At 45.5% G+C, this 570,758-nt stretch overlaps 11 protein-coding genes, 4 long non-coding RNA genes and 9 pseudogenes across 78 annotated transcripts, besides 29 other annotated features; 11 read left to right on the top strand and 13 right to left on the bottom strand.

Moving 5' to 3' along the window:
* Nucleotides 1-989: 989 nt before the first annotated feature.
* LOC100132741 (uncharacterized) lies at nucleotides 990-7,199 on the top strand. Its single transcript, NR_034004.1, has 3 exons — nucleotides 990-1,095; nucleotides 4,615-4,837; nucleotides 6,465-7,199. It is a non-coding gene; the product is annotated as an uncharacterized LOC100132741 (long non-coding RNA).
* A 10,964-nt stretch (nucleotides 7,200-18,163) lies between these two features.
* Nucleotides 18,164-22,019, bottom strand: CXorf49B (chromosome X open reading frame 49B). 2 transcript variants are annotated; one of them, NM_001145139.2, is made up of 6 exons: nucleotides 20,721-22,019; nucleotides 19,988-20,144; nucleotides 19,368-19,444; nucleotides 19,040-19,085; nucleotides 18,444-18,485; nucleotides 18,164-18,337 (listed from the first exon to the last, which is right to left on the bottom strand). In NM_001145139.2, the coding sequence occupies exons 1-5, from the start codon at nucleotides 21,942-21,944 to the stop codon at nucleotides 18,445-18,447; spliced, it is 1,545 nt and encodes a 514-aa protein (NP_001138611.1). In that variant the 5' UTR covers nucleotides 21,945-22,019; the 3' UTR covers nucleotides 18,164-18,337; nucleotide 18,444. The 2 variants fall into 2 exon arrangements, 1 of the variants encoding a protein (NP_001138611.1); NR_165034.1 differs by lacking the exon at nucleotides 20,721-22,019 and having other exon boundaries at nucleotides 18,168-18,337; nucleotides 19,988-20,151.
* An 18,267-nt stretch (nucleotides 22,020-40,286) lies between these two features.
* On the bottom strand, nucleotides 40,287-40,540 carry LOC107987329 (cytochrome c oxidase subunit NDUFA4-like; annotated as a pseudogene).
* An 8,124-nt stretch (nucleotides 40,541-48,664) lies between these two features.
* On the top strand, nucleotides 48,665-48,918 carry LOC107987328 (cytochrome c oxidase subunit NDUFA4-like; annotated as a pseudogene).
* Nucleotides 48,919-67,082: 18,164 nt separating this feature from the next.
* Nucleotides 67,083-70,997, top strand: CXorf49 (chromosome X open reading frame 49). Its single transcript, NM_001145140.2, has 6 exons — nucleotides 67,083-68,440; nucleotides 69,017-69,173; nucleotides 69,717-69,793; nucleotides 70,076-70,121; nucleotides 70,676-70,717; nucleotides 70,824-70,997. The coding sequence occupies exons 1-5, from the start codon at nucleotides 67,217-67,219 to the stop codon at nucleotides 70,714-70,716; spliced, it is 1,545 nt and encodes a 514-aa protein (NP_001138612.1). The 5' UTR covers nucleotides 67,083-67,216; the 3' UTR covers nucleotide 70,717; nucleotides 70,824-70,997.
* Nucleotides 70,998-81,961: 10,964 nt separating this feature from the next.
* LINC00891 (long intergenic non-protein coding RNA 891) lies at nucleotides 81,962-88,172 on the bottom strand. The gene is made up of 3 exons (NR_034005.1): nucleotides 88,067-88,172; nucleotides 84,325-84,547; nucleotides 81,962-82,696 (listed from the first exon to the last, which is right to left on the bottom strand). It is a non-coding gene; the product is annotated as a long intergenic non-protein coding RNA 891 (long non-coding RNA).
* A 25,668-nt stretch (nucleotides 88,173-113,840) lies between these two features.
* Nucleotides 113,841-117,822, bottom strand: LOC101059915 (chromosome X open reading frame 49-like). 5 transcript variants are annotated; one of them, XR_938437.3, is made up of 6 exons: nucleotides 116,329-117,822; nucleotides 115,653-115,809; nucleotides 115,034-115,110; nucleotides 114,465-114,756; nucleotides 114,120-114,161; nucleotides 113,841-114,014 (listed from the first exon to the last, which is right to left on the bottom strand). XR_938437.3 is itself a non-coding variant. In NM_001323075.3 (6 exons), exons 1-5 carry the CDS (start codon nucleotides 117,562-117,564, stop codon nucleotides 114,121-114,123), a joined length of 1,557 nt encoding a protein of 518 aa, NP_001310004.1. In that variant the 5' UTR covers nucleotides 117,565-117,822; the 3' UTR covers nucleotides 113,841-114,014; nucleotide 114,120. The 5 variants fall into 5 exon arrangements, 1 of the variants encoding a protein (NP_001310004.1); XR_938438.3 differs by having other exon boundaries at nucleotides 114,120-114,548; nucleotides 114,711-114,756; NM_001323075.3 differs by having other exon boundaries at nucleotides 114,711-114,756.
* Nucleotides 115,132-115,211: a silencer, noted in NCBI's record as "silent region_20899". NCBI's record gives its function as "represses an Ori minimal core promoter by ATAC-STARR-seq in GM12878 lymphoblastoid cells {active_cell/tissue: GM12878}" and the evidence as "EXISTENCE:reporter gene assay evidence [ECO:0000049][PMID:35858748]".
* Nucleotides 115,358-116,557: an enhancer, noted in NCBI's record as "CDK7 strongly-dependent group 2 enhancer chrX:70888661-70889860 (GRCh37/hg19 assembly coordinates)". NCBI's record gives its function as "activates an origin of replication core promoter dependent on BRD2, BRD4, P300/CBP, MED14 and CDK7 cofactors, with strong dependence on CDK7, by STARR-seq in HCT116 cells {active_cell/tissue: HCT116}" and the evidence as "EXISTENCE:reporter gene assay evidence [ECO:0000049][PMID:35650434]".
* A 642-nt stretch (nucleotides 117,823-118,464) lies between the features above and the next one.
* LOC100129291 (chromosome X open reading frame 49 pseudogene) lies at nucleotides 118,465-122,373 on the top strand (annotated as a pseudogene). Its single transcript, NR_136576.2, has 6 exons — nucleotides 118,465-119,815; nucleotides 120,402-120,558; nucleotides 121,099-121,175; nucleotides 121,461-121,506; nucleotides 122,052-122,093; nucleotides 122,200-122,373. The product of NR_136576.2 is annotated as a chromosome X open reading frame 49 pseudogene (transcript).
* Nucleotides 121,714-121,923: an enhancer, noted in NCBI's record as "active region_29752". NCBI's record gives its function as "activates an Ori minimal core promoter by ATAC-STARR-seq in GM12878 lymphoblastoid cells {active_cell/tissue: GM12878}" and the evidence as "EXISTENCE:reporter gene assay evidence [ECO:0000049][PMID:35858748]".
* Nucleotides 121,954-122,073: an enhancer, noted in NCBI's record as "active region_29751". NCBI's record gives its function as "activates an Ori minimal core promoter by ATAC-STARR-seq in GM12878 lymphoblastoid cells {active_cell/tissue: GM12878}" and the evidence as "EXISTENCE:reporter gene assay evidence [ECO:0000049][PMID:35858748]".
* Nucleotides 134,808-134,877: an enhancer, noted in NCBI's record as "active region_29750". NCBI's record gives its function as "activates an Ori minimal core promoter by ATAC-STARR-seq in GM12878 lymphoblastoid cells {active_cell/tissue: GM12878}" and the evidence as "EXISTENCE:reporter gene assay evidence [ECO:0000049][PMID:35858748]".
* Nucleotides 157,235-157,529: a silencer, noted in NCBI's record as "tiled region #2992; K562 Repressive non-DNase unmatched - State 23:Low". NCBI's record gives its function as "represses a minimal TATA promoter and a strong SV40 promoter by Sharpr-MPRA in K562 cells {active_cell/tissue: K562}" and the evidence as "EXISTENCE:reporter gene assay evidence [ECO:0000049][PMID:27701403]".
* Nucleotides 160,412-160,461: an enhancer, noted in NCBI's record as "active region_29749". NCBI's record gives its function as "activates an Ori minimal core promoter by ATAC-STARR-seq in GM12878 lymphoblastoid cells {active_cell/tissue: GM12878}" and the evidence as "EXISTENCE:reporter gene assay evidence [ECO:0000049][PMID:35858748]".
* Nucleotides 160,502-160,561: an enhancer, noted in NCBI's record as "active region_29748". NCBI's record gives its function as "activates an Ori minimal core promoter by ATAC-STARR-seq in GM12878 lymphoblastoid cells {active_cell/tissue: GM12878}" and the evidence as "EXISTENCE:reporter gene assay evidence [ECO:0000049][PMID:35858748]".
* Nucleotides 162,500-162,649: an enhancer, noted in NCBI's record as "active region_29747". NCBI's record gives its function as "activates an Ori minimal core promoter by ATAC-STARR-seq in GM12878 lymphoblastoid cells {active_cell/tissue: GM12878}" and the evidence as "EXISTENCE:reporter gene assay evidence [ECO:0000049][PMID:35858748]".
* On the top strand, nucleotides 166,857-169,449 carry CXCR3 (C-X-C motif chemokine receptor 3). 7 transcript variants are annotated; one of them, XM_017029436.2, is made up of 3 exons: nucleotides 166,857-166,930; nucleotides 167,909-168,523; nucleotides 168,861-169,449. In XM_017029436.2, the coding sequence occupies exons 1-3, from the start codon at nucleotides 166,919-166,921 to the stop codon at nucleotides 169,038-169,040; spliced, it is 807 nt and encodes a 268-aa protein (XP_016884925.1). In that variant the 5' UTR covers nucleotides 166,857-166,918; the 3' UTR covers nucleotides 169,041-169,449. The 7 variants fall into 7 exon arrangements, with proteins under 7 accessions (XP_016884925.1, XP_047297966.1, XP_005262314.1 ...); XM_047442010.1 differs by having other exon boundaries at nucleotides 167,665-168,523; XM_005262257.4 differs by having other exon boundaries at nucleotides 166,857-167,037.
* Nucleotides 168,858-169,127: an enhancer, noted in NCBI's record as "active region_29746". NCBI's record gives its function as "activates an Ori minimal core promoter by ATAC-STARR-seq in GM12878 lymphoblastoid cells {active_cell/tissue: GM12878}" and the evidence as "EXISTENCE:reporter gene assay evidence [ECO:0000049][PMID:35858748]".
* Nucleotides 169,388-169,437: an enhancer, noted in NCBI's record as "active region_29745". NCBI's record gives its function as "activates an Ori minimal core promoter by ATAC-STARR-seq in GM12878 lymphoblastoid cells {active_cell/tissue: GM12878}" and the evidence as "EXISTENCE:reporter gene assay evidence [ECO:0000049][PMID:35858748]".
* Nucleotides 171,785-206,931, bottom strand: GCNA (germ cell nuclear acidic peptidase). The gene is made up of 13 exons (NM_052957.5): nucleotides 206,846-206,931; nucleotides 204,488-204,548; nucleotides 193,200-193,246; nucleotides 192,798-192,831; nucleotides 190,991-191,037; nucleotides 190,589-190,622; nucleotides 187,330-187,418; nucleotides 180,692-181,780; nucleotides 179,639-179,705; nucleotides 176,251-176,395; nucleotides 174,549-174,687; nucleotides 172,809-173,013; nucleotides 171,785-172,506 (listed from the first exon to the last, which is right to left on the bottom strand). Exons 2-13 carry the CDS (start codon nucleotides 204,544-204,546, stop codon nucleotides 172,386-172,388), a joined length of 2,076 nt encoding a protein of 691 aa, NP_443189.1. The 5' UTR covers nucleotides 204,547-204,548; nucleotides 206,846-206,931; the 3' UTR covers nucleotides 171,785-172,385.
* Nucleotides 172,755-173,049: a silencer, noted in NCBI's record as "tiled region #14051; K562 Repressive non-DNase unmatched - State 10:DNaseD". NCBI's record gives its function as "represses a minimal TATA promoter and a strong SV40 promoter by Sharpr-MPRA in K562 cells {active_cell/tissue: K562}" and the evidence as "EXISTENCE:reporter gene assay evidence [ECO:0000049][PMID:27701403]".
* Nucleotides 206,083-206,724: an enhancer, noted in NCBI's record as "H3K27ac-H3K4me1 hESC enhancer chrX:70798494-70799135 (GRCh37/hg19 assembly coordinates)". NCBI's record gives its function as "activates a minimal SCP1, AML or CMV promoter by ChIP-STARR-seq in naive H9 embryonic stem cells {active_cell/tissue: H9 hESC(naive)}" and the evidence as "EXISTENCE:reporter gene assay evidence [ECO:0000049][PMID:30033119]".
* OGT (O-linked N-acetylglucosamine (GlcNAc) transferase) lies at nucleotides 209,476-252,264 on the bottom strand. 2 transcript variants are annotated; one of them, NM_181672.3, is made up of 22 exons: nucleotides 252,032-252,264; nucleotides 249,010-249,190; nucleotides 247,296-247,539; nucleotides 240,733-240,801; nucleotides 237,345-237,461; nucleotides 230,776-230,855; nucleotides 229,983-230,178; nucleotides 229,274-229,414; nucleotides 228,588-228,688; nucleotides 228,263-228,416; nucleotides 228,072-228,173; nucleotides 227,696-227,875; nucleotides 225,943-226,101; nucleotides 225,691-225,780; nucleotides 223,468-223,593; nucleotides 222,351-222,521; nucleotides 222,122-222,238; nucleotides 221,869-222,039; nucleotides 220,615-220,767; nucleotides 217,616-217,868; nucleotides 217,252-217,375; nucleotides 209,476-211,748 (listed from the first exon to the last, which is right to left on the bottom strand). In NM_181672.3, the coding sequence occupies exons 1-22, from the start codon at nucleotides 252,066-252,068 to the stop codon at nucleotides 211,574-211,576; spliced, it is 3,141 nt and encodes a 1,046-aa protein (NP_858058.1). In that variant the 5' UTR covers nucleotides 252,069-252,264; the 3' UTR covers nucleotides 209,476-211,573. The 2 variants fall into 2 exon arrangements, with proteins under 2 accessions (NP_858058.1, NP_858059.1); NM_181673.3 differs by having other exon boundaries at nucleotides 249,010-249,160.
* Nucleotides 251,690-252,348: an enhancer, noted in NCBI's record as "H3K27ac hESC enhancer chrX:70752870-70753528 (GRCh37/hg19 assembly coordinates)". NCBI's record gives its function as "activates a minimal SCP1, AML or CMV promoter by ChIP-STARR-seq in naive H9 embryonic stem cells {active_cell/tissue: H9 hESC(naive)}" and the evidence as "EXISTENCE:reporter gene assay evidence [ECO:0000049][PMID:30033119]".
* Nucleotides 251,690-253,213: a biological region, named in NCBI's record as "MED14-independent group 3 enhancer GRCh37_chrX:70752005-70753204".
* Nucleotides 252,014-253,213: an enhancer, noted in NCBI's record as "MED14-independent group 3 enhancer chrX:70752005-70753204 (GRCh37/hg19 assembly coordinates)". NCBI's record gives its function as "activates an origin of replication core promoter dependent on BRD2, BRD4, P300/CBP and CDK7 cofactors, and independent of MED14, by STARR-seq in HCT116 cells {active_cell/tissue: HCT116}" and the evidence as "EXISTENCE:reporter gene assay evidence [ECO:0000049][PMID:35650434]".
* Nucleotides 252,174-252,513: an enhancer, noted in NCBI's record as "active region_29744". NCBI's record gives its function as "activates an Ori minimal core promoter by ATAC-STARR-seq in GM12878 lymphoblastoid cells {active_cell/tissue: GM12878}" and the evidence as "EXISTENCE:reporter gene assay evidence [ECO:0000049][PMID:35858748]".
* TAF1 (TATA-box binding protein associated factor 1) lies at nucleotides 254,843-419,011 on the bottom strand. Of its 31 annotated transcripts, none has more exons than NR_104391.2 (41): nucleotides 418,874-419,011; nucleotides 417,755-417,869; nucleotides 417,198-417,314; nucleotides 410,082-410,201; nucleotides 408,177-408,418; nucleotides 407,547-407,765; nucleotides 406,915-407,133; nucleotides 406,337-406,544; nucleotides 403,449-403,625; nucleotides 402,705-402,832; nucleotides 402,500-402,607; nucleotides 402,204-402,377; nucleotides 401,233-401,406; nucleotides 400,319-400,423; nucleotides 397,907-398,107; nucleotides 396,990-397,131; nucleotides 396,500-396,630; nucleotides 395,703-395,783; nucleotides 392,650-392,799; nucleotides 392,374-392,493; nucleotides 391,892-392,067; nucleotides 391,123-391,301; nucleotides 387,902-388,115; nucleotides 386,631-386,796; nucleotides 383,629-383,840; nucleotides 378,622-378,730; nucleotides 377,696-377,794; nucleotides 377,217-377,394; nucleotides 363,992-364,059; nucleotides 362,129-362,251; nucleotides 361,302-361,394; nucleotides 361,130-361,214; nucleotides 343,647-343,668; nucleotides 331,131-331,198; nucleotides 330,511-330,627; nucleotides 330,356-330,361; nucleotides 327,002-327,127; nucleotides 325,660-325,816; nucleotides 324,565-324,742; nucleotides 256,643-256,826; nucleotides 254,843-255,655 (listed from the first exon to the last, which is right to left on the bottom strand). NR_104391.2 is itself a non-coding variant. In XM_047442391.1 (40 exons), the coding sequence occupies exons 1-39, from the start codon at nucleotides 418,991-418,993 to the stop codon at nucleotides 321,322-321,324; spliced, it is 5,724 nt and encodes a 1,907-aa protein (XP_047298347.1). In that variant the 5' UTR covers nucleotides 418,994-419,011; the 3' UTR covers nucleotides 319,363-320,610; nucleotides 320,805-321,321. The 31 variants fall into 31 exon arrangements, 21 of the variants coding, with proteins under 21 accessions (NP_001427781.1, XP_047298354.1, NP_001427782.1 ...); NR_104393.2 differs by lacking the exon at nucleotides 343,647-343,668 and adding an exon at nucleotides 326,117-326,218; NR_104395.2 differs by lacking the exon at nucleotides 343,647-343,668 and having other exon boundaries at nucleotides 362,104-362,251.
* Nucleotides 256,733-257,747, top strand: SOCS6P1 (SOCS6 pseudogene 1; annotated as a pseudogene).
* Nucleotides 292,450-292,519: a silencer, noted in NCBI's record as "silent region_20898". NCBI's record gives its function as "represses an Ori minimal core promoter by ATAC-STARR-seq in GM12878 lymphoblastoid cells {active_cell/tissue: GM12878}" and the evidence as "EXISTENCE:reporter gene assay evidence [ECO:0000049][PMID:35858748]".
* Nucleotides 292,919-293,687, top strand: INGX (inhibitor of growth family, X-linked (pseudogene); annotated as a pseudogene). Its single transcript, NR_002226.3, has one exon. The product of NR_002226.3 is annotated as an inhibitor of growth family, X-linked (pseudogene) (transcript).
* Nucleotides 331,939-332,934: an enhancer, noted in NCBI's record as "H3K27ac hESC enhancer chrX:70672284-70673279 (GRCh37/hg19 assembly coordinates)". NCBI's record gives its function as "activates a minimal SCP1, AML or CMV promoter by ChIP-STARR-seq in naive H9 embryonic stem cells {active_cell/tissue: H9 hESC(naive)}" and the evidence as "EXISTENCE:reporter gene assay evidence [ECO:0000049][PMID:30033119]".
* Nucleotides 332,935-333,931: an enhancer, noted in NCBI's record as "NANOG-H3K27ac hESC enhancer chrX:70671287-70672283 (GRCh37/hg19 assembly coordinates)". NCBI's record gives its function as "activates a minimal SCP1, AML or CMV promoter by ChIP-STARR-seq in naive H9 embryonic stem cells {active_cell/tissue: H9 hESC(naive)}" and the evidence as "EXISTENCE:reporter gene assay evidence [ECO:0000049][PMID:30033119]".
* Nucleotides 344,724-344,851, top strand: LOC124905281 (uncharacterized; annotated as a pseudogene).
* On the top strand, nucleotides 364,719-366,139 carry PABPN1P1 (PABPN1 pseudogene 1; annotated as a pseudogene).
* Nucleotides 417,706-418,401: an enhancer, noted in NCBI's record as "H3K27ac-H3K4me1 hESC enhancer chrX:70586817-70587512 (GRCh37/hg19 assembly coordinates)". NCBI's record gives its function as "activates a minimal SCP1, AML or CMV promoter by ChIP-STARR-seq in primed H9 embryonic stem cells {active_cell/tissue: H9 hESC(primed)}" and the evidence as "EXISTENCE:reporter gene assay evidence [ECO:0000049][PMID:30033119]".
* Nucleotides 418,920-418,969: an enhancer, noted in NCBI's record as "active region_29743". NCBI's record gives its function as "activates an Ori minimal core promoter by ATAC-STARR-seq in GM12878 lymphoblastoid cells {active_cell/tissue: GM12878}" and the evidence as "EXISTENCE:reporter gene assay evidence [ECO:0000049][PMID:35858748]".
* Nucleotides 419,130-419,319: a silencer, noted in NCBI's record as "silent region_20897". NCBI's record gives its function as "represses an Ori minimal core promoter by ATAC-STARR-seq in GM12878 lymphoblastoid cells {active_cell/tissue: GM12878}" and the evidence as "EXISTENCE:reporter gene assay evidence [ECO:0000049][PMID:35858748]".
* Nucleotides 419,460-419,509: an enhancer, noted in NCBI's record as "active region_29742". NCBI's record gives its function as "activates an Ori minimal core promoter by ATAC-STARR-seq in GM12878 lymphoblastoid cells {active_cell/tissue: GM12878}" and the evidence as "EXISTENCE:reporter gene assay evidence [ECO:0000049][PMID:35858748]".
* Nucleotides 419,678-420,247: an enhancer, noted in NCBI's record as "H3K27ac hESC enhancer chrX:70584971-70585540 (GRCh37/hg19 assembly coordinates)". NCBI's record gives its function as "activates a minimal SCP1, AML or CMV promoter by ChIP-STARR-seq in primed H9 embryonic stem cells {active_cell/tissue: H9 hESC(primed)}" and the evidence as "EXISTENCE:reporter gene assay evidence [ECO:0000049][PMID:30033119]".
* On the bottom strand, nucleotides 423,535-437,404 carry LOC124905198 (uncharacterized). The gene is made up of 3 exons (XR_007068263.1): nucleotides 436,699-437,404; nucleotides 435,125-435,242; nucleotides 423,535-423,963 (listed from the first exon to the last, which is right to left on the bottom strand). It is a non-coding gene; the product is annotated as an uncharacterized LOC124905198 (long non-coding RNA).
* Nucleotides 432,404-432,950, bottom strand: RHOG2P (RHOG family member 2, pseudogene; annotated as a pseudogene).
* Nucleotides 443,814-444,734: an enhancer, noted in NCBI's record as "NANOG-H3K27ac hESC enhancer chrX:70560484-70561404 (GRCh37/hg19 assembly coordinates)". NCBI's record gives its function as "activates a minimal SCP1, AML or CMV promoter by ChIP-STARR-seq in primed H9 embryonic stem cells {active_cell/tissue: H9 hESC(primed)}" and the evidence as "EXISTENCE:reporter gene assay evidence [ECO:0000049][PMID:30033119]".
* ZCRB1P1 (ZCRB1 pseudogene 1) lies at nucleotides 469,372-470,584 on the top strand (annotated as a pseudogene).
* On the bottom strand, nucleotides 479,997-483,618 carry ITGB1BP2 (integrin subunit beta 1 binding protein 2). Of its 3 annotated transcripts, NM_012278.4 has the most exons (11): nucleotides 483,498-483,618; nucleotides 483,182-483,231; nucleotides 483,035-483,091; nucleotides 482,812-482,957; nucleotides 482,012-482,106; nucleotides 481,852-481,907; nucleotides 481,671-481,741; nucleotides 481,457-481,556; nucleotides 481,068-481,181; nucleotides 480,764-480,826; nucleotides 479,997-480,403 (listed from the first exon to the last, which is right to left on the bottom strand). In NM_012278.4, exons 1-11 carry the CDS (start codon nucleotides 483,559-483,561, stop codon nucleotides 480,176-480,178), a joined length of 1,044 nt encoding a protein of 347 aa, NP_036410.1. In that variant the 5' UTR covers nucleotides 483,562-483,618; the 3' UTR covers nucleotides 479,997-480,175. The 3 variants fall into 3 exon arrangements, with proteins under 3 accessions (NP_036410.1, XP_047297944.1, NP_001290206.1); XM_047441988.1 differs by lacking the exons at nucleotides 482,812-482,957; nucleotides 483,035-483,091; NM_001303277.3 differs by lacking the exons at nucleotides 482,812-482,957; nucleotides 483,035-483,091; nucleotides 483,182-483,231.
* Nucleotides 480,621-481,820: an enhancer, noted in NCBI's record as "BRD4-independent group 4 enhancer chrX:70523398-70524597 (GRCh37/hg19 assembly coordinates)". NCBI's record gives its function as "activates an origin of replication core promoter dependent on BRD2, P300/CBP, MED14 and CDK7 cofactors, and independent of BRD4, by STARR-seq in HCT116 cells {active_cell/tissue: HCT116}" and the evidence as "EXISTENCE:reporter gene assay evidence [ECO:0000049][PMID:35650434]".
* NONO (non-POU domain containing octamer binding) lies at nucleotides 484,200-501,733 on the bottom strand. Of its 4 annotated transcripts, NM_001145408.2 has the most exons (13): nucleotides 501,647-501,733; nucleotides 500,915-500,971; nucleotides 500,271-500,384; nucleotides 494,577-494,739; nucleotides 493,396-493,589; nucleotides 490,840-491,141; nucleotides 488,708-488,803; nucleotides 488,321-488,517; nucleotides 487,907-487,991; nucleotides 487,430-487,532; nucleotides 486,860-486,899; nucleotides 486,552-486,661; nucleotides 484,200-485,426 (listed from the first exon to the last, which is right to left on the bottom strand). In NM_001145408.2, the coding sequence occupies exons 4-13, from the start codon at nucleotides 494,728-494,730 to the stop codon at nucleotides 485,292-485,294; spliced, it is 1,416 nt and encodes a 471-aa protein (NP_001138880.1). In that variant the 5' UTR covers nucleotides 494,731-494,739; nucleotides 500,271-500,384; nucleotides 500,915-500,971; nucleotides 501,647-501,733; the 3' UTR covers nucleotides 484,200-485,291. The 4 variants fall into 4 exon arrangements, with proteins under 4 accessions (NP_001138880.1, NP_031389.3, NP_001138881.1 ...); NM_007363.5 differs by lacking the exon at nucleotides 500,271-500,384; NM_001145409.2 differs by lacking the exons at nucleotides 500,271-500,384; nucleotides 500,915-500,971.
* LOC105373247 (uncharacterized) lies at nucleotides 512,576-530,560 on the bottom strand. 3 transcript variants are annotated; one of them, XR_938433.2, is made up of 4 exons: nucleotides 530,368-530,560; nucleotides 520,304-520,526; nucleotides 518,641-518,833; nucleotides 512,576-513,086 (listed from the first exon to the last, which is right to left on the bottom strand). It is a non-coding gene; the product is annotated as an uncharacterized LOC105373247 (long non-coding RNA). The 3 variants fall into 3 exon arrangements; XR_938432.2 differs by having other exon boundaries at nucleotides 512,576-513,083; XR_938434.2 differs by having other exon boundaries at nucleotides 512,576-513,083; nucleotides 518,641-518,737.
* Nucleotides 530,078-545,744, top strand: ZMYM3 (zinc finger MYM-type containing 3). Of its 11 annotated transcripts, none has more exons than XM_047442633.1 (25): nucleotides 530,078-530,709; nucleotides 532,094-532,779; nucleotides 533,767-533,810; nucleotides 534,124-534,190; nucleotides 534,642-534,936; nucleotides 535,165-535,342; nucleotides 535,689-535,907; nucleotides 536,199-536,349; nucleotides 536,567-536,682; nucleotides 536,844-536,930; nucleotides 537,056-537,206; nucleotides 537,462-537,634; nucleotides 537,858-538,023; nucleotides 538,676-538,737; nucleotides 538,856-539,015; nucleotides 539,270-539,382; nucleotides 539,526-539,700; nucleotides 539,883-540,029; nucleotides 540,475-540,578; nucleotides 540,898-541,066; nucleotides 541,388-541,539; nucleotides 542,284-542,398; nucleotides 542,944-543,198; nucleotides 544,024-544,141; nucleotides 544,260-545,744. In XM_047442633.1, exons 2-25 carry the CDS (start codon nucleotides 532,113-532,115, stop codon nucleotides 544,450-544,452), a joined length of 4,077 nt encoding a protein of 1,358 aa, XP_047298589.1. In that variant the 5' UTR covers nucleotides 530,078-530,709; nucleotides 532,094-532,112; the 3' UTR covers nucleotides 544,453-545,744.
* Nucleotides 530,613-530,662: a silencer, noted in NCBI's record as "silent region_20896". NCBI's record gives its function as "represses an Ori minimal core promoter by ATAC-STARR-seq in GM12878 lymphoblastoid cells {active_cell/tissue: GM12878}" and the evidence as "EXISTENCE:reporter gene assay evidence [ECO:0000049][PMID:35858748]".
* Nucleotides 530,683-530,732: a silencer, noted in NCBI's record as "silent region_20895". NCBI's record gives its function as "represses an Ori minimal core promoter by ATAC-STARR-seq in GM12878 lymphoblastoid cells {active_cell/tissue: GM12878}" and the evidence as "EXISTENCE:reporter gene assay evidence [ECO:0000049][PMID:35858748]".
* Nucleotides 559,852-570,129, bottom strand: GJB1 (gap junction protein beta 1). Of its 3 annotated transcripts, NM_001440770.1 has the most exons (3): nucleotides 570,078-570,129; nucleotides 562,602-562,784; nucleotides 559,852-561,676 (listed from the first exon to the last, which is right to left on the bottom strand). In NM_001440770.1, the coding sequence occupies exon 3, from the start codon at nucleotides 561,658-561,660 to the stop codon at nucleotides 560,809-560,811; it is 852 nt and encodes a 283-aa protein (NP_001427699.1). In that variant the 5' UTR covers nucleotides 561,661-561,676; nucleotides 562,602-562,784; nucleotides 570,078-570,129; the 3' UTR covers nucleotides 559,852-560,808. The 3 variants fall into 3 exon arrangements, with proteins under 3 accessions (NP_001427699.1, NP_001091111.1, NP_000157.1); NM_001097642.3 differs by lacking the exon at nucleotides 562,602-562,784; NM_000166.6 differs by lacking the exons at nucleotides 562,602-562,784; nucleotides 570,078-570,129 and adding an exon at nucleotides 562,033-562,144.

Raw genomic sequence — 570,758 nt, 5'->3', positions numbered from 1 at the left:
TATGGCGGTTACTCAGAAAACTAAAAAGAGAATTACCATATGATCCAGTAATTCCATTCTGTGTCTATATCGAAAAAATAGAAATCAGAGTCTCAGAGATATTTGTACATCCGTGCTCATAGCAGCATTATTCATGAGAGCCAAGAGATGGAAGCAACCCAAGTGTCCACTGATGGGTGAATACAGAAACTAAATGTGGTCCACTATTTGGCCCTTACAATGAATTACGATTTGACCTGTAAAAGGATGGAGTTCTGATACAGGCTACAACGTGGATAAAATTTTAGGACCTTATGCTATGAAATGAGCCAGTCACAAAAGGACAAATACTACATGATTCCGCCTATATACGGGATCTAAAATATTCAAACTCAGAAACGGCAGGTAGAATGGTGGTTTCCAGAGGCTGCGGGGCAGGGAAAAATGAGGAGTTGTTTAATGGGTATACATTTCAGTTTTGCAGTTGAAGACATGCTGGAGATTGGCTGCACAGCAATGCAAATATACTTAACACTACTGAACCCAAAACTGAAAAACACTTAAGATGGTAAATTTTATGTTACGTGTATTTTAACATAACTCAATAGAAAAGTGGTGTAATTTCTGTCTCTGGAGTGGGTGTCGGGGGTGCACGGCAACATATTCAAGCTTATGTACAAGGCGTTTGAGGTCGGGGCATGGAAACATACTGAGGCACTGTGTGTATGTTATTTGTGCATGAGAATGAAACTCCTTGACCCTGAAAACAGGACGGGGAGTGGAGTGTGTGGTGTGATAAGGAACGCTGAAAACAGCCTCCCGAGAATGCGGTTTGAGTGCTTTTACCAGGCCACAGGTGTCTCATGACCCGACCTCAAAAAGGCCATCTAGTGGATGTTTGTGGTCTAACAAGCCCTTTCAATGAATACTTGGCGGACAGATGCTGGGGCGGAGTCTCTTAGAAGAGCTGCCCCCGGCCCCCCTCAGCTGGATTTGTCTGAGAACTCATTCTTGGCGTTCACTGCAAGCTATAAGCTCTGCAAGTGGTGACCCCGACGTGATCGCCTTGAAGTTACGCGTGAAGGAGGAGAGCTCATTACTTTTCGGGGAATCCTGGTAAGGGACAGTCCTGACTCCCATCAGGAGGACGGGACCCATGCGTAAACTATCGCGGGTTGGGTTATCATGGGTCAGGAAATGACCAAAGAACAGAAAGTATTTTTTAAAACAGTGCAACAGCTACTTAAGGCTATCCAGTGCACTGTAGAGCCTGGAGCTCTACACAAGCTTATGCTTTTAATTTGGCAGAAATGCCCTTGGTTTCCTGATCAAGGAACCTTAGATTTAGGGTTATGAGAGCAGGTAGGTCGCTGCCTGAAAAGAGGATATGAGCAGGGTCATTTTACTAATGTTACTATTTTGACCACCTGGGCGCTGGTACGCTCTGCGTTGTATCCTCTTTATCTGCCAGATCGTGGTTAGATCGCCCATTATCTCCACCTGAAAAGAATTCAGAAGATTTGAAGGGAGAGATTCCTCTCCCCACTTCATTCCGTTCTATGGGGAATAAGGAAGAGGTTTTTTTCTAGTGAGGACAAACAGGAACCAGAACAGTGGTTGGGGGGTGGGGGTGCTCCTCTCTCTACCTCATTCCCTTCTGTAGGGCATAAGGAGGATTTTTTTTTTTTTTTTTTTTTTTAGTGAGGATAAGGACGGACGGGAGCCTTTTCCTCCCCCTGTAGAAAAGCCATTGCCCTTCTTTCCTCCACCCTTAAAAGGACCTGCATTTGTTGGCCCTGTTCAGCCAACAGCGCCTTCCATCCCCCTTAAGGAGATTGGAGGCCGCCCAAGGGACGGCTCTTAGATAAGACCCCCGGTCAGCGAACATCTGTATGATCTGTATGATTGGGTGGCTGCGTCTCCTCGACTAACTTCCCTGCTGGAGGGGTGCGTCCAGGAGGGAAGGAAAGTGGCTGATTATGATTGTCTTCCTAATATGCAAGTTCCCATTTGCTACTTCCAGCATCAGCCTTTCTGGCCTTGTCTTTTTTCTGTTTCACTGGAGTAAAAGGGGAAGTTGCATGCTGCCTCCTGGGTTTTATCCCAGATAGCTCTAGCTTTCTTGCTGCCCACAGAGGCCTGGGGCAGGAGAGTTGCTGAGATGCCATGGAGTGCACACTTGGTCACTGGCAGCCTGGGCAGGTTGCCCCTTTCTGGGTTTGTGGTGACGGAGGGAAGGCCAAAAGGCACAGACCGAGTCCCCGGGTGGCTGCAGGCAGCTCCAGCCCAGTCCTGAGGATCCGCCTCACCATGGTCACGTGCCTTAGTAACTGTGCCCAGGAAGTGGCCTGCTGCTTGCCGTGCTGCTGCTTTTCCTACTTCTGCCCTTCCCTGCCACTCCTCACATGTCTCAGTTGACGAGCAATTCCTTGTCTTCCCTGGCCCCCTAGGGAAAGGGCTGAGAAATAGTCCATGTGCACCCGGACCTTACTAGCCTAAGGTGGGCAAAGGAGTGTGGAGCAGCCCGGAGTACAGAGCCCTGGAGGAGGAGCCCACTAATAAGGGGCGCTCTCCCATAGCCATATATTAAATGCTAACTAGACTGAGGGGGACGAGCTCTGCCAGCTGCTGTCATCTTCAGAAGATAGACGCAGCAGTAAGGAGTGTTTGTTTTGCTTTTTTACAAAATGTTTAAAAACACTGTGGTTAAGAAACTTCAAAGCAGACCCTGTGCTGCATGTCTGCTCCTCCCCTGAGCCTCTCTGCTTGGGGGTGGTAAAAATAATAAAAAGCCCAGTATATTTTCAGTACCTCACCTAACAGGGTTGGCTGCAGGCGTAGGTGGCCTAGAAGATAAGGGGAGTGTTTTTCTCCCAGCCTGTTACCTTCTTGCCTCCAGCCTCCGCACTTCCACACACAGTTTACCACCCGGTCATTCTCTGGCCTCTTACTGCCGCTTGTACTCTTCCTTCCTTCCTCTCAGGGTAAGGACAGCAACAAGTGGCAGGCTATTAAAAAGAGAAGCTGCCTAAGGGGCCCAGAACGAATAGAAAGAAACTGGCCACAGCCCTACTTTCCCAAGCTCACTTCTAAGACATTCCAGCTAAAGGCTGATGCAGGAAAATGGCTAACACCAAAGGACATTTTAAAAAGCTTTTTTTTGTTTTCTTTTCTTTTTAACACACTTAAGCTAACTCAATGCAGGTTTATTATCCTGGCGACTTGCAGTCACTTTCTAATGGCTTTCAAGGGCCAAAATATAGTAAAAATCACTTAAAATATCCATCCTTTCCATGCCTTAGTTTAACAGGTAGGCTTTATCTTTTGCCATTTCGGTATTTTATATGTTATGTACCTGTCTCATAATCCCTCTAAACTTATACAAAAGACTACAGATATAATAGCTTCTCTTCTCATAAAAGGACGCCAACGTTGCGTCCAGCTGTCAGGATAAGACCCTGCTACTCTTTTCCTACCTTTAAGCAAGGAACAATTTCACACTCTCTTAGCTTGTGATCTTGATTGGCAAGTAGCAATGGCTGTCTTTATTGGTAATATCAGCTTTCATTTACCAGCCTCTAAGCTCCTGAACTTTTTACAAACTGTACCTGTTTAATTTGTATGTATTGTTGTCTCTGAGCCTTTACTTCATGCCACCACTGTCTTTACAGATGGTTAAAAAAAAACCCAAAAACTGAAAAAGCAGCTATAGTGTGGCAAGATGCCATGCAGAACTGGCAGTACAAAATCCAGGAGCATTTTAAAAACTATGCAACAGGCGGAATTAGGTGCCCTGATATTGGCCTTACAAACTTTTCCTCACCAAGACATAAATATCGTTGGTGATTCCGCTTATGTGGTGTATAGTATTACTCATTTAGATCTTGCACATGTGAAGGGCATTACTAATAAACCCCTATTAGCTTTGTTTCTTGCAGCGCAAGAGCTCCTCTGTGCCTGTCATCACCCTCTTTACATCACACATATTCGCCGTCATTCTGGGCTACCTGGTCCTTATCAGAAGGGAATGCTTGAGCTGATGCTCTGGTACGACCACAGATGTGCTTTGCAAATTCTCCTGCTTTTTTGCAAGCTCAAGCTGATCATGTTGTTTTTTCATCGGAACGCCCGCCGTCTTAAACAACAGCTTCATTTGACACTTACTCAAGCTTGCATGATTATTAAAACTTGTCCTAATTGCCAACAGCATTCTCTTTCCCCCTTTTCCTTAGGGCTTAGTGCCAACCTACGAGGTCTGGTGCCTAATGCTATCTGGCAAACTAATGTCACTCGGTGTCCACCCTTTGGACGTTTTAAATTTCTCCATGTTACCGTGGACACATATACAGGCCTAATACATGCTACCTCCCAGACAGGAGAAAAAACTAAAGATGCAATCGCTCATTTGTTTAAATCTATGATAACTCTAAGCCTTCCACACACTATAAAAACTAATAATGGACCTTCCTATCTTAGTGCTCGATTTACATATGCATTGCAACTTTGGCACATGCAACATAAAACTGATATTCCTTATAACTCAACCAGTCAGGCCATTGTTAAACGAGCTCATCAAACTCTTAAAGTATATCTTAATTTAAAAAGGGCGGGGGGGAATATGGGGCTCTCTTCTAGAGAACAGGACCAGTCGTTGGAGAACCAACCAACAATGATGGTGATGACTCGGAAGGCACCTGACATCACCTGGGGACAGCTAAAGAAATTGAATCAACAAGCATCTATCCAGCTTGCCGCCGTGGAAGCCCCTGCAACTGCAGACAATCGGTTTCTTACATATCTGGTGGCAATTGGGGAAACTTCTGAGAAAGTAAGACAGACATGGATGTTGGGGTGGCAGGTAATTCTTGTCCTTTGCTAAGTGGGATCAGCTTAAGGACATGTTTATTGGAGTCATGTTCTAAATCCCCCTGTTTTTAATGTTATTACATGGTGGGATGCTGACCCGCCTTTGTCATCTAATGATACTTCTTGGGCAGGAGGCCGATGGATGCCTCTGTCTTACCCCGTAACTGAAAATTTGGGATGGATTCAACTTAATTACTCCTCGATTTTATTGTCTAGTAATCCCCCTCTTTGTTTTTCCACAATAGCACATGATAAGTGTGTTACTCTCATCCCTCAGGAGTATCTTTACTATCAGCCTAAAAGGGATGCTAAGCTTGCAAACTTGACCTTTATTTCTACTATTACCACTAATCTTACTGAGGTCTCTAATGAAGCTACACAAGTGCCTGATCTTCCTATATGCCGTCCGAGTAGGGACTGGCGATAAAAGTTTGAGGCCGTCCAGTGGTCGCCGTGCAGACAGCCTGCTCCACGTCAAGGGCCTCTGTTTGATAATGGCACCTTACTTGATTGGGGTCCCCGTGGTAATCTTATGTCTGCAAATCAGACTATTGGACTTGGGAGTCCCTCCAGTAGTCCTATTACCTAGTCAGAGTATGGGCTTTCAGGACCAGTATTACAAGTGAGAGGGAAACAAGCTTTAAGCCCTGCTCATACCCAAATTTGGAGATTAGGATTTCCTTTTTTTGAACGGGTTCTTTCACATGGTGAGTATATTACTGGCGGTGGCAACCATACCCTCTCTTTGCATAATAATGTTACTGACACAGTCCTGATTTGTACCACGCACCCTTATATACTTTTGTTTGGGCAAGGTGTTCCTAACATAGAGCAGAATCAATCTTTTTATAGTATTAAAGTCTCTTCCAGTAGTTGGTATGCTGCATGCTTGTCCATCGAAACATTACACAGTTGGATATAACCTATGTCATGATCTTAAAATGGCGTGCAGAATTGTGGCTGCCTGTAAATTTAACCTGGAGCTGAAAAGGAGATTCCACCCTGCAGCTATTTAGAAAATCACTATCTCATACTCGGAAAAAAAAAAAAAAAAAAGATTCCTGGCCACTTTAATTGCCTTTTTAGTCTCAGCTATTATTATATTAGCAACTGCTGCTACTGCAGCTGTTTCTCTGACAGAATCTATTCACACAGCCTCAGTGGTGAACCACATGGTGTATAATGTAACCCGTGAATTTCAAGAACAGGTAAATATAGATAAAACCATTCTGTCTCGCCCGGTCTCTTGAAGCCGCTGTTGAATAACTGGGGAATCAGCAGCAGGCATTCATTACCCATCAAAATTTACATTGTTGATTGGCAATATAATTCTATCTGTGTCACGCCTCTGCCATATAATAGCTCCCAATATGCTTGGGAGAGAGTGAAAGCACATCTGCAAGGGGCTTATCACGACCATTTGTCTTCTCAAATTTCCATTCTTGAGTGTGAATTAAAGAAACACCTTGAAGAATGGTCGCAGCAATTACAAACAAGTATCCTTCAGCAATTACAAGAAGGCTTTCAATGGTTAAACCCGAACACTTGGTTGTCTGGGTTAAACATACGCATTTGGGTGATGGCCGCTGTACTTATTCTTTTTTGTATCTGTTTGCTAGGCACTTGCAGATGGCTCTGTGCTGCCACCCGACGCATCTATGACCAGGGAAGAATCATGGAAGCTTACCTTGCATTGGATGACCAGCACGCTATAAGAATTAAAGAAGGGGGGAATATGGCGGGGTGCACGACAGCATATTCAAGCTTATGTACAAGGCGTTTGAGGTCGGGGCATGGAAACATACTGAGGCACTGTGTGTATGTTATTTGTGCATGAGAATGAAACTCCTTGACCCTGAAAACAGGACGGGGAGTGGAGTGTGTGGTGTGATAAGGAACGCTGAAAACAGCCTCCCGAGAATGCGGTTTGAGTGCTTTTACCAGGCCACAGGTGTCTCATGACCCGACCTCAAAAAGGCCATCTAGTGGATGTTTGTGGTCTAACAAGCCCTTTCAATGAATACTTGGCGGACAGATGCTGGGGCGGAGTCTCTTAGAAGAGCTGCCCCCGGCCCCCCTCAGCTGGATTTGTCTGAGAACTCATTCTTGGCGTTCACTGCAAGCTATAAGCTCTGCGATGGGCCCTGAAAAAAAAAAATCGATACTACGATGACTCTCATATGTATTTCTTCAGCCCAGATCCAGACCTTTGTCTACTCAGCTTCTCCACGTGGATACCTAATAGGCATCTCAAATTTAAATATCCAAAACCAAACTCCTGACATTAAACACAAGAAGCAAGAAATATGAACATATTTTCTGATTCCACTAATATAAAAGTACATAACAGTCAACACCAAACCATATTATTCTTATTTCTTGAATTGAACTTTTATTTTAAGTTCAGAGGTACATGTACAGGTTTGTTACATAGGTAAACTTGTGTCGTGGGGGTTTCTTGTAGAAATTGTTTCGTCACCCAGTGATTAAGCCTAGTACCCATTCGTTATTTTTCCTGCTCCTCTCCATCCTCCCACCCTCCACCGTCCAATAGGCCCCAGTGTGTGTTGTTCCCCTCTTTGTGTCCCCGTGTTCTCATGGTTTAGCTCCCACTTGTAAGTGGGAATATGCGATATTTGGTTTTCTGTTCCTGCATTAGTTTGCTAAGGATAATGGTCTCCAGATCCAACCATGTTCCTGCAAAGGACCTGATCTCATTCTTTTTTATGGCCGCATAGTATCCCGTGGTGTATATGTACCACATTTTCTTTATCCAGTCTACCATTGATGGGCATTTAGGTTGATTCCATGTCTTTGCTATTGTGAATAGTGCTGCAATGAATATACACGTGCACGTGTCTTGATAACAGAATGATTTATTATATTCCTTTGGGTATATGCTCAGCGATGAGATTGCTGGGCCGAATGGTATTTCTGTCTTTAGGTCTTCGAGGAATCACCACACTGTCTTCCACAATGGTTAAACTAATTTACACTCTCACCAACAGTGTATAAGTGTTCCTTTTTCTCTGCAACCTCGCCAGTATCCATTATTCTTTTACTTTGTAGTAATAGCCATTCTGACTGGCGTGAGATGGTATCTCATTGTGGTTTTGATTTGCATTTCTCTAATGGTCAGTGATGTTGAGCTTTCTTTCACAGGATTGTTGGCCGCATGTACGTCTTGTTTTGAAAAGTGACTGTTCGTGTCCTTTGCCCACTTTTTAATGGGGTTGTTTGGTTTTTTCCTTGTAAACTTGTTTAAGTTCCTTATAGATGCTAGATATTAGACCTTTGTCAGATCCATAGTCTGCAAAAGTTTTCTCTTATTCTGTAGGTTGTCTGTTCACTCTGCTGGTAGTTTCCTTTAGTGTGCAGAGCTCTTTAGTTTAATTAGATCCCATTTGTCAATTTTTGCTTTTGTTGTAATTGCTCTTGGTGTCTTCGTCATGAAATCTTTGCCCATTCCTTATCCAGAAAATGATTGCCTGGGTTGCCTTTCAGGGATTTTATAGCTTGGGGTTTTACATTTAAGTCTTTAATCCATGTTGAGTTAACTTTTGTGTATGGTGTGATATAGTTTGGCTGTGTTCCCACCCAAATCTCCTCTTGAACTGTAGCTCCCATAATCCCCACGTGTTGTGGGAGGGATCCGGTGGGCGGTAATTGAGTCACGGGGGTGGATTTTTCCTGTGCTGTTCTCATGATAGCGAATAAGTCTCATGAGATCTCATGGTTTTATAAAGGGCAGTTCCCCTGCACATGCTGTCTTCCCTGTCGCCATGTAACGCACATCCTTTGCTCCTCCTTCGCCTTCTGCCATGATTGTGAGGCCTCCCAAGGCATGTGGAACTGTGAGTCCGTTAAACTTCTTTTCTTTATAAATTACCCAGTCTCGGGTATGTCTTTATTAGCAGCAAGAGAACGGACTAGTACCTGGTGTAAGAAAGGGGTTCAGTTTCAGTCTTCCATATATGGCTAGCCAGTTATCCCAGCACCGTTTGCTGAATAGGGAATCCTTTCCCCATTGCTTGCTTTCGTCAGGTTTGTCAAAGACCAGATAGTTGTAGGTGTGGGGCCTCATTTCTGGGTTCTCTATTGTGTTCCATTGGTCTCCATGTCTGTTTTTGTACCAGTACCATGCTGTTTTGGTTAGTGTAGGCTTGCGGTATAGTTTGAAGTCGGGTAGCGTGATGCCTCCAGCTTTGTTCTTTTTCACTTAGAATTGCCTTGGCCATTCAGACTCTTTTTCAGTTCCATATGAATTTTAAAATAGGTTTCCTCGTACTGTGAAGAATGCCAAAGGTAACTTAATAGGAATCGCATTGAATCTGCAAATTGCTTTGGGCAGTATGGCCACTTTAATGATATTGATTCTTCCTATTCATGAGCAGAAATGTTTTTCCATTTGTTTGTCACGTCTCTGATTTCCTTGAGCAGTATTTTGTAGTTCTTCTTGTAGAGATCTTTCACCTCCCTGGTGTGGTGTATTCCTGGGTATCTTGGTGTGTGTAGCAATTATGAATGGGACTGTGTTCCCGATTTGGCTCTCTGCTTGACTGTTGTTGGTGTATACGAATGTTAGCGATTTTTCACATTGATTTGGTATCCTGAGACTTTGCTGAAGTTGATTATCAGCTTAAGGAGCTTTGGGGCTGAGACTGTGTGGTTTTCTAGATTTAGGAACATGTCGTCTGCAGGCATACTGTAGTATTAAAAGAATGTAATATAGGACATAGGACAGAAAAACGTAGAGAAAAAAGAGGAAAGAAGGATCACAAATGTAAATGTGTTGGTTTCCTCTTGAAGGAGGAATGAGGCTGAGATCAGGCAGAGACACCCCAGGAGCTTTGGGGAATGCTGGCGGTGTTCTCCTCTGTGACATGGGGGTGTTTCTGTAGAGGTGCCCTTGATAATCACTTATTAAACAACACACACATATTGTGAGGTTCTCTCTATGTATGTTACATTTCAAAATAAAGAGGGGCAAAATTGCTAATAACAAATAACACACATTTGTAGTTAAACACTTCTCACAATCCACAGACCTGGAAATGACTGATTAGTTTTCTGTATGTGTAGTTTTCCAGTTTTAAGAATGTTCTACAAATGGAATCATACATTATGTAGAGTTTCATATTTGGTGTCTTTAGCACAATGAAATACATATAAGACCTCTAGAACTGCAATGTACTCTTTCTTGACCTCAGTACTCAATACGTGTTTTCCTCACTTCACAATAGTTCATTCACAGTCGATTGGTTTTCTAAACTTGTATATATGTGTAGTATGCTTTATAAATATCATATGATAGTTAACTTTATGTAATTTGTTATATCTTGGTAATGGACTTTTCTTAAAAATGGACAGTATCCCTAAGAATACCCCGTACATTTCCATTGCAAAAAAAAAAAAAAAAAAAAGTTATTCCATCATGTGAGTATACCACAATTAACTGATATAAACTATGAAGGTAAAAATTTGCGTTGCTGCCCCTTAACGTTGTTGCCTTAATTTCTTTTTCTCAGGTCCTAAGTCGTCTGCCCCTGAGAATAAGTGGATGGGGAGGTGACAAATCTCCCGTGAGAAAAATGTACCAAGTGCATGGTGTTCCAACACATAATCACAAATTCTGAATGAAAACTTGCCACCCAAATATAAAATATTTACCAAAACATCGAAATTAATATCACAATTATGTAAGCATCGTTCCTACGATGTTTGGTGAAATCTATGAGAATTTGAAATCAAGCTATCACTATCAATAAACTGATATTAGTACTCGCAAGGAGATCTGCTATAAATAGAGAAAATAAAATTTTGGTTATCCTTCTGGTTATAAAATACTTACCTGTTTAATGCAGTGTTACTTCCCTTAGCACTATTGTTTTGTCTGCTTATGGTGGCAGGCAACGTACAGAAAGAAAACATCACAGTTTATGTGCATAGTTTAATAAATGATTGTCCAGTGCACCTGCACAGGAACGCTCCCCTAGGTCCCAGAGAAGAACACCGCCAGCATTCCCCAGAGCCTCCTGGGGTGTCCCTGCCTGAGCTCAGCCCCACTCCTACTGCAAGGGGAAACCAACATCCTGACTTTTCTGATTGTCCTTTCCTTGCTCTTCTCTGTGGTTTTATATCCTAAGTATGCATTCTTCAACAAGGTAGGTTAGTGTTGCCTGTCATTTGAAGTTATAGGAATGGAATCATTAAGCATGTCCGTGTTGTCCCTTGCTTCTTTCCCTCGATGTTATCTTTGTAAGATTCGCGCCTATTATTCCATGGAGGAGTACTTTGTACTTTTCCGTTGCTGAAATAGTATTCCATTGTATTAACATACCACAATGTATTCATTCCGTCCCATGGAAGTTGTGATTTTCATTGTTTCCCATATTTGGGACTGGATGATTACAAAAATACTACTCATAAACCCTTGTCGGCACCAGTAAAGGAGTCCTGAGAGGGACGTGTAGGCTGCTAAAAGCATATATTTAAAAGAGGATCGCAGACAATTAAAGAGAAAACGTTCGAAAAAGAAGCCCAACGTAAGACCAAGGAAAGTAGAAGGAAGTCATCAAGGTAAAAGCAGAAATCAGTGAAAGTGGAAACAAGCATAAGGATCACAAAACCAGAAGTTGGGTGTTTGGAAGAAGAATGAAATTGGTAAACCTCTTGTGAGACTGGTCAAGAAAACAAGGGAGAAGGGCACCGCTATCAGGAAAGAAAAGGGAGAAATAAGCACAAACGATGTTACGTCCGTTCTCGTGTTGCTATATAGAAATATCCAAGACCGAGTCATTTATAAAGAGAAGAGCTCATGGTTCTGCAGGCTGTACTGGTAGCATAGCGGCTTCTGCTTCTAGGAGGACTCAGGAAACTTGCAATCATGGCAGAAGGCAAAACAGGAGCAGGTACTTGTTACATGGTAGGAGCAGGAGCAAGAGAGAGAGAACAGGGGGAGGTGTCACACACTTTTAAACAACCAGACTCATGACAACTCACTCGCGACCACAGGGACAGTACCAAGTGGATGCTGCTAAACCATTCCTGAGAAATCCAGCCCCATGATCCAGTCACCTCCCACCAGGCCCCACCTCCAGCATTAGAAGTCACAGTTTGACAGAAGACTTGGTGGGGACACGGTTCCAAGCCATATCATATGCAGACATCCAAAAGATAGAAAGAAGATATTGTGGGGGAACTGGATATTCACACAGAGTGCCCATGCAGTAACAGCGCATAGCTAATTAAATACAAAGAGAAGATGGCACTTTCACAATGGGGTAATCTGGAACAGCGCCCTGAGCACATGGTCAAGATGAACATCGCCAGTCATGAGACAAACCGACATGGAGAATCTGCTGATGTCGTGCACTGAGAAGAACAGCATGTCTGCTATGCAGTAGTCCTGCCAAAAATGTTATACCTACCTGAATCTAATCACAAGGAAGCCATTCGACAAACCTACGTTCAAGGGCTTCCTGACAATGACTGCACTGGTTTAAAGCACACTTTAAGGCGGGCTGATCACGAGATCAGGAGATGGAGACCATCCTGGTTAAGACGGTGAAACCCTGTCTCTACTAAAAAATACAAAAAATTAGCCGGGCGTGGTGGCGGGCGCCTGTAGTCCCAGCTACTCGGGAGGCTGAGGCAGGAGAATGGCGTGAACCCGGGAGGTGGAGCTTGCAGTGAGCCGAGATCGTGCCACTGTGCTCCAGCCTGGGCAACAGAGGGAGACTCCATCTCAAAAAAAAAAAAAAAAAAAAAGCACACTTTAAAGGACACTGAAGAGACTTGATGGGCCGGGAACCATGGCTCATGGCTCACCCCCGTAATCCCGTCAATTTGGGAGACCTAGGCGAGCGGTTGGCGCTTGCCTGTGGTCCAAGCTACTCAGGAGGCTGAGGTGGGAGGATGGCTTGAGCCTGGAGGTCGAGGCTACAGTGAGCCGGGTTCGTGACACTACATGCCAGCGTGGGCGACAGAGGGAGACCCTGTCTCAAAAGAGACTTGACAACTAAATGCAAAGCATGATGTTTGGTTGGAAAGAGAATTTTGTTAGAAAGCAGCTATGAGGGATACTATGGGACCATGGGGACAATCGGAGAATGTTTCATGTGATCATACAGTAGAAAATTGTGTGGTCTCCATGTTACATTTCCTGAGTGTCATGGTGGCATTAAGGTTTTGTGGGAGCCCATGCTTCCTTGCAGGCGATACATGCTGCAGTATTTACCGATGATGGATCTAAATGATTCCAAGGGATCTCAAATGATTCCACAAAACAATAAAACAAAAATACAAGCACGCACACACGCTTAGAGAAAGACAGGGGTGCAGGATGGAGGGAGGGCTGAAGCAGATGTGAGAAAGTGGTAACAACTGGAGGATGCAGTTGAAGAATATACGTATGGGTGCTCCTTGTGCTTTCCCTGCAACTAACTCTCCTGTGACTCCAAAATTTAAACAAATGCAATCTGGGATGAAGCGGGTATTATGGACCATTTTATTCCAGTCAGTTTGAAAACAGTGAAAAAGGTCACCAATTGCTAGGAAACCAAACCCGCCAAAACTGACACAAGAAGGCACAGCCAACCTGAACCGTTCCAGAATCATTACAGAAAGATATCAGTAGTCAAAGGCTTTCCACGAATGAACTCCAGGATTCACCACCACATTCTGACAAACATCCTAGGAATACATATCTTCCATTTTACACAAACTCGTGCAGAAAATTGAAAGTGAGGGGCCAGGCATGGTGGCTCACGCCTGTAATCCCAGCACTTTGGGAGGCCGAGGCGGGTCGATCACGAGGTCAGGAGATCCAGACCATCCTGGCTAACACGGTGAAACCCCATCTCTACCAAAAATTAAAAAAAAAAAAAAATTAGCCAGGCGTGGTGGCAGGCGCCTGTAGTCCCAGCTGCTTGGGAGGCTGAGGCAGGAGAATGGCGTGAACCTGGGACGCGGAGCTTGCAGTGAGCCGAGATCGTGCCACTGCACTCCAGCCTGGGCGACAGAGCGAGACTCCGTCTCAAAAAAAAAAAAAAAAAAAGAAAAGAAAAGAAAAGAAAAGAAAATTGAAAGGGAGGAACAATCCTCCACTCACTGTATGAGCTTGGCATAACCTCAATACCAAATCCTGCAAGGACACCTAGAGAAACATTGCAGGTCAATCACATGCTCGTGACATAGAAGTAAAAATTGGAAGCAGAATCTTAGCACACGGAAGCCTACAGGATATAAAAAGGAAAATACCTAATATGGCATGACTAATATTGGCTTCATCCCAGAAATACGAACTTAATTTCTCTTCAGAAAATACAGTGGTATAATTCCCCACATTAACAGATTCGGGGAGACAAACATGCTCTTCGTAGTCACAAAAGGTATTGACTAAATGTCAATTTCCATTTGAGATGTATTGCTGACAATTTTTTTTTTCTAAAAAGTCAGGACTATTGGGCTATAACTTACACAGAGGTCTGTGAGATCTCGTAAATGCGTATGGCTGTAAAAACACCAGCACAATATATATAGATATAGAGCATCGCCATCCCCCGCCCCCCTCCCCCGCCAGGTTCCCTTACGTCCTCTTGTACTGAACTCCTCGTCTTAACCCTCAGACCCTGGCAACCATCAATCTGTTTTGTGTTCCTAGAGTTTTGCCTTTTCCAGAATGTCATATAAATGGAATCACACGGTACGTAGCATGTGCATTTGGCTTCCTTCAGAGAAAGACACTCGGACTGCGATTCTCTAAAGGTGCAATGTACAGTTTCATGACCTGGGTAGTAGTTACCTGGCTTGATCACCTTACAACTGTTTGTCAGATGGCGGGCTTCTGAGTTCTCTCCGTGTGTGTGTGTGTGCGTGTGTGTGTGTGTGTATCATGTTTCAAACATATAATTTTACATTTAACTGCCTCTAACTTTTATATGTTGGTGAGGGTTATTAAATGACAATTATTAATACTTAAAGGGAAGTGAGTGATTATTGTAAAAGCCAGCAGAGTCATTTCCTCTGGGGTGTGCAAAGCGGGAGGTAGTGATCAGGATGGGGCAAACAGGAGGGTTCCAAAACCCTGCCAACCTTCTGTTCCTCGCTCTGCATGGTAGTGACCTGGACTTCAACATTGCACAACCACATGGGCGCCGTTCACGCTGGATCACGAGAACAGAGCACCCTGGAATCCCACAGATAGATGTGGCCACCCTGGCGGCCACAGCCTACGCGGCCGTACCTGGCAAACACTGGTGTTGGCCTCATCCTTCGAGGAAACGCATGATGAGAAAATGTGTGGGGAAAAGGAGGAGTTCTTGGGGTGGAGGTTGAGGACAGATGTGCGTGAGGTTGTCCGAGTTCACCCAGGAGTGTGTTCCAGGCGGGCTAAAGTTCATGGCTGGTACTCACCATGACCACTATGATCCTATGACTGCCATCTCACATCCCCGTGTGCGATGCCCTGGGCCTCCGCCACAGCCTGGAAGGCCACCCTAGGGGACTCTGGCTGGTGGGCGTGTGCAGAGACTCACACACCTTCGGCTCTAGCTGGAGTCTGAAGAGGAGATGCTCTTTTCTGCCCACAGAGTAAGAGGTCTCATCTGGAAATGTACCTGTGGCAGCCCTGGCGCCGGGTGTAGGTGGGATTCTGCTCAGGGCTCTGCCACTGTGGCTGCATCAAGGGCAGGCACTCAGCTCGCCAGACCTCCGGAGCCTGTCTGAGCTGAGTGGCAGGACAAGGCAGGAGGGGGTCTAAGGCTCTCCAGGCGGGACCCCACATTCCTCTTGGTGGGAGAGCAGGATTGAAGGAAAAGACAAAGCGGGACACTGAATGAGGGGAAGGGCTCGACCTCCTCCTCTCCACTGGGGCCCAGGTGGATTCCTCTAATCCGAGGAGTCTCGGATTCTGCACCTATTTCCCCTAGAACTGGAAGGCTCCACCCGCCCATGGCCTGGGGTGTACATGTTACAGCCTCATTATTGTGCGGGAGGTGGTCTGAATATGGAACCGAGGTGGTGTGCTGAGAGGCGGGGCTGGCAAATGCAGCCACCGGGAGATGGGTTCACGCCTTCCACGACTCCGTCCACGGGCTTCTCCCCTTCCACACCCTGTTGACCATGGCCCATGCCCCCCGGGGCAGTGCCTGGGGCTAGAGTTCTCACGCCACCAGAACCTGCCTAGATGTCTCCGGTGGCAAAAACCCAAGCTGGAGAGTCCCTGACGCACGTCTTCCCCCAGACACCAGCCCACTGTGTTATCCCCCCAAGAAACAACCACCTGTGTCAGGGTCAAAGCCTTGGCCCGAGGAATCAAGCCAACCCTCTCAGGGAAGGTGTTGGATTCCGATGGGGTAGGTCCCCACCAGCGTTCGTTTCCAGGTCTGAGGCCTGTGATTGGCCCACCACGTGCGTGATGGTCCCCCTCACTGAGCTCACACCATGGGCCCACAGGGAGACGCACAGGGAGTATGGGGGAAGGCAGACACCGGGCCCGACCAGCTGTCCCAGGGCAGTCCCTCTTTCCCACTTTCCACCCTCTCTGTGGGCATCCTGCCCGTCCATGTCTTGGTTAGCGGGTGTCGTGGCACCCTCCCACGGGAGCTCCCCACTTCTAGATGAGGCACCAACCAGCGACTCTGAGGTATTACCACTGCACCCACACATGGGAGTGCTGAGACATCCCATCCATCCCGCGGAGGATCGGGAGCCTACTGTGGCACCTCCAGCATTCTGAGAGCCCCGACACCTGTCCCTGTGTTTGGGGATGTCCCCTTCGTCCCACTCCACAGCCTTCTAGGTGTTAGAATTGAACAACACCTCCTGTGAAAGGGTAGATCCCAGCCCCGCTTTAGCGAATTCGATCCTTCATGGATCCTTCACCACTGCTTCCACTCCGTGAATCAGCCCATTCTCCCTCAACGGAGAGCACCCCCGATTAATTTGATTCCCAAGCGGGTGCTTGCAGGGGCGTGCACACACACATACACACGCTAACCTTGAATGGTATCTGTATTTCTCCTGTCCTTGTTCGACACCCTGTCTCTCGGCGATGGGAGCTGGCAGAACCTACACACACCTCCTCACTGGAATCGGAATCTGTGCCCAAATCTGGGACCTGCCCAGCCCAGGATTCTGGCTGAAGGAAGCGGGCGATCCCAACTGTCAGGGAGGGTGAAGGCAGAACAGGGAGCTCTAGGAAATCTCGTGTGACCTCGAGAGGCGGTCGGGAAGACTGACCAGGGACACAGAAATAATCACGTCCACAAAAACCTGTTGGCCTTGGGGGTGGTGAAACGGTATTTCACGGGAACCATCCAAGAACAGCCAGGCCTAGCATCCACACTTGCCCTGGAAACCAGCTGGCCATTTTCAAATCAATGGTATGGAGCCCACCGGCTGCAGAAGGGGCTGTTGGCTGCGTATAGGACACCAAGGATGTGGAAGCCGCCTTCCGCGTAGCTACCGGCGGGCGGTTTCCACCAGGTTGGCCCGCAGGCACCAGAACAGACTCAGTGCCCCCACCTCCAACCGAGAGACTGTCTTGCCCTTTTCTTCCGCACTCCAGGTATCTTCCCTTTGGCTCAGCTTCCCACCAGGATGTGGTTTCTGTCTCCACCTGGCTACTGAAGCTAAGGAGGAGATCTGACAGAATTTGGTAACTAAGGTTCAAAGGTGAGGGCTAAGAGGAACTGAGGATGCCAAGCGGGTTTTTGCCCCAGATGACCTGACCCTGTGCATGGTGGCACCGGAGGGACATAACGGCTCAAGGAAGAGGACTGGGCCCCTGAGGGGCGGGGAGGATGAGCTCCGTCTTGTTCCTCAACAGCATGGAAATAACCATGCAGGAAAGGCCACTGGCATCAAGCCACTGGGGAGAGCAAGGATGCTCACGATGGAAAGGATGGTGAGAGGGCAGAACAGAAACAGTGAACCGCAGGAGGAAAGGTGAGAGAGACGGGTTCTGGAAGGAGGCCATCAGTTCCTGCTGAAGGGGAGGGAGAATAGCGCTGAAGAAGGGGAACTGTGAGACCCCAAAGTGGGAAGAGAAGAGGAGGGACCGTGAGCAAGGCGTGTAGGAGAAAGGCAGGAAATGCTGCTGTGGCCGGGCAGGGCCCCCACACACCTAGACCCAGAGCACTGTGGTGAGCCCGAGTGCAGGGCTGCTGCTCAGAGGCCGGCCCAGGTGCCCCGCAGGGAGAGGGCCCACCACAGAGCACCAGGGGAACTGTTCTTCAACCGCCAGTGAACCGGGCAACACGCTGCAACCCCCAACACTCCCAACAATCGCAGAGAGGGCAGACCACAGACCACAGAATATGAGAACGACTTTATTTCAAATTGCTTTGAACTGCGTTGGGAAGGGGGCAAATGCAGCGGAAGAGAGGAAGCCCTGGCTGAACAGGATATGGAGGGAACCCGCTTGGCTGCAGCTCCGGAGCTCCAAAGGTGGCAGCTGTTCATCTTGTAGGAAGATGCTGGCTCCAACCTGTGAAACAGAGTAGGCTCAGGGACGGGCCCTCAGCCAGGGCCAGCCCACAGCCCTCCTAAGGTACCATGATTGTGGAAAGGGGCATGGTGTGTGCAACACTCACTTCAAAGGTCCTGGAACTTGTCAGTGAGGAACTGCATGGCCGCTGAAAGAGAGAGGCAGAAATGGACACTCCAGACCCAGGGAAACAGAAACCCACGCCCTGCCCCGGTGGGGAACCACCTAGCCCTGCAACCAGAAACCCCACCAGCCCTGGGACTGACTCACCCACCCGTCACCTGAATTAAATGTGGAAATGCCTTCTAAGCGGGAAAGTGGTTCTCAGGTGCTGGGCCATCCCAGTACCGTACAGAACGTATTTCAAAGACAGATAAGCCAGCCAGCAAGCAAACACCATACAAGTCATACCAGGCAGTAGTTAAAGGGGAAACACAGGTGGTATCTCTAACCGCCCTAAGAGAAGGAGAGTTCTGGGACTCGTGGACTAAGTGTACACGGAGTTCAGACGACACATTGCTGTCTGTGCACACCCCTAGCTGGAAAGGCACAGAAGGCTCCAGGGCCAGGTCTGCTTGATTCTCCTCCCCAGAGGAAAGTCAGTCCCAGTGATGCTGCCCATACCTGCAGCCCACCACCGCCCCCAACACCAGCAGAAAGACACCGCTGTCCATCCCTGCCCCAGCCAGGGCTCCCTCATACCTAGCTGCTGTGTAAGGTCCTCAATTTCCCTCTGCAGCCAGATGCACTAGACCAGCGGACACCGGAGGAAGATAAATGGTTGGTCAATTCTGTGCTCCTCTCTCCCCAGCCTCCCTGCAGCCCCCATAGCCTGCAGCCCAGTGGCGAGGTGGGTTGGCAGGGAACCCTCAATGGAAACGAGGCACCCTCTCTCCGTGGGGTGCAGAAGGTGGAGATGTGCGGAGTGCGGTGGGGAGGGAGGGGGCGGACGCAGAAATCAGTTTAACCTGGACACGGATCCCACCATCTACTGTGGACCTCTATTTCTAGGAGCCACACAAAGCATTACCCGAGGACAGCCCTGGGCTCCCGGGGGCTGCTGCTGCCTTTCCGGTCTTGGGGGATGGACAGGCGGCTGCTGGTTACCTGAAAGAGAACACAAAATCCAGCTTCCAAGCCTCCCAGTGAGGTGGAAAGGGCCTAGTGGTGTCTAATGTGAGGCAGCATCACCCTCTGCTGGTACACGTTGCCCCTGCTCTGCCCAGCAACTCCAACCCCGCTCTGGGACTGCCTTCACTGTTCCCCAGTGTAAGCTCATGTGCACCTGTGGCCCCCTAGCATTGTGACTCCAGGTTGGACTCCAGCAGTGCGGCAGCCACAGCCAGGCCCTGGGAGGGCCCATGTGGCTGAGCAGGACTTAACAGAAAAGGGCTCAGTACTGCCGAAAGTCTCCTTCCAGAGTTGGGAGTTTGGGGCGCTGCTCCAAATCGCCCCCCACCACACAAACCCCACTCAGAGAGGACGATGTGGCTTAAAGCCAGCCCAGTCAACACCCCGTTTCCCCGTGGGACAGCTGCCTGGGTGGGCAGGGAAGTCTGGGAATAAGGCTGAGCCCCCAGAAGCGACAGGGCCAGAGGTTTCCCTCCCGACCCCTCTCCCCTCCACCCCTATCAAACCCACAAGACTCACCGGAGGGTGCATGGCGTCTGGGCACGAGGCCTCCCGGGCTGTAGGCCGAGGGCTCTGAAGTTCCCGGAAGTTGGGGAGCTCTGATGTTGGGGTCGCTACTGCTGAATTCTCCACGACGCACAGACAGGCGAGGCAGTCCTGGCCTGTGGGTGGGAAGCTAAAACAGAAACTTCTGAGTCGGGCTGGCGATGGGGGCCGGCGGTGAGTACACGTGGGGAGGGGTTGTGGTAAGGTGGAGACTCCTGAGCCTAATCTCATTAGCACTTTCTCCCTCAGTCAGCCTCAGGCCAGGAGGCAGAGGCCAGCCAGGGAAAACACTGGGGATACTGAGATAGCCCGGGGCCGCCTGCCAGGTGGGTTGGGCAACAGCTAGGGAAGGAGGAATCAGGAAGTTGATGAGCCTAGATGCCCCAGCTTTGCAGCCCACACTTTAAGGCATCACCCGATCCAAACCAGCTGCCAGCCCTGCCTTCCACCCCAGCTCCTCTCTGCGGGCGGAGGCAGGACCCCTGCAGAGCGTCCAGAGGCATGGCCATCACACAAGAAGTGCTCCCTTTAACGTGTGCCCTTATGAGGAAGACACCCATCGGGCATTCTAGTGTCCCTGGGCTCCCGATGACAACCCTCGAGCAAGGGACAGAGGAGGCATGGGTAAACAGGTGTGTGCTGGAAGAGAGGAGGTGTGGGGGGAGGAGGGTAAAGAGGGAGAGGAGGGCGAGAAGGGCCTACTCACTTGGGCTCTTGGGACCTCATCTCTATTTGGGTCATTATCTTCTCTGGCCGCAGCCTGGGACTCCCTGGTCTTCCTCCCTGCTGGTTTCTTCCCAGGGCTGCTGTGCTTAGGCTTTTGGGGTTTCTTGGACATCCCCTGTGGCCGCACACCAGAGAATGGCGGGAAGGTGGCCGGCTCCGGGGGAGCGGCTGAGAGTCTCTCTCCGCAGGCAGGAAAGCCTCTCCCCAGGGCCAGTTGAGAGGCACCCCCTAGGGACTTCTTCCCCCCGGCCATCTTCCTCCTCGAAAGGCCCTGGGGCAGGGCCCCTGCAGCAGCAGCTCCTGAGCAGCTGGGCCTGACCTCCACCTTTCCCCAGGCCCTGCTCTGCATTTTCTTCTGGGGAGAGTCCTCCAGCTCTCCCACAGCCGGCCTCTCTGCGACTGGAGTGAGTCCGCGGGGAGCAGAGGTCAGGAAACGGCCCGGCACAGGCAGGTAACTCTCCTTGCAGTGGAAGCTTGCCTGTCTGGATGTGTCTGCTCGCTTCTTGGGGCTGCCGGGCTTGGCCTGGCTTCCTTCGTTGCGGCAAATGCCTACCTTCATCAGTGGTAAGTCGCTGCTCTCATCTGCGGAATCAGAGTCGTGGGTAGGCAGCCTGGTGGGGCCTTTCGCAGAGGGCTGCTGGGGATCCACGCGGAGGCTCCATCTGCTCTTCGAGCCCCTTTCCGGGTTCTTCCAGGCCCGCACTGGCCCAGGACCGCAGAGGTGGAGACGGCCGGCAGAGGCCTGCTGCCATTTTCCAGGGCTGTGGCCCAGCACGTCTCTCCCACTGGGACCGACCTCCGCATCTGCCCAATTCTCAGCCGACCCTTCGGCAGCGGCACCTTCTGGGAACGGGTGTCCCTGGACGCTGGGCGGCGGCACGATGGCGGCTGGTTCGTCAGCCAGGTAGAATGAGTAGTCCACAACGTCCCCTTGGTCATCCACCGGGGTGCCTGGCCGGCCTTCCCGGCCCCAGAGCACCACCCTTCCTTGCTCTATCAATTCGCTCTCAGACTCGAAGCTGAAGCCCTCTGGATCTGTGAACCCGCTCTCGCTCTTGCCATCGCCGCTGCCCGGCACCCCCAAATCGAGGCCGTGGCTGTGGGCCCCTGGGGCTCCGGGGCTGGCCGTGCGGGAGCCAGCCTTTTTGCCACCCTCCAGGTCGAAACCGGCCCCACAAACGGACACCTTGTCGGGGGAGCTCATGGCGCCAGTCCGGGCAGCCTGGGCTGCGGGGAGACGGTCGTCCTGGTAACGGCGGGAGCGGAGAGCTGAGCCCAGCCAAGCCCAGCTGAGCGGGCCACGCGACAGAAACAGTGAGGCCTTCGGGACACCACCGCCCTCGCCCCAGGCGGAAGTACCAGATGTCCGGGACAGCGAGTGGCTTCCTCGCGCCCTTGACGCCGGCGCCGAGCCTTCTCATTGGTCCCCGTCTGCCAACCAGCACGCCCTTTGTGGGGCGAGGTGCCTGAGCTTTAACCAATCGGGACACAGGCTCTTGGTTTGCCTCCATGCCCGTCATTTGACTGGGTGGCTGCGCTCTGGTCGGGTCTTGGGGCCAGGGGGCACCGTAGCTCTCGATCACCTCTTTCTTCCTGTCCTTCTGCCTCTGGCCGGGCACCTACTTTCCAAGGAGAGCCACGTCTCTGAGCCCCAGTGTCCCATCTGTAAGGTGGGGATTAAGGGGAGACCTTCCCCCAGCTCATCAGCTTGGGAGAGTAAATGTCGTGATGCACGCAAAGCACCCGGTGCACAGAGGAGGTCTCATTGGAAAGTAGGTTCCCAGCCAGAGGCAGCAGGAGAGCAAGAAGGAGGTGGATCGAGAGCTCCAGTGCCCCCTGGCCGCAAGACCAGACCAGAGCACAGCCACCCAGTCAAATGACGGGTGTCGGGGCAAACCAAGAGCCTGTGTTCCGATTGGTTAAAGCCCAGAGGCCTCTGCCAACAAAGGGCGCGCTGGTTGGTAGAGGGGGACCAATGAGAAGTCGCGGCACTGGCGTCAAGTGCACGCGCAGAAGCCACGCGCTGTCGGGGACATCTGGTACTTCCACCCGGGGTGAGGGCAGCGGTGTCCCGAAGGCCTCACTGTTCCTGTCGCGTGGCCCGCTCCGCCGGGCTTGGCAGGACTCGGCTCTCCCCTTCTGCCGTTACCAGGACGACCGTCTCCCCGCAGCCCAGGCTGCCCAGACTGGCGCCATGAGCTCCCCCGACAAGGTAGCCGTTTGTGGGGCCAGTTTCGGCCTGGAGGGTGGCAAGCAGGCTGGCTCCCGCATGGCCAGCCCCGGAGCCCCACGGGGCCAGGGCCACGGCCTCGATTTGGGGGCGCCAGGCAGCCGCGAGGGCGAGAGCAGGTTCACAGATCCCGAGGTCTTCAGCTTCGAGTCTGAGAGCGAATTGATAGAGCAGGGAAAGGTGGTGCTCTGGGGCCGGGAAGGCCGGCCTGGCACCCCAGTTGACGACCAAGGGGACGATGTGGACTACTCGTCCTCCCTGGCTGACGAACCAGCCACCATCGTGCCACCGGCCCAGCGTCCAAGGGCGCCCCTCCCCAGAAGGTGCCGCTGCCGAAGGGTCGGCTGACAACTGGGCGGACCTGGAGGTCGGTCCCAGTGGGAGAGGCGTGCTGGGCCCCAGCCCTGGAGAATGGCGGCAGGCCTCCGCCGGCCCCTGGGAGCCCAGGGTTGCCCTCGGGTAATGCTTTGTGTGGCTCCTAGAAATAGAAGTCCACGTTAGATGGTGGGATCCGTGTCCAGGTTAAACTGATTTCTGTGTCCCCCCGCCCCGCCCCGTCACCACCTTCTGCATCCCACGGAGAGAGGGTGCCTCTTTTACATTGAGGGTTTCATGCCAACCCACCTCACCACTGGGCTGCAGGCTATGGGGGCTACTAAGGGCTGGGGGAGACAGGGAAGACGAGGAGAGAGGAGGCCAGAATTGACTAACCATTTATCTTCCTCCGGTGTCTGCTGGTCTAGTGCATCCGGCTGCAGAGGGAAATTGAGGACCTTACACAGCAGCTAGGTATGATGGAGCCCTGGCTGGGGCAGGGATGGACAGCGGTGTCTTTCTGCTGGTGCGGGGGGCGGGGGTGGGCTGTAGGTACAGGCGGCGTCACTGGAACTGACTTTCCTTTGGGGAAGAGAACCAAGGAAAGCCTGGCCCTGGAGCCTTCTGTGCCTTTCCAGCTAGGGGTGTGCACAGACAGCAATGTGTCGTCTGAACTCCGTGTACACTTAGTCCACGAGTCCCAGAACTCTCCTTCTCTTAGGAGGGTTAGAGATACCGCATGTGTTTTCCCTTTAACTGCTGCCTGGTATGGCTTGTACGGTGTTTGCTTGCTGGCTGGCTTATCTGTCTTTGAAACACGTTCTGAATGAACGGTTCTGGCATGGCCCAGCACCTGAGAACCACTTTCCCGCTTAGAAGGCATTTCCACATTTAATTCAGGTGACGGGTGGATGAGTCAGTCCCAGGGCTGGTGGGGTTTCTGGTTGCAGGGCTAGGTGGTTCCCCACGGGGGCAGGGGGTGAGTTTCTGTTTCCCTGGGTCTGGAGTGCCCGGTTCTGCCTCTCTGTTTCAGCGGCCATGCAGTTCTTCAACGACAAGTTCCAGGGCCTTTGAAGTGAGTGTTGCACACACCGTGCCCCTTCCCACAATCCCGGTAGCTTAGGAGGGCTGTGGGCTGGCCCTGGCTGGGAGCCAGTCCCTGAGCCTGCTCTGTTTCACAGGTTGGAGCCAGCGTCCGGAGCTGCAGCCAAGCGAGTTTCCTCCTTATCCTCCTTAGCCAGGGCTTTTTCTCTTCCGCTGCATTTGCCCCCTTCCCAACGCAGTTCAAAGCAGTGTGAAATAAAGTCGTTCTCATATTCTGTGGTCTGTGGTCTGCCCTCTCTGCGATTGTTGGGAGTGTTGGGGTGTGCCGGGTGTTGCTCCGTTCCCTGGCGCTGGAAGAACAGTTCCCCTGGCGCTCTGTGGTGGGCCATCTCCCTGCGGGGCGCCTGGGCGGGCCTCTGAGCAGCAGCCCTGCACTCGGGCTCACCATAGTGCCCTGGGTCTAGGTGCTGTGGGAGGCCCTGCCCGGCCACAGCAGCATTTCCTGCTTTTCCTGTACACGCCCTGCTCATGCTCCCTCCTCTTCTCCTCCCACTTTGGGGTCTCACAGGTCCCCTTCTTCAGTGCTATTCTCTCTCCCCTTCAGCAGGAACTGATGGCCTCCTTTGAGCACCCTGGTCCTTTGAGCAACCTTTCCTCCTGCAGTTCACTGTCCCTGTTTGTCCTGTCACTGTCCTTTCCATCATGAGCATCCTTGCTCTCCCCCGTGGCTTGACCCCGGTGGCCGTTCCTGCATGGTTATTTCCGTGCTGTTGAGGAACACGACGGAGCTCAGTCCTCTTTCTGGAGCCATTATTTCCCTCCGGTGCCACCATGCACACGGTCAGGTCATCTGGGCCAGTAACCTGCGTGACATCCTCAGTTCGTCTTAGCCCTCACCTTTGAACCTCAGTTATCAAATCCCGTTAGGTCTCCCTCTTTAGTTTCAGTAGCCTTGTGGAGGCAGAAGCCACACCCCGGTGGCTGGCTAAGTCAAAGGGAAGGTAGATGGAGTGCAGAAGAAAAGGGCAAGATAGTCTGTTGGTTGGAGGTGGGGGCACCGAGTCTGTTCTGGCGCCTGTTGGCCAACCTGGTGGAAACTGTTCGCAGGCACCTACACAGAAAGTGGCTTCCATATCCTTGGTGTTCTATAGGTGGCCAGCAGCCCCTTCTGCAGCCAGTGGACTCCATACCCTTGATTTGAAAATGGCCAGCTGCTTTCCAGGGCAAGTGTGGATGCTAGGCCTGGCTGGTCTTCGATAGTCCCTGTGAAATACCATTTCACCACCCCCAAGGCCGCAGGTTTTTGTGGACATAATATTTTCGCGTCCCTGGTCAGTCTTCCAGACCGCCTCTCCAGGTCACACGAGATTTCCTCGAGCTCTCTCTTCTGCCTTCACCATCCCTGACAGTTGAGATCGCCTCGTTCCTTCAGCCGGCATCCTGGGCTGGGCAGGCCCCAGATTCGGGCATAGATTCTGGTTCCAGTGAGGAGGTGTGTGTAGGTTCTGCCAGCTCCCATTGCCAAGAGACTGGGTGTTGCGAACAGACAAAAACAATAGAAATGCAGATACCATTCAAGGTTAGCGTGTGTGTGTGTGTGTGTGTGTGTGTGTGCGCGCGCGCGCGCGCACATGTGCACGCGCGCGCGCGCACATGTGCACGCGTGAGCATGCCCCTGCTAGCACCTGCTTGGGAATCAAATTAATCGTGGGTGCTGTCCCTTGAGCGAGAATGGACTGATTCATGGAGTGGAAGCAGTGGTGAAGGATCCATGAAGGATCGAATTCGCTAAAGCAGGGCTGGGATCTACCCTTTCACAAGAGGTGTTGTTCAAGTCTAACACCTAGAAGGCTGTGGAGTGGGACGAAGGGGACATCCCCAAACACAGGGACGGGTGTCGGGGCTCTCAGAATGCTGGAGGTGCCACAGTAGGCTCCTGATCCTCCACAGGATGGATGGGATGTCTCAGCACTCCCGTGTGTGGGTGCAGTGATAATACCTCAGAGTCGCTGGTTGGTGCCTCATCTAGGAAATGGGGAGCTCCCGTGGGAGGGCACCACGATGCCCGCTAACCAACACATGGGCAAGATACGCACAGAGAGGGTGGAAAGTGGGAAAGAGAGACTGCCCTGGGACAGCTGGTTGGGCTCGGTATCTGCCTTCCCCCATACTCCCTCTGTGTCTCCCTGCTGGGCTCATGGTGTGAGCTCAGCGAGGGGGACCACCACGCACGTGGTGGGTCAATCACAGACCTCAGACCTGGAAACCAACGCTGGTGGGGACCTACCCCATCCGAATCTAACCCCTCACCGGAGAGGATGGGCTTGACTCCTTGGGCCAAGGCTTTGACCCTGACACAGGTGGTTGTTTCTTGGGGGGATAACACAGTGGGCTGGTGTCTGGGGGAAGACATGTGTCAGGGACTCTCCAGCTTGGGTTTTTGCCACCGGAGACATCTAGGCAGGTTCTGGTGGGGGCAGAACTCCAGCCCCAGTCACTGCCCCGGGGGGCATGGGCCATGGTCGACAGGGTGTGGAAGGGGAGAAGCCCGTGGACGGAGTCTTGGAAGGCGTGAACCCATCCCTCAGTTGCTGGCTTTTGCCAGCCCCGCCTCCCAGCACGCCACCTCGGTTCCATATTCAGACCACCTTCTGCACAATAATGGGGCCATAACATGTACACCCTAGGCCCATGGTACACCGCATGGTCGGGCGGAGCCTTCTGGTTCTAGGGGATGTAAGTGCAGAATCCGAGGCTCCTCGGATTAGAGGAATCCATCTGGGTCCCATTGGACAGGAGGAGGTTGAGCCCTTCCCCTCATTCAGTGGCCCCCTTTTGCTTTTCCCTCAAGCCTCCTCTCCCACCAAGAGGAATGTGGGGTCTGGCCTGGAGAGCCTTAGACCCCCTCCTGCCTTGTCCTGCCACTCAGCTCAGATGAGCTCCAGAGGTCTGGTGAGCTGCGTGCCTGCCACAGTGGCGGAGCCCTGTGCAGAATCCCACCTACACCTGGTGCCAGGACTGCCACAGGTACATTTCCATATGAGACCTCTTACTTTGTTGGCAGAAAAGAGCATCTCCTCTTCAGACTCCAGCTAGGGCCGAAGGTGTGTGAGTCTCCTAGCACGCCCGCCAGCCAGAGTCCCCAAGGGTGGCCTTCCAGGCTGTGGCGGAGGCCCAGGGCACCGCACACGGGGATGTGAGATGGCAATCATAGGATCATAGTGGTCATGGTGAGTACCAGCCATGAACTTTAGCCCGCCTGGAACACACTCCTGGGTGAACTCGGACAACCTCATGCACATCTGTCCTCAACCTCCACCCCAAGAACTCCTCCTTTTCCCCACACATTTTCTCATCATGCGTTTCCTCGAAGGATGAGGCCAACACTTGTGTTTGCCAGGTATGGCCGCGGAGGCTGTGGCCGCCAGGGTGGCCGTGCAAACTCTATCTGTGGGATTCCAGGGTGCTCCGTTCTCGTGATCCAGTGTGAACGGCGCCCATGTGGTTGTGCAGTTGTTGAAGTCCGGGTCACTACCATGCAGAGCGAGGAACAGAAGGTTGGCAGGGTTTTGGAACCCTCCTGTTTGCCCCATCCTGATCACTACTTCCCACTTTGCACACCACAGAGGAAATGACTCTACTGACTTTTCCAACAATCAGTCACTTTCTCTTAAAGGATTAATAATTGCCATTTAATAACCATCATCAAGATATAAAAGTTAGAGGCGGTTAAATGTAAAATTACATTTTTGAAACATAATACACCCCCCCACGCACGCACACACCCATACACTCTCTGTCTCACATACACGCACACACACGCACACGGAGAGAACTCAGAAGCCGGCCATTTGACAAACAGTTGTAAGGTGATCAAGCCAGGTAGCTATTACCCAGGTCATGAAACTGTACATTGCACCTTTAGGGAATCGCAGTCCGAGTGTCTTTCTCTGAAGGAAGCCAAATGCACATGCTACGTACCGTGTGATTCCATTTATGTGACATTCTGGAAAAGGCAAAACTCTAGGAACACAAAACAGATTGATGGTTGCCAGGGTCTGAGGGTTAAGACGAGGAGTTCAGTACAAGAGGACGTAAGGGAACCTGGCGGGGGAGGGGGGCGGGGGATGGCGATGCTCTATATCTATATATATTGTGCTGGTGTTTTTACAGCCATACGCATTTACGAGATCTCACAGACCTCTGTGTAAGTTATAGCCCAATAGTCCTGACTTTTTAGAAAAAAAAATTGTCAGCAATACATCTCAAATGGAAATTGACATTTAGTCAATACCTTTTGTGACTATGAAGAGCATGCTTCTCTCTCCAAATCTGTTAATGTGGAGAATTATACCATTGTATTTTCTGAAGAGAAATTAAGTTTGTATTTCTGGGATGAAGCCAATATTAGTCATGCCATATTAGGTATTTTCCTTTTTATATCCTGTAGGCTTCCGTGTGCTAAGATTCTGGTTCCAGTTTTTACTTCTATGTCATGAGCCTGTGATTGATCTGCAATATTTCTCTAAGTGTCCCTGCAGGATTTGGTATCGAGGTTATGCCAAGCTCATACAGTGAGTGGAGGATTGTTCCTCCTTTTCAATTTTCTGCACGAGTTTGTGTCAAACGGAAGACAGGTATTCCTAGGATGTTTTTCAGAATGTGGTGGGGAATCCTAGAGTTTATTAGTGGAAAGCCTTTGACTACTCATATCTTTCTGTAATGATTCTGGAACGGTTCAGGTTGGCTGTTCCTTCTTGTGTTAGTTTTGGTGGATTTTGTTTCCTAGCGACTGGTTACCTTTTTCTTTGTTTTCAAACTGACTGTAATAAAGTGGTCCATAATATCCCCCTTCATCTCAGATTGCATTTGTTAAAATTAGGAAGTCACAGAAGAGTTGCACAGAAAGCCAAAGGAGCACCCATACGTATATTCTTCTACTGGATCCTGCAGTTGTTACCATTTTCTCACATTTGCTTCATCCCTCCCTCCATGCCGCGCCCCCATCTTTTTCTGAGCGTGTGCGTGTATTTTTTTTTTTTTATTGTTTTGTGGAATCATTTGAGATCCATTGGAATCATTTAGATCCATCATCCGTAAATACTGCAGCATGTATCGCCTACAGGGAAGCATGGGCTCCCACAAAACCTTAATGCCACCATGACACTCAGGAAATGTAACATTGAGACCACACAATTTTCTACTGTATGATCACATGAAACATTTTCCGATTGTCCCCATGGTCACATAGTATCCCTCATGGCTGCTTTCTAACAAAATTTTCTTTCCAACCAAACATCATGCTTTGCATTTAGTAGTCAAGTCTCTTTTGAGACAGGGTCTCCCTCTGTCGCCCAGGCTGGCTTGCAGGGTCGTGAACCTGGCTAAGTGCAGCCTTGACCTCCCAGGCTCAAGCCATCCTCCTGCCTCAGCCTCCTGAGTAACTTGGACTACAGGCGAGTGCCACCATGCCTGGCTAATTTTTAACATATTTTTTGTAGAGACAGGGTTTCACCGTCTTGCCCAGGCTCGTCTGGAACTCCTGAGCTCAAGCCATCCGCCCGCCTAGGTCTCCCAAACTGTTGGGATTACAGGCGTGAGCCATGGTTCCCGGCCCATCAAGTCTCTTCAGTGTCCTTTAAAGTGTGCTTTAAAGCAATGTTTAAAGTGTGCTTTAAATCACTGCAGCTGTTGTCGGGAAGCCCTTGAACTTGGCTTTGTCGAGTGGCTTCCTTGTGATTAGATTCAGGTAGGTTTAACATTTTTGGCAAGACTACTGCATAGCAGACGTGCCGTCCTTCTCGGTGCATGACATCAGCAGATTCTCCATGTAGGCTTCTCTCATGACTGGCGATGTTCATCTTGACCGACCATGTGGCCAGGGCGTTGTTCCAGATTACTCCATTGTGAAGGTGCCATCTTCTCTTTGTATTTAATTAGCTATGTGCTGTTACTGCATGGGCACTCTGTGTGAATATCCAGTTCCCCCACAACATCCTCTTTCTATCTTTTGGATGTCTGCATATGATATGGCTTGGAACCGTGTCCCCACCAAGTCTCGTGTCCAACTGTGACTTCTAATGTTGGAGGTGGGGCCTGGTCGGAGGTGACTGGATCATGGGGCTGGATTTCTCAGGAATGGTTTAGCAGCATCCACTTGGTACTGTCCTCATGGTTGCGAATGAGTTGTCATGAGTCTGGTCGATTAAAAGTGTGTGACACCTCTCCTTTCTCTTTCTTGCTCCTGCTCCTGCTCCTATCATGTAACAGGTACCTGCTTCTGTTTCACCTTCCGCCGTGATTGCAAGCTTCCTGAGTCCTCCCAGAAGCAGAAGCCGCTATGCTTCCCTTCCCGTACAGCCTGCAGAACCATGAGCTCTTCTCTTTATAAATGACTCGGTCTTGGATATTTCTATATAGCAACACGAGAACGGACGTAACATCGTTTGTGCTTATTTCTCCCTTTTCTTTCCTGATAGCGGTGCCCTTCTCCCTTGTTTTCTTGACCAGTCTCACAAGAGTTTTACCAATTTCATTCCTCTTCCAAACACCCAGCTTCTGGTTTTGTGATCCTTATGCTTGTTTTCGCTTTCACTGATTTCTCCTTTTACCTTGATGACCTCCTTCTACTTTCCTTGGTCTTACGTTGGGCTTCTTTTTTGAACGTTTTCTCGTTAATTGTCTGCGATCCTCTTTTAAATATGTGCTTTTAGCAGCCTACACGTCCCTCTCAGGACTCCTTTACTGGTGCCGACAAGGGTTTATGAGTAGTATTTTTGTGATCATCCAGTTCCAAATATGGGAAACCATGAAAATCGCAACTTTCATGGGACGGAATGAATACATTGTGGTATGTTAATACAATGGAATACTATTTCAGCAACGGAAAAGTACGAAGTACAAAGTACTCCTCCATGGAATAATAGGCGCGAATCTTACAAAGATAACATCGAGGGAAAGAAGCAAGGGACAACACGGACATGCTTAATGATTCCATTCCTATAACTTCAAATGACAGGCAACACTAACCTACCTTGTTGAAGAATGCATACTTAGGATATAAAACCACAGAGAAGAGCAAGGAAAGGACAATCAGAAAAGTCAGGATGTTGGTTTCCCCTTGCAGTAGGAGTGGGGCTGAGCTCAGGCAGGGACACCCCAGGAGGCTCTGGGGAATGCTGGCGGTGTTCTTCTCTGGGACCTAGGGGAGCGTTCCTGTGCAGGTGCACTGGACAATCATTTATTAAACTATGCACATAAACTGTGATGTTTTCTTTCTGTACGTTGCCTGCCACCATAAGCAGACAAAACAATAGTGCTAAGGGAAGTAACACTGCATTAAACAGGTAAGTATTTTATAACCAGAAGGATAACCAAAATTTTATTTTCTCTATTTATAGCAGATCTCCTTGCGAGTACTAATATCAGTTTATTGATAGTGATAGCTTGATTTCAAATTCTCATAGATTTCACCAAACATCGTAGGAACGATGCTTACATAATTGTGATATTAATTTCGATGTTTTGGTAAATATTTTATATTTGGGTGGCAAGTTTTCATTCAGAATTTGTGATTATGTGTTGGAACACCATGCACTTGGTACATTTTTCTCACGGGAGATTTGTCACCTCCCCATCCACTTATTCTCAGGGGCAGACGACTTAGGACCTGAGAAAAAGAAATTAAGGCAACAACATTAAGGGGCAGCAACGCAAATTTTTACCTTCATAGTTTATATCAGTTAATTGTGGTATACTCACATGATGGAATACCTTTTTTTTTTTTTTTTTTTGCAATGGAAATGTACGGGGTATTCTTAGGGATACTGTCCATTTTTAAGAAAAGTCCATTACCAAGATATAACAAATTACATAAAGTTAACTATCATATGATATTTATAAAGCATACTACACATATATACAAGTTTAGAAAACCAATCGACTGTGAATGAACTGTTGAGAAGTGAGGAAAACACGTATTGAGTACTGAGGTCAAGAAAGAGTACATTGCAGTTCTAGAGGTCTTATATGTATTTCATTGTGCTAAAGACACCAAATATGAAACTCTACATAATGTATGATTCCATTTGTAGAACATTCTTAAAACTGGAAAACTACACATACAGAAAACTAATCAGTCATTTCCAGGTCTGTGGATTGTGAGAAGTGTTTAACTACAAATGCGTGTTATTTGTTATTAGCAATTTCGACCCTCTTTATGTTGAAATGTAACATACATAGAGAGAAGTTCACAATATGTGTGTGTTGTTTAATAGTGATTATCAAGGGCATCTCTACAGAAACACCCCCATGTCACAGAGGAGAACACCGCCAGCATTCCCCAAAGCTCCTGGGGTGTCTCTGCCTGATCTCAGCCTCATTCCTCCTTCAAGAGGAAACCAACACATTTACTTTTGTGATCATTCTTTCCTCAGTTTTCTCTATGATTTTTGGTCCCACGTCCTATACTACATTCTTTTATCTTTTTTTTTTTTTCCTTTTTCTGGAGAACGGGGTCTCGCTATATTGCCCAGGCAGGTCTCGAACTCCTGGGCTCAAGCTATCCTCCCGCCTCTTGCCTCCCTGAGAGCTGGGATTACAGGCGTGAGCCACCGCGCCCGGCCTACATTCTTTTAATACTACAGTATGCCTGCAGACGACATGTTCCTAAATCTAGAAAACCCCACAGTCTCAGCCCCAAAGCTCCTTAAGCTGATAAACAACTTCAGCAAAGTCTCAGGATACCAAATCAATGGGAACAATCACTAACATTCCTATATGCCAACAACAGTCAAGCAGAGAGCCAAATCAGGAACACAGTCCCATTCATAATTGCCACACACACACACACACACACACACACACACACACACAAGATACCTGGGAATACACCACACCAGGGAGGTGAAAGATCTCTGCAAGAAGAACTACAAAACACTGCTCAAGGAAATCAGACATGTCACAAGCAAATGGAAAAACATTCATGCTCATGGATAGGAAGATCAATATAATTAAACTGGCCATACTGCCCAAAGCAATTTGCAGATTCAATGTGATTCCTAGTAAGTTATCATTGGCATTCTTCACAGAACTAGAAAAACTATTTTAAAATTCATATGGAACTGAAAAAGAGCCTGAGTGGCCAAGGCAATCCTAAGCGAAAAAGAACAAAGCTGGAGGCATCACGCTACCCGACTTCAAAATATACCACGGGCCCACAATAACCAAAACAGCATGGTACTGGTACAAAAGCAGACACGGAGTCCAATGGAACAGAATAGAGAGCCCAGAAATAAAGCCGCACACCTACAACTCTCTGATATTTGACAGACCTGACAAAAGCAAGCAATGGGGAAGGTATTCTCTGTTCGGCAAAGGGTGCTGAGATAACTGGCTAGCCATACATGGAAGACTGCAACTGGATCCCTTTCTTACACCAGGTACTGGTCTGTTCTCTTGCTGCTAATAAAGACATACCCGAGACTGGGTAATTTATAAAGTAAAGAAGTTTAATGGACTCACAGTTCCACATGCCTTGGGAGGCCTCACAATCGTGGCAGAAGGCGAAGGAAGAGCAGAGGTGTGTGTTCCATGGCGGCAGAAAAGACAGCATGTGCAGGGGAACTGCCCTTTATAAAACCATGAGAACTCATGAGACTTATTCGCTATCACGAGGACAGCACGGGAAAAATCCGTCCCCATGATTCAATTACCTCCCACCGGATCCCTCCCACAACACGTGGGGATCATGGGAGCTACAGCTCAAGAGGAGATTTGGGTGGGGACACAGCCAAAGTATATCATACCGTATACAACAATTAACTCAACATGGATTAAAGACTTAAATTAAAACCCCAAAATATAAAAACCATGGAAGACAACTTAGGCAATCATATTCTGGACACAGGAACGAGCAACGATTTCATGACGAAGACACCAAGAGCAATTACAACAAAAGCAAAAATTGACAAATGGGGTCTAATTAAGCTAAAGAGCAAGCTTCTACACACTAAAGGAAACTGTCAACAGAGTGAACAGAAAACCTACAGAATGGGAGAAAATTTTTGCAAACTGTGGATCTGACAAAGATCTAATATCCAGCATCTATAAGGAACTTAAACAAGTTCCACAAGAAAAATACCAAACAACCCCATTAAAAAGTGGGCAAAGGACATGAACAGACACTTTTCAAAAGAAGACATACATGCGGCCAACAATCCCATGAAAGAAAGCTCAACGTCACTGACCATTAGAGAAATGCAAATCAAAACCACAATGAGATACCATCTCACGCCAGTCAGAATGGCTATTACTACAAAGTAAAAGAATAATGGATACTGGCGAGGTTGCAGAGAAAAAGGAACACTTATACACTGTTGGTGAGAGTGTAAATTAGTTCAACCATTGTGGAAGACAATGTGGTGATTCCTCGAAGACCTAAAGACAGAAGTACCATTCAGCCCAGCAATCTCATTACTGGGCATATACCCAAAGGAATATAAATCATTCTATTATCAAGACACGTGCACGTGTATGTTCATTGCAGCACTATTCACAATAGCAAAGACATGGAATCCTAAATGCCCATCAATGGTAGACTGGATAAAGAAAATGTGGTACATATACACTATGGAATATTATGCAGCCATAAAAAGAATGAGATTAGGTCCTTTGCAGGAACGTGGTTGGATGGGGAGGCCATTATCCTTAGCAAACTAATGCAGGAACAGAAAACCAAATACCGCATCTTCCCACTTATAAGTGGGAGCTAAATGACGAGAACACAGGGACACAAAGAGGGGAACAACACACACCGGAGCCTATCGGACAGTGGAGGGTGGGAGGAGGGAGAGGACCGGGAAAGTAACAAATGGTACTAGGCTTAATCACTGGGTGACGAAATAATTTCTACAAGAAACCCCCACGACACAAGTTTACCTATGTAACAAACCTGTACGTGTACCCTCGAACTTAAAAAAAAAGTTAAATTCAAGAAATAATAATGATATGGCTTGGTGTTGACTGTTCTGTACTTTTATATTAGTGGAATCAGAAAATATGTTCATATTTCTTGCTTCTTGTGTTTAATGTCAGGAGTTTGGTTTCGGATGTTTAAATCTGAGATGTGTGTTAGGTATCCAAGTGGAGATGTTGAGTAGACGAAGGTCTGGCTCTGGGTTGAAAAAGTATCTATGAGAGTCATCATAGTATCGATATTTTTTTCCAGGGCCCACTCCAGAGATAGAAATTACACCACTTTTCTATTGAGTTATGTTAAAATACACGGAACATAAAATTTACCATCTTAAGCATTTTTCAGTGTTCAGTTCAGTAGTGTTAAATATATTCGCAGTTCTGTGCTGCCAATCTCCAGGATGTCTTCAACTGCAAAACTGAAATGTATACCCGCTAAACAACTCCTCGTTTTCCCCTGCCCCCCAGCCTCTGGAAACCACCACTCTACCTTCTGTTTCTGAGTTTGAATATTTTAGATCCCTTATACAGGTGGAACCATGTAGTATTTGTCCTTTTGTGACTGACTCATTTTATAGCATAATGTCCTAAAGTTTTATCCACATTGTAGCATTTATCAGAATTCCATCTTTTTATGGGCGAAATCATAATTCATTTTAATGGCCAAATAATAACTCACCATACTTTGTTTCTGTATTCATCCATCAGTGGACACTTGGGTTGCTTCCATCTCTTGGCTCTCATGAATAATGCTGCTATGAGCAGGGGTGTACAAACAGCACTTTGAGACTCTGATTTCTCTTCTTTTGGATATAGACACAGAATGGAATTACTGGATCATATGGTAATTCTCTTTTTAGTTTTCTGAGTAACTGCCATACTGTTTTCCACAGCAGCTGTGCCATTTTACATTCCCACCAACAGTGCACAAAGGTTCCAGTTTCTGCACATCTTCACCAGTATCACATCAGTTTTATTGAACAAATGGAATTTATTTCATTCCTTTGTATTTTATTTTTGTTTATTCGTAATGACACAATTGTATATATTTATAGTGCACAACATGATGCTTTGAAATACGTATACATTGTACAATGGCTAAATTAGGCTAACTACAATATGTATGAACTCACATACCTTTCATCTTTTGTGGTGAGAACACTTAAAACCTACCCTCTTAACAATTTTCAAGTATACATTATTATTAACTATAGTCACCTTGTTTACAATAGATCTCTTGAACTTAGACTTCTTGTCCAAATGAAGTTTTGTATCCTTTGACCAATATCTCCCCAATCCTTCCCAGCCCCAGACCCTGGTAACCACCATTCTATTCTCTGTTTCTAAAAAGTTTGATTTTTTAAGATTCCACATCGCAGTGAGATCATACAGTATTTGTCTTCCTGTGCCTGGCTTATTTCACTCGACATAATATATTCCAGATTCACTCATGTTGCCACAAATGACAGGATTTCCTTTTATTTTTTTAAAAAAGGCTCAATACTATTCTATTGTGTGTGCACATACACATGTGCTTTATCCATTCATCCATTTGATGGGCTCTTAGGTTCATTTCACGTCTTGGCTGTTGTGAACAGTGCTGCAATGTATATGTGAGTGCAGATATTTTTGACATACTGATTTCATTTCCTTTGGCCATATATCCAGTAGTGAGATTACCAAATTAAATGATAGTACTATTTATATTTCTTTAATTTTAATTTTTAATGGATACATAATATTTGCACATATATATGGTGTACATGTGGTATATTGTCACGTGCATAGAATGTATAATGATCAATTCAGGATATTTGGGGTAACCATCACCTGGAATACTTTTCATTCCTATGTATTGGGAACATTTCAAGTCCTCTCTTCTGGCTATTTTGAAATATACAATACATTGCCGTTAACTGTAGTCATCCTACTCTGCTGCTGAACATTAGAAGTTACTCTGTCTTTGTTTTTTTGGGGACTGGGTCTCACTCTATTGTCCCAGGCTGGAGTGCAGCGGTGCAGTCACAACTCACTGCAGCCTCAACCTCCTGGGCTTAAGCGATCCTTCCACCTCAGCCTCCCGAGTAGCTGGGACGACAGGTGCGCCCCACCACGCCTGGCTAATTTTTTTTTTTTTTTTTTTTGTAGAGACTGGGTTTCACTATACTGTCCAGGCTGGTCTGGAACTCCTGAGCTCATGCGATCTGCCCGCCTCGACTTCTCAAAGTGCTGGGATTACAGGCATCAGCCACCATACCTGGCCTAGAACTTATTCCTTCTTTTCAACTATATGTTTGTACCTATTAACCAACTTCTCTTCTTCCCAACCCCTCGTCCTCCAATCCACACATCCTTCCCAGCCTCTCATATCTATCACTCTATTCTCTACCTCTATGAGATCAACTATTTTAGCTCCCTCATATGAGTGAGAACACACGGTATTTGTCTTTCTGTGCCTGGCTTATTTCACCTAACTTAATGACCACCGGGTCCATCCATGTTGCTGCAAATGAAAGGATTTCATTCTTTCTGTGGCTGAATCGTATTTCCTGTGTATATATGCCACATTTTCTTTATCCATTCATCCACTGATGGTTGATTCCATACCTTGGCTATTGTGATGAGTGCTGCAATAAGTATGGGAGTGTAGGTATCCCTTTGGTATACCAATTTCCTCTCTTTTGGATAAATACCCGGTAGTGGGATTGCTGGATAGTTGTACTTTTAGTGTTTTGAGAAGTCTCCATACTGTTTTTTTACAGTGGTTGTACTAATTTACATTCCCACCAACAGTGCATAAGGGTTCCCTTTTCTTCACATCCTCGCCAACACTTGTTCTCTTTTATCTTTCTGATAATAGCCATTTTAACAGGTGTGAAGTGATAGCTCATTGTGACATTTCCCTGATGATAAGTGATGTCGAGCATTTTCATACAACTGTTGACCATTTGTATGTCTTCTTTGGAGAAATGTCTATTCAGATCCTTTGCACGTTTTAAAATCAGGTGATTTGTTTTCTTGTTATTGAGTTGAGTTCCTTATGTATTTTGGATATTAACTCCTTATCAGATGTATAGTTTGTGAATATTTTCTCCCATTCTGTAGGTTGCCTCTTCACTCTGTTGATCGTTTCCTTTGTTGTGCAGAAGCCTTTCAGTTTGACGTAATCCCATTTCTCTATTCTTTCTTTGGTTGCTCATGCTTTTGGGGTCATAGCGGAAAGATTATCGCCCAGGTCAATGCCATGGATGTTTCTCGCTATGTTTTCTTCTGGCAGTTTACAGTTTCAGATCTTACGATTAAATCCGGAGTCCATTTTGACTTGATTTTTGTATATGATGTGAGACAAGGGTCCCATTTTATTCCTCTGCATGTGGATACTCCGTTTTCCCAAGACCATTTATTGAAGAGACAGTCCTTTCTACATTGTGTGTTCTTAGCATCTTTGTTGAAAGTCACTTGACCATAAGTGCATGGATTTTTTCTAGTCTATTATATTTGTCCATGTGTCTGTTTGTATGCCAGTACCATGCTGTTTTGATTACTCTAGCTTTTATTATATTTTGAGATCAGGTTGTGATTCCTCCAGCTTTGTTCTTCTTGCTCAAGATTGCCTTGGGTAACTGGAGTCTTTTGTGGTTCTCTGCGAATTTTAGGATTGCTTTTTCTGTTATGTAAAAATAGCATCGGAATTTTGATAGGGATTGCAGTGAGTCTGTTGATTGCTTTGAGTAGTATGGACATTTTAACAATATTGATTCTTCCAATCCATAATCATTGGATAGCTTTCCATTTATTTGTGGCTTCCTCAACTTCTTTCATCAGTGTTTTATAGTTTCCAGCGTACAGATCTTTCAACTCCTTGGTTGAATTTATTCCTAAGTAGTTTACATTATTTTTGAGAGCTACTGTGAATGGGATTGTTTTCTTGATTTCCTTTTCAGATAGTTTGCAATTAGTGTATGGAAATGCTACTGATTTGTGTATGTTGGCTTTGTATTTTGCAACTTTCCTTAAAATTCATTTGAATTTTAAGGTTTTTCATAAAATATTTTAAGATTTTAGATATATAAAATCATGTCATTGTCGTCTGCAGACAGAGATAATTTAAATTCTTATTTTTTTTCTTTTGCTTTTTGGGACAGGTTCTCTCTTTGTCACCCAGGCTGGAGTGCAGTGATGGGATCTCGGCTCACCGAAGCCTCGCCTTCCTGGGTTCAAGCGATTCTCATGCCTCAGCCCCCCAGGTAGCTGGGACTACAGTCGCATGCCACCACGCCCAGCTAACTTTTGTATTTTTGGTAGAGACAGGGTTTCGCCATGTTGCCCAGGCTGGTCTCGAACTCCTGGCCTCATGTGATTCACCATCCTCAGCCTCCCAAATGTTAGGATAACAGGTGTGAGCCACCGTGCCCAGAAACTTTTTATTTTCTGATTTGTGTGCTTTAAATTTTTCTCTCTTGCCTAAATTTTTTGGCTAAAATTTCCAGTACTATGTTGCATTGAAGTGGTGAAAGGGGGCATGTTTGTCTTGTTTCTGATACAGGTAGTATTAAAACCAGGGTCTTCCATCAGCTATGACAAGAGTGTAGTTAAAGGAAAGAATCAGACCAAGGACTGAGCCCGGGGGCTCTCTATTTGTTAGGATAAGAATTTGGGGAGAAGAGAACTTCCGCATAGCTGAACACATGGAAGTTCCTGGAGGGAGGTGCACCTGGAGAGGGCATGGAAGCTCCATGCCCCTTCCCACATACTGTGTCCTATGCATCTCTTTCATCTGGCTGTTCGTCCGTATCCTTTTTCCTTTGTCATGTTCTTCATAATAAATGGGTAAACATATTTACTAATCAGTGTTAAAACCCAACACGATACACTAACATGATTTTAGTGCACTTAGAGGAGAAATATTTCCTAGTTAAGGGGGAAATTGTGCAAAGGGCCTCTGGAAGACCTTCATTCTAAATTGCTTTGTAGGGAAACATTTCATTTAGAAGTCTGGACATTCTTTTTCAGTTTGCTGTAATCTACATTCACTGAGTAGAACTTGTATTGATCATTGGGACCCAGTTTATTCCAGGGTTCTGGGGGATTCTTTCTGTCCCAGCTAACACCTGGGTTAAACAGTGCCAGATGCAAGACATGCAGCCCTGCTCTGGTGCCTCCTGCTCACATATATACAAAGAGAGAGAGATCACACTCGAATGCTTCCTGGCCTGACCAAAGAGCTGGGGGAGCATCTGCGTAGCCTGGAAGGAGGGAAGAACAAATATTTCAGGCCCGGGTCTAAGTAATCCAATGCAGCATTTGATGTTTGGAGGAGACTTAGGCTATATAGAATTGAGTTAACAATACTCCTGGTTTCATAACATGCTACTCATGATTGATGTCAGGCCCTATTTGTTTATTTATTTTATAATATAGTGTTCTCCCATTTACCTATTACCCAATCCAAAAACTAGACTATTACCAGTAACTTACGTCCACCTCTGAGCTCCCCCTCACTGCATCCTCCTGACCCTCTTCACTCCCACTAGAAGCAACCCTAACCTAAATTGTGTACTTGGTATTTCTTTGATTTTTATTGCAAATAAGTACACACACACACACACACACACACACACACACACACACACACACACATATATATATATATATATATATATATATATATATATATATATATATATGTACTTATGGTTTTGGCTCACTGCAGCCTCAACCTCCCCAGCTCGTATATATATATAAATATATACTTATGATTTTGGCTCACTGCAGCCTCAACCTCCCCAGCTCAGGTGATTCTCCCACCTCAGCCTCCCGAGTACCTGGGAGCACAAACGCGCGCCGTGATGCCTGGCTAATTATTTGTAGAGATGGGGTGTAGCCATGTTGCGCAGGCTGGTCTCCTATTCCTGGACTCAACCACTCCACCCACGTCTGCCTCCCAAAGTGCTGAGATTACAGGCGTGAGCCGCTGCGCCTGGCAATTATACTGTTCAGTTTTGCTTGATTTTGAATTTTATGAAAAGGTTGTCATACTGCATGTAGTCTTGTGGTAACTGCTTTTTTCATACTTATACTAACATTGATCCATTGTTGAGCATAAAACTGCAGTTCACCCATTTGCCTTGCTACATAGTATATCATGGTATGCATACACCACAGTTTATCTACACATTCTCTTATTTGTGATCATTTGCATAGTTCCCAGGTTTTTTGCTACTGTGGTCAGTGCTGCTGTGAAATTCTTGTCCAGTGGACATTGACAGGAATTGCTGAGTTGTCAATGATCTACTTTATATATTGATGCCACATTGTTTTCCAAACTGGTTGTGTTCGTTTATATTCCCAACGTGTTGCAAGCTGTATGAGATCCCACTGCTCTGCATCCTCTCTAACCTTTGATGTTGCTAGGTTTCTAAATCTTTGCCAATCAAATGGGTACAAGATTTATCTTGAGGTCATGTTTAGCATTTCCCTGACTACTGATGAGCTGAGCATATCTTCATGTGTTTATTGGCCACATAGGTTCCTTCTTCTATGGAATTCCTGTTGATGATTTTTGCCTATTTTCTTACTGGGTTGTTTGTCTTTCTTACTGATTTCTAGGAGTTCTCAAAATATATTCTTGATAACCAATCTTTTGTCAATTGTATGCAGGATAAAGATCTTCTTCCAGCTTGTACCATGTATTTCCACTTTTATATGACATCTTTTAAAAGTTGAGGTGTAACAGGCCGGGCACAGTGGCTCACGCCTGTAATCCCAGCACTTTGGGAGGCCGAGGCAGGTGGATCACTTGAGGCCAGGAGTTCGAGACCAGCCTGACCAACATGGTGAAACCCCATCTCTACAAAAATAAAAAATTAGCCAGGCTTGGGGTTGGGCACCTGTAATCTCAGCTACTTGGGAGGCTGAGGCAGGAGAATCGCTTGAACCCAGGAGACGGAGGGTGCAATGAGCTAAGATGGAGCCATTGCACTCCAGCCTGGGTTACAAGAGCAAAACGCCGTCTCAAAAAAAAAATAAAATAAATAATAAAATAAAATAAATTGAGGGTTAACATGCATACGACAAATCACAGAAACTTAAGTGTACAATCTTAACACAGATCTACACCCATGTAACCGCCATCCAGATCAAAATAGAGAACATTTTCAACATCCTCGCATCCCTAAAAAGAGAATTTTGAGAGAAGATGAGGAACCAGTAAAGAAGATTGAGGAGTGACCACTGAGATTGGAATAAACCCAATGTCTTCTCCTCCTGGCAATGGCAGACTAGACAATTCAGATAAACCCTCTGTGTTGGCCATCTGTTAGTTGGCCATCTGGTTTAACTCAATCTACAGCCTCCCCCCGTCTCTCTGATGATTGGGCAGATATCACATAGTTCAATGGCCCAACCCTCTAGTCATATGGTTGGTCTTCCTAGTATGGCCAGCCTCCATTCAGAGTCATCTCATTACATAAACTATCTAGGGGCCTCCCATGATTCACCTCATTAGCATAAACCATGTAGTGTGGTCCGTGGGGCTCACCAGGAATGACAAAGGCATGCCCATCACTCAGGAAATTGCAAGGGATTAGAGGTTATCTCCCAGGACTCAGGGACAAGGTCCAGGCAAATTCTTTATTATACATTAAGTGCACAGAAAAATGCACATTATAGAAAAAATTCATCTTATTGGGATCTTTCCAGATCCTGGGAATATAGAAATATACTGCTATGGTTCGGATATGATTGGTCTGTCCCCGCCAAAACTCATGTGGAAATTGGATCCCCAATGTGGTGGTGTTGGGAGATGGGGCCTTGTGGGAGGTGTTTGGGTCATGGAGACAGATCCCTCATGAACAGCTTGCTGCCGTTCTGGAGGTAGTGAGTGAGTACTGGCTCTGGTGAGACTGGATTAGTGCCCATAACGGTAGGTTTCTTATAAAGCCAGCATGCCCCTCGGGTTTTCCCTCTTTGCATGTGTCTGCTTCTCCTTTGGCCTTCTCCACTATGTTTTGGCCTAGGAGGTGGCTGTCACCAGAAGCTGAGGAGTTACGGGTGCCATGCCTCTCCTACTTCCCAGCTTGCTGAACCATGAGCTAAGTCAATCTCTTTTATATCTATATTACATATCTAAATAATATATAGATATAGAATATATCTGTATATTATATAGATATAGAATACATCTCCATACTATATAGATATAGAATACGTCTCTATACTATATAGACATAGAATACGTCTCCATACAACACAGACATAGAATACGTCTCTATACTACATAGACATAGAATACGTCTCTATACTACATGGACATAGAATACGTCTCTATACTACATGGACATAGAATACGTCTCTATACTACATGGACATAGAATACGTCTCTATACTACATGGACATAGAATACGTCTCTATACTACATGGACATAGAATACGTCTCTATACTACATGGACATAGAATACGTCTCTATACTACATGGACATAGAATACGTCTCTATACTACATGGACATAGAATACGTCTCTATACTACATGGACATAGAATACGTCTCTATACTACATGGACATAGAATACGTCTCTATACTACATGGACATAGAATACGTCTCTATACTACATGGACATAGAATACGTCTCTATACTACATGGACATAGAATACGTCTCTATACTACATGGACATAGAATACGTCTCTATACTACATGGACATAGAATACGTCTCTATACTACATGGACATAGAATACGTCTCTATACTACATGGACATAGAATACGTCTCTATACTACATGGACATAGAATACGTCTCTATACTACATGGACATAGAATACGTCTCTATACTACATGGATATAGAATATGTCTCTATATTATATGGATATAGAATATGTCTATATTATATAGATATAGAATATGTCTATATTATATAGATATAGAATATGTCTCTATACTATATAGATATAGAATATGTCTCTATACCATACAGATATAGAATATGTCTCTATATTATATATATAGAATAAACAGATATAGAATATATCTATATATTATATCTATATAATATATAGATATAGAATATATCTATATAATATATAGATATGTAATATATCTATATTATATATCTATAAAATATATAGAATATATATAACTATATAATATATAGAATATATCTATATATCTACATAATATAAAGATATATATCTATATAATATATCTATATTAGATATAGAGACCCTATTTCTACAAAAACTTATAATATAGATATATATATCTATACATCTATATAGCATATATCTAGATATATATATGCTATATAGATATATAGATATATATCTTTATATTATGTAGATATATAGATATATTCTATGTATTATATAGTTATATATATTCTATATATTTTATAGATATATAATATAGATATATTCTATATCTATATATTATATAGATATATTCTATATCTATATATTATATAGATATAATATATAGATATATTCTATATCTGTTTATTCTATATATATAATATAGAGACATATTCTATATCTATATAATATAGAGACATATTCTATATCTGTATGGTATAGAGACATATTCTATATCTATATAGTATAGAGACATATTCTATATCTATATAATATAGACATATTCTATATCTATATAATATAGACATATTCTATATCCATATAATATAGAGACATATTCTATATCCATGTAGTATAGAGACGTATTCTATGTCCATGTAGTATAGAGACGTATTCTATGTCCATGTAGTATAGAGACGTATTCTATGTCCATGTAGTATAGAGACGTATTCTATGTCCATGTAGTATAGAGACGTATTCTATGTCCATGTAGTATAGAGACGTATTCTATGTCCATGTAGTATAGAGACGTATTCTATGTCCATGTAGTATAGAGACGTATTCTATGTCCATGTAGTATAGAGACGTATTCTATGTCCATGTAGTATAGAGACGTATTCTATGTCCATGTAGTATAGAGACGTATTCTATGTCCATGTAGTATAGAGACGTATTCTATGTCCATGTAGTATAGAGACGTATTCTATGTCCATGTAGTATAGAGACGTATTCTATGTCCATGTAGTATAGAGACGTATTCTATGTCCATGTAGTATAGAGACGTATTCTATGTCCATGTAGTATAGAGACGTATTCTATGTCCATGTAGTATAGAGACGTATTCTATGTCCATGTAGTATAGAGACGTATTCTATGTCCATGTAGTATAGAGACGTATTCTATGTCCATGTAGTATAGAGACGTATTCTATGTCCATGTAGTATAGAGACGTATTCTATGTCTATGTAGTATAGAGACGTATTCTATGTCTGTGTTGTATGGAGACGTATTCTATGTCTATATAGTATAGAGACGTATTCTATATCTATATAGTATGGAGATGTATTCTATATCTATATAATATACAGATATATTCTATATCTATATATTATTTAGATATGTAATATAGATATAAAAGAGATTGACTTAGCTCATGGTTCAGCAAGCTGGGAAGTAGGAGAGGCATGGCACCCGTAACTCCTCAGCTTCTGGTGACAGCCACCTCCTAGGCCAAAACATAGTGGAGAAGGCCAAAGGAGAAGCAGACACATGCAAAGAGGGAAAACCCGAGGGGCATGCTGGCTTTATAAGAAACCTACCGTTATGGGCACTAATCCAGTCTCACCAGAGCCAGTACTCACTCACTACCTCCAGAACGGCAGCAAGCTGTTCATGAGGGATCTGTCTCCATGACCCAAACACCTCCCACAAGGCCCCATCTCCCAACACCACCACATTGGGGATCCAATTTCCACATGAGTTTTGGCGGGGACAGACCAATCATATCCGAACCATAGCAGTATATTTCTATATTCCCAGGATCTGGAAAGATCCCAATAAGATGAATTTTTTCTATAATGTGCATTTTTCTGTGCACTTAATGTATAATAAAGAATTTGCCTGGACCTTGTCCCTGAGTCCTGGGAGATAACCTCTAATCCCTTGCAATTTCCTGAGTGATGGGCATGCCTTTGTCATTCCTGGTGAGCCCCACGGACCACACTACATGGTTTATGCTAATGAGGTGAATCATGGGAGGCCCCTAGATAGTTTATGTAATGAGATGACTCTGAATGGAGGCTGGCCATACTAGGAAGACCAACCATATGACTAGAGGGTTGGGCCATTGAACTATGTGATATCTGCCCAATCATCAGAGAGACGGGGGGAGGCTGTAGATTGAGTTAAACCAGATGGCCAACTAACAGATGGCCAACACAGAGGGTTTATCTGAATTGTCTAGTCTGCCATTGCCAGGAGGAGAAGACATTGGGTTTATTCCAATCTCAGTGGTCACTCCTCAATCTTCTTTACTGGTTCCTCATCTTCTCTCAAAATTCTCTTTTTAGGGATGCGAGGATGTTGAAAATGTTCTCTATTTTGATCTGGATGGCGGTTACATGGGTGTAGATCTGTGTTAAGATTGTACACTTAAGTTTCTGTGATTTGTCGTATGCATGTTAACCCTCAATTTATTTTATTTTATTATTTATTTTATTTTTTTTTTGAGACGGCGTTTTGCTCTTGTAACCCAGGCTGGAGTGCAATGGCTCCATCTTAGCTCATTGCACCCTCCGTCTCCTGGGTTCAAGCGATTCTCCTGCCTCAGCCTCCCAAGTAGCTGAGATTACAGGTGCCCAACCCCAAGCCTGGCTAATTTTTTATTTTTGTAGAGATGGGGTTTCACCATGTTGGTCAGGCTGGTCTCGAACTCCTGGCCTCAAGTGATCCACCTGCCTCGGCCTCCCAAAGTGCTGGGATTACAGGCGTGAGCCACTGTGCCCGGCCTGTTACACCTCAACTTTTAAAAGATGTCATATAAAAGTGGAAATACATGGTACAAGCTGGAAGAAGATCTTTATCCTGCATACAATTGACAAAAGATTGGTTATCAAGAATATATTTTGAGAACTCCTAGAAATCAGTAAGAAAGACAAACAACCCAGTAAGAAAATAGGCAAAAATCATCAACAGGAATTCCATAGAAGAAGGAACCTATGTGGCCAATAAACACATGAAGATATGCTCAGCTCATCAGTAGTCAGGGAAATGCTAAACATGACCTCAAGATAAATCTTGTACCCATTTGATTGGCAAAGATTTAGAAACCTAGCAACATCAAAGGTTAGAGAGGATGCAGAGCAGTGGGATCTCATACAGCTTGCAACACGTTGGGAATATAAACGAACACAACCAGTTTGGAAAACAATGTGGCATCAATATATAAAGTAGATCATTGACAACTCAGCAATTCCTGTCAATGTCCACTGGACAAGAATTTCACAGCAGCACTGACCACAGTAGCAAAAAACCTGGGAACTATGCAAATGATCACAAATAAGAGAATGTGTAGATAAACTGTGGTGTATGCATACCATGATATACTATGTAGCAAGGCAAATGGGTGAACTGCAGTTTTATGCTCAACAATGGATCAATGTTAGTATAAGTATGAAAAAAGCAGTTACCACAAGACTACATGCAGTATGACAACCTTTTCATAAAATTCAAAATCAAGCAAAACTGAACAGTATAATTGCCAGGCGCAGCGGCTCACGCCTGTAATCTCAGCACTTTGGGAGGCAGACGTGGGTGGAGTGGTTGAGTCCAGGAATAGGAGACCAGCCTGCGCAACATGGCTACACCCCATCTCTACAAATAATTAGCCAGGCATCACGGCGCGCGTTTGTGCTCCCAGGTACTCGGGAGGCTGAGGTGGGAGAATCACCTGAGCTGGGGAGGTTGAGGCTGCAGTGAGCCAAAATCATAAGTATATATTTATATATATATACGAGCTGGGGAGGTTGAGGCTGCAGTGAGCCAAAACCATAAGTACATATATATATATATATATATATATATATATATATATATATATATATATATGTGTGTGTGTGTGTGTGTGTGTGTGTGTGTGTGTGTGTGTGTGTGTGTACTTATTTGCAATAAAAATCAAAGAAATACCAAGTACACAATTTAGGTTAGGGTTGCTTCTAGTGGGAGTGAAGAGGGTCAGGAGGATGCAGTGAGGGGGAGCTCAGAGGTGGACGTAAGTTACTGGTAATAGTCTAGTTTTTGGATTGGGTAATAGGTAAATGGGAGAACACTATATTATAAAATAAATAAACAAATAGGGCCTGACATCAATCATGAGTAGCATGTTATGAAACCAGGAGTATTGTTAACTCAATTCTATATAGCCTAAGTCTCCTCCAAACATCAAATGCTGCATTGGATTACTTAGACCCGGGCCTGAAATATTTGTTCTTCCCTCCTTCCAGGCTACGCAGATGCTCCCCCAGCTCTTTGGTCAGGCCAGGAAGCATTCGAGTGTGATCTCTCTCTCTTTGTATATATGTGAGCAGGAGGCACCAGAGCAGGGCTGCATGTCTTGCATCTGGCACTGTTTAACCCAGGTGTTAGCTGGGACAGAAAGAATCCCCCAGAACCCTGGAATAAACTGGGTCCCAATGATCAATACAAGTTCTACTCAGTGAATGTAGATTACAGCAAACTGAAAAAGAATGTCCAGACTTCTAAATGAAATGTTTCCCTACAAAGCAATTTAGAATGAAGGTCTTCCAGAGGCCCTTTGCACAATTTCCCCCTTAACTAGGAAATATTTCTCCTCTAAGTGCACTAAAATCATGTTAGTGTATCGTGTTGGGTTTTAACACTGATTAGTAAATATGTTTACCCATTTATTATGAAGAACATGACAAAGGAAAAAGGATACGGACGAACAGCCAGATGAAAGAGATGCATAGGACACAGTATGTGGGAAGGGGCATGGAGCTTCCATGCCCTCTCCAGGTGCACCTCCCTCCAGGAACTTCCATGTGTTCAGCTATGCGGAAGTTCTCTTCTCCCCAAATTCTTATCCTAACAAATAGAGAGCCCCCGGGCTCAGTCCTTGGTCTGATTCTTTCCTTTAACTACACTCTTGTCATAGCTGATGGAAGACCCTGGTTTTAATACTACCTGTATCAGAAACAAGACAAACATGCCCCCTTTCACCACTTCAATGCAACATAGTACTGGAAATTTTAGCCAAAAAATTTAGGCAAGAGAGAAAAATTTAAAGCACACAAATCAGAAAATAAAAAGTTTCTGGGCACGGTGGCTCACACCTGTTATCCTAACATTTGGGAGGCTGAGGATGGTGAATCACATGAGGCCAGGAGTTCGAGACCAGCCTGGGCAACATGGCGAAACCCTGTCTCTACCAAAAATACAAAAGTTAGCTGGGCGTGGTGGCATGCGACTGTAGTCCCAGCTACCTGGGGGGCTGAGGCATGAGAATCGCTTGAACCCAGGAAGGCGAGGCTTCGGTGAGCCGAGATCCCATCACTGCACTCCAGCCTGGGTGACAAAGAGAGAACCTGTCCCAAAAAGCAAAAGAAAAAAAATAAGAATTTAAATTATCTCTGTCTGCAGACGACAATGACATGATTTTATATATCTAAAATCTTAAAATATTTTATGAAAAACCTTAAAATTCAAATGAATTTTAAGGAAAGTTGCAAAATACAAAGCCAACATACACAAATCAGTAGCATTTCCATACACTAATTGCAAACTATCTGAAAAGGAAATCAAGAAAACAATCCCATTCACAGTAGCTCTCAAAAATAATGTAAACTACTTAGGAATAAATTCAACCAAGGAGTTGAAAGATCTGTACGCTGGAAACTATAAAACACTGATGAAAGAAGTTGAGGAAGCCACAAATAAATGGAAAGCTATCCAATGATTATGGATTGGAAGAATCAATATTGTTAAAATGTCCATACTACTCAAAGCAATCAACAGACTCACTGCAATCCCTATCAAAATTCCGATGCTATTTTTACATAACAGAAAAAGCAATCCTAAAATTCGCAGAGAACCACAAAAGACTCCAGTTACCCAAGGCAATCTTGAGCAAGAAGAACAAAGCTGGAGGAATCACAACCTGATCTCAAAATATAATAAAAGCTAGAGTAATCAAAACAGCATGGTACTGGCATACAAACAGACACATGGACAAATATAATAGACTAGAAAAAATCCATGCACTTATGGTCAAGTGACTTTCAACAAAGATGCTAAGAACACACAATGTAGAAAGGACTGTCTCTTCAATAAATGGTCTTGGGAAAACGGAGTATCCACATGCAGAGGAATAAAATGGGACCCTTGTCTCACATCATATACAAAAATCAAGTCAAAATGGACTCCGGATTTAATCGTAAGATCTGAAACTGTAAACTGCCAGAAGAAAACATAGCGAGAAACATCCATGGCATTGACCTGGGCGATAATCTTTCCGCTATGACCCCAAAAGCATGAGCAACCAAAGAAAGAATAGAGAAATGGGATTACGTCAAACTGAAAGGCTTCTGCACAACAAAGGAAACGATCAACAGAGTGAAGAGGCAACCTACAGAATGGGAGAAAATATTCACAAACTATACATCTGATAAGGAGTTAATATCCAAAATACATAAGGAACTCAACTCAATAACAAGAAAACAAATCACCTGATTTTAAAACGTGCAAAGGATCTGAATAGACATTTCTCCAAAGAAGACATACAAATGGTCAACAGTTGTATGAAAATGCTCGACATCACTTATCATCAGGGAAATGTCACAATGAGCTATCACTTCACACCTGTTAAAATGGCTATTATCAGAAAGATAAAAGAGAACAAGTGTTGGCGAGGATGTGAAGAAAAGGGAACCCTTATGCACTGTTGGTGGGAATGTAAATTAGTACAACCACTGTAAAAAAACAGTATGGAGACTTCTCAAAACACTAAAAGTACAACTATCCAGCAATCCCACTACCGGGTATTTATCCAAAAGAGAGGAAATTGGTATACCAAAGGGATACCTACACTCCCATACTTATTGCAGCACTCATCACAATAGCCAAGGTATGGAATCAACCATCAGTGGATGAATGGATAAAGAAAATGTGGCATATATACACAGGAAATACGATTCAGCCACAGAAAGAATGAAATCCTTTCATTTGCAGCAACATGGATGGACCCGGTGGTCATTAAGTTAGGTGAAATAAGCCAGGCACAGAAAGACAAATACCGTGTGTTCTCACTCATATGAGGGAGCTAAAATAGTTGATCTCATAGAGGTAGAGAATAGAGTGATAGATATGAGAGGCTGGGAAGGATGTGTGGATTGGAGGACGAGGGGTTGGGAAGAAGAGAAGTTGGTTAATAGGTACAAACATATAGTTGAAAAGAAGGAATAAGTTCTAGGCCAGGTATGGTGGCTGATGCCTGTAATCCCAGCACTTTGAGAAGTCGAGGCGGGCAGATCGCATGAGCTCAGGAGTTCCAGACCAGCCTGGACAGTATAGTGAAACCCAGTCTCTACAAAAAAAAAAAAAAAAAAAATTAGCCAGGCGTGGTGGGGCGCACCTGTCGTCCCAGCTACTCGGGAGGCTGAGGTGGAAGGATCGCTTAAGCCCAGGAGGTTGAGGCTGCAGTGAGTTGTGACTGCACCGCTGCACTCCAGCCTGGGACAATAGAGTGAGACCCAGTCCCCAAAAAAACAAAGACAGAGTAACTTCTAATGTTCAGCAGCAGAGTAGGATGACTACAGTTAACGGCAATGTATTGTATATTTCAAAATAGCCAGAAGAGAGGACTTGAAATGTTCCCAATACATAGGAATGAAAAGTATTCCAGGTGATGGTTACCCCAAATATCCTGAATTGATCATTATACATTCTATGCACGTGACAATATACCACATGTACACCATATATATGTGCAAATATTATGTATCCATTAAAAATTAAAATTAAAGAAATATAAATAGTACTATCATTTAATTTGGTAATCTCACTACTGGATATATGGCCAAAGGAAATGAAATCAGTATGTCAAAAATATCTGCACTCACATATACATTGCAGCACTGTTCACAACAGCCAAGACGTGAAATGAACCTAAGAGCCCATCAAATGGATGAATGGATAAAGCACATGTGTATGTGCACACACAATAGAATAGTATTGAGCCTTTTTTAAAAAAATAAAAGGAAATCCTGTCATTTGTGGCAACATGAGTGAATCTGGAATATATTATGTCGAGTGAAATAAGCCAGGCACAGGAAGACAAATACTGTATGATCTCACTGCGATGTGGAATCTTAAAAAATCAAACTTTTTAGAAACAGAGAATAGAATGGTGGTTACCAGGGTCTGGGGCTGGGAAGGATTGGGGAGATATTGGTCAAAGGATACAAAACTTCATTTGGACAAGAAGTCTAAGTTCAAGAGATCTATTGTAAACAAGGTGACTATAGTTAATAATAATGTATACTTGAAAATTGTTAAGAGGGTAGGTTTTAAGTGTTCTCACCACAAAAGATGAAAGGTATGTGAGTTCATACATATTGTAGTTAGCCTAATTTAGCCATTGTACAATGTATACGTATTTCAAAGCATCATGTTGTGCACTATAAATATATACAATTGTGTCATTACGAATAAACAAAAATAAAATACAAAGGAATGAAATAAATTCCATTTGTTCAATAAAACTGATGTGATACTGGTGAAGATGTGCAGAAACTGGAACCTTTGTGCACTGTTGGTGGGAATGTAAAATGGCACAGCTGCTGTGGAAAACAGTATGGCAGTTACTCAGAAAACTAAAAAGAGAATTACCATATGATCCAGTAATTCCATTCTGTGTCTATATCCAAAAGAAGAGAAATCAGAGTCTCAAAGTGCTGTTTGTACACCCCTGCTCATAGCAGCATTATTCATGAGAGCCAAGAGATGGAAGCAACCCAAGTGTCCACTGATGGATGAATACAGAAACAAAGTATGGTGAGTTATTATTTGGCCATTAAAATGAATTATGATTTCGCCCATAAAAAGATGGAATTCTGATAAATGCTACAATGTGGATAAAACTTTAGGACATTATGCTATAAAATGAGTCAGTCACAAAAGGACAAATACTACATGGTTCCACCTGTATAAGGGATCTAAAATATTCAAACTCAGAAACAGAAGGTAGAGTGGTGGTTTCCAGAGGCTGGGGGGCAGGGGAAAACGAGGAGTTGTTTAGCGGGTATACATTTCAGTTTTGCAGTTGAAGACATCCTGGAGATTGGCAGCACAGAACTGCGAATATATTTAACACTACTGAACTGAACACTGAAAAATGCTTAAGATGGTAAATTTTATGTTCCGTGTATTTTAACATAACTCAATAGAAAAGTGGTGTAATTTCTATCTCTGGAGTGGGCCCTGGAAAAAAATATCGATACTATGATGACTCTCATAGATACTTTTTCAACCCAGAGCCAGACCTTCGTCTACTCAACATCTCCACTTGGATACCTAACACACATCTCAGATTTAAACATCCGAAACCAAACTCCTGACATTAAACACAAGAAGCAAGAAATATGAACATATTTTCTGATTCCACTAATATAAAAGTACAGAACAGTCAACACCAAGCCATATCATTATTATTTCTTGAATTTAACTTTTTTTTTAAGTTCGAGGGTACACGTACAGGTTTGTTACATAGGTAAACTTGTGTCGTGGGGGTTTCTTGTAGAAATTATTTCGTCACCCAGTGATTAAGCCTAGTACCATTTGTTACTTTCCCGGTCCTCTCCCTCCTCCCACCCTCCACTGTCCGATAGGCTCCGGTGTGTGTTGTTCCCCTCTTTGTGTCCCTGTGTTCTCGTCATTTAGCTCCCACTTATAAGTGGGAAGATGCGGTATTTGGTTTTCTGTTCCTGCATTAGTTTGCTAAGGATAATGGCCTCCCCATCCAACCACGTTCCTGCAAAGGACCTAATCTCATTCTTTTTATGGCTGCATAATATTCCATAGTGTATATGTACCACATTTTCTTTATCCAGTCTACCATTGATGGGCATTTAGGATTCCATGTCTTTGCTATTGTGAATAGTGCTGCAATGAACATACACGTGCACGTGTCTTGATAATAGAATGATTTATATTCCTTTGGGTATATGCCCAGTAATGAGATTGCTGGGCTGAATGGTACTTCTGTCTTTAGGTCTTCGAGGAATCACCACATTGTCTTCCACAATGGTTGAACTAATTTACACTCTCACCAACAGTGTATAAGTGTTCCTTTTTCTCTGCAACCTCGCCAGTATCCATTATTCTTTTACTTTGTAGTAATAGCCATTCTGACTGGCGTGAGATGGTATCTCATTGTGGTTTTGATTTGCATTTCTCTAATGGTCAGTGACGTTGAGCTTTCTTTCATGGGATTGTTGGCCGCATGTATGTCTTCTTTTGAAAAGTGTCTGTTCATGTCCTTTGCCCACTTTTTAATGGGGTTGTTTGGTATTTTTCTTGTGGAACTTGTTTAAGTTCCTTATAGATGCTGGATATTAGATCTTTGTCAGATCCACAGTTTGCAAAAATTTTCTCCCATTCTGTAGGTTTTCTGTTCACTCTGTTGACAGTTTCCTTTAGTGTGTAGAAGCTTGCTCTTTAGCTTAATTAGACCCCATTTGTCAATTTTTGCTTTTGTTGTAATTGCTCTTGGTGTCTTCGTCATGAAATCGTTGCTCGTTCCTGTGTCCAGAATATGATTGCCTAAGTTGTCTTCCATGGTTTTTATATTTTGGGGTTTTAATTTAAGTCTTTAATCCATGTTGAGTTAATTGTTGTATACGGTATGATATACTTTGGCTGTGTCCCCACCCAAATCTCCTCTTGAGCTGTAGCTCCCATGATCCCCACGTGTTGTGGGAGGGATCCGGTGGGAGGTAATTGAATCATGGGGACGGATTTTTCCCGTGCTGTCCTCGTGATAGCGAATAAGTCTCATGAGTTCTCATGGTTTTATAAAGGGCAGTTCCCCTGCACATGCTGTCTTTTCTGCCGCCATGGAACACACACCTCTGCTCTTCCTTCGCCTTCTGCCACGATTGTGAGGCCTCCCAAGGCATGTGGAACTGTGAGTCCATTAAACTTCTTTACTTTATAAATTACCCAGTCTCGGGTATGTCTTTATTAGCAGCAAGAGAACAGACCAGTACCTGGTGTAAGAAAGGGATCCAGTTGCAGTCTTCCATGTATGGCTAGCCAGTTATCTCAGCACCCTTTGCCGAACAGAGAATACCTTCCCCATTGCTTGCTTTTGTCAGGTCTGTCAAATATCAGAGAGTTGTAGGTGTGCGGCTTTATTTCTGGGCTCTCTATTCTGTTCCATTGGACTCCGTGTCTGCTTTTGTACCAGTACCATGCTGTTTTGGTTATTGTGGGCCCGTGGTATATTTTGAAGTCGGGTAGCGTGATGCCTCCAGCTTTGTTCTTTTTCGCTTAGGATTGCCTTGGCCACTCAGGCTCTTTTTCAGTTCCATATGAATTTTAAAATAGTTTTTCTAGTTCTGTGAAGAATGCCAATGATAACTTACTAGGAATCACATTGAATCTGCAAATTGCTTTGGGCAGTATGGCCAGTTTAATTATATTGATCTTCCTATCCATGAGCATGAATGTTTTTCCATTTGCTTGTGACATGTCTGATTTCCTTGAGCAGTGTTTTGTAGTTCTTCTTGCAGAGATCTTTCACCTCCCTGGTGTGGTGTATTCCCAGGTATCTTGTGTGTGTGTGTGTGTGTGTGTGTGTGTGTGTGTGTGTGTGGCAATTATGAATGGGACTGTGTTCCTGATTTGGCTCTCTGCTTGACTGTTGTTGGCATATAGGAATGTTAGTGATTGTTCCCATTGATTTGGTATCCTGAGACTTTGCTGAAGTTGTTTATCAGCTTAAGGAGCTTTGGGGCTGAGACTGTGGGGTTTTCTAGATTTAGGAACATGTCGTCTGCAGGCATACTGTAGTATTAAAAGAATGTAGGCCGGGCGCGGTGGCTCACGCCTGTAATCCCAGCTCTCAGGGAGGCAAGAGGCGGGAGGATAGCTTGAGCCCAGGAGTTCGAGACCTGCCTGGGCAATATAGCGAGACCCCGTTCTCCAGAAAAAGGAAAAAAAAAAAAAGATAAAAGAATGTAGTATAGGACGTGGGACCAAAAATCATAGAGAAAACTGAGGAAAGAATGATCACAAAAGTAAATGTGTTGGTTTCCTCTTGAAGGAGGAATGAGGCTGAGATCAGGCAGAGACACCCCAGGAGCTTTGGGGAATGCTGGCGGTGTTCTCCTCTGTGACATGGGGGTGTTTCTGTAGAGATGCCCTTGATAATCACTATTAAACAACACACACATATTGTGAACTTCTCTCTATGTATGTTACATTTCAACATAAAGAGGGTCGAAATTGCTAATAACAAATAACACGCATTTGTAGTTAAACACTTCTCACAATCCACAGACCTGGAAATGACTGATTAGTTTTCTGTATGTGTAGTTTTCCAGTTTTAAGAATGTTCTACAAATGGAATCATACATTATGTAGAGTTTCATATTTGGTGTCTTTAGCACAATGAAATACATATAAGACCTCTAGAACTGCAATGTACTCTTTCTTGACCTCAGTACTCAATACGTGTTTTCCTCACTTCTCAACAGTTCATTCACAGTCGATTGGTTTTCTAAACTTGTATATATGTGTAGTATGCTTTATAAATATCATATGATAGTTAACTTTATGTAATTTGTTATATCTTGGTAATGGACTTTTCTTAAAAATGGACAGTATCCCTAAGAATACCCCGTACATTTCCATTGCAAAAAAAAAAAAAAAAAAAGGTATTCCATCATGTGAGTATACCACAATTAACTGATATAAACTATGAAGGTAAAAATTTGCGTTGCTGCCCCTTAATGTTGTTGCCTTAATTTCTTTTTCTCAGGTCCTAAGTCGTCTGCCCCTGAGAATAAGTGGATGGGGAGGTGACAAATCTCCCGTGAGAAAAATGTACCAAGTGCATGGTGTTCCAACACATAATCACAAATTCTGAATGAAAACTTGCCACCCAAATATAAAATATTTACCAAAACATCGAAATTAATATCACAATTATGTAAGCATCGTTCCTACGATGTTTGGTGAAATCTATGAGAATTTGAAATCAAGCTATCACTATCAATAAACTGATATTAGTACTCGCAAGGAGATCTGCTATAAATAGAGAAAATAAAATTTTGGTTATCCTTCTGGTTATAAAATACTTACCTGTTTAATGCAGTGTTACTTCCCTTAGCACTATTGTTTTGTCTGCTTATGGTGGCAGGCAACGTACAGAAAGAAAACATCACAGTTTATGTGCATAGTTTAATAAATGATTGTCCAGTGCACCTGCACAGGAACGCTCCCCTAGGTCCCAGAGAAGAACACCGCCAGCATTCCCCAGAGCCTCCTGGGGTGTCCCTGCCTGAGCTCAGCCCCACTCCTACTGCAAGGGGAAACCAACATCCTGACTTTTCTGATTGTCCTTTCCTTGCTCTTCTCTGTGGTTTTATATCCTAAGTATGCATTCTTCAACAAGGTAGGTTAGTGTTGCCTGTCATTTGAAGTTATAGGAATGGAATCATTAAGCATGTCCGTGTTGTCCCTTGCTTCTTTCCCTCGATGTTATCTTTGTAAGATTCGCGCCTATTATTCCATGGAGGAGTACTTTGTACTTCGTACTTTTCCGTTGCTGAAATAGTATTCCATTGTATTAACATACCACAATGTATTCATTCCGTCCCATGAAAGTTGCGATTTTCATGGTTTCCCATATTTGGAACTGGATGATCACAAAAATACTACTCATAAACCCTTGTCGGCACCAGTAAAGGAGTCCTGAGAGGGACGTGTAGGCTGCTAAAAGCACATATTTAAAAGAGGATCGCAGACAATTAACGAGAAAACGTTCAAAAAAGAAGCCCAACGTAAGACCAAGGAAAGTAGAAGGAGGTCATCAAGGTAAAAGGAGAAATCAGTGAAAGCGAAAACAAGCATAAGGATCACAAAACCAGAAGCTGGGTGTTTGGAAGAGGAATGAAATTGGTAAAACTCTTGTGAGACTGGTCAAGAAAACAAGGGAGAAGGGCACCGCTATCAGGAAAGAAAAGGGAGAAATAAGCACAAACGATGTTACGTCCGTTCTCGTGTTGCTATATAGAAATATCCAAGACCGAGTCATTTATAAAGAGAAGAGCTCATGGTTCTGCAGGCTGTACGGGAAGGGAAGCATAGCGGCTTCTGCTTCTGGGAGGACTCAGGAAGCTTGCAATCACGGCGGAAGGTGAAACAGAAGCAGGTACCTGTTACATGATAGGAGCAGGAGCAGGAGCAAGAAAGAGAAAGGAGAGGTGTCACACACTTTTAATCGACCAGACTCATGACAACTCATTCGCAACCATGAGGACAGTACCAAGTGGATGCTGCTAAACCATTCCTGAGAAATCCAGCCCCATGATCCAGTCACCTCCGACCAGGCCCCACCTCCAACATTAGAAGTCACAGTTGGACACGAGACTTGGTGGGGACACGGTTCCAAGCCATATCATATGCAGACATCCAAAAGATAGAAAGAGGATGTTGTGGGGGAACTGGATATTCACACAGAGTGCCCATGCAGTAACAGCACATAGCTAATTAAATACAAAGAGAAGATGGCACCTTCACAATGGAGTAATCTGGAACAACGCCCTGGCCACATGGTCGGTCAAGATGAACATCGCCAGTCATGAGAGAAGCCTACATGGAGAATCTGCTGATGTCATGCACCGAGAAGGACGGCACGTCTGCTATGCAGTAGTCTTGCCAAAAATGTTAAACCTACCTGAATCTAATCACAAGGAAGCCACTCGACAAAGCCAAGTTCAAGGGCTTCCCGACAACAGCTGCAGTGATTTAAAGCACACTTTAAACATTGCTTTAAAGCACACTTTAAAGGACACTGAAGAGACTTGATGGGCCGGGAACCATGGCTCACGCCTGTAATCCCAACAGTTTGGGAGACCTAGGCGGGCGGATGGCTTGAGCTCAGGAGTTCCAGACGAGCCTGGGCAAGACGGTGAAACCCTGTCTCTACAAAAAATATGTTAAAAATTAGCCAGGCATGGTGGCACTCGCCTGTAGTCCAAGTTACTCAGGAGGCTGAGGCAGGAGGATGGCTTGAGCCTGGGAGGTCAAGGCTGCACTTAGCCAGGTTCACGACCCTGCAAGCCAGCCTGGGCGACAGAGGGAGACCCTGTCTCAAAAGAGACTTGACTACTAAATGCAAAGCATGATGTTTGGTTGGAAAGAAAATTTTGTTAGAAAGCAGCCATGAGGGATACTATGTGACCATGGGGACAATCGGAAAATGTTTCATGTGATCATACAGTAGAAAATTGTGTGGTCTCAATGTTACATTTCCTGAGTGTCATGGTGGCATTAAGGTTTTGTGGGAGCCCATGCTTCCCTGTAGGCGATACATGCTGCAGTATTTACGGATGATGGATCTAAATGATTCCAATGGATCTCAAATGATTCCACAAAACAATAAAAAAAAAAAAATACACGCACACGCTCAGAAAAAGATGGGGGCGCGGCATGGAGGGAGGGATGAAGCAAATGTGAGAAAATGGTAACAACTGCAGGATCCAGTAGAAGAATATACGTATGGGTGCTCCTTTGGCTTTCTGTGCAACTCTTCTGTGACTTCCTAATTTTAACAAATGCAATCTGAGATGAAGGGGGATATTATGGACCACTTTATTACAGTCAGTTTGAAAACAAAGAAAAAGGTAACCAGTCGCTAGGAAACAAAATCCACCAAAACTAACACAAGAAGGAACAGCCAACCTGAACCGTTCCAGAATCATTACAGAAAGATATGAGTAGTCAAAGGCTTTCCACTAATAAACTCTAGGATTCCCCACCACATTCTGAAAAACATCCTAGGAATACCTGTCTTCCGTTTGACACAAACTCGTGCAGAAAATTGAAAAGGAGGAACAATCCTCCACTCACTGTATGAGCTTGGCATAACCTCGATACCAAATCCTGCAGGGACACTTAGAGAAATATTGCAGATCAATCACAGGCTCATGACATAGAAGTAAAAACTGGAACCAGAATCTTAGCACACGGAAGCCTACAGGATATAAAAAGGAAAATACCTAATATGGCATGACTAATATTGGCTTCATCCCAGAAATACAAACTTAATTTCTCTTCAGAAAATACAATGGTATAATTCTCCACATTAACAGATTTGGAGAGAGAAGCATGCTCTTCATAGTCACAAAAGGTATTGACTAAATGTCAATTTCCATTTGAGATGTATTGCTGACAATTTTTTTTTCTAAAAAGTCAGGACTATTGGGCTATAACTTACACAGAGGTCTGTGAGATCTCGTAAATGCGTATGGCTGTAAAAACACCAGCACAATATATATAGATATAGAGCATCGCCATCCCCCGCCCCCCTCCCCCGCCAGGTTCCCTTACGTCCTCTTGTACTGAACTCCTCGTCTTAACCCTCAGACCCTGGCAACCATCAATCTGTTTTGTGTTCCTAGAGTTTTGCCTTTTCCAGAATGTCACATAAATGGAATCACACGGTACGTAGCATGTGCATTTGGCTTCCTTCAGAGAAAGACACTCGGACTGCGATTCCCTAAAGGTGCAATGTACAGTTTCATGACCTGGGTAATAGCTACCTGGCTTGATCACCTTACAACTGTTTGTCAAATGGCCGGCTTCTGAGTTCTCTCCGTGTGCGTGTGTGTGCGTGTATGTGAGACAGAGAGTGTATGGGTGTGTGCGTGCGTGGGGGGGTGTATTATGTTTCAAAAATGTAATTTTACATTTAACCGCCTCTAACTTTTATATCTTGATGATGGTTATTAAATGGCAATTATTAATCCTTTAAGAGAAAGTGACTGATTGTTGGAAAAGTCAGTAGAGTCATTTCCTCTGTGGTGTGCAAAGTGGGAAGTAGTGATCAGGATGGGGCAAACAGGAGGGTTCCAAAACCCTGCCAACCTTCTGTTCCTCGCTCTGCATGGTAGTGACCCGGACTTCAACAACTGCACAACCACATGGGCGCCGTTCACACTGGATCACGAGAACGGAGCACCCTGGAATCCCACAGATAGAGTTTGCACGGCCACCCTGGCGGCCACAGCCTCCGCGGCCATACCTGGCAAACACAAGTGTTGGCCTCATCCTTCGAGGAAACGCATGATGAGAAAATGTGTGGGGAAAAGGAGGAGTTCTTGGGGTGGAGGTTGAGGACAGATGTGCATGAGGTTGTCCGAGTTCACCCAGGAGTGTGTTCCAGGCGGGCTAAAGTTCATGGCTGGTACTCACCATGACCACTATGATCCTATGATTGCCATCTCACATCCCCGTGTGCGGTGCCCTGGGCCTCCGCCACAGCCTGGAAGGCCACCCTTGGGGACTCTGGCTGGCGGGCGTGCTAGGAGACTCACACACCTTCGGCCCTAGCTGGAGTCTGAAGAGGAGATGCTCTTTTCTGCCAACAAAGTAAGAGGTCTCATATGGAAATGTACCTGTGGCAGTCCTGGCACCAGGTGTAGGTGGGATTCTGCACAGGGCTCCGCCACTGTGGCAGGCACGCAGCTCACCAGACCTCTGGAGCTCATCTGAGCTGAGTGGCAGGACAAGGCAGGAGGGGGTCTAAGGCTCTCCAGGCCAGACCCCACATTCCTCTTGGTGGGAGAGGAGGCTTGAGGGAAAAGCAAAAGGGGGCCACTGAATGAGGGGAAGGGCTCAACCTCCTCCTGTCCAATGGGACCCAGATGGATTCCTCTAATCCGAGGAGCCTCGGATTCTGCACTTACATCCCCTAGAACCAGAAGGCTCCGCCCGACCATGCGGTGTACCATGGGCCTAGGGTGTACATGTTATGGCCCCATTATTGTGCAGAAGGTGGTCTGAATATGGAACCGAGGTGGCGTGCTGGGAGGCGGGGCTGGCAAAAGCCAGCAACTGAGGGATGGGTTCACGCCTTCCAAGACTCCGTCCACGGGCTTCTCCCCTTCCACACCCTGTCGACCATGGCCCATGCCCCCCGGGGCAGTGACTGGGGCTGGAGTTCTGCCCCCACCAGAACCTGCCTAGATGTCTCCGGTGGCAAAAACCCAAGCTGGAGAGTCCCTGACACATGTCTTCCCCCAGACACCAGCCCACTGTGTTATCCCCCCAAGAAACAACCACCTGTGTCAGGGTCAAAGCCTTGGCCCAAGGAGTCAAGCCCATCCTCTCCGGTGAGGGGTTAGATTCGGATGGGGTAGGTCCCCACCAGCGTTGGTTTCCAGGTCTGAGGTCTGTGATTGACCCACCACGTGCGTGGTGGTCCCCCTCGCTGAGCTCACACCATGAGCCCAGCAGGGAGACACAGAGGGAGTATGGGGGAAGGCAGATACCGAGCCCAACCAGCTGTCCCAGGGCAGTCTCTCTTTCCCACTTTCCACCCTCTCTGTGCGTATCTTGCCCATGTGTTGGTTAGCGGGCATCGTGGTGCCCTCCCACGGGAGCTCCCCATTTCCTAGATGAGGCACCAACCAGCGACTCTGAGGTATTATCACTGCACCCACACACGGGAGTGCTGAGACATCCCATCCATCCTGTGGAGGATCAGGAGCCTACTGTGGCACCTCCAGCATTCTGAGAGCCCCGACACCCGTCCCTGTGTTTGGGGATGTCCCCTTCGTCCCACTCCACAGCCTTCTAGGTGTTAGACTTGAACAACACCTCTTGTGAAAGGGTAGATCCCAGCCCTGCTTTAGCGAATTCGATCCTTCATGGATCCTTCACCACTGCTTCCACTCCATGAATCAGTCCATTCTCGCTCAAGGGACAGCACCCACGATTAATTTGATTCCCAAGCAGGTGCTAGCAGGGGCATGCTCACGCGCGCACACACACACACACACACACACACGCTAACCTTGAATGGTATCTGCATTTCTATTGTTTTTGTCTGTTCGCAACACCCAGTCTCTTGGCAATGGGAGCTGGCAGAACCTACACACACCTCCTCACTGGAACCAGAATCTATGCCCGAATCTGGGGCCTGCCCAGCCCAGGATGCCGGCTGAAGGAACGAGGCGATCTCAACTGTCAGGGATGGTGAAGGCAGAAGAGAGAGCTCGAGGAAATCTCGTGTGACCTGGAGAGGCGGTCTGGAAGACTGACCAGGGACGCGAAAATATTATGTCCACAAAAACCTGCGGCCTTGGGGGTGGTGAAATGGTATTTCACAGGGACTATCGAAGACCAGCCAGGCCTAGCATCCACACTTGCCCTGGAAAGCAGCTGGCCATTTTCAAATCAAGGGTATGGAGTCCACTGGCTGCAGAAGGGGCTGCTGGCCACCTATAGAACACCAAGGATATGGAAGCCACTTTCTGTGTAGGTGCCTGCGAACAGTTTCCACCAGGTTGGCCAACAGGCGCCAGAACAGACTCGGTGCCCCCACCTCCAACCAACAGACTATCTTGCCCTTTTCTTCTGCACTCCATCTACCTTCCCTTTGACTTAGCCAGCCACCGGGGTGTGGCTTCTGCCTCCACAAGGCTACTGAAACTAAAGAGGGAGACCTAACGGGATTTGATAACTGAGGTTCAAAGGTGAGGGCTAAGACGAACTGAGGATGTCACGCAGGTTACTGGCCCAGATGACCTGACCGTGTGCATGGTGGCACCGGAGGGAAATAATGGCTCCAGAAAGAGGACTGAGCTCCGTCGTGTTCCTCAACAGCACGGAAATAACCATGCAGGAACGGCCACCGGGGTCAAGCCACGGGGGAGAGCAAGGATGCTCATGATGGAAAGGACAGTGACAGGACAAACAGGGACAGTGAACTGCAGGAGGAAAGGTTGCTCAAAGGACCAGGGTGCTCAAAGGAGGCCATCAGTTCCTGCTGAAGGGGAGAGAGAATAGCACTGAAGAAGGGGACCTGTGAGACCCCAAAGTGGGAGGAGAAGAGGAGGGAGCATGAGCAGGGCGTGTACAGGAAAAGCAGGAAATGCTGCTGTGGCCGGGCAGGGCCTCCCACAGCACCTAGACCCAGGGCACTATGGTGAGCCCGAGTGCAGGGCTGCTGCTCAGAGGCCCGCCCAGGCGCCCCGCAGGGAGATGGCCCACCACAGAGCGCCAGGGGAACTGTTCTTCCAGCGCCAGGGAACGGAGCAACACCCGGCACACCCCAACACTCCCAACAATCGCAGAGAGGGCAGACCACAGACCACAGAATATGAGAACGACTTTATTTCACACTGCTTTGAACTGCGTTGGGAAGGGGGCAAATGCAGCGGAAGAGAAAAAGCCCTGGCTAAGGAGGATAAGGAGGAAACTCGCTTGGCTGCAGCTCCGGACGCTGGCTCCAACCTGTGAAACAGAGCAGGCTCAGGGACTGGCTCCCAGCCAGGGCCAGCCCACAGCCCTCCTAAGCTACCGGGATTGTGGGAAGGGGCACGGTGTGTGCAACACTCACTTCAAAGGCCCTGGAACTTGTCGTTGAAGAACTGCATGGCCGCTGAAACAGAGAGGCAGAACCGGGCACTCCAGACCCAGGGAAACAGAAACTCACCCCCTGCCCCCGTGGGGAACCACCTAGCCCTGCAACCAGAAACCCCACCAGCCCTGGGACTGACTCATCCACCCGTCACCTGAATTAAATGTGGAAATGCCTTCTAAGCGGGAAAGTGGTTCTCAGGTGCTGGGCCATGCCAGAACCGTTCATTCAGAACGTGTTTCAAAGACAGATAAGCCAGCCAGCAAGCAAACACCGTACAAGCCATACCAGGCAGCAGTTAAAGGGAAAACACATGCGGTATCTCTAACCCTCCTAAGAGAAGGAGAGTTCTGGGACTCGTGGACTAAGTGTACACGGAGTTCAGACGACACATTGCTGTCTGTGCACACCCCTAGCTGGAAAGGCACAGAAGGCTCCAGGGCCAGGCTTTCCTTGGTTCTCTTCCCCAAAGGAAAGTCAGTTCCAGTGACGCCGCCTGTACCTACAGCCCACCCCCGCCCCCCGCACCAGCAGAAAGACACCGCTGTCCATCCCTGCCCCAGCCAGGGCTCCATCATACCTAGCTGCTGTGTAAGGTCCTCAATTTCCCTCTGCAGCCGGATGCACTAGACCAGCAGACACCGGAGGAAGATAAATGGTTAGTCAATTCTGGCCTCCTCTCTCCTCGTCTTCCCTGTCTCCCCCAGCCCTTAGTAGCCCCCATAGCCTGCAGCCCAGTGGTGAGGTGGGTTGGCATGAAACCCTCAATGTAAAAGAGGCACCCTCTCTCCGTGGGATGCAGAAGGTGGTGACGGGGCGGGGCGGGGGGACACAGAAATCAGTTTAACCTGGACACGGATCCCACCATCTAACGTGGACTTCTATTTCTAGGAGCCACACAAAGCATTACCCGAGGGCAACCCTGGGCTCCCAGGGGCCGGCGGAGGCCTGCCGCCATTCTCCAGGGCTGGGGCCCAGCACGCCTCTCCCACTGGGACCGACCTCCAGGTCCGCCCAGTTGTCAGCCGACCCTTCGGCAGCGGCACCTTCTGGGGAGGGGCGCCCTTGGACGCTGGGCCGGTGGCACGATGGTGGCTGGTTCGTCAGCCAGGGAGGACGAGTAGTCCACATCGTCCCCTTGGTCGTCGACTGGGGTGCCAGGCCGGCCTTCCCGGCCCCAGAGCACCACCTTTCCCTGCTCTATCAATTCGCTCTCAGACTCGAAGCTGAAGACCTCGGGATCTGTGAACCTGCTCTCGCCCTCGCGGCTGCCTGGCGCCCCCAAATCGAGGCCGTGGCCCTGGCCCCGTGGGGCTCCGGGGCTGGCCATGCGGGAGCCAGCCTGCTTGCCACCCTCCAGGCCGAAACTGGCCCCACAAACGGCTACCTTGTCGGGGGAGCTCATGGCGCCAGTCTGGGCAGCCTGGGCTGCGGGGAGACGGTCGTCCTGGTAACGGCAGAAGGGGAGAGCCGAGTCCTGCCAAGCCCGGCGGAGCGGGCCACGCGACAGGAACAGTGAGGCCTTCGGGACACCGCTGCCCTCACCCCGGGTGGAAGTACCAGATGTCCCCGACAGCGCGTGGCTTCTGCGCGTGCACTTGACGCCAGTGCCGCGACTTCTCATTGGTCCCCCTCTACCAACCAGCGCGCCCTTTGTTGGCAGAGGCCTCTGGGCTTTAACCAATCGGAACACAGGCTCTTGGTTTGCCCCGACACCCGTCATTTGACTGGGTGGCTGTGCTCTGGTCTGGTCTTGCGGCCAGGGGGCACTGGAGCTCTCGATCCACCTCCTTCTTGCTCTCCTGCTGCCTCTGGCTGGGAACCTACTTTCCAATGAGACCTCCTCTGTGCACCGGGTGCTTTGCGTGCATCACGACATTTACTCTCCCAAGCTGATGAGCTGGGGGAAGGTCTCCCCTTAATCCCCACCTTACAGATGGGACACTGGGGCTCAGAGACGTGGCTCTCCTTGGAAAGTAGGTGCCCGGCCAGAGGCAGAAGGACAGGAAGAAAGAGGTGATCGAGAGCTACGGTGCCCCCTGGCCCCAAGACCCGACCAGAGCGCAGCCACCCAGTCAAATGACGGGCATGGAGGCAAACCAAGAGCCTGTGTCCCGATTGGTTAAAGCTCAGGCACCTCGCCCCACAAAGGGCGTGCTGGTTGGCAGACGGGGACCAATGAGAAGGCTCGGCGCCGGCGTCAAGGGCGCGAGGAAGCCACTCGCTGTCCCGGACATCTGGTACTTCCGCCTGGGGCGAGGGCGGTGGTGTCCCGAAGGCCTCACTGTTTCTGTCGCGTGGCCCGCTCAGCTGGGCTTGGCTGGGCTCAGCTCTCCGCTCCCGCCGTTACCAGGACGACCGTCTCCCCGCAGCCCAGGCTGCCCGGACTGGCGCCATGAGCTCCCCCGACAAGGTGTCCGTTTGTGGGGCCGGTTTCGACCTGGAGGGTGGCAAAAAGGCTGGCTCCCGCACGGCCAGCCCCGGAGCCCCAGGGGCCCACAGCCACGGCCTCGATTTGGGGGTGCCGGGCAGCGGCGATGGCAAGAGCGAGAGCGGGTTCACAGATCCAGAGGGCTTCAGCTTCGAGTCTGAGAGCGAATTGATAGAGCAAGGAAGGGTGGTGCTCTGGGGCCGGGAAGGCCGGCCAGGCACCCCGGTGGATGACCAAGGGGACGTTGTGGACTACTCATTCTACCTGGCTGACGAACCAGCCGCCATCGTGCCGCCGCCCAGCGTCCAGGGACACCCGTTCCCAGAAGGTGCCGCTGCCGAAGGGTCGGCTGAGAATTGGGCAGATGCGGAGGTCGGTCCCAGTGGGAGAGACGTGCTGGGCCACAGCCCTGGAAAATGGCAGCAGGCCTCTGCCGGCCGTCTCCACCTCTGCGGTCCTGGGCCAGTGCGGGCCTGGAAGAACCCGGAAAGGGGCTCGAAGAGCAGATGGAGCCTCCGCGTGGATCCCCAGCAGCCCTCTGCGAAAGGCCCCACCAGGCTGCCTACCCACGACTCTGATTCCGCAGATGAGAGCAGCGACTTACCACTGATGAAGGTAGGCATTTGCCGCAACGAAGGAAGCCAGGCCAAGCCCGGCAGCCCCAAGAAGCGAGCAGACACATCCAGACAGGCAAGCTTCCACTGCAAGGAGAGTTACCTGCCTGTGCCGGGCCGTTTCCTGACCTCTGCTCCCCGCGGACTCACTCCAGTCGCAGAGAGGCCGGCTGTGGGAGAGCTGGAGGACTCTCCCCAGAAGAAAATGCAGAGCAGGGCCTGGGGAAAGGTGGAGGTCAGGCCCAGCTGCTCAGGAGCTGCTGCTGCAGGGGCCCTGCCCCAGGGCCTTTCGAGGAGGAAGATGGCCGGGGGGAAGAAGTCCCTAGGGGGTGCCTCTCAACTGGCCCTGGGGAGAGGCTTTCCTGCCTGCGGAGAGAGACTCTCAGCCGCTCCCCCGGAGCCGGCCACCTTCCCGCCATTCTCTGGTGTGCGGCCACAGGGGATGTCCAAGAAACCCCAAAAGCCTAAGCACAGCAGCCCTGGGAAGAAACCAGCAGGGAGGAAGACCAGGGAGTCCCAGGCTGCGGCCAGAGAAGATAATGACCCAAATAGAGATGAGGTCCCAAGAGCCCAAGTGAGTAGGCCCTTCTCGCCCTCCTCTCCCTCTTTACCCTCCTCCCCCCACACCTCCTCTCTTCCAGCACACACCTGTTTACCCATGCCTCCTCTGTCCCTTGCTCGAGGGTTGTCATCGGGAGCCCAGGGACACTAGAATGCCCGATGGGTGTCTTCCTCATAAGGGCACACGTTAAAGGGAGCACTTCTTGTGTGATGGCCATGCCTCTGGACGCTCTGCAGGGGTCCTGCCTCCGCCCGCAGAGAGGAGCTGGGGTGGAAGGCAGGGCTGGCAGCTGGTTTGGATCGGGTGATGCCTTAAAGTGTGGGCTGCAAAGCTGGGGCATCTAGGCTCATCAACTTCCTGATTCCTCCTTCCCTAGCTGTTGCCCAACCCACCTGGCAGGCGGCCCCGGGCTATCTCAGTATCCCCAGTGTTTTCCCTGGCTGGCCTCTGCCTCCTGGCCTGAGGCTGACTGAGGGAGAAAGTGCTAATGAGATTAGGCTCAGGAGTCTCCACCTTACCACAACCCCTCCCCACGTGTACTCACCGCCGGCCCCCATCGCCAGCCCGACTCAGAAGTTTCTGTTTTAGCTTCCCACCCACAGGCCAGGACTGCCTCGCCTGTCTGTGCGTCGTGGAGAATTCAGCAGTAGCGACCCCAACATCAGAGCTCCCCAACTTCCGGGAACTTCAGAGCCCTCGGCCTACAGCCCGGGAGGCCTCGTGCCCAGACGCCATGCACCCTCCGGTGAGTCTTGTGGGTTTGATAGGGGTGGAGGGGAGAGGGGTCGGGAGGGAAACCTCTGGCCCTGTCGCTTCTGGGGGCTCAGCCTTATTCCCAGACTTCCCTGCCCACCCAGGCAGCTGTCCCACGGGGAAACGGGGTGTTGACTGGGCTGGCTTTAAGCCACATCGTCCTCTCTGAGTGGGGTTTGTGTGGTGGGGGGCGATTTGGAGCAGCGCCCCAAACTCCCAACTCTGGAAGGAGACTTTCGGCAGTACTGAGCCCTTTTCTGTTAAGTCCTGCTCAGCCACATGGGCCCTCCCAGGGCCTGGCTGTGGCTGCCGCACTGCTGGAGTCCAACCTGGAGTCACAATGCTAGGGGGCCACAGGTGCACATGAGCTTACACTGGGGAACAGTGAAGGCAGTCCCAGAGCGGGGTTGGAGTTGCTGGGCAGAGCAGGGGCAACGTGTACCAGCAGAGGGTGATGCTGCCTCACATTAGACACCACTAGGCCCTTTCCACCTCACTGGGAGGCTTGGAAGCTGGATTTTGTGTTCTCTTTCAGGTAACCAGCAGCCGCCTGTCCATCCCCCAAGACCGGAAAGGCAGCAGCAGCCCCCGGGAGCCCAGGGCTGTCCTCGGGTAATGCTTTGTGTGGCTCCTAGAAATAGAGGTCCACAGTAGATGGTGGGATCCGTGTCCAGGTTAAACTGATTTCTGCGTCCGCCCCCTCCCTCCCCACCGCACTCCGCACATCTCCACCTTCTGCACCCCACGGAGAGAGGGTGCCTCGTTTCCATTGAGGGTTCCCTGCCAACCCACCTCGCCACTGGGCTGCAGGCTATGGGGGCTGCAGGGAGGCTGGGGAGAGAGGAGCACAGAATTGACCAACCATTTATCTTCCTCCGGTGTCCGCTGGTCTAGTGCATCTGGCTGCAGAGGGAAATTGAGGACCTTACACAGCAGCTAGGTATGAGGGAGCCCTGGCTGGGGCAGGGATGGACAGCGGTGTCTTTCTGCTGGTGTTGGGGGCGGTGGTGGGCTGCAGGTATGGGCAGCATCACTGGGACTGACTTTCCTCTGGGGAGGAGAATCAAGCAGACCTGGCCCTGGAGCCTTCTGTGCCTTTCCAGCTAGGGGTGTGCACAGACAGCAATGTGTCGTCTGAACTCCGTGTACACTTAGTCCACGAGTCCCAGAACTCTCCTTCTCTTAGGGCGGTTAGAGATACCACCTGTGTTTCCCCTTTAACTACTGCCTGGTATGACTTGTATGGTGTTTGCTTGCTGGCTGGCTTATCTGTCTTTGAAATACGTTCTGTACGGTACTGGGATGGCCCAGCACCTGAGAACCACTTTCCCGCTTAGAAGGCATTTCCACATTTAATTCAGGTGACGGGTGGGTGAGTCAGTCCCAGGGCTGGTGGGGTTTCTGGTTGCAGGGCTAGGTGGTTCCCCACCGGGGCAGGGCGTGGGTTTCTGTTTCCCTGGGTCTGGAGTGTCCATTTCTGCCTCTCTCTTTCAGCGGCCATGCAGTTCCTCACTGACAAGTTCCAGGACCTTTGAAGTGAGTGTTGCACACACCATGCCCCTTTCCACAATCATGGTACCTTAGGAGGGCTGTGGGCTGGCCCTGGCTGAGGGCCCGTCCCTGAGCCTACTCTGTTTCACAGGTTGGAGCCAGCATCTTCCTACAAGATGAACAGCTGCCACCTTTGGAGCTCCGGAGCTGCAGCCAAGCGGGTTCCCTCCATATCCTGTTCAGCCAGGGCTTCCTCTCTTCCGCTGCATTTGCCCCCTTCCCAACGCAGTTCAAAGCAATTTGAAATAAAGTCGTTCTCATATTCTGTGGTCTGTGGTCTGCCCTCTCTGCGATTGTTGGGAGTGTTGGGGGTTGCAGCGTGTTGCCCGGTTCACTGGCGGTTGAAGAACAGTTCCCCTGGTGCTCTGTGGTGGGCCCTCTCCCTGCGGGGCACCTGGGCCGGCCTCTGAGCAGCAGCCCTGCACTCGGGCTCACCACAGTGCTCTGGGTCTAGGTGTGTGGGGGCCCTGCCCGGCCACAGCAGCATTTCCTGCCTTTCTCCTACACGCCTTGCTCACGGTCCCTCCTCTTCTCTTCCCACTTTGGGGTCTCACAGTTCCCCTTCTTCAGCGCTATTCTCCCTCCCCTTCAGCAGGAACTGATGGCCTCCTTCCAGAACCCGTCTCTCTCACCTTTCCTCCTGCGGTTCACTGTTTCTGTTCTGCCCTCTCACCATCCTTTCCATCGTGAGCATCCTTGCTCTCCCCAGTGGCTTGATGCCAGTGGCCTTTCCTGCATGGTTATTTCCATGCTGTTGAGGAACAAGACGGAGCTCATCCTCCCCGCCCCTCAGGGGCCCAGTCCTCTTCCTTGAGCCGTTATGTCCCTCCGGTGCCACCATGCACAGGGTCAGGTCATCTGGGGCAAAAACCCGCTTGGCATCCTCAGTTCCTCTTAGCCCTCACCTTTGAACCTTAGTTACCAAATTCTGTCAGATCTCCTCCTTAGCTTCAGTAGCCAGGTGGAGACAGAAACCACATCCTGGTGGGAAGCTGAGCCAAAGGGAAGATACCTGGAGTGCGGAAGAAAAGGGCAAGACAGTCTCTCGGTTGGAGGTGGGGGCACTGAGTCTGTTCTGGTGCCTGCGGGCCAACCTGGTGGAAACCGCCCGCCGGTAGCTACGCGGAAGGCGGCTTCCACATCCTTGGTGTCCTATACGCAGCCAACAGCCCCTTCTGCAGCCGGTGGGCTCCATACCATTGATTTGAAAATGGCCAGCTGGTTTCCAGGGCAAGTGTGGATGCTAGGCCTGGCTGTTCTTGGATGGTTCCCGTGAAATACCGTTTCACCACCCCCAAGGCCAACAGGTTTTTGTGGACGTGATTATTTCTGTGTCCCTGGTCAGTCTTCCCGACCGCCTCTCGAGGTCACACGAGATTTCCTAGAGCTCCCTGTTCTGCCTTCACCCTCCCTGACAGTTGGGATCGCCCGCTTCCTTCAGCCAGAATCCTGGGCTGGGCAGGTCCCAGATTTGGGCACAGATTCCGATTCCAGTGAGGAGGTGTGTGTAGGTTCTGCCAGCTCCCATCGCCGAGAGACAGGGTGTCGAACAAGGACAGGAGAAATACAGATACCATTCAAGGTTAGCGTGTGTATGTGTGTGTGCACGCCCCTGCAAGCACCCGCTTGGGAATCAAATTAATCGGGGGTGCTCTCCGTTGAGGGAGAATGGGCTGATTCACGGAGTGGAAGCAGTGGTGAAGGATCCATGAAGGATCGAATTCGCTAAAGCGGGGCTGGGATCTACCCTTTCACAGGAGGTGTTGTTCAATTCTAACACCTAGAAGGCTGTGGAGTGGGACGAAGGGGACATCCCCAAACACAGGGACAGGTGTCGGGGCTCTCAGAATGCTGGAGGTGCCACAGTAGGCTCCCGATCCTCCGCGGGATGGATGGGATGTCTCAGCACTCCCATGTGTGGGTGCAGTGGTAATACCTCAGAGTCGCTGGTTGGTGCCTCATCTAGAAGTGGGGAGCTCCCGTGGGAGGGTGCCACGACACCCGCTAACCAAGACATGGACGGGCAGGATGCCCACAGAGAGGGTGGAAAGTGGGAAAGAGGGACTGCCCTGGGACAGCTGGTCGGGCCCGGTGTCTGCCTTCCCCCATACTCCCTGTGCGTCTCCCTGTGGGCCCATGGTGTGAGCTCAGTGAGGGGGACCATCACGCACGTGGTGGGCCAATCACAGGCCTCAGACCTGGAAACGAACGCTGGTGGGGACCTACCCCATCGGAATCCAACACCTTCCCTGAGAGGGTTGGCTTGATTCCTCGGGCCAAGGCTTTGACCCTGACACAGGTGGTTGTTTCTTGGGGGGATAACACAGTGGGCTGGTGTCTGGGGGAAGACGTGCGTCAGGGACTCTCCAGCTTGGGTTTTTGCCACCGGAGACATCTAGGCAGGTTCTGGTGGCGTGAGAACTCTAGCCCCAGGCACTGCCCCGGGGGGCATGGGCCATGGTCAACAGGGTGTGGAAGGGGAGAAGCCCGTGGACGGAGTCGTGGAAGGCGTGAACCCATCTCCCGGTGGCTGCATTTGCCAGCCCCGCCTCTCAGCACACCACCTCGGTTCCATATTCAGACCACCTCCCGCACAATAATGAGGCTGTAACATGTACACCCCAGGCCATGGGCGGGTGGAGCCTTCCAGTTCTAGGGGAAATAGGTGCAGAATCCGAGACTCCTCGGATTAGAGGAATCCACCTGGGCCCCAGTGGAGAGGAGGAGGTCGAGCCCTTCCCCTCATTCAGTGTCCCGCTTTGTCTTTTCCTTCAATCCTGCTCTCCCACCAAGAGGAATGTGGGGTCCCGCCTGGAGAGCCTTAGACCCCCTCCTGCCTTGTCCTGCCACTCAGCTCAGACAGGCTCCGGAGGTCTGGCGAGCTGAGTGCCTGCCCTTGATGCAGCCACAGTGGCAGAGCCCTGAGCAGAATCCCACCTACACCCGGCGCCAGGGCTGCCACAGGTACATTTCCAGATGAGACCTCTTACTCTGTGGGCAGAAAAGAGCATCTCCTCTTCAGACTCCAGCTAGAGCCGAAGGTGTGTGAGTCTCTGCACACGCCCACCAGCCAGAGTCCCCTAGGGTGGCCTTCCAGGCTGTGGCGGAGGCCCAGGGCATCGCACACGGGGATGTGAGATGGCAGTCATAGGATCATAGTGGTCATGGTGAGTACCAGCCATGAACTTTAGCCCGCCTGGAACACACTCCTGGGTGAACTCGGACAACCTCACGCACATCTGTCCTCAACCTCCACCCCAAGAACTCCTCCTTTTCCCCACACATTTTCTCATCATGCGTTTCCTCGAAGGATGAGGCCAACACCAGTGTTTGCCAGGTACGGCCGCGTAGGCTGTGGCCGCCAGGGTGGCCACATCTATCTGTGGGATTCCAGGGTGCTCTGTTCTCGTGATCCAGCGTGAACGGCGCCCATGTGGTTGTGCAATGTTGAAGTCCAGGTCACTACCATGCAGAGCGAGGAACAGAAGGTTGGCAGGGTTTTGGAACCCTCCTGTTTGCCCCATCCTGATCACTACCTCCCGCTTTGCACACCCCAGAGGAAATGACTCTGCTGGCTTTTACAATAATCACTCACTTCCCTTTAAGTATTAATAATTGTCATTTAATAACCCTCACCAACATATAAAAGTTAGAGGCAGTTAAATGTAAAATTATATGTTTGAAACATGATACACACACACACACACGCACACACACACACACGGAGAGAACTCAGAAGCCCGCCATCTGACAAACAGTTGTAAGGTGATCAAGCCAGGTAACTACTACCCAGGTCATGAAACTGTACATTGCACCTTTAGAGAATCGCAGTCCGAGTGTCTTTCTCTGAAGGAAGCCAAATGCACATGCTACGTACCGTGTGATTCCATTTATATGACATTCTGGAAAAGGCAAAACTCTAGGAACACAAAACAGATTGATGGTTGCCAGGGTCTGAGGGTTAAGACGAGGAGTTCAGTACAAGAGGACGTAAGGGAACCTGGCGGGGGAGGGGGGCGGGGGATGGCGATGCTCTATATCTATATATATTGTGCTGGTGTTTTTACAGCCATACGCATTTACGAGATCTCACAGACCTCTGTGTAAGTTATAGCCCAATAGTCCTGACTTTTTAGAAAAAAAAAATTGTCAGCAATACATCTCAAATGGAAATTGACATTTAGTCAATACCTTTTGTGACTACGAAGAGCATGTTTGTCTCCCCGAATCTGTTAATGTGGGGAATTATACCACTGTATTTTCTGAAGAGAAATTAAGTTCGTATTTCTGGGATGAAGCCAATATTAGTCATGCCATATTAGGTATTTTCCTTTTTATATCCTGTAGGCTTCCGTGTGCTAAGATTCTGCTTCCAATTTTTACTTCTATGTCACGAGCATGTGATTGACCTGCAATGTTTCTCTAGGTGTCCTTGCAGGATTTGGTATTGAGGTTATGCCAAGCTCATACAGTGAGTGGAGGATTGTTCCTCCCTTTCAATTTTCTTTTCTTTTCTTTTCTTTTCTTTTTTTTTTTTTTTTTTTGAGACGGAGTCTCGCTCTGTCGCCCAGGCTGGAGTGCAGTGGCACGATCTCGGCTCACTGCAAGCTCCGCGTCCCAGGTTCACGCCATTCTCCTGCCTCAGCCTCCCAAGCAGCTGGGACTACAGGCGCCTGCCACCACGCCTGGCTAATTTTTTTTTTTTTTTAATTTTTGGTAGAGATGGGGTTTCACCGTGTTAGCCAGGATGGTCTGGATCTCCTGACCTCGTGATCGACCCGCCTCGGCCTCCCAAAGTGCTGGGATTACAGGCGTGAGCCACCATGCCTGGCCCCTCACTTTCAATTTTCTGCACGAGTTTGTGTAAAATGGAAGATATGTATTCCTAGGATGTTTGTCAGAATGTGGTGGTGAATCCTGGAGTTCATTCGTGGAAAGCCTTTGACTACTGATATCTTTCTGTAATGATTCTGGAACGGTTCAGGTTGGCTGTGCCTTCTTGTGTCAGTTTTGGCGGGTTTGGTTTCCTAGCAATTGGTGACCTTTTTCACTGTTTTCAAACTGACTGGAATAAAATGGTCCATAATACCCGCTTCATCCCAGATTGCATTTGTTTAAATTTTGGAGTCACAGGAGAGTTAGTTGCAGGGAAAGCACAAGGAGCACCCATACGTATATTCTTCAACTGCATCCTCCAGTTGTTACCACTTTCTCACATCTGCTTCAGCCCTCCCTCCATCCTGCACCCCTGTCTTTCTCTAAGCGTGTGTGCGTGCTTGTATTTTTGTTTTATTGTTTTGTGGAATCATTTGAGATCCCTTGGAATCATTTAGATCCATCATCGGTAAATACTGCAGCATGTATCGCCTGCAAGGAAGCATGGGCTCCCACAAAACCTTAATGCCACCATGACACTCAGGAAATGTAACATGGAGACCACACAATTTTCTACTGTATGATCACATGAAACATTCTCCGATTGTCCCCATGGTCCCATAGTATCCCTCATAGCTGCTTTCTAACAAAATTCTCTTTCCAACCAAACATCATGCTTTGCATTTAGTTGTCAAGTCTCTTTTGAGACAGGGTCTCCCTCTGTCGCCCACGCTGGCATGTAGTGTCACGAACCCGGCTCACTGTAGCCTCGACCTCCAGGCTCAAGCCATCCTCCCACCTCAGCCTCCTGAGTAGCTTGGACCACAGGCAAGCGCCAACCGCTCGCCTAGGTCTCCCAAATTGACGGGATTACGGGGGTGAGCCATGAGCCATGGTTCCCGGCCCATCAAGTCTCTTCAGTGTCCTTTAAAGTGTGCTTTTTTTTTTTTTTTTTTTTTGAGATGGAGTCTCCCTCTGTTGCCCAGGCTGGAGCACAGTGGCACGATCTCGGCTCACTGCAAGCTCCACCTCCCGGGTTCACGCCATTCTCCTGCCTCAGCCTCCCGAGTAGCTGGGACTACAGGCGCCCGCCACCACGCCCGGCTAATTTTTTGTATTTTTTAGTAGAGACAGGGTTTCACCGTCTTAACCAGGATGGTCTCCATCTCCTGATCTCGTGATCAGCCCGCCTTAAAGTGTGCTTTAAACCAGTGCAGTCATTGTCAGGAAGCCCTTGAACGTAGGTTTGTCGAATGGCTTCCTTGTGATTAGATTCAGGTAGGTATAACATTTTTGGCAGGACTACTGCATAGCAGACATGCTGTTCTTCTCAGTGCACGACATCAGCAGATTCTCCATGTCGGTTTGTCTCATGACTGGCGATGTTCATCTTGACCATGTGCTCAGGGCGCTGTTCCAGATTACCCCATTGTGAAAGTGCCATCTTCTCTTTGTATTTAATTAGCTATGCGCTGTTACTGCATGGGCACTCTGTGTGAATATCCAGTTCCCCCACAATATCTTCTTTCTATCTTTTGGATGTCTGCATATGATATGGCTTGGAACCGTGTCCCCACCAAGTCTTCTGTCAAACTGTGACTTCTAATGCTGGAGGTGGGGCCTGGTGGGAGGTGACTGGATCATGGGGCTGGATTTCTCAGGAATGGTTTAGCAGCATCCACTTGGTACTGTCCCTGTGGTCGCGAGTGAGTTGTCATGAGTCTGGTTGTTTAAAAGTGTGTGACACCTCCCCCTGTTCTCTCTCTCTTGCTCCTGCTCCTACCATGTAACAAGTACCTGCTCCTGTTTTGCCTTCTGCCATGATTGCAAGTTTCCTGAGTCCTCCTAGAAGCAGAAGCCGCTATGCTACCAGTACAGCCTGCAGAACCATGAGCTCTTCTCTTTATAAATGACTCGGTCTTGGATATTTCTATATAGCAACACGAGAACGGACGTAACATCGTTTGTGCTTATTTCTCCCTTTTCTTTCCTGATAGCGGTGCCCTTCTCCCTTGTTTTCTTGACCAGTCTCACAAGAGGTTTACCAATTTCATTCTTCTTCCAAACACCCAACTTCTGGTTTTGTGATCCTTATGCTTGTTTCCACTTTCACTGATTTCTGCTTTTACCTTGATGACTTCCTTCTACTTTCCTTGGTCTTACGTTGGGCTTCTTTTTCGAACGTTTTCTCTTTAATTGTCTGCGATCCTCTTTTAAATATATGCTTTTAGCAGCCTACACGTCCCTCTCAGGACTCCTTTACTGGTGCCGACAAGGGTTTATGAGTAGTATTTTTGTAATCATCCAGTCCCAAATATGGGAAACAATGAAAATCACAACTTCCATGGGACGGAATGAATACATTGTGGTATGTTAATACAATGGAATACTATTTCAGCAACGGAAAAGTACAAAGTACTCCTCCATGGAATAATAGGCGCGAATCTTACAAAGATAACATCGAGGGAAAGAAGCAAGGGACAACACGGACATGCTTAATGATTCCATTCCTATAACTTCAAATGACAGGCAACACTAACCTACCTTGTTGAAGAATGCATACTTAGGATATAAAACCACAGAGAAGAGCAAGGAAAGGACAATCAGAAAAGTCAGGATGTTGGTTTCCCCTTGCAGTAGGAGTGGGGCTGAGCTCAGGCAGGGACACCCCAGGAGGCTCTGGGGAATGCTGGCGGTGTTCTTCTCTGGGACCTAGGGGAGCGTTCCTGTGCAGGTGCACTGGACAATCATTTATTAAACTATGCACATAAACTGTGATGTTTTCTTTCTGTACGTTGCCTGCCACCATAAGCAGACAAAACAATAGTGCTAAGGGAAGTAACACTGCATTAAACAGGTAAGTATTTTATAACCAGAAGGATAACCAAAATTTTATTTTCTCTATTTATAGCAGATCTCCTTGCGAGTACTAATATCAGTTTATTGATAGTGATAGCTTGATTTCAAATTCTCATAGATTTCACCAAACATCGTAGGAACGATGCTTACATAATTGTGATATTAATTTCGATGTTTTGGTAAATATTTTATATTTGGGTGGCAAGTTTTCATTCAGAATTTGTGATTATGTGTTGGAACACCATGCACTTGGTACATTTTTCTCACGGGAGATTTGTCACCTCCCCATCCACTTATTCTCAGGGGCAGACGACTTAGGACCTGAGAAAAAGAAATTAAGGCAACAACGTTAAGGGGCAGCAACGCAAATTTTTACCTTCATAGTTTATATCAGTTAATTGTGGTATACTCACATGATGGAATACCTTTTTTTTTTTTTTTTTTTTGCAATGGAAATGTACGGGGTATTCTTAGGGATACTGTCCATTTTTAAGAAAAGTCCATTACCAAGATATAACAAATTACATAAAGTTAACTATCATATGATATTTATAAAGCATACTACACATATATACAAGTTTAGAAAACCAATCGACTGTGAATGAACTATTGTGAAGTGAGGAAAACACGTATTGAGTACTGAGGTCAAGAAAGAGTACATTGCAGTTCTAGAGGTCTTATATGTATTTCATTGTGCTAAAGACACCAAATATGAAACTCTACATAATGTATGATTCCATTTGTAGAACATTCTTAAAACTGGAAAACTACACATACAGAAAACTAATCAGTCATTTCCAGGTCTGTGGATTGTGAGAAGTGTTTAACTACAAATGTGTGTTATTTGTTATTAGCAATTTTGCCCCTCTTTATTTTGAAATGTAACATACATAGAGAGAACCTCACAATATGTGTGTGTTGTTTAATAAGTGATTATCAAGGGCACCTCTACAGAAACACCCCCATGTCACAGAGGAGAACACCGCCAGCATTCCCCAAAGCTCCTGGGGTGTCTCTGCCTGATCTCAGCCTCATTCCTCCTTCAAGAGGAAACCAACACATTTACATTTGTGATCCTTCTTTCCTCTTTTTTCTCTACGTTTTTCTGTCCTATGTCCTATATTACATTCTTTTAATACTACAGTATGCCTGCAGACGACATGTTCCTAAATCTAGAAAACCACACAGTCTCAGCCCCAAAGCTCCTTAAGCTGATAATCAACTTCAGCAAAGTCTCAGGATACCAAATCAATGTGAAAAATCGCTAACATTCGTATACACCAACAACAGTCAAGCAGAGAGCCAAATCGGGAACACAGTCCCATTCATAATTGCTACACACACCAAGATACCCAGGAATACACCACACCAGGGAGGTGAAAGATCTCTACAAGAAGAACTACAAAATACTGCTCAAGGAAATCAGAGACGTGACAAACAAATGGAAAAACATTTCTGCTCATGAATAGGAAGAATCAATATCATTAAAGTGGCCATACTGCCCAAAGCAATTTGCAGATTCAATGCGATTCCTATTAAGTTACCTTTGGCATTCTTCACAGTACGAGGAAACCTATTTTAAAATTCATATGGAACTGAAAAAGAGTCTGAATGGCCAAGGCAATTCTAAGTGAAAAAGAACAAAGCTGGAGGCATCACGCTACCCGACTTCAAACTATACCGCAAGCCTACACTAACCAAAACAGCATGGTACTGGTACAAAAACAGACATGGAGACCAATGGAACACAATAGAGAACCCAGAAATGAGGCCCCACACCTACAACTATCTGGTCTTTGACAAACCTGACGAAAGCAAGCAATGGGGAAAGGATTCCCTATTCAGCAAACGGTGCTGGGATAACTGGCTAGCCATATATGGAAGACTGAAACTGAACCCCTTTCTTACACCAGGTACTAGTCCGTTCTCTTGCTGCTAATAAAGACATACCCGAGACTGGGTAATTTATAAAGAAAAGAAGTTTAACGGACTCACAGTTCCACATGCCTTGGGAGGCCTCACAATCATGGCAGAAGGCGAAGGAGGAGCAAAGGATGTGCGTTACATGGCGACAGGGAAGACAGCATGTGCAGGGGAACTGCCCTTTATAAAACCATGAGATCTCATGAGACTTATTCGCTATCATGAGAACAGCACAGGAAAAATCCACCCCCGTGACTCAATTACCGCCCACCGGATCCCTCCCACAACACGTGGGGATTATGGGAGCTACAGTTCAAGAGGAGATTTGGGTGGGAACACAGCCAAACTATATCACACCATACACAAAAGTTAACTCAACATGGATTAAAGACTTAAATGTAAAACCCCAAGCTATAAAATCCCTGAAAGGCAACCCAGGCAATCATTTTCTGGATAAGGAATGGGCAAAGATTTCATGACGAAGACACCAAGAGCAATTACAACAAAAGCAAAAATTGACAAATGGGATCTAATTAAACTAAAGAGCTCTGCACACTAAAGGAAACTACCAGCAGAGTGAACAGACAACCTACAGAATAAGAGAAAACTTTTGCAGACTATGGATCTGACAAAGGTCTAATATCTAGCATCTATAAGGAACTTAAACAAGTTTACAAGGAAAAAACCAAACAACCCCATTAAAAAGTGGGCAAAGGACACGAACAGTCACTTTTCAAAACAAGACGTACATGCGGCCAACAATCCTGTGAAAGAAAGCTCAACATCACTGACCATTAGAGAAATGCAAATCAAAACCACAATGAGATACCATCTCACGCCAGTCAGAATGGCTATTACTACAAAGTAAAAGAATAATGGATACTGGCGAGGTTGCAGAGAAAAAGGAACACTTATACACTGTTGGTGAGAGTGTAAATTAGTTTAACCATTGTGGAAGACAGTGTGGTGATTCCTCGAAGACCTAAAGACAGAAATACCATTCGGCCCAGCAATCTCATCGCTGAGCATATACCCAAAGGAATATAATAAATCATTCTGTTATCAAGACACGTGCACGTGTATATTCATTGCAGCACTATTCACAATAGCAAAGACATGGAATCAACCTAAATGCCCATCAATGGTAGACTGGATAAAGAAAATGTGGTACATATACACCACGGGATACTATGCGGCCATAAAAAAGAATGAGATCAGGTCCTTTGCAGGAACATGGTTGGATCTGGAGACCATTATCCTTAGCAAACTAATGCAGGAACAGAAAACCAAATATCGCATATTCCCACTTACAAGTGGGAGCTAAACCATGAGAACACGGGGACACAAAGAGGGGAACAACACACACTGGGGCCTATTGGACGGTGGAGGGTGGGAGGATGGAGAGGAGCAGGAAAAATAACGAATGGGTACTAGGCTTAATCACTGGGTGACGAAACAATTTCTACAAGAAACCCCCACGACACAAGTTTACCTATGTAACAAACCTGTACATGTACCTCTGAACTTAAAATAAAAGTTCAATTCAAGAAATAAGAATAATATGGTTTGGTGTTGACTGTTATGTACTTTTATATTAGTGGAATCAGAAAATATGTTCATATTTCTTGCTTCTTGTGTTTAATGTCAGGAGTTTGGTTTTGGATATTTAAATTTGAGATGCCTATTAGGTATCCACGTGGAGAAGCTGAGTAGACAAAGGTCTGGATCTGGGCTGAAGAAATACATATGAGAGTCATCGTAGTATCGATTTTTTTTTTTCAGGGCCCATCGCAGAGCTTATAGCTTGCAGTGAACGCCAAGAATGAGTTCTCAGACAAATCCAGCTGAGGGGGGCCGGGGGCAGCTCTTCTAAGAGACTCCGCCCCAGCATCTGTCCGCCAAGTATTCATTGAAAGGGCTTGTTAGACCACAAACATCCACTAGATGGCCTTTTTGAGGTCGGGTCATGAGACACCTGTGGCCTGGTAAAAGCACTCAAACCGCATTCTCGGGAGGCTGTTTTCAGCGTTCCTTATCACACCACACACTCCACTCCCCGTCCTGTTTTCAGGGTCAAGGAGTTTCATTCTCATGCACAAATAACATACACACAGTGCCTCAGTATGTTTCCATGCCCCGACCTCAAACGCCTTGTACATAAGCTTGAATATGCTGTCGTGCACCCCGCCATATTCCCCCCTTCTTTAATTCTTATAGCGTGCTGGTCATCCAATGCAAGGTAAGCTTCCATGATTCTTCCCTGGTCATAGATGCGTCGGGTGGCAGCACAGAGCCATCTGCAAGTGCCTAGCAAACAGATACAAAAAAGAATAAGTACAGCGGCCATCACCCAAATGCGTATGTTTAACCCAGACAACCAAGTGTTCGGGTTTAACCATTGAAAGCCTTCTTGTAATTGCTGAAGGATACTTGTTTGTAATTGCTGCGACCATTCTTCAAGGTGTTTCTTTAATTCACACTCAAGAATGGAAATTTGAGAAGACAAATGGTCGTGATAAGCCCCTTGCAGATGTGCTTTCACTCTCTCCCAAGCATATTGGGAGCTATTATATGGCAGAGGCGTGACACAGATAGAATTATATTGCCAATCAACAATGTAAATTTTGATGGGTAATGAATGCCTGCTGCTGATTCCCCAGTTATTCAACAGCGGCTTCAAGAGACCGGGCGAGACAGAATGGTTTTATCTATATTTACCTGTTCTTGAAATTCACGGGTTACATTATACACCATGTGGTTCACCACTGAGGCTGTGTGAATAGATTCTGTCAGAGAAACAGCTGCAGTAGCAGCAGTTGCTAATATAATAATAGCTGAGACTAAAAAGGCAATTAAAGTGGCCAGGAATCTTTTTTTTTTTTTTTTTTTCCGAGTATGAGATAGTGATTTTCTAAATAGCTGCAGGGTGGAATCTCCTTTTCAGCTCCAGGTTAAATTTACAGGCAGCCACAATTCTGCACGCCATTTTAAGATCATGACATAGGTTATATCCAACTGTGTAATGTTTCGATGGACAAGCATGCAGCATACCAACTACTGGAAGAGACTTTAATACTATAAAAAGATTGATTCTGCTCTATGTTAGGAACACCTTGCCCAAACAAAAGTATATAAGGGTGCGTGGTACAAATCAGGACTGTGTCAGTAACATTATTATGCAAAGAGAGGGTATGGTTGCCACCGCCAGTAATATACTCACCATGTGAAAGAACCCGTTCAAAAAAAGGAAATCCTAATCTCCAAATTTGGGTATGAGCAGGGCTTAAAGCTTGTTTCCCTCTCACTTGTAATACTGGTCCTGAAAGCCCATACTCTGACTAGGTAATAGGACTACTGGAGGGACTCCCAAGTCCAATAGTCTGATTTGCAGACATAAGATTACCACGGGGACCCCAATCAAGTAAGGTGCCATTATCAAACAGAGGCCCTTGACGTGGAGCAGGCTGTCTGCACGGCGACCACTGGACGGCCTCAAACTTTTATCGCCAGTCCCTACTCGGACGGCATATAGGAAGATCAGGCACTTGTGTAGCTTCATTAGAGACCTCAGTAAGATTAGTGGTAATAGTAGAAATAAAGGTCAAGTTTGCAAGCTTAGCATCCCTTTTAGGCTGATAGTAAAGATACTCCTGAGGGATGAGAGTAACACACTTATCATGTGCTATTGTGGAAAAACAAAGAGGGGGATTACTAGACAATAAAATCGAGGAGTAATTAAGTTGAATCCATCCCAAATTTTCAGTTACGGGGTAAGACAGAGGCATCCATCGGCCTCCTGCCCAAGAAGTATCATTAGATGACAAAGGCGGGTCAGCATCCCACCATGTAATAACATTAAAAACAGGGGGATTTAGAACATGACTCCAATAAACATGTCCTTAAGCTGATCCCACTTAGCAAAGGACAAGAATTACCTGCCACCCCAACATCCATGTCTGTCTTACTTTCTCAGAAGTTTCCCCAATTGCCACCAGATATGTAAGAAACCGATTGTCTGCAGTTGCAGGGGCTTCCACGGCGGCAAGCTGGATAGATGCTTGTTGATTCAATTTCTTTAGCTGTCCCCAGGTGATGTCAGGTGCCTTCCGAGTCATCACCATCATTGTTGGTTGGTTCTCCAACGACTGGTCCTGTTCTCTAGAAGAGAGCCCCATATTCCCCCCCGCCCTTTTTAAATTAAGATATACTTTAAGAGTTTGATGAGCTCGTTTAACAATGGCCTGACTGGTTGAGTTATAAGGAATATCAGTTTTATGTTGCATGTGCCAAAGTTGCAATGCATATGTAAATCGAGCACTAAGATAGGAAGGTCCATTATTAGTTTTTATAGTGTGTGGAAGGCTTAGAGTTATCATAGATTTAAACAAATGAGCGATTGCATCTTTAGTTTTTTCTCCTGTCTGGGAGGTAGCATGTATTAGGCCTGTATATGTGTCCACGGTAACATGGAGAAATTTAAAACGTCCAAAGGGTGGACACCGAGTGACATTAGTTTGCCAGATAGCATTAGGCACCAGACCTCGTAGGTTGGCACTAAGCCCTAAGGAAAAGGGGGAAAGAGAATGCTGTTGGCAATTAGGACAAGTTTTAATAATCATGCAAGCTTGAGTAAGTGTCAAATGAAGCTGTTGTTTAAGACGGCGGGCGTTCCGATGAAAAAACAACATGATCAGCTTGAGCTTGCAAAAAAGCAGGAGAATTTGCAAAGCACATCTGTGGTCGTACCAGAGCATCAGCTCAAGCATTCCCTTCTGATAAGGACCAGGTAGCCCAGAATGACGGCGAATATGTGTGATGTAAAGAGGGTGATGACAGGCACAGAGGAGCTCTTGCGCTGCAAGAAACAAAGCTAATAGGGGTTTATTAGTAATGCCCTTCACATGTGCAAGATCTAAATGAGTAATACTATACACCACATAAGCGGAATCACCAACGATATTTATGTCTTGGTGAGGAAAAGTTTGTAAGGCCAATATCAGGGCACCTAATTCCGCCTGTTGCATAGTTTTTAAAATGCTCCTGGATTTTGTACTGCCAGTTCTGCATGGCATCTTGCCACACTATAGCTGCTTTTTCAGTTTTTGGGTTTTTTTTTAACCATCTGTAAAGACAGTGGTGGCATGAAGTAAAGGCTCAGAGACAACAATACATACAAATTAAACAGGTACAGTTTGTAAAAAGTTCAGGAGCTTAGAGGCTGGTAAATGAAAGCTGATATTACCAATAAAGACAGCCATTGCTACTTGCCAATCAAGATCACAAGCTAAGAGAGTGTGAAATTGTTCCTTGCTTAAAGGTAGGAAAAGAGTAGCAGGGTCTTATCCTGACAGCTGGACGCAACGTTGGCGTCCTTTTATGAGAAGAGAAGCTATTATATCTGTAGTCTTTTGTATAAGTTTAGAGGGATTATGAGACAGGTACATAACATATAAAATACCGAAATGGCAAAAGATAAAGCCTACCTGTTAAACTAAGGCATGGAAAGGATGGATATTTTAAGTGATTTTTACTATATTTTGGCCCTTGAAAGCCATTAGAAAGTGACTGCAAGTCGCCAGGATAATAAACCTGCATTGAGTTAGCTTAAGTGTGTTAAAAAGAAAAGAAAACAAAAAAAAGCTTTTTAAAATGTCCTTTGGTGTTAGCCATTTTCCTGCATCAGCCTTTAGCTGGAATGTCTTAGAAGTGAGCTTGGGAAAGTAGGGCTGTGGCCAGTTTCTTTCTATTCGTTCTGGGCCCCTTAGGCAGCTTCTCTTTTTAATAGCCTGCCACTTGTTGCTGTCCTTACCCTGAGAGGAAGGAAGGAAGAGTACAAGCGGCAGTAAGAGGCCAGAGAATGACCGGGTGGTAAACTGTGTGTGGAAGTGCGGAGGCTGGAGGCAAGAAGGTAACAGGCTGGGAGAAAAACACTCCCCTTATCTTCTAGGCCACCTACGCCTGCAGCCAACCCTGTTAGGTGAGGTACTGAAAATATACTGGGCTTTTTATTATTTTTACCACCCCCAAGCAGAGAGGCTCAGGGGAGGAGCAGACATGCAGCACAGGGTCTGCTTTGAAGTTTCTTAACCACAGTGTTTTTAAACATTTTGTAAAAAAGCAAAACAAACACTCCTTACTGCTGCGTCTATCTTCTGAAGATGACAGCAGCTGGCAGAGCTCGTCCCCCTCAGTCTAGTTAGCATTTAATATATGGCTATGGGAGAGCGCCCCTTATTAGTGGGCTCCTCCTCCAGGGCTCTGTACTCCGGGCTGCTCCACACTCCTTTGCCCACCTTAGGCTAGTAAGGTCCGGGTGCACATGGACTATTTCTCAGCCCTTTCCCTAGGGGGCCAGGGAAGACAAGGAATTGCTCGTCAACTGAGACATGTGAGGAGTGGCAGGGAAGGGCAGAAGTAGGAAAAGCAGCAGCACGGCAAGCAGCAGGCCACTTCCTGGGCACAGTTACTAAGGCACGTGACCATGGTGAGGCGGATCCTCAGGACTGGGCTGGAGCTGCCTGCAGCCACCCGGGGACTCGGTCTGTGCCTTTTGGCCTTCCCTCCGTCACCACAAACCCAGAAAGGGGCAACCTGCCCAGGCTGCCAGTGACCAAGTGTGCACTCCATGGCATCTCAGCAACTCTCCTGCCCCAGGCCTCTGTGGGCAGCAAGAAAGCTAGAGCTATCTGGGATAAAACCCAGGAGGCAGCATGCAACTTCCCCTTTTACTCCAGTGAAACAGAAAAAAGACAAGGCCAGAAAGGCTGATGCTGGAAGTAGCAAATGGGAACTTGCATATTAGGAAGACAATCATAATCAGCCACTTTCCTTCCCTCCTGGACGCACCCCTCCAGCAGGGAAGTTAGTCGAGGAGACGCAGCCACCCAATCATACAGATCATACAGATGTTCGCTGACCGGGGGTCTTATCTAAGAGCCGTCCCTTGGGCGGCCTCCAATCTCCTTAAGGGGGATGGAAGGCGCTGTTGGCTGAACAGGGCCAACAAATGCAGGTCCTTTTAAGGGTGGAGGAAAGAAGGGCAATGGCTTTTCTACAGGGGGAGGAAAAGGCTCCCGTCCGTCCTTATCCTCACTAAAAAAAAAAAAAAAAAAAAAAATCCTCCTTATGCCCTACAGAAGGGAATGAGGTAGAGAGAGGAGCACCCCCACCCCCCAACCACTGTTCTGGTTCCTGTTTGTCCTCACTAGAAAAAAACCTCTTCCTTATTCCCCATAGAACGGAATGAAGTGGGGAGAGGAATCTCTCCCTTCAAATCTTCTGAATTCTTTTCAGGTGGAGATAATGGGCGATCTAACCACGATCTGGCAGATAAAGAGGATACAACGCAGAGCGTACCAGCGCCCAGGTGGTCAAAATAGTAACATTAGTAAAATGACCCTGCTCATATCCTCTTTTCAGGCAGCGACCTACCTGCTCTCATAACCCTAAATCTAAGGTTCCTTGATCAGGAAACCAAGGGCATTTCTGCCAAATTAAAAGCATAAGCTTGTGTAGAGCTCCAGGCTCTACAGTGCACTGGATAGCCTTAAGTAGCTGTTGCACTGTTTTAAAAAATACTTTCTGTTCTTTGGTCATTTCCTGACCCATGATAACCCAACCCGCGATAGTTTACGCATGGGTCCCGTCCTCCTGATGGGAGTCAGGACTGTCCCTTACCAGGATTCCCCGAAAAGTAATGAGCTCTCCTCCTTCACGCGTAACTTCAAGGCGATCACGTCGGGGTCACCACTTGCAGAGCTTATAGCTTGCAGTGAACGCCAAGAATGAGTTCTCAGACAAATCCAGCTGAGGGGGGCCGGGGGCAGCTCTTCTAAGAGACTCCGCCCCAGCATCTGTCCGCCAAGTATTCATTGAAAGGGCTTGTTAGACCACAAACATCCACTAGATGGCCTTTTTGAGGTCGGGTCATGAGACACCTGTGGCCTGGTAAAAGCACTCAAACCGCATTCTCGGGAGGCTGTTTTCAGCGTTCCTTATCACACCACACACTCCACTCCCCGTCCTGTTTTCAGGGTCAAGGAGTTTCATTCTCATGCACAAATAACATACACACAGTGCCTCAGTATGTTTCCATGCCCCGACCTCAAACGCCTTGTACATAAGCTTGAATATGTTGCCGTGCACCCCCGACACCCACTCCAGAGACAGAAATTACACCACTTTTCTATTGAGTTATGTTAAAATACACGTAACATAAAATTTACCATCTTAAGTGTTTTTCAGTTTTGGGTTCAGTAGTGTTAAGTATATTTGCATTGCTGTGCAGCCAATCTCCAGCATGTCTTCAACTGCAAAACTGAAATGTATACCCATTAAACAACTCCTCATTTTTCCCTGCCCCGCAGCCTCTGGAAACCACCATTCTACCTGCCGTTTCTGAGTTTGAATATTTTAGATCCCGTATATAGGCGGAATCATGTAGTATTTGTCCTTTTGTGACTGGCTCATTTCATAGCATAAGGTCCTAAAATTTTATCCACGTTGTAGCCTGTATCAGAACTCCATCCTTTTACAGGTCAAATCGTAATTCATTGTAAGGGCCAAATAGTGGACCACATTTAGTTTCTGTATTCACCCATCAGTGGACACTTGGGTTGCTTCCATCTCTTGGCTCTCATGAATAATGCTGCTATGAGCACGGATGTACAAATATCTCTGAGACTCTGATTTCTATTTTTTCGATATAGACACAGAATGGAATTACTGGATCATATGGTAATTCTCTTTTTAGTTTTCTGAGTAACCGCCATACTGTTTTCCACAGCAGCTGTGCCATTTTACATTCCCACCAACAGTGCACAAAGGTTCCAGTTTCTGCACATCTTCACCAGTATCACATCAGTTTTATTGAACAAATGGAATTTATTTCATTTCTTTGTATTTTGTTTTTGTTTATTTGTAATGACACAATCGTATACATTTGTAGTGTACAACATGATGATTTGAAATACGTATACATTGTGCAATGGCTAAATTAGGCTAACTACAATATGTATGAACTCACATACCTTTCATCTTCTGTGGTGAGAACACTTAAAATCTACCCTCTTAACAATTTTCAAGGATACATTATTATTAACTATAGTCACCATGTCTACAATAGATCTCTTGAACTTAGACTTCTTGTCTAAATGAAGTTTTGTATCCTCTGACCAATATCTCCCCAATCCTTCCCAGCCCCAGACCCTGGTAACCACCATTCTATTCTCTGTTTCTAAAAAGTTTGATTTTTTAAGATTCCACACCCCAGTGAGATCATACAGTATTTGTCTTGCCGTGCCTGCCTTATTTCACTCGACATAATGTACTCCAGATTCACTCATGTTGCCACAAATGACAGGATTTCCTTTTATTTTTTAAAAAATGCTCAATACTATTCTATTGTGTGTACATATACACATGTGCTTTACCCATTCATCCGTTGATGGGCTCTTGGTTTGACTTCACGTCTTGGCTGTTGTGAACAGTGCTGCAATGTATATGCAAGTGCAGATATTTTTGACATACTCATTTCATTTTCTTTGGCCATCTATCCAGTAGTGGGATTACTAAATCAAATGATAGTGCTATGGATAAGTTTTTAATTTTAAGTTTAATGGATACATAAGATTTGCACATATTTATGATGTACATGTGATATTTTGTCACGTGCATAGAGTGTGTAATGATCAGTTCAGGATATTTGGGGTAACCATCACCTGGAATATTTTTGATTCCTAGTATTGGGGGTATTTCAAGTCCTCTCTTCTATTTTGAAATATGCAATACATTGCTGTTAACTGTAGTCATCCTACTCTGCTATTGAACATTACAAATTATTCCTTTTTTTTTTTTTTTTTTTTTTTTTTTTTGAGACAGGTTCTCACTCTGTCGCCCCAGGCTGGAGTGCAGCGGCGCGATCAAAGCTTACTGCAGCCTCAACCTCCTAGGCTTAAGCGATCCTCCCACCTCAGCCTCCTGAGTAGCTGGGACAACAGGCACATGCCACCATGCAGGGCTACTTTTTTTTTTTTTTTTTTTTTCATAGAGACAGGGTTTCGCTATATTGTCCAGGCTGGTCTGCAACTCCTGAGCTCATGCTAACTGCCCGCCTCGGCCTCCCAAACTGCTGGGATTACAGGTGTCAGCCACCATGCCCAGCCTAGAACTTATTCCTTTTTAACTGTATGTTTATGCCTGTCAACCAATCTCTCTTCTTCCAAACCCCCCTTCCTCCAATCCACACACACTTCCCAGCCTCTCATATCTATCACTCTATTCTCTGCCTCTAGGAGATCAACTTTTTTCCCTCCCATATATGAGTGAGAACATATGGTATTTGTCTTTCTGTGCCTGGCTTATTTCACCTAACATAATGACCTCCAGTTCCATCCATGTTGCTGCAAATGAAAGGATTTCATTCTTTTTGTGGCTGAATTGTATTTCCTGTGTACATATGCCACATTTTCTTTATCCATTCATCCACTGATGGACACTTAGGTTGATTCCATGTCTTGGCTATTGTGATGAGTGCTGCAATAAACATGGGGGTGTAGGTATCCCTTTGATATACTGATTTCGTTTCTTTTGGATAAATACCCGGTAGTGGGATTGCTGGATAGTTCTATCTGTAGTGTTTTGAAAAGTCTCCATACTGTTTTCCACAGTGGCTGTACTAATTTACATTCCCACCAACAGTGTATAAGGGTTCCCTTTTCTTCACATCCTCGCCAACACTTGTTCTCTTTTATCTTTCTGATAATAGCCATTTTAACAGGTGTGAAGTGATAGCTCATTGTGACATTTCCCTGATGATAAGTGATGTCGAGCATTTTCATACAACTGTTGGCCATTTGTATGTCGTCTTTGGAGAAATGTCTATTCAGATCCTTTGCACGTTTTAAAATCAGGTGATTTGTTTTCTTGTTATTGAGTTGAGTTCCTTATGTATTTTGGATATTAACTCCTTATCAGATGTATAGTTTGTGAATATTTTCTCCCATTCTGTAGGTTGCCTCTTCACTCTGTTGATCGTTTCCTTTGTTGTGCAGAAGCCTTTCAGTTTGACGTAATCCCATTTCTCTATTCTTTCTTTGGTTGCTCATGCTTTTGGGGTCATAGTGGAAAAATTATTTCCCAGATCAATGCCATGGATGATTCCCCCTATGTTTTCTTCTGGTAGTTTTACAGTTTCAGGTCTTACATTTAAATCCGGAGTCCAATTTGCCTTGATTTTTGTGTATGATAGGAGACAAGGGTCCCATTTCATTCTTCTGCATGTGGATATTCCGTTTTCCCAAGACCATTTATTGAAGAGACAGTCCTTTCCCTATGTGTGTTCTTGGCATCTTTGTTGAAAATCACTTGACCATAAATGCATTAATTCTTTCTAGTCTATTATATTTGTCTGTTTGTATGCCAGTACCATGCTGTTTTGATTACTCTAGCTTTTATTATATTTTGAGATCAGGTTGTGATTCCTCCAGCTTTGTTCGTTTCGCTCAAGATTGCTTTGGGTAACTGGAGTCTTTTGTGGTTCGCTGCGAATTTCAGGATTGCTTTTTCTATGTATGTAAAACTAGCGTTGGAATTTGGTAGGGATTGCATCGAATCTGTTAATTGCTTTGAGTAGTATGGACATTTTAACAATACTGATTCTTCCAATCCTTGATCATGGGTTAGCTTTCCATTTATTTGTGGCTTCCTCAATTGCTTTCATCAATGTCTTATAGTTTTCAGTGTACAGATCTTTTACCTCCTTGATTGAACTTATTCCTAAGTATTTTATGTTGTTTTTGAGAACTGTTTTAAATGGTATTGTTTTCTTGATTTATTTTCAGATAGTTTGCTATTAGTGTATAGAAATGCTACTGATTTGTACATGTTGATTTTGTTTTTTGCAACTTTCCTTAAAATTCATTTGAATTTTAAGGTTTTCTGTAAAATATTTTAAGACTTTATATATGTACAATCATGTCATCTGCAGAGAGAGGTAATTTAATTTCTTTTTTGAGATAGGGTCTCATTTTGTCACCCAGGCTGGAGTGCAGTGGTGCGATCTCAGCTCACCGCAGCCTCGACTTCCTGGGTTCGAGCGAGTCTCGTGCCTCAGGCCCAGATGTAGCTGGTCGCCACCACGCCCAGCTAGCTTTCGTATTTTTGGTAGAGGCAGGGTTTCGCCGTGTTGCCCAGGCTGGTCTCGAACTCCTGGCCTCATGTGATCCACCTGCCTCGGTCTCCCAAAGTGTTAGGATTACAAGCATGAGCCACCACACACAGCACACTTGTTACTTTCTGCTTTGTGTGCCTTTCATCTTTTTTCTCTGGCCTAAGATTTTTGACTAAAAGTTGTAGTACTACGTTGCATAGCCGTGGTGAAAGGGAGCATCTTTGTCTTGCTCCTGATGTAGGTAGTATTGAAACCAGGGTCTTCCATCAGCTGTGGCAAGAATGTAGTTAAAGAAAAGAATCAGACCAGAAATTGAGCCCCGGGGCTCTATATTTTTAAGAATCTGGGGTAAGGGAGCTTCCAGATAGCTGAACACATGGAAGTTCCTGGAGGGAGGTGCACCTGTGCCCTATGCATCTCTTTCATCTGGCTGTTCGTCTGTATCCTTTCTCATGTTCTTCATAATAAATGGGTAACATATTTATTAATCAGTGATAAAACCCAACACGATACACTAACATGATTTTGTGCACTTAGAGGAGAAATATTTCCTAGTTAAGTAGGAAATTGTGCAAAAGGCCTCTGGAAGACCTTCATTCTAAACTGTTTTGTAGGGAAACATTTCATTTAGAAGTCTGGACATTCTTTCTTCCGTTTGCTGTAATCTGCATTCGCTGAGTAGAACTCGTATTGATCATCGGGACCCCGTTTATTCCAGGATTCTGAGGTATTCTTTCTGTCCCAACTAACTTTTGGGTTAAACAGTGTCAGATGCAAGACATGCAGCCCTGCTCTAGTGCCTCCTGCTCAAATAGATACAAATACAGAGATGTCGAACTCAAATGCTTTCTGGCCTGACCAAAGAGCTTCTGGAGCATGTGTGAAGCCTGGAAGGAGAGAAGAACAAATATTTCAGGCCCAGGTCCAAGTAGGTCAATGCAGCATTTGATTTTTGGAGGAGACTTGGGTAATACAGAATTGAGTTAATCATAATCCTTATTTCATAACATGCTACCCGTGATTGATACGAGGCCCTGTTTGTTTATTTTAAAATGCAATGTGCCCCCATTTACCTATTACCCGATCCAATAACTAGACTATCAGTAGAAACCTGTATATCTACCTCTGAGCTCCCCTCACTGTAACCTCCTGAATCCCTTCACTTCCACCAGAGGCAACCCCAGCCTGAATTGTGTACTTGGCATTCCTTTGGTTTTTATTGCAAATAAGTATATATATAAAACAATATACCCTTTTTTTGTTTTTGAGACAGGGTCTCACTCTGATTGTTCGGTCTGAAGTGCAGTAGCATGATTTTGGCTCACTGCAGGCTCGACCTCCCTGGCTCAGGTGATTCTCCCACCTCAGTCTCCCGAGTACCTAGGAGTACAAGCGCGCGCTGTGATGTCTGGCTAATTTTTTGGAGAGACGGGGTTTAGCCATGTTGCACAGGCTGGTCTCAAACTCCTGGACTCAAGCACTCCACCCACCTCTGCCTCCCAAAGTGCTGGGATTACAGGCGTGAGCCACTGTGCTCGGCCATTAAACTCTTCAGTTTTGCTTGATTTTGAACCTTATGAAAAGGGTGTCACACGGTATGTAGTCTTGTGGGAATTACTTTTTTCATACTTATACTAACATTATCCATTGTTGACTATGGAACTGCAGTTCACCCATTTGCCTTGCTACATAGTGTATCATGGTGTGCATATACCACAGTTTAGGCATTCTCTTGTTCATGAGCATTTGCATTGGTCGCAGGTTTTTGCTACCGTGGCCAGTGCTGCTGTGAAATTCTTGTCCAGTGGACATTGATAGGAATTGCTGAGTTAGCAATGACCTACTTCATATATTGATGCCACATTGTTTTCCAAACTGGTTGTGTTCGTTTATATTCCCAACATGTTGCAAGCTGTATGAGATCCCACTGCTCTGCGTTATCTCTAACCTTTGATGTTGCTAGGTTTCTTATTCTTTGCCAATCAAATGGGTACAAGATTTATCTTGAGGTCATGTTTAGCATTCCCCTGACTACTGATGAGCTGAGCATATCTTCATGTGTTTATTGGCCACATAGGTTCCTTCTTCTATGGAATTCCTGTTCATGATTTTTGCCTATTTTCTTAATGGGTTGTTTGTCTTTCTTATTGATTTCTACAAGTTCTCAAAATATATTATTGATACCAATCTTTTGTCAATTGTATATAGGATAAAGATCTTCTTCCAGCTTGCACCATGTATTTCCACTTTTATATGACGTCTTTTAAAAATTGAGGTATTACCTACATACAGCAAATCACAGAAACATAAGTCTACAATTTTATCACAGTTATACACCCATGTAACCGCCATCCAGATCAAAATATAGAACATTTTCAACATCCTCCCATCCCCAGAAAGAGAATTTTGAGAGAAAATGAGGAACCAGTAAAGACTGAGGAGTGATCACTGATATGGGAATAAGCCCTATGTCTTCTCCTGGTAATGGCAGATGAGATAATTCAGATAAACCCTGTGTGTTGGCCATCTGTTAGTTGGCCATCTGGTTTAACTCCATCTACAGCCTCCCTCCCTCTCTCTGGTGACTGGGCTGATATCACATAGTTCAATGCCCCAACCCTCTAGTCATATGATTGGTCTTTCTGGTCTGGCCAGCCTCCATTTGGAGTCATCTCATCACACAAACTATCTAGGGGCCTCCCATGACTCACCTCATTAGCATAAACCATGAAGTGTGGTCCATGGGACCCATCAGGAATGACAGTGTCACTCAGGAAATTGCAAGGGATTAGAGGTTATCTCCCAGGACTCAGGGACAAAGTCCAAGCATCCCATTCTTTATTACACATTAAGTGCACAGAAAAATGCACATTATAAAAAAAATTCATCTTATTGGGATCTTTCCAGATCCTGGGAATATAGAAATATACTGCTATGGTTTGGATATGATTCGTCTGTCCCCGCCAAAACTTATGGGGAAATTGGATCCCCAGTGTGGTGATGTTGGAAGGTGGGGCCTTGTGGGAGGTGTTCGGGTCATGGAGACAGATCCCTCATGAAGAGCTTGCTGCCGTTCTGGAGGTAGTGAGTGAGTACCGGCTCTGGTGAGACTGGATTAGTGCCCATGACGGTAGGTTTGTCATAAAGCCAGCATGCCCCTCGGTTTTTCCCTCTTTGCACGTGTCTGCTTCCCCTTTGGCCTTTTCCACTATGTTTTGGCCTAGCAGGTGGCTGTCACCAGAAGCTGAGCAGTTACTGGTGCCATGCTCCTCCTACTTCCCAGCTTGCTGAAACATGAGCTAAATCAACCTCTTTTATTTTTAAATTATCCAGTCTCAGGCGTTCTGTTACAGCAACACAAAACAGACTAAGACACATGCTAACAATGGCCCAAAAGAGGCAGAGATGGTATAATGTTGGTGCAAAAGTAATTGCAGTTTTTGTCGTTACTTTTAATAGCAAAAACTTCTGCACCAACCCAATACCACAAACAACTCAATTCAAGAACTTACATGAAATGGACTAAATCTCTAAATCTTTTGAAGACACGAATTATCAAGACTCACCCAATATGAAATAACTTGAGTAGTCCTATAAAGACATTGAACTTTGGGAGGCCAAGCTGGGAGAATCGCCTGAGCCCAGAAGACCGAGACCAGCCTGGGCAACAAAGTGAGACCCTAGCTCTACAAAAAAATTTATATATAAAACGAAATGGAATTCATAGTAAAATACCTTCCAAAGAAGATATTCCAACCCACGTGGTTTCACTGGCAAATTCCACCAAACATTCAAAGAAGAATTAATACCGATTCTACAATATCTCTTCCCAAAAATAGAACAGTAAAGACTACTTGTCAACACATTTTGTGAGGCCAGGATCACCCTGATACCAAAACCACCCAAAGACTGTATAAAAGAAGCAAGCAAGCAAGAAACGACAGACCACCAACTCTCACGAACATAAATGCAAAAATCATCACAAAATATTAGCAAATTGAATCCAGCAATGTCTAAAAAATATATAGCTCAACCATGTGAGGCTTATCCCAGGAATGCAGGGCTTATTGAATGTTAAAAACAAACAATAAATTTATTCCATTATATTAATGGTCAATAAAAGAAAGAAATACATGATCATATGAATTGATGTAGAAAAAGCCTTTGGCAAAATTCAATATCCATTCAAGACATAAACTCTCAGCAAACTAAGAATAGAAAAGACCTTCCTCAGCTTGATAAAGGGAATCTGCAAGAAAACCCACAGCTAATATCATAGTTAATAGTGAACACCTGAATGTTTTCCTCCTAAGTTCATGAACAATACAAGGATGTCTACTCTTGCCACTTCTATTCAACATCACACTTAGAAGTCCTTCCTATTGTAATAATTCAAGAAATAGAATTAAAAGACTTTCAGATAGGAAAAGAAGAAATAAAACTGCCTGGTATTCACATACGACATTATTATCTATGCCGAGAATTCCATGGAATCTACAAAAAAAAAATTCCTAGAACTCATAAGTGAGTTTACTAAAGGTAGAGTGTATTTGCTCAATACACAAAAATCAACTGTATTTCTATATAAAGTAAGTATAGAAATAGAAACAAAACATTTAAAAACCAGTGACATTTACAATAACTGCAACAATGAAATACCTCGGCATGAATCAAAGAAATTCTACGTTCTGAAAATTACACAATGCTAATGAAAGAAATCCAGGAAGGCCTAAATGAATGGAATACACATGAGTGTACTGTGTTTACGAATGGAAACACTCAATAAATATATGAGTTCTCCTTGAACTGATCTATATATTTAACGCAATGCAATTAAAGTGATAGTAGGATTTTTTGTAGACATACACAACATGGTTCTAAAATTTATACTAAAAATCAAAAGAACTACAATCATTAAAACAATTTTAGGCATGGTGCAGTGGCTCACACCTGTAATCTCAGCACTTTGGGAGGTCCAGGCGGGCGGATCATGAGGTCAAGAGATCGAGACCATCCTGGCCAACATGGTGAAACCCTGTATCTACTAAAAATACAAAACTTAGCTGGGTGTGATGGTGTGCGCCTGTAGTCCCAGCTACTCGGGAGGCTGAGGCAGGAGAATTGCTTGAACCCGGGAGGTGGAGGTTGCAGTGAGCTGAGATCGTGCTACTGCACTCCAGCCTGGATGACAGAGCAAGACTCCACCTCAAAAAAATAAAATAAAATAAAATAAAAAAGAATAAAGTTGAAGGAATCACTTTACCTACTTTTTTTTTTTTTTTTTTTTTTTTTTTTGAGACAGAGTCTCATTCTGTTCCCAGGCTGGAGTGCAGTGACACAATCATGGCTCACTGCAGCCTTTAACTCCCAGACTTAAATGATCTTCCCGCCTCAGCGTGCTGAGTAGCTGGGACTACAGGTGTGCACCACCACACCTGACGAATATTTTTATTTTTTTGTAGAGATGGGGTCTCACTATGTTTCCCAGGTCTCGCTATGTTGCCCAGGCTGGTCTTGGACTCCTGAGCTCAAGTGGTCCTCCTGCTTTGGCCTCCCAAATCTGACTTCTAAGACTCACCAGAGTACTACACTAATTACGACAAGGATGTTATTAGCAATGGGGTAGATATAAGTCAGCAGAAAAGACAGAGATTCCAGAAACAGACCCTAGATGTATTGCCAATACATTTTTAAATTTATTTTTTGAGGAGAAATTTTTATAGCATTAACCTTTCAGAATGAACAGTCCAGCAGCATTCAGTATTTTCATAATGTTGTGCAAGTACTGCCTCCATCTAGTTTGGAACATTTTCATCACTTCCAAAGAAATTCGCATGCTCATTAAGAAACTACTTCCCATCCTCTTCCTCCTGGGCTCAGGCACCCACTAAGTTAGTTTCTGACTTTATGGGTTTACCTATTCTGGATATTTCATATGAATCAAATAATATAATATGTGACCTTCGTGTCTCTCTCACTCTCTCTCTCCTTTTTTTTTTTTTTTTTTTCTTGAGACACGGTCTCCCTGTCTCACTCAGGCTGGAGTGCAATGGTGGAAACAAGGCTGACTGCAGCCTCGACCCCCTGGGCTCATGGGATCCTCCCACCTCAGCCTCCCGAGTAGCTGGGACTACAGGCACGCACCACCACGTCTGGCTAATTTTTTTTTTGTATTTATTGTGGAGACGGCATTTCGCCATGTTGCCCAGGCTGGTCTCGAACTCTTGGCCTCAAGTGATCCACCCATCTCAGCCTCCCAAAGTGCTAGGATTACAGGCGTGAGCCACTGCACCCGGCCTTGGCTTCTTTCCTTAGCATGATGTTTTCAAGGCCCATCCACGTTGTAGCATCTATCAGTATTTCATTCCTTGTTATGGCTGAATAATATTTCACTGTATGCATAGACCACAGCTTGTTTATCCATTCATCAGTTGATGGATATTTGGGTTATTCCCACCTTTTGACTTTTGAAATAATGCTGCTACGAACGTGCATGTACAAGTATGTCTTTGAGCACCTGTTTTCAGTTCTTTTGACTATATACCTATGAGAGTAATTCTCAAGTCACATGTTAATTCTATGTTTAACCTTTTAGGAACCACCAAAATGTTTTCCACAGTGGCTGAATTATTTTACATTCCCATCAGCCATGTATGAAAGTTCTAATTTCTCCACATCCTATTCAACAATTCTTATTGCCCATCTTGAAAAAAGTATGACCATCCCGGTAGACGTGGAATAGTACCTTATTGTTTTGATTTGCATTTTCCTAATAGCTAATGATGTTGAGTATCTTTACATGCATTTCTTAACTATTTGTGTATCTCCATTGGAGACATGTCTATTAAATCCTTTGCTTATTTCAAAAATGGGGTTGCCTTTTCTTGACGGGTTTTTTGTACGTTTTAATATATTCCGGATGTTACATGATCAGATACATGATTGGCAAAGGTTTTTCTCCCATTCTGTTATCTTTTCACTTTCTTGACAATGTCCACTGATCCACAAAAGTTTTCAATTTCAGTGAAGCCCCATTTATCATTTTTAGTTTTGTTGCCTGTGCTTTGGGTGTCATACTCTAAGAATCCAATGCCAAATACAAAGATATGACTTACCCCTGTGTTTTATTCTAAAAGTATTAATTTTAACACTTACATTTATGTTTTTGATTCATTTTGAGTTAATTTTTGTATATGGTATATGGTATGAAGTAGGGGTCCAACTTCATTCTTTGGCATGTGGATAACCAGTTATCCTAGCACCATTTCTTTAAGAAACGATTCTTTCCCCCATCGAATGGCCTTGGCGCTCTTGTTGTAAATCAATTTAGCATAGGCTGACCCCCACAGACTCAGGCTCCAGGCTTGTCCTTGCAGTCCCAGGCTCCAGGTCACCCACGCACACTGTCTTCAGCTCCACCCCAGTGCCGGTCCAGCCCCCCACAGTCTCGGGCTCCAGGCCCACCTCATCACCAGGCAGGCCCTGGTTTTCCCAGGCTCCAGACTGGTCCCATGGCCAGGCCGCTCCCTCAGCCCTAGACTCTGGGTACACCCATGAACCAAGCCTGCGTTGGGGCAAGGCTAGCCTCACAGCCCCAGGCTCTGGGCTGGCACCCATGGAATGAGCCACCAGCCCTGCCATGGGGCCAAGGTGGCCCTACAGCCTTAGATTCCAAGCCAGCCTCCAGAGCCCCAGACTCCAGGCTGACACATGCAGACATCACCTGCAGACCAGTCCCTACAGCCCCAGACTTCAGGCCTGGACATGTGGACCCAGCTTCCAGATCCTCCTCAGTGTCAGGACAACCCCTGTGACCCTCGACCTGGTCTGCTTCAATGATAGGCCGTCTTCTGTAGTTTCAGACTTCAGGCTGGCACCCACAGACCTAGTCTCTGTACCCACTCCAGCTCCAGGCTGACCCCTGTGACCTCAAGCACCAGGCCAGAACCTACAAAGCCAGCTTCCAGGCCAGCCCCCAAGGATTAAAGGCTCCAGGCTTGCCCAGTGCCACACTAGCACCTTTGGCCTCAGACCCCAGGCTGGCCCTCTCAGACTCAGGCTCCAGGCCCATGCCAGGCGCCAGACAGGCTAAGAGGAAGTCTGACCCACATGGCCTCGGGCTTCAGGCCCACGCCAGGGCAAGACTGGCCCCAATAGCCAGGTTGGTCCCCATGGCACCAGGACCCAGGCCCAAATCCATGAACTCAGGTTCCAGCTCCACCATACCTGCTCACCAAGCCAGCTTTCCCAAGAAATCCAGCAGCAAGTCTATCCATGCACCATGCCAGATGGTCTTCCCAGAATCTCTGGATGGACTGAACCGTGAAGGGCTTTCCCAGCCAGAGCCAGTCATCAAGCACTGGAGCAAGTCCCCACTTCTTTTTTGGTTTTTCTTTTTCCTTTTTTTTTTTTTTTTTTTTTTCCTAATGGAGCTATTGTTGTTTATTCCTAACCGCAGCTATTGTTGCTCCGGTTGGAGTGCAATGGCACAATCTCAGCTCACTATAACCTCCGCCTCCCGGGTTCCAGTGATTCTCCTGCTTCAGACTCCTGAGTAGCTGGGACTACAGGCGCCCACCACCACGCCCAGCTAACTTTTTGTATTTTTAGTAGAGACGGGGTTTCACCATGTTGGCCAGGCTGGTCCCGAGCTCCTGACCTCAAGTGATCCACCCACCTCTGCCTCCCAAAGTGCTGGGATTACAGGCATGAACCACCGCGCCTGGCCCAAGTCCCTACTTCTTTAAATGCACAGAAGCCAATGTACAGCCACAAAGGTCACAATCAATCAGGGAAACATGACACTACCAAAGGAACAAAGTAAAGCTTCACTGATCAACCCTAAAGAAGAGAGATTTAGAAACTTTCTAAGAAGGAATTAAAAATAATCTTCCTAAAGTAGTTCACTGCATTACAAGGAATGCTAGAGGGAATTCTTCAAGCTGAGAGAAAACGATCTGGTTTTTGAGTCTGTTTGTTATTTGGGTTTTGTTTTTTGTATGTTTCTTTGTTTGTTTTGAGACAGGATCTCACTCTGTCACCTGGACTGGAGTGCAGTGGTGTGATCGTGGCTCACTGCAACCTCGACTTCCCAGGCTCAAGTAAACCTCCTACATGAGCCTCCCAAGAAGCTGGGACTGCAGGCATGCACTGCCATGCCCAGCTAATTTTTTTGTTTGTTTCTATTTTGTGTGGAGACAGTGTTTCACTATGTTGCCCAGGCTGGTCTCCAACTCCTGAGCTCAAGTGATCAGCCTGCCTCAGCCTCCCAAAGTGCTGGGACTACACGCACGAGCCATCGCACCTGGCCAAGAAAAAGATGTTAATTGGTAATAAGAAAATATGAAAGAAGAAAATTTATGAGTAAAATAAGTACATGTTCAAACCCAGAATACTCATTGTAATGACGATGTATAAATCACTTATATCTTTAGTATGAAGGTTAAAAGACAAAACTATTTGTGAAAGTATAGCTACAAAAATGTGTTAAGGGATATGGAATTTAAAAAAGATGTAAATAGTGACATCAAAAACATAAAATATACAGGGAGTTAAGGAGCATAATTGTAGTTTTTGTGTGTAATCAAAGTTAAGTTGTTATCAGCTCAGAGTAGTCTGTTATAACCATAAGATATTTTATGTAAGCCTCATGGTATTCATAAAACAGAAATCTATAGTAGATACACGAAAGATAAAAAGTGAAGAATCGCAGCATATCACTATTGAAAACCACTTGATCATGAAGGCAGACAGCAAAAGAAGAAAGGAACAAGGAATCCACAAAACAACCAGAAACAATGAGCAAAGAGGCAACAGTAAGTCCTTGCCTATCAAGAATTAACTTGAATGTAAATGGATTAAATTCTCCAAAGACATAGCAAGTCTAAATGGGGAAAAAAAAAAAAAAAGGCAAAAGCATATGATGCTTATGAGAGACCCACTGCACCTTTAGGACACACATAGACTAAAAGTGAAGGGATGGAAAAACACATGTCATTCAAATAGGAAACAAAGGAGAGCAGGTGTGGCCATATTTGTATGAGACAAAATAGACTTTAAGTCAAAAACTACAAAATGAGACAAAGAAAGTCATTATATGATAATAAAGGGGTCGATTCATCAAGAGTCTATAATAATTATAAACACATACACACCTAACTTTAGAGCATCTAAATATGTAAAGCAAATAATCATACATCTGAAGGGAGAAATACACTGCAATACAACAGTAGGAGGAGGCTTCACTATCCCATTGTCAACAATGGAAATTCAGAGAGAAAACTGGTAAGGAAACAGTGGGTTTGAACACGATGAAACAAACGGGCCTAACAGACATATACGGAATGTTCCATCTTACAGCAGCAGAAGACACATTCTTCTCAAGTGCACACTGAACATTCTCCAGGATAGATTATATGTTAGGCCACAAAACAAGTCAACACATTTAAGAAGATTGAAATCATATCAAATATCTTTTCTGACCACAATGCTATGAATTTAGAAATCAATAATAGGAGGAATTTTAGAAAACTCACAAATACAAATGAAACAACATGTTCCCAAACAACCAACTGATCCAAGAACAACTTAAAAGGGAAATTAAAAACTATCTTGAGACAAATGAAAATGGACTCACAACATACCAAGACATGAGAAATGCAGGAAAAACACAATTTTAAGGGGAAGTTTATAGCAGTAATTGCTCACCTCAAAAAACAACAAAGATTTCAAATAACAACCAAATGTTACACCTCAAGGAACGAGAAAAAGAAGAGAGTTTATGCCCAAAGATAGTAGAAGGAAGGTAATAATAAACATCAGAGCACAAATAAATAAAATGGAGACTTGGAAAACAATAGAAAATAGCAACAAATGTGGGATGGTTTTTTAAAAAATATCAACAAAATTGACAAATGCTTAGCTAAATTAAGAAAAAAAGAGGAAAGACTAACTAAAAACAGAAATGAAATCAGAGACATTACAACCAATGCTACAGAAATTAAAAGGATTATAAGAGACTATTATGAACAATTGTATGCCAACAAATTGGATAACCCAGAATAAATGAATAAATGTCTTTTATCCATACAACATACCAAGACTGAATTGTAAAGAAATAAAAAATCTGAACAGACAAAAACTGGGTGAAGAGATTGAATCAGTAATGGAAAGTCACCCATCAAAGGAAAGCCCAGGACCTGATGGCTTTCTGTTGAATTCTACCAAACATTTAGAGTAGGATTAAGATCAATCCTTCTCAAACTCATCCAATAAACTGAAGAAGAAGGAATACTTCCAAACTCATTTTACAAGGCCAGCATTACCCTAGCACCAAAGCCAGACGAGGACACTACAAGAAAATTATAGGCCCATATCCCTGATGAACATAGAAGCAAAAATCCTCAACAAAGTACTAGCAAACCAAATTTCATAGCACATTAATTTTTTATGTTTTTCTGCTGTTTAATTAAGGGATTACTCACCATGACCCAATGCCTATGGGACTTGCACTGTACTCACTGCTGCCCTGTCACAGCAGAAAGCAAAACTGGTCTGAAGTTGGCTGATGCCCACAGAGGGAGCATTTAGACCAGCCGTAGCCAGAGGGAATTTACACATCACAGAAGTCAGAACTTGGGTTTTGGGAAGCCTCGCCACTGCAAGATCAGGGGTTATAAATAAACTTGAAAGGTGGTCTAGGCCACAGGGTCTGCAACTCCTAGTGCTGTGCTGGGCTCAGAGCCAGAGGACATGGGGAGCACACGACCTAGTGAGACACCAGCCAAGGTGGCTGAGGGAATACATGTACCATGGCTTTCCCAACCCCAGCAGCACAGCTCGCAGCTCCAGGAGAGATGCCTTCTTTCACTTGAGGAGAGGAGAGGGAAGTGTAAAGAAGACTTTGTCTTGCATCTTGGATATAAACTTAGCTGCAGAAGGATAGGGCACTGGGCAGAGTCCTGAGGCCCCCATTTCAGGGTCTAGCTTGTGGATGACATTTCTAGACACACCCTGGGCCAGAAGCAAATCTGCTGCCTTGAAGGGAAGGACTCAGCCCTGACAGGATTCATCACCTGCTGACTAAAGGGCCCTTGGGCCCTGAGGAACCTGCAATGATACCCAGGTAGTTTACCATGGGCCCTGGGTGAGACTCTAAGACATGCTGGCTTCAGGGGAGACCCAGGGCATTCCCAGCTGTGGTGGCTATGGGCAGAGACAGTTTCTCTGGGAGAATAGCAGAAGGAAGAGTATAGGGGACTTTGCCGTGCACCGTAGGCGCCAGCTTGGCCACAGTGAGGCAGAGCAGCAAGTGAGGGCTTGGGGTACCTGAGTCCTGGCCCTGGCTCTTGCATAGGACTTTTGGACCTCCCCTGGGCCAGAGGAGAGCCCATTACCATGAAGAGTGAGTCCCAGGCCTAGCAGTATTCACCACAAGCTGACTGAGAAGCCCTTCAGCCTTAAGTGAACACAGGCAGTAGCCTGGCAATAGTCTCTGTGGGCCTGCAGTGGTGGTGGCCACAGCGAGAGGCTTCTCTGCCTGTGGAACGGGCACGGAAGAGTGGGAAGGACTTTGTATTGTGGTTTGAATGCCAGCTTAGTTGCAATAGTGTAGAGCACAAGGTAAATTTCTAAAATTTTTGACTCTGGTCCCTGTCTCCCGGAGGCATCTCTAAGCCAACCTGGGGTCTGGGGGAACTAGCCACCCTGAAGGGAAGGACAAAGGCCTGGCTGGCTTTGCTACCTGCTTATTGTAGAGTCCTCCAGCCTTGAGTGAACATAGGCAGTAGTCAGGTATTGGTTACAGCCAGGTAATGGGCAAGACCAGTGCTGTGTTGGCTTCAGGCCTGATTCAGCAAGGCCCCAGTGGTGGCCACAGTGGGGATTGTGTCACCCCACCTGCAGCTCCAGGTGTCTCAGCACAGAGAGAGAGCAAGAGGAAGAGAGAGCAAGATAGAATGAGAGCAAGAGGGAGAGCGAGAGCGAGAAATGGGGGTGGGGGTGAGAGAGAGAGAGACAGAGAGACAGCAAGAGAGAGAGAGAAAGAGAGAGAGAGACAGAGAGAGAGAGACAGAGAGAGAGAGACAGAGAGAGAGAGACTGAGACTTTGTTTGTTTGGGAGAAATAAGGGAAGAAAACAAGAGTCTCTGTCTGGTAACTCAGAGAATTCTTCTGGGTCTTATCCAAGACCACCGAGGCAGTACCTCTACAAGTCTGCAAAAGCCACAGTGTTACTAGGCTTGGGATACCCCTAATGCAGATACAACTTAGATTACAACACCCAGCTCCCTTTGAATATCTGGAAAGCCTTCTGAAGAAAGATGGTACAAACAAGCCCAGACTGCAAAGACTACAATAAATACCTAACTCTTCAATGCCCAGGCGCCGATGAACAGCCACAAGCATCAAGACCATCCAGGTAAACATGACCTCACCAAATGAACTAAAGAAGGCACCAGGGTCCAGGCCTGGAGAATAAAGATATGTGACCTTTGAGACAAGTAATTCAAAATAGCTGTTTTGAGGCAAGTGAAAGAAATTCAAAATAACACACAGAGGGAATTCAGAAATCTATCAGATAAATTTAACAATGGCATTGAAGTAGTTAAAAGGAATCAAGCTGAAATTGTGAAGTTGAGGAATGCAATTGGGAGGGTGGAGCAAGAAGTTGGAATGGAAGCCTCCATTGGTTGTTCCCCCTGCAGGAACACCAAATTTTGACAACGAACTACACACAAAAAAGCATTGTGTAAAAAAATTAATAACTATGGGAACTCTTCAAGTCATAGAGAGTACAATAAGACATAAAGAGAAACAACAAAAGTTAAAAAGTGGGCAGATGAAGTTAAAGTGTTAAATTTTCATAAGTTATCTTTTCACTTGTTTGTTTGTGTATACAATCAGTGCTAAGTTGTCATCGGTTTAAAATAATGGGTTATAAAATAGTATCTGGAAGCCTCATGGTAACCTCAAGTGGAAAAACATAAAATGGATACATAAAAAATAAAAAGCAAGAAATTAAATTTTACCACCAGAGAAAATCATCTTCTCTAAAAGGAAGGCAGGAGGAAAAGAAGCAGGAAAAGAACATTACAAAACAACCAGAAAGGAAATAACAAATTGGAAGGAGCAAGTCCTTACTCATTGATAGTAACATTGAATGTAAATGAGCTAAACTCTCCAATCAAATGACATAAAGTAGCTGAATAAATATTTTTAAAAGACCCAATGATCTGTTTCCTTTAAGAAACACACATCACCTATAAAGACAAACATAGATGGAAAATAAAGGGAAGGAAAGAAATATTCCATGCCAATGTAAACCAAAAAAGAGAACCAGTAGCTATACTTATGTCAGACAAAATAGATTTCAAGACAAAGACTATAAGAAGAGATAAAGAAGGTCATCATATAATGATAAAGGGGTCAATTGAGCAAGAGGATGTAACAATTATAAACATATATGCACCCATCACTGGAGCACCCATATGTAGAAAGCAAATATTACCAGAGCTAAAGAGAGGGAGAGACCCCGATACAATAATAGCTGGAGACTTCAACATTTCACTTTCAGCATTAGAGTTGATTTCCAGGCATGAAATCAACAAAGAAACATCAGACTTAATCTGCACTATAGAGCAAACGGATCTAATACATATTTACAAAACATTTCATCCAATGGCTGCAGAATGCACGTTCTTTTCCTCAGCACACGGATCATTCTTAAGGACAGACCATGTGAGGTCACAAGTTTTTTTGTTTGTTTGTTTGTTTATTTTTATTTTATTTATTTTTTTTTTTGAGATGGAGTCTTGCACTGTCACCCGGGCTCCCAGGCTAGAGTGCAGTGGTGCAATCTCAGCTCACTGCAACCTCTGCCTCCTGGGTTCAAACAATTCTCCTGCCTCAGCCTCCCAAGTAGCTGGGATTATAGCCACGCGCCACCATGCCCAGCTAATTTTTTTTTATTTTTAGTAGAGACAGGGTTTCACCATGTTGGCCAGGCTAGTCTCGAACTCCTGACCTTGTGATTCGCTCACCTCGGCCTCCCAAAGTGCTGGGATTACAGGGGTGAGCCACCGCACCTGGCTATTTATTTTTGAGACTGAGTCTCCACTGTTGCCCAGGCTAGAGTTCAGTGGCATGATCTCAGCTCCCTGCAACCTCTGCCTCCCGGGTTCTAGTGATTCTCTTGCCTCAGCCTCCTGTGTAACTGGGACTGCAGGCATGCGCCACCATGCCCGGCTAATTTTGTTTTGTTTTGTTTTTTTAGTATTTATTGATCATTCTTGGGTGTTTCTCAGAGAGGGGGATGTGGCAGGGTCATAGGATAATAGTGGAGAGAAGGTCAGCAGATAAACACGAGAACAAAGGTCTCTGGTTTTCCTAGGCAGAGGTCCCTGTGGCCTTTGGCCCTGTTTGTGTCCCTGGGTACTTGAGATTAGGGAGTGGTGATGACTCTTAACGAGCATGCTGCCTTCAAGCATCTGTTTAACAAAGCACATCTTGCACCGCCCTTAATCCATTTAACCCTGAGTGGACACAGCACATGTTTCAGAGAGCACCGGGTTGGGGGTAAGGTTATAGATTAACAGCATCCCAAGGCAGAAGAATTTTTCTCAGTACAGAACAAAATGGAGTCTCCTATGTCTACTTCTTTCTACACAGACACAGTAACAATCTGATCTCTCTTTCTTTTCCCCACATTTTCCCCTTTTCTTTTCGACAAAACTGCCGTCGTCATCATGGCCCGTTCTCGATGTTCGCTGTCTCTTCGGAGCTGTTGGGTACACTTCCCAGACAGGGCGGCCTGGCAGAGGCACTCCTCACATCCCAGACGGGGCGGCCTGGCAGAGGCACTCCTCACATCCCAGACGGGGCGGCCTGGCAGAGGCACTCCTCACATCCCAGACGGGGCGGCCTGGCAGAGGCACTCCTCACATCCCAGACGGGGCGGCCTGGCAGAGGCACTCCTCACATCCCAGATGGGGCGGCCTGGCAGAGGCACTCCTCACTTCCCAGACGGGGCGGCCGGGCAGAGGCACACCTCACTACCCAGACGGGGTGGCGGCCAGACAGAGGCGCTCCTCACCTCCCAGAGGGGGTGGCGGCCGGGCAGAGGTGCTCCTCACATCCCAGATGGGGCGGCCAGGCAGAGGCACTCCCCACCTCCCAGACGGGGCGGCTGGGCAGAGGCGCTCCCCACTTCCCAGACGAAGAGCGGCAGGGCAGAGGCACCCCCCACTTCCCAGACGGGGCAGCCAGGCAGAGGCGCTCCTCACCTCCCAGACAGGGCAGCCGGGCAGAGATGCCCCTCACCTCCCAGATGGGGTGGCTGGGCAGAGGTGCCCACTTCCCCGACGGGGTGGCCAGGCAGAGGTGCTCCCCACCTCCCAGACGAAGGGCGGCCGGGCAGAGGCGCTCCTCACCTCCCAGACGAAGAGTGGCCGGGCAGAGGCGCCCCTCACTTCCCAGACGGGGCGGCGGCCGGGCAGAGGTGCTCCCCACCTCCCAGATGGGGCGGCCGGGCAGAGACGCCCCTCACCTCCCAGACAGGGCGGCCGGGCAGAGGCGCTCCACACCTCCCAGACGAAGGGCGTCTGGGCAGAGGCGCCCCTCACTTCCCAGGCAGGGCGGCCAGGCAGAGACTCCCCTCACCTCCCAGATGGGGTGGCGACCAGGCAGAGGCACTCCTCACTTCCCAGACGGGGTGGTGGCCAGGCAGAGACGCCCCTCACCTCCCAGATGGGGCAGCCGGGCAGAGGCACTCCTCACCTCCCAGACGGGGCGTCTGGGCAGAGGCGCTCCTCACTTCCCATTCGGGGCAACCAGGCAGAGGCGCTCCTCACTTCCTCCCAGACGGGGCGGCCAGGCAGAGGCGCTCCTCACTTCCCAGACGGGGCGGCCAGGCAGAGGGGCTCCTCACATCCCAGATGATGAGCGGCCAGGCAGAGACGCTCCTCACTTCCTAGACAGGGTGGCGGCCGAGCAGAGGCGCTCCTCACTTCCCAGACAGGGGCGGCCAGGCAGAGGCACTCCTCACTTCCCATTAGGGGCCGGGCAGAGGCGCTCCTCACTTCCTCCCAGATGGGGTGGCCGGGCAGAGGTGCTCCTCACTTCCCAGATGGGGCAGCCGGGCATAGGCGCTCCTCACATCCCAGACGATGGGCGGCCAGGCAGAGACACTCCTCACTTCCTAGATGGGGTGGCGGCCGGGCAGAGGCTGTAATCTTAGCACTTTGGGAGGCCAAGGCAGGCGGCTGGGAGGTGGAGATTGTAGCGAGCCGAGATCACACCACTGCACTCCAGCCTGGGCAACATTGAGCATTGAGTGAGCGAGACTCCATCTGCAATCCCAGCACCTCGGGAGGCCGAGGCGGGCAGATCACCCGAGGCCAGAAGCTGGAGACCAGCCCGGTCAACAGGGCAAAACCCCGTCTCCACCAAAAACACAAAAACCAGTCAGGAGTGGCGGCACGTGCCCGGAATCCCAGGCACTCGGCAGGCCAAGGCAGGAGAATCACCAGAGCCCGAGGCAGGGAGGTTGCAGCGAGCCGAGATCATGGCAGTACAGTCCAGGCTCCGCAAGAGAGGGAGACGGTAGAAAGAGGGAGACAGAGAGCGAGAGGGAGAGGGAGAGGGAGAGGGAGAGCCAGAGGGAGAGGGAGAGGGAGAGGGAGAGGTCACAAGTTTTAAAACATTCAAAAAATTCCAATAATATTAGACATCTTCTCTGACCACAATGGAATAAAACTAGAGATCAATAACTACAGACATTTTAGAAACTATAAAACTTTAAAAATTTCTTAAAATGAATGACGATGGAAACAAAACATACCCAGACCTATGGGATACAGCCAAAGCAGTACAAAGAGAGAAGTGTATATCTAAAAGTACCCACATCAAAAAAGAACAAAAAATAATCAAGAAGAGCTAATACTAATCCTACTCAAACTATTCTGAAAAACAGAGGAAGAGGGAATACTTCCAAACTCATTCTACCAGGCCAGTATAAGCCTGATACCAAAAACCAGACAAAGATACATTTAAAAAAAAAAAAAAGGAAGCTACAAGCCAATTTCCCTGATGAATATTGATGCAAAAACCTTCAGCAAATACTAGCAAACCGAATTCAACAATACGTTGATAATTTGACTTCTTTCTTTCTAATTTGGAGGCCTTTTATCTCTTTCTCTTGTCTGATTGTTCTAGCTATGACTTCCAGTACCATGGTGAACAAAAGTGGTGAACAAGGGCACCTTGTTGTGTTCCAAGTCTTAGAGGAAAGGCATTCAGTCATCATCATGACCAAGTGCGATATATCCCAGGGATCCGAGGACGGTTCAACATATGCAAATCAATCAATGTGATACACCATATCAACAGAATGAAGGATAACAACCATATGATCATTTCAATTAATGCTGAAAAAACCATTTGATAAAATTCAGAATTCCTTCATGGCGAAAGCCCTCACAAAACTGGGTATAGAAGGACATACAGACCCACAGCTAGTATCATACTGAATGGGGAAGAACTGAAAGCTGGAGAAAGGGAGAAGCTTGGAGTGGCTCAGTCTAAGTCTGAAAGTCTCAAAACCAGGGAAGCCGACAGTTCATTCTATCTAAATATCTTTTTTTGGACCCATTAATTATCCCCACCTCTCCCTCACCCCTCACTACCCTTTCCAGCCTCTGGTAATTATCTTTCTGCTTGTTTGCAGATGACATGATCTTGTATTTGCAAAAACCTAAAGACTCCACCAATAAACTCTTCAAACTGATGAGTAAATTCAGGCAAGTTGCAGGATAGAAAATCAACACACATAAATCTAGCATTTCTACATGCCAACAGTGAACACTCTGAAAAAAAATCGATAAAGTAATCTCGTTCACAACAGCCAGAAATAAAATAAAATACCTAAAGGATTCGTTATTTATTCTAGTCTTCTCTGTCTGGCTTGTTTGGATTTTTATGTTTGCTTACAGATTTTGTGTAATTTACCTGTTGAATGTCATTTTTTTCTGCTAGGCCACTACCATCTTTACAGCATTAGATGGTGCCTTAAGCCCAACTTTACCTTGTCTCAAGCAAATGATCAGAGTGCTGCCCATCCAGAATGAGGGAGGTCCCAAAGGTGATATCTTGCCAGTATGGAAGAGCTAGCTGGCTAAGGGTCTGTGCCCACGGGGCTCGTGGAACATCCCACTAACAGTGTGGCGCTGCTAAACGGCCACTCTGATTTGGCATCTCCTTTGGCTGAGTTACACAGCAGAGGTTCCAGGGCTGAGGATGATAGTTCTGCCTCCCCGTTTTGTCTCTGGCTGTCCTCTGGGACATTTCTCCCCTCAGGCACTCACGATGCTTCCTGTGGGTTGAATCAGGAACAGGTCTTCTGCCATGGAACCCAAGATGGTGTGGAAGCTGACCGTTCACCTCAATATCACTTCTTCCAGTGTAGAAACCATGACTTGGCCAGCTCGGTTGCTCACGCCTGTAATCCTAGCACTTTGGGAGGTCGAGGCCGGCGGATCACCTGAGGTCAGGGTTTCAAGACCAGCCTGGTCAACATGGTGAAACCCCATCTCTACTAAAAATACAAACATTAGCCAGGAGTGGTGGTGCACACCTGTAACCCAGCAACTTGGGAGACTGAGACAGGAGAATCGCTTGAACCCAGGAGGCGGAGGTTGCAGTGAGCCAAAACTGTGCCATTGCACTCCAGCCTGGGCAACAGAGTGAGACTCCGTCTCAAAAAAAAAAAAAAAAAAAAAAAAAAAACAAGCAAATCAAAAAAAACACAGACGTCTCCACACATATACTAATCTTGAATGGTATCTGCATTTCTCCTGTCTTTGTCTGTTCAACACTCAGGCTGTTGGCTTTCAGAGCTGGCAGAACTTACATCACTGGAAACAGAATCTGTCTGTGTCTCACACCCATACAGCCCTGGATTCAGGCTGAAGGAAGGAGGCAATCCCAACTGTCAGGGAGGGTGAAGGCAGAACAGGAAGCTCAAGGAAATCTCATGTGACCTCAAGAGGTGGTCTGAAAGACTGAACAGGCACACAGAAATATCACGTCTACAAAAACCTGCAGCTTTGGGGATGGTGGAACAGTATTTGACGGGGACCATCCAAGAACAGCCAGGCCTAGCATCCACACTTGCCCTGGAAGGCAACTGGCCATTTTCAAATCAAGGATATGAAGCCAACCAGTTGCAGAAGGGGCTGTTGGCTGCCTACAGGACATCAAGGAGGTGGAAGCCACCTTCCATGTAGCTGCCAGTGGGAAGTGTGGGAAGTTTTTTTTGTTTTTGTTTTTGTTTTAGACGGAGTCTTGCTCTGTCACCAGGCTGGAGTGCAGCGGCACAATCTCGACTGCAACCTCTGCCTCCATTGTTCAAGTGATTCTCCTGCCTCAGCCTCCCGAGTACCTGGGACTACAGGCGCCCAGCAGGCAGTTTTCACCAGGTTGGCCCACAGGCACCAGAACAGACTCAATGCCCCCACCTCCAACCAAGAGACTACCCCGCCCTTTTCAGCGCTCCCTGTGCCTTCCCTTTTGCTCGGCCACCCACCGGGATGTGGCATCTGCTTCCATCTGGCTACTGAAACTAAGGAGGGAGACCTGATGGGATGTGGCAACAGAGGTTCAAAGATGAGGGCTAATAGAGGAACTGAGGATGTCGCGCGGGTTTCTGGCCAAGATGAACTGACTGTATGCGTGGTGGCACCAGAGGGACATAATGGCTCCAGAAAGAGGACTGGGCCCGAGTGGAAGGATGAGCTCCGTCATGCTCCTCAACAGCATGGAAATAACCATACAGGAGAGGCCACCAACATCAAGCCGCAGGGAGAGTAAGGATGCTCATGACAGAAAGGACAGTGACATGGCAGAACTGTCACAGTGAACCACAGGAGGAAAGGCAAGAGAGACTGGGGTTCTGAAAGGAGGCACTCAGTTCCTCCTGAAGGTGAGGGAGAGTAGCGCTGAACAACGGGACCTGTGAGACCCCAAAGTAGGATGAGAAGAGGAGGGAACATGAGCAGGGTGTGTTGGGAAAAGGCAGAAAATGCTCCTGTGGCAGGGCAGGGCAGGGCCCCCACAGCACCTAGACCCAGGCACTATGGTGACTGCAGGGCTGCTGCTCAGAAGCCGGCCCAGGTGCCCTACAGGGAGAGGGTCCACCACAGAGCGTTCTTCAAGCGCCAGGGAACACAGCAACACCCCGCACCGCCCAACACTCCCAACAATCGCAGAGAGGGCAGACCACAGACCACAGAATATGAGAACAACTTTATTTCACACTGCTTTGAACTGTGTTGGGAAGGGGGCAAATGCAGCAGAAGAGAGGAAGCCCTGGCTGAACAGGATATGGAGGGAACCCGCTTAGCTGCAGCTCCGGAGCTCCAAAGGTAGCAGCTGCTCATCTTGTAGGAAGATGCTGGCTCCAACCTGTGAAACAGAGCAGCTCAGGGATGGGCCCCCAGCCAGGGTGAGCCCACAGCCCTTCTAAGCTACTGGGACTGTGGAAAGGGACATGACGTGTGCAACACTCACTTCACAGGTCCTGGAACTTGTCAGTGAGGAACTGCATGGCAGCTGAAACAGAGAGACAGAACTGGGTACTCCAGACCCAGGGAAACAGAAACCCACGCCCTGCCCCCGTGGGGAAAAACCTAGCCCTGCAACCAGAAACCCCACCAGCCCTGGGACTGACTCATCCACCCGTCACCTGAATTAAATGTGGAAATGCCTTCTAAGCAGGAAAGTGGTTCTCAGGTGTTGGGCCATCCCAGAACCGTTCAGAACATGTTTCAAAGACAGATAAGCCAGCCAGCAAGCAAACACCATACAAGCAGTACCAGGCAGCAGTTAAAGGAAAACACATAAGGTATCTCTAACCGTTCTAAGAGAAGATCTCTGGGACTTGTAGACAAAGTGTACACGGAGTTCAGACGACACATTGCTGTCTGTGCACACCCCTAGCTGAAAAGGCACAGAAGGCTCCAGGGCCAGGCCTGCTTGGTTCTCTTCCCCAGAGGAAGTCAGTCCCAGTGACACCACCTATACCTGCAGTCCACCCCCACCACCAGCACCTGCAGAACGACACCGCTGTCCATCCCTGCCCCAGCCAGTGCTCCATCATACCTAGTTGGTCTCTAAGGTCTTCAATTTCCCTCTGCAGCAAGATGCACTAGCCCAGGAGACACCAGTGGAAAAGAAATGGTTAGTCAATTCTGGCTTCCTTTCTCCCCGTTCTCCCTGTCTCCCCCAGCCCTTATAGCCCCCATAGCCTGCAGCCCAGTGGTGAGGTGGATTGGCACAAAACCCTCAATGGAAAGGAGGCACTCACTCTGCATGGGGTATGGTAGGCAGAGGGGATTGGGGAGACACCGAAATTAGTTTAACCTGGACATGGATCCCACCATCTAGTGTGGACCTCTATTTCTAGGAGCCACACAAAGCATTACCCGAGGACAGCCCTGGGCTCCCGGGGGCTGCTGCTGCCTTTCCGGTCTTGGGGGATGGACAGGTGGCTGCCAGTCACCTGAAAGAGAACACAAAATCCAGCTTCCAAGCCGCCCAGTGAGGTGGAAAGGGCGTAGCAGGGTCTAAAGTGAGGCACCATCACCCTCTGCTGGCAACATGTTGCCCCTGCTCTGCCTAGCATCTCCAACCCTCCCTCTGGGACGGTCTTCCCTGTTCTCCCTCGTGAGCCCATCTGCACCTGTGGCCCCCTAGCATTGTGACTCCAGGTTGGACTCCAGCAGTGCGGCAGCCACAGCCAGGCCCTGGGAGGGCCGGTATGGCTGAGCAGGACTTAACAGAAAAGGGCTCAGTACTGCCGAAAGTCTCCTTCCAGAGTTGGAATGTGGGGCACTGCTCCAAATCGCCCCCACCACACAAACCCCACTCAGAGAGGACGATGTGGCTTAAAGCCAGCCCTGTCGACACCCCATTTCCTGTGGGACAGCTGCCTGGGTGGGCAGGGAAGCCTGGGAGCACAGCTAAGCCCCCAGAAGCGACAGAGCCAGAGGTTTCCCTCCGGACCCCTCTCCCCTCCACCCCTATCAAACCCGCAAGACTCACCGGAGGATGCATGGCATCTGGGCACCAGGCGTCTCAAGGTAAAGGCCGAGGGCTGTGAGGTTCCTAGTACTTGGGGAGCTCTGATGTTGGGATCACCACTGCTGTATTCTCCACGACGCACGGACAGAGAAATCAGCTCTGGCTTCTGTGTGGGAAGCTAAAACAGAAATTTCTGAGTCAGGCTGGCAGTGGGGACGGGCGGTGAGTACACATGGGGAGGGGTTGTGTTAAGGTGGAGACCCCAGACTAATCTTATTAACACTTTCTCCCTCAGTCCACCCCAAGACAGGAGGGCTTGCTTAACAGCTAGGGAAGGAGGAATTGGGAAGTTGATGAGTCTAGATGCCCAAGCTTTGCGCCCTGATCCAAACCAGCTGCCAGCCCTGTCTTCCATCCCAGCTCCTCTCTCAGGGAGGAGGCAGGACAACTGCAGAGTGTCCAGAGCCAGGCCTGGCACACACCAAGTGCTCCCTTTAATGTGTGCTCCTAAGAGGAGGACCCCAATCGGGCATCCTAGTGTCCCTGGGCTCCCGATGACAACCTGTGAGCAAGGGATAGAGAGGGCATGGGCAAAGAGGCGTGTGCTGGAAGAGAGGTGGGTGGGGGGAGACAGAGGAGAAAGAGGAAGAGGAGAGCAAGGAGGAGAAGGAGGAGTGCGCGAAGAGAACCTACTCACTTGGGCCCTTGGGACCTCATCTCTATTTGGGTCATTATCTTCTCTGGCCGCAGCCTGGGACTCCCTGGTCTTCCTTCCTGCAGGTTTCTTCCCAGGGCTGCTGTGCTTGGGCTCCTTGGGTCTCACGGACTTCCCCAGGAGCCCCACGCCAGACACTGGCGGGAAGCTAGCCGGATCAGGTGGAACTGCTGAAAGTCTCTGCCCCCAGGCAGGAAAGGCTCCCCGCAGGGCCAGTTCTGGTGCACCCTCTAGGGATTTCTTCTCCTGGGCCACCTTCCTTCCCAGAGTGCCCCGGGGTAGGGGCCCTCTAACGGCAGCTCCTGAGCAGCTGGGCCTGACCCCCCTCTTTCCCCACACCATGCTCTGCATTTTCTTCAAGGAAGGCACGTCCAGCTCTCCCACAGCCGGCCTCTCCACGACTGGGGTGAGTCTGCGGGGAGGAGAGATCAGGAGAGGTCCCTGAACCTGAAGGTAACTCTCCCTGCGGTGGAAACTGCGGCGTCCGCAAGTGTCTCCTGGCTTCTTGGGGCTTCCGGGCTTGGCCTGGCTTCCTTCTTTGGTGCTAATGATCACCCTAATCACCGGTAAGTCGCTGCTCTCATCTGCGGAATCAGAGTCGTCAGTATTCAGCCCGGCGGGGCCTTCCGCGGAGGGCTGCTGGGGATCCACTTGGAAGCTCAATCTGCTCTTCGAGCCCCTTTCTGGGTTCTCCCAGGCCGGTCCTGGCCCAGGAACACTGAGGTGGAGAGGGCCGGCAGAGGCCTGCTGCCATTCTCCAGGGCTGGGGCTCAGCGCACCTCTCCAACTGGGACCGACCTCCAGGTCCGCCCAGATGTCAGTGGACCCTTTGGCAGTGGCGCCTTCTGGGGACGGGTGTCCCTGGACGCTGGACGGCGGCATGATGGTGGCTGGCTCATCAGCCAGGTAGAAAGAGTAGTCCCCACCACCCGCTTGGTCGTCGACCGGGGTGCCAGGCCGGCCTTCCTGGCCCCAGAGCACCACCCTTCCCTGCTCTATCAATTCGCTCTCAGACTCGAAGCTGAAGCTCTCGGGATCTGTGAACCCGCTCTCGCCCTTGCCCTTACCCTTGCCACTGCGCTGCCCCCCAAAATTGAGGTCTCGGCCGTGGCCGTCACCCCGTGGGGCTCCCGGGCTGGCGGTGTGGGCGCCGGCCTGCTCGCCACCCTCTGGGCCTAAACCAGCCCTGCAAACGGACACTTCATCCGTGGAGCTCATGGCGCCCGCCAGTCTAGACAGCCAGGCTGTGGGGAGACAGTCGTCCTGGTAACAGTGGGAGAGGAGAGCCGAGCCCAGCCAAGCCCAGCCGAGGGGGCCACTCTCAGCTTTGAGCCTGAGAGCGAATTGATACAGCAGGGAAGGGTGGTGCTCTGGGGCCACAGGAACAGCAAGGCCTTTGGGACACCGCCACCCTCACCACAGTCTGCTCACGAGATGTCACTGACAGCGCGTGGCTTCCGGGCTCCCTCAATGCCTGCGTCCTGCCTTCTCATTGTTCCACGCCTTCTCATTGGTCTGCCCATCGCCAATCAGCGTGCCCCTTGTTGGGCGCGGCTTCTGGGCTTTACCCAATTGGGAGGCAGACTCTTGGATTGCCCGGACGCCCGTGGTTTGGCTGGGTGGTTGTACTTGGGTCAGGTCTTGGGGCCAGGGCCCACTGGAGCTCTCCATCCACCTCTTTCTTCCTGTCCTGCTGCCTCTGGCCAGGCACCTACTTTCCAATGACAGCCACGTCTCTGAGCCCCAGTGTCCCATTGTAAGGCGGAAGTCAAGGGGAGAGCTGCCCCCAGCTCATCAGCTTGGGAGAATAAATGTCCTGATGCACGAGAAGCACCTGGCACACAGAGGAGCTATCATTAAAAAGTAGGTGCCCGGCCAGAGGGAGCAAGACAGAAAGAAAGAAGTGGATCGAGAGCTCCAGTGCACCCTGGCCCCAAGACCCGACCAGAGTGCATCCACCCAGTCAAATGACGGGCAGCGGGACAAACCAAGAGCCTGTGTCCCTATTGGTTAAAGCCCAGAGGCTTCACCCAACAAAGGGGGCGCTGGTTGGTGGAGGGGGGACCAATGAGAAGGCTCGACACGGGTGTCGAAGGCGCGCGGAAGCCACCCGCTGTCGGGAACACGGTACTTCCACCTGCCGTGAGGGCCACGGTGTCCTGAAGGCCTTGTTGTTCCTGTCCCGTGGCCTGCTTGGCTGGGCTTGGTTGGGCTCGACCATCTCCCCATAGGCCAGGGTGCCTGAACTGGCGCCATGAGCTCCCCCGATGAGGTGTCCGTTTGGAGGGCTGGTTTCGACCTGGGGGGTGGCGAGCAGGCTGGCACCTGCACAGTCAGCCCCGGAGCCCCACAGGGCCACAGCCGAGGCCTCGATCTGGGGGCACCACACAGCAGCAAGGGCGAGAGCAGGTTCACAGATCCCGAGGGCTTCAGCTTCGAGTCTGAGAGCGAATTGATAGAGCAGGGAAGGGTGGTGCTCTGGGGCCAGGAAGGCCGGCCTAGCACCCCGGTCGACGACCAAGGGGACGGTGTGGACTACTCGTCCTACCTGGTTGATGAGACAGCCGCCATCGTGCCACCGTCCAGCATCCAGGGACACCCGTTCCCTGAAGACGCCACTACTGAAGGGTCCGCTGAAAACTGGGTGGACCTGGAGGTCGGTCCCAGTGGGAGAGGCATGCTGAGCCCCAGCCCTGGAGAATGGCAGCAGGCCTCTGCCGGCCCTCTCCACCTCAGTGTTCCTGAACCAGGCCGGGCCTGGAAGAACCCAGAAAGGGGCTCGAAGAGCAGATGGAGCGTCCGCGTGGACCCCCAGCAGCCCTCTGTAATAGGCCCCACCAGGATGTCTACCCACGACTCTGATTCCTCCGATGAGACCAGTGACTTACCACTGATGAGGATGGGCATTCGCCACAAAGAAGGAAGCCAAGCCAAGTTCGGCAGCCACAGGAAGCCAGCAGACACATCCAGACACTCAAGCTTCCACTGCAAGGAGAGTTACTTGCCCGTGCCAGGCCGTTTCCTGACCTCTGCTCCCCGCGGACTCACTCCAGTCGTGGAGAGGCCGGCTGTGGGAGAGCTGGAGGACTCTCCCGGGAAGAAAATGCTGAGCAGGGCCTTGGGAAAGGTGGAGGCCAGGCCCAGCTGCTCAGGAGCTGCCACTGCAGGGGCCCTGCCCTGGGGCCCTTCTAAGAGGAAGATGGCCCAGGAGAAGTCTCTAGGGGGTGCCTCTCAACTGGCCCTATGGAGACCCTTTCCTGCCTGCGGAGAGAGACTCTCAGCCACTCCCCCAGGGCCGGCCACCTCCCAGCCATTGCCTGGTGTGCGGCCGCAGGGGATGTCCAAGAAACCCCAAAAGCCTAAGCACAGCAGCCCTGGGAAGAAACCAGCAGGAAGGAAGACCAGGGAGTCCCAGGCTGTGGCGAGAGAAGATAATGACCCAAATAGAGATGAGGTCCCAAGGGCCCAAGTAAGTAGGCCCTTCTCACCCTCCTCTCCCTCTTCATCCTCCTCCTCCTCTGGTCTCCCCCCAGCCTCCTCTCTTCCAGCACACACCTGTTTACCCATGCCCCCTATGTCCCTTGCTCAAGGGTTGTTATCGGAAGGCCAGGGACACTAGAATGCCCAATCAGGGTCTTCGTTGTAGGGGCACACGTTAAAGGGAGTACTTGGTGTGTGACGGGCAAACCTCCGGACACTCTGCAGGGGTCCTACCTCCTCCCCCAGAGAGGAGCTGGGATGGAAGGCAGGGCTGGCAGCTGGTTAGGTTGGGGTGATCCCTTAAAGTGTGGGCCGCAAACCTGGGGCATCTAGGCTCATCAACTTCCCGACTCCTCCTTACTTAGCTGTTGCCCGAGCCACCTGGAAAGGGGCCCAGGCTATCTCACTATCCCCAGTGTTTTCCCTGGCTGGGCTCTGCCTCCTGGCCTGGGGCTGACTGGGGGAGAAAGTGCTAATGAGATTAGGCTCTGGAGTCTCCATCTTACCACAACCCCTCCCATATGTACTCACTGCCCGCCCCCACCGCCAGCCCGACTCAGAAATTTCTGTTTTAGCTTCCCACACACCGGCCAGGACTGCCTCGCCTATCCACGCATCGTGGAGAATTCAGCAGTAGCGACTCCAACATCAGAGCTCCCCAAGTTCTGGGGACTTCAGAGCCCTCTGCCTACAGCCTGGGAGGCCTCGTGCCCAGACGCCATGCACCCTCTGGTGAGTCTTGCGGGTTTGATAGGAGTGGAGGGGAGAGGGGTCGGGAGGGAAACCTCTGGCTCTGTCGCTTCTGGGGGCTCAGCCTTGTTCCCAGGCTTCCCTGCCCACCCAGGCAGGTATCCCATGGGAAATGGGGTGTCGACAGGGCTGGCTTTAAGCCACATCATCCTCTCTGAGTGGGGTTTGTGTGGTGGGGGGCGATTTGGAGCAGCGCTCCAAACTCCAACTCTGGAAGACTTTCGGCAGTACTGAGCCCTTTTCTGTTAAGTCCTGCTCAGCCACACTGGCCCTCCGAGGGCCTGGCTGTGGCTGCCCCACTGCTGGTGTCCAACCCGGAGTCACAACGCTAGGGGGCCACAGGTGCAGATGGGCTCATACTGGGGAACAGGGAAGACAGTCACAGAGGGAGGGTTGGAGATGCTGGGCAGAGCAGGGGCAACATGTTGCCAGCAGAGGGTGATGGTGCCTCACTTTAGACCCTGCTAGGCCTTTTCCACCTCACTGGGCGGCTTGGAAGCTGGATTTTGTGTTCTCTTTCAGGTGACTGGCAGCCACCTGTCCATCCCCCAAGACCGGAAAGGCAGCAATAGCCCCCGGGAGCCCAGGGCTGTCCTCGGGTAATGTTTTGTGTGGCTCCTAGAAATCCAGGTCCACACTAGATGGTGGGATCTGTGTCTAGGTTAAACTGATAGCTGCATACCCCCCGACCCCCGCCGCCTCCACCTTCTGCACCCCAGGGAGAGAGGGTGCCTCCTTTCCATTGAGGATTCTGTGCCAACCCACCTCGCCACTGGGCTGCAGGCTATGGGGGCTACTAAGGGTTGGGGGAGACAGGGAGGACAGGGAGAGAGGAGGCCAGAATTGACTAACCATTTATCTTCCTCTGGTGTCTCCTGGACTAGTGCATCCGGCTGCAGAGGGAAATTGAGGACCTTAGAGACCAACTAGGTATGAGGGAGCCCTGGCTGGGGCAGGGATGGACAGCAGTGTCTTTCTGCAGGTGCCGGGGGCAGGGTGGACTGTAGGTACAGGCGGCATCACTGGGACTGACTTTCCTTTGGGGAAGAGAACCAAGCAGGCCTGGCCCTGGAGCCTTCTGTGCCTTTCCAGCTAGGGGTGTGCACAGACAGCAATGTGTTGTCTGAACTCCATGTACACTTAGTCCACGAGTCCCAGAACTCTCCTCTTACGACGGTTAGAGATACCTCATGTGTTTTCCCTACAAGCCTGGTAGGGCTTGTATGGTGTTTGCTTGCTGGCTGGCTTATCTGTCTTTGAAACACGTTCTGAAAGGTTCTGGGATGCCCCAGCACCTGAGAACCACTTTCCTGCTTAGAAGGCATTTCTACATTTAATTCAGGTGACGCGTGGATGAGTCAGTCCCAGGGCTGGTGGGGTTTCTGGTTGCAGGGCTAGGTGGTTCCCCACCGGGGCAGGGCGTGGGTTTCTGTTTCCCTGGGTCTGGAGTGCCCATTTCTGCCTCTCTCTTTCAGCGGCCATGCAGTTCCTCACTGACAAGTTCCAGGACCTTTGAAGTGAGTGTTGCACACACCATGCCCCTTTCCACAATCATGGTACCTTAGGAGGGCTGTGGGCTGGCCCTGGCTGAGGGCCCGTCCCTGAGCCTACTCTGTTTCACAGGTTGGAGCCAGCATCTTCCTACAAGATGAACAGCTGCCACCTTTGGAGCTCCGGAGCTGCAGCCAAGCGGGTTCCCTCCATATCCTGTTCAGCCAGGGCTTCCTCTCTTCCTCTGCATTTGCACACTTCCCAACGCAGTTCAAAGCAATTTGAAATAAAGTCGTTCTCATATTCTGTGGTCTGTGGTCTGCCATCTCTGTGATTGTTGGGAGTGTTGGGGTGTGCCGGGTGTTGCTCCGTTCCCTGGCGCTGGAAGAACAGTTCCCCTGGCGCTCTGTGGTGAGCCCTCTCCCTGCGGGGCGCCTGGGCCGGCCTCTGAGCAGCAGCCCTGCACTCGGGCTCACCACAGTGCCCTGGGTCTAGGTGCTGTGGGGGCCCTGCCCGGCCACAGCAGCATTTCCTGCCTTTCTCCTACACACCCTGCTCATGGTCCCTCCTCTTCTCCTCCCACTTTGGGGTGTCACAGGTCCCCTTCTTCAGTGCTTTTCTCCCTCTCCTTCAGCAGGAACTGATGGACTCCTTCTAGAACCCCTGTCTCTCTCACCTTTCCTCTTGCGGTTCACTGTCCCAGTTCTGCCCTGTCACCGTTCTTTCCATCATAAGCATCTTTGCCCTCCCAGTGGCTTCATGTGGGTGGCCTTTCCTGCACGATTATTTCTGTGCTGTTGAGGAACACAATGGAGCCCCGTCCTCTTTCTGGAGCTGTTATGTCCCTCCGGTGCCACCATGCACACGGTCAGGTCATCTGGGCCAGTAACCTGCATGGCATCCTCAGTTCCTCTTAGCCCTCACCTTTGAACCTCAGTTACCAAATCCGGTCAGGTCTCCTCCTTAGTAGCCAGGTGGAGGCAGAAGCCACCTCCTGGTGGGTGGCGGAGCCAAAGGGAAGGTACAAGGAACGCTGAAGAAAAGGGCGGGTTCATCTCTTGGTTGGAGGCCGGGGCACTGAGTCTGTTCTGATGCCTGCGGGCCAACCTGGTAGAAACTGTGGGCTGGGAGCTACACGGAAGGTGGCTTCCACATCCTTGGCGTCCTATAGGCAGCCAACAGCCCCTTCTGCGGCTGGTCGGCTCCATACCCTTGATTTGAAAATGGCCAGCTGCTTTCCAGGGCAAGTGTCGATGCTAGGCCTGGCTGTTCTTGGATGGTCCCCATGAAATATCATTTCACCACCCCCAAGGCCGCAGGTTTTTGTGGATGTGATATTTCCATGTCCCTACTCAGTCTTCCAGATTGCCTCTCGAGGTCACATGAGATTTCCTCGAGCTCCCTGTTCTGCCTTCACCCTCCCCGACAGTTGGGATCGCCCGCTACCTTCAGCCGGAATCCTCGACTGGGTGGGCCCCAGATTCGGGCACAGATTCCGATTCCAGTGAGGAGGTGTGTGTAGGTTCTCCCTGCTCCCATCGCCAAGAGACTGGGTGTTGAATAGACAAAGACAGTAGAAATGCAGATACCATTCAAGGTTAGTGTGTGTGTGTGTGTGTGTGTGTGTGTGTGTGTGTGTGTGTGCGCGCGCCTGCATGAGCATGCCCCTGCATGCACCTGCTTGGGAATCAAATTAATTGAGGGTGCTCTCCCTTGAGCAAGAAAGAGATGATTCACAGAGTGGAGGCAGTGGTGAAGGATCCGTGAAGGATCGAATGCGCAAAAGCAGGGCTGAGATCTACCTTTGACAAGAGGTGGTGTTCAATTCTAACACCTAGGAGGGCACAGACTGGGACAAATGGGACATCCCCAAACACAGGGATGGGTGTCGGGCTCTCAGAATGCTGGAGGCACCACAGTAGGCTCCTGATCCTCTGCAGGATGGATGGGATGTCTCAGCACTCCCGTGTGTGGGTGCAGTGATAATGCCTCAGAGTTGCTGGTTGGTGTTTCATCTAGGAAGCGGGGATCTCCCATGGGAGGGTGCTGTGACTTGACATGGGCAGGGTGGGAACAGTGCAGGTGGAAAGCCAGAAAGAGGGACTGCCCTGGGACAGCTAGTCAGGCTCGGTACCTGCCTTCCCACATACTCTCACTGTGTCTCACTGCCGGGATGGGGTGGGACCATCACGCACATGGAGGGCCAATCACAGGCCTCAGAGACGTAAACAAATGGTGGTGGGGACCTACCCCATCCGCATCAAACCCCTCGCCTGAGAGGGTTGGCTTGATTCCTTGGGCCAAGGCTTTGACCCTGACACAGGTGTTTGTTTCTTGGGGGGATAACACAGTGGGCTGGTGTCTGGGGGAAGACGTGTGTCAGGGACTCTCCAGCTTGGGTTTTTGCCACCGGAGACATCTAGGCAGGTTCTGGTGGGGTGAGAACTCCACCCCTATCACTGCCCTGGGGGGCATGGGCCGTGGTCGACAGAGTGTGGAAGGGGAGAAACCCGTGGACAGAGTCATGGAAGGCGTGAACCCATCTCCCGGTGGCTGGATTTGCCAGCCCCGCCTCTCAGCACACCACCTCGGTTCCATATTCAGACCACCTCCCACACAATACTGAGGCTGTAACATGTACACCCCAGGCCATGGTCAGGCGGAGCCTTCCAGTTCTAGGGGATATAAGTGCAGAATCCGAGGTTCCTCGGATTAGCGCAATCCATCTGGGCCCCAGTGGAGAGGAAGAGGTTGAGCACCTCCCCTTATTCAGTGACCCCCTTTTGCTTTTCCCTCAAGCCTGCTCTCCCACCAAGAGGATTGTGGGGTCTGGGCTGGAGAGCCTTAGACCCTCTCCTGCCTTGTCCTGCCACTCAGCTCAGACGGGCTCCGGAGGTCTGGCGAGCTGAGTGCCTGCCCTTGATGCAGCCACAGTGGCAGAGCCCTGAGCAGAATCCCACCTACACCCGGCGCCAGGGCTGCCACAGGTACATTTCCAGATGAGACCTCTTACTCTGTGGGCAGAAAAGACCATCTCCTCTTCAGACTCCAACTAGGGCCAAAGGTGTGTGAGTCTCCTCACACGCCCGCCAGCCAGAGTCCCCAAGAGTGGCCTTCCAGGCTGTGGCCGAGGCCCAGGGCACCATACGCAGGGATGTGAGATGGCAATCATGGGATCACAGTGGTCATGGTGAGTAACAGCCATGAACTTTAGCCTGCCTGGAACACACTCCTGGATGAACTTGGACAACCTCATGCACATCTGTCCTTAACCTCCACCCCAAGAACTCCTCTTTTCCCCCACACATTTTCTCATCATCCCTTTCCTTGAAGGATGAGGCCAACACCAGTGTTTGCCAGGTACGGCCGCATAGGCTATGGCCGCCAGGGTGGCCATGCAAACTCTATCTGTGGGATTCCAGGGTGCTCCGTTCTCATGATCCAGCGTGAACGGCGCCCATGTGGTTGTGCAATGTTGAAGTCCAGGTCACTACCATGCAGAGCGAGGAACAGAAGGTTGGCAGGGTTTTGGAACCCTCCTGTTTGCCCCAACCCGATCACTACCTCCCCCTTTGCACACCCCAGAGGTAATCACTGTGCTGACTTTTCCAATAATCACTCACTTTCTTTTACAGGGCTAATAATTCCCAGTTAATAACCCTCACCAAGATATAAAAGTTAGAGGCAGCTAAATGTAAAATTATATGTTTGAAACATAATACACACACACACACACATACTCTCTCTCACACACACCCACGCATACACACACACTTACAGAGAGAACTCAGAAGCCGGCCCTCTGACAAACAGTTGTAAGGTGATCAAGCCAGGTAACTACTACTGAGGTTATGAAACTGTACATTGCACCTTCAGAGAATTGTGATCAGAATGTCTTTCTCTGAAGGAAGCCAAATGCACATGCATATACCGTGTGATTCCATTTATATGACATTCTGGAAAAGGCAAATCTGTAGCAACAGAAAACAGATTGGTGGTTGCCAAGGTCTGAGGGTTAAGACTAGGAGTTCACTACCAGAGGGCGTGAGGGAAACTGGGGGGGATGCCGATGCTCTATATCTATATATACCGTGCTGGTGTTTCCACAGCAGTATGAATTTACAAAATCCCATACAACTGTGTGTAGTTATAGTCCAATAGTCCTGACTTTTTAGAAAAAAAAAAAAGAATTGTCAGCAATACATCTTGAATTGATATTGACATTTAGTCAATACTTTTCGTGACTACAAAAAGTGTATCTTTCTCCCCAAATCTGTTAATGTGGAGAATTATAGCACTGTATTTTCTGAAGGGAAATTAAGTTTGTATTTCTGGGATGAAGCCAATATTAGTCATACCATATTAGGCGTTTTCCTTTTATATCCTGTAGGCTTCTGTGTGCTAAGATTCTGGTTCTGATTTTTGCTTCTATGTCATGAGCCTGTGATTTATCTGCAATATTTCTCTAAGTGTCCTTGCAGGATTTGGTATCGAGGTTATGCCAAGCTCATACAGTGAGTGGAGGATTGTTGCTCCCTTTCAATTTTCTGCACGAGTTTGTGTCAAATGGAAGATATGTATTCCTAGGATGTTTGTCAGAATATGGTGGGGAATCCTGGAGTTTATTAGTAGAAAGACTTTGACTACTCATATCTTTCTGTAATGATTCTGGAATGGTTCAGGTTGGCTGTTCCTTCTTGTGTCAGTCTTGGCGGATTTGGTTTCCTAGCAATTGGTGACTTTTTCGTTGTTTTCAAACTGACTGGAATAAAATGGTCCATAATACGCCCTTCATCCCAGATTGCATTTGTTTAAATTTTGGAGCCACAGGAGAGTTGCAGGGAAAGCACAAGGAGCACCCATACGTATATTCTTCTACTGGATCCTCCAGTTGTTACCATTTTCTCACATTTGCTTCAGCCCTCCCTCCATGCCGCGCCCCCATCTTTTTCTGAGCGTGTGGGTGTATTTTTTTTTTTTATTGTTTTGTGGAATCATTTGAGATCCGTTGGAATCATTTAGATCCATCATCGGTAAATACTGCAGCATGTATCGCCTGCAAGGAAGCATGGGCTCCCACAAAACCTTAATGCCACCATGACACTCAGGAAATGTAACATGGAGACCACACAATTTTCTACTGTATGATCACATGAAACATTCTCCGATTTTCCCCATGGTCCCATAGTATCCCTCATAGCTGCTTTCTAACAAAATTCTCTTTCCAACCAAACATCATACTTTGCATTTAGTTGTCAAGTCTCTTTTGAGACAGGGTCTCCCTCTGTCTCCCAGGCTGGTGGGCAGTGTCACGAACCCGACTCACTGCAGCCTTGACCTCCCAGGCTCAAGCCATCCTCCCACCTCAGCTTGGACCTCCTGAGTAGCTTGGACTACAGGCATGCGCCACCGTGCCCAGCTAATTTTTAAAATACTTTTTGTAGAGACGGAGTTTCACCATGTTGCCCAGGCTCGTCTGGAACTCCTGAGCTCAAGCCATCCACCCGCCTAGGTCTCCCAAAATGTTGGGATTATAGGCGTGAGCCATGGTTCCCAGCCCGTCAAGTCTCTTCAGAGGCCTTTAAAGTGTGCTTTAAAGCAATGTTTAAAATGTGCTTTAAACCAGTGCAGTTGTTTTCAGGAAGCCCTTGAACTTGGGTTTGTCAAATGGCTTCCTTGTGATTAAACTCAGGTAAGTTTAACATTTTTGACAAGACTACTGCACAGCAAATGTGTTGTCCTTCTTGGTGCATGACATCAGCAGATTCTCCATGTAGGCTTCTCTTATGACTCGTGATGTTCATCTTGACCATGTGGCCAGGGCGTTGTTCCAGATTACTCCATTGTGGAGGTGCCATCTTCTCTTTGTATTTAATTAGCTATGTGCTGTTACTGCATGGGCACTCCGTGTGAATATCCAGTTCCCCCACCATATCCTCTTTCTATCTTTTGGATGTCTGCCTATCATATGATTTGGATCTGTGTCCTCAGCAAGTCTCGTGTCAAACTGTGACTTCTAATGCTGGAGGTGGGGCCTGGTGGGAGGTGACTGGATCATGGGGCTGGATTTCTCAGGAATGGTTTAGCACCATCCACTTGGTACTGTCCTCACGGTCATGAGTGAGTTTTCATGAGTCTGGTCATTTAAAAGTGTGTGACACCTCCCCCTGCTCTCTCTTGCTCTTGCTCCTACCATGTAAAATGTACCTGCTCCTGTTTCACCTTCTGCCATGATTGCAAGCTTCCTGAGTCCTCCCAGAAGCAGTAGCCACTACACTTCCTGTACAGCTTGCAGAACCATGAGCTCTTCTCTTTATAAATGTCTCGGTCTTGGGTATTTCTTTATAGCAACACAAGAACGGTTGTAACATCATTTGTGCTTATTTCTCCCTTTTCTTTCCTGATAGTGGTGCCCTTCTCCCTTGTTTTCTTGACCAGTCTCACAAGACTTTTACCAATTTCATTCCTCTTCCAAACACCCAACTTCTGGTTTTGTGATCCTTATGCTTGTTTCCACTTTCACTGATTTCTGCTTTTACCTTATTTCCTTCTACTTTCCTTGGTCTTATGTTGCTCTTGTTTTTCAAACTTTTTCTCATTAATTGTCTGCTATTCTATTTTATATGGTTTGGCTGTGTCCCCACTCAAATCTCAAGTTGAATTGTATCTCCCAGAATTCCTACCTGTTGTGGGAGGGACCCAGGGGAAGGTAATTGAATCATGGGGGCCAGCGTTTCCAGTGCTATTCTCATGATAATGAATAAGTCTCACAAGATCTGATGGGCTTATCAGGAGTTTCTGCTTTTGCTTCTTCCTCATTTTCTCTTGCCACCACCACATAAGAAGCACCTTTTGCCTCCTGCCATGATTCTGAGGCCTCCCCAGCCACGTGGAACTGTAAGCCCAATTAAACCTTTTTCTTCCCAGTCTTGGGTATGTCTTTATCGGCAGTGTGAAAATGGACTAATACAGTAAATTTGTACAAGTAGAGTGGGGCGCTGTTGAAAAGATACCCGAAAACATCGGAGCAACTTTGGAACTGGGTAACAGCCAGAGATTGGAACAGTTTTAAGGCCTCAGAAGAAGAGAGGAAAATGTGGGAACATTTGGAACTTCCTAGAGACTTGTTGAATGGCTTTGCCTAAAATGCTGATAGTGATATGGATAATAAAGTCCAGGCTGAGGTGGTCTCAGATGGAGATGAGGAACTTGTTGGGAACTGGAGTAAAGTTGACTCTTGTTTTGTTTTAGCAAAGAGACTGGCAGCATTTTGCCCCTGCCCTAAAGATTTGTGGAACTTTGAACTTGAGAGAGATGATTTAGGGTATCTGGTGGAAGAAACTTCTAAGCAGCAAAGGATTCAAAAGGTGACTTGCGTGCTGTTAAAAGCATTCAGTTTTAAAAGGGAAACAGCAACTTGAAGCATTCCCTTTGAAAACTGGCACAAGACAGGGATGCCCTCTCTCACCACTCCTATTCAACATAGTGTTGGAAGTTCTGGCCAGGGCAATCAGGCAGGAGAAAGAAATAAAGGGCATTCAGTTAGGAAAAGAGGAAGTCAAATTGTCCCTGTTTGCAGATGACATGACTGTATATTTAGAAAACCCCATCGTCTGAGCCCAAAATCTCCTTATGCTCATAAGCAACTTCAGCAAAGTCTCAGGACACAAAATCAATGTGCAAAAATTACAAGCATTTCTATACACCAAGAACACACAGAGAGCCAAATCATGAGTGAATTCCCATTCACAATTGCTTCAAAGAGAATAAAATACCTAGGAATCCAACTTACAAGGGATGTGAAGGATCTCTTCAAGGAGAACTACAAACCACTGCTCAATGAAATAAAAGAGGATACAAACAAATGGAAGAACATTCCATGCTCATGGATAGGAAGAATCGATATCGTGAAAATGGCCATACTGCCCAAGGTAATTTATAGATTCAATGCCATCCCCATCAAGCTACCAATGACTTCACAGAATTGGAAAAAACTATTTTAAAGTTCATATGGAACCAAAAAAGAGCCCACATTGCCAAGACAATCCTAAGCCAAAAGAACAAAGCTGGAGACATCACACTACCTGACTTCAAACTATACTACAAGGCTACAGTAACCAAAACAGCATGGTACTGGTACCAAAACAGAGATACAGACCAATGGAACAGAACAGAGCCTTCAGAAATAATACCACACATCTACAACAATTTGATCTTTAACAAACCTGACAAAAACAAGAAATGGGGAAAGGATTCCCTATTTAATAAATAGTGCTGGGAAAACTGGCTAGCCATATGGAGAAAGCTGAAACTGGATCCCTTGCTTACACCTTATACAAAAATTAATTCAAGATGGATTAAAGACTTAAATATTAGACCAAAAACGATAAAAACCCTAGAAGAAAACCTAGGTAATACCATTCAGGACATAGGCATGGGTGAGGACTTCACGACTAAAACACCAAAAGCAATGGCAATAAAAGCCAAAATTGACAAATGGTATCTAATTAAACTAAAGAGCTTCTGCACAGCAAAAGAAACTACCATCAGAGTGAACAGGCAACCTACAGAATGTGAGAAAATTTTTACAATCTACCCATCTGATAAAGGGCTAATATCCACAATCTACAAAGAACTTAAACAAATTTACAAGAAAAAATCAAAAAACCCCATCAAAAACTGGGTGAAGGATATGAACAGTCACTTCTCAAAAGAAGACATTTATGCAGCTAACAGACACATGAAAAAATGCTCATCATCACTGGCCATCAGAGAAATGCAAATCAAAACTACAATGAGATACCATCTCACACCAGTCAGAATGGCAATCATTAAAAAGTCAGGAAGCAACAGGTGCTGGAGAGGATGTGGAGAAATAGGAACACTTTTATGCTGTTGGTGAGACTGTAAACTAGTTCAAACATGTGGAAGACAGTGTGGCGATTCCTCAGGGATCTAGAACTAGAAATACCATTTGACCCAGCCATCCCATTACTGGGTATATATCCAAAGGATTATAAATCATGCTTCTATAAAGACACATGCTGACATATGTTTATTACGGCACTATTCACAATAACAAAGACTTGGAACCAACCCAAGTGTCCATCAATGATAGACTGGATTAAGGAAATGTGGCACATATACACCATGGAATACTATGTAGCCATAAAAAAGGATGCATTCATGTCCTTTGTAGAGACATGGATGAAGCTGGAAACCATCATTCTGAGCAAACTATAGTAAGGACAGAAAACCAAACACCACATGTTCTCACCCATAGGTGGGAATTGAAAAATGAGAACACTTGAATACAGGGTGGGGAACATCACACACCAGGGCCTGTCTTGGGGTGGGGGAAGGGGGGAGGCATAGCATTAGGAGATATAACTAATGTAAATGATGAGTTAATGGGTGTAGCACACCAACATGGCACATGTATATATATGTAACAAACCTGTATGTTGTGCACATGTACCCTAGAACTTAAAGTATAATAAAAATAAATAAATAAACAAATAAAAGAGAAACAGCATAAAAGTTCAGAAAATTTGCAGCCTGACAGTTAAGTAGAAAAGAAAAACTCCTTTTTTTGAGGAGAAATTCAAGCCGGCTGCAGAAATTTGCATAAAGAGCAAGGAGACTAATGTTAATCCCCAAGACCCTGGGGAAAATGTCTCCAGGCCATGTCAGAGAACTTCAAGGCAGCCCCTCCCATCACAGGCCCAGGGGCCCAAGAGGAAAAAGTGGTTTTGTGGGCTGGGCCCAGGGTTCCCATGCAGTGTGCAGCCTAGGAACTTGGTGCCCAGCCACTCCAGCCATGGCTGAAAGGGGCCAATGCAGAGCTCAAGCTGTGGCCTTAGAAGGTGGAAGCCCCAAGTCTTGGCAGCTTCCATGAGGTATTGAGCCTGCGGCTACACAGAAGTCAAGAATTGAGGTTTGGGAACCTCTGCCTAGATTTCAGAAGATGTATGGAAACGCCTGGATGCTCAGGCAAAAGTTTGCTGCAGGGGGAGCATTGTGGAGAACCTCTGCTAGGGCAGTGCAGAAGGGAAATGTGGAGTCGGAGCCACCACACAGAGTCCCTACTGGGGGACTGCCTAGTGGAGTTCCCATACAGGTGCACTTGATAATTATTTATTAAACTACGCACATAGATTGTGATGTTTTCTTTCTGTATGTTACTTACTGCCATAAGCAGAGAAAAAATAGTGGTAAGGGAAGTAACATTGCATTAAACAGTCAAGTATTTTATAACCAGAAGGATAACCAAAATTATTTTCTCTATTTATAGCAGATCTCTTTGAGAGTAGTAATATCAGTTTATTGATAAAAATAGTTTTATTTTCATATTCTCATAGATTTCACTAAACATCATAGGAGTGATGCTTACATAATTGGGATATTAATTTCGATGTTTTGGTAAGTATTTTATATTTGGGTGGTAAGTTTTCATTCACAGTTTGTGACTTTGTGCTGGAATCCCATGCACTTGGTACATTTTCTCAGGGGAGATTTGTCACCTCCCCATCCACTTATTCTCAGAGGTGGAGGACCAAGAACTGGAGAAAAAGAAATGACCAAAAAAAAAATCTAAAAACATGTGCCTTCAATGTAATACATGAATTTGACCAGGTGAGGGCAGTGCCGTTTTAAGCTGTTTGCTGGGATGCAAGTGGAGGCAGCTAGTGATCTCATGCCTTTTGAGTTTCTCCTCTTCTCTACTGTTAGCTGCTGGGATTGAAAGGGCCATTTGTGCCAATTAAAATGGAAGCAGTGTTGGCAATCCTTCTGATGGGCTGCATCTCCTTTGCCTGTTTGGCACTTCCATCCTAACGCCAACCTTGCCAGCTGCTTTCCCCAGCAACTCTTTTCTTCCTGTTTCTTCTCCTCAGGCCCAACTAAGACCACTGATGTGCTACACAAAGCACGGGGCCCTGACAAACAGAGAGATAGCAGGCTGGACTGTGCAGCCCTTTGGGGCCTTATTGTTGTGAATAAAGCCAGAGGCATTTTCCTAAAAAGTCAACCTCCATCCCAGGATGAGTTTCCCCTGCTTTTGTTTCTAGCCTTGTACTCCCTGAGGGTGGCTTGAGTGAAGGCTCCACACTGGTTTATGGCATTAATAGGGTCAAGTAGGACGAATGTTGGGATTATTTATTTCATCAATTGATGAAATGAAATAAAAACTATTCTCTGGGGCCAGGCTCAGTGGCTCATGCCTGTCTGGGAGGCCAAGGCGGGCAGATCGCTTGAGCTCAGGAGTTCAAGACCAGCCTGGCCAACATGGCAAAACCCTGTCTCTATGAAAAATACAAAAAAATTAGACAGGTGTGGTGCCACATGCCTGTAGTCCCAGCCACTTGTGGGGCTGAGGTGGGAGGATCGCTTGAGCCTGGAAGGTAGAGCCTGGCAGTGAGCCGAGATCACCACTGCACTCTAGACTGGATGACAAAGTGAGACCCCGTCTCCAAAACACACACACACACACACACACACACACACACACACACACACAAAACTATTACTGGTTCTGGGAGCCACCCCTCTGCCTAGAGATAAATAGCAATTTTCATGATAAGTACCACTCCATTCCCTGATTCCATTATTTAGAAGTCCAGCAACTGTAAGGACTTACTTAAGGTTGAGTGAGAAGCAGAAATCAAGGAACCACTTATGTTGAAACTTTACTTTACTACTTAAGTAAAGGGTCTTCTCAGATTCTCATTAGGGATTTTTCATCTTTTCCAACTACATTTTTTTTTTTTTTTTTTGAGACAGGGTCCCACCCTATCACCTAGGCTGGAGTGCAGTGACATGCTCATAGCTCACTCCAGCCTCGAACTCCTGGGCTTAAGCCATCCTCCTACCTCAGCCTTCCAAAGTGCTGGAATTCCAGGTGTGAGGCAGCACACCCAGCCTTTTTCATCCCTTTAGACTACATTTTCTTTATTGCTAATTCTATCATACCATTAGAAGAAATTTGAGGGAAAAAATTATTTTGCCCATAATGCTAGGACCCAAACACCTCAACTGATTTTTTTTCTCCATGGTTCCTGCTCTAAGATCATAGAAGTACAGAATATTGGAACTAGAAGAACTCTTGGAGAAATTTAACAGGCCAACTCATGGTCAGTGTGCAAGTGAGGAATCTAAGAGCTGGAGGGGCAGTGCCACGTCAAGGCCACCAGATAGTTCAAGGCTGCACCTCCGCAGTCTCCATTTTGTCCTTCAGCAGGGCAGAAACCACTCTATCTCCTCATACGCAGGCCTCATGTGGATTGATATCAAAGTTGGTGCAGCTTCTTCCCAACCTCTTGACTAGTTCTAAGCACTACAATACATCCCATTTGCTGTCAGTTACAGCTAGAGCCAGATTAACCCATGAGAGCATCTTGGGTGAAGGAGCAGCTATTGTCTTTACTCCATCCAGAGGACCTGTGGTGTGCTGGGGTCACCCAGGATGGTTGTCTCTGGCTATTGTGCAGTTCTGTACAGGCACAACAGATGGCAGAGTAAGGTAGGACAAGCGCTAGACGAGGAATCAAAAGACCTGGCTCTCTCCTAACCTACTGAAAATCACTTCCCCTTACAAAACCTCCATTTCTCCATCTGTGAAAACAGAAAGGTGGCCTGAAACAGTGCTTCTCAACCTGAGGTCCATGAACTTTTCTGAAATTGTGTGCAGAGTTGTGGGAGGTGGTGTTTGCAGTCTCCTAGGGAGAGGGTATAGAGCTTTCATCTCATTCTCAAAGAGTTCCTGTTATGGACTGAACTGTGTTTCCCCAAAATTCATACGTCTAAATATTAACCTCCGATGTGACTGTATTTGGAGACAGGGCCCTTAGGGAGGTAACTAAGGTTAAATGAGGGTGAGGCCTAATCCAATAAGACTGGTGCCCTTAGAAGAAGAAGAGACACCAGAGTGCTATCTCTCTCTCTCTCTGTCTCTCTGTCTCTCTATCTCTCTCCCCACCACCCCTTTAAGGACATAGTGAGAAGGTGACTGTCTGCAAGCCAGAAAGAAGACCCTCACCAGGAACCTAATTGCTGGCACCTTGATCTTGGACTTCTAGCCTCCAGAATTGTGAGAAAAATTTCCTTCGTTCAAGCCACCCAGCCTGTGGTATTTTATTATGGCAGCCTGAGCTGACTAATACGGGTCCTATAACCCAGAAAAGGTTCAGAGTCACTAGATCCACTGGTCCCCAGATACCAAGCTTGGGCATTCATGTTCTGCAGCAATGTGTCTCTAGATATTTTGTAGACTTCTTAAGTTTTGAACCTTTCATACACATATTTTACATAATTGTGATTATAGCATATATACAAATCTATTCTACCTTTTTTCTGCTCAGAATTGGGCAGCATATTTATTATTGCAACATACTGTGTTTTCTATTAGTTGCATAGCACAAGTTTGGATCTATATAAACCCATATCAGTTTAAGTCCTGATTCTACAACCTACTTATTACCTCTGTGACCTTGAGCAAGTTATAACGTATCTGTGCCTTGTATATAAAATGGGGATAAGGGCTGGGTGCAGTGGCTCACGCCTGTTATCCCAGCACTTTAGGAGGCTGAGGCGAGAGGATCACCTGAGGTCAGATGTTCAAGACCAGCCTGGCCAACATGGTGAAACTCCATCTCTACTAAAAATACAAAAATTAGCCAGGTGTGGTGGCACACGTCTGTAATCTCAGCTACTCAGGAGGCTGAGGCATGAGAATCACTTGAACTCAGGAGGCAGAGGTTGCAGTGAGCTGAGATCACGCCACTGCACTCCAGCCTGGGCGACAGAGCAAGACTGCATCTCAAAAAATAAAAATAAAAATAAAAATAAAATAGGGATAAGATTAGTATCTGTATTAGTCCATTCTCACATGGCTATAAAGAACTGCAAGACTGGATAATTTATAAAGAAAAGATGCTTAGCTGACTCACAGTTCTGCATGGCTGGGGAAGCCTCGGGAAACTTACAATTATGGTGAAAGGGGAAGAGGCATGTCTTACATGGTGGCAGGTGAGAAAGAGCAAGTGTGTGAAGGAGGAACTGTCAGACACATAAAACCATCAGATCTCGTGAGAACTCACTCACTACCACGAGAACAGTATGGGGGAAACCGCCCACATGATCCAATCACCTCCCACCAGGCTTTGTCCTTGACACATGGGGATTATGGGGATTACAATTCAAGATGAGATTTGGGTGGGGACACAGAGCCAAACCCTATCAGTATCTATCTCATGTGGCCATGATGATTATCAAATGACATAATGTATGTAGAGGACCAGGGATATATTAAAGTTTCAACAGATATTAGTAGCTCTTATCATTGTTGAATACTGAAGTTGTTACCAGGTTTTTTGCTTTTATAAATTATACTGCTGTGATCAAATTTCTTTGTACATAGAGAATTTTTTTTCTTTTAAGCAATTTCCTGAGGCTAAATTCCCTAGAGTAGTGTAACTGGGTCAATAGTTAGATTATTTTTTCTTATAATTTGGAGAATTTTTATTTTGTTTTTATTGAAATATCTCATTTATATTTACTTAACTGTAGATCTCTTCTGTGCATACATTTTTTAAATGTATTAGTCCACATAAGCAAAATAAATCAGTGAATTTATTTCTAGAAGTTCTTTATATTTAGCGTAGAACTCTTCTGAATCCTTTTTTACATTAGCGTTGTCTGCGTTGCTGGATCTGCACCCTATGCTATCCTTTGGTGGTACATCATTTATTGAAAGACTGTTTCACTGTTGGTTCCAGGATTTCCTTCCAAGCTGCTGAGATCCCATCTGCACACTTTCAATGAAGATGCTTTCTTGATCTTTTAAGGGGATTTCATGCACAGGCAATGACAACCTGATCACTAAAATATCAAATGGCCAACTGTCATCACTGACTGTCAGAAGCATTCTGATTTCAGAGACATAATTTTTTTAAAAAGTGTATATTAGGATCAATGAAGTATGCTAACTCACCACTATTGTGAATCCCACCTTCTTCAGATAGAATATTTTTTAATAAGTTTTATTGTATATATTTGAGGTTTACAACATGATGTTATGGAATACATATAGATAATAAGATGGTTACTATAGTGAAGCAAATGAACGTTATCACTTCACACAGTTACTTTTTTGTGACAAGAGCAGCTAAAAATCTACTTATTTAATAAAAATCCCTAATATATACAATTTTATTAACTCTAGTCTCATGTTGTACCTTAGGCCTCTAGACTTGTTCATCTTATGTAACTGCTACTTTAAAATCTTTTGCCTACATTCCCCCATTTCCTCCCTTTCTCCCTACCCTACCCCTGGTAACTACTATTGTATTCTCTCTATATATATATTTGACCTTTTTTAAGATTCTACATGTAAGTGAGCTCATGCTATATTTTTATTTCTGTGTCTGGTTTACTTCACTTAGTATAATGTACTCCAGGTCTATCCATGATGTGGCAAATGGCAGGATCTCCTTTTTTAAGGCTGAATAATATTCGTGTGTGTGTGTGTTTGTGTGTGTGTGTGTGTGTGTGTGAAAATAGATAAAGAAAATCAACTTAGGTTGTTTCCATATCTTGGCTATTGTGAATAATGCTGCAATGGACATGGGAGTGAAGATATCTTTATGAGGTGGTGATTTCATTTCCTTTGGGAAGGAGGTGAAAGATCTCTAGAAGAACTACAAGACACTGCTGAAAGAAATCAAAGATGACAAAAACAAGTGGAAATACATCCCACGCTCATGGATTGGAAGAATCTAGGCTGGGTGCAGTGGCTCACGCCTGTAATCCCAGCACTTTGGGAGGCCAAGGCAGGTGGATTTCTTGAGCCCTGGAGTTCGAGACCAGCCTAGGCAACATGGTGAAACCCTGTCTCTACAAAAAATACAAAAATTAGCTGAGTGCGGTCGCATGTGCCTGTGATCCCAGCTATTCAGGAGACTGAGGTGGGAGGATCGCTTAAGCCCAGGAGGCAGAGGTTGCAGTGAGCCAAGATCGCACCATTGCATTCCAGCCTGAGCTACAGAGTGAGACTCTGTCTCAAAAAAAAAGAATCGATATTGTGAAAGTGACCATACTGACTGTCCAAAGCAATCTACAAATTCAATGCAACTCCTATCAAAATACCAAAATCATTTTTCAGAAAATTAGAAAAAGAGGCCAGGTGCAGTAGCTTATGCCTGTAATCCCAGCATTTTGGAAGGCTGAGGCAGGAGAGTCCCTTGAGCCCAGGAGTTCAAGACCAGCCTGGGCAACAAAACAAGACCCCATCACTACAAAAAATTTAAAAATTAGCTGGGCATGGTAGCATGTGCCTGGTGTCCCAGCTACTCAGGAGGCTGAGGTGGGAAGCTGGCTTGAGCCCAGAAGGTTGAGGCTACAGTGAACCATGGGCATACCACTGCACCCCAGTTTGGGTAACAGAGTGAGACCCTGTCTCAAAAAAAAAAAAAAGAAAGAAAAAGAAAAGAAAAAAAAACTCCTGAAATTTATATGGAGCCAAAAAAGAGCCTGAATAGACAAAGCAATTCTAAGCAAAAATAATAAATCTGGAGGCATCACATTACCTGAATTCAAATTATATTACAAGGCTATAGTAACCAAAACGGCGTCGTACTGGTATAAAGCTAGATACATAGACCAATGGAACAAAATAGAGAACCCAGAAATAAAGCCAAATATTTACATACAACCAGTGGATCTTCAACAAAGCATACAAGAACATAAACTGGGGAAAGGATACCCTATTCAATAAATGGTGCTGGGAAAACTGGATAGCCACATGTACAAGAATGAAACTGGACGCCTATTTCTCACCATACACAAAAGTCAACTCGAGATGAATTAAAGACATAAATCTAAGACCTGACACCATAAAAATTCTAGAAGAAAACCACCAGGCACGGTGGCTCACGCCTGTAATCCCAGCACTTTGGGAGGCTGACGTGGGCGGATCATCTGAGGTTGGGAGTTTGAGACCACCCTGACCAACATGGAGAAACCCCATCTCTACTAAAAATACAAAATTAGCCAGGTGTGGTGGCATATGCCTGTATTCCCAGCTACTCGGGAGGCTGAGGCAGGAGAACGGCTTGAACCCGGGAGGCGGAGTTTGCGGTGAGCCGGGGATTGCACCATCACACTCCAGCCTGGGCAACAAGAGCGAAACTCCATCTAACAAAAAAAAAAAAAAATTCTAGAAGAAAACCTAGGAAAAACTCTTCTGGACATAGGCCTTGGCAAAGAATTTATGACTAAGACCTCAAAAGTAAGTGCAACAGAAGCAAAAATAAATAAATGAGACCTAATTAAACTAAAAAACTTGTGCCCCTCCCCCTCCCCCTCCCCCTCCCCCTCCCCCTCTCCCTCTCCCTCTCCCTCTCCCTCTCCCTCTCCATCTCCCTCCTCCCTCTCCCACACCCCTTTGCACGGTCTCCCTCTGATGCTGAGCCAAGGCTGGACTGTACTGCCGCCATCTCGACTCACTGCAACCTCCCTGCCTGATTCTCCTGCCTCAGCCTGCCGAGTGCCTGGGATTGCAGGCGCGCGCCGCCATGCCTGACTGGTTTTTGTATTTTTTGGTGGAGACGGGGTTTCGCCGTGTTGGCCGGGCTGGTCTCCAGCTCCTGACTGCGAGTGATCTGCCAGCCTCGGCCTCCCGAGGTGCCGGGATTGCAGAGGGAGGCTTGCTCACTCAGTGCTCAATGTTGCCCAGGTTGGAGTGCAGTGGTGTGATCTCGGCTCGCTACAACCTCCACCTCCCAGCCGCCTGCCTTGGCCTCCCAAAGTGCCGAGATTGCAGCCTCTGCCCGGCCGCCACCCCGTCTGGGATGTGAGGAGCCCCTCTGCCCGGCCGCCTAGTCTGGGAAGTGAGGAGCGCCTCTTCCCCGCCGTCATCCCGTCTAGGAAGTGAGGAGCGTCTCTGCCCGGCCATCCATCCTCTGGGATGTGGGGAGCGCCTCTGCCCGGCCGCGACCCCGTCTGGGAACTGAGGAGTGTCTCTGCCCCGCCGCCACCCCGTCTGGGAGGTGAGGAGCGTCTCTGACCGGCCGCCCCCTCTGAGAAGTGAGGAGGCCCTCCGCCCAGCAGCCGCCCCGTCTGGGAAGTGAGGAGCATCTCCGCCCGGCAGCCGCCCCGTCCGGGAGGTGGGGGGCAGACCCCGCCCGGCCAGCCGCCCAGTCCATCCGGGAGGTGGGGGGCAGACCCCGCCCGGCCAGCCGCCCCATCCGGGAGGTGGGGGGCAGCCCCCGCCCGGCCAGCCGCCCCATCCGGGAGGTGGGGGGCAGACCCCGCCCGGCCAGCCGCCCCGTCTGGGAGGTGGGGGGGCGCCTTTGCCCGGCCACCCCGTTTGGGAAGTGAGAAGCCCCTCTGCCCGGCCGGCACCCCGTCTGGGAGGTGTACCCAACAGCTCATTGAGAACGGGCCATGATGACGATGGCGGTTTTGTCTAATAGAAAGGGGGGAAGTGTGGGGAAAAGAAAGAGAGATCGGATTGTTACTGTGTCTGTGTGGAAAGAAGTAGACATAGGAGAGTCCATTTTGTTCTGTGCTGGGAAAAATTCTTCTGCCTTGGGATGCTGTTAATCTATAACCTTACCCCCAGCCCCGTGCTCTCTGAAACATGTGCTGTGTCCACTAAGGGTTAAATGGATTAAGGGCGGTGCAATATGTGTTTTGTTAAACAGATGCTTGAAGGCAGCATGCTCGTTAAGAGTCATCACCACTCCCTAATCTCAAGTACCCAGGGACACAAACACTGCAGAAGGCGGCAGGGCCCTCTGCCTAGGAAAACCAGAGACCTTTGTTCACATGTTTATCTGCTGACCTTCCCTCCACTGTTGTCCTATGACCCTGCCAAATCCCCCTCTACGAGAAACACCCAAGAATGATCAATAAATACTAAAAAAATAAAAATAAAAATAAAAAAATAAAAAAACGTGCTACAGCAAAAGAAATCAGAATAAACAGACAACCCTCAGAATGGGAGAAAATATTTGCAAACTGTACATCCGACAAAGGACTAATATCCAGAAATCTGCAAGGAACTCAAATAAATCAGCAAGAAAAAAAAAACAAATAATCATATCAAAAAGTGGGCAAATGACATGAATAGATGTTTCTCAAATGAAGATATACAAATGGCCAAGAAACATATGAAAAAATGTTCAACATCACTAATCATCAGGGAAATGCAAATTAAAACCACAATAAGATACTACCTAACTCCAGCCAGAATTGCCATTTTTTTCTTTGTTTGTTTGTTTGTTTGTTTGTTTGTTTGTTTTGAGATGGAGCTTCACTCTTGTCTCCCAGGCTGGAGTGCAGTGGCACAGTCTCAGCTCACTGCAACCTCCACCTCCCGGGTTCAAGTAATTCTCCTGTCTCAGCCTCCCAATAGCTGGAATTACAGGCGCTCGCCACCATGCCCAGCTAACTTGTGTATTTTTAGTAGAGATGGGGTTTCACCATGTTGGCCAGGCTGGTCTCGAACTCCTGACCTCAGGTGATCCACCTGCCTCAGCCTCCCAGAGCGCTAGGATTACAGGCGTAAGCCACCACACCTGGCCCAGAATTGCCATTATTTAAAAACCGAAAAACAAAGGATCGAAAAATTATAGCCCACAGGCCAAATCAAACCCACCACCTGTTTCTGGACAGCTTGCAAGCCAGGCATGGTGGAGTGCGCCTGTAATCCCATAGATGTTGGCATGGATGTGATGAAAAGGGAACATTTATACATTGCTGGTAGGAATGTAAAATAGTACAATTCCTATGGAAAACAGTATGGAGATTTCTCAAAGAACTAAAAGAATCTACCATTCAATCCAGCAATCCCACTACTGGGTATCTACCCAGAGGAAAAGAAGTCATTATATCAAAGAAGACACCTGCACACATATGTTTATCACAGCACAATTCACAATTGGAAGGATATGGAACCAACCTAAGTGCCCATCAACCAATGAGTGGATAAAGATAATGTGGCATACACCGTGGAATACTCAGCCATAAAAAATGAACACAATAATGTCTTTTGCAGTAACTTGGATGGAGCTGGAGGCCATTAAGTGAAAGCTAAGCTATAGGTACACAAAAGCGTACAGAGTGGTATAAGGGACATTGGAGACTCGGAAAGGGGGATGGTGAGAGGGGTGAGGGATAAAAATATGCATATTGGGTACAATGTACACTACTCGGGTAATGGGTGCACTAAAATGTCAGACTTCACCACTATATAATTCATTCATGTTACCAAAAACCATTTGTGCCCCTAAAGCTATTGAAATTTTTTTAAAAAGAAGTCACAAGGGAAATTAGAAGATACGTTGAAGCAAACGAAAATAAAAACACAACATACCAAAACTTATGGGATGCAACAAAAGCAGTACCAACAGAAAAGTTTATAGCTGTAAATGCGTACATTAAAGAAAGATCTCAAATAAACAGCCTAACTTTACACCTCATAAAACTAGAAAAAGGAGAACAAACTAAACCTAAAGCTATCAAAAGGAAGGAGATATTAAAGATTAGAGCAGAGATAAATGAAATAGAAAAACAATAGAAAAAATCAATAAAACTGAGTTTGTTTTTTGAAAAGATCCACAAAATTGACAAATGCTTAGCTAGATTAAGAAAAAAAGAGGAAAGATTCTAACTAAAATCAGAAATGAAAGAGGAAGCCTGGGAGCAGTGGCTCACACCTGCATTTCCAGCACTTTGGGAGGCCAAGGCGGGCGGATCACTAGGCCAGGAGTTCAAGACCAGCCTGGCCAACATGGTGAAACCCCATCTCTACTAAAAATACAAAGATTAGCTGGGCGTGGTGGCGGGTGCCTGTAATCCCAGCTACTCGGGAGGCTGAAGAGAGAGAATCCAGGAGGCGGAGGCTGCAATGAGCCAAGATCATGCCACTGCACTCCAGCCTGGGTAACAGAGACTTTGTATCAAAAAAAAAAGAAGAGAAGAGAAAGAAGAGAAGAGAAGAAAAGAAAGAGACATTATAACAAATGTCACAGAAATAAGAGGGTTTTTTTTGTTTGTTTTTGTTTTTTTTTTTGAGATGGAGTCTAGCTTTGTCACCAGGCTGGAGTGCAGTGGTGCGATCGCCGCTCACTGCAACCTACGCCTCCCGGGTTCAAGCTGTTCTCCTGCCTCAGCCTTCCGAGTAGCTGGGATTACAGGCATGCGCCGCCACGCCCAACTGATTTTTGTATTTTTAGTAGAGACGGGATTTCACCATGTTGGCCAGGATGGTCTCGATCTCCTGACCTCATGATCCACCCACCTCGGCCTCCCAAAGTGCTGGGATTACAGGCGTGAGCCACTGTGCCCGGCCGAAATAAGAGGAATTTAAGAGAAAATTATGAACAATTGTATGCCAACAAATTAGATAACCAAGAAGAAATTGGTAAATTCCCAGAAATACACAGTCCACCAAAACTGAATCATGAAGAAACAGAAAATCTGAACAGACCGATAGTAGGGAGACTGAATCAATAATCAAAAACCTCCTAAAGGGCCTGATGCAGTGGCTCACACCTGTAATCCCAGCAGTTTGGGAGGCCGAGGCTGGTGGATCCCTTGAGCTCAGGAGTTCGAAACCAGCCTGGCCAACATGGTGAAACCCCCGTCTTATTAGATGGGAGCACAGAGTGGAGATAGGGAGACCAGTGAATTCTCCCTATCTCCACTCTGGAAAAAAGGAAGTCATCTTGCCTGTGACAGTTGTCCAGGCAAGAGATGCTGGGGGCTTGGACCACAACAGACTATGGACTGGAGGAGAGGTGAAGTTTTCAAGAGACATTTAGGAAGTAACACCACCAATAGTTTAGAGAGAAAGAAGAAGGCAGACGTGACAGATTTTAGACCTGAGTGACTGAGAGAATTATGGCACCACTAGCAAAAATAGGGAATTCAGGAAAAGGAAGTGATTTGCGGAGAGAGAAATTTTTGCCTCGAACATATTAAATTTGAGGTGAGTGTAGGAGAGCAAGTATAGCTGCCCTGTAGGCAATTAGAAGCACAGGTCAGGAATTCTAGAAAGAGGTGAGAAGGTACCAATTGGGGAGTTTTCTCTTTAGAGGTGGTGATTGAAACTAGGGGTCGACAAGCCAGGTGCAGTGGCTCATGCCTGTAATCCCAGCACTTTGGGAGGCCGAGGTGGGCGGATCACAAGGTCAGGAGTTCGAGACCAGCCTGACCAACATGGTGAAACCACCCCCCCTACTAAAAATACAAAAATTAGCCGGATGTGGTGGCACGAGCCTGTAATCCCAGCTACTCAGGAGGCTGAGGCAGGAGAATCGCTTGAACCTGGGAGGTGGAGATTGCAGTGAGCCGAGATCATGCCACTGCACTCCAGCCTGGGCAACAGACTGAGACTCCATCTCAAAATAAATAAATAAATAAAATAAATAAATAAATAAATAAACTAGGGATCAACAAACTACAGCCCATAGGATAAATCAAACCAACTACCTGTTTTTAGATGGCTTGCAAGCTGAAAACAGGAGACATATATATATATATATATATATATATATATATATATATATATATATATATTTGTTTTTCTTGAGTCAGAGTCTCACTCTATCACCCAGGCTAGAATGCAGTGGTGCCACCTCAGCTCACTGCAACCTCTGCCTCCCAAGTTCAAGTGATTCTTGTGCCTCAGCCTCCCAAGCAGCTGAGACTACAGGCACACACCATCAAACCCAGCTAATTTTTTGTATTTTTAGTAGAGACAGAGTTTCTCCATGTTGGCCAAGCTGGTCTTGAACTCCTGGCCTCAGGTGATCCGCCTACCTCGGTCTCCCAAAGTGCTGGGATTACAGGCATGAGCCACCGTGCCCGGCCAGTTTTTACATTTTAAATGTTTATATAAAGACCTACAGAATTGCCTTGATTTTGCCTCTTGGCACACAAAGCCAAAGAGATTTACTCTCTGATATTTAGGAAAAGTCTGCCAAGGCCCCATCAAAACCATGAGAGTAGAGGTGCTCACCAAGTGAGTGGTGTCGAGGGAGGAGCACCATGCTTGAGGAAGAGAATAGACAGAGGTAAAACCACAATAAAGCAGCAGTAGAGATCAAGGAAGGAGAGTGTTTCAAAAAAGACAGGTGGGCCAGGGTGGCAAGTGCTAGACAGAGGATGAAGACTGCCGTCTGAATTTGGGAGCCGAGAGGTCATCATGTTAGTGGTTGTTAGGTTGGTGATCAAGTAGAGTGGTGGGAGTAGAAGTCAGATTGCAAGGGATTAACAAGTGAATAGTCGGTGAGCAGGTTGAGGAGCATGTATAGATTATCCTTTGAAAGAGTTTAATGGGCCAGCAAGGTGGCTCATGCCTGTAATCCCAGCACTTTGGGAGGCTGAGGCGGGCGGATCACGAGGTCAGGAGTTTGAGACCAGACTGCCCAACATGGTGAAACCCCGTCTCTACTAAAAAGACAAAAATTAGCTGGGCATGGTGGCTTGCTCCTGTAATCCCAGCTACATGGGAGGCTGAGGCAGGAGAATCACTTGAACCCAGGAAGTGGAGGTTGCAATGAGCCAAGATCGTGCCACTGTTCTCCAGCCTGGGTGACAGAGTGAGACTCTGTCTTGAAAAAAAAAAAGTTTAATGAAGGAATAGGTCAGCATAGGGTGGTATCTGGCGTGGAGCTGAGGTGTCTATAGAATGGAGGAGATCTGAGTGTATTATAAGCAGAGGGGAAGGAGATGTAGAAAGAACAACTGAAGAGGCAAATGAAATGTAAGATCATGGTTGGAGCAAAGCCTGGAGGTAGTGCTCTGGGGTGAGAGTCAGAGGACACTGTTGGCAAGGAAGGGGATGATTCTTCCTCAGCCATGACAGCAGGAGGCCAAGGAGAGGCAGAGAGGCTTTCTGGTAATGAGAGTGGTCCCATAGCATAAGAGGGAAGGACTTTTTCTCCTGCAAACTTGGACATTTGGAAGTTAAAACAGTAAGCAGGGGGTTATCTGGGCCTGGAGACCACCCAGAGACAGGGAGTGTAGAAATGCAAAGTAGCAGTGAGCGCACAGTGAAACGTCTGGCCACGAAGTTCTGTCTTGGCGGAGAGGTGACTGAGACCAGAAAAAGATGGTCTGGGAGAATGAGAATGGTTCAAGGGGCTGGAACCCAAGCTAGAGACAGAGTGAGTTTGGTGGAAGGAAGAGAATTGAAAGAACCAGAGGTTGGCCGGGCAAGGTGGCTCACGCCTGTAATCCCAGCACTTTGGGAGGCCAAGGCAGGTGGATCACCTGAGGTCGGGAGTTTGAGACCAGCCTAGCCAACATGGTGAAACCCTGTTTCTACTAAAAATACAAAAAATTAGTCTGGCATGGTAGTGCATGCTTGTAATCCCAGCTACTCGGGAGGCTGAGGCACGAGAATCGCTTGAAACTGGGAGGCAGAGGTTGCAGTGAGTCGAGATCATGCCATTGCACTCCAGCCTGGGCAACAAGAGCAAAACTCTGTCTCAAAGAAAAAAAAGAAGAAGAACCAGAGGTTATACTCAAATAAGAGGATTTCCAAGTTTAAAATCTTGAAAACGAAACAATGATTGAGTGAACAAGAAGGCATCCTAAGTGCGATTAAATGTGTGGGAGGCTGAATGAGAGTCAAGATGGAGATGACTGAAATTGAAAGGAACAGTTATAGGGTCTCATTTAATCCTCATCACATACATAGGCCATAGAAATGAAAAAACTGAGGCACTGAGAATTTAAGTAACCAGTCCAAAGTCACGCAGCTAGGAAATGGAGGAGGTGAGCTTTGATCAGATCTGTAACTCTCAGATCGAGTTGATTGTGTCATGAAAGGAAGATGGTGCTTTGCTCTCACTGGAGATAAGATCTGGGAAGGGGGTAAAAAAAAGATGACATGGAGAGGGGAGGACAATGTCCTGCAGATGAAGGCAGGTTGAGGCAGAATTAAGCATGAAGTTAGTTTAAAGACTGGGAAAGAAATAGAGAGGATTTAATATGTATAAACAAGTTCCTAAATTAGGAACTTAATTTTTTTTCATCTATTTTTCTGTGCCACATTTAACTAACATGGTTCTTTGGAGGTTATTAGAGTGCAGCACTTTCACTTCGTCTCTCAGTAACTACACAACAGTCTCTGAGGGTAGCTATTATTATTTTGCTCATTTTACTGAGGAAGAAACAGCCTTAAAGACTGTGATCTGTCCATGATCATACAGGAAGTGACAGATACAGGCATGCAGTCCAGATATCGTGTCTTTTGTTGATCCAGCTGAGTGAAAGCAGGACTTACTGCCTGCGCCACCCCTCTGGTGTTGAAGTCATCTCTAAGTCCAGTCCCTTAGCCTGAGGTAACTGAGACCAGAAGAAAGTGATCTGGGAGAATGAGGAGCCGAGCCCCAGGGCCTGAAACCAAGTCCTTGGAGAGAATCACTGAGAATCTTACAAGACGGTGGGAATATAGACCTACCAGGGATAGCCTGTATCTTCAAAGAATTCTTTAAGTGGAGGAAAAAGAATTGTTTTAAAAATTACAATCCAGAAGGCTGAGGTGGGAGGATCACTGGAGCCTGGGAGGCAGAGGTTGCAATGAGCCGAGATCATGCCATTGCACTCCAGCTTAGGCGACAGAGCAAGACCCTGTCTCAAAAAAAAAAAAAAAAAAAAATTAAAATCCGGTATCCAAAATTCTATTCTACGCTGGTGCAGACTGTCCTGTGGGAGCCCAAAAAGAAGCAGTCACTACTGCATTGGAGGTTTGAGGCCAGCTTCTGAAAGGAAGAGATTCCCAATGGATAAGGCAACTGAGTTAGGACAGAGCACATGGGAACACATGCACAGAGGCATGGAGAGGAGCCTGTTGACTCATTTGGTGAACAAACTTGGCAGTATGCTTAGTAAGTGGGACTCTTGTTAAAGAGCCAGGCCACTGGGGCCTTGTGTGTCAGGCTCAGGGCATCGACCTATATACACAGGGCCATGGGGAAGAGCACTGTCGAGTTTTGAACAGGGAAATGATATGATTAGATTTGTATCCTGAGCAATCTTTCCATATCAAGGCAAGACTGGGCACAGGGGAATCAGGTAAGAGGGGCTGTCACAGCGGGCCAGTAGAGAGATGCCAGCTTGAGCCTCGGGAGGAAGGGCAGAGAGGAGGGAACCTATTTAAGAACATACGCTTCTGAGCACTTGTGCTGGTAGGGTTGCTGAATCATCGCAGATGCACCTGTTGCCTAGATACTACCCAGCTGCTCTCCAAAAAGGCTGCACCAATTTACGTAGGAAATGTTCTTTAGAGCACCCCAGCTATTTTTCATTCTTTCTCAGTCTTCCCATAATGCTATTGCATATTAACTGCCCTGTGAAGGAGAATCATATTCTCTGATGTGGATAAAGAAAATCAAAAGCTTCATGTTAAACTTGTGATTCCCCGTGTACTATGCATGGCTCCCCCCTGCTTTCTCTTCTACTATGCCCAGGCTCCTCAGTACATTGAAAGGTGTATCTTTCTTTATTGTTAGTCATCCCAGACTATAAATCTAGGTATACAAGAAACATTGCCTCTCTTTATTGTTTTTCTATATCAATCTAATTTCAATTCTGCACTCCGTCTTGGCAGAGTCTGGGAAATTCACCCTGAGTCATCCTCACATTTCCTGCTTCCCTGATGTCAAGAAGAGGTCTTGGGACCTTTCACGGTATCAGACATCTAGGGGCAGAGGGGTAGAGGGTCTTGTTGTCTGTAAGTTTCTGCTAAGCCATTCATTCTACCCTGTTCATTGCTGCTTCTGTGGCTGAGGAAATCTGCCAGGCAGCTGGAAGGCCTGCAGTTTCCGGTGCATCTCCCTGCACACACCAAGGGACCACTCCTCTTTGGGGAATTACCAGCTCCTCAGAGTGTTACTAGGAAGCAGGGCCCGGGGACCCACAGCTCTCTCTCTCCTCCCTCTTCTCCTTCTACCCAGGCTGTATACCTCTCCTGAGGCAATAAAGCACATAGCTGGCTTCATTTTGATAAGGTGTGGGGAGAAAGAGGGAAACACAAGGAGGGAAGATACAGGCTTCAGCCTATGGCACCTAAAGGGATAAACTGATTGTCTACTAAAAATACAAAAAAATTAGCCGGATGTGGTGGCACGTGCCTGTAGTCCCAGTTACTTGGGAGGCTGAGGCAGGAGAATCGCTTGAAGCCAGGGAGGCAGAGGTTGCAGTGAGCCCAAATTGCACCACTGCACTCCAGCTTGGGTGACAGAGCGAGACTCTGTCTTGGAAAAAATAATAATAATAAAATAAAATAAAAAGCCAACATCCAATCTAATGTTAAAATACTTAGGCCGGGCACAGAGGCTCATGCATGTAGTCCCAGCACTTTGGGAGGCCAAGGTGGGAGGATCGAGACCAGCCTGGGCAACATAGTGAAACCCGGTCTCCACAAAAAGAAAAAACCAAGCTTAAAATACTTAAGTGGGGGGTGTAGCCCAACATCATGTTTTCACAGGAAATCTCCCAGGGGACATTGCCACTTTTCCTCCTAGGATAACGACCCTTTTCTTCCTAGGCCTCTGTGGTAGGCAGAATAATTCCCCAACTACCAAAGATATCTACATCCACATCCTAACCCAGAACCTGTGTGTGTGTGAGATTACATGTCGAAGGGGAATGAAGATTGCAGATAAAATTAAGGTTGCCAATCAGCACACTTGTGACAGGGATATTCTCTTGGATTATCCAGGTAGGCCCAGTGTAATCTCAGCATCCCTATAAGTAGAAGAGGGAGGCAGAATGAACGAACCAGACAGATGGCAGTGTGAGAAGGACTTGGCCTGACGTTACCAGGTTTTAAGATGGGGGAAGGGGCCATGGGCCAAGGCATCCAGAAGTTGGAAAACGCAAGGAAATAGACTCTTCCCTAGAGCCTCTAGAAGAAACACCAAGCCTGCCAACACTTTGATTTTAGTCCAGTGAGACGCATCTCAGGCTTTTTTTTTTTTTTTTTTTGAGTCAGATTTTCACTCTTGTCACCCAGGCTAGAGTGCAATGGCAGGATCTTGGCTCACTGCAACCTCCGCGTCCTGGGTTCAAGCAATTCTCCTGCCTCAGCCTCCCCAGTAACTGGGACTACAGGTGCATGCCACCACGCCTGGCTAATTTTTTATTTTTATTTTTAGTAGAGACTAAAAATATTATTTGTTTCACCATGTTGGCCAGGCTGGTCTCGAACTTCTGACCTCAGGTGATCCGCCCGCCTCAGCCTCCCAAAGTGCTGGGATTACAGGCTTGAGCCACTGCACCCAGCCCGCATCTCAGACTTCTGACTTCTAGAACTATAAGGTAATAAATTTGTATTGTTTGAAGCCACTAAATTTGTCATAATTTTTTATAGCAGCAGTAGGAAATAAATACAAGCTACAAAAGGAAATCATGGTTTTTAATTTCTTCTTATGATTTTCAGTGTAACTGTTTCCATTCTGGGGCTTGAAGGTAGCCCTGAGCATGGCTGGTATCCTGTTTTCTCCCACACCTTAGGGTGGTGGAGGATGGGGTTAGGACACATGGTCTGCCTCTGGCCCTGGCCTCGTGGGCTTGTAGAAATCCATGTCTCCCCTTTCCCTCTAAGCCATGTAAAAGCCAAGTCTTGACTAGAGATGAGTGTTGACAGCTGCTGGATCTACAAATAGGTCCTCCTTCCAGGCCTGTGGCGGGATTGCACGTCCCAGGGAATCTCTTTAGAGTTAGGTGTGGACATGTGGCTTGCCTTTGCCAATGAAGCTTTAAGACACAGTGTACAATTCATCTCGTTCTCATCCCACTGCTGCAGTGAGCATGAAAGAATGTGCCAAGATGGGGCCACTGTCAGCGCCTGGGTCCCTGGATGACTACAGTAAGCCAAGCCTTCGCTAACCTGTGTTGTACATTTAATGTGAATAAAAAATAAAGTTCTGTTTGATTAACGCTCTGAGGTTTGGTACTTTTTGTTTCACAGCATAGCCTAGTCTGGCTTGGCCTGACAAATCTGGGTCTTTTTTTTTTTAAGAACCAGGGTCTCAGTCTGTCACCCAGGCTAGAGTACAGCGGCACAATCATGGCTCGCTATAGTTTCGAACTCCTGGGCTCAAGTGATTCTCCTGCCTCAGCCTCCCAAGTAGCTGAGACTACAAGCACACACCACCACACCTGGCTAATTTAAATTTTTTTTTCTTATAAAGATGGGCTCCCACTGTGTTGCCCTGGCTGGTCTCAAATTCCTGGGCTCAAGTGATCCTCCCGTCTCAGCCTCCCGAGTACCTGGGACTACAGGCGTGTGCCACCACACCGGGCTCTGGGTCTTACCAGATTCTCTGTCTCCTAGTCAGCCTCTTCACTCATGTGGCCACGAGAGGCAGGGCCTGAGCTTTCCTCATTTCAGACACAAACATGTGCAACGCAGACTCTGGCCCCAGCCTCACAATAAAAAGTGAGAAAAAAAAATCTGCCTTGTTTCTCTCCCCAGGGAGCTGGGAGGCTGAGGGAGCTAGGCCCTGCACAGGACCCACTAGAGAAAGAAAGGAGCATTCCTTTATGGAAGTGCCAACCTCAAAAGGGTGGAAGTAAATCCTTCATGAGGCCTCATACCAGTTAGCTTGAACCTCACATGTACATTTAATACTTTGGCACCAAAAGCACTGGCCCATCCTAAAGGTCAACTTCTCTTGCAGAGAGCCAGAGGAGAGATACTGCAGTCCCTCGCCTCCAGCCTCAGCAGTCATGACAGGGTTATCCCAATCCCCCTGGGGCAGAAGGGAGTAGACACTGACCACTGGGCCTAAACCAGGGGCTTCCCTTTTAAAAAAACAAAAACAGAAACTAACAAACAACAACAATGAAAAACATCTCTTTCCTCCAGGCAACTCCTGGCAGCTCTTGCTAGTCCTCTACGTCTCCGCCGCCCCTGGTCCTGTAGTCTCCATGTAGGGGCCAAGGCTGTGGAACATCAGCGGCTCCAGGGACCCTTTTTCTCTTGTGCTTTTCACTGCCCCTCATGCTTGCTGAGACTTTCTCCCCAGCACAGCCAGTGCTCCTGGACCTTTCACATTCATTATTATCTCACCGAGAAGGTCAAGAGGGTTAATCATTGATGTCAACGTTATGAAACTTGTTACTACTCTTAAAGATGATATTAAACAGCTGTTTTGAAATTCTCATTGCCTCAGCACTATGGTCTAGTGGCTTTCCACTCTTGATGTGCATTACAATTACCTGGAGAGCTCTTGAAAACCACCCAGAGCCAGACACTCTCCCTGGCCTAATTAAACGAGAAGCACGGGGTCCTCATTGCTCTCTATCAGGCATAATTACCTCTCCATGTCTTTGTGCGCTGTGGGTCCTAGTCCCTGACACACAAAAAGAATCAGCAGCAGCACTTGGTCAATATCCAGCCTCATCTCTCCCATCTTGAGGAGGGTCTGACAAGTGTAGCATTCTTTGAAATTTCCGAGAAATTGTTTCTTCCTGTACTCCCTTCCCATCTCCACCCCATTCTTTCTAAAAGCCTGTTTTCCTCAAATCAACATTCCTCAGAATATATTCTGTAGAGAGACCAGGGGAGCTGGGAAAAACACAGTAGTTAGTGACTGTGGTTGGCTGATAATGGCTCCCAAAGATAAGTCTGGTCCTAACCCCTGAAACCTGTGAATGCTGCTTTATTTAGGGAAAAGGGTCTTTACAGATGTAATGAAGTTAAATACTTGGCCATGAGGAGACTATCCTGGATTATCTGGATGGGACTTAAATGCCCTCACACACAAGTGTGTCCTTATAAAAGAGAGACAAAGAGCAGACACCCGGAAGAAGGAGAGCCCCCATGAAGATGAAGGTAGAACCTGGAGTGATGATCTCACAAACCCAGGAATGCCAGCCAGCAGCTGCCAGATGCTACAAGAGGTGAAGAATGGATTCTCCCCTAGAGCTTCTGGAGGGAGCATGGCCCTGCTGACACCTTGATTTTGGACTTCCAGCCTTCAGAACTTTGAGATAATAAATTTCTGTTATTTTAAGCCACCCAGTTTGGGGTGATTTGTTACGGCAGCCTCAGGAAGCTATTACAGTGACCAAATGAGTTTGGTGATTCTGTCTATAGCAGAATGTCCTGAAAACTTTCCTATGCTAATGGGCATTGTTTTCCAAATACAGGCCCCAGACAAGTGCTCCACAGAACACACCCTGCAATAGGTCACACCTTAGCCAGCCGCCACGAACCAAGCTCCCAGCACCGCAGATTGTATGTGTGCAAGACCTTTATGCATGAGACCATTTATTCATTTTCTAACTCATTCAAATAAAGAATTATTTGTTGAATATTTATTTATTTATTTATTTTGAGGCAATCTCACTCTGTTGCCTAGGCTGGGGTGCAGTGGTGCCATCACGGCTCTTTGCAACCTCTGCCTCCCAGGCTCAGGTGATCCTCCCGCTTCAGCTTCCTGAGTAGCTGGGACTACAGGCTCACATCACCACATCTGGTTGATTTTTTGTATTTTTTGTAGAGATGAAGTTTTGTTACCGGAAAGGGGTCCCAATCCAGACCCCAAGAGAGGGTTCTTGGATCTTATGCAAGAAAGAATTCAAGGTGAGTCCATAGAGTAGAGTGAAAGCATATTAGGAAAGTAAAGGAATAAAAGAATGGCTACTCGATAAGCAGAGCAGCCCCAAGGGCTGCTGGTTGCCCATTTTTATTTTTATTTATTTTATTTGTTTATTTATTTATTTTTTTGAGACGGAGTCTCCCTCTGTCCCCCAGGCTACAGTGCAGTGGCACGATCTCGGCTCACTACGACCTCTGCCTCCTGGGTTCAAGCAATTCTCCTGCCTCAGCTTCCCGGGTAGCTGGGATTACAGGTGCCCACCACCATGCCCAGCTAATTTTTGTACTTTTAGTAGAGACAGCGTTTCGCCATGTTGACCAGGCTGGTCTCGAACTCCTGACCTCAGGTGATCTACCCTCCTCAGCCTTCCAAAGTGCTGGGATTATAGGTATGAGCCACCGAGCCCTATTTCTTGATGATATGCTAAACAAGGGGCGTAGATTATTCATGGCTCCCCGTTTTAGACCATATAGGGTAACTTCCTGACATTGCCATGGCATTTGTAAACTGTCACTGTGCTGGTGGGAGAGTAACAGTGAGGACAACCAGAGGTCATTCTTGTTGCCATCTCAGTATTCATGGGTTTTAGCCGGCTTCTTTACTGCAACCTGTTTTATCAGCAAGGTCGTTATGACCTGTATCTTATGCTTACCTCTTAACCTCTGACTAAGAATGCCTTAACCTCCTGGGAATGCAGCCCAGCAGGTCTTAGCCTTATTTTACCCAGCCCCTATTCAAGATGGAGTTGTCTGGTTTAAATACCTCCGACAGTTTCACCATGTCATCCAGGCTGGTCTCAAACTCCTGACCTCAAGTGATCTGCCCGCCTCGGCCTCCCAAAGTGCTGGGATTACAGGCATGAGCCACTGCACCCAGCCTATTTATTGAATATTTAAATAAATAAAAATGTATTTGTTGAATGAGCACCTACTATGTGTCAGAAATGATTCAAGGCCCTGGTGACATAGTAATTTAAAAAACCCAAATTATATATCTTGTGAAAAGTATATTCTAGTGGAATAATAGATCAATAAGCAAATAAGCAAATAAGTAGCAGGTGGTGATGAATGCTATAAAGAATATAAAATGGGCCAGGCACGGTGGCTCACATCTGTAATCCCAGCACTTTGGGAGGCCAAGACGGTTGGATCACCTGAGGTCAAGAGTTTGAGACCAGCCTGGCCAACATGGTGAAACCTCGTCTCTACTAAAAATGCAAAAAAAAAAGAAAAATTAGCTGGGCATGGTGGTGTGCACCTGTAGTCCCAGCTACTTGGGAGGCTGAGGCAGGAGAATCGCTTGAACCCAGGAGGCAGAGGTTGCAGTGAGCCAAGATTGTGCCACTGCACTCCAGCCTAGGTGACAGAGTGAGACTCTGTCTCAAAAAAAAAAAAAAAAAAAATATATATATATATATATACATACACACACACACACACAACACACACATATATATATAAAATGGGCCAAAAGGATAGAGAGGGATGCAGGGTGTATTTTACAGTGGGTGATCAGAGAAGGCAAGGCACTTCACCGGGTTATTTACCCAAATTAATCTCATGTAATGTTCTCAACAACCATTTCATCATTATCATACAAAGTAGGTGTAATCTCTACTTTGTACACAAGGAAACTGAGGCTCAGAGAAGTGAAGTGATTTGTCCAAATCACACAGCTATGAATTGGTCGATGTGGGATTGGGATTGAGACCTAGGCGGGTCTGACACCAAACAAAGCCCATTTACTACTACCATGCTACACGGTTCCTGTACCCAACTGGACTCCCGTTGGAATTCTCTAGAGCCTGCCTTGGCCTTTCTACTACAATTGTTCACTGATTCCCAGTGGAGTTTGGGAAATCATTGACTAATGATTCTGAGGGTAAGAAAGCTGGAGGCAGGGGATCAGATGGCAAAGGACACTTCTAGTCAGAGACTTGCCCTGCAGAATCGCTTCAACTTAGTTCTATATTTGGAAGGCAGTCATAGGGTACTGAAACTTCCTGCTTCCTCCCCTGGGTCTCCTCATCTCTCCTTTGTGTCCTGCCCTGTCACCTGGGGCCCTCAGGCAGAGCCACAGAGTCCAGCTAAAGAGACTTTTTATGCCTTTGTGGCTCTGAGCTGCATCTCTAAGTCCTGGATGGTGGGTGGGACTCGGGCAGACAGACCAGCCAAGCAGTGGAAGCTTGGAGCAGGTCTACAACAGCATGTGGCCCAGTTCAGCTGGAATATAGGATGCTCAAGACAGACTGGAGAATCAGGCTGGCCTGGAGGCTGGGGCCAGATCATGGAAGGCCTTAATGGCCAGGCCAGGAGAACAGCCTCCATTCTCTTGGCTGGTGTTTGCCAAAGCGTGTCCTGCAGACCACTCATGTTTGGGGATAATGATAGCAGTGATAGGAGGGGGTCTGTTGTGAGAAGGTGAAGGTTCCTTGTTAAATAAGTTGAGGTTCAGTGAAAGTGAACAGATTCCTTTTGTGCAGGGTTTCTCCGACCTGGCATGAGGGCCAGAGGGCGAGCCAATGGGTCACGGTGAGTGCCATCCTCACGGCAAAGATGGATGGAACCCCGCTAGAGGCAGACTGGCCTGGGGGTGGCCAGTCAATCCTGTGGATTCGGCTCTTTATTGCCTCCTCTTTCCGCTCTCTGCCACCCTGCTACCTCCACTTTAACTAACATCCTCCTACCCTCTAAGTGGTCTCCCTGCACCTACCTGCCCCCATACCATCTCCCCTCTCCCAGACTTGCCTTCCCTGCCCGAACCACAGCCATCCTCTGCCACCATCCCATTACCCTACGCCTCTTCACATGAAAGCGCTTCTCTAGCTATTTTATAAGCTATGGTAATGGCTAAATACTCCAGGAATTAGTTATGTGAAATACCACTACTCACTAGCAAATGTGCTAAAAATTCATCTGGAGTCTCACGGAGGGTTTGTCCTAAGCCATCCTTGAAAAAAAAATTGACTTTTAATTTTTATTTATTTATGTATTTATTTTGAGACGGAGTTTCACTCTTGCTGCCCAGGCTAGAGTGCAATGGCACCACCTTGGCTCACCGCAACCTCCACCTCCCGGGTTCAAGCGATTCTCCTGCCTCAGCCTCCTGAGTAGCTGGGATTACAGGCATGTGCCACCAGGCCTGGCTAATTTTGTATTTTTAGTACAGATGGGTTTTCTCCATGTTGGTCAGGCTAGTCTCGAACTCCCGAACTCTCGTGATCCGCCCGCCTTGCCCGCCCAAAGTGCTGGGATTACAGGCGTGAGACACCACACTCAGCCTTAACTTTTTAAAAATATCGTTTGCTTTTTTTTTTAGAATTAGACAGAGCCTTACCGCACTGTTAGTTTCCTTGGTAACCACCTCTAGTTCCCAACCCCTAGACCTCCTGTCCTCAGTCCCTAACTGCAGACCGTCTGAGGCACTCCCACACTCCCTGGCTCCAGGAAGATGCCTTGCCGTGGTTCTCACCCCAGCCCCTGCGCTATCTCAGTGCTCCACTCCAGAGCCCATCGCCAGGTCCCAGACTGGGTGTCCTCAGCCCCTAAAGTCACATCATGGTCTTTTCAAATCCAGTTGGGGGCAGGAAGGGTATTCACAAGATAAAACGTATTCCCAGAGACAGAAGGGCGGGCTGGTTAGGAGTGTGGACTTTGAAGCCAGAAGGCTTGGTTTGAAAGCCAGGCTTTGTCACTTACTAGCCGTTTGACCTTGGGCAAGTGACTTAGCCTCTTTGAGTCTGTTTTATCATCCTTAAAAGAGAAATAAAAATAGAACCTTTCTGAAAGAGTTTTCACGAGAATAGATATGTGTAAAAGTGCTTTAAGCAGCACCTGGCACTTGGGGAGCGTTCCTGGTCAATATTATTGTTGTGGCCATCCATCTGTCCGCTCATCTTCAGATGTTTTGGCTTAGTCAGCAGTTAGTCTGGGATTTTGTGAGTGAGGAATTCATGACTGCCACAAGCAAGAGCATGTTTTTAATTTGGTGTCTCTTCAAGTTTTTTCTTTCTTTTTTTTTTTTTTGAGACAGTCTGGCTCTGTCGTCCAGGCTGGAGTGCAGTGGTGCGATCTCAGTACACTGCAACCTCCACCTCCCGCTTCAAGCGATTTTCCTGCCTCAGCCTCCCCAGTAGCTGGGATTACAGGCGCCCATCATCACGCCTGGCTAATTTTTTGTATTTTTAGTAGAGACAGGTTTTCACCATGTTGGTCAAGCTCGTCTCAAACCCCTGATCTCAAATGATCCACCCACCTCGGCCTCCCAAAGTACTGGGAGCACCCAGGCATGAGCCACTACACCCAGCCCTAGATTGACTCTTAATCCAGAAGACAGAGAGGTTAAATAACCTGTCCGTGGTCACAAAGCTAGTAAATGGCAAAACCAGGACCAGGAACCCAATCCAGACAGCCTGCTCCAGGGTCCGTGTGCTTACCCACTCTGCTGCCCTGCCTTGCATGGGACTAGCCAGGCTCTGGCCAGACTGCCACTGATGCCTATGCCTGTACAGATGGCTAGCTGCCTAGTTGGAGAAATACGGGCTCCACTCTAAGAGGAGGCAGGGCCTGGGCCATGGCACCTCGGCACAGGGCAATGTGGACAAAGTCCCCAAGGCTGACACCACACATTGGGATTGTAGAAAGCGATTTTTGGCTGGTTGAGGAATTTTCCAGAAGGCCTGAGAGTCCAAGCAGGTAAAGTCCAGCCCAGAGTCAGGCCCACCATTAAGAGGCCTCGTGCGGGTCCTGGGAGGGCAGCTTCAAGCAGTATTGGGTGTCTCAGAAGGTATGGACCAAGGGAGGAACGTTACTTGGCAGCTTTGCTCAGTGGAGTGTCTTTGGGTTGGGCACAACGGTTTCCAGGGTGTGCCTTTCCCTGTTCCTGGAAGCCCAGCAGCAGCCAAGAGCCCCAGGCCACGCCCAGTCCAGACTACCTGCTCCTCAGGAAGGGGCCTTAGCCAGCTGTGCAGGCCCTCTTCAGTTTGGGAAAAAGAACTTCAGGCTCTCAGCTGGTGACACCTTCTGAATAACACAACCCCAAATCCCTTCTATTCAGCCAGTCTGAGCCAAGGATGGGGTCAACCCGGGAGCCTCTGGTGTGGCCTGTATTCCTTGAGGGGCCCTGAGTGGCTTGGAGAAGAAGCCCTCGGGCTGCTGATGCCTTGCAGCTGGAGGGCAAGCAGGCTTCCCTCCCTGGTTCAAAAGGCTGCAGGGGAAGTCAGGAGGAACTTGGCTGAGAGGTTGGAGGTAGCCAGACAGTGAGAAAAGGGAAGAAGCCCAGGATTCTAGAAGCACAAAGTGAGGCCACGAGCAGGAAAGGTGGGGACCAACTGAGGGAGGGAGAGGTGCTTTCCTGGGACCGGGATGAGGCCAGAGGCCACTGCCAGAAAAGATGCGTTCCCAGGCAGGCTTGACCCCACCTTCTTCTCACACGGCCTCTAAGCTGATTCAGGGAATAGCATCCGATATCAAACCCATCCTGCCTGAGATTCTTCTGATACTTTTTTTTTTTTGAGGCAGAGTCTTACTCTGTCACCCAGGCTGGAATGTAATGGCGTAGTCTCAGCTCACTGCAAGCTCCGCCTCCCGGGTTCAAACGATTTTCCTGCCTCGGCCTCCCGAGTAGCTGGGACTACAGGCACGTGCCACCATGCCCGGCTAATTTTTGTATTTTTAGTAGAGACGGGCTTTCACTATGTTGGCCAAGCTGGTCTCAAACTCCTGACCTCGTGATCCGCCCACCTCGGCCTCCCAAAATGCTGGATTACAGGCGTGAGCCACCGTGCCCGACCTAACTTTTATTTTGATATAACATAAAACTTATTAGGTTGGTGCAAAAGTAATTGCGGTTTTTGCAATTAAATGCGGTTTCTGCAATACTTTCAATTGCAAAAACTGCAATTACTTTTGCACCAACCTAATACAAACAAGTTGCAAGAATAGTACAAAGTTCTCCTTTATGCACTTCCTCCATATCACCAGTTATTAGCATGCCGCCCCATTTGCTTTATCCTTTGTGCATTCTCTCTTGCTCTGCATATTTGGTTTCCAAGTCACACGAAAGTAAATTGCAGACCTCATGACCCTTAACTTCTAAATATCTCGATGTGTATTTCCTACAAACAAGGACATTCTCTTACATTATCCAAATTAGCTAAATAGCAGGAATACAAGGTTTTTGTCTAATCTCCAGGCCATATTCAAATTTTACCAATTGTCCCAATCTTTTAGCTTAATTTTATTCTTTCATTATTATTATTATTATTTTGAGACAGGGTCTTGCTCTGTCACCCAGGCTGGAGTGCAGTTGTGCGATCTTGGCTCACTGCAGCCCCAAATTCCCAGGCTCAGGTGATCCTCCCACCTCAGTCTCCCGAGTAGCTGGAACCAAAGGTGCGCACCACCACGCCCAGCTAATCTTTGGTTGTTTTTTTTTTTTTGTAGAGACGGGGTTTCACTGTGTTGCCCAGGCTGGTCTCAAACTCCTGGGCTGAAGCTATCTGCCCACCTTGGCATCCCAAAGTGTTGAGATTACAGGCGTGAGCCACAATGCCTGGCTTATTCTCCTTTTTTTTTTTTTTTTTTTTTTTTTTTTTTTGAGACAGAGTCTTGCTCTGTCACCCAGACTGGAGTGCAATGGTGCAATCTCGGCTCACTGCAACCTCCACCTCCCAGGTCAAAGTGATTCTCTTGCTTCAGCCTCCTGAGTAGCTGGGATTACAGGCACCTGCCACCACGCCTGGCTAATTTTTGTATTTTTAGTAGAGATGGGGTTTCACCATATTGACCGGGCTGGTCTTGAACTTCTGACCTTGTGATCCACCCACCTCAGCCTCCCAAAGTGCTGGGATTACAGGTGTGAGCCACCGTGCCCGGCCTTATTCTCCTTTTTGATGACTGTTTAATCACACAGCTAATACATGAATGCAGTCTCTGAATAAAACAATACAGACAAGGCCAAAGCAGTCCTCTTTGAACAGCACTCTCGCTCCCAGCCCCTCTCACCTTACACAGTGTCCCTGTAGAGTGTAATGGGGGAAGATGAGGAGCCTGTGCCACTAACTAGCTGTGTGACTTTGAGTAAGTTCCTTGAACTTTCTGTGTTTCTGTCATCTGTAAAATGAGGATGATGATGATAGTAATGGCCACATAGTTACTACATAGTTGTAGGTATTAAATGAATTCATCCCAATAAAACCCTGAGAACAGTGCCTAGCACGTAGGTAATCAATAAATGTCCATCAGGCGAGGTGACTCACGCCTATAATCCCAGCACTTTGGGAGGCTGAGGCGGGCAGATGGCTTGAGTACAGGAGTTGGAGACCAACCTGGGCAACATAGCGGGACCCCTGTCTCTACAAAGAGTTTAAAAACAATAATAATAATAAGTTGGGCGTGGTGGCACATGCCGATAGTCCCAGCTACTCAGGAGGCTGAGGCAGGAGGATCGCTTGAGCCAAGGGAGTCGAAGCTCCAGTGAACTATGATCGCACTCCCCACTGGGCAACAGAGTGCGACCTTGTCTCTAAAAGACAACAACAAAAAAAAAACAAGCAAAAAAACAAAAAAGAACCAAAAAAAGCCCCAAAACAAATACATGTCCTCAGTTCTTATGACCCTGTTTGACCTCACCCTGTGGGGAAACCCAAGGAAATGCAAGAAGCAAACTATCAACACTCCCCTCTATGGCTCCAGCCCAGCCAAGTGGGTGTCCACCCTCACCACACAAGATGCCTGATTAGGGCTGTGTGATGAGAAAGGTGTGGCTCCTGATGAGTCCTTGAGCAGCAGGATGTTTGGAGGGCTGGCAGTGTGACACAGCCCTCCTGGCTGACTAGGCTTGGACAGATCACTTCACCTCTCTGAACCTCCATTCTGCAAAATGGGCGCAGTAGCCTCTCCCTCACTGGGTGGCTGAACGGTTTAAAGGAGATCGCATGTATGAAAGTACAGCCTTGCAGAATGGAAGTCCTTTTATTTAATAGTTCCCAGGGAACTGCCAGAGACAGGATGACAGGAAGGTCATTGTGCTTGGTGGTGGGGCTTGGGTCCTGAACTGCTTTCCAGCCCCCTCTACCCTCCTGCCGTCACAAGAACGTTCCGTTCTAACCAGTCTGACCGCCCCTGGTGTGAGGAGCTCTTCCTTACTTCCCTGTCTTGGCACCTGGTGTTCCCCCAGCCTGAGAACAGCCTCGTCTCCCTTTGCCATGTGACAAACAGCAGCAACGTCCTCCAAGACCCAGCTCAAACTTCATCTCCCCTGTGAGGCCTTCTCCATTCCCCAAAAAAGCAGTGTCCCCACAGGTCTGGGAACTCACCCTCATGGGCTGGGGCTGTCTGTCCCACCTCCTGGGCTCCCAAGGCCCCAGCCCACGGCCCCCAGCACTTAAAATGGACTTGCCTCCCAGGAGGGCTCAGAGCTGCAGGACATGGGCAGAGGAAGAGGCAGTCCCCAGGCCCCAGGTCTCCCTGTGACTTCAGCTCTCTTTCAAGGGAAATTCAGGGCCAGGAGAAGGAAGCCCAGGGTCCCGGCACTGTCTGGAGCAGATACAGACCCCTGCCCAGGGCTTGGACTCTTCTTGATTTCACGTAAGATAGTCTCAGCCCCAGCCTGGGCCACACGGGAACCTCAGGCCTGGCTGAGCCTGCTCCCCTAACAGCCTGGGGCTGGCGGCCAAGTCCAGTAGCTTTTGGAGTAGTGCTCCAAGAGGCATTTGGAGGAGCTGCAAGAGAGGTTGTGAAGCAGCCGACTCTGACAGAGAGGAGGAGGAAATGGCCCTTTTCCCGGGCTGGCCGGCCTGGCAGACAGCAGTAGGGGCCCTCCTTCCTGTGAGGCACTGGGCCCAGGCCTCAACCTTTGAGCCTCCCATCTCCTCAAACCACAGCCCAGAGGTGTGAAAAAAAGAAAAAAACAGGGGGAGGGGTGGCAGAGAAGAGCCAGGTGCACATTTCGCACCTTGACCACAGGTGGGGCCCGGAGCAGCTTCACTCTGACTAACTTCCTCCTCAGGCTTCCCCGCCAGCTGCTCTGGAGGGCGGAGGCAGGAGGCTCACTGGCCAGAACTCTGATTGCAGGCCCTTGGCCAGGCAGCTGTCCCCTAAGCTGGGCCTGATTCTGTCCTGGTCTGGGAGCTGTTTGGGACCAGAAAGAACCAAATTAGACAGCTGGTCAAGGGTTTGGCTCAGCCCCGTAACACAGCAACCTTCTAAGACATCTCAGCTGTGCACGACGGCAGAAGCCCACCACAGACTTGCAATTGCGAGGTTAGGAGGGGTCAGTTTGGAAAGTTCCTAGAGCGGGAGGAGACTGCTGCTCACTAGGCACCTACCCTGCCCCAGACACTTTCTACACATATCATTTGCAGTCTCCAGAGCAACCCTATCAAATGTATACTATCCTTAGACCCATTTTTCAGATGAGGAAACCAAGGTACAGAGATTAAATAATTTGCCTGAGATTACACAGCTGGGCAGCCAGAGGATTCGCCTAGGACTGGCAAACTCACCGTCCCCCTCCACCCCCAGTTAAGGCAGAGGGTGGCCTCTCTGGAAAACCAGCCCTCCGGCCAAGCCCACACCTGTACGCCCCACAAGTGCCACCCTCTATCACTGGCTCCCTTGATATGAAAGGCTCCTGGTTGCTCCGGGTTTGTAGCCAACATCTCTCTCACTCAACATTCTCGATTGTACTCCTACTAAGCTATGGGCCCTGTGCTAGAAGCCTACAGCCTTGGTTATTCCAGTTCATCTTTTTAACAACCCTGCTGAGGAAACTGGCTCGACTCAGCTATGTAATTTGTCCAAAGTCACACAGCTCGAACAGGGTGGAGTCAGGGCTGGAACTCAGACAAGTTTAGCATTCTTCCCACAACATCATGGCCTCACTGGGAACAGCTCAGACCCATAGCCCAGCTTGGGCTATCAGGACACGGCCCTGATATCAGGGTACGGCCCTGATTATCAGGGTGTCCGAGCTCAGAAAGGAAAGCTCTCTGCTCCTTTCCAAAGCTCTTGCCCTGCCTTTCTCTCATGTGTCCTTCCCAGCAACCTGGGAAGGACATGATACAAACAAGTGAGGAGACTGGAAGGACACCAGGGAGGACACCAGGGTTACCTTTTTTTCTTTTTTTTTCTTTCTTGTCTTTTTTTTTTTTTTTTTTTGAGATGGAGTCTCACTCTGTCACCCAGGCTGGAGTACAGTAGCACGATCTCAGCTCACTGCAACCTCCACCTCCTGAGTTCAAGCAATTCTCCTGCCTCAGCCTCCTGAGTAGCTGGGACTACAGGCATGTGCCAGCCTGGCTAATTTTTTGTCTTGTTTTGTTTTGTTTTTTGAGACGGAGTTTCACTCTTGTTGCCCAGGCTGGAGTGCAGTGGCATGATCTCGGCTTACCACAACCTCCGCCTCCTGGGTTCAAGCAATTCTCCTGTCTCAGCCTCCCGAGTAGCTAGGATTATGGGCATGCACCACCACACCCGGCTAATTTTTGTATTTTTAGTAGAGACAGGGTTTCTCCATGTTGGTCAGGCTGGTCTCAAACTCCCGACCTCGGGTGATCCGCCCGCCTTGGCCTCCCAAAGTGCTGGGATTACAGGCATGAGCCACCGTGCCCGGCCTGGACTTTTATCTTTCACATGGACCAGTAACATTTCAACATCTATTTAGAGCAGGGCTCCCCAGCCCATGGGTGGTGGACCAGTATACCGGTCTGTGGCCTGTTAGGAACCAGGCTGGACAGCAGGAGGTAAGCTGCAGGGGGAGGGAGCATTACTGCCTGAGCTCTGCCTCCTGTCAGATCAGCAGAGCACAAATCCTGTTGTGAACTGCACGTGGGAGGGATCTAGGTTGTGCATTGTTTATGAGAATCTAATGCCTGATGATCTGAGGTGGAACAGTTTCATCCCGAAACCATCCCCACTCCAGTCCGTGGAAAAATTGTCTTCCACGAAACCGGTCCCTGGTGCCAAAAAGGCTGGGGACTGCTGATTTAGAGGACCCACATTGGGTTGTCAACTTCTGCCATCACAAGATGTTTCCAAAACTACCATCTATTTTCCCCATCATTTCATAAAGAAAAGGCCCTTTTGATACCAAAAAAAGGGGACAAATAACATGATTGCTGAATATAAGACAGACCTTTAAATGGAACAAATGTGGCTTTCCATGGTCAATTTTCTCATTTGCAGAAGCCCATGGAACTCAAACCTCTTCACAGGTCAGCACTGGGAGACTGTGGTCCCAGCTCCCAACCCTTTTCCACCCCCATAGGTAGCTACTGGCCAAGTCCTGCTCATCCTAACTGGCCTGGTTTCTGGAATCCTTCCTGCTCCCTCCACTGGCACTGCTCCTGACCTCTGCCAGGCCCTCAGTTCCCTCTGGCCTGAACCCTGCAGGTGACAAGCTGTTTAGAGCAAGGAGAGTCACATCTGTCCACAGGAGGGGAAGGGCCTTGATGCCTTGCAAGTATGCCTCATGTGGGTGTAAATTTAATTCCAGGCCCTAGCCTGGAGGCTTTGGTGGGGCAGTCTGGCTGAAAACTGGCCCCAAGACCATGGGCTAGCACTTGCTTTTCTCTCTCTCTCTCTTCTCTCTTCTCTCTTCTTTCTCTCTCTCCCTCCACCCCTGCTTTCCAACTAGGGGAGAGAGAGAAAGAGGAAACTGCTTGGGAGAAGCAAATTACGGGCAGCCTTGCCCACTGGTAATGAGAAGAGGGCGACAGGGAGGGGAGAAGAGGGCAAAGGGGAGAGCTGAGGGCAGGTGGGGAGAGGAATTGTTCACCATTCTCTGCCATAAAGTGACTGATGTGCTGTACCAAGGCTGCCTTACAGCTTTTCCTTAAGATCAAGAAGTTCCTATGGCCTCCTCCCCAACCCCATCCTCCTTCTTGCCCGAGAAGCAACTGCTTTTATGAATTTGTGGTATCTCCTGTCCCTGTTTTAAACCTCGAGAACCAACAGTGTTATCCAAAACAACATGGTATTGATTTTGTGGTGGTTTTTAGAGTTTATGTAAGTGGCATCAAACTATACATGGCATTCTGTAACTTGCTTCTTCTACCATGTGATCGTTGGCTTTTCTAGATGCATCCATGTTCAAATGTGTAGCTTTAGTTCATTTGTTTTTAACTGCATGAATATATCATAGCTTATTCACTTAAAAGAAACTGAAGACAGTGTTCATGAGTAGGAAAAGGAGAATCAGACAGCCGTGGGATCAATCCTCACGCCCACCTTTAATTGCCGTGTCTGGCGAAGGCCTGTCCCCTTTCTGAATCATCCATGCAGATAACCCCGCACGTCACAAGTGAGTTGTGTGGTTGAAATAAGGCAGTGTCGGAGAAAGCACCTAAAGCAATGTCTATCACATAGCAAGTTCATTACTGGTAGTTCCCTTTCTTTTTCCCCACTGATTAGCAGGGAGAGGTGGTGGTAAAAAGCTAGATTTAGTGTAACGGCTTTTTAAAAAAATATTTTAATTCCCTTTTTAAGAGACAGGGCCTCACTCTGTCACCAGGCTGGAGTGCAGTGGTACAATTATATCTCAAGGCAGACTTGAACTCCCGGGCTCAAGCAATCCTCCTGTCTCAGGCTTCCAAGTAGTTAGGACTACAGGCACATGCCACCATGCCCGGCTGGCTTTTTTTATTTTTGGTAGAGATGGAGCCTCGCTATGCTGCCCAGGCTGGTCTCAAACTCTTGGCCTTAAGTGATCCTCTTGCCTCAGCCTCCCCAGTAGCTGGGATTACAGGAATGAGCCACTGCACCTAGCTGAAATTTTTAAGAAGGTGGATCTCCTCTGCAGACTTATTTCTCTACCCAGCCTTTACAATCATGCAAAGATCAACTCAAGGCCAGGACAGATGAGTTCCAATCTATGGAGCACTGACCCTACCAGTGCAGGCAGTAGGGTTGCCCTTCACTTCTCAGCTGCATTGCTTCCTCTTCAGACCTCTCTTCTCAAAGGACCTGCCCCCAGCCAGTCATCCTCTGCCCAGCTTTTCTGGTCCCAAGCTTGTAGCCAGCTCCTCCAGAGAGGTTTCACCCAGTCACGGAAACTCTGTGGCCTGAGGTTTAGGGAGGTCTGGTAGAGGTAACTCCCTGGAAGAGGCTGCTGCTGAGAACTGCCTGAAACTCCCACTTCCTCTGTGACTGCAGGTTTCCAACCACAAGCACCAAAGCAGAGGGGCAGGCAGCACACCACCCAGCAGCCAGAGCACCAGCCCAGCCATGGTCCTTGAGGTAAGTGCTGCTGCCCAGCCAGGCCAGGCCAGAATTCGAAGTGGAAAACCCGGGGCATCAGGGGAATGCCAGGGCTGGCCCACAGCCCAGGGTCACCACAGGGTTGGGTGAGTAGCTGGAGGCCGCATGGGTTGTGGCAGAAACAGCACTGGGGAATTGGGAACCCAGCTTGGCCACTGACCCTGGGTGCCTCTCCTCTCCTCTCTGGCTTCGGTGTCTCGTCTGCAAAATGGGGGGGGCGGGGGGCAAGTAGACTCGAAGGCTCCCTTCAGGAGACTTGGAACTTTGACTCTTGGCGTGCTGGACTAAATTGGTACTGGGGAGACCTGCAGGTCCATAGTGCTGGGGGTGAGGGGATAAAGAAGATTCCTTCTCAAGCTAAGTGGGGGATCCCCTTGTGGGCAGCTAAATGGCCGTGCAAGCCTCAGTGTAGGGAGGGGGAAGGACTGGGCAGACTGCATGCATTTGGGGGGCGTGGTGACTTGTAGAGAGGCCACACGGTGGGGGGGGGCGCAGGAAGTTGGGGTCCCCGGACAAGGGCCAAGGAGGGAAGAGGAGGGTTAGTGACTGGAAAAGGGGATTGTGGAGAGGCGCTGGGGAGGAAGGTGGTTGAACTATGTGTTGGGGGTGGGGCACTGAGGACGCAAGGCAAGCCTGAAGGGAGAGCAGGGAGAGAGAGGACAGTGGGCAGAGAGGGCTCTGGGCACTGGAGGGACGCTCTTCTTCCTGCCCAGGGGTCCCTGGGCCGATGGGATCACGCAGAAGAATGCGAGAGAAGCAGCCTTTGAGAAGGGAAGTCACTATCCCAGAGCCCAGGCTGAGCGGATGGAGTTGAGGAAGTACGGCCCTGGAAGACTGGCGGGGACAGTTATAGGAGGAGCTGCTCAGAGTAAATCACAGACTAAATCAGACTCAATCACAAAAGAGTTCCTGCCAGGCCTTTACACAGCCCCTTCCTCCCCGTTCCCGCCCTCACAGGTGAGTGACCACCAAGTGCTAAATGACGCCGAGGTTGCCGCCCTCCTGGAGAACTTCAGCTCTTCCTATGACTATGGAGAAAACGAGAGTGACTCGTGCTGTACCTCCCCGCCCTGCCCACAGGACTTCAGCCTGAACTTCGACCGGGCCTTCCTGCCAGCCCTCTACAGCCTCCTCTTTCTGCTGGGGCTGCTGGGCAACGGCGCGGTGGCAGCCGTGCTGCTGAGCCGGCGGACAGCCCTGAGCAGCACCGACACCTTCCTGCTCCACCTAGCTGTAGCAGACACGCTGCTGGTGCTGACACTGCCGCTCTGGGCAGTGGACGCTGCCGTCCAGTGGGTCTTTGGCTCTGGCCTCTGCAAAGTGGCAGGTGCCCTCTTCAACATCAACTTCTACGCAGGAGCCCTCCTGCTGGCCTGCATCAGCTTTGACCGCTACCTGAACATAGTTCATGCCACCCAGCTCTACCGCCGGGGGCCCCCGGCCCGCGTGACCCTCACCTGCCTGGCTGTCTGGGGGCTCTGCCTGCTTTTCGCCCTCCCAGACTTCATCTTCCTGTCGGCCCACCACGACGAGCGCCTCAACGCCACCCACTGCCAATACAACTTCCCACAGGTGGGCCGCACGGCTCTGCGGGTGCTGCAGCTGGTGGCTGGCTTTCTGCTGCCCCTGCTGGTCATGGCCTACTGCTATGCCCACATCCTGGCCGTGCTGCTGGTTTCCAGGGGCCAGCGGCGCCTGCGGGCCATGCGGCTGGTGGTGGTGGTCGTGGTGGCCTTTGCCCTCTGCTGGACCCCCTATCACCTGGTGGTGCTGGTGGACATCCTCATGGACCTGGGCGCTTTGGCCCGCAACTGTGGCCGAGAAAGCAGGGTAGACGTGGCCAAGTCGGTCACCTCAGGCCTGGGCTACATGCACTGCTGCCTCAACCCGCTGCTCTATGCCTTTGTAGGGGTCAAGTTCCGGGAGCGGATGTGGATGCTGCTCTTGCGCCTGGGCTGCCCCAACCAGAGAGGGCTCCAGAGGCAGCCATCGTCTTCCCGCCGGGATTCATCCTGGTCTGAGACCTCAGAGGCCTCCTACTCGGGCTTGTGAGGCCGGAATCCGGGCTCCCCTTTCGCCCACAGTCTGACTTCCCCGCATTCCAGGCTCCTCCCTCCCTCTGCCGGCTCTGGCTCTCCCCAATATCCTCGCTCCCGGGACTCACTGGCAGCCCCAGCACCACCAGGTCTCCCGGGAAGCCACCCTCCCAGCTCTGAGGACTGCACCATTGCTGCTCCTTAGCTGCCAAGCCCCATCCTGCCGCCCGAGGTGGCTGCCTGGAGCCCCACTGCCCTTCTCATTTGGAAACTAAAACTTCATCTTCCCCAAGTGCGGGGAGTACAAGGCATGGCGTAGAGGGTGCTGCCCCATGAAGCCACAGCCCAGGCCTCCAGCTCAGCAGTGACTGTGGCCATGGTCCCCAAGACCTCTATATTTGCTCTTTTATTTTTATGTCTAAAATCCTGCTTAAAACTTTTCAATAAACAAGATCGTCAGGACCAGGGCATGTTCGTGCATCATTACAGTCAGCCCAGCCCACCTGGGCTCCAGGGGCACTTCCTGGTTCTCCCTGCCTGGCCCTGGGTCTGTGCCAGCCCATCCTGCCTTCATCAATGTCTGTCTGCAGCTTTGTCTCTGCCCTCGTGGGCACTCCTGTTCTACTCACAGGGAAACACCCAAGTACATGGGTGCAGAGTGAGCAGTTAGGCAGCTGGTTGGCATAATTGGGGAAGGGGCCATCAGACATGAACACGAGAGCCCTGCACTCCAGCAGCTCAGGACAGGAGGCAAGATGTGTGTGAAACTAGCGAAACCCAGCAGCCTGGGCCATGGGGCACATAAGTGGCACAGTGAACCCAGAGCTCAGGGCACTGAAGGTTGGAGCCATTTGGGAAGGCTTCTTGAAGACTTAAAGGGCAAGTAGTATTTCCAGGCATAAGGGAGGGCAGTAGCAACAGTGGGAAGGCTGAAAGTAAGACTGAAAGGTAATTTGGGATCAGGTGATGGTATTGGAGACCAGTCAGAAGGCCCTACTGGTTTTTCAGGTGAGTGATACAAGCGCTTACTAGGGAAATGGCTGTGGGCTTGAAGAAAAGCAAGGCCAGATGACTTGCCAACAGTCATTAGCACACAGCCACCTGGAGGCGGGCTGTGGGGAGCATTTTTCCAGGGCTATCAATGAGGCCGAAGTGAGGGAAAGAAATAACTGGGGTTTCCCAGAAAGGCAAGTGACAGGGCTGAGTTAAAACAGAAGGTGACAAGGTGGGTCTACTGCACTGTCAGTGCCCCCTAATTAAGTCACCAATGTGCTAGGATCCAGTTTCACAGGCCAGCTGCACCCCTGCTGAAACTGCAGAAACGGCCGGAGATGGGAATGGGGAGGAAGAATCTGAAGAGTTACCTGGGGAAGCTCGTCCCACCACATAAACACACCATCCCGCTTTGTGGCCTCTAGACACTCCAAGCTTTTACAAAATGAAGAAAGGAAGGGAAATGACAGAATGCACCCTGCCTAGAAAAAGTATCAGGGTAGTCAAGATGCTTGTGGCTGGCTGAAAACATGGCGCCCAAGATGTCCCCGTGCTAACCCCCAGAGCTTGTGACTATGTTACCTTAGATGGCAAAAGGGAATTGAGGTTGCCAATCAGCTGACTTGAAGAAGAGGCTCCTGGATTATCCAGGTGGGCCCAAAGTAACCACAAGAGTACTTTAAAAGTGAAAGAGGCGCCGGGAGCGGTGGCTCACACCTTAAATCCCAGCACTTTGGGAGACTGAGGCAGGCGGACCGCTTGAGGTCGGGAGTTCGAGACCAGCCTAGCCAGCATGGCTAAACCCCGTCTCTAATAAAAACACAAAAATTAGCTGAGCACAGTGGTGCATGCCTGTAATCCCAGCTACTCAGGAGGCTGAGGCAGGAGAATCACTTGAACCCAGGAAGCGGAGGTTAAAGCAAACCAAGATAGTACCACTGCACTCCAGCCTGGGCGACAGTGAGACTCCATCTCATAAAAATAAATAAATAAAAATAAAAGTGAAAGAGAGAGGCAGCAGGGGAGTCAGAGAGGGAGCTGTTACTGCCTCTGGAGGACGGGACCATGAACCCAGGAAATGTGAGCAGCCTCTAAAAGGCAGAAAAGGCCGGGCGAGGTGGCTCGCGCCTGTAATCCTAGCACTTTGGGAAGCCAAGGCGTGTGGATCACTCGATGTCAGGAATTCCAGACCAGCCTGGCCAACACGGTGAAACCCTGTCTCTACTAAAACTACAAAAATTAGCCGGGCATGGTGGCAGGTGCCTGTAATCGCAGCTACTCGGGAGGCTGAGGCAGGAGAATCACTTGAAAGCAGGAGGCAGAGGTTGCAGTGAGCCAAGATCGTGCCACTGCACTCCAGCCTGGGTGACAGAGCAAGACTCTGTCTCAAAAAAAACAGAAAGGAAAATACAAGGCAACAGATTCTCCCCCAGAGCCTCCAGGAAGGTACACAGCCCTGTCAACACCCTGATTTTAGCCCAGTGACACCGGTGATGGACTATCTGACCTCCAGAACTGTAAATGTGTGTTGTTTTAAGCCACTATGCTTGTGGTAATTTGTTGTGGCAACCATAGGAAACGAATACAATGTGGATCCCAATCCACATCCTGAATCACTCCAAGAAGTAGGGAAGCTGCTAAGTCCTTATGGGCAGTCACAGAAATCCAGAGAGAAACACGGAGTGCGGCACGCTCCTCTAGACGAGTCCTGGAGGGCTTCAGATGTTCGGAGTCTTGGACAAAAGACCAGAGGGTCTGTTCTGCTCTAGGTGCAGGGATTCAATGAACAGACTTTGCTAACAAGCAAGATGCAGAAAACTTTTATTTTTTGATTACATGGCTCAGATAGTTTCAATCAATACCATCAACAACGAATTTTATGAAACACGTTTGTCTTTCCTGTCTACATAGATGCCACAGTAGCCCTAGTGTTTAAGTGTTGCCTCTCAAACTTGTCCTCTTTCCAGCATTCTCCTCTCTCAACCTGCCACTCTTGAAAACTCACTTTTCTTTTGCATTTTGTTCTACATGTGAAAAATATGGAACTCAAGTAAGACCCAAGGTAGATCCCAAGGGCTTCAGAAATACCCTGTCAAGGGCACAGAATGGTTAGCAATAGAGTCCCTATTTAAGGTCAATCATCGTTAATAACATGAATCTTAAATTCTAACATTACTTACTTAACAGTACCTAAATTCTAATATTCCTAACTTCACAAAACAAACTTTTCTAAAACTTCTTACCAGTAAAGGATATAGCTCACATTAATATACTCTAAGATAACCTTAAGAATTCTTCATTGCCTTGTAATTCCTGCCAAGTGTTTTCATCACATCCCCAAGGCTAATCCTAGCCATCTCCTGCATAATTTTTCTATAATACTTCTGCACATACACAGCAAATGGTCACACGTGGGGCACAATACGGGTCCCATCTTTCTGAGTTAATGGCACCATGACCAGAGACCCCTTGCATTTGGCACAGATGAAGCGGCTGGTGTCCAACGATTTGGTGTAGCAGCCAATCCTGGGAAGGAATGGAACAACACACAACAAAAGAATCAGTCACTGCACCTCAGCATCAGCTCTGAGATGTTAGCCTTGGGCCCAAAGCAATACTTTTCTCTGGGTTGTCAGAGACCCGGGCACCAAGCGGCAGCAGTGGTCAGGCCGGCTCAAATTACGGAAGAGAAAGGAGAAAGAGAACGTGGAAAGGAGGAGAGAGGTTCTCCTCTTCAGTTCAGACAGCCATCTACTTATAAAATCACTGAAGAGCCACTTGGAGGCCCCAGCAAAACGTAACTGGGAAAAGTCTGAGAAGAGTCTTACCTCGTTTTGCATCCAGTACATTCATAATGGACCTTGTAGTTAATCTTATAGTTATGGCAACGGGTGACCCTGGGCAGCTCCGGGTGTATCCTGTTGGATTTCCTGGCATAATACTTCCATGCGTCACCATGAGAATCATGGATACCATCAATCAGCCAGGAGGCAGCATGGCACATTTCATGGATCAAGGTATCCCGGATTCGGTCTTGAAAGAAGAATGAAAAGAAATGTGAGCACTAAAACCAATCCTCTTTTTTTTTTTTTTTTTTTTTTTTTCCTTTTTTGAGATAGTCTTGCTTTGTCGCCCAGGCTGGAGTGTAATGGCATGATCTCAGCTCACTGCAACCTCCACCTCCCGGTTTCAAGTGATTCTCCTGCCTCAGCCTCCCAAGTAACTGGGATTACAGGCATGCACCACCATTCCTGGCTGATTTTTTTTTTTTTTTTTTAGTAGAGACGGGGTTTTGCCATGTTGGCCAGGCTGGTCCCAAACTCCTGACCTCAGGTGATCCACCCACCTCGGCCTCCCTAAGTGCTGGGATTACAGGCGTGAGCCACCACACCCGGCCCCAATCCTCTTCTTATCTGCTACCCAACAACCCCTCGACTTTCAGCGCCACCAGACACAAGGCTATCTTAAAGAAGCACATGCAGGCAAGCACGAGTGTTACCTTCCCAGGATTCTCAAAGTGAATAGTGAACCTACTTCAACCCGATATTGTTTATGGCAAAGAGCCTTCGGTGAGCAGGTCTTTTCAGAGCAGCTCCAACATGCTCATTTTTTTATGAGGCACTTCTAGAAAAACATCAGGACAAGATCTAGTTTCTGCCCTCCAGGAACAGAGATGGACAGGGTGGGGAGCAATCGCTATGGCCGTGGGATTTGGTTAGGAGAAGCTCCATGGTGAAATTGAGATCTCAGGGGTTCTTACTAATTGATTGAATTTGCAAAGTTAGAAAGGCCATTCTGGGTGTGGCAAAACATGAGTATGTGGCACATTTTTAAAAACATTTTAGAGACTAAGTCTCGCTATGTTGCCCAGGCTGGAGTGAAACTGCTATTCACAGGTGCGATCATAGTGTACTACGGCCTCGAACTCTTGGGCTCAAGCAAGCCTCTTACCTCAGCCTCCCAAATAGCTGGGACTACAGATGGGTGCCACCACACCCAGCCTGTGGTATGTTTTGAAGGCCAGTGTGAAGAGAGCCTGTCTGGGGCATGGGCTAGTGGTAGAATACTGAGAGACAAGATTGGCCAAGCCAAACAGGAGCAGATTACAATGGCCTCAAAAGCCAGGCTCTAGGCCTTGAAAAGCCCTGGTTTCTCAGCAGGAAAGCAATGTAGTGGCATATGGGAGACCAAACAGAGCAGGGATGAGGGCCTGTCCTTGGATGGAGGCACAGATAGAGAAGGAATGGTGAGCTACTCTGAAGGAAGATTTGGTGATTGGCTAGAAAGAGGGGACCTTGAACCTCAGCTCCTGAGAGAATGAAGATGCTACTGCTGGCAAAGGGGAAATGCAGAGAGAAAGGCAGGCCTGGTATAAAGATCGATAGGTTTGATTCACAGGGATGGTGAGACATCCAATAACTATGTCCTCTAAGCAACACACAGCATGCCTGCCCACCCAAGAATGACAGTTCGAGCTGTGACACAGGCTACCAGCTAGGAGTAATTTCACAGGCACGGTGTCAGAAGGAAAGAGCACAGTGGTGAAGCTACCACACTCCTGCCATCACCTGCAGAGTCGCAGACTTTCAAGCCAATCTGGATCTTGGCAAAGCGCCGCCACTTTGGGTACCACATCTCACCAGTGCTGCATAAGCCAGCAGTTTTCACCATCTTGTTATTCCAGCCTATGCGTAGTTTCTCTGGCAGCTGAGAATGAAACGCAAATGAAAGGAATCAGAAAGCTGTTTTGGGTTTTTTTGTTTTTTTGTTTTTGAGACGGAGTTTTAGCTCTTGTTGCCCAGGCTGGAGTGCAATGGTGCAAACTCAGCCCACTGCAACCTCTGCTTCCCAGGTTCAAGTGATTCTCCTGCCTCAGCCTCCCAAGTAGCTGGGATTACAGGCATGCGCCACCACACCCAGCTAATTTTTCGTATTTAGTAGAGACAGGGTTTCACCATGTTGGTCAGGCTGGTCTCGAACTCCTGACCTCAGGTGATCCGCCTGCCTTGGTCTCCCAAAGTGCTGGGATTACAGGAGTGAGCCACCACGCCGGGCCCAGAAAGCAGTTTTAAGCAGACCAGAAAATATTAACTCCAGAGTTTTTTACCCTCTAATAAAAAGGAAAAAGAACCTTCTCCCCCAGGTTCTTGGCTCAGAGCAAGTTTGAGAAGAAATTTATTCAAAGAGCACACAAATCAAAACATTCTGAGGAGAATAAAAGCCACATTAACGTCTGGGTAAAGACAACAAACAGGCAATCAGGACACAAGGGAGATTGATAGAACACGTGAGTGCAGGACTTGGGTCTCTTGTCCTTAGGGCAGCCAAGGAGAGAAGGACAACCCTGCTGAGGTGGGCGAGGCTGGACTGAAAAGGCAACTCAGAACACTTCAGTTTCCACCCATCTGATGTGACACCACTGTCATCCAGAAGGGCATCAAAGGCTGGGGAACCTTTAGGAATATGTAAGAACTTCCCTCCATAAAGTCTTGTCACCAGAGATGATGAAGTCTGAAAAATCTAATGACCAATAGGTCTCTCTGCCTCCAGATTTTCTCCAATCCAGTCCATACCCACAGGTTAGTGTCAGGTTAATTTCTTTCAGCAGGTTAATTTCATTCACTCCCTGATGCACCCCATCCCTGTGCAGTGGTGCCTACTGATGTAAATTTCACCTCCTCCAACCTGATTCCCAAGGCCCTCTGGTATCCAGTCCTACACTATCAAAAAATAAGAGCTTACTATGTCCTAGGCCCTGTTCTAGGCACTGTATGTGTATTAACTTATGTAAGGGTAACAATAATCCTATGAGGTAATACGTACTGTGTTGTCCCCATTTTACAGATGAAGAAACTGAGGCAAACTGAAGTCAAGTAACTTGTTCAAGGTCACACAGCTCTTTTCCATTATCCTTCCACAAGAATCCTCTCTTCCTGATTGTCGAGCCTCAACTCTCCCTCTCCCCCATCCTGTTTGCCACTTACCATCCTTTAAGAAGCAGAGTCTCACTTCCTCCAGGTAATCTTACTTCCTGGCTGTTGAGGCTCTTAGTGATTTCTCCCTCTGCTGATCTCCTGTGGTAACAGCCATCTGTCCTATACATTATAACTCATACACATTCTCTATTGCTTTCACCTGTACCAGGGCTCATCTCCCAACCTTAACTGCCTCTGCTCAAGGGCAGGAAGTATACATGGTTAGCACACCTCACAGCACCAAGAGTACTGGTGTATAGCAGGTGCTCAATCAGTGCTCATTCATTGATCCTACCTTTTTATCACAGACGGATCTGTTAAACAGGTCGTAGATTCTCTGAACCAATTCATCCTTATTTCGCTTTAAATTTTTTCCAGAGTATTTCTTTGACTTTTCAAGGTCTTGCAAGAAACATCCAGGGACTTTGCATTTAGGAGTCCTGCAAAGATAAATTCAACTGAGGTTTATGTAGCTAAAGAGAGAGAAGGAATGCACACCTAAGCGTCTCGTCAAGAGACCCTGAAAACATGTTGCTCCCTCTTCCATCCAGCTCCTTAGATCAGGGCATTTCCCAAGCCTTCATTTGTAGCCTTTTCTCTTCTCTCTTTGCAACCCTCAGAGGTGTAAAGCCCGTGGTTTCAAGCTCAACGAGACTTATCCCCACATCTGTATCTGCACTCTGGAGCTCTCTCCTGAGACCTAGTTCTGAATTTACAATTGCCCAGTGCAAACTTCCAACTGATTAACATGAATGTATCTCCAGCTAAACGTGTGTTCAATTATCAAACTTGTGTTACAATTGGCTGAAAAACCTCAAAGACATTTAAAAATTCCTCTTCTTGGCTGGGTGCGGTGGCTCGCGCCTTAATCTCAACACTTTGGGAGGCCGAGGCAGGCGGATCACGAGGTCAGGAGATCGAGACCATCCTGGCTAACACGGTGAAACCCTGTCTCTACTAAAAATACAAAAAATTAGCTGGGCGTGATGGTGGGCGCCTGTAGTCCCAGCTACTCGGGAGGCTGAGGCAGGAGAATGGTGTGAACCCAGGAGGCGGAGCTTGCAGTGAGCCGAGATCGCGCCACTGCACTCCAGCCTCGGCGACAGTGCGAGACTCTGTCTCAAAAAATAAAACAAAATAAAATTCCTTTTCTCTCTTTATTGGGCACAGAGACAGACTATCTTCTTCACACTTTCTCTTCCAGCCAGCACCTCCTTTCCATCCCCCTGGTTCCTACTCTAGTTCAAGTTCTTGTCCTACCCTTTAATGCCTAGATATGAGAACACTCCAGTGTTCCTTACCTCCAGGCTCTGTCTCTTCTCATCCAATCACACACACCCCTCCAGATTCATTTTTGCAGGCCATGCTCCAATTAATGTCCCCCTCTGGTTTTTCACTGACTGCCTGGCCTGACATTCATGGCCAGGGTCAACCCTGTCCAAAGCTCTATTCCCAGCTACCACTGACACTCTAGCCAAAGTGGGCAACTTAAATGTTCCCTGGACACAAATTGCAATTTCCCGCATTTGTGCCTTGGTACAATCTATTTTCCCATGGCTTACAAGGACTACATCTCCACCTCTACTGAGAATAACCTTCTGTGTAGCACTTTATCATTTGCAAAGAACTTCTTTTTGCATTGTCATATTTAATCCTCACAACTGCCCTTCAAAGAAGCTGTTACTATTTTTACGATCTCCACTGTGCTCAGGGGTCAAGTGACTTGCCCAGAGGTCACAGAGACAGTGAATCTCCTGATCCAAATCTCATGGTCTTTTGATTAAACCACAATCGCTGCCCCATCTTTCAAGGCCTAATTCAAATGGCACAAAGAATAATGCTGAACACATAAAGGACTCATACTGTAATAACTACCATTTAAACAGAAGCATTTTTATCTTAGCTGGAACAGTCCACTAAGTCCAGAGATGAGCCCAAAGAGCTGGAAAGACAAAATGGGAGCAAATGCAGCAAGTTTCTGACTTAATAGAACTCCTAAGACTAAGAATTTGCCAGAACACTTATTAACCCTTAAGTCACAAACTAAACCCTACGTGAGGAAGTTGGGCTGCAGAGGGGGGAAGTACCAGACAAGACAGAGGTTACAGAAGGTTCTTCATCCCAAGCCTGAAATGGGGGACTCAAACATTTCTGCCTCCAGTTACTTAGGTCTGAAAGCAAATTTACATCAGTATTTAAGGTGGCAGATGCAAACCTGAACCCTCTGCAGACTTTGGCAGAGCCCGGACCCCTGTGTGTTTGTGCTCACAGAACGTTGGCCTTGTGGCTTAGCATACTTTCACCTCAAGGCCTGTGGCTCTTTACTGCAGGCTGAGCACCTTCACATCAGAGGAACCGACAAGACCCCAAACTGGGTACATCAGACACCATGACCAGCAAGCAGCCTACACAGGAACAATGCTAAGCATAACAGGAAGCCTCCAGACTGACACAGGAAGTGCTAAACAACAGTTAAGAGTCCAAACGGGCTAGCCTCCTTTGGATAATGCAGACTGACAATGACACCAAGGGACAGCTTTTCCCTTCTTTTGTCACGCTCTAGCAAAGTAACCTGGGAGTTACCCAAGACACACGTCCCTGGAGGCAAAGCAGCTTAAATATGTAGTTAGGAGTCTGGAGCAGAAACCTTGCTGAAAGGGGATCCAGCTAAGAGAGTACTTGGCAAGCTGCTACCGGCTGCCTAAGCCAGTGCAGAAACAGACAGCCCTTCTGCTCAGGTCCGGGGTAACCTGGTGCCCCTATGCCTGACACATCAGTCTTTTTCCCCTCCCTTAATATACACTTATTGTCCCCAAATACTCGTTAAAAAATAACATATAGTCCTTCAAATACATTCTTTGTCTTGTAAGACAATTCAGATGTGAGCATACATTACTCTTCAATGAAAGTAAAAACAAAGAAAATTATGCTTACTATATCAAATTTTTAAGGGAAAAACTAAGAAATTCCTGGAATCTAAATAAGAAAATATATTAATTTTTTGCCTTAAGTATTAACATGTCTTTGGTCTACAGGATCAGTGGTTGTTTTCAGTATCAACTATATATAGCTTAATAAAAATAAAGGAATGATAAGCAATCCATTTCATCCTAATATTTAAGCTTAAAAATTCATACAGATATACATAGTAGTAAGAGTAACTGGGTTCAGCCAAAGCACTAGAAAAACCTGGAAGACAATCTTGACCACTCTCCCTCCAATTCCAACAGATTAATGTGTTGCTTTCGCCTTCTCACCATTTCCAGTGCCTTTGCCTTGGTTTAGCACAAACTGGTGGCCATGAGGCTGTATCCAGCCTGAAGAAAAGTGTCTTGTTTGGCTACACATTGTTCTTTGATCTGAGTTGAAGGACATAGGCAATCTCAGAGGCCAGAGCTGCTGTGGGTGCAGAAAGGCCCCCTCCACCCAGGTAACTGCAGGCACCTTGGCGGAGAGCCCATGCCCAGCCTCAGAGAGTGGGGAAAGAAGGGAGGAAGGAGCCAGTGGGTAGTATTCTCCCTTGCTTGGGCCCTCCTACTCAAGGACAGAAACCTTGTCCCCCAGTCCCATCCCAGCCAGACTCCATCCCCTTGCAGACCACCCCCACCCAAGTGCCCAGTGGACTGCCCAGTGTGACGGCTGTGCAATAAATTCCTGTTCAACTGTATGCGAGCAGTACATACCTAGTCTTGCGTTTTTCAACTTTTGCTGCACCGGGTTTCTTCTTTGAAGGCCCACGCTTCTTATGTCCTTTACCAGATGAAAAAATAATAGGTTACTTGTACCCCGAAAATTGGTACCATCACGAGACCAACAGAAAGGTAAACCCAAAAGGAGCCCTCACAGCCAAGCCCAGTGCAACTTCTCTAAACAAAACTGTCTGAAGTGGCATACTGCTGCCTTCATCATTCTCAACGATCTCACCCACGTGAATCACAGAGCTGCCAGCAGCATGAGCTGGGCAGGATTCTGTCACAGGCACCAAGGACTATGAGGGTCCAGGAGTGTGCCCTTAGAAGCTAGGTGGTGTGGGCAACTGAAGCGTGCACAGTCGAAGGGGTGCTATGGAACAGCTCACACACCTGCTCCAATGAGTGGCTCATATTCTAGGCAGCACCTTTACTCAGTGTGCAGGGCAAGGCAGATCCTGCCAGCTGCTCTAGCTAAAGGCTTATGTATCAATAGTCAGTGTCATTCATATATCTAAAAAATTTATTGAACCTCTATCATGTGCCAAGCACCAGGCCAAATCCTGAGAGAGACTAAAAGATGAGGAAGAGTCCTCCCACGAAGAGGCTCACAGTCTACCGGGACGGGGTAGGGAAGGGGACAGACTCAGGAATGTATTCTAACAATGTGACTAGTGCTTTGGTAGAGATGGGCTCTAGAACTTTGGTAACCCAGGAGACAGGAGCCACCCTGACTCACGGCTTCATAGAGGAAGAGATAATTTCCTAAGAAAAATAAGATATCCTCAGAACAGAAGGTTCAGGGAGACAGCACTCTAGGCTAGTGAACAGCAAATACTAAGATACAGGAGCATGAGAAAGATGTGGGCATTCCTCCCCTGTTCCCAGAACCATCCTTGCACTGGGATGGATGCCTCCTTGGGCCACAGGGAAGTTGCTGAAATGGCACAGGGTTGAAAGGGAGGACAGGCAGACTGGATAACACAGGCACATTTGGCAGGCAAGGCACATTCAGTGGGACAGGCATACTTGGCATGACTGGCTTACCAGGTGTCACAGATACATTTTTGGTTTTCGCCTTCCTCTTCCTCAGTGGCTCCACTATATTTTTGGTCTTTGTCTGCCTTTTCCTTGGTGGCTCCACTATATTTTTGGTCTTTGTCTGCCTTTTCCTCGGTGGCTCCACAATAGTTTTGGTTTTTGACTTCCTTTTCCCTGATTGTTCCACCACAGGTGCAGGCTCTTCCTCAGTTGGCAGCTTTCTCTCTGAAACTTCAGGGTTAGCCTCAGGATCACTTGGTGGTTTGCTGAGATTCTCACCAAGATCCTGCTCACCAGCATCATCAGATGAATCATGCTGGGAGACAGCAGCAGCAGCCTCAACCAGCTCTTCTTCATCTGAAGCAATTTGGCCTTCATTACACAAATCTTCTGCTGGCACAGGAACTTCCAAATCATCACTATTGTCATCGGGAACATCCGAATCATCACTCTTGTCTTCGGGAACATCCGAATCATCACTCTTGTCGTCGGGAGCTTCCGAATCATCACTGCTGTCGTCGGAAGCTTCCGAATCATCACTGCTGTCGTCGGAAGCTTCCGAATCATCACTGCTGTCGTCGGGAGCTTCCGAATCATCACTGCTGTCGTCGGGAGCTTCCGAATCATCACTGCTGTCGTCGGGAGCTTCCGAATCATCACTGCTGTCGTCGGGAGCTTCCGAATCATCACTGCTGTCGTCGGGAACATCCGAATCATCACTGCTGTCGTCGGGAACATCCGAATCATCACTCTTGTCGTCGGGAACATCCGAATCATCACTGTTGTCGTCGGATGAATCATCACTGTTGTCGTCGGATGAATCATCACTGTTGTCGTCGGGAACATCCGAATCATCACTATTGTCGTCGGGAGCTTCCGAATCATCACTGTTGTCGTCGGGAGCTTCCGAATCATCACTGTTGTCGTCAGGAGCTTCCGAATCATCACTGTTGTCGTCGGGAGCTTCTGAATCATCACTGTTGTCGTCGGGAACTTCCAAATCATTACCGTTGTCATCGTCATTGTCATCATCACTAATAACTATTGGAGGTTCCTGGATGGCAGGCTTCACATGACAACACTCCGGACTCTCATCTGAAATTCAAGAGACACAATCATATGTAAATATACTCCCTCTACCACCTCCTTTATATGCTAAATTTCAGCAGATTATTTAGCACAAATTAAACAAGACAGGAACTGTGACATTTTGAATAGCAGTTAAGAATCGGTTATTTTAAAGGAGACACCAACAAATGGAAAGATTCCATGTTCATGGATTGGAAGACTCAATATTGTTAAAATGTCCATACTGCCTAAAGAAATGTAAAGATTCAATACAATCCCTATCAAAATACCAATGACATTCTTCACAGAACTAGAAAAAACTATCCTAAAATTTATATGGAATCATGAAAGGCCCAGAATAGCCAAAGTTATCCTGAGCAAAAAGAACAAAGTGGAGGAATCACATAACCTGCCTTCAAATTACACTACAGAGCTACAGTAACCAAAACAGCATGGTACTGGCATAAAAACAGACAACATAGGCCAATGGAATAGAATAGAGAACCCAGAAACAAATCCACACACCTACAGCAAACTCATTTTAGAAAAAGGTGCCAAGAACATACACTGGCGAAAAGGAAGTCTCCTCAATAAATGGTGCTGGGAAACCTGGATATCCATATGCAAAAGAATGAATCTAGACTCCTATCTCTTGCTATACAAAAATCAAATCAAAATGGATTAAAGACATAAATCTAAGACCTCAAACTATGAAACTACTACAAGAAAACATTGAGGAAAATCTCCAGGACATCAGTCTGGGCAAAAATTTCTTGAGCAATACCCCACAAGCACTGGCAACCAAAGCAAAAATGGACAAATGGGATCACATTAAGTTAAAAAGCTTCTGCACAGCAAAGGAAACAATCAACAAAGTGAAGAGACAACCCACAGAATGGGACAAAATATCTGCAAACTACCCATCTGACAAGGGATTAATAACTAGAGTATATACGGAGGTCAAACAACTCTATAGGAAAAAAAAATCTAATAATCCAATGAAAAAATGGGACAAAAGATCTGAATAGACATTTCTCAAAAGAAGACATACAAATGGCAAACAGGCATATGAAAAGGTGTTCAACATCATTGATCATCAGAGAAATGCAAATCAAAACTACAATGAATGACCAGACACGGTGGCTCACACCTGTAACCCCAGCAGTTTGGGAGGGCAAGGCGGGTGGATTATCTGAGGTAAGGAGTTTGAGACCAGCCTGGCCAACATGGCAGAACCCCATCTCTACTAAAAATACAAATATTAGCCAGGTATGGTGATGTGTGCCTGTGGTCCCAGCTACTTGGGAGGCTGAGGCAGGCGAATCGCTTGAACCTGGGAGGTGGGGGTTATACTGAGCCAAGATCACACCACTGTACTCCAGCCTGGGTGAGCGTGAGACTGTCTCAAACAAAACAAAAAACAAAAAACAAAACCTACAATGAGGTATCATCTCACCCCAGTTAAAATGGCTTTTAGCCAAAAGACAGGCAATAATAAATGCTGGTGAGAATGAGGAGAAAAGGGAACCCTTGTACATTGCTGGTAGGAATGTAAATTAGTACAACCACCCTGGAGAACAGTTTGGTGGTTCCTCAAAAAACTAAAAACAGACCTACCATACAATTCAGCAAACCCACCGCTGCGTATATACCCGAAAGAAAGAAAATCAGTATATCAAAGAGATATCTGCACTCCTATGTTTGTTGTAGCACTGTTCACAATAGCCAAGATTTGAAGCAACCTATGTGCCCATCAACAGATGAATGGAGGTCGGGCACGGTGGCTCGCGCCTGTAATCCCAGCACATTGGGAGGCCAGGGCGCACGGATCACTTGAGGCCAGGAGTTTGAGACCAGCCTGGCCAAAATGGTGAAACCCCATCTCTACTAAAACTACAAAAATTAGCCAGGCATGGTGGAGGGTGCCTGTAGTCCCAGCTACTCAGGAGGCTGAAGCAGGAGAAATCGCTTGAACCCAGTAGGCAGAGGCTGCAGTGAGCCGAGATTGCGCCACTGCACTCCAGCTTGGGCAGCAGAGCAAGACTCCGTCGCAAAAAAACAAAACAAAACAAAAAAAAACAGATGAATGCATAAAGAAAATGTGGTACATATGCACAATGGAGCAATGGAGTACTGCTCAACCATAAAAAAGAATGAGATCCTGTCATTTGCAACAACATGGATGGAACTGGAGGTCATTATGTTAAGGGAAATAAGCCAGGCACAGAAAGACAAATTTCACGTTTTTTTCTCGTTGTTGTTGTTGTTGTTGTTTGAGATGGAGTCTTGCTCTGCCGCCAGGCTGGAATGCAGTGGCGCAATCTCGGCTCACTGCAACCTCCACCTCCCGGGTTCCAGCAATTCTGTCTCAGCCTCCCAAGTAGCGGGGACTACAGGCACGCACCACCACACCCAGCTAATTTTTGTATTTTTAGTAGAGACGGGGTTTCACCATGTTGGCCAAGATGGTCTCGATCTCTTGACCTCGTGATCCGCCTGCCTCGAACTCCCCAAGTGCTGGGATTACAGGCGTGAGCCACCACACGCATGTTCTCATTTATATGTGGGGTCTAAAAATGAAAACAATTGAACTAATGGAGACAGAGAATAGAAGAATAGTTAACAGAGGCAGGGAAGGATAGTGGAGGGGTGTGGAAAGGTAGGGATGGTTAATGGGCACAAAAAAATAGAAAGAATAAGATCTACTATTTAATAGCGCAACAGGATGACTGTAAGTCACTAACTTAACTGTACATTTTAAAATAATTAAAAGAGTATAACTGGATTGCTTGTAACACAAAGGATAAATGCTTGAGAAGACAGATACTGCATTCTCTATGATGTGATTATTACACATTGCATGCTTGTATCAAAACATCTCATGTACCCCATAAATATATACACCTACTATCTACTCACAAAAATGAAAAATTATTTTTTAAAAAAGAAAGTTACTTTAGATTGTTTTTCCCCTATTTTTTATTTCACTGAGAGCAGTGACAGATCAAATAGCAACCAAACTCGTGGCAATTTTCAAATCATAGTCTCTAAGTAGCAAGATACAGTAGTTGCTTCGGGCTTCCCAAACACGGGTCTGCAGACTTGTATATTTTCACTGGTCCACAGCAAAATAAGACAAATTAGAATAATAAAGTGGTATTTTTTCTCCCATCAAGTTAAATTTCTATAATTTAAAGGACTGTCCTTTATTTTGTGATTATGTCTTGGTTAAACTTTTGGTGTTCTTTACAAAATTACAAAGATAGTAAATGGTAGCTGAAGTTTTTTTTTTTTAATTTCCTTCATTAGACAAATTAAAAATTGACAACTCTGTGTTGGTCACCAAAATTTCATTCTTTAAATTAGTTCATAAGTGCAAAGCTCTCAGAACCACTGATATGAGTCAGGAGTAGGTCCTGATGTCAGCACTCTCTGAGAGGCCTCAGAACATTTGGAACATCACTGCCTGCACTGAAATGAAGGTCGGTGTGTCTGACGCCACACACTCTTTGAAGTCTGTTTGGAGCTCAAGTTCTAGCTTTCTATGATTCTGGATGTAAACAAAAATCTAAAAATCTAAACCATGGCATAGGCAAGATGTGAAAGATATATTCATGGTGCAAAATCTCTTTATCCTAAAACTGCAGATTTGAGATAATATATTTTGAGAGTCTTATCTGTTATTTGAATTAATTATGAAAAAACTTCAAATATGCAGTAAGGGAAGAGAAAAGGAGTAGATGTTCCTATGGTAAAAAGCCCTGCCTCTTTCCTAGAAAACTTAAAAGATTTGCCACCTGCAGTTGAAATTAAAAATTAGAAAAAGTAGGGACACACTGCTTACGATATATTTAAAAATGACTATGTACAGTGACAAAGGTTGGAGGTATGTTTTAGAGTTCACTGGGCCTTGTTTTCTGTAGAATTGCCTAAATTCATTATAACAAAAAGAAATGCCACGTAGAGAACAGCAAAGAAACATACAAAGCCAGTCCTATAGGAGCATTCTTCATCCCTCCATTGCTGCGATGGATGCCCACAGCTACAGTCCACAGGCCAGCAAGGTTAAGAGCAGCCTTAGCTAAAAGTTCACCCTCAAAAGAATCGGTCTCTTCTGATTTAAGGAGTAAAGCACCTGGTGGCCTCCGGTTGTGAACTGGTTTCTGGCTCTGTTACTCCTGCCTGCCCTCAAGCTGCCTCCTTGGAGTTCCTTTCACATTTGAACAGCTTGTCATGTCAGACCCTCTACTCTGCACCCAGACCACTGTCCTGCTCAGGCACAGCCACCCAGAGCTAGAGAGAGGAAGCAGGGAAAGAAATCCAAAAGGATAGGTGGTAGAACAATAGGAGACTAGCGTTTCAAACCACCTCTCCCTTCCCTGCTCTGATATCCCGGGTTAGCTAAGCAACTCTGGCCAACAATAGCTCTTGGGTAGTTATCTAAGAAGTAGCTGGTGCTGGTCAGGCCCAGTGGCTCACACCTGTATCCTAGCACTTTGGGAGGCCAAGGCAAGCAGATTGCTTGAGGCCAGGAGTTCAAGACCAGCCTGGCCAACATGGAGAAATCCCATCTCTACTAAAAAAAAAAAAAACAACAACAAAAAAAATTAGCTGGGCATGGTGGCGGGCGCCTGTAATCCCAGCTATTCAGGAGGCTGAGGCAGGAGAATCACTTGAGCCCAGGAGGCAGAGGTTGCAGAGAGCTGAGATCATGCCACTGCACTCCAGCCTGGGCAACAGACCGAGACTGTCTCCAAAAAAGTTGTAGTTGGTGCTTTAAGGGTGTCCCATTTTCAGTTGAGTTCAGCTCAGCAAACATTAACTAAGTGCCCCACGTATCATGCCCTATACCTGTACTGACAGAACAAAGCTCAGTGAAATACTGTCCCTAATGCTTAAAAAGTTTCTAGTCTTCCTGTGTTTCATCCCCCACCGAGCAGGTAGGTTCTGAATTCAGTTAAGCTCCAAGCCACCCAGAAGGCTAAAGGGGCTTCTGATCCAAAGAGGTAAGGAACTGCCACGGGAAACAGGCTCTAAAGAAACACAAGAATCTGTAGAAAATACAGAAGGACCGGCAAACAGCAAAGACCAGCAGCTCAATGGAAAAAGAGTTTTCTCAACACGACACTGCCAGCTGGCCCATAACCACCACCCTTCAAGCTGGAAGGAAGAATGAGCCAGGCCTCTTACTCCTTTCCTCTTCCTCGTCATTCCCACACATAGAGCGGGGAAGAGAGGAAGAGGGAGTCACAGAGCAGCCTCCATACTTCCTAGCCTCAGCTCTTGACCCACCACCCCTACCCCGCTTCACTGATATAGCTCTAGGCAGGTAAGAACTCTACTGAGGGGGCCCCCAAGGTCTGAGGCAGCAACAACAGTTGCTGCTGCTGGGAAATTGACCAGGGGGTATAGGGAACCCGGCCATATCCACAGCCAGCACATACGAGGAAAGAAACGGTGGCACTCACTACTGAGGGATTCTGAATAGAAAGTCTGCGGACTCTGATCCTGAAAGTACCACGTGTGATGAGGCTTTGGAGCTCAGCTACTTATCTAACAAAGTAATATATACTTGCCGTCGCTGTTTATTTCCAATAACTTAGCTTTCTTCTCTTCATGGGTGTGACATTCCTCATCAGAATCAGAGTCAATCACTACCACGGAGCTGAGTGATGAAACAGGAGAAAAACAAGAGAGAAGTATGAACGCAACAGTCTTCTTTTTCATGGCATTTCTCACCTTTTCTGATCTTGACCACTTGTCAATTTTTTGTTTCCCACAGTAACTCTGTTCCCCTCCTTTGGAACTACTCAATCCTTCCATTCTACCTGATTTTCTATCTTTTTCTCTTTTTCCATCTTCCTACATCTTTCCATCTGTCTCACATCCTTCTAAAACGAGGAGTCTGTCACATACTGAGAGTGAAATGGGCTCTGTCAGATTTTATGTATTCAGATAGTTTTGGCACAGTGGTAAAATTGATCAGGGAGTTGTCATCTTTCTTTATCAAGTTTGAGATCCAGTTGTCTGAGAAGGGTAGAGGGCCACAGATGGAGAGAGGCAGCCTCAGAGTAGGGAGTTTCTCTTCAGTGCTACTCTCTGCAACCCCAAACCAGCACCACCCTCTTGAACTGACGGACTGCTCTGGTAGGTGTCAAACTCAGCAGTGCACCTGCACCACCCAGGGTGCCAGTGGTAAGCACCCCCTGGGGTCCTCATCCTCGGCTAATCCTGGTATTTGGCTCAGAAGTTCCAGCAGGATGAAATTGGCCACCTTCCTGTCCCCAAACAGTGTATAATAAGTATAATATACTTTCATAATGAAAGAAAAATACTTAATACACTGTTACAGGACATGTCTGCACCTGCTACAGACACACATGTTCATCTGCTTCCACCATGTTTACCACTTTGACACTGCCAAGTTGATGTGCCTTTGCTATCCTATTGACTACTCCATCCTTAAAACTCTTTTCTTGATTTCTGGGACAAAGTCGTCTTTTGGTTCTCGTCTCACCTTTCCATTCACTCCTCCTCACTCATCTTCCTCGACTCAATCCCAGGACTTATCCCCAGCCCTCTCATGCCAATACAATCAATTATTAATTACACCAGCCCAATTCATTATATTGAGCCCAACTTCTCTTCTGACTTCTAGCTCCACAGTTCCAACTTCCTACCTGGATATCCTGTGGGCAGGGCTGATATTTAGTCAGTATGCAGAGGTACGGCCTTACCGATTTGTTTATTGATGGTGTCTGTCCTGACCAGCAGGCAACCATCCTGACTAATTCCTGCCTGTGTTCTGTTGGTTGTTAGAAAATTTTGATTATCAGCCCTGCCTACAGGCTCCTTGATTCTAGCATGCCCAAAACCAAACTCATCACCTTCCTCCCAAATCTACTCTTCCTATATCCCATATATAGATGGCACCTGGGACTGGACCAAGACCTGTGGGCACTCCTTGCAGGTCCCTTAAAACTGATTTTCTTTAAACATTTGTTCACCATCTATCTAGCAGAGGCTGGAAGAAACTATTTTTTCTATTTAAAACTCAGATACATTTTAATTATCAAATAAGGACTTCATTATGTATAATATTATACACTGGAATACTTCTTAGGAGCCATGATAGAACATTTAAAATATAAATAACAGCAATGGAAATACTCTGCATCTTGATAGTGGTGATGGTTACACTACCATATATGCTTGTCAAAATCCATCAAACTGTACACCTAAAAAGGGTGAATTTTACCATATATAAATCATACCTCAATAAACCAGACTTTAGAAATACAATTAACAAAACTGATCATCAACGATTAATAGCTTTATACATTATTTGGCTCTAGAATTTCAGCTGATTGCAACTGCTGACTTTATTTATTTATTTATTTATTGAGAGAGTCTCACTCCCACCCAGGCTGGGGTGCAGTGACGCAATCTTGGCTCACTGCAACCTCCGCCTCCCAGGTTCCAGTGATTCTCGTGCCTCAGCCTCCTAAGTAGCTGGAATTAGAGGCACATGCTACCACACCCTGCTAATTTTTGTATTTTTATTAAAGATGGGGTTTCCCCATGTTGGCCAGGCTGGTCTTGAACTCCTGACCTCAAGTGATCCGCCCACCTTGGTCTCTCAAAGTGCTGGGATTACAGGCATGAGCCACTGTGCCCGGCCTGCAACTGCAGATTTTAAATGACATTTCACACATTGGTGTCAGGAGTTGGTGGCTTACACGTTATGAAAATACTCAATAGAGATAAATCGGAGATAGCCAGAACAAAAACTTTCCCACTTCACAGCACTATCTAGCTTGATGGGGGGAACAAGAATGACCAATTTGCATTTGTACAGTAATTCAAGGAGTCAATGTGGAAAACAGTTATGTAGCACCATACTTCATATTTACTCCAGCAATTTTTTTCAGCACCCCCTACAGTTTGGCACCTGGGAAACACCCCTCCATCAAGCTCTGGCTAGAACAGAGGATTCATTAATAGGAACAGTAGCAGGTGAGGCTGAAAGAGAGGTTATGGCCAGATCACAGAAGGCGTTAAATATTGGGGTAAACAGCTTGATTTTTCTATTACGAGCTATTTGAATTGAGGATTGATATGATCAAAGCAGTGCCTCAGGAGATCCAACTACAAGTGGTACACCGACTGGATCAGAAGTAAGAGATCAAGGTGAGGAAGCCACTTAAAAAGAAGAAACAAGCTGGGCACGGTGGCTCACACCTGTAATCCCAGAACTTTGGGAGGCCAAAGCAGGTGGATCGCTTCAGGTCAGGAGTTCAAGACAAGCCTGAAAAACATGGTGAAACCCCATCTCTACTAAAAACACAAAAATTAGCCGGGCATGGTGGCGTGTGCCAGTAATCTCAGCTACTTGAGAGGCTGAGGAGAAGAATCACCAGAACTCAGGAGGCGGAGGCTGCAGTGAGCCGAGATTGCACCACTGCACTCGAACCTGGTCGAGCAAGACTCAGTCTCAAAACAAAACAAAACTAAACTAATCTAAAAACAAAAATAAAAAGGAGCAAACACCAAAAAGGGCTTAGACTAGTAGAGCCTGGATGTTAAGGCATAGTTCACAGAGATACCTCAAAGAAGAAACTGACCAGTTAGATAATGGGTCAGGCATAAGGAATCTAATGTTTTCAACCTGGTTGTGATGTCAAACAGCCATCATGATCCTGCTGAGAACCACAGAGTGTCCACAGAGGAAATGTGAAGTTTACTCTTAAATTTCCTTAGACAGAGCATGGGGTTTTTCCCCCCTTAATTTAAAAAAAAAAAAAAAAGTAAAGTTTCATTAATTCTCCTACTCACCTCGCCTGTCTCTTCGGAGCTCTTCTGGCCACAGCTAAATCAGAGAAAGAGGGCATTAGAAAACATCTGAAGCATGAAAAAATCTGGTTGCCTATGTCTTTAACTCCCTAAAACCAAAGTCTATAAATTAGAGCTGCTTAAAATTTACATCTCCCATGAAGGATAGAAAGGAAATAAAAGTAAGGAAACCCAGAGCCAAAAAAAAAGGAGGAAAGTAAGTTGGAAAAGAAGCAGAGAACCTCCTCCACTCCTGACAGTAGGGAAATTTCATTTCACCGACCTAAAGAGAGCCCTAGAGGTGACGAACTTAGAACCAACTTAGGCCAGACATCCCAAATCACAGTTGAGTCATCTCTACAAAGACACTTCAAAATGTTCCTGCTTTGAGTGGACTCTACTTACAAGACCCACTGGTGTCACCACTCCTTGACTGGACATTAAGGATGCAACTGCAAAAATAAAAGAGATACTTTATAAAAGGAGGGCTATCGACGCCATAAGCAACCAATTATCAAAAATCCCAAATAAGTGAAGAAAACAACCAATCAGAATTCCTGAAATGCAAAAAGGTTTTAAGGGCTTTAAGCCCTTAGGAAATTAGGATCACAACAGCACAAGTGAACAAAAATTGGAAGCAATGAGCTGCTCAGTCCTTACTGCTGAATCAAAAACACGGGAAGAATGTTAGCTGAGTATCATTAGCTATCAGTGAAAAGCCTGTTTTCTGCCAAGTAATTTATTTCTATTTAAAGGTATGAAAGAGACGCCAGGCATGGAGGCTCACGCCTGTAATCCCACCAACTCGGGAGGCTGAGCAGGGAGGATTGCTTGAGCCCAGGAATTCAAGGTTGCAGTGAGCTATGATGGTGCCACTGCACTGCAGTGTGGGCGACACAGCAAGACCCTGTCTCTAAAAAAAAGTAAAATAAAAAATAAAGACATGAAAGTGAGTCTTGAGAAAAGAGCCTCGGGGGAAAGGACTTGAGGATGAAGAGATTGCAGTCAAAAATTAAAGGGCAAAAGGGCAAGGAGGTCCCCGTTAAGGGTGTACTTCTTGGAGACAGCCTACTGTTTGGGATTGATATCTAGGTAAATGGACAACTACTGAACTCCGTTTCATGCAGAGCCAATGAATGGATGGTTTCAAAGCTGCCACTGCTCCCTGCAGTGAGCCACGATGCTGGGGCCTCTTGCTTCTCTGTCTCATCTGCCAGGGGTCCCAGCACTCTCTCTCTGCTGCTCTGTGGCAGGCTACTTTGCCTCTTGCTATCACTTACGAGAGTTATGCAGCACCACCTGAGGTGAAGCCAAGCACTTCCTGCTCGGAACCCTTCAGCTCGCCAGACAGCAGCCGGCTGGACATCCACTGTCAGCCAGATCCAAACTCCAGCCCAGGGGAGTCACACCGCAGTGAGCACCACTTCACCGCCACTGCCACTCCTCCAATGTGGCGCCTGGCTACATCATAGGTCATCTTGTTATTAGTTATTGTGACACATAGTCCACAGAGGATATCAAAATGCTAAAGGAGGGGGACATAATAGCTATAAGGAAGTCCAGGCTCTACATACTAAAAGTTAGACTTAGGCCAGGTGCAGTGGTTCACGCCTGTAATCCTAGCACTTTGGGAGGCCAAGGCAGGTGGATCACTTGAGGTCAGGAGTTCAAGACCAGCCTGACCAACATGGTGAAACCCCATCTCTACTAAAAATACAAAAATTAGCCAGGCATGGTAGCGTGTGCCTATAATCCCAGCTACTCTGGAGGCTGAGGCAGAAGAATCACTTGAACCCCGGAGGTGGAGATTGCAGTGAGGTGAGATCGTGCCACTGCATTCCAACAGAGCAAGACTCAGTCTCAAAAAAAATAAAAATACAAATAAAAACTAAAGTAAACTAAAAATAAAACTAAAAGGGAGTAAACACTGATAAGGGCTTAGACTAGTAGAGCCTGGATGTTAAGGCATAGTTCACAGAGATACCTCAAAGAAGAAACTGACCAGTTAGATAATGGGTCAGGCATAAGGAATCTAATGTTTTCAACCTGGTTGTGATGTCAAACAGCCATCATGATCCTGCTGAGAACCACAGAGTGTCCACAGAGGAAATGTGAAGTTTACTCTTAAATTTCCTTAGACAGAGCATGGGGTTTTTCCCCCCTTAATTTAAAAAAAAAAAAAAAGTAAAGTTTCATTAATTCTCCTACTCACCTCGCCTGTCTCTTCGGAGCTCTTCTGGCCACAGCTAAATCAGAGAAAGAGGGCATTAGAAAACATCTGAAGCATGAAAAAATCTGGTTGCCTATGTCTTTAACTCCCTAAAACCAAAGTCTATAAATTAGAGCTGCTTAAAATTTACATCTCCCATGAAGGATAGAAAGGAAATAAAAGTAAGGAAACCCAGAGCCAAAAAAAAAGGAGGAAAGTAAGTTGGAAAAGAAGCAGAGAACCTCCTCCACTCCTGACAGTAGGGAAATTTCATTTCACCGACCTAAAGAGAGCCCTAGAGGTGACGAACTTAGAACCAACTTAGGCCAGACATCCCAAATCACAGTTGAGTCATCTCTACAAAGACACTTCAAAATGTTCCTGCTTTGAGTGGACTCTACTTACAAGACCCACTGGTGTCATCACTGCTTGACTGAACATTAAGGATGTAACTGCAAAAATAAAAGAGATACTTTATAAAAGGAGGGCTATCGACGCCATAAGCAACCAATTATCAAAAATCCCAAATAAGTGAAGAAAACAACCAATCAGAATTCCTGAAATGCAAAAAAGGTTTTAAGGGCTTTAAGCCCTTAGGAAATTAGGATCACAACAGCACAAGTGAACAAAAATTGGAAGCAATGAGCTGCTCAGTCCTTACTGCTGAATCAAAAACACGGGAAGAATGTTAGATGAGTTATCGCTAGCTATCAGTGAAAAGCCTGTTTTCTGCCAAGTAATTTATTTCCATTTAAAGGTATGAAAGCAACACCAGGCATGGAGGCTCACGCCTGTAATCCCACCAACTTGGGAGGCTGAGCGGGGAGGATCGCTTGAGCCCAGGAATTCAAGGTTGCAGTGAGCTATGATGGTGCCACTGCACTGCAGTGTGGGCGACACAGCAAGACCCTGTCTCTAAAAAAAAGTAAAATAAAAAATAAAGACATGAAAGTGAGTCTTGAGAAAAGAGCCTCGGGGGAAAGGACTTGAGGATGAAGAGATTGCAGTCAAAAATTAAAGGGCAAAAGGGCAAGGAGGTCCCCGTTAAGGGTGTACTTCTTGGAGACAGCCTACTGTTTGGGATTGATATCTAGGTAAATGGACAACTACTGAACTCCGTTTCATGCAGAGCCAATGAATGGATGGTTTCAAAGCTGCCACTGCTCCCTGCAGTGAGCCACGATGCTGGGGCCTCTTGCTTCTCTGTCTCATCTGCCAGGGGTCCCAGCACTCTCTCTCTGCTGCTCTGTGGCAGGCTACTTTGCCTCTTGCTATCACTTACCAGAGAGTTATGCAGCACCACCTGAGGTGAAGCCAAGGTTCCTGCTCGGAACCCTTCAGCTCACCAGACAGCAGCCGGCTGGACATCCACTGTCAGCCAGATCCAAACTCCAGCCCAGGGGAGTCACACCGCAGTGAGCACCACTTCACCGCCACTGCCACTCCTCCAATGTGGCGCCTGGCTACATCATAGGTCATCTTGTTATTAGTTATTGTGACACGTAGTCCACAGAGGATATCAAAATGCTAAAGGAGGGGGACATAATAGCTATAAGGAAGTCCAGGCTCTACATATTAAAAGTTAGACTTCAGCTGGGCACGGTGGCTCACGCTTGTAATCCCAGCACTTTGGGAGGCCGAGGCAGTTGCATTGCTTGAGGTCAGGAGCTCAAGATCAGCCTGACCAACATGGTGAAACCCCATCTCTACTGAAAATACAAAAATTAGCCAGGCCTGTTGGCGGGCGCCTGTAATCCCAGCTACTCGGGAGGCTGAGGCAGGAGCATCACTTGAACCCAGGAGGCAGAGGTTGCAGTGAGCCAAGATCCACGCCACTACACTCCAGCCTGGGCCACAGAGCGAGACCCCATCAAAAAAAAAAAAAATTAGACTTAGCCACTTCTTTACGGCTTTTCATTTGGCCTAGAGGCTGATACTGTGCTGCCTGTATACTTTTCCAATCTTTCAAAATACATGATGGCTCAACTCCTTGATTAAACTTCCTATGCATTTCTCAACCACTGTACATTGGACTTAGTAGTAGACTTCAAGTTTTTTTCTTTAATCAGGAAAGAAACCTTTTGCTGGCTGTACGGTTTCCCATGTATGGGTCAATATGTGATGTTAGTTGTCAGTAAACAGCACTATATATTATATAAACTAACAGCTGATTCAGACTTCATCCATCTTTTTACATACTTTTGTGTTACAAACACACCTACTTTTTTGAGAGGTCAGGCAAAAGGAACAAAGGATCAACATGAGGCAAAAAGTTACATGACAGAGAGCCCCACCCAAATCCCTAATGGCAAAATATCAAATTCCAGGTGGGATAGTAACCAACAGGTGAGGAAGTCCAAGGAAAGCACTAAGGAAGAAATACATGGTCAAAAAGAAGGCAGATTTTGTTTGGTATCTTTTCCAAGTAATATTCACCACCAGGGGAACAAGTCCCTAGAATGTATTTCAAGGCTCATGTTACTATTATTAGAAAATATACGCAGGTGGCTGAATGCAGTGGCTCACGCTTGTAATCAGCACTTTGGGAGGCTAAGGCGGGAGGATTACTTGAGCCCAGGAGTTCAAGACCAGCCTGGGCAACATGGTGAAACCGTCTCTACAAAAAAAAAAAAAATCAAACAACGAGGCTGGAGGGTTGCTTCAGCCCGAGAGGTCGGGGCTGCAGTGAGCCATGATAGTGCCACTGCAGTTCCCACCTGGGTGACAGGAGTGAGACCCTGTCTTAAAAAAAAAGAAAATATATGCAGGCTAGCTGACATGTTAAGAATAGGGGAAAAGGAAAAAAGGAGGCTGGGTGCAGTGGCTCATGCCTGTAATCCCAGCACTTTGGGAGGCCGAGGTGGGTGATCACCTGAGGTCAGGAGTCTGAGACCAGCTGGGCCAACATAGCAAAATCCCGTCTCTACTAAAAAATACAAAACTTAGCTGGGTGTGGTAGCACATGCCTATAGTCCAATTTCTTCAGAGGCTGAGGCAGGAGAATCACTTGAAACCTGGAGGCAGAGGTTGCAGTGAGCCAAGATTGCACCACCGCACTCCAGCCTGGGTGACAGAGCAAGACTCTGTCTCAAAAAAAAAAAAAAAAAAAAAAAAAAAAAAAAAGGAAATATATGCAGGCCAGGTACGCTGTAGTCCCAGCTATGCAGGGGGTAGGGGAGGACTGCATGAGCCCAGGAGGTGGAGGCCTCAGTGCACCATGATCACACCTGTGAATAGCCACTGTACTCTGGCCTGGGAAATACAGCAAGAAACCCCCCACCACACCTCGTTAAAAAAAAAGAATATATGCATTGAAGGAAGAAGAACCAGAATTCTATCATGAAAGGACTAAGAAATAACATTGGAAGGCTTTAAAGATACATTTAAAAAAAAAAACAAACCTCAAAAACTATAGAAGAGCTGGGAGCAGTGGCTCATGCCTATAATCCCAACACTTTGGGAGGTCGAGGCCGGAGGATCACTTGGGAGCAGGAGTTCAAGACTAGTGTGGGCACCATAGCGAGACTCTTTGTCTTTACAAAAAATATTTTTAAATTAGCTGGATGTGGGATCCTCCCAGCTACTCAAGAGTATCCCTTGAGCCCAAGAGTTCGAGGCTGCAATGAGCTATGATGGCATCACTGCACTCCCACCTGGCTGACAAAGAAAAAAAAAAAAAAACTTAAAAAAAAGTTATAAAAGATCCAAAAAAGATCTATTTTATTTTATTTTATTTTATTTATTTATGAGACAGAGTCTCGCTCTGTCACCCAGGTTGCAGTGCAGTGGCGCGATCTTGGTTCACTGCAACCTCCACCTCCTGGGTTTAAGTGATTCTCCTGCCTCAGCCTGTGGAGTAGCTGGGATTACAGGCGTGTGTCACCACGCCCAGCTCATTTTTGTATTTTTAGTAGAGATGGGGTTTCACCATGTTGGCCAGGCTGGTCTTGAACTCCTGACCTCAGGTGATCTGCCAGCCTTGGCCTCCCAAAGTACTGGGATTACAGACATGAGCCACCACGCCTGGCCAGATCTCTCCTTTAAAACTTTAAAAGACTATAAATCATAAAGATTATGTATGCTTTTATATGACTACAGAAAAATCTCTGGAAGAAATACTGCCAAATTATTCAAAATTATTACCTCAGAAGAATGGGAGGATGCAGGCATGTGAAGGCAGACTTTCACTTTTTAATTTATATGCTTCTGTACTGTTCATTTTCACCACAGACCTATATTCCCTTAGTAATTTTTACAACTCAATAAATATATTATAACATGATTAGGATATCTGTGGTTCATTCATTCACTAATTAGACATTTATCGAGCATCTACTATATACTTGGTACTGGGGCTACAAAAAAGAAAAAAAGAATGACTTCTAGGGATCTCACAGTCTAGTGGCAAAGACAAAAAAACAAATAGACAATATTTATGAGCCTTACTCTAGAACAACAGGAATCAGAAACTGCATTTTTGGCCGGATGCAGTGGCTCACACCTGTAATCCCAGCAATTTAGGAAGCCAAGGTGGGTGGATCCCTTGAACCCAGGAGCTCTAGACCAGCCTGGCCAACATGGCGAAACCCCATCTCTACTAAAAATACAAAAATTTTAAGAGCCAGGCATGGTGGCGCACACCTGTAACCCCAGCTACTGGGGAGGCTGAGGAACAAGAATCACTTGAACCCAGGAGACAGAGGTTGCAGTGAGTTTGCAGTGAGCTGAGATTGTGCCACTGCACTCCAGCCTGGGCGACAGAGCAAGACTGTTTAAAAAAAAAAAAAGAAATCCAAGAAACTACATTTTTAACAAGCACCCCCAGGCAATTCTGATCCAGGAAGCTGGCAGACCACACTTTCAGGAACACCAGTTAAATGTGACAGCCTTCTTTTCCTTGAAATCAGGAATTGAAAATATCAATAGAATGCTAATTAAGTAACTTTGGCATTGTCAAGAAATTTAAAACATAGCCAATCCACTAGGTGACCCATTTGCTTTTCTGATTATTTTAAATTCAGCCTAACAGGATAATTTTTAAAATATAATTTTAAATATATTTTAAATATCATATCATCAAGGCTATCTTGTAATAGTATTGACAAAACAAAGAATCTTGCTTGGGCTAAAAAAGACTAGTCAGTGGGCATCAGAGAGTACCAATTAGGCTTATCAATGAAAACCAGACCCCCACCTCTTGCATTATGCATTTCGGTACAACTTCTGCCTTTGAAGTGCCAATCCCTCCTTCCCCACCCCCTTCACTGTGTTAATGACCTTGTCTCATAAGACACTAGGATAATAGAAGCAATCAGCTAGGAACTCACTCATCCTCCCACCAAGAAATCTCCAGAACTAACTGCAACCATACTAGACTCTCCGCCTTCTCTATCACTAACAAGGGAACACAGTGTCCCTACCACTATCAAAGACCAATCCCTCCCTTGTACTTTGGACCTGTCTCCCCTAGCCTTCCCAAGGATTGTATTCCGGTAGTTCCAGCACTCTGTGCTGCATCATTCTCCCCTTTCTCCTGAATCATTCATGCTACTAGCCCTAGACTCCATGTCCCCAACTTTACATTAATAGCCTTGAGCTCTTCACTGAACTCAAACTGTCTACTTGACACCTTGGATATTTATTAAGTATTTAAAAGGTAACATGGGCCAGGCGCAGTGGCTCACACCTGTAATCCCAGCATTTTGGGAGGCTGAGGCAGGCGGATCACCTGAGGTCAGGAATTTAAGATCAGCCTGGCCAACATGGTGAAACCCCGTCTCTACTAAAAATACAAAAATTAGCCAGGTGTGGTGGCAGGTGCCTGTAATCCCAGCTACTTGGGAGGCTGAGGCTGGAAAATCGCTTGAACCCAGGAGACAGAGGTTGCAGTGAGCTGAGATCGCACCACTGCACTCAAGCCTGGGCAACAAGAGCGAAACTCTGTCTCAAAAAAAAAAAAGTAACATGGCCACATGGCCAACAACACAGAACTCTATTTTCTCCCTCAATCCTGTTCCTATCCCAGCCCTACCCATCTCAGTCAATGGCACCACCATCTACCCAGTAATGCCAAATAATTGAGGAGTCATCCTTGATTTCTTTCTTTCCCTCACCTCCCATATCCAACCCATCTGCAAGACCTGTTGGCTCCACTTCTCTAATATATTTCATCTAAGACACATTATTATATGTACCTCCTCCATGAAAGAAAAAAAACACTACCAAACTACAACCTGCCATCAAATGTATGATACATGCCAATTTCAGAAATGCAAAAATGTGAAAAGACATCTCTGAATTTATGAACTACAATATATTACATATTCATCCAAATCTCTCCAACTCCACTAGTAGCACCCTACTCTAAGCCACCATCACTTCTAGACTTTCATAATACCAAGTTCTTGGGCCTCAGTTGAAAAAAAAAAAAAAAACATTTATTTCATAGGGCTATTGTGGAAAGTAAACAAGATGCTATCTGCCCTCCTCTGTACTCCTATGGCATCATGCACATCTGCCCCTTCGCAGCGTTTATCACACTCTACTTTAACTACCTGTTTACGTGTTTCTAACCCCCACCCTAGACAGTAAGCTATGCAAGGACTTGGAAGTGTATTTGTTTCACGTTGTTCCATACAAAGTCAGGATTCAATAAGTATTTTTTAAATGAATGAATGTATGAATGAATCTCAAAATCTCAAAGTGATTCCAAAGACCCCTTCTATTATTTTCCACCCCCTAAAAAAACCTCAAGTTGTGAAAGAATTCTGCCTACTAGATCTCACTAAGTAATAATTTTCTGTGTGTAAAAATGTAATTACACATATATGCCCATCTATGTGAAGGTTCGAGGTAAAGAGTCAGCCCAAAGTAAAAAACAAGCTAACAGTCTTATCTTCGTTAGTGAAAATACAATGCTCAGATCAAGGGAAGTAGCAGTTCCAATTTGGAGCTAAGATTGGTTAGAGACTGGCAGGTTGGTGTCTGGCCTCAAGAGCTATCTCCAACCAGAAGCCTAAGATCTGCTTTTTGGACCTGTAGCTTCAGAAACTCAGGTTTATCAATTCTTCATTAAATGCTAAAGGCATGACTCCTGTCAACCAAATTCACAAGGGGCTAATAATAACACATAACCCATTTACCTCTCAGGACAACTGAGACTAACGATCCACCCTGGGCACTCCCTATTTGAGGGCAAGTGACTGAGGGTCATGGAGCTGCAATTTGACCTTTTGCTTTGTTTTTTTTTTTCTTTTTTTGAGACAGGGCTTTGCTCCCGTCGCCCAGGTGGAAGTGCAATGGCGCGATCTCAACTCACTGCAACCTCCACCTGCTGGGCTCAAGCAATTCTCCCGCCTTAACCCCCCAAGTAGCTGAGACTACAGGTGTGTGCCATTGTGCCTGGCTAATTTTTGTATTTTTTTTTGTAGAGACAGGGTTTCACCATGTTGGCCAGGCTGGTCTCAAACTCCTGGACTCAAGCCATCCGCCCACCTCAGCCTCCCAAAGTGCCGGGATTACAGGTGTGAGCCACTGGGCTCGGCCACCTTTTGCATTTTTGATCACACACATGATTCAGGAGACTGAATCAGTAATAAAAAACCTCCCAACAAAGAAAAGCCCAGGATCATATTGATTCACTGGTGAATTCTACCAAAAATTTAACGAAGAATTAACACTAATCATTTTTTTTCTTTTTTTATTTTGATATGGAGTCTCACTCTGTCACCCAGGCTGGAGTGCAGTGGTGCGATCTCGGCTCACTGCAAGCTCTGCCTCCCAGGTTCACGCCATTCTCCCGCCTCAGCCTCCCGAGTAGCTGGGACTACAGGTGCCTGCCACCACGCCCAGCTAAATTTGTTTTTGTATTTTTACTAGAGATGGAGTTTCACTGTGTTAGCCAGGATGGTCTCGATCTCCTGACCTCGTGATCCGCCCGCCTCGGCCTCCCAAAGTGCTGGGATTACAGGCGTGAGCCACCGCTCCTGACTATTAATTTAATTTTTAAATTAAATGCTATGAGGCCGGGTGCGGCAGTCACGCCTGTAATCCCAGCACTTTGGGAGGCTAAAGCAGGCAAATCGCTTGAGCCCAGGAGTTCGAGACTAGCCTGGGCAACTTGGCGGCGAAACCACATCTCTACAATAAAATACAAAAATTAGCTGGGCATGGTGGTGCATCTGTAGTCCCAGCTACTCTGAAGGCTGAGGTGGGAGGATCACTTGAGACCAGAAGGCAGAGGTTGCAGTGAGTCATGATCATGCCACTGCACTCCAGCCTGGGTGACAGAGTAATACCGTCTCAAACAAACAACAAAAAAAATTAAATACTACAAAAAGCAACTTTGGGCATTTAATTGGCTTCATAAACTGGATTTTCCTATGCTTGGTTGCCAAAAATCAAATTACTCAATCAACAGTATGTCCAGCTGCACACAGTGGCTCACACCTGTAATCCCAGCACTTTGGGAGGCCGAGGCGGGTGGATCACTTGAGGCCAGGAGTTTGAGACCAGCCTGGCCAACGTGGTGAAACCCCATCTCTACTAAAAATACAAAAAAAAAATTAGCCGGGCGTGGTGGCACATGCCTATAATCCCAGCATTTTGGGAGGCCAAGGCGGATGGATCACTTGAGGCCAGGAGTTCAAGACCAGCCTGGCCAACATGGTGAAATCCCATCTCTACTAAAAATACAAAAAAAAAAAAAAGTTAGGCGGGTGTGGTGGCATGCGCCTGTAATCCCAGCTACTCAGGAGGCTCAGGCACGAAAATTGCTTGAACCCAGGAGGCAGAGGCTGCAGTGAGCCAAGATTGCGCCACTGCACTCCAGCCTTGACAATAGAGCAAGGCTCTGTCTCAAAAAAAAAAAAAAAAAAAAAAAGAATATAATAGTATGTCCAATTTTATAGCTCTTGGTACATCTGCTTAATCATTTCCAAAGGGTTGTGTCAGTTTATGATGTCAGCAGCATTACTATGATTAAATATTTAAAATTTGCTAATAGGTAAATGATTTTTAAATTAGCATTCCTTTTTATTACTTATTAAGACGTATATTTTCCAATGTTGGCGTCATTCTTTTGCTGATCCCCTCCACACCCCCCGCTTTTTTAAACAAAAAATAGAGATGAGGTCTTGCTATGTTGCCCAGGCTGGTCTCAAACTCGTAAGTTCCAGCATTCCTCCCGCCTCAACCTCCCAAAGTGCTAGGATTACAGGCGTGAGCCACCCCACCCCCTACCCACATTTTTAATGACTATGGCAAAATAATGTTTACCAGGTCATTTTTTTTCTAACTGATAAAGAACTCTGAAAACAGCAGTGAGTGACACTCTGTCCTTGCTCTTCCCGGAGACAATGTATCTTATTTATCCTTCTAGAAAGTTAAGCGTAAGCACACATCAGAACAAGTACACACACCATTTTCTTTTTTTATTTTTATTTTTACAAATAATATTATGCTATATGCATTGTTCTGCAGCTTGCATTTTTCACTTTATATTTCTTAGTAGTCTTTTCATTATCAGTACACATAGCTCTCACCACATTTTTGCAATGAACCCTAATTTATTCAAGTAGACTCTTAGGACATTTCAGCTCTTTTCAAATTTGTGCTATTACAAACAGTGCTGCAATGAATGTTCTTGTACATATTTCTCTATGTACTGGTAATTAAATCATATATCCTTCTTCCACAAAAGTGAACAAAGACCAAAATACCCTGTAAATGTCTATATATGATTACATGAACATGGAGAAAAGTATGGAAGGCTAGCTACATAAATATTTAGCATGGGTTACAGGGAGAAAGGCCATGGGAGAAGGGGAAAAGAAAGTCAAGAAAAAATAAGACTGAATTACAATTACTGAATTACATGTATGATATAATCACATTTATGCACTCATGTATATGGGAGTACAAGTATAAAGAAATTAAATGAGTTTAAAAGAAAAAGTCTCAGTAGTGGAACTGCTACTTCAAAGGACATAGGCATTTAAAATGTGATACTGCCAGACTGCCCTCCAAAAAGGTTGTACCAAATATATACTCCCACAAAGAATGTAGGAGATTTTCTGTTTTCCTATCAATTGGCAACACTGGGTATCATCAAACTTTTTGCAAATATATAAAAAATGGTATCTCATTTTAAAATTTATCATTTCTTTACTTTTCCAAGTGGGAGAAAAAAAAAATAAATGAATAAGATTTATCATTCCTTTAATGAGAAGTAATATAATTAAAACTTATCACTTATTTAATGAGAAGCAATATAATTAAAAGCTGATTTTTTTTTTTTTTTTTTGGAGAGAGGGTCTCGGGTTGCAGAGGCTGGAGTGCAGTGGCGCAATCTCGGCTCACTGCTGCCTCGACTTCCCGGGCTCAGGTGATTCTCCCACCTGAACCTCCCGAGTAGCTGGGACTATAGGTGCAGCCGCCGTGCCCAGCTAATTTTTTTATTTTTTGTAGAGGCGGAATTTCATCATCTTGCTCAGGCTGGTCTCAGGACTCAAGCGATCCGCCCACCTCTGCCTCCCAAAGTGTGCCCGGCCAAAGCTGAAAATTTTAATGTCTGAGGTCCGTTTGTATTTTTTTTTTTCCCAGAGAGCTACCTTCTAATATTCTTTGTCATGTTCCATGCGTTTGTTCACCTTTTTCTAAATTACTGATTTATAAAAAGCTTTTTGTTAAGGAAAATAGCCCTTTATATTTGTAACACAAATATTTTTCCAGTTTATTTACCATATTTATGTTTTGTTTGATATCAAACTTAGACCTTTCTACTCCAAAAACTATTGGAAACAAAATCCATCTATTGTTTTCTAACATTTTAATGGTTTCATTTTTTATTTTAAAATATTTGATCCATGTGTAATCTATTTTGGCATAAGCAATAAGGCAAAAACCCAAGTCTCATTTTTTTCCAAATGGTTAGCCAGTTATCCTCAAATGGTTTGTTGACTAATCCATATTTTTCCCCATTGATTTGAAATGCTGAAATGTCGTTTTTCTTGTTTAGTAAATTTTCTTATGTACTTAGGTCTATTTCCAGACTTTCTGTTGGTTTGTACCTTCCCCCATATCATACCCTTGCATGCATATCTGTGAGGGAGGAAAATAGGGTAGTGTTCCAGAAGAGAAAAAACTTAGAGACAGGCAGCTATCTTAAAAATAGCTCCTGATCACATCACTGCACTCCAACCCGGGCGACAGAGCAGACCCTGTCTCTCACACGCACAAAAAAAATACCTCATGTTGGAAGTTCTCTGAACCTTTATTGGTTCAGGGCGCATCTCCATAAAAAAATTTAAAACAAAAACACCTTGTGTTATCATGGAGAAGAAAAATACTTGTGTACCTCTAGAGGCAGCACTATCGATACTGGCGTGGAACAACAGGTTTTAATTGCATCAGAATGAAGAACTTTCTAGAAACCACATATATTCAACGATGCACTGTTGCCTCAAATGTCGTCATTTCCTGGCCACTAACAAAGAAATTATATAGCGGATTCAAGAATTTCATAGGAGGCTGGACTCCTAGTTTGTAAAATCCTTCTTTACAATTCTCATTTTATAACAAACCAAGTTATACGCTCTACAGATACTAAAGGAAATAAACATACTTCTCGAGAAAGCTGTTTTGCCAATACGGTAACACTAAACTAAAAGAAAACAGAACTTTCTAAATCTCACCAATCCTCGTCCTCCTCCGGCTCTTGCAAGCGGGGCAGCTCTTTTTTGCACCCATCCATGTCTGTAGTGAAAGACAAAGATACACTTTCTTAAGAAAGCCAGAACTCGGCCGGGCGCAGTGGCTCACGCCTATAATCCCAGCACTTTGGGAGGCCGAGGCGGGCAGATCACAATGTCATGAGATCGAGACCATCCTGGCTAACACGGTGAAACCCTATCTCTATTAAAAATACAAAAAATTAGCCAGGCGTGGTGGCGGGCGCCTGTAGTCCCAGCTACTCGAGAGGCTGAGGCAGGAAAATGGCGTGAACCCGGGAGGCAGAGCTTGCAGTGAGCCGAGATTGTGCCACTGCACTCCAGCCTGGGCCACAGAGCTAGACTCCATCTCAAAAAAGAAAAAGAAAAAGAAAATAAAATAAAAAGAAAAAAAAAAGAAAGCCAGAACTCAAAAGCAGAGACATCTCTACATTTACATTCTGCATTTATCTTTGGGTATCTTCCCCACCTTAAAGCCGAAACTTTGCTCTGCAAAATGAAAAGGATTTAAATTTGTTTTGTTGCAAACTTTTCCCACTCAGGCCTCTACCACCCCAATCTCTTCCCACCCTGCACCCGCCCCCACTTCCCACTCCCTCCACTCCCACCTCAACTTGCCAGTCTTCCACGTATCAGGGCTCGACCGCCCCCACATCCCACTGGCCCTCCACCTCCCTACAACCTTCAGTCCCCCTACTCCTGCCCCAAGGAAGTCTCCCACCTACCGGGTGTCAACCTCTCCCCCTTCCCCTACCTCTTTACTCCCCACTCTGTCAATCTTACCCAGAATAGGCTACCACCGCCCCCTCATCACCTTCTTCCTTCTGTCCAACCTCCACTGCCCCCTTACCTCCCGCCACTCTGGCTTCTCACTGGTCTTATATGAATCCGGCCACCCCCTCCACGCTTCCTATTCCTGCCTCCAGCCTCTAGCCAATCTTCGACCAAACAGGCCTTGACCCCTCCCCAACTCCTTCCTCCTATCAGGTCTGGACCCTACCCCCACCATTCTCACCTCAGTCTTCCACCAATCAGGCCTCAACCCCACCACCCTTCCCCCACACTCGCACCTCCAACCACCTCCAGCCACCTTCAACTGCTCCCAACCGGTTTTCCAAGCAGGCTTCCACTCCCCCACACTTCTATCCAACTTCTGCCCTACCCCACTCCTGTCTCCCACCACCACTCAGTCCTCAGCCAAAGAGACCTCAACCCCCACACACACACCCCTACCCACAACCACTAGCTCCCACCTCCCCCCAATGCTGCAACGGGCACCCCCACTTCTCCCCACAGCCACTGGCACCCCCACCTCCAATGCCACCACCAGCATCCTCACTTCTCCCCACGCCCACCAGCACCACCACGTGCTCCTAGGCCACTTCCACCACCACCAAGTGTTCCTACGCCGCCACCAGAACCCCCCACTTCCCTCAACGCCCCCATTGGCACCCCCACCTTCAATGCGGCCACCGGCGCCTCCACTTCTCCCCACACCGCCAGCGCTACTATGTGCTCCTATGCCACCAACGCCACCAAGTACTCCTAGGCCGCAACTGGCACCCCCACCTCCCCCCACGCTGCCACTGGCATCCCTACTTCTCCCCACCCGCCACTAGGGACACCACCTGTTCCTACACCACCACTGGGGCCCCCACCTCCCCCCAGTGCCGCAACCAGCGCCCTCACTTCTCCCCGCGCCGCCACCGGCGCCACGTATTCCTACATAGCCACTGGCGCCACCACACGCTCCTACGCCACCACCAGCGCTCCCACTTCCCCCAAGGCCGCCAATGGTGCCCCTACTTCTCCCCACACCGTCACTGGTGCTACCACATGCTCCTACACCACCACCAGCACCCCCACTTCCCCGACACTGCCACAGGCACCCCCACTTCCCCCAACGCCGCCACTGGTGCCCCTACTTCTCTCCACCCGCCACTGGCACCAACACCTCCTTCTACGCCACCACCAGGCCCCCCACTATCTGCAATGACGCCACCAGCGCCCCTTCTCCCCACGCCGCCACTGGCACTACCAGCTGCTCCTACGCCGCCACCGGCGCCCCCACCCCTCCCAATGCCGCCACTGGCGCCACCATATGTTTCCTACACCACCATGGGCGCCCCCACCTCCCCCAATGCTACCACTGGCGCCTCCACTTCTCCCCTCGCTGCCACTTCCTCTACTCCCACCTCAGGCCTACACGGGCAACCAGAGTCCAAGGTATACAGTGGTCCTGATTTTAATTAAGTCACTCAATTAGGATTAACCTCTGGACCACTTCAGCACCCATCTCAGTCCGACCAGCCGGTCACCTACCTGGTGTTGCAGCCTCTGGCGTGGCCGGCAGCAGCTCACCTCCAACTGCCCGTGGAGTGTGTGCAAAGATCCGGAGCAACTGCGATGAACAACGCCAGGCGCAGGCCCCTTTATAGTGCCCGGACCTAGGGGGCGGTAGCAGTAATTCACGTGTGCTCGCCCGCGCTCCCCTGTACCCACCTATCACAGTGGTCACAAGACAAATTTGAACTTCGCGCCTGTGAACTTGGCGCCTAGCTGTAACGCTTCCGGGATCAGGTCTGTCGCTTTCCACTCCCACGGATGTTGCTTATTTGTCCCAAAACCGCCATTTCAATACTAGAGCGTGGGCACCCGAGGCCAATTCTGCGATTAAAAGTCCCTAACAACTTTCTGATAAAGAGAAACCATGTGAAATCGTTCATAACAAACTTTTATCCTGCGAGAACTTGGATAAGCGAGCCTTGTTCCTTACTTGAATTGTCCAGACCTCTAAGTCCGTTATTGCAACCACTGGGAAAGGGCGCGGGGGGAGGGGCGGGGGCACGAGAACTGGAGCGAAGGCGCGGGAGCAGGGGCGTGGACGGGAACACCGAGGGGAGGGCGGGGCGCGGGGGGACGCGGGAGCGCAGGGGGGCGGGGGTTGCAGGGAAGGCCATCTAGACCCCTAGATAAGAGCAAGGCAGCAACTCAACAGCGCCTGGCAACGGCGAACTATGATGTTTACTTCCAGAACCCTCCAAACCCTGGAGATAAAAAAAGGTTACTTGAGGCTTTTTGGCACTCACTCCATACACACCAAGAAAAACAAACGGGGAAAACAGCGCTTTCTAGATTGTGCCAGTTTCTCCAGCGAGCATCTATATATTTCGTAATGTATGCCTTTGGGTAACAGAACACACATAAAATGTCCCTGCGTTTGATACTATTTTGTGCTAAGCATTATTCCAAGTGTCTTACGACTTAATTCATACAACACTTTAAAAAGTAGGCAACTGTTAGCACTCTCATTTTAGAGATCACACAGCTAGAAAGTGGCAGAGCTGGCCGGGCACAGTGGCTCACGCCTGTAACCCCAGCACTTTGGGAGGCTGAGGCGGGTGGATCACGAAGTCAGGAGCTTGAGACCAGCCTGGTCAACATGGTGAAACCCCGTCTCTACTAAAGATAAAAAAAAAAAAATAGCCGCGTGTGGTGGCCCGCGCCTGTAATCCCAGCTACTCGGGAGGCTGAGGCAGGAGAATCGCTGGAACCTGGGAGGCGGAGGTTGCAGTGAGCCGAGATCGTGCCATTGCACTCCAGCATGGGGACAGGGCGAGACTCCATCTCAAAAAAAAAAAAAAAAGTGGCAGAGCTGAGATTCAAACTCCAACTCTAGTTCCAAAACCTGCTCTTAAGCACCAGATTGCCTACCTAAATACAGATACTTTCTCAGTTGATAAAAAAATTGGATAAAGGGGGCTGATTACTCTCTCTCTCTACAATGAAGTTGCAAATTAACCTCTACAAGCCTCTTTATAAGAATGGGGATTACATAACTGTGCCTCAGAGGCTTGGGCAAAGAACCAGGATGTTAGCTATAATTGAGAGGCATATGCTTCAAGTAAAAGAATGGGATAGGTTTGGAATCAAATCTTAAAATGGGCAGTTCAGAAATTACACACATTTACTCAAGGTGTGCAAGCAACTCCTTTAGATTGAAGGCAGGAGGAGCTGAAGTAGACTGGAAATAATGTAGATTTTTCAAGAGAAGCGAATGGGAGTAAAAACTTTTGAGTAGGCTTTCTTCCCATAATAATCTTTTAGGAAACAAACACCAATCCACATGAGGGCTTTAAGAAGTTGGGAATTAAATCATGCAAAATTTTACTGAAAAAAATCTTCCCTCTCATATCTGAGAAAACTGGCAAACAGCATTTGCCATGATATCAATTCATGATATCAATCATGAATTGATATCTTCCTCCCTGATGCTTGTGGCAGAGTTCGACCACTATACAGAGCAGGAAGGAAAATAATTTTGCCCCCAAGAGCCAAGAAAAGAATGGTCCACATGAAAACCGAGACTACAAGGGTAAATGAAAGCAGAGAGGTCACAAGCAAAAGAGGAGCAAGCATGAATGGGTGTGTTGGGGATCACAGGCTTTGTCTTTTTTTTTTTTTGAGATGACATCTCACTCTGTTGTCCAGGCTGGAATGCAATGGCACGATCTCAGCTCACTGCAACCTCTGCCTCCCGGGTTCAAGCGATTCTCCTGTCTCAGCCTCGCATGTAGTTGGGATTACAAGCGTGTGCCACCACTCCCGGCTAGTTTTTTTGTATTTTTAGTAGAGACAGGGTTTCACCATGTTAGCCAGGCTGGTCTTGAACTCCTGACCTCAAGTGATCCACCTGCCTCCGCCTCCCAAAGTGCTGGGGTTACAGGCGTGAGCCACCACACAAGGCCACTTTGCCTTCTTAATGGATCATAAACTAACCCCACCCTCTACCAGACCTGGCTGAGAAAACAATTCCTAATATCATAGCTACAGTAGGGAAATTTGGTCCTTTCATGCTGTTTGGAGGTGTTTAAATATAGGTTTCATCATTGGATGACACTATTCTTCAGTCCAACACTCAATATAACAGGATACAAAATACATCAGCCGTATTAAAGGGAAATCATTCATTTATTAAGGATCGCAAGACAACATCTTAATTTCTGTAGTACGATTTAAATGTTTTACTTCTTTGATAAAGCAGAGTACAATAGAAAAAAAACAATTAGTTTCCAGTAATATCTATATCTCTAATCAGAATTAAGTCTTCCAAGACATATTACCTGGAAATAAAAGCCTGTTACAATAAGCAAAGCTTCAACCAGAGCGGCTACTTTTCGTGCCAGGAAAAAGTTCATCCCTATAGGAGGAATGATGTGCTATGTAAAATGGCTGTAAGGTCACAGCCTTGAGGGCATTGGAAGTATATTATCCTATTCCACATTAAGTATTTCAGCGAATTTCAAACATCAGTTTATCTGCAACCATGCTGGCAACCTTTAACTGATATTTCAATCAACCGGTAAAAAATAAATTAAGAAATCCCTTCACGGATATTCCGTGATTTACACTGTTAAAAGGTACACTGTTCATTAACATGTAATTCTGGTTCAGAATTACCTTTGAGACTCCTTGCTCAAAATTTGGTTAACAGTAAGAATCTTCCAGAAATTCAAGTTCTTATTAATCAATAATTTGTCAGCTAGGATACATTCAGGCATCAGCTGCAACTACAGAATAGGTGCACAGCCTCAGCGCTTTGGAAAGACATAATCTAGAACACTACTAGCAGACAAAAAATTACCTGCAACTGGATAGCGTAAGTGCAGTATAGCGAGACAAAACATATATTCATATGTTGGCTTGTTTAAGCCTCAAACCCTCGACCCTTTGTTGAGATCCCATAATTTTATTCCTATGATTTTAATAACTCAAGTTCCAGGAGGACTATAAGTCTAATTTGTACTCCAAACCAAACAGCAGTGCAGTTCGCTACTACTGAGGCTGAATCTGTACAGACTTCAAGACCAAGTCCAGAAGACAGTTATTATCTAAAAAATAATTACTTGAATACATAGATGATCCTTCAGAGATTTTACCTATAACCTATTTCTTGATGAAGGTTATTTAATGCACTGGAGATAACTGTGACTTACTGATCAAATACTTGAATACTTATACTTACCTGGGATTTCATTTCTGCTGAAAGAAATAGGAAGAACAGGACTCACTTAAAAAAAAAAAAAAAAAACTTTAGAAAGGAAGGTAAAAATCTTACACACACTATCACTTTTGGAAGCAGCATAGAAGGGGCAGTCAAGGGTAAAACACTGGTGAAACAGGTCAAAATTAGGAAAAAAAAAAAAACTATATTATTATCAATGACAGTACCACAACTGTGCCCTTGATAATTAGTAATCACTCCTAAAAATCTTCATTTGGCACCAGATGGTGTGTTTAAAACACCCTAGGATGTTTTGAATCAGGCTTGATTTTGTTAGTTGAGTTACAGGAGAATTTTAAGGGTGAGGGTATGGGGGTCAGGGAAGAAAAGGAAATGGGAAATGGACCAGAAAAAATCTTGAGTCATCATCTAAATCAACAAAGCACTGATAGCTCCAAATATTAGGTCAGACACTAAAACGACTGATATAGGCTCAAGTGGTTTATAAAACCTATAAAAAGACTACACCAGCAAAGTCCCTGTCAATCTGTCAGAGTTCAGAAACTAAAACAGGGAGTAACATTTTAGCTTAAAACCTTATCTCAAGAGAATCATATACACTTCACATGAATAAAAATACCTGAAACCAAACATTTTTAAAAGCTCCAGTACCCAAAATATAAAGAAAAAAAAATCCAGAAGACTGAATCAATCCATGGAATCACAAAGCGGCCGGACAATCTATATCTCCCCTCCACACTAACCATCCCATGGAAGACCAAGGGAGATCAGACCTTCCAGACCTATGCACCATCTGGTCGCCGCAAAATTCTACGGAGATTCCTTGTGGAAAAGCAGTTTCCCATCTTTTGTGTCTCTCCCTACCATGCAGGAAGCAAGTCTGGCTGTGCTATTCTATTACCATTATATATCACCCATCTGCAACAAGGTACTGTACAGACAAGTAAGAAGTATGTTATCTAGTTCCCTTTCCCCCAGAAGGTTGAGGCTCAGGTATAGGGGTAATTCTCCTGTGCAGTCTTTATTTATGCTGACTCAGTGACTTCAACAGGCTTAATCATGTGGTCAGGTTTGTTGCCAGCTGCATAATGCTCCCACATCTGTAGATAGAGCCGCTCTAGTTCCATTGTGTATTGTTTGGTGTTGAACAGAGGGCTAGATATTCTTTGCTTCCAGACTTTGCCACGAACTTTCTTCAGGCTGGGTAATAAAAAACAAGAACCCAGTTTACAAATCAGAGCAGAAACTCAGAAACACACCCTATAAATACCTAGTCGCATTTGTGGCAAAAAATGCATGACCAAACTCTACGCTATCTCATTTCTTGATTGGCTTCGTGCTAAAAAGGGAAGGGTCACATCTTGCATAATGCTAACACTGAAATGAGCTCAACTCCATATACTCTGAAAAAACTTAGTTCTTTCCTAAACAAGTATATCCAAGGGATACCACGCGTTCTCCATTTCGTCTTGTTTCTACCTTTAAAATAACAAGAATTGACAACGGCACATGACTATTCCTATGTACTGTTGCTTACCTTTTTGGTAAGCAATTTAGCAAGTATGTATTAACCTTAAATGTTCATAACCCTCTGGCCTAACAGTAACACTTTAAAATCTATTAAAAAGAAATAATCAGATGCAAAAACATACAGGACCATGCAAAGATATTCATTGAAGCATCATTTACAAAAGTTAAAGCATAAACATAAGATGAAGTATTCGATTTATGGTCATTTTGATGAAACAGAAAACCACTCAAGGGGAAAAGAAATACAATAAGTCTACTCTCGTAATTTTCCACTTGTACCTGAACTGAGTTCAGATTTTTAAAAATTGCTAATATCACCAAGAGTATGGTTCTGTTCAGAAAAATAAAAAAGAAGTAATTGATTCTTCAGGAAACACAGGGGAAAAGATTTCTACTTCCCTTTTGAATATATTTTTCATGAGATTATTCTTAGATGAAGGGATAAATACTTTAGAACCAGAAGCCAGAACATTTCTGTGCATTTTTAAAAGCAATAATTTTTATTTATTTTCTTTTAATTTTTGAAATAGAGTCTCACTCTGTTGCCCAGGCTGGAGTGCAATGGAACGATGATGGCTCACTGCAGACTGAACCTCCTTAGCTCAAGCAATCCTCCTGCCCCAGCCTCCCGGGAAGCTGAGACTACAGGCACGCATCACCACACTCAGCTATTTTTGTATTTTTTGTAGAGATGGGGTCTCGCCATGTTGTCCAGGCTGGTCTCGAACTCCTGGGCTCAAGCAATCCTCCTCCCTCAGCCTCTTAAAGCGCCGGGATTATAGGCATGCGCCACCACGCCCAACTTTGTTTTAATGTTTGTTGTGACAGAAGCAGTAAAATGGTTGTGCATATCTGTTGGTCTCAATACAACCATGTCCATATTAATGCTACCCTCCAAAGAGAAAGACCTGTGCACTCTATTTTTTTAAAATTCTATGCCAATAGGAAAATAAACTGTAGTGCATTCATACAGTGAAATACTACTCAGCAAAAGAAATAAACTTGATGAAAGAAGCCTTTAGAGTGCATATTGACATAGTTCCATTTGGATAAAATTCTAGAAAAGCAAAACTAATTTATGGAAGGGAAAAAAACCCTCCAGAACAGTGGTTGTCTCTGGGGGTTGGTGAAAAAGACTGACTGATAAGGAGCATGAAGAAACTCTCTGGAGTGATAATGTTTTTTGTCTTCATAGGAATTTGGGTTACAAAGGTATTTCTCGGTTGGGCACTGTGGCTCACACCTGTAATCCCAGCACTTTGGGAGGCCGAGGCAGGTGGATCACAAGGTCAGGAGATCAAGACCATCCTGGCTAACACGGTGAAACCCCATCTCTACTAAAAATATGAAAAATTAGCCGGGTGTGGTGGTACGTGCCTGTAGTCCCAGCTACTCAAGAGGCTGAGGCAGGAGAATCGCTTGAACCCAGGAGGCAGAGGCTGCAGTGAGCCAAGATCACACCACTGCACTCCAACTTGGGCGACAGAGCAAGACTCCGTTTCAAAACGAAAAAAAAAAGGGTTATTTCTCAAAACTCACTGAATATTTGTGTATTTCACTGTATATAACTTCCGCCTCAAAAGAAAAAAATGGCCAGGCGCAGTGGCTCACGCCTGTAATCCCAACACTTCAGGAGGCCAAGGCAGGTGGATCACTTGAGGTCAGGAGTTTGAGACCAGCCTGGGCAACCTGCCAAAACCCTGCCTCTACTAAAAATACAAAAATTAGCTAGGTGTGGTGGCTCATGCTTGTATTTCCAGCTATTCAGGAGTTTGAGGGGAAGACTGCTTGAGCCCGGGAGGCGGAAGTTGCAGTGAGCGGAGATCGTATCACTGTACTCCAGCCTGGGAAACAGAGGGAGACCCTACCTCAAAAAAATATATGTGTACTGAACTCCAGTTAATGACAGCCAATCTTAAGTATTTAAGGAGAAGTGTACTGATGTCTGCAATTTATTTCAAAATGTGTCCAATAAGATGGATTGGCAGATGAATAAAGGGAATAAATGGATGAATAGATATGTAATAAAGCAAGAATAGTAAAATGCTAATGGTAGATTCTAAGCAGTAGGTATAGATGTGTTTATTATAAAATTAAAAATTTTGAGAACAAAAATGTTGAGGAAAAGCATTGTATGAACCAAACTAAGTACCAAAGAGTCTAATAAAAATTTTAAAATGCACCACAGGCTGGGTGCAGTGTCTCACGCGCCTGTAATCCCGCCACTTTGGGAGGCCGAGGTGGGTGGACTGCTTGGGCCCAGGAGTTACCAGCCTGGGCAATATTGGTGAGACCCTGTCTCCACAAAATATTAAATTAAAAAAAAAAAAAAGCCAGGCATGGTGGCATGTGCCTGTAGTCCCAGCTACTGGAAGGCTAAGGTGGGAGGATCACTCGATCCCAGGAGGCAGAGGTTGCAGTGAGCCGTGATCATGCCACTGCACTCCAGCCTGAGTTAACAGAGTGAGACCCTGTCTGAAAATAAAACGCACTACATTTTTTACTATAGTTATCTCTGGGCTAATGGACATGAATCTTATTTTTTTTTTAATGCCTGGGTTCAAATTTCTCACTTTTCTTAGACGTATGTGATGTTCTATGGAGGAAATTCTGAAAATAATAAGTAGCTAACATCTGCTGAATGTTTACCAGATACCAACAACTATTCTAAGTACTTTACATGGAATGCCTTTTTTAATCCTCACATCATCTCTGCAAAGTAGGCACTAGCATTATGCTCCATTTTGCAGAAGAAGAAACCAAGGCACAACACAGAGATTTATTTGCCCAAAGTCTCAAAACTCATAAGTAGGAGAGCTTGGGTTCACTCAGGTAGTCTGACTCAAAAAGTATGTTTCTTTAATTATTATGTAATATGCTACTTCTCAGAAAAACACAAAGAAAAAACATCACCCATTATACCGAAAGAAAAACCTCATTTAAGAAATACCCGTCAGGCACGGTGGCTTATGCCTGTAATCCCAGCACTTTGGGAGGCCAAGGTGGGTGGATCACGAGGTCAGGAGTTCGAGACCAGCCTGGCCAGCATAGTGAAATCCAGCCTCCACTAAAAATACAAAAATTAGCTGGATGTGGTGGTGGATGCCTGTAATCCCAGCTACTCAGGAGGCTGAGGCAGGAGAATCGCTTGAACCCGGGAGGCAGAGGTTGCAGTGAGCCGAGATCGTGCCATTGCACTTCAGCCCGGGCAACAGTGCGAGGCTGTCTCCAAAAAAAAAAAAAAAAAAAAAAAAAACGCCAGGCACAGTGGCTCACTCCTGTAATCGCAGCACTTTGGGAGGCCAAGGTGGGTGGATCACGAGGTCAGGAGTTCAAGACCAGCCTGGCCAACATGGTGAAACCCCGTCTCTACTAAAAATACAAAAATTAGCCGGGCGTGGTGGCGTGCACCTGTAGTCCCAGCTACTCGGGAGGCTGAAGCAGGAGAATTGCTTGAACCCGGGAGGTGGAGGTTGCAGTGAGCCGAGATCGCGCCACTGCACTCCAGCCTGGGCGACAGAGCGAGACTCCGTCCAGAAAAAAAAAAGGAAAAGAAAAAAGAAATATCCAGCCTGGGCAACATATTGAAACTTAATCTCTACAAAAAAATTTAAAAATTAGCCAGGCATGGGACATGGTGGCATGTACCTATAGTCCTATGGTCCCTGCTACTCAGGTGGCTGAGGTGGGAGGATCACCTGAGCCCAGGACGTGGAGGCTGCAGTGAGCCAAGATCACCCCACTGCATTCCAACCTAGGCAACAGAGTAAAATCCTATCTCAAAAAAAATAAAAGAATGAAAGAAATACTAGTTTATTGTATGGATAAATCCTCCTCATCTAAGCATCACCCCTCTAATTCCTACTCATTTTCAGGCATTTAAGTTATGCTTTGTTTATTTCTTACACCGACCGTAGTGAAGAAGTGACAGTATTAGGGTCAAAGATCTAACTTTTTCTTTTGAGACAGAGTCTCGCTCTGTTGCCCAGGCTGGAGTGCAGTGACGCAATCTCAGCTCACTGCAAGCTCCGTCTCCTGGGCTCATGCCATTCTCCTGCCTCAGCCTCCCAAGTAGCTGGGACTACAGACGCCCGCCACCATGCCTGGCTAATTTTTTGTATTTTTAGTAGAGGGGGGTTTCACCGTGTTAGCCAGGATGGTCTCCATCTCCTGACCTCGTGATCCGCCCACCTCGCCCTCCCAAAGTGCTGGGATTACAGGCGTGAGCCACCGCACCTGGCCCAAAGATCTAACTTTTAAGGCTCTAAAAACTCTGAGGAAGGGCTGTACCAATTTATTCACCAATGCATAAAAAGGCTAGTCCTCAATGCTACCTCACTGATACAAAAAATCTTTTTATTGTATAGGCAAATAATGGATATACCTCAGGTTCTTTTTTTGGTTTTTTTTGTTTGTTTGGTTTTTTTTTTGTTTGTTTGTTTTTGTTTTTGTTTTTGTTTTTGAGATAGAGTCTCACTATGTCACCCAGGCTGGAGTGCAATGGTGCGATCTCGGCTCACTGCAACCTCTGCCTCCCGGGTTCAAGCGATTCTCCTGCCTCAGCCTCCTGAGTAGCTGGGACTACAGGCACATGCCACCACACCCAACTAATTTTTGTATTTTTAGTAGAAACAGGGTTTCACCATGTTGGCCAGGCTGGTCTCGAACTCCTGATCTCAAGTGATCCGCCCGCCTAAGCCTCCCAAAGTGCTGAGATTACAGGCATAAGCCACCACACCCAGCCTCAATTCCATTTTAATTGGCATTTCTACTACAGAGCCTGAAACACTTTCTTGTTAACCTTTTGTATTTCCACTTCAGTGAGGTGTCTGGTCATTTCCATTTTTACTTTCCTATTAGGGGATTATAAAATTTAAATGTTCTGCAGTCTTTACATTGCCAGGTAATTAATACTTTGTTATCTGAGACAAAAGATTTTTTCCCCTCGTTTGCTTTTTAATTTTCTTGAATATTTTTTATTCAGCCATTTACTTTTTACATAGTAAAACCTATTGATCACTTCATTTCTAAGAGTTTAGAAGTACTTCTCCCATCCAGAGGGCATACAACTAGTTCACCTATTTTATATTACACTTATTTTATGGTTTCATTTTATAACAGCTATATTCTCTCTACTTTACCAAATAATTTGTTCAAGGAAAAGTTTACTTACTATTCTAGATCAGTTCCCAGCTTCACAGCTATGTCTTCATATTCTTGTCTGTTTTTAGCAATAAGCTCAAGACAACCTAAGCAAGTGAGCTGGGATGCTGCAACTCGAGAAGCAAGAGTCTCTCCTGTAATACAAAAGATAACAACTGCACATCTGAGAACGTAAAACAGCACAGAGTTAATGTTATTTATGTTAAGCCTCCACACAACGCAGATGAAGAGAATGAAGTGAGAACAAGTCTCACTTTCTATCACCTTTCCTTTAATGTTGCTCCTAGTACATATAATTTCACCTGGAAGTTTCTCCCCCAAACGGAGATTTTCAAAGGAACAAGGAAGATTCCAGTGATTTATCAGCAACTTACCTGGCATAGTCACCATGGGGGTCCCTGCCCAGAGGACATCCATCCCTGTGGTGTGCCCATTACAGAGTGGAGTGTCCAAGCAGACATCAGCCAGCTGGCCTCTCCTGACGTGTTCCTCTTTAGGAGCAACAGGTGAAAAAATGATACGGTTCTGGGGCAGGCCCATGTTTTGTGCATACTGTTGAATATTAGGTTCTCCTACTGCTGGAAAACGCAACAGCCAGAGTACACTATTGGGAACACGCTTCAGAATCTAAAATAGGGAAAATAAGAATAATTATTAATAGCAGATCTGCCTTTTTCAACAAAGACTCCCAGAGGTCTCTAATAATTCTACCACACTCTATTCTTTCCATCCAGATAGAAGCCTGCTGTGGACTTAAGTCTTTCCTTCACAGAGATGAATGAGATCAATTGAATTATCCCTCTTCTGCTTAGCTGTCCTCAAAGTGAGTTCAAAGAAAGACAGGCAAAATCTGAGGCAGCTACCTCCTGCGGGAATTGACACAGGCAGTGGGTTTTGCTGAGAGAGGAATTTTGCATTCCAAATTTCAAATCCCCCACTATGATACAACCAAGAAAGTTACCTCACACTTGCCTAACTTTCTTTGCCTAATATAAATCGGTCTTTTCTGTAAAGGGCCAGATAGCAAATATTTTTGGTTCTGTGGCCACATGGACTGTCATAGCTGCTCAGTTCTTCTGCTGTAGCTTGAAAGCAGCCACAGACAATGTGTAAACAAGTAGGCATAGCTATGTGTCCATTAAGTTTTATTTACAAAAACAAGCAGTGGGCTGGATTTGACCCACAGGTCATAGTTTGCCAACTCCTGATTTAGATTTACATCTACTCTATGTACCATGTAAGTTCAAAATCCCTTTCTCTGAAAGCTATGAGAACAGATGAATTTCCAAATTCAGAATATTTCAGATTTTAAAAAAGTAGTACTGTGTGTGTATGTATCACATTAACACCCTCAGCAGCAACTTCCTATAAACATATTAGTACCTCTGCATTGAGATGCAGGAACAGTCATACTAAATGAAATAAATAAAAGACTACAAATACCCTGACATAGTTTGACTGTGTCCCCCACCCAAATCTCTCTTCTTGAACTGCAGTTCCCATAAGCCCCATGTGTCATGGGAGGGACCCAGTGGTAGGTAATTGAATCATGGACAGTTATTTCCAATGCTGCTGTTCTTGTGATAGAGAGTGAGTTCTCACAAGATCGGATGGCTTTATAAGGGGCTTTCCCCGCTTTGGCTCAGCCCTTCTTCCTGCCATCACGCGAAGAAGGACATGTTTGCTCCCTTTTCCGCCGTAACTCTAAGTTTCCTGAGGCCTCCATAGCCACGCGGAACTGTGAGTCAATTAAACCTCTTTCCTTTATAAATTACCCAGTCTCGGGCAGTCCTTTATAGCAGCATGAAAACGGACTAATATATACCCTAATGTTAGTTCAGGTAGTTTTGCTGCCAAACAAATTTGCCACACACTTATGAAAAAGCTTTTGATTTTCAGAGTTTTTGTGAACATCAGGAAGTAAGGATTAAGGACAGTAGACCTGTACTCATCTGCTTCCTCTTCTCTTCTATCCTCCCCTCTCCTCTAAACATAAAACAAAACAGATATCGGGGAAAAAATTAACCAAGGAATTATCTCCAGATTACCTAAAGGTAAAACATGCCATTTTATTTTAGTTCTATGGATTAAGAGCCAGTTATAGCTATCCGATATCCCACTTATGCAAACTTGTCTGATGAACTGAGAGATAATCATATGTACAGATCGACTCCTTCTTGGTTATAACTCTACAATACTACAAGAATGTTAAAAATGGGTGGATGTACATGACAGCATATGCTATCAGTTTAGACCAGGAGTTGGCGAACTACACAGCCTGTGAGCCAAATCTGGCATACTGCCAGTTCGTATAAATAAAATTTTATTGGAACACAGCCACACTCATCATTTACAAAATGCCTATGGTTATTTTCGTGCTACAACGGCAAAGCTGAGTAGACGTGAAACAGCATGGACCACAAAACTGAAAATATTTACCATCTGGCCCTTTAAGAAAAAGTTTGCTGACCCTTTAGACAGAAGAATGCTTTGAATATGTAAATTTAAAAGGTTCACAATGTCATATTTAGACACTGGAAGGAGAAACCAAAAATGCCTGAAAAATCTACATCTCTTGAAGATTATAAATGAGCACAAGGCCAGGTGCGGTGGCTCACACATGTCATCCTAGCATTTTGGGAGGCCAAGGCGGGCAGATCTCTTGAGGCCAGGAGTTGGAGGCCAGCCTAGCCAACATGGTGAAACCCCGTCTACTAAAAATACAAAAAAAAATTACCCAGACATGGTGGCACATGCCTGTAATCCCAGCTACTTGGAAGGCTGAGGCACAAGAATAACTCGAACCTGGGATGCAAAGGTTGCCATGAGCCAAGATCACACCACTACACTGCAGCCCGAACAACAGAGTGAGATTCTGTTTTTTAAAAAAAGGGCATAACCCAGTTGAGTCACATGTAAATAAATAAAATAAATTTTTTAAAAAGTATTTTTAAAAAAAATTTTTTTGAGATGGAGGTTTGCTCTTGTTGCCCAGTCTGGAGTGCAATGGCACGATCTTGGCTCACTGCAACCTCCACCTCCCGGGTTCAAGTGATTCTCCTGTCTCAGCCTCCCGAGTAGCTGGGATTACAGGTGCCTACCACCATGTCCGGCTAATTTTTTGGTATTTTTAATAGAGACGGGGTTTTGCAATGTTGGTCAGGCTGGTCTCAAGCTCCTGACCTCAGGTGATCCACCCGCATCAGCCTCCCAAAGTGCTGGGATTACAGGCGTGAGCCACTGCACCCAGCCAAAAAAAAATTTTAAAAAGAAATGAGCAGAACAGCTCCTAAATGGGAGTGGAAGGACCATCTTCAGCAAGAAGCTCTAGATACAAAATCTTTATTAGTCTCTAACATACTTGCATACTCACGTTTGCCCACATCTGCAAAGTAGAAGGGTCAATTTTATACAACTGATTAAAGTTACAGTATACGATGGCATCTTCTGGTAACCCGTACTGAGAACGGGTGGTTACAATAATGGTACGGGGAACCTCCTCTCCAGTTGCAGCCTTATTGTTGATCTAGAACAAGAAAAAAATGATGGTTATATTTAAAGGCAAAAGGAGTCCAATATTTCAATCCATAAGATCCAAAATGGTATAACCATTAAAAGTCACTGAACCATGAGAAAATATTCATGATATATGAAGTTTAAGAAAAGGCAAACCGTTGCAGCATTATCTTAAGTTGGGGGAGACTGCACTATGAAACTTCTTGCTCTAACCAAAAAAGGTCTCAAAATCCTATTAACGTTCCAACAGCTTTTGATCACTCTTTTCTTCATGAATGAAATGTCCTTTTCTAAATCACATCTACTCTTCAAGGCTAAATTACTCCTCCAAATGGTCTCTTCTCCCAAGAGTGTCTCTCTTCACATTGATCCTCACCGTTTCTGAGCTTCTACATACATAATTAGTTTCATCTTGTAATTCTCACACATTTGAGTACTGCCTTACATTGTTATATAACTATTCCAGGTGTGCAAGGACATCTATGACCTCTAGAGGTCAGAGATCTTTGCCTTACACTCTCTTGATAGAGCTACTTATTTAAGCATGCAATATATTATTTATTGAGTACATACTACATTACTGTGATTAAGACATGGGCTCAGTAATTCAATTCAGTAGAGGATACAAACACAGGGAATTATCATCTGTTGTGCTGTATGTAATGATATATTCCAAACATTACAGAGGTATAAAAGACAGGTACCAATGAAGTAGGGATGGAGACGTTAGCGGTAAGTACGGAAATGGATTCCTGGAAGAGCTGTCTGAACTGAACGTTTGAGTAGGATTTAGCTAGGGAAAGGATGGGTTTACAGAAGCAAGAAACTGTATGGAATCTACACATAGTTCATCATGTAAGAGAGTAAAGCCACAGGCAGGGAATAACAAGATATTAACACAGCAGTTTCTCAGTAAGTAATAATCTGCTGGCTGAATCCAGGAGACTTTTAAAATCAGACACACCTATATAAGATGCACGTTTCCACTAAACTCATTTCCTCATCCATAAAAATGGTGATAATGATACTTGCCTCCTAGAGTTATCATGAGGTTAAGGGAAATAAATGCATACTTGGCGGGACATATAATGGTGTATTATTATCTTCTCACCTGAGTAGTTGCCAGTCCATTGCTAATACTGAATCCATTAATTGTTATTTGAATCTGTCCTCGGTTAATCATTTCAATAACTGCTTCTGCAATAGTATTCATAGGAATAACAGGCATATTAAGAGCTGTGTTACTGCTATCTGCATTGTCTCCTCCATCAGGACACTTCATCTGAAAAAAAAATGCATCATTAGGGAAAAGATCGTGAATGCAGTTAACTTTATTTCAATGACAATACTGACTAGGTTCTGACCTTGACAATTTTCACATCTGGTAGACTATCAAGAAATGCTTTGAGGTCGATGCCATTCAGAACTATCCGATTGTCATAAATGTGCCCATTGGACTTAAAATCGATGACTGCTTTTTTCTAATGGAAAAAATAGTTTCAGACATGTCTTTTAGGATTTACATAGACAATAGCAAGGAAATAAAAAGCTACAGTTCTTTGAAATTCGTCCATAGCACTGTTTCATACCTACCTTCAGGTGAGGGAACATATTAGCATGATCACCAATAAAAAAAGTGTGGGGCATATAAGCCAATTTCTCGGAATACTGCTCAGCAACTTCAGCTGGCGAAGTTTCCTGATCAGTGATAATATAATCCATGAAAAGCGCACCACTCGTCCCAGGGTATCCCAGCCACATTGCCTTAAAAAAATCAGATCAAAAACTGATTAAGAACTTTTATCAGTACACTTACCTCTAAATTCATCAAGTCACATACATTAAATATGTACAACTTTTTGTATGTCAACTGTACCTCAATAAAGTGGTTTTTAAAAAAAGAACCTAAAGGTGCCAAAATTAAATAAGTAAATAAACAAGGAGGTCTAACTCTTTTTTAGAGACAGGATCTCACTCTGTTCCCTAGGCTGGAATACAGTGGTGCAATCGTAGATCACTACAGCCTCAAACTCCTGGGCTCAAGCAATCCTTCTGCCTCAGCCTCCAGAGTAGCCAGGATTACAGGCACTTGCCACACGCACAGCAAGGCTGACTTCTTTAGCCGAAAGCAATGAAGCAGTTCTATAAGAGAGACTCTTACTCTGTCACCTGGGCTGGAGTGCAGTGGCATAGTGATAGTTCACTGCAGCCTCAAACTCCTAAGCTTAAGCAATCCTTCCACCTTAGCCTCCCAAATAGCTGGGATCACAGAGGCACACCACCACTCTGGCTAATTTTTTAATTTTTTGTAGAGATAGGGTGTTTTGCTTTGTTGCCCAGGCAGGACTCAAACTCCTGGTTTCAAGAGATCCTCCTGCCTAAGCATCCCAAAGTGCTGGGATTACAGGCGTGAGCCACCATACCCGGCCTGTATTTCAGACTAACTTTCAAAATGCTAAAATGTTCTTCAAATTTGCAAGACAGAGTAACTGTTCATAGCCAACCATGAATTGCATGTCTCTATATACATGTACCTATAAGCACTGTGCTCTACACTCTTTTTGTCCTGTGCATTTCAACAACTTAAAAAAATTAAAAGTATGTCTGCCCTACAGTTTCAAATATCAGTTAACCAGAGGGAGGAAAAGCAGCACCTCACTGTATTCTTAGCCAAATACATGTTATAAGTGATGACTGTTAATTTGTTTACCTGAATAGGAGCTGGCCTGAGAGCAAAAAGCTCATTTCGAGCGCCCTTAGTATAGCCATTCATATTTACAAGGATATGAATTCCATCCTGATGGATGCGATCAGCTGCTTTTCCATTGCATGGAATCTACAGAATACAAAATAAGAACTCACTATGTATAATCTCAGATCAATTAGTTTTAATGACATTTAGTTTTAATGGCATTTAGTTTTAATGGCATTTAACATAATTCAGATTCCCAGATGGAAAAGAGGTAAGAACACAAATTAACTACATTAATTCGGGCACAAATATGGTTGACTGTCATTAAAATGGGCCCAAAGCATTAAAGAAACAGAACACAAAGGAAGGAGAGTTCACTTCTGGATTGAATGTATGAATAACAACATATCACAGAGAAATTGGTATTTGAAATTTGTAATCTTTTTTTTTTTTTTGGTAGGGATGGGGTCTCACTATGTTGCCCATGATGGTCTCAAGCAATCCTTCCACCTCAGCCTCCCAAAGGATTATACACGTGAGCCACAGCACCCAGCCTAGAATTGGTATTTGAAAATAGGTCTTCAAAGACGAATAGGAGTTTGAAGGAGTTTAACAGAATACAATCTCAGTAGAGAACAGTATGAATGAAGAACTAGAGTAAAGTGTGAGGGAGTTTAGAAAATGGTGAGTAGGCCGGGCATGGTGGCTCACATCTGTAATCCCAGCCCTTTGGGAGGCCGAGGCAGGTGGATCACCTGAGGTCAGGAGTTCGAGACCAGCCTGGCCAATGTGGTGAGACCCCGTCTCTACTAAAAATACAAAAATTAGCCGGGTGTGGTGGCAGGCGCCTGTAATCCCAGCTACTCGGGAGGCTGAGGCAAGAGAATCGCTTGAACCTGGGAGGCAAAGATTGCAGTGAGCCGAGATCGTGCCACTGCATTCCACCCTGGGCGACAAGAGCAAAACTCCATCTCAAAAAAAAAAAGGGTGAGTAATTCACTTCTATTTAGTATAGGGTATACAAGATGTTGAATGGTGAGTTAAAGTATTGACAAAGTTGTGGCAAACAGAGAAAGGTTACAAAAGCTATGCTGAAGAGTTTAGACTGCAATCAATCAGCAGTGAGTCCCTAAAGGTCTCAGAGGTAGAAAGAGGTATGCTTCTTGGTCACAAAGAGTCCAACTGTGTATCAAAAATGGCCAGGTATACTTTTGAAGCAACAGCTATACTGCAAAATTTGTTAGTACATACTATTTATTAAATGAGAAGTCTCAAAACCTTTCTGCTAGGACTTCAGTGATTCATATATATATACACATACACATGTATATTTATACATATATGCATACATATCATACCTGCATGTGTATGTACATACATACATGTGTGTACACACACATATAAAGAGTATATTATCTCTATTAGTCAAAGTGGCTAATAGAGTCTACAAAGAAAACACTGTAGCCTACATACTCAGCAAATTAATTCCCCCATAGGTTTCAATCTTAATTTATCATAAAACTTACTCTCCTAGAGGATACAACAATAGAACAAGTACAGAAATAAAGATAACCAAAGGCAAAGGCCCATGGAAACTGATGAACCATAGTTCATCTATTTTTTCTTTTTTTTTTTTTTTTTTTGAGACAGAGTCTTGCTCTTGCCAGGCTGGAGTGCAGTGGTGCGATCTCAGCTTACTGCAACCTCCGCCTCCCGGGTTCAAGCGATTCCCCTGCCTCAGCCTCCCAAGTAGCGGGGATTACAGGAATGCACCACCACACCCAGCTAATTTTTTGTATTTTAGTAGAGACGGGGTTTCACCATGTTAGTCAAGATGGTCTCATCTCCTGACCTCATGATCTGCCCGCCTCGACCTCCCAAAGTGCTGGGATTACAGGCATGAGTCACCACACCCGGCCCTATTTTCTTTAAAAGACCTATTTATTCTTCTCCCAAGTCACCATTTTGTCAATATTTATTAAGTATCTTCTGTCACAAGTGCTGGCTCAATCTCCAGAAAAGTTGTATGTCCAAGCACAAGCATAACACATTTCAGTTTCATTTGCAACCTCGGAAAAAGCCATGCTGATTAACACAAATGATCAAGGAAATAAGATCAACACAATTGCCTATATGTGGTACTACAGCATTTAATACTTATCATCAAAAATAAACTATATGCTAATAGTTTTATTTAAACTTGCTCAAAATAAAAAGTTAAAGTATGAGAGTTTCATCTACCTGAGAAAGATCAATGAAATGATTGGCTTCTGCCATCACCTTCACTCGGAAGTTTGTGCCATCGTCTGGGCTCAGGGCATAACAGAACACCTGAAAGGCAGCACATGGCATATTTAATAACATTGGCTCAAATCTTTCTGGCTCAAATCTTTCCAAAAGACACTAGGTTTCCATGCCTCATGGTGACAAGCCAACATTGTGGGTTTTTTCTTTTTTAAACAAATAGTGATTCTAGAGAAACACTAGTCTTACCTCAAATTTATCAGGATTGTGCATGCCTGGAATAGACTGCATAAGGTGAGAAGTAGGATGATTCCCAAAGTCGGAACTCACATATCCTACACGCAGCCGACCATCACTGAGCTTCAAGTCTTTTGGATGTTCATATGGTGGTTTATGAAGAACATTAATCTATCAACAGAATCCAATGCTTGTTAGTAAAATCTACATAAATTTTCATCTAGGAAAACTGACGAAAAACACACCAAACCTATACCTCACACCTGTTGAAAAAGGTCTGCCCAGAGCATTTAGTTAATATTGCCAGAGAGATGCAACCTCAGCACTTTATGTAATATGCTTCATACTTTGACCTGCTCCTGAGATCTATAAAGCATGAGCAAATCCCAGCGCTCTGGGAAGCCAAGGAGGTGGATCGCTTGAGGTCAGGAGTTCGAGACCAGCCTGGCCAACACAGTGAAATCCAATCTCTACTAAAAAAAAAAAAAAAAAAAAAATTAGCTGGGCGTGGTGGCACATGCTTGTAGTCCCAGCTACCTGGGAGGCTGAGGTGGGAGAATCGCCCAAACCTGGGAGGTGGAGGTTGCAGTAAGCCAAGGTTGTGCCACTGCACTCCAGCCTGGGCAACAGAGCAAGACCCTGTCTCAAAAAAAAAAAAAAAAAAAAAAAAAAGTACGAGCAAATCTAACACTTGTAGGTATGAAGCAGTATGGACAGAGCATGGTTTCCTCCCGCATTTTAGAAAATTCTATAGGGAAACATTTTCTAAAAACAAAATTATGGCTGGGGGCAGTGGCTCATGCCTGTAATCCCAGCACTTTGGGAGGCTGAGGCAGGTGGATCACCTGAGGTCAGGATTTCGAGACCAGCCTAGCATGGCAAAGCCCTATCTCTACTAAAAATACAAAAATTAGCCAGGCGTGGTGGCACACGCCTGTAATCCTAGCTCCTCGGGAAGCTAAGGCACGAGCATCACTTTAACCTGGGAGACAGAGGTTGCAATGAGCTGAGATGGCACCACTGCACTGCAGTCTGGATGACAGAGACACTATGTCTCAAAAAAAAAAAAAAAGTACACCTAGCACTCCAATCTATTATCCAACCTTTGATCCAATCCTTGATCAAGTACTGCTCTAATTCTCAAAGGTGAATACAAAATACCAAGCACTCCATTAAACATGATGGCTGGCCAGGCGCGGTGGCTCACACCCGTAATCCCAGCACTTTGGCCGGGCGAGGTGGGCAGATCACTTGAGCCCAGAGGTTCAAGACCAGCTTGGGCAACATAGCAAAACCCCATCTCTACAAAAAACACAAAATTAGGTGTGGTGGCATGCGCCTGTAGTCCCAGCTACTCAGGAGGCTGAGGTGGGAGGATCACCTAAGCTCGGGGAGGTCAAGGCTGCAGTAAGCCATGATCACACCGCTGCACTCCAGCCTGGGCGACAGAGCAAGACCCCGTCTCAAAAAAAAAAGAAAAAAAAGATAAAAGAAAAAAAAATTATGGCTTTCAACTTAAAGAAAAGTACCATCAGTCTATCATTAGTGTTTAAGTGAAGGAGTTAAGGATTCCGTCTTATGAAGTGCAGGGGGTTATACTCAGGACACAATGGAAGGGGTTCTGAAGTGGCCCACAAAAGTTTTATTTCTCGACTTGGGTGGTGTTCACTTTATAATCGTTCATTAAGCCACAGATTTGATTTTTACAGTTTTCTGTATTTGTGTTTTAGTTTACAACAAAAAGATTAAAACAAAAGAATCACACCTTATCTAAGCACAGGTTGCCGTGCCTCTCAGCAATAGCCTTCCTGAAGCCATGAGAAAGAGGATATAGCATACTATGATGAGGATGCACAGAAGGCAACCTATTCTTCTCTAACTGGTCAGCCACAATACTGACCAACTTCTTCATTCGCTCATCATAGTCTGTCCAATCACAGACAATCTAGAGAAAGCAAAAACAAGTTATTATCCAGAAAGTCCTATCCCAGGATTTAATATTTGATATGTCTTTGGCCTAAAGTAATGTCAGATAGCCTATTAAAAATACTATTTCCAGTCAGGCTTGGATTCTTATGGCATACAACAATTAAAAAGCTATTACAACACTGAGAGCCAATTACTGGCCTGTTATTCTTTACCTGCAGGCAATGAGCCAAGTTACAATAAGCATCAGGAAAATCAGGCTTAAGTTTCAGAGCCGTGCGGTAAGAAGCTATGGCTTCTGGAATATTCCCTGAATCCTGGAAAATAAATAAAGCAGGATGGTAAAAAATTTCCAAAAGTTAAATTTTAGGTGTTAAACTGCACATATTATAATAAACAGTAGTACCTTATGAATGGAAGCCAGATTGCTATGTGCATCTGCAAATGCAGGATTAATTTGGATGGCACGCGTATAACACTGCAAGGCTCCCTGAACATCCTGCATCTCCTTTAGAGTGTTTCCCATATTAGAGTAGGCATCAGCAAAGGTAGGACTGATTCTAAAAGAGAAGCCAAAGGTTTTATTTCTCCAATACAAAAATCTTTAACCCACTGTAATGCTAACTTATTCCGTTGTTATTTAAAGCCATTTTAGCATCTGCAATGTGCCGAATGTCAAACATTTTAAAATTAAAAATAATTTTAAAAATAAGGCTGTTAGTGTCTCTTACCGAATAGCCTCCTTATAATGCATCAGAGCTTCCTGCAGTTTTCCCTGCTGCTGCAGTACACTTGCTAAATTTGAATGGGCAGCAGCAAACTCTGGGAAGACCTATAAAGAGTCAAGATCAGAACTGAGGTTAAAAAAATTGCTAAAGCAGCAGTAATAATTCACCACAACCTTAAGAACTTTGCTCAAGTACATTTAAACCCCTAAATTTGTCTCTACTTTTTCCAAGTCTATTCATTCTCAAATTCTACCTCTTCCTCTATTTTATACCTCTTCTTGTTTCAAACATAATGAGGTACACCTCTTCTCCTCTTAGTTTATCCTGACCACTCCAACACCACTGAAATCTCTCTCTGCTAAACTCCTACCACATCTACTAACCACTACCATACAGCCATCAGGCACTAAGATTATATACTTATAAGTAACTTCTCTTGAACTGTGGGTTAATGTTTAATTTTTTTGTACAGATCTTATCCACAGAATAATGAACTCTGAATGCAGGGATTTTCTGGAATGTCACATAGGGCCTCACATCATACCTTAGGTACTCAATTGTTACTTCAATGAATAATCCTCTTGTAAATGATTCAACCACTATTTTTACAAAAGAGGTGGATGATGGTAAACTTAACTGCTTTCCCTCTACTATCATGCTAAATGCCCAGCTACACCACCCTCACATACTTCTAATGCTTTACGATACAAGCGAACTGCCTCTTCAATGTTTCCCTGTTCTCGTTTGATATTGGCTAGGTTATTCAGAGAGTCTGCATGGGTGGGACACAGACGGAGAGCTGTATTATAACAATCTTCTGCTTCAGCAACCTAGAAAACAAAACAAAGTCTTCAAAAACTGTACAGAATCATAAAGCCTCCACTGATACTGTTCTAATAATTGTTTAATTAAGCCTAATGGCTGGTAATGCTACAGAAAATTGATATTTTTTGGTATTCTTACCCTCAACCAAAACTCTAAAGTAAACCAATATACCATCTCAATACTTGTACAAAAGACTTTCCTTTTTTGCTGTTTTTTGGTTTTTGTGATTTTTTTGAGACAGAGTCTCGTGCTCTGTTGCCCAGGCTGGAGTGCTGTGGCACAATCATGGCCCACTGCAGCCTCAACCTCCCAGGACTCAATCGATCCTCCCACCTCGGCCTCCCAAGGAGCTGGGACTACAGGTGTGTGCCACCATGCCCGGCTAATTTTTGTATTTCTTGTAGAGACAGGGTTTCGTCATGTTGCCTAGGCTGGTCTCGAAACCCTAAGCTCAAGCAATCCTCTGATCTCGGCCTCCCGAAGTGCTGGCATTACAAGTGTGAGCCACCACACCTGGCCAGAAAAGACTCTTAATCCTACCAGATAACAAATAGAATGAGTAAAAATCCTTACACTGCCCTTCTCTTTGAGAGCATTGGCTAGGTTGCAGTAAGCATCAGGGAAATGTGGTTGTAGTTCGATAGCCCGCCTGTAGGTGTCTATTGCCAGATCTATCAGGCCTTGCTCATAGTATACACAAGCCAGGTTGCCGTGCACCACTGCGTGATTTGGACTCAAACTTAGGGCACGAAGATAAGCTGCCACAGCTCTGTAAATAAACACACACACACACACACACACACACACACACACACACACACACAAAATGTAACTCATGCTTAATGGATGGTTTGTTACAACTCATTCAAGCTGTACTATATCAAAATATATCAAGTAATTGTAATTAATTACATAATTCATGCTGTATTATATTTTAACCTCAAACCAAAATCACACCTTTATAAAATGTGTCTTTACACTGGGAAGTTTTCTACTCCCACATAAAAAATAGGCTTTCCTTTGACAACAACAAAAAATTTAAAAGTCTGGATTTACTTTGCTTTCTAAAATCAGGTCAAAGGAATAATTTAGTCTAAGAAAGAATCATTTCAACCATTTTAACAATAAAAAAATTTCAACTAAACTCCCAATGAGAAGGATAACGGCTTTGAGGAAAGCCAACAACAAAAAGTCAGGCAACGAACAACATCTATAAATAAAAGGCAACACAGGACATGGGCAGAGAACAACGTGCTAGAAAAGGCAAATATGCTTCAATGGACTATTGTCATCATTTCGGTCCAAACTGTCAAGTGTCAATACAACAAAGATTCAAGAAAATTTATTAAACAGAACATTCTCTCACCTGTCAAAAATGCGTGCCTCTTTCAAGACATTTCCTAAATTGATATAAGCATCCAGAAAGTTTGGGTCAAGGGTGACAGCCTAAAAATTTCAAGACAGTTAGTTACTCAGAGCAAGTTAGGATTTCACCAGATCAACTTCCCAATTACAATTTTTTTACTCCAAGGTCCTTGCAGACTTTCAATTACATTTCATTTTAATAAACCAATTATTTATTTAGTGTCTTCTCATTATTTTTACAAACCTCAACATTATCAAAATAACTTCTCATGCCTCATGTTCTCATGAGCAAAATGGGTCCTGAAGAGAAAAATTAAATATTGGGCCTGCTCCAATTTCATTAAACTGAACACTTCTAATGATTGGCCCTATTTTATTCACAATTAACCAGTCTAACTCTTCTGAAAAATAGTGGCAAAAGAGGCAGCAAACTCTTACTGAAAAGGTAAATATATACCTCAGTTGTATGCATACAAACTACATGCTCAGCAAGACCTTATTAAGACATGCAATTAGAGCTGTATACACAGTAAGATACAATACTTCAAGGAAATACTAACCATTACACGGTGTCATCCAAATAGCTGTCATGTTGTCTAGAGCAGTGATTCTCAACCTTGGCAATATATTAAGAATTTACCTCCTAGAAAAGGTACCGAGGCTCTATCACAGGCCAGTTAAATCAGACCCTCTGAAGATAGGGTCAGGATATTCAGATCTTTTATAAGCTCCTCATGTATAACCAAGGAAGAGAAACACTGATCAAGAAAGATACTCCTACAGCATGGTAAATGCAAACTTCAATCAAAACACCGGCCAGGTGCAGTGGCTCACACATGTAATCCCAGTACTTTGGGAGGCCGAGGTCGGACCACTTGAGGTCAGGAGTTCAAGACCAGCCTGGCCAACATGGTGAAACCCCATCTCTACTAAAAATACAAAAATTACCTGGGCATGGTGATGTGCAACTGTAGTCCCAGCTACTCGAGAGGCTGAGGCATGAGAATGGCTTGAACCCGAGAGGCAGAGGTTACAGTGAGCCAAGATTGCGCCACTGCACTCCAGCCTGGGCAACAGAGCAAGACTGTGTCTCCAAAAACAAAAAACAAAAACAAAAAAAAACACACACACCGAAAAGGTATTTGATTAAGACACTGAGTAATTGTATGTTTATTAAAGACTGATAAAGAACACTTCATCTGCTGGGCGCGGTGGCTCATGCCTGTAATCCCAGCACTTTGGGAGGCCAAGGCGGGCAGATCACTTGAGGCCCGGAGTTCAAGACCACCCTGGCCAACATGGCGAAACCCCGTCTCTACTAAAAAATACAAAAAATTAGCCGGGCATGGTGGCTCACGCCTGTAATCCCAGCTACTCAGGAGGCCGAGGCAGGAGAATTGCTTGAACCTGGGAGGCGGAAGCTGCAGTGAGCTGAGATCGTGCCACTGCACTCCAGCCTGGGCGACAGAGCGAGACTCTGTCTCAAAAAAAAATAAAGAAAGAACACTTCATCTTCACTTAGATGACAACTCTGTAGTAAACACGGCATGATGCATTTAATTTAGATTGTCTATAGTGATAGATGTCCACCCCAAGAACTTTTAAACTTTATAATAGAAATGTTTAAACATATACAAAAGCAGAGGAACATTACGTCCAAGTCTCCATTATCCATTTTCAACAATTCATATATCATGTTTGATCTTATTTAATCTATACTCCAACTTACTCCCCCTCTTCGCAGATCATTTTGAAGCAAAGCCCAGACATATTCCATTCAAAAATACTTCAATATGTATCTCAGGGACAACACAAGAATGCTTTTTCCTCCCAACCTAACCACAATACCATTATCATACCTAACAGAAAAAAAAAAAAAAAAGACAGCAATTCCTTCATATTAAATATCAGCTGGGCGTGGTGGCTCATGCCTGTAATCCTAGCACTTTGAGAGGCCGAGGCAGGCAGACTGCCTGAGCTCAGGAGTTCAAGACCTGGGAACATGGCAAAGCCCTGTCTCCACTAAAAATACAAAAAGCTAGCCGGGCATGATGGCGCACGCCTGTAGTCCCACCTACTCCGGAGGCTGAGGCAAGTGAATCCCTTGAGCCTGGGAGGTGAAGGTTGCAGTGAGCCAAGATCACACCACTGCACTTCAGCCTGGGCGATCAAGTGAGACCCTGTCTCAAAAAAAAAAAAAAAAAAATCCATTCAGTGCTCCAATTTCTCATTAACTGAGTCAGGATCCAAATAAGACAGATATAATTTGTCAATGTGCCTCTCTGAGTTTCTTTTAATCCTTTAAAAGTTTGTGTGTTTATTTATTTATTTTTGGAGACGGAGTGTCACTCATTATTTATTTTTGGAGACGGAGTGTCACTCACTCTGTCGCCCAGGCTGGAGTGCAGTGGCACGATCTTGGCTCACCGCAACCTCCTCCTCCTCCCGGGTTCAGGCAATTCTCCTGCCTCAGCCTCCTAAGTAGCTGGGATTACAGGCACACGCCACCGCACCGCACCCAGCTGTTTTTTTTTTCTTTTGTATTTTGAGTAGAGATGGGGTTGCACCATGTTGGCCAGGCTGGTCTCGAACTCCTGACCTCAAGTGATCCACTCGCCTCAGCCTCCCAAAGTGCTGAGATTACAGGGGTGAGCTACCGCACCCGGCCTAAAAGTTTAATTTAAATCTCCATTTTTATTACAATTTGTTGAAGTAAGAAGGTCAGCTTCCCAAAGTTTGAATTTTGCTGACTGCATCCCTATGGTGTCCTTTAACATGTTTCCTGTCCCGTGTATATCTCCTGTAAATTGGTAGGTAGAACCAGAAGCTTAATTAGGTTTGTGTTCTTTTCTCTTTGTGCAAGACTACTTCACTGGTGAAATTGTTTACCACAAGGTACTTAATACCTGATTGTATCTCGTTTTTGTCACTGATAAATGCTTTAACTTTTTTTTTATTTTTTGAGATGGAGTCTTGCTCTGTCGCCCAGGCTGGAATGCAATGGTGCAATCTCAGCTCACTGCAACCTCCACCTCCCAGGTTCAAGAGATTCTCCTGCCTCCGCCTCCTGAGTAGCTGGGATTACAGGCTCCTGCTACCATGCCTGGCTAATTTTTGTATTTTTAGTAGAGATGGGGTTTTGCCATGTTGGCCAGGCTGGTCTCGAACTCCTGACCTCAGGTGATCCACCTGCCATGGCCTCCCGAAGTGCTGGGATTACAGGCGTGAGCCACCAAGCCCGGCCTAATAAATGCTTTCACTATTAATGGTGATATTCTATCATTCCTTCTTCACTTATTAGCTAGAATGCTTTTATAAAGAAAAGCTTCCCCCATCAACTATTGGGTTACTCTATGGTCTAGTTCATACAGGAGAGGGAAGACATATGCTTTATTCTTTTAATTTTTAAATTTAAAGTTGATATATAATTGTGTATATTTATGGCATACAATGTGATGGTTTGATCCACGTATACATTTTAGAAAGAGTCAACCAAGCTAATTAACATAGCCATCACCTCACTAACTTATTTTTTTGTGGTTGAGGACATTAAAAACCTATTCTTTTTGCAATTTTGAAATATACATTATTAACAACTGTGGTCACCATGCAGTACTACAGATCACTAAAACTTATTCCTCCAGTCTAACTGAAACTTTGATCAATATCTCCCTTTTCCCCATCCCTCCTCCACCCCCCCAAGCCTCACCACCCTTCTACTCTCTGTTTCTATGAAATCAACTTTTTTAGATTCCACAAATAGGTGACATAATACAGTATCTACTTTCTGTGCCTGGTTTATTTCACTTAGCATAAAGCACAGATAACAAAAGCAAAAATATGCAATGAGATTGCATCAAACTAAAAAGCTTCTGCACAGTAAAGGAAACAATTACACAGAGTGAATAGGCAACCCCGGATTAGGAGAAAGCATTTGCAAACTATACAACTGATAAAGGGTTAAGAAGCTCAACTCAGTAGCAAATACGCCCATTAAAATACGGGCAAAGGATCTAAACAGACATTTCTCAAAAGAAGAGGTACAGGCCAGACACAGTGGCTCATGTCTGTAATCCTATCACTTGGGGAGACCAAGGTGGGAGGATCACTTGAGCCCAGGAGTTCGAGGTTGCAGTGAGCTATTATGGCGCCACTGCACTCCAGCCTGGGCAACAGAGCAGGACCTCATCTCAAAAAAACAAAACAAAACAAAACAAAAAAAACAAATGGCAAGCAGATATATAAAAAATATGCTCAACATCACTAATCATCAAGGAAATGCAAAATAAAACCATGAGTTAGCATCTCACACTTGTTAGTATAGCTATCATCAAAAGGACGAATAATAACAAGTGTTAGTGAGGATGTAAAGAAAGGGAAGCCTTGTAACTGATGGGGGAAGTATAAATTGGCACAGCCATTTTGGGAACTAGTATAGAGGTTCCTCAAAAACTTTATTCTTCTCTTTTTAACCAGTTTTCCAAATTAATTGTTCCTTGTAAGTCTTCCAAAGATGACCAATGAATTTTTTAGCATAATTATAAGCTCATAGATTTAAACATACTTGATAAGTTTTAGTATATTTCAGTTATTATTCCTATTGATGCTCAAGTCTGCATCTTTAGCCAGTGGGAGCCTCCTCAAGTTGCTTCCTGAGTCCTTTTGATGCAAAGTAATATGTCAAAGCTTCCTTGCTTTCTGGTATGACAAGACATTCCAAAAATTTTTTTTAAATTCCTGCCCCAGACCTGGAATCTGCCTTTTCACCAAGAAGCCCTGCTTCTTTAAAGCCCATTTATAAAAATCATTTTTAATTACTAAAGTACATTTTTTTTGAGACAGGGTCTCACACCATCACCCAGGCTGGAGTGCAGTTGCATGATCACAGCTCACTGCAGACTCAAACTCCCATCTCAGCCTCCCCAGTAGCTGTGTGTGTGTCACCACGCATAGCTACTTTTTGTATTTTTTGTAGAGACAGGGTCTTACTATGTTGCCCAGGCTGGTCTCAAACTACTAGGCTCAAGCAATCCTCCCACCTCAGCCTCGCAAAGTGCTGGATTACAGGTGTGAGCCACAGCACGCAGCCTAAAGTACATTTTCAACACAAAATTGGAAACTGCCATACCATGTACTATCCAGCAAATGCTGCAATAAAGATGTTTCTCAACTTAGGATGGGGTTATGTCCCGATACACCCATCATAAGTTGAAAATATCTTAAGTCAAAATGCATCTGTAACACTTAGTGAACATCCTAGCTTAGCCTAATTTTTTTTTTTTTTTTTTTTTTTTTTTTGAGACAGGGCCTCACTTTGTCACCCAGGCTGGAGTGCAGTGGTGCAATCTTGGTTCACTGCAACCTCCAGCTCCCAGGCCCAAGCAATCCTCCCACCTCAGCCCTACAAATGGCTGGGACTACAGGAGCACACTGCCACACCCAGCTCATTTTTGTAGAGACAGGGTCTCGTTATGTTGTCCAGGCTGGTTTTCAACTCCTAAGCTCAAGCAATCTGCCCGCCTCGGCCTCCCAAAGCACTGGGATCACAGATGTGAGCTATCACACCTGGCCCGGCTAGTCTCATTTTAAACATGCTCAGAACACATTAGCCTACGTTTAGGTAAAATTACCTAATACAAAGCCCTTTTTTAAAACTTTAATATGAGTTTTATTTTAATTCCAACATTTATTTTAGGTTTGGGGTACACATGCAGGTTTGTTAAATGGGTAAATTGTGTCACAGCAATTTGGTATACAAATGATTTTGTCACTCAGGTAGTGAACATAGTACCTGGTAAGTAGTTTTTGTACCCTCACACTCCTCCCACCCTCCACCCTCAAGTAAGCCCCACTGTCTATTGTTCCCCTTTGTGTCCATGTGTACCCAATGCTTAGCTCCCACTTGTGAGAACATGCAATATTTGGTTTTCTGTTCCTGCATTAATTCACTTAAGATAATAAACTCCAGCTGCATCCATGTTGCTGCAAAGGACATGATTTCATTTTTGATGGCTACATGGTATTCCATGGCATATATGTACATTTTCTTTAGCCCACCGTTGATGGGCATCTAGGTTGATTCCATGTCTTTGCTATTGTGAAGTGATGAACATACGCATGCATGTGTCTTTATGGTACCTTTTTATTTTTTAATCTTAGAGACAGGGTCTCACTCTGTCACTCAGGCTAAGTACAGTGGCATGGTCACAGCTCACTGCAGCCTCAAACTCCTGGGCTCAAGTGATCCTCCTGCCTCAGCCTCCTTCTTATTTTATAATAGTGTGTTGGGCATCTCATGTAATTTACTGAATCTTGTACTGAAAGGGAAAACCAGAATGGCTGCATGGGTACTCGAAGTATGATTTCTATTGAATATGTATGTCTTTTGCACCATTGTCAAGTTGAAAAAATATTTAAGTCAAATCATTGTTCTCTGTAAGTCACATACTGCCTATACCGCCAGAGAAACAAAGATATAATGTCACTGGCTAAGACCTATTATTTAGTTCTAGTAAAAACACTACATGCGTAAGCACTTCAAAAATACCAATTATTAATTTAATGACTAACCTTTTCAAAGTGATGAATTGCAAGCCAAATTTCCCCTTGTGCATTGAAAACACAGCCAAGATTACTCCAAGCTACTGCAAAGTTCGGTTGCGTCTCAATTGCTTTCAAATAACATGCCTTAGGAGGGGTTAATGAAAGAAGATGGGAGGGAAAGGAGGTAAAGGGAAAGGGGAAAATTTGTAAAGGGAAAAAAAAAAGATTGGGGGGAGGGGGGGAAGAAGGTGATATCATTATTCCTTCTCTGACCAGCCAAAAGTGACCCTGCAGCATAGGCTCGCTTGCGCCAAAACTAATGCGCTGCCACAGCTGGCTGCTCCTGCGCCTGCGCCACCAGAACCCAAGTGCAAACCACCATGTTCAGTTCTGCCAACCAAAGACCAACCCTTACACTGGGACTTAACTGGGAAGTCAGTTGCTATAAGGCTCTATGCTGGAGTTCTCTTATCCAAACAACTACGGGCCCTTGTCATGTTTTCAAGTGCTACCTAGAGGGCGCAACTTGAGGCCGAGTTTTCCTACCCCCACTGTTTCCCAAAGTGTGTTCTATGAGGTGTTAAGAGGTATGGCTGAAAAAAAAAGGAGTTCATGATCAAATAAATTCGGAAAATAGGTTTCTTTACTGGACTTCCCTAAGCCTTTAATAGTGTAACAGGGTTCCCTGAACTTAGTTGACCATGGAACTCTTCTTTCATTGGGCATTTTATTAGAATACTATGAAACACATTTTGGGAAATGCTGCTCTTCAACAATGTTCCTCACTAACATCAAAACTATGCTACTGAGGAGAAAAATGTCTTTCTGCCAAGTAGGATATCATAAAGCCAGGCTTTAAGTTACATTCTCACAATGCCCCGTCTCCCAAGGAGGACTGAAGCTGAAACCTCACATGACAGGATTGCACCTAGGTTGAGGTCCCTGTAATGCGAGCGCAAACATCGCTTGCGCAACCTAACAGCATCGCACTGCGCAATCGCTGCGAACTGCTGCGCTACATAGAACACCCCTAGACGCAGCAAACGGCCAACCAGATCCATTAATCTACTAGACAGGCCCATGGAGAATATTTGTTTAATGAGATTAGTTGGACTCGAGGTATGTTAAAACCCAATTTTATCCAAAAAGGCTACAGAATAGGACTGAGGGAGCCAGTCAATCAGATTACTCATCTAGTCAACCGTTCACAGGGGTTCATTCGCACGCAATGCGCATTAACGCTGCGCAGCCTTTGCGCTACTGCAGGGTCACAGCGCATCATCAGAAGAGCAGAATGCTGCAATCCAAACAAAGAAGAAAAAAGGAAAAAAAATGAACAACAAGAAGAGTTAGAAGCTTTTACTAAGTAAATTATCTCTAATAATTTTTAATATCAATTAACTTTTACTTATCTTTGACAGAATTGTGGCTATAGTATAAAACATTCTCTTACATAACTTGCTTGTAAATAAAATTATTTTAAGCTGTTTCTGAAGCCACAAGACAGAAGATTCAGGCATGGAGGCAAATTGTTTTGCTGTGGCAGTTACAAACCCGTTACCATATTTCTCATCATGTGACTTTTCGGTGCGTTCCTTGCTGGAAGAGGAGGAGGAGGTTGTGTGTCTGCCCTAGATCCAGGCCTCGAGCTCCCTTCAGCGAGGCACCTTACGCATGGAATAGGAGGTTTCACCCACCTGAAACCTTCTAAATACAATATCAATGGTGAAAAACCAAAAACAAGAGAGAAAATAAAAACAAGATCATTAGTAAAAGTTCAACAAAGCAATTGAAATTCTTTGGATGTCTATTACATATGGGAATGAGGACAGTCTCAAGTCTGTAATATGGGAAACATGCAGAAGGGAGAGGGTTAATCAGGGCTATTGCATACAGCAGGGATTTTTGCTGGAAGAAAGGCTCTTCATTTTCTACAAAGACAACTTAATTTTGCTTCCATCTACTAGGAATATGCTGGCTTGAATTTTCAAATGCACTGATTACAAAAGAAATACATTGCATTTCACTCAAGAGTATTTTCTTGTTTACTAAGTTCTCACAAAAAAACAGAATAACATTTTTCAAACTAGGTGTCTCCAGAGCTCTGAAATAAAGAAGTCAGCAACCTAAGGCAGGCGCAATGTCTCAGCCTAAACCGATCTCTAAAGCTGCAGTGAAGTGCAATTCATGTTAGCTGTCCGCTTGGTGGGGTGACAATTAATAGGAGCTTATCAAATATTTGTTCTATAAATTACCAATTAGATTTATCAGCTAAGATTGAAATCAATTACAATTCATTAGCTGGCAACCTACATAAGGTTAATCCAAAATGTCAGCAGAATTTATGAGCTGTGCACTTAAAACTAGTGCCTTTTAAAACATTAGATGGTGCTGAAAAGCCTTCTCCCTCCCTGGATGAAGCAGTCAAACAGACAGCTACTCTGCGCATACACTCCACGCATTAGCATGCGCGTGGGGCTCAGAGCAACAGGTGGGAGTTTCAGAAGCATTCTGGTTTCTCCCCACTCCTCACCCCTGCAGCGCGGTTGCGTAAGGTGGCTTGTAACAAGACAACTGCATTTATAAATTTAATTTTAAATTATACCAAAAGCTTTAATTAACCCAACCTGGTGTTCAAATTCATTATTTGGAAACACAGAATGCTAAAAGCCACCTTTCCACTTTGGCAAGTTTTCTTTCGATCAGTCCATTTCCCAAACAAACCAGCTTTGTCCTTCTGACCTTTTTTTTAAGGGGTTGGGGTGGGGAGGAATAAAAGAAGGAAATGAGGAAGAAAAGAAGGTAGACAACTAGGATTGGAAAAGAGGAAAAAGGAACTTGGGAAGGGAGTGGGGACAAGGGACAGGATGTTCCAATTATTAATTTGTAATCATTTTAACAGCCTTTCTTCCACTGTAAAAAGGGTGAGGAAGATGAAGGGAGGAAGGTTAAATAAGAATTTTAAATGCCAGTATTACAGGGTAACATTTGGATGAAATTCTTCTCCACTTACAAGCCACAAAGGACTTAGAAGAGCAGCATTTTCAATGGCACCTGCATCATATAGGAGTCTTGAGCCAAATCACAGGCGCTCTGCTTGTCACCAGCAGGCAAGCCTCAGATTTGAAGGAATGTTATTTATTCCCACATAAGATCATGACGGAGCCCAGTGTTATAAAGATGGTCTAGCTCAGCAGAAAGGCTCCAAAATGTTCAGGTTCTTGCTTTACCCCCAGATTTAGAACAGATATGCCAAAGCCTGGCCCTGCTCTATTCTGAGGCGATTCGTGCCGTCAGTTTTCCTCAGTTTCAAAGGACTGTTTTGTGAAGATAGCTCAATGAAGAGTTGAAGACTTGGCAAAAAGTACAAGTTTTCATAATACTGATGTTTAAATGTGTTCTATCAAACACCTACCTTGGCTTCTTCCAAGCGACCCAGGGCTTTGAGCAGGTTCCCCAGGTCACTGCGAACACAGTACAAATCCTAGAAACCCAGAGACGCTGTCATTAATTATACTCTGCTTTGTCAATTAAAAATATCTTGAAATCACTTTTAAGCATCTAGCTCCCTGCCATTTTATTCTATCAACTAAAGATACTGCCTGACAAACTTCAGTGCAGGACCACAACCCCTCATCCACAATTCCAAATCCCAAAAAGTTCCAAAAACTCATTTGAGGGTTAAACCTGACTTGAGGTGACATGAAACTATTTATAGAATTTAATTATCTCACTTAGTATGAATACTGTCTTTTGCTGCAGAAATATAAATGTGTTTTACTAAAAGGTGCTGCTCCAGACTTTTCTGGGTGTTTTATATATGGTATTATCTTTCTAATATCCTAAAAATTCTGAATGTTGAAATGCATTTGGCCCCATTAGCTTCACATAAAATACTATGGGACCTTACTAGAGCTTCTTTCTCTCCTCCCCAAATGTCAGTCACATTAAAAATATATATATCAGGCCGGGCGTGGTGGCTCATGCCTGTAATCCCCACACTTTGGGAGGGCGAGGTGGGAGGATCACCTGAGGTCAGGAGTTCGAGATCAACCTGGCCAACATGGCGAAACCCCATCTCTACTAAAAATATGAAATTAGCTGGGCATGGTGGCGTGTGCCTGTAATCCCAGCTATTTGGGAGGCTTAAGCAGGAGAATCGGTTGAACCCAGGAGGCAGTGACTGCAGTTAGCCGAGATCGTGCCACTGCACTCCAGCCTGGGCGACAGAGACTCTTGTCTCAAAAAAAAAAGGAAATATATATATATATATATATATATATACACACACACACACACACACACACACACACACATCTCAAATATTTGTCCAACTATGTTATTCAAGGTTATGATGAATCACTTCTGTATCAAGGACCGAAAATTTTCCAGAGTGGAAAAAAACATATTTAGCAAATGACTACCTATGAGCAAACCTACCCTTAGGCTGTCAGGCATATTTAGAAACTCTGACTTCATTTCACTATCGGGCAGAAGAATTATCCAACCAAAGCCTCAATCCTGGCACCTGCCACTAGATTACTCATTAGTATTAAGTGCCATTAGAGTTGAGTGGGTGAATAATGAAAAGCAGTTGACTCTGCTTTTTATTAGCAGCTCAATTGTGCTGCTAGTCATCTGACTCATCAGTCCATTCATCTGGATGAGACACTCATCACAACAGTGAGCTTAAATTTTTATTTGCCCTATTTTGCCATTGTCAGTCACATCTACCAGTCAACAGGCAGAAACAATGACAACAGGAAGTATGCTTATTATTCCAAACTGTTCCATGGGTGAAAGAGACTTAAGTCCTAGAAAGTGAAATTTTGTCAACTGTGCCGAAAAATCATCATATATATGATTTGCTCTGGAACTATATTATGGTTTCCAAAATCACTTAATTCTACTGATAAACAGCTTTTGTGGTTGTATAGTATCATCCATCAGGTGAACCAAAAAGTCTGCCAACAAAGTACAGGCTGCCACACAACAATCTTACGGTCAGCCATACTGGGTCAGTTCCATCATCTCCCTGACTCAATACTGTCCTTCAAGCAATGACTGATGTTCTAGAGAGTAAGGTTGTCTCCCATCACTTCAAGCACAAAAGGCTAATACTAATCCTCAAAACATCAAAGGTACCATTAATCTTATTTGACTTCTCCTCTAATTAGCCTGAGCACTTTTTAACACTATACTCTCAGAAGTAATGAATTATATAATCTTGCTATCTACTTTGTATGGTTATGTTTTTTTCTAAACTGAAAGGGTTACCCCTGTTTTGGCAGACCATGACTGCATAATCCAATCCATGCATACAAGCTCCTTCTACTACTTGATAATTGTGGTTATACATGTTTGGACTTTTACCAATTCCTATGCCTTTTCTAAGTCATAATAATCAGAAGTCTTGCAATAATTCTCCAACAATGACTGTAATGGCCATACATAGTAGCCAGCTGTTGCGTAATTTTATTACCCTCTAGTTTCTATGAACTCTTGGATGGATGCCACTTAAGTCCTGACAGCATATCTATATTTTGTTATCATCTAGATCCATTACAGTATACTATATCAAGTTAACACAATGCTCATAGTTAAAAATACATTATCTTCAAGATTACTATAAGATAATCAATAAGGCAGTTTTAGGAAAAGCTAAAACATCATATTAAATGTAACGGTGAAATCCAATTCTCCTGTTTGGGGATCCAAACCTATGTGCATGAACAGCTAATTTCTAGAAAACGCACGGGCACCACCATTCTCCCAAAAGTTCAAAACCCAAGACATCACTTCTGCTTCATCTGTCAAATCAAAATGTTTTTGACAATTATATTTCTCAAAACTAGCCCATTTTATCCATCCCAGGTTAATACATTTCAGGCAAACTGTTACTCAATTCAATAACATGCCTGGAACTATAGGGAAAAGATATAGAATCCTTATCATCAAGGGGCTTACAATCTATGTGAAAAGACAAGGCACACACTAAATGCCCACTCAGTAGTAAAGAATTTTAAGAGAACTAGATGATGAGCTCATAAGAGAAGTTTAAGCTGGGCCTTGAAGGATGAGTAGGGTTTTAATAGACAAAGGAGGAGGGCACTGTATACAAGGGAAAATCGTGAGAATAAAAGGAGATAGAAATGAGCAAGATTTTCCTGTAGAACTATTTCTCCTAAGATTGCATCAGTTTCCTGCCTTTCCTCCTAGAGCCTCCCACCCCCACCAGCCACAACATCTAGACACGTACATACATATGAAGTAAAATCAGGTCGATAAAAACCTACAGTAATTCTCAATTGCCTCTCAAATTAAATTCAAACTCCTCAGCCTCTCTATTCTTTATAAATCTTCCAATTGACTCTCCTCTACTACATTCACTTCTTGTTACTACTTGACTCACCACTTCAGCCAAGGAAGTCTACTTGCTATTTACCTTCCTACAGAATGCTTAGGTCATAAGCACCCACTCGAGGAAATCTTCTGATTAATACTCTCCAACAATTATCATCCAAGGAACTTACACCATTTTTTCCTTTACGGGTCAGGTCCTGTCTTATATTATAACCCGCAACTTCCCCCACAACACATCTCCCCATTTCCTAACAAAGCATTGTATGCACAATAAGCACTCACATATTTAAATGTGACATTTGCACAGCAACCTTAACAAAAAGCAGAACAGAGAAGAATCGAAATATACAACAGAAAGCAGAACAGAGAAGAATCGAAATATATGGTTTTCTACAGTGCAGCTGTATAAGAGAGGCTCAGCAGTAACAAGTAACAAATAACATGACAGGAACACACATGATGGCCAGGATGCCAGCAGCTCTCCATTCTGTGCATCCACAATCAAAGCACAAGCAACAATTCAACAACCTATAGATTCAGAAACAGACCTGTTTAAAACAACTCAGGGTTATAGCCGTTACAGAAAGGACAATTTTATACATAATTTGCAAAAGGAATTGCCAGGTATAGGCAACTCTAGTGAGTCACCATGTCAAAGAACATGTGCTGTCACTGCAAGGTGCTATCTGCAATAACACCTTCAAATACAACAGACTGCCAGGCACAGTGGTTCACGCCTGTAATCCCAGCACTTTGGGAGGCTGAAGCAGGCGGATCTGTTGAGGCCAGGAGTTCAAGACAAGCCTGGCCAACATGGTGAAAGCCTGTTTTTGTAAAAATACAAAAAATTAGCCAGGCATGGTGGTGGGCACCTGTGATCCCAGCTACTTCGGAGGCTGAGGCAGAAGAATCGTTTGAACCCAGGAGGCAGAGGTTGCAGTGAGCCGAGATCGCGCCACTGCACTCCAGCCTGGGTGACAAGGGCAAAACTCCGTCTCCAAAAAAAAAAAAAAAATGACAGACTAAAATCTTACCAAAATTATGAAAACACCCAACATTATAATTATAGAAGATAATTCAGAATGAAAAAAATGAGATAGCTGTCTCAAAGATAATTTCTATAATCAAGTCACAGAGAACAACTTCTAAATTGACATATCTATTAACTTAAAAAGATAAACACTGTTGAAAACAGTTACCAAGGTTACCAAAGATACCACCTTAACATTCTACTCTTTCACTGCTGCAAAACCAAAATAACCTGAGTTTCTTTAACCATTTTTCATAGAATGCCAACTACATCTATGATTCAGGTACACAATGTACTAATGATGCATTTAAGCACTGTCAACAAGAACATAAGGAACAGACGCAAGGTTCTACCAGTACTGAACTGACAACGGGCATTTGACAGTAAGTTTAAATCTAGTTAAGACTTTAGATATCCTGAAATAAATTAAAATATGATCACTATGGCATGTTTAGTTGAAATCAAGGGAACTTGCACAATCCCATTTTCATTCTTATTGGTAAAAACAGTAATAAATAAGTAAAGCAGCACCTTCCACTAGAAGAAACATAGAACCAGATGACAACACATGGCCATTCAATGCATTCAAGAGGTAATCCCATGATTTATTTTAGTACTATCTCACTTCCTTGGTAGGGTACAACAATAAGCTTCCTGCTAACAGCAGGTTAGATATTAAATAGCAAGGTTCCATCTCTCACTTTAGTTTTCCTTCTCAGCATAGTCCTACTGCTTGGGTACACTATCAGTAGCAATGACTGCTCTGCTACACACATAGGCAACTGGAAACCTGAGCCAAGGGCATTAGAGTTAAAGATGGCAAGAACCACAGCTGTGTAAGAGGGTACACTATCAATAAGAGTAGAATCAACCTGATTAATAAAGGTAAAGAACTTACTGTGACAACTGGGTACAGAGGTGAGCCCTGAGCCCTGGGAAAAATGGGGTCCAAGGCCCAGTGGCAGTACATACCAGGCTCCCTAAAACTTTATGTGGGTAACTAGCTAGATTAGTATTGCAATAAAACTTACAAAAAGTCACTCAAATGTACATATATATACACTGAGTGTCTCAGAAAAGATAGACAAGAAATTAGTTTCATTTGCTACCTCCAAGAGTGCTAACTGGAGGTATTCACTGTATCCATTCAAAAACCAATAAATTTAGAAGCTGGGTGTGGTGGCACACACCTATAGTCCCAGCTACTCTGGAGGCTGAGGCAGGAGGACTGCTTGAGCCCAGGAGTATGAGTACAGCCTGGGCAACATAGCAAGACTCCATCTCTTAAAAAAAAATGTTTTTTAAAGCAATGGATTTTCTAAAAAGGACACGTTTAAACTCTCAAAATTAACTACAAAAATTGTTAATAGATATCATCATGAGAAGTGACTTCGGATCTTTGAACAAACTACTAAATTTAGTTTCAGTTTCCTAACCAAAAAATAAGGGACAGCAAAATATGATCAATGGTTTTTTAACTGTGCTCAAGGGCTGCTTTGATGGGTGAGTGCCCTCTGGGCACATCATCCCACTTTTATTTCTTTTCACTTCAACATTTGCTTTGAGGATATTCAGACTCAGGTTTTAATATCTATTAATACTTCATTACTAGCTTTGTCCCCATGAAAGCCACATAACCCTGAGTCCATGGTTTTTTTTTAATTGATAAAAATCAGAAATAATATCATCTATTTTGAAGAATTATTGTGAGGATTAACTAAGACCAATCATTTAAAGCTGTCAGTAGAGTGTCTGACCACACAGACTTTCAGTAAACGGTAGCTAAAATAAACTATTAGCCATTTCCAGGTTGGTTACAAAACTGAATGTTGACAATGTAACTTGGGAACTTTTTCTAGATTTCTATAACCCCACTATCATTTACCTCTTAAGTTTACATCTACTTTCTCTAACTACATCATAAGTTCTGAGGGAAAGTCTTATGTTTTTGTATCTTTCGGAGATCCTAAACACAGTATGAATTTAAGGTCTGCCAGCTGAGCCTTACTTGTTCCCAGAACACATCTGCAACTTAGACAAAAAAAATTTTTAAACTAATCAAAAGCCCAGTATAAGTAGTATCATCTAAATTCTATGACTTCTAATTACATTGAAAGAGAAGAGAATAGGATATTGAGGAAGAAATTTTGTAGCCTAATTTTCACATCATTCCATATAGTGGCATCTTGTTTCAAACTATTTTATATTACAGATTTTACAGATTAAGACCCATTATCCACCATTCCTTGAAAATCAATTAACTTGCAAACACTTATCAGAATTTATCCAAAGTTAATCACAACAGAAAAAAGTCATGTGCTCTGTACTTTATACGTGTTATTTTAAAATTGATGTAGTTTCTTGCAATAAGAATTTTTATGCTTTTTAATATAACTTGCTAAATAAAACAAATATTTTAGCATAACGCAGACCAGCTAAAAGCAATTTCACCATTTTAAGTACATACGCATTTCTAAACTTTTGACTTTATTCCATGTGAAAACCTACTTTAGTGTCTGAAATATCACACTATGTTTCTTTCTGGGTTTCTAGGAAGGGAAAGTAACCATTAAAATTTTACTCACAGGATTGTACTGAAGAGCAGAGACGTAAGCTTGTACTGCCCCTTCCATGTCACCCGCTGCTACCAAGGCGGCTGCCAGGTTAATATAACCATCGATGAAATCAGGTTTGAGACGCAATGCATGTCGATAATGCTCAATTGCCTCCTGCAACTGCCCTCTTTCCTTGTACACATTCCCCAAATTCGAATAAGCTTCTGCCAGAAGGGGGTTCTGTTTAATTGCCAGAGTGCTAAAGTGAGCAGATCTGGAAAAGGCGACAAGTGTTAATGCATGGGTATGCACGTTACAGAAAAGAAGGTATGGCCCATATGCAACTCAAACAGTTTGAGATCTGTGCTATTGCTCATTATATAATACCTTATCTTTTAACTAGTGCATAGCAAGAAAAATTTGGGAAATCAAAGATTTTCAAAAGTGGAGGTATTCTAGATTTCAAAATGAAAAGCTTTTTCTTATTAAATAAAATTATTGGCTGGGCGCAGTGGCTCACGCCTGTAATCCCAGCACTTTGGGAGGCTGAGGCGGGAGGATCACCTGAGGTCAGGTGTTCGAGACCAGCCTGGCCAATATGGTGAAACCCCGTCTCCACTAAAAATACAAAAATTTAGCCACGCATGATGGCAGGCGCCTGTAATCTCAACTACTCAGGAGGCTGAGGCAGGAGAATCGCTTGAACCCGGGAGGCGGAGGTTGCAGTGAGCTGAGATTGCGCCACTGCACTCCAGCCTGGGTGACAAGAGCAAAACTCCACCTCAAAAAAAAGAAAAAAATTCTAACTAGAGTCTTGTTACAAAACTACCACATTGGCCGGGCGCGGTGGCTGATGTCTGTAATCCCAGCACTTTGGGAAGCCAATGCGAGCAGATCACCTGAGGTCGGGAGTTTGAGACCAGCCTGACCAACATGGAGAAACCCCGTTTCTACTAAAAATACAAAAATTAGCTGGGCGTGGTGGCACATGCCTGTAATCCCAGCTACTCAGGAGGCTGAGGCAGAAGAATCGCTTGAACCCAGGAGGCAGAGTTGCAGTGAGCCGAGATGGCGCCGCTGCACTCCAGCCTAGGCAACAAGAGCGAAACTCCGTCTCAAAAAAAAAAAAAAAAAAAAAAACCCACCACATTGGAAATCATGATCATTAAGATAAAAAATGGAAAGCTATGTGCACGAGTCTCATTTTCCATTTAAGATTTAATGATGCACATCTTTAAGTGTCTAAATATGCCAGAATAACAATTATTAAAAGGACAGGAACACAAATTCTTCCCTTTTGATTAATTCAACTGATTAACTAAAAGCAACACACCATAACAACTTAATGAAACTCCAGGTATGCATCTCCTGCCACAGCATACATAACCATCATTTCTGAGCATTTCAGTCCCTCAAACTGACAGGTCTCATGAAAGGGAGACTGGATGCTCAGATATACATTGATAATAATTTATTACCTGAACAGAGTCTAGAAAGCAGCAGACCCAGATAGAAAAATCTAGAAAAGGTCCCTAGTCATACTGATAATATAACCACCACCACAAAAGGAAGGAGAAAAACTGGCAGCTGGGCATGTCACAAGTGGGCAAGAGAGCAGATGTGCGTTGGCGGCTCAGTTGAAACCCGGTACTGGAAAAATTTCAAGTTCAAATATTTAAGTATCATTTTTCAAGCTCAGCACCCAGAGGCAGCAATCACGAGCAGGTACCCCAACATCTCCTACCTGTCCAGCCTTCGACACTGGAAGTGTATAGATGAAAGTAATAAAAGCACACCAGTATTGTCTGGCTCTTGTCTCCAGAGCTGCATGCAGTGTCTCTCAGCTGCCTCAAAATCTCCTGCCTGATATTCTCGATGTGCCAACTCAGCTAACCCTTGGAAGGAAAGCATACGTTTCGTTGGTTCTGGAGAATCATCAAAACATTTGAGGGAAGGAGGGGGGAAAACAAAAAGTTAGAAATGTAAACCAAAAAAATGTAAAAATATGGTATATTTAACTTAAAAATGGAAATGCTTGAAACTATGTAAAGCACTAGAGTGTTCTGCACGTTATGTATATCTTCAAGTTAACATCAAGTGCAGAATTGGCATTTTTAGAATTCACCCATTAATACTTTCTTTCCCAAACTAGAAAGGAATATTTACTTCCATATGAGATTACATTTTATGACCAAAAATACTTTGTACTTTTAAATTATAAATCATAGGTAGCATCTAAGGATTCACTGAACATTATTCCTTATACCTTAGTTAACATACAGAAACAAAATATTAAACGTGTGATTTGCAAGGTCACAAAGACTTAATAATATCAGAATAACATATTGGGAAACGTAATATTTTGTGCCATATTTCAGGTTGGATTTGTTGAGGTGGAGTACTGGTAACAATCTATCAATCTTAACCTCAGTGAGGACACCAGATGTGTTAATTCTTTAAATTATATCAATTTTTGTATATTTCAGAATTTAATTCTTTAAAAGGACAAGTAGAAACGAGCCTAAGGGAAAAACCAAAAAGTCAAAGTGCTATTTTTAAAACAGCTGATAAACAAGATGTTTGTCATTTGACAACAGCCAAAATAGTTAAAGGGGTCATCAAACATTTTAAATAAAGACCCAAGATTACACTGCTCCTCTACCATCCCAAACTCAAAAGGAGACTAAATTGGCTAAATCCCACCCACGTTGGTTTAGCACTAACATTTTCCAAACAGCTCTGGTATTGACTAAAGGATTAAGACATTGCAAACAAGCCTATATAAGCCAGGCAGTTACCTGCAACTGCAATGGTCAAAACGTTGGGAGGGAGGGAGGATGGACGCTAAAATATATTTGATAAAGCGCAACATAATGAATAAATAAAAGCACTTCGCTGCAAGTGACTTAATCCAGATACATAAAGATCTTTAAAGGATATAGCTAAAGCCCAGAGAGGGAAAAAAAAAAAAAAAAAACTGCTTGTCACAACTGTAAATACTTAAACTGGGAATTCGACCGTAGCACTTCACTAGCTGGTTGAAATGGGAAACCATGGACAAATTATTTAATTCTACCAAGGTTAAGGTGACTAGTTCAAATTTGAGCCCAGCTCCCCAATCATCAGAGCTGATGAGCGTTCCGGATACTGAGGAAAGCAAAGTAAATTTCCTGACAGAATGCACAGCTGACCACCAACACAAAGAGCATTGAGACTTGCATCCACATCTGGGAGAGGTTATATCTTTAATAGAAACTAAAATTACATTTTAGCTAAGTCTCTAGAACTTCCTAGCTCCTTGTTTTCACACATTACTTTGTCACTTTTCAATGCCGCTTATCTGCTATTTTAACACTTGAAACGACAGCTTTCTCAAATAAATAACACATTAAAAAGGGCAAGCTAGTACAGAATCCAGTACAGAATCTTAAACCTTTGAAAATCACGGTGGAGACGTGGGGAGAGGAGCACGGACTAATTATTAATCCCACTCCCTACAATTACGGATAAGACACTATTGACGATTCACCTACTACTTACAGCACAACTTCCAGGAACAGTAGCTAAAACCCTCCACACATCTCAACTGAGAAACAACCAAAAAATAACCTCGCGGGAAACCTCAGAAGCGCAGCCCAATTCCCCACCCCCTTCCGCCCAAATCGCCTCAATATGGAAAGGCAGCTGAAGGACACTCCTACAATTTGGTTGTTTTCGTATTTTCAGTACCAAATGCTCGCGACTGAAGTGTCTAAAAGGGCAACCGCCTTGTACTTGTGCAGCTACACTCCAGTTGCTTTACAAACTCTTCAAGCAGGGATGGAAACTTAAAAGAATATTACACCCTGTGAATAAAGAGATACTGGGCTGAAGAATGGGGATGGCAGACCCAGAGGCGGCGGCGGAGGAATACATCGAGAAAGTAACACAAAGCGAGAATTGGGCGGGCAGGGTGGTCAACGCCAAAGCAGCAGCATCGGGGTGGTTTCTCCCCCAAGGATAGGAAGTGAACAGGGCTGGCAACCTCGCGAAGGGAAGGGTGTGGTTCCCCGCGGACAGGGTGGGAAATCCAGGCTGAGGGCAGCGGTGGAATTGGGCGATGGCAAAGGAAACCCCTGGAAATTTCCAATCTAAACCGGGACCGCTCAACCGAAAGAACACCAGAAAGGCACTGCCTAGCAGGGTGCTGCTCAATGTCCCCTCTTCTCGAGGTGACTTGTGGCACCATCGACGAGCTTTTGATCGTCCTCGGGTGATGCAAAGTGAGGATATGATTACATCGGAACGGCACCCCCGCCCTAGATTGGCAGAGAAGGACCAAATCTGGCTAAGGGGAAAAGACTGGGGGGGGAGATGAAGGAGGAGATGGAGGGGAAAAAGGAGAGGCGATGAGCTGGAATTAGGGGAGAAAACCGCTGCAAAGGAGTGAAAGGGCAGGGATTCCAATGCAGTCCATTCCACGACATTCTAAGCGCGCACGTGTGATAAAAGCGCCTGGAGAGAGTGGAATGCTAGAACATTTACGAAATAAAAACAAAGCAAGAAAGGCAGCAAAAAGCAAGCAAGGGAGGAGGAGGAAATGTTCGGGAAGCGGACAACAGCGGAAAACCCGATGTGATCAGATGCCAGTAGACCACGAAAAGCTTAGCAATGTCACTGATGTAATGGGGATGGTTCGAGGGAAGGGAGGGAAGGAGTGATACAAGGTAGAGGACGGCGCGAGACCCCAAGGGGGCATCTGCCAAGGTAGAACGGGACACCGGTACCTGTGCTGTCGGCCACGTTGCCCACGGAAGACGCCATCTGGAGCTTCTCGAGGGAGAGCAAAAAAGAGGTAATTGGTCCTGCTGCCGCCACTACCAGCAAGAACGTATTTGGAGGTAGTAGTACAAGGGCAGCAGCCGTAGCAATGCTCTGGAGGGCTTGAGCGGCGGCAGCAGTTACAGGCTTCAAACCCTGGGAACTCTAATTGACCATCTACCTAGTACGGTCTTGAAATGGCGGCGACGGCTCCTCGGCCGAAACAACATGGGCCGGAACTACTTTCTGTTACAATCAAGTGCCCGCGCGGAGGTAGCCGGTAACCAGCGCCGCCAACAAAATGACTTCAAGCTGCAAAGTCGAGATTCCATGTAGTCCTCCGCGCAGCGCCCATTGCGACAAACACCACGGTGGAGACCGCGCATGCGAGCAGCCCTGTCAACCCGACTCGTGGTTAGGGCACTCTCTGGGGCGGAAGCGGCCAAGTTTCTTAAGAGTGTAGCGGAAGGGTAAAAACAAACACACACGGGACGGATACGTTTTTGCCACCGCGATTAAGAAGAGTGTTTGTTACTTAGCAGGTGGTGTCGTTTTAAACATAAATGCCAAAGGCGTCTAAAAAAGTTTATCAACTGTATTCGTACAAAAACGGATGGTTACGACTCTCACGGATCAATTCTGAGCCAGTCAATTCAGAAGATTGCCTCTCAAAGACAGCTGCTCAAAACGAGGAGCGAGAGGGTTCCGATTTGAGCCCGTCTTCATTGTGACTCGGCCATCGATTTCAGCACTTCGATGAAAAAGACTGAAGCTTTCACAGGGCCAGTTGAATGCAGACACCTTCAATGTTGGCCGTATAGCCTGAAATTTCAAAATCGTTTTGGTATTCAGAATACTCCTGCCCACGGTGATAGGGCAAATGTTTAATAACTCAGGGACATGCTGGGCGTTTGCACTCCGAAGGCAGCCATAAAAATGTTAAAGGTGATTCACGTTCGTCAAAATCCATGACTCTCCTCGAGTTGTGACTTCATTTCCACCAGCTAGCTCTGCACATTGTCACAGTCGGCGATTCCACTGAGCTCAAAGCAGATCAACAATGATAAATGAATTCACTTGCCATCTGCCTAAACCACACGTCTAGATTGAGTCATGAATTGCCTCTACTTCCTTGAACAAATCGGTTCTTACGATCTTCCTGCAGTTTCAAGTCTACTGTTCAGACATTTTGTCACATTGGTATTTATACTTCACCTCTTGTTCTAGAAACGACTTAAGGTAGCTTGCCACATCAGCAAGAAAGTATTACAAGCCACTGGAGGCTACAAGTTGGATCTCTGAGAGCCTTTTTATTTCAAAAAGTCCTTGATCTAAGAAAGCAGGTCAATGAATTTCTTCAAAAAGTTTTTGCTACCTAGCCCCTTCACTACATTTTTTAAAACTAAGTCCTCAAATTCTGCTTAAATTTCTTCAAAACAGTCAACAAACAATTAATTATGGAAATGGCACAGAGAAAATTCATAATGCTAATTTCTTCCATCCCATAATCAAGAGTCACATCATGCAGTGAAAAAGACAAAAATCACTACACAAACTCTCCTGAAAATTGAGCACCAACCTCTTGTAATTTGATTTAACTGGTAAAACCTCCCCCCCGCACACACACACCTACTACAAGTTCCCTATCTGTAATGAGTAAACTCAGCTTTTCAACTTTTAGAAGAGACTTCTCAGATTCCACTGGCAGATGTTTAGGCCTTGCTGATGAGCGGGTGCTAGCTAATTAACAAAAACTCTTTTTGTTGTTAAATGCAGGTCATGTTCCTAATTCTTCAGCCAATAAGTAACATTTACTAGAGTCTCTATGTGCAAGGCACTGTGGGGGGCACAAAAATGAACAGAAATCCTCGCCCTCAAGGAATCTGAAGCCTAGTTAGGTAGACACAAAAAGCTACTAGAGAGCAATACAGAAGACTATTTAGATGATAAAATATATTACTCTCTATGAATATCTAGGGAGGAAACAGGTAAGGTTGGAGGGGGTGAGAAAGAAGCCTTGATCTAGACATTGAAGGAAGTGCTTTTGTATGTTTTTTATTGTTGTTCACATTGATTTCTGGGTTTTTTTTATGTGCAATTTTAAATTTAGAACCAATTATAATTAAATCAGCTGGGTCTTCAACCCCAATCCCAAACTTTGTCACCCAGTAACACCACTGATGTTGCATTACTTTTTTTGCTGCTGTGTAACAAAGTATCACAAATACAGCTGCTCAGAACAACACACATTTCACAGCAGTAGCACCAGCGCTGGATGAGACCCGGGCTGGTGGCTGCTGTTGCACTGCTGCTGAAAAAAAATGGCTCCAAAGGTTAAATGAAGCCAAAGAAATACATAGATGTGAGAGGAGAAGCCAGCTGGACTTCCTGGGTTGGGTGGGGACTTAAAGAACTTTTCTGTCTTACAAGAGGATTGTAAAATGCACCAATCAGCACTCTGTAGCTAGGATTGTAAAACGCACCAATCAGCGCTCTGTGGCTAGCTAGAGGTTTGTAAAATGCGCCAATCAGTGCTCTGTAAAAACACACCAATCAGTGCTCTGTGGCTAGCTAGAGGTTTGTAAAATGGACCAATCAGCAGTCTGTAAAATGGACCAATCAGCGCTCTGTAAAATGGACCAATTAGCACCTTGTAAAATGGACCAATCAGCACTCTGTAAAATGGACCAATCAGCAGGACATGGGTGGGGACAAATAAGGGAATAAAAGCTGGCCACATTCCGCACCCACCCACCCACCCACCCACCAGGCCAGTAGTAGCAACCCACTCGGGTCTCTTTCCACACCGTGGAAGCTGTGTTCTTTCCGTCTTCACAATGAATCTTGCTGCTGCTCACTCTTTGAGTCCGTGCCACCTTTAAGAGCTGTAACACTCACCGTGAAGGTCCGTGGCTTCATTCTTGAAGTCAGCGAGACCAGGAACCCACCAAAAGGAACCAACTCCAGAACCACCTCCGGAGGGAGATGCAGCCGCACAGGCTCTCCAGGGGTGCGGGACTAATATTCCAGAGAGAAATTGGTCCCCTGGATGAAGTAACCAGTCACAAAGACTAATTAAAATTGATCTTAAAACCTTCCAGAAATCTTGTAACCTGAATAAAAGTAAAGAAGAAACTGATTTCATGGTAGTACAACAACCATCACTAACTAGTGAATGTGGAAAAGATGATTTCTTATTTGGTAGCTGCACTGGTAAAGATATGGCCACCTGTGATATCAACAGTGAAAGATGAAAAAGGTAAAAAAGGAAAAAACAATGAAAGCCTAATGAGTACATTGAAAAAGGCAGCTTTCTGCAAAACAAAAGCAGAACAGCAAGGGGAGCACACCCTATGGGAGTTCTGCCAGATGAGGATACTTTTTCTCTCAGCACCAACAGTCTTTAAAGATGTGAGAGCTCAAAGACCAATAAGGTCCACTTCCCTCCACAATCCTCACTGTAGTCCTCTCCTTGGCTTACAAACTAAGGAGACACGTATCAAAACGGAGATGAGACGAAGAGACTCAAAGCCTTGGTTCATTCTTCCAATCCAAGTCTGGCACGGATTTTCACTATCTTCAGCCTGAAGCTGCATACAAAGAACAAAGTAAAGAGTTCAAAATTTCAGAATGGAGACTTGCATCTTCACTTCAAGGAACATGTGCCTGTACTTATTGGACTTATGCCTCAAGACTATATTCAGTATTCTATGCCTTTAGATGAGAGGCTTTATCCTTTGCAAGGGTGTCATGCTATTGTCTGGACAGTTCTCCCATGGAAGTGAGTGGTGAAGCCAGCTGGACTTCTGGGTTGGGTGGGGACTTGGAGAACTTTTGTGTCTTACAAGAAGATTGTAAAACGCACCAATCAGCACTCTGTGTTTAGCTAAAGGATTGTAAATGCACCAATCAGCACTCTGTAAAAATGCACCAGCCAGGTGCAGTGGCTCACACCTGTAATCCCAGCACTTTGGGAGGCTGAAGCAGGCAGATCATGAGGTCAGGAGATGGAGACCATCCTGGCTAACATGGTGAAACCCCGTCTCTACTAAAAATACAAAAAATTAGTCAGGCGTGGTGGCGGGCACCTGTAGTCCCAGCTACTTGGGAGGCTGAGGCATGAGAATGGCATGAACCCAGGAGGCGGAGGTTGCAGTGAGCTGAGATTGCACCACTGCACTCCAGCCTGGGCGACAGAGCGAGACTCTGTCTCAAAAAAAAAAACAAAAACAAAACGCACCAATCAGCGCTCTGTTTCTAGCTAAAGGATTGTAAATGCACCAATCAGCACTCTGTAAAATGCACCAATTAGCGCTCTGTGTCTAGCTAAAGAATTGTAAAAACACCAAAGAGCACTCTGTAAAATGGACCAATCAGCACTCTGTAAAATGGACCAATCAGCAGGATGTGGGCGGGGACAAATAAAGGAATAAATGCTGGCCGCCCCCAGCCCCACTGGCAACCTGCTTGGGTACCCTTTCACGCTATGGAAGCTTTGTTCTTTTGCTCTTCACAATAAATCTTGCTGCCGCTCACTCTTTGGGTCTGTGCTACCTTTAAAGAGCTGTAACACTCACCGCGAAGGTCCACGGCTTCATTCTTGAAGTCAGCAAGACCAAGAACCCACTGGAAGGAACCAACTCCGGACACAGATGTTTCTGGGAATTCTATCCCCAAAGCTGAGAATCGGGTAGAGCAGGACCTGGTCGTTGCTCCAGAGATCTTTGTGGATCCATCTCTGAATGGCTTGTTCATTGGTACCTGTAAGGAGTTACAATGCAGAGCCCAAGAGCAAGCCATGAAGACATTCCTGAAGACACTTTCATCATTACTACCTCCAATACAGAATCTAAAGGAACTTCTGTGGACTCACAGGTGCAGTTGTCTATGTGTGTGTCTGAAAGTACCCACTGTCATTTGAATTCTAATCCTGACTGTCCTCCTGGGGTTGCAAGAGTTGATGATTCTGTCCAAAGTAGTGACACTATGGTTGTGACAAGCCTTACAGAGGAGCTGAAAAAACCTGCAAAATAATAATGGTGCTGGGGGCAATCATACACTGACAGGCAGAAGAAAAGTGAGCAAATGTGCTAGATGGTTTTTTTCTTGTCCCAGATAGCCATAATGACTGTTATCTTTCAAGCTCAAGCTTTTGCTCCCATGGTAAAACACTTCACACTAGAATTGAACACTCGAATGGTAGGTTTTGCTTTTATGAGCAACCAGATGTGAAAGGACAATTAGTTGATCTAATTGAACATTCAACCAGGGACTCTGGAAAATAGAGTTTTTTCTTATTGAAGGTCTCGGTTACCTGGATCTGCAATTTACCCTGTAAGACTGACCAATCCAATACTACAATTCATACAGTTTTGTTCTTTGCAGCACCCATGACATTTGTTTTATGTCAGCATACCAGAATAGACTTATTTCAAAAACTGCCTTTGCCAAACAAAATGAAGGCTTATTTACAGGAGAAGCATTGCTAAAGGATTATGAAAACCCTGCATCTTGCACTTTGGAATCAAGAAAAAGAGACTGAAATACAGTTTTACAAACTTTCGTTGCTATCAATTTTGATGCCATAACTGTTTCAGTTTTATGTGTAAAAGAGTAATCAATTTGTTGAGAGGTGGGGAAGTGTTGGCAAGGTGTCTTGAGTTTATTTTGGTCCTTTAAAAAGTAAAGTCTTGAGTTCTTAGAAGTGTGAATTATCTTTATCAATTTCCAAAATAATTACAATAGGAATTCTCAGATTCTCCTTAATCTGCCGCAACTCCTCCTCCACTGCTACTCCCACTCCTTTGCTGCTGTCCACTATGATTTTTATGTATTGAAAGCACATTTCATATGTATTCAATCCCAAGTAAAGTAAAGTTGAATGAAATTTTTCTTTTCTTTTTTTTTTTTTTTTTTGAGACGGAGTTTGGCTCCTGTTGCCCAGGTTGGAGTGCAGTGGCACGATCTCACCTTGCTGCAACCTCCGCCTCTCAGGTTCAAGCAATTCTCCTGCCTCAGACTCCCGAGTAGCTGGGATTACAGGCACGTGCCACCACACCCAGCTAATTTTTGTATTTTTAGTAGAGACGGGGTTTCGCTATGTTGGCCAAGCTGGTCTCAAAGTCCTAACCTCAGGTGATCTGCCTGCCTCAGCCTCCCAAAGTGCTGGGATTACAGGTGTGAGCCACCTCACCCTGCCTGAATGAAATTTTTCAAATGAAAATTGTTGTCTTTATTTTTGAGACAGGGTCTCACCCTGTCACCCAGGCTGGAGTGCAGTAGCATGATCACAGGGCATGGTGGTGTGTGGTAGGAGGATCGCAGTGGGAGGATCCTGGACTCAAGTGATCCTCCCACCACGAGCCACCACACCCAGCTAATTTTTTTTTTTTTTTTTTTAAGAGACTGGGTTTCACTATGTTGCCCAGGCTGGTCTTGAACTCCTGGCCTTACGTGATCCTCCTGCCTTGGCCTCTCAAAATGCTGGAGATTACAGGCATGATGGATGCCTGTAATTACTGGCCTAAAAATTGTTGTCTCTTCAAATGGCCCATTTTCAAAAGCTAGTGTTGAAGAGACATACGTATGTGATAAAACACAGAATTTACATATACCTTGTACATTAGATTACATATTTTTAATCTTACACTTTAGAAAGATTTAGAATTATGCATTGATATAATCTTAGACAATAGAACACAGATCTGCAACATATCTTTTAGAACATCGTTTTCCAAATTATTTTAAGGTTGCACTAATTTTTTGGTTGTGAAAAGTTGAATTTTTCTGTTGCCTTCATTTTCATCTGTGGTTTGTCCTCTTTTTAAGTGGCCTTGCACATAAAAATCTTAAATTTATCCCACCAATATAGACATTGTTGCTTTTTCTGTTATTAAACTCTGCTATAAATTGTCATAACATATAAAGACAACTAGAACTATTATTTTTTAAAGTATTAGATGATCTTAGATTTCTATGATAGTATTTTTTGTGTTATCTATATTTTCCTTTGGTAAATGTTTTATCTTGATCTTGTTAGATTAGTAAACATTATCTTGGTTAGAACTTGATTGTACAATTGGTTTTTGTAAGTGATTGTATTATCTTGCAACATTAAAATTTTTATAAAGTTTGAATTGATTTGAATAAAAAGAAAACATTGTTTAAAAAAGAAAAAGCATTGAAGATGGATTTATATTTTTCTTTAATGTAGTCACTATTAAATATGCTACATTTGACCCCTGCCCTCCCTACTTTGCACAAAAAAAGACTCTGCCAGATTTATGGGAGTCTTGTTGCATACCATATATACTGCCATTTAAAAAATAGTTATTTTGTGGGGAAGCACAGTGGCTCACACCTGTAATCCTAGCACTTTGGGAGGCCAAAGTGGGAGGATCGCTTGAGCCTAGGAGTTTGACATCAGCCTGGACAACATGGTGAAACCCCATCTCTACAAAAAAAAAAAAAAATACAAAAAAATTAGCTGGGTGTGGTGGTGCTTGCCTGTGGGCCCAGCTACTCAGGAGGCTGAAATGGGAGAATCACCTGAGCCCAGGGAGGTGGAGGTTGCAGTGAGCCAAGATCACACGACTGCATTCCAGCCTGGGCGACCAAGCAAGACCCTGTCTCAAAAAAAAAAAATAGTTTTTTGTTTGTTTATTTTTATTTTACCTAAGTCTCAAGTAATTTGGAACCATTAATCTTTTTATTCTCTGAATCAGTAGTAATTGGAGGTGGTTATCCCCAATAGTTTTCAGTTATTGTGAAATGCAGCATGTGTATTCATTGCACAATGCTGTAATGTAGTGTTTTTGTATTGCCTTGTTTAGAAGATGTTTCCAGTTACACAGCTTTAAAGGAAAATGTTTTCATCTCACAAAAAACATGTAATTCAAGGTGTTTCTTCCTTTGTCTTTTACAGTTTTCCTATCTCTACCCTCATTTAAACACAGAGGCAGGGCCAGGGGTGGTGGCTCACGCCTGTAATCCCAGCACTTTGGGAGGCCGAGGCAGGCGGGTCACCTGAGGTCAGGGTTTCCAGATCAGCCTGGCCAACATGGTGAAACCCCCTCTTTACTAAAAATATAAAAATTAGCCGGGTGTGGTGGCGGGTGCCTGTAATCCCAGCTACTCTGGAGGCTGAGGCAGGAGAATTGCTTGAACCTGGGAGGTGGAGGTTGCAGTGAGCCAAGATCACACCACTGCACTCCAGCCTGGGCCACAAGAGTGAAACTCTGTCTCAAAAATAAATAAATAAATAAATAAACACAGAGGTAAAGGTCTTAAGTCAAACTTAATGGCTTTGTCATTCAAACATATCTGTATCCCCACTTATTAATTTTCCTTTTTTTTTTTTTTTGAGACAGAGTCTCACTCTGTCACCTAGGCTAGAGTGCAGTGGTGCGATCTCAGCTCACTGCAAACTCTGCCTCCCGGGTTCAAGTGATTCACCTGCCTCAGCCTCCGGAGTAGTTGGGATTACAGGCAACCGCCACTGCACCTGGCTGATTTTTGTATTTTTAGTAGAGATGGGGTTTCACCATGTTGGCCAGGCTGGTCTTGAATTCCTGACCTCGTGATCCGCCCTCCTTGGCCTCCCAAAGTGCTGGGATTACAGGCGTGAGCCACCACACCCAGCCATTTTTTTTTTTTTTAGAAACAGGATCTTGCTCTGCCACCCTCCCACCTCAGCCTCCCAAGTAGCTGGGACTACATGTGTGCACCACCACACCCAGCTTTTTCTCTGTTTTTTGAGATCAGACTGAGATATTATCAGAAAAGACACAAAGCCATAATATCATGGTATTATGCTATTTTGACTTAAAGGGGAAAAGGTACTTAATTTTGCATAAACATTGGTTGTACCTTGTTAATGAAGATTCATTTTCTGATATATTTTCACCTAATATGACACAATATGGAGTGTGTTGTAATATGTGTTCACTATAACACTATAAGAACTATTACAGACTGGGTGAGGTGGCTCACATCTGTCATCCCAGCACTTTGGGAGGCCAAGATGGGCAGATTGCCTGAGCTCAAGAGTTCAAGACCAGCCTGGGCAACATGGCAAAACCCTGTCTCTACAAAAAAAAATTAAAAATACAAAAATCAGCTGGGTGTGGTGGCATGCTCTGGTAGTCCCAGCTACTCGGGAGGCTGAGGTGGGAGGATCACTTGAGCCTGGGAGGTCGAGGCTACACTGAGCCGTGTTTGTGCCACTGCACTCCGGCCTGGGTGACAGAGCAAGAATCTCTAAAAAAAAAAAAAAAAAAAAAAAGAACTATTACAGTTGTGAACTTGTTCTCAAATTGATGCAGACATTTAAACTACTTTTTTGGCAAAACTGTTTATATGTAAACAATTTAAAATGTATCTAGGGTGAGTTAAAAGTTCCTGTGCATCTATATTAGGATGGCAGGTATTGTCAGAGAGCCACTGTATGTTAATAGTAAATGTTGAAATGGCTTCTTCATGTTTCGAGAAGCACTTACTTGTACTATTTGTGAAATCATGGTGCACAGAGATCTTTGAATTGTCCTGAATCCCATTGTATCATGTGAACATAACTTGTCCCCTGAGTTTTCCTTATGATACTATGTGTTTAAGATCTGGCTGTTTAGTGTCAACATTACTCAAATTTTCATCTAAATGTTTTTAAAGTTGTATTTTATGTTGTTTTGGAGAACAAATGTAAATACTGTTCTCTGTCATAAAGTAAATATTTGATGTGCTTTGTATAGCCATAATATATTTAAAGAAATATACCCTGTCATAATACAATTTGAAATTGTTAAATTCTGATAGCATATTGATGAAAATAAAAGTGTTTGCCAAGAAATTAACTGAATTTACAAACAGAAAGAAAGGAGTATTGCAATATTTTCTGCTTTTGTATGGCAAGATAGTCATTTGACATAGGTAGCACAACATTATGTGAAAGATTAACTTTATATGATACTAAAACAGTCTGGTTAAAAATGGAAAGGAAAAGGAGAAATAAAACTTCATTCTGTAGTTTGGTCTAAATACATTTTGATCATAGTTTTGGATGGTAGCTGAGATGACATATGGACACAACCTATAACGGATTTTTTTTTTTTTTTTTTTTTTTTTTTTGAGAGGGAGTCTTGCTCTGTCTCCAGGCTGGAGCGCAGTGGTACGATCTCGGCTCACTGGAACCTCTGCCTCCCGGGCTCAAGCGATTCTCCTGCCTCAGCCTCCTGAGTGGTGGGGACTACAGGCGCACATCACCATGCGCAGCTAATTTTTGTATTTTTTGTAGAGACAGTGTTTCGCTATGTTGCCCAGGCTGGTCTTGAACTCCTGAGCTCAGGTGATCTCCTTGCCTCGGCCTCCCAAAGTGCTGGGATTACAGGCGTGAGCCACTGCATCCAGTCTTATACCTGATTTTTAAATATGTGCTTCTAAAAATCTAAGCTCAAAGGAAAAAAAAGGAAAGAAAGAAAAAAGAAAAGAAAGAAAACAGGCAGGAAAGCTCTATCCATTTGCCATGATAAATAGATCAGAGGTTTTTTTAAATCAAAAGTTTTATCACAAAATATGATGAAGACCAGAGTTATTGTCAAGCCTTACTAGGACACTATTATGCATTTCTACAAATAAGAACGCTATTGAAAGAACACTAAAGTTCTCATTCCCTCTTTCTCAGAAAAAAAAAAGGAAGAAGAAGAAAAGAGAAAAAACCTATTTTCTTTCTACTTGGTGCAATATTCTGAAATTTTAGAAGGTCAAAATATTTATCACAGGAAATTATGATAGAACTAAAATAGTTTTCAAGGAGACCAACTGCACAGGGCAGCTATCTTGCTCTTGAAGAAAATCAAGTGTCATCTAGGAAGTAAATTATAAAGTACACATTATAGTTTCTGAGTCAGTATTATTAAAACAGGATAAAAGTTACTAAAATCTTTTTTTTTTTTTGTTTTGAGACTGAGTCTCACTCTGTCGCCCAGGCTGGAGTGCAGTGGCACAATCTCAGCTCACTGCAGCCTCTGCCTCTCAGGTTCAGGCAATTCTCCTGCCTCCCCAGCCTCCCGAGTAGCTGGGATTACAGGTGCCCACCCCCACACCCAGGTAATTTTTGTATTTTTAGTAGAGACGGGGGTTTCACCATGTTGGCCAGGCTGGTCTTGAACTCCTGACCTAGTGATCAGCCTGCCTCGGCCTCCCAAAGTGCTGGGATTACAGGCGTGAGCCACTGCATCCAGTCTTATACCTGATTTTTAAATATGTGCTTCTAAAAATCTAAGCTCAAAGGAAAAAAAAGGAAAGAAAGAAAAAAGAAAAGAAAGAAAACAGGCAGGAAAGCTCTATCCATTTGCCATGATAAATAGATCAGAGGTTTTTTTAAATCAAAAGTTTTATCACAAAATATGATGAAGACCAGAGTTATTGTCAAGCCTTACTAGGACACTATTATGCATTTCTACAAATAAGAACGCTATTGAAAGAACACTAAAGTTCTCATTCCCTCTTTCTCAGAAAAAAAAAAGGAAGAAGAAGAAAAGAGAAAAAACCTATTTTCTTTCTACTTGGTGCAATATTCTGAAATTTTAGAAGGTCAAAATATTTATCACAGGAAATTATGATAGAACTAAAATAGTTTTCAAGGAGACCAACTGCACAGGGCAGCTATCTTGCTCTTGAAGAAAATCAAGTGTCATCTAGGAAGTAAATTATAAAGTACACATTATAGTTTCTGAGTCAGTATTATTAAAACAGGATAAAAGTTACTAAAATCTTTTTTTTTTTTTGTTTTGAGACTGAGTCTCACTCTGTCGCCCAGGCTGGAGTGCAGTGGCACAATCTCAGCTCACTGCAGCCTCTGCCTCTCAGGTTCAGGCAATTCTCCTGCCTCCCCAGCCTCCCGAGTAGCTGGGATTACAGGTGCCCACCCCCACACCCAGGTAATTTTTGTATTTTTAGTAGAGACGGGGGTTTCACCATGTTGGCCAGGCTGGTCTTGAACTCCTGACCTAGTGATCAGCCTGCCTCGGCCTCCCAAAGTGCTGGGATTACAGGCGTGAGCCACTGCATCCAGTCTTATACCTGATTTTTAAATATGTGCTTCTAAAAATCTAAGCTCAAAGGAAAAAAAAGGAAAGAAAGAAAAAAGAAAAGAAAGAAAACAGGCAGGAAAGCTCTATCCATTTGCCATGATAAATAGATCAGAGGTTTTTTTAAATCAAAAGTTTTATCACAAAATATGATGAAGACCAGAGTTATTGTCAAGCCTTACTAGGACACTATTATGCATTTCTACAAATAAGAACGCTATTGAAAGAACACTAAAGTTCTCATTCCCTCTTTCTCAGAAAAAAAAAAGGAAGAAGAAGAAAAGAGAAAAAACCTATTTTCTTTCTACTTGGTGCAATATTCTGAAATTTTAGAAGGTCAAAATATTTATCACAGGAAATTATGATAGAACTAAAATAGTTTTCAAGGAGACCAACTGCACAGGGCAGCTATCTTGCTCTTGAAGAAAATCAAGTGTCATCTAGGAAGTAAATTATAAAGTACACATTATAGTTTCTGAGTCAGTATTATTAAAACAGGATAAAAGTTACTAAAATCTTTTTTTTTTTTTGTTTTGAGACTGAGTCTCACTCTGTCGCCCAGGCTGGAGTGCAGTGGCACAATCTCAGCTCACTGCAGCCTCTGCCTCTCAGGTTCAGGCAATTCTCCTGCCTCCCCAGCCTCCCGAGTAGCTGGGATTACAGGTGCCCACCCCCACACCCAGGTAATTTTTGTATTTTTAGTAGAGACGGGGGTTTCACCATGTTGGCCAGGCTGGTCTTGAACTCCTGACCTAGTGATCAGCCTGCCTCGGCCTCCCAAAGTGCTGGTATTACAGGCGTGAGCCACCGTGCCCGGCCAGTTACTAAAATCTTAAATGGGTTATGAGCAATCTCTCTGTTAATGCTACATCTCAATATTTTCTTTAAAATGCCTTCAGTTACAAAAAATTAGCCGGGCATGGTGGCGGGCACCTGTAGTTCCAGCTACTCGGGAGGCTGAGGCAGGATAATGGCGTGAACCCAGGAAGCAGAGCTTGCAGTGAGCCGAGATCACACCACTGCACTCCAGCCTGGGCAACAGAGCGAGACTCCATCTCAATAAATAAATAAATAAATAAATAAATAAATAAAATAAAATGCCTTCAGGCCAGGGGCGGTGGCTCACACCTGTAATCCCAACACTTTGGGAGGCCGAGGTGGGCGGATCACTTAAGGTCAGGAGTGCAAGACCAGCCTGACCAACATGGCGAAACCCCATCTCCACTAAAAATACAACAACAAAAAAATTAGCCAGGCATGGTGGTGGGCACCTGTAATCCCAGCTACTCTGGAGGCTGAGGCAGGAAAATCGCTTGAGCGCAGGAGGTAGAGGCTGTAGTGAGCCTAGATCGAGCCACTGCACTCCGGCCTGGGTGACAGAGCTAGACTCTGGCTCAAAAACAAACAAACAAACAAACAATAAATAAAACAAGGAACAATTGCCAGTTCCATAAATAAATTTCTAAAATAAAGTATTGGTACACTAGCAATCACAAATTTAGTTTTTTATAATACTCTTTAACCTTTTTATAAACATCCTTTTTATTTGTTTTTATTTTTTTTATTTTTATTTTTTTGAGATGGAGTCTCGCTCTGTCTCCCAGGCTGGAGTGCAGTGGCGCGATCTCGGCTCACTGCAAGCTCTGCCTCCCGGGTTCATGCCATTCTCCTGCCTCAGCCTCCCGAGTAGCTGGGACTACAGGCGCCCGCCACCACGCCTGGCTGATTTTTTGTATTTTTAGTAGAGACGGGGTTTCACCATGTTAGCCAGGATAAACATCCTTTTTATTAATCAATTATAACATGGCAAAATATGTAGTCACTGTTTCTGAAGAGAGTGTTCCAAACTCTACATTTAGGAGTAATGAAAAATTATTATTACTTTTTTTTTTTTTTTGAGACGGAGTCTCGCTCTGTCGCCCAGGCTAGAGTGCAGTGGCTTGATCACCGGCTCACTGTAACCTCCGCCTCCCGGATTCACGCCATTCTCCTTCCTCAGCCTCCCGAGCAGCTGGGACCACAGGCACCCGCCACCACGCCTGGCTGATTTTTTGTATTTTTAGTAGAGACGGGATTTCACCGTGCTAGCCAGGATGGTCTCGATCTCCTGACCTCGTGATCCGTCTGCCTCGGCCTCCCAAAGTGCTGGGATTACAGGCATGAGCCACCGCGCCCGGCCAGGGTAATGAAAAATTCTTATAGAATTTTATAATAAGTAGCTGGGTTCAGTGGCTCAGTGGCTCACATCTGTAATCCCAGCATTTTGGGAGGCTGAGGCGGGCAGATCACGAGGTCAGGAGTTCGAGACCAGCCTGACCAACATGGTGAAATCCCATCTCTACTAAAAATACAAAAAATTATCCGGGCATGGTGGCACGCGCCTGTAGTTCCACCTACTCGGGAGGCTGAGGCAGGAGAATTGTTTGAACCCGGGAGGCGAAGGTTGCAATGAGCCGAGATTGCGCCACTGCACTCCAGCCCAGGTGACAGAGCCAGACTCCGTCTCAAAAAAAAAAAAAAAAAAAAAGAAAGAAAAGAAAAGAATTTTGTAATAAGTATACATTGGATTAAAGAAATTTTATAGTCATGTTGAAGTGTTATGAAATTAACACTTGCAATCAGACTTCTGTAATTAACACCTTTTCTCTGTTTCAAATCAGGTGTGTACCATTTGTATTTAGAATCCCACAGAATTATCCCAATTCCATTGATTTCAACATGTTTTGGTTTGTAAACAAAGTGATTTCTTGGCCTGGCATGGTGGCTCACGCCTGTAATCCCAACACTTTGGGAGGCTGAGGTGGGCAGATTGCCTGAGCCTCAGGAGTTGGAAACCACCCTGGGCAACATGGTGAAACCCCGTCTCTACTAAAATACAAAAAAAATTAGCTGGGCATGGTGGCACTCGCCTGTAATCCCAGCTACTTGGGAGGCTGAGGCGGGAGAGGCTTGAGCCCAGAAGGCAGAGGCTGCAGTGAGCCAAGTTCATGCCACCGCACTCCAGCCTGGGCAATAGAGCAAGACTCCGTCTCAAAAACAAACAAAGTGATTTCTTATACACTTCTGGGAATTAATTGTATAAGAATTTATGTATCTGTTTCTAGATATAGTCTATATATATACATTTTTTAAGTGGAGATGGGAGTTTCACCATGTTGCCCAGGTTGGTCTGGAACTCTGGGCTCAAGCAATCTGCCTGCCTCAGCCTCCCAAGGTGCTGGGACTACTGTGCCCAGTCTTAATTTTTTAATTTTTATTTAAGGGTACAGTAGTGTGCACTTGTGGTACCAGGTACTTGGGAGCGTCAGGAAGGAGGATTGCTTGAGCCCAGGAGTTTGGAGCTGTAATGCGATATGATTACACCTGTGAACAGCCACTGCACTCCAGCCTGGGCAATGTAGCAATACTTTATCTCTAAATAAAAATTCATTTAAAAAACAATAAACCCCCCTACACATACACACACATTTATTTTCTTACACTTTCCATGGATCAAGAATCCAGGCACAGGTTAACTGGGTCCTCTGCTCAGGGTCAAGGTGTTGGCCAGGCTTCAAACTCATATGAGGCTAAAGGTCTTCTTCCAGACTCATGTAGTTGTGGCAGAATTTAGTTCCTTGTGGCTGTAGGACTGAAGTTCCCATATTCTTGCTGGCAGTTGGGGTGGTGGGTGCTCTCAACTGTTAGAAGCCACACATATTCCTTGTCTTGTTTTGTTTTTTAATTTTTAATTTTAATTTTTGTGGGTACCATAGTAGGTGTATATATTATGGGGTACATGAAATATTTTGATACAGGCATACAATGCATAATAATCACATCAGGGTGAATGGGGTATTTGTCACCTCAAGCATTTATCCTTTGTGTTACAAACAATCCGATTATATTCTTTTAGCTATTTTTAAATGTACAATAAATTATTGACTATAGTCGCCCTATTGTACTATAAAATACTAGAACTTATTCATTCTATCCAACTATATTTTTCTATCCATTAACCATCCCACCTTTCCTCCCCCCTCCACTACCCTTCCCAGCCTCTGGTAACCACCTTCTACTCCCCACATTCTGGTGATGTGGCCTCCTCCCTCTTCGAAGTCAGCAATGGAGAATCTCCCTTGTGTCAAATTCCTGTCACGCTTTGAATCTCACAAGAAATAGCCCAGTTCCCTCCCGCCCTTTTAAAATTGTGGTTAAAAAACACCCAACAGCCTGTAAATCCCAGCACTTTGGGAGGCCGAGGCGGGCAGATTGCTTGAGCCCAGTAGTTTGAGACCAGCCTGGTCAACATAGTGAAACCACGTCTCTGCTAAAAATAAAAATTAAAAAAAAAGAAATTAAGAAAAAATGAGCTGGGAGTGGTGGCAGGAGCCTGTAGTCTCAGCTACTGGGGAGGCTGAGGCAAGAGAATCACTTGAGCCCAGGAGGTGGAGGTTGCAGTGAGCCAAGATCGCGCCACTGCACTCCAGCCTGGGCGACAGAGAGAGACTGCATCTCAAAACAACAACAACAACAACAGCAACAAAAAATCCCACAACATAAAATTTACCACCGTAACTTTTTTTTTTTTTTTTTTTTAAGACGGGGTCTCACTCTGTCCCCCAGGCTAGAATGCAGTGGCGTGATGACAGCTCACTGTAGCCTTGAACTCTTGGGCTCAAGTGATCCTCCTACCTCAATCTCCCAAAGTATTGGCATTACAGGCGTGAGCCGCTGCACGTGGCCCATCTTAACCCTTTTTAAGTGTGCAGTTCAGTAGTGTTAAGTAGATTCACATTGTTGTGCAATGGATCTCCAGAACTTTTTCATCTTACAAAACTGAATCTCTATCCATTCAAAAACAGCTCAGGCTGGGCACGGTGGCTAATGCCTCTAATCCCAGGACTTTCGGAGGCCGAGGCTGGCAGATTGCTTGAGCCCAGGAGTTTGAGACCAGTCTGGGCAACATGAAGAAATCCCAACTCTACAAAAAAAAAAAAAAAAGCAAAAAATCAGCTGAGCATTGTGGCCCGAACCTATAGTTCCAGCTACTCGGGAGGCTAAGGTGGGAGGATCACCTGAGCCTCAGAATTCGAGGCTGCAGTGAGCTGAGATTGCACCGTTGCACTTCCGCCTGGATGACGGAGTGAGACTCTGTCTCAAAAATAATAATAATAATTAATAAAAATAAATTTTAAAAAAACTCCCTCCCTCCCCCAACCCCTGTTGACAACCCTTCTACTTTCCGTTTCTATGGATTTCACTACTTTAGATACATCCTATAGGTGGAATTATACAGTATTTGTCTTTTTGTGACTGAAGAGCCCAGTCCTTTTTAAGAGTTCACTTGATTAGGTCAGGCTTACCCAAGATAATCTTTATTTCTTAAAATCAGCTGACTTAATTACATCTGCACAATCCCTTCACAGCAGTTTCTAGATTCATGTTTGACTAAGTAACAGGGAGAAAGTATGTATACACCGGGATGAGGGAATATTGGGGATCATCTTAGAATTTTGCCTACTACAAACAGCAATGAGTAACCCTGAAAAAGTGGGGAGAGTGCTAAGTGGGGGATGGGGGAGAGGGTCTGTCGGTTTCATATACTGAGTGTAACTTTCATATATAGTATTAGCCCTTTCAATTTGTCACATACGAACCTCTAGGCAACAGAGCACTGAAAAAGAAATAACCTGATTCCATAATGTTCAAGGTATGAAATTCTTGCCTCAGATTAACTGAAGGATTTGGTAGAGAGAAACAAAAGCAAGTAAAGAAAAGTAAATTAGCTGAGACCAAAAAGCTTTGGATAATTTCATCCCCTGCCCTATGGAGTGGGCATAGCAGAGATATTAGTGATAAGGACCCCATCCTCAAAGGTCTGAAGGCTGCCTCTGGGGTGAAGAGCTGGGACATTAAAGAGCATAAACTGAACGGAAAAACCTACCAGGCCTCACATTGCATGCTGAAAATAGGTGAAAGGGTGTAGAGCTGCAAGAACACATGTGGGATATCAAAATAGCTCTGGAATTCATCCTCCAACTCCACTGCCAGTGCCACGCCCCTCATCCTGGCTTGGGCAATTGCAACAGCCCTGTAACTGGTCTCTGGGGCTCTATTCCTACCTGAATCTAATTTTCCACACTTGACCTTAGAAAATCTAAAATACAAACCAGAATTAAGTCAATACTCAGCTTAAAACCCCTCAGTGGCTCTGCATCATTTGGTTTAGTGCACAAGGCCCTCCATATGTCAGCTCTGCCTACTAATCCAGTCTCATCTGCTGCCACATTCCTGTACTCACACTTAGCGTCACTGATACTGGTTTTAGTTCCCTAAAAAGATCAGGCTGTTTCACACTTCCAACCATGCCTTTTCCCAGTCTCCTCCCTCTAGCTAGAATGGCCATCCCCTCCATCCCAGTCTGCCTAGCAAATTCTTACATATCCTTCACTCTCCTCTTTTTAAGTAAAGATACTGGCATGTGGCCCATCATCTCCCTCCCGACTCTTAATTCCTGACTCTTTTACGAGGGGATCTCATTGTCTATGAAGATGACACAATCAGCAACTTCTCATTTCCTTGACTCTCTCAATTACCTTCTCTGTTGCACTTCAGCCACACACAAAGCACCAGATCTTGAAGTTTATTGTGGTCTGGAACTGCTCACCTCTAACATCTATAACCCCAGTGTTTCATATGAACCACAGCGCCCTCTCCTTTCTGCTCCCTCAGGCCCCCGCCTACATGTGAGGGTTTTTTTTTTTTTTTTTTTTTGGTTTAGTTTTTTAACCTCTTATGGACTCCTCTAGTCCTTTAAGCCCTCTTTTTTCTCCCAGTCTGTCAGTCCCTCCTGGCCTCTTTTCCTTCCCCTCTCAATGGTTTTTGTTTTGTTTGTTTGTTTGTTTGTTTGCTTTTCTGAGACAGGGATCTCACTCTACCACCCAGGCTAGAGTGCAAAGGCACAATCCTAGCTCACTGCAGCCTTGAACTCCTGGGCTCAAGCAATCCTCCCACTTCAGCTTCCCGGGTAGCTAGAACTACAGGTATGTCCGGAATTCGTTCCTTCTGGTGGGTTCTTGGTCTCGCTGACTTCAAGAATGAAGCCGTGGACCTTCACGGTGAGTGTTACAGCTCTTAAAGGTGGTGCGGACCTAAAGAGTGAGCAGCAGCAAGATGTATTGTGAAGAGCAAAAGATCAAAGCTTCTACAGTATGGAAGGGGACCTGAGCGGGTTGCTGCTGCTGGCTGGGTGTGGCCAGCTTTTATTCCCTTATTTGTCCCCACCCACATCCTGCTGATTGGTCCATTTTACAGAGTGCTGGTTGGTGCATTTACAATCCTTTAGCTAGACACAGAGCGCTGATTGGTGCATTTTTACAGAGTGCTGATTGGTGCATTTACAATCCTTTAGCTAGATAGAAGAGTTCTCCAAGTCCCCACTCAACCCAGGAAGTCCAGCTGGCTTCACCTCTCACAGGCATGCACCACCTCACCTGGCTAATTTAAAAAAAAGAAGTTTTTATAGATGGGGTCTCACTATGTTGCCCAGGCTGGTCTCGAACTCCTGGCTTCAAGTCATCCTCCTGCTTTGGCCTCCCAAAGTGCTGGAATTATAGGCATGAGCCACCATGCCTGGCCTCAACCTTTCTTAACCCCATGCTTGACTCTCTGAACTACTCTGTCACCAGCACCCTCAATTCCCTTTCATCCCTGTCTACCACACCAGCCCCACAGACCTCTAACGTTGGGTGGGTACAGCTAACCACTCTTCTCCCCTTCTTCATCTGGATGTTTCTACCCTACAAAACAATACAAATCAGTGCCACTAGAAATACAGGGTCTTCAGCCTCAGTGGAACGACTACAAGCAACACTGCATTTACATCCATCCCTATCTCCATTCCATCTTCCTGTTCAAGGTCCACCCATCCCCCTGTGTCCCAAATGCCATCTTTTTCCATCTCTTTCAGCAGACTGCTCCATGAATTATCCATTCTCTGATTTCAACCTGTGGTGTCTGCTCCTCAGCCTTAAACACGTTAGGGCCTCACTCATCAAGAAAAAAATTACAAAACTCTCCCTTAATCCTGAATCTTAATCAGGTGCCAATTCCTTTCCTTCTCAGCTTTAAGCTTCTCCAAATAGCAATAGTCTGATTTGCAGTCTCTACTTCCTGAAATCCATTCATACCCCTACCTACTGTACTGGAAAATGGTTCCACTGAAATTGCTTTTAGCAAAGTGACCTCCAAACTGCCAAAGTCAATAGCTACTTTTCACTCTTAATGTTGCTGGACCTCTCTAAGCATTTGACACTGCTGATCATTCCTTCCTCGTTGAAAGCTCTTATTCATTGACTTCCATCACCTTGAATTAATTCAGTTTCCTAGTTATTCTGTATGTACTATGTACTTTTTTTTTTGAGACTGAGTCATGCTCTGTTGTCCAGGCTGGAGTGCAGTGGCACAATCTCGGCTCACTGCAACCTCCACCTCCCAGGTTCAAGCAATTCTCCTGCCTCAGCCTCCTAAGTAGCTGGGACTACAGTCATGAGCCACCATGCCCGGCAAATTTTTGTATTTTTAGTACAGACGGGGTTTCACCATGTTGGCCAGATTGGTCTCGGACTCCTGACCTCAAGTGATCCACCTGCCTCGGCCTCCCAAAATGCTGGTGGGATTACAGGCATGAGCCACCGCGCCTGGCCTATTCCATATGTACTTCTGACCATTCCTATTTGGTCTCCTTTTTGATCTCCTCTTCCTCTTTCCATCACTTAGATGTTAATGTCCCCCAGTGTTTTGTCAAGAACTGTGAAGGGTCTGAGATACTCACACAACGAAGTACTTTGTATGTGTGAATACTAAAGAAATGTGAGGCATCTGGATCAGAAGAGTTTTTTGTTTTGTTTTGTTTTTTGTTTTTGAGACAGAGTCTCGCACTGTCGCTCAGGCTGGAGTGCAGTGGCATGATCTCAGCTCACTGCAAGCTCCGCCTCCCAGGTGCACGCCATTCTCTTGCCTCGGCCTCCTGAGTAGCTCAGACTACAGGCGCCAGCCACCACGTTCGGCTAATTTTTTGTATTTTTTAGTAGAGACAGGGTTTCACCATGTTAGCCAGGATGGTCTCGATCTCCTGACCTTGTGATCCGCCTGCCTCAGCCTCCCAAAGTGCTGGGATTACAGGTGTAAGCCACAGTGCCCAGCCCCCTTTTTTTTTTTTTTTGAGACAAGGTCTCATTCTGTCACCCAGGATGGAGTGTGGTGGCACATCTCAGCTCACTGCAACCTCTGCCTCCCAGGATCAAGTGTTTCTCCCACCTCAGCCTCCTGAGTAGCTGAGACTACAGGCGTGTGCCACCATGCCTGGCTAATTTTTTGAATTTTAGTAGAGACAGCATCTCACCATGTTGCCCAGGCTGGTCTTGAACTCCTGAGCTCAAGCAATCCACCCGCCTCAACCTCCCAAAGTGCCGGGATCACAGGCATGAGCCACTGCGCCCAGCCAAAAGTTCTTTATTAATACTCACGAACAGAGCAACAGCCAAAGTCACATTGTCATGTAGGTTCCCTACACCTAGACCTACAGGTGATACGATGAGAACTGTTGGAAACTTTCTGGGTGAATTACAAGTTTCACCCCATAAAGGAATGAATAACAGTGGATTTTCTCCATTTATACATAGAAGAGAGACAGCTGTCTTGCTCCCTTCCAAAAAACCTTTCACTCCTTGAAGATGGGATTGAAATGATCCTGGTTCTTACCTTAACCTTTTATAATGTAAACACATCTTTCCAAGGGCCAGATTTGTGTCTCCAGCTTTTACAGCCTAGTGATGTCTCCAAGGTCTGGGTTTCATCCCTTTAGAAGCACAAATACCTAGGAACATAGTGATCCAGTGGTCCTGGCCCCTAGGGACCTAGCCCTGGCTATAAGCATTTGGATCTCTTGGGGAGAAAAGTTTTTTCTTTTTAGAGCAGGGCAATTAGCTAGACAAATGGCTACTACAGATATCATCCTCATGGTATGTGAAAAGTGAAATGTGTCTAGGGGAAGCAAAAACAAACATTCTCTATATTGTGTATATTCCTGTAGCCCAAGTGGCTAGGGCTTTTTTTTTTATTTTTTTTATTTTTGAGACAGAGTTTCACTCTTGTTGCCCAGGCTAGAGTGCAATGGCGCGATCTTGGCTCACTGCAACCTCTGCCTCCCAGGTTCAAGCAATTCTCCCGCCTCAGCCTCCCAAGTAGCTGGGATTACAGGCATGCGCCACCACGCCCGGCTAATTTTGCATTTTTAGTAGAGACGGGGTTTCTCCATGTTGGTCAGGCTGGTCTTCAACTCCTGACCTCAGGTGATCCACCAGCCTCAGCCTCCCAAAGTGCTGGGATTACAGGAGTGAGCCATCGTGCCCGCCAAGTAGGGCCTTTTATAGGGGCACCAAGAATCCAGGCAAGCTTTCTTTCCCACACCCAGGATTCTGTTTTCTTTCTTCTTCTCATCTCAATCTACATGCTCTCCCTGGACCATCCTACCCATTTTTGTTGTTTTAACTGCTACCTGAATGCTAAGGACTTTAAATATCCCACCACCTGCTAGACATCTATATCTGAATGTTCTACAGACACCTGAAATACCACATGTTAAAAATGGAACTTCTCACTCCTGCCCCCAAACTCTTCTATTCTCTACATTGCTTGATAGCGGCACCATCTGCATCACACTGTGGCTGCCCTCAGAATTTGAAAAGCTTTTCTATATATGGAAGAATGTCCATGTTATGAGCCCCAGCTCTGCAGTGTAAGTCAGAGATATTTGCCAGTCTCCCTTGTGACCTTGTGAGGAAACCTGCTCTATGTGGATATGTGGAGTGTGGAGCTTCTCTTCCTTTTTTTTTTTCTACTAGGGAATTTCCAGTGTTTTCAAGGTTGACTTCTCACAGCAGTGGGGGCATCTATATCATCCCGCCACTTCTGCAATGGTTTGAGGCATTGTTCCTGAAAGCTTAGCCTCTAACCTGATTCTCCAGCTCTCCCAACAATTGTGGGAGCTCCCCAATATCCTTTATTTCTTTTTAAGAGACAGGATCTTGCTCTGTCAACCAGGCTGGAGTACAATGGCATGATCATGGTTCACTGTAGCCTCAAATTTCTGGGCTGAAGTGATCCTCCTGCCTCAGCCTCCTGAGTAGCTGAGACTACAGGTGTGTGCCACCACACTCAGCTAATTTTTAAAATTATCATTATTATTATTATTATTTTGAGACAGAGTCTCACTCTGTCACCCAGGCTAGAGTGCAGTGGTGCAATCTTGGCTCATTGCAACCTCTGCCTCCCAGGTTCAAGAGATTCTCGTGCCTCATTCAGCTGCCTCCTGAGTAGCTGGGATTACAGGTATGCACCACCACACCCAGCTAATTTTTGTATTTTTAGTAGAGACGGGGTTTCACTGTGTTGGCCAGGCTGGTCTCAAACTCCTGGCCTCAAGTTGTCCACATGCCTCAGCCTCCCAAAGTACTGGGATTAAGGCATGAGCCACCACACCCAGCCTATTATTTTTGTTTTTTAGAGACAGGGTCTCACTAAGTTGCCCAGGAATGATCTCGAACTCTTGGGCTGAAATGATCTTCCAGCCTTGGTCTCCCAAAGTGCTGAGATTACAGGTGTGAGCCACCATGCCCAGCCCCTAATATCCTTCAAAAATAATAATAATAATACCCTTTATGCTGAGTCAGGCTTTGTTGCTATCAACTAACATCTCTGACAAATACACACTCCATCACACAAAACAGGAAACTGGAGTTATCTTTAACACTCTCTCACCACCAATATCCAATCAATCCTCAAGTCCTACTAATTTTACCATCTAAGCATTTCTTGATTCTGACCTTTCCTTTTTATCACAATTACCACTTCCCTGCCTGGCTAAGACCCTGATAATTTTTCATTTGGATTATTTTAACAGCCTTCTTATTAGTCTCCCTGCCTCCAGTCTTGTTCCTCTTCTAATCTTAGACTTCACACTGTTAATAGAAGAATTTACCTAAAACATAAGCCTGTTGTTCACTTGTTTGAAACCCATGACTTGCCACTTCCTAGTTTGAATTTTTTGTTTTACAAGATGGAACCACTTGACCGGGCACAGTGGCTCATGCCTGTAATCCCAGCACTTTGGGAGGCCGAGGCGGGCAGATCACTTGAGTCCAGGAGTTTGAGACCAGCCTGGGTGACATGGCGAGACCCCACCTCTACAAAAAAAAAAAAAATTTAATTGGCTGTGGTGGCACGCTCCCATAGTCCCAGCTACTCAGGAGGCTGAGGTGGGAGGACTGCTTGAGCCCAGGAGGTGGAAGTTGGAGTTAGCCAAGATCATGCCACTGCACTCCAGGCTCGGCAACAGAGTGAGACCCCATCTCAAAAAAAAAAAAATTCAAGATAAGATGGAACCACTTGTAATTACTTCCTATGCATATGCGCGCACACACACACACACACACACACACTCACTCTGTCTCTCCATATATATCTTCTATCTCTTAGCTCTACACCTTTATTTGTGTTCTGCCTAAAATGACCTTCCTTCCCGTCTTCACTTGGCTACTTTCTTTTTTTTTTTTCTTTTTTTTTTTTTTTTCAGAGACAGGGTCTTGCTCTGTCACCCCGTCTGGAGTGCAGCGGTGTGATCATGGCTTATTGCAGCCTCAACCTCCTGGGCTCAAGCAATCCTCCTGCCTCAACTTCCTGAGTAGCTGGGACTACAGGCACATGCCACCATGCCAAGCTAATTTTGTTATTATCATTATTGTTATTATTTGTAGAGACAGGGTCTTGTTATGTTGCCGAGGCTGGTCTTGAACTCCTTGGCTCAAGCGATCCTCCCACCTCAGCCTCCCAAATTGCTGGGATTACAGGCATGAGCCACCGCACCTTGGCCACTTGGCCACTTTCTAATAATTCTTTAAAACACCCGCAGGCTGTGATGGGTGCTGCTCCTCCTTACTTCCATAATACCTTGTATATACATCTATCATCGCATATACCACAAAGCACTATAATTGCCTATTTATGTGTTTGTCTCTCCCAACTATATAGTGAGCTGTCTGAGGGGGAAGATAAGATCTAAATTCATATATATATATATATATATATATATAGAGAGAGAGAGAGAGAGAGAATATTCATATATGTATAGATATAAGTATCTATATCTACTATATCTATCTATTTATGTATTATTTTATTTAATTTTTTTGAGACACAGTCTCACTCTGTCACCCAGGCTGGAGTGCAGTGGTGCCATCTCGGCTCACTGCAATCTCTACCCCAGATTCACGTGATTCTCATGCCTCAGGTGTGAGCCACCATGCCCGGCCTATATCTATTTATATCACCTCAATGCCTACTGACTAGCATTTAGTATTCATACAATAAATGTTTGCTAAGTGATTCATAAATTGATTAACAACTCAATTCAAACATCACTTCTGGCCAAGTACAGTGGCTCACACCTGTAATCCCAGCACTTTGGGAGGCTGAGGTGGGAGGATCACTTAAGCCCAGTAGTTCAACACCAGCCTGGACAACACAGGCAGAACCCCTCCCCTGAAACTCTACAAAAAAATTCAAAAATTAGCTGGGCTTGGTGGCACACACTTGTAGTGTCAGCTTCCTCTATGCATTTGATGCATTCCTCTTTTTAAAAAATTGGTGTGGCCAAGCGTGGTGGCTCACACCTATAATCCCAGCAATCTGGGGTCCAAAGGTGAGAGGATTGCTTGAGGCCAGGAGTTCAAGACCAGCTTGGGCAACATAGTGACATCTCATCTCTACAAAAAATTAAAAATTAGCTGGGTATGGTGGGGTACACCTGTAGTCCCAGCTACTTGGGAGGCTGAGGTGGAAGGGTCTCTTGAGACCAGAAAGCTGAGGCTGCAGTGAGCCCTGATCATGTCACTGCCCTCCAGCTTGAGTGACAGAACTAGACCTGTCTAAAAAAAAATTGATGTAAAATTCACATAAAACATAAGATTAACCATTTGAAAGTGTATAATTCAGTGGCATTTAGTATATTCATGAAGTTGTATAATAATCACCTCTATATAGTTTCATAACAGCTTCGTCACCCCATATGTAAACCCTGTACCCATCAAGCAGTCATTCCCCAGTCCTCCCTCCCACAAGGCTCTAGAAACCACTAATCTGCAGTTCTGTCTACAGATTTATCTATTCTGGATATTTAACGCAAATGGAATCATACAATGTGTGACCTTTGTGTCTGTCTTTTTTCTACATAGCACGTTTTTGAGGTTCATCTATGTTGTAGCATGTATCAGAATATGGTGAAATACTATTCAGTTCTATAGGATATGCCATTCATCCATTGATGGACATTTGGGTTTTTTCACCTTTTAGCCATTGTGAATAGTGCTGCTATGGACATCTGTGTACAAATTTTGATTTGAATACTTGTTTTCAATTCTTTTCGGTAGAAACATAGGAGTAGAATTGCTGGAATATATAGCATTTTTTTTTTTTTTTTGAGACAGGGTCTCGCTCTGTTGCCCAGGCTGGAGTGCAGTGGCGTGATCTCGGCTCTTGGCTTACTGCAAGCTCCGCCTCCCGGGTTCACGCCATTCTTCTGCCTCAGCCTCCCGAGTAGATGGGACTACAGGCGCGTGCCACCATGCCCGGCTACTTTTTTTAAAAAAATATATATTTATAGTAGAGACGGGGTTTCACTGTGTTAGCCAGGATGATCTTGATCTCCTGACCTCATGATCCGCCCATGTCGGCCTCCCAAAGTGCTGGGATTACAGGCGTGAGCCACCGCGACTGGCCAATTTTTTTTTTTTTTTTTTAGATGAGGTCTCACTCTGTCGCCCAGGCTGGAGTGCAGTGGCGCTAACATTGTAGCCTCAAACTCCTGGGCTCAAGCAACCCTCTCACCTCAGCTTCTCAAGTAGCTGGGACTACAGGCATGCACCATCATGCCCGGCTGATTTTTTATTTATTTATTTATTTTTATTTATTTATTTATTTTGAGACGGAGTTTCGCTCTTGTTGTCCAGGCTGGAATACAATGGCGTGGTCTCGGCTCACTGCAACCTCCACCTCCCGGGTTCAAGGGATTCTTCTGACTCAGCCTCCCGAGTAGCTGGGATTACAGGCACACACCACCATGCTTGGCTAATTTTTTAAAAATTATTATTATTATTATTACTGAGGCAGAGTCTTGCTCTGTCGCCTGGGCTGGAGTGCAGTGGTGTGATCTCGGCTCACCGCAACCTCCGCCTCCTGGGTTCAAACAATTCTCCTGCCTCAGCCTCCCGAGTAGCTGGGATTACAGGCATGCGCCACCATGCCTGGCTAATACTGTATTTTTAGTAGAGATGGGGTTTCTCCATCTTGGTCAGGCTGGTCTCGAACCCCTGACCTCAGGTGATCCACCTGCCTCGGCCTCCCAAAGTGCTGGGATTACAGGCATGAGCCACCTTGCCCAGCCAGATTCCTTTAGTTTTTACCTACTGTCCTTTTTCTATTCCAGGATCCCATCCAGGACACCACATAACATTTAGTTGTCATTTCTCCTCAGCTGTGACAGCTTTTCAGACTTTTCTTGTTGTTGATGACCTTGATAGTTCTGAGGAGCACTGGCCAGGAATTTTGAAGAATATCCCTCAATTGAGATTTTTCTGATGTTTTTCTCATGATTAAACTGGAGTATGCATTTGGGAGAGGAAGACCACAGAGGTAAGGTACCGTTTTCATCACATCATAGGATACATACTATCAACATGACTTTCCACTGTTGATGTTGATCTTCATCATCTGGCTGAGGTAGTGTTTGTGAGGTTTCTCCACTGCTTTTACTCTTCTCACCCCTTTCCACACCGTACTTTTTGGAAGGAAGTCACTGTTTGCAGCCCAGCCCATGCTTAAGGAATAGAGAGTAATGCTCCTCCTCCTTGAGGGCAAAATATCTACATAAATTACTTGGAATCCTTCTGCATTAAAGATTTGTCTATTCTCCCCCATTTATTTATCTATTTATTTAATCACTTATTTATATCAATATGGACTCATATATTATATATACATATATATTTTTTTGATATGGGGTCTCGCTCTGTTGCCCAGGCTGGTGTGCAGTGGCATGATCACAGCTCACTGCAACCTCAGCCCCCCAGGATCAAGCAGTCCTCCCATCTCAGCCTCCCAAGTAGTTGGGACCACAGGCACAAGCCACCATGCCCAACTAATTTTTTGTATTTTTGGTAGAGATGGGGTTTCATTATGTTGCCCAGGCTGGTCTCAAACTCCTGAGCTCAAGCGATCCACCTGTCTCGGCCTCCCAGAATGCTGGGATTACAGGCATGAGCCACCGTGCCCAGCCTCATAGATATTTTAGACTTTGCCCACCTTCATTTTTATGCTCAATCATTTTTACTTTTTTTCTTTTTTCTTTTCTTTTTTTTTTTTTTTTTTTTTTTTTTTTTTTTGAGACAGGGTCTCATTCTGTCACCCAGGCTGGAGTGCAGTGGCTCAATCACAGCTCACTGCAACCTTGAATTCCTGGGCTGAAGCCTCCCACCTCAGCCTCCCGAGTATTAGTAGTTGGGACTGCAGGCATGAGCCAATGTGCCTGGCCTACTCTCTTTTTTATGCAGTTAACAGCATTTTGACATCAGCCAACTAATTAAGCAACAATAGGGTGGTTCCACTTGACTACCATGGCACATGGCTCCTGACATTGGGGAACTCTTCCTGGGCCCCTGCAGAATGTTTTCTTTTCTATCAGAGGCAATGACAGTTCTCTGTAATTATTCACTGAAATTGGTTTTCCCCTTGAGGGCCAGATAAAAAGGTCTGAGGAGTGCCTCCCTATGCTTGTCTTATCAATGAAATGAGTTCCCAGACTGGATGGAGGAAATACCTTGAAGGATGTATCAGTCAGGGTTCAATCAGAGAAACAGAACAAGTAGAAGATATATATGAAGAGATTCATTGCAAGAAATGGGCTAACACCGTTGTAGGGGGTGAAATCTGTAGGGTGAAATCCGAGTCTGAAATCCGTAGGGTGGGCCATCAAGAAGGGCAGGCTGGAACACTCAGGCACATGCTAAAGCTGCTGTTCACAGGGAGAATTTCTTCTCCATCTGGGAAACTTCAGCTCTGGTCTTAAGGCCTTTCAACAGATTGAATCAGACTCACCCAGATTATCAAGGATAATCTCCCTTATTTAAAGTCAAATGGCTGTGGACTTCAATCACGTCTACAAAATACCTGTACAGCAACACCTAGATTCATTTGATTGAATAACTGGGAACTGTAGCCTAGTGGAGTTGAAATGAAGAGGAGGAGGAGAAGAAAAAGAAAAGGAAAAAAAAGTGTCCTTTTAATGGGTGAAATTATATGAAGTCTGGTGGTAGTGGAGGAGGAGGAGGGAAGAGAAGGAAACAGAGGAAAAGAAGGAAGATGCCAGAAAGTCAGCAGAGGATTATGATGACAAGTAAAAGATTGTGAAAAAAAAAAGTTGAACCAGCCACATTACACCACATATACAAAGCATTCTCCGTGAAGGATTTATACAAATCCACTAGACAAGATGTTTTATCACATACTCCAGAAAACAAGAGGGAGGATTCTGCAAGTGAAACAGTTGCCCTTGATAGCAACAGCAGAGACTCTGAGGAAGGGGATGGCTCACAGCCACAGTGTTCAAGAGATCACTGGATAGAGCTTCCTCATGGCCAATCAAAAGTGATAGTGCCATATTCATTGATCTAGAAATTCTACCTCAAGGAATGTATTCTATATTTATTCATTCTACATATAGCCTATGAATTTATTCTATATATTCTATAAGTAAATGTGTGTGTATATATATATATATACACATATATATATATATACACACACATATATATATATATATATATATACACATATATATATATATATATTTTTTTTTTGAGACAGTCTCACTCTGTCACCCCAGCTGGAGTGTAGTGTCGGGATCTTGGCTCGCTGCAACTACTGCTTCCCAGATTCAAGCAATTCTCCTGCCTCAACCTCCTGAGTAGCTGGGATTACAGGCACACACCACCACACCCGGCTAATTTTTGTATTTTTAGTAGAAACAGCGTTTCGCCATGTTGGCCAGGCTGGTCTCAAACTTCTGACCTCAGGTGATCCACCTGCCTCAGCCTCCAAAAGTGCTGGGATTACAGGTGTGTCACAGCGCCTGGCCTGGTTTTTTGTTTGTTTGTTTTTTGTTTTTGTTTTTCTTTTTTTTTTCTTTTTTGAGACGGAGTCTCACTCCGTTGCTAGGCTGGAGTGCAGTGGTGCGATCTTGGCTCACTGCAACCTCTGCCTTCTGGGTTCAAGCGATTCTCCTGCCTCAGCCTCCCAGGTAGCTGGAACTACAGGCATGTGCCACCATGTCTGGCTAATTTTTGTACTTCTTGTAGAGACAGGGTTTTGCCATATTGGCCAGGCTGGTCTTGAACTCCTGGCCGCAGGAGATCTGCCTGCCTCAGCCTCCCAAAGTGCTGGGATTACAGGCATAAGCCACCACACCAGGACTATAAGTATATATTTTAAATGATACATATACAAAAATATTTACTGAAACAGTCTGCAACAGCAAAAAATTAAAAGTAATGTAAAAGTCCACCAGTATGACATTGATTCAATAAGCGGTGGTACAACTAGCAGTATCATACTGAGAGGTGAAGCCAGCTGGACTTCCTGGGTCAAGTGTGGACTTGGAGAACTTTTCTGTCCAGCTAAAGGACTGTAAATGCACCAATCAGCACTCTGTAAAGTGCACCAATCAGCACTCTGTGTCTAGCTAAAGGATTGTAAATGCACCAGTCAGCACTCTGTGTCTCGCTAAAGGATTGTAAATGCACCAATCAGCACTCTGTAAAAACGCACCAATCAGCGCTCTGTGTCTAGCTAAAGGATTGTAAATGCGCCAATCAGCACTCTGTAAAAATGCACCAATCAGCACTGTGTGTCTAGCTAAAGGACTGTAAATGCACCAATCAGCACTCTGTAAAATGGACCAATCAGCAGGACGTGGGCAGGGACAAATAAGGGGATAAAAGCTGGCCACCCCAGCCAGTAGCAGCAACCTGCTCAGGTCCCCTTCCACACTGTGGAAGCTTTGTTCTTTCACTCTTCACAATAAATCTTGCTGCTGCTTACTCTTTGGGTCCGTGCTACCTTTAAGAGCTGTAACACCGCAAAGGTCCATGGCTTCATTCTTGAAGTCAGCGAGACCAAGAACCCACCAGAAGGAACCAACTCCGGACACATCCTGGCGACCCAGATGGGACTATTGTCAAGCAGTGAGTACCACTGGACCCCTTTCACTTGCTATTCTGTCCTATTTTTCCTTAGAATTCAGGGGCTAACTACCAGGCACCTGTTGGCCAGTTAAAAGCGAATAGTGCAGCTGCTGGACTAAAGACATGGGTGTCAGGCTTTCTGGGAAAGGGCTCTGTAACAACCCCCAACTCTTCAGAGTTGTGAGAGTCAGTTTTACTGGAACCAGCTTCCGCTTTTCCTGTACTTGCAGGCTGAGCCGAGGGTCGACAGAGAGGAAAGCCATTCAGCTCCAGGGTCCCGACAAAAAGTTGGTTGACCCTGTAGCCATGAGCGGAACTCTCAAAGTCATGTCGCCCAAGCAAGACTCGCCCATCTATCCTATCTATCCTGACTCTTGCCTCCTGGGTCCTAAGGCCTATCAGACAAACTTCCTCCTGCCTCTCTTCTCCGAGGCTCGTCCTGCTTTTAAAAACCACTCCCTGTCTCTGGTGCTTTTCTAGTTTCTCCTATAAGAATGATTTCTAGTATAAACTTCAGGACTCTGTTCCCTTCTTTAGGCACCCGGGCTCAGCAATCAGAAAGACATATTTTTTGCCTAAAGCCCTGTCAGTGGGGGGACACTATCTGGAATTTTAGGGTCCCTCCTCAGACTAGCAGGCCTAACAAAAGCTATTCCTGAAGCTAGGATATGGGGAGCCTCAGAAATGATATCCTTCCTATTCATATGATGAGAAGTGAGGACAAAAGGCATCACTCTTCCAACCCTGGAGATCCCTTCCCTCCCTCAGGGTATGGCCCTCCACTTCATTTTTGGGGCATAACATCTTTTTTTTTTTTTTTTTTGAGAGAAGTCTCGTTCTTGTCCCCCAGGCTTGAGTGCAATGGCTCGATCTCGGCTCACTGCAACCTGTGCCTCCTGGGTTCAAACGATTCTCCTGCCTCTGCCTCCCAAGTAGCTGGGATTAAGGCGCCTGCCACCACATCTGGCAATTTTTTGTATTTTTTAGTAGAGACAGGGTTTCACCATGTTGGCCAGGCTGATCTCGAACTCCTGACCTCAGGTGATCCACCCACCTCAGCCTCCCAAAGTGCTGGGATTAGAGGCATGAGCCACCGCGCCCAGCCTTTTGGGGCATAACATCTTTATAGGACAGGGGTAAGGTCCCAATACTAACAGGAGGATGCTTAGGACTCTAATAGGTTTTTGAGAATGCGTCGGTAAGGTCCACTAAATCCGACCTTCGTCGGTCCTCTTTGTGGTCTAAGAGGAAAACTAAGGTTTCTGCTGCTGCGTTGGTGAGCACAACTATTCCAATCAGCAGGGTCCAGGGGCCGTTGCGGGTTCTTGGGCCAGCGGGGGGTGGGGGCGGGGTGGGGGTGGGGAGCAAACAAACCAAAACCATGGGTGGTTTTTTCTTTCAGATAGGAAACACTCAGGCATCAACAGGCTCACCCTTGAAATGCATCCTAAGCCATTGAGACCAATTTGACCCACAAACCCTGAAAAAGAAGTGGCTTATTTTTTTCTGCACTACGGCCTGGCCCCAATATTCTCTCTCTGATGGGGAAAAATGGCCACCTGAGGGAAGTATAAATTACAATACTATCCTGCAGCTTGACCTTTTCTGTAAGAGGGAAGGCAAATGGAGTGAAATACCTTATGTCCAAGCTTTCTTTTCATCGAAGGAGAATTCACAACTATGCAAAGCTTGCAATTTACATCCCACAGGAGGACCTCTCAGCTTACCTCCATATCCTAGCCTTCCTACAGCTCCCCTTCCTATTAATGATAAGCCTCCTCTAATCTCCCCCACCCAGAAGGAAACAAGAAAAGAGATCTCCAAGGGACCACAAAAACCCCCGGGCTATCGGTTATGTCCCCTTCAAGCTGTAGGAGGAGGGGAATTTTGCCCAACCCGGGTACATATCCCCTTCTCCCTCTCTGATTTAAAGCAGATCAAGGCAGACCTGGGGAAGTTTTCAGATGATCCTGATAGGTATATAGATGTCCTACAGGGTCTAGGGCAAACCTTCGATCTCACTTGGAGAGATGTCATGCTATTGTTAGATCAAACCCTGGCCTTTAATGAAAAGAATGTGGCTTTAGCTGCAGCCCGAGAGCTTGGAGATACCTGGTATCTTAGTCAAGTGAATGATAGAATGACAGCCGAAGAAAGGGACAAATTCCCTACCAGTCAGCAAGCCGTCCCCAGTATGGATCCCCACTGGGACCTAGACTCAGATCATGGGGACTGGAGTCATAAACATATGCTGACCTGCGTTCTAGAAGGACTAAAGAGAATTAGGAAAAAGCCCATGAATTATTCAATGATTTCCACCATAACTCAGGGAAAGGAAGAAAATCCTTCTGCCTTCCTTGAGTGGCTATGGGAGGCCTTAAGAAAATATACTCCCCTGTCACCTGACTCCCTCGAGGGTCAATTGATCCTAAAAGATAAGTTTATTACCCAATCAGCTGCAGATATCAGGAGAAAGCTCCAAAAGTGAGCCCTGGGCCCTGAACAAAATCTGGAGGCATTATTAAACCTGGCAACCTTGGTGTTCTATAATAGGGACCAAGAGGAACAGGCCGAAAAGGAAAAGCAAGATCGGAGAAAGGCCACAGCCTTAGTCATGGCCCTCAGACAAACAAACCTGGGTGGTTCAGAGGACAGAAAATGGAGCAGGCCAATCACCCGGTAGGGCTTGTTATCAGTGTGGTGTACAAGGACACTTTAAAAAAGATTGTCCAACGAGAAACAAGCTGCCCCCTCGCCCATGTCCACTATGCCTAGCCAATCACTGGAAGGTGCAAAGTTTCTCTGGGCCAGAAGCCCCCAACCAGATGATCCAGCAAAAGGACTGAGGGTGCCTGGGGCAAACGCCAGCTCATGTCATCACCCTCACTGAGCCCCGGGTATGTTTAACTATTGAGGGCCAGGAAATTGACTTCCTCCTGGACACTGGCGTGGCTTTCTCAGTATTAATCTCCTGTCCCAGACAGCTGTCCTCAAGGTCCATTACCATCCGAGGTATCCTGGGACAGCCTGTAACCAGGTATTTCTCCCACCTCCTCAGTTGTAATTGGGAGACTTTGCTCTTTTCACACTCCTTTCTCATTATGCCTGAAAGTCCCACACCCTTATTAGGGAGGGACATATTAGCCAAAGCTGGAGGTATTATCTACATGAATATGGGGAACAAGTTATCCATTTGTTGTCCCCTGCTTGAGGAGAGAATCAACCCTGAAGTCTGGGCATCGGAAGGACAATTCGGAAGGGCAAAAAATGCCCACCCAGTCCAAATCAGGCTAAAAGACCCCACCACTTTTCCTTATCAAAGGCAATATCCCTTAAGGCCTGTATCTCATAAAGGATTACAGGATATTGTTAGACATTTAAAAGCTTAAGGCTTAGTAAGAAAATGCAGCAGTCCCTGCAACACCCCAATTCTAGGAGTACAAAAGCTGAATGGTCAGTAGAGACTAGTGCAAGATCTTAGATTCATCAATGAGGCAGTAATTCCTCTATATCCAGTTGTACCCAACCCCTATACCCTGCTCTCTCAAATACCAGAGGAAGCAGAATGGTTCATGGTTCTGGACCTCAAGGATGCCTTCTTCTGTATTCCCCTGCATTCTGACTTCCAGTTTCTCTTTGCCTTTGAGGATCCCACAGACCACACATCCCAACTTATGTGACGGTCTTGCCCCAAGGGTTTAGGGATAGACCTTATCTGTTTGGTCAGGCACTGGCGCAAGGTCTAGGCCACTTCTCAAGTCCAGGCACTCTGGTCCTTCAGTATGTGGATGATTTACTTTTGGCTACCAGTTCGGAAGCGTCATGCCAGCAGGCTACTCTAGATCTCTTGAACTTTCTAGCTAATCAAGGGTACAAGGTCTCTAAATCGAAGGCCCAGCTCTGCCTACAACAAGTCAAATATCTAGGCCTAATCTTAGCCAGAGGAACCAGGGCCATCAGCAAGGAATGAATACAGCCTATACTGGCTTATCCTCACCCTAGGACATTAAAACAGTTGTGGGGTTCCTTGGAATCACTGGCTTTTGCTGACTATGGATCCCTGGATACAGCGAGATGGCCAGACCACTCTATACTCTAATCAAGGAGACCCAGAAGGCAAATACTCATCTAGTAGAATGGGAACCAGAGGCAGAAACAGCCTTCAAAACCTTAAAGCAGGCCCTAGTAGAAGCTCCATCCTTAAGCCTTCCCACAGGACAAAACTTCTCTTTATACGTCACAGAGAGAGCAGGAATAGCTCTTGGAGTCCTTACTCAAACTCGTGGGACAACCCCACAACCAGTGGCATACGTAAGTAAGGAAATTGATATAGTAGCAAAAGGCTGGCCTCACTGTTTATGGGTAGTAGCGGTGGTGGCCATCTTAGTGTCAGAGGCTATCAAAATAATACAAGGAAAGGATCTCACCATCTGGATTACTCATGATGTAAATGGCATACTAGGTGCCAAAGGAAGTTTATGGCTGTCAGACAACCACCTGCTCAGATACCAGGTGCTACTTCTTGAGGGACCGGTGCTTCAAATACTCACATGTGTGGCCCTAAACCCTGCCACTTTTCTCCCAGAGGATGGAGAACTAATCGAGCATGACTGCCAATAAATTATAGTCCAGACTTATGCCACCCGAGAGGATCTCTTAGAAGTCCCCTTAGCTAATCCTGACCTTAACCTATATACCGATGGAAGTTCATTTGTGGAGAATGGGATATGAAAGGCAGGTTATGCCATAGTTAGTGATGTTAACAGTACTTGAAAGTAAGCCTCTTCCCCCAGGGACCAGCACCCAGTTAGCAGAACTAGTGGCACTTACCCGAGCCTTAGAACTGGGAAAGGGAAAAAGAATAAATGTGTATACAGATAGCAAGTATGCTTATCTAATCCTACATTCCCATGCTGCAATATGGAAAGAAAGGGAGTTCCTAACCTCTGAAGGAACCCCCATTAAATATCACAAGGAAATCATGGAGTTATTGCACACAGTGCAAAAACCCAAGGAGGTGGCAGTCTTACACTGCTGAAGCGAAAGTCAAAGGGTTGGGGGGGAGAGACAGAAAGAGAGAGACAGAGAAAGAAAGAGAGACAGCAAGTCAAAGAGAAAGAGAGAAAGAGACAGAAAGTCAGAGAGAAAGAGAGCGAGAAAGAAAGAGAGAGAGGAAGAGACAGAGAGACAAAGAGCAAGTCAGAGAGAGGAAGAGAGAGAGAGACAGAAAGTCAAAGAGAGAAGGAAAGAGAGGAAGAGACCGACAAAGAAGGAGTCAAAGAGAGAGGCAGGCAGAGGAAGAGACAGACAAAGAGGCAGTCAAAGAGAGAGAGAGGAAGAGACAGAGACAAAGAAAGAGTCAAAGAGAGAGAAAGAGACAGAAAGTCAAAGAGAAAGAAAGAGAGAAAGAGAGAGAAGTAGTAAAGAAAAAACGGTGTACCCTATTCCTTTAAAAGCCAGGGTAAATTTAAAACCTATAATTGATCATTGAAGGTCTTCTCCATGACCCTACAACACTCCAATACCACCTTACTGTCAGTGTAAACAAGAGTGTAGCCCGAAAGCACTGAGGCCACTGACAACCCGTAGCCTTCCTATCAAAAATCCTTAACCCAGCAGGTTTCCTAACAGGGAATCTTAATTAATTACCACACAAAGGTCCGACCAGATCTAGGAGGAACTCCCTTCAGGACAGGACAATAGATGGTTCCTCCTGGGTGTTTAAGGGAAAAAGACACAATGGGTATTCAGTGAGAGATAAAGAAACTCTTGTAGAAGCAGAATTAGGAAAATTGCCCAGTAATTGGTCTGCTCAAACATGTGAGCTGTTTGCACTCAGCCAAACCTTAAAGTACTTACAGAATCAGGAAGGAGCCATCTATACCAATTCTAAGTTAATATGGACTGAACGAGGTTTTATTAATAGCAAAGAAAAATTAAAATCCCAAACTTACAAGGTTTTCAACAAAAGTAAAGTTTGCTGAAAGTTAACAGTGTAACATGTATTATCCTAACTTCTAATCTTATGGAAATCAGACCCTATCAGTGCCCCTCAAAGCTCAAGTCCATCAGCACAGGGCCATACAACCAATACTCCTACTTATAGGGTTAGAAATGGCCACTGCTACAGGAACTGGAATAGCTGTACTTCATTATCTACTTCATTATCCTACTACCACACACTCTCAAAGGATTTCTCAGACAGCTTACAAGAAATAACAGAATCTATCCTTACCCTACAATCCCAAATAGACTCTTTGGCAGCAGTGACTCTCCAAAACTGTCGAGGCCTAGACCTCCTCACTGCTGAGAAAGGAGGACTCTGCACCTTCTTAGGGGAAGAGTGTTGTTTTTACACTAACCAGTCAGGGATAGTATGAGATGCTGCCTGGCGTTTACGGGAAAAGGCTTTTGAAATCAGACAATGCCTTTCAAACTCTTATACCAACCTCTGGAATTGGGCGACATGGCTTCTCCCCTTTCTAGGTCCCATGACAGCCATCTTGCTATTACTCTCCTTAGGGGCCTGTATTTTTAACCTCCTTGTCAAATTTGTTTCCTCTAGGATCGAGGCCATCAAGCTACAGATGGTCTTACAAATGGAATCCCAAATGAGTTCAACTAACAACTTCTACCGAGGACCCCTGGACCAACCTGCTGGCCCTTTGGCCTAAAGAGTTCACTAAAGAGGACACTACAACTGCAGGGCCCCTTCTTTGCCTCTATCCAGCAGGAAGTAGTTAGAGCGGTCATTGCCCAATTCCCAACAGCAGTTGGGGTGTCCTGTTTAGAGTGGGGATTGAGAGGTGAAGCCAGCTGGACTCCCTGGGTCGAGTGGGGACTTGGAGAACTTTTCTGTCTAGCTAGAGGATTGTAAATGCACCAATCAGTGCTCTGTGTGTAGCTAAAGGATTGTAAATGCACCAATCAGCACTGTGTAAAATGGACCAATCAGCACTCTGTAAAATGGACCAATCAGCAGGACGTGGGCAGGGCCAAATAAGGGAATAAAAGCTGGCCACCCCAGCCAGCGGCAGTAACCCGCTCAGGTCCCCTTCCATGCAGTGGAAGCTTTGTTCTTTCACTCTTCACAATAAATCTTGCTGCTGCTCACTGTTTGGGCCCATGCCACCTTTAAGAGCTGTAACACTCACCGTGAAAGTCCGCGGCTTCATTCTTGAAGTTGGTGAGACCAAGAACCCACCGGCAGGAACCAACTCTGGACACAATACTATGCAGTCACAAAAACAATGAGTAGCTCTATATAGTAGACTCACTTGGAAAGATATACTTCCAGGATATACCCTTTCAGGGATGTCCAATCTTTTGGCTTCCCTGGGCCACACTGGAAGAAGAATTGTCTTGGGCCACACATAAAATACACTGACAGTAGCTGATGAGCTAGCTATATTTTTTTAAATTGCCAAAAAAACTATTTATTTATTTATTTATTTATTTATTTTGAGACAGAGTCTCACTCTGTTGCCCAGGCTGGAGTGCAGTGGCACAATCTCGGCTCACTGCAACCTCTGCCTCCCAGGTTCAAGCGATTCTTCTGCCTCAGCCTTCCAAGTAGCTAGGACTACAGGTGTGTGCCACCACGCCCGGCTAATTTTTTGTATTTTAGTAGAGATGGGGTTTCACCATGTTTGCCAGGCTGGTCTCGATCTCCTAACCTCAGGTGATCTGCCTGCCTTGGCCTCCCAAAGTGCTGGGATTGCAGGCATGAGCCACGACGCTGGGCCCAAAAATCTCATAATGTTTTAAGAAAGTTTACAAATTTGTGTTGAGACGCATTCAAAGCAGTCCTGTACCGCCTGAGGCCCACGGTCTGCGGATTGGACAAGCTTGCCTCAAGTGGAAGAAGCAAGGTGCAAAACGGTGGGCATATAATGCTAAAATTTGTTTGTTTTGAGACAGGGTCTTGCTTTGTCACCCAGGCTGGAGTGCAGTGGCACAATTGTAGCTTACTGAGGCCTCAAATTCCTGGGCTCTCAAATAGCTGGGACTACAGGGGAGAATCACCAAGCCTAACTAATGTTTAAAATTTTTTGCAGAGATGGGGGTGGAGGTGGAGGTCTCCCTGTGTTGCCCAGGCTGGTCTCCAGCTCCTAGTTTCCAGAGATCCTCCCACCTCTGCCTCCTAAAGTGTTAGGATTACAGGCATGAGCCACTGCTCCCGGTGGAGGTGCTGTTTTTCTTAACTATGAATCTGGAGTATGTCACAGAATTTACCAAACTTTCTGACCTCTAGTGCCTTACACAGGGTTGAAAAGCACTTCCACAAGTAACCAGCAAAGCGCTTCTACAGAACAACGCCTGGGCAAAAGCTGAAAACCTTGCGACATTTCTACTTCTTCCAACTGAAAGCAGAGATTCTGGAAGAGCAGGAAAGATACAACAGCAGTGAATGCAGAGCTATTTGACAGTGTCTGAGAAAACAATCTGGCCTTTTGGGCCATGACTTAAGACATTGTAACAAGGTTTTAGCTACAGAGAGCACATTTCATAAGGGCTAGAGCGTGTTTGCTTGGAGACATGCCAATCAGATCACGTGAGTTTTAAGCAGAAAACAAAGTAAGAGTTAGCTCACGCCTGTAATCCTAGCACTTTGGAAGTCCGAGGCGGGCGGATCACGAGGTCAGGAGTTCGAGACCAGCCTGGCCAATATAGTGAAACCCTGTCTCTACTAAAAATACAAAAAATTAGCCGGGCATGGCGCGCCTATTGTCCCAGCTATTTGGGAGGCTGAGGCAGGAGAATCGCTTGAACCCGGGAGGCGGAGGTTGTGGTGAGCCAAGATCGCGCCACTGCACTCCAGCCTAGGCTACAGAGTGAGACTCTGTCAAAAAAAAAAAAAAAGTTAAAATGAAAGTAAAAATACTTGCAGTGGAGCACAGTGAGAAGGGCATTGCGCTTCCAGCCGCGGAGCAATGCCGGAGGCCGGGCCGAGGCTAGGGCTGGGGGCTGGGGGCCTGGGCTGCAGCTTGGGCGGCCCGCCCCGCCCCGGCGTCCCGCGACACCGGCTCGCAGACCGTCACATGCCACACCTCTGCAGACCGGAGGGTGCGGCCGCACATGGCTGGGGAGGCGTGAGTTAGCCGGGCTTGCGGCACGGAGACTTTCCTGGAGGAGACCCTGAAGGACCTGGACAAGTGCTATGAGAAGGTCCGCCGCGACACGGACTGCGCGCAGAAGCCGCGGGTGCCACCCTGCGCCCAGCGGGCCCTGATCCGCAGCTAGGAGCCGGGCGATCAGAAGATCCAGATCAAGAGCCAGAGGGTGGAGCTGGTGGAGAGCCTCACGCGGCAGGTAGACAGCCACGTGGAGCCGTTCCACCCGCAGCAGGAGCAGGGCGACGCAGCGCGACGGCGGCAAGGTCGGCCCGGACAGGCCCAGGGGCGAGGCGGACGCGCAGGCGGAGAAGTCCAACAGCAAAGCGTTCTCGGCGGCAGCGCAACAACTAGAACCGTGAGAACGCGTCCAGCAACCGCGACCACGACGACGTCACCTCGGGCACGCCCAAGGAGAAGAAAGCCCAGACCTCTAAGAAGAAGCAGAGCTCCATGGCCAAGGCGTAGCGGCAGGCGTCCCCCGCAGACCTCCCCATCGACCCCAGCGAGCCCTCCTACTGGGAGATGATCCGCTGCGACAACGAATGCCCCATCGAGTGGTTCCGCTTCTCGTGTGTGAGTCTCAACCATAAACCAAAGCGCAAGTGGTACTGTTCCAGATGCCGGGGAAAGAACGATGGGCAAAGCCCTTGAGAAGTCCAGAAAAAAAACAGGGCTTATAACAGGTAGTTTGGGGACATGCGTCTAATAGTGAGGAGAACAAAATAAGCCAGTGTGTTGATTACATTGCCACCTTTGCTGAGGTGCAGGAAGTGTAAAATGTATATTTTTAAAGAATGTTGTTAGAGGCCGGGCGCGGTGGCTCACGCCTGTAATCCCAGCACTTTGGGAGGCCGAGGCGGTCGGATCACGAGGTCAGGAGATCGAGACCATCCTGGCTAACACGGTGAAACCCCGTCTCTACTAAAAATTCAAAAAAAAAATTAGCTGGGCGTGGTGGCGGGCGCCTGTAGTCCCAGCTATTCGGGAGGCTGAGGCAGGAGAATGGCATGAACCTGGGAGGTGGAGCTTGCAGTGAGCCAAGGTCGCGCCACTGCACTCCAGCCTGGGCGACAGAGCGAGACTCCATCTCAAAAAAAAAAAAAAAAAAAGAATGTTAGAAAAGGAGCCATTCCTTTTATAGGGATGGGAGTGATTCTCTTTGCCTTTTGTTTTCGTTGGCAGACATGTGTAACAACAAAATGGTCTGTTATCAACATTTTAGAAACTACAAATATAGGTTTGAATTAAACAGTTTAAAAAGAATGCCGTTAAAGAAATAATGACAATACAGGAGGTGCTGCCACCTTCACAAGATTGGAAAAGAGGTCAGAACTAATGTCAGAGCCCCAGATGCTTCCCTTTCCTCCACACACACCTGAACCTGTTTTTCCCACTGTTTGCTTTTCTTGGAGCCCTTTCCACTATAACCACTGGAACCCCTGCTCAGTGAGAAACAAACTCCCGTACATCCTGGCTTTCTTCACTGAACTTTCCCTTCTACCTCCTGCCTTAACTGGATTGGGCTCTCTCCCGAGGCTCCCGCTTCCCCACAGCCTGCTCCAGGCTTCTTCTGTCGCATTCTGCCTATGAAAAAGATGGGCTGGCTGATCGGAGTGCAGTGGTGTTTACAACTAATTGATCACAACCAGCTACAGATTTCTTTGTTCCTTCTCCACTCTCACTGCTTCACTTGACTAATCTAAAAAAAAAAAAAAAAAAAAAAAAACAACAACAACAACAACAACAACAAAAAAACCCAGCTTGGTGGCTCACGCCTATAATCCCAGTCCTTTGGGAGGCCGAGGCAGGCAGATCACTTGAGTTCAGGGGATCGAGACCAGCCTGGCGAACATGGCGAAACCCCATCTCTACTAAAAATACAAAAATGGTGGCACATGCCTGTATTCCCAGCTACTCGGCAGGCTGAGGCAGGAGAATCACTTGAACCCGGGAGGCAGAGGTTGCAGTGAACTGAGATCGTGCCACTGCATTCCAGCCTGGTGAAAGAGTGAGACTCTGTCTCAAAAAAAAAAAAAAAGAGAAAATGAAGTTCGTTGTAGATGCATGGATTTGTTTCTGGGTTCTCTATTCTGTTCCATTGGTCTATGTGTCTGTTTTTAATGCCAGTACTATGTAGTTTTGGTTACCATAGCTTTGTAGTATAATTTGTCAATTTCTTGACTTTCTCAACTGCCTTTAAGAAAATATTCAATTCCTTGGGAGGCTGAAGCGGGAGAATGGCATGAACCCGGGAGGCGGAGCTTGCAGTGAGCCGAGATCGCGCCACTGCACTCCAGCCTGGGCGACAGAGAGAGACTCCGTCTCAAAAAAAAAAAAATCCAATTCCTTAGTATAACAGACAGGATCCTTCAAATATAGTCACCTGTCTATTTCATTTCCTGACATGATTTCTGTCTTTGTTTTGTGCTGCTATAACGGAATACCTGAAATTGGGTAATTTTTAAAGAACAGGAATTTGTATTCTTACAGTTCTGAAGGCTGGGAAGTCCAAGATCAAGGAGCCAGCATGTTAGTTTGTTGGTGAGGGCTGCCTCCTCTGAAGGAAAATAATTCTGTGTCCTCACAAGACAGAGGTGGCAGGGCAAGCAAACTGAATGCTCTGTGAAGCCTCTTTTTTTCCCATCCAGAAACTTTTATGGGCAAATTTTTATTTATTTATTTATTTTTGGAACAAGTAGGAGGGGAAAGTGGAGGGGGTGGAGGAGGAGGGAAAAGAGTTTTTAAAAAGCCTCTTTTCTCCTTTCTGAAGGCCTTAATCCTGTTCATGAGGGAGAGGCCTTCATGGCCTAATCACCTCTTAAAAGACCCATCTCTTGATATTATCATAAAGGCAACAACTGAATTTTAGAAGGGACGCATTCAAACCATAGCAGCTTCTTACGTACTTTATATTCCAGCTATAAGAAATATTTTGTAATTCTCTGATGCTACTGCTAATTTATTCCTCCAGGCCCTTTGCCATCCTCATCCCTCTGTCTGTAATACCAGCTCTGTTCCCACTTAGTTTGCCTGTTGAGCATCCCCATGAATGACTCACTTAACAATTTAGGCTTACATTTTTTTTTTTTTTTTGAAACGGAGTTTCATTCTTGTTGCCCAGTCTGGAGTGCAATGGTGTGATCTCAGCTCACCGCAACCTCCTCCTCCTTGGTTCAAGCGACTCTCCTGCCTCACCCTCCCAAGTAGCTGGGATTACAGGCATGTGCCACCATGCCCAGCTAATTTTGTATTTTCAGTAGAGACGGGGTTTCTCCATGTTGGTCAGGCTGGTCTCGAACTCTCAGTCTCGGGTGATCCGCCTGCCTCGGTCTCCCAAAGTGCCAGGATTACAGGCATGAGCCACCGCGCCCAGCCTAGCCTTACATTTCTTATTCTGCCTTCACTCCAGGAACTTTATTTTCTATTCCATTTCAGCCCCCTCTCTCAGGGCCACACTCTCACTGACCAGAAAAACCTGACCTCTGACATCTTAAACCCCAGTATCACAAAGAGGCAGAGGGACTTCTACATTTGGCCAAGATTGAGTAATTCACCCTACTGCCTAAAACAATAGCAACAAAAGGGACAGACTATATAAAACAATGGTTTCCAGACACTGGACATCAGGCGGCATATGATAGTGACAAAAGAAAGGAGAGAAACAAACTAGATGAATTTTTTGTGTGTGTTTTTTTTTTTTTTTCAGACAGAGTCTTGCTCTGTTGCTCAGGCTGGAGTGCAGTGGTGCGATCTCGGCTCACTGCAACCTCCATCTCCCAGGTTCAAGCGATTCTCCTGCCTCAGCCTCCTGAGTAGCTAGGATCACAGGCGTGCACAACCATGCCTGGCTAATTTTTGTATTTTTAGTAGAGATAGGGTTTCACCATGTTGGCCAGGCTGGTCTCGAACTCCTGACCTCAGGTGATCCACCTGCCTCGGCCTCCCAAAGTGCTGGGATTACAGGTGTGAGCCACCGTGTCCAGCACAAGATGAGTCGTATGAGTGCCCTAGCATACTGCCTGGAGAAAGTTTCTAGGCCACAGTGCAGAGAGGAGGAACATAGGCAGAGCCTAGCAGTCTCTCTGAGCTAAGAAGAAAGACTTGGAAGACTAGGAGGCCAAGGTAGCTAAAGTTCACTGGACAGAAAACTGGAGAAAAGATAGCTGCACAGAGAGAAAGCTCTGGAGATCTGCAGAGGATGTCTCTTAAGTCTTCAGCTGGGGATTGGTCAGTGCATGCCCACAAAGAAACTACCTACCAGCACTTTGGGAGGCTGAGGTGGGTGGATCATGAGGTCAGGAGTTCGAGACCAGCCTGGCCAATATGGTGAAACCCCATCTCTACTAAAAAATACAAAAATGATCTGGGTGTGGTGGCGCACAACTGTAGTCCCAGCTACTCGGGAGGCCAAGGCAGGAGAATCGCTTGAACCCGGGAGGTGGAGGTTGCAGTGAGCCGAGATCATGCCACTGCACTCCACCCTGGGCAAAAGACTGAGACTCCGTCTCAAAAAAAAAAAAAAAAAAAAAAGAAACCACCTAAAGCTAAGGGAAGAACCACCTGAAGGGATTAGAGAGAAAAATACTCAAAGATCACACAGGGACCAGAATAGTTTGTGTTCCCACCAGCCTGATTGTGGGTGGGAAAACTTCATAAAACACTGGGTAGAATACTTCCCCAGTAGAGCAACAAATCTAGTCCTAGATTAAAAGGCTACTTTTTGATCCTGGCTTAAAAATCAACTAAACAAACAAGAGCTTAAAAGCAAGCATTTAAAAAGGTCAAACTGTTTCCAAATAACTTAACTTCCCAGAACAAAGCTTACACATATTTACAGTAGTACAGAAATACCCAGCACCTAACAAGGTAAAATTTTTAATGTCTGGCCTCCAATAGAAAATTAACAGGCAAGCAAAGAAGCAGGAAAATGTAATCCACCATGAGGAGAAAAATCAATAGGAACTGACCAGAGATGACATAGGTGATAAAGTTAATAGACAAGGATAATAAATGGTTATTATAACCACATTCCAGATGGTGGAGGAAAAATTGAGCATGTTAAGTAGAGATACAGGAGATATTTAAAAAGATAAACTTCTAGAGATAAAAAAGGCAATGTCTAAGTTTTTAAAAAATATTTTAGATGAGGCCAGGTGCGGTGGCTCACGCCTGTAATTCCAGCACTTTGGGAGGCCAAGGCAGTTGGATCACCAGAGGTCAGGAGTTTCAGACCAGCCTGGCCAAGATGGTGAAACTGGTCTCTACTAAAAATACAAAAATTAGCTGGGTGTGGTGGTGGGCACCTGTAATCCCAGCTACTCGGGAGGCCAAGGCAGGAGAATCGTTTGAACCCAGTAGGCAGAGCTTGCAGTGAGCCAAGGTCGCGCCACTGCACTCCAGCCTAGGTGACAAGAGCGAAACTCCGTCTCAAAAAAAAAAAAAAAAAAAAAAATACATACATTAGATGGGACTAACAGCAAATTAGGTACTACAGAAAAAAAGATTAGTGAACTTGAAGGCATAATAATAGAAACTATTGGAATGAAGCATAGAGAAAAAAAGACGGAAAGAAAGAACAGATCATCAATGAGCTGGGGGGCAATCCCAAGCAGCCTTCTATACATGTGATGGGAGTCCCTGAAGGAAGAGGGGTGGATAAAAAAAAAAAAGGCTGAAATTTTTCCAAATGTGATGAATACCATAAACACAGGTCCAAGAATCACAACATACTCCAAGTACAGTAATTATGAAGAAAATTATACCACCAAGAAGAGCAAACTAAACCCAAGAAGAAAATAATAAAGATTAGAGAGGAGATAAACAAAAATAGAAAGTAGACTAATAATACAGAGATTCCAAGATCAACAAAATTGACAGAACTTTAACTAGATTGACTAAGAAAAAAAGGCTCAAATTACTAAAATCAGAAATGAAAGAGGAAACATTACTACCAACGTTACAGAAATAAGAAGGATTATAAGAGACTATAATTATTGGATAACCTAGATAAAATGACCAAATTCCTAGAAACACAAACTACCAAAACCGAGTCAAGAAAAATAGGAAATCTGACTAGACTTACAGCAAGTAAAGAGACTGAACCAGTAATCAAAAATTTCCAGCCAAGCTTGATGGCTCACGCCGGTAATCCCAGCACTTTGGAAGGCTAAGGCAGGAGGGTCTCTTGAGAGACCTGCCTGGGAAACATGGTGAGACCCCTGTCTCTACAGAAAAAAAAAAAAAAAAAGATAGCCAGGCGTGGTGGTGTGCACCTGTAGTCCCAGCTACTGGGACTGGGGTGGGAGGATTGCTTGAGCCCAGGAGTTGGTGCTGCAGTGAGCTATGACCAGGCCACTGCACCCCAGCGTGGGTGACAGAGCAAGATCCTGTGTCTAAAACAAATTAAAAAAAATAATTTTAGGCAGAGCACAGTGGCTCATGCCTATAATCCCAGCACTTTGGGAGGCCGAGGCAGAAGGGATCTTTTGAGCCCAGGAGTTCCAGGCCAGCCTGGGCAACATAGAAACATAGATTTCGCGCCTCTACAGAAAATCAAAAAATTAGCGGGATGCCTGTAGTTTCAGCCACTCAGCAGGCTGAGGTGGGAGAATCACCTGAGCCCGAAAGGTCAAAGCTGCAGCGAGCCATGATCACGCCACCCAGCTACACGAGAGGCTGAGGCACGAGAATCGCTTGAACCCAGGAGGTGGAGGGTGCAGTGAGCAGAGATTACACGACTGCACTCCAGCCTGGGTGACAACGCAAGATTCTGTCTCAAAAATAAATAAATAAATAAATAATAAATAAATAAAAAGAAAAAACGTAGGGGGAAATATTAATGACCTTGGATTTGGCAATGAGTTCTTGGATATGACTCAAAAGTACAGGTAACAAAAGAAAACTAAGTCAATTGAACTTCATCAAAATTAAAAATTTTGTGCATTAAACAACAATAGCAACAGAGTAAAAAGGCAACCTATAGGATTGAAGAAATATTTGCAAATCATATATCTGATAAGGCATTAATATCCAGAATATATAAATAATTCCTACAACTCGACAACAACAACAAACAACCAAATCTAAAAATGAACAAAGGATTTGAACAGACACTTCTCCAAAGAGAATATACAAATGACCAATAAGCACATGAAAAGATGCTCAACATCACTAGTCATGAGAAAAATGCAAATCTAAACCACAATGAGATGCCACTTCACACTCATTAGGAAGGCTATTATAAAACATACGCCTGCACGTGCACACATAGAAAGCAGCAAGTGTTGGTGGGATTGTGAGGAAATCAGAGCCCTTATACATTGCTGGTGGGAGTGGAAAATAATGCAGTCACTGTGGAAGACAGCTTGGCAGCTCCTCAAAAAGTCAAACATAGAATTACAATATGACTCCGTAATTCCACGCCTAGGTATATATTCAAATGAATTGAAAACAGGGACCAATAATGTACTATAGCTATGCAAGATGTTACCATTTGGGGAAGCTCGGTGAAAAGTATTGGGATCTCCATACTACTTATTTACATTTGTCTGTGAATTTACAGTTATTTCAAAATCAAAAGTTAAACCAAAACCATGCATTGACCTCACTGTTTCCATGGATCAGGAATCCAGGCACTGCTTAGATAGTCTTACAGTTCAGGGTTTCTCACAAGGTTGCAGTCAAAGTGTTGGCCAGGACTGAATTCATGTCAAGGTTCAACTGGAGCAAGATCTACTTCCACATTCACTTTGTGGTTGTTAGCAGGGTATAAAGTACCTTGTGGACTGTTGGACTGAGGGTCTCAGTTCCTTGACATGTTGGCTTCTCCACAGGGGAGCTCACAACAACACAGCAGCTGGTTTCATCAGGGTATTGAAGTTCATCACCTTGAAGCAAGCAAAAGAAAGCAAGAGCATACCAGCAAGACAGAAGTCATGGTCTTTTGTAACCTAGTCTTGCAAGTAATAGCTCCATCACCTTTACTGTATTCCATTTGTTATATCATCGGGCCCAGCCCACACACAAGAGGAGGGACTTATACAAAAGCATAAATACCAGGAGTTGGGGATCACTGGGGACTAGCAGTCTACCTCAGTAGCCAAATAAAACACTTAAAGGATGAATAATAAGTTAATTTTGGCCAGGCGCGGTGGCTCACACCTGTAATCCCAGCACTTTGGAAAGCCAAGGCAGGCGGATCACCTGAGGTCAGGAGTTCGAGACCAGCCTGGCCAATATGGTGAAACCTGTCTCTACTGAAAATACAAAAATTATCTGGGTGTGGTGGCAGGCACTTGTAATCTCAGTTACTTGGGAGGCTGAGGCAGGAGAATCACTTGAACCCGGGAGTCGGAGGCTGCAGTGAGCTGAGATCACACCACTGCACTCCAGCTTGGGTGACAGAGCAAGACCCCGTCTCAAAAAAAAAAAAAAGTAATTTGACCCACCAGATACAATTAAATGCATAGTAATTAATATTATAGTGGTCCAGAAAGAAAAAGATTAAGTGGAACTCAATAGAGTCCAGGAGACTCAAACATTGTTAAAGCAAAAAATTGGAAAATTAAATGTCTATCCATAGGATGTTTTAAAAGAATGAGGGCTGGATGTGCTGGCTCACGCCTATAATCCCAGCACTTTGGGAGGCTGAGGCCAAAGGATCACTTGATGCCAGGAGATTGAGACTGGCCTCAGCAACATAGTGAGACCTCATTTCTACAAAAAATAAAAGAAAAAAGAAAAAGAAAAGAATGAGGCAAACTGGGGAAACCTGAATAAAGATTGGTGAATCATATCAATGTCAATATCCTGGTTGTGATATTTGCAAAATGTTGCCATTGGGAGAAACTAGGCAAAGTGTACAAGGAATCTCTATTATTTCTTATAAATATCTCAATAAAATTTTCAATTAAAAAATGGGTTCCAAGTCACTGCAGAAGAAAAAAAATAATGAGGGATGTGTGTGTATATATATATATATATATATATAGAGAGAGAGAGAGAGAGAGAGAGAGAGAGAGAGAGAGAGATGTTCACAATATATTATGTGTAAAAAGCAAGTTGGAAAATACAGTAGTCCCCTTTATCCGAGGTTTCCCTTATCCACCTCTAAGTGTCCAAGTGAAAGGAAGAGCCACACAGCTCTTTATTTATGTATTTATTTATTTGTTTGTTTGTTTGTTTGAGACAGAGTCTCACTCTGTTACCCAGGCTGGAGTGCAGTGGCACAATCACGGCTCACTGCAGCCTCAACCTCCTGCTCTCAGGGGATCCTCCCACCTCCGCCTCCTGAGTAGCTGGGACCACCACGCCCAGTTAATTTTTTTCAAAGGGAAAAAAAAAAAAAGATGTTATGGAAATAGCAAGAGAACTGGAATTAGAAGTGAATCCTGAAGATGTGGCTGAATTGCTATAATCTCATAGTAAAATTTGAATGGATGAGTAGTTGCTTCTTATGGATGAGCAAAGAAAAGTGGTTTCTTGGCCAGGCGTGGTGGCTCACACCTGTAGTCCCAGCACTTTGGGAGGCTGAGGCAGGAAGATCACTTGAGCCCAGGAGTTCAAGATCACCCTGGGCAACACAGTGAGACCCCATCTCTACAAAAAAAAAAAAAAAAAGAAAAGAAAAAAAAAAAAGCCAGTCATGGTGGCACATGTTTATAGTCCCAGCTGCTAGAGAGGCTGAGTTGGGAGAATCACTTGAGCCCAGGTGGCATGAGCCATGATCATGACACTGCACTCCAGCCTGGGTGACAGAGCGAGACCCTGTCTCAAAAGAGGAAAAAAAAGTGCTTCTTGAGGTGAAATCTACTCCTGGTGAAGATGCTATGAGCAATATGGAAATGACAACAAGCGTTTAAAATATTACATAAACCTAGTTGATAACACACTGGCAGAGCTGGCGAGGATTGACTCCCATTTTGAAAGAAGTTCTACTGTGGGTAAAATGCTGTCAAACAGCATCACATGCTACAGAGAAATCCTTTGTGAAAGGAAGAGTGAATTGATGCAGCAAATTTCACTTCTGTCTTCTTTTTAAATATTGCCACAGCCACCCCAACCTTCAGCAACCACCACCCTGATCAGTCATCAGCCATCAATATCAAGCCAAGACCCTCCACCAGCAAAAATATTACCACTCACTGAAGGCTCAGATGATCATTAGCATTTTTTTAGCGATAAAGTATTTTTAGACGTGCTATTGCACATTTAATAGACTACAATATAGTGTAAACATAACTTATATGCACTGGGAAACAAAAAAATCCCTGTGACTCACTTTATTGTGATATGTACTTTATTGCAGTGGTCTGGAACTGAACCCACAATATCTCTGAGGTATGCTTGTGTTGTTAATTGTCCACTCAAGAGCCACCCCCTCCACTTCTTATTTGCCAAAATAACCCATATATGTGCAGGGAAGAAATATGCCCAACCCCAATATGAATCATGCTTTGTCTAAACCTGTTTCCATTTGTGAGATTCACAATTGTACAACCTTAAAGCTGCAAGTTGCCATATTGTCCAGTATTGGCCATGAGATAAAGGGAAGTGTGTTGATAGTGGGAGAAAGCTTGTGCTTTCATGATATAAGGGACAGCCATAGTGCCACTACTTTCTCCAGTTTCCTTCCCCAAACATGAATGTGATTACTAGAACTAAAGCAGCCATCCTGTGATCATAAGGCAACAAGCACGAAGGCCGAAAGCCAACCTGCTAAGGAGGGTTAAGCAGACAGATGGAGATTGAATTCTTGATGCCATTGCTAAGCCTTTGAACCAAAGCCAACAACTACCTATCTCTGGACTTCTTATATGAGAAAAACAAATACCTACTTATTTAAGTCAAGTTTTTTGTTACTTATAACCACACAAATGGCATCATGTCATTTTCCTACTTAAAACCCATCAATAGGCCGGGCGCAGTGGCTCATGCCTGTAATCCCAGCACTTTGGGAGGCCGAGGCAGGCGGATCATGGGGTCAGGAGATCGAGACCATCCTGGCTAACACGGTGAGACCCCGCCTCTACTAAAAATACAAAAAATTAGCCGGGCATGGTGGCATGCACCTGTATTCCCAGCTACTCAGGAGGCTGAGGCAGGAGAATCACTTGAACCTGGGAGGCGGAGGTTGCAGTGAGCCGAGATCGTGCCACTGCACTCCAGCCTGGGCAACAGAGCGAGACTCTGTCTCAAAAAACAAAAACGAAAACAAAAAACATCAATTTCAGGGTAGAGCCCATTCCTCACGGAATGACATATAGTTTCCATCAAGATTTGACTCTGGTCTCCTTTCCAGCTGCATCTTCTACCATTATCTCAGATATTCCAAATCAAAGATCCATTATGAAATATATTCTTAAGCATCCATACCTATAGATATGTGGTTTTCTGTGGAATGCCTTCATGATTTGTACAATTAAATAACTCTTTTTATCTGTCAAATATCAGTCCAATGGTTACTTTTTGTGTGTGTATGTGTGTGTGTGAGAGATGGAGTTTCACTCTTGTTGCCCAGGCTGGAGTGCAATGGCACGATCTCGGCTCACTGCAACCTCCCCCTCCCGGGTTCAAGTGATTCTCCTGCCTCAGCCTCCCGAGTAGCTGGGATCACAGGCATGCACCACCACGTCTGGCTACTTTTTGTATTTTTAGTAGAGATGGGGTTTCGCCATGTTGGCCAGGCTGGTCTTGAACTCCTGACCTCAGGTGATCCGCCCGCCTCGGCCTCCCAAAATGCTGGGATTACAGGCGTGAGCCACCGCGCCCAGCCCATCCTGTCCCTTCTCTAAACACTTTTCACCATCTCCATTACTATCAACCTCAACCAAGCCACCATCATCTCCTGCCTAGATTACTACAATAGCCTCCTAAGTACCCCTTGCATGTGTTTTCTCTTTGCCTGGAATGATCTTCCCCCAGATAGCCACATAATTTATTCCTTCACTTCATTAATTTCTCTGTTCAGATGTCACCTTCTCTGAAAGGCCTTTCCTGATCACCTTATCTAAAATAGCAACTCTCTCCTCCTTAACACATACACATTCTCTTTATACCATTATATTACTTTAGTGTTCTTTATAGTACTTATCACCACCTCACAGATATTTATTGCCTCTCTCCACCTCCATGAAAGGACTTTTGTTCAATGCTGTATTTCCAGCACTTAGATTAATCTTGGTACGTAGTATTCACTTAATAAATATTTATTGAATGAATATATGAATTATTTCTGGCTTTTAGAAGAATGGGTAACTACATAATTGAATAAATATATCTCTGTACCCCAAGGCCCAGCATACTACCGGGTACATAGTGGGAATTCAATAAATGTTTGTTGAATGAATCAAGGCTGTAAACATGCTCATAAGTCTTTCTCTTTTTTTAAGAGACAGGATCCATGGTGGGGTGCAGTGGTGCGATCATAGCCCACTGCAACCTCAAACTCCTGGGCTCAAGGGATCCTCTTGCCTCAGCCTCCCGAGTAGCTGGGACTACAGGTATATGCCACCATGTCTGGCTAGTTTTGTTTTTGGTTTTGTTTTTTGAGACAGTCTCAGTCTGTTGCCCAGGCTGGAGTGCAGTGATACAGTCATGGTTCACTGCAGCCTCAAACTCCTGGGCTCAAGTGATCCTCCCACATCAGCCTCCCAAGTAGCTAGGACTGCAGGTGCACACCACCATGCCCAGATAATTTTTTGATTTTTCACAGAGACATGGTCTCGCTATGTTGCCCAGGCTGGTCTAAAATTCCTGGGCTCAAGAGATCCTCCCACCTGGGCCTCCCAAAGTGCTGGGATTACAGGCATGAGCCACCACAGCCGGCCTCATAGGTCTTTTAAAAATTTTCTGGTTATCCCATTTCTCCCTTTAGCTATTACTATCATTCTCCTTCCCCTGATAGCCTAGCTGCTTTCTCACCTTCCAGTCACTTTTTTTTCAGCTTAAAAACTTTTATGAAATATATCACAAATACAAAAGTATATCTGACATTTATGGTAGATAAAAATCTCATATATAATTTAAAGAATAAGAAAATGAACATCTAAGTGCCCACCAATCAGCTTACAAACCAGAACATTACCAGAGCCTCTGAAGCTCTCTGGATACCCTTCTGAATTGCATTCCTTTCCTTCCCTGCAAGATATAACTGCTATTAGGAATTGTACTTTTTTTTCTTTTTGTTTATTTATTTTTTGAGACAGAGTCTCACTCCATCACCCAGACTGGAGTGGAGTGGCGTGATCTCAGTTCACTGCAACCTCCACCTCCCGGGTTCAAGAGATTCTCCTGTCTCAGCCTCCCAAGTAGCTAGGACTGCAGGCATGCGCCACCACGCCCGGCTAATTTTTGTATTTTTAGTAGCAATTGGGCTTTGCCATATTGCCCAGGCTGATCTTGAACTCCTGGCCTCAAGTGATCCTCCTGCCTTGGCCTTCCAAAGTGCTGGGATTACAGGCATGAGCCATCATGTCTGGCCAGTAATTATACTTTTCTTTATGGCTTTCTCACCCGTGTTTTTGAACCTTATATACATAGAATCATATCATATGAATTTTTCTGAACTTTCCTTCCACATTATGTTCGTGGGACTCATCTATGTTGATATTTGTATCTGTAGGTATTTTTACCAATGTATAGTTTTCCCTTTTATAATAATACCATAATTTACTAAACCATTCTCTTATTGAAGAACATTTGAGCTATTTTCAACTTTTTGCTATAAAGATCAGTGCAGCTATTAACACTCTTGAATTCTTGTACATGTCTTCTGGTACGGTGGTGCAAGAATTTTTCTAGCATATATACCTAGGGGTAGAATTGCTGATTAAGTCAGCTAGGTGCAGTGGCTCACGCCTGTAATCCCAGCACTTTGGGAGGCCAAGGCGGGCGGATCACCTGAGGTCAGGAGTTCAAGACCAGCCTGGCCAACATTTTCACGTTTATTGGCTATTCCTGTTTTCTCTTCTGTGAAATGCTGCTTTATGTTTTTTGGTCAGTTTTCATTGGATGGCTTGTCTTTTTCTTACCGATATATTGTCTTACATATTTTTTTTCAGAATTTAAAAAGAATTTTTGCTAAAGATAGACCTCCCTATGTTACCCAGTCTGGTCTCAAACTCGTGGACTCAAGCAATCCTCCCATCTCTGCCTGTCAAAGTTCTGGGATGCTGAGATTACAGGTGTGAGCCATCGCACTTGGCCAGGATTCTCTTGTTTTTGTTTGTTTGTTTGTTTGTTTGTTTGAGACAAGGTCTTGCTCTATCACCTAGGCTGGAGGAGTGCAGTGGTATGATCATAGCTCACTGCAGCCTCGAACTCCTGGGCTCAAGTGATCCTCCTACCTCGGCCCCCAAAGCATTGAGATTACAGGCATGAGCCACCGCAGTTGGCCAGGATAGTTATTCTTTTTTTGAGAAGGGGGTTCACTCTTGTTGCCCAGGCTGGAGTGCAGTGGCGTGATCTTGGCTCACTGCAACCTCCACCTCCCGAATTCAAGCAATTCTCCTGCCTCAGCCTCCCAAGTAGCTGGGATTACAGGCACCCACCACCACGCCCAGCTAATTTTTTTGTATTTTTTGTAGAGATAGGGTTTCACCATGTTGGCTGGGCTAGTCTCGAACTCCTGACCTCAGGTGATCTGCCGGCCTCAGCCACCATGCCTGGCCCAGGATAGTTATTCTTTATCAGTTATATGAATTGGAAACATCTTCTGCCAGCCCATCACCTTTTAAAATGATGTCTTATGATGAACAAAAGTTTATTTATTTATTTAGAAACAGAGTCTTGCTCTATCACCCAGGCTGGAGGGCAATGGTGTGATCTCGGCTCACTGCAGCCTTTGCCTCCTGCGCTCAAGTGAGTCTCCTGCCTTAGCCTCCCGAGAAGCTGGGATTACATGTATGTGCTACCATGCCCAGCTAATTTTTGTATTTTTAGTAGAGATGGGGTTTCACCATGTTGGTCAGGCTGGTCTCGAACTCCTGACCTCGAGTGATCCACCTGCCTCGGCCTCCCAAAGTGCTGGAATTACAGGCGTATGCCACCGTGCCCGGCTTCAAAAGTTTATATTTTTTAACACAGTTAAATGCATCCAAATTTTATTTTATGATTTGCCCTTTATGTTATTGTCTAAGAAATCCTTTTGTATACCAAGGCTATAGAAATATTCTTAGTGGGCACAGTGACTCACACCTATGATCCCAGCACTTAGCACTTTGGAAGGCTGAGGTAGGAGCATCGATTGAGGCCAGGAGTTTGGGACTGGCCTAGGCAACATAGTGAGACCCTGTCTCCATAAAAAGTACAAAAATTAGCCAGGCAGGTGTCATGTGCCTGTAGACCCAGCTATTCAGGAGGCTGAGATGGGAGGATCAATTGGGCCCAGAAGGTTGAGGCTGCAGTGAGCTGTGATTGCACTATTGCAATGCAGCCTGGGTGACAGAGTGAGACTCTGTCTCAAAAAAAAAAATTAAAATTAAAAAAATTTTTTAAATTATCTTTTATTTCTCCTAAAAGATCTAAAATTTTGGCCAGGCACAGTGGATCATGCCTGTAATCCCAGCACTTTGGGAGGCTGAGGCAGGTAGATCACTTGAGGTCAGGAGTTCAAGACCAGCCTAGCCAACATGGTGAAATCCCATCTGTACTAAAAATACAAAAATTAGCTAGGCATGGTGGCAGGCACCGGTAATCCCAGCTACTCGGGAGGCTGAGACAGGAGAATCACTTGAACCTGGGAGGTGGAGGTTGTAGGGAGCCAAGATTACACTACTGCACTCCAGCTTGGGCAACAGAGCAAGACTCAGTCTCAAAAAAAAAAAAAGTCTAAAATTTTTGCCTTGCACATCTAAGTCTTTTATCCATCTAGATTGATTTTTGCGTGATGTACGAGGTAGGGATCCCATTTCATTTTTTTCCTATATAGATAACCAACTGATCTAGCACTGTTTATTGAATAATCTGCAATGCTACCTTGATATTTACCAAGTTTCCATATGTGTTCAGGTCCGCTTCTAAGTTCTCTACTCTATTCCATTGCTACATTTGCCTATTCCTGTGCCAATCCCAAACTCTTAACTGTTGCTTTAAAATGTCTTTTTTTTTTTTTGAGGGAGAGAGAAAGAGAGAGAGGGTCTCACTCTGTTGCCCAGGCTGGAGTGCAGTGGCATAATCATGGCTCACTACAACCTCAAACTCCTGGGCTCAAGCAATCCTCCAACCTCAGCCTCTCAAGTAGCTGGGACCACAGGCGTGTACCACCATGCCTGGCTAAATTTTTTTGTATGTGTTTTTTGTAGAGATGGGGTTTCATCATGTTGCCCAGGCTGATCTTGAACCCCTGGACTCAAGCAATCCTCCCACCTCCCCTTCCCAAACTGCTAAAATTACAGGCATGAGCCACCACACCCAGCCTAAAATAAGCCTTGATATCCGAAAGGGCAAGTTCCAGTTCCCTCACCCTGTTTGTCTCCTTAGTTATTTTTGGTCAGTTCCTCTTCCATATAAAGTGTCGAATCATTTTGTCAAATTCTATGAAAAACCTTATTGGAATTTTGATGAAACTGCCTTGGAATTCATAGATCAATTTAAGATATCTTTTCATCTGTGTTAGTCCGTTTGTGTCACTATAAAGAAATATGTGAGGCTAGATAATTTATAAAGAAAAGAGGTTTAATTGGCTCACGGTTCTCTGTAGGCTGTACAGGAAGCGTGGTGCTGGCATCTGCTTCTGAGCAGGTCTCAGGAAGCTTACAATCATGGCAGAAGCTGAAGGGGAGCCAGCATGTTACATGGTGAAAGCGGGAGCAAGACAGAGAAGGGGGAGGTGCCACATTCTTTCAAACAACCAGATCTCAGTGAACTAATAGAGAACTCACTCATCACCAAGGGGATGATGCTAAGCCATTCATGAGGGATCTGCCCCCATGACCCAAACACCTCGCACCATGCCTCACTTCCAACATTGGGGATCACCTTTCAACGTGAGACTTGTAGAGGACAAACATCAAACCATATCAACATGTTTACTATATTGAGTCTTGCTATTCATGAATCTAGACTGTCTCTCCACTTATTTAAGTCTTTAATATCTTTCAGTAAAATTTCATTATTTTCTTCATAAAAGTCTTGAAAATCTTTTATTTAGATTTATCCTTTTTCTTTTTCTTTTTTTTTTTTTTTTGAAACGGAGTCTCGCTCTGTCACCCAGGCTGGAGTGCAGTGGCACGATCTCGGCTCACTGTAACCTCTACCTCCCGGGCTCAAGTGATTCTCCTGCCTCAGCCTCCTGAGTAACTGGGACTACAGGCTCCCGCCACCATGCCTGGCTAATTTTTTGTATTTTTAGTAGAGACGGAGTTTCACCATATTGGCCAGGCTGGTCTCAAACTCCTGATCTCGTGATCCGCCCGCCTCAGCCTCCCAAAGTGCTGGGATTACAGGCGTGAGCCACTGCGCCTGACGCCTCTAGCTTCTTCTACCTTTGCCCTCCCATTGAACATTGGGTCTTTTCCCAAGTTCTCCCCTTGGGCCTGATCTCATCTCCGTAACTTTACATTCTGTCCATTAGCTAATGACATAACAACCCAGCCTTTCTCCTGAGCTCCACTATTTCCAGCTACTTACTGAACATCTCCACTTGGATGTCTCCCAGACATCTCATTCACCAAATTTGACACTTAATTCATTACCATCTTCAACCCAAAACCTATTCCTTAAGTTCTTCCACAATCATGTCCCACCCCCATCCCTGATTTCCTAAGACAAAAACCTGGAAGAATTCCACTCTCCCCTTTGCCTATTACACTCCCAGAAACTCTAGCAATATTTCAGTTCCTCAAATACACCAACCTCTTTTTTGCCTCAGAGCCTTTGATCTTACTATTCCTTCTACCTAGAATGATCTTCCCCTTGCTCAATGCACGGATGGCTCTTTCTCATCTTCAAGTCTCAGCTAAAATGCCACCTCATTATTAGACACCTTCTCTGTCTACCTATCTAAAGTAGGATGGCCTCTACTCCAACCCAGCCACAATTACTTCAATGCATCACCTTCTTTTACTTCTCACAGTTTGTGTTTACTTGTTTATTGTCTGTTCTTTTCCACTGGAATGCAAGCTCCGTGAGAATAGGATTTATATCCATGTTTTCCATGCTATACTGCCAGAGCCTAGAACAGTGTCAGGTGCATGGTGGGTACACTATATTTATTGACTGGATGAATGAATCCTATATGCCTCCTTATTCCTTGTCTGCCAATAATAGTCAGTCACCAAATGCAGTTGAGTCTACCTCCTAAACATCTCCCAAATCTAGCCCATATTCTCCAACCCAGTCATTGCTTTAATTGAAGCACTCATCACCTCTCACCTTATAGTCTTATAACAGGTGCTTTTTCCCCAAGCCTGGCTCCTTCCCTAATACATTCACTACATTAAATATATACATACTCTGAAACCAGGGCTAATCTCTCTGCGACCAAACTAAATCTAATCACATCCTTCACCTGCGTAAAATTCTGCATTGTCAATCACGATCAAGTCCAAACTCCTTACCATGGCCCATAAATCCTTTGAGGACTCTTGCTTGCTTGCTTGCTCTCTCTCTCTCTCTTTCTTTCTTTTTTCAGAGTTTTGCTCTTGTCACCCAGACTGGAGTGCAGTGGTGCAATCTTGGCTCACTACAACCTCTGCTTCCCGGTTTCAAGCGATTCTCATACCTCAGCCTCCTGAGTAGCTGGGATTACAGGCGCCCGACACCACGCCCAGCTAATTTTTGTACTTTTAATAGAGACGTAGTTTCACCATGTTGCCTACACTGGTCTCGAACTCTTGACTTCAGGTGATCACCCTCCTTGGCCTCCCAAACTAGTGGGATTATAGGCATGAGCCACCGCGCCCAGCCAGAGGACCTGTTTCATAATCTGCCCTGCCTTCTTCACCTTTCCCCAACCCTCACCTTCCTTCCCTATATACCCAATGCTCCAATTATACTGGGCTACTCGTAGCTGTCCAAACATTTCATGGTAATTCATGTCTCTGGTTTTGTTGTTGTTGTTGTTATTGTTGTTTTTAAGAGTCGGGGGTATCATGCTCTGTTGCCCAGGCTGGAATGTAGTGGCTCCATGTAGTGGCTCACGGCTCACTGTAGCCTTCTCGAACTCCTAGGGTAAAGTGATTCTCCCACTTCAGCCTCCCAAGTAGCTAGGACTAGAGGTGCACACCACCATGCCCGACTAATTAAAAAATTTAAAAAAAAAATTTTTTTTAAGAGATGTATTCTCACTATGGCAACGTCTCAAACTCACGGCCTTAAGTGATCATCCCGCCTCAGCCTCTAAATCCCCGGTATTACAGGCAAGAGTCACTGCACCTGGCCATGGCTCTGGCTTTTGGATATGGTACTATCTGTCTGGAATATCCTCACCCCACCTCACCTGCCAACCCCCTGTTATCCATTCAGATTCAGCTTAAAGGTCTTTTGTACTGTAAAGCTTTTCCTCACACTCACCCAACCTGCCTATACCCTGCAAAGTTGATTTCCTTTTCCTCCCAAATTTCCCCCTTCCTCTCATGTACTTCTGCTGCATCAGCCACACCCTACTCTCAGGTTTGTGCTTATTGTGTCTATCTGACTACCTGTGACACTTGAGGGCAAATGCTGTATCTCATTCTTCATATTCTCAGTTGTCACATGTACTAAGTGCTGGAATGTTTATTGAACAAGTGAAAATGAGCAACAAAAAAAACCCTTTCTAAATAATATCTAAAGTTGTCAAAGTTGTAGTGAAGTTCGTATGTTTACATAGGACTTCTGGCAAGATAAACAAATACAAACTTTTGAAAAGCAATATGACACTACATATCAAAACTCATAAATATCTTTGTAACAGATAAAAGTGGTCACCTCTGGAGAAAGTGAGCAGAAGAGAAAAGGGAAGGGGTAGGGAAGGGAACTTGCTATTCATTCTGAGCTGTTCTGATTTTTAACTGTGTTTTACATAGATAACTATTTTATTTTATTTTATTTATTTTTTTGAGATGCAGTCTCACTGTCGCCCAGGCTGGAGTGCAATGGCGAGATCTCAGCTCACTGCAACCTCTGCCTCCCAAGTTCAAGCGATTCTTCTACCTCAGCCTCCCCAAGTAGCTGGGATTACAGGTGTGCGCCACCACGCCCGGCTGGTTTTTGTATTTTTAGTAGAGACAGGGTTTCACCATGTTGGCCAGGCTGGTCTCAAACTCCTGACCTCAAGAGATTCGCCCACCTCGGCCTCCCCTGTGCTGGGATTACAGGCGTGAGCCACCACACCTGGCCAATAACAATTTCAAAGAACTGTTTTTGACCTTTGGCTTAATAATTCTATACTCAAGAACTGATGCAAGAGAAGCAATGAGACAGAAGTAAAAGCTATATGGATGAAATGTTCATTGTATTATCGAAAATTCTGAAATCTTAGAACAAACTAATAATAGGGAAATGGCTAAGTAAATAAGGATAAATTAATTCAATAAACTATTAAGCCAAGGTGGGCAGATTGCTTGAGCCCAGGAGTTCGAGACTAGCCTGTGCAAAACCTTTTATCTATTAAAAAAATACAAAAAGTTAGCCAGGCGTGGTGGCACATGCCTGTAGTCCCAGCTACTTGGGAGGCTGAGGTTGAGGCAGGAGAATAGGGTCTGGAGGTAGGGAACCTAAGGCCGTTTCACGCTGACTTCCTAGAACTAAATTGAAAGGAAAACTCTAAGTTTCCATGTCTAAGTAACAAAAGGACCAGAGGCTATGCCCTTTGCAAACCCCCTCCTTTTCTGCCTGGCAGTTGGGAAATTGAAAGTACCTCAACTAATCAGAGGTTTGCATAGGAGTGTAACTTTGTAATGTCACTTCAGCCTCAGATTGGTTGCTGTCCACAACCAATCAGACTGATTGTGGGCCACCACTTCATTTACATGGGGTGAACACCAAGTAGCCAATGGGAAACGTCTAGGGGGTATTTGGACCTGAGAAGATTCTGTGTTGGGGCCCTTGAGCGGCTGCTCAGGCCCGCTTCCCACCCTGTGGAGTGTACTTTCGTTTTCAATAAATCTCTGCTGTGCTGTTGCTTCATTCTTTCCTTGCTTTGTTTGTGCCTTTTGTCCAATTCTTTGTTCCAAATGCCAAGAACCTGGACACCCTCCACCAGTAACAAGGTGGGAGGATCACCTGAGCCCAGGAAGTCAAGGTTTTGGTGAGCCATGATTGCACCACTGCACTCCAGCCTGGGCGACAGAGGGAGACCCTGTCACCAAAAAAAAAAAAAAAAAAAAGTGACCATTTCATAAACTATGTAGAAACATGGAAGACAATTTATGACATAATGTTTAGAAAGCATAATATATATCTGGGTTCCATTCATGTGTGTGTGTGTGTGTGTGTGTGTGTATATATATATATATTTTTTTTTTTTTTTAGACGGAGTCTCGCTCTGTCACCAGGCTGGTGGAGTGCAGTGGTGTGATCTCGGTTCACTGCAACCCCTGCCTCCTGGGTTCAAGTGATTCTCCTGCCTCAGCCTCCCGAGTAGCTGGGACTACAGGCATGTGTCACCATGCCCAGCTAATTTTTTTGTATTTTTAGTAGAGACGGGGTTTCACCATGTTGGCCAGGATGCTCTCAATCTCTTGACATCGTGATTCTCCCGCCTCGGCCTCCCAAAGTGCTAGGATTATAGGTGTGAGCCACAGCACCTGGCCATGTATATATATTTTTGAGACATGGTCTTTCTCTGTTGTCCAGGCCGGACTGCAGTAGCAATGATCACCACTCACTGTAGCTTCGAGCTCCTGGGCTTAAGCAATCCTCCCACCTCAGCCTCCCCAGGAATTGGAACCACAGGTTCATGCCACCTGTTTTTATTTATTCTATTTTATTTATTTTATTTTATTTTATTTTGTGTTATTTTTAGACACTGGTTCTCCCTTTGTTGCCAGGCTGATCTCTAACTCCTGGCCTCAAGTGATCCTCTCACCTCAGCCTCCCAAAGTGCTGGGATTACAGGCATGAGCCACCACACCTGGCCTATACATTCTTTTTTTAAAATATGAATGGAAGGGCTTGGGCACAGTGGCTCAAGCGTGTAATCCAAGCACTTTGGGGGGCTGAGGTGGGCGGATCACTTGAGGTCAGGAGTTCAAGACCAGCCTGGCCAACATGGAGAAACCCCGTCTCTACTAAAAATACAAAAATTGGGCCGGGCTTGGTGGCTCACACCTGTAATCCCAGCACTTTGGGAGGCCAAGGCAGGCAGATCATGAGGTCAGGAGATCGAGACCATCCTGGCTAACACAGACATATATATATATGCGCATAATACATGTGTATACATATATATATACACACAGAAAATATTGTGGTAAAAGAAATGTCACCTATAATCTCATTACTGAAACAATTTTCATTTTTGAATATCACCTCTCCATCTTTGTTCCCTCAATTGTGTAATATTACCTGATAGCAGTCATGGTGCACAAAACATGTTTTTTAAACTTTTATAAATTATTATTTTACAATATTATTACTCTTTATAGGAAATTAGACAATATAAACAAAAAGAAGTGATATAAACCTGTAATCCCACAGTCTAGAGAGAACCTCTGTTAACCTGTTTGTCTATAGCTAGCTTCCAGGTTTGTTCTTACACAGCTGTGTGTATATAATGTATATAATTTTTCAAAACTAGAACATAGTTGCACGTAACACTTTATATAATGCTTTATTTTAAAACTTTAGGCCAGGCACGGTGGCTCACGCCTGTAATCCCAGCATTTTGGGAGGCCAAGGAGGGCGGATCACCTGAGGTTGGGAGTTCAAGACCAGCCTGACCAACATGGAGAAATCCCATCTCTACTAGAAATACAAAATTAGCCGGGCATGGTGGCACATGCCTTTAGTCCCAGGTACTCAGGAAGCTGAGGCAGGAGAATCGCTTGAACTGGGGAGGTAGAGGTTGCGGTGAGCCAAGATCACTCCATTGCACTCCAGCCTGGACAACAAGAGCGAAACTCCGTCTCAAAATAAAATAAAATAAAATAAAAAATAAAACTGTATTATTAATGTATTTGTTCCGGAGACACTTGAGGTGGGAGGATCACTTGAGCCTCAACACCTCAGGCTCAAATGATCCTCCCACCCGAGCCTCCCGAGTAGGTGGGACTACAGGTGTGCACCACCATGCCTGGCTACTAATTTTTTCATTATTTGTAGAGAGGAGGTCTCCCTATGTTGCTAGGCTGGTCTTGAACTCCTGGACTCAATCAAGCCTCCCTCCTCGGCCGCTCAAAGTGTTGGGATTACAGGTATGAGTCACTGTGCCCAGCCACCATTATTATTTTCCAGACCTTTTCTACACTTAACAAAAAAAGTGGTCATACTTAATTTTGTATATTGTCTCACTTATTATGTTATGAGCTTTTCCCCATTTCCCATGTTCATCTTGTGGCCATACCCTTTTTCTTTGTCACCCAAGCTGGAGTACAGTGGTGTGACCATAGCTCACTGCAGCCTTAAACTCCTGGGCTCAAGGGATCCTCCTGAGTAGCTGGGACTACAAGCACATGCCACCACACCCAGCTAATTGTTTTTTTATTTTAGTAGAGACAAGGTCTTGCTATGTTGCTCAGGCTGACCTCAAACTCCTGGGCTCAAGCCATCCTCCCGCCTTGGCCTTCCAAATTGCTGGGATTACAGGCGTGAGCCACCGCACCCAGCCTCCATTTTGTTTTGCTTTGTTTTGTTTTGTTTTGACATAGGGTCTCCCTCTGTTGCCCAGGCTGGAGTGCAGTGGCACACTCATGGCTCACCGTAGCCTTGACCTCAGTCCCAAGCGTTCCTCCTGCCTCAGCCTCCCAAGTAGCTGGGACCATAGGCTTGCACCACTATGCTTGCTCCCTTTTTTTTTTCGTAGAGACAGGGTTTTACCATGCTGCCCAGACTGGTCTTGAACTCCTGGGCTCAAATGACCTGCCCACCTTGGCCTCCCAAAATGCTGGGATTAAAGGTGTGAGCCAGCAGACCCAGGCTGTTTCAATTTTTTTTTTTTTTTTTTGAGAGGGAGTCTCACTTTGTCGCCCAGGCTGGAGTGCAGTGGCGTGATCTCGGCTCACTGCAACCTTCGCCTCCCGGTTCAAGCGATTCTCCTGCCTCAGCCTCCTGAGTAGCTGGGATTACAGGCGCCTGCCACCACGCCCAGCTAATTTTTGTATTTTTAGTAGAGACGGGGTTTCACCATGTTGGCCAGGCTGGTCTCAAACTCCTGACCTTGTGATCCGCCCACGCCAGCCTCCCAAAGTGCTGGGATTACAGGCGTGAGCCACAGCACCCGGCCTCTGTTTCCAATTTTTAATATTAAAAATATAATGCTTTGATGGGCATATTTTACATGGATCTTCATGTTCATCTCTGATTATTTCCTTAGGATAATTTTCTAGAAATGACATTACTAGATGCAAGGGTATGAAAATTCTTTTTTCTCTTTTTTTTGACAGGGTCTCTGTTGCCCAGGCTGGAGTGCAGTGGCACTATCATGGCTCACTGCAGCCTCGATCTCCTGGGCTCAAGCGATCCTCCCACCTCAGCCTCCTAAGTAGCTGGGACTACAGGTGTGTGCCACCATGCCCGGCTAATTTTTATATTTTTAGTAAAGATGGGTTTTCACCATGTTGCCCAGGCTGGTCTTGAACTCCCAGGCTCAAGCGATTCACCCACCTTGACCTCTCAAAAGTGCTGGAATTACAGGTGCGAGCCACTGTGCCCAGCCTGAAAACTTAATGCTCTTGATGCACGGTGTCAAATAGCTTTCAGCAAAGTTGTACTGAGTTACACTCCCAAGCAGTGTTTCAGGGCCTGGTTTACCACATTCTCATCATAATATTTTCTTTAAAGGTATACTGTGTTTAAAAACATGTTTTGAAAACAGGTAGTCCCATGTTCAAATCCTGGCTCTACCACTTAGTGATGTTACGAATGTCACTTAATCCTTCTAATCTTCAGATTTTGTCATCTGTAAAAATAGGCATACTACCACCTACCCTCAAGGTTATTGTGAGGATTAAGGGAGACTACAAACTAGATTGAAACATGTGAAATTGCCAATATTTATTCTTTTTGACCTACAAAAATGTTTTTCATATGGTTAAACCTAATACATAAAGCATGTTATGTGATCTGGAATATTATGTGATCAATAAATTGTAGATATAGAAATTATTATCATGGAAGTGGGATGATAAAAGTGAATGGCATCCTTACTGAAACCTCCCAAACTTAGAAGAAATAAGCACAGATAAACTCAAGAAAAACTGGCCTCTTTAGAAAAGGATTGGAAGCCAGGAGTGGTAGCATGCACCTGTAGTCCCTACTACTTGGGAAGCTGAGGTGGGAAGATTGCTTGAGCCCAGAAGTTCTGGGTTATTATGCTTGAAGGCAGCATGCTCGTTGAGTCATCACCACTCCCTAATCTCAAGTACCCAGGGACACAAACACTGTGGAAGGCCGCAGGGTCCTCTGCCTAGGAAAACCAGAGACCTTTGTTCACGTGTTTATCTGCCCACCTTCTCTCCACTATTATCCTATGACCCTGCCACATCCCCCTCTCCGAGAAACACCCAAGAATCATCAATAAATTAAAAAAAAAAAAAAAAAAAAGAATGCCCTCCCATCCCACCCCTATGAATATCTGGTAAATTCCTTTCCACTCTTCATGGTTTTTTTTAAGGGTCTCCTCTGTGAAGCATTCTTGTTCCTACTTCGTAAAGAGTCAAGAACTTTTTCCTCTCACCACGGATTCTTGTAAATATTTATTGCAATGATCACTTTTTATTAAACTTGTTTATTTACATATCTACCTCTCATTCTAGACCTTAAGTTCCTTGCAATCAGGAACTATATCTTACTTCTCTATCAGCATCTGGCAGGCTGCTTATAAAAACAAGTGGCTTGGCCAGGCACAGTGGCTCATGCCTGTAATCCCAGCACTTTGGGAAGACAAGGTAGGTGGATCGCTTGAGGTCAAGAGTTCTAGACCAGCCTGGCCAACATGGTAAAGCCCCGTCTTGGCTGGGCGCGGTGGCTCACGCCTGTAATCCCAGCACTTTGAGAGGCCAAGGCGGGCGGATCCTCTGAGGTCAGGAGTTTGAAACCAGCCTGGCCAACATGGCGAAACTCCGTCTCTACTAAAAATACAAAAATTAGCTGGGCATGATGGCAGGCGCCTGTAATCCCAGCTACTGAGGAGGCTGAGGCACAAGAATCGCTTGAACCCGGGAGGCGGATGTTGCAGTGAGCTGAGATCGTACCACTGCACTCCAGCCTACAAAAATCAGCCCGGTGTGGTGATGCGTGCCTGTAATCCCAGTTACTCAGGAGGCTGAAGCAGGAAAATCGCTTGAACCCGGGAGGTGGAGGTTGCAGTGAGCCGAGATCACACCACTGCACTCTAGCCTGGGCAACAGAGGGAGACTCCATCTAAAAAAACAAAACAAAAATAGGTGGCATGATAAATGTTAAAATGAACCAATGAATACCATGTACTCACCCAATCCCCCCAACCAAAATTCTGGAAGCCACCTTCCATTCCTCCTTCTCTACCCACAAATGCCAAGTCCTACTCCCTAAAGATCTCTCAAATCCATCCCCCTCCTCCCCATCCCAATGCCATAGCACCAGTTTGGGCTCCATTCTCTCTTACTTGAACTAGATCCATCCAAACCATTCTCCACACTACTGCTGGAATTTTTTAAAATTTTTATTACAAAAATAATACATACTGTAAAAAAATTCAAACAATATAGAAATAAAAGCACAATATCCCACCCAGCATACATAACAAACACAGAAGCCCCCTCCCCTCCAATCCCATTCCTGGGGGGTTATCATTGTGAACAGTTAGCATATATCCTTTCAGACTTTTACCTTTGCATACACAAGTATATATATAAACACATATAAACACACATGGTTCTTTTACAAAAATGCGATCACATATGTTACATGATTCTTCAATTTCTTTCTTCATTCATTCATTACACAGATTTCTAAAACACAAACCTGATTATATCACTCCTCTAAGAGCTTATTTCCCATAATATAAAAATCATACACATTAACATCAAACACAAAGCTTGTGATGATATACTTCCTGCCCATCTTTCAGTCTCATCTCAGCCCTTCCAGCATTAAAGGACTGGAATATAAACCACATTAAATCCTTCCTGGAACAAGGCAGGTACAAACAAACAAACAAACAAACTAGGAACACACTCTGCCATTTCTAGACTGTGGCCTTTCCCATTCATGTTACACTTTGCCTGGACTTTTCCATCTGGCAAGCTTCTACTAATTCTAAAACAATCAGCTTAAAAATTACCTCTAGGAAGACTTTCCTGACTTTTCAGACATGATTACTCCTCTATTTCCCCTATACTTTATAACTAGCTTCTTAATTGCACTTATCTCACAGTACTATGATGATTTATTAACATGTTTTGAATTCCACTTTCCCTCCCCCAACTTGATGGTGAGCTCTTTGGGTAAAAGGGATTTGTCTTATTTACCTTTGCATCCCAAGGATCTGATAGAGTGCTTATCATGAAAAGCAGATGCTCAGTAACATATCTGTTGAGGATTTTATGATTCTAGGAACATTTACTGAGTACCTACTATGCACAGAACCATATCCTAAGCATGAAAAGAAACAGAAGACACAGTCTTTGCCCTAAGAAACTTACCATTTTCCTACCATTTCCCCTGGGGAGGGTGGGGGGGACAGAAAACATTTAGGTGGCAACATTATCATTTCTGACATATAGGCTGTTTCAAAATTTACGGTAATTTGCCTCCAATCCATTTAGGAACTAGGCATTGCATAATTAAATAATAAAATAATGGGCGGTTTGTCTCACAGGTTTAAGTGTAGCACAGAGTCCACTAGAACCCAATTCTCTGTCCCAGCAGGAGGGCTCTCATCTGCTCCAGCCTGTAAATTAGAAAAGTGAGATGATACCATGCTTGGAAATTTTTTTTTTTTTGAGACTGAATCTCACTCTTTCGCCCAGGCTGGAGTGCAGTGGCGTGACCTCCACTCACTGCAACCTCTGCCTCCCGGGTTCAAGTAATTCTCCTGCCTCAGCCTCCCGAGTAGCTAGGATTAACAGGCATACGCCACCACACCTGGCTAATTTTTGTATTTTTAGTAGAGATGCGGTTTCGCCATGTTGGCCAAGCTGGTCTCGAACTTCTGACCTCAGGTGATCTGCCCGCCTCGGCCTCCCAGAGTGCTGAGATTACAGGTGTGAGCCACCACGCCTGGCCGGAAATTTCCTAATACATCAAGAGGACATAAAGTTACTAGTTCTTTCATAATTTCCCCTCCTTCCCCAGGGAAAAATTATACCAAAAGCAATAAATGGAGTTAAATAAAGGAGGACACGGAAAAATGAGCTTGCTCTTTTCCGTAGTGGTAGGGGAAAGGGGGTTGCTTTGTTTTAAATCAAAGGGTGACATTGCCCCAGGAAGATTAGGAGAGGTGATTTATTATCATTTACTTACTACTTTTAAAAAGGCTAAGGTGTTAGTTAATTTCATGATTTCAGGATCAGATACTGTACAAATATGAACAAATTGGGGAAAGGTGAACCACCTAGGCTGGAGAACAGGGAAGGCTGACCAAGGAGGCCCAAAGGAAGCCTCATTCATCAGAGTCCAAGTCACTGTCCCCAGCAATGGAGTGGAAATCCTCACTGTCCTCCTCGTCCTCTGACAGGTGGACCTGGCTTAGTACGCTCGGCCCAGAGCGCTGCTCTTCCTCCTCCTCATCTTCTTCCTCCTCTGATACCTCATACCCACCGATGCTGCTGAAGCTTGTGTCTTGGGTGTTCGACTTGGGATCAGGCTCCTCATAGCTCCCATAACTGAGAAGAGAAACATGTCATCTCTCAAGCTCGGACACCATCCTCTACCTGACCATTCCCATTCTCAGTGCCACCAAAGGATCAGCCCATCTCACCTCCCCTGGACACTAAAGTGACTGGTTCTGGACTATTCTACATGTCCCTGAGAGAAAAATGACCCTGTTCAAAAACATCAACTTGCCAACGTCATATACACAAGAACCTGAATGGAAGAAACTCCCTTACACCTGAACAACACACTGCCATCTTACATGACCATAAATGCTCTGACAGCCTCATGGTTTCATCTACCACTTACAGTATCCAATTAGTCAATAGTCCTGAAGATTCTCTCTTCAATATATCTTGTCTCTATCCCCTCCTTTCCATCCCTACTCTGCCTACCTTGGCTTAGTCCTTTGTTATCTCTGGCCTGCACTACTGAAATAAGTCGTCATGCCGCCAGTCTTGCTCTCCTCCAATTACTTCTTCACACTTCTGCCAGAGTGCTCTTTATTTTTTTGTTTGTTTGTTTATTCTTAATTTTACTTGAAAAAAAAATCACACAAGTAATGCACGTTCACTGGTTAAAAAAATTAGAATATACACCAGAAAAAAATTTAAAAAAATCAATAACTCCATCATCCAGAGATAATCTTTTGGTATATTACCTTCCAAAATTTTTTGTGAACTTTAGATGCTTAAACATTTTTTTTAATTTACAAAATTGGGATACTCTACATACTCTCCAGGAAATCTGCCCTCTTCACTAATGATTATAATGAACATCTTTCCATGTCAATAAACATAACGTCTATAGCATAATTTTAATAGCTACATGGTATTCCACACATGGCTGTAACATGACTTAACAGTCTCTCACTAGGACATTTAAGCTGTCTCCAATTATTCCACTATTAGAAACAATGCTGTCATAAAACATCCTTACACAAACATCTTGATGGTGTGTTAATTATTCCCATAAAATAATTTCCTAGATGTGGATTTTTTGGGCCAAAGGGGATGCACGTTTTTAAATGTTTTTATTTATGATGATAAATAAATAAGCCTCTCTCCAAACCACCCCATTTCTATCAATCGACATTACCACCAGTAGTTTGAGAATGTCTTTTTCCTCATAGCCTTTCCAAACACTAGGCATTATCATTCACTTTAATCACCAATATGATAGGTAAAAAAATTGCACTTCGTGGTTTTACTGCGTTTATTAGGGGAGTTACTATTATTGTTGTTATTATTTTTATTATCATTTTGAGACTGAGTCTTGCTCTGTCACCAGGCTGGAGTACAGTGGCACGATCTCGGCTCACTGCAACCTCTGCCTCCTGGGTTCAAGCGATTCTCCTGCCTCAGCCTCCTGAGTAGCTGGGACTACAGGTGTGACCAGGCCCAGCTAATTTTTGTATTTTTAGTAGAGACAGGGTTTCACCATGTTGGCCAGGATGGTCTAGATCTCTTGACCTTGTGATCTGCCTGCCTCGGCCTCCCAAAGTGCTGGGATTTTAGGCATGAGCCACCGCGCCCGGCTGGAAGTTATTTTTTCATATGATATATTGGCCATTTACATTTCTTTTGTAAATTAGTTCATGCCTTTGCCCATTTTTCTTTTGGGGCACAGGACAATCTTTCTAAAATGTAAATCTGGTCATACTATTCTCATTCAATGACCGCCCAGAACTTTCAGGCCCTTCATGATTTGGTATTTACCTACCTCTTTAAGTCATTTCTATCACATGAATTATAGATCTTACATGGATCAATCAAAAAATCTCCAGTCACACTGAGCTACGTGTGTTCTCTGAAAGCGTTTCATGCCTGTGAAGTGTTTCATGCCTGTGTCTTCATATAGGCTCTTCCTAGTCTCTGGAATGCCCATTGCTTTCTTATTCGTTTAGCTAATTCCTATTCATATTAGGCTCAATTTCCTTCTCTAGCCAGCTCTCCTCCCTCCCCACCTCTACCCAAGTCCTAGAAAAACCCTGCGGTTGCCTAGCATAGCACTTTTCATATTACACTATGATTGCCTGTTTTACCTGTTTTAGGTTTCCTACTAGACTGATCTCCTTGAAGGAAGGGACCATATCTTAGTTGTTTTTGTACTTATGATAAATATTTGCTGAAGTAAAAAATTAATTTGTTTACAATGTTATTGCATATTATCTGCTTGCTGGTTAGATGTATCATAGATACATTAAATTTAACTTGTCCAAAGCCAAATCCAAATCCATTTTTTCCTCCTTTCCTGCCCCATCTAATATGTATTCTTCCTCTTTCCTCTACCAGACATCTCCATTCATTATTCATCTAACCTCCTTACCTCTTTATGTCCCTTTATTTTCCCCACTCCTGACAAGTCCCTGTTGATATCCTCATCATGTGTCCCACATTGTCCTAAGTTATACAAATTTGATGTTACTTCCTTTTCCTTAAACTGATGACTCCTATTACCCGCAGGTTAAGGTCCAAAGGTCTTAGCATGCCTTTTAAAGTCCTTCACAATATAATCCCCCTTGCTACACTTCTGGAGCCTCAACTCCCCAACAACTTCCATTTGCTCTGGAACATACTTTGTGTTCTACTTCTGTGTCTTTGAACACATTGTTCCACCTATAAAGTTCTCCCCACCCCCTGCCATAGTACCTACTTAGTAAACTCCTATTAATCTTTTAAGGCCCAATTCAAATGTTCCCTTGTCTGTGAAACTTTCCCTGATAACTCCAAGCAGACTGAGACACTCCCTTCTCAGTGGTGCTTTGGCACTTTGTCTTACTTACGCTATAGCACTTATCACATTGTATTTGTAATGATTTGTTTGTGTCAGTCTTTTCCACTAGGCTGTGGGCTCCTCAAGGGCAGGATATGTTTTGCTCCTCTGTGTATCCCCAGAGCCTAGCACAGTGCCTGGCCCTAGTAGGTGCCCAGGAAATGTTTGATGGATGAAAAGTAATCTGATGTTGGGCCCCTCAACATCATAGCTGGGCACTGATGCCACAGCCCTGTAGCATGTTGCTGTCGATTACCTGATGTTGCTATCCTCCAAACCATGGGAAGCCTCCCCACCGTCTCCCTCATAGGACATCATGCTTTCTTCATTTTCCATGTCCATCCTTGTGTTCTCCTGAAGCATGCGGGGTTGTTTGGGTCTTATTCCACCAGATCCCACATCAGAGTCACTTCCACTTTCACTCAGCTGGATAGCTGTAAAAAGAGACAGATTCTGGGTCATCAAGAGTTAAGCTTGACAGATTTAACTTGATCTTTGGCTTGATCTTCCCAAACTAGTAACTCTCACACATCTACACAGGTATCTTGCCTATACGCCTCTCCTCAAATGCCTCTTATAACTGCCTAGGGTCAACAGCAGCAAGGTTTGTAGTTTAGAATCTGAATCCAAATAACAATTTCCTTTTCCATCTCATGCCAACCTATCTGTATTTTTTCTACCATCTACTCCCATACTTTTCCTCGGCCATTGCCATTAATCCACAAAATATCCCCAAACAGGATTTTTCTTAATTTTCCTTCCCTGTTGCCACATATAACACTTGATCATTCTGTTCTCATCTTTTTTTCTTTTTCTTTGGAGACAGAGTCTCACTATGTTGCCTAAGCTGTAGTGCAATGGTATGATCATGGCTCACTACAGCCTTGAAGTCCTGGGCTCAAGCGATCCTCCTGCCTCAGCCTCCTAACTAGAACTACAAGCACTCGCCACCACACCCAGCTAATTTTTATTTATTTACTTTTTGTAGAGACAGGGTCTCGCTATGTTGCCTAGGCTGGTCTCAAACTCCTGGTCTCAAGTGTTCCTCCTACCTTGGCTTCCCAAAGTGCTGGGATTACAGGCATGAGCCACTGTGCCCAGCCTTTAACAAGTATCCAGATCAAAGCTGTTACTTAGGCACTGTCTTTTCCACTGTTGTCTTTTGTACCTCCTGCTAATGAATATGATCATCCTACGCCTGAGTGCTCAGTACTCTCAGGTCTATTAATAGGAATTCAATAAAAGAGGCAGCTTCCAATAAAAGCATATGTGGCCAAGAGCGCCTATCCAGTCCAGTTCTGAGGGTGCTGTAGTGAGTTATAAAGGAATAGAAGCAATGGTTGAGGCCTACCAGAGAAAGGATTGTCTCCTTCTTCATCACTCCCAGCATCTTCCTCATCATCTTCTCCTTCAGACATAAGCAAATCCTCATACAGGACACTGGCTTGAGGCTGTTGTACAGTTCCTTCCTCTTCATCTGCAAGATCACCATCTCCATCTTCACCTTCCTGAATGAGACCAGTTGGGGGTCAAAGTCCTATCAACTGACCACATAAGAGACCAGAAGCCACCACCAGGCACACCCCCCCTCCCCGCCCCGCCCATCCCTCCACTTGCTGCCTCACAAGAAGTTAAGTAATTATTTTTGGTGGATAGACTGTTTAGTTGGTCCCAAGGATTAAAGTCAGATTGGGGCTCACTAAGGAGACCCCCTGATATCATCTTAGGATTTGGCCTGGCCTGTACTGATGGGGCTCCTATCATATAAGGGCATAACGTAACCATAAGCTTTCTATAAGCATACTCACTGGGGCTGGAGTCTTAGGTTTCCCATCCTCCTCCTCATCATCATACCCTTCAATATCTACATCAGAGTCTTCCTCGCCCAGCCTACCTCGGCCCTGGCGCATCTGAGTAAGGAACACAAATAGCACATCATTGAGGGACGTGCCTGTAGGAGGAGTTAACCAAGGGCTCTCACCCAGGGTGGATGCTCCTCCCTGATATCCCAGCCAATCCCACTGCTAGTGGGGGCTGTTTAGACAGCTCAAGGCATGCGCATTTTCCCCCATTCTTTGGAAATCACAGCCGGAGTAAAAAACCCAAAGAACAGGAAAGGCTCTTAGTCTACTCTTACTGTATTATTACAAAGAGACTCTTCCTTTCTAACCCAAACTTTCCTTATAGCTTGTGTTGAACTCTTTGGGATAGAAAAACCCTCCTGGGTTTTACACTTTCCAGTGGAACCCTGACTGAGAATAGCTGTAGAAAAGCTGTAGATATTTCTGATACCTCTAGAAAAGGCCAATTTTTAAAATTTAATTTTATAAATAATTTTAATTTAAATTATAATACACATAAAGTAGGCCAATTATTTTGAACTGTCTGAGTGCAGTTGGTCGCTCTAGTCACCCGTCAGGCTACTCTGATGCTTCACACCCTTTTTTCATACTTGTGTCTTCCCTGAAGTTCTGCTGTGCCTGACTCTACCCATGGGGACAGAGAGAATATAACACCAGTCACACGACCTGCTGCCATCCCAACTTGAAATCCCATTTCTAAGCTTTCATTCCCAGGGCCAAAGGGCCCAGTCATTCTTGACATATGTCACATATCACCATCACCATCACCATTCCCCTAGCCCCACTTGCAGGCACAATAACAATCTTATAAAGAGAAAAAGAACATCCTACCTGTGTTACCTGCTTTTCTGGAGTGGCACTGGGAATATCCAAGACAGACATATTGCTCTCATCTTGAAATACAGAGGCATCTCGAGACATACTGAGGGATGTGTTGGTATCATACAAATCAGGAGGCTGTGGCACAAAACATACAACTTAGCTTCTATCTAGGAAAGGGAAAATAAATACAGATAACTCCCCTTTAAGGCATTTACTGGAGAAAAAGATCATGCAGAGCAATTCAGTTAAAGAGAAACATAGTTTGACACAGCTTTACAGACAAGTTTTTGGGACTCTTATAAATGTTGCCTATTCTAGTAGACAGGTGCCTGATGCACGTAATCAGAAGCCTGAAGCAGAAATGCACCAAAGCTATGGGACAATTTTATGTCCTAACAGCCTTTCTGGTCAATAACCTAGTTTTTTTCTAAGCCTTGTCTTTCGGTTTTTAGGCCCAAGGCTTCATATCAGTGCTATTTTGATTGCTTGATTTGGAGACAGAGGAAATGAGATAAAGGAATTTCAATTCCAACAAGAGCATAGAATGCTTTGATAGTTTATGAGCCCATCAGAGGATGCTACGAAGCAAAATGGCATGGTGAAAAATCATAGGCCTTGGAGTAAAATGTCCTGGGTTTGAGTCCTGGCCCCAACACTTGCTAGTGAGTAACAAATTACTTAACATCTCTAAGCCTTGATTAACTCAACTATAAAACATGGATGATAATGTCTACCTCACAGGGTTGTTGTGAGAATTAAGAGATGTGTAAGTTCCTTACCCATGCCTGGTACTCAATATATTATAGATCCCTTCCCTGTTTTCTGCCCTGGAAAGAACAGGGATTCAGCAAATGGACTATTCTGTGACAGGAGGGCAAGAAGGACTAGATAAAGTGCTCACAAAATAATGTAAAGTGAAAAGAGTTAAGACACAAAACCATATTGATCAATTTCATTTTAAAAGTGTGTCTATAAACACAAATACATACGCTACAGATATGAAAGAAATAAAAATATTCACACTGGCTGATGTTGCTTCTGAGTGGTGGAAGTGATTACAAGAGGTAACTTATTTCTTGTTTTTATTTTCCAGTTTTCTCTAACAAACATGTTACTTTTATCAACAGATAGAACAGATATGTGTTACATTGTGTTTTTTAAAAAAGGAAACAAAACTGATTCAGAAGAGGGTTTTGGAGAAACAGAGGCAAAACAAAATTCAAAGCATTACAGAGCAGGTAAATCAATGTGGAACAGAAGAAAGGAAAAATAAGGGGATGAAATTTCTGCAAAACCCTACGGCACAGTGCAGAAAACTGCAAAGTCAACAGTTTTAGATAAGGTGTTAAGCTGAACAGATGATGCAATCCAAGTTAGGTGGAAACAGTTGAGTGAAAATACATTATTGGGCCGGGCGCGGTGGCTCACGCCTGTAATCCCAGCACTTTGGGAGGCCGAGGTGGGCCTGAGGTCGGGAGTACGAGACCAGCCTGACCAACATGGAGAAACCCTGTCTCTACTAAAAATACAAAATTAGCCAGGCGTAATGGCCCATGCCTGTAAAACCAGCTACTCGGGAGGCTGAGGCAGGAGAATCACTTGAACCCGGGAGGCGAAGGTTGCAGTGAGCCGAGATTGCGCCATTGCACTCCAGCCTGGGTGACAAGAGCAAAACTCGGTCTCAAAAAAAAAAAAAAAAAAAAAAAAAAAAAAAAAAAAAAAAAAAGAAAATACATTATTGACCACCACCATTTAGAAGTTGAAAGGTATGATTACTATCATGCTTCTTACAACCAACATTGTATTAAGGCAGGTTACACTTTTGCAAACACACTCTAATAACATTTGAGTTTGACAGTAGTAATGTAAGTAAAGTAAGGACAGTCACTCATGTACACCTTCCTCAGGTTAAGAGATAATGAGTTGGTTACTATCTTAAACTGTTTGTGAGTGAAGGGAATGATGAAAAGGTGAACTGGAATAATGAAGCAGTACTATCTAATCCTACTCTTCATAGGAAACCCTCTAACTGCACCAAATGACAGCTAATGCTCAAGAGAGAAATAGCTAACAGGTTGTCCTTAGCCATTTGAGGTAGTCTGGGAGACGTAGTGAAGAAAGGAAGGTGACTTTGGGGTCTAAGGCTTTGACTCACCAAAGGACTAGGCTTAGGCTGTCCTAGAAATGAGCAAACCATGTGCCATTCAATGGCTAGACTCTCCTGGGGAATGATGGCTAATACCCAGGCTTTAACTTACCAGAAAGTACCTTGTGGAAGCTGTGGGCCTATTAGCAAATAGGGCCTTCCTGGGCAACATCACTCACCCAAGCCCCCTTGACCCAATCTGCCCACACACTCCAAGAGCCTTTCCTTGTTCTGGACCTTGAAGAAGTATCTGAGGGTTCTTTTATACCTGGCCCCTCAGTAACCTAGGTTGTGAGATGAAAGAGAGAGTAAAAGATAGATAGGGATAGTGCATGAACGAGATATAGAGACAGCAATAATCCAACAGAGGTCACATAGGTTGCATTATCAGTTCAGAGGGAAACCTGGATAGAATGAAAAAAAATTTTCCTGTGGGAATTGGCAGAGTTCTGCATTAAAATATTTGATTAAATTTGAAAGGGTCTCAGAGAACAGATAAAGATGTGTCAGGCAAATTAAATTAATTCATTTAATGTTTACAACAATCTTGAAAAGATTTCAGAGAAAAGGAAACTAAGTGAGAGAGGTTAACTTTCCAAGATTACAAAGCTAGACAGCAGGAGAACTAAGACTCAAACCCAGGCCTGCTTTATGTCAATTCTTATGTACTTTCCACCCTACCATAGTGCCTCCAATACAGAAACCAAGCACCAGTGATATTCTGTTAAGTCCTATTCTTCAAATATGCCAACCCTCTAAGAGTACAGTATGGAGGAAATATACTCTTAGTGTATTTCAAGGGTTCAGTTAGACCAGGAAGACTAAAAATTTCTTATTTATCCTGCTCTCTCATTCTTTTGACATGAACATTTAAGAACATTATTAATACTACCTTTCTTCATTTACTAGGAGTCAATCCAGGAAAATGGGTGACTTCTGAGCTACACTGAGATATCTCTGAGGGAATGAGTAATCAAGTGTCTGTAAGGCACAGGAACAATATGGCCCATGTCTGTAACTGAGAAGTCTACACTCTAGGGATGTTCTAGAGTCCCAAAATTCATGGACAAGAAAATTCCCGAGACCCAGAGGATGGCTGGGTCAGGGATCTGATATTCCCAAACACTGCCTAAACAACTAAGGCCCCACCCCATTCATTCATCCCACAGCTGCCTTTTCTGGATTCAAGGCCACCAAGACCCATGGCCCTCACTCACCTTAGCCTTTGAGAAGACAAGAAAGCACACGAAAGGCATATGAAGAGGAAGGACAGAGAAGAATGGTATCTCAGTAAACGGATTTGTTAACATGCTCCCAATTTCCCAAACCAATAAGAAAACTATATGAGGAAGTACTTAGTCCTCAGACTCACCTGAGGCGTGTAGGGCCCTGGGGTCATTGGGTCCAGGCTTTCTAATTCTGCTTCCTCCAAAGCTGCTTCTTTAGCAGTACAAATATCCTTCTCAAGTTGAGTCAAATGTTCATCATACTGAGAAACAAAGAAAATAAATTCATTCAACATGTATTTTAAGTACTGGGGATACAAAAGTAAACAAAAGACAAAAATATCTATCTTCATGGAGCTTATATTCTAGTGGCAGGACACAGATAATAATCAAAATAAATTAAGCAGGGAAGGAAACAGGGGATGCGGAGTTGGGGGGTAGGGAATACTACATTTTAAAATAGGATAATCAGGGAAAGCTCCTCATTCAAGGGAACAGGATTTCAAAAAGCTAGATCCCAAGGAGACCTCTTTTATTTTTTGAGACAGGGTTTTGCTGTTGCCCAGGCTGGAATGCAGAGATATGGTCATGACTCACTGCAGCCTTGACCTCCCAGGCTCAAATGATTCTCCTACCTCAGACGAGTAGCTGGGACCACACGTCCCAGCTGTGTACCACCAGACCCCACTAATTTTTAAATCTTTTTTTGTAAAGATGGGGTCTCCTTATGTTGCCCAGGCTTAGGACCTCCATCTTTACCACCTACCTCAGTCAATGTCTGGTAACAGACGTTCACAATCTCCTGGGCAGTCTTAGTATACTGACTCTCAGGTCCTATAAATAAAATAAGAAAGTGCCATTATCTTTGCAGACTTGTTCCAGAATTTTACATTCTGTCATCAGCAGTGTGTCCCATTATCCTAGACCTAGAAAAACCATGCCTCAGCTTTAACTTGGACTCTTGTTCTACTTTCAGAGGCAGAAAATTCCAAACATATGCAATACAACACTAACATAATGGACTCCCATGTACTCACTAGCCAGATTCAATGATTAACACACAGTCAATCTTGTTTCATTTACTTCAATTTTCAGACTCTTCTCAAATTGTTTTGAAGCAAATTCCAGCATCATAACAATTTTCCTCTAAAAATTGTTCAGTATGTGTTGCTAGGTTTCACCATGTTGGCCAGGCTACTCTTGAACTCCTGGCCTTAAGTGATCCGCCCCCCTCAGCCTCCCCAAGTGCTGGGATTACAGACATGAGCCACTGTGCCCATCCTAAGGATGCTTTTAACAAACAATTATGTCTGATAATATAATGGTGGATACATGTCATTATACATTTTTCAAAACCCATACAATGTATACCACCACCAAGAATGAACCATGGACTTGGGGTGATAATGATATGTCATTGTAGGTTCACCAACTAACACAATTAATATAACACTCTGGTGCAGGCTGTTGTTTTTATTTTGAGACAGAGTTTCGCTCCGTCACCCAGGCTGGAATGCAGTGACATGATCATGGCTCACTGCAGCCCTGAACTCCTGGGTGCAGGCATGCACCACCATGCCCATTTTTCTTTGTTTGTAGAGATTGGGGGTGGGGGGGGGGTCTCACTATGTTGCACAGGCTGGTCTTGAACTCCTGGCCTAAAGAGATCCTCTTACCTTGGCTTCCCAAAGTGCTGGGATTACAGGCGTGAGCCACAACGCCCAGCCTGGTGCAAGATGTTGATAACTGGGGAGGCTGTATGTATGTGAGGGCAGGGAGTATATGGGAACTCTCTGTAACTTCTGCTCAATTTTGCCATGAACTAAAGCTGCTCTAAAAACAAACCAACTGGTCTGGAGTAAGACAGAATTCCTCCTCTCCCTCTCCCTCTCCCTCTCCCTCCTCTCCCTCTCTCTCTCCCGTCTCCCCACGGTCTCCCTCTCCCTCTCTTTCCACGGTCTCCCTCTGATGCCGAGCCGAAGCTGGACTGTGCTGCTGCCATCTCGGCTCACTGCAACCTGCCTGCCTGATTCTCCTGCCTCAGCCTGCCGAGTGCCTGCGATTGCAGGCGCGCGCCACCACGCCTGACTGGTTTTCGTATTTTTTTGGTGGAGACCGGGTTTCGCTGTGTTGGCCGGGCTGGTCTCCAGCTCCTAACCGCGAGTGATCCGCCAGCCTCGGCCTCACGAGGTGCCGGGATTGCAGACGGAGCCTCGTTAACTCAGTGCTCAATGGTGCCCAGGCTGGAGTGCAGTGGCGTGATCTCGGCTCGCTACAACCTCCACCTCCCAGCTGCCTGCCTTGGCCCCCCAAAGTGCCAAGATTGCAGCCTCTGCCCGGCCGCCACCTCGTCTGGGAAGTGAGGAGCATCTCTGCCTGGCCGCCCATCGTCTGGGATCTGAGGAGCCCCTCTGCCTGGCTGCCCAGACTGGAAAGTGAGGAGCGTCTCTACCCGGCCGCCATCCCACCTAGGAAGTGAGGAGCGCTTCTTCCCGGCCGCCATCCCATCTAGGAAGTGAGGAGCGTCTCTGCCCAGCCGCCCATCGTCTGAGATGTGGAGAGCGCCTCTGCCCCGCCACCCCGTCTGGGATGTGAGGAGCACCTCTGCCCGGCCGCGACCCAGTCTGGGAGGTGAGGAGCGTCTCTGCCCGGCTGCCCCGTCTGAGAAGTGAGGAGACCCTCCGCCCGGCAACCGCCCCGTCTGAGAAGTGAGGAGCCCCTCCGCCCGGCAGCCGCCCCGTCTGAGAAGTGAGGAGCCCCTCCGCCCGGCAGCCGCCCCGTCTGGGAAGTGAGGAGCATCTCCGCCTGGCAGCCACCCCGTCCAGGAGGGAGGTGGGGGGGTCAGCCCCCCGCCCGGCCAGCCGCCCCGTCTGGGAGGGAGGTGGGGGGGGGGGTCAGCCCCCCGCCCGGCCAGCCGCCCCGTCCGGGAGGTGAGGGGTGCCTCTGCCCGGCCGCCCCTACTGGGAAGTGAGGAGCCCCTCTGCCCGGCCACCACCCCGTCTGGGAGGTGTACCCAACAGCTCATTGAGAACGGGCCATGATGACAATGGCAGTTTTGTGGAATAGAAAAAGGGGAAAGGTGGGGAAAAGATTGAGAAATCGGATGGTTGCTGTGTCTGTGTAGTAAGAAGTAGACATGGGAGACTTTTCATTTTGTTCTGTACTAAGAAAAATTCTTCTGCCTTGGGATCCTGTTGATCTATGACCTTACCCCCAACCCTGTGCTCTCTGAAACATGTGCTGTGTCCACTCAGGGTTAAATGGATTAAGGGCGGTGCAAGATGTGCTTTGTTAAACAGACGCTTGAAGGCAGCATGCTCCTTAAGAGTCATCACCACTCCCTAATCTCAAGTACCCAGGGACACAAACACTGCGGAAGGCCGCAGGGTCCTCTGCCTAGGAAAACCAGAGACCTTTGTTCACTTCTCTGCTGACCTTCCCTCCACCATTGTCCTATGACCCTGCCAAATCCCCCTCTACGAGAAACACCCAAGAATGATCAATAAAAAAAAAAAAAGGAAAAAAAAATAAAAAATAAAAACAAACCAACTATATCACATCTAAAATAATGAACAATAATTATTTAATATTATCAAATAGCCGGCCAAGAGTCAAATTTCCCAAATTACTTTATAAACACTCTTTTACATTTATTTCTTTGAATCATAACCCAAGAAAGGTCCATACATTGTATCTGGCTGATGTGTCTCCTTAAGACATTTTTACCTATAAGATGATTCTTAACTATATGGGTCCCCATATGGCCTTAGTTACAAGTTGCAAACTGGTGGCTTGTAGTTTGTTTGGCTCACATAAAAAATTAGTTCAGTTTGTAAAAATGGATTGAGCTATATACCCATAATACATAAAACACTTTTCTGTATCTAAGTTATATTTCAATAGAAGGCTTTTTTGAAAAAAACTTAGTTGATAACATTTAACAGATGGGAGATTTCACATAAAAACCTAAATTGTCTGGCTTCTTTTAGAAAATTTAAAGATGTGGCCAAGACAGAGTCAGCTTTCCCACAAGGCACCAATGGGCTGGGGCTTAGTAGCAGCTGTTCCTCTTAGATAAAGTATGTGTTCTCCAGGTTATCAAAGTCCCTCCCAAGTCTGCTTATCTTCTGCCTAGACACTGAAGGCATTTGAGTTTTCAATCCCTGCCTTAAATACTTAAAATGTTCTTTTAATATACTGATCATTCACTTATTTATTCATAAGACATTTTCTTAATACTTTTTGTGTGCCAGGCATTGGAGATGATAGAAATGAGTGAGATATAGGTCATATCCTCAAGAAGTTTATAGTCTAGTACAGTGAAATAGACTGTAAACAAATAGGGCAATACAATGCAATGGAAAAATAGTGGCACAAAGAAGGAAGTGGCTGATTCTGGGAGGTAAGAGGGGAAGAGGAATTAAGAAAGCCTTCACAAGAGGTGATCCCTAAATTGAACCTACTGTTTTATCAGGATATAAAGGATAAAAAATATACCACAGGCCAGGCGCAGTGGCTCAAGCCTGTAATCTCAGTACTTTGGGAGGCCGAGGTGGGGAGATCATTTGAGGCCAGAAGTTTGAGACCAGCCTGGCCAGCATGGCAAAACCCCGTCTCTACTAATAATATAAAAATTAGCTGGGCATGGTGGTGCATACCTGTAATCCCAGCTACTCGGGTGGCTGAGGCATGAGAATCACTTGAACCCGGGAGGCAGAGGTTGCAGTGAGGCAAGATCATGCCACTGCACTCCAGCCTGGGTGACAGAGCAAGACTCTGTCTCAAAAAAAAAAAAAAGTCTCTTCCAGGTAAAACGTCTTACAAGTATAGGTCATTTATTCTTTAAAATATGTAAAATAAAGTTGTATCCTCACAGAAACTGCCTGTGCCAAACACAAACAAAAAAGAAAAGTCAATTGTCAAGATATTTAGAGCCGGGTGTGGTGGCTCACGCCTGTAATCCCAGCACTTTGGGAGGCTGGGCAGGATGATCACTTGAGCTCAGTAGTTCAAGACCAGCCTGGGCAATATGGCGAAACTCTGTCTATACAAATAACGTAAAAATTAGCTGGGCGTTGTGGTGTGCACCTGTAGTCCCAGCTACTCAGGAGACTGAGGCGAGGGGATCGGTTGAGCCCAGGAGGTTGAGGCTGCAGTGAGCCATGATCACGCCACTGCACTCCAGCCTCAGTGACACAGCAAGACTTCATCTCAAAAAAACAAAAAAAGAAAACAGAAATGTTGCTGGAGAAAATAGGCTGCATACAGGTTACAGGCCTCCTTCACCAAGCCTGTACAACGGTAGTTCCTTACAGTATAGGCTCTTCTACCTATAGGGACCTGCCTCATGGCTAAAACCCCAGCCTATAAATTAGGAATTCAGCCTTTATTCTACTTTAGTTTCGAAACTTAAACATGAACCAACCTCTCAATATCTCAATTCCCTCACTTTATAATACAAGGAAAAATTAGTTTTATACATTCGTGAAGTTTCTCTCTTACTTTAATCCATTTTGAAAATGGGACCTCTTCCTTACCCATTTTCTTTGCAACACATCACTCTAAGAAATATCCACTAATGGCTGGGTGCAGTGGCTCATGCCTGTAATCCCAGCATTTTGGGAGGCTGAGGCAGGCAATCACCTGAGGTCAGGAGTTTGAGACCAGCCTGACCAACATGGAGAAACCCCGTCTCTACTAAAAATACAAAATTAGGCCGGGCACGGTGGCTCACGCCTGTAATTCCAGCACTTTGGGAGGCCCAGGTGGACGGATCACCTGATTGGGAGTTCGAGACCAGCCTGACCAACATGGAGAAACCCCGTCTCTGCTAAAAGTACAAAATTAGCCAGGCGTGGTGGCACATGCCTGTAATCCCAGCTACTCGGGAGGCTGAGGCAGGAGAATTGCTTGAACCCGGGAGGCAGAGGTTGCGGTGAGCCGAGATCGCGCCATTGAACTCCAGCCTGGGCAACAAGAGCTCTCAAAACAAAACAAAAAAATAAATAAAAATACAAATTAGCCAGGCGTGGTGGCACATGCCTGTAGTCCCAGCTACTCGGGAGGCTGAGGCAGGAGAATCACTTGAACCCAGGAGGCAGAGGTTGTGGTGAGCCGAGATCACACCATTGTACTCTAGCCTGGGCAACAAGAGCGAAACTCCGTCTCAAAAAAAAAAAAAAAGAAAAAGAAAAAGAAAAAGAAAACAAAAGAAATATCCACTAATACCTCTAGAATATTTAAAAAAAAAACCCACACTTACTTGCATAGCTGATACACTTATGTGTTTGATATTAGCTGTTTGTGTCAGTTTTAGACAGTCCATGTTCTCAATAGTTACAAGAGCTTCAGCTATTAGACTCTATTACACTATTATAAGCAAAGGAGCATTTAAGTCTTTCTAATGAAATATGCTGGTGGAACTGGCAAACCACTGTTAAATTGTGGATAAAAATATCCACTGTGATGTTTTCTTATCCCTACCTATACCAGGAGTTCTTATGAGAGACAGAGCTATGAATCCCTTAGAACTATAAACAAAATTCTGTATGTAATATACATTTTTGAGAGCAGAACAGCCTTAGTTTTTCATCGGATTTTCACAGAGATCCATAACCATCTCCAAAAATCTAAAAATATCGTTCTACATTCTGGAGCAATCAGGAGCTTACTAAAAGTAGGATGATCAGCTATAGGTTTTGTAGCTTAGGAAGAAATGAGGAATCCAAGTAAAGAGACAAAGACAATAGAGCCTCTACAGGAATAGTAAAGTTGCTGAAGCTACTGTAGGGGGGCTGGGAAGAAGATTAAACAGAATTGAACTCCAATTCCCAGTCCCTAAAGGGTTACTACACAGAAAACCAGAATTCAGTTATAAAGAATTTCTAGAATGACACCAAAATGAATGAAAGATAATCTGTGACTTGTCACTATAAGAATAAGCTACCCACTCACGAAAAGGAATGTTTTTTCTGAGTATATTTTGCTTTTTCTCTTCTTGTTAAATCATGGCTGAAGCAACTCTACATGTCACGTTGGAGAAACGTTATTTATTTATACTTTGCCTCATACCAAATAAGGAGCGGTAGGGTCTACAGAATCACATACAATTCGAATTCAAATGTCCTTAAATAGAGATAATGCCAATGACAGCTTTGGAAAGTTGATATTCCACCAAGAAAATTCCTTTTCTGGTTTATAAGTTAATTTCCTTCTGTATGGTGATGTGAGAAGAAACGCAAGTCACAAGCTTCATGGTTCCAGTAAGGGGGGAAAGCAAGCATTATTGCTATTTTTTTTTTTTTTTTGACACAGTGTCTCGCTCTGTCACCCAGGCTGGAGTACAGTGGCGCGATCTCTGCTCATTGCAACCCCCGTCTCCCAGGTTCAAGTACTTCTCCTGCCTCAGCCTCCCCAAGTAGCTGGAATTACAGGTGTGCACCACCACACCCATCTAATTTTTTAGCAGAGACAGAGTTTCACGATGTTGGCCAGGCTGGTCTCGAACTCCTGACCTCCAGTGATCTACCTGCCTCGGCCTCCCAAAGTGCTGGGATTACAGGCGTGAGCCACCACGCCCAACCTATTGCTGCTAACTTTCTGAAAAGATTCAGAGAAAAACACCAGTCAAGTTGGCAAGCACCCCTGGGCACCAAGGAGAAGAGGGGATTTGTGATCACTCCTAGGCTCATGTTTCCCTTGAGAACTCTTCCACAAATACTAAAAATAATTCCTCCCTAAGAAAATGAGTACTCTGTCAAAACAGCATAAATTATTATCTTGACAGTGGATGGTGTGAGGATATGCATTTGTTCCAATGTGAACCATTAAAATTAAAAAATAAAAGCTCAGTAGAAGTAGAAAGTTTAAAAAAAAAGATCAGTGCCAGATATAAAAAGAAAAATCTGCATACTAAATTCCTAAAGAAATTAGAATTACTAAATGCAACTACACATAGTCCAGATCCCAAAGAGATGAGCTCTGACTTTGCAATTCTTAGATATTTATCTTCAAACTAGATCCAAAACAAGTGAAAATTAAAGAGAAGTGAATCTAATCTTTCACAATATAGCTAGGCTCCTTACCTTATGTAGAATGAGGATCAAATGTAAATTAGGATGTTTAGTTTCCAAGATTAAGAGGTTCAGTCTCTTAAACCAGAGTAACATAATCTCACTCAGAATCTAAACTAGAAATTCAAGAAGGCAGAAACCATCCAGAGGGAACTGGGGTAATAAATCTCACTGGTCAAGGGCCTATTTGATGAAAAGCCCAAAGACCCTGAAAATGTTTTTATTTTTTCTCAAAAATGAAACACCATTCCATTTAGCAACTTAAAAATATATAAATGAACAGATAGCTTTGGCTAAAAATATATCCTCATTATCTCTACAACTAGAAAAATAAACACTTCAAAACACCTTTTCCTATATAGTAAAATTTATAATACTTCACACCAAATCTAATACTGGCTACTAATGGGATGGTAGGAAGGGAAGAACAAGATTTTTCCTTTTCACTTTATACAATTCTATGCTGTTTCATTTCTTCAATGAACATGTATGTAATTTTTATAAAATTTTAAGTTATATACTCTAATTTTACAGGAATAATTTTTAAAGCATTGATTATTCCCAGCGTTAAAGAGGTTGTAGGGAAACAGATATTTTCCTTCACTGTTATTTTGACTACAAACAGGTATAGCCTTTTGGAACACAATTTCAAAATATCAAGATTTCCTACAGAAATTTTGCACAAGCACACATCAATAAAATATAAAATAGTGAACAACTAGGCCGGGCACAGTGGCTCACACCTGTAATCCCAGCACTTTGGGAGCCTGAGGCAGGTGGGTCACCTGAGGTCAGGAGTTCGGGACCAGCCTGGGAAACATGGGGAAACCCCATCTCTACTAAAAATACAAAAATTGGCCAGGCATGGTGACGCACACCTGTAATCCCAGTTACTTGGGAGGCTGAGGCACAAGAATTGCTTCAATCCGGGAGGCAGAGGTTACAGTGAGCCGAGATCATGCCACTACACTCCAACCTGGGTGACACAGACTTGGTCTCCAAAAAAAAAAAAAAAATAGTGAACAACTGTCTGCAAGCCAGCATTATGGAAATACTTTAAATGCCTATCAATAGGAGAATGGTTAAATAAATTATGATACATACATCCATGCTAAGAAATAAGTTTAAAAGAATGTAGAAATCTATATGTACTAACATGAAAAGAGAATCAGTAAATATGTCAATTCTCTCCAAATTGATCTATGGGTTTTAACACAAGAACCCAAATCCCAGTAAGATGTTTTTGTACATATAGACAAGCCCCTTCTAAATTTAGTGGAATGGTAAAAGAACTAGAAAATAAAACAGTTTTGAAAAAGAGTGAGAGGAATCACTCTACCTGATAGTAAGACTTCTAGAAATAAGCCAACACACTCAACTGATTTTTGATAAAGGTGTACATACAGGGCAATTCAATGGAGGAAGGACAGTTTTTTCAATAAATGACGAAAAACTGGACATCCATAGGCAAAAAAAGTACTTCAACCTATACTTCAAACTGTGCACAAAAAGTAATTAACAACGGATCATGGACTTAAGTGTAAAAGGCTACAACTGTAAAATTTTAGGAAAAAACATAAGAGAAAACCTTTGTGATCTGAACTGGGAAAGACTTTTTTTTTTTTTTTTTTTTGAGATGAGTCTCACTCTGTCGTCCAGGTTGGAGTGCAGTGGCGTGATCTCAACTCACTGCAACCTCCACCTCCCAGGTTCAACCAATTCTCGTGCCTCAGCCTCCTGAGTAGCTAGGATTACAAATGTGCACCACCACACCCACCTAATTTTTTTTTTGTATTTTTAGTAGAGACGGGTTTCACCATGTTGACCAGGCTGGTCTCAAACTCCTGACCTGAAGCAACCCACCCGTCTCGTTCTGCCAACTTCTTAAAGAGATACAAACACTGGGCTGGGCGCAGTGGCTCATGCCTGTAATCCCAGCACATTGGGAGGCTGAGGCGGGCAGATCACGAGGTCAGGAGATTGAGACCATCCTGGCTATGGTGATCCCATCTCTACTAAAAATAGAAAAAATTAGCCGGGTGTGGTGGCGGGCAACTGTAGTCCCAGCTACTCAGGAGGCTGAGGCAGGAGAATGGCATGAACTCGGGAGGCGGAGCTGGCAGTGAGCTGTTCCAGCCTGGGCGACAGAGCGGAGACTCCTTGTCTCAAAAAAAGAAAAAAAAAGAGAGAGAGATACAAACACTGGCCACACCTGGGGACTCAAACACCTGTAATCCCAGGACTTCGCCTTGACCTCCTGGGTCAGCCTTGACCAAAGCCTTGACCTCCCGGGCTCAAGCAATCCTCCCATCTCAGCCTCCCAAGTAGCTGGGACTACGGGCATGCACACCCAAACACAAATTTTAGAAATTTTTTGTAGAGATGGGATCTCACTATATTGCGTAGGCTGGTCTCAAACTGCTGGGTTCAAGCAGTCTTCCCACCTTGGCCTCTGAAAGCACTGGGATTACAGGTGTGAGCCACTGTGCCTAGCCTGAAAGATACTATTAAGGGACTGAAAAAGTAAGGCACAGACTGGGGAGAAAATCTCTGCAAATCATATATGTAATAAAGGTCTTATACCTAGAATACATAAACAACCCTCAAAACCCATTAAGAAAACAGGCCGAGCGAGGTGGCTCACGACTGTAGTCCTAACACTTTGGGAGGCTGAGGAAGGCAGATCACTTGAGGTCAGAAGTTCGAGACCAGTCTGGCCAACATGGCAAAACCCCGTCTCTACTAAAAACACAAAAATTAGCCAGGCGTAATAGCAGGCACCTGTAATCCCGGCTACTTGGGAGGCTGAGGCAGGAAAATCACTCAAACCCGGGAGGCGAAGGTTACAGTGAGCCGAGATTGCGCCACTGTACTCCAGCCTGGGCGACAGAGCAAGACTCCGTCTCAAAAAGAAAACACAGGCTGGGCGTGGTGGGTCATGGCCTGTAATCTCAACACTTTGGGAGGCTGAGGCAGGCAGATCACTGGAATTCAGGCATTCGAAACCAGCCTGGCCAACATGGTGAAACCCCGTCTCTACTAAAAATACAAAAAAATTAGCCGGGCATTGGGGCGGACGCCTATAATCCCAGATTCTCAGGAGGCCGCAGCAGGAGAATCACTTGAACCTGGGAGGCAGAGACTGCAGTGAGCTGAGATCGCGCTCAGCCTGGGTGACAGTGTGAGACTCTGTCTCAAAAACAAAACAAAACAAAACAAACAAAAAAACACACAATTAAAACTAGGCCAAAGACAGGGCACTCAGGCCAGAGAAAGAAATAAAGGATATTCAATTAGGAAAAGAGGAAGTCAAATTGTTCCTGTTTGCAGATGACATGATTGTATATCTAGAAAACCCCATCATCTCAGCCCAAAATCTCCTTAAGCTGATAAGCAACTTCAGCAAAGTCTCAGGATATAAAAATCAATGTGCAAAAATCACAAGCATTCCTATACACCAATAACAGACCAACAGAGAGCCAAATCATGAGTGAACTCCCATTCACAATTACTACAAAGATAATAAAATACCTAGGAATCCAACTTACAAGCGATGTGAAGGACCTCTTCAAGGAGAACTACAAACCACTGCTCAACGAAATAAAAGAGGACACAAACAAATGGAAGAAGATTCCATGCTCATGGATAGGAAGAATCAATATCGTGAAAATGGCCATAGTGCCCAAGGTAATTTACAGATTCAATGCCATCCCCATCAAGCTACTAATGACTTTCTTCACAGAATTGGAAAAAACTACTTCGAAGTTCATATGGAACCAAAAAAGAGCCCACATTGCCAAGACAATCCTAAGCCAAGAGAACAAAGCTGGAGGCATCATGCCACCTGACCTCAAACTATAATACAAGGCTACAGTAACCAAAACAGCATGGTACTGGTACCAAAACAGATACAGACCAATGGAACAGAACAGAGGCCTCAGAAATAATACCACACATCTACAACCATTTGACCTTTGACAAACCTAACAAAAACAAGAAATGGGGAAAGGATTCCCTAATTTAATAAATGGTGCTGGGAAAACTGTCTAGCCGTATGTAGAAAGCTGAAACTGGATCCCTTCCTTACACCTTATACAAAAATTAATTCAAGATGGATTAAAGACTTAAATGTTAGACCTAAAACCATAAAAACCCTAGAAGAAAACCTAGGCATTACCATTCAGGACATAGGCATGGGCAAGGACTTCATGACTAAAACACCAAAACCAATGGCAACAAAAGCCAAAATTGACAAATGAGATCTAATTAAACTTAAGAGCTTCTGCACAGCAAAAGAAACTACCATCAGAGTGAACAGGCAACCTACAGAATGGGAGAAAATTTTTGCAATCTACCCATCTGACAAAGAGCTAATATCCAGAATCTACAAAAAACTTACATTTACAAGAAAAAATCAAACAACCCCATCAAAAAGTGGGCAAATGATATGAACAGACACTTTCAAAAGAAGAAATTCATGCAGCCAACAGACACATGAAAAAATGCTCATCATCACTGGCCATCAGAGAAATGCAAATCAAAACCACAATGAGATACTATCTCATACCAGTTAGAATGGCAATCGTTAAGAAGTCAGGAAACAACAGGTGCTGGAAAGGATGTGGAGAAATAGGAACACTTTTACACTGTTGGTGGGAATGTAAACCAGTTCAATCATTGTGGAAGACAGTGTGGTGATTCCTCAAGGATCTAGAACTAGAAATACCATTTGACCTAGCCATCCCATTACTGGGTATATACTCAAAGGATTATAAATCATGCTGCTATAAAGACACATGCACACATGTTTATTGCGGCACTATTCACAATAGCAAAGACTTGGAACCAACCCAAATGTCCATCGATGATAGACTGGATTAAGAAAATGTGGCACATATACACCATGGAATACTATGCAGCCATAAAAAAGGATGAGTTCATGTCCTTTGTAGGGACATGGATGAAGCTGGAAACCATCATTCTGAGCAAACTATCACAAGGACAGAAAACCAAACACTGCATGTTCTCACTCATAGGTGGGAATTGATCAATGAGAACACCTGGACACAAGGTGGGGAACATCACATACTGGGGCCTGTTGTGGGGTGGGGGGCTGGGGGAGGGATAGCATTAGGAGAAATATCTAATGTAAATGACAAGTTAATGGATGCAGCACACCAACATGGCACATGTATATATATTTAACAAACCTGCACGTTGTGCACATGTACCCTAGAAAAAAAAAAGATACAAAATTATAGCTAGATAGGAGAAATCAGTTCTAGTGTTCTATAGCGCCGTAGAATGACTATAGTTAATAATAATACAATATATAGTTTCAAATAGCTAGAAGGATGTTGCACATTCTCAACACAAAAAAATGATAAACATTTGAGATGGTGGACGTGCTAATTACCCTGATCTGATAACTATAAATTATATGTATGGAAATATAATTATGTGCCCTCAAGAATATGTACAATTGCTATCAATTTAAAAAATTTAAAAACTGTATCATTGAATCCTTAAGACACTAAAGTTAATTTATATAAGAAATTAAAAAAATTTCTTATGCTGTTTTTCAAAAATCATAGCTTTTATGACTTCATATAAATATATCTAAAATAACTATGATATGTTTTTGTAGTCTAATAAAATTTGCACTGAATTCCAAACAATAAAAATAAAAAATAAAAAAAAAACTGGGCCAAAGAAATGAACAGTCACTTCACCAAAGAAAATATACAGATGGGGCTTGGCACCATGGCTTTGGGAGGCTGAGGTGGGAGGATCACTTGAAGCCAGGAGTTCGAGACCAACCTGGCCAACATCATGAAACCCTGTCTCTATTAAAAATACAAAAATTAGCCGGGCATGATGTTGCGTGCCTGTAATCCCTGCTACTCAGGAGGCTGAGGCACAAGAATTGCTTGAACCCAGGAAGGGGAGGTTGCAGTGAGCAAAGATAACAAGAAGAAGAAGAAAGAAGGAAGAAGGGAGAAAGAAGGAGAAAGAAGAAGGGAGGAGGAGAAGACACAGATGGCACATGAAAAGATGCCCAACATCATTAGCCATTAGAAAAACACAATGTATTTGAGGAAATAATTTTAAGACCGAGAGCAAGAAAATGTTTTTAATTTAAAAAAAGAAAAATGCCAAGTAAAATCACAATAGAAGAACAGCTAAAATTTTAAAAAGTGGTAACAGTGAATGCTGCAGAGAAACTGGATCACATACATTGCTGGTGGGAATGTAAAATGGTACAGACACTCCAAAAGTGTGGCACAATCTTTTTGTAGTTCATAAGCTTATGATGACGTAAGTGTGACGACATTGGGTTTTCACGTTCATGTGTGAGATGTGCCTCCCTCAAGCCTTATTACAATGCCAGTACATTTTTTTTCCACATCTGATGTGGAAAAAAAAAAAATGAAATAGTGCCGTGTCTTGTAAAACTAAACATATACCATTCTATTCTTGGGCATTTATCCCAAAGAAATGAAAAATTAAACTCATCCAAAACCCTGTCTATGATTGCTCACAGCAGCTTTACTCACAATGGCAAAATAGTGAAAATCTGAATGTCCTTCAATGAGTAAATGTTTGAACAAACGCTGGTACAACCACACAATGGAACACTCAACAATTTAAAAAATGAACTACTGATACAACAATTTAGATGGACCTCAAGGGAATTATGCTTTGCGAAAAAAGTCAATCTCAAATGGTTACATATTATACTATTCCATTTATATAACATGCTCAAATGTCAAAACTATAGAGATGGAGAACGGATAAGTGGAACAGGAACAGTGGTGGGTGTGGTGGTGGGCATGTGTGTGTGGGGGGTGCAGATACAAAGAACAGGGAGTTCCTTTATGGTAACAGTTCTAAGTCTTGATTGTGGTGGTGGTTACAGGAACATATATATGGCACGAAATTGCACACACTTATGCACAAATGAATAGATTTTTAAAATGGTGAAAACTAAGTTTTGTAATTTATTTAAAAGTAATGTACCAATATAAATTTCCTGGTTTTGATACTGAAGTACAGCTATGTAAGATATTGCCATTGAAGGAAGCTGAGTGAGAAGCCCACAGGACTCTGTACCATTTCTTGCAACTTCCTGAATCTATAATTATCTCAAAATAAAAAGGATCAGAATACATTCATGAGCAAAAAAGAGCAAATTACAGAATAAAACAAAAACTTGAAAACCTACATGTAATTTTCTTTTTGACTGCTCTTGCGGAACAGGGCTACCCTATAGGCAGTGTGCTGAGAGCAGCGTAATAAGTAAACACGTTTTGTCTAAGCATAGAAAAAAGTACCTAAGACTATAGACCAAGCTGTTATCTCTGGGGAAATGAAAATATGGGAGACAGGAGTGGGAGGGCAGGCAGAGGCTTTAACTTTTAATTTTATGTATTTCTAGATTATTTGATCTTTTTATAAGAGATTTTGCTTTTTTGTTTTTTAAAAGGTCTACCTGACAGAAATGTAGATGATAGGTTAGAAGGAGATAAATGTAAAGGCTGGGACATTCACCAGGCGACTAGGCAAAATGTAATGTGAACTTTAGTGACATACTGGATGTTGGAACTTATTCAAAGTGAAGAATTAAAAAAAAAGAGTTTCCTAGACGTAGCTACTGGGTAATGTTAATGCCCCATTAAACCCAGATTGGAAATTGTAAATGAGTGATTCAAGTAAAGAAGGAGAGAGGGAGAAAGTTGGAATAAGGAAGGATAGGAGGAAACAATAATACATTCAGCTTGAGGTATGTTTTAAGTTCCATTGAGACATCCAAGAGGAAATGTTTGGCAAGTGGCTTTGTCTACAATAGAGTCATCAGGAAAAGAGGTGGCAACTGAAGTTACAGGAGTGGGCAGAACATTCAGCAAAGGAGATTAAAAAGGAATAGTTTAAGAGGTGGGAGGAAAATAAGGGCTTTTTTATTTTTGGAGTCTTGCTCTGTCACCCAGGCTGAAGTGCCGTGTCATGATCTTGGCTCACTGCAACCTCTGCCTCCCAGGTTCAAGTGATTCTCCTGCCTCAGCCTCCCAAGAACGCTGAGTGCATTCTCATACCACGTGCCACCACGCCTGGCTAATTTTTTTGTATTTTTAGTGAAGACGGGGTTTCACCATGTTGGCCAGGCTGCTCTCGAACTCCTGACCTCAGGTGATCCACCCATCTCGGCCTCCCCCGGCCAGAGCTAAAAATTGTCATGGAAGCCAATCACAATACTGTTGTGAGGAAAGAATGGTCAATGATGTCAAATACTAGGGTGAGGTCAAGATAAGGACAGAAAAGTGCCCACTATATCTGATAATTATGTGATCCTGTTTACTTGGTAGACTGGACAGGGTGGAAGCCAGCTTAAAGCTAAGCGAGGCATTACTGGAAGACAAAGAAAATAGTGAGAGACGTTACATATTCATAAAAGAAGTCTGGCTGTCATAAAAAAGAATGAAACTCTGATACATGCTACAACATGGATGAACCTTGAAAACATGGTAAGTAAAACAAACCAGACACAAAAGGAAGAATATTGTATATAATGTATGATTTACTTATATGACATACCTAGAATAGGCAATTTCATAGAGATAGAAACTAGAATAGAGGTTACCAGGAGCTGGGAAGAAGGGGAGTTACCATGTAAGGGGTATAGAGTTTCTGTTTGGAATAATAAGAAAGTTCTGGAAATACACAGTGGTAATGGTTGCACTACACTGTGATTGAACTTAATGCCACTGATTTGTACACTTAAAAATAGTTAAAATGACGGCTGGGCATGATGGCTCATACCTGTAATCCCAGCACTTTGGAAGGCTGAGGGGAGGTGGATCACCTGAGGTCAGGAGTTTGAGACCAACCTGGCCAACTTGGTGAAACCCCGTCTCTACTAAAAATACAAAAATTACCCGGGCGTGGTGGTGCACGCCTGTAATCCCAGCTACTCTGGAGGCTGAGGCAGGAGAAACGTTTGAATCCAGGAAGCGGAGGTTGCAGTAAGCCAAGATCGCGCCACTGCACTCCAGCCTAGGAAACAGAATGAGACTCCGTCTCAAAAAAAAAAAAAAAAAAAGTTAAAATGACAAATTTTTATATTATGTATATTTTCCATAATAAAAAAGTCTGTATGGAAAGAGAAAGAGACAAGATGGCAGCAAGAGACCCAAGCAGGATCGGGGGAAGTTTTTCTTCTCTTCAATGACATGAAGGACTTAACTTTCATATGGAAATATTTCTCTTTTTCTTTTTTTTTTTTTTGGAGACAGAGTCTCATTCTGTCGCCCAGGCTGGGGTACAGTGGCACGATCTCAGCTCCAGGTGCATGTCACCAGCACCAGTCCCGGCTAATTTTTGTATTTTTAGTAGAGATGGGGTTTCACCATGTTGGCCAGGCTGGTCTTGAACTCCTGGCCTCAAGTGATCCACCCGCCTCAGCCTCCCAAAGTGCTGGGATTACTGTTGTGAGCCACCAAGCCTGGTCAGAAATACTTATACCTTGGGTCCCAATCACTGATGGAAAAAAAAGACCCTTATTATTCATGAGTGGCCAAACTTACAGAGTAGTACCCTCATAACAAAGACTTAGAAACTAGTATTATGGAAATACTTTAAGCATTATATTTAACCTATGAACAATACTGAATCATCTATTCATATTCTTCAAATTGAAACCTTTAGACTTAATAACCAGTTAGGAAAAAAAGAGTACAAGCACAATGGCAGCAAAGCTTTTAAATTTTATATTGAATATCGACAATGAAAAATAAATAAACAAAATAAAAACTTTTAAATTACCTAGGAATAAACTCGACAATGAGAAATTCAAAAGCAACAAAAACTATCAAATTAAATAAATTAAACAAAACATGCCTAGAAACTGTATGAAGAAAACTAGAAGCCATTATTGGGGGACATAAAAGAAAATGTGAATAAATGAAGAAACATAAGCTCCCAGGAGGAAAAATGGAGAATTATAAAGATATACAGTTTCTCCAAATTAATCTATAAATTAAATAAGGTCTCAATCATGTTTATTTATTCGAGGACAAGGTAGAATCTAACAAAAATGACCTTAGAGTTTATTTAGGATAATTAGGCAAGCACAGTCAAGGAATTTAAAATTTTAAAGCCTTTGTGATAAAACAATTATCTGGTGATAATAGCACCAGACTAGACAAATAGATCAATGAAGCAGAATAGAAAGCTCTCAAATAGGTTCAAGAATATATAAGAATTTAGTATATTATAAAGGTAGCATTTTGGCCAGGTGCATTGGCTTATGCCTGTAATCCCAGCACTTAAGGAGGCTGAGGCAGGTGGACCATTTGAGCCCAGGAGTCCGAGACCAGCCTGGGCAACATGGTGAAACCCCATCTCTACAAAAAAACACAAAAATTAGGCCAGGCGCGGTGGCTCATGCCTGTAAACACTTTGGGAGGCCGAGGCAGGCGGATCACGAGGTCAGGAGATAGAGACCATCCTGGCTAACATGGTGAAACCCCGTCTCTACTAAAAATATAAAAAATTAGCCGGGCGTTGTGGCGGTCACCTGTAGTCCCAGCTACTTGGGAGGCTGAGGCAGGAGAATGGCATGAAACTGGGAGGTGGAGCTTGCAGTGAGCCGAGATCGCGCCACTGCACTCCAGCCTGGGTGACAGAGCAAGACTCTGTCTCAAAAAAAAAAAAAAAAAAATTAGCCGGGCTTGGAGATGTGTGCCTGTAGTCCCAGCTTCTTGGGAGGCTGAGGTGGGAGGACAGCTTGAGCCCAGGAGGTGGAGGCTGCAATGACCCATGATCACACTACTGTACTCCAGCCTGGGCAACAGAGCAAGACCTTGTTTCAAAAAAAAAAAAAAAAAAAAAAAAAAAGGAGGTAGCATTTCAATTAGTAGGAAAGGTTAGACTGTTCCATAAATGGGACTTGGGCACTTTGGCTAGTCATTTGGGAAAGAAAGTTAAATATTTACCTTCTACTTCAGATTTTATTCTAAAAAGTAGATAAACATTTAGATATTTAAAATATTGTATGTATTAGAAGAAAATATGGTTTGCTATCTTGGGGGTAGGGAAGATCTTTTGAACAGTTATAATACCAAAAATAAGAATCATATAGGAAAAGACTGATAAATACAAATGTATGCATATGAAGTTTCCGTATGTCAGAAATACCATAAAACTAAACATTAAAAGACTTTCTGGGCATGATAGAATAAATGCTATTGGATTAGTCCTCCTACTATAACCAGAAAACTAGAAAAAAACAAATGAAACAACTGTTTTCAGACACTGAGCAACTAGTAGTATAAGATTGTATGATCCTTGTAAGAAGGAAAGGGAAATGAAGTGAGCCCTACAATTGTCCCTGGCTTTCTGCTGAAGGCAAGCCAATTATAGCAGTCTTCCTGAGCTCTGGAGACATACTGGAGTCTGAGGAGGTTAAGACAGCTGGAAATTGCAAGGCACAACTGGAGAAGAGGGTGCTCCATAGAAAAATAACAAGATCTGCAAGGGTTCCCTTTAGTCTTTGGCTGAATAACTACTAAGCTGCACAGGCATAGGATGAGACTCCAGAATGTCAGGCAAAGGTCCTATAACCTGAACAACTATCAGAGCCCACAAAAGGTTGGGAGATACTCAAAAGTTGGGGACAAGGGGAGATTTCTGTTTTTCTTTGTAAATTTATATCTAGATTGTGGGGTCCAACTGAGCATTCTAAAACTTCGGGCTCTCAGGTTTCATGACACATGTTCTACCTATGTCCATCCCAAAGATGGCTTCTTACTGGAGTTGATTTTGGTTTTAAGAGCACTAGAGGAGAAACTTGCTATGAAATCTTTGGGAAAGAGGAATCTCATCATGACTAGCTCAGCATCACCTATTGGTTCAGACTATGTAGCTCATTTCAAATGAGATCAGGCACATTTAGGGTGATATAGCCACAGATTGTGTAGCTCATTTCAAATTTAACTAAACATTAAGTAGTAAGGCCTCTGCCAATTTTGTTAAGTCTGGCAAAAAGTTTGGGTTGTATTTTTCAGAAGGGACTTATCTGTATGACTCTCTCCTTTAACTGTTGCGGTCCTTTTGGGACTGGTGCAAATAACTCCAACCACTTAAAGTTGTGGGCTTTCCTGATTATTAATGTTCTTTTCAAATGCTATTTAAACATGAACAGAGGTTCTGAGACTGATCTAGTACTTACGTGGCAGCTGGAAGGTACAATGGCATAACTCTATAATTAGCGTACAGTCCACTGTCATCACTTAAGGACAAGACTAATTCCTCTGATACATGCCGTTTATGTCCAGATGTGTTTTATATGGAGTGTTACTTATCTTCTGGTTTTTGCCTAATGACCCTAATCTTAGTGCTAAGTATTCTGGCTATATACAATATAGTTCACGGGCTAAATATGTGACTAATAAAGGGTAAGTCAAAGAAGTCAGTGTAAAATGTTATAGAAATATGCTCATATGCAGTATATTATGTGTGAAGGATCTGAATATGCAGAGTCAAAATAATGTTAACTAGAGATATCATTCTACTAATTTAGATTAACTTTAATACTAACAAAATTTTACAAAATAAAAATTTTAAAGTAGAGAATAAAGTCCACATGGACTTTGTTACTATTTTTATTTTTTGTTTTTTGAGACAGGCTCAGCAACAGGCACACACTGCCATGCCCAGCTAATTTAAAAAATTTTTTTAGAGACAGGGTCTCTTGCCGGGGCTGATCTTGAACTTCTGGCCTCAAGAGATCCTCCTGCCTTGGCCTCCCAAAGCATTAGGATTACAGGAGTGAGCCGCTGCACCCAGCCTGGACTTTGTTACTATTAATTAAAAACAGAGGCAGGATCATATTATATGGCTGAACCAACAACGTTTTAAACAGAAATATTATTTCGTGTATATCGCCTGATAGTAGGAAATATTTCATGTGCCTTTCACTCCTCAATGTCTTTATGGTGTCTTTCTAGATGTCACCATTTCATATCACATGGCACCACTAACCCTTATAACCCTATTCAGAAGTTTCCTATTCTCTCATCCACTGGTTAAGGAGGGGGGAAAGTCAGCCTTCTAGGCTGTCCACTGCTACTACCCAGACATTATTTACTTCTTCTTGGGGAGAAAAAAAAAAATCTCTCCTACTCTAAGGCCTGTTTTTTACTATGCCAGAGGTTGAAGACTTGGAGCCAGATTTGGCCTGCAGATAGATGTTTTTATTTGGCCAAAGGAGTAAAAAAATATTTAAACTCTTTGCAAATACGTAAAAATTTGAGAAATCACATAAAAAGTCCAGATTTTCAGCTTCTCTTGAAAAATTCAGTTATCTAGCAACACTGGATACTCATTTCCTTAGGACAACAATCAGAAGAAGGACATGCTGCTTTAGATGGAATATGCACTTTTCTAGTTTAGCACAATCCCACCTAGCCCACCTTAGTCATTTACATTACTTGCCTGGCCCCTGCAGGACACTTGAGTTTGAAATCTGTGTTCTTCACCTTTAGTCACCATTATTAACTGATTCTCATTCACAAAGACTTATGCACCTGGCACAATCATTCTCTCGGCTCCAAATCTTTCCCATCATAGTGAGTTACCTTATTGTTCACATGTACAACCTATCCAAATCCCTGCAAATCTTTGTGCCAATAGTTTGCACCTTTGCTCCAGCCAAACACATCCATGGCTATACCCAGAATGCTATCTACTGAAAACTGCTTCACCTCTGGAACTTTCAACTCCAAATATTCTACTTTCTTATCACAGCCTTGTATCTGTCCAGTTTTTTCATTCTCTTTCTTTTACTTCAAGAAAACTGCCAGGCCCATTAATTTCTATCTCTCAACATATTAAGCCTCTCCTGGCATTACTTTAATGTATAATCAGCCCCATGTTTTAAAAACTAGGTAATGCAGAAGGATATACCAAACTAAGCTATGGGATCATTGTTGTATAACTTCCTGAATCAGCAATTTTACTTGAAGATTGGAGAGGGGATATAAAGTAATTTGGTAAGAAATTTGAAGCAAGTTAAAGTACAGATAAGCCTAACGGAAAATTTGCACACATTTTTAAGATAAAACACAAATTGCCAAAGAAATTTCAAACTTTTGTGGAGCTGCTCTGAGATATTCCCCCAAACTGGAGACTATATAGTCACAATCCTCTGCAATAAAGCGTCACTAAAGAGTGACAAGGTTTGAGATGCCCGAACTTCAATAATTTTTTTTTTTGCTAATACCCTCAATTCCCAATCTTTCCAGCACATCCACAAAACAAAATCTCAATCCTGAATCAATTTTATCACCTGCCTTCTCAGTTTCCTAACTTGATTTGATGAGCACTGACAAAAATTACAGAACTGTGCCAACTGATACTGCCAAAAAAAAAAAAAAGTCTCCATCTTCAGCTGGACCTTCAAAAGTTGCTCAACAGCGTTCTTCTGAAATGTCCCTAATCAGCTCCTTTTCCAATTTCCCACAAAAATAATTCGCTTATTGATATTTTTCTTCAAATTCCTTCTCCCACTTTAATCTCAGCAAAAAAATATGCTGTTTCCTACTTTACAGAGAAATAAGATGTTAAAACTTTCTCAATGTCTATCTTCCCACCTCCATAGGCATTTCATATCCTTAATTTTCTTCTCTTTGACCTATACGAAGTTCTCCTCTGCCCAACTGCCTTCATCCCCTCAACATATTGTCTACTTCCTTCCTCCCTTCACAATCAACTCTCAATCTCTACTTTCTTACTTCCCATTCATTCACAACCCCTACAGTCTGGCTTTTTATCCTACCACTTCAATAACCATCCTCTAATAACTTCTAATAACCATCCTCTTTGGTCTTCTCTCTAACACCTGACCTGTTGGTAATTTTCCCTCTTTGAAGTCCTCTTCTCTTGGTTTGCAGTATATTATTCTCTCCTAGTTTTTCTTCTTTCATTCTGGCCACTCCTTCATATTTTTTTTTTTTTTTTTTGAGACGGAGTCTCACTCTGTCACCAGACTGGAGTACAGCAGTGCAATCTCGGCTCACTGCAACCTCCACCTCCCGGATTCAAGTGATTCTCCTGCCTCAGCCTCCGGAGTAGCTGGGACTACCGGTGCATGCCACCATGCCCAGCTAATTTTTTGTATTTTTAATAGAGGCAGCGTTTCACTATGTTGGCCAGGATGGTCTCGATCTCTTGACCTCATGATCCACCAGCCTCGGCCTCCCAAAGTGCTGGGATTACAGGCGTGAGCCACCATCCCAGGCCTCACCTGTTATCTTAAATATTGGAATTTGTCAGGTCTATTCTTATCCCACATCCTCTAAACAGTGACTCTTATGTTTTTTGGGGTCACACACTTTGACAATCTGATAAAATCTATGGTCTTTCTACTCAGTAAAATATACAATCATATTTTACATACAACATCAGAGGGTTCAAGGAATGTACCCTACTCCCTATTTGAGCTCATCTACTTATATTTTTATATGCTGATAATCTGAAAAGTAACCATATTTATAGTATAAATTCTCTTCTGAGGCCAGGTGCAAAAGCTCACGCCTATAATCCCAGCACTTTGAGAAGCCGAGGGAGGTGGAGCATTTGAGGTCAGGAGTTTGAGACCAGCCTGGCCAACACGGTGAAACCCCGTCTCTGCTAAAAATACAAAAATTAGCTGGGTGTGGTGACATGTGCCTGTAATCCCAGCTACTTGGGAGGCTGAGGCAGGCAAATCACTTGAACCTGGGCGGCGAAGGTTGCCATGGGCTGAGATAGGCAAATCACTTGAACCTGGGCGGCGAAGGTTGCCATGGGCTGAGATCGCACCACTGCACTCCAGCCTGGGCGACAGAGCAAGATTCTGTCTCAAAAAAAAAAAAAAAAAAAAAAAAAAAAATTCTTCTGAGCTTTGGACCTGTACACAGCTAACTACCTATTAAAAGTCTTCACTTAGATGTCCCACCCCAATACAACATAGCAAGTTGAACTCTGCTATCTTTTCTCCAAACCACTCTTCCTGTATTTCCCATATTAGTCAATGGCACCACCTGTTGCCCAAGTCAGAATTTTGGAGGTCATTTGATTTATTCATCCTTCCAAAAACGGAAATTTCTCTTAATTTCAAAAGTACTATGTGCTCACTAAAAAATTCAAATACCTAAGTACAAACAAGTCTAAAGTAAAAACTATTCTCCATTTCTCCCTTTGGTAATTCAATTCCATGGCAACAACTGAGCTAAATAGTGACTGACTCCTAGATGGGATACATGCTCACCAGTTCATTGGCCCCCACAACATAGCCCATTTCACTCATTTATATTACCTGTCCTTAGAATCCAAATTTGTGACCCTCTTTTTTAAATACTGTTGAGTAATATGGTTCTCAATAATGCAATTTGAGTATCTTTTCATATGAGCATATACAGATACACCTAATTTGTTAGCTAAGTCTACCATTTTGATAGCTTAGCAGTATTTCATCATATAGATGTGCCTTTTTTTTTTTTTTTTTTTTGTGAGACGGAGTCTCGCTCTGTTGCCCAGGCTGGAGTGCAGTAGCACGATCTCGGCTCACAGCAAGCTCGGCCTCCCGGGTTCCTCCCGCCATTGTCCTGCCTCAGCCTCCCGAGTAGCTGGGACTACAGGTGCTCGCCACCACGCCCGGCTAATTTTTTATATTTTTAGTAGAGACGGGGTTTCACCTGTGTTAGCCAGGATGATCTCAATCTCCTGACCTCGTGATCCGCCCACCTCAGCCTCCCAAAGTGCTGGGATTACAGGCGTGAGCCACCGTGCCCGGCCTAGATGTGCCATTTTTTAAACAATTTCCTATTGTTGGATATTTAGAATACTCCATGTTTTTGCAATTACAAGCAATGCTGCAAAGAACATTTGTACATGTACCTTTATAAACTTGTGTGGAGTAGTCCCTAGAAGTGAAGTTTCTTAGCCAATGGAAATGAACATTTATAGTCCTCTAAAACGTTTGTACTAATTTATGTTTCCACCAAGAGCATGAGTGCTTGATACCACCTTAAAATCTCTATCCTTTACCCGTGCCCCCAACTTCTAACCATTTATGAAATATCAATTCTACCTCCTAAGTATCTCTACACCCCATCTTCATTTTTTTACTCTTATTGATACTGACCTTAGTTCAGGCCGTCAGTATTTTTAACTGGGAATGCTGTCAATAGTTTCTTTACCGGTCTCTGTCTTATTCTCCTCCTCCAATCCATTCTTCAGATGGGTTTCAGAATGATACATTCAGGTACTAGTACCTGATATGTCCCTTTCTCCTTCTAAAGGTTTGGTGTTAACATACTAGGCGTTTCATGATTTGGCCCCTCTACCTTTAAAATCTCGTATCTCACTACCAAACGTAATTCCACCATGCATCCTAGTCATATTTAACTACCAGCACACTTCCCTATCCAAGGCACCTTCATCTACTTTTGCATTTGTGCTATCTGCCAGGAACTTCTCCCCCACCATTTTCCACTTGACTATTTCCTTGGCACAGTAGGTGCTCAATAAGTAGTTATTATCATCATCATTCTTCAAAACTCAGTTCAAAAGTCACTTCTTCTTAGGAGAGTTCCCTGCTTCCTTCTGCTTTTTTTTTTGAGACAGAGTCTTGCTCTGTCGCCCAGGCTGGAGTGCAGTGATGCGATCTCAGCTCACTGCAAGCTCCGCCTCCCAGGTTCACACCATTCTCCTGCCTCAGCCTCCCGAGTAGCTGGGACTACAGGCGCCCGCCACCACGCCCGGCTAATTTTTTGTATTTTTAGTAGAGACGGGGTTTCACTGTGTCAGCCAGAATGGTTTCGATCTCCTGACCTTGTGATCCGCCCACCTCAGCCTCCCAAAGTGCTGGGATTACAGGCGTGAGCCACCGCGCCCGGCCTCCCTGCTTCCTATATGAGGAAAAACCACGGAAAACATATAAAAGATGAAAACAAAGACAATCCTAACCCCATGTCACAGAAATAACCACTATTATCACTCTGGTGTGTTTCCTTCCAGCCTTTTTTGTACGTATATACATCTTTTTTAAAAAAGCATGACTGAGATAAAATAAACATCTTTGTGCTCTGCTTTTCTCACTTAACATTGTGAGCATTTTTTGGTCATTAAGTTTTCCAAAAAAGAGCTTATTAGGTAAATCTGTACCTAATAATTAATTATACAGATGGCACTATAACATCATCCCCTTTATGTCAACTATTCAGGTTAAATAAATCCTTGCTAATATAAGTAACAATATCATGAATACCTTTAACTACATCTCTGATTAGGATTATAATCTTACCACATGGTAAGTACTTACATGCACTATTTTATTTAATCCTCAAAACAACCCTCTTGAAGGGGGGTACTATTATTCTTATTTTACAGATAGGAGAAGCAGAGACTAAGTTATTTGCTCAAAGTCACATTGCTATTAAGTGGTGGGGCCAATGTTCAAATCCAAGTCTACTTGACAATAAAGTCTGTTCACTCAACAATTTATTTTAGTCTCTCAATGTTGCCAAATAGCTTTCCAGAAATCTCACACAATTTTATACTGCCAACAGCAATACGTGAGAGCACCTGTCTCACTACCATTATGTCTACTAAAAAATTGAGTTGGCCAAGCGCAGTGGCTCACAAGGTCAGAAGTTCGAGACCAGCCTGGCCAAGATGGTGAAACCCCATCTCTACTAAAAATACAAAAATTAGCCAGGCACGGTGGCGGGAGCCTGTAATCTCAGCTACTTGGGAGGCTGAGGCAGGAGAATTGCTTGAACCCGGGAGGCGGAGGGTGCAGTGAGCCAAGATCGCGCCACTGCACTCTAGCCTGGGCGACAGAGCAAGACTCCATCTCAGAAAAAAAAAAAAAAAAAAAATTGAGCTAATCTAATAGGTTTAAAAAAAAAAGTATCTCTTTCTTTCAATTGCTTTTTTTTTTTTCTTCCTTCTTAGACTAAGTCTCACTCTATCACCCAGGCTGGAGTGCAGTGGCACTATCTCGGCTCACCGCAACCTCTACCTCCCAGGTTCAAGCAATTCTCATGCCTCAGCCTCCTGAGTAGCTGGGATTACAGGCACCCGCCTCCACGCCCAGCTAATTTTTGTATTTTTAGGAAAGATGGGATTTCACCATCTTGGCCAGGCTGATCTCAAACTGCCGACCTAAGGTGATCTATCTGCCTCAGCCTCCCAAAGTGCTGGGATTACAGGCATGAGCCACCATGCCTGGCCCAATTGCATTTCTTGGATTACTAGTGCAACAGAATATTTATTCATGTTTGTTAGCTATTTAATTTTTCTCTTTTGTGATTTGTCCATCTGCCCTCTGCTTACTTTTTTATTAGTATCTTCTGGGTTTTTCTTACTGTTTTACATAAGCTCCTTGTTAAGTCTGCCCTATGTCCTAAGTCAGCCATCACCAGGTCAAGTACCTTTCTGTAACACTCTTGCTTATCACTTGCTATACATAGTCTTTTTTAGACATCTGTGAGCTTACCAACACTTCTACTGCCAGAATTCTGGGTGATTAGGTGTTTTCATAAAACAATAATGGATAATTGACCCAACAAGGGACATTTCCACTCTCCACTTTCCAATGTGTAATAAGCACAGCAAACTGAGAAAGTACATTCTTTCAACCCAAACCAGAATGAACAAAAATGAAAATCTCATCTCCTTAATGATATATGCATGTTCTAGTTACGTATAGTTCCCTGAACTTGCCCTGCTCTTTCATTCTTCCATGATATTGAACATTGTGTTCTCTGCCCAGAATGCTTATTTCTTCATCAGTCTTTCTGACTGTCCAATCCTTCACCTTTTCTCTCCAGTTCTCTGCCCCTTCTGACAAACTTAACAGCCGTACTACTTACTGCTAAAAATTACAGGAGAAAAGTCTTATAATCATGTGGATTCTTAATTGAGAACCTCAGTACGCCAGATAATTCTCTCAAACGTCCTTAGCTCCCTCTTCTATTTGTTTAAGGAATTATAAGAAATTGTTTCCCTGCTTCATTCCTTCAATGTTTTCCCATTTAGGATCAAGTACAAACTCAAGTATAGCACACAAAATCCTCTATGATTTGACTCTTGCCTGCCTCTCAAAACAGTTATTTACCAGTATGTACACTTGAACTGCAACCCCAACACTGTCTCTTTGTTTTTTTTTTTTTGAGATGGAGTTTCACTCTTGTTGCCCAGGCTGGAGTGCAATGGCGGCATCTCGGCTCCCTGCAACCTCCACCTCCAGGGTACAAGCGATTCTCCTGCCTCAGCCTCCCGACTAGCTGGGATCACAGGCATGCACCACCATGCCCAGCTAATTTTGTACTTTTAGTAGAGACGGGGTTTCTCCATGTTGGTCAGCCTGGTCTCAAACTCCCGATTTCAGGTGATCCGCCGGCCTCGGCCTCCCAAAGCGCTGGGATTACAGGCGTGAGCCACCACACCCAGCCTGTTTCCTAAACCTATCATGCAATTTCAGGCCTCTGTGCCTTTACATATCGCTGTTCTCTCTACCCTAGAACATTTTCTCCTCCACATTCTTTGCCAAGTAAACACCATTGATCTTTCAGAACTCAGCTTAAGAAAACTCTCTTCTGGATGGGTGTGGTGGCTCATGCCTGTAATCCTAACACTTTGGGAGGCCAAGATGGGAGGATGGCTTGAGCCCTGGAGTTCCAGACCAGACTGGGCAACACAGCAAGACCCCCATCTCTATTTACAAAAAAGAAAAAGAAGAAAGAAAACCCTCTTCCAGAAAGCTTCCTCTAACCCCACTTTTTTTTTTTTTCTGAGATGGGGTCTCACTATGTTGCCCAGGCTGGTCTTGCACTCCTGAGCTCAAATGATCCGCCCGCCTTGGCCTCCCAAGGTACTAGGATCACAGGTGTGAGCTACCGCACCCAGCCCCACTCTAATTTAGATATACTGTCCTGTGACACTCTGTGCATGCTTATAGTAATAAAATTTAAGTACTATAATTTTTCTTTTCTGTTTCTCCAACTAAACTAACTTGGAGCAGAGACCATATCTAATTTGATATTAGTAACATCTATCAGTGCCAGCGCATGTAAGTACTCAATGTTTAAAAATTGAGTCATTAAAAACTGAACTATATTAGCTCGTTTATGAAGCCTTCCCTAACTCTCAGGTTATTCCTTGCTCTCGTCTGATGCAATCTGCACATACTTCTATTATAGCTCTTGTCAAGCTGCACTTTACTTATTTATTTTATTTATTTATAGAGACAGGGTCTTGCTGTTGCCCAGGATGTAGTGCAGGGGCGTGATCATAGCTCACTGCAGTCTTGAAATCCTGAGTTCAAGTGATCCTCTTGCCTTAGCCTCCCAAATATCTTAAGACTTCAGGCACTCACCACCACACCTAGCTAAGCTTTTGTTTATAAGTTTTTTATACAGACAAGGAAGGTCTTGCTATGTGTGCCCAGGCTGGTCTCAAACTCCTGGCCTCAAGCAATCCTCCCACCTCAGCCTACCAAAGTGTTGAGATTACAGGTATGAGCCACCATGCCTGGTTCCAAGCTGCATTTTAATTGTCTCTTTCTGCCAACTGGATTGTGAATTACTTGAGGACAGTGACTGTCTTTCTTATCAGTAGATTAAGCAGCTAGCACAGGGCCTGGCATATGTTATTCAATCAACTCATGTACTGAGCAAAACTCCATGCACCAAGGAAGCTCACCATGGTCTATAGCTACCCATTTCCCTAAGCTCCATGTAAGGGCCTGGGACATAGGTGAGTTTTCACATTCCAGGAAAAAGCAGTGATAGCTCAGAGCCCAAATGGATAAAAATCCATTTGATTTTTATGCTCACCTCATTTTTCTGTGCTTTCCAAGATTCCAAAAGTAAGCGTATACTACTTTTTCATCATTAACGGCTAATAGCAATCTTTATAGAACATACACACTAAAATATATGCTTGCTTTAAAAAAAAAGACTGGCTGGGAGCAGTGGCTCACGCCTGTAATCCCAGCACTTTGGGAGGCTGAGGCAGGTGGATCACCTGAGGTCAGGAATTCGAGACCAGCCTGGCCAACATAGTGAAACCCCGTTTCTACTAAAAATACAAAAATTAGCTGGGCATGGTGGCAGGCACCTGCAATCCCAGCTACTCAGGAGGCTGAGGCAAGAAAATTGCTTGAACCTGGGAGAGGTGGAGGTTGCAGTGAGCCGAGATCGTGCCATTGCACTCCTGCCTGGGCAACAAGAGTGAAACTCCATCTCAAAATAAATAAATAAATAGAAAGACTAGGTCACTCAATTGATTCTGCTATCACTGCTCAAGGTTGCTTTACGCACATAAATTTTAATAATACTGGTTAGGCGTGTTGGCTCACACCTGTAATCCCAGCATTTTGGGAAGCCGAGGTGGGAGGATTGCTTGAGCTCAGCCTGGGCAAAATAGTAAAACCCTGTCTCTACCAAAAAAAAAAAAAAAAAAAAAAAAAAGAGCCTGGCACGGTGGCGTGTGCCTGGTTCAGTGAACTATGATCACACCACAGCATCCAGCCTGGGTAAGAGAGCAAGATCCTGTCTCAAAAAAAAATTTTTTAATAATGCTAAGTAATGTTAGATGGATAGAAGATGGACGGATTCATGGAAAGAAAATAATGAGAAATACCCACCATTATACTTAACACTGTTGGCCAGAATAAGGTTTACATCATCCAGAAAGCTCTCCCGACTCTGATACTTGTGCTTGGAGATGTTCTGTGATGAAAAGAATCAGGCACTCAGATACACACACACACAGTCACTTGATTACAAAAAGGCATTTAGATCAAATCACTCACTCACCTTACGTATGGTCTCTAAATCCATTGGATTGACAATCACTTTGTAATAATCTGGAACAAATTTCTTATTAACTGGGTGATGAAATGGCCAAGACTAGTAAATAGAAAGCATAAGAAATTAAATGGAAACCACTCTTCATACGAGAATTTCACCACCTTTGTTGGGTTACAAATATTCCTAAAAAAAGCTATGGACTCTTTTCCTAGAAAAACACATAATCATACAAAACTTCTGTTTATAATGTAAGGGGTTCATAGATTCCTTTAAGGATTTCTATGCCATGATAGGATAAAAACACTTGCTGTATAGTCATAATTAAAATTCCTTATTCCCTAGTCCCAACGAGAAGTTTTATAGCATTACACATATAGAACACATTCCTATAGTACAAAAGGAAACTCTGTTGAGAATTCCTGGGGAGGATCACTGTAACAATATAAAAATGAAATAAAAGACAACCAATGGTGTCTAATTATCAAAGCATCATTTGCTTAGAAGCACCTCTAAATCAAAAGCCTCACATTCGCTAGCATCCTCTCTCTACAGGGCTATTCAGGAGCATTCATATACTGAATGTCAACAACAGGAAGCAAAAACCTCCCTACATCCAAAGATTCCTGGCCTCTTTGATTTCAATGATAATGTACTCTTAAAAAAAAAAGATAATGTACCCATATAGCAAAAAGGTCAATATTTAAAATCACATACCAGTCACAACTGACATACACCACCACTCAGACTCTCCAAAATACACACACGTGTACACCCTAAACATTTTTCCTTTCCCCTGCACGATCCTCACAGTATTTGGCACAGAGACAGCTTACATCTGGAACTGCCATCATTTTCTGGGTGACAATGTTGTCCAGAATGAAAGAAAACGCCACTTGGTCATCATCATCCAGCAAGGGGTTGATAGCTTTCTCTAAGCGAGCTAATTTGTCTTCTTTCTGAAATTAAACAAAGCAAAGCCAAGACAGAGGTTTCCCTAAGGTGTGATCACCATAGAAAAGTTAAGGACAATTTGCCGGGCGTGGTGGCTCACGCCTGTAATCCCAGCACTTTGGGAGGCTGAGGCGGGCGGATCACAAGGTCAAGAGATCAAGACCATCCTGGCTAACACGGTGAAACCCCGTCTCTACTAAAAATACAAAAAAAAACTAGCTGGGCGTGGTGGCGGGCGCCTATAGTCCCAGCTACTCAGGAGGCTGAGGCAGGAGAATGGCGTGAATCTGGGAGGTGGAGCTTGCAGTAAGCCGAGATTGCACCACTGCACTCCAGCCTGGGTGGACAGAGCGAAGCTCTATCTCAAAAAAAATAAATAAATAAAAAATAAATTAAGGATAATTTAAGTTCAGCTAGCTATCTATTACCCTTGCCCCAGAAAGTGTAACTTTGAATTGCCTATGGAATGACAAAAAGTCAAGATAAATGATATTCCAGGCTGGGCACAGTGGCTCACACCTGTAATCCCAGCAATCTGGGAGGCCGAGCAGGTGGATCATATGAGGCCAGGAACTCGAGACCAGCCTGGCCAACATGGCAAAACCCCATCTCTACTAAGAATACAAAAAAAAAAAAAAATTAGCTGGGCGTGGTGGCACACGCCTGTGGTCCCAGCTACTCGGGAGGCCAAGAATCACTTAAACCCAGGAGGCGGAGGTTGCAGTGAGCCAAGGTCATCCCACTGCACTCCAGCCCAGGTGACAGAGCCAGACCCTGTCTCAAAAAAAAAAAAAAAAAATTCCAGTAAAAGGGTCAAAAAGGATGTGTCAACAACTTCTTTAGGTACTCTACATTCTATTCTTCTGGTTCACCAAAATTTATACTTCCCTGAGTGTCAACATCATAGCTCCCCACACACACAAAAAAACATCTTTAGCAATTTAGGCTTTAAGATCATGCTCTCTGTTTTTGCTGTAAAACTACTGCTGGAAACACTAAACATTATTACTGATTAGTGACTTTTGCGTAATGGGACCTAACCCAATAAATTCATTTTAGACTCTAGTAGGAAAAAGTTTGTATTCCTATTGCTCCAAATCCTCATCAACATTTAGTATTGTCAGTCTTTTTAATTTTAGCCTTTGCAGTGGGTATGTAGTGACATCGTGGTTTAAATTTGCATCTCCTCAATAATCAATCAAGTTGAGAATCTTTCCGTGTTTACTGGCTAGTTGTCCTCTTTTGTGAAATGTCTACTTCATACTTACACTTTTGTAGGTTTATAAAGTACCATTAATTGTTTTCAGTAAGAAGAGGGAATATAGATAGATTATCATTTAAAAATTAAAACTTCTAGCACTTGCTGCTTGGTTGGTTAAAAATATGAAGAAAAAATGAAAATTCTTCCTAAAACATTGACTGGTCTCTTAGCTACAGCTGACTTCCTGGAAACTCACTTTCCTTTGCCCTTTCTAATGAGTTATGTAGGTGCTGGATCTTAATTCTAACTTTGTTAATAGTCAAGATGTCCAGAGCAAATACTTTTCTTCTACGGGCCCAGTTTTTCCATCTACAAAAGGGACTGGCCTATGAGTTCTATAAGTCCCTTCCAGCCTTCACATATACTAAAGATCTGCTACTCCCGCATATATTTTTCCTTCTGTTAAATTCCCTACTTCCTAAACCCTGATATCCCACCCCCACCTTCAAATTCCACTGCCTTTCTCTCATTCTAACTGTCTTACCTCTTTGAGTTTTTCATCACAGAGATCCAGCATGGATTGAGAGATCTGAGTCAATGAGTGTTTTGGCCCTGTAGAGGAACAGAAAGAGATGAAACCACTAATAACGGGAGGCAAAAGCTGCCAACACTTCTTTATCCTTTTAATGCACTTACTTAAGAACCTAAAATGTGTCAGGCACCAGGCTAACTGATGGGTTAGACAGATACACCAGACTTATGTCCATTTTCCAGCACCTAAAACATAGCAGTTACACAATATGAATGAATAAACTAACTTTAACTCTTTCCTTGTGTGTATCTACACACAGTAGTACTACTGCTGCTTTTAATACCTCAAACATAATACTATGGAAGGGGAGCAATAATTTCTTTAAGAATGCCTAAAGAGTGAGCAGGCGGCAGCGGGCGGCTGGGGCTGCAGGCGGTCAGGCCTCCGGGTCAGGGCGGTGGCGCCATCTTGTGCCTGGGGCCGGTGGGGAGGCCGGGGAGGGGGCCCCGGGGGGCGTAGGGGACTACGGGAACGGCCTGGAGTCTGAGGAACTGTAGCCTGAGGAGCTGCCGCTGGACCCCGAGCCGGAGCCCAAGCCTGAAGAGGAGCCGCCCTGGCCTTGCGCCCCCCACCCCCACGGGAGCTCCAGGCCTGGTTCGGGAGCCCCTGGCAGCCAAGAGGAGGAGGAGGAGCCATGACTGGTCGAGGGTGACCCGGAAGACAGCGCCATTGAGGATCCGGAGCTGGAAGCTATCAAAGCTCGAGTTAGGGAGATGGAGGAAGAAGCTGAGAAGCTAAAGGAGCTACAGAACGAGGTAGAGAAGCAGATGAGTATGAGTCCACCTCCAGGAAATGCTGGCCCAGTGATCATGTCATTGAGGAGAAGATGGAGGCCGATGCCCGTTCCATCTATGTTGGCAATGTTGACTATGGTGCAACAGCAGAAGAGCTGGAAGCTCACTTTCATGGCTGTGGTTCAGTCAACCGTGTTACCATACTCTGTGACAAATTTAGTGGCCATTCCAAAGGGTTTGCATATATAGAGTTCTCAGACAAAGAGTCAGTGAGGACTTCCCTGGCCTTAGATGACTCCCTATTTAGAGGAAGGCAAATCAAGGTGATCCCAAAATGAACCAACAGACCAGGAATCAGCACAACAGATCGGGGTTTTCCAGGAGCCCGCTACCATGCCCGGACCACCAACTACAGCAGTTCCCTCTCTCGATTCCACAGTGGTTTTAACAGCAGGCCCCGGGGTCACGTCTACAGAGGCCAGGCTAGAGCGACATCATGGTACTCCCCTTACTAAAAAAAGTATGAGGAGGAAAGAGAAGAAAAAAAGAGGACAGAAGGGGAAAAAAAAAAAGAATTAAAAAAAATACAAACAAAAAACAGAAGATGACCTTGATGGGAAAAAAGTATTTTTTTAAAAAGATATACTGTGGAAGGGGGGGAGAATCCCATAACTAACTGCTGAGGAGGGACCTGCTTTAGGGAGCAGGGGAAGGCCCAGGGAGTGGGGCAGGAGGCTGCTTATTCACTCTGGGGATTCGCCATGGACACGTCTCAACTAGCAAGCTGCTCCCCATGTTTCCCTGCCCCATTTCACCCCCCTGGGGGCTGCTCAAGGGTAGGTGGGTGTGGGTGGTAGGAGGTTTTTTTATTTTTTAGCCAGGGCTCTGGAAGGACACCAAACTGTTCTGCTTGTCACCTTCCCTCCGTCTTCTAACCTTTCACAGTCCTCTCCTGCCAGCTCCTGTCCAGTCAGGTCTACCACCCACCCCACCCCTCTTCTCCGGCTCCCTGCCCCTCCAGATTGCCTGGTGATCTATTTTGTTTCCTTTTGTGTTTCTTTTTCTGTTTTGAGTGTCTTTCTTTGCAGGTTTCTGTAGCCGGAAGATCTCCGTTCCGCCCCTAGCAGCTCCAGTGTAAATTCCCCTTCTCCCTGGGGAAATGCACTACCTTGATTTTGGGGGTTTAGGGGTGTTTTTGTTTTTGTTTTTTTTTCCTTTGCCTTTTTTCCCTTTTATTTGGTGGGAATTGGAGGAAGTGGGAACAGGGAGGTGGGAGGTGGATTTTGTTTACTTTTTTAGCTCATTTCCAGGGGTGGGAATTTTTTTTTAATACGTGCGATGAATAAAGTTGTTTTTGAAAATACAATAAAAAGAAAAAGAATGCCTAAATAGACCGATGGGTGACTTGTAATTTTCCCACACTTAACATATAAAATTTGTGATTGCAACTTTTGTTTGTAGAATTTACGGTTTGTGGTGTTCTAATAACATCGGGTTAATACAAGCCTATGTTAAAAAAGAATCTCTGGGCTGGGCGTGGTGGCTCACGCCTGTAATCCTAGCACTTTGGGAGGCCGAGGCAGGCGGATCACCTGAGGTTGGGAGCTCAAGACCAGCCTGACCAACATGGAGAAACCCCGTCTCTACTAAAAATACAAAATTAGCTGGGTATGGTGGCGCATGCCTGTAATCCCAGCTACTCAGGAAGCTGAGGCAGGAGAATCACTTGAACCCGGGAGGTGGAGGTTGCGTGAGCCAAGACTGTGCCATTGCACCCCAGCCTGGGCAACAAGAGTGAAACTCCATCTCAAAAAAAAAAAAAAAAAAAAAAAATCTCCATACTGATCCCTATCAGAAGCTTCAGAAAATCCTTGAACTATCTGACCTATCTCCTACACTCCCTGCTTATGAATGCCCTAATTTAAGCTCATCATAAAGCAGCTAAAATATTTTCATCTAGCAAGTAATTCCAATTACTTCTTTTACATATCCTTTGCTAGATTGTATTCCTCTGTCTATCCTTTTGTGTTAGTGCTCCCCAGAGCCAAAACGTCAGTTCTATTCTCACTTATTATTTAATTCAGCATTCACTTGTTTATTCATTTAACAAATGTTTAATGACTGTGTACAATGTGTTCAATGATGGGAATATAAGGAAAAATAAGACAGACTTCCTGCCTATGAGACTTATTGGCTTAGGCCAGACACAGTGGCTCACGCCTGTAAACTCAACACTTTGTGAGACTGAGGCAGGAGGATTGCTTCAGCCTAGGAGTTTGAGACCAGCCTGGGCAACATAGTAAGACCTCACCTCTACAAAAAAAAATTCAAAAATTAGCTGGATGTGATGGCATGCACCTGTAGTCCCAGCTACTCGGCAGGCTGACACAGGAGGATTGCTTCGGCCCAGGAGGTCAAGGCTGCAGTGAGCCAAGATTGTGCCACTGCACTCCAGCCTAGGTGACAGTGAGACCCCATCTCAAAAAATAGAACAAAAAAATAAAGATAGTTGCTGGTCTAGTCAAAGAAATGACTTGAAAATAAATTATTGCAAGACAGAGTATAAATGCTTTAAGTATTTATGGATGAAATAATACAAAAGCTGAAAATATATACTAGATTGACCATATGCTAACAAAGTGTTGAACTGACTGAATAGCACTGAAGTTTACTTCCTCTTTTATTTCTGTATGTGTCTAACAATTTCCATAATTTTTTTTAAAAATAGAGTATTAGTATAAATAGAGGAATATATTGGTTGCCATGAATTATGGAGGAGCTGCATATGAGATACAGATGCTCCTTGACTTATGATAGGGTTACATCCCAATAAACACATAATGAGTGGAAAACATCATAAATGCATTTACTGCTGACAGCACAACACAGTATGCTATAAGTTGTTTTACAACAACTGTATCTGCTTACTGGGGCCGGGGGTGGTTGCTCACGCCTGTAATCCCAGCACTTTGGGATGCTGAGGTGGACAGATCGCTTGAGCCCAGGAGTTCGAGACCAGCCTGGGCAATGTGACGAAACCCTGTCTCTACAAGAAAAAAAAAATACAAAAACTAGCTGGGTGTGCTGAAGCACACCTGTGGTCCCAGCTACTCGGGAGGCTGAGGTGGGAGAATCATCGAGCCCAGGGATACTGAGACTGCATTACGCTGTGATTATGCCACTGTACTCCAGCCTGGGCAACAGAGTGAGACTCTGTCTCAAAAACAAAAAACAAGAAATTTCTTATAATTATGGAGGCTGAACAGTCCATGGTTGAGGGGCCACAATTAGTAAGAGCCTTTTTGCTAGTGGAAACTCTGCAGAGTCCCGAGGTGGCTCAGAGAATCCCATGGTGAGGGGGCTGAGCATGCTTGCTCAGGTCCCTTTTCCTCTTCTTATGAAGCCACTAGTTCCACTCCCATATTAACCCATTAATCTATTAATCCATGAATGGATTAATTCATTCATGAGGACAGGGTCCTCAAGATCCAGTCACTTCTTGAAAACTCCACCTCTCAATACTGCCACATTTGGGCATTAAGTTTCAATATGAAATTTTTTTTTTTTTTTTTTTTGAGACAGGGTCTGGCTCTGTCACTCAGGTTGGAGTGTTGGCCAGGCTGGTCTTGAACTCCTGACTTCAAGTGATCTGCCCTCCTCAGCTTCCCAAACTGCTGGGATTACAGGCGTGAGCCACCGTGCCCGGCCTGTCCCTAAGAGTTTTACTCTGGTTCAGCAACTGCCTAAGTTGCACTGTTGTTCTGGAAGCAGTCACTTTGAGCAGAGGTGTTGGACACTGGATGATACCTAGAGGAAGCTGGGAAAATGAGTTGCACAGACAGTAATTGTTGTAGGAATTCAGAGGGGAAATACATTTATCCAGATCAGGAAAGTCAAAGAAGGCTATTCTCGAGGAAGGTGGTGATGACTGTGCCCCTTTTCTATCGACCTTGTGTGTTTGATCCTTATGCCTATTCCTAGATGGAAAAAGAACCGGCTGATGGTCAGTGAATACCCTGGGGTGGTTTCCTACCAGAGTTAAATTATGCTCTGGACTTATTTTAGCTGTGGAACCTGTGCTAAAGAAGACTTCTAGGTGGGAGGCCTCGCCACTCAGAATTGGCTCTGTGTGGGCAGAGAGCAACCCCTAGTGGGCTTGTGGAAAGCATACTCTGAAAGCCACGTTTCTTCTTCTTTTTTTTTCTTTTTGAGACAGGGTCTCCATCTGTCATCCAGGCTGGAGTCCAATGGTGTGATCATAGCTCACTGCAGCCTCGATCTCCCAGGCTCAAGCAATCCTCCCACCTCAGCATCCCAAGTAGCTGGGACTACAGGTACGTGCCACCACGCCTGGCTAATTTTTTTTTATTTTTAGTGAGACAAAGTCTCACTATATTGCCCAGGCTGGCCTCAAACTTCTGAGCTCAAGGAATCCTCCCACCTCAGCCTCCCAAAATGCTGGGATTACAGGCATGAGCCACACACCCGGCTCACTTTTCTTTATTCTGACCAAAATGAGGTGTTGTGTTTGTTTTTGCCTATGATATGGGCCTAATGTAGACCTTAGCTAATGAGACAACAGAATGGGGGATGTCTCTATTTCCCCAAATCCTCAAGGTGAGAAATAAATTGATTCTCAATTTTTTTTCTGTAACCAAATATATATGATTATTTAATGCCCTTTCCTCTGTGCTCTGACACTTAAAGAAGTCACTGCTATAAGAATTAGGTCTGAAATTAGGGCAGTAGTTAAGAACCTACAGAAAGTAGAGTACTTCGGGACCTAAATTGAGGGCAAGGCATTGATGGGGTATTAATATGGGGGTATAAATATAGGAACTCATAATAAACAAGCTTCTTGGAGATCATCTCTGCCATATCATTTACTGTGAAATACTGATTCATGAAGAAATGGATGAGTATGGTGGCATTAAGACCTGTAGTTTTACTCACATAAGGTTGAAGGGGATGAGACTCCTGGTTTATCTAGCATTGTAACCATATTACAGAATTTTTGCCTTCTCCAGTAGTAGAATAGTAGAATTATTAAGAAGACATAGTAGCTTCTAACACTTAATGAGTACTGGCTATGTGAGAGAGACTAATAAGTACTACGCATGCCTTCTTTCATTTAACCCTCAGGTTAAAAATTTTCTCTGGCTGGGTGCGGTGGCTCATGCCTGTGATCCCAGCACTTTGAGAGGCAGAGGCGGGTGGATCACTTGAGGCTAGGAGTTCAAGACCAGCCTGGTCAACATGGTGAAACCCTGTCTCTACTAAAAATGCAAAAATTAGCTGGGCGTGGTGGCACATGCCTATAATTCCAGCTACTCGGGAGGCTGAGGCACAAAAATCGTTTGAACCCAGGAGGCAGAGGCTGCAGTAAGCTGAGATGCACCCCTGCACTCTAGCCCGGGTGACAGAGCAAGACTCTGCCAAAAAAAAAAAAAAAAAAAAAAAAAAAAAGACAAAACTTTCCCAAGTTCACAAAGATTAGAGGGAGAACTGGGTTTTGCCTCCTGACTTCAGAGCCCAGACTCTTAACCATTTCTTTTTTCTTTCTTTCTTTTTTTTTGAGACAAGAGTCTTGCTCTGTCACCCAGGCTGGAATGCAATGGTGTGACCTTGGCTCAATGCAACCTCTGCCTCCTGGGCTCAAGCAATTCTCCTGCCTCAGCCTCCTGAGTAGCTGGAATTACAGGTATGTGCCACCGCGTATGGCTAATTTTTGTATTTTTAGTAGAGATGGGGTTTTGCCATGTTGGCCAGGCCGGCCTCGAACTCCTGACCTCAGGTGATCTGCCCGCCTCCGCCTCCTAAAGTGCTGGGAATACAGGCGTGAGCCACCGCGCCTAGCCCTCTTAACCATTTCTCTAGCTGAGTGTGACTTGTCTGCCTTTCTCTCCAGTATTGTGATGTCTCTGTTTTTCAGGAATGGAGGTTCCTCTGCTGGCTCTATAGCCAGAGACCCAAAGTGACAGCCATGTTTCTTGATTCAACCCTGGAAACCTTCTATGATAATTTTTAAAAATTACTAACCATTTATTAAGCACCTACAATATTTTAGTACCTTTGATACAGTAGATCCAGACCTTATGATAACGGTGTAACACAAATACCTATGTGGATGAATGGTTTTTAATCTTTTTGAGCTCACCCAAAGATTAAAAAGCCTTCTGTGAGATACTGGTGACAGCTCTGGACCTTCTTTCCAGAAAAATTCACTTATGCACATATACATAGTATTGTACACAACTTCAGAAGAGGCTTCTAGGACCTACCGAAGCCCATCCTCTAGTAGTCCACAGACTCCAGGGTAAGAACTCTTGACTTATACAACCCTTTGTAGCTGACTCTTGTATGGCATTAAGGGTATAGAGAGTGTGGGGGGCATCTTATCTTCCTCATCTTCTCCTCAGAGAGAAATGTTTAGAATAGCTCCCTACATTAACCAAGCATCTCTGAATATTCTTTCTGTCTCTCTTGTACATAGGACTACAAGGGAAGAATGCAGACAATCAAATGTGTGGTTGTAGGAGATGAGGCTATAGGTAAAACCTGCCTCCTCATCAGTTATACAACAAATGTCTTTCCTGAGGAGTATATCCCCCCACTGTCTTTGACAATTATAGCGTCCAGACATCCGTGGATGGGCAAATCGTTAGCCTGAACACGTGGGACACTGCTGGCCAAGAGGAGTATGATGACTGCGAACACTCTCCTAACCCCAGACCAGTATCTTTGTTATTTGTTTTTCCATTGGCAACTTAGAATTTCCAATTTATGGGACTTGGTTATCTATGAGTATGGGGAAGTGAAGATGGAATAAATTATGACTATGATTTCTAGGATGTACAACTAGATAGACAATCAGACAATAAGTTGCCAGTTGGGCAATGAAAAATGGACATGTCTGGCAGACAACTAGAAGCACAGGTATGGAGCCCTGAAGAGAGGTATGGGGCTGGAGATAGTGATGTTAACAGATATATTATGGCTGAAGTAATGAGAATGAAAAGGCAAGGAAATGATTCGAGAAAGTATTTCTGGAAAAGGGAGAAGACAGTATCAAGGAGGAAAAAGTGGTCAATAGTGGCAAATGCACAAAAGTTCAAGAATGGTATTTCTAACCATATGCAAAAATTTTCAGCATAATTAGTCAATAGGGAAATGCAAATCAAAATTACAATGAAATACCACTTTACACCCACTAGGATGGTTAGAAGGAAAAAGATAGACAATAACAAGTGTTGATAAGGATATGAAGAAACTGGAACCCTTATACACTGCTGGTGGGATTACAAAATGGTGCAGCTGCTCTGGCAAACAGTTTGGCAGTTCCTCAAAAAGTTAATTAAACATAAGAGTTACCATGTGGACTCAGCAATTCGGCTCCTAGGTACAGACTGAGTATCCCTTATCTGAAATGCTTGGGACCGCAAGTGTTTCAGATTTCAGGTTTTTTAAGAATCTGAAATATTTTGGAATATCTGCAAATATGTGAACATCCCTAATCCGAAAATTAGAAATCCAAATGCTCCAATGAGGATTTCCTTAGAGCATCAAGCAGGCATTCAAAAAGTTTAAGATTTGAGCATGTCAAGTTTTTGGATTTGGGATGCTCGATCTTTATATACCCAAGAGAAATAAAAACAAGTGTCCCTTAACTGTCTTACTTGCCTGACAAATAAAAAAAATTAAAATTAAAAAAAGCAAATGCGTGGTTCATGCCTGTAATCGCGGAACTTTGGGAAGCCCAAGCGGGTGGATCACAAGGCCAGGAGATCAAGACCAACCTGGCTAACACAGTGAAACCGTCTCTACTTAAAATACAAAAAATTAGCCAGGCGTGGGTGGCACGCGCCTATAGCCCTAGCTACTTGGCAGGCTGAGGCAGGAGAATCGCCTGAACCCAGGAGGTGGAGGTTGCAGTGAGCGGAGATCGTGCCACTGCACTCCGGCCTGGGCAACAGAGCAAGACTCTGTCTCCAAAACAAAAAAAACCCCAAATGTCCACACACAAGTCTGTACAAAAATGTTCACAAAATGTTCACAGATGCATTATTTGCATTAGCCAAAATTATAAACAATCTAAAGGTCCATCAATTGACAGACAAAATGTGGGGCATCCATACAATGGAGTATTACATGATTAAAAAAAAATGAGGTTGGGCACAATGGCTCATGCCTGTAATCCCAGCACTTTGGGAGGCCAAGTCAGGAAGATCGCTTGAGCCCAGGAGTTTGAGGCCAGCCTGGGCAACATAGTGAGACTCTTGTCTCTACAAAATAAAAAATAAAAATTAGCCAGGCATGGTGGCATGCGCCTGTGGTTCCAGCTACTTGAGATGCTAAGACGGGAGGATTCCTTGAGCCCGAGAGGGTGAGGCTGCAGTGAGCTATGACTGTACCACTGTACTCTAGCCTGGAAAACACAGTGAGACCCTGTCTCAAAAAAAAAAAAAAAAAAAACCAGGAATGAAGTACTGATACATGTTACAATATGGATGACATGTTAAAACTGACCACTTTAGCCAGCCGGGCGTGGTGGCTCATGCCTGATTTAATCCCAGCACTTTGGGAGGCCGAGGCGGGCAGATCACCTGAGGTTGGGAGTTCAAGACCAGCCCAACAACATGGAGAAACCCCGTCTCTACTAAAAATACAAAATTAGCCGGGAGTGGTGGCGCATGCCTATAATCCCAGGTACTTGGGAGGGTGAGGCAGGAGAATCGCTTGAACCCAGGAGGTGGAGGTTGCGGTGAGCTGAGATCACGCTATCGCATTCCAGCCTGGGCAACAAAAGCGAAACACCATCTCAAACAAACAAACAAACAAAAAACCTGACCACTTTAAATGGTTAAACTGCATGGTACGTGAATTATATTTCAATAAAGGTGTTTAAATAAAAGGTTACTTCTGAAAGGTGGCCAGTGGATCCAGCAATTAGGATGTAGCTGGTACTTCAGCAGAAGACAAGTGCAGGGTTGTGAGGCATAAACAGTAAGTGAAAAAGTGGAGAACAGTATATGGAGCATGGTGGTTAAGAGTACAGGCTCTGACGTTAGATATAACTGGATTAACATCTCTACTTTATCTTTTTTTTTCTTTTTTTTGAGACAGAGTCTCGCTCTCTCGCACAGGCTGGAGTGCCATGGTGCGATCTTGGTTCACTTCAACCTCCACCTCCCAGATTCAAGTGATTCTCATGCCTAAGCCTAGTGGTGGCTCATGCCTGTAATCCCGCCACTTTGAAAAGCCAAGGTCAGTGAATCGCTTGAGGCCAGGAGTTCAAGACCAGCCTGGCCAACATGGTGAAACCCTGTCTCTACTAAAAATACAAAAATTAGCCAGGCGTGGTGGGGCGCAGCTGTAGTTCCAGCTACTTAGGAGGCTGAGGCAGGAGAATCGCTTGAATCCCAGAAAAGGAGGAAGTTGCAGTGAGCCAAGATTGTACCACCACACTCCTCCAGCCTGGGTGACAGAGTGAGACTGCTTCAAAAGAGAAAATCAGCCGGGTGTAGTGGCTCACGCCTGTAATCCCAGCACTTTGGGAGGCTGAGGAGGGCAGATCACCTGAAGTCAGGAGTCCGAGACCAGCCTGGCCAACATGGCAAAACCTCATCTCTACTAAAAATAAAAAAATTAGCCCGGTGTGGTGGTGCATGCCTATAATCCCAGTTACTCAGGAGGGTGAGGCAGGAGAATCGCTTGAACACAGGAGACAGAGATTGCAGTGAACCAAGATCGCAGCACTGCATTCCAGCCTGGGCGACACAGCAAGACTCCATCTCCAAAAAAAGAAAATCACAAATGTAGATTAGAAATGCCCCTAAAAGGCCGGGTGCAGTGTCTCATGCCTGTAATCCCAGCACTTTGGGAGGCCGAGGCGAGTGGATCACGAGGTCAGGAGATCTAGACCATCCTGGCTAACACGGTGAAACCCTGTCTCTACTAAAAATACAAAAAATTAGCCAGGCGTGGTGGCTGGCGCCTGTAGTCCCAGCTACTCGGGAGGCTGAAGCAGCAGAATAGCATGAACCTGAGAGGCGGAGCTTGCAGTGAGCCAAGACAGCGCCACTGCACTCCAGCCTGGGTCAAAGAGCAAGACTCCGTCTCAAAAAAAAAAAAAAAAAAAAAGAAAAAAGAAATGCCCCTAAAGGTAAAGTCATCTTCCTCTTTTATTTTTTTTTTTAGTACATGTGCAGGATGTGCAGATTTGTTACATAGGTAAACGTGTGCCATGGTGGTTTGCTGCACACATCAACCCATCACCTCATCATAAAAAAAATAAATTTTTTTAAGCTATTTAAACACTACGGGCCTGTATGTTCATCTGGAAAATGAGGGTTATAACAGTATCCATTTTAAAGATTTCTTATGGTGAAATAAAGAAAAGAATGCGGCCGGGCGCGGTGGTTCATGCCTGTAATCCTAGCATTTTGGGAGGCCAAGGTGGGTGGATCACAAGGTCAGGAGTTCAAGACCAGCCTGGCCAACATGGAGAAATCCCGTCTCTACTGAAAATACAAAAATTAGCCAGGTGTGGTGGTGGGCGCCTGTGATCCCAGCTACTCGGGAGGCTGAGGCAGGAAAATCACTGGAACCTGGGAGGAGGAGGTTGCAGTGAGACAAGATGGCGCCACTGCACTCCAGCCTGGGCGACAGAGCAAGATTCCATCTCAAAAAAAAAAATAAAAAGAGGTAATATGAGTTGGTCTGGAAATATAGGGAAGAAAGGCATCCCAGAAAGAGAGCAAAGACTGAGAGAGCAAAGACTGCAAAGTCATGAAGAAATGATAAGGGATATTTTGTGAAATATAATGCTGAGTGTGGCAGGGGTCGATAGTGGGTATGGGAGCCAGTTATTGGAGATGGAAAGTAGATAAATGGGTTGGGCCTGCTTGTGAAAGGTTTTAAAATTCACGTAGTACTACTATCCCATGTTTACAGATGAGAAAACTGAGGAGGGTATGAGAAGTTAAATAACTTGTCTATGGTAACTCAATTAGTAAGTGCCAGAGCCATGATTTACACTCTATCTGTACTCCGAATCCCTACATTTATATCTGTGAATCTGTGCTCAAGGATGCAAATGGAAACCAGAAAACCTTATCCTTTACATGCAGAAGCTATACTGTTTCCTCTTTTTAAGACACAGCAACAGGCCAGGCGCAATGGCTCATGCCTGTAATCCTAGCACTTTGGGAGGCCGAGGTGGGCAAGATCGGTTGAGCTCAAGAGTTTGAGACCAGCCTGGGCAACATGGCAAAACCCCATCTCTACCAAAAAAGTACAAAAATTAACAGGGTGTGATGGAAAGCACCTGTAGTCCCAGCTACTCAGGAGGCTACTGGGCAACAGGAATGAAATCCTGTCTCACAAGGGAAAAAAAAAAAAGACAAACAGATTTCTTCCTCTTTGTCTTCTCAGCTTTTGAGCAAAGTGAACATGTAACAGCACCTCTAACAAATTTGTAGACCAAATCGAAGATTCAGACACAGCAAATATGGTCACAAGCGCATACTCTACACAGGTTCCATCCACACTGAACGTCTCTCTCTCTTTTTTTTTTTTTTTTGAGACGGAGTCTTGCTGTGTTGCCCAGACTGGAGTGCAGTGGCACGATCTCGGCTCACTACAAGCTCCGCCTCCTGGGTTCACGCCATTCTCCTGCCTCAGCCTCCCGAGTGGCTGGGACTACAGGCGCCCGCCACTACGCCCAGATAACTTTTTGTATTTTTAGTAGAGATGGGGGTTTCACCATGGTCTCAATCTCCTGACTTTGTGATCCGCCTGCCTTGGCCTCCCAAAGTGCTGGGATTACAGGCGTGAGCCACCGCGCCCAGCCGAATGTCTCTCTTTTGTACTAACCTAGGACCACGTCTTCCACTACTTTCCATGGAACTGTTTCATTGCAACGAATAGACTCCAAATTCTCCAAAGGATATAAGAATTAAACAGTGGGAATAAAAAGAAGTGACATTAGGCCGGGCGCAGTGGCTCACACCTGTAATCCTGGGAGGCTGAGGCGGGTGGATGACGAAGTCAGGAGTTAGAGACAAGCCTGACCAACATGGTGAAACCCAGTCTCTACTAAAAATACAAAAATTAGCCAGGCATGGTGGCGCATGCCTGTAATCCCAGCTACTCGGGAGGCTGAGGCAGGAGAATCGCTTGAACCGAGAGGCGGAGGTTGCAGTGAGCCAAGATTGCGCCACTGCACTCCAGCCTGGATGACAGAGACTCCAACCCCCTCCTTAAAAAAAAAGAAGTGATATTTATTAAATGACTGAAAATGTACATTACCTGATTTTCATACCCACAAATGAATGCACAAATACACTGTAGTCCTCTCAGTCCAATCTAGTCTGAATTTAGGGCCAGTAAGGAATAAGGATCTGAACAGTGACCTTTGCAATCACGGAACATTTGATTCTTACCATTGTAGGTTGCACTATTTTTCACAATTAGCTCCAGATGCTCTCTGAACTCTTCCCGAGATGGGTAGAGGCGTTTACGCACGTTTTCGCGGAGTGTTTGTAGGTCCATTGGCCGAGTGATGATTTTGTAGTAGTCCTTTACAACCTTTGCATTGACTGGAGTGTGGAAAGGGTATGTCTGCAAACAAGGGCCAGAACCATACATCAGCAAATAACAGTTGCCAGAGCCAATTCCTGAAGACTTTCACATCTTACCTATCTACCTGGCTATCAACACTGAAAGGAATCTTTCTAGATGGAGCACGTCTGTTTCCTCTACTAAACTGCTTAAAAAAACAAACAAACAAAAAAAACTAACTCCCTAAAAATTAGGCATTCCAGTTACCTAAATCTACAGATTACTGCCCTCTATTGGAAATCACAGACAGAACAAAAGGCCTTGACATCCCTACTATAGATATCCAATGCAATGAACTCACATTTGGAAGATCTCTCATGTCATTGATGATAGACTCCAAGATGGACGACAGCGTCACCATAGGGTCTGTGCGGCGCCGGTGGATGGACTTATGAGGTCTCTAAGGAGAAATGTGAAATCAGAATGCTTCCTCAGACCAAAAAAAATCCACATTCTGTCCAGGCACAGTAGCTCACACCTGTAATCCCAGCACTTTGGGAGGCTGAGGTGGGTGGACCACTTGAGGCCAAGAGTTCAACACCAGCCTGGGCAACATGGTGAAGCCCCGTCTCTACTAAAAATACAAAAATTAGCTGGGTGTGGTGGCATGTGCCTGTAATCTGAACTACTCAGGAGGCTGAGGTAGGAGGATCACTTGAACCTGGGAGGCAAAGGGTGCAGTGAGCCAAGATCACACCATTGCACTCCAGCCTGGGTAACAGAGCGAGACTCTGTCTCAAAAAAAAAAAAAAAAAAAAATCTGCCGAGCACGGTGGCTCACTGTAATCCCAGCACTTTGGGAGGCCAAAGCGAGTGGATTACCTGAGGTCAGGAGTTCAAGACCAGCCTGGTCAATAAGGCAAAACCCCATCTCTACTAAAAATACAAAAATTAGCTGGGTGTGGTGGTGTGCACCTGTAATCCCAGCTACTTGGGAGGCTGGGGCAGGAGAATTGCTTGAACCTGGGAGGTGGAGGTTGCAGTGAGCCGAGACTGTGCCACTGCACTTCAGCCTGGGCGACAGAGTGAGATTCCGTCTCAAAAAAAAAAAAAAAAATCCACTTTCTCTAACTAGACAAACATATTTTAGAAATCTTATAATGAACAGTACAAATAATTCTCAGGGCAAGGCAACTGGAGAATCTAAGGCTGTCAGAGCTGTGGCATACAGGGCTGGGGAATCAATGATAACCTACCTAATCAGAAGGAAGCAATGCACATACTCACATTCAAATAGTCACAGTGAACAGTGGTTCCAACTCGCCGTTTCTTCTTTGGAGGAAGCTGCTGTTTAGGAAACTTGAGAACCAGAGATTTTCTGCGAACCTCATCCGCACTAAAATCAAAACACTTTAGTTAGATACAGCCCCTATTTCTAGTTCCCAGGGGGAAAAAAAGCAACTATAATTAAAAAAAAGTCCAAGGTACCTAAGCACGAGCCTAGCGAGGAAAAAGCCAAACCAAAGGCCAAACATCCACCTTCTAAGGTTCAGATCAGGCAAGCCCTCATAGGCTCTCCAAGTTAATAAATAACTAGGCAAGTCACAATTTTACCTCAGTTTCCTATTGGGAAGATAAGGAAACCAGACTAAAGAATTTTAAGAATCCTTCTAGTTCCAACATTCTCTTTTTTTTTTTTTTTTTTTTGAGATGTAGTTCGCTCGTTACCCAGGCTGGAGTGCAATGGCGCAATGTCAGCTCACTGCAACCTCCACCTCCCAGGTTCAAGTGATTCTCCTGCCTCAGCCTCCCAAGTAGCTGGGATTACAGAAGCCCACCACCACGCACAGCTAATTTTCGTATTTTTAGTAGAGACAGGGTCTCACCATGTTGGTCAGGCGGGTCTCGAACTCCTGACCTCAAGTGATCCACCCACCTTGGCATCCCAAAGTGCTGGGATTACAGGTGTGAGCCATCGAACCCAGCCCCAACATTCTATCTTAAATGTTAAAAGGCTAGGTTCAGAATGGAAACAAGAAATTAAAAACTGGTTTGAAAACAGAAAACAAACTAGTTTGGGCTTCCCTCAATCATTAAAGCTCATTCACCTTCTTCTTTTCCACTATAAGGGACCATGGTATCACATTTTTTCTTCTTCATTTTTTAAATTTAAAAACTGTTTTTTCAGTAATAGAGACAGGGTCTCACTATATTGCCTAAGCTGGTCTCAAACTCCTGAGCTCAAGTGATCCTCCCACCTCAGCCTCCCAAAGTGCTGGGATTATAGGCATGAGCCACCACGTCCGGCCCATCTTCCTCTTCTAATGTGTTTCAAAAAACAATGACTATTACGGATATTAGTAATTAAATCAACAAGGATGGAGGCTGGGTGTAGTGGCTCACGCCTGTAATTTCAGCACTTTGGAAGGCCCAGGCAGGCGGATTGCCTGAGCTCAGAAGTTCGAGACCAGCCTGACCAACATGGTGAAACCCCATCTCTACTAAAAATACAAAAATTAGCCTGGCGTGGCAGCACGTGCCTGTAGTACCAGCTACTTGGGAGGCTAAGGCAGGAGAATCACGTGAACCCAGGAGGCAGAGGTTGCAGTCAACTGAGATTGCACCACTGCACTCCAGCCTGGGCATATAAAATAAATCAACAAGGATGGGAAAAGGAACCCAAAACTGAAAACAAACACATAAATGACTGTAACTGTATCAAATTGATTTCTTAAATTACACACAAAAAAAGAAGTGATTCAAATATGTTTGGAAGGCCGGGCATGGTGGCTCACGCCTGTAATCCCAGCACTTTGGGAGGCCGAGGCAGGTGGATCACCTGAGGTCAGGGGTTCGAGACCAGCCTGGGTAACCTGGTGAAGCCCCGTCTCTATTAAAAATACAAAAAACTTAGCTGGGCATGGTGGCGGGCACCTGTAATCCCAGCTACTCGGGAGGCTGAGGCAAGAGAATCTCTTGAACCTGGGAGGCGGAGGTTGCAGTGAGCTGGGATTGCGCCACTGCACTCCAGCCTGGGTGACAGAGCGAGACTCTGTCTCAAAAAAAAAAAAAAAAAAAAAAAGTTTGGAATAACCTAACTATACCTCAGTGGCATGTAGTCCAAGAAAAATAAACTACAAAAACCATCTTGAACCTACTTTATGGGTTTGTTGGTGGTAGTGGTATTATTATAGTAATTCTGAAACTATTTTGTACATATCATAGGACAGAGCAAATTTCTCAATAAATATATTGATTTCTAAGTAAATACATACAGAAATTAAGTTATTTCTTGAGAATGGATACAAATATGAAATAAGGGAAGATGAGAAAAAAAGATCTATAAACTAAATTGGAGGTATCAGTATAAAGTTGTAATTTAAAATATATGTATACCAGCTGAGCGTGGTAGCTCATGTCTATAATCTCAGCACTTTGGGAGGTGGAGGCGGGCAGATCACCTGAGGTCGGGAGTTCGAGACCAGCCTGACCAACATGGAGAAACCCTGTCTCTACTAAAAATACAAAATTAGCAGGGCAAGGTGGCACGTGCCTGTAGTCCCAGTTACTCGGGAGGCTGAGGCAGGAGAACTGCTTGAACTGGGGAGGTGGAGGTTACAGTGTGCCACACTCCAGCCTGGGTGACAGAGCAAGACTCCGTCTCAAAAAGAAAAAGGAACCTGGGCTTTTGGAGAAATGGCCGACTCTAGGTATATAGGATAGGAAAATTTGAAAGAGAGCTTTTAACATCTTGTGCCAGAAGGCTGGGCGCGGTGGCTCACGCCTGTAATCCCAGCACTTTGGGAGGCCCAGGCAGGTGGATCACGAGGTCAGAAGTTCAAGACCAGCCTGGCCAACATGGTGAAAACCCATCTCTACTAAAAACACAAAAATTAGCCAGGTGTGGTGGCACAGGTCTGTAATCCCAGCTACTCGGGAGGCTGAGGCAGGAGAATCCCTTGAACCCGGGAGGCAAAGGTTTCAGTGAGCCGAGATTGCGCCACCGCACTCCAGCCTGGGCAAAGGAGGAAGACTCTGTCTCGAGAAAAAACACAAAAACATCTTGTGCCAGAAAGCAAGGAAGTTCTCAAATATTTATAGGGTCATTAAAAAAAAAAAAAAGAAAAAAAAAACACAGGATCTGGCTTGAGGGAGTCAAATTTGGGACACTATGTGAGCATCAAAATTAATTATGTTAAGGAATTATAAAACATTAAATTTCCAAAGGAAAGAATTTCAGAATCCATAGTAATACTTGGAAAGGGAGAGTAGAAAGCTCTTTTTTATAGAAAAATGTTAGCTAATGTTGAAGAAATGCTAGAATTAGAAAAATTACCATTTTGGAACCCCCACTGAAATAACTGAATAAAGCAATGGTCATCAACCGATGCTAAAACTATTAAAAGATTGTCAGGGAACAGGATATTCATCAACATGTTAATTATAAAGAAAAAACATATTTTATTATAGGATCTGAGGATCACCACTTTAACAAGATGATCAAAACAGTGGGAAAACCTGACATTATGTGCTTGCTGATATAGTACAGTAAGCATATCACCTAAATATGACATTAAATGTCTTGCCAACAACATTTAATTGGAATCTGATCAATGAGAGAACAGACAATTCCAGAATATGGAATATTTTGAGGCAATTGGCCTGGAATCTTCAAAAAATTCAATGTCATGAAAAACATAAATGGGGCTGGGTGCAGTGGCTGATGCCTGTAGTCACAGCACTTTGGGAAGCTGAGGCAGGAGGACTGCTTGAGCCCAGGAGATTGAGACCAGCCTGGGCAACATGGCAAAATCCTGTCTCTACAAAAAATACAAAAATTAGCCAGGTGTGGTACTGCACACCTGTAGTCCCAACTACTCCGGATGCTGAGGTGAGAGGATAACTTAAACCTGGGAGGCGCAGGTTGCAGTGAGCTGAGATCATGCCCCTGCACTCCAGCCTGGGTAATAGAACCAGACCCTATCTCAAAAAAAAAAGAAAGAAAAGAAAAGGAAAACATAAAAGGTAGGGAAAATCATTCTAGATTAAGAGAGATTCAAAATATATTTAATGTTTGAACTGGGATTGAATCCAGAACTGGGGACGGAAGCAATAAAAGACACTGAGACAACTAGGGAAGACTAAATGAGACCTGAATATTATATATTATTACATTAATGTTAACTTTCTTAGGAGTGAAATATGATGCCTGCAACTTAGTTCCAAATGATTTAGGAAAAAAAAGTTTTAGGTATATAAAGATGAAGCAAATGTGACAAAACGTTAACAATTAGTGAATTTAGAGGAATTATATATTATATTCTTTCAACTTTTCTGTAGGTTTTGCCATTTTCAAACTAAAAAGTTAGGGGAAAGAACTTTACAACTTCTCCATTTTATTATCTATTAAACTCTCTGAGGGCAAGACACAAGTATAAGCACAGTTTCTATGTCTCATCCATCTTTTGGGATGGTCCTTTATTAGAACACTACGAGGCCGGGAGTGATGGCTCACGCCTGTAATCCCAACGCTTGGGGAGGCCGAGGTGGGAGAATCACTTGAGGACAAGAGTTTGAGACCAGCATGGCGAAACCCTGTCTCTACTAAAAATACAAAAATTAGGCCGGGCATGGTAATCCCAGCACGCCTGTAATCCCAGCACTCTGGGAGGCCTAGGCAGGCGGATCACTTGAGGTCAGGAGTTTTGAGTCCAGCCTGGCCAACATAACGAAACCCCATCTCTACAAAAATACAAAAATTAGCCGGGCGTGGTGGCGTGCGCCTGTAATCCCAGCTACTCGGGAGGCTGAGGCGTGAGAATCGCTTGAACCCAGGAGGCAGAGGTGGCAGTGAGCCACTGCACTCCAGCCTGGAAAACAGAGCAACACTTTGTCTCAAAAAAAACACAACAAGATTAGGGACCTTGCAAATATTATAAGTGTCTAGAAGTAGAACAAGAAGAGATAACTGACATCTACTATATGTCAGGCACTGTACTGTATGCTTTGTAGTCTGTCTCATTTTATCTTCTTAACTATCCTGGTAAAGGTGGTTTTATTTTGTAACTAAGGAAACAGACTCAGAAGTTAGGCAGCATGCTCCAAAACAAGTGGTACAACCTAATCAGCGCTATAATTTTCATTACTGGCAACAATAACTGAGGAAACGCCATCAAAATTCCTGTTCCTTCAGTTCCACTTCAGAGAACACATCACATCTACCCCTGCCAGCCACCAATATAACCAACCTCAAATAAATCTGTCCCATAGCACTTCCTGCCTGGTATCTCTTACCTCTCAATTAGCTGTTTCCCCAAGACAATTTTGGTCCCTTCAACCTTGATAAGTTCTTCATTATCATTATGAATGACTGTCTTTTCCAACTCCTCCTCCTGTTCTTCTGTCATGGCAACAGGGTTGGAAGGTGGCGCATTTGTTTGATAATAGAGGGGGCAGAATTTGTTAGTCCTCATGTGTCCAATGGCACCACATGCCCCACATTTCAGCTGCAAAAGGAAAAGTATCAAACACGTCAGAGGTAAGTAGGCTGAAACACATATCAGAGATAAGCAGGTAAGAAATAAAGTCATCCCTCAGTATATGCAGGGGATTGGTTCCAGGACCCCCAAGTATACCAAAATCCACACATAGTGAAGCCCATATATACAAAAAGCCAGCCCTCCATATACACAGGCTCCACGTACCACGATCCACGCATAAGTGGAACCATGCAGTTCAAACCTATGTTGTTCAAAGCTCAACTGTACATACAAGATGGGAAAAACAAAGTCAGCTTCAGAACTTTTGCTCTAATAGAATTGTTATGCACTGATCAACCAGAAGCCACTAGACAAATCTGCATGTATGGAAATGACACATAGAAAAAAAATGAAATCCAGAGACTAAACATTGCTTTAAAAATCAGGTAAGAAGAATAAAGAGAAGATTTCCACTCCCAATTTAAGTTGTAAACTATGAAAATATTAAATATGCAGGAGACAAGCTGTTGGAAGCCCATCTACATTCAGCAGCATCATCAGCCTGCTGGGTGTATTCCCATTCTCTAGTCAAAACAAGAAAAAGGTTCGATGACACCAAGTCTCCATCTCAGTTTTGCAAATGAGTAGCTCTGGTATCCTAGACCTCAGTTTCATCTGTAAAATGGGGCCAATACTGTATCACACTTATCTAATGCCACATACAAAAAGGAACATTAAAACACTTAATGACCTCAGTATGCATTAAGAACAGTTTCATTTGTTGAATATTTTATAGTTTATAAAGTGCTTCCCCTGAATTATATCATTTAATACAACAACACTGTGGACATATCATTTGATATTAGAGAAAACAAGTTTGGAGAGGTTAAGGTCACAGACCTATTAAATGGCAGAAACAGAACCTGAATTCAGATCTTCCGTTTCCAAGCTCATGGCTCTTTCCACTGTACCACAACTGCCTCATCTTAGGATGCTTATTACAATCACAGTAGTATCTGTGATCCTAAGTTATGGAAAACAACTTGTATGTTTTACTTTTGTTGCTTCTTTTAATATGTACAATATTTTAAAGGTACATATTTAAAAATATATACACACAGACAACAGACATGAAAGTACATGTTAAAAAACCTACCAAACTTGGGCCAAAAGCAGTGGCTCATGCGTGTAATCCCAGAACTTTGGGAGGCCAAGGTGGGAGGATCACTTGAAGCCAGGAGTTTGAGATTAGCCTGGCCAACATAGTAAAACCCTGTCTTTACTAAAAATACAAAAAATTAGCCAGGCATGGTGGTGCACGCCTGTAATCCCAGCTACTCGGGAGGCTGAGGCACGAAAATCTCTTCAACCTGGAAGCCGGAGGTTGCAGTAAGTGGAGATCACACCATTGCACTCCAGCCTGAGCGATTAAGCAAGACTCTGTCTCTAAAAAAACCAAACAAACAAAAAAAAACCTACCAAACCTATCTCAACTCCTAGAAAATATTTCAGATAAAGAATAAGGCCAGGCATGGTGGCTCATGCCTGTAATCCCAGCACTTTGGGAGGCCGAGGTGGGCAGATCACCTGAGGTCAGGAGTTCAAGTCCAGCCTGGCCAACATGGTGAAACCCCATCTCTACTAAAAATACAAAAATTAGCTGGGCGTGGTGGCGGGCGCCTGTAATCCCAGCTACTCGGGAGGCTGAGGCAGGATTGCCGCTTGAAACGGGAAGGTGGAGGTTGCAGGGAGCTGAGATGGCGCCACTGCACTCCAGCCTGAGCAACAAGAGCGAAACTCTGTCTCAAAAAAAAAATTAGCTGGGCATGGTAGCACATGCCTGGTAGCACAGCTACTTGGGAGGCTGAGGCGCAAGAATCGCTGGAACCCAGGAGGTGGAGGTTGCAATGAGCTGAGATTGCGCCATTGCACTCCAGCCTGGGTAACAGAGTGAGACACTGTCTCAAAAAAAAAAAAAAAAAAAAAAGAATAAATAACAAGCCAGGCGTGGTGGCTTATGCCTGTAATCCCAGCACTTTGGGAGGTGGAGGCTGGTAGATCACCAGGTCAGGAGTTCGAGACCAGCCTGGCCAAAATGGTGAAACCTCGTCTCTACTAAAAATACAAAAAATTAGCCAGGCATGGTGGCAGACATCTGTAATCCCAGCTATTCGAGAGGCTCTGGCAGGAAAATCGCTTGAACCCAGGAGGCGGAGGCTGCAATGAGCTGAGATCGCGCCATTGCACTCCAGCCTGGGCAACAGAGTGAGACTCTGTTTCAAAAAAAAAAAAAAAAAAAAAGAGAATAAATGACAAGCCGGGCATGGTGGCTCACGCCTGCAATCCCAGCACTTTGGGAAGCCAAGGTGGGAGGATCACTTGAGCTCAGGAGTTTGAGACTAGCCTGGGCAACATGGCAAAACCCGGTCTCTACAAAAAATACAAAAATTATCTGGGTGTGGTGGCACGTGCCTGTAGTCCCAGCTACTTGGGAAGCAGAGGTAGGAGGATGGCTTGAGCCCAGGAGGCAGAGGCTGCAGTGAGCCGAGATCATGCCAGTGCACTCCAGCCTGGGCAACAGAGCCAGACCCTGTCTAAAAAAAAGAGAGAGAGAACAATAGCACCAGATTTGGTGTGGAATTGTCAATACCACTCACATTAGTATTGAGAACACCCCCAAGTAGTCACATCAATTCAAACCAGCTTTCCACAATATACTTCCCTCATTCCCAGTAAAGGAGGATATCAAAAGCTAAAGGAAAAGGTATACATTCTTCCTTTGCTCCGTTAGCTGTAATCACACCACATTATACTTACTTTTAGGTCAGGACGCTCCTTCATTTTCTTGGGCTTCTTCTCAGGAGGACCCTTAAGCTTCTCCTTTTCCTGGTTCCTCTTAAGCCGCCTCAGTTGCTCTTGAATCCTCCGCCGTTCTTTTCGCATCTCTTCCCGATGTTGTTCATCAAAAAGGGCAAATTTTCGACTGAACAGTGTGAGCAGCAGAGGAAGAAAAATCACAGGACCATAAGCAAACCTTAACCAAGAAGACTATCGTGATAGCTAACATCTCAGGACTAAAGTAATCCATCCAGGCTAAGATAAAAGGGGCTACATGCCATTCCCATCTCCCTCCCTAGTCAGCCCTCCATTTGCAGAGGTAACTCTCTTAGAATAAGTCCTGAGTAATCTCTAAGGTTTTTTTTTTTTTTTCTTTCTTGAGACGGAGTCTCCCTCTGTCGCCCAGGCTGGAGTGCAGTGGCGAGATCTTGGCTCACTGCAGCCTCTGCCTCCCAGGTTCAAGCGATTCTCCTGCCTCAGCCTCCTGAGTAGCTGGGATTACAGGTGCATGCCACCACACCCAGCTAATTTTTGTACTTTCAGTAGAGACAGGGTTTCACCATGTTGGTCAGGCTGGTCTCGAACTCCTGACCTCGTGATCCGCCCGCCTCAGCCTCCCCAAGTGCTGGGATTACAGGCGTGAGCCACCGCGCCCGGCCAGTAATCTCTAAGATTTTTGCAAACCAACCAATCAAAATGCAAAGGACCAAAATGGAACAAAACATGCCTTCATCTCGTGGCAAATACCGAATAGAATTTTCCCTGTAATTTGGCTCTATTCAAACCCAATCTAAAGGCAAGATAGTTCTCAATTACAGCAGAGTTCTAGAAATAACTGTGAAGAATCCTGTCACTAAAATTCAAGCACCCACCCCAATCACCATTCCCCACCATTATTACTATTCTCCCTATCACACTCGAAAGTGGTGAATCAGGCCAGGTGCCGTGGTTCATGCCTGTAATCCCAGCACTTTGGGAGGCTGAGGCACGCAGATTGCTAGAGCCCAGGAGTTCAACACCAGCCTGGTCAACATGGCAAAACCCCATCTCTACCAAAAATACAAAAATTAGCTGGGCATGGTGGTGCATGTCTGTAATCCCAGCTACTCTGGAAGTTGAGGCATGAGAATCACTTGAACCTGAGAGATGGAGGTTGCAATGAGCCAAGATCACGCCGCTGCACTCCACCTGGGCCGCAGAGCAAGACTCTGTCCTCAAAGAAAAAAAAGGAAGTGGTAAATCAAACTCACATGAATTCCTCATCTTTTGTAGTCCGTATGCGCACATAGGCATCAATGACAGCTGGTTTTCGGACTGTCTCACAGCGAACATACTCTTTCCCCTCTTCATCTCGAAACGTGCGATAAATCTTGAGACAGCGTCCAGTGGCAGAAGAGTTAAGGCTAGTCACGGAAGCTGTGTCATCATCTCTGTGATTGTTTCCGGATGCTGCTGAGCCTGCTGCTGCAAGGTAGGTAGAAAAGATTTCCAAACGTTCCCCTTATCTCCCAAATGATCATTTTCTTGGGATTGAGTGGAGCTATCAAAGTTCAACATGCCACAAAACTATGGTTCTACAAAAAGCATCAAAGTCATCATCAGCCCCAAGAATATGCTGATTTGTCCTTTCCTGACTTCATTTTAGGCACTGCCAATTTCCCCACTTTTTTTTTTTTTTTTTTTTTTTTGAGACAGGATCTCTCTCGCTCTGTTGCCCAGGCTGGAGTACAGTGGTGCAATCTCGGCTCACTGCAACCTCCACCTCCCAGGCTCAATCCATCCTCCCAGCTCAGCCTTCTGAGTAGCTGGGACTACAGGCGTGTACCACCACACCCAGCTAAATTTTTGTAGAGACGGGGTCTTGTCACATTGCCTAGGCTGGTCTCTAACTCCTGGGCTCAAGAGATAGGCCAGCCTTGGCCTCCCAACATGCTGGGATTACAGGCCTAAGCCACACGCCTGGCCAATTTCCCAACTTTTGTAAGTACAAAAAGTTCTGAAAAAACCTCAAAGAACTACATGTTTGCTATAGGAGATAGAGAAGCAGATTCCTCTGAACAACAGTGCAAGAGAAAAGACCATGTAGGAAGTGGGTGATGATCACATTACAGATAAAAGCACACAAGGCCGAGTACAGTGGCTCATGCCTATAATCCCAGCATTTGGGGAGGCTAAGGTGGGAGGATCACTTGAGCCCAGGAGTTTGAGACCAGCCTGGTCAACAGAGAAGACACTGTCTCTACAAATTTAACTAGCCAGGTGTGGTGGTACACACCTGTGGTCCCAGCTACTCAGGAGGCTGAGGTGGGAGGATCCCTTGAGCCCAGGAGGTTGAGGCTGCAGTAAACAAGCCATGGTTGCACCACTGCCCTCCAGCCTGGGCAACAGAATGAGGTCCTGTTTCAAAAAAAAAAAAAAAAAGTACCCAAGCACGCAACTCGGGGGGGAAAATGGCACTACAAAAAACAAGTTCCGAGTCTTAAAGCCTAACATAAGCTTCTCAAACATTAATATGAATAGGAATCACCTGAGGATCTTGTTCAAATGTAGGTTATTTTTTTTTTTTTTGAGACGGAGTTTCACTCTGTCGCCCAGGGTAAAGTTCAATGGCGTACTCTCAGCTCACTGCAACCTCTGCTTCCCGGGTTCAAGCGATTCTCCTGCCTCAGCCTCACAAGTAGCTGGGATTACAGGCACCCACCATCATGCCCGGCTAATTTTTGTACAAATGGGGTTTCACCATGTTGGCCAAGATGGTTTTAAACTCCTGACCTCAGGTGATCCGCCTGCCTCAGCCTCCCAAAGTGCTGGGATTACAGGTGTGAGCCACCACACCCGGCTGCAAATGTAGGTTCTAATTTAGTAGATGTGGAGTGAGGCCTGAGATTCCACATTTCTAATTCCCAAATGATACAGATACTGTGTTCCAGGACTATACTAGAAAACATAGATGACCACATTGGTGGAAGGGCTATATCACATTTTTACAAAGGACCCAAAACAATGAAATTACACAAAACTTTTACAGAAAAGAGGAAACAAAGGGAAGACTACTGTGACTGAGAAGCCATATAAATCTTCATCATCAGCCTTTATCCTCTCTCGCAGTATCAACAACCAAGTTTTCAACTGCCTCTTTAACATGTATACTTCAAGGGTGTCAAAGGGACCTCAAACTCCACATATTACACATTCCCTTCCTAACTTCTTTTGAGACAGGGTCTCACCCTGTCACCCAGGCTGGAATGCAGTGGCGCAATCTCAGCTCACTGCAACCTCTGCCTCCCAGGCTCAAGCGATCCTCCCACCTCAGCCTCCCGAGTAGCTGGAATTATAGGTGCCTGCCACCACATCTAATTTTTGTATTTTCTGTAGAAACAGGGTTTCACCATGTTGCCCAGGCTGGTCTCAAACTCCGGGGCTCATATGATCCTCTCACTTCGACCTCCCAAAGTGCTAGCATTACAGGCATGAGCCAGCATGTCAGACCTTGAAATTCACTACTTTAATCAATGGTACCAACATCTTTCTAGTAATCCCAGAGTGAAATCTTAAGGTTGCCTTGATTTTCATCCTTAATGCCCTCCATATCCCAACCCAATTCAGGTCTTTATTATTCCCACCCTCAATTTCTACAATTTTAAAACTCTTTTTATGGTCTAAGACTCCTTCTGAGGGTCTTCTGAAAGCCATGAATGTTCTCAGAAAATGCACATTTAAGGCCAGGCGCAGTGGCTCACGCCTGTAATGCCAACACTTTGGGAGGCTGAGGCAGGCGGATCACTTTGAGCTCAGGAGTTCGACACCATCCTGGGCAACATTTTCTATAAAATACAAAAATTAGCCAGACATGGTGGCACGCACCTATAGTCCCAGCTACTCAGGAGGCTGAGGCAGGAGGAATACAAAATACAAAAATTAGCCAGGCATGGTGGCATGCACCTATAGTCCCAGCTACTCAGGAGGCTGAGGCAGGAGGATCGTTTGAGCCTGGGAGGCGGGGGCTGCAGTAAGCTAAGATCACACCAGTGCACTCCAGCCTGGGTGACAGAATGAAACCCTGTCTCCAAAATAAAAAAATAATAAAATGCACATTTACATATTTTACATGTAATTTCAGAAGTTTCAAAGATAACTCCCTAAATTCATTTACAAATTCTGTATTAAAAACTCTTACCCTCTAGGATAAATGCACAAAAAGCTCATTTGAAGTACAGCACTAATAGCCCAGGCTTGGCCAGGCACCTGATACAGAGGCAGTTAGTGGAGTGGCATCATCTCTGCAATTGGTCCTCCACAGACAATCCTAGAGTCCAGTTTGTAAAAAGCTTTCTACTTCATTCACAGACTTTTCTACATGCATCCCTTACATCTTCTGCCTCCAGATCTCCCTCAATTACAGTCTGCAGTTACGTAGGCTCCTTTTTTAACCCTTCTCTTTTTTATCTGTCTGTGAAGCCAAGATCCTCACCCAGTAGCATTCGCTGTAGTTCCTTCCGCTCCTGTTCCTCCCGTTCACGTGAAAGCTGAGAGCTGGTTTTCTTGTTCTGCAACATGTTCTCAATGTTCTTTCCCATTTCTTCAAAGTCACTATCTTCAGCTGAGCTGCTGTCTGTGTCAGTTGATAAGACTTCAGTTGATGACAGAACCCTAAAAAGAGAAAAAGCAATGTGCAGAAAGAACTAAAGAAATATGGTTGCAGGCAAAAGTAAAAAATTGGGAAATCAACCTTAAAAAGGCATACTCAAAATCCACTAAGACATGGGGCCCTTAACAGAAAAGCTTTACAAAGTTTTCCTAGACATTTGGTCAACAAGATAAGTTTGAAAAATTGTAGTAACTCTTTCAGAATTCCTGGAGACAACTTGATAAATAAATCAGCACACTGGTCATTTTTAATAGTGTATTAACATCCTCTCACAACTAAACCTTTAGAAAAAAGCCCTACCTGTCACCTGCTACCATTGTGCTATTTGTTAGGCCCAAGTAGGCCATAAAAGTTGTCATGGAACCTAGAACACAAGACTAGCGTTTCCTTCTGTTCAAAAATTTTGCCAAGTTGGGTTGAAGGGAATAGGTAATCTGGTGGTGGGATTACAAACATATACTACCCTGACATGTCAGATATCTGACTACCTAGGTAGTCAAACTTTTAGGTGACCTCCTCTTTATTATGAAATAGTGCCTGGAACTCCTCCCCCTTTCCAGCTTGGATTTTCTGCAGCACTAAAACGACCCACTTGTTCTGTAGGTCAAAGATGCGCTGACATTCCTCTTTGTAACGCTCTTGATGCTCAGCCACAGAAAACCTTGATCCACGGGCAAATTTACTCATGGGCCCCTCTCCAGAACGAGCCTGTTCTGTTGACATTGTGCGCACCACATCAATCACTTCCCAGCGGGACAACTTTTTAATCTACGAGACAAATAGCCACACACAAATATAAATATACACACACACACACACACACACACACACACACACACACACAAATCATTCAGGGATTTCAAAGGACAAGCCAATGTACACAGTTAGACCAAAAAAGAAAAATCACCCCAAAGCAGATTACATAGAAAGATAACTCCTAAAACAATATCTAAGACTTAGCTTACTATACCCTACAATAAAGTTCCCCAGATAGTTCTTTACATCTGCCTCCTAGCAATTCCAACTCTATACAAAGCCCCTAGTATACTCTAAATTTTCCACTTCCACACTCACCTCTTCCTCAGGCACACCAAATTTACGTAGAAGTTGCTTGGCATTTTTCAGGGAAAGGCGACGAAGGTCTGCATCTGTTCCTGTCACTGTCTTCTTCACTGGCTGCGGTTCTTTATCATCCTACCTCAAACAAAAAAAAGTGAGACTCCTAAAAACCTGAATTCCTTTTAAGTAGGCATCTAAGTCATTCTGCTACCTTAACTACATTCCAAGTCCTCCACTCACCCATTTCTTTCTCCCTTGACTTTTTCATTCTAGAAATAAACACAATCTCACCTTCTGCTGTGTTGGTTTGTTTGGAATCTTCACATAGGAGAATCCTTCACCACACCCCGTGGGATCTGCCACCCCAGTCACCTCTAGCAGACACTTGCCCTTCATGGCAGCAATGAAGGCCCTTGTGGTGTTCCAAGGGGCAGTGCGAACCTGAGATAAAGAAAAAGATTCTCAGGGCAGTGGGAAACATTTGTTCTATGTCTAGCCAATATCTACAAGAGTAGAATAATTACAAACTATTTTCATGTTCTTTTTTTCTAATTTTTAATTTCTGTGGGTTCATGCTCTCTTAAACTGTCCACAAAAATCAACAGTTAAATATAGCTACCTAGTACTCAGTTCTCTTCTATCCTATGGTACAATACTTACAACATGATATTAAATAGAGGTCAAGAGCTCAGGCAGGATAAGGAGAAAAATAAAGAACAGTGGTATCCCTTCAGCCCCTTATCCCTTGGGCTTCAATAAACATTCTTAAGGACAGTGTTTCCCTCACCCTCATGATGCTCAAAATTAGACTAATGACTACATTTGATTGTCCAATTGCTCAAACAGCTGTTTTAGAATGAAACCTATTTTCTCGAAATACTTGACATGCTTGCTTTCAAAGCATTGGCCCCTTTTCCAGTGACACTAAACCAAAGTCCATTCTATTTCTGCCACTGGTTTGGTCAAAAAGGTCTGTCCTCTCCTGGGACCCTGAATAGTGTTTACCAACCCCTGCAAGATTCTTAAAGAATTAAGCCAAGGGGTGAATGTGCCTGCCCACACAGACCAGTCAGGAGTACATGAGGCCAGGTGTGGTGACTCACACCTGTAATCCCAACACTCTGGGAGGCTGAGGCGGGCAGATCTCTTGAGGCCAGGAGTTCAAGACCAGCCTGGCCAACATGGTGAAACCCCATCTCTACTAAAAGTACAAAAATTAGCCAGGCGTGGTGGCGCACACCTATAGTCCCAGCTACTCAGAAGGCTGAGGCACGAGAATGGCTTGAACCCAGCAGGCAGAGGTTGCAGTCAGCAGACTGCACCACTGCACTCCAGCCTGGGAGACAGAGTGAGACTCTGTCTCAAAAAAAAAAAAAAAAAGAGTATATATGATTAGCAAGAAAATGGCCATTCTCTAAGGTTCAATCTGGAAAGCCATTCAACAGAATTCTTTTTTTATTTTTAATTTAAAAAAAATTGTTTTTCTTTTTTAGAGACAGGGTCTCACTATGTTGGCCAGGTTGGTCTTGAACCCTTGGCCTCAAGTAACCCTCCCACCTTGGCCTCCCCAAATGCTATGATTACAGGCCTGAGCCACTGCGCCTGGCCTCAAAAGAATTCTTAATTTCTGAAATTCTTAGATATCCACTCATTTTTCATTCCAACCTCAAGAGAGTAGTACAACGATTCTTTACTCACTCTGTGTGGCCTCATTTTCTGCTTCATTTTATAATCACTTAATTCATTTAACAAATATTTATTGAATACCAACTACACACTACTCCTCCATACTACTTTTTCATGAACCTCAAGTTAGTGAGGGAAAAACAGCCAACCAAGTTCAGTACTATGTGATCAGTGCCACGGGAAGAAAGTAGAGGCCAGGCACAGTGGTTCATGCCTATCATCCCAACACTTTAGAAGGCCAAGGCAGGACGATCGTTTGAGCCTAGGAGTTCAAAATCAGCCTGGGCAACACAGTAAGATCCCATTTCTTTCTTTCTTTTTTTTTTTTGAGATGGAGATTCGTTCTTTTAGTCCAGGCTGGACTACAATGGCGTGGTCTCAGCTCCCGGCAACCTCCACCTCCCAGGTTCAAGTGATTCTCCTGCCTCAGCCTCCCAAGTAGCTGGGATTACAGGCGCACGCCACCACGCCCGGCTCATTTTGTATTTTTAGTAGAGTCAGGGTTTCACCATGTTGGCCAGGCTGGTCTCGAACTCCTGACCTCAGGTGATCTGCCCGCCTCGGCCTCCCAAAGTGTTGGGACTACAGGCATGAGCCACCGCGCCCGGCCGTGAGACATTTCTACAAAAAATTTAAACTATTAGCTGGGTGTGGTGGTGTGTGCTTGTTGTCCCAGCTACTCGGGAGGCTGAGATAGAAGGACTGCTTGAGCCCAGGAGTTCAAGGCTACAGTGAGCTGTGATCTCACCACGGTACAGCCTGGGTAACAGAGCAAGACCCTATCTTGGGAAAGAAAAAAGTAAAGGGGTACTATATGTACATAATGAAAGGAGAATTATCATCCAATCGAAATCCAGGGTGGAATGAGGGGAAAAGTCCAGGAAAGCTTCCCAGAGAAAATAACTTGTAGATGAGAGTCAAATGGCAGAGGAGTGGAGAAAAAATATCTCAGTAGAAGACATAACTGAAAAATTCTGAAAGGGAAGAGAAATTTAGGAAACTGAATGAACTTCGGTATGGTTGGAGCTTAGAATATAAGACAGGCAGTGACAGGAGATGAAAGGAGGTCAGATTAATATGCAAGGCCCAAATCATGTGAAGTCTTATAAATCAGGTCAAAGTCTTTTTTCTAGAAGAAATGAAAATCCTGCCAGGTGCAGTGACTCATGCCTGTAATCCCAGCCCTTTGGGAGGCCAAGGCACGAGGATCACTTGAGGTCAGGAGCTCAAGACCAGTCTGGCCAACATGGTGAAACACCATCTCTACTAAAAATACAAAAAATTAGCTGGGCATGGTGGCGTGCAACTGTAATTTCAGCTACTCGGGAGGCTGAGGCAGGAGAATCGCGAGAATTGCAGGAACCCCGGTAGGTGAAGGTTGCAGTGAGTCGAGGTCATGCCACCACTGCACTCCAGCCTGGGTGACAGAGCAAGATTCTGTCAAAAAACAAAACAAACAAAAAAAAACAAACCCATATCATATAAAATATAATATTTGATATATCGCATCATTTTTTCTGGCATGAATAAAGCAAGAACATCTAACAGTATACTTTAAATGTGTACAGTTTATTTTATGTTATCTCAATAAAGCTGTCTCTTTTAAAAGGATAAATGAGATGTATTAATGACTAATACAAACTAGTATAAAGCCTTACTTCATCATCAATCTTCATCTGGAAATCTTCCTCATTTTCTTCTTCTGGAGCAAAAAAGGATTTCTCACCATAGCCAGCATCCTGGAAGAGGACAGATCCATGCATAAATCAGTCAGTTAAAAAACACAAAGCACAAGTTTTTTTTTTACTGAATACAAGTACAGAATACCAAAGTCTATTTTGCATAGATGGATTCCATAAAGTCTTCACTATATCTAACACCACGGCACATCCTTAAGCTATAAGATACATTACAACATGCCAAGGAGCTTACTAGCTGATATACAGATAGTTACAGCCCATAAGCAAGCTGAACAGAGATGCTCAATAACTGAGTCTCATTAACTCAGTGGGACAGAGCTGTGCTGTCACACCTCAGCTGGACCTTTTCTCTTTTGGCCTTATAAGAATTCTGTGCTTCTCTAAACCACACATTCAGCACCATCATCATCTCTGCCTACCTGAGAGGCTGACAAGTACTTTCCCTGCTTATATGCTTATCTTGCAAAGAAGAGATTAAAGTCACCCAGTCACCATTTTCAAAGCAAAACAATATGCCCAAAGTTCCTCATTATGCCTTCCCACTGATACTTAGCTACACTATAGTTTTTCTCCAGAACTGATGTACGTAGAAGTACTTTATACAAATTGAACTTTTTAGTAATTGGTAATAATCTAGTAAACCATCCTCCCTAAGCCAGTCAGAGAAAGAATCTTCTCTCTCATCTCTCTGGGGGGAAGAAAAAAAAAAACAAAAAACCACAGGCATAAGTGGTGTCTAAGAGGAAGGTGTTCACCTTCAGTCGTTGCTCTGCAGCTATCATGCTATAATAAGCACAGCACTGCTCTGGTGACACCATAGCTCTGATCTCTTCTTCCGTTGGTAAACGAAAATCAGACTTAAGCACCCACCAGTTTGAGTCCATCCCTGGAAAAGACATATACATAGAGAATGAGACCATTCTGAATTCCAAAGGCCCTGATATTTATTGACAGCAACAGGGACAGCAAACCAAAACTGTAACAGGCCTAGCCACAGTTGGCATGACTGGCCAAGAAAACCCCAGCTGCTAAGTTTCCTACAACTCATAGAAGATATCCAACAATCACATTAAACTTCCTGGCAGCCAAATTCAAAAAAGCAACCAGAGTGTTAGAAGATCTGCTACCTCCTTTCAACAGCCATCAATTTCTATTTTATTAACTATATGCTTATCCTTTAACTCAAAGCCATCAAAATTCTTTTCTTGGAAAAAGGCAGACAAATAACTAGTCACAACAGACGACCTGTGCGTTTGAAGTCAGCGCAGAGCTTTAGCCTCTTCCGGATGCTGCTTTCTGAATGGGAAGGAAAGGCTTTTTTTATATCTTCCATTCGTATCCTCCGTGGCCGATCTTTACTTTTCCAGAAAAGGCGGTAAATAAAAACCTGCCCAACAAACCAAGTGTATTTTATTTGGCAAAGAAAAGGATAAAAGTCCTCACTAGGGCCTCTTCCTTTGCTAAGCTCTAATGTATTTTCATCTTTCCCGATGTGCTCCCAAACCCACACAGCCTACTTTTTCTGAGACGGAGTCTCGCTCTGTCACCCAGAGTAGAGTGCAGTGCCTTGATCTCAGCTCACTGCAACCTCTGCCTCCCGGGCTCCAGTGATTTTCCTGCCTCAGCCTCCAGAGTAGCTGGGACCATAGGCGTGCGCCACCATGCCTGGCTAAATTTTTTTTTTTTTTTTGAGACTGAGTTTCACTCTTGTTGCCCAGGCTGGAGTGCAGTGGTGCGATCTCGGCTCACTGCAACCTCCGCCTCCTAGGTTCAAGCGATTCTCCTGCCTCAGCCTCCTGAGTAGCTGGGATTACAGGCATGTGCCACCACGCCTGGCTAATTTTGTATTTTTAGTAGAGACGGGGTTTCTCCATGTTGGTCAGGCTGGTCTCAAACTCCCAACCTCAGGTGATCCGCCCACCTCGGCCTTCCAAAGTGCTGGGATCACAGGCGTGAGCCACCACGCCCAGCTAATTTTTGTATTTTTAGTAGAGACAGGGTTTCACCATGATGGTCAGGCTGGTCTCGAACTCCTGACCTCAAGTGATCCATTCACCGCGGCCTCCCAAAGTGCTGGGATTACAGCCATGAGCCGCCATGCCCGGCCCCAACATACCCTTTCTGTATACAACCCAATCCCCTCCCTATCCTCCCATTCTTACCTGTAGAAAGTCTCGAATATGCGTATTGGCCCTTTTGGAGTTAGGCCCAGGAACTTCAAACAAGGGACACTGCTGGCCAACCACAAAAATATCCACTAATTCCCGAATATAGTAACCCTGTCTTGTCCGAATGATCAAGAAATCAGTTTCTGGCATCTTATGAAGATAAATTGGAGCACGAAAAAGGTTGTTCTCAAATGCCTAACAAAAGTAAAAACACAAAAATTATATACAGAGTAGCCCTAGGAAATTCAGTCAACTGCTGAGAAAGAAATACCAAGCTTATTGCTCTCCATCTTAATTACGCCATCTAAGGTCTATCCAGTAATACAAATAAATTAAAATATAGATTATCAAATGTGACTAAACAATTTTTCATCCACTATCTTTCAGAGTCAGTAGGGGAGAAAATACAGGATGTGAATTCAGATGATGCTAGCTCTGCCATTACCTCTATGATTTAACATGTCTATTTAAGCTATTTAACATGTCTAAGTTTAGTTTTCCTCATCTACAAAACAGAGATACTTAAAAATGCCTATACCTCACAGGACTGCTATGAAGATTACATATGAAAATCACTTCATAATGTACCAAGTACTATACTACTACCCTAGACCCCAGTGTAGCCCAACACACAACGTGTGAGAGCAACATTTGTTGAATAAATTATTAAACTAATTAAAAAACAAAACAACGCCGGGCACAGTGACTCATGCCTGTAATCTCAGCACTTTGGGAAGCCGAGGCAGGTAGATCACTTTACCTCAGGAGTTCAAGACCAGCCTCGGCAACATGACAAAACCCCATCTCTACAGAAAATACAATAATTAGCTGGATGTGGTGGCGTGCGCCTATTGTCCCATCTACTTGGGAGGCTGAGGTAGGAGGATGGCTTGAGCCCAGGAGGCAGAAGTTGCAGTGAGCCAAGATCGTGCCACTGCACTCCAGCCTGGGTCACAGAGCCAGACCCTATCTCCAAACAAATAAATCATAAAACAACCAATGAGGTAGAAAGAGTGCTAGACAGAATAGGCTGGGAAAAAACAAAAGGAAAACACAAGACAGTAGGACAGAGGACAGCTGAACAGAAACATTTGAGCCAGTTTAAGTAGAGGCAAGATAGGGATAAACTGTCACAAGAAGCCTGAGTCTAAGGAAAGCCTTCCCCGAAAATCAGAAGAGTAGACAGAAAGAGGGAAGACCATCACTGAGTGTGGAAAGAAAATTCTACATGTGAAATATAGGCAGAAAAAGAATTACAGAAGAATACAGAAAAAGATCTTTTTTTTTTTTTTTTGAGATGGAGTTTCGCTCTTGTTGCCCAGGCTGGAGTGCAATGGCGCGATCTCGGCTCACTGCAACCTCCACCTCCCGGGTTCAAGTGATTCTCCTGCCTCGGCCTCCCGAGTAGCTGGGATTACAGGCATGTGCCACCATGCCCGGCTAATTTTGTATTTTGAGTAGAGGCAGAGTTTCTCCATGTTGGTCAGACTGGTCTCGAACTCCTGACCTCAGGTGATTCGCCCACCTCGGCCTCCCAAAGTGCTGGGATTAACAGGCGTGAGCCACCACGCTCGGCCAGAAAAAGATCTTTAAGAGACTACAAAAGTAGCCACAAAAGAAGAGGCTGAATTGGTAGAAAACCTCAACAGAAAGTTCCAGGGAAAGGAGAAGAACAATACAAAGATGATACTAAACATCCGGTTAGCAATAGACTATGAATGTAAAGGATAAAGAAAAAAACTGAGCTTTGCAGATGCTTTAGGAGAATAAACAACAACAACAGTAGAATAAACTAGGTATAAGAGTAGGACAAATGGTTAAGATTGCCAAGAGAAATGAAATGGAGAAAAAAAACAAGATGGGAGAGTGCTAGAGATTTTCCACATCATTTGTGGACCATCATACTTCCCCCCTTGAATATATAAAAGCTGTTATAAGAGAGCCTCTTTACACCCATTAGAACAAAGGAGGGAAAAAAAAAGCATTTCACTATGGCTGGGGACTGTAGATGGCACAGTTCAGGTGTGGTTCAATATTCACAATAACCACAGCTAATGTGATCAAAATGTTATCAATTTTATACACAAAAATTAAATATTCATAAATTATAGTAAATTTATAGTAAATTCATCCTAGGTTGACTTCCTTATGCTTCCCAGATGTTACTGAGCTTACCAGTGTGTATTTTTAAAAACCTATTTTACATTTAGCCTGAGAATAACACAATTCACAGCCAGTTTTAAGAAAAAGATTTCTTTAAAACATTTTTGGATTATACTTATTTTCTTTGTACTTAAAATTAAAGCATCTCAATCAACTAGAATTATAATAGTTCTTTCTGAGCTGACTGGTTCCTCATTTATCAATTTCCTTAGTTAACAGTAAAAACAGGAAAGAATTCCTCACTTGCAGCAATTGGCCAGGATGGAGAGAACCCAGGAAAGGAGATGTATGGCAGTAAACAGTTTCCCCATATTTACAATCTGGTGCTCCAGGATCTTTTCCAGGTTTCTATAAGGAACACAGAAGACCCAGTTATTTAGAATATATCAATAATCCTACACAATATGACCATAGCACTTTACTAATACAGGTTGAGTATCCCTCATCCAAAATGCTTGTGACCAGAAGTGTTTCGGATTTTGGAATAGTTGCATTATACTTACCAGTTGGGCATCCCAAATCTGGAAATCCAAAATGCTCCAATGAGCATTTGAGTATCATCATAGTGCTCAAAAAGTTTAGGATTGGCCGGGCATGGTGGCTCATACCTGTATCTCAGCACTTTGGAAGGCCAAGACGGGCAGATCACGAGGTTAAGAGATCGAGACCATCCTGGCCAACATGATGAAACCCTGTCTCTACTAAAAATACAAAAATTAGCTGGGTGTGGTGGCACACGCCTGTAGTCCAGCTACTCAGGAGGCTGAGGCAGAAGAATTGCCCAAACCCAGGAGGTGGAGGTTGCAGTGAGTGGAGATCATGCCACTGCACTCCAGCCTGGCAAAAGAGCAAGATTCAGTCTCAAAAAAAAAAAAAAAGTTTTGGATTTTGATTTCGAATTTTGAGATTTGAGATGCTCAACATGTTATAACTACAAAAAAAGGTACCACTCCTTTCTCCCAAGAAATTTATGGTATATGTTCACAGATTACCAGTAGATCTCTAACTACAGCTACGTTAATAATAAAAAATTTGTATGTAAGTTTGCAGTTTGTCTCACTACAGCTATGTTAATAACAAAAAGTTTGTACATAAAAGTTTATGGAAGCATAAGCAGAATTATGTATGGGAAAAAAATTTTCTGAGCAGAGACTCACCCGTTTATAATAGTTCTTTATCTTGGTTGCCATGCCAACCTGCATCATTAAGGGTCCATTTTCCTCACTATATTCTGCAAGAATAAGATCACCATCTTTGCCTGTGAGGTCCTGAGGTGTGCGCATAAAAAACATCTCTCCACCACCTGAAGCTTGCCTCTCTTGTTCTCTCATCTGTCCAGAACAAAGAAAATACCATCTAGCTCCTGACAGGACACTACTACACACAATGACGTTGTTCAATCTGAGACAAACACACCAAAAACATTTTACCTATTTTCCAATTTCATAATCAAAATTTTCAAACATACTGTAAAGTTCAAAGAATAGTACAGTCGGCCCTCCATATCCATGTATGGGTTCTGCATCCGTGATTTCAACCAACCATAGATAGAAAATATTCAGAAAATACAAGTGCATCTGTGCTGAACAGGTACAGACTTTTCTTGTCATTATTCCCTAACCAATAACAGTGTTAACAACTATTCACATAGCATTTACATTGGAGTAGGTATTATAAGTAATCTAGAGGTGATTTAAACTATAGGAGAGGATGTGCATAGGTTATGTGCAAATATTATGCTATTTTATCAGAAACTGGAACATCTAAAGATTTTGGTATCCAGAGAAGGTCCTAGAACCAATCTCCCAGAGATAACGAAGGACGACTGTACTATGAACACTTATTATCCCACGTCGCTGTTTATATTTCGCCATTTTTTTAAACTTTTATCTTTCTATAGACTTTGCTGGACAGTTTTTGAAAGATGCAGTCATTCTGACACCTCACCTTTAAATATTTTCACATGCATCACCTAACAATAAAGACATTCTCCTAAATAACCAAAATAACATTCTATCACATCTGAGAAAATAACCAATTCCCTAATACAATCTAATACCTGGTACATTCCCTTAATTTATACCCCAATATCCTTTATAGCTGTTTTCTAACCAGAATTCAATTATACCTTGGCCTTTTTTTTGATGTGCTTTAGCAAAGGTTGGACTGAGTGGGGACCTGGCTGAGAAAGTGCACCAAATGAGTACTTTTTCAGAGGTGGGCGATGGAACTGCCGGAGTTTGATGGGCCCCATGTGGGTGGGAAAGAAGGGCTGCCGTAATTCCACAGCAGGAATTGAATGCTAAAACAGGAAATAGAAGGGTTAAAATTAGCTAATTCCATCCTAAGCAAGATTTTCCCATATCCTCCGTCAGAACAAAGCCATGGGGTTCTCCTCTATCACAGAAAAGACACTATTTGTACCTGGATAATATTCCCTCCAAAGGTGCCTCGAAGACCCTGTTGCTTGGGATAATAATACTCATCATTGGAGAGATTCCATGGATCTTTCACTTCTGGCTGAGACATGTTCTAATGATAGATAATCAAACAAATCTCGGTCAGACTATCCTTCTCTATTACCTTTCTTTGTTCTTCTAAACACCAAGCCCCTTTTTTCTTCACACACCTGCTGTGGTTCCTCCTTGATGACTCCTGTTTTCCCTAAGAGAATTCGACTCTTCTTCAGAGATGATTCCTTCTTACTCTCCTTGGAGGGGGAGTTAGAGGTGGCCTCTTCCTTCTCATCAGGAATTTCTGAGAATAAAACAAAAATCACTTGAGTTGCTCTCCCTGAAGATTCACCTTTCCTACAGACAAGTATCCAGTTTTCTTCTTTAAGGTGACGGATGTTCCAGTGAAGGTCTTAACTAGACCTTTCATCCCACCCCCCCCCAGGTAACTTCTAGTCCACGATTTACTAACTGAACTACACCTGTATCTTTTCATCCCATCCCAAATCACTTCTAGTACATGATTCACTAAGTGAACTACACGCTTGACATCTCAAAGGTACTACTTTCCGACAGTCCTACATGAGTTTTCCCTAGGGAATACACAAATAATAAAAACTAACTGCCACAATTTTGCTCTCTCAAACTGCTACCTAGAAGTTTCGAGTCCATGATTCACTAACGGAACAAACTATGCTCTTGACATCTCAAAGTTGCAACTTTCCAACATTCCTACGTGAGTGTTCCCTAAGCATATACACAAATAATATAAACTAACAGCCAAAACTTCGCTCTCTCAAGCCGCTACCTACAGGTTTCTAGTCCTAATCATCTCCAACCCTTCTGATTTCCTCCTGCCCGTTGACATTAACAGCAAGTTTTCAAAGGAGAAGAAACACTGGCCTCTGCCAGTAATATACCCAAAATGAGGTTCTCATCATTGGGATCAAGTGTCAAAACAGGAGGTTCCAACAGCCGGGGCATGGCCTGAGCATCCCAAATGATATTGTCCTCCCAGCGTCCATATACCAGATCCTCATTGTCAATGGGAAAAATGGAGTACCAAGGTTTGTCATCATCAAGAGTGGCTGCAAAACCTAGTCAAAGTGCAAGGAGGAAATAGTAACAGAGAAAACATTTATGCCCCTTTCAATCAAGATTCTGGCAAAGATAAAAAGAGTTACTCATGTTAGTAGAGCGAGTTAGTGGAGTTATTCATGTGTCCACTGAAAAGGAACCTACACAGTGTATTTCTCACTTTAAAATAATGTTGCAGGCTCAGCACGGTGGCTCACACCTGTAATCACAGCATTTTGGGAGGCCGAGGCAGGTGGATCACTTCAGGTCAGGAGTTCAAGACCAACCTGACCAACATTGAGAAGCCCCATCTTTACAAAAAATACAAAAATTAGCTGGGTGTGGTGGCACATGCCTGTAATCCCAGCTACTCAGGAGGCTGAGGCAGGAGAATCACCTGAGCCCAGGAGGCAGAGATTGCAGTGAGCTGAGATCGTGCCATTGCACTCCAACCTGGGCAACAAGAGTGAAATTCTGTCTCAAAAAATAAATAAATAAAAATAATGTTGCAGTCAAAAATGTCCACTGCAATACTGTTTATAATAGTTGAAATTTAAATAGCCTAAATGTTTAAGAAGGAATTGGTTAAATTATGACAATAAATGATATGGTAAAGTATGCTAACAATAAATGGTAATAAATTGTATTAACAAATGCAACATGTTATCGGTAAATTATGAAACATTCGTAATAGTAATATATAACCCATAAAGTGGGCAGAATGGAAGGGAAAAAACCTATTTCTTAGGTTTTAAAAATCAGACATTTTTGTATCCGGGTGTGGTGGCTCACGCCTGTAATCCCAGCATTTTGGGAGACCAAGGCAGGCAGATCACTTGAGGTCAGGAGTTCAAGACCAGCCTGGCCAACCTGGTGAAACCCCGTCTCTACTAAAAATACAAAAATTAGCTGGGCACAGCGGTGCACGCCTATAATCCCAGCTACTCGGGAGGCTGAAGCACAAGAATCACTTCAACCTGGGAGGCAGATGTTGCAGTGAGCCAAGATCGCGCCAACACATTCCACCCTGGGCGACAGAGACTCTTGTCTCAAAAAAGAAAAAATTTTGTTTTTCCTCCAAAATATAAAAGTAATCCAGCTTTCTATGTTTATATAGTCTGCTTTTTTTCATTTACACTAATAGGATATCATATATGTTGTTTCATATCTTCTTTATTTCCATTTAAAATGAGTTTCTCAAGCCAGACGTGGTGGCATGCCCCTGAAGTCTTGGCTACTCGGGAGGCTGAGGCAGGAGGATCACCTGAGCCCAGGAGTCCAGCCTGACCAACAATAGCAAGACTCTACCTCTACAAAAAATAATAATTTAATTAAAATAAAATGAACGAGTTTCCCATGTCATTAAACATTTTTATAAAGAACTCTAAATGACACAAAAATATTTATGTGGCTGGGTGGGGTGGCTCTTGCTTGTAATCTCAGCACTTTGGGAGACCGAGGCAGGAAGATCACTTGAGTCTAGGAGTTTGAAACCAGTCTGGGCAACAAAGTGAGGCCCTGTCTCAACAATGAAAAATAAAAAATGAAAGAGAGAAAAATATTTAGTAAGTGAAAAGCACAGTATGCAAAACTGTACATACGGAAATGAGCTCAACTACATACACACACAGAACACTGAAAATACACCAAAACTTAACAGTTGATAATCTCCAGATAGATTACCAGTGACTTTAACACTATACTGTATTTTCAAAGTTTTTTACATTAATCATGGCATACCTTAAAAAAAAAAACCTATTTAAGGAGAAAAATAGGAAACTAGAATTCTAAATACAAAGGGACTTGGGAACAAAAATATACTATAAAGTACTGTTATAGTTCAGAAAGATCTTTAACTTCAGGCCAGGCGTGGTGGCTCATGCCTGTAATCCCAGCACTTTGGGAGGCTGAGGCAGGTAGATCACCTAAGGTCGGGAGTTCGAGACCAGCCTGACCAACATGGAGAAACCCCATCGCTACTAAAAATACAAAATTAGATGGGCATGGTGGCGCATGCCTGTAATCCCAGCTACCCGGGAGGCTGAGGCAGGAGAATCGCCTGAGCCCAGGAGGGAGAGATTGCAGTGAGCTGAGATTGCGCCACTACACTCCGGCCCAGGCAACAGAGCAAGCAAGACTCCGTCTCAAAAAAAAAAAAAAAAAAAAGATCTTTATCACATGTTTTTAAGAAACCTGAGTCTGGCCTAGCTTCTTAACAGGGCAAAAAATTACATGGACTATCTTCCTCCAGGTTGAGCATAAAAATAAAATAAAAATTACAGGGACTAGAATTAGGCCTCAGATCCTAAAAATTTCACTATCTCTTGGCAGCTCAGAACATCACAGCCAGCCGGGCGTGGTGGCTCACACCTGTAATCCCAGCACTTTGGGAGGCTGAGGCGGGTGATCACCTGAGGTCGGGAGTTCGAGACCTGCCTGACCAACATGGAGAAACCCCATCTCTACTAAAAATACAAAAATTAGTCAGACATCGTGGTGCACGCCTGTAATCCTAGCCACTCCAGAGGCTGAGGCAGAAGAACCGCTTGAACTGGGGAGGCGGAGGTTGCAGTGAGCCGAGACTGCACCATTGCACTCCATCCTGGGCAACAAGAGCGAAACTCTGTCTCACCGAAAAAAAAAAAAAAAAAAAAAAATCACAGCTGAGCCCACTTATGGTGACTAAGATTAAGGGCAGTATCTGCTAGACACAGCTGGCACAGAAGCACACCTTGCTGAACATTGTAAGCCATCGCATTCCTAGTCATGCTAGAAGGAAGCCAGCCTGCCAGGCTTGCACGCTGAGGTTTTGTCCCTTTGTGTTTGACATCCTCCCCATCCCAGATGATATCATCCTCCCAATGCAGCTGTGTCACCATCAGGAAGTTTTCATCAGCCAGAAGATCAGTGCCATTGTTTTCCTCAAGTTTCCTAAATTCCTGTGTAAGTAGGGAAGAAAAAACACATCCTTGATTGGTCACTGGTCAAGGTTTCCACTCCAAATTCCACATTAAAGATACATCAGACACATTGTAAGTGGTCCTTTACTTGAAACAACCACCTGATAACGGAGGAATATTTGCCTCTTCCCACTCCTAGTCTGGCACAGCATTCATTTCACAAACAGAATCCTTAGAATAGGACCTAGCTACCAGGGTGATACACCATACCAAATAAAAGGCTGAGACACCTCAATCTCCCACCAAAGAAACCCTACCACCCAGTATCTCCCCAATTAAAGAGTAAAGTTAGTAAAAGTAATAGGACCTGAGTACATTGATTCCTTTCTTACATACCAGTGTTGCTCACCTCTATCATTCTAGATTTTATCACAGGTTCATGTTCTGTCTTTCTCAGTTTGAAGCCATAGTCAAACCCACTGCCATCTTCAGGGACACCCAGCATATCATACCACAGTCGGGCAGGCCCATAACGCCACTCAGCCACTCTTGGTTTGGTATCTGTCACTTTATCTATATCTCCAGTTGATTGGGAAAATTTGGACTCCACAGGAGCCATCATCGTGATCTGTAACAGAAGAAAGAAGTAGAGCAGGGAGAATTTCCTGATCCCAGATGTCCTAAGGCTATAGAGAGTTAACAGTCAGGAGGGGAACTTAGAGAAACTGAGGATGATTTACCTGGAGTTAGAATGTAAACAATGGAGATGTATCATAGCACATTCCACCTATCAATCAAACCTTCTTATTCAGCAGCATATCACCATCTACCCCTCTCATCCCCGCCTACCCCACCAAACATTTTTCTTTTACAATAGGGAAGGGGCAGCCACTGAGATTGAACCCATGATTACTCATTGAAAATTAGCACAGATTCTATCTGCTATGGTATTATTTACAATTTAGACATAAATTAGGGAGAACTCATTGAATTCATTTGTTCCTCTCATAGGCCTTAATCTCAGGTCTCTATTTTGCCTACTTCATCATCAGAGAGACACTGCTCTGGAGGTGGTGGTGGAGCGTAGTCGTAGTTCCACAAAGACTTCTGGCTGACTTCTGATTCTACTGAGCACTCCACCTCCTGGATCTGCTCTTCCTGTATCAGCTCACGGTGCTTCTTCTTCCTCTTTCTCCGAGCACTCCGCCAAACAGATGGGACATTCTTCCCTGGTCCAAAAAGACGTAGAAAACGTAACACCTAGAACACAGAATACATTACTATGACACAGACTCAAAGTCAGATGGGAAAACAGCAGCATCTGGGCCTGAAAACTCCCTTGAGAGATCTCTTCAAATGTGGGGGAGAAACAAAGGAGTGTCGCATTCAGACTTGTAACGTCTAAGAAAGTAAAGAAGCGTTCCTTAATAATTTGGGCTAGTTCTTTTAAGATAACAGAGAAATTTCCAATGAGAACAGCATAAATCACATTTACTATCAATACATACAACTTTAAAAAAAAGACCTAATACAGTGTGAAGAGCTCTTATGTAGCCAATAATATGTCACTGAGTAAGGAAACCCCATTCCATACTCAGCATCTTAACAACAAAACTCATTATTTGGAAGAGGTCAGTGGTTTGCAATCTGAGCATTCTCCACAGAATGTACCTTTCCAGGTCGAAATTCTGGAAAAAGTTCTGTGACACTTGGCAACAGCTTGGTGGCATCATGCTGCATAATCCCAGCCAATGGAAGGGTCAGCTTTCCATCTTCAGATTCTGCCTGTGTTGCTTCCTGAGGTCCCATCTCAGATTCTGAGTCAGAGGAACTACTGAAGTCCACTTTCTCTGAGGCCAAAGAGGAAGGGGCAATGATGGAGGGCAAGATGATGCCTTCTCCATTTTCAGACACTGCAACAAGGAAGAGAAACCCCTTTGGCATGTAACTGTGAACATATTTCCTCGAATTCCGCAAACACCCACTTTAGGCTATACACATGGCTCAATGCCAGGAGATATAGGCCCAAGCACCCAAATCATAATACTAGTATGCAACCCAGAAAACTCATTCTAACTCGTTATCTCCCATCGTCCCCCAACTCACCACGTACCTGGTACCCTAGGGTTGTGATGAGAAAACAAACACTATTACTACATTTACTACTTTCCGATTTTTTGTTGTTTTTTTTTTTTTGAGACAGAGTCTTGCTCTGTCGCACAGGCTGGAGTGCAGTGGTGAGATCTTAGCTCACTGAAACCTCTCTCTCTCGGGTTCAAGTGATTCTCCTGCCTCAACCTCCTGAGTAGCTGGGATTACAGTCATGCGCCACGACAGCTGGCTAAATTTTTGCATTTTTAGTAGAGACGGGGTTTCACCATCTTGGCCAGTCTGGTCTTGAACTCCTGACCTCAAATCATCTGCCTCCACCTCCCAAAGTGCTCGGATTACAGGTGTGAGCCACCACACCTGGCCCTACTTTCTGATAAGTAACCAATATTGTAACCAATGTTGTGACCAATAGCAAAACTATGTAATACTTTATACCACTCAGGTAGTCCTAGTTCAGAGACTCATGAGCTGGAGAATTTTTTTAAGCCCACGGGACAACATTAAGGTTCTTTGGCATAAATAAGATCTATAAAACAAAGTTAACAGCTGACATTTAGCAGACTGTTAAAAGAAATGGCTTAAAACTCCAACAGGAAGAATTTAGGTTAATACAAGCCTCAAAATACAGGAGGTCAAAAACACTGCTCTTCCCCAGTTTTCAAGCCTAGGACAGTTACTGTTATAGGAATAGGTAAGATAAACACTGAAGACTCTACTAGCCTTTGAAATCTCTGAATATCTGGTAGTTGACACTATCTGATTTATCAACATTCCAGGGCACCTTCCTAATTTAACCACTTCATTTAAAATAAAGCCATCTAAACAAGTAGTTTCCAAATACCAGTATACAGATCAGTTGTATCATAAATTACTTAAGAAACTCTTTAAGATTCCCGGGTTCGGCAGGGAGCAGTGGCTCACGCCTGTAATCCCAGCACTTTGGAAGACCAAGGCGAGCGGATCACTTGAGGTCAGGAGTTCCAGCCCCTACTCTGGAGGCTGAGGCATGAGAATCACTTGAACCCGGGAGGCGGAGGTTGCAGTGAGCCAAGATCGTGCTACTGCACTCCAACCTGCACAACACAGCAAGACTCTTTCTCAAAAAAATTTTAATTAATTTAATTAAATTCCTGGACTCTACCCAAGATCTTCTGAATCAGGCTCAAGGGGTGAAAGTCAGGTATTTGTTTTTTTTTTTTAAAGATTCTAAGTGATTCTGATGGGTAGCCAGATTTGAGAACCACTGACTAAACTACTATTTCTTGAGCACATGTTAAAATACTGTTGCCAAATGTTTTAAAAGTAAAACTTCCCTTTAATACTAAAATTTGCGATTGTATGAATTATTTCTAGAAGTTTTGTCCCTTCATATAAGCTTAAGTTTGTCCCTTATGTGTGTGCCACAAGCCTGGACTTAGGAATGAAAACTTGCTCCTCAGACAAAAGTAGACAATCTCTACTTACCACCAGTAATAGAATCCTGGTCCTTATCCTTCTTCATTGGTCCCGGGGGTGGAGGTGGAGGAGGCATCAACTTGCAATCAATGTCTTCACAATCAGCATCATAGTCATCTTCATCATAATCTAATAAAACCAAGAAGGTGATCTCCTCAATATCCAAAATATTATACAACCGCCTTAAGCTTCCTTGCCACTCAATTTTTTTTTTTTTTTTGAGACAGAGTCTTGCTCTGTCGCCCAGGCTGGAGTGCAGCGGTGCAATCTCAGCTGACTGCAACCTCCACCTCCCGAGTTCTCCTGCCTCAGCCTCCTGAGTAGCTGGGATTACAGGAATGTGCCACCACGCCCAGCTAATTTTTGTATTTTTAGTAGAGACGGGGTTTCTCCATGTCGGTCGGGCTGGTCTCGAACTCCTGACCTTGTGATCCACCTGCCTCAGCCTCCCAAAGTACTGGGATTACAGGGCCACTCAATAATTTAAAGCACCACATGAAACACTATGCATATCCCTTAAGAACACACAAGTGAAAAAAGCAAGGTGAGGGCCAGGCATGATGGCTCACGCCTGTAATCCCAGCACTTTGGGAGGCCAAGATGGGCAGATCACTTGAGCCCAGAATTTCAAGACCAGCCTAAACAACATGGAGAAACCCCATCTCTACAAAAAATACAAAAATTAGCTAGGCGTGGTGGCACACGCCTGTAGTACCAGCTACTCAGGAGGCTGAGGTCGGGAGACAGTTTGAGCCCAGGAGGTCAAGGCTTTGATGAGCAGTAATCGTGTGACAGAGCAAGACCATGCCTCAAAATATTTTACATATCTATCTGAAACATAGCTTTAGCCTTCAGAAAGAGATGACATCACGGTGCAAGTCAATTGCTATAACATATATAATATCTCACACAAGATATGATGGCTGGGCATGGTGGCTCACGCCAGCACTCTGGGAGGCTGAGGCGGGCAGATCACCTGAGGTCAGGAGTTCAGAGACCAGCCTGGCCAACATGACAAAACCCCATCTCTGTCAAAAATACAAAAACTAGCCAGGAGTGGTGGCATGTGCCTGTAATCCCAGCTACTTGGGAGGCTGAGGCACAAGAAGCACTTGAACCGGGAGGTGAAGGTTGCAGTAAGCCGAGATTGCGCCACTGCACTCCAGCCTGGGCGACACAGTGAAACTGTCTCAAAAAAAAAAAAGAAAGAAAGAAAAGAAAAAATCATACAACATATGAAAGCGTTTCCAAGAGCTGCTTGAAACATTTGCTCCTTTCCTGACCATATCTTTTTTAGAATTTTCATACTGGGCCAGGCACAGTGGCTCGCACCTGTAATCCCAGCACTTTGGGAATCTTCTCCCTCTGTCAGTTTCCCTTAAGACTGGTCTTTCATCTCTCAAATGAGAGATGACACACTTTTTCTATCTGTCATCTGCAGTTTATTACTCTTTTCACTGCCCCTTAACCATTGGCATCACTCAAGAATTCGTCCTAAAGACTCTGCTTTTATTCCCCTATACGTTCCCTATTCCCTCTCTCAAGAATCACCTTCACCTAGATTAAACCCAAATCTACATATGCGGCCCTAATTTACCTCCTCTACAACTCCACGACTCTTCTGCTTCCTAAGGAAACTTTCTACTCAGATATTTAACAGCTGTACCTTATAAAACACTGAAATATCCTTTATCTCTTTTAAATTCCCTATCAACATCACATCCATATGCATTTTCCCAGCTTATGGCTTTAGTCCACTGTCTCCTTCATCAATCTCATAACCCCCAATATACATTTATCCAATTGATCATTACAAATAGTAAGTATAGGGCCAGTGAGGTGGCTCACACCTGTAATCCCAGCACTTTGGGAGGCTGAGGCGAGCGGATTGCCTGAGCTCAGGAGTTCAAGACCAGCCTAGGCAACATGGTGCAACTCAGTCTCCACTAAAATTCAAAAAATTAGCTGGGAGAGGTGGCACGGGCCTGTAGTCCCAGCTACTCAGGAGGCTGAGGCAGGAGAAATGCTTGAACCGGGGAGGCAGAGGTTACAGTGAACCGAGATTGCGCCACTGCACTCCAGCCTGGGCAACACAGTAAGATTCTGTCTCAAAAAAAAAAAAAAAAAAGTGGCCAGGCACAGAGGCTCACGCCTGTAATCCCAGCACTTTGGGAGGCTGAGGTGGGTGGATCACGAGGTCAGGAGATCGAGACCACCCTGGCTAACACTGTGAAACCCCGTCTCTACTAAAAATACAAAAAATTAGCCTGGCCTGGTGGTGGGTGCCTGTAGTCCCAGCTACTCCGGAGACTGAGGCCGGATAATGGCGTAAACCTGGGAGGCGGAGCTTGCAGTGAGCTGAGATCGCGCCACTGCACTCCAGCCTGGGTGACAGAGCGAGACTCTGTCTCAAACAAACAAACAAAAAAGTAAGTATAGCAACTTCCTACTACTAAACTTCCATTATGTGCCAGGCATTTCTAGCTGTTTTATGTATAATCCTCCCAATAACACTTCAAAACAGGAATTATCCTGAGATACGGAAGAGACTGAATTTTAAGTGACAAAATCAGAATGCAAGCCTGGTTTAACAACAAAGCCTACACTCTTTCCAACACAATTCCTCACTCACCAAGCCCTGTATTTTTTTTTTTTTGAGACAGGGGTCTTGCTCTGTTGCCCAGGCTAGAGCACAGAAGCTCAATCATAGCTCACTGCAACCTCCAACTCCTGGGCTCAAGTTATCTTCCCGCCACAGCCTCCTGAGTAGCTGGGACTATAGGCAACCAAGTCCTACGATACTTTATCAGTATCTTCTAAGTTTGACCCTAGCTATCTTTTTTTTTTTTTTTTTTTTTTTTTTGAGGCAGAGTTTCACTCTTGTCACCCAGGCTGGAGTGCCGTGGCATGATCTCAGCTCACTGCAACCTCTGCCTCCCGGGTTCAAGCGATTCTCCTGCCTCAGCTTCCCGAGTAGCTGGGACTACAGATGTGTGCCAACACACCCAGCTAATTTCTGCATTTTTAGTACAGACAGCATTTCACCATGTTGGTCAGGCTGGACTCGAACTCCTGACCTCAAGTTATCCGTCCACCTCAGCCTCCCAAAGTGCTGGGATTACAGGCGTGAGCCACCACGCCCAGCCTGACCCTAGGTATCATTTTCTACAACTGTCACCCTACTTCGGACCTTAATAACTTTACATCTCTAGCCTGCAAGAACAGCCTGCAAGTTGGTGTGACATTCACTCTTTTACTAATCAAAACCCCAGAGCGACAAGTATCACTCTTCTAAAGCCTCAGAAAGGGAAGCCTCTAAGACTGTAAACTAGCAAAGCAGAAAAAAAGGAAAGCCAACTAATATTTACAGAGCATTTACCATAATATTATACTATGTGCTTTTACATCATGTGATAATGAACTTCAATTCTCACAAAAGTGTGAATATTATCACCTTTACTACAGACAAGAAAACTGGGGGATTATTACAAATGAGAAATCCAAGCCTCAGAGATTCAGCAACCTGCTCAGGGTCACACTAAATATGGAGTTGGAATTTGAATCTATGACACTCTAAGCCTAGGACACTGACTCCAAAATCCTTTTCTTTTCATTATACCATCCTGCCTCTCACTCAACAGTCTATGTTGGTTTGCAATTCCTTATGTCATCAAATCCCAAGTAATGCATACATAAAGGTACTGTGAAATTGCTCTATCCTTGGTTCTTGCTATTTGGCAGCATGTTTTCTACTCCTTTCAAGAAAACCTACTGGCTAATTCCCCCTCCACACACACTACTTGCTTATTTCTAAATATCTCCAAACCTTTAGACAAGCCGTGTTTCCAAACCAAAATCCCCTGCTGCTCCTTCTCCACCAAACCTTGCCTCACTTTCAAAATTTTACTCAAAATTCACCTCCATGAAAGCTTTATTAGCAATCTACACCCACTTCCAATTATTCCAAAGAAGCACCCTTGTAAACCAAGCCATGCAAAGGAGCCAATGCCAAGGAAGGAAAAAACTAAGGGTATAGGTGAAGGCACCCCTAGAGGACAAGAGAACTTAGAAATGAGCATCCCAGAGTACTGAGATTCTGTCAAATGTAGCATCCTCCTTTTATAGGAAGTTAGCTCATAAAACTCACCTAGGGAAACTCCCAGCCTTTTCCTTACCATCCCTAGTCAAGACAACAAACACAAACCTGGAAATTATAACTTCTACTGAAAATAACTGCCACCATGTCCCCCCAGTCAGGGTGCCCAAAAATGACAGCTATTGACTTACCTATTCTTGCAGCCCATCAAAACTAAATGTAACACTCTATATACAGAAACATGATCTCATAGGTGGTTTGTCTTACTATGAATAATTGTTCTGCATTTGTTCACATCATCTTCCCCAAAAGATAACAATATCCTTAAAGGCAGGGCTTATATCTTCTATTTTTCGTGGGTTACTTTTTGTATATGCAACACAGTTAATTCTTTTCATATAAGTAGCACTCAAATCCATAAGCTGTCCCGAAAAAACTAAGTTCAAGTATTTACCAAGGTTTTATCTACATTTATCAGAAGCCTGAAATCTAGTTCGAAGAGGTGGACGATGAATAAATAACGAGCAACTTCACATAAAAGTTTCAAGCAGGCCAGGCGGGGTGGCTCACACCTGTAATCCCAACACTTTGGGAGGCAAAGGTGGGCGGATTACCTGAGGTCAGGAGTTCGAGACCAGCCTGGCCAAGATGGCGAAACCTCATCTCTACTAAAAATACAAAAAAAATTAGCCGGGAGTGGTGGCACATGCCTGTAGTCCCAGCTACTGGGGAGGCTGAGGTGGAAGAATCACTTGAACCCGGTAGGTGGAAGTTGCAGTGAGCTGAGATCACACCACTGCACTCCAGCCCTGGTGACAGAGAGAGACTCTGTCAGGTGGGGTGGGGTGGGGGAGTCTCAAGCAGTGAGAGGTAGAACAGGGCAGTGCCAAAAATGAACTATGGACCAATACCTCTAGATTCCAGACCACTAAATTGAACTTCTCAAGATCAGAAAATGGACTTCATTATCTTTTGAGACAGCATTTAGCTCTTGCCGCCCAGGCTGGAATGCAGCAGCATCATTTCGGCTCACTGCAACCTGCCCCTCCTGGGTTCCAGCCATTCTCACGCCTCAGCCTCCTGAGTAGCTGCGACTACAGGCACACGACATCATGTCCAGCTAATTTTTTTATTTTTAGTAGAGACGGGGTTTCTCCATGTTGCCTAGGCTGGTCTCGAACTCCTGGCCTCACGTGATCTGCCCACCTGGGCCCCCCAAAGTGCTGGGTTTACAGGCCTGAGCCACCACACCCAGCGGACTTCATTATCTTTGAAACACACTGCCTAGGCCAGGCACGGTGGCTCATGCCTGTAATCCCAGCACTTTGGGAGGCCGAGGCGGGTGGATCACGAGGTCAGGATATCGAGACCATCCTGGCTAACACAGTGAAACCCCATCTCTACTAAAAATACAAAAAAAAAAAAAATTAGCCAGGCGTGGTGGTGGGCGCCTGTAGTCCCAGCTACTCGGGAGGCTGAGGCAAGAGAATGGCATGAACCTGGGAGGCAGAGCTTGCAGTGAGCCAAGATTGCACCACTGCACTCCAGCCTGGGCAATAGAGCGAGACTCCGTCTCAAAAAAAAAAAAAAAAAAGAAACACACTGCCTATCAGTTTAGAGTACATAACAAGTGCTCAAACAATGTCTAACGAACTGAGCTAAATTAGTCAGTCTACTACTAGCTAATTGTATTACTTTTGATAAAATCCCACATTTTATTATAAAGTTCTCTAAAGTTCAAGTTTTCCTTTTCTACTAGAGATTACGAATAAATAATTCCTAAGACTCCTTCCACTCACTGACTCTACCTTCTAAGTCTGATGTTTTGATTCTACAATGTAGCACCCTATACCAGAGAGGAAAAAAACATATTTGCAAGCAGGTATCAAGTTCATTGTTTTAGGCAGGGTGCGGTGGCTCACACCTGTAATCCTAACACTTATGGAGACCGAGGGGAGCAGGGTCACTTGAGGTAAGGAGTTCGAAACCAATCTGGCCAACATGGTGAAACCCCTTCTCTACTAAAAATACAAAAAAATTGGCCAGATGTGGCCGGGCGTGGTGGCTCACGCCTGTAATCCCAGCACTTTGGGAAGCCGAGGCAGGCGGATCACGAGGTCAGGAGATCGAGACCATCCTGGCTAACACGGTGAAACCCTGTCTCTACTAAAAATACAAAAAAATAGCCGGGCTTGGTGGCGGGCCCCTGTAGTCCCAGCTACTTGGGAGGCTCAGGCAGGAGAATTGCTTCAAACCGGGAGGTGGAGATTGCAGTGAGCCGAGATCGTGTCACCGCACTCCAACCTGGGCAAGAAAGTGAGACACTCCGTCTCGGAAAAAAAAAAAAAAACAGTTGTTTTATATTGGGTTTTTTTTTTTTTTTTTGAGACGGAGTGTCTCACTCTTGCTGCCCAGGCTGGAGTGCAGTGGCACGATCTCGGCTCACTGCAACCTCCACCTGCCGGTTTGAAGCAATTCTCCTGCCTCAGCCTCCCGAGTACCTGGGATTACAGTCATGCGCCACCACGCCTGGCTAATTTTTTATTTTTAGTAAACGGGATTTCTCCATATTGGTCAGGCTGTCTCAAGCTCCCGACCTCAGGTAATCTGGTGAGCCACCACGTCCTGCCTTAGTTCATTGCTTATGTATGACGTTGTATCCTTCTTGAACTATCCATTCCTTAAGGGCAAAAACTGAATTTGTTTCATAGTTTCCAACTTTGAAGTGTATCTCACAAACCCTGTAGGTATTCAAATACCAGGTGACAAGAAAGCTACTTGTCATTAACTAAGAATTCATGACTGAACAGTGTGAGGAATAACCACATGAATACGGTTAAGACTGGCCAGAACACAAAAAAAGATAGCAGCTACTTGGAACTGACCTGACAAAGGGAGTGGAGGAGCCAAAGCAAAGGCATAGAGAGCAGAAACAATGGCAGACAGCGGGTATAGAAACCAGAGCCCAAACTGGACTATACAGCAGGATAATGCACTGGAATGTTCAAGCCAATACACCAAAGAATCACCTGAGTGGCAAAGGGGCTGCAAGCTCCCCATCGTCTGCTGGTATCTTCGGCTTTCATCTTCTGCCACCTCATTGATGTCTGAATAGTCCACAGCATCTTCTGTACTCCTAACCCACCCTATGAAAAAAGCAGGGAGAATCGCAACAACAGTAAGCGACCCTCACTCCCTCAGATAATTCCCATTTAAAAGTACATGTACAGGCTGGATGCGGTGGCTCACGCCTGTAATCCCAGCACTTTGGAAGGCCAAGCCAGACGGATCACCTCAGGCCAGGAGTTCAAGACCAGTCTGACCAATATGATGAAACCCTGTCTCTACTAAAAATACAAAAATTAGCCGGGCGTGGTGGTGCGTGCCTGTAGTCCCAGCTACTCAGGAGGCTGAGACAGGAGAAATGCTTGAACCCGGGTGGCGGAGGCTGCAGTCAGCCCAGATCGCCCCACTGCACTCCAACCTCGGAGACAGAGCGAAACTCCGTCTTACACACACAAAAAAGTACATACATAGTAGGTGGCTAGCCTCCTCCCCCGCCTACTCCCCACAACCCAGACTTCACCTTCATCATTTACCAAGGCACCGTCAGTCCCGGTCAATTCTTCATTTGCCGTGAGTTCAGTGATCAGGCTGCCCAGCCCCAAAGCCCCCAAGCCTGCCAAGTGCTTCTTACATTCCTGAAAAAGGGACAGCACGAGTCGAAGATAACAACTAAACCTACGACTCCCACACCACAGGACTTATTTCCCTGGTCCACGACAAAGTCACAAATCCACATGAAAAATGACTGTGCAGTGTGCCAAAACAAGCAACACGTTCGAGAACTGTAATATACATCTACCAAACTCCGCATCGATCAGATCTTTATTAAAGCACCACAGCCAACTGCATCGCCCACACTTTAAAGTATACTACAAGAGAAGACGAATCAAATAACTACTGCCAAGACTGAATGAATGGAACGGTCGTTCTCGGAACGAGGGCCGAGGCAGGGGGATCAGTGGGATTGGAGGCGTCGAGGCGGGGCTCGTTCGGTCCCTGTTTCGCATGCGCCTGCGGCACAGGAGGGGCCACAGCGGCCGACAGCTTCACTCCTCAAGAAAACGGGCCTAAGTGAAGGCAGGGTAGTTTCACTAGGGCGCAGGACACTATTTCACGAAAGTCAGTGAAGACGCTGGGAGAGCCACCTAAAAGGCGCACTGTGACCAGGAGGCCCGCTCGGGTGCTAGGAACACCCCATTGTCCTAAGCCTGAGGCCGGAACCAAACGAGCGGGAGGCAGGTCCTGTCCAGTCCTCTGGCTCTATAGAGCCATCTCAGGGCAGCGATGTCAGAGGGGCAGGCAGTGTCAAGAATCTCCAAGCAGGTTACGGGTGGGAAGCCATCTCAGTAGGCGAAACCAGCATGTGTCCTACTGTCTGGTCGGCAGAGCGCTAGCTCCAAAGCCACTATTCCCTGCGCCCCTGGCCCCGGGCTCGCCTCGCGCTCTCTTCTGCCCACTCTCCCCCAGAACGATCACTCCCACGCCACGTTGCTCCCGCACCCATGAGGACGGGATCCTCCTCCCCGGCGTTAGCTGCGCCCTGTTCTCGCTGCCTGAGCACCCTCTCCTTTCCTCCCCGCACCTCCTTCCTCTGCTTAGCCCCACCCCCCGAGCCCTACCCCCACGCCCACCCCCTCACATCATCCAAGACGCTTTCCCCCTCCAGCTGCCCGGCTCCATTGATGTTGCCGAAAAGGAAACCCGCTAAAGAAAATGGGCCGCCTCCAGCGGAATCTTCGTCGCTGTCCGTGTCTGACATGATGGCGGCAGCAGTGATGGTAGCTGCTGTCCGCAGCAGCAAATCGCAGCCGGGTCCCATAGACCGGAAATAAAACAACAGTCGCCCAGAAGTGACTTACTGAGCTCCCTTACCCTACCAGCCTCTACCGGAAGCTCAAAACAGAGGGGAAAGGGAGGGGGAAGTGGGGAGAGGGGAGGGGGAAGGGGGGGAAAACCCGGAAAGACCGGCTATCCTAAGAGAAAGAAGTAACTACTTTACTAACGGCTTTTGATTCGACGCTACGGGATCAGGAGGATGGATATGTGGAAAGCGGTTGGTCAAAGAAAATATTCAGTCCCGCCCGCTCCCACTGCTCCGCGCGCGAGCTTTCTCACGGCACCGAATTAGAGCAGTGGCTCTTCCTCCAATCAGAAGGAGCTGCTCGAGTCACGTGGCTTACGCGCAGGCAACCTCGGGTTCCTGTACCACAATACCCGGAAGTAAGGGTAAGAGCCGGTCTTTGTGCTGCGTGCAATTTCACCGGTCCGTCCCAAGGAGAGACTTGACGTAAATTATACAGGCATTCCCGAGCTATGCAGGTTACTTGTTTTGAGTTGACATTTTTCCCTAGAAATTGATTTTTTGACCGGACGCGGTGGCTTACGCCTGTAATTCCAGCACTTTGAGAGGCCGAGGTGGGAGGATCGCTTGAGCCCACGAGTATGAGGCCAGCCTGGACAAGAAAGCGAGACTCCATCCATACACAAAATCAAAAAAATTAGCCAGATGTGGTGGCCAGTGCCTGTAGTCCCAGCTGTTGGGGGGTCTGAGGTGGGAGCCAGGAGTTGGAGTCTGCAGTGACCTGTGATCGGGCCACTGCACTCCAGCCCGCCTCAAAAAAAATACTTGTTCCCCCAACGTTTTATTTCGGAAAATGTGAAAGTTTAGTAAAATGAACAGCTGACCCCTCACCTAGACTCACAATGGTTAACATTTTGCTAGGATTTTTGTTTTTCTAAACCATTTATGGGCATCTTGTTCTTCACTCCTAAAAATAAGCATCTTAACTATGGAACCAAAGTACCTTTATCACAACTTTAGGAAGTAAGTCAATATTATTTAAGGAAGAGTCCGCACTTAAATTTCCCCAGTTGTCCTAGTTGGAACATTTTACGGGGTTTCGTCATGTTGCACAGGCTGGTCTCAGACTCCTGGGCTCAAGCAATCTGCCCGTTTCAGCCTCCCAAAGTGCTGGGATTGCAGCCATGAGCCAACACCCCGGCTTTCACCTTGCTTTTTTCACATATTATGATAATATAGACTGAAATAATTTCTTTACCACATCATAGCACTCTTCCTCATTCTCCCTTTTTTCCAATACTAGGATCCATTCACGTTTCATGCATTGTATTTGGTCATCTTCCTTTAGTCCAGAATCACCTGCCTTCTTGTTTGTTTTTCATGACACTAAATATTTGGAAGAATCCAGGCAAGTTGTCTTGAAAACATTCCATGATCCGAATTTCTCTTGTTTCCTTTTTTTTTTTGAGACGTAGTCTCGCTCTGTTGCCCAGGGTGGAGTGCAGTGGTGCTATCTCGGCTCATTGCAAGCTCCACCTCCTGGGTTCACACCATTCTCCTGCTTCAGCCTCCCAAGTATCTGGGACTACAGGCGCCCGCCACCAAGCCCGGCTAATTTTTGTATTTTTGGTGGAGACGGGGTTTCACTGTGTTAGCCAGGATGGTCTTGATTTCCTGACCTCGTGATCCGCCCACCTCGGCCTCCCAAAATGCTGGGATTACAGGCGTGAGCCACCACACGCCCGGCCTTTTTTTTTTTTTCTTTTTTTGAGACGGAGTCTCTTGCTCTGTCTCCCAGGATAAAGTGCTGTGGTGCGATCTCGGCGCCACCACCCCTGGCTAATTTTTGTATGATTAGTAGAGCCGGGGTTTCACCATATTGGCCACACTGATCTCAAACTCCTGACCTCGTGATCCGCCCGCCTCAAGTGCTGGAAATTACAGGAGTGAGCCTCCGCGCCCGGCCCAGGTTAAATATTTTATCAGCCATCAGAAGGTACACTGTCAAATACAGTGTTGTCCTAGTATTGGTGATGCTAAATTTCATCACCTTGATAAAGTAGTCACCACCAGATTGCTCCATCACAAAGGTACAACCCTGTGTAATTACTAAGTAATCCACAGGTACTTAGAGATTGTGTGAATATTCTTTTTTTTTTTTCAGTCTTTTGGTACTGAGCCCATCCTTCTGCAGAATAAATTGTGAATATTCTTTTCCCCATTGACCTTGCACCCAATGTGGTTTTAGCATTCATTGATGTCCCTTGCCTAAATCAGTTATATTGGGAGAATGCGAAAGGATGATCTTTCTTTCTTTTTCTTATTTTTTTTTTGAGAAAGTCTCACTCTGTTGCCCAGGGTGGAGTGCACTGCCGACCTCCTTCTCCCGGGTTCAAGCGATTCTCCAGTCTCAGCCTCTTGAGTAGCTGGGACTATAGGAGCATACCACCACACCCGAATTTTTGTATTTTTAGTAGACACGGGGTTTCACCGTGTTAACCAGGCTGGTCTCAAACTCCTGACCTCAGGTGATCCACCCGCCTTGGCCTCCCAAAGTGCTGGGATTACAGGCGTGAGCCACCGCGCCCAGCTTGGAATGCTTTTTAATGTAGTTTATGATAGTTACGTAGCAGCGCGCACAGTGGCTCACGGCTGTAATCCCAGCACTTTGGGAGGCCGAGGCGGACAGATCACCTGAGGTCAGGAGTTTGAGACCAAGCTGGCCAACATGGTGAAACCGTATCTTTACTAAAAATACAAAAAAATTAGCCAACACGGTGGCGCACATCTGTAGCCCCAGCTACTTGGGAGGCTGAGGCTGGAGAATCGCTTGAACCCGGGAGGTGGAGGTTGCAGTGAGCCGAGATCGCGCTACTGTACTCCAGCCTGGGCAACAGAGCGAGACTCTGTCTCAAAAAAAAAAAAAAAAAAGTTATTTAGTACGATATTGTCTCTTGGATGCTTGTGCTTGAGGAAAAGCAGACTGAATAAAGGTAGAGGCTTGTAGGATGTGGAAGGAGACTTCAGGTCCTATAAATATAAAAGATAACTTTTTTTTTTTTGTAGAGACAGGGTCTCACTATTGTAGCCCAGGGTGGTCTTGAACTCCTGAGCCCAAGCAATCCTCCCGCCTTGGCCTCCCAAAGTGTTGGGATTACAGGTATGAGCCACCACACCTAACCTAAAGATACAATTCTTTTTTTTTTATCTCCCAGCCTGCTCCCAGCCGAAAGATACCATTCTTGATTCAAAACATGGTTTCATATATTCACATTGTTCGGTCCAAACAGTAAAATAAAAAGTTTTTAAAAAATAAAAATAGGCTGGGCACGGTGGCTCACTCCTGTAATCCCAGCACTTTGGGAGGTCCAGGCGGGCAGATCACCTGAAGTCAGGAGTTTGAGACCAGCCTAGCCAACATGGTGAAACCTCGTCTCTACTGAAAATACAAAAATTAGCCGGATGCGGTGGTGGGCGCCTGTAATCCCAGCGACTCGGGAGGCTGAGGCAAGAGAATCGCTTGAACCCAAGAGATGGAGGTTGGCAGTGAACTGAGATCGCACCACCACACTCCAGCCTGGGCAACAGAGCGAGACTCTGCCTCAAAAAAAGTTATTTAGTACAACATATTGTCTCTTGGATGCTTGTGCTTGAGAAAAAGCAGATTCAATGAGAGGTAGAGGCTTGTAGGATGTGGAAGGAGACTTCAGGTCCTATAAATATAAAAGATAACATAATATTCTTTTTTTTTTTTGGTAGAGACAGGGTCTCATTATGTAGCCCAGGGTGGGCTCCTGAGCTCAAGCAGTCCTCCCGCCTTGGCCTCCCAAAGTGTTGGGATTACAGGCATGAGCCACCACACCTAACCTAAAGATACCATTCTTGATTCAAAACATGGTTTTATATATTCACACTGTTCTGTCCAGAAAGTAAAATAAAAATTTTTTAAAAAATAAAAATAGGCTGGGCACGATGGCTCACTTCTGTAATCCCAGCACTTTGGGAGGCCCAGGTGGGCAGATCACCTGAAGTCAGGAGTTGGGACCAGCCTGGCCAACATGGTGAAACCCCATCTCTACTAAAAATAGAAAAATTAGCTGGATGCGGTGGCGGGCGCCTGTAATCCCAGCGACTCGGGAGGCTAAGGCAAGAGAATCGCGGTTGGCAGTGAACCGAGATCACGCCACTGCACTCCAGCCTGGGCAACAAAGCAAGACTCTATCTCAAAAAGAAATGTTTTTAAAAATAGGCCGGGCACAGTGGCTCACGCCTTTAATCCCAGCACTTTGGGAGGCCAAGGCAGGTGGATCACTGGAGGTCAGGAGTTCAAGACCAGCCTGACCAACATGGTGAAACCCCATCTCTACTAAAAATGCAAAAAAATTAGCTGGGCGTGGTGGCACATGCCTGTAATTCCAGTTACTTGGAAGGCTAGGGAAGGAGAATAGCTTGAACCCGGGAGGCAGAGGTTGCAGTGAGTGGAGATCATGCCACCGCACTTCAGCCTGGGCAACAGAGTGAGACTCCATCTCAAAAAAATTTTTAAAAAATGGTTTTACATAAATTTACCTTGTGACCCAACAATTTCACTCATAGTTTTCTACCCACGAGAATTAAAACATATGTCCACACGAAACTTTGTACATGTTCACAGCAGTGTTAATAATAGCCAAACAGTAGAAACAACCCAAATGTCCATCAACTGATGAATAGATAAGCAAAGTATAGGATATCCACATAATGGAATATTATTCAGCAATAAAAAGAATTGTAACCAGGCAGAGTGGCCAGCACTTGTAATTCCAGCTACTTTGGAAGCTGAGGCAGGAGGATTGCTTGATCTCAGGAGTTCAAGATTCAGTGTGGTATGACTGTGCCTGTGAAAAGCCACTGGACTTCAGCCTGGGCAACACAGCTAGACCCCATCTCTAAAAAAAAAAAAAGAAAGAAATGAAGTACTAATGCATGCTACAAAATGAATGTGCATTGAAAACATCCAAAATGAAGTAAGTAAGTTACAAAAGACCATATGTCATATTATTTCATTTATATGAAATACCCAGAGAAGACATCTGTAAAAGAAAGTAGACTAGTTTGTCTAGGGCTAGAGGTGGGAACAGGGATTTACTGAATGAGGCATCTTTTTGGGGTGATAGAAATGTTCTAAAACTGGATCTTGGGGATGGCTGCACAACTAAGTAAATGTATTAAAAATTATTAAATTGTACACTTGAAATGGGTGGATTTTATGTTATGTAAATTATACCTCAATAAAGCTGGGTTTGAATACAAATACATGGTTCTTTCCTTACAAGTGCACCAGCGCTACACAATTACCAGCCAGAATTAGTCAATTTTTATAACAAACAGAAGGATATTTTGCTAAGATGACTGGAAGAGGCAAAGCACGTTAAATGATGTCTTATCTTTACAACTGCAGCCCCTAGTATGGTAATGCTTGTAACATAGTAGGAGCTTAATAATTATTTGCTGAGGCCGGGCGCAATGGTTCATGCCTGTAATCCCAGCACTTTGGGAGGCCTAGGCAGGCGGATCACCTGAGCTCAGGAGTTCGAGACCCAGCTGGGCAACATGGTGAAACCCCGTCTCTACTAAAATACAAAAATTAGCCGGGCATGGTGGCACATACCTTAGTCCCAGCTACTCCTGAGGCTGAGGCACGAGAATCGCTTGAGCCCAGGAGGCGGAAGTTGCAGTGAGCCGAGATCACACCACTGCACTCCAGCTTGGGCTACAGAGTGAGACTCCGTCTCAAAAAAAAAAAAAAAAAATGTCTAAACAGGATCTAGTTGCAGGCACTAAAAAGGATAACACATCAGTTTGAAAAGAGCCCCTATCAGAGCAATATGAATTCTGCTAAAATTGAAGCAAGAACATCAAATTTATGTTCAAGTTTGGATGAAAGAATGGTGAAATCATTGGTGCTTCATGAAAAGTTTATGGGGACAATGCCATAAAGAAATCAGCAGTTGGCTGGGTGAGGTGGCTCACGCCTGTAATCCCATCACTTTAGGAGGCCAAAGCGGGTGAATTTCTTGAGGCCAGGAGTTCGAGATCAGCCTGGCCAACATGGTGAAACCCCGCTTCTACTAAAAATACAAAAATTATCCGGGCGTGGTGGCGCAGGCCTGTAATCCCAGCTTCTTGGGTGGCTGAGGCAAGAGAATCGCTTGAACCCAGGAGGCAGAGGTTGCAGTGAGTCAAGATTGCGCCACTGCACTCCACCCTGGGTGACAGAGCGAGACTCTGTCTCGAAAAAAACAACAACAAAAAGAAAGCGGTTTACAAATAGATAACTCATTGTAAGAAGAGACAAGACAATATTGAAGATGAAGCTGACAGCCGCAGACCATCTATTTTTTTCTTTTCTTTTTTGAGACAGGGTCTGGCTCTTTTTGTTTTTGTTTTTGAGATGGAGTCTTGCTCTGTTGCCTAGGCTGGAGTGCAGTGGCACAATCTCGGCTCACTGCAACCTCTGCCTCCTGGGTTCAAGCAATTCTCCTGCTTCAGCCTCCTGAGTAGCTGTGACTAGGCACACACCACCATGCCCGGCTAATTTTTTAAATTTTTCTTTTTTTTTAGTAGAGACAGGGTTTTGCCATGTTGGCCAGGCTGGTCTTGAACTCCTGGCTTCAAGTGATCCGCCCACCTCAGCCTCCCAAAGTGCTGGGATTACAGGTGCGGGCTACCACGCCCAGCCCTGAGACAGGGTCTGACTCCTGTCCCCCAGGCCGGAGTGCAGTGGTCCAATCTCAGCTCACTGCAACCTCTGCCTCTGGGGCTCAAGCCATCCTCCCACCTCAGCCTCCCAATTACTGGGATTACAGGCACACACCACAATGCCCAGCTAATTTTTGTATTTTTTGTAGAAACAGGGTTTCACCATATTGCCCAGGCTGGTCTCTAACTCTTGAGCTCCAGCCCACCTCGGCCTCCCAAAGTGCTGGGATTACAGGCATGAGCCATCATACCCGGCCTTTCCTCAGTTCATTATGTAAAAAAACTGCGTTTAACGTGGTTAAATTCTCAGGACCCTCAGTTCTTTCAGGATGGACTAAATTGCTGGTATCATTGCTTATGAAAGCGTGTTGGCCGGGCACGGTGGCTCATGCCTGTAATCCCAGCACTTTGGGAGATCCAGACAGGCAGATCACCTGAGGTCAGGAGTTCGAGACCAGCCTGGACAACATGGTGAGACCCCGTCTCTACTAAAAACACAAAAATTAGCCGGGTGTGGTGGCGCATACCTGTAATCCCAGCTACTTGGGAGGCTGAGACAGGAGAATCACTTGAACCCGGGAGGCAGAGGTTGCAGTGAGCTGAGATTGCACCACTGCACTCCAACCTGGGTGACAGAATGAGACTGTCTTAAATATTAATACATAAATAATAAAAATTAGCTTTCCTAATAACTCAGGACCTACCTGTCTAGGAATAAACCATCCTAGCCATGAGAGATCAGACAAAACCTGGAACCAGAGACTAATTTTCTTCTAAAGTGCTTTCTCCAAAAAAAATTTAAAAATAAAAAGGAGGGGCCAGGTGTGGTGGCTCACACCTGTAATCCCAGCACTTTAGGAGGCCAAGGCAGGCGGATCACGAGGTCAGGAGATTGAGACCATCCTGGCTAACACGGTGAAACCCCATCTTTACTAAAACTACAAAAAATTAGCTGTGCGTGGTGGCGGGCGCCTATAGTCCCAGCTACTCGGGAGGCTGAGGCAGGAGAATAGCGTGAACCTGGGAGGAGGAGCTTGCAGTGAGCAGAGATCACGCCACTGCACTCCAGCCTGGGCAACAGAGCGAGACTCCGTCTCAAAAAATAATAATAATAATAATAATTAAATAAATAAAAAGGAGGGAAATGTGAAAGGAAAATATCTTGGGTCCCCCAAATCACTAAGCTAAAGGGAAAAGTCAAACTGGGAGCTGCTTAGAGCAAATCTGCCTCCCATTCTATTCAAAGTTATCCCTCTGCTCACTGAGATAAATGCATATCTGATTGCCTTCTTTGGAGAGGCTAATCAGAAACTCAAAAGAATACAACCATTTGTCTCTTATTTACCTATGACCTGAAAGCACCCTCTCTGCTTGGAGTTGTCCCACCTTTCCAGACCGAACCAATGTTCATCTGACATATGTTAACTGATGTCTCATGTCTCCCTAAAATGTATAAAATGAAACTGCTCTGACCACCTTGGGCACATGTCATCGGGACTTCCAGAGGCTGTGTCATGGGCTCACATCCTCAATCTTGGCAAAATAAAACTTTCTAAATTAACTGAGATTTGTCTCAAATTGTCAGGGTTCACATGCCCAACCTGGACTCTCCACAGCCATTAGACAACCAATGGTGTCAACAGTGAAGAGCTATCCAAAGTTAAGGGTGCAGTGATGAAAGAAAAGCAAAAAAAAAAAAAAAAAAAAAAAAAAAAAACCACTTTAGCCCATGCACTTTAGCCCATGGTGAGAGAAAAGGGAAACCAGAAGAAAAGGAAAGAGAATAGGGAGCTTATGTAACCTTTTATCTTCTATCAATACTTGATATCTGCTTGACTTTCAGGTTCCAGATTCTCCAAGAGTAGGCTTGACAGATGTATCAAATAAAAACACAAGATGGCCCATTAAATTTGAATTTCAGATAAACAATAATGTTTTAGTGTATGTTCCAAATACTGCATGGTATATACACTAAAAAATTTCTGTTGAAAAAAATACAGTTTGGGGATTTAAAAAAATTCTAGAAAATTATCTGTTTATTTGAGGTTCAAATTTAACAGGGCATCGTGTATTTTATCTGTCACCCCTATCCAGGAGGCTATGCTGACCAAACCTTGTCAAAGAGCAACAGGGAGGCTACCACAGAACAAAGCACAGACACCTTACCCACTGCAGGGGGTGGGGACCAGGCAATCCTTTAGCTTCATTTCCCAAACTCTCAAAAACCCAATGCTATTTGGCAGGGAGCATGTGTGCACAGTGGAGTTATCAACCACTGTGCGCTAGGTGAAGAAGTAAGTTTTCCTTCCAGATCAAATGAAAAAGGTCAAAAATACAAGCAGGGAAGAGAAGCAGGCCCACTAGGACATGGAATCTGACTTTTTTTTTTTTGAGATGGAGTCTCGCTCTGTCGCCCAGGCTGGAGTGCAGTGGCCTGATCTCTGCTTACTGCAAGCTCCGCCTCCCGGGTTCACGCCATTCTCCTGCCTCTGCCTCCCGAGTAGCTGGGACTACAGGCGCCCGCCACCATGCCCGGCTAATTTTTTGTATTTTTAGTAGAGACGGGGTTTCACCGTGTTAGCCAGGATGGTCTCAATCTCTTGACCTCGTGATCCACCCGCCTCGGCCTCCCAAAGTGCTGGGATTACAGGCGTGAGCCACCGCGCCCAGTCGAAATCTGACTCTTATTGCCCTGGAGCAAGCTTAGCAACTCCAGCAAAACTTGAACTGCTTTATAACCACAAGGGGAACGACCTCAGTGGCTAGAGATATAGATCTGGGCCAGACTCGGTGGCTCACACCTGTAATCCCAGCACTTTGGGAAGCACAGGCGGGTGGATCACCAGGGGTCAGGAGTTCGAGACCAGCCTGGCCAACATGGTGAAACGCTGTCTCTACTGAAAATACAAAAATTAGCTGAGTGTGGTGGCGGGCGCCTGTAACCCTGGCTACTTGGGAGGCTGAGGCAGGAAAATCGCTTGAGCCCAGGAGGTGGAGGTTGCAGTGAGCTGAGATAGCACCACTGCACTCCAGTCTGGGTGACAAAGTGAGACTCCGTCTCAAAAAAGAAAAAAAAAGATATGGATCAAACATGCTAAAACTCTCTTGGAGCAACTAAAAGACCTCAAAAGACACACAGAGCTGAATAAACACACAGGGAGATGTTCCAAGCAGGGAAGGACAGGAAGCAAGCAAGGCAGCCTGTGTAGACTCAGAACAGCTAAACCCAGACACAAGGGCAGAAGAGAAGTCTCAGAAAAAGTACAGAACTCCAACAATGACTGGCAGGACAGTATTTTATTTGTTAGTTTTATTTAGGGGGTTAACTTATTTTTTTCTCCTTTTTCTTTTAATGTTTAATAGAGATGGGGGTCTCCCTATGTTGCCCAGGCTGCTCTGAAACTCCTGGCCTCAAGCGATCCTCCTGCCTCAGCCTCGTGAGTAGCTGGGATTACAGGAGTGAGCCACTGCACCCTGTTGTGGGTTAACCTTGAGTGGTCTATCCTTAAAGCTGAAAGTGACAGAGGGGCCACACGGAAGACTTAGACACAAGCTTTTTTTCAGAGGGATTGGTAATTCCACATCACAAGGCCCATAGTGTTATCAGGATGTGATAGCAGATCTCACTGTCAGATCCCACCTCCAATGCACTACTATCATGACTAAGTGCCAGACCCATCTCCCGAAGCAGAGGAACAAATAACAAGATCATGCTGATAAACATTTGTCTCAAAGGCATGAAGAGGAAAGCATCAAAAAGAACAAGACTACATTATGCTTTTTGGTTTTACAGCCTCTTCCTTGGAAATTCCTAGTTCCCATTAACCCATTCTTTGAAATGGTATCAGCCAGGTGCAGTGGCTCACGCCTGTAATCCCAGCACTTTGGGAGGCTGAGGCGGGTGGATCACAAGGTCATGAGTTCAAGACCAGCCTAGCCAAGGTGGTGAAACCCTGTTTCTACTAAAAATACAAAAAGTAGCCCGGCGCAGTGGTGGGTGCCTGTAATCCCAGCTACTTAGGAGTCTGAGGCAGAGAATTGCTTGAACCCGGGAGGCGGAGGTTGCAGTGAGCCGAGATCACGCCACTGCACTCCAGCCTGGGCGACAGAGCGAGACTCCATCTCAAAAAAAAAAAAAAGAAATATTGTCACCAAACATATTAATAGGTGTTGCATGGGACCAACAAAAAAATTCAGTGGTGAAATAAGTTTGAGAAATGTTACATACATCATATTAAGTTATAAAATCTTGCCATTAAAGAACCTGTTCAGTTTTATTTATTTATTTGTTTATTTTTGAGATAGAGCCTCTCTTTGTCACCCAGGCTGGAGTACAGTGGTACAAACCCAGCTCACAGCAGCCTCAACCTCCCGGGATCAAGTGATCCTCCCACCTCAGCCCCTCCAGTAGCTGGGACTACAGGCGCACACCACCACACCTGGCTAATATTCACATATTTTGTAGAGACAGTTTCGCCATGTTGCCCAGGTTGGTCTAAAACTCCTGAGCTCAAGCCATCCACACGCTTTGGCATCTCGAAGTGCTGGGATTATAGGCATGAGCAACCGCGCTCAGCACTATTTTAAATTGCTGGTTCTTGAGCTTATTTGATGACAGAACCGTTTTTTCCTTTTTTTTTTTTTTTAATCCCCAGTAGGAAGAACAGAGTTCTGTTCTTCTCACAGAACTCTTATAAGGAACATCTATTACCAACTCACAGAACTTTAAAAAATGCTCCTAAACCATTTTTGTGAACATGTCTCATCTCAAGAATGGGAGAAACATGTCAACACTGGGAACACCCAGGAATTACACATAATATGGTTTTATTTATTTATTTATTTATTTATTTATTTTTTTGACACAGAGTGTCACTCTGTTGCCCAGGCTGGAGTGCAGTGGCGCTATCTCAGCTCACTGCAAGCTCCGCCTCCCAGGCTCACGCCATTCTCCTGCCTCAGCCTCTGGAGTAGCTGGGACTACAGGCACCCGCCACCACGCCCAGCTAATTTTTTTTGTATTTTCAGTAGAGACGGGGTTTCACCGTATTAGGATGGTCTCGATCTCCTGACCTCGTGATCTGCCTGCCTTGGCCTCCCAAAGTGCTGGGATTACCTGCGTGAGCCACTGCACCTGGCCCATAATATGGTTTTCAAAAATTAGTCGGCCAGGCACGGTAGCTCACACCTGTAATCCCAGTACTTTGGGAGGCCAAGATGGGAGGATCACTTGAGCTCAGGAGTTCAAGACCAGCCTGGGCAACATGGTGAAACACCATCTCTACAAAAATACAAAAATTAACCAGACATGGTGACACGCACTCATGGTCCCAGCTACTTGGGGGGCTGAGGCAAGAGGATCCCTTGAGCCTGGGAGGTCAAGATGGCAGTGAGCCATGTTCATGCCACTGCCACTGCAGTCCAGCCTCCATGGATGACAAAGCGAGACTCTGTCTCAATAACCGAAAAAAAAAATTCATATATGAGAAAGTTTAAAGCAATGAGATTTAAAAACTGGATAACCGGCCGGGCATGGTGGCTCACACCTATAATCCCAGCACTTTGGGAGGCAGAGGCAGGCGGATCACCTGAGGTCAGGAATTTGAGACCAGCCTGGCCAACATGGTGAGACTCCGTCTCTACTAAAAATACAAAAATTAGCCAGGTGTGGTAGTGCGTGCCTATGGTCCCAGATACTCAGGAGGCTGAGGCAGGAGGCAGGAGAATTGCTTGAAACTTAGGAGGCGGAGGTTGCAGTCAGCCAAGATCGTGCCACTGCACTCCAGCCTGGGTGACAGAGTGAGATTCTCTCTCAAAAAAATAGTAAAAATAAGCTGGGCACGGTGGCTTACACCTGTAATCCCAGCACTTTGGGAGGCTGAGGTGGGTGGATCACCTGAGGTCAGGAGTTCAAGACCAGCCTGGCCAACATGGTGAAACCCTGTCTCTACTAAAAATACAAAAGAATTAGCCGGGCATGGTGGCGGGCGCCTGTAATCCCAGCTACTCAGGAGACTGAGGCAGGAAAATCGCTTGAACCTGGGAGGTGGAGGTTGCAGTGAGCCGAGATGGCGTCATTGCACTCCAGCCTGGGTGACAAGAAAGAAACTCCATCTCAAAAAAATAATAATAACAATAATAATAATAATAAATAAAACCGGATAAACTTGTCCTTCCATGAGGCACTTGCTCAGTGGTAAATATAGCAAGGAAAGCTCCAATTAGATTTAAAAGCAGACAAGCAAAAGTCTACAATGAACAGTCCTAAGCTGCTCTGCTTAGTCATTGCCTGGCCAGGAGAGAAAAGAACAGCACTGAGTGGCACCTCCTCTTACCACTTTGACAAGGGAGACACACACACACACACACACACACACACACACACACACACACACACACACACACACACACCTTCCTCCAAAAGGTCAGACCAAACTTCAAAGCAGCCATGTACAAACAAGTCTGTCTTTGTTCCTCCAAGAGCTGAATATCCTGCAGTCTAGGGTTTCTGCAATAGCCCATGCTGGCACTCTTTAACTGCTGACAAAGGAATATCACCCTTATACTTCTTAGTTGCAGTCCCCAAGTAGCACCTAGAAGCTATAAGAGGATGTACTTCTTGGTGTTCTTTGTAGCAGGGTAAAGCACAGCCCGGACAGCTTCTAAAAATACCTCATGCACCCCATCCTGCATCAGGGCCGAATATTCCAGATACTTCACAGCCCCCAACTGCTTAGCCAGGGAAGTGCCTTGCTGGGGAGTCGTGGGTACTAGGCTCTGCTCCTTCAGCTTCTTCACTGTCTCAAGGTTACTCCACAGGTCCCTCTTGGTGCCTACCAGCAGAACAGGCACATTGGGGCAATGATGGGAGACCTCTGGGTGCCACTTATGCCTCACATTGGCATAAGAGGATGGGTTCCCAGTGGAAAAACAAATAACAAAGATACTGGTCTGGGGTTAGGAGAGTGTTCGCAGTCATCATACTCCTCTTGGCCAGCAGTGTCCCACGTGTTCAGGCTAATGATTTGCCCATCCACGGATGTCTGGACGCTATAGTTGTCAAAGACAGTGGGGGGATATACTCCTCAGGAAAGACATTTGTTGTATAACTGATGAGGAGGCAGGTTTTACCTATAGCCTCATCTCCTACAACCACACATTTGATTGTCTGCATTCTTCCCTTGTAGTCCTATGTACAAGAGAGACAGAAAGAATATTCAGAGATGCTTGGTTAATGTAGGGAGCTATTCTAAACATTTCTCTCTGAGGAGAAGATGAGGAAGATAAGATGCCCCCCACACTCTCTATACCCTTAATGCCATACAAGAGTCAGCTACAAAGGGTTGTATAAGTCAAGAGTTCTTACCCTGGAGTCTGTGGACTACTAGAGGATGGGCTTCGGTAGGTCCTAGAAGCCTCTTCTGAAGTTGTGTACAATACTATGTATATGTGCATAAGTGAATTTTTCTGGAAAGAAGGTCCAGAGCTGTCACCAGTATCTCACAGAAGGCTTTTTAATCTTTGGGTGAGCTCAAAAAGATTAAAAACCATTCATCCACATAGGTATTTGTGTTACACCGTTATCATAAGGTCTGGATCTACTGTATCAAAGGTACTAAAATATTGTAGGTGCTCAATAAATGGTTAGTAATTTTTAAAAATTATCATAGAAGGTTTCCAGGGTTGAATCAAGAAACATGGCTGTCACTTTGGGTCTCTGGCTATAGAGCCAGCAGAGGAACCTCCATTCCTGAAAAACAGAGACATCACAATACTGGAGAGAAAGGCAGACAAGTCACACTCAGCTAGAGAAATGGTTAAGAGGGCTAGGCGCGGTGGCTCACGCCTGTATTCCCAGCACTTTAGGAGGCGGAGGCGGGCAGATCACCTGAGGTCAGGAGTTCGAGGCCGGCCTGGCCAACATGGCAAAACCCCATCTCTACTAAAAATACAAAAATTAGCCATACGCGGTGGCACATACCTGTAATTCCAGCTACTCAGGAGGCTGAGGCAGGAGAATTGCTTGAGCCCAGGAGGCAGAGGTTGCATTGAGCCAAGGTCACACCATTGCATTCCAGCCTGGGTGACAGAGCAAGACTCTTGTCTCAAAAAAAAAGAAAGAAAGAAAAAAGAAATGGTTAAGAGTCTGGGCTCTGAAGTCAGGAGGCAAAACCCAGTTCTCCCTCTAATCTTTGTGAACTTGGGAAAGTTTTGTCGTTTTTTTTTTTTTTTTTTTTTTTTTTTTGGCAGAGTCTTGCTCTGTCACCCGGGCTAGAGTGCAGGGGTGCATCTCAGCTTACTGCAGCCTCTGCCTCCTGGGTTCAAACGATTTTTGTGCCTCAGCCTCCCGAGTAGCTGGAATTATAGGCATGTGCCACCACGCCCAGCTAATTTTTGCATTTTTAGTAGAGACAGGGTTTCACCATGTTGACCAGGCTGGTCTTGAACTCCTAGCCTCAAGTGATCCACCCGCCTCTGCCTCTCAAAGTGCTGGGATCACAGGCATGAGCCACCGCACCCAGCCAGAGAAAATTTTTAACCTGAGGGTTAAATGAAAGAAGGCATGCGTAGTACTTATTAGTCTCTCTCACATAGCCAGTACTCATTAAGTGTTAGAAGCTACTATGTCTTCTTAATAATTCTACTATTCTACTACTGGAGAAGGCAAAAATTCTGTAATATGGTTACAATGCTAGATAAACCAGGAGTCTCATCCCCTTCAACCTTATGTGAGTAAAACTACAGGTCTTAATGCCACCATACTCATCCATTTCTTCATGAATCAGTATTTCACAGTAAATGATATGGCAGAGATGATCTCCAAGAAGCTTGTTTATTATGAGTTCCTATATTTATACCCCCATATTAATACCCCATCAATGCCTTGCCCTCAATTTAGGTCCCGAAGTACTCTACTTTCTGTAGGTTCTTAACTACTGCCCTAATTTCAGACCTAATTCTTATAGCAGTGACTTCTTTAAGTGTCAGAGCACAGAGGAAAGGGCATTAAATAATCATATATATTTGGTTACAGAAAAAAAATTGAGAATCAATTTATTTCTCACCTTGAGGATTTGGGGAAATAGAGACATCCCCCATTCTGTTGTCTCATTAGCTAAGGTCTACATTAGGCCCATATCATAGGCAAAAACAAACACAACACCTCATTTTGGTCAGAATAAAGAAAAGTGAGCCGGGTGTGTGGCTCATGCCTGTAATCCCAGCATTTTGGGAGGCTGAGGTGGGAGGATTCCTTGAGCTCAGAAGTTTGAGGCCAGCCTGGGCAATATAGTGAGACTTTGTCTCACTAAAAATAAAAAAAAATTAGCCAGGCGTGGTGGCACGTACCTGTAGTCCCAGCTACTTGGGATGCTGAGGTGGGAGGATTGCTTGAGCCTGGGAGATCGAGGCTGCAGTGAGCTATGATCACACCATTGGACTCCAGCCTGGATGACAGATGGAGACCCTGTCTCAAAAAGAAAAAGAAGAAACGTGGCTTTCAGAGTATGCTTTCCACAAGCCCACTAGGGGTTGCTCTCTGCCCACACAGAGCCAATTCTGAGTGGCGAGGCCTCCCACCTAGAAGTCTTCTTTAGCACAGGTTCCACAGCTAAAATAAGTCCAGAGCATAATTTAACTCTGGTAGGAAACCACCCCAGGGTATTCACTGACCATCAGCCGGTTCTTTTTCCATCTAGGAATAGGCATAAGGATCAAACACACAAGGTCGATAGAAGAGGGGCACAGTCATCACCACCTTCCTCGAGAATAGCCTTCTTTGACTTTCCTGATCTGGATAAATGTATTTCCCCTCTGAATTCCTACAACAATTACTGTCTGTGCAACTCATTTTCCCAGCTTCCTCTAGGTATCATCCAGTGTCCAACACCTCTGCTCAAAGTGACTGCTTCCAGAACAACAGTGCAACTTAGGCAGTTGCTGAACCAGAGTAAAACTCTTAGGGACAGGCCGGGCACGGTGGCTCACGCCTGTAATCCCAGCAGTTTGGGAAGCTGAGGAGGGCAGATCACTTGAAGTCAGGAGTTCAAGACCAGCCTGGCCAACACTCCAACCTGAGTGACAGAGCCAGACCCTGTCTGAAATAAATAAATAAATAAATAAATAAATAAATAAATAAATAAATCAAACAAATAAATCAGAGATCTTTAGGTATGCTTAAAGGATTGGAAACTGGGAGAGGCCTGGAGCTGTCGAGACAGCACCCCAGAAGGCCCCTGAGTGAGTCATTCACTCCTAACCCTGGTATTACAATGTCTTAAAAGTCTTCCAACCTCATCTACTAAAGCAGTGGTGTCCATATCTTTTGGCTTTCCTGCACATTGGAAGAAAAAGAATTGTCTTGGGCCAAACATAAAATACACTAACGATTCTGATGTGCTAAAAAAAACAAAAAATTGCAAAAAAAATATTGTTTTAAGAGAGTTTACAAATTTGTGTTGGGCCACGGGTTGGACAAGCTTGTCCTAAAGCATCCTTCTCCACAGGTACAGTCTGCCTGGCAGTCAACTGTCTCCTGGGCTAGACACACAATATGAAAGTCCTAACAACAGTCAAGACAAGAGTCCAGCTCAAAGTGGTACTGTTCCTAACACATTCTCCATGTGTCAACCGTCTTCCCACAAGTCTGAGTTTACATCCACTTGAATGGCTCTAACTTTCTGAAACCCAAATAATTCAATAGAAGACCCCATTTTTAATCTACTCTACTTTCTGCAACTTAGTTTATCTACTGAATCAGGGGAGACTGACTTATTTGGTTCAAGACAGGTTAAAAGAGACTCTAGGACACTCCGAGATGAAGCAAGCCACTTGAACCCTCCCCAGCCCTGAGCCAGAGGAGACTATCTTGCACTTGGAAATTTAAATGAAGGACAGGCAAGCCTAGTGATCCATCAACTTACACCACAAGCCCGTTTGACACTTCACACACATCCTTCTCCACCAAGGGTAGTTGATTCCGGGGCTTCACATGGACGTGTGAGGCTGGGACAGAGAGGTACCCTCCATCAGATTCACATACAGGAAAGCTGGCTCAGTCTCCCTGACGTACACACACCTCACCCCATCCTCAAATCCCTTCCATCCAGGGAGTGGCTCATAAGACAACCGTCTCTAAAACAAGCTCCTGGGGGATAGGGAGACTCGGAGAGAGAAGATCGCAGTTAGGGATTGGCTCGGGGGTTCTCAATCCGATCGTTCTCCAGAGCCATTCGAACGCCAGAGCCTCCCGGGCGTCTTGAGTTGGGCTGGGCAGGTTCTGCGAACTGCGACCAAGTCCCACTCCGCTGTCGGACACAGTCTCCACTCGATGCCTGAAACCTCCTGGGAAGTGAAGTTCTAGGGCCAGCCTCACTGTAAGTCACAGGCTTCTACACTACATCTTCAGGTAATCGAGGACTACTTAGATCGCGACCTCAGTACGAGTTACTCAGCCCAGGAACCCCCAAACCTCATCTTTCCCTTGGCAAAGTGAGACCACCCCGTGTTCCCCAGATCCCCAAGTCCTATTTTCTCCTTTGGACTAATATGAACTTAAAGAGACACGGACATGAGAAAGTATTTGAGAGAAAAAAAAAAAGTAAGTAAAGACAATGAGGTAAAAAAAAAAAATTTGGGTGGGCGCGATGGCTCACGCCTGTAATCTCAGCACTTTGGGAGGCCGAGGTGGCGATGGGGGGAGGGGGAGGGGATCAACTGAGGTCAGGAGTTCGAGACCAGCCTGACCAACATGATGAAACCCCATCTCTACTAAAAATACAAAAATTAGCCGGGTATAGTGGCATGCGCCTATAATCCCAGCTGCTCGGGAGGCTGAGGCAGGAGAATCGCTTGAACTCGGGAGGCCGAGGTTGCAGTGAGCCAAGATCATGCCATTGCACTCCAGCCTGGGTGACAAGAGCAAAACTCCATCTCAAAAAAAAAAAAAAAAAAAAAGGCCAGGTGCGGTGGCTCACGCCTGTAATCCCAACACTTTGGGAGACAGAGGTGCGATGACCTGAGGTCAGGAGTTCGAGACCAGCCTGACCAACATGGTGAAACCCCATCTGTACTAAAAATACAAAATTAGCCAGGCGTGGCGGTGCATGCCTGTAATCCCAGCTACTCAGGAGACTGAGGCACGCGAATCACTTGAACTTGCAATGAGCCAAAATCGCACCATTGCGCTCCAGCTTGGGCAACAAGAACGAAACTCTGTCTCAACAAACAAACCAAAAAATAATTTTTTTTAATAAAATAATTCTTAAAAAGATAAACAAAAACACAAACCGAGTGTGGTGGTGCCCGCCTGTAGTCCCAGCTACTCTGGAGGCTGAGTGGGAGAGGATCGCTTGAGCCCAGGAGTTCAAGTCCAGCCTAGGCAACATCGCGAGAGCCCAGTCTCCAAAACAAATATAATCTTAAAAAAAAAAAAAGACAATGAGGTAGTGCGAGAATTACAGTTCCTTTCTATCAGTGTACATTAGTTTGAATTTCCAAGAGTTTTATATAAATGGAATCGTACAGCTTTACTGAGATATAAATTCATACACCATTTAAAATTTACAATTCAGTGGTTTTTGGTATATTACATTTTTAATTTTTATTTATTGTTTTTATAATTTTAAAATAAATTTAAAATTTTTAATTAATTTTATTTCTTTATTCATTTATTTTTTGAGACAGAATCTCACTCTGTCCCTAGGCTGGAGTGCAGTGATATGACCACAGCTCACCCCAGCCTCCACCTCCTGGGCTCAGGTGATCCTCCCACCACAGCCTCTCCACTACAGGCGAGCACCACCATGCCCAGCTAATTTTTGTATTTTTTGTAGAGACAGGGTTTCACCATGTTGCCCAGGCTGGTCTCGAACTCTTGGGCTCAAGTGATCTGCCCACCTCAGCCTCCCAAAGTGTTAGAATTATGCATGCGGCCTGTGTCTTTGCTGTTTTGTTTTGTTATGTTTTGTTTTGTTTTGTTGAGACAGAGTCTCGCTCTGTTATCCAGGCTGGAGTGCAGTGGTGCAATCTCGGCTCACTGCAACCTCCACCTCCCGGGTTCAAGCGATTCTCCTGCCTCAGCCTCCTAAGTAGCTGAGACTACAGGCACGCGCCACCACACCTGGCTAATGTTTGTATTTTTAGTAGAGAGGGGGCTTCGCCATGTTGGCCAGGTTGGTCTCAAATTCCTGACCTCAGGTGATCTGCTCTTCTCGGCCTCCCAAAGTGCTAGGATTACAGGCGTGAGCCACCGTGCCCAGCCACCTGTCTAGTTTTACTTTTTGCAGAGACAGGTCTCTGTGTTGCCCAGGCTGGTCTTGAACTCCTGGGCTCAAGCAATACACCTGCCTTCAGCTCCCAAAGTGCTGAAATTATAGGTGTGAACCACTGCACCTGGCAAATCTTGCTTTTCTACCCAATCTGATCATCTCTACCCTGTAATTAGGGTGTTAAGAACATCTAAGTTTAATGATTGTTAATATAATTAGATTTGGGTCTATCATCTTGTTTTTATTCGTCCCATCTCTTTGTTCTCTTTTTCTGACTTCTTTTGGATTAGTCAATATTACTTTTATTCCATTATATCTCCTATATTGGGTTATTAGCTATTCCTCCTTGTTTTAGTGGTTGCTTACAGGTTTATAGAGACATTTTTAACCTATCTCCATCTACCTTCAAATATTATACTATTTCACAGAGAGTGTAACAGCCTTACATTAATAGGCCAGGTGCGGTTGCTCACGCCTGTAATCTCAGCACACTGGTAGGCTGAGGCAGGCAGATCATCTGAGGTCAGGAGTGCGAGACCAGCCTGGCCAACATGGCAAAACCCCATCTCTACTAAAAATACAAAAATTGGCCAGGTGTGGTGGTGCATGCCTGTAGTCCCAGCTACTCGGGAGGCTGGGGCAGGAGAATCGCTTGAACCTGGGAGGTGGAGATTACAGTGAGCCGAGATCATGCCACTGCACTCCAGCCTGGGCAATAGAGCGAGACTCCCTCAAAAAAAAAACAAACCTTACATTAATATATTTCCAGGTTGGGCACAGTGGCCCATGCCTAATAATTCCAGCACTTTGCAAGGCTGAAGTGGGCAGATTGCATGAGCTCAGGAGTTTGAGACTAGCCTGGGCAACACGATGAAACCCTGTTTCTACCAAAAATAGACTTTATTTTTTAGAGCAATTTTAAGTTCACAGTAAAATCAAGTGGAAAGTACAGAGAGTTCCCATATATTCCGTGCTGCACCCCACAACCTCCCCTACTATCAAACTCTAGCATCAGAATGGAAAAAGAGAACAAAGAACAGTGTGCTATTGTTGAGCTGACTGGGCATGGTGGCTCATGCCTGTAATCCCAGCACTTTTAGAAGCCGAGGTGGGTGGATCACTTGAGGTCAGGAGTTCAAGACTAGCCTGGCCAACATGGTGTAAACCCTGTCTCCATTAAAAATACAAAAATTAGCCGGGCATGGTGGCACGCACCTGTAATCCCAGCTACTCGGGAGGCTAAGGCACGAGAATCGCTTGAACCCAGGAGTTGGAGGTTGCAGTGAGCCAAGATCATGCCACTGCACTCCAGCCTGGGTGACAGAGTGAGACTCCATCGGAAAAATAAATAAATAAATAATTGTTGGCCGGGTGCGGTGACTCATGACTATAATCCCAGCACTTTGGGAGGCCGAGGCAGGCAGATCACCTGAGGTCGGGAGTTCGAGACCAGCCTGACCAACATGGAGAAACCCCGTCTCTAATAAAAATACAAAATTGGCTGAGCGTGGTGGCGCATGCCTGTAATCCCAGCTACTCGGGAGGCTAAGGCAGGAGAATCGCTTGAACCCAGAGGCAGAGGTTGCTGTTAGCCGAGATTGCGCCATTGCACTCCAGCCTGGGCAACAAGAGCGAAACTCAGTCTCAAAAATAAAATGAGGCTGGGCGCGGTGGCTCACACCTGTAATCCCAGCACTTTGGGAGGCCGAGGTGGGCGGATCACGAGGTCAGGAGATTGAGACCATCCTGGCTAACACGGTGAAACCCCGTCTCTACTAAAAATACAAAAAAATTAGCTGGGCGTGGCGGCAGGCACCTGTAGTCCCAGCTGCTGGGGAGGCTGAGGCAGCAGAATGGCGTGAACCCGGGAGGCGGAGCTTGCAGTGAGCTGAGATCGCGCCACTGAACTCCAGCCTGGGTGACATAGCAAGACTCTGTCTCAGAAAATAAAATAAAATTAAATTAAATTAAAATAAGTAAGTGAATAAATAATTGTTGAGCCTACACTGACACATTACTATCATTCAAAAGTCCGTAGTTTATTTTAAGGTTCACTCTTGGTATTATACATTCTATGGGTTTTGACAAATGTATAATGACATGTTTTCACTATTATGGTATCATACAGAATAGTTTCCCTGTCTTAAAAATCCTCTGTACTCCACGTATTCATCCCTCTTCCCCCCAACCCCTGGCAACCACAGATCTTTCTACCATCTCCATAGTTTTGCCCTTTCCAGAATGTCATATAGTTGAAATCATCCAGTATGTAGCCTTTTCAGATTGGCTTCTTTCAGTTAGTAATTGCATTTAAGCTTCCTTCATGTCTTTTCATAGCTTGATAGCCATTTCCCTTTTGAGAAGCCAGAAATTTTATTTATTTTTTTTCTTTTCTTTTTTCAAAAGAAGGTAGCCTTATAAGGAGAGCCAGAAATTTAAGGAAATCTTTGTCAGGTCATCGACTGACCTCAGAGATAACAGAACAGAAACTTTAGTGGCGACACACAACAAGGAATATACAATTTGCAAAAATTAGTTTGTGGAAGTCACAAACAGATAGCTCTGGCCTTCAACAAGCAAGATTCAGCAATCCCTGAGGAGGAGATTTAGATCTCCAGAGTTACTACAAAATAATACTTAAAATGTCCAGTTCTCAAATGAATTATAAAACATACAAATAAACAAGAAAGTAAGGCTGGGCGCGGTGGCTCACGCCTGTGATCCCAGCACTTTGGGAGGCCGAGGTGGGTGGATCACGAGGTCAGAAGTTTGAGACCAGCCTGACCAACATGGTGAAACCCCGTCTCTACTAAAAATACAAAAATTAGCCGGACATGGTGGCGCATGCCTGTAATCCCAGCTACTCAGGAGGCTGAGGCAGAAGAATTGCTTGAGCCTGGGAGGCAGAGGCTGCAGTGAGCCAAGATCGTGCCACTGCACTCCAGCCTGGGCTACAGAGCAAGACTCCGTCTCAAAGAAAAAAAAAAGAAAAAAGAAAGTATGGCCCAACCACAGGAAAAACAGAATTTGACAGAAACCATCCCAGAGGAGGCTCAGAAATTGGAATTACTAGTCAAAGATATTAATCACCTGTCTTTTTTTTTTTTTTTTTTTTGAGACAGAGTCTCACTCTGTCGCCCAGGCTGGAGTCGCAATCTCGGCTCACTGCAAGCTCCGCCTCCCAGGTTCATGCCATTCTCCTGCCTCAGCCTCCCGAGTACCTGGGACTACCGGTGCCCACCACCACGCCTGGCTAATTTTTTGTATTTTTAGTAGAGATGGGGTTTCACCGTGTTAGCCAGGATGGTCTCAATCTCCTGACCTCGTGATCCGCCCGCCTCGGCCTCCCAAAGTGCTGGGATTACAGGCGTGAGCCACCGCACCCGGCCTAATCACCTGTCTTAAATATGTTCAGTGAGCTAAAGGAAACCATGTACAAAAAATTAAAGTAAATCAGTGAAATAATGTATGAAAAAATGAGAATATTGATAAAGAGATAGAAATTAGAGCAGGCAGAAGAAAGGATCACAGACTTGAAGATGAGTCAATTGAAATTATCCATTCTAAAGATCGAGGCAAAAGAATGAAGAAAAATAAACAGAACCTGAGCGACCTATAGGACATCATCAGACATACCAACATATGCATTTTAGGAGTATCAAAAGGAGAAGAGAGAAAGAAAAAGACAGAAATACATATACAAGCTCCCTCTCCCTCTCCCTCTCCCTCCGCTCCCCCTCCCCCTCCCCCTCCCCCTCTCCCTCTCCCCACGGTCTCCCTCTCCCCACGGTCTCCCTCTCTTTCCATGGTCTCCCTCTGATGCCGAGCTGAAGCTGGACTGTACTGCTGCCATCTCGGCTCACTGCAATCTCCCTGCCTGATTCTCCTGCCTCAGCCTGCCGAGTGCCTGCGATTGCAGGCGCACGCCACCACGCCTGACTGGTTTTCGTATTTTTTTGGTGGAGACGGGGTTTCGCTGTGTTGGCCGGGCTTGTCTCCAGCTCCTAACCGCGAGTGATCCGCCAGCCTCGGCCTCCCGAGGTGCCGGGATTGCAGACGGAGTCTTGTTCACTCAGTGCTCAATGGTGCCCAGGCTGGAGTGCAGTGGCGTGATCTCGGCTCGCTACAACCTTTACCTCCCAGCCGCCTGCCTTGGCCTCCCAAAGTGCCGAGATTGCAGCCTCGGCCCGGCCGCCACCCCGTCTGGGAAGTGAGGAGCGTCTCTGCCTGGCCGCCCATCGTCTGGGATGTGAGGAGCCCCTCTGCCTGGCTGCCCAGTCTGGAAATTGAGGAGCGTCTCTGCCCGGCCGCCATCCCATCTAGGAAGTGAGGAGCGCCTCTTCCTGGCCGCCATCCCATCTAGGAAGTGAGGAGCGTCTCTGCCCGGCCGCCCATCGTCTGAGATGTGGGGAGCGCCTCTGCCCGGCCGCGACCCCATCTGGGAGGTGAGGAGCGTCTCTGCCTGGCCGCCCCATCTGAGAAGTGAGGAGACCCTCTGCCTGGCAACCGCCCCGTCTGAGAAGTGAGGAGCCCCTCCACCCGGCAGCCGCCCCGTCTGGGAAGTGAGGAGCGTCTCCGCCCGGCAGCCACCCCGTCCGGGAGGGAGGTGGGGGTCAGCCCCCGCCAGGCCAGCCGCCCCGTCCGGGAGGGAGGTGGGGGGGGTCAGCCCCCCAGCCGGCCAGCCGCCCCGTCCGGGAGGGAGGTGGGGGAGTCAGCCCCCCGCCCGGCCAGCCGCCCGGTCCGGGAGGTGAGGGGCGCCTCTGCCCGGCCTCCCCTACTGGAAGTGAGGAGCCCCTCTGCCCGGCCAGCCGCCCCGTCCGGGAGGGAGGTGGGGGGGTCAGCCCCCCACCCAGCCAGCCGCCCCGTCCGGGAAGGAGGTGGGGGGTGTCAGCCCCCCGCCCGGCCAGCCGCCCCGTCCAGGAGGTGAGGGGCGTCTCTGCCCGGCCGCCCCTACTGGGAAGTGAGGAGCCCCTCTGCCCGGCCAGCCACCCCGTGCGGGAGGGAGGTGGGGGGTCAGCCCCCCGCCCGGCCAGCCGCCCCGTCCGGGAGGTGAGGGGCGCCTCTGCCTGGCCGCCCCTGCTGGGAAGTGAGGAGCCCCTCTGCCCGGCCACCACCCCGTCTGGGAGGTGTGCCCAGCGGCTCATTGAGAACGGGCCATGATGACAGTGGCAGTTTTGTGGAACAGAAAGGGGGGAAAGGTGGGGAAAAGATTGAGAAATCGGATGGTTGCCGTGTCTGTGTAGAAAGAAGTAGACATGGGAGACTTTTCATTTTGTTCTGTACTAAGAAAAATTCTTCTGCCTTGGGATCCTGTTGATCTATGACCTTACCCCCAACCCTGTGCTCTCTGAAACATGTGCTGTGTCCACTCAGGGTTAAATGGATTAAGGGCGGTGCAAGATGTGCTTTGTTAAACAGATGCTTGAAGGCAGCATGCTCGTTAAGAGTCATCACCACTCCCTAATCTCAAGTACCCAGGGACACAAACACTGCGGAAGGCCTCAGGGTCCTCTGCCTAGGAAAACCAGAGACCTTTGTTCACTTGTTTATCTGCTGACCTTCCCTCCACTATTGTCCTATGACCCTGCCAAATCCCCCTCTGCGAGAAACACCCAAGAATGATCAATAAAAAAAAATAAAAATAAAAATAAAAATAAAAAAGAAATACATATACAAATATTTATTTGTATGTATAGAAATATACATATACAGGGCGGGCGTGGTGGCTCGTGCCTACAATCCCAGCACTTTGGGAGGCCAAGGCGGGTGGATCACGAGGTCAGGAGTTCAAGACCAGCCTGGCCAAGATGGTGAAACCCTGTCTCTACTAAAAATACAAAAAATTAGCTGGGCACGGTGGCAGGCGCCTGTAATCCCAGCTACTTGGGAGGCTGAGGCAGGAGAATCGCTTGAATTTGGAGGGCGGAGGTTGCAGTGAGCCGAGATCATGCCACTGCACTCCAGCCTGGGTGACAGAGTGAGACTCCATCTCAAAAAGAAAAAAAAAAAAGAAATATATATACATATATTTAATTATATCTAAAACTATATATACGTATATAGTTTCAAAAGAAGATAGGTATATGTATATAGGTATACAGTTTCAAAAGAAGGAAGGTGTATGTATATAGTTTTAGAGACAGGGTCTCACTCTGTCACCCAGGCTGGAGTGTGGTGGTGCAATCATAGCTCACTGCAGCCTCGAACTCCGTGGCTCAAAATGATCCTCCTGCCTCAGCCTCCTGAGTAGCTGGGACTACAGGCATATGCCACCATATCTAATTTTTTAATTTTTTTTTTTTTTTGAGATGGAGTTTTGCTCTTGTTACCCAGGCTGGAGTGCAATGGCACAATCTTGGCTCACTGCAACCTCCGCCTCCCAGGTTCAAGCAATTCTCCTACCTCAGCCTCCTGAGCAGCTGTGATTACAGGCACCTGCCACTACGCCCGGATAATTTTTGTGTGTGTGTGTATTTTTAGTAGAGACGGGGTTTTACCATGTTGGCCAGGCTGGTCGTGAACTCCTGACCTCAGGTGATCCACCTGCCTCAGCCTCCCAAAGTGCTGTGATTACAAGCATGAGCCACCATGCCCGGCCATAATTTTTAAATTTTTTGTAGGGATAGGGCCTTACTATGTTGGCCAGGCTGGTCTTGAATTCCTGACCTCAAGCAATCCTCCTGCATTGGCCTCCCAAAGTGTTGGGATTATAGGCATGAACCACCACACCTAGCCAGAAAAAATACTCGAAGAAATAATGGCCAAAAACTTCTCAAATCTGAGAAAAGACACGAATATACATGTTCAACAGTTAAACTCCAAGCAGGATAAACAAAGAGATCCACATCAAGACACATTACAGTCAAATTGTTGAAAGCCAAAGACAAAGGGATATTTTTTTTTTTTTTTTTAGAGACAGGTCTCACTATGATATTGCCCAGGCTGGTCTTAAACTGCTGGCCTCAATTGATTCTCCCACCTCAGCCTCCCAAAGTGCTGAGATTATTGAGTGTGAGCCACTAGACTGGAAATACCACTAAGAAAAAAACCTTAACATATAGAGAAGGAAAGAAGAAGGGAATCAAAATGGTACACCACCAAAAAAACAACTAAATTTTTAAAAGGCAGTAATGGAAGAACTGAGGAACGAAACCCATACAAGACATAAAGAAACAAATAGATGGCCGGGCACGGTGGCTCACACCTGTAATCCCAGCACTTTGGGAGGCTGAGGCGGGCGGATCACGAGGTCAGGAGATAGAGACCATCCTGACTAACATGGTGAAACCCCATCTCTACTAAAAATACAAAAAATTAGCCGGGCGTGGTGGCGGGTGCCTGTGGTCCCAGCTACTCGGGAGGCTGAGGCAGGAGAATGGCGTGAACCCAGGAGGTGGAGCTTGCAGTGAGCCGAGACCACACCACTGCACTCCAGCCTGGGTGACAGAGCGAGACTCCATCTCAAAAAAAAAAAAAGAAACAAATAGATAAATGGCAAAAGTAAATCCCTCTTTATCAGTATTCACATTATGTATACATGGATTAAACTCTCCTAGTAAAAGGCAGAAATTAGCAGGTTAGATTTTTAAAAAGATCCATCTATATACTGTCCATAAGAGTCTCATGTTAGATATAAGGACACAAAGAGATTGAAAGTAAAAAGATTGGGAAAGATACTGCATGCAAATAGTAATCAAAAGAGAGCTGTGGTGACTACATTATTGTCAGACAAAATAGGCTTTACACCAAAAAAGTTTAGACAAAGGACATTAAATATTGATAAAAGGTTTATACAGCAAGAAGATATAACAATTATAAACATGTATACACCTGTCTTAGTCCATTTTGAGTTGCTATAACAGAATACTCAAGACTGAGTAATTTATAAACAAAAAAGGTATTTAGCTCACAGTTTTGTAGGCTGGGAAGTTTAAGGGCATGGCCCTGGCTTCTGGCAAGGGGTTTCATGCTACATCATAACATGGCAGAGAAGGTCAAAGTGGAAACAGACACCTGTGAACAAACAAAAGTTGAGGGGCATCCTGATTTTATAACAATCCATTTTCATGGAAATTAATCCATTCCAGCAAGAACTAATCCAGTCTCACCAGAGCAGGAACTCACTCACTACCATAAGAATGATACTAAGCCATTCAAGAGGGATCTCCATCCCCCTCCATGAGCCAAACACTAGGCCCCACCTCCCAACATGGCCACACTGATGATCAAATTTCAACATGAGTGTTGGTGGGGACCAAATCATAGCAGCACCTAATAACAGAGTTCCAAAATATATAAGCCAAAAATTGACAGAAATGAAGGGGAAAAATACTTCTACAATAATAGTTGGAGACCTCAATACCCCACTTTCAATAATGGCCAATACAACCAGACAAAGGGTCAATGTAGAAATGGAAGATTTGAACAAAACTATAAACCAATTAGACCTAACAGACATATGCAGAACAATAGCAGAATACAAATTCTTCACAAGTGTACATGGAATATTTTGAGGAAAGACCATATGTTAGGCCACAAAACAAGCCTCAATAAATTGAAACAGATTGAAATAATCTTTTGTGATCTGATCACAATGAAATGAAACTAGAAAGCAACATAATTAAACTGGAAAATTCACAAGTATGTGGAAATTAAACAACACATTCTAAAACAATCAGTGGGTAATAGAAGAAATCACAAGTGAAATGAGAAAATACTTTGAGACAAATTAAAATGAAAACACAAAATACTAAAACTTACCGGATGCAGTGAAAGCAGTGGGAACAGGGAAATTTGTAGTTGTAAATACATACATTAAAAAAGAAATGTCTCAGCCAGGTGCAGTGGCTCATGCCTCTAATCCCAGCACTTTGGGAGGCCGAGATGGGCAGATCACTTGAGGTCAGGAGTTCAAGACCAGCCTGGCCAACAGGATGAAACGCTGTCTCTATTAAAAATACAAAAAATTAGCTGGGCGTGGTGGTGAGTGCCTGTAATCCTAGCTACTCGGGAGGCTGAGGTAGGAAGTAGGAGGCTTGAAGCAGGGGGGTAGAGGTTGCAATGAGCCGAGATTGTGGGACTGCACTCCAGCCTAGGCGACAGAGCGACACTCCATCTCAAAAAAAAAAAGTCTCCAATTAATAACCTAAATATATACCTTAAGGAATAAGAAAAAAAAGAGCAACCTTTGGGAAACAGAGGCAGGAGGACTGCTTGAGTCCAGGAGTTCAAGACCAGCTTCGGTAACAGAGTAAGACCCTGTCTGTTAAAAAAAGAAAGAAAAGAGAAAAGAAAAAGAAAAATAGAAAAGACCCAAATAATTAAAATCAGAAATGAAGATGGGAACATTATTACCAAACCGACTTTTCATAGCCTACATCTTAAGATTAAGGTGTTTAAAAACCCAGAGGGAGGGATTGAAACCGCCTTTGCAAAATTATAACTGAGACAATGAAAGAGATCTAACTTAACTGACTTCATCTTGCTTCTAACCTCCAAGCTGTCCTTGTTCATTCCTGGGCGCAGGCTGAACTAACTTTGGGAAAAACTTAGTTTATAGTTTATAGTTTAAACAAAGACGGTAACAGCCCTTTCCCAAAGCAGACCTCCTTTTTGCCTGGGGACTAGATTGCCTTTGTGAGACTAACATTAGCTACAAGATTAGAATTTACAGTTTAGGAGTCATGCAGCTGGAGGCTACAAGATTCTGACCCACCTAAACTGCTCCTAAAATCTGTGCTTGTCATGCCTGTAATCCCAGCACTTTGGGAGGCCGAGGTGGGCGGATCACGGAGTCAGGAGATGGAGACCATCCTGGCTAACACGGTGAAACCCTGTCTCTACTAAAAATGCAAAAAATTAGCTGAATGGCGTGAACCCGGGAGGCGGAGCTTGCAGTGAGCCAAGATGGCGCCACTGCACTCCAGCCTAGGTGACAGAGCAAGACTCTGTCTCAAAAAAAAAAAAAAAAAACCCTGCTCCCAGGATGCTCTGGGAGACTGATTTGAGTAATAATAAAACTCCGGTCTCCTCCACAGCTGGCTCTGCAAGAATTACTCTTTCTCTATTGCAATCCCCCTGTCTTGATAAATCGGCTCTGTCTAGGCAGCTGGCAAGGTAAACCTCTTGGGCAGTTACAATTGTAAAGAACTGTAAAGTAAGCCAGGTGTGGTGTCTCACGCCTGTAATCCCAACACTGTGGGAAGCCAACACGGGGCGGATTACTTGAGGTCAGGAGTTTGAGACCGCCTGGCCAACATGGTGAAATGCTGTCTCTACTAAAAATACAAAAATTAGCCAGGCATGGTGGTGTGTGCCAGTAATCCCAGCTACTCAGGAGGCTGGGGCAGGAGAATTGCTGTAACCCAGGAGGTAGAAGTTGCAGTGAGCTGAGATCACCCCACTGCACTCCAGCCTGGGCGACAGTGTGAGACCCTATCTCAAAAATAAATAATAATAACTGTAAAGTATTATAACAGAATACTATCAACAACTGTACACCAACAAATTGTATAACCTAGTTGAAATGTGTAAATTCCTAAAAACACATAATCTATCCAGACCAACCCATAAAGAACTAGAAATCCTGAAAAGCTCTATAATTAGTAAGGAGATTGAATCAGTAATAAAAAACCTCCCAACAAAGAAAAGCCCAGGATCATATTGATTCACTGGTGAATTCTACCAAAAATTTAATGAAGAATTAATACTAATCATTTTTTTTTTTTTGAGACGGAGTCTCGCTCTGTTGCCCAGGCTGGAGTGCAGTGGCACGATCTTGGCTCATTGCAAGCTCCGCCTCCCGGGTTCACACCATTCTCCTGCCTCAGCCTCCCAAGTAGCTGGGACTACAGGCACCCACCATCACGCCTGGCTAATTTTTTCTATTTTTTAGTAGAGACGGGGTTTCACCGTGTTAGCCAGGATGGTCCCCATCTCCTGACCTTGTGATCCACTTGCCTCGGCCTCCCAAAGTGCTGGGATCACAGGTGTGAGCCACTGCGCCTGGCCTTTTTTTTTCTTTTTATGGAGACAAGACTCTTGCTCTGTCTCCCAGGTTGGAGTGCAGTGGTGAGATCTCGGCTCACTGCAACCTCTACCTCCCGGGTTCAAGCAATTCTCCTGCTTCAGCCTCCCAAGTAGCTGGAATTACAGGCGCGCACCACCACACCCAGCTAATTTTTCTATTTTTAGTAGAGATGGGTTTCACCATGTCGGCCAGGCTGGTCTTGAACTCTTTACTGCGTGATCCACCCGCCTCGGCCTCCCAAAGTGCTGGGATTACAGGTGTGAGCCACTGTGCCTGGCCAAGAATTAACACTAATCTTTCTGATAGTCTTCTGAAAATTTGAAGAGGAAAGAACACTTCCTAGCTCATTCTATGAGGTCAGCATTACACTGATATCAAAGCCAGAGAAAGACACTATGTGAAAAGAAAACTACAGACCAATATCCTTTATGAATATTGATGCAAAAACCTTAACAAAATGCTAGCAAACCAAATTCAGCAGCATATTAAAAGGTAATAGACCATAACCAACTGGGATTTATTCCTAGAATGCAAGAATGGTTAAACATTGGAAAATCAATCAATGAATATAACTACATTAATAGAATGAAGGAAAAAACCACATGATCATCTCAGTTGATGTAGAAAAAGTATTTGACAAAATCCAACATCCTGTCATGATAAAAAGCAAACAGTAAACTAGGAATAGAAGAGAACTTCCTCAACATGATAAAAAGTACCTATATGAAAAACTCATACGTAACATCATACACAATGGTGAAAGATTGAAAGCTTTCTTCATAAGGTAAGATACTGCCTTCACCACTTCTTTTTTTCTTTTTTTGCGATGGAGTTTCGCTCTTGTTGCCAGGCTGGAGTGCCATGTTGCAATCTCGGCTCACTGCAACCTCCGCCTCCCAGGTTCAAGCAATTCTCCTGCCTCAGCCTCCTGAGTAGCTGGGATTACAGGCATGCACCACCATGTCCAGCTAATTTCGTATTTTTAATAGAGACGGGGTTTCTCCATGTTGGTCAGGCTGGTCTTGAACTCCTGACCTCAGGTGATCTGCCCGCCTCAGCCTCCCAAAGTGCTGGGATTACAGACGTGAACCACCGTGTCCGGCTACCTTCACCACTCCTATTAAATATAGTAGCAGAAGTTTTAGCCAGTAATTAAGCAAGAAAAAGAAATAAAAGTTAACTAGATTGGAAAGGGAGAAGTAAGATTGTCTCTTTTTACAGATGACATGATGGTATATATGTACAAAACCCTAAAGGTTACACAAAAAAAATGATTATAGCTAATAAGTGAATTGAGCAAAGCTGTAGTATACAAAATCAGCACACAAAAATTAATTGAATTTCCATACGCTAGCAATGAAAACTACAAAACATTGCTGAGTGAAATTAAAGAAGACATAAATAAATGGAAAGATATCCTGTCTTCATGGATTGGAAGACATTATATGATGAATTACTCCTCATATTGTTATGATAAAAATACTCTTCTGGTCTGGGCGCAGTGGCTTACGCCTGTAATCCCAGCACGTTGGGAGGCCGAGGCAGGCAGATCACCTGAGGTCAGGAATTCAAGAACAGCCTGGACAACATGGCGAAACCCCATCTTGACAAAAATACAAAAATTAGCCGGGCATGATGGTGAATGCCTGTAATCCCAGGTATTCAGGAGGCTGAGGCAGGAGAATCACTTAAACCCAGGAGGTGGAGGTTGCAGTGAGCCGAGATTGTGCCATTGCACTCCAACTTGGGCGATAGAGCAAGACTTAGTCTCAAAAAAAAAAAAAAACCCACTTCAAAATGATATACAGATTCAATGCAATCCATATCAAAATCCCAATGCAATTTTTGGCAGAAATAGAAAACGCACCCTCAAATTCATGTGGAATCGGCCAGGCACTGTGGCTCATGCCTGCAATCCCAGCACTTTGGGAGGCCTAGGCGGGCGGATCACGAGGTCAGGAGTTTGAGATCAGCCTGACCAACATGGCCGGACCAACATTACCCTGTCTGTAATAAAAATACAAAAAAAAAAAATTTAGCCAGGCGTGGTGACCCGTGCCTGTTATCCCAGCTACTTGGGAGGCTGTGGCAGGAGAATCGCTTGAACACGGGAGGCAGAGTTGCAGTGAGCTGAGATCACACCACTGCACTCCAGCATGGGCAACAGAGTGAGACTCAGTCTCAAAAAAAAAAAAAAATCATGTAGAATCTGAAGGGACTTCAATTATCTAAAACAGTCTTTAAAAAGAAGAAAAAAAAGTTGGAGGACTTACACTTCCAGATTTGAAAACTTACTACAAAAGCTACAGTAATCAAAAGAGTGTGATACTGGCATAAAGACACACATATGGACCAATGGAATAGACTAGAGAGCCCAGAAATAAATCCTCACATATATGGTCAATTGATCTTTTTTAGTTTTTATATTTTAAATTATAAATTGACAAGTTATAGTTGTAAATATTTATGGGGTACAAAGTGATGCTATGACTCATGAATACAAGCAGAATAATTAAATCAGGCTAATGAACACATTCAGCACCTCAGATACTCACCATTTTTGTGGTAAGAACATTTGAAATTTACTCTCTTAGTGATTTTTGTTTTGTTTCATTTTGTTTTATTATGTTTTGTAGAGACGTAATCTCTCTATGTTGCCCAGGCTGGTCTCAAACCTCAAACTCCTGGCCTAAAGCGATCCTCCTCCCACTTCAGCCTTCCAAAGTGTTGAGATTACAGGTGTGAGCCAGCACACTTGGCTTCTCTTAGCAATTTTGAAATGTGCAATGCATTATTATTTACTATATTCACTACACTGTGCAATATATCTCAAATTTTTTTTTTTTTTTTTTGAGATAGAGTTTTGCTCTTGTTGCCCAGGCTGGAGTGCAGTGGCGTGATCTCAGCTCACTGCAACCTCCGCCTCCCGGGTTCAAGCGATTCTCCTGCCTCAGCCTCCTGAATAGCTGGGATTGCAGGCGCATGCCACCATGCCCGGCTAATTTTTGTATTTTTAGTAGAGACGGGGTTTCGCCATGTTGGCCAGGCTGGTCTGGAACTCCTAACCTCAGGTGATCCACCTGCCTCAGCCTCCCGAAGGGCTGGGATTACAGGCGTAAGTCACCGCACCCATCCTTATATCTCAAATTTACAAGAAAGGTATCCCTCCTAATTGAGGCTTTGTACCCTTTGACCATCATCTCCCCATTTCCTCCACCCCTCAGCCTCTGTTAAACACCATTCTATTTTCTGCTTCTTTGAGTTTAATTGTTTTAGATTCCACGTATGAGTAGAGAACAGTATTTGCAGCACTATTCACAATAGCCCTGTTATGGAATCACCCTAAGTGTCCATCAACAGATGACTGAATAAAGAAAATGTGGTATATATATGCAACTGAATACTATTCATCCATAAAAAACAAGGAAATTTTGTCATTTGTGATAACATAGATGGAACTGGAGAACATGAGGCCAAGTGAAATAAGCCAGGCATGGAAAGGCAAACACTACGTATTCTCAATTGATTTTGACAAGGGGGTACCAACAATATTCAATGGGGAAAAAGAGAGTCTCTTCAACAAATGGTGCAGAGAAAACTGTATATCGAGATGCTACAGAATGCAGTTGAACCCTTACTTTACCTTACACTTTTTTTTTTTTTTTTTTTTTGAGACAGAGTCTTGCTCTGTTGCCCAGACTGGAGTGCAGTGACACCATCTCGGCTCACTACAACCTCCGCCTCCTGGGTTCAGGCGATTCTCCTGCCTCAGCCATCCAAGTAGCTGGGATTACAGGTATGTGCCACCATGCCCGGCTAATTTTTGTTTTTTTGTTTGTTTGGTGACCAGCCTGGCCAACATGGAGTAACCCTGTCTCTACTAAAAATACAAAAATTAGCCGGGCGTGGTGGCGAGCACCTGTAGTCCCAGCTACTCAGGAGGCTGAGGCAGGCAAATCGCTTGAACCCAGGAGGCGGAGGTTGCAGTGAACCTAGATCACGCCACTGCACTCCAGCCTGGGCAACAGAATAAGACTCTGACTCAAAAAAAAAAAAAAAAGAAAGAAAGAAAAGAAATGACTCACAGCTCGACTTAAAAAATCAGGGCTTAGGCTGGGTGTAGTGGCTCACGCCTGTAATCCCAGCAGTTTGGGAGGCTGAGGTGGGTGGATCACAAGGTCAGGAGTTCAAGACTAGCCTGGCCAAGATGGTGAAACCTCATCTCTACTAAAAATACAAAAAATTAGCTGGGCATGGTGGCAGGCGCCTGTAATGTCAGCTACTCGGGAGGTTGTGGCAGAGAACTGCTTGAACCCAGGAGGTGGAGGTTGCAGTGAGCCGAGATCACGCCACTGCACTCCAGCCTGGGAGACAGAGAGAGGCTCTGTCTCAAAAAAAAAAAAAAAAATCAGGGCTTAGAACAGTGTATATATTATTCTATTATTTGTGTAAAAAATAGCATTCATATATGTGCTTATATTTGGATCAATTGATCTCTGGTAGGAGATATAAAAATGAACAGGAATTGCCTGTCAGCAAGGAAATTTGGGAACAGGGGAACAGAGATGGACAACTCTTCACATACCTTTTTCTACTATTTGAATTATTTACTTTGTTCTTATAGTATCTTAAAAATATGTTCTCAGCCAGGCGCTGTGGCTCATGCCTATAATCCCACCACTTTGGGAGGCCAAGGCAGTAGGACTGCTTGAGCCTAGGAGTTCGAGACCAGCCTAGGCAACATAGGGAGACTCCATCTCTACAAACAATAAGAATAAATTAGTTGAGTGTGGTGGTGTCTGCTGGTAGTCCCATCTACTTGGGAGGCTGAGGTGAGAGGATCACTTGAGTCCAGGAGGTCAAAGCTGCAGTGAGCCATGATTGCCCCGCTGCACTGGATGACAGAGCAAGACCCTGTTTCAAAAAAAAAAAAAAAACCAACCAAACAAAAAAATTCTCAATAGGCTAGAAACTGTAGAAATTCACAACTTGATAAAGAGTTATCTATGAGAAAACAATTTCAATCATCATACTCAATAGTGAAATATGGCCAGGCGCGGTTGCTCACGCCTGTAATCCCAGCACTTTGGGAGGCCGAGGCGGGCAGATCATGAGGTCAGGAGATCTAGACCATCCTGGCTAACATGGTGAAACCCCATCTCTACTAAAAATACAAAAAAAAATTAGCCAGGCATGGTGGCGGGTGCCTGTGGTCCCAGCTACTCGGGAGGCTGAGGCAGGAAAATGGCGTAAACCCGGGAGGCGGAGCTTGCAGTGAGCCAAGATTGCGCCACTGCACTCCAGCCTGGGCAACTGAGCGAGACTCCATCTCAAAACAAACAAACAAAAATAGTGAAATACTAGTGTCATCCTTCAAAGTCAGAACAAGACAAGAATATTCACCTGTCTTACAAATATTAGTAAGTATTGCTCTGCAGATTCTAGTGAAAACATTAAGACAAAAGAAGATAAAAGTTATAGCTGGGCACAGTGACTCACGCTTGTAATCCCAGCACTTTAGGAGGGTGCGGTGGGTGGATCACTTGAGCTCAGGATTTCGAGACCAGCCTGGGCAACATGGCAAAAACCCATTTCTTAAAAAAACAAAAAAAAATTAAAAAAAGAAGATAAACGTTAGAAATATTGTAAAGAGAGGCTGGGTGTGGTGGCTCACGCCTGTAATCCCAACACTTTGGGAGGCCAAAGCGGGTGGATCATGAGGTGAGGAGATGGAGACCATCCTGGCTAACACGGTGAAACCCCGTGTCTACTAAAAGAATACAAAAAAATTAGCTGGGTGCGGTGGTGGGCGCCTGTGGTCCCAGCTACTCGGGAGGCTGAGGCAGGAGAATGGCGTGAACCCGGGAGGCGGAGCTTGCAGTGAGCCAAGATTGCGCCACTGCACTCCATCCTGGGTGACAGAGCGAGACTCCATCTCAAAAAAAAAAAAAAAAAAGAAATATTGTAAAGAGAGTTATATGTCCCTGTTTATATATGATACATAAACACTCTAAGAGAATCAAGAGATCCTATTAGAATTAAACAGAAAAAAGTTTGATAAGTTTTAAATCAGTAACTTCCCTATTTATTTCTTTTCTCTTTTTATCCTTTTAAAATTTTTTACCTGCTCCCACATTATGGGAATAACTTCCCCTATTTAAAAACAACATTCAGTTAGAAAATATGAGAGGCCAGGCGTGGTAGCTTACATTTTAATGCCAGCAATTTGAGAGGCTGAGGTAGAAGGATCATTAGAGACCAGGAGTTCAAGACCAGCCTGGTCAAAATAGTGAGATCCCATCTCTTAAGAAAAAAAAAAAAAAGGCACGGCGCGGTGGCTCATGCCTGTAATCCCAGCACTTTGGGAGGCCGAGGGGGGCAGATCACAAGGTCAGGAGATCTAGATCATCCTGGCTAACACGGTGAAACCCCGTCTCTACTAAAAATACAAAAAAAATTAGCCAGGCATGGTGGCGGGCGCCTGTGGTCCCAGCTACTTGGGAGGCTGAGGCAGGAGAATGGCGTGAAACCAGGAGGCGGAGCTTGCAGTGAGCCAAGATTGCGCCACTGCACTCCAGCCTGAGCGACAGAGTGAGACTCTGTCTCAAAAAAAAAAAAATCCCATATGCCATTCCAGTGATGGAAAAAAAATGATAGGGGAATAAACCTAACAAGAAATATACAAAACATTTATATGAGTAAAATGACAAAATTTTACTGAAGGCTATAAGTATGAAGACTTTTTTTTTTTTTTTGAGATGGAGTTGTGCTCTTGTTGCCCAGGCTGGAGTGCAATGGCGCGACCTCAGCTCACTGCAACATCCTCCTCTAGGGTTCAAGGGATTCTCCTGCCTCAGCCTCCCGAGTAGCTGGGATTACAGGCGCCTGCCACCATGCCCGGCTAATTTTTTGCATTTTTAGTAGAGCCAGGGTTTCACCATTTTGGTCAGGCTGGTCTCGAACTCCTGACCTCAGGTGATCCACCCGCCTTGGCCTCCCAAAGTGCTGAGATTACAGGCGTGAGCCACCGCACCCGGCCTTATTATTATTTTTTTGAGACAGGGTCTCGCTATCACCCAAGCTGGAGTGCAGTGGCACCATCATAGCTCACCATATCCTTGAACTCCTGAGCTCAAGCAATCTTTCTGCTTCAGTCTCCTGGGAAGCCATGACTACAGGCATGTGCCACCATACCCGGCTAATTTTTTTTTTTTCTTTTTTTTTTGAGACGGAGTCTCGCTCTGTCGCCCAGGCTGGAGTGCAGTGGCGTGATCTCGGCTCACTACTGCTAATAGTGACTTTCTCTGAAGAATAAATTGGAGGGTTCAAGTCTTTTACTTTCCATTGTATTCACTTCTGCAAGTTTGTTGCTTTTTAGAGATGATGGAAGCTCATATCAGAATGTTGAATATTTAAGTGTCACAATGACACAGGTGATATTCAAACCTATCTTCAGTGCGGACTTTTCTCATGAACTCCTATGCTGCATTTACAATTAACTGCCTGCTAGCATGTCCACTGACATGTTTTGCCATTACTTCAAACTCATACCTAAAATAAAATTAATTATCAGAATAATATTCAAATAATATTAGTTCCAGTTCATGGTTTTCCTATTTTTGTTAAAAGCACTAGCTTTCCAGTTGTTACTTAAGCTTGAAGCCTTGGAGTCATCTTATACCCTTCCCTCCTCATCAGAAAAAAAAAAATTAAGTTCAGGGTTTTCTTCTTCTTTTTAATAATATTTTACATGTCTCTCTCCTATTTTTTGTTTGTTTGTTTGTTGGTGTTTGTTTGTTTTTTTTTTTCAGACAAAGTCTTGCTCTGTCACCCAAGCTGGAGTACAGTGGCACGATCTCGGCTCACTGCAACCTCCACCTGCTGAGTTCAAGTGATTCTCTTGCCTCAGCCTCCCGAGTAGCTGAAACTACAGGCACTCACCACCACGTCCAGCTAATTTTTTGTATTTTTAGTACAGATGGGGATTCCCCATGTTGGCCAGGCTGGTCTCAAACTCCTGAGCTCAGGCAATCCACCTGACTCGGCCTCCCGAAGTGCTGAGATTACAGGTGTGAGCCACTGCACCCAGCCTCTCTCCTATCTGTTCTTTGCCATTCCAGTTTAGGTCCTGCATTCAACAAATATTTATTAATCACACATGCTAGGCAATTTTAGTTGCTGGGAAGAGTGCACTAAGATAGACTTATATTCTAGTGAAAGAGAAACAATGTACATGTAAACAAGTAATTATGCAATACAATTGCTAACATATGTTTACCCTGTACCAGGCACTGGGCTAGGGGCTTTGGATGTGTTAACTCATTTAATACTCCTAATGACTCCATGATATAAGCACTGTTATCATCCCCATTTTACAATTGGGGAAACTGAAGCATAGAGCTCTTAAGTAGTTGAAGATCATATAGCTAGTAAGTAGAGAGACAAAATTTAAATCCAGGCATCCTGCTGCTATAGTTTGCCCTTTCAACAATCATGTTCTATTGCTTCTCATGTAAGGAAACTTCAGTCAATAAGGGCTATGGAAAAAATCAAACAGGGTAATGTGATAGTCACTGAGACAGTAGGTGCTAATTTAGAGAATCTTATAAGTAAAATATTTATTCAGAAACAGAATGCTTATTCCTCGGTACTGCAAGGAAAAATCAGCATTCAGACAAAAAGTTTTCGCAGCAAGGCAATTTTACTTTCTACAGAAAGGGTGCTCCTCACAGATGGAACAATGCAGAAATTTTACTTTCTGCAGAAAGTAAAATTGCCTTGCTGAGAAAACTTTTTGTCTGAATGCTAATTTTTCCTTGTGGTACCGAGGAACAAGCATTCTGTTTCTGAATAAACATTTTACTTATAACAAGAAGATGGTCAAAAAAGGCATTTCTGAGAGGTTTTATTTATTATTATTACATATTTTTTTGAGACGGAGTTTCACTCTTGTTGCCCAGGCTGGAGTGCAATGACACAGTCTTGGTTGACTGCAACCTCCACCTCTGTGGTTCAAGAGATTATCCTGCCTCAGCCTCCTGAGTAGCTGGGATTACAGGCATGCACCACCATGCCTGGCTCATTTTGTATTTTTAGTAGAGACGGGGTTTCTCCATGTTGGTCAGGCTGGTCTCGAAATTCCAACCTCAGGTGATCTGCCCACCTTGGCCTCCCAAAGTGCTGGGATTACAGGCGTGAGCCATCACGCCCAGCCCTATTTATTTACAGACAGGTTCTCACTCTGTTGCCCAGACTGTAGTGCAGTGGTGCCATCTTGGCTCCCTACAGCTTCCATGCCCTGGGCTCAAGTGATCCTCCTGCCTCAGCCCCCTGAGTAGCTGGGACTACAGGTGCACACTATCATACCTGGCTAATTTTTGTATTTTTTTGTAGAGACAAGTTTTTGCCATGTTCCTCAGGCTGGTCTCAAACTCCTGGACTCAAGGGATCCTCCTGCCTCAGCCTCATAAAGTGTTGAAATTACAGGTGTGTGCTACCACACCTGGCCTTTTTTTTTTTTTTAATTTTAAAAAATAATGGCCAGAGGCGGTGGCTCACGTCTGTAATCCCAGCACTTTGGGAGGCCGAGGTAGGTGGATCACCTGAAGTCAAGAGTTCAAGACCAGCCTGGCCAACATGGTGAAACCCCATCTCTACTAAAAATACAAAAAATTAGCTGGGCATGGTGGCGGGCGCCTGTAATCCCAGCTACTCAGGAGGTTGAGGCAGGAGAATCACTTGAACCCAGGAGGCAGAGGTTGCAGTGAGCCAAGATCAGGCCACTGCACTCCAGCCTGGACAACAAGAGCGAAACTCCATCTCAAAAAAAAAAAAATCATTTTAGGCTGGGCATGGTGGCTCATGCCTGTAATCCCAGCACTTTGGGAGGCCAAGGTGGGCAGATCACTTGAGGTCAGGAGTTCAACACCAGCCTGGCCAACATGGTGAAACCCCATCTCTACTAAAAATACAAAAATTAGCCAGGCATGGTGGCACATGCCTGTAGTCCCAGGTACTTGGGAGGCTGAGGCAGAATTGCTTGAACCCGGGAGGCGGAGGTTGCAGTGAGCTGAGATCGCACCACTGAACTCCAGCCTGGGCGACAGAGCGATAATCCATCTCAAAACAAAACAAAACAAAACAAAACAAAACAAAAAGTTGTTAATGCTCACTACCTATATCTATTTGTTGAGAATTAAAAATTGTTATATTCTATTATTTTTCTTTTTATTCATTGGAATAGTTGTGTAACAACATGTCCTCTCATCTACTATTTTGTTACCCAGTTCACCTAGGAAAGGCAGGATAAATGTTTGATTTTTTTTCCCCTTCATTGACCAGTTTTCAAGATAATTAATCAGTTCCCATCATGAGAGATGATGTTTGAGCTAAGACCTGAATGAAGAGCCAGCTATTCAAATATCTGGAGGAAGAGGCCAGGGGTGGTGGCTCGTGCCTGTAATCCTAGCACTTTGGGAGGTGGGCAGATCGCTTGAGCTCAGGAGTTTGAGACCAGCCTGGGCAATGTGGCGAAACTCTGTCTCTACAAAAAATACAAAAATTAGCTGGGCATGGTGGTGCATGCCTATAGTCTCAGCTGCTTGGAGAGCTGAGGCGGGAGGATCGCTTGAACCTGGCAGTTTGAGACTGCAGTGAGCTGTGATCACACCACAGCACTCCAGCCGGGGCAACACAGTGAGACCCTGTCTCAAAAAAAAAAAAAAAAAAAACAGGCGCAGTGGCTCACGCCTGTAATCGCCTGTAATTCTAGCACCTTGGGAGCCTGAGGTGGGTGGATCATTTGAGGTTAGGCGCTCGAGACCTGCCTGGACAATATGGTGAAACCCTGTCTCTACTAAAAATACAAAAATTAGCTGGGTGTGGTGGCAGGCACCTGTAATCCCAGCTACTTGGGAGGATGAGGCAGGAGAATCACTTGAACCAGGGAGGTGGAGGTTGCAGTGAGCTGGGATTGTACCACTGCACTCCAGCCTGGGGGACAGAGCAAAACTCCTTCTCAAAAAAAAAAGATCTGGAGTAAGAGAATTCCAGCTGGAAGGCCGGGCACGGTGGCTCATGCCTATAATCCCAGCACTTTGGGAGGCCGAGGCGGGCAGATCACCTGAGATCAAGATTTCGAGACCAGCCTGACCAACATGGAGAAACTCTGTTTCTACTAAAAATACAAAATTAGTCGGGCATGGTGGTGCTTGCCTGTAATCCCAGCTACTCAGGAGGCTGAGACAGGAGAGTAGCTTGAACCCAGGAGGTGGAGGTTGCAGTGAGCCAAGATCGCACCATTGCACTCTAGCCTGGGCAACAAGAGCAAAACTCCATCTCAAAAAAAAAAATAGAGAATTCCAGCTGGGCGCAGTGGCTCACGACTGTAATCCCAACACTGAGAGGCTGAGGTAGGCAAATTGCTTGAGCCCAGGAGTTCCAAGACCAGCTTGGCCAACATGGCGAAACCATGTCTCTACAAAAAAATTAGCTGGGCATGGTGGCGTGCATCTGTGGTCTCAGCTACTTGGGAGGCTGAGGTGGGAGGATCACCTGTGTCCGGGAGGTGGAGGCTACAGTGAGCTAAGATCACCACTGCACTCCAGCCAGGGTAACAGAGCGCGAACCTGTCAAAAAAACAAAAAAAGAGAGAGAGAGAGAATTCCAGGCAGGAGTATCAGATAGTGCAGACGAACTGAGGAAGGAGTGAGCTGTATACGTTCAGGGAATACAGAAGACCAGCATGGCCACATTACTTTCACTCCTACCTTTGGAACTATCTCTTAAATCCATTACCCCCTGTTCCATTTTTCCTACCATACCGTTAATCTGGAGTCTCATCTTTCTCCCTTGGACCACTGCAATTACCTTCAACTCATTTCAGTGCCTCCAAGCTTCTCTCTCACCCTACCCAGTTAACCCCTTGGTCACTGAAAGCTTTTAACTCTGTATAGTTTCTTTGGTGAGAATGCATTTATAATTTTACAACAGATGTCACTGGCAAAATAAGATTCATTTAATAGAGGGGAGTGTTTGCTGAAAAAGTATTGCTGGACATCAAAGAATATAGGCTTTGAATTTCATGACATGCAGTAAAAAAAAAAAAAAAGAATATGGGTTTTGTAGTCAGACCTGGATTTAAGTCCCTGCTCTGACACTTGCCAGCTGTGTGACCTAAGGAAAATCATATAACATCCCAGGGATTGTTTCCTCATCTATTAAAAAAAATAGTAATAGGCCAGGCGTGGTGGCTCACGCCTGTAATCCCAGCACTTTGGGAGACTGAGGTAGGTGGATCACCTGAGGTCAGGAGTTCAAGACCAGCCTGGCCAACATGGGGAAACCCCATCTCTACTAAAAAATACAAAAATTAGCCAGTCATGGTGGCACATGCCTGTAGTTCCAGCTATTCGGGAGGCTGAGGCAGGAGAATTGCTTGAGCCCGGGAGTAGAGACTGCAGTGAGCTGATGTCATGCTACCACAATCCTGCCTGGGAGACAGAGCGAGACTCCCAGGCTATCCCGAGATATCTTACATTGATATAAGCCTTTTCCAAATAACTTTTATTTATTTATTTATTTATTGAGACGGAGTCTCACTCTGTTGCCCAGGCTGGAGTGCAGTGGTGCAATGATCGTGGCTCACTGCAACCTCCACGTCCTGGGTTCAAGTGATTCTCCTGCCTCAGCCTCCCGAGTAGCTGGAACCACAGGTGCATGCCACCACGTCTGGCTAATTTTTGTATTTTTAGTAGAGACGAGGTTTTGCCATGTTGGCCAGGCTGTTTTTGAACTCCTGACCTCAGGTGATCTGCCTGCTTCAGCCTCCCAAAGTGCTGGGATTATAGGTGTGAACCACCACACTGGGCCCCAAATAACTTTTGCATCTCTGATCACCTGCTCTCTAACCTCACTGAGATGCCTAGGTAATCCACCTCTCAATTCATCCAGATGAAGTAATTATCTCCCAGTTGTAGTAGTTTTCTCTCCTACACTCCATGAACTGCCACTCCAATGTTACTGTCTCTGAGACCTCTGCCTCCATTATCCTCTTTCTTCCTTTCTGCTCCCAAAGTCCCAGAAACTGCTAGAGGGAGAACGAAGTAGACAAATATAAATTCATGCTGTCCAATTTCAACTTGGCCCTTGCAGCTGCTCAGCAACCCTTTTATTTGTCTCATACATTCCCTGGCACTCTCCCACAGAGGCTGTTCCAGACCTTCCTCTTTCTCTTCAAACTACAAATTCCAGTCTCCCTCCTTCTACTTCTAAAAACTTCATATTAGACAGTTTCATTACATTAACTATCCCTCCTGCAACAAATCAGTATCTTTCTCCCTCCCAGCTCAATCCTCTAGACATCCAGTTCCATTCCTGGGAAAGCAATAAATGTTATTTATCTCTTATTTATCTTTCCAGAGATATTTTATGACTCTATAAGCAAAAATATGGAAAAGAAGGAATTTGCACTGCCTGTTAAAGATAAGTAGGATTGGGCGGGTGTGGTGGCTCAAACCTGTAATTCCAGCACTTTGGGAAGCCAAGGTGGGAGGATCACTTGAGCTCAGGAGTTCAAGATAAGCCTGGACAACATGGCAAGACCACGTCTCTATAAAAATTAAAAATTAGGCCGGGCGTGGTGGCTCACATCTGTAATCCCAGCACTTTTGGAGGCCCAGGCAGGTGGATCGCGAGGTCAGGAGATTGAGACATCCTGGCTAACATGGTGAAACTCTGTCTCTACTAAAAATACAAAAAAATTAGTCGGGCGTGGTGGCGGGCGCCTGTAGTCCCAGCTACTGGGGAGGCTGAGGCAGGAGAATTGCTTGAACCCGGGAGGCAGAGCTTCCAGTGAGCTGAGATCGTGCCACTGCACTCCAGCCTGGGTGACAGAGCAAGATTCCGCCTCAAAAAAAAAAAAAAAAAAAATTAAAAATTAGCCAGGCCTGGTGGCACAAGCCTGTGGTCCCAGCTACTTGGGAGGCTGAGCTGAGAGGATCACTTGAGTCCAGGAGGTCGAGGTTGCAGTGAGCCATGATCCTACCATTACCCTCCAGCTTGGGCAACAGAGGAAGATCCTATCTCAAAAAAAAATTACAAAAATAAATTTTACAACAGATAAGTAGGATTTGGAGGCCAGGTGGAGTGGCTCTAGCCTGTAATCCCAGCACTTTGGGAGGCTAAGATGGGAGAATCGCTTGAGTCTAGGAGTTTGAGACCAGCGTGGACAACATAGTAAGACCTTGTCTCTACAAAAAATTTAAAAATTAGTTGGGCATGGTGGTGCATGCCTGTAGTACCAGGTACCCAAGAGGCTGAGATGGGAGGATCACTTGAGCCCAGGAGGTTGAGGCTGTGGTGAGCCATGGTCACGCCACTGCACTCCAGCCTGGATGACAGAGCAGACTCTCTGTCTCAAAAAAAAAAAAAAAAAAAAAAAAGCCGGGCACGGTGGCTCACGCCTGTAATTCCAACACTTTGGGAGGCCGAGGTGGGTGGATCACTTGAGGTCAGGAGTTCGAGACCAGCCTGGCCAACATGGTGAAACCCCATCTCTACTAAAAAGACAAAAAATTAGCTGGGCGTGGTGGCACACACCTGTAATCTCAGTTACTCGGGAGGCTGAGACAGAGAATCACTTGAATGCAGGAGGTGGAGGTTGCAGTGAGCTGAGATTGCGCCACTATACTCCAGCCTGGGCGACAGAGCTAGACTCTGTCTCCAAAAAAAAAAAAAAAAAAGAAGATAAGTAGGATTTGGATAGGTGAAGAGAAAGGAGATGATATTCCAACCAGGACAAACATCCTGGACAAAGGCACAGAGGTGGGAATTAATAAGATATATTTAGAAAACAGGGTATAGTTTAGAGTAATCCCCTGAGAAATAATCCCAGCTGCTTCCTCAACTGCTACTTCTCCTTTTCCAGTTCTGTCTTTAGCCCAATTGCTTCCCTGCCTGACATGTTCTACATACCAGCTGAGTAGAAATATGACACTACATGGCCCCTCACCCATCCTATCTTGCCTGGACCTTTGTTACTATTTATTAAGCTTTCACGCCAACCATGTGTTTCAGTCTTATTAAAGAGGTCCCAGCTCCTTCCTAAGTCACTTTCCAAGCCAGACATCTTCCATTTCCTTGGTCACCATTAAAAACAGGACAATGAGGCCAGAAGCAGTAGGTCATGCCTGTAATCTCATCACTTTGAGGGCTTGAGGTGGGGGATCACACGGTCAGGAGTTTGAGACCAGTCTGGCCAACATGGTGAAACCCAGTATCTACTAAAAATGCAAAAATTAGCCGGGCGTGGTAGTGGGCACCTGTAATCCCAGCTACTCGGGAGGCTGAGGCAGGAGAATCGTTTGAAAAGGGAAGGCGGAGGTTGTAGTGAGCTGAGATTTTTCTACCACACTCCAGCCTGGGCAACAAGAGCGAAACTCCATCTCAAAAAAAAAAAAAACAAAAAAACCTGGGACAATTAATATAAAAGACGCAATGTAGGCCAGGCACGGTGGCTTACGCCAATAATCCCAACACTTTGGGAGGCCGAGGCGGGCGGATCACTTGAGGTCAGGAGTTTGAGACAAGCCTGGCCAACATGGTGAAACCCCGTCTCTACTAAAAATACAAAAATTAGCCGGGTGTGGTGGCGGGCGCCTGCAGTCCCAGCTACTTGGGAGGCTGAGGCAGGAGAATCGCTTGAACCTGGGAGGCAGAGGTTGCAGTTAGCCGAGATTGTGCCACTCTACTCCAGGCTCTGTCTCAAAAAAAAAAAAAAAAAAAAAAGATGTTATTGATTTTTTTTTTTTTTTTTTGAGAGGGAGTCTTACTCTACGGCCCAGGCTGGAGTGCAGCTCACTGCAACCTCTGCCTTCCAGGTTCAAGTGATTCTCCTGCCTCAGCCTCCCGAGTAGCTGGGACTATAGGTGCCCGCCACCACGCCCGGCTAATTTTTGTATTTTTTTGTAGAGATGGGGTTTCACCATATTGGCCAGGCTGGTATGGAACTCCTGATGTTGTGATCCGCCCGCCTCAGCCTCCCAAAGTGCTGGGATTACAGGTGTGAGCCACCGCGTCCAGCCAAGATGTTATTGATTTTATATCAATATATACAACATACAGGTCAAGGAAACAAATTATGTGACAAAATTGCAATCAGCAAAACCCAGATTGTGTGAAACTCTACTGAAAAATAATCCAATTCCTTCAATGAAAACATTGCAAGGAAAAAATGAGATAAAGATAACCTTTAATTTTTAATTTTAATTTTTATTTTTTTTCAGAGGGAGATCTCACTCTGTCACCCAGGCTGGAGTGCAGTGGTATGATATCGGCTCACTGCAACCTCCCCCCATGCCCCCCCACCCTGGGTTCAAGCGATTCTCCTGCCTCAGGCTCCCAAGTAGCTGGAACTACAGGCGCCCACCACCACACCCAGCTAATTTTTGTGATTTTAGTGGAGACAGTGTTTCACCATGTTGGTTGGGCTGGTCTTGAACTCCTGACCTCAAGTGATCTGCCCGCCTGGGCCTCCCAAAGTGCTGGGATTACAGACCTGAGCCACTGCGCCCAGCCCCAGTATATGTCACTTTTAAATTAAGGGTTCCTGTGCTGGGCATGGTGGCTCACACCTGTAATCCCAGCACTTTGGGAGGCCAAGGTGGGCGGATCACTTGAGGTCATGAGTTTGAGACCAGCCTGACTAACATGGTGAATCCCCGTCTCTACTAAAAATACAAAAATTGGGCATGCTGGCTTATGCCAGTAATCCCAGCACTTTTGGAGGCCGAGGCAGGCAGATCATTTGAGGTCAGGAGTTCAAGACCAGCCTGGCCAACATGATGAAACCCCGTCTTTCTAAAAATACAAAAATTAGCTGGGCGTGGTGGCACCCGTCTATAATCCCAGCTACTCAGGAGGCTGAGGCAGGCGAATTGCTTGAACCCGGGAGGCGAAGGTTGCAGTGAGATGAGATTCTGCCACTGTACTCCAGACTGGGCGACAGAGCGATACTCAGTGTCAAAAAAAAAAAAATTAGCTGGATGTGGGGGTGTGCACCTGTAGTCCCAGCTACTTGGGAGGCTGAGGCACGAGAATCACTTGAACACGGGAGGTGGAGGTTGCAGTAAGCAGAGACCATGCTAGTGCACTCCAGCCTGGGTGACAGAGTGAGGCTCTGTATAAAAAAAAAAAAAAAGAAAAAAAATGCTGGGCGTGGTGGCTCACGTGAGGTCATGAGTTTGAGACCAGCCTGGCCAACATGGTGAAACCTCGTCTCTACTAAAAATACAAAAGTTAGCTGGGCATGCTGACGGGCGCCTGTAATCCCAGCTACTTGGGAGGCTGAGGCAGGAGAATCGCTTGACCCCAGGAGGCGGCAGTTGCAGTAAGCCGAGATTGTGCCACTGCACTCCAGTCTGGGAGACAAGAGCGAAACTCTGTCTAAATATATATATATATATACACACACACACTCACACACACACATATATATACATACACACACATATATATACACATACACATATATATACACATATAGAGAGAGAGAGAGAATGGGCGTGGTGGCTCATGCCTGTAATCCCAGCACTTTGAGAGGCCGAGGCGGGTGGATCACCTGAGGTCAGGAGTTCGAGACCAGCCTAGCCAACGTGGTGAAACTCCGTCTCTACTAAAAATACAAAAAGTAGCTGGGCGTGGTGGTGGGCACCTGTAATCCCAGCTACTTGGGAGGCTGAGGCAGGAGAATGGCTTGAACCCGGGAGGTGGAGGTTGCAGTGAGCTCCAGCCTGGGTGATACAGTGGGACTCCGTCTCAAAAAAAAAAAAAAATATATATATATATATATATATATATATAAAAATACTTGGTATTTGATGATATGAAGGTATCTTCTTGGTATCTGATATGAAGGAATTATTGTTTATGTGTGCTAATATGATTTTTTAAAAAATAATTCTTACTTTTTAGAGATATATACTGAAATACTTTCATTATACTAGTCTGTCTACTTTTATACATGTTATAAATTCTTTATTAAAAAGTTTTAAAACAATGTTATTGAATTCTCAAGCATCTGATGAAAGTGCACAGATTAGTCTGAAGGAGTGGAACAGGAGGAGTTGGAATTTAAGAAGAGGAAGGTCTGGAACAGCCTCTGTGGGAGAGTGCCAGGGAATGTATGAGACAAATAAAAGGGTTGCTGAGCAGCTGCAAGGGCCAAGTTGAAATTGGACAGCATGAATTTATATTTGTCTACTTCGTTCTCCCTCTAGCAGTTTCTGGGACTTTGGGAGCAGAAAGGAAGAAAGAGGATAATGGAGGCAGAGGTCTCAGAGACAGTAACATTGGAGTGGCAGTTCATGGAGTGTAGGAGAGAAAACTACTATAACTGGGAGATAATTACTTCATCTGGATGAATTGAGAGGTAGAGTACCTAGGCATCTCAGTGAGGTTAGAGAGCAGGTGATCAGAGATGTAAAAGTTATTTGGAAAAGCCTTACATCAATGTAAGATATCACTGATCAACCAAGAGCCTCCCTGTTCCCCAGTTAGTCTTGTCAAAGGGACTCTGCTAGGCTAGAGGGTCATCATATCAAGATCCTCTTCCAAGATCCCTTTTAGGTTTTTAGGTTGTAGATGTTTTCAAATGACTCTAGGACAGCTCTTCAGTAGCTGTATGATCCCAGGCAAGCTATTTTCTATTTTGTTCCCTAGTTTCCTCATCTATAAGAAGTTGTGATAATAATACCTACCTCACAGAGCAAGTGTGAGGATTAAATAAAATAATGTGGGTAGAAGTGCCTAGCACAGTGGCATTCTATACAAAATACTGTACTCCCTCATCAGGTGAATACAGTCTCCCTTAATCCTGAAGCTGATGCAATTGTGTGGTAAATATGCTATCACTTTATAGAGGTGTAAAACCTGTCACGAAAATCCTATTTTCTTAATGAAACATTATAAAATTGGATATTGGAGATGTGTCCGCACCCCTTCCATAAAAAAATCATCTAACTTTCCTAACATGCTGAGGTAAAAAACTTCCAGTGAAGAAAAAGAATAGTAGCAGCAGTAATAATAATAGCAAACACATGCTTACTGGATTTGAGCCTCAGTGGAATGATATGGCCTAGAGATTAAAATGTGAGTCATCTGCATGGGGGTGATATTTGAAGTCATGTACATAACTGAGGGTGTCTGGAAGAGTTATATGAGAAGAGTGCAATCCTAGGACTGAGTCCTAAGGAACTGAATCACTGAATGGCCAGGAAGAAAAGGAGGAGTGTAAAAATGAGTCCCAGGACTCGTGATGCCAAGGCCGCTGCGAGCAGCTATGAAGAGTCGGGGTTGAGCCCCAGCTGAGCCGAGGGCTCGCACTCTTCTGGTCTCCCAGGACCGTCACACCTGAAGAAATGAGTGGTGGATTGGCTCCAAGTAAGAGCACAGTGTATGTATCCAGCTTGCCCTTTTCCCTGACAATGACTTGTACCGGATATTTTCCAACTATGGCAAAGTTGTAAAGGTTACCATAATGAAAGATAAAGATATCAGGAAGAGTAAAGGGGTTGCATTTATTGTATTTTTGGATAAAGACTGAACAAAACTGTACCAGGGCAATAAACAACAAACAGTTATTTGGTAGAGTGATAAAAGCAAGCATTGGCTGGGTGCGGTGGCTCAGGCCTGTAATCCCAGCACTTTGGGAGGCCGAGGCGGACGGATCACTTGAGCCCAGGAGTTCAAGACCAGCCTGGCCAACATGATGAGACTCCATCTCTACTAAAAATACAAAAACTAGTTGGGTGTGGTGGCACGCCTGTAATCCCAGCTACTAGGGAGGTGAGACAGGAGAATCACTTGAACCTGGAAGGCAGAGGTTGCAGTGAGCGGAGATCATGCCACTGCACTCCAGCCTGGGCGACAGAGCAAGACTCCGTCTCAAAAAAAACAAAACAAAACAAAACAAAAAACAAAAAAAGAGGAAGCATTGCTATTGACAATGGAAGAGCAGCTGTGTTCATCTGAAGGCGAAACTACTTTGATAAATCCAAGTGTTATGAATGTGGGGAAAATGGACACTTAAGTTATGCCTGTCCGAAAAATATGCTTGGAGAACGTGAGCCTCCAAAGAAGAAAGAAAAAAAGAAAAAAAAAGAAAGCTCCTGAACCAGAAGAAATTGAGGAAGTAGTAGAAAGTGAAGATGAAGGGGAGAATCCTGCTCTTGACAGCCTCAGTCAGGCCATAGCATTCCAGCAAGCCAAAATTGAAGAACAAAAAAAATGGAAACCCAGTTCAGGAGGCCCCTCAACATCAGGTGAGTCAAGACCCCCAAGGATAAAGAACAGCACATATTTCCGTGATGAGGAAGAACTTAGTGATTAAAATCTTGCCCTAGCACAGTAATAAAAATCAAGATTTGTTAGTAACAATCTTGACGATCTAATTTTAATAAAAATAAGAATACTATCATGTTAATACTATTACTGTCATCCCAAGAAAAATGATATATTTTCTCTTTTTTTTTTTTTGAGATGGAGTCTCACTCTGTCCCCCAGGCTGGAGTACAGTGGTGTGACCCCGGCTCACTGCAGCCTCTGCCTCCTCCCAGGTTCCAGGGATTCTCCTGCCTCAGCCTCCCAGGTAGCTGGGACTACAGGCACATGCCACTACACCCGGCAAATTTTTGTATTTTTAGTAGAGACAGGCTTTCACCATGTTGACCAGGCTGGTCTTGGAACTCCTGACTTCAGGTGATCTGCCTGCCTCAGCCTCCCAAAGTGCTAGGATTACAGGCGTGAGCCATCGTGCCTGGCTGAAAAAAGATATTTTAAAATTTTATTTGAGGCCGGGAGCAGTGGCTCACGCCCATAATCCCAGCACTTTGGAAGGCCGAGGTGGGCAGATCACGAGGTCAGGAGTTCGAGACCAGCCTGGCCAACATAGTGAAACACCGTCTCTACTAAAAATACAAAAAATTGGCTGGGAGCGGTGGCTCATGCCTGTAATCCCAGCACTTTTGGAGGCCGAGGCAGGCAGATCACGAGGTCAGGAGATCGAGACCATCCTGGCCAACACGGTGAAACCATGTTTCTACTAAAAATAGAAAAAAATTAGCCGGGCATGGTGGCAGGCGCCTATAGTCCCAGCTACTCGGGAGGCTGAGGCAGGAGAATGGCGTGAACCCGGGAGGCGGAGCTTGCAGTGAGCTGAGATCACGCCACTGCACTCCAGCCTGGGCGACAGAGTGAGACTCCGCCTCAAAAAAAACAACAACAACAACAACAAAAACACAAACTTCCTGAAGACCGAAAAGTTGAATGATTTATTGTTATTTATGTTAATACACTTTTCATGAAAATTTTGTCTTTAAATATGGGTGTTTTGTCATATTTCTTGTAGCTTTATCCCAATCTGGATAAATTGTAAATACCTATAAAATAAATTGTAAATACCTAATAAAATATAAAGTAACATAGCTCTAAAAGGCTTAAAATCAAACACAGGTGTTATTTGTCTGCCCTACCCATAGCACCAAATTCCATTCCCTAGAAGAAACTACTCATATGTGCATGCATGTCGCTAAATAAAATACATATATTTCTGTCACTTAATAAAAGAATAAAGGGGATTATTCAATCTCTTATACTTCTCCTACCTTCCTCAATCTTCCCAATGTGGCTGTGTTAAAAATTTTGGGTCCCAGCACTTTGTGAGGCCGAGGTGGGTGGATCACCTGAGGTCAGGAGTTCGAGACCAGCCTGACCAACATGGTGAAACCTGGTATCTACTAAAAAATACAAAAATTAGCAGGGCATGGTGGCAGGCACCTGTAATCCCAGCTACTTGGGAGGCTGAGGCAAGAGAATCGCTTGAACCTGGGAGGCGGACATTGCAGTGAGCCGAGATCGCACCATTGCACTCCAGCCTGGGCGACAGAGCAAGACTCTGTCTCAAAGAAAAAAAAAAAATTATGGCCGGGAACGGTGGCTCACGCTGTAATCCCAGCACTTTGGGAAGCGAAGGCGGGTGGATCATGAGATAAGGAGATCGAGACCATCCTGGCTAACAGGGTGAAACCCCGTCTCTACTAAAAACACAAAAACAAAATTAGCCAGGTGTGGTGGCAGGCGCCTGTAGTCCCAGCTACTCGGGAGGCTGAGGTGGGAGAATGGCCTGAACCCGGAAGGTGGAGCTTGCAGTGAGCCAAGATCGCGCCACTTCACTCCAGCCTGGGGGACAGAGCAAGACTCCTTCTCAAAAAAATAAAAAAATAAAAATAAATAAATAAATAAATAATTGGGGGAAAATGCATATGTATTTTTTTTAATGACCATGTAAATACTTTTCACTTCTGAGCTGAGGAGTATGCTATGATTATATTTTTTCTAGAGTTAATAATTGTCTATTTTTTTCCATGTATCTTCTTTGTATTTATGACTAAATCTTCCCATTCTGTCTGCAGGTAGTTATATGGGAATGGGATTAGAGAATCTTTTTCTTTTTTTTTCTTTTTTTGAGACGGAGTCTCGCTCTGTCGCCGAGGCTGGAGTGCAGTGGCGCAATCTCGGCTCACTGCAAGCTCCGCCTCCCAGGCTCCCGCCATTCTCATGCCTCAGGCTCCCGAATAGCTGGGACTACAGGCACCCACCACCACACCCGGCTAATTTTTTGTATTTTTAGTAGAGACGGGGTTTCACCGTGTTAGCCAGGATGGTCTCAATCTCCTGACCTCGTGATCCGCCCGCCTCCGCCTCCCAAAGTGCTGGGATTACAGGCATGAGCCACCGCGCCCGGCCGAGAGTCTTTAATTTTCTACTTTGTATATTTCTATATTAACTTTGAAAGAACACCCATTTATTACCTTTTAACTAGTAAAAGCAATAAAAATAAGAAAAGTTAATACTATCATAGTAATACTATTGTTGTCATTCCAAGAAAAAAATATATTAAAAATATTTATTTGAAAAAATAAATAAATAAAAATAAAAATGAGATTGAAAGGAATGGCCAGAGAAGTAAGACAAAGAAGAGGCATGATGGGTCACAGAAGTCAATGTATCGAAGTATTTCAAGGAGTATTTCTTGTCATATTTTGCTTGACAGGTCAAGTGAGATGAGGACTAAAAGTATCCATTGGATTTAGTGATTTGATAGTCATTGGTGACCTTATCACCACAAACTGAGGAAGTCAGATTAGAGTGTGTTATATTAATAAGGGAGTAAGAAGAAGGAAATGGAAAAAGAATAGTTATGTCAAGAAGTTTGGCTACAACAGATAGAAGGGTGTTAGGTGGTAGCTAGAGAGGGATGTGAACTCAAGGGAAATTATTTTTGTAAGACTGGAGAAACTAGAGCATATTTAAATGTCAATAAAAACATGTCAATGAGGCCAGATGCAGTGGCTCACGCCTGTAATCCCAGCACTTTGGGCGGGTGGATCACCTGAGGTCAGGAGTTCAAGAACAGCCTGGCCAACGTGGTGAAACCTCGTCTCTACTAAAAATACAAAAATTAGCTGGGTATGGTGGCGGGCACCTGTAATCCCAGCTACTCGGGAGGCTGAGGCAGGAGAATCGCTTGAACCCAGGAGGTGGAGGTTGCAGTGAGCCAAGATCCTGCCATTGCACTCCAGCCTGGGCAACAAGAGAAAAACTCCGTCTCAAAAAAAAAAAAAAAAAAAAAAAACTCAATGAGCGGGAATTGTTGAATAAACAGGAGAGAGAAGGGATAATTAATAGTGGAAGGTTTCTGGGAAGGTGTGAGGGGATAGCATACAGTAGGAAGAAATGAGAAGTATAAAAGGAGGTAGGGAGAGGATTTGTTCTAATGTGAGCAAATATGTAGATTTGATGGTGGGAAATGGGGGATTAAATGAGATAATGCATGCAAAGCACTTAGCATAGTGCCTGGCACAGTTAGTTTGTATCAGAAATGGTAACTATGGCTATTGTTGTTTTTCATGTCATACACCTGCTTGAAAATTTCTCACCTTTTAGGCTTTGTCCATGTGAAATGAGCTAGTACCCTACTTTATTAATGCTATAAATTTCAATTTTTATTTTTTTGAGACAGAGTCTAGCTCTGTTGCCCAGGCTGGAGTGCAGTGGCATGATCTTGGCTCACTGCAACCTCCACTTCCCGGTTTCAGGTGATTCTCCTGCCTCAGCCTCCTGAGTAGCTGGGATTACAGGTGCCCACCATTATGCCCGGCTAAATTTTGTATTTTTACTAGAGGAGAGGTTTCACCACGTTGGCCAGGCTGGTCTCGAACTCCTGGCCTCAAGTGATCTGCCCACCTTGGCCTCCCAAAGTGCTGGGATTACAGGTGAGAGCCACCGCACTTGACTTTCAAATTTTCTATATTGAATTTATATACAACGAGGGTTACTTGAACTTTTGTTTTGTTTTGTTTTATTTTTATTTTTATTTTTGGAGACGGAGTCTCACTCTGTCGCCCAGGCTGGAGTGCAGTGGCATGATCTCGGCTCACTGCAAGCTCCGCCTCCCAGGTTCACGCCATTCTCCTGCCTCAGCCTCCCCGAGTAGCTGGGACTACAGGTACCCACCACCACGCCCAACTAATTTTTGTTTTTGTATTTTTAGTAGAGATGGGGTTTCACCGTGTTAGCCAGGATGGTCACGATTTCCTGACCTCGTGATCCACCTGCCTCAGCCTCCCAAAGTGCTGGGATTATAGGCGTGAGTCACCACACCTGGCCGAGGGTTACTTGAACTTTTGATTCCTCACCTCTGTTCTCTTCAGAACTTCTGGATATTTGCTGGTTCCCTGATTTTGATAAGAAGAAAAAAGTTGTACATTTAAGATTAATGGGCTGGGTGCAGTGGGTCACACATGTAACCCCAGCACTTTGGGAGGCCAAGGCAGGCGAATTACTTGAGGTCAGGAGTTCAAGACCAGTCTGGCCAACATGGTGAAACTTCATCTCTACTAAAAATACAAAAATTAGCCGGTCGTTGTTGCGTGTGTCTGTAACCCAGCACTTTGGGATGCTGAGGCGGGCAGATCGCTTGAGTCCAGGAGTTCAAGACCAGTCTGGCCAACATGGCAAAACCCCATCTCTACAAAAAATACAAAAATTAGGCAGTTGTGGTGGCGTGTGCCTGTGGTCCCAGCTACTCGGGAGGCTGAGGTGAGAGGATCACTTGAGTCTGGGAGATGAATGTTGCAGTGAGCCAAGATGGCACCACTGCACTCCAGACTGGATGATAGAGCAAGACACCATTTCAACAACAACAACAAAAAAAAAAAAAAAAAAAAAAAGAGAGAGAGAGATCACTCCTCACTCCTCCCTCCTCCTCTGATTAAGAATCTACATTTGAGGCTGGGTGCTGTGGCTCACACTTGTAATCCCAGCACTTTAGGGGGCCAAGGCGGGTGGATCACAAGGTCAGGAGTTCAAGAGCAGTCCGGCCAAGCTGGTGAAACCCCGTCTCTACTAAAAATACAAAAAATTACTCGGGTTTGGTGGCGGGTGCCTGTAATCCCAGCTACTCGGGAGACTGAGGTAGGAGAATCACTTGAACCCGGGAGGCAGAGGTTGCGGTGAGCTGAGATTGCACCATTGCACTCCAGCCTGGGCAACAAGAGTGAAACTCCGTCTCATAGATAGATAGATAGTTAGATAGATAGATAAATAGATAGATAGATAGATAGATAGATAGATAGATAGATAGATAGAATCTACATTTGGCCGGGTGCAATGGCTCACACCTGTAATCCCAACACTTTGGGAGGCTGAGCTGGGAGGATTGCTTGAGGCCAGAAGTTTGAGACCAGCCTGGGAAACAGCAAAATCCGGCCTCTACTAAAAATACAAAAAATTAGCCAGGCATGGTGGCGCACGCCTGTAGTCCCAGCTTCTCAGGAGGCTGAGGTGGGAGGATTGCTTGAGCCGGGGAGGTCACAGCTGCAGTGAGCCATGATCATGCTACTGCACTCCAGCCTGGGTGACAGAGTAAAACTCTGCTTCAAAAAAAAAAAAAAAAAAAAAGAATTGGCTGGGCATGGTGGCTCACACCTATAATCCCAACACTTTGGGAGACCGAGGTGGGCAGATCACTTGAGGCTAGGAGTTTGAGACTAGCCTGACCAACATGGCAAAACCCCGTCTCTACTAAAAATATAAAAATTAGCCGGGCATGGTGGTGCATGCCTGTAGTCCCAGCTAATCGTGAGGGTAAGGCAGAGAATCGCTTGAACCTGGGAGACAGAGGTTGCAGTGAGCCAAGACTGCGGCCGCTGTGTGCCTGGGAGACAGAGCGAGACCCTGTCTTTAAAAAAAAAACAAAAAAGAGAATCTACATTCTTTTTTTTTTTATTTAAAGGCCTATAATGCCCTTTTAACTCTCTTTTTAAATCATTTTCAAAATCCTTGACCTAGAATTTTAGGTTCCTGTTAATCTAGCCACACTCCATTTAACTTTTTCATCTTCTTTCTTCAACATAACCTCTGACATGTTACCACTGCTTACAAATAGAAAGAGGACTAAGCTTGGAGAGACTCTGAAGAGAAGCATTTACTTTTTACTCTACATACTTCTGCATTTAATTTTTTTACAGTGATAATGTACTACATTTGGAATTTAAAATGAAACACAATAAATAAATTAAAACAACTTTTGCCCTAGTATCACTCTCCCTAATCTTTCATACCCATCAAAATTAATTTCTCATTATTCAGATTTCCATTCAAATGTACAGGTGACACTTGAACAAGGGTTTTAACTGCATGGGTCCACTTATATGTGGATTTTCTTCTGCCTCTGCTACCCCTGAGATAGCAAGACCAACCCCTCATCTTCCTCCTCCTCCTCCTCAGCCTACTCAATATGAAGACAGTGATGAAGAACTTTATGATAATCCACTTCCGCTTAATGAATAATGCATATATTTTCCCTTCCTTATTTTATTTTATTTTATTTTTAGACAAGGTCTCACTCTGTTGCCTAGGCTGGAGTGCATTGCGACAATCATGGCTTACTGCAGCTTCGATCTCCTGGGCTCAGGTGATCCTCCCACCTTACCTTCCCAAGTAGCTGGGACTACAGGTGTGCGCTACTATGACTGGCTAATTTTTTTGTATGTTTTTGTAGAGAGGGGGTTTTGTCATGTTGTACAGGCTGGTCTTGAACTGGACACAAGTAATCTGCCCACCTCGGCCACCCAAAGTGCTAGGATTACACGCATGAGCCACCTCACCCAGCCCCTTATGATTTTCCTTTTTTTTTTTTTTTTTGAGACGCAGTCTTGTTCTGTCGCCCAGGCTGGAGTGCAGTGGCACAATCTCGGCTCACTGCAAGCTCCGCCTCCCGGGTTCACACCATTCTCCTGCCTCAGCCTCCCGAGTAGCTGGGACTACAGGCGCCTGCCACTACGCCCAGCTAATTTGTGTTTTTTTTGTATTTTTAGTAGAGACGGGGTTTCACCGTGTTAGCCAGGATGGTCTCGATCTCCTGACCTCGTGATCCGCCCGTCTTGGCCTCCCAAAGTGCTGGGATTACAGGCGTGAGCAACCATGCCCGGCCGATTTTCTTAATAACATTTTCTTTTCTCTAGCCTACTTTATTGTAAGAATGTAGTATATAATACATATAACATTCAACATATGTGTTAATTGACTCTATATGTTATCAGTAAGGCTTCTGGTCAACAGTAGGCTATTAGTAGTTAAGTTTTTGGGAAGTCAAAAGTTGACTATGGGTTGGGGGCAGTGGCTCACGCATGTAATCCCAACACTTTGGGAGACCAAGGTGGGCAGATCACGAGGTCAGGAGTTCAAGACCAACCTGGCCAACACAGTGAAACCCCGTCTCTACTAAAACTACAAAAATTAGCTGGGCGTGATGGCAGGCACCTGTAATCCCAGCTACTCAGAAGGCTGAGGCAGGAGAATCGCTTGAAACCGGGAGGCGGAGGTTGCAGTGAGCCGAGATTGCCCCACTGCACTCCAGCCTGGGCTACAGAGCTAGACTCTTGTCTCAAAAAAAAAAAAAAAAAAAAAAAAAAAGTCCACTATGTGGTAGCTGGGTGTGGTAGCTCACACCTGTAATCCCAGCACTTTGGCAGGCAGAAGTGGGAGGATCACTTGAGATCAGGAGTTTGAGACCAGCCTGGGAAACATAGTGGAATCCCGTCTCTACTAAAAATAAAAAAAATTAGCCAGGTGTGGTGGCGCATGCCTGTAATCCCAGCTACTTAGGAGGCTGAGGCATGAGAATCGCTGGAACTTAGGAGGTGGAGGTTTCAGTGAGCGAAGATCATGCCACTGCATTCCAGCCTGGGCAACAGAGTGAGACTCTGTCTCAATAAATAAATAAATAAATAAAAATTTTAAAAAAGAAGTCAAATGTGTGGGGAGTCAGTGCCCCAACCTTGCATTGTTCAAGGGTCAACTGGACTTCTTAACCTTCACATTTATGGTTAGTTAATTTTCAACTAGGGAACCAAGACAGTTCAATGGGAAAAAGAATAGTCTTTTCAACAAATGGTACTGAGACAACTGGACATCCACATGCAATAGCATAAGGTTGGACCCCTACTTCACATCACATACAAAAATTAATTGAAAATGAATCAATGACCTAAATGTAAGAGCTAAAAAACTATATCACTCTTTTTTTTTTGGAGATGGAGTTTTTGCTCTTGTTGCCCAGGCTGGAGTGCAGTGGCGCAATCTCGGCTCACTGCAATCTCCGCCTCCCAGGTTCAAGTGATTCTCCTGCCTCAGCCTCCTGAGTAGCTGGGATTACAGGCATGTGCCACAACACTCAACTAATTTTTTGTATTTTTAGTAGAGACGGGGTTTCATCATGTTGGCCAGGCTGGTCTCGAACTCCCTACCTCAGGTGATCCATGTGCCTCAGCCTCCTAAAGTGCAGGGATTACAGGCGTGAGCCACCGCGCCCAGCCCTGTATAACTCTTAGAAGAAAACATAGGGGCCGGGCGTGGTGGCTCACACCTGTAATCCCAACACTTTGGGAGGCCAAGACGGGCAGATCACGAGGTCAGGAGATCAAGACCATCCTGGTTAACACGCTGAAACCCGTCTCTACTAAAAATACAAAAAATTAGCCAGGCGAGGTGGCGGGCGCCTGTAGTCCCACCTACTCAAGAGACTGAGGCAGGAGAATGGCGTGAACCTCGGAGGTGGAGCTTGCAGTGAGCCAAGATTGCGCCACTGCACTCCAGCCTGCGCAACAGAGCAAGACTCCGTCTCAAAAAAAAAAGAAAAAAAAAAAAGAAGAAAAGGTAGGGACAAATGTTCATGACCTTGGATTAGGTAATGGTTTCTTAGATATGACATCAAAAGCATAAGCAACCAAAGAAAAAAATAAACTGTATTTCAAATTAGCTGGGCATGGTGGCAAGCGCCTGTAGTTTTAGCTACTCGGCAGGAGAATCGCTTGAACCCAGGAGGCAGAGGATGCAGTGAGCCGAGATCGCACCACTGCACTCCAGCCTGGGCGACAAAGCAAGACTCCGTCTAAAAAAAAAAAAAAAAAAAAAAAAAGGACTTCTTCCACCACGGAGTCTTCCCTTTTGCTACTGTCCACATTAACTTTTCCATTCTTTCAACTACAGCTCTTAAAAACTGTACTGCACAATTTGGCACTCAGTTAAACTACCTGATAATGTTTATTATTATTTCATGTAGATTGGTCTTGACTTGTCAGCCAGGTTGTTACTTTGTTGAGAGAAATGAGTAAGTCTTCTGTTTCTCAGATATTTCTAAACCACCTAACACATAACTGGGCACATAGGGAGTACTCAGTAAATACCTGGTGTTTATGAGGAATAGATTGAATGTGCATGTGCTTGTTTTCACAATGTGTGTTGAACACACAGTTGGGGGTAATAAATACAATCTTAGATAGTGAGGTGAGAGAATGACACTATGTGAAACTGAAGAATACAAGATTTATTTAAGGGAAAAAAACAGCATGGTTTGGACAATTTTGTTCTCCCCTCCTTCAGCCTCCTGCTGCTCAATGATGCCACATGGCCAACAATATCCTGGTATCTAAGATTCTAAGGGAATCATTGAGGTCCTATCTAGACATCAACTGTCTGGTGTCACTATTCCCCCATTGCTTCCTCCTCTTCCTCCTCCTCTGTCCAGCTCAGATCATCATCTGAATCGTCAGATTCTTCCTCATCCATCTCTAACACAACCCCTGCCCTAGCCTTCTTAGCTAGTGCATCAGGGTGCTCCAGCTGGGCCCAGGATCCTGGGTCAGCCTTGACCAGGGAGATTTCAACCCGAGATGGCATCAAGAAGACAGAGCTCTGCTCCACGTTTATGACCTGAGGAGGAGCAAAGGAAAACAGAAGAAAGAGAGAATGAGGAAATCAAAGGCATTGGGGTCAGGGTGGAGTGGTGACAAATGAGAGAGAGAAATTTTTAATAAGGTAAGAAAAAAGGTAAGGGAGGAATAAGACAATAAGGGAGAGAGAGGAAAGAAATGAGAGATGAAAAGGGAGAAGGAAGAGGGGAGGGAAAGAGGGAAATAGGAAGAGTAGGAGAGAGAGAGAAAATGAAAGCAAATGAAGAGAAAACCTCCATTTTCCTAGTACAACTCCTTCCCTCAAGACACCCTCTATTCCAGTCTAGCCGCTCTTTCACCCATCTGCCTCCCACTCTTGTGTCCCCTGGTCTTCACTTACCCCCCAGAGCTTCATCTGTGCTTGGAACACACGGTTACCATCAAAGACAATGTGGACATGAAGCTGAGAGAAAAGAATTACAGGGGTAGTAACAAACCCAGAAGGTCAGAATAGGTCATTACGACAGATAACCAGGTCAGAGGTATGATCCACAGGTTGGCCAGACAGCCCTGACCTAATAACTCTCCTTTCCTCTAAGGGTACTATGGAGCCTACAGGTTAACAGCAAATGGCAACTCTGCCTGTGAGATTGTAGTATCACCCAATTGACTATCCTCCCATCCAACATCAGATCATTGCTCACCTCAGTTTGACTGGCCTTCACCCAGTTAAACGCAGGAAGTGGAATCTGGCCATATACAGTCACCACTACTAAGGAATCTGTCTGGTGCCAATCATGGCGGCAAGATGCTGGGAGCTAAAGAGAAGATGTGAAATGCAGGTGGTAAGAATAAATTCTTAACTGAAGGGGAGTTCTCATGATGCACGTGGAGAAGAGACAGAGAGTCTCAAAAAGATTAACACAACCTCATATTGCAAAACCTCTGGGCTGTTGAGGGATAAGGAGCAGAATCTTATTTGGTCTATACTAAAGGGAGAAGACAGGGAGCTTGGCTATGTGGTACAGAGAGGGAGGAGAATTTACCTCTGAGATTGGGTTCTAATCAAGAGTTCAGGAAAGCTGGGGCTTACCTGCTTCCCCCAGTCATGTCTACCGACTCTGCACCCTGGTTGTGCCAAGAATGCCCCAAAATCCAGGGTCTGGATGCCACAACAGCTCCAAGACTTCATCCTGAAGTAGGAAGATAATTCAACTGAATTCTCTCACCCCCAATATTATCTTATGACCAAATATTAGGAGAAACCTGTCTCATAGCCTCATAGCCCACCCAGTCCCCTCCCTCACCCCTCATGGAATCGGGGTGCTCCTGGGTGGTAGGTACATGGAGTAGCATCACTCTCAGGGCCTTGGTAAACCTAAGAAGGATAAAGTAGAACCAGGTCATTCTAAGGTATATCCTACTCAGCCTATCTATACCCAGTCATCCCTCAGCCATATGCTTGAGCCCCTCAAAACTCTCACTCACAGCATCACATCCTGGGTTCTGGCAGCTGGAACCAGTCCGGATCAGACTGTCAAGTCCTGGGCAAGGGAAACAGAGTCAGGAACTTATCCATCCCCCCACTCAATTGCCACTTCCACTAAATTCCAGTCTATGAAGTTGATCCTACTAAAGACCCACCTACCTGCCCCAGGTTCCTGGTCTAATTCCTTCTGTTCCAATGCCATTTCCAGGGCTTGGGATATATTTAGCGGCAGCAGCTTCAGAGGCAACTCTGACCTAGGGGTTAAGGGTGGTGATTTAGTTCTGACCCATTAGCTATGATTGCTAGCTCCAACACTCCCACCGATGGTAATGGAATTAAAGAAGCCTGGTGAAAGTGAGGCAGAGTTGGAGAGGTTGGGTAGCAACCCCATTGCCAATTTTCATCTCTGTGGACATCCCAAATACCTGAACCCTAGAGAAATCCCCAGCACTTCTCTTACCCATCTACTCAGTTGCTCTAAACCTAACCACTTTTCTCTGCAGAACTGAGTCATATCCTCTTCCTCTTTATCTAATCGTGGACCTAATATGACTTCCTTCTGTTGCTCTTATTATTCCCACAAAATTTGGGAAGTCTCCTGGCTGCCAATAATACAATACATCCTTTTCTTGATATGAGATTTATCTTAAAGTTCTTTTCTAGAAAGAGAAGTCATTCTCAACAATCCCTTTTGTGTTATACACTAAGGATGTATTTGTGAGGGGCTATCTACTCTGTTGATTCAGGTATCTATCCCATCATCCCACACCACCTTAGAGGAAAGGGCGTTATTTCCAGACACAAATTTCCCCTAAGGCACAGGATATACACCATCCAAACCCTGACATCTGGCCCTCCTCACATCCCTGGTCCCTAGTTCCCAGTCCTCAATGACCCATTAATCACTCCTAGGAAGCTACATGAAAATAAGAAAAGTCCAGGGGCCTCCTCCTCTTTACTTGGGCCTCTCCCGGCGCAAGGTCTCTGCTGACTTTGGAATCACATTCAGAGGTTTTTGCTCCTGAAGTGAACTGCTTGTAGCAGGGCCTTCAGGTTGAGGGGCCTCAGGAAGCTTCTCAGCACAGTGTGGTCCCATAGTACAGCCCTAGTATAGATAAGGAGATAGGATTAGGGATAGAATCCTTCTATTGGGGGCAGAATCCAAGTACATAAATAATTTACCTTGATGTTTAAGAACTCAGAGAAATCTACAGTTCGCTTTCGGCAGCAGGACCAACCCTGATAACAAGAGACCCAGATCAGCTTAGCTTCCTGGGTATTATCTCTTCTGGGAAATGCTCTTGCTAACCCCCCTCACCTACTCCTCACCTTAAGTGCATCATGGAAGATTGGGACCCCAGGGTGATGGCAACAGGAATCTGTGGACATCAGTAGAAGTTATCAAGGAAGGGAAGATAACTATACCAAGTATCATTTTTCACCTCTTCCCCGGGTTTCTATTTATGGTTTCTTCCCATATAATGTGAAGAAAAAAAAAAAAGCCAGCAAAGGCTGTAAGATCACTCAGACCAATTAAACTAGGGCAGGTAGTTTCTTTCCCCGCTCCTCAAACACACTGCCCCCCAGCTGACCAGTCCCCAACACCCACACAGAGCCCCTGGCCAGGTCAGGATTCTTTACTCACCAGGAAGGTTGGTATTAGGGTCAAAGTGCTGCCCACAGCCTTTGTTACGACAGAGTAGAGACATGGAAGCGTTGGTTGAATGATTACTGAAAGGGTATTTCAAGGAGTCTGGCTGCCGAATGGGGAACACCTCTTAGTCTGGAGGCTTTTAGCTGCCTGGAAGGGCCAGCTGTTTCTATCTTTAGTTCAGGAGGCGTACACCTCCTAACATGGGCAAGGGAACTTCAATTCGTCTTTCCAGCCAATAGGAAAGAGCTCGGGGGCATTTTAGCTCTGAGGCTCAGGAAAAAAGGATCAGGCAGAGTAGGGCTTTGAACTTGGGTGAGGTCAGCTCACCACTACTGAGACAGTTTTAGATTCACCACAGCAATTCCAAGCCTTGGACACAGCAGCAGCTGCTAAGAAACAAATACCAATTTTGAGACCCCCCCCGCGCCCCCAGCTCGATGAGGATTAAGCCCATTTTCTTCCTCTTTCAGAGGGGCAGCTTTCCTCCATCATTACTTCCATGTAGTATCAATAGCGCTAATCCTTGCCAACCCCTCCAGCCATTTGATGCACCTCATCCCCACCTCCTCCCCATGTTTGTCTAGATCAATACTGTAATCCAAAGGTCATAAAGGATTACCTTTATAGAGTCTACTGCTCATCTCCTAAGATAACTCCCCTCCCTCCTTTCCCCTTCAAAAACACCACAGAAAATTAAAAGGCTTAAAATGTATTTTAATAGGTTGATGCTGCATTACTGCTCCATTTTTCAGAAAAACTCCAAATATATGAGACAAATCAAACACAGTACACCAATGAAAAAAAAAATGCACAGCATGACTACCTAAGATAGGCGAGTCTAAGAGCTACTGTCAGACCTTCAGTATACAGTAACCCTGTTCCCAAGATTGTACTAGGCCTATCAAGAAAAGCTGTGAACAGCAACATCATAGACACAAAAGGGTCATTCCTGGGTGTCCTCACCCAAGAAAAAGATGGAGGCAAGTTAACACAAGATTTTTTTTTAAAGATACACTAAAATGAAAATCTCTAAGAGAAAATGTCTTCTTTAGGACATGAAGGGGTAATATATGGGGTATAACAGAACCGTATGTACGCTGCCTGTGACCTTTGTGGACGTTTGCCTGAATTCTCACCTGGGAGTGAATGGAGCAATGGGGCTAAGGTCATTGGGGGATGTTTGGTTTTTGTGGTGTATGTGGCAGTTTCTCTGGGGCTGGGGGAGTGTAAGGATAAGAAGCAAGTGAGGTTGGGCACGGTGGCTCACCCCTGTAATCCCAGCATTTTGGGAGGCCGAGGTGGGTAGATCACGAGGTCAGGAGTTCAAGATCAACCTGGACAAGCTTGAACCCGGGAGGCAGAGATTGCAGTGAGCCGAGATCATGCCACTACACTCCAGCCTGGGCGACAGAGTAAGACTCCGTCTCGGGGGCGGGGCAAGCAAATGAAACAAGATGGACAAAAAAAAAAAAAACCGGAATGATCAAGATTAATGGGCTCTAACTGGATCCACTTTGCCATGGTTTCCCCAGGCCCTCAACAGTCACATTAGAGACTTCAGGAATGCACCACACAGAACTGATTAAACAATATACCACACAGAATTGACTTGTTTAATACCACCCCTCCCTTGCCCTCTGCCTCCAGCATACTCCCTAGAGTAGTACAGGCAGGGTAGATCTAACTATTGGAAGGAATCCCTAACACTTTTCCAGGGTAGAATTCTGGCTAGTCCAAAAAGGGTCCTTCTTTTAAGGGTTTTGAGAAACTAGACACTGCAACTTATTAGTATCGGCGACGTTTGTTTGGGGCAAATTCAGCTCCAGGAGCTGCACGGTTGAATGCAGGAGGAGTTCCACCAATTGCCCCAATTCCTTCCATTGTAGCAGCCTGACCAAAGCGTTCAGTTGTTGGTGGGGTCTTAAAGAGAAAAAGAGAGCAACACTGTAACAGAGCCATTGTTGGAAGCTTCCCACCCATCTGTAGTCCCTCCACTGGAGGCTATTTCCATTCAACTATTCAAGGCTCCTGATGGTAGGTAGGAGTGGGTGACTAAGTCTGTTTAGAACTCTAGTGGATAACCCCAAAAGTGGTGGCGCATGCCTGTAATCCCAGCTACTCAGGAGGCTGAGGCAGGAGAATCGCTTGAACCTGGGAGGCGGAGGTTGCAGGGAGCCAAGATTGCACCACTGCACTCCAGCCTGGGCGACAAGAGCAAAACTCTGTCTCAAAAAGAAAAAGAAAAAAAGAAAAACAAAAACAGAAACAACCAAACTATCCAGTTTTGGCATTTTAACACCATAACCAAAACAACCCCAGGATTGCATGAGCCATGAAGTATTTGGATTCACAACTATTTTATGTGATAATGCCTAGCCTTCATTGACTTCCCTCCAACAAACATAGTCAATCAGACTGGCCAGTCAGACGGTGGCATTTACTTAACTCCTAGATTAAGTATAGAGACTGAGTTTGCTCAAGATTCAAAAATAAAGACCTTGAGGTTACATTTAATGGATACCAGCAGTCCTAAAGATTGCTATCTGGGCCGGGCTTGGTGGCTCACGCCAGTAATCCCAGCACTTTGGGAAACCGAGGCGGGCAGATTATCTGAGGTCAGGAGTTCAAGAACAGCCTGACCAACGTGGTCAAACTCAGTCTCTAATAAAAATACAAAATTGGGAGGCCGAGGCTGGTGGATCACCTGAGGTCAGGAGTTCGAGACCAGCCTGGCCAACATGGTGTAACCCCATCTCTACTAAAAATACAAAAATTAGCCGGGCATGGTGGCAAGCACCTGTAGTCCCAGCTACTCGGGAGGCTGAGGCAGGAGACTCGCTTGAACCCGGGAGGTGGAGGTTGCAGTGAGCCAAGACCATGCCATTGCACTCTAGCCTGGGCAACAAGAGGGAAACTCTGTCTCCAAAAAAAAAAAGACTGCTATCTATAGCAAACTGAGGTAGGCCCCCAGGGGCTGTGAAAGCAATGCCTGTTCTCCTCCTACCACCATTTAGAATTACTGTTAAGGCACTGCAGTTTTATTACCAATCCCAAAGTTCCATCCGGCATCATAGTGGCAGGTCCTGGAGGAGCTGGGGTACCAGCTGGCACAGGAGCAGGGGGCATGGCACCTCTGTTGTTTATGCCCATAGCACCTAAGGCAGAGTAGTGTGATCAGCACAAGGGATAAAGATTGTTAGTCTCTTTCTATGCCAAAGGAAACAATTCAACAAGACCTCTGGGCTAAGTAAGACATATATGTCACCCCCTTAAAGTAGGCAGCAGAAGCTACATAGTTCACCCAAGACCAAACAAAAAAGGAAATCAGAGCCATTAACCTCCTAAGTCCTTACCTCCCATAGCCATCTGACCCATCCGAATCTCCTGCTCTCTCTGAAAAACAAAAAATACTCAAGACAGTCCAAGACAGCAGTGCATTCTACCACAATCCATCAAGGACCACACACTAAGGGAAGTAGATAGAGTGATAACACGTCCAAACAGCACTGAGAAAGCTGAGGAGCACAACCCTTGCTAGTTGTGCAACAAATTCAAGGTCACAGAGCTACTAGGACGTAAGCCAGAGCCTCCTATTAGCAACAGAGAGGTGAAAGGGGGAAGAGATTGCTTCTGAAGCTCCAACTTGTACAATTGCAAGGACAGCAGAGGACTAGCCAAGGTTGCATATCTCTTCCTATAGTCACTGAGTCTAAACAGAATACAGCAGACCCAGTTTTTCATCCTATATTGCTTGTGAGGCAAGATCTCCTCTTCAAACCTTACCTCTCCTTCTTATGAATTCTTTTTTCTAAAGGGTTATTTCACAACACGGGAAAATTGGTCATAACCGGTAACCTAGCAGACAATTCATGGTGAGTTTATCAGGACTGGTCTGGTACATCACGGGCACATGGGAGATATACCGCATCAGGGAAGGTTCCCTTGAATCCTTCCTGCTGTCGCCGCATCATTTCTTCTTGCTGCCGCCGCATCTCTTCTTCACGGCGCCTGCGCTCTTCCTCCTGCCTACAGAGAGTCACCAATGTATTTAAGACAGAGGCATTTCAGAACTTGAGCAGATTAACAGGAGACTCAACCAAGGAGACTGGCCTACTGAAAACTATCAGTTCACCAGGAAACTCACTGTTAAGTGTGCCCAGCCCTGAGGCAACCCCCAAAGAAACCTCATGAGACCAGCATTCAGCTGCTTTCTTTTTAGCAGGTAACTTCTAGGACCATGGGCAGCTAAAACATCTCCAATCCAAAGAAAGAACCTGAGAAGCAGCCAGGAAATATTTGCCAACACATTTATAAATACACGAGGTAGCATGGCAGTAGGAAAGAGGAGTGAGACATTACCTTTTAGAGTTGTTAGGGAAAAAGTGTTCGAGAAAAGTTACCTGAGCTCCAGTTGCTTTCGTTTTTGCACCTCTTGGTTGTGCAGCTCTTCCATCCTCCGAAGTTCTTCTTGGCGCCTCATCAAATCTAAAAAAACAACAGACTAAGAATATTCCTCATTGTCTTCATATAGATCTAATGACTTTCTTCAAATAAAGATCCAGAAAGCAAAGAGGATCTAATTCCTTTGGAACCACCTGTGGTGTCCAGATTCCAAAATGAAGTTATACCTATCATTTCCTTCTCCACAGAATCCAGTATCTCTGCCACATCTCCAAGCCTATTTATCTACCAAAATCAACGCAAACTAAGTATAAAAGCAGAGATGTAGGCCCTTCTGTTAATTGATACAAAGAAACCCATTTAAAAATGTCATTTTGTCCTTTCAGCTTTAAGACTTACAGGCCTAGACTCACCCTGTCTCATTAGCATGACCTGGTGCTCATGGCGTGCAGCTTCCATCTCCATCTCCAGCTTCTCACGAGCCTCCTTGATGTTGCGGTCCACTTGGTCCTGCTGCTGCTTCTCCATCTCAATGAGTGCCTTCCAGCGCATGGCATATTCATACTCAAAGGAGCCAGGCTGTGCAAATCTGGGTGGCTGCTCTCGTTCCCTATAGGCAAGGTTCCTAGGTTACTAACTTTGTCCAGAATTACCCCAGCTAAGAATTGCATTCCTTGTGAGGACCAAGATAATGGCTGCCAGTGAACATGTGCAGCAAAGACCTGCCTCTTTTACATATCCCTTTATAAGCTTTCTTAAGAAGGAAACACCTAATAGGGAAATCTATCAAGACTGCATACTTGTGAAATTGCTGGTTTTTTATAACCAGCTTCTCTGGAAGTCCCTCTTCATCATCTAACTGGTCCATGGGCTCCACAGTCACAGGACGAGGAAATCTGGAAGAAAGAACAAAGTTCAGTGTTAATCAAATCATACCCCACCAGGCTTCTTCTCTACACATGTCACTGGCACAATGAATTAGCTAGGGCTCAGGATTGGAGGCTTCTGAAGTTTTTATACCTAATGACATTATAAAAAATTTGGGGTTGGGCTGGGGGTGGTGGCTCACGCCTGTAATCCCAGCACTTTGGGAGGACGAGGCGGGTGAATCATGAGGTCAGGAGTTCAAGACAAGCCTGGCCAACATGGTGAAACCCTGACTCTACGGACGTCTGTAATCCCAGCTACTTGGGAGGCTGAGGCAGGAGAATCACTTGGACCCGGGAGACAGAGGTTGAAATGAGCCGAGATTGTGCCACTGCACCACTCTAGCCCGGGCTACAGAGTGAGACTGTCTCAAAAAAAAAAAAAAAAAGAAAAGAAAAAGAAAAAAGAAAATCTGGGGTTGACAGGACGAAATCAGGACTTAGATCTCTGAATACAGTCTCAAAAAGATATTCCAAGTAGGTAGGTGCAGTACTTAAGTACAGCCTAAACATCTACAGACACTCTGAGAAATGACTTGTGGTAAACACTAAGAGATACTGCAGGCACAAATCAACTTTTCAGAACTCTAAATCTTCAAAGTAAAGAGAGACTTAACACTGACTACATGACAACCTACCGAATGACTAAAAAGTTATTTTTCATAATCGTCATCCCACGTCTATTAATATAAGATTACAGAAAAATCATACGAGAAAGCTTAGTACCAAAAGTCTTTTTTTTTGGAAACGGAGTCTTCCTCTGTCGCCCAGGCTAGAGTGCAGTGGTGCAATGTCGGCTCACTGCAACCTCTGCCTCCCGGGTTCAAGTGATTCTCCTGCCTCAGCCTCCCGAGTAGCTGGGATCACAGGCGCCCACCACCGCGTCCAGCTACTTTTTGTATTTTTAGTAGAGACGGGGTTTCACCACCTTGGCCAGGCTGGTCTCAAACTCAGGACCTCGTGATTCACCCGCCTCAGCCTCCTGAAGTGTTGGTATTACAGGCATGAGCCACCATGCCCAGGCTAATACCAAAAGTCTTTTTTTTTGGAGACGGAGTCTTGTTCTCTTGCCCAGGCTGGAGTGCAGTGGCGCAATCTCGGCTCACTGCAAGCTCCACCTCCCAGGTTCACGCCATTCTCCTGCCTCAGCCTCCAGAGTAGCTGGGACAACAGGCGCCCGCCACCACACCCGGCTAATTTGTTGTATTTTTTAGTAGAGACGGGGTTTCACCGTGTTAGCCAGGATGGTCTCGATCTCCTGACCTGGTGATCTGTCCCGCCTGGGCCAAAAGTCTTTTTTTTTTTTTTTTTTTTGAGACAGAGTCTTGCTCTATCGCCAGGCTGGAGTGCAATGGCACAATCTCGGCTCACTGCAACCTCTGCCTTCCAGGTTCAAGTGATTCTCCTGCCTCAGCCTCCCAAGTTGCTGGGACTACATGTGCGCTAATTTTGGTATTTTTATTTTATTTATTTGTATTTTTAGTAGAGACGGGCTTTCAGCATGTTGGCCAGGATGGTCTTGATCTCCTCAACTCATGATCTGCCCGCCTCGGCCTCCCAAATTGCTGGGATTACAGGCGTGAGCCGCTGTTTTGCCCAGTCTTTTATTTATTTTTTTGAGGCAGTTTCACTCTGTTGCCCAGGCTGGAGTGCAGTGGCGTGATCTCAGCTCGCTGCAACCTCTGCCTCCTGGGTTCAAGCGATTCTCCTGCCTCAGCCTCCCAAGTAGCTGGGAATACAGGCACACGCCACCATGTTTGGCTAATTTTTTGTATTTTTAGTAGAGACAGGGTTTCACCATGTTGGTCAGGCTGGTCTCCAACTCCTGACCTCAGGTGATCCGCCTGCCCCGGCCTCCCAAAGTGCTGGGATTACAGGAGTCAGCCACCATGCCAGGCTGACCAAAAGTCTTTAAACATAGAAAAGTGGTTACTAGAGGCTAACTCTCCAGACCATGGAAGGAATTAGCAATCTAAGGTCTACGTCTGAAAATGACCCTCACTTACGTGGTTAGCAGGAAGGAGCCTTCACTGCATCTGTCCAGAGCTTTCCGAGCAGCTGGCTTCCCTGAGAACTCAACAATGCCTTTTCCTGAGGGCCTTCCTCGATCATCCACAATGACTACAGCCCTCTCTACCTGGCCAAACACAGAAAAGGCTTCTTCCAGCAGTTCGTTGGACACATACTGAGGAAGGTTTCGAACTGTAAGGGATGCACTATGGCAGGCAAAGCGCACACGCAGCTGCTTTCCACGGAGTGGCATATTGTCCAGCTCCACTTTGGCAATCTCCGCTAGGGTTCGGGTTTCCTAGGAAGCAGAGGAAAATCAGAATAACTCAGTTTGACAAAGAACACCTTAGCAGCCATCAACAGTCTAAAGCAGTATAGTTCAATATCTCCCCGGAAAAACTAAACAACCATACAAAGAAACAGAAGTGAAAGAACTTAACTGTGTGCTTCAGCTCTTTGGCCACCCTAGTTTGCTTCTGATGGCCTTGCAATAAATCACATGTAGTTCTAGAAGTCAATAACACTTAGGTGATCATCAATTTCATAGGTATTATTCTCCCAATGACAACAGATCATCCAGAAAACAAAGACCATTGGCCGGGTACGGTGGCTCACGCCTGTAATCCCAGAATTTTGGGAGGCCGAGGCGGGTGGATAACGAGGTCAGGAGATCGAGATCATCCTGGCCAACAGGGTGAAACCTGGTCTCTACTAAAATACAAAAAATTAGCCAGGCGCAGTGGCACGCACTGGTAGTTCCAGCTACTCCAGAGGCTGAGGCAGGAGAACTGCCTGAACCCGGGAGGCGGAGGTTGCAGTGAGCCAAGATCACGCCACCGCACTCCAGCATGGGCAACAAAGCAAAACTCCGTCTCAAAAAAACGAAAACAAAAACTCAAAGACCACCCTAAAACCACCTAGAATATTTTAGTTTTTTTTTTCGAGACGGAGTCTTGCTGTGTTGCCCAGACTGGAGTGCAGTGGAGCAATCTCAGCTCACTGCAACCTCTGCTTCCCAGGTTCAGGCGATTCTCCTGCCTCAGCCTCCTGAGCAGGTGGGATTACAGGCGCTTACCACCATGTCCAGCTAATTTTTGTAGTTTTAATAGAGACGGGGTTTAACCATGTTGGCCAGGCTGGTCTCAAACTCCTGACCTCAAGTGATCCGCCCACCTTGGCCTCCCAAAAAGTGCTGGGATTACAGGCATGAGCCACCATGCTCAGTCTAATTTTTGCTAGGTATGTACCAGAATCACGAATATCCTCCAAGAAGCCTCTTTGGAACCAGGAACCTTGACAGGATCCCTTTCATATTACTAAAGAGAAACCTGATACCCAGAGAAAAATGACTTGGCAGATTGGAATGAAAATCAGTTCTGACCACCCCATCCAGTGATCCTGCTGTCACATTATTCTCTTCCATTTATGGAGGTAGATAATGTCTAGAAATGTTTTCCTCTCATATACTTTCCCTAAATCGAACCAGATTTTAAAATAATGTCTACACTTACAAACGGTTAAGATAGTAAATTTTATGTTATGTATGTTTTACCATCATTAGTTTTTTTTTAAGAGACTGGGTCTCACTCTATCACCCAGGCTGAAGTGCAGTGCTATGAGCATAGCTCACTGTAACCTCAAACTCCTAGGCTCAATCAGCCCTATCAGCTTAGCCTAGTTGAGTAGTTAGACTACAGACGTATACCATGCCTGGTTAATTCAATTTAAAATAGTTTTTTAAAGATACAAATAAACCAGGCACCGTGGTGCGTTGCCTTTGTCCCAGCTACTCAGGAGGCTGAGGACAGAGAATTGCTTAAGCTCAGGAATTCAAGTCTAGCCAAGGCAACATGGTGAGATACCCATCTCTTGATCATGGGGGGACAAAATAGGGAAAGGGTACAGATAAAACAAAATTAACCACAACTTGATAATTACTGAAGCTATGCAATGCATATGTGCAGGTTCATTATTATTCTGTCTACTTCTATATGTTTGAAATTTCCTAATTAAAACAAAAAAGTTCCAGCCAGGTGCAGTGGCTCACATCTGTAACCCCAATACTTTGGGAGGCCAAGGTGGGTGGATCTCCTGAGGTCAGGAGCTCGAGACCAGCCTGGCCAAAACAGTGAAACCCCGTCTCTACCAAAAATACAAAAATTAGCCGGGTGTGGTGACAGACACCTGTAATCCCAGCTACTCAGGAGGCTGAGGCAGGAGAATCACTTGAACCCGGGAGGTGGAGGTTGCAGTGAGCCGAGACCATGCCACTGCACGCCAGCCTGGGCCACAAGAGTGATACTCCGTCTCAAAAAAAAAAAAAGTTCCAAAGGGCATACTTTAGCTCCAGTATCCTAGGCAAAAAACTTGTTATCCTTGAAACAAAACTTATGAGGAAAAATTAAAATGTGCCATTTTTGTGGTTCTGTTTCATCAAGCTTTCAAGGAACACATCATCTGAGAATTATTTCCACTGCCTATTTTTGCACATCTATTATTCTCCAGCTTCCCCACCTTTAGAGCACATGCCTCAAAAGCCAACAGTTGCTCACCAAGCGGATAAAGCCAAATCCTTTATCCTTATGAATGAAGACTTCGCCTGCCTTTCCATATTTCTCAAATAGTTTCCTCATTTCTTCCTCAGTGATGTCGGGAGGAAGATTTCCCACAAAAAGACGGCTTCGTTGGGTGAAGGTCTTCTCTCCTGGTTTTCTAAAATTCTTCAGGTCAATAGTCAAGCCTTCATCTGAGAGAAGACACACAGTCACTTAAAAGACTGGGGAAATAGAATTATAGTCGTATCCTCAAAGACCTATAACCACTGATAAATGAGGAAACATTAATTGTTGTAGAGAATGTAAACACCATTTCCCAAGGCAACCTAACCACTTATGAGTAAATTGTGCCTTAGAATGTGAAAGCAGTATGCAGAGGACATCTGAACAGCTCTACGACGGGCCAGAAGCCAAGCTGGACTAAGCAAGAGAAAGAAAAATATAGGCGTTACCGGCCAAAGAGAAAAATTAAGCAATTCAAGGAAGCAGCCCTATGTTACAAGGCATCAGATTTTAACATTCAAAACGTACCTTCAGATGAGAATAAACAAACAAAAAAAAAAACAAAAAACAAAGTAACTGTTCCATTTTCCTAATCTCTCACCAATTTTCATAACCTTAACAGTTCCCATTCTTTCAGGCTGGGGGCAACAGAATGAAATGAGTTAGGAAAGAGCAACTCTTTATAGTAATCTCTGGAAATAAACAAAGTTGGGATTGGTTCTAGTCTTAGAGGCACACAATTGGTACTCAAACAGGAACATATACTTAAAGACTTTTTACAATGAGCTGGTACAGGCTCAAGGCTAAAAGTACAGTATTCAGTACCAGACTTCTCCATTTAAGCCTTAAAGACTTTTCTATATTATTTTTAACTACCAGTCATCTGATGACTACCTCTAAGAACCAAGCTGAGGTAAAACATGCAGACATCTGTTTAACAGTAGAATGTGTCAACACAGCAGAGCAACCTGTACTCAACTGCTGTCATACATGTTTGCTCCTTGGTTCCGGAGAATCAGCCTTTTCCATCGTAAGTATTAAGAGGTAAAGAGAAAAAAGAACAAAGGTGTGCCATAAAGGCCTATTCCCTTATAAGCCCGAGAAACTAATCTAAAAACCAAGAAACCATTCCCAGAGGGAATCCATTTCTACTCCATCACCTAGCATATACACACTTTGGCTGCTGGCCTGTTGCCCATTTGCAGGTATTGGCGGTGGTGGCGGCTGCTGCTGTTGCTGCTGGTGGTGCTGCTGCTGGTGGTGATGTTGATGATGCTTTCTTGGAGTATGGTTTTGCTTCTCCAAGTTAAAAGTTTTATTACTCTGCATTTTTGCACCCTACAAAGAAAAAGTAGACTAATAAATAAATTCAGTACTAATAACACAATCAGCCACCTTCCTGATGACTTATATGTAATTCATCACCTTAAGTGCTCTGGCTTTTGTCAGAGGCAAACAATTTGTTACTTTGAACAACCATGACAAAGAAGAACAATTCAAAAATCTATCAGTGCTGCATATGGAAACTATGTTAAAAAAAATCTTGCGTTCTGGAGGTTACAAAATATAGTAAAAATCAAACAAAAAAGGAAAAAAATAAAGAAAAAATAAATAAAAAGGCTGGGTGCAGTGGCTCACGCCTGTAATCCCAACACTTTGGGAGGCGGAGGTGGGAGGACTGCTGGAGTCCAGGAGTTTGAGACCAGCCTGGGCAACATGGTGAAACCTCACCTCTACCAAAAAAATACAAAAATTAGCTGGGTGTGGTGGCGCACGCCTGTGGTTCTAGGTACTCGGGAGGCTGAGGTGGGAGGATCACTTGAGCCCAGGAGTTCAAGACCAGCCTAGACAACACCGTGAGACCCCCATCTCTACAACAACATTTAAAAATGACCCAGGCAGGTTGGGCGTGTGGCTCAAGACTGTAATCCTAGCACTTTGGGAGGCCAAGGTGGGTGGATCACCAGGTCAGGGGTTCGAGACAAGCCTGGCCAACATGGTGAAACCACATCTATACTAAAAATACAACTACCCAGGAATGGTAGCGGGCGCCTGTAATCCCAGCTACTTGGGAGGCTGAGACAGGGGAATGGCTTGAACCTGGGAGGTGGAGGTTGCAGTGAGCTGAGATCGTGCCACTGTACTCCAGCCTGGTGACAGAGTGAGACTCCGTCTCCAAAAAACAAAACAAAACAAAAAAACACTACCCAGGCATAGTGGTGCCGTAGTCCCAGCTACTCAGGAGGCTGGAGCTGGAGGTTCACTTGAGCCCACGAGTTAGAGGCTGTAATAAGCCATGACTGTGCCACTGCACTCCAGCCTGGGCAACCAAGAAAGACTCTATCTCAAAAAAATAAAAAATAAAAATAAAAATCTGGCCAGGCACAGTGGCTCACACCTGTAATCCCAGCACTTTGGGAGGCTGAGGCAGGCAGATCACGAGGTCAGGAGATCAAGACCATCCTGCCTAACATGGTGAAACCCCGTCTCTACTAAAAATACAAAAAATTAGCCGGGCGTGGTGGCAGGCGCCTGTAGTCCTGGCTATTCGGGAGGCTGAGGCAAGAGAATGGCGTGAACTCAGGAGGCGGAGCTGGCAGTGAGCCGAGATTGCGCCACTGCACTCTAGCCTGGGCAACAGAGCTAGACTCTGTCTCGAAAATAAAATAAAATAAAAAATTTTAAAAAATTTAAAAAATAATAAAATTAAAAACAACGAGGCATCAGCAGTTATACTGCACATAAAAACTAAATGAGTACTGGATGAGAACTGTTTGCACTAGAATCGCTTAAGGAACTTCCCAGTTCAATACTACACATTAATAGAAAACTACTTTTCCAAAAAATCTACTCTTAAAAACTCGCCCCATCACACATTTAAGCATATTTTAAAAACAAAATGATCGAAATAGATTCTGGTTATCACAAGGACAAAGACTAGTAAAGTCTTATCTTCTCTGGTACCTACCAATCCTAGCCCACAGTACATACCGTGGAAATAACAGTGGTACTAGTATGGGCTGTGAGGTTAGGCATCCTTAGGTTTGAATTGTGTTCCTCAATTGTGTACTACTTACTAGTAAATTACTCTGTACCTGTTTCTTCAGCTGTTCTAAAGGGGATGATAAAAATACCTGTCTCTCAAAGTGGCTATGAGAATAAACATGTGAAAATGCTGGCTCACTACTGGCATACAGTACACACTCTAAATATTTATTAATTACAGTGGAAAGACAAATGACTACTAAAGCAATAAAAGCAAACATAAAAAGATAGGCCAGGCGAGATGGCTCATGCCTGTAATCCCAGCACTTCAGGAGGCTGAGGCCAGTGGATTAGCTGAGGTCAGGAGTGCAAGAACAGCCTGACCAACATGGTGAAACCCCATCTCTACTAAAAATACAAAAATTAGCGGGGTGTGGTGGCACATGCCTGTAATCCCAGTTACTCAGGAGGCTGAGCCAGGAGAATCACTTGAACCTGGGAGGCGGAGGTTGCCGTGAGCCGAGATTGTGCCATTGCACAAGAGTGAAACTCCATCTCAAAAAAAAAAGAAAAGATAAATAGGCTGGGCACAGTGGCTCACATCTGTAATCCCAGCAATCTGGGAGGTCTAGGCAGGAGGACTGCTTGGGCCCAGTAGTTAGAGACCAGCCTGGGCAACATAGTGAGCCCCACCTCTACAAAAAATATGTATTAAAAAAATTAGACAGGCATGATAGCACACTCATGTAGTCCCAGCTACTTGAGAGGCTGAGGCTGCAGTGAGCTGTGATCACGCCATTGTATTCCAGCCTGGGCAGGGAGAATGAGACCCTGTCTCAAGAAAAAAAAAAAAAAAAAAAAAGATAAAAATAATAAAATGTTAAATTCTATCATTTAAAAATCAACATAAGATTAAAAAGAAAACAAGTGCTCTGTGCTCCCAAACGTTGAAATAAAAAAAAAAAAAAAAAAATGAAGCCAGCATGGTGGCTCAGGCCTGTAATCTCAGCACTTTGGGAGGCTGAGGCAGGAAGATGGCTTGACCCCAGGAGTTTGAGACCAGCCTGGGCAACATAGCAAGACTCGGTCTTTATTTAAAAAAAAAAAAAAAAAAAAGGGTAGGGGGGAGGGGAGGCCAGGTGCAGTGGCTCATGCCTGTAGTCCCAGCTACTTGGGAGGCTGAGGCTGGAGAATCACTTGAACCCACGAAGAGGAGGTTACAGTGAGGCAAATCATAACACTGCACTCCAGCCTAGGCAACAGAATGAGACCCTGTCTCAAAAAAAATAGAGAAAAAAATAGGCTGGGTGCAGTGGTTCATGCCTGTAATCCCAGCACTTTGGGGGACTAAGGCAGGCCAGATCACCTGAGGTCAGGAGTTCGAGACCAGCCTGGCCAACATGGTGAAACCCTGTCTCTACTAAAAATACAAAAAAATTAGCCGGGTGTGGTAGCTTGCACCTGTAGTCCCAGCTACTTGGGAGGCTGAGGCAGGAGAATTGCTTGAACCAAGGAGGACGAGATTGCAGTGAGCAGAGATGCTGCCATTGCACTCCAGCCTAGGCGGCAGAGTGAGACTTGGTCTCAAAAATAAATGAATAGGCCAGGCGTGGTGGCTCACACTGGTAATCCCAGCACTTTGGGAGGCCGAGGAGGGTGGATTGCTTGAGGTCAGGAGTTCAAGACCAGCCTGACCAACATGGTGAAAACCCGTCTCTACCGAAAACACAAAAATTAGCTGGGCATGGTGGTGGGCATCTGTAATCCCAGCTACTCAGGAGGCTGAGGCAGGAGCATCACTTGAACCTGAGAGGCGGAGGTTGCAGTAGGCCAAGACAGTGCCGCTGCACTCCAGCCTGGGCAACAAAGTGAGAGTCTGTCTCAAAAAATAATTATAAACACAGAAAATTATATTTCTCAGATGAAAGAAATGCGACAAAGGCTTGGTAACTATTGATTTTGATGATGAGTATACGGGAATACTTTCAAGTGTATAAAAACATTCCTAATCTGTTTAATGTCACATCCCACCAAAACTGAAAACATTAATGCAATTACCAAATTCTGTATCCAAAAGTTTAGTAAGAAAAAAAGTAACAAGAGCTATCAAGATGTTAATTCATAGTCTTTAATTTGGAAATTCTACTCCTGGAAATTTATCCTAATAATTTTAAAATTAAAAACTACACCCGTGAAAGTGTTCATTGTAATGGCCTTTATGGTAAGAAAACAATAAAAATGACTTAAATTTCCAAAATTAGGGGAATGGTTTTCATGAAAGTACGGTACATCTATACAACAGAATGTTCACAGCCTTAAAAATTATGAAGACCACATAAACACGAGTATGTCTGATATTCTAACGGGGAAAGGTTTTTTCTAATTTTAAAGATGTGAATATAGACAAGGGAACAGAAGGTAGGCAAAAATGAAAACAACTGCATTGCTTTTAGGTTACTGATAATTTTTCAATTCACGATTTCATTCAAAAAATATTCAGTGAATGCCTACCATTTGCTAGGCACTATTCTAGATGGTTACAGTGGATTAGTGAACAAAGCAGATTCTTGCCTACAGAACTTGCTTCTAGTGAGAGACAATATATATAAGTAAATTATATAGTACTTAAGAGGTAAGTGCTATGGGAAAATAAATAAAAATGGGGGAGGAAGGCAAAGTGGATAGGGAGAAGGAGGCAGATGGTAAACCTCACAACATCTGACATTTCAGCCAAGATTTAAATTTTCACATTTATATCATTTAATCAATTTTGTTTCTCATTAATGTTATAAGGTATCAGAAATTACAACTTAAAATTTTATTTAAAAATTTTTAAACAGAAATTACAATCAGATACTTATTACAAAATGTATTATAGAAAATTTAGAAAAACCAAAATAAATAAAAATACAAATATAAAAATCCATAGACCTGCCACTAAAAATAGTCACTGTTAACATGTTGGTATATCCTTCTAGTCATTAATTTATGTATTTGAAATGAGATATGATAAATACTATTTTGTAACCTGTTTTTTCCACTTTATGATGTATCATAAACAGCTTTCATGTCATTAAATCTTTTACGTTAACGGACACAGCATTCAGTTGTCAACCAAGTCCCTATTGTGTTGGACACCTGGGTCGTTTCTAATTTTTCACCATTATAATCAATGCTCATAGCTAAATCTTTGGACATATCCATGATTAAATATTCCTCCCACAATTTTCCATTCTTGCTTATTTAGACATACATTATCATTTCAGTAACTGATAATGCACCCTTGTATATTCAGAGTTTCCTCATTTCTGCTAATGTCAACATAATTGTAATTTTTAATGACTATATAAAGTTCACCAGGATGTACTACTTTACTAAACTACTCCCTACTATAAGACATTTAGGTGGTTGTTTTTGGCTTTTCCTATTATAACGCTGCAGTAAATGTCTTCTGGCTTTCAGCTTTATTTCCATTTAATTATTTCCATAGGATAAATTCTTAAAAATAGAATCTATCCTGTGACTCTTGCCACATAGTGCAACGTCGTTTTCTCAAAAAGTTGTAAGGATTTTAAACGCCATGAGCAGGTGTAGCAGTTTCATGGCAAATGAGATACCTTTAAAAAAAAACAACAAAAAAAGAAAATAGTGTTTTAAAAAATAAGATATAAAAGCAGGAAGTTAAAACATACAAAATCTAAAGTCCACCCTGGAAATAGTTGGGGATGGGGCAAGGTGGGCATCAGAATCAAATCTTTTCCTACTTGGGTTCCAGGTGTTAAACATCTCTCTTCCCCTGGCCCCGGAGAGGCCCAGGATGGAATGCACTAGTGAAGACTATCATAATAAAGCACCTATAACAGTGCCCACCAAGTAGCAAGTACCTTGAGAAGTATTTCTTCCTATCACCTACTTCTGATGACCACCAATATAATTTGGAAATATGTGCAGAACCCTCTTCAGAGTAATAAATTCACTGTCGCCTAAATACTGGGCCTCTGAAAAGAGAACACAGCACGAAGATCAGCAGCAAAGATTACTGTCTACTTGTGTCCCTGAGACTAATAATCCTGATGAAGAATTTTGAGAGAAAACACGTATTGCTGGTTGAGAAAGACTCTAACCACTGGGCATGCTACAGTTAAACAAATGTTTAGGTAGAGGACCAAACACTACATCACACATATCTGAAATCTAAATCTGGTATAAATTTACAAGACTGAGATGGCTGCCTGGATGGCCAGCCTGAAAGCTGTAAAATGAACTAAGGTCCTTCTCTAAGAGTTTCTTAGGACTTTTCATTTAATAACAAGGAAGGTGGACAAGGACACAGTATAAATATAACCAGGGCCCCCCCACTAGAGTTGCCAGATTTAGCAAATAAAATACACAACCCACAATTAAATTTGAAATTTAATTGAAAACTATGCAACATATACTTAAAAATAATTGGTTGTGTAGGTGAAATTCTAATTCAACTGGGTGCCCGGTGTTTTGTCTGGCAACCCTATCCCTTCCTTACACCTACCTCAACTTCGATTGCAGACAGCAAAGTGCCTCCCAGTTCCCTCTAACCTCGACTTCTCTGTTAAAAACACAAAGAAACGTGTCAGGTTATGGTAAGAGTTTCTCAAACTGGAAAATAAAATACTCGATGCGAAATCCATAAATTTAAGTTTCATTTTAAAAAGTGATGCTATATAAATGCGTCAAGGAGCTAGGCGGTTAGGACTTTAGAAAAAGGGCATACAGAAATCTGACTACGAAAGCGGCGGGCTCTGGATATGCAGAGGAACTTTCCAGCTAAGAGTTTTGACAAAGAAATATCGCTTGAGGGGCCCCACTTGCCCATTCTGAATTAATGGCCTCGCGGGGCCGAGAGGAGGAGCGCCCGACAAAGCGCCTCCTCCTCTAACCAACCACGACTTCAGCGATCTCTCATAATAGACCCCACACCGTCGGGCCCAGGGCGGCTCAGAGGCCGGCAACTTACTGACACGGGTAAGATTCGGAGATGAGTTGCACAAAGAAACAGGGCAGGAACGAAAATGGGGAAAGCCCGAAGCGAAGCGAGTTGAGAAAGGTGGCCCCCCGCGGGTGGGCTGAGAAGGCAGTGTGGCGGCAGAGACAAGGCCTCAAGGGGCCTCGGAAGCGCCATCCACCCTCCAAACCTAGCTTCGCCCTAGCCTCTTCCTTCGCTGATTGTTCCAAGAAATCCCACTACCCTCCCAAACAAGAACCAAGACGTCCCAAAACTCACCCTCTACCGACTGGTATCTCCTCGGAGTAACGGCGACGCTACACGGCCTCTCCCGTCCCGAGAAAAGAGCGCGCGACCGCCGGAAACGAGACGACGGAGCTCGGTGCCTGCCAAGGGGTACAAAATGGCGTTCTCGATTGGTTAGCTAAACTGCCAATCAAGGTTTAGCTCCCGAGGCGGAATCATTTTTCCGCCATTTCTTAGATTCTATTGGCTGCCGAATGCCAAAGGCTTGAGTTCGTGTGAACGACAGATGGGGACAAAGAGCGAGGCTTTGTACCTAATGCGCATGTGCAAGCGGCCTGGCGCGTGAGACGGGAAAGGAAAGGGGGAGGGGGAAAAGGAAAGGGAGAGGAGCTGGGGGTGGGGGTCGGAAGGAGAGACCTAAACGAACTGACTGAAAGACTGAAAGACCAAGTGGTGGGAGGGGGAAAGGAGAGGAGAAAAAGGGAGAGGAAAGTGGAAAGAGGGAGAGGAAGGGGAGAAAATGCGCGCGTAGGCGTGCTCGGAGCAGTCCTGCACTGCGCCTGTGCAAGAAGCAAGAGTAACAATGTCATTGTATTCAATGGAATAGATTTGGCCTTTTCCTACTGAAAAAAATGCCCCGCCATGTTTCTTTTTTCACACTTCCTTGTTAGGGCTTGCATCCTGACACCCCATACTTAATCATATTTCTAGATGCTTCTCCTGTTGCTGGGGCTACTCGGGAAACGCAACTGAAATAGTCAACTCTTTGGTCATGGTTACAGACGGGGTGGGGGAGGAGGGGGTGCATCATACCTTAGGCTCTGCGTGATTACACAGAATTGTAACCAGCACCCTCATTTCCATGGTAACCAGAAAACCTAGCAGTCCAAACATCACTATTGTTCCTATGATTTACTGAGAGATTCAACAGGTGTCATCATTGCCATGGATATATTGTAGGCCTCTAGATCAGACTGTATATTCCATAGGAGGCCTATCAGTAACTAACCTTCATTGTTTCAGTAATGCCTAACTCGCCCCGCCCCCGTGGTTAACCAAGGACTACAAGGATCAATTGATAAGTATGTGTTGTTAATTCCCATTAATTAATTCACACTCAGGGTTGCAGGGTATCCCAATGGGCACCACCTTATGTGGGGACACAATGATCTAGACTTGGGCTGTTCAATAGAACTGTGTGCAATGATGGAAAGGTCCTATGTCTGCTGTGTTCAATATGGCAGCTACTAACTATAAGTGGCCATTGAAATATGACTAATGCAACTGAGAACCTGAATTTTTAATTCCGGCTAGGTGCAGTGCTCATGCCTATAATCCCAGTACTTTGAGAGGCCGAGACGGGAGGATCGCTTAAGCCTAGGAGTTCGAGACCAGCCTGGGTAACATGGCGAAACTCCATCTCCGAAAAAAAGCAAAAATTAGCCTGTCGTGGTGGAGTGTCCCTGTAGTCCCACCTACTCAGGAGGTTAAGGTTAAGGTGGGAGGATAGCTTGAGCTCGGGAAGCAGAGGCTGCAATGAGTGGAGATCGCGCCACTGCACTCCAGCCTGCGTGACAGAGTGAGACCCCGTCTCAATTAAAAAGAAGAAGAAGAAAACTAATACTTACTCATAGAAAAAAAAAGAAAAATCAAACAATACCCAACAGTATAAAGAGAAAAGTCTTGGCCGGGTGTGGTGGCTCACGCCTGTAATCCTAGCACTTTGGGAGGCCGAGGCGGGAGGATCACGAGGTTAGGAGATCGAGACCATCCTAGCTAACATGGTGAAACCCCGTCTCTACTAAAAATACAAAAAAAAAATTAGCCGGCGTGGTGGCGGGTGCCTGTAGTCCCAGCTACTCGGGAGGCTGAGGCAGGAGAACGGTGTGAACCCAGGAGGCGGAGCTAGCAGTGAGCCAAGATTGCGCCACTGCACTCCAGCCTGGGCAATGAGTGAGACTCCGTCTCAAAAAAAAAGTCTCCCCCCCATTCATTCTCTAGAGATAGCAATTATGACCACTTTCTTGCGTTTCTATTTTCTATGTATGTACTGTTTATATTTATTTACTTAGAGACAGTCTTGCTCTGTCACCCAGGCTGGAGTGCAGTGGCACAAACACAGCTCACTGCAACCTCTGCCTTTCAGGTTCTAGCGATTCTCCCACCTCAGCTTCCTCAGTAGCTGGGACTACAGGAGTGCACAACTACGCCCACGGTGGGTTTGTATGTTTTGTAGAGACAGGGTTTCACCATATTGCCCAAACTGGTCTTAAACTCCTGGGTGTAAGGAATCCCGCCTCCACTTGGCAAAGTGCTGGGATTACAGGCATGAGCCAGGGCACCCAGTGGAGGACCACTTTTTTTTTGGCGGCGGGACGGAGTCTCGCTCTGTCGCCCAGACTGGAGTGCAGTGGTGTGATCTCGGCTCGCTGCAGCCTCTGCCTCCCAGGTTCAAGCGATTCTCCTGCCTCAGTTCCCGAGTAGCTGGGATTACAGGTGCCTGCCACCGTGCCTATGCCCAGCCAATTTTTTTTTTTTGAGACAGAGTCTTGCTCTGTCGCCCAGGCTGGAGTGCAGTGGCGCGATCTCAGCTCACTGCAAGCTCCGCCTCCCGGGTTCACGCCATTCTCCTGCCTCAGCCTCCCGAGTAGCTGGGTCTACAGGCACCTGCCACCACGCCCGGCTAACTTTTGTATTTTTAGTACAGACAGGGTTTCACCATGTTGGCCAGGCTGGTCGCAAGCTCCTACCTCAAGTGATCCGCCCACCTCGGCCTCCTAAAGTGCTAGGATTACAAGCGTGAGCCACTGTGCCTGGCCAGGACTACTTTTTAATATCAAACATTTTACAGATTGCCACATGATAGTTTTTAGTATCTGCTGAGTGAGAAAATCCATAATTACAAAAAACCACTATGGATTCAATAAAATTTTAATGAATTTATACGTTGTTAATCAAATAAGTGTAAAGATGTTCATGTAAACCAATAATTGCAATACCTTACACAAATAAAATAATAGTAGCATATTGGAGGTACAGTAGCAGTAAAGGGTAACATGGATCTGCTTGAGTAGATCAGGAATGGCTTCGCAGGAAAGAACACCCTTGAATTGGTTTATATATTTATTTATTTATTTTGACACAAGATCTGGCTGTCACCCAGGCTGGAGAGCAGTGGCATGAACACAATTCACTGCAGCCTTGACCTCCTGGGCTCAAGCAATCCTCCTACCTCAGCCTCCAAGTGGCTGGGACTACAGACACTCACGACCACACTCGGCTAATTTGTTTGTTTGTTTGTAGAAACGTGGTTTTGCCATGTTGCCCAGGCTGGTCTTAAACTCCTGAGCTCAAGCCATCCTCCTGCCTCAGCCTCCCAAAGTGCTGGGATTACAGGCATGAACCACCTTGCCTGATCTGAATTGGTTCTTGACCAAGAGGATGAAGTCAAAAAGGTCAATGTGCAAAGTGTCAGAGGCAGAATGATACATGTTTTGGGTAGTTTTTCATGGCTGAAGAGAAGTGGGGGTGCTGAGTGATAGGAAGTTAGGCTAGAGACATAGGCAAAGACCAAAAAATTAAGGCCCTGTGCTATGCTTAGAAGTTTGTACTTTAATCTGTCAGTGATGGGGAGCCATTGAAGGGTTTTAAAAAATAATTTATATTGCTTTTTCTGATTATAAAAGTAATATATGCTCTTTGAGGGAAAAATTGGAAAATGCACAGAAGAATAAAAATCATCATAATCCCACTGTCCAGAAATAATTTTTAATATTTTGGTATTTTTTTCTTCCAGGTATACACACACATAGATAGATAGATAGATAGATACATACATACATACATACATATATAGATACATAAATATATAGATGGAATGATAGATATATAGAGACAGAGACACAGAGACAGAGAAAATCATTTTTTCCATCTGTGATAGGATTGAATTTTAGAAAATCACTGTGTTCGTTTCCTGAGGCTGTTGTAACAAATTACCACAAATTTGGTGGCTTAAAACAAGAGAAATATATTTTCTCACAGTTCTGGAGGACAGAAGTCTGAAATCATTATCACTGAGATGAAATCAAGGTGTTGGTAGGGGCATATTCCTTCTAGAGGCTCTAGGGGAGAATCTGTTTCTTGTCTCTTCTGGCTTCTGGTGGCTGCCGGCATTCCTTGGCTTGTGGCCCTTTCACTCCAGTCTCTGCCTCCATCATCACATGGCCCTCTCCTCGTCTCTGTGTGTCAAATTTCTCTCTCTGTTATCAGGACATTTGTCATTGCATTTAGGGCCCACCTGGATAATCTCTCTATCTCAAGATCTTTAACTTAATCATATCTGCAAAGTCCTTCTTTTCTGCCATATAAATTAACACTGATAGGTTCCAGGGAAGAGGACATGGATATAACCCTGGGAACAGAGTGTAGAATAGATTGGAGGAGATATGCTAGGAGATAGGGACACCAATTAGGATACAATGATGATAATTCAGGTAAGAGACCAGGAAGTACTGAACTACGGCAGTGGTTTTAGGGGTAAAGAAAAGGAAACCAGATTCAGATATTTAGAAGGTAGGATCAAGGGAACTTAATAACCAGTTAAATGTAGGGGGTAAGGAATGGAAGAAGACTAGAATGATTCCCAGGTTTCTGATTTGGGTGCCTGGAAGTCTGGTTGTGCCACTAACCAGGATAGTAAATAGAGGCAGAAGAGCAAGATTTGGTGAAAGTCAATCAGTGCAGTTTTGGTCATGTTGAGTTTAAGTGTATGCAGAATGTCCGGGTGGAGATAACATGTAATTGGCTATAAGCCCATTGAAATGTAGGTCTAAATGTCAAAATAGAGGTCTGGATTGTCGACATAGACAATGTGTGAGTTGTCAACCTAACGTTGGTAGTGGAAGCTGAGGGCATAAGGGAATGAGAAAACTAAAGTTAAAAAAAAAAAAAAAAAAGACGGCCGGGCGCCGTGGCTCACGCCTGAAATCCCAGCACTTTGGGAGGCTGAGGCGGGCAGATCATGAGGTCAGGAGATTGAGACCATCCTGGCTAACATGGTGAAACCCCGTCTCTACTAAAAATACAAAAAAATTAGCCGGGCATGGTAGCAGGTGCCTGTAGTCCCAGCTACTCGGGAGGCTGAGGCAGGAGAATAGCGTGAACCTGGGAGGTGGAGCTTGCAGTGAGCCGAGATCCCGCCACTGCACTCCAGCCTGGGTGAGAGCGAGACTCCGTCTCAAAAAAAAAAAAAACAACCTAGGACAGAAGCCTGAAAAACATCTACAGTTAAGAGGCAGGTGATGGAGAGGAGCCAGCCAAAGCAACAGAGAAAGAAGGTCCGAGCAAGGCTTTGAGAGGCCATTTTTTTCTTTTCTTTAATTTTCCGCCGGAGTCAGAGTCTTGCTCTGTTGCCCAGGCTAGAGAGCAGTGGCGTAATCTCAGCTCACTGCAACCTCCACCTCCCTGCAACCTCCACCTCCCGGGTTCAAGCAATTCTCCTGCCTCAGCCTCCCAAGTAGCTGGGATTACAGGCATGCACCACCACGCCCAGCTAATTTTTGTATTTTTAGTAGAGACAAGGTTTCACGATGTTGGCCAGGCTGGTCTTGAACTCCTGACCTTGTGATCTGCCCCCTTGGCCTCCCAAAGTGCTGGGATTACAGGCGTGAGCCACCGCGCCTGGTCTTTTTTTTTTTTTTTTTTTTTTGAGACAGAGTCTCAAGAAACTGGCTCTGTCACCCAGGCTGGAGTGCAATGGCACGATCTTGGCTCACTGCAACCTCCACCTCCCGGGTTGAAGCCATTCTCTCATCTCAGCCTCCCAAGTAGCTGGGATTACAGGCGTCTGCCACCACACCTGACTAATTTTGTTTGTTTGTGTGTTTGTTTGTGTGTTTTGAGACAGAGTCTCACTCTGTCGCCCAGGCTGGAGTGCAGTGGCGTGATCTCAGCTCACTGCAACCTCCGCCTCCCGGGTTCAAGCGATTCTTCTGCCTCAGCCCCCATAGTAGCTGGGACTACAGGCGCATGCCACCACGCTTGGCTAATTTTTGTATTTTTAGTAGAGACGGGGTTTCACCATATTGGCCAGGCTGGTTTTGAACTCTTGACCTCGTGATCCACCCGCCTCAGCCTCCCAAAGTGCTGGGATTACAGGCATGAGCCACCACGCCTGGCCAAGGGGCCATTTTTTCTAAGTATCATTATCAATTACATACTATTTGAATACTTTCGAACATGATAATTGGGTTTTATCAATACTAAGGATTTCTGTCCTCAATAAATAATGAGTAACTAGATACATAAGAAATATCAATCAAGAAAAAGTGAATGGCCCAGTCTGCAACACTCTGCTTTAAGGACTATAAGTGAATGACACTTGTATTCAATATTGTACTTAGAGATTCTAGCCAGAGCAATTGGCAAGAAAAAGAAAAGGCATCCAGAATGTAAAGGAAGTCAAACTGTATCTATTTGCAGATGACATGATGTTGTATATAGAAAATCCTAGGGAATCTACTAAAAAAAAAAAAACCTATTAGAACAAAGAAATGAATTCAGCAAAGCTGCAGGATATACAAAAGTCAATATATGACAATCAAATATATTTCTGTACACTTGCAATGAACAATTTGAAAATGAAATTAAGGAAACACCACAGCCACGACATGTACTACAAAAAGAAAAAAAGAAAAAAAATAAGGAAACTGTTCCATTTATAATAGCATCAGAAAGAATAAAATGCTTAGAAATAAATGTAACAGCAGAAGTACAAAACTTATACTCTGAATACTACAAAATATCGTTTTGTTTTGTTTAGTTGTTGAGACGGTCTCACTGTGTTACCCAGGCTAGAGTGCAGTGGCTTGATCTCGGCTCACTGCAACCTCCGCCTCCCAGGTTCAAGCGATTCTCCTGCCTCAGCCTCCGAAGTAGCTAGAATTATAGGCGCACACCACCACGCCTGGCTAATTTTTTTTTTTTTTTTTGTATTTTTAGTAGAGACAGGGTTGCACCATGTTGGCCAGGTTTTGCCGAGGCGGGTGGATTACCTGATGTCAGGAGTTTGAGACCAGCTTGGCCAACATGGTGAAACCCCATCTCTACTAAAAATACAAAAAATTAGCTGGGCGTGGTGGCAGATGCCTGTAATCCCAGCTGCTCAGGAGCCTGAGGCCGGAGAATTACTTGAACCCGGGAAATGGAGCTTGCAGTGAGTTGAGATCGCGCCATTGCACTCCAGCCTGGGTAGCAAAACTCCGTCTCAAAAAAAAAAAAAAAAGGATCTAAGTAAAAGGGAGAACACCTGATGATTGTGGATCACAAGGCCTAATGTTGTTAAAATGACAATCTTCCCCAAGTTAACCAACAAATTCAATGCAATCCCTATCAGAATCCTAAGTTATTTGTAGAATTTGACAAGCTGATTCTAAAATTCATATGGAATTCCCAGGGACCTAGATTAGCCAAAACAACTTTGATAAAACAAGAGCAAAATTGGAGGACTCACACTTCTTTTTTTTTTTTCTCTTTCGCTCTCTCTCTCTCTTTTTTTTTTTTTAACAAGCTCTTGTCAGGCCGAGGACTCACATTTTCTAATTTTTTTTTTTTTTGAGATGGAGTCCTGAGTAGCTGGGATTACAGGCATGCACCACAACGCCCGGCTAATTTTTGTATTTTTAGTAGAGATGGGGTTTCACCATGTTGGCCAGGCTGGTCTCGAACTCTTGACCTCAAGTGATCCACCCACCTCTGCCTCCCAAAGTGCTGGGATTACAGGCGTGAGCCACTGCGCCTGGACTATAAAACTGTTAGAAGAAAACATAAAGATAAATCTTCATGACCTTGAATTTGGCAATGAATTCTTAAATATAACACCCAAAGCAAAGACATCAAAAGAAAAAATAGATAACTTGGACCACATCAAAATGAAAACTTTTGGGGGGGGTGTCCTAAAAAAATTAAAACTTTTATGCTTCAAATTACATTATTAAGAAAATGAAAATTTCAACACTGAATGGGAAAAAATATTTGTAAATCATACATCTGATAAGGGGCTTGTATCCAGGATATACAAAGAACTCTTACAACTCAATAATAAAAAGACAAATAAACTGGGCCTGGTGGCTCATGCCTGTAATCCCAGCACTTTGGGAGGCCAAGGCGGGCGGATCACCTGAGGTCAGGAGTTCGAGACTAGCCTGGCCAACATGGTGAAACCCCGTCTCTACTAAAAACACAAAAATTAGCCGGGCATGGTGGCGTGCACCTGTAGTCCCAGCTACTTGGGAGGCTGAGGCAGGAGAATCGCTCAAACCTGGGAGGTGGAGGTTGCGGTGAGCCAAGATTGCGCCATTGCACTCCAGCCTGGGTGACGAGTGAAACTCCATCTCAAAAAAAAAGACAACTAGCCCAATTCAAAAATGGACAAAATTTTAAATATACATTTCTCCAAGGAAGATATACAAAAGGTTCAAGGTACATGAAAAGATGCTCAACATTATTAGTCATCAGAGAAATGCAAATCAAACCTACAATGAGATACTACTTCACAACCACTAGGATGGCTAGAATCAAAGTCAGATAATAACAAGTGTGGATGAGGATGTGAAGAAATTGAAACCTTCCTAGTGGGAATGTAAAATGGTACAGCTATTTTGGAAGACAGTCTGGCGGTTCCTCAAACAATTAAATATAGCATGTGACCCAGCATTTCCACTCTCAGTTGTCTACCCAAGAAAACTGAAAATATATGTTCACACAAAAACTTGTACACAAATGTTTATAGCAGCATTATTAATAATAGCCAAAAGGTGGAAACAACCCAGATGTACAACTGATAAATGCATAAATAAAATATGGTCTATCCATACAATGCACTATAATTCAGCCACAAAAAGAATGAACTAATGGTACAGTCTACAATGTGGATGAACCTTGAAAATATGCTAAGTGAACAAAGGCAACCACAAAAGACCACATATTATATGATTCTATTTATATGAAATGTCCCAAATAAGCAAATCTATGGAGATAGAAAGTAGCATGGTGGTTGTTTAAGGCTGGGAGGAAAATAAATAAATACGTGAAATTTTAAAAATAAATAAAAATAAGTATCTGAGCCTACTGTGACTCGAAAGACTTCCCAATTGGCAAAACAAACAAACAAAAAACAAAAAAGAAAAGAAAAAGGCTGGGAGGATGGGAAATGGGGGTGATAGCTAAAGGGTACAGGGCTTCTTTCTGAGGTAATGAAAATGTAGCATTGACTGGTAATGGTTAAACATATCTGTGAATATACTAAAATCCACTGAATTGTACACGTTATTATTTTTTAATTTCTTTTTTTTTGAGATGGAGTCTCGCTGTCGCCCAGGCTGGAGTGCAATGGCATGATCTTGGCTCACTGCAACCTGTGGCTCCTGGGTTCAAGCAATTCTCCTGCCTCAGCCTCCTGAGTAGCTGGGATTACAGGTGCAGGCCACCACACCTGGCTAATTTTTGTATTTTTAGTAGAGATGGGGTTTCACGATGTTGGTCAGGCTGGTCTCGAACTCCTGACCTCGTGAGCCGCCTGCCTTGGCCTCCCAACGTGCTGGGATTACAGGTGTAAGCCACTGCACCTGGCCTATTTTTTAATTTCTTTTTTCTAAAATAAATATTATCCTCTTCTCAGGTGATTTTTTTTTCTTTTTTGAGATGGAGTCTCGCTCTGTCACCTGGCTGGAGTGCAGTGGTGCCATCTCGGCTCACGGCAACCTCTGCCTCCCGGGTTCAAGTGACTTTCCTACCTCAGCCCTCCGAGAAGCTGGGACTACAGGCGCGAGCCACCATGCCCAGCTAATTTTTTTTTTTTTTTTTTTTGTATTTTTGTAGACAGGGGTTTCACCATGTTAGCCAGGCTGGTCTTGAACTCCTGACCTCATGATTTGCCCACCTCGGCCTCTCAAAGTGCTGAGATTACAGGCGTGAGCCACTGTGCCCAGCCCGGTTTTTTTTGAGGCAGAATCTTGCTCTGTCACCCAGGCTGGAGTGCAGTGGCACAATTGCTAACTGCAACCTCCGCCTACCAGGTTCAAGTGATTCTCTGCCCCAGCCTCCCAAGTAGCCGGGATTACAGGCATGCACGACCACACCTGGCTGATTTTTGTATTTTTTGTAGAGACGGGGTTACACCATGTTGGCCAGGCTGGTTTTGAACTCCTGGTTTCAAGCCACCCACCCACCTCGGCCTCCCGAAGTGATGGGATTACAGGCGTGAGCCACCGTGCCCGGCTTTTTTTTTTTTTTTTTTTTTTTTTGAGAAGGAGTCTCACTCTGTCACCCAGGCTGCCCAGGCTGGGGTGCAGTGGCGTGATCTCAGCTCACTGCAACCTCCGCCTCCTAGGTTCAAGAGATTCTCCTGCCTCAACCTCCAGAGTAGCTGGGAATACAGGCGTCTGCCACCACGCCCGGCTAATTTTCTGTATTTTTAGTAGAGATGGGGTTTCACCGTGTTAGCCAGGATGGTCTCAATCTATTGACCTCGTGATCTGCCCACTTCGGACTCCCAAAGTGCTGGGATTACAGGCGTGAGCCACCGCACCTGGCCTGAAAAGTTAATATGATCATGTTAGTACTATTACTGTCATCCCAAGAAAAATTATATATTTTCTCTCTCTCTTGTTTTTTTTTTTTTTTTTTTTTGAGATGGAGTCTTGCTCTGTCACTGAGGCTGGAGTCTTGCTCTGTCTCTGAGGCTGGAGTGCAGTGGTGCGACCCTGGCTCACTGCAGCCCCTGCCTCCCAGGTTCCAGTGATTCTCCTGCCTCAGCCTCCCAGGTAGCTGGGATTACAGGCACATGCCACTACGCCCGGCTAATTTTTGTATTTTAGTAGAGAGGGGGTTTCACCGTGTTGGCCAGGCTAGTCTCAAACTCTTGACTGTCACATGCGTCTGTGTGAAGAGAGTCCACAAACAGGCTTTGTGTGAGCAACAAGGCTGTTTATTTCACCTGGGTGTAGGCAAGCTGAGTCCAAAAGGCAGTCAGCAAAGGGTGGTGGGATTATCATTAGTTCTTATAGGTTTGGGATAGGCAGTGGAGTTAGGAGCAATTTTTTGCAGGCAGGGGGTGGATCTTACAAAGTACAAAGGGTGGGGAGAACATTACAAAGTACCTTCTTAAGGGTGGGGGAGCATATTACAAAGTACCTTCTCAAGGGTGGGGAGGGTGTATTGTACAAAGTACATTCACAAGGGTGGGGGAATATCACAAAGTACATTATCACAAGGGCGGGGAGGGTGTATTGTCACAAAGTCAATTGATCAGTTAGGGTGGGGCAGGAATGGTGGAATGTCATCAGTTAAGGCAGGAATTGGCTATTTTCACTTCTTTTGTGGATCTTCAGTTGCTTCAGGCCATATGGATGTATACGTGCAGGTCACAGGGGATATGATGGCTTAGTTGGGCTCAGAGGCCTGACATTCCTGTCTTCTTATATTAATAAGAAAAACACAACAAAATGGTGTTGAAGTGTTGGGGTGGCGAACGTTTTTTGGGGGTGGTATGGAGAGATAATGGGCAATGTTTCTCAGGGCTGCTTCGAATGGGATTAGGGGTGGCATGGGAACCTAGAGTGGGAGAGATTAAACTGAAGAAAGATTTTGGGGTAAGGGGTGATATTGTGGGATTGTTGGAAGGAGCATTTGTCATATAGAATGATTGGTGATGGCCTGGATGCAATTTTGTATGAACTGAGAAACTGAACGGAAGACACAAGGTCTGAATAAGAGAAGGCGAAAAACAGGTATTAAAGGACTAAGAATTGGGAGGACCCAGGACATCCAATTAGAGAGTGCCCAAGGGGGTTCAGTGTAATTATTTGCTTGGTTGGTGAGTTTTTGGGCTCTATCCTTGAGTTTTTTTATGTTGTCATACACCAGGCCAGATTGATTTAGGTAAAAACAACACTCTTCATTTAAAAATATACAGAGTCCCCTTTTTTTAGCAATGAGTAAGTCGAGGCCTCGGTGATTTTGGAGGAAAGAGAAAGGCAAAGCCAGCAATTGTTTGTTAAAGAAGGATTAGAAACGGCTAGGAGAGAGTGAGTGATATTGATAGTGTGGTAGAGATAGCTGGGGAGAGTAGAGGGTGGCATAAGAACAGGAATGAGAATAAGTGAGTATAAAAGTAGGCTGGGCGCGGTGGCTCATGCCTGTAATCCCAGCACTTTGGGAGGCTGAGGTGGGTGGATCACGAGGTCAGGAGATCAAGACCATCTTGGCTAACATGATGAAACCCCATCTCTACTAAAAAAATACAAAGAATTAGCCAGGCGTGGTGGCAGGCGCCTATAGTCCCAGCTACTCAGGAGGCTCAGGCAGGAGAATGGCATGAACCCGGGAGGCAGAGCTTGCAGTGAGCCGAGATCGCACCACTGCACTCCAGCCTGGGCAACAGAGCGAGACTCCATCTCAAAAAAAAAAAAAAAAGTGAGTATAAAAGTAAAGAATAGGACTTCATCAGGGTGGAAGTATTGGAGTGTGCCCTGTCAGCAAAGATCATCCATCCACTCCAAGAGGGAGTCAAGAGTGGAGGATTGGGGATAGTACCAGGAGATATCCGCTACGATGGTTTGGAGGAAAAGTGTAAACTGGCAGTGTAAACAAGGGCAGGGCATTTACGAGTAGTTTAGAATGGTGAATAGGAGTATGACTAGCCAGAAGATAGTAGGGATGACAAGTTTTTGTGGTGCAGTCCAATTAGTGGGGGGTGACTGCGTAAAGCCCTATTGTAAAGAGTAGGGTAAGGAAGAAGAGACCTAATAAAAATGAAAGGATGTATTAGGCTTATCAGGGTTATTACTGTTCTTCAGAAATGTGAGTTTAAGGGAAGTAGAGGAGAGTACTTGCAACTTCCAGGAGGAAGAGGAGAGATCAGGCTGTCCAACGGACACAGCTTTATTCTGGAACAGTGAACCCAAGGGGAGGGTCCTGCAGGTGGACGGCAGTTGGGGTACTATAGATGACTAAGTAGGGTCCAGTCCATCAAGGTTGTAGAGTTTAAGGGGTCAGATTCTTAACAAGAACTGATCGTCCAGCTAGGGTGTCTTCATATGGCTGGGAATCTGGAGTAGGCAAGAGAAGATTAGCAGCCTGGCGAATTTCCTGTCTAGTCTGCTGGAGGACTGGAAGATAATCAACTAGAGGGCTGGTGTCTAGAATGAGACTGGGGCCTAATAAAAAGGAGCATCCATACAGGAGCTCAAATGGGCTGCACCCTGCAGCATCCCGAGGACAGGCCTGAATTCTGAGAAGGGCAAGTAGTGAAAGTACTGTCCAGTCCTTTTTAAGTTGAAGGCTGAGTTTGGTGAGGTGTGTCTTTAGAAGACCATTAGTCTGTTCTACCTTTCCTGAAGATTGAGGATGGTAAGGGGTATGAAGGTTCCACTGAATACCAAGAGCCTGGCAAACTGCTTGGTTGATTTGACTAATAAAGGCCGGTCCGGGCTGCCCACCGTCTGGGATATGAGAAGCACCTCTGCCCAGCTGCCCGCCATCTGGGAAGTGAGGAGTGCCTCTGACCAGCCACCGCCCTGTCTAGGATGTGAGAAGCGCCTCTGCCCGGCTGCCCACCATCTGGGAAGGGCGGAGCACCTCTGCCTGGCTGCCCCACTGTCTGGGAAGTGAGGAGCACCTCTGCCCAGCTGCCGCCCAGCTGCCACCCATCTGGAAAGTGAGGAGCACCTCTGCCCGGCTGCCGCCCTGTCTAGCAAATGAGGAGCGCCTCTGCCCAGGCTCCCCACCCCCACCGTCTGGGATGTGAGGAGCGCCTCTGCCTGGCTACCACGCTGTCTGGCAAGTGAGGAGTGCCTCTCTCTGGTCGCCGCCCTGTCTGGGAAGAGAGGAGCACCTCTTCCTGGCCGCCAACCTTCTGGGAAGCTAGGAGCCCATCTGCCCGGCCACCCAACTGACTGGGAAGTGAGGAGCACCTCTGCCTGGCTGCCCACCATCTGGGAAGTGAGGAGTGCCTCTGCCTGGCCACTGTGCAACCCTCCAAGTGTGAAGTGACAGCCTTGTGTGTGTGATCTTTCTGCCTTCCCCATGTTTGCATTTTCGATATTAAAGTTTACTTTTCAATTAAAGGTTTTAAATTGGAGGAAAAAAGAAAAGGCCGGTCCGTTATTGGACTGTATAGAGGTGGGAAGGCCAAACCAAGGAATTATGTCTGACAGAAGGGAAGAAATGACTGTGGTGGCCTTCTCAGACCCTGTGGGAAAGGCCTCTACCCATCCAGTGAAAGTGTCTACCCAGACAAAGAGGTATTTTAGTTTCCTGACTCAGGGCATGTGAGTAAAGTCAATTTGCCAGTCCTGGGCAGGGGCAAATCCCTGAGCTTGATGTGTAGGAAAGGGAGGGGGCCTGAGATATCCCTGAGGAGTAGTAGAATAGCAGATGGAATACTGAGAAGTGATTTCCTTGAGAATAGATTTGCACGATGGAAAGGAAATGAGAGGTTCTAAGAGACAGGTTAGCGGCTTGTAACCTACATGGAGGAGGTTATGAAATGACGACAGAATAGAATGGGCCTGTGAGGCTGGAAGGAGGTATTTTCCTTGGTCCAAGAACCATTTGCCTTGAGTGGGGAGGGATTGATAGGTGGAAACTTCAGTGGGAGAGTAAGTAGGAGTGACTGATGAGAAAGAGAAAACCTGGCAGTGAGGGACAGAAGTAGGTATACTGGCTGCTTCTTTAGCTGTCTTATCAGCATAATTGTTGCCTTGAGCAATGGGGTCTGAGGCCCTTTGATGGCCTTTGCAGTGAATGACTCTAGCTTCCTTTGGAAGTAAAGTGGCCTTGAGAAGAGTTTTTATTAAAGAGGCATTAATGATGGAGGACCCCTGCATAGCAAGGAAACCTCTTTCAGCCCATATAACAGCATGGTGGTGCAGGATATGGAAGACATATTTAGAGTCAGTATAAATATTGACATGTAGTCCCTTTGCAAGAGTGAGGGCCTGAGTTAAGGCAATGAGTTTGGCTTGCTGAGAGGTAGTGGAGGGGGGCAGAGCAGTAGTCTCAGTGATAGATGTGGAAGACACTATAGCATAGCCTGCCTTTGATGGTGATTGGTGATTGGGCCTGGAAGAACTACCATCAATAAACCAAGTGTGATCAGGGTGAGGGACAGGAAAGAAGGAAATATGGGGAAATGCAGTGAATGCCAGGTGGATCAGAGAGATACAGTCATGGGGGTCAGGTGTGGTATCAGGAATAATGTGGGGGCCAGCCTAAAACAGTAAGGTCAAGTTGTTTGGACAGAAAGGCTACAGGGCATTGTCCTGGCTCTTGTGTAAGAATTCCAACTGCACAGCCCTGCACTTTGGCTGTGTCTAATGAAAAAAGGTTGGGATGAGTTAGGGAGAGCTAGTGTGGGAGCAGCTTCTCAGGCTGTTTTTAAGGAATGGAAAGAGGAGTGGGGAAAGGATTTAGGATCTACGGGGTCAGCTAGGTTTCCTTTTGTGAGTTTAGTCAGGATGGCAAAACCAGGTATCCAAAGGTGAAAGTATCCAATCCTGCCTAGGAAGGAAAGGAGTTGTTGTTCTGTAGAAGGGGTTGGGGTTTGAGAGATCAGCTGGACATGATTGGCAGGGAGAACACGGAAGTTTTCATGAAGAATTATGCCCAGGTAGGTAACAGATGGGGAAGAAATTTGAGCTTTGGAGGGGGATGTGCGATGTCCTTTTGAGAATAGATGTTGGAGGAGCAGGAGGGTGTTCTGTTGGGAAGATTTGTAGGAGGGGCTATAAAGTAGAAGGTCATCAAAATATTTAATAAGTTGAGAAGCAGATGGATGGAAAGAAAGTAAATTATGAGAAAGAGCTTGACTGAAGTAATGGGGACTGTCCATGAAGCCTTGCGGCAGTACACTCTAGGTAAGTTGCCGAGACTGATGGGTGTCAGGGTCAGTCCAAGTGAAAGCGAAGAGAGGCTGGGATGAAGGGTGCAAATTAATAGTAAATAAAGCAAGTTTGAGATCTAGAACAGAATAATGGGTTGTGGAGGAGTTGTGGAGGGAAGTACTGAGGATAGGAGAGTATATGGGTTTAGAACCACGGGGTGAATAGGCAAGACAATTTGGTTGATAAGATGCAGATCCTGAACTAACCTGTAAGACTTGTCTGGTTTTTGGACAGGTAAAATGGGGGAATTGTAAGGAGAGTTTATAGGCTTTAGAAGGCCATGCTGTAGCAGGCGAATGATAACAGGCTTTAATCCTTTTAAAGCATGCTGTGGGATGGGATATTGGCATTGAGTGGGGTAAGGGTGATTAGGTTTTAATGGAATGGTAAGGGGTGCATGATAGGTCACCAAGGAGGGAGTAGAGGTGTTCCATACTTGTGGATTAAGGTGAGGAGATACAAGGGGAGGATGCGAAGGAGGCTTTGAACTGGGGAAAAGGGCTGCAATGAAGTGTGGCTGTAGCCTGGGAATAGTCAGGGAAGCAGGTAATTTAGTTAAAATGCCTCGACCTAATAAGGGAACTGGGCAGGTGGGGATAACTAAAAAGAGTGCATAAAAGAATGTTGTCAGCTGGGCGCAGTGGCTCACGCCTGTAATCCCAGCACTTTGGGAGGCCAAGGCAGGTGGATCACGAGGTCAGGAGATCGAGACCATCCTGGCTAACACAGTGAAACCCCCGTCTCTACTAAAAATACAAAAAATTAGCCGGGCGCGGTGGCAGATGCCTGTAGTCCCAGCTACACGGGATGCTGAGGCAAGAGAATGGTGTGAACCCGGGAGGCAGAGCTTGCAGTGCGCTGAGATCACGCCACTGCACTCCAGCCTGGGCAACAGACCAAGACTCCATCTCAAAAAAAAAAAAAAATGTTGTCCAAGTTGGCACCAGAGTTGGGGAGTTTTAAGAGGTTTAGAAGCCTGGCTGTCACTACCCACAACAGTTATGGAGGCAAGGGAAACAGGCCCTTGAAAAGAAGGTAATGTGGAGTGGGTAGCCTCTGTATTGATTAAGAAGGGGACGAACTTACCCTCCACTGTAAGAGTTACCCAAAGCATCCGGGATGGTCCAGGAGGTTTTTGAGGCGATCGGACAGCGTCAGTCTTCAGCCGCTAAGCCGAGAAGATCTGGAAAGAAGTCAGTCAGACAGCCTTGGGCCAGAGTTCCAGGGACTCTAGGAGTGGCTGCCAGGCAAGTTGGACAGTCTGATTTCCAGTGGGGTCCTGCACAGATGGGACATGGCTTAGGAGAAATCCCAGTCTGCTGGCATTCCTTGGTCCAGTGGCCAGGTTTTCAGCACATGAAGCAAGATTCTGGGGGAGGAAGTCCTGGAGGAACTCCTGGCCGCTGCGTTTCAGGCATTTTGAAGTTCTTATGTACCGGAGATGTGGCTTGGGTTTTTCTCACAGTGGAGGCAAGTAATTGCAACTCTTTTCTATTATTGTACACCTTGAAGGCGAGGTTAATTAAGTCCCGTTGTGGGGTTTGAGGGCCAGAATCTAATTTTTGGAGCTTTTTCTAATGTTGGGGGAGCAGATTGGGTAATAAAATGTATATCAAGAATAATACGGCCTTCTGGCCCCTCTGGGTCTAGGGTGGTAAACTGTCTAAGGGTTGTTGCCAAACGGGCCATGGACTGGGCTGGGTTTTTATATTTAATGAAAAAGAGCCTAAACCCTAACTGATTTGGGAGAGGTCAGATAAAGAAAAAGAAGCATTAACCTTGACTATGCCTTCAGCTCCAGTCACCTCTCTAAGAGGAGATTTTTGGGCAGATGGGGGAGGGCTAGTAGCGGAACAAAACTGTAAGCTGGACTGGGTGTGAGGAGGGGAGGTGACAGAAGGGTTATAGGGTAGAGGAGTGGAGGCTGAGGGAGAATTGGGACCTGGCTCGGCCTGGCAAGGAGCAGCCTGGGGAGGAGGGGAGAGGTCAGACGGGTTTGTAGAAAAGGAGGATTCAAAGGACTCAGAGCTTGGGGTGGAGACTGAAGGAACAGACAGGAGAGAAAAAAGAAAGATTTGGGACGAGTCGCATTGGGAGCAGAGACTAGGGAGGGACTGATGTGCAAAAGAATGCCTGGACATCAGACACCTCAGACCATTTGCCCATATTACGACAAGCATTATCTAGATCTTGTGGGATGGAGAAATCGAAAGTGCTGTTTTCTGGCTATTTGGAACCGTTGCTGAGTTTGTATTGGGGTCAAGCAGTATTGCAGCATAAAATAAGGCATTTAGGTTTTAGGTCAGGTGTGAGTTGAAGAGGTTTTAAGTTTTTAAGAACACAGGCTAAGGGAGAAGAAGGAGGAATGGAGGGTGGAAGGTTGCCCATAGTGAAGGCAGCAAGCCGAGAGAAAAGAGAGGGTAGAGACACAGAGTGGGGGGGTGGTACTTGCCACCCAGGGGAGGTGGTGCTTGCCACCAAGGTGGAGGATCAAGGCAGGCATCCCTGCAGTGATCAGACACCTCTGAAATGTGGGTGAATAATCAGGCAGGCATCCCCGCAGTGATTAAACACCAAGGGAAGACTGTCTTCCCGAGTCCGTGACCGGCGCCGGAGTTTTGAGTTCATGGATAAAACGCATCTCCTGTCTCTACCAGAAAGGGAAAGGAACCGAAATTAAGGAAGGGAGAGATTGAAGGGTGGAGGGATAGCGAGAGAGGTTGGAGAAGAGAGTGAAAAGACCGCTTACCCGATTTGAATTTGGTGAGATGTTCCTTGGGTTAGTTGGTCTGAGGACCTGAGGTCATAGGTGGATCTCCTCACAGAGGGTGAGGACAGGGGACTGGTCTCCCGAAGGAGTCCTCCTGTCCCAGGTTTCGGCACCAAATGTCACGCACGTCCATGTGAAGAGAGTCCAGCAACACGCTTTGTGTGAGCAACAAGGCTGTTTATTTCACCTGGGTGCAGGTGGGCTGAGTCGGAAAAAGGAGTCAGCAAAGGGTGGTGGGATTATCATTAGTTCTTATAGGTTTGGGATAGGCAGTGGAGTTAGGAGCAATTTTTTGCAGGTAGGGGGTGGATCTTACAAAGTATATTCTCAAGGGTGGGGAGAATATTACAAAGTACCTTCTTAAGGGCAGGGGAGCATATTACAAAGTACCTTCTCAAGGGTGGGGAGGGTATATCGTACAAAGTACATTCACAAGGGTGGGGGAATATCACAAAGTACATTATCACAAGGGCGGGGAGGTAGTATTGTCACAAAGTCAATTGATTAGTTAGGGTGGGGCAGGAATGGTGGGATGTCATCAGTTAAGGCAGGAATTGGCTATTTTCACTTCTTTTGTGGATCTTCAGTTGCTTCAGGCCATATGGATGTATACGTGCAGGTCACAGGGGATATGATGGCTTAGCTTGGGCTCAGAGGCCTGACACTGACCTCAAGTGATCCGCCCACCTTGGCCTCCCAAAGTGCTGGGATTACACATGTGAGCCACCAAGCCCAGCATTTTTTTTGTTTTTTAAATAGAGATGAGGTCTCCCTATGTTGGCCAGGATGGTCTCGAACTCCTGGGCTCAAGTGATCCTCCTGCCTTGGCCAAAGTGCTGGGATTACAGGCATGAGCCACTGTGCTGGCAGAATTGTATACTTTAAATGGGCAAGTTGCATGGTATATGAATTCTATCTCAATAAAGCTTTTATTTTAAGTAAATAACCATAAGTATGAATTGAAGAAATAATATTAACCTAACTTGATTTCCCAAGGGACAGTGCCATAGCAGAAAATCCTGTAGGGACATTGGGACCCACAAAATCTCCAGGAAAATCAGTAGACTTTCTGGGAATAAGCTAGGAAATGTTGCCTCCAAAGTTGGGAGAGATGTTTGAAACAGTACAGAGTAAACGTTAATGAGTGGAGTATAGTTAGAAGCACACCATGAAGCCTGACTACCACCATTGAACTTACTGATGATAAGGAGAATGAAGTATCTTTTCATTACATTTCATCATTTTATTTATCCTTTTTTTTTTTTTTTGAGACAAGAGTCTTGCTCTGTTGCCCAGGCTGGAGTGCAGTGGCGTGATCTCAGCACACTGCAACCGCCGCCTCTTGGGTTCAACCAATTCTCCTGCCTCAGCTTCCCAAGTAGCTGGGACTACGGGCAAGCGCCACCATGCCCAACTAATTTTTGTATTTTTTTTTTTTTTTTTGGAGACAGAGTCTTGCTCTATTGCTCAGGCTGGAGTGCAGTGGTGCGATCTCGGCTCACTGCAAGCTCTGCCTCCTGGGTTCACGCCATTCTCCTGCCTCAGCCTTCTGAGTAGCTGGGACTACAGGTGCCCGCCACCACGCCCGGCTAATTTTTTTGTATTTTTAGTAGAGACGGGGTTTCACATGTTAGCCAGGATGGTCTCCATCTCCTGACCTCATGATCTGCCTGCCTCGGCCTCCCAAAGTGCTGGGATTACAGGCGTGAGCCACCACACCTGGACTAATTTTTGTAGTTTTAGTAGAGACGGGGTTTCACCACGATGCCCAGGCTGGTCTCGAACTCCTGAGCTCAGGCAATCCGCCCGCCTCAGCGGCCCAAAGAGCAAGGATTACAGGTGTGAGCCACCATGCCCAGCCCCCACTGGGTACTTTAGAATGCTACAAAACACTAACCATGAGAATAAGAATGGTTGGGCGCTGTGGCTCACGCCTGTAATCCCAGCACTTTGGGAGGCCCAGGCAGGCAGATCACCTGAGGTCAGAAGATCAAGACCAGCCTGACCAACATAGAGAGACCCCCATCTCTACTAAAAATACAAAATTAGCTGGGCATAGTGGCACATGGCTGTAATCCCAACTACTAGGGAGGCTGAGGCAGGAGAATTGCTTGAACCTGGGAGTAACAGGTTGCAGTGAGCCGACATCACGCCACTGCACTCCAGCCTGGGCAACAAGATTGAAACTCTGTCTCAAAAAAAAAAAATTAAAAAGGATAAGAGTAAGAATACAGATGGGCACGGTGGCTCATGCCTATAATCCCAGCACTTTGGGAGGCCAAGGTGGGCAGATAACCTGAGGTCAGGAGTTCAAGACCAGCCTGGCCAACATAGTGAAACACTGTCTCTACAAAAAATACAAAAATTACCCGGGCATAGTTGTGCACGCCTGTAATCCAGGCACTCGGGAGGCTGAGGCTGGAGAATTGCTTGAACCTGGGAGGCTGAGGTTGCAGTGAGCCGAGATGGTGCCACTGCACTCCAGCCTGGGTGACAGAGCAAGACTCCATCTCAAAAAAAAAAAAAAAAAAAAAAAAGAATCCATGGCCAGGAGCAGTGGCTCACACCTGTAATCCCAAATCCTTGGGAGGCCGAGGCAGGATATAGTGACTCTGTCTCTACAAAATAAAAAACAAAAATTAGCTTGGAATAGTAACATGTACCTGTCCTCCCAACTACTTAGAAGGCTGAGGTGAGAGGATGGCTTGAGCATGGGAGGTCAAGGCTGAAGTCAGACATGATCATGCCACTGCATTCCAGCCTGGGTGACAGAGTGAGACCCTGTCTCAAAAACAAACAGGGCCAGGTGCGGTGGCTCACTCCTGTAATCCCAGCACTCTGGGAAGCTGAGGCTGGTGGATCACTTGAGGTCAGGTGTTTGAAACCAGCCTGACCAACATGGTGAAACACCATCTCCACTAAAAATGCAAAAATTTGCTTGGCATGGTGGCGTGTGCCTGTAGTCCCAGCTACCTGGGAGGCTGAGGTAGGAGAATGGCTTGAACCCGGGAGGCGGAGGTTGCAGTGAGCTGAGATCGCGCCACTGCACTCCAGCCTGGGCGACAGAGGACGGAGTGAGACCCTGTCTCAAAACAAACAACAACAACAACAAAAACAAACAAAAAACAAGCAAACAAAAAACACAACAGAATCCATGTGGTTCCATAGTTGGTTCTACAGAGTGAACTTCACCCTAATCAAATGACCACTAAAGAGTCTGCAGTGTAATGCTTCTTCAGAGTTAACCATTCCCATTCAGATGTTTACTTGGGGTTCTACAGAGTCCCTGTTGATGTCCATGGAAATCCTTGAATTCAGAAAACATTATACCTCCATTTGTTTGATCAAATTATATGTGAGTTTGCCTGTTGTGAAAAAATAAAGTTTGGGCCTGGCACGGTGCCTCATGCCTGTAATCCTAGCACTTTGGGAGGCCGAGGTGGGCAGATCACGAGGTCAGGGGTTCGAGACCAGCCTGGCCAACATAGTGAAACCCTTCTCTACTAAAAATACAAAAAGAAATTAGCCAGGCATGGTCGTGTGCACCTATAATTCCAGCTACCAGGGAGGCTGAGGCACAAGAATCTAGTGAACCCGGGAGGCGGAGGTTGCAGTGAGCTGAGATTGCACCACTGCACTCCAGCCTGGGCAACAGTGCGAGACTCCACAAAAATAATAATAATAGTAATAAAGTTTGACATCCATCAGTAATTAGTTAAATAAAGCATGGCACATCCAAATAATGGAATAATACACAGCCATTACAATTATGTTGTAAAACATGTGGTACAAGATTATTCCAATTTCGTAAAAATGTGTATGCATTGAAAAAAAGGACTGGAATGATATACATCAAAAAGTACAGTGGTGGCTGGGCGAAGTGGCTCACACCTGTGATCCCAGCACTTTTGGAGGCCGAGGCTGAGGCAGGCAGATCACCTGAGGTCAGGAGTTCGAGACCAGCCTGGCCAACCTGGTGAAACCCTGTCTCTACTAAAAATATACAAATTAGCCAGGTGTGGTGGTACTCGCCTGTAATCCCAGCTACTCAGGAGGCTGAGGCAGGAGAGTCACTTGAACCCGGAAGTCAGGGATTGCAGTAAGCCAAGATCATGCCACTGCACTCCAGCCTGGGCAACAGAGTGAGACTCAGTCTCAAAAACAAAACAAACAAAAAAAAACTCCCTGTGGTAGAATATAAACAATTATTGCTTACTTTGTCAGACTTTCTGTGCTTTCCAAAATTTTTACAGTAAACATTTATTTATATTTTTGTAATCAGAAACAAAATAATGTACACTTAAAATGAAAGAGTCCTCATAAGCACAGGGACTGCAATTTTTTTTTTTTTTTTTTTGAGACAGAGTTTCACTCTTTTTGCCCAGGCTGGAGTGCAATGGCGCTATCTCGGCTCACTACAGCCTCCACCTCCTGGATTCAAGTGATTCTCCTGCCTCAGCCTCCTGAGTAGCTGGGATTACAGGTGCCCACCACTACACCTGGCTAATTTTTGGTATTTTTAGTAGAGACGGGGTTTCACCGTGTTGGCCAGGCTGATCTCAAACTCCTGGCCTCAGGTGATTTGCACCTCGGCTTCCCAAAGTGTTGGGATTACAGGCGTGAGCCACCGCGCCTGGCCAGGACTGCATTTTTACATGTTTTATAGTGCTTACAGCACTTTAAGAGTGATTTATAAATGGTAAATAACAAGTAGTAGAATTGAGTAGGCTGGGCATGGTGGCTCACGCCTGTAATCCCAGCACCTTGGGAGGCCGAGGTGGGTGGATCACGAGGTCAGGAGATCAAGACCATCCTGGCCAACATGGTGAAACTCTGTCTCTACTAAAAATACAAAAATTAGCTGCGTGTGGTGGCGTGTGCCTGTAATCCCAGCTACTCGGGAGGCTGAGGCATGAGAATCGCTTGAACCCAGGAGGTGGAGATTGCAGTGAGCCAAGATCGCACCACTGCACTCCAGCCTGGCCACAGAGCAAGACTCCGTCTTAAAAAAAATAAAAAATAAAATAAAAGAATTGAGTATAGTAGTATACTACCACTGAGTATAAAGTAGTATACAATAACTGTAACAAGGCTGAAGTATATGATAACTGTAACAAGGATGAAAATGAGAGATGAATTGCAGGCTATCCTCTTCCCCCGAAATATTAGCCCATTCTATGTTAGAGCCTTTCACATGTGGCAGATATATACTCAAACTTACCAACTGTGGCCACTCTTGGCCTAGTCAAAGACAAAATATATATTCATTTTAAGGATACAAAAGCTCCAGTTTGGGAAATCCTAGACCTTCCATGGAACCAGATGTATTTCTCTTATAATAACAGTAACGAGGCTGGGTGCAGTGGCTCACGTGTGTAATCCCAGCACTTTGGGAGGCCAAGGCAGGTGGATCATCCGAGGTCAGGAGTTCAAAACCAGCCTGGCCAACATGGTGAAATCCCATCTCTATTAAAAATACAAAAATTAGCTGGGCATGGTGGACCATGCCTGTAATCCCAGCTACTTGGGAGGCTGAGGCAGGCGAGTCGCTTGAACCTGGGTGGCAGAGGTTGCAGTGAGCCAAGATCACGCCATTGTACTCCAGACTGGGAGACAAAAGCGAAATTTCATCTCAATAATAATAAAATAAAATAATAACAATAACCAGTATCTATTGAGCACCTGTGGTCAGGCAGGTGTACATTTCACTTAATAGCATCTCTATGAGGTATTATCTCCATTTTACATTTGTGGACACTGAGGTTCAAAGTGGCTGTATAAATACTCAATGGTAGAATCAGGATTTGGATCCTCATCTTTCTGACTGTAAAAGCCAGCCTCTTTCTATGCACATCGACTCCTTAAAAAACAAAATGTTGGCAAGGCACGGTGGCTCACGCCTATAATCCCAGCACTTTGGGAGGCTGAGGCGGGCAGATCATGAGGTCAGGAGATCGAGACCATCCTGGCTAACACGGTGAAACCCCGTTTCTACTAAAAATACAAAAAATTAGCTGGGCATGGTGGCGGGTGCCTGTAGTCCCAGCTACAGGGAGGCTGAGGCAGGAGAATGGTGTGAACCTGGGAGGCGGAGCTTGCAGTGAGCCAAGATTGTGCCACTGCACTCTAGCCTGAGCAACAGAGCGAGACTCCGTCTCAAAAACAAAAACAAAAACAAAAAAATTAAGCCTGTCAGGAGAATCGCTTGAACCTGGGAGGTGGAGGTTGTAGTGAGCCAAGATCGCGCCACTGCACTCCAACCTGGGCAACAAGAGCGAGACTCCATCTCAAAAAAAAAAAAAAAGGAAATACAAAATGCAGAAAATTATTTTTATTTATATATATATATTTTTTGAGACAGGGTCTTGCTCTATCACCCAGGCTGGAGGGCAGTGGCACAATCCTGGCTCACTGCAACCTCCAGCCTTACCCTCCCGAGTAGCTGGGACCACATGCATGCACCACTGCCCTCAGATAATTTTTTGTATTTTTGGTAGAGACAGGGTTTCACCATGTTGCCCAGGCTTGTCTCGAACTCCTGAGCTGCCACCACGCCAGCTAATTTTTGTATTTTTTAGTAGAGACGGGTTTCACCACGTTGGTCAAGCTGGTCTTGAAGTCCTGACCTCAAATGATCCATCCGCCTCGGCCTCCCAAAGTGCGGCCTCCCACCGTGCCTGGCCAGCCCTTATTTTTAGGTGCTAACATTTTTTCATGATTATAAAAACAATATGTGCTCAGTAGAACAGTTTAGAAAATACAAGGCTGGGAGTGGTGGCTCACGCCTTTAGCAATCCCAGCACTTTGGGAGGCCGAGGTGGGTGGATCACTTGAGGTCAGGAGTTCGAGACCAACCATAGCCAACATGGTGGAACCCATCTGTACTAAAAAAAATACAAAAATTAGCTGGTGTGGTGGCACACGCCTGTAGTTCCAGCTACTCGGGAGGCTGAGGCATAAGGATCGCTTGAACCTGAGAAGCAGAGGTTGCAGTGAGCCGAGACCATGCCACTGCACTCCAGCCTGGGAGACAGAGTGAGACTCTGTCTCAAAAAAAAAAAAAAAAAGTTTAGTAAATACAAAATGCAGAAAATTATTTTTATTTATATATTTATTTATTTTTTTGAGACAGAGTCTTGCTCTATCGCCCAGGCTGGGGACAGTGGCACAATCTCGGCTTACTGCAACCTCCAGCCTTACCCTCTTGAGTAGCTGGGACCACAGGCGTGCACCACTACGCCTGGATAATTTTTTGTGCTTTTGGTAGAGATGGGGTTTCACCGTGTTGCCCAGTCTGGTCTCCAACTCCTGAGCTCAAGCAATCCACCCACCTCGACCTCCCAAAGTGCTGGGATCACAGGCGTGAGCCTCTGCGCTCGGCCTAAATTTTTTTAAATAAAAATTTTATTTACGGTCAGGCGCGGTGGCTCACGCCTGTGATCCCAGCACTTTGGGAGGCCGAGGCGGGTGGATCACGAGGTCAGGAGATTGAGACCATCCTGGCTAACACGGTGAAACCCCATCTCTACTAAAAATACAAAAAATTAGCCGGGCGTGGTGGCGGGCGCCTGTAGTCCCAGCTACTCGGGAGCCTGAGGCAGGAGAATGACGTGAACCCGGGAGGTGGAGCTTGCGGTGAGCTGAGATTGGGCCACTGCACTCCAGCCTGGGCGACAGAGCAAGACTCCGTCTCAAAAACAAAACAAAACAAAACAAAACATATATATATATATATTTGAGAGATGAAGTCTCGCTCTGTGGCCCAGGCTGGAGTGCAGTGGCTCAGTCTCAGCTTACCACAACCTCCGCCTCCCGGGTTCAAGCGATTCTCCTGACTCCCAAAGTGCTGGGATTACAGGAGTTACTGCACCAGGCCCACTTTATTTTTTAGAGCAGTTTTGGCATCACTGCAAAATTGAGCTGAAAGTATCAAGAGTCCTTTGTACCCCTCTCCACACACAGACACAGCCTCCCTATCAACATCCTGTCCAGAGTGGTAAATTTCTTGCAGTGATGAATATACAGTGACACATTATCAACCAAAGGCCATAGTTTACATAAGGGCTTCCTTTTGGTGTTGTACATTCTATGGGTTTTAATTTTTTTAAATAAAGATTTTATTTTTTAAGAGCAATTTTAGTTTCACAGCAAAACTGACAGGTAGGTCCGGAGAGTCCCATATACCTCCTTCCCCCATGCAGTCACGGCTCCCCTGACTACCAACATCCCTATCAGAGTGGTAAATTTGTTAAAATCGATGAACCTACATTAACACATCATTACTAACCAAAGCCTGCGGTTTACATTAGAGTTAGTTCACCCTTGGTGTTTACATTCTGTATCTTTGAACAAATGTATACTTACAAGTATCCACTATTACAGTATCATGAGAGTATTTTCGCTACCGTAAAAATCCTCTGTGCTGTCTGCCATTAGTTGTTTTTTGTTTTTGTTTTTTTAATGTGGGGTTTTGTTTTGTTTGGTTTGAGACAGAGCCCTCGTCTGTCGCCCCGGGCTGGAGTGCAGTGGCGCCATCTGAGCTCGCTGCAATTTCTGCCTCCCAGCTCAAGTGATCCTCACACCTCCGCCTCCTGAGTAGCTGGGACTACAGGTGCACACCAGCACACCTTGCTAATTTTTTGTATTTTTTGTAGAGAAGGGGTTTCACCATGTTGCTCAGGCTGGTTTGGAACTCCCGGGCTCAAAGGATCCAACCGTCTTGGCATCCCAAAGTGCCAGGATTACAGGCGTGAGTCACTGCGCCAGACTTAAAATGTGGTTGTTAATGACTACGTCTGTTGCATAACCAAAATCCCCTATTATTGGGCATTTAGATTGTTTCCTTATCTGTTTTAAAGAGGAGAAAACTAAGGCCCTTCACTTGACAAGTCACTTGTCCAAAGTCACCTGGCTAAAAAGTAGGCAGAACTGATATTAGAAATCTGGTCTGACTCCAGAACCCATTCTTAGGCCACCACACTGCGTCTAGAATTAATAACACACCACTTAACCCCGTTAGATCAGCTCCCCTCAACTTGAAAGATAGTGACCAGGCACCTCCACAAGCAGAGCAGCCAAGGATTCAAGTATATGTTGAGGAAGGCAGGCAATACAGAAAAAACTAGGTGGCTCAACTGAGATGGAACAAGCAGAAAATGCAAAGGGGAGGTCCAGGAATAGAAATAAACAGGAGGTAGGAGATGGGTACACAGAATGCTGGTTAAGACAAAGAGAAAGCTGGATTTGGGAAATCTAAAAGTAAGAAACTCTGGCTTTTATCTCTGTATGTAGGAGGGAGCAAAGATAACCTCAAGGCCATGTGGGGAGCTAGCAAGGATAAGGTTTCTGGGAAAAGGAATGAGAAAAGGGAGGGTAAACTCCCGAGGACTACAAGAGCAGGAGAGGCTTTGTGTGGCCAGGAGGAGAGGCCAGAAGTCAACGAGGCAGGCTAGAATAGGCACTGGATACCAAACCTTCCTGTTCCTAAGGAGACTTCCTTCCAGCCTGAGCCTCCTCTAGTAGTTCGGCTACTAAATGCTCTCAGCCCTTAGGGGCTGTGGTGGGAAGTGGGGAGCGGGGATTGTAAAGTGCTCTAACTATTAATATAATGCGGACTGAGAATGGATGCTGGCACAATTTTTTAAAGGCAGTAGGCTTAACGCTAGTGCCACCTACCCCTACTCCACTTCTCTAGCCTAACCTCAGCCACACCCACATGCTAAGGACCATCCAGGAGGGGGGAGCGTGTAGCGCGCCTGCGTGCTCGTGCGCACGAGAAGCAGAGAGGCAGAGAAGGAGACAAAAAGAGATAGGGGGAGAGAGAGAGAGAGAGCGAGAAGAGAGAGACAGACAAGGACAGAAAGGGGGCTGGAGGAGAAAGAGAGAGAGAGATACAGAGAGAGAGAGAGAGAGAGAGAGAGAGAGAGAGAGAGAGAGAGAGAGAGAGAGAGAGAGAGAGATCAGCCCTGGTGAGGGAGGAAAACTCCATAGATAATACAGGGAGCTCCTGCAGGAAGACTCAGGGAGAAGATCCCAGAACTTACCCTAAGACTGTTGAGAGAGTAGGGGGTAGCTTTGCAGGACCTGGTTTGGGGGTCATCAAGCAGTAACGGTTACTGCACAGGCGTTGCCACTGAGCCAGAGCCATTTAACCCGACCTGTGTGGCTGGGGATCAAGCTTCAGATACCCCATAACTCTGACTCTCAGACTGTTTTGGGGGCCCCGTGGCTGCAGACAAGGGAAGGAGGGGCACGTGAGGGCTGGGTCCCTGCCTCCCCCCGTCCTCCGCTGTCACTCACTACCCCAACAGTCGCCCAGGGGGCGGGACCCGGAGAGGTGGGGATGGGGGAGGGTAATCTTGGCAGGCGCCTGCTGCATGGCGTAGGTAGGGACTATTGAGGGGGGCGGACGCCGAGGGGGTGAACACGAGTGGGAAGCTAAGAGAGACACGGGGAGGGGGAGGGGACCGGGAACCATTTGAATGAGAGGAGGGGATCACGGGTAGAGTGGGCTCCAGGAGGTAGGGCGAGCAGGGTGTGACGGGGGCCAGACTCTTGAGCCAGGTAAGGGGAGCAGGTGCGTAGATCTGTGTTTTTTGTGGGTGAGCGCACTCGGCCCTTGGGTGGAAAGGGGACGCCGCCTTTCCCGGGGGGCCGGCTTCAAAGCTCCAGAGGCTATCTTTTCCTTCTCAACTAACGGGGCCCCGGGCGGGGGCTCAGGCGCCGTCTCTAGTGGCTGCATTCCACTCCGCAATTTCCAGGCGGCCACTGGACTGGGAGTCTCGCGCCGGGGGCCGGCGCTGTCTCGCGAGCCCCCTCCTCGAGCCAGCCAATGGGGTTGGTTGCTGGCACCGCCCGCCCGCCTGGTGCAGAGCGCTGGGCGCTGCGAGCGGCGCTGCCATTTAAAGGGGCCGCGACCCCTGTCCCGGCTGCTAGGGAGGGAGGTAGAGAAGGAGCGCGGGGCCGTCGCTGTCTGCAGTTCTAGGCTTGTAGCCTTTGCACTAACCCTGCCGCAGGTAGGGGTCGGGCCTGCTCAAGCCGAACCGAACCTGCAAGCGGGATCTTGCAGTAGCCGGGAGGCGGTGGTGGGGGGGTCTAAGGAGAGATCGTAGCTCCAAAATGTCTTCCTGTAAATGCCTGAGGTTGGGGGTGGGCAACAGGAGAAGGGAGGACTGGAGGAGCAATGGGAAAGGGGGACGGGGCTGAGGAAGTGGGCGACCTGAAAGGTAACTGGGGGGAAGGGGTTGCGAAGGGCAGTTTGTGGGGGCGGGGGAAGGGCCGAGGGAGGACCTAGCAACGCGGGGAGGGGGGGTGGGGCCAGACAGGGTGGGTAAAGACTGGGGAGCTGGGGGGCTCCTGCAGAGTGGGGAGGGAATAGAAACTGAGATCGCGGGGGCGGGAAAGGCTCCTGGTGGCGACGGCCTTAGGAGACTCTAAGGGGGCGTTCAGCCTGAGTTGCGGGGGGTAAAAGGTAAGGGGGGAAGGGAATGGGAGTTGCAGTCGAGTAGGGGGGTGGGCGGGTAGAACGACCGACTGCCTGGCCAGTGTGGGCACGGGGCCAGGGCGGGGAACGCCTCTCCCCACTGGGGGCGCTGTATTGGGGGGAGTGGTCATTAGGACTAAAGCCTTCGGAAATGCTTGTAGATTGTGGTGGTGGGGGCTGCTCATGAGAAATCCAAGTGGATGATGGGGTGTGTCTCAGAGCCTATATAAGAAGGAATTCAGGCTAAGACCACCTCTACTGCCCCCTCTTCTACTCCTAATCTGCAGTACATATCCAGCCATACTCATGGACCCCAGTGATTTCCCCAGTCCATTTGACCCATTGACCCTGCCAGAGAAGCCCCTGGCTGGAGACCTACCAGTAGACATGGAATTTGGAGAGGATCTACTGGAATCCCAGACTGCCCCAACTCGAGGATGGGCCCCCCCTGGCCCTTCTCCATCCTCGGGAGCCCTGGACCTGCTTGATACCCCTGCTGGCCTGGAAAAAGACCCTGGAGTCCTGGATGGAGCCACTGAGTTGCTGGGGCTGGGGGGGCTGCTCTATAAAGCCCCCTCTCCCCCGGAGGTGGACCACGGTCCTGAGGGAACCCTGGCATGGGATGCAGGAGATCAGACCCTAGAGCCTGGACCAGGGGGCCAGACCCCTGAGGTGGTACCACCTGATCCAGGGGCTGGGGCAAATTCCTGTTCACCTGAGGGGCTACTAGAGCCTTTGGCTCCAGATTCTCCAATAACACTGCAGTCCCCACATATTGAAGAGGAGGAGACCACCTCCATAGCTACTGCAAGAAGGGGCTCCCCTGGGCAGGAGGAGGAGCTTCCCCAAGGGCAGCCACAGAGCCCAAATGCCCCGCCTAGCCCTTCAGTGGGAGAGACTCTGGGGGATGGAATCAACAGTTCTCAGACCAAACCTGGGGGCTCTAGCCCCCCTGCACATCCTTCCTTGCCAGGTAGGTTGCCTAATTATCTGGAGAATCAGGGCTGGGAGAGGGTGGTGGTAAGGAGGGGTGGCTATGTGCTTTGGGAAGTAGTGGGGAGGAGGAGGGTGGAGAGATAAGTGTAGGGATGTGTGTGGGGAAGGACTTGGGGTTTACGAGGGAGGAGTGGGGTGGTGTGTAGAGGAAGATTAAGGAAAGTAGGGGTGGGCACAGGCTGTGGGGGAGGAATGGGGTAAGGTTTCAGGGAGCGTAGGTTGGGAGGAGTGAATTTGGTGGGAAGGGTTCCCTTTTTCCTACCCCAGTGGGCTTTTGGTGCCAGAGTCCTTCCTTCAGGATTTGGGGGAGTACACCAGGCTTCTTGGTTCTAAGACCTTTACAGCTTTTTGGTTCTAGATGGGAGTGGGATTTCTGGGTTTGATGAATGGTAACTAGGTTCTGGAGCCCCTAACAGCATAAGGATTTCAGCAGAGCGATAGAAATGCAGGGTCTAGGATTGCGTCTCTGATAGGGGAGGGACAACCTTGACTTGAGAGGCTCTAGTGTCTCCCCTCTTCTGCCTAGTGGTGTGCCTCTATCAGGCTGTGACGAGGGTCTTAGGGCTTATATAACCACCTGAATCCAGGGGAAGCTACCCATACACTGATGCTTCCTTTTCCTTTTGCTACCTTTGGGTGGTTGTGTGTGTTTTTCATTGGTAAAATATAAATTCTTAATGAAAGGTATATTACCTGTGTTTCCTTAACCCCCAAGGATTGGGACAGAAAGCTGGTGGGAAGGATAGATTTTTTTTTTTTCATGGAATAGCTGCACGTGCACCCCCCCACCCTTAGTACAGAGCCTGAGGTAACCCTGAGAGGGGCCCCAAGAAGCCACAGGCACTCGAGTTTTCCCTTTCAGTTTTGAGTAAGTTCTTCCCCAGGAATGGAGGCGGGGGTTGGGCCGGGGAGAGGGTGGTGAGGGCAGGCTCAACATTTAGGCTGCCTTCTGCTTCCTTTGCAGGAGATGGCCTGACTGCGAAGGCGAGTGAGAAGCCGCCTGAACGGGTGAGGGGGAGGGGATTGGAAGGAGTCTGGTTCCCCCTTAGCTCTGGGAAGGACAGACCCTTCATTTTCCCTCCCAGATGTTGTTCTGTAGAGAGTGTGTGTAAGGAGAGTTAGGAGGAGGGAGGGAGCACTAGTGTCTACTGCTTGTTGGGGAGAAAGTCCAACCTCCTTTTCTTCCCTCCTCCTAAGGGCTGGGCCAAGGGTCCCCACTCTCCCTTCCCCCTCCCATCTTCTATCCCCCCCCAAACCCTGTACTAGTGTTAGCCTGGCCAGGGTGTCAGTTTTCCTCCCCTCCCATCTTTCCGAGGTACAGAAGAGAAGCGAGCGCGTTAGGAGAGCAGAACCTCCAAAACCTGAGGTTGTAGATTCCACTGAGAGCAGTAAGTAGGATTTGAGGAAGTGTGACCTGGGAGTTCTGGGTGTGGAAAAGGTCCGAAAGTGGCATGCGGCAGGGCATGGATCTTCTAGCTCCTGCCGTCCTGCTCCATGAAGCGCATGAAGTGCCTGTCTCTGCTATGGGTTGGCATGGGAACCAGGGGCAGTGGGGGAAATTGAAAACAAGAGCAGTGAGAATGGCGAGTTTCCTGTTTCAGCTATGCCATCTCTGTCTCCGAATCTTCTCATTTAGAGCCTCTCCCTTTCCCTCCCTGGGAGGTTACAGAGTAACCAAGGGAGAGAGACACCAAGGTCTTAAGATACTGATGTAACAAGGGCCAGGGTGTAAAGGCCGGAACAACAGGGATCCCAGGAGAGGGACTGAACTGTTGGTCAGGGGATGGTTGGAGACCTGGTTTGGTGGCCTTTCTCATGTCCATCCCCCCACTTTCTCAGTTCCAGTGTCAGATGAGGATTCTGATGCCATGGTAGATGACCCCAATGATGAGGACTTTGTGCCATTCCGGCCCCGGCGCTCTCCTCGCATGTCCCTACGCTCAAGTGTGTCACAAAGGGCCGGGCGCTCTGCAGTGGGCACCAAGATGACTTGTGCACATTGCCGGACACCACTGCAGAAGGGGCAGACTGCCTATCAGCGCAAGGGGCTGCCTCAGCTCTTCTGCTCGTCATCCTGCCTCACCACTTTCTCCAAGAAGCCCTCGGGCAAAAAGACCTGTACCTTCTGCAAGAAGTGCGTGAGGGTCTTGGGGGCTATGCAGAGGGCAGGGATCTGGGCAGGAGTATGAGTAAGACAGAGACTGTTGGTAAGAACCTAGCAGGATGGAGCTGGGCGAGAGAGTGATGTAGGGAGAGAGTCAGAGTATTTGGCTCTGTGGTCATTGATCCTGGAGGAGGGGCGGAAGCTGAGGAAATGAGAGGGTGGTCTTGAGTGAATATTCAAACCTGTTCCCACCTCTAGGGAGATCTGGAACACCAAGGACTCGGTTGTGGCGCAGACTGGTTCTGGAGGCTCCTTCCATGAGTTCTGCACATCCGTCTGTCTCTCCCTGTATGAGGCCCAGCAGCAGCGCCCGATCCCCCAGTCTGGGGATCCCGCCGACGCTACTCGCTGCAGCATATGCCAGAAGACTGGAGAGGTGAGGACACTCAGTGGGGGCTGATTTACAGAGCCTGGCCAGCCCTGACCTGCCCCTCCCATCCTGGGGCTGCAGGGTCCAGGCCCTGTGGAAAGGGGAGTGGGGAGGAAAGGCGGCCATCATGAGGGAGCGTATTCAAGGACAGAGCTTCTCCAGGATGTGCACAGCTGGCCTTCCTTACCTCCCAGGACCTCACCATCAAGTCGGCAGCCTGCGGCGCAGGTTGGGGGGTCCCTGGGCCCACTGTCTGCTGTGAAGGTCTAGGGTGAGGTGGGGGGCTGACCTTGCATTGGGGTGGGCGGTGGTGGCCAGGCCCTAGCTCAGGGTGCGTGTATGTGTGTGGCAGGTCCTGCACGAGGTCAGCAATGGCAGCGTGGTACACCGGCTCTGCAGCGATTCTTGCTTCTCCAAATTCCGGGCCAACAAGGGACTGAAAACCAACTGTTGTGACCAGTGTGGGGCTTACATCTACACCAAGACCGGGAGTCCTGGCCCTGAGCTCCTCTTCCACGAGGGCCAACAAAAGCGGTTCTGCAACACAACCTGCTTGGGGGCGTACAAGAAGGTGGGGCCGAGGGAGTAGTGCATTAGAGGGCTGTGGAAGGGGGTGTGGTTCTTGGGTTATAAATAAAGGTGGCTGATGGGTCAAGGGCTGGGAGAAATAAAACAAATAAAGGGGGTTTCAATTGTATCCGTTATGTTTTATTTTTGAAGCTGGCTGGTGGATACACAGGTCTTTGTTACATCATCATCTATACTTTTTTTGTATGCCTGAAATATTTCATGTTTAAAACATTTAAAAAATAAAAGTGAAGGGACAAATCCAGCCTCAGCCTCTCCTTCCCCATCCTCACAGAAAAACACACGTGTGTACCCATGTGTCTGGTGCAAGACCCTGTGTAAGAACTTTGAGATGCTATCACATGTGGATCGTAATGGCAAGACCAGCTTGTTCTGTTCCCTGTGCTGTACCACTTCTTACAAAGTGAAGCAGGCAGGGCTCACTGGTAGGTGCAAAGCCCTCTTCTCTGAGTCCCCTGCTGGCCTTCTCTCTACCTCCCATACTCCCCTCTTCCAGAGTAATCCTTGCTGCCCGACCTCAGTCCCAACCACATCTCCCCATGGATTTTCTGTTCGTCTCTTACACTGCCTTACACCTTCTGTGTGCTCTCTCTCTCCCTCTCTCTTTCTCTTTTCCTCTCTCTCTTTCTCTCTATGCCCCAGGCCCTCCCCGACCCTGCAGCTTCTGCCGCCGCAGCCTCTCTGACCCCTGTTACTACAACAAGGTTGACCGCACAGTCTACCAGTTCTGCAGCCCCAGCTGCTGGACCAAGTTCCAGGTACTCCAGACCCTGGACCAGGGATAGAAGGGTTTGGCAACATAAAGAGGGTTGGAGAATTGGGGTAGGCAGGCCTGGGCAGAGCAAAGAACAAGCCTGACTCCCCTTCCCCACCGCTGCACACATCTTGCCCCTCCCTTACTTGTCTTCCTTCCCTCCAGCGCACAAGCCCTGAGGGGGGCATTCACCTGAGCTGTCACTACTGTCACAGCCTCTTCAGTGGCAAGCCTGAGGTCTTGGACTGGCAGGTAAGAGCCCCACCCCCACCCACGTCTTGCCACACGACCAGACTGTCTGAAGGGGTCCTTCCACTTGGCCCCTGCTGGGGCCAGATGTTACAGCTTGTCCTCCCTGCCCTGTGCCCCCACCTCAGGACCAAGTGTTCCAGTTCTGCTGCCGTGATTGCTGTGAGGACTTCAAGCGGCTTCGGGGTGTGGTGTCCCAGTGTGAGCACTGTCGGCAGGAGAAACTCTTGCATGAGAAACTCCGATTCAGCGGAGTGGAGAAAAGCTTCTGCAGCGAAGGTAAGGAGATGGGGAAGGGCAGAAGACACTATAACTCCCAGCCAGGGAGAATGGAGGAGAAGGGAGGGAGGCCGGGAAAGTGGTCCATGAGGCAGGGCCTTCTGCCCGGGATGTTCTACCCCCATCTCCCCTAAAGTTTTGGGCACAAGGGGCTGCTTAGAGAGAGGTTTCAGGTATAGCACCTTGAAAAGGTTGGGTCTCTTGCCCTTGGGTATCTGTGTCTCTGGACTCTCTTTCCTCTTCTCCTCTTTCCAGGCTGTGTGCTGCTGTACAAACAGGACTTCACTAAGAAGCTGGGCTTGTGCTGTATCACTTGTACTTACTGCTCCCAGACCTGCCAGCGCGGAGTCACCGAGCAACTGGATGGCAGCACCTGGGACTTCTGCAGTGAGGACTGTAAGAGCAAGTACCTGCTGTGGTACTGCAAGGTAAGGAGGGTCAGCATGCGAGCGAGGCGGGAAAGAGGGCAGTGGGGAGCACGGGCTGTGGTACTGAGCTCGGGGTGTGGACAGATCTCCAGGGAGGGCAGCCAGCCTTCCATCTCTAAGCTGGCCCGATCTCCAAGGGGAGGAGCATGGCTTATCCCGGGGGAAAGAAAGGGCCCAACGCATTTTAGGGAGGCAGGTCTGACCATCCTTTTGACATCCTCAGGCTGCCCGGTGCCATGCGTGTAAGCGCCAGGGGAAGCTGCTGGAGACCATCCACTGGCGTGGGCAGATCCGTCATTTCTGCAACCAGCAGTGTCTTCTGCGTTTCTATAGCCAGCAGAACCAACCCAACCTGGATACCCAGAGTGGGCCCGAGAGCCTCCTGAACAGTGAGTCCCAGGCAGGGGGTACACTCTGTTAGAGGGAGCCTGGACTCTCCTAATCCTAAGCCTAGCCCCTTTCTCCTTCCTCTTGCGTTCAGCTCACCCCTGGCCAGATAGGGTGCTAGTACTGTGAACTGTATTCTCTTTTAGCTTCCGAACCCTGCAGGTACCGGGGGAGTCTTATTTAAAGCTTCTTGGAGTTAGCATCTACTGATTGTCTATGAAATATATATTGTTAGGGAGTGGGTGCCTTTCCTGGTAGGATGGAGCATATAGGGGTTATGGTTACGTTTCTGAGATAAGGAAATCTCAGCATAAACTCTACATTTAGTGAGACTGAAGACTGCTATTTCTAGAATGTTACCCCTGCCCCTCCACAACTCCAGGGATAACAGACTCTTCAGGCTATCTAAGTGGAAGGTCTCAAATGTGGGTTTTGGGGGAAAATGTAATGTTTCATTCTCCAGGAACAAATAATCTTTTAGGCTGCTATTGCTGGGGCATAGAGGAGACTAGATCTGGGATGGCAAGGGGGTCAAATCCTAGAAGTTCCCATCTGTATTTGGTGTACCTGTTAATGAAGCTCTCCTGGAACAGGGGTAAGGAAAATGGAGAGCTAGTCCCTTGGATGAGAGCATTCATTTGTTTTGATCTACAGGTCAGTCTCCTGAGTCAAAACCCCAGACACCCTCTCAAACCAAAGTGGAGAACAGCAACACAGTGAGGACCCCAGAGGAAAATGGGAATTTGGGCAAGGTCGGGGCAAAAGCCAAGGGGGAGGATAATCTCAGAGGAGGGTACGGCGGTTGGTGGCACAAATGTTCCTCTGTCTTTGCAGATCCCTGTGAAGACCCGATCAGCTCCCACTGCTCCCACCCCTCCACCCCCACCACCCCCAGCAACACCCCGCAAAAACAAGGCTGCCATGTGTAAGCCACTGATGCAGAATCGGGGCGTCTCCTGCAAGGTGGAGATGAAGTCCAAAGGAAGTCAAACAGGTGAGCCAGGGTACCTCGATGCCACAGGCTGTATTCCAGAGTCCTAGGCCTGCCAGCCCTATGTCCGTGAGCTGGACAAGGGGATTTCTTAGGTAGCTGAAGCCTCATTCATATGGTTGTCCTAGAATCATAGAGGTGTCTTTCAGCCTTTGATTCAAGGGCAGTTTTGTGACACTGAGCATGTTAGAGCTTTTGGTGGGTCAGATGTGACCAGTCCAGCAGGGTCTCTGAGAAGACCCCTTTCTTATCCACAGAAGAGTGGAAGCCACAGGTGATCGTGCTGCCCATCCCAGTGCCCATCTTCGTGCCAGTGCCTATGCATCTGTACTGCCAGAAAGTCCCGGTGCCTTTCTCGATGCCTATCCCGGTGAGTTTCCCTGCCCTTCCTGGCTGGGTCCTCCTTTCCCCTTACTCTCATCAACTGTCCCCCTTCACTCATCATCTGTCCCCCCAACTTCCCCCCAACTGCTGGTGTGGTTCTTGGCATTTAGTTGGGATTCGTGCCTCCAGGTGCCTGTGCCCATGTTCTTGCCCACTACCTTGGAGAGCACAGACAAGATTGTAGAGACCATTGAGGAGCTGAAGGTGAAGATCCCTTCCAACCCCTTGGAGGCCGACATCCTGGCTATGGCAGAAATGATTGCAGAGGCTGAGGAGTTAGACAAGGCCTCATCTGACCTTTGTGGTATGCCATAGATGGTGGCGACGAGGGAGACAGGGTGCTACCAGCATGTCTCTGCCCGAGGGGGTGGTATTGGTGATCTTGGTGCCTAGTAGAATGGGAGGATAGTTGGGATCAGTCCCTGAAAGCTTGTGAGGGTGCTAGCAGGAGCTTGTAACCACTGAGCCAACTTCTCTGCTTCCCAGATCTTGTGAGCAACCAGAGTGCAGAGGGACTCCTGGAAGACTGTGACCTGTTTGGGCCTGCTCGAGATGATGTCCTGGCCATGGCAGTCAAGATGGCCAATGTCTTGGATGAGCCTGGGCAAGACTTGGAGGCAGACTTCCCTAAGAGTGAGTAAGATTGGAGCCATGCCCACTGAGTATGGTAGCATTTGTGCCATCAGGAAGGGAGTGTCCCTTGTGTCCCTGAGCATGACCCTGAAAAGTGTTCATTGTGATTCTAAGACGGAAGGTTCTCACAGGGAGCAGTGCCAGAGACACCAGGACAGGTGCACTCTTTTAGACTTCTGAGTCATGCTTTTTTTTTTTTTTTTTTTTTTTTAATTTTTAAGCTGAAAAAAAACATAAAATTTTACCATGTTCAACATGTTTACGGTTCAGTAGTTCACATTGCTGTGTTTTGCGTTTCTGTGCCTCTGAGCATGCTTTTTGGTATAGCTTTACTGGTTCCTTTGGCTCATCTAGTGTCAAGTGGGCAAGTAGCAGGGGTGGGGCAGGAGGGCTGCAGGGTTGAGATCTTAAGAAATTGATTTCTTCTTTCTTTCCTTTTCATTAGATCCTCTGGACATTAATCCCAGTGTAGACTTCCTCTTTGATTGTGGCCTGGTAGGGCCTGAGGATGTGTCTACTGAACAAGACCTTCCCCGAACCATGAGGAAGGTAGGGCTGGGGCTACTGTATGTACAAAAGAAGAATGGAGGCCCAAAGGGGAGATGATGCGAGAGCCAAGCCAGCAACCATAGTTTGACCTTCCCTAACCTCCTTTCTCCAACACTAGAAGTACTGAGATAAAGCCAAACTTTGCTCTCCCCCCATCTCACAAGGTCATCAAAGCTGTTCCTGGGGCTCTGTGCTATGGAAGCTTGCTGTGTGCTTACATCAGCCCCTGCCCCGGCCAGCAGTAAATATGGTGCTGACTAGCTTTCACCTTGCCTCTGGCCTTACCTCTGCCATGCCCCTGCTTTCTCTTCCCCTCCAGGGTCAAAAGCGGCTGGTGCTTTCCGAAAGCTGCTCCCGGGACTCCATGAGCAGTCAGCCTAGTTGTACCGGGCTCAACTATTCATATGGTGTCAATGCTTGGAAGTGCTGGGTGCAGTCAAAATATGCCAATGGAGAAACCAGCAAGGGTGATGAGCTGCGCTTTGGCCGTAAGTACTTGGGGATGGGGGGTGTGGGGAGGCAGGGACAGGGAGGAGGAGGGGAAAGGGGAGAAGGGGCTGGGCCTGTGATTCAGCTGAAGATGTCTAGAAGTGATAAGGGTGTGATCCCTTAAGGATGCCCTGTGAAGATGGGGAGGAGTTGTAGATTAAAGGGAAATGCTGTCTAGGTTCCAGGTTAGGGGCTCTTTCTGTAATTGTTCAGGAGCTAGGCATGACTAAGGGATGGAGGGGTTAATGGTGATGGAGCTAAGTGAAATTCTCCATGTAGAGTTTTTCTTAATCCTGTCCCTGCACAACATATCACTGCAGCCAAACCCATGCGTATCAAAGAGGATATTCTCGCCTGCTCAGCTGCTGAGCTCAACTACGGTCTGGCCCAGTTTGTGAGAGAAATCACTCGGCCCAATGGTGAACGATATGAACCTGACAGTATCTACTATTTGTGTCTTGGCATCCAGCAGGTACCTCTTGTGCACCACCTCACTTCCTGTCACTCTTAACACAGCAGGCAGGGTCTAAACAGAAATGATTCTGGGTTAGGCACGGTGGCTCACGCCTGTAATCCCAACACTTTGGGAGGCTGAGGCAGGAGGATCGCTTCAAGCCAGGAGTTTGAGACCAGCCTGGGCAACAAAGTGATACCCATCTACCCAAAAAATATTTTTTTAATGAAAAAAAAAAGCAGTTATTCTGTTGCACTCCCTGTTCCTCATCTTGTCCCCTACCTGAAGCAGGCAGCTTGCCTTTAATCTCCTACTCCAAATAGAACATGAGATATCAATACTCTTCTAAAATCAAAACTGCATTCCAGGACCGTTGGCCAAGGAGCAGTCTTCATTGCTATCCAGGTCCCCTTTGTAATCTTTAAGCCCATTCTAGGAGGGGAGGGATGGGTGGAGCTGGGATCCTTGAGTGCTGGGGTAATGTTTAGTTCCCCCTGGGAGAAGTCAACCATGTATTACCTGAGAAGGAGGTGTGGGCTTCTAAAGAACATCTCCTCCAAGCCTCCTCCTCTTCGAGCAAAGCCTGAGTAGCGCAGAGCTGTGGGTATACCTGGGGGAAAGCACTCGAGGCCACCTAATCAAGCAACTGTTTCCCATCGTCTCCTAATGATCAAGGACACCATACCTGGGGGCTTCAGCATCATTATCTTTCTTCTAGGACCTACAGTCTAGCCTTAGGTGTGTCTGTTTTTCTTTCCCCAGTACTTGCTGGAAAATAACCGGATGGTGAACATTTTCACGGACCTTTACTACCTGACTTTTGTTCAAGAACTCAACAAGTCTCTGAGTACCTGGCAGCCCACACTCCTCCCCAACAGTAAGGAACAGGGACGTAGCAACCCCTACCCGCTTTCTCCATTCTTCCAATCCACCATCCCGAGAGTCCTGTGCTGTTTGGTCTGCCACTCTTCACAAAGGGCCCGAGGGCAGGAGCGTGTAGCTGGATGCCTCAGGGTTTAGAGTTAAAGGAGCACAGGAGCGCCTGTTCTTGAACGTGAGATGGGGATCAAGACTTAGGTCTGAAGAGCTATCTCTAGGACCAGAAAAAGATGGCCTGGGTTTGGGTGGTAAGTAAAGAAAGAAAGCAAGAAATCGTGGGACTCCTCAAGGTTTACATTTACTTGTCTACAACTTGAGGGTGGTGAGAGGCGTTCCAAATGCAGGTGTGGAAAGTATATATTTTTTAAAGCCCAGTCCCACTGTGTAGTGTAGCAAGTGTAGCGAAGTGACAGTGTTTTATATACAAAGGTTACTCACCAAATGAGAATTGTGTGGGAAATGAGCAGGGCACATGGGATGGGAAGTGGTTGGGTTTGGGTAGCCACTCCCTCCTGACTGGCCTCTCCCCCTTGACCATTGTAGATACGGTGTTCTCTCGAGTGGAGGAGGAGCACCTCTGGGAGTGTAAGCAACTGGGGGTCTACTCGCCCTTTGTCCTCCTCAACACCCTCATGTTCTTCAACACTAAGTTTTTTGGGCTGCAGACAGCTGAGGAACACATGCAACTCTCCTTCACCAATGTGGTGCGGCAGTCCCGCAAGTGTACCACCCCTCGGGGCACCACCAAGGTGGTGAGCATCCGCTACTATGCCCCAGTCCGCCAGAGGAAAGGGCGAGGTACGAGGCTGCCCCCTCCCCTGTGCTTTTGCCCCTTCTCTGCCTTCCCCTTCCATGCCCTGCCATAACCCACCATACCTGCCAGGTCGGCCCTCTCCTTGGCGCCTAGCTTCCCTCTCCTGTTCCTGTGTGCAGAAAGGGTAGAAACAGCCAGTCCTCCTACCTGATAGGCAGTAGCTGTTGCATAAATAAGAGGTCACCCTCTGGCCTGTTTCCCCTCTTTCCTCATTTAAGACAGTTTACTTGCTTGCCTGCTTTTTCTGGGTGGTGGACAGGTAGGAAACCATTGGGTGTGTTTGGCTGTCGGGGAGGGTAGAATGACAGGCTTTCTGTGATTCTTTGCTATCGGGTCTAACAACAACTGCACCTTGGTTTCCATTTTTTCTGTCCCTGGACTTCTGTCCTGTCTGAGTGAAGTTTCCAAGGTCCTTTCTCTGGACCCATGCTTCTACCTGGACTAATGCACAAGGGGTTGGGGTCATTGCTGTTTCTCTATCCCAGAAGGCAAGCCCACCCTTGCAGTAGGGTCTGTTTTATCAGGTCTTTTGAATAACTTCTGAGATCACCTCTTCAAGATAGCAACTTGGGGGAGATTTTAAAGAGAGTCTTTGGCAGTGGGAACTGGGGAGGGTTGCATAACAACAGCCCGACAGGATGTTGGGTTGGCGTGGGAGAGGGAGACTGACCTCTTCTTCCACCTCTCCATCTTGATGAGACTGTAATTTGTGTCGTGACGCCTTCTCCCTGTGCCCTGAACTGTGCTCTTGGATGTGGCTCATGGAGCCTGTGTTCTTAATGAGTCTGAATCATTTCCCTCCCCTATAGACACGGGTCCTGGAAAACGGAAGAGAGAAGATGAAGCCCCTATCTTAGAGCAGCGTGAGAACCGCATGAATCCCCTCCGCTGCCCTGTCAAGTTCTATGAATTCTATCTCTCAAAATGGTGAGTTGGTGGGTTGGCAGGAAAAGCGTTAGCATGGGGACCCGAGGGATCTACTTTGCCTTGGTACTGATCTTCTGTCCTGCCACCCCCACTCCCACTCCCACCCCCGATGTTGCAGTCCTGAAAGCCTCCGGACTCGCAACGATGTGTTCTACCTGCAACCTGAACGGTCCTGCATCGCCGAGTCACCTCTCTGGTATTCTGTGATCCCCATGGACCGCAGCATGTTGGAGAGCATGCTCAATCGCATCCTGGCTGTGCGCGAGATTTATGAGGAACTGGGTCGTCCTGGGGAGGAAGACCTGGACTGAGCTCGTGTGCCATCCATATCCATCTTTCACATCAATGTCTGTCCTGTGGCCATGTCCCTCAGGGTGACAGGCCCAGGAACCAATGCTACTCATTCTGAAGGGCCCTGACTGCTCCTTTCCGCTCACCCATTCCCTGCCTTCTCTAGGAACCCTGGCTTTTATCTTCTTCCGTACCACTTGACAACCATGGGGCCCTGGTCTTCTGTACTCAGGGGCTGGTCTCCCAGTGATGGGCAAAAGCCAGCTTGCCCGTTTTCTTTATGCTTCAGAGTAAACCCCTCCTTCTGGGTCCAGACTCTGGGTGGAGTGTTAATAGCTCTGGTGATCCTGTTGGCTTTGGGTTTCCTGACCCATCCCGCATAGGTAGAGCCTCTTGTTCCTAGGCATGACCTAGGGAAAAACCCAGCTGCCTTCTCTGCCCTGTGCCCACTCCCTTCTCTACTCTTCCCCAGCACCATGCCAAAAGGTCTTATCTGAAAGGTAAGAAATAAACAATGAAAGCGATGAGGGGACCATTTACATAAAACACAGAGCTTAGACACTCTTCCCCTCCTATGAAATAATTGGTTGTTGGCACCATCTCACCACCGCATATCCCTCACCCCCTCGGCAAGCACCAATCCTTGGTGCTGCCGTTTTTAAAATCTTCCAAATGCCTTTTTTTCCTCAGAGGCAGAGAATGACTAAGTACGGGGAGCAGACTCCTGTTGTGCAGACTCCTGTCCCCTTGGTTTCTGTGTTTGTCTCTCTGCCATCTTAGGTTGCCATGAGCCATGGTGTCAACATGCTTAGCCCCCTCTGTAACTGCCTCCCTTTAGTTCAATGGACAGACCTCCCAAGGCAAAAACTACCTTCTGACTTGGGTTGAGGCTGGGTTCCCCTCTATTGTTCCCCTATCATAAGAGCTAGGCCAAGCCTATGGGACCTTGAGTCATGCAGGATGGGATCTGTGGTCAAAGGACAGGCGAGGAGCTGTGGGCGCAGGGCCTGCCGCCACTGCCTACATCTTCTCTCTTCCCCATCTTGCATTGGAGGTCCCAGAAAACAATTAGCTTCTGGCAAAGGGGGTACCCACTTCTTTCCCTGTTGACTTTGCTGTTTCCCAGGCTCCTTTTTGTGTTTTTATAACTGTCACCAGTTAGCCACTGTTTAAATTGTATATATTGTTCTGAGGCGCCTGGCCTGTCCCTTCAGTGAGCCATGCCCACCCTTGTGTTGTAGTGAGAAGCTGTTGTCACGACTAACCTTCTGTCTCTGAAATTGTTTGTTTCAAATAAAGAGTTAAAATTGTCTTTTGTCTTTTCTGGGTGATGGATATAGAGGAGCAACACTGGATAACTTCAAATCTCTCCAAGTGTAAACAAGTCAGGTGTTTGAGAATCGTTCTTACTTTACTGTCTTACTTTGGATCTACTGGGAATGTGGTGTTTTTTTTGTTTTTTTTGTTTTTGTTTTTGTTTTTTTTTTATAACAAGTTTCCAAACACTTAAGGAAAAAAAAATACTCACTCACTAGCTATGTATTAAGGACCTATTATGTTTAAAGACCTAGATTACGTGCTTCAAAAAATACAAAAAGACTGGTTAGACCAGGATCCAATCCCCAGCAGGCTCCCAGGCTATAGGGGAGACCAAATAGTACACAATTAGTCATAATACAGGCAGAATAAAATGAATAGTGCTATGGGAGGACAGAGGAATAAATAACTCACTTCAGGTTTACAGGGAGGCTGGGTGCAGTGGCTTGCGTCTGTAATCCCAGTACTTTGGGAGGCCAAGGTGGGAGGATTCCTTGAACCCAGGAGTTCAAGACTAGCCTGGGCAACATGGCAAAACCCCATCTCTAACAAAAATACAAGAATTAACTGGGCATGGTGACGCACACCAGTAATCACAGCTATTGAGGAAGCTGAGGCTGAGGAGGATCGTTTGAGCCTGGGAGGCGAGGTTGCAATGAGCCCAGACCACCCCACCGCACCCATTCTGGGTGACAGAGTGAAACTTTGTCTAGAAAACAGACAACACACGTTTATAGGGAGGCTATGTGAGGGTTTACCAAGGGAGGTGGCATTAGACCTGGGCCTCAAACACAAAGTGGAAAGGGTTGGGAGGCCACAGATGTAGAGGTGGGAAGTGCAAGGCTGAGATTTTTCCAACCAAGGGGTGGTAGGCTCAGATCTATTTCTTTAGGGAGACAATCCCCAGAACAATATGAAGAATAGCGAGTGGGAGTAGGCCTGAAAGCCTGGAGATTGGTGGAAGGAGTATGGCTAAGAGGTTCTGTGGACCTCAATGGGGACTGTGGGGATAGGGAAGGGAAAAAAAGATAGATTCAAAGTAAATTTCAGGCATTTTGAAGGTCAAGTCTGCAGGATCTGATGAATCATTAGAAGTAAAGGTTCTGGGGGGGTGGCTCATGCCTGTAATCCCAGCACTTTGAGAGGCAGAGCTGGTGAATCATTTGAGGTCAGGAGTTCGAGACCAGCCTGGCCAACATGGCGAGACCCCATCTCTACCAAAAACACAAAAATTAGCCAGGCATGGTGGCAGGTGTCTGTAATCCCAGCTACTCAGGAGACTGAGGCAGAATTGCTTGAACGTGGGAGGCGGAGGTTGTAGTGAGCCGAGACCATACCACTGCACTCCATCCTGGGTGACAGAGTGAGTGAGACTCCGTCTCAAAAATAATAATAATAATAATAAAAGGTAAAGGTTATAAAGGTTAGGGGAAAGGGAAGAATTGAGCATGAACCCCAGGCTTCTAGCCTTGATGACTGGGAGAGTGAGATGCCTTTAACCAAGATGGGTAGCACAGGGACAAGTTTTTTTTTGTTTTTGTTTTTTTTCAGACGGAGTCTCACTCTGTTGCCAGGCTGGAGTGCAGTGGCGCGATCTCGGCTCACTGCAACCTCCATTTCCCAGGTTCAAGCAATTCTCCTGCCTCAGCCTCCCGAGTAGCTGCGACTACAGGCACGCACCACCATGCCCAGCTAATTTTTGTATTTTTAGTAGAGACGGGGTTTCACCATGTTGGCCAGGATGGTCTTGATCTCTTGACCTCGTGATCTGCCCGCCTCGGCCTCCCAAAGTGGTGGGATTACAGGCATGAGCCACCATGCCCAGCCAAGTTTTTTTTTTTTTTTTTTTTCGGGGGGTGTGTGTGTGTGTGTGTGTGTGTGTGTGTGTGTGTGTGTGCTGTCAGGGATAGGAGAATGTTGCTAATAAGTTGAGATTTTTATCACATTGGTTTCAAGACTCCATTGAAACACCCTTGTGGTGCACCATGCAACATGGCACAGCAGAGAGAACACCCAGACTTGAGTTTCTAATCATAGGTCTGCCATAAAATCTTGGGCAAGACAACCTTTTCGAGCCTCACCTAAAAAATGAGTTCATATTCTGCCCTGACTTTCTCACAGAAGTGTTGAGAAGGTCAGATGAGACAACAGACCCAAAAGAACAAATATTGATGCTACACGTTACCGTATGTAGTAGGCAGTTAGAAATTCAAGTCGGAGGCTTAGGAGAGAGATGAGGTGTTAATTTAGAAGTCATCTGCAGAGCTTCTCGCTGAAGCTCTGGGAGTACACAAGGTCACTTGGGAACATAGAGTGAAGACAGAAGAGGACAAAAAACCCAAACACAGTACTTTGGAGAATGTCTCCAGTTAACCAGAGAAAGGCACTGAGAGGGAGAGACCAGAGAAGTAGGAGGAACCCCAAATCTGACAGATGCCAAAGACATAACCACCTGATGAAAAACTGTCCTTGCAGTCCAGGCCAGGATGAAGTCTTAAATAGACCTTCTCCTTCTCCCATTCACAATGAGAGAAGGGTGCCAAACTATCCACTTCCTCTTACCTTCTTCCCTTGTTGAAACAGAGAAGGGCCTGATGTCATTTGTTCAACTAGATATCTACTCTGTTCTGAGCCTCATGTTACTATGAATACAAACATGAATAAGAACCTAGGGTCAGCTGGCACAGTGGCTCATGCCTGTAATCCCAGCATTTTGGGAGGCCAAGGTGGGTGGATCATTTGAGGTCAGGAGTTCGAGACCAGCCTGGTCAACATGGTGAAACCCCGCCTCTACTAAAAATACAAAAATTAGCTGGGCATGGTGGCTGGCCCCTGTAGTCCCAGCTACTCCAGAGGCTGAGGCAGGGGAATCGCTTGAACCCGTGAGGCAGAGGTTACAGTGAGTTGAGATCGCACCACTGCACTCCAGCCTGGGTGACAGAGCGAGACTCTGTCTCCAAAACAAACAAACAAACAAACAACAACAACAACAACAACAAAAACCTGGGGTCTACTCTTGAGAAGTTCCTAGTCTGATAGGGAAGACCAGGGCTGGGACTGGGTGAGGCAATTGAGGCACCTAGGGTGAAAAATGTAAGGGCACTTGTTCTCAGGGTTACATACGTACAGGGTTGGCATTTGTATGACCCCAAGAGGGAGTGCCTCCTTACATTTGCCTTCTAGGTGCCTCGACTGCCTCACCCCAGTCCTGACCCTGGGAAAGACTCACATGTCAATAAAATAGCCAAGGTAGAATGTAATTGTTTCTCACTCTCTCCCAGGAAATCAAGAAAGGTTAGAGGTGGCCGGGTGCAGTGGCTCATGCCTGTAATTGAGACCAGCCTGGCCAACAAGGTGAAACTCTTCTCTACTAAAAATACAAAAATTAGCTCAACTTGGTGGGCACCTGTAATCTCAGCTACTTGGGAGGCTGAGGCAGGAGAATCACTTGAACCCGGGAGGTGGAGGTTGCCACTCACTCCAGCCTGGGCGACAGAATGTGACTCCATCGAAAAAAAAAAAAAAAGAGGCCGGGCACAGTGGCTCATGCCTGTAATCCCAACACTTTGAGAGGCCGAGGCAGGCAGATCATGAGATCAGGAGTTCGAGACCAGCCTGGCCAAAATAGTGAAACCCCGTCTCTACTAAAAATACAAAAAATTAGCCAGGCGTGCTGGCGGGCACCTGTAATCCCAGCTACTCAGGAGGCTGAGGCAGGAGAATCGCTTGAGCCCGGGAGGCAGAGGTGTCAGTGAGCCTAGATCGCACCACTGCACTCCAGCCTGGGTGGCAGTGTGAAACTCCGTTTCAAAAAGAAAGAAATAAAAGAAGGAAGGAAGGAAGGAAGGAAGGAAGGAAGGAAGGAAGGAAGAAAGAAAGGAAGGGAAAACAAAGAAAGAGAAAAGAGAAAGAAGGGAGACAGGCAGGGAGGAAGGGAGAGAGAGAGAAAGGAAAGAAGGAAGGAAGGAAGAAAAGAAAGAAAGAAAGAGAAAGAAAGAAAGAAAGATTACAGAGGTGACATGGGAGCTGGGGTTTCATGAAGAGTGGGCAATAGCTTGTCAGGCAGAGTAGAGGTGCAGGGATCAGTGTGAACAAAGGCATGGAGGCATAACACAGCACCGAGTGTCTGCAGGAAAGGGTGGCTGGGCTGCAAAGAAGGTGGAGAGGACGTAGTGGAAAGGCTGAGGGTGGTGGGAGGTGTTGCTGGGAAAATAAATAGAGGTCAGGTTGTGAAAGGCATTGAATGCTATGCCATGCCACACCCTGCTAGAGTGACCAACCATCTCAGTTTGCCCAGGACTCCCCCAGTTTCAGCAATGAAAGTTCAGCATCCTGGCGAGGCGTGGTGGCTCACGCCTGTAATCCCAGCACTTTGGGAGGCCGAGGTGGGTGGATCACAAGGTCAGGAGATTGAGACCATCCTGGCTAACATGGTGAAACCCCATCTCTACTAAAAAAATAGAAAAATTAGCCGGGCGTGGTGGCGGGCGCCTGTAATCCCAGCTACTCAGGAGGCTGAGGCAGGAGAATGGCGTGAACCCGGGAGGCGGAGTTTGCAGTTATCCGAGATAGCACCACTGCACTCCAGCCTGGGCGACAGAGCGAGACTCCGTCTCAAAAAAAAAAAAAAAAGAAAGAAAGAAAGAAAGAAAGAAAGTTCAGCATCCTGAGAATCCCTCAGTTCTGGCAAGCTGGGATGGTCATACTTTATCCTAGTCTGTCTTCCTGTTATACTTTTTCCTACAAGCAGTGGAAAGCCATGAAAAAACTTTCACTAAGAATTGGCAGGGTATGCTTCATGTTTTAAGGTGACTCTAGTATGTCTGGGGGAGATGTAGAACTGGGTACTGAAGAAACTCCAGGGGCCAGTTACAGGGAGGAAGTATGGTATAGAAATTGTTAGTGCTGGCTGGGTGAGGTGGCTCACGCCTGTAATCCCAGAACTTTGGGAGGCTGAGGCTGGTGGATCACCTGAGGTCAGGAGTTCAAGACCATCCTGGCCAACATGGTGAAACCCTGTCTCTACTAAAAAATTTAAAAAAAATTAGTCGGGTGTGGTGGCAAGCACCTGTAATCCCAGCTCCTCGGGAGGCTGAGGCAGGAGAATCACTTGAACCTGGGAGGTGGAGGTTGCAGTGAACAGAGATCATGCCAATGCACCCCAGCCTGAGCGACAGAGCGAGACTCCATCTCAGAAAGAAAGAAAGAAAGAAAGAAAGAAAGAAAGAAAGAAAGAAAGAAAGAAAGAAAGAAAGAAAAGAAAGAAAGAAAGAAAAAGAGAAAGAAAGAAAGAGAAAGAAAAAGAAATGGTTAGTGCTTTGCCTTTGGCATCCACCAGATGTGAATTCCAGTTCCCCAGCTCCGCCCTTTCTTTCCTGTGTGACCAAGGCAAGTTACTTAACCTACTTGAGCCTTGGTTTCCTCATCTGTAAAACGCGAACAAGACGGAGCTTGCCTCAGTGATAGTGAGGATTAAAGGAGGTAATGTTTAGCACAGTGCCCGGCATGGAGCAAGTGTTTTAATCCAAGTTCAGTCTCGTCCACATTATCAGTTAGATTCTGGCAAGGCCTTGAAGGAAAGTAGCAGTGACAATGGGGATGCTGAGGAGAAAAGGGATTTGAGAAAGATTTGAAAAGCAGAATTACCAGAACTTGTTTGTCTGTTAATTGATTATATTTTAGTGTGAATGAGTTCTCCCAGGTATCTGCATTTCAAGACAATTATCTCTAACTGAGGAATGAAAGGCTTTGTCCTTTGAAGAAAGCTGGAGCAGAAACAGAAAGGGGTTAGGGGAGACTGTGGGAAAATAAAGTGTGTTTGGGATCCCTAAGGTGAAGGGAGAGAAAGGGTGACAGTTTCAACAGCTTATCTTGACTTAGGCCAAAGAAGGTTAAGGGGTTCTGAATAACTGTCTCTCCACATCTTCCCTGCACTCCCCAGGTTGCCTCCCTTCCCAGGGATGGACAATTTCTGGATCCTGCTCCAGGTAGACATCCTGGGAAGGGCCCTCTCCCCACAAAACTGCCCTTCCCTGCCTGAGTGCAGGGCAGCCCCTTCCTCAACTTTCACCATTTCTCTCTCTTAACCTTAGGGATCCTGTACAAACATGTTGTTTTCCAGCACATTAGTACTTAGGGATATTTTCATATCATACTGAGCTCCCCACCCCCACCCCACCCAACATATCCTGAAACACTTCCTAAAGCAGCATTGAGTGGTTACTTTGGCTTTTCGTTTGTTTGTTTTTGTGTTTGCTTTTTTTTTGAGAGGGAGTCTCTGTCACCCAGGCTGGAGTGCAGTGGCGCGATCTCGGCTCACTGCAACCTCCGCCTCCCAGGTTCAAGCGATTCTTCTGTCTCAGCCTCCCGAGTAGCTGGGATTACAGGCATGTGCCATCACACCTGGCTAATTGTTATATTTCTCATAGGGACAGGGTTTTGCCATGTTGGCCAGGCTGGTCTGGAACTCCTGCCCTCAAGCGATCCACCCGCCTCGGCCTCCCAAAGTGTGGGGATTACAGGCGTGAGCCACCGTGCCCAGCCAGAGTGGTTACTTTGGAATAGAGGAAACAGTGCAGGTTTTGGATTAGAATGGGACTAGGTTTTAATTCTAGCTCTGCAGTGCAACCTTTGGACATATTACTTAACTTCTCTGAGTCTCCATTTCCTCATCTACAAGTATGGGGATAATAATAGCTACCTTGCCAGTACTGAGATTATACATGTCAGTGCTTAATGTAGCACCAAATCTGGCACATATTAGGTGCTCCATAGTATGGTGCGCCTGGCCCACCTAAGTCATTTCTAAGTCTGGTAATAAAGTTGCAGACCATATTATGATTGGGACACATCCTTTTCATTAAAACTACATTAAGAGTTAAGGCACTTGGCAGAGCGCAGTGGATCACGCCTGTAATCCCAGCACTTTGGGAGGCCAAGGCAGGCGGATTACCTGAGGTCAGGAGTTGGAGACCAGCCTGGCCAACATGGTGAAACCCCATCTCTACAAAAAAAATACAAAAATTAGCCAGGTTGGTGGGACACGCCTGTAATCCCAGCTACTCAGGAGGTTGAGGCAGGAGAATCCCTTGAAACCAGGAGGCGGAGGTTGCAGTGAGCCAAGATTGCGCCATTGCACTCCAGCCTGAGCGACAGAGCAAGACTCCATCTCAAAAAAAAAAAAAAGGCACTCCCCTCACAGCCATCCTCCCACATACATGTTAATGTGGTCATATGTATCAATACAATGATATATCATATGCATGCAAACATACAGACTTGCTTGCTTAAGCACACGCACATGACTATGGACAGTTAGACAGTCAAGAAAACATGTTAAGCCAGGCACAGTGGCTCACGCCTGTAATCCCAGCCCTTTGGGAGGCTGAGGAGGGAGGATCACTGGAGCTAGGAGTTTGGGGTTGCAGTGAGCTATGATGGCACCACTGCATTACAGCCTGGGCAACAGAGTGAGACCCTGTCTAAAAAAAAAAAAAAGCAAGCATGTTAATTAGGTGAGACAGAGTTTAACTCAGTGTTTGAGAGAATTGGTGAATAGCTGGAGAAACAGCGAAGATGGTGAGATGAAATAATAACAGCACACCCTTGTGTAGGGCTTACTATCGACCAGGCCTTGTTTGAAGTGCTTTATATATAATGGACACATTTAATCCTCACTACAGCCCTGTGACACAGGTACTCATGCTTTATAGATGAGGAAACTAAGGCCTAGAGTGGCCAAGTAACATGGTCAAACTCACAAAAGTAGGAAGTAAACAATGCTTTTTTTTTTTTTTGGAGACAGTTTCACTCTTGTTACCCAGGCTAGAATGCAATGGTGCGATCTCGCCTCACTGCAACTTCCGCCTCCCGGGCTCAAGCTATTCTCCTGCCTCAGCCTTCCTGAGTAGCTGGGATTACAGGCATGCGCCACCACGCCTGGCTAATTTTGTATTTTTAGCAGAGACAGAGTTTCTCCATGTTGGTCAGGCTGGTCTCGAACTCCCGACCTCAGGCGATCTGCCCACCTCAGCCTCCCAAAGTGCTGGGATTACAGGCGTGAGCCACTGCACCTGGCCAACATTGGTCTTAATCACTATGTGACACTAACTTTTCACAGGGGCTTCAGTTGTGGTGAAAAAAATGGAGAACAGTTGGTCACCATCCTGTGTAAATTACGCTTTCTCCTTGAAGTCCACTTTCAAATAATTCTGGTCTTTCTTCCATAGTTCACTGTCAACTTTAACACATCTGTTTGTGCAAAGGTCTGCCCTGATCTGGATCTCCTGAAGACCTCTACAGTCCATCCATGATCATGAGTACAGAATTGCCTGTTAGTCTAGTAGGGGCTTAACTTTTATGTCAGAAGGGCTTCTACACGTGATACTGGAGTCCAGACTCCTGTGCAAACCTGCATGCATTTCTATGAGACTTTTCACTGACCAGCCCCGACCTGCTTTGCCAGTCTCACCTCCTACTGCAACCACCCCACTCCCCATCCCATGCATTTTCTGCTCTAGTCACAGTGAACACATTCTACTCTCTCACGACTCTGAATCTTTGCACATGCATATGTCTTCCTCCCCGCTGCCCTGAATCCCACAGGCTACTAAGCACCTACTATGTGTTAAGCTTATGCAAGTGATTACCACACAATAGTTTCTTTCTTTTCCTCCCTCCCTTCCCCCCTTCCCCCTTCCCCCTCTTCCTTCCCCTTCCCCTTCCCCTTCTCCTTCCTTCCTTCCTTCCTTCCTTCCTTCCTTCCTTCCTTCCTTCCTTCCTCTCTTTCTTTCTTTCTTTCTTTCTGATGGAGTCTTGCTCTGTCAGCCAGGCTGGAGCACAATAGCATGATCTCAGTTCACTGCAACCTCCCCCTCCTGGGTTCAAGCAATTCTCCTGCTTCAGCCTCCCAAGTAGCTGGGATGACAGGCGAGTGCCACCAGGCCCAGCTGATTTTTCTATTTTTAATAGAGACAGGGTTTCGCCATGTTGGCCAGGCTGGTCTCCAATTCCTGGCCTCAAGAGATCCACCTGCCTAGGCCTCCCAAAGTGCTGGGATTACAGACGTGAGCCACCGCACCTGGCCTCTTTCTTTTTTTAAGACAGATTTTATGAGCTAATCTTTCTTTCCTTCCTCCCTCCCTCCCTCCCTCCCTCCTTCCTTCCTTCCTTCCTTTTTTTCAGAGTCTCACTCTGTCACCCAGGCTGGAGTACAGTGGCACGATCTCGGCTTACTGCAGCCTCTGCCTCCCAGGTTCAACTGATTCTCCTGCCTCAGCCTCCTGAGTAGGTGGGACTACAGGCGCCCACCACCACGCCTGCCTGATTTTTGTATTTTTAATAGAGACAGGGTTTTGCCATATTGACCAGGCTGGTCTTGAACTCCTGGCCTCAACAGATCCGCCTGCTTCAGCCTCCCAAAGTGCTGGGATTACAGGCGTGAGCCACTGTGCCTGGCCTGTGTGCTTTTCTTTTTTGTGTGTGTGTGGTGGTGGTGGTGGTGGTGGTATTTTTTAGAGATGGGGTCTCACTGTGTAGTCCAGGCTGGTCTCCAAGCAATCCTCCCACCTCATCTTCTTGAGCAGCTAGGATTACAAGTGTGAGTCACCGCACCTGGCACCATATAATGTGATAAGCGCTCTTATCACATACACCACAGTCATATTGTGGGAATTCAGAGTGGAGGTCTGAATTGGAGAGTCTCTCCAAGGGACTTGATCAGCGGGGAAAGAAGAGTTGATGGCTTCACAGAGGAAACGACGTTTGAGATGAGTTTTGAATGATTAGGAGCTTTCCAGTCAAAGGAGGGAAAGGAAACCTCAAATTACCTTTGGCTCTTCCACACCCCACAACTCAGACATGAAGTCCTGTTGTAGGTTCTACATCCAAAATGTCTCTCACACCTGTCTCCTCTTCATATTCCTCTGCCACTGTCCTAGTCCTACAGGCGCCACTTGGGCTATTGCAACAGCTCCATAACTGGTCTTTTTTTTTAGAGACAGGGTCTCACTATGTTGACCAGACTGGTCTCAAAGTCTTGGGTTCAAGGAATCCTTCCACCTCAGCCTCCCAAGTAGGTGGGACCACAGGTGTGCCACTGCACCTGGCAGTACCTGGTCAATCTGTCTCAGTCTTCAATCCCCAATCCAGTCTCCATGCAGCTGCTGGCTGACCTTCCAAACACACAAGTTTGAAGGTATCACCCCCGTCATACCTTTTTTTTTTTTTTGAGACAGAGTCGCTCTGTCACCCAGGCTGGAGTGCAGTGGCATGATCTCGGCTCATTGCAACCTCTGCCTCCCAGGTTCAAGCGATTCTTATGCCTCAGCCTCCCAAGTAGCTGAGATTACAGGCGTGCGCCACCACACGGGGCTAATTTTTGTATTTTTGGTAGAGACGGGGTTTCACCATGTTGGCCAGGCTGGTCTCAAACTCCTGACCTCAAGTGATCCACCTGCCTCGGCCTCCCAAAGTGCTGGGATTACAGGCGTGAGCCACCGTGCCTGGCTTTTTTTTTTTTTTTTTTTTTTTTTTGTGATGGAGTCTCACTCACTCTGTCACTCAGGCTGGAGTGCAGTGGCGCGATCTCGGCTCACTGCAACCTCCACCTCCCGGATTCAAGCAATTCTCCCACCTCAGCCTCCTGAGTAGCTGGGACTATGGGCATGTGCCACCACGCCTGGCTAATTTTTGTATTTTTAGTAGAGACAGTGTTTCACCATGTTGGCCAGGATGGTCTCGAACTCCTGGCTTCAAGTGATCTGCCTGCTTTGGCTTCCCAAATTGCTGGGATTACAGGCAACAGCCACTGTGCCCAGCCAATTCCTGTCATATCTGTAGGGTATTTTTTGTCTGTTTTATTTGCCCCTTGCTGGAATGTCCCAATCCATTTTCCATTTGACCCTGTACATTCTCCCTGGCCTACTCCAGGAATCAACAGGAGCTTAGCTTGGTACGATTGTGTAGCCCCTTCTGCACCATAGGCCAGGTCTGGCATTTAAGTACTTTGGAATCAGTAAATGGAGCAAGCATTCCCCTCTAGCCCCCACTGTGTGCACCCAGGCTATCTGATTGAACATCTGAACCAGTTTGTGGTTGCCATGCCAATTCTCTATGGATACCACAGCTTGCTTTCAAACCCCAACTCAGCTGGCTGGAGGCCTTGATTACTCTCCTAGTTCATCTGCCTCTGTTCCTTTGCCCCCCAGCTCCTGGCATCTCTGTGCATAGACACCTCTAAAAGATCATAGACATTCCTAAAAGGACCAGTTCCATGAGATACAGCATGCAAGAGCTTCCTGTTACTATGCCTTTTCTGCCCCCTGATCAGACCCCTTGAATATTGACCCTTAAATGAATCATGCTCAGGTTTGCAACCTCTCTTGGACTTTGCTGTTTGGACTGGTGTCCACTCCCTGGGGGAGCCAACACTATTATTGCCAAATTGTTTTAACTAGCTTCAGCCTACCTGAACCAGCCTCACTCCTTTCTGGCTCATTGAGAATTCTAGCATGTCGTAAGGCCATGGTCTCAGTGCTTATGATACTATCTTACCTTACTTTACCGTTAGTTCATAACCAGCTTTTGAACACATCTTGTCTGATTCTCAAAAAAGTTCTGTGAAAGAGGTAGAGAGGTTATTATTAACTCTCTATTGGAGATGAGGAAACAGACCTGGAGAGGGTAAATATCACGTGTCCAAGGGGACAGAGCTCATCAGTGGAGAACGAGGTCTCCTAATTCCAGTGTCCTCTTCATAACCCAGGTCACTCAGCACATTGAATTTCTACTGCGTGGCAGAGAGCATGCCTCATTTGCCTCTGTGTCTCTCTCTTATACTCTTGTGACAGAGCCTGATTTGAAAAGTCAGTCTTGGAGTCAGTCTAACTCTGCCTCCTACCTCCCTGAGACATTGTGTCCACCAGCTCCCCTCAAGGTTCCTTGGGCCTGTTCCTACCTGGTTCATGGGACCCAAGAATCCTGTGTCCCCCACTTGGGCTGTAACACCCAGCCTGATAGCTTTATTGTCCCACCACTGCCCCCTGGAGAGGAAAGCCTTGATATAGAGTTGGAGCCTCTTTCCAAGGGGGATTGGTAGAATCTTTGAAGAGAAACTACATTTCTGATGTGATGGTGGGGGTTAGCATTTCTCAATGTGGAGAGGGCATGAGGTTCCCTGCTTCCGACCAGGACCAGGATGGAATTTTAAAAAGAAAATCTTTCTCCTGATGGCATGTTGTATGGAGAGGGGATGTGTTTGTTGTATTGTTGTGGGTGAAAAGGATGGATTTCGATAAGAAAAGGAATCTCTCTCACCGTGAGGGGGTGGGGACCTCTCCTCTGATGGAACATAATGTCAGTTTCTAAGGGGAAAGGAAATTTCTTGTAGGAAAGGAATGTTCCTCTTTTAAGGGAGAGGAAGCTCTCTCTCAGGGATTACTAAGTGTGGTGGAAAGGAATACTTACTCTCTCCTTTCTTTCTTTCAATTTTTTAAAAATAGAGATGGGAGGCCGGGCGCGGTTGCTCACACCTGTAATCCCAGCTCTTTGGGAGGCCGAGGCGGGCAGATCACGAGGTCAGGAGATTGAGACCATCCTGGCTAACACAGTGAAACCCCGTCTCTACTAAAAATACAAAAAAAAATTAGCCGGGCGTGGTGGCGGGCGCCTATTGTCCCAGCTACTCGGGAGGCTGAGGCAGGAGAACAGCGTGAACCCGGGAGGTGGAGCTTGCAGTGAGCCGAGATCGCGCCACTGTACTCCAGCCTGGGTGACAGAGCGAGACTCCGTCTCAAAAAAAAAAAAAATAGAGATAGGATCTTGCTATGCTGTCCAGGCTAGTCTTGAACTCCTGGCCTCATGCAATCCTCTTGCTTCGGCCTCTAAAGGTCTCATTTCCTTCCCTCCCTCCCTCCCTCTCTCCCTCCCTCCCTTCCTTCCTTCCTTCCTTTTCTTTCTTTGTTTCTTTCTTGACAAGGTCTCACTCTCTGGCCCGGGCTGGAGTGCAGTGGCGTGATCACAGCTGACTGCAGCCTCAACCTCCTCCTGGGCTCGAGTTATCCTCCCACCTCAGCATCCGAAATAGCTTGGGACTACAGGCACATGCCACCACACCTGACTAATTGTTTTATTTTATTTTTTTTGTAGAGATGGGGTCTCTCTATGTTGCTCAGACTGGTCTCAAACTCATGGGCTCAAGTGATTCTCTCCCCTTGGCCTTCCAAAGTGCTGGGACTACAGGCATGAGCCACCACATCCAGTCTTCCTTTTTTTTTTTTCTAAAGGAGAAATCTCAAATAAAGAAAACTTCCATGCTTTCTCTCCAAAGAGGAAAAACTGTCTCAAGGGAGAACAATTCACATGAGATTGTGTCTGATTTTCTCTCCCTTTCTGATATCCAGCACTTCCTACATGGAGTCCACATACTCTGAGAGGGAGTGGCAAATAATTTCTCCTGTTCGGAGGTAAGGAAGCTGAGGAGGCAAACTTGCCATGGGGGAAACTTTTACTCTGAGAGGCTATTTGTGGGGGCAGTGACTCTAAGGAAACCCCTGTGAGGCTGGGGGAAGATAATGCACTGTTACTTGGGGAAATCTTTCAGGAATCCCAGAAGCACAGAGTGTTGAAGGGAGCTGAGAGATGTGCTGGGCCAGTTCTCGTTTGCTCATAAGGAAGCTGAGGTTCGGGGAAGGGAATGCCCCGCTACTAAGTGACAGCATCAGGACTCCAGCGCAGCTTTTCCAAGTCTCAGCCTGGGGCATTTCCTACCACAGCTGACAGGGGAGGGTGATGCTGGTGAGGAAACTGCTGCTATGAAATGTTTGACCTGTGTGGAGGCATCTCTGGAGTGGGAAGCATTGATTCCTGAGAGAAGGAAACTGGGAAAGAGGATGAAATTAGGGGCTCTGTCCAGCTGAAAGGGGTCAGGGTCATCGTGCAACCCAACAGGTGGACTGTGGGACATCAGCTTGTAGGGGATGCTGAGTTTGGAGGGAGTAAGGAGATAGGTCTCCAGATGTGCGGGGGAGGGGCTCTCACCGAGGTACCCAGGGAATTGTGCCACTCTCTGGGGCAGGAGAAATTTCCCAATCATTTCTTGTCTCTTCAGAGGGAGTTGTCATTTTTAATCTTTTCAAAATCAGAGGAAGGAGGTATGTAAACTAAATCCCAATAAAGCTGTTATTAGACAATGAAAAAGACAAGAACCACAACAACAAAAGCAACAGGGAGGAATGGCTCCGGGGCTGGCTCTGCGGCCCAGAAGTACAGTGATTTCCTCATTTGCAGCTTCAGCTACTCAAGTAACTACTTCTTTTGCCCTGTTCCTTTCTTAATCAGTAAAAAACCAAGGCCAGCTCATCCTGGGGGAGGTCAGAGGTTGCAGGAGAAAGAACTTGACAAACACACAAGCCACCTCTTCATTTACTGTAAAATCCTGTTTAATGTGTAACATTTCAGGCAGAGAGAGGCCTTGGGGACTAGAGGCAGAGGTGGCCTTGACCAACCCCTGCTCCAACTTATCTGCCTGCTTCTCTCTCCCTAACTCCCTCACCCCAGACACCTCCTCCTTTTCCTTGTGGCCAGCAAGCACTATTCCTCCTTTACTAGTGCTGGCCACCCTCCCTTCTCCACCCACATGTCCACAGCACCCCTGCCCTCTGCTCCTCTTACCCACATCCCTCCTCACTGATGTGACTCCAGAAACAGGGTATCTGACAGCACAGGGTTAAGATTAGTTTCATAATTGGAGACGCTGTCGGAGCATCCCATCTCTTGTACCCAGTGGTCCCAGAGAGAGGGAGAGGGAAGAGGGAAGGGTGCAGGCAACAAGGGCAGCCCACACTCCCAGTAACCTTGAGCACTGGCATAGGTGGCCTCTAGCTCCCCACCCCTCCAGCTCCTCAAAAGGAAGGCCCCGGGAGGAAGGGAAGTAGCCAGGGAAGGAAGGTTTTGATCGAGTAATCCCCAGCAGGCAGAGGCCTGTGCACCGGCAGGGGAGAAGGAGGGGCTCGCCCAGGGCAGGGTCGGGGGTGGGATGGGAGGTTGCCTGGTATGTGGCATCAGCAGGCCGAGCAGCGGTCGCTCTTTTCAGCCAGCCCAGCCCCGGTGCCAGGGCTGCGGCGCAGTATGTCTTTCAGGGAGCCATCCTGCTCACTCAGCAGCTTGTTGATCTCATTCTGCTTGTATTCAGGTGAGAGGCGGTGGCCGAAGCCCGAGCCCTTGCGGGAAGGTGGATTGGAGCGGCGCTGGGCTCGGCGGGCACAGGCCCGGATGATGAGGTACACCACCTCGGCCACATTGAGGATGATGCAGATGCCAGAGGCAGCTAGCATGAAGACGGTGAAGACGGTTTTCTCGGTGGGGCGGGACACGAAGCAGTCCACTGTGTTGGGGCAGGGGTAGACGTCGCACTTGACCAGCCGCACCATGGCATAGCCAGGGTAGAGCAGATAAAAGACATACATGAAGACGGCCTCAAACAACAGCCGGAACACCACGCTGATGACATAGGTCCACCACAGTGTCCCTGAGATGTGGACCTTGTGCCTCTTCACCTCCTCCAGGTGTAGGGGGTCCCCATGGCCCTCAAGCCGTAGCATTTTCTTCTCTATGTGTTGCTGGTGAGCCACGTGCATGGCCACGAGGAGAGCTGGGGTGGAAACTAGGATGAGCTGCAGGGACCACAGCCGCACATGGGAGATGGGGAAGAATTGGTCATAGCAAACGCTGTTGCAGCCAGGCTGGAGTGTGTTGCAGATGAAGGAAGATTTCTCATCACCCCACACACTCTCTGCAGCCACCACCAGCACCATGATTCTGAAGATGAAGATGACCGAGAGCCATACTCGGCCAATGGCAGTAGAATGCCGGTTCACGCCACTGAGCAAGGTGTACAAACCTGTCCAGTTCATCCTGCCTCATTCACACCTGCAAAACACCAGCCATGAAGCAAGCTGTCAGAAAGCTGGGGTGGAAAGTCGGGCGCCATAGCACTGCCTGCGCACCCCCCCTCAACTCTTCCAAGAGCCAGTAGCAGGAAAGGAAGGATGGTCATGTCTTTCCTCGTCACCCCATCTCCCTTGCCAGCTTCTCCTCCTCCTCACTCACTTGACTTGACCTCCCTGAGCCCCATCCCCCTTCTTCGCTTTCATCCAACATTCTTTTCCCGCCAGCCCCTTTCTTTGCCAAGCCCATCTTGTTCCGATATCAGCCATCCCCTATGGCTCCCTGTCCCCTAGCTCCTTAACTCCAGACCTGGGGCAAACTCAACAAAGCCCTCTTACCTTGGGGAGCGCCTATCCCTGAGGCCACCCAGACAGGTCCCCTATGGTCTCATGTCTGTGCAGGGGGAGTGGTCCCTGGGCTCCGCGCCTGCGTCCCAATTCATCACCGCCCGGTGCTGGGGAGTCATATGCTGCTTTATACCCAGTGTCTGCACAATGAGACCTTTGTGGGGCTCTGAACAACGCCCTTTAGAATTCAGATCAAACGCCCTGACTTCCGCCCACCCTACACACAGAGCACTTGTGTCCCAGCGCCGGACACCCAGCCTGCACCCACCTGTTCTGTGCCCGCCCGGTCCATCGCCGCACCCGCCCCATAGCCCCACCAGAAGAATGGCCACGGGGGGGCGGGGGGAGGGAGATAAAACACAGGCAGGTGGATGTGAAGAGGGGACCCCAGGGGACCCAGAGGCTCTGGGCTGAGGCCCTCCCCCATGGCCCCGTCAGAAGCTTAAGGTCACCAGGATTTTCCCTGAGGCTTAGATCCTCTCCGGAATATGGAGAGGAAAGAGGACAGGAAAGAGAGCTCATTTATGAAGCCACAAACTGTGCTGAGCGTTGTTCCATACATTTTTTCTTTCGACCCATTTAGGAAGCCTGTTATCCCATTTTCCAGATGAAGAAGCTGAAGCTCAGATAAGTAACTCCTCAAGGTCACACCGTTCCAAAGCGGTAGGATAGGTAGGATGAAACAATGTATCTGAGACAGAAGTCTTTCTACAGCAGGCTCCCTGTGCTTCTGCAGATAGTGTCTGTAGAAAGCAAAGGCTAACCATTAAAAAAAAAAAAAAAAAAAGGCTGGGCGCCGTTGCTCACGCCTGTAATCCCAGCACTTTAGGAGGCTGAAGTGGGCAGATCACTTGAGGTCAGGAGATCAAGACCATCCTGGCTAACAATGTGAAACCCCATCTCTACTAAAAATACAAAAAATTAGCCGTGTGTGGTGGCGCATGCCTGTAATCCCAGCTGCTGGGTGGGAGAATCACTGGAACCCAGGAGGCAGAGGTTGCAGTGGGCCAAGATTGCACCACTGCACTCCAGTCCGGGCGACAGAGCAAGACTCCGTCTCAAAAAAAAAAAAAAATCTTCTCAGGAAAAGATAACAAAGTTGCTTTGGGGGAATAAATGGTCTGTCAAACCCAAGATCTCTCCTTTTTCTCCCTAATGCTGTGGGTTGTTTTTTATTAGAGGGTGGGGACAAGGTCTGGCTATATCACTAAGGCTAGAGTGCAGTGGCACAATCACTGCTCACTGCAGCCTTGACCTCCTGGGCTCCAGCGATCCTCCCACCTCAGCCTCTCAATTAGCTGGGACCACAGGTATGTGTCACCATGCCCAGCTAATTTTTCAATTTTTTTTTTTTGTAGAGATGGGGGGCTTGCTATGTTGCCCAGGCTGGTCTTGAACTCCTGGGCTCAAGCGATCTTCCCACTTTTGCCTCCCAAAGTGTTGGGTTTACAGGTGTGAGCCACCTTGAGCAGTCCCCAATGCTGTTGTTGACCTATAGGGTCTGTCTGAGACCCCATTGCTGCCCAGCCCCCAACCCCAAGTGCATATTGCAACCTCGTGGTTTCAGGAGCTTGCCAGTTGCTCTAGGGAGGAAATTCTCCTCTATCCCTTAGGCAGGCTAAGAAGGCTTCTCCCACCTCTTGCCACTTCTGCCATTAAGTTGCAAGGAGATCATACTAGCAGCAGGAAACTGAATGTGAGGAGGACATGCAGCCCTGGACCATAGGAGGTGCAGTGATCCCTGGAGTCATTTCCTGACCCCAGTGCATGCTCCACAGCAGAGCAACTGGTTGTGGAAGAAGCCTCATATTCAGCCCTGGGTGGTCCTCTATGCTGTAGAGGAAAGGGGTGGGGTAACAGCAACTGCAAAAGTTGGGAAATGGGATGAAAGAATCTGGGGAAAGAAGGACAGTCCACAGGACATAGGTTACTTCTCAGAACAAGGTTTCTTCATTTAGCTAAATAAATAAATAAATAAATAAATAAATAAATAAATAAATAAAAAGCCTTAGTGAGTTCATGTCATGTGCCAACCAGCATGGGGAAGCAGGGCTATGGGTGCCCTTTCTCCCAAGCCTGGGATTCTATATGCAAAGCTGCTGCACTAGGCACCACAGTTAGCCATAAAGAAATGCTTCAGGGGCTGGGCAAGGTGGCTCACGCCTGTAATCCCAACACTTTGGGAGGCCAAGGCGGGCGGATCACGAGGTCAGCAGATCGAGGCCAACATGGTGAAACCTCGTCTCTACTAAAATTACAAAAATTAGCTGGGTGTAGTGGCATGCACCTGTAATCCCAGCTACTTGGGAGGCTGAGGCAGGAGAATTGCTTGAACCCAGGAGGCGGAGATTGCAGTGAGCCGAGATTGCGCCACTGCACTCCAGCCTGGTGACAGAGCGAGACTCTGTCTCAAAAAAAAAAAAAAAAAAAAAAAAAGGAAAGAAACAAAGAAAGAAAAGAAATGCTTCAGGTGGTGAGATGTGTTACACTCTAGAACAGGTGGCCAGAGAATTATTAAGAATAACCGGCTGGGTGCAGGGGCTCACGCCTGCAATCCCAGCACTTTGGGAGGCTTAGGCGGGCAGATCACTGAGGGGTTCAAGTCCAGCCTGACCAACATGGTGAAACCCCGTCTGTACTAAAAATACAAAAATTAGCTGGGTGTGGTGGCGGGCACCCGTAATCCCAGCTACTCAGGAGGCTGAGGCAGGAGAATTGTTAGAACCCAGGAGGCAGAGGTTGCAGTGAGTGGAGATCCCGTCACTGCACTCCAGCCTGGGGGAAAGAGTGAGACTCCGTCTCGGAAAAGACGAACAAACAAACAAACAAACAAACAAACAAACAAACAAAACCTAGGCCAGGCGCAGTGGCTCACGCCTCGAATCCCAGCACTTTGGGAGGCTGAGGTGGGTGGATTGCTTGAGCCCAGGAGTTTGAGACCATCATGGGCAACATAGCATGACCCTCGTCTCTATTATATTTAAAAAAAAAAAAAAAGGCCGGGCACAGTGGCTCACGCCTGTAATCCCAGCACTTTGGGAGGCAGAGGCAGGTGGATCACGAGGTCAGGAGATCGAGACCATCCTGGCTAACATGGTGAAACCCCGTCTCTACTAAATATACAAAAAATTAGCCAGGTGTCTCAAATTAGCCGGCTGTCTCAAAAAAAAAAAAAAAAAAAAAAGGCCAGGCACAGTGGCTCACGCCTGTAATCCCAGCACTTTGGGAGGCAGAGGCTGGTGGATTACCTGAGGTCAGGAGTTCGAGACCAGCCTGACCAACGTGGTGAAACCATGTCTCTACTAAAAATACAACAATTAGCTGGGCGTGGTGGCGCATGCCTGTAGTTCCAGCTACTCAGGAGGCTGAGGCAGGAGAATCGCTTGAACCCGGGAGGCAGATGTTGTAGTGAGCTGAGATCCCACCACTGCACTCCAGGCTGGGCGACAGAACGAGACTCTGCCTCTTAAAAAAAAAAAAGAATAAAAGAAATAATAATAATAATAAAAGAATAACCTGGCCAGGTTATTCTTTTTTTTTTTTTTTTTTTTTTGAGAGGGAGTCTCGCTCTGTCGCCCAGGCTGGACTGCAGTGGCGCGATCTCAGCTCACTGCAAGCTCCGCCTCCCAGGTTCACGCCATTCTCCTGCCTCAGCCTCCCGAGTAGCTGGGACTACAGGCGCCCGCCACCACGCCTGGCTAATTTTTTTTTGTATTTTTAGTAGAGACGGGGTTTCACCACGTTAGCCAGGATGGTCTCGATCTCCTGACCTCGTGATCCACCTGCCTCAGCCTCCCTAAGTGCTGGGATTATAGGCGTGAGCCACCGCGCCTGGCCCCTGGCCAGGTTATTCTTAGGCAACATATGGAGACCCCCGTCTCTTAAAAAAAAAATTAAAAGGAGGCAGAGGTAGGAGTATCGCTTGAGTCTAGGAGTTCAAGACCAGCCATAGGCAACATAGTGAGACCCCATCTCTACAAAAAAAGAAACACAAAAATTATCCAGGCATGGTGGCTGGTGCCATTCACCCATAGTCCTAGCTACTTAAGAGGCTGTGGCAGGCAGATCTCTTGAGTCCAAGAGGTCGAGGCTGCAGTGAGCTTCAATTGCGCCAACTGCACTCCAGCCTGTCTCAGAAAATAATAATAATAATAATAATAATAATAATAATAATAAGACCACCTCAACATTGTAGCATTTTTATTAAAAAAAAATTTACTGAGTACCTGTTATATGCCAGGCCCCTGCACATGCACTGTCATTTAATCCTTAAAAGAACTTTTTGAGGTAAGTGTTGCTTTATCCTCATATCACAGATGAGCAAACAGAGGCAAAGAAAGGTGAAAGGACTTATCTAAGAGTCACATAGTCAGTAAGTGATAGAGCTGGGATTTGAACCAGGTCAAGCTGACTCCAGAACACACACTTTTTTTTTTTTTTTGAGACGGAGTCTAGCTCAGTCACCCAGGCTGGAGTGCAGTGGCGCGATCTCGGCTCACTGCAAGCTCCGCCCCCTGGGTTCACGCCATTCTTCTGCCTCAGACTCTTGAGTAGCTGGGACTACAGGCGCCCCCGCAACCACGCCCGGCTAATTTTTTTGTATTTTTAGTAGAGATGGGGTTTCACCGTGTTAGCCAGGATGGTCTTGATCTCCTGACCTCGTGATCCGCCCGCCTCGGCCTCCGAAAGTGCTGGAATTACAGGCGTGAGCCACCGTGCCTGGCCACACACTTTTTTTTTCTTTTGAGACAGGGTCTCACTCTGTAGCCCAGGCTGAAGTGCAGTGGCGCGATCTCGGCTCACTGCAACCTCCGCCTCCCGGGTTCAAGTGATTCTCGCAGAGCACATACTCTTTCCCATAAGCTCTACTTGGCTACAGGTATAACTTTTCTTTCTGTGGGTACTTTTTAGGAACAGGGAGATTGAAAAAAAAAAAAAAAAGGAACAGGGAGATTCAAAACTGCTATGTCTTATTTTCTTTTAGCCCCTTCTCCCCTTTCCTATCAATTGACAACTCTTTCTTTTCTTTTTTTTTGAGATGGAGTCTTGCTCTGTCACCCAGGCTGGAGTACAGTGGCACGCTCTCTGCTCACTGCAACCTCCGCCTCCTGGGTTCAAATGATTCTCCTGCCTCAGCCTCCCGAGTAGCTGGGATTACAGGTGCGTGTCACCACACCTGGCTAATTTTTGCATTTTTAGTAGAGATGGTGTTTTACCATGTTGGCCAGGCTGGTCTCGAAGTCCTGACCTCAGGTAATCCTGCTGCCTCAGCCTCCCAAAGTGCTGGGATTACAGGCGTGAGCCACTGTGCCTGGCCCAGCTCTTTTTTTTCTAAGGTACTTTTGTTGTAGCAATTGACAACTCTTTCCCTCTCCTTCTGTCCCAGGATTTTCTGCTGCCTCTTGATTTGGTCTGCTTTTCCTTTCCTTACCTTTCTTGGGCTGCTTCCTCAAACTGCAAAGCAAACCTTAGCTGTTCTCTTCTCTGCCCTTCAGGGGTGTGCCACAGACATCCTGGCCACCCCTGAGTTTCTAGGTTCTTGTAACTCCCCGCCTTTTTTCTTCTTGAGTCTTCTGGGACATAGCCAGTAGCTCCCTGTGGGGCCTCTAAGGACCCTTGTCTGGGTGCTGTGATCTCAATTTTTGCTGTTACCTTTGGAAGGAGAACTGATCCCTATGTCAATATCAATGCCTCAAGGATTTCATTCTAAAAACATCCAGGGGAGTGACCTGATTTTGAAATCCAAACTGTTTTTGTGACTTCGGGTTAAAGTCCCCGTATTGATATCCTCGGTGTTGCTGCACGCGTGTTTTGCTCTCATGTTTAATTAGACAGGACTTCTCTGGCCTTGTCAGGCTCTGGCCCTGTCCCCAGATTTAGATTTGCCCTAGCACTCAAGCACAGTGCAAAATCAGGTGATCTCACTTAGTCCTTACAGCAGTCCTGTAATATTATCCCCATTTTTCAGACAAGGAAGTTGAGGCTCAGAGAGGTTAAGAAACTTGCCTCAACGGCAATTGCACTGCTGCTAAATGGTAGAATCAAGTTCCAAGTTTATTTTCTTACCTCAAAGTCTTTGTATATGGCGCTGCTTATGGCGGCCTCTCTTCCTTTAAGGAGTTTGCATTCTGAGACCAGGCCTACTATTCAAAAACCTATACACTTTCCTGCGTGTGCTGGCACACGCACACACACACACACACACACACACACACACACACATTCGTCTAGTCTGTCTCTGTCTCTCTCTGTTTCTGCCCCCACCTCCTCCCTATCCTTCCAACTACAGGAAAATCCTTGTGATTTGGGGTTTGGGGAAGAGGGGTGGGCTGGGATGGATGAGGTTACATTCAGCCTCGGACTCCATGCTCCCTCCCCCATTTCGCAGGCAGTCACTGGTCAGGAAGGGACATGGGGCTTTCTTTGAGATTTCCTTAGGAATTTCTGGCTGCCTTCATCAGTTTGGTGTGGCTAAGGCCAAACTCCTCCAGCTCTCTTCCCCTTCCCCTGCTTCTCTCTCTTGCCTCCACCCTGCAGTTCTGCAATATCTCAGTCACTGGACTTAGCCTCTCCACCCTGCCATACATATTCCGTGGCCAGGCTTGGGTCAGGTCCAGTCTAGCTCATTCCGATTTGTTCTTTCCCCCTCTCTGCTGCGGTCTTTTCAGAGAGCTTCTGCTTATGCCAGCTCCCTTCCCCATTGTTTGGACGCTACTCCCTTACTCCTCCATCACCCACCTGACTTCCTGTTGCTCTCTGCTTGGGTTATTATAACAGCTGCCATTTATGGAGTGCCCCCTGTGTGTATATTCACAGACTCTCACGCTCACAACAACCCCGTGAGCCAGGAGCTATTGTCTTCAACTCACAGGTGAGGCAATGAAGGCTAACAGAAGCTGAGTAACTTACTACACAGGTGGTAAGCAAGTGCTGGAGCTCAGAGTAGGAATCGTATTGGCCCCTCACCCAAGCCTGGGTCCCTTTTCCATTGCCAGGCTGCATTCTAATCTATACTTCTCTCCATTAAAACCCCTCTTGTCTGTATTCTCCTCTCCTCATTTCATTTTCTAAGTTTACACATTCTGCTGTGCCATTCCCAACAGCTGCAACAACTTTCAAACAGCTGGGGAACACCCCTCCTTTAGATCTCCAAACCGGCCGGGCGTGGTGGCTCATGCCTGTAATCCCAGCACTTTGGGAGGCCGAAGCGGGCAGATCACCTGAGGTTGGGAGTTTGAGACCAGCCTGACCAACATGGAGAAACCCCGTCTCTACTAAAAATACAAAATTAGCCAGGCATGGTGGTGCATGCCTGTAATCCCAGCTACTCGGGAGGCTGAGGCAGGAGAATCGCTTGAACCCGGGAGGCAGAGGTTGCAGTGAGCCGAGATTGCGCCATTGCACCCCAGCCAGGGCAACAAGAGTGAAAGTCCGTCTCAAAAAAAAAAAAAAAATCTCCGAACCATCAATTACTCCAAGTTCAGCTTGAGTCAGTCTGCCTCCTTCAAGAAAGTGGAAACACACGCTCCCAAATCCTTGGCCCTGTTGGCTAGCCCTCTGCAGCCCGCTGAGCACGCTTTATTCATCCACTCGCAGCCCCGTGTTGGGTGCATGCCTGGCTTGCCTTGTAATCAAGGAAGGAAAACAGCACCTGGCAGTGCCCAACATTCCCACTAAACCCTAACCCTGTGTGGCAGGAAATGTCTCAGAGAGACAAACTTGGCCACCTTGCACCTAGGGGGTCCCTCAAGTCTTCCTGAGAATCTGGCCCTATGGGAATAAGGGGAATCTTTGGCCAGAGGAAAAAAAGTGAGAGGAAAAGCAATGTTGAACCTGGAAAGAGGCTGCAGAGAGAGGCTAAGCAAGTCTGGCACCTGGCAGGAGGGGCCTCACCCCAGCTTCAGAGGGAAGCATGGAAGGGACCTAAGTGGCTGAAGGCGGAGGTCAGTAGAAGGCAAGACCCGGCCCCTATTTCCGGCCCACTGTGCCACATCAGCCCTCCCTGGCCCACCTCCCTCAGCCCCCAGTCTCCTCACCTCCCTGTCACTGCCACACCTGGCTGCTGCTGCCCTTTCCCAGAGAATGTCTGCAGGCGTGTCTGCCCTATGCCACCAGGTACTGTCAGCCCAGCCCAGGGGAGGGACAACGAACCCAGGGCCAGAGCCAGAAATGGCCCACAGCCCAAGAGGAACCAGACAAACATTAACCAGCCCCACCTCCTCCCACATACAATCATTAAACAAGATTGATCCTCTGAGCTCCCTATGGGTTTGGAGAGACAGATCACATAGCCTGGAGTCACTGCCTTGTCCCAGAGGAAGAGAGGCATCATTGTCACCCACCCATGTTTAGTCTCTCTGGGAGACTGAGCTGGACCTGTGCTCCTCAGCATCCCTCAGGCTTCCCCCATGCCCTGGCCTTAGGCAGATCCACAGTGCGGGCAAGCTGCAGAGAGGGATCCTGTACAGGCTGCCATCCTGGTCAACCCTTCTAGCTCCCAGCCTCTAAAACTGTATGACAGGGCCGGGCATGGTGGCTCATGCCTGTAATCCCAGCACTTTGGCCAAGGCGGGAGGATCACTTGAAGCCAGGAGTTTGAGACCAGCCTGGGCAACATAGTAAGACCCCATCTCTACAAAAAGTATAAATAAATAAACACATTAGATGACAATGGGGAGGAAAAAGCCATGGGTGATGCCTGCTGGCACCTGAGGTCA

The sequence above is a fragment of the Homo sapiens genome, chromosome X (assembly GCF_000001405.40).
Source record: "Homo sapiens chromosome X, GRCh38.p14 Primary Assembly".
NCBI lineage: Eukaryota > Metazoa > Chordata > Mammalia > Primates > Hominidae > Homo > Homo sapiens.
The sequence above is the reverse complement of the archived record's forward strand: the minus strand, read 5'-3'. Positions and strand labels throughout refer to the sequence as shown.

Coding starts and splice junctions, on each gene's coding strand:
- CXorf49B (NM_001145139.2), bottom strand. CDS start 21,944: ATGAGCTCCCCCGACAAGGTGTCCGTTTGTGGGGCCGGTTTCGACCTG. Junction 20,145..20,720: donor ATGAGGTCCCAAGAGCCCAA/GTGAGTAGGCCC, acceptor TTTCTGTTTTAG/CTTCCCACCCACAGGCCAGG. Junction 18,486..19,039: donor GGACCTTACACAGCAGCTAG/GTATGAGGGAGC, acceptor TCTCTCTTTCAG/CGGCCATGCAGTTCCTCACT.
- CXorf49 (NM_001145140.2), top strand. CDS start 67,217: ATGAGCTCCCCCGACAAGGTGTCCGTTTGTGGGGCCGGTTTCGACCTG. Junction 68,441..69,016: donor ATGAGGTCCCAAGAGCCCAA/GTGAGTAGGCCC, acceptor TTTCTGTTTTAG/CTTCCCACCCACAGGCCAGG. Junction 69,794..70,075: donor GAGCCCAGGGCTGTCCTCGG/GTAATGCTTTGT, acceptor CCGCTGGTCTAG/TGCATCTGGCTGCAGAGGGA.
- LOC101059915 (NM_001323075.3), bottom strand. CDS start 117,564: ATGAGCTCCACGGATGAAGTGTCCGTTTGCAGGGCTGGTTTAGGCCCA. Junction 115,111..115,652: donor CAGATGCCATGCATCCTCCG/GTGAGTCTTGCG, acceptor GTTCTCTTTCAG/GTGACTGGCAGCCACCTGTC. Junction 114,162..114,710: donor AGACCTTAGAGACCAACTAG/GTATGATGGAGC, acceptor TCTCTGTTTCAG/CTGCCATGCAGTTCCTCACT.
- CXCR3 (NM_001142797.2), top strand. CDS start 167,756: ATGGAGTTGAGGAAGTACGGCCCTGGAAGACTGGCGGGGACAGTTATA.
- GCNA (NM_052957.5), bottom strand. CDS start 204,546: ATGGATGGGTGCAAAAAAGAGCTGCCCCGCTTGCAAGAGCCGGAGGAG. Junction 193,247..204,487: donor CCGGAGGAGGACGAGGATTG/GTGAGATTTAGA, acceptor TTATTTTTGCAG/TTACATCCTTAATGTTCAGT. Junction 190,623..190,990: donor TGGTGACACCAGTGGGTCTT/GTAAGTAGAGTC, acceptor TCTCTGATTTAG/CTGTGGCCAGAAGAGCTCCG.
- OGT (NM_181672.3), bottom strand. CDS start 252,068: ATGGCGTCTTCCGTGGGCAACGTGGCCGACAGCACAG. Junction 230,856..237,344: donor CAATTCATCACTTTGAAAAG/GTTAGTCATTAA, acceptor TGAAATTTTTAG/GCTGTCACCCTTGACCCAAA. Junction 228,417..228,587: donor CATTATAAGGAGGCTATTCG/GTAAGAGACACT, acceptor CTTCTCTTTTAG/AATCAGTCCTACCTTTGCTG.
- TAF1 (XM_047442391.1), bottom strand. CDS start 418,993: ATGTCAGACACGGACAGCGACGAAGATTCCGCTGGAGGCGGCCCATTT. Junction 398,108..400,318: donor ATCCTGGCCAATTGCTGCAA/GTGAGGAATTCT, acceptor TACTTTTGTTAG/GCATTTGAGAACAACCTTTT. Junction 361,395..362,128: donor AAATGATGGCAGTTCCAGAT/GTAAGCTGTCTC, acceptor TCTATTTACTAG/TCTTGGCCATTTCATCACCC.
- ITGB1BP2 (NM_012278.4), bottom strand. CDS start 483,561: ATGTCTCTACTCTGTCGTAACAAAGGCTGTGGGCAGCACTTTGACCCT. Junction 482,958..483,034: donor CTGAGTTCTTAAACATCAAG/GTAAATTATTTA, acceptor TATCTATACTAG/GGCTGTACTATGGGACCACA. Junction 480,827..481,067: donor TGAAGGCCAGTCAAACTGAG/GTGAGCAATGAT, acceptor CTTTTCTCTCAG/CTTCATGTCCACATTGTCTT.
- NONO (NM_001145408.2), bottom strand. CDS start 494,730: ATGCAGAGTAATAAAACTTTTAACTTGGAGAAGCAAAACCATACTCCA. Junction 487,992..488,320: donor GGTCATGCTAATGAGACAGG/GTGAGTCTAGGC, acceptor TTGTTTTTTTAG/ATTTGATGAGGCGCCAAGAA. Junction 486,662..486,859: donor GGGTCAGATGGCTATGGGAG/GTAAGGACTTAG, acceptor ACTCTGCCTTAG/GTGCTATGGGCATAAACAAC.
- ZMYM3 (XM_005262309.5), top strand. CDS start 532,113: ATGGACCCCAGTGATTTCCCCAGTCCATTTGACCCATTGACCCTGCCA. Junction 534,937..535,164: donor ACCTGTACCTTCTGCAAGAA/GTGCGTGAGGGT, acceptor TCCCACCTCTAG/GGAGATCTGGAACACCAAGG. Junction 538,774..538,855: donor AAAATGGGAATTTGGGCAAG/GTCGGGGCAAAA, acceptor CTGTCTTTGCAG/ATCCCTGTGAAGACCCGATC.
- GJB1 (NM_001440770.1), bottom strand. CDS start 561,660: ATGAACTGGACAGGTTTGTACACCTTGCTCAGTGGCGTGAACCGGCAT.